The sequence below is a fragment of the Podarcis tiliguerta genome, assembly GCF_965153285.1.
Source record: "Podarcis tiliguerta genome assembly, chromosome: 8".
Lineage (NCBI taxonomy): Eukaryota > Metazoa > Chordata > Lepidosauria > Squamata > Lacertidae > Podarcis > Podarcis tiliguerta.
The window spans coordinates 66,179,139-66,755,854 of record NC_139541.1 but is presented as its reverse complement, the minus strand read 5'-3'; the positions used below and the strand labels follow the sequence as shown (position 1 = coordinate 66,755,854).

At 45.6% G+C, this 576,716-nt stretch overlaps 8 protein-coding genes and 2 long non-coding RNA genes across 24 annotated transcripts; 6 read left to right on the top strand and 4 right to left on the bottom strand.

Annotated features, from left to right (window-relative positions):
* The first annotated feature begins 21,030 nt into the window (after nt 1-21,030).
* LOC310684891 lies at nt 21,031-27,062 on the top strand. Of its 2 annotated transcripts, none has more exons than XR_014514934.1 (3): nt 21,031-21,141; nt 23,715-23,865; nt 26,504-27,062. It is a non-coding gene; the product is annotated as an uncharacterized lncRNA (long non-coding RNA). The 2 variants fall into 2 exon arrangements; XR_014514935.1 differs by having other exon boundaries at nt 21,031-21,173.
* Nucleotides 27,063-74,470: 47,408 nt separating this feature from the next.
* Nucleotides 74,471-86,060, bottom strand: EDN2 (endothelin 2). Its single transcript, XM_083452013.1, has 5 exons — nt 85,925-86,060; nt 84,176-84,320; nt 82,177-82,296; nt 79,892-79,995; nt 74,471-77,844 (listed from the first exon to the last, which is right to left on the bottom strand). Exons 1-4 carry the CDS (start codon nt 85,986-85,988, stop codon nt 79,902-79,904), a joined length of 423 nt encoding a protein of 140 aa, XP_083308139.1. The 5' UTR covers nt 85,989-86,060; the 3' UTR covers nt 74,471-77,844; nt 79,892-79,901.
* Nucleotides 86,061-116,111: 30,051 nt separating this feature from the next.
* LOC310684889 lies at nt 116,112-119,531 on the top strand. Its single transcript, XR_014514932.1, has 2 exons — nt 116,112-118,118; nt 118,159-119,531. It is a non-coding gene; the product is annotated as an uncharacterized lncRNA (long non-coding RNA).
* Nucleotides 119,532-120,053: 522 nt separating this feature from the next.
* Nucleotides 120,054-360,030, bottom strand: HIVEP3 (HIVEP zinc finger 3). Of its 8 annotated transcripts, none has more exons than XM_083454685.1 (11): nt 359,127-360,030; nt 239,216-239,306; nt 179,174-179,254; nt 177,667-177,795; nt 175,705-175,879; nt 170,181-175,422; nt 168,486-168,631; nt 144,646-144,821; nt 132,559-132,657; nt 123,109-124,190; nt 120,054-121,611 (listed from the first exon to the last, which is right to left on the bottom strand). In XM_083454685.1, the coding sequence occupies exons 6-11, from the start codon at nt 175,230-175,232 to the stop codon at nt 120,769-120,771; spliced, it is 7,398 nt and encodes a 2,465-aa protein (XP_083310811.1). In that variant the 5' UTR covers nt 175,233-175,422; nt 175,705-175,879; nt 177,667-177,795; nt 179,174-179,254; nt 239,216-239,306; nt 359,127-360,030; the 3' UTR covers nt 120,054-120,768. The 8 variants fall into 8 exon arrangements, with proteins under 8 accessions (XP_083310811.1, XP_083310808.1, XP_083310809.1 ...); XM_083454682.1 differs by having other exon boundaries at nt 170,181-175,425; nt 175,568-175,879; nt 177,735-177,795; XM_083454683.1 differs by having other exon boundaries at nt 170,181-175,425; nt 177,735-177,795.
* A 21,918-nt stretch (nt 360,031-381,948) lies between these two features.
* On the bottom strand, nt 381,949-413,224 carry SERINC2 (serine incorporator 2). Its single transcript, XM_083455597.1, has 10 exons — nt 413,060-413,224; nt 402,923-403,084; nt 401,030-401,217; nt 397,030-397,109; nt 395,547-395,684; nt 393,007-393,176; nt 392,098-392,188; nt 389,462-389,606; nt 387,467-387,679; nt 381,949-382,648 (listed from the first exon to the last, which is right to left on the bottom strand). The coding sequence occupies exons 1-10, from the start codon at nt 413,096-413,098 to the stop codon at nt 382,510-382,512; spliced, it is 1,365 nt and encodes a 454-aa protein (XP_083311723.1). The 5' UTR covers nt 413,099-413,224; the 3' UTR covers nt 381,949-382,509.
* Nucleotides 413,225-413,327: 103 nt separating this feature from the next.
* On the top strand, nt 413,328-434,887 carry LOC310684806 (cAMP-dependent protein kinase inhibitor alpha-like). 3 transcript variants are annotated; one of them, XM_083456408.1, is made up of 3 exons: nt 413,328-413,395; nt 430,762-430,913; nt 433,097-434,887. In XM_083456408.1, exons 2-3 carry the CDS (start codon nt 430,769-430,771, stop codon nt 433,177-433,179), a joined length of 228 nt encoding a protein of 75 aa, XP_083312534.1. In that variant the 5' UTR covers nt 413,328-413,395; nt 430,762-430,768; the 3' UTR covers nt 433,180-434,887. The 3 variants fall into 3 exon arrangements, with proteins under 3 accessions (XP_083312534.1, XP_083312533.1, XP_083312532.1); XM_083456407.1 differs by lacking the exon at nt 413,328-413,395 and adding an exon at nt 413,406-413,633; XM_083456406.1 differs by lacking the exon at nt 413,328-413,395 and adding an exon at nt 422,643-423,341.
* A 9,198-nt stretch (nt 434,888-444,085) lies between these two features.
* On the top strand, nt 444,086-455,190 carry FABP3 (fatty acid binding protein 3). Its single transcript, XM_083456378.1, has 4 exons — nt 444,086-444,299; nt 449,355-449,527; nt 453,502-453,603; nt 454,879-455,190. Exons 1-4 carry the CDS (start codon nt 444,227-444,229, stop codon nt 454,930-454,932), a joined length of 402 nt encoding a protein of 133 aa, XP_083312504.1. The 5' UTR covers nt 444,086-444,226; the 3' UTR covers nt 454,933-455,190.
* A 6,362-nt stretch (nt 455,191-461,552) lies between these two features.
* ZCCHC17 (zinc finger CCHC-type containing 17) lies at nt 461,553-470,446 on the bottom strand. 3 transcript variants are annotated; one of them, XM_083455995.1, is made up of 8 exons: nt 470,357-470,446; nt 468,219-468,338; nt 466,429-466,486; nt 466,157-466,257; nt 465,719-465,810; nt 464,565-464,665; nt 463,201-463,448; nt 461,553-462,376 (listed from the first exon to the last, which is right to left on the bottom strand). In XM_083455995.1, the coding sequence occupies exons 2-8, from the start codon at nt 468,258-468,260 to the stop codon at nt 462,194-462,196; spliced, it is 825 nt and encodes a 274-aa protein (XP_083312121.1). In that variant the 5' UTR covers nt 468,261-468,338; nt 470,357-470,446; the 3' UTR covers nt 461,553-462,193. The 3 variants fall into 3 exon arrangements, with proteins under 3 accessions (XP_083312121.1, XP_083312123.1, XP_083312122.1); XM_083455997.1 differs by having other exon boundaries at nt 463,315-463,448; XM_083455996.1 differs by lacking the exon at nt 470,357-470,446 and adding an exon at nt 470,237-470,354.
* Nucleotides 470,447-470,535: 89 nt separating this feature from the next.
* Nucleotides 470,536-484,211, top strand: SNRNP40 (small nuclear ribonucleoprotein U5 subunit 40). Its single transcript, XM_083455798.1, has 10 exons — nt 470,536-470,844; nt 472,160-472,289; nt 474,079-474,172; nt 475,375-475,540; nt 476,341-476,463; nt 477,080-477,200; nt 479,092-479,174; nt 479,607-479,668; nt 482,774-482,877; nt 483,768-484,211. The coding sequence occupies exons 1-10, from the start codon at nt 470,698-470,700 to the stop codon at nt 483,815-483,817; spliced, it is 1,080 nt and encodes a 359-aa protein (XP_083311924.1). The 5' UTR covers nt 470,536-470,697; the 3' UTR covers nt 483,818-484,211.
* Nucleotides 484,212-510,218: 26,007 nt separating this feature from the next.
* On the top strand, nt 510,219-572,798 carry NKAIN1 (sodium/potassium transporting ATPase interacting 1; the record flags this gene model as incomplete). 3 transcript variants are annotated; one of them, XM_083456197.1, is made up of 7 exons in its annotated part: nt 510,222-511,047; nt 547,609-547,746; nt 549,511-549,591; nt 558,272-558,469; nt 562,177-562,237; nt 571,317-571,398; nt 572,209-572,798. In XM_083456197.1, the coding sequence occupies exons 1-7, from the start codon at nt 510,994-510,996 to the stop codon at nt 572,216-572,218; spliced, it is 624 nt and encodes a 207-aa protein (XP_083312323.1). In that variant the 5' UTR covers nt 510,222-510,993. The 3 variants fall into 3 exon arrangements, 2 of the variants coding, with proteins under 2 accessions (XP_083312324.1, XP_083312323.1); XR_014514791.1 differs by lacking the exon at nt 572,209-572,798 and having other exon boundaries at nt 510,219-511,047; nt 558,272-558,545; nt 571,317-571,389; XM_083456198.1 differs by lacking the exon at nt 572,209-572,798 and having other exon boundaries at nt 510,221-511,047; nt 571,317-571,402.
* Between the last annotated feature and the right edge of the window lie 3,918 nt (nt 572,799-576,716).

The following is a 576,716-nucleotide window of genomic DNA, read 5'->3' as shown; positions in this document are numbered from 1 at the left end:
ATGTGTGGATTCAGAATTGGCCTCCACAGTCACTTATGGACTCACTGTTAAGACTGTGTTCATGGAAGATAATCTTACTGGGCTATGAGTGATTGCCAGATAATAAGAATGCTAGATCCCTAAACTGGAGCCTCTCTCATCTTTTACAGGGCTCTAATAAATAAACTAAATCTTGTTTGAAATGCTGGAGAACTGCTGTCCAGCAGTGTAGACAATACTGCACCTAGTAGATGAATGATCTGATTTGGCATAAGGCTCCTTCTTTATGTTCCTAATGACCATGAGAGGGCAGCAAAGAAACATGTAGCCTGCAGTTTTGTCACCACTGCATGCTGGTATCCATCAAGATGTGATGTTGAGTGATTGCAGAGCAGGGGGTCACCAACTTCTTTGAACCAGTGGGCACATTTTTGGATTTTGAGTGGGTGCTGAGGGTGCCAGGGTCCCATAATGACTGCCACAGAGACAGAGTGTCATAACACAAAGAGGCTGATTTGGAGAATGGGGCATGATGCAGAATTAGAGAGACAACTACCCCAGAGAACCTTATGCCTACCATGGGAAGTCAGCTATGTCCTGCTGGTCCTGACTATGGAGATCACACACACAATGGTGTTGTTGCTCACCAAGAAGTGAGATACCTGGGGGAAGGGACATGGAATGGGGTTTCCAAGGCTGGACTCCACACTGCAATAGTTTGCTGCAGGTTCCACTTGCGCCTTGTGGATTGGACCCATGTCCGTGCCATCTTGGGGTGGTGCTTGTTTCATCGTATTCTAGGCAGACAATGGGTGCTCATGTCTAACATGTAAGCAGGTGCCAATGTTGTGACTATGCACATAAGACTGATGTACGTCTTCACTGCCGCCTGCATAGAATTGGCTGCGCTATACGTCTTGCTTCTTTATTTAAAGCATCATTAATATTACTTGGTCGTTGGTTATGAGGTGGGGCTTGTCTTGGATCCTAACTCTTTGAGAAACGTCTTAACTTTGCAATACTTTGCATGCATCAGCTCTAAGTTCAGTCCTTGGCATCTCTGGGAAAAGATGAGAATCATTCCCATCTGAAATCCCAGAGAGCCACAGCGAGTCAGCCTAGCAGACCACACTGAGCTAGACAGACCAAATAGTCAAATCTGGTATAAGACAGCTTCCTATTACCTCCATTGAGCATTGCTTCTGAGCCAAGCAGGTTACCCTTTCTATAGCAGCTGCTTTAAAATGGGTACTGAGCCTTGATTTCATGCTGGGTGGCTTCTCCTTGTCACCAGGAACATGACGGCTCCGCTAAGACATGCCACAGTCTCTGAGAGCCTGTTTGCCCCTCAGGTTGAAAGCTCTGCTCCTTCCATTGGCAGTCAGCCAGTTGCATGTTACAGTTAATTAAATTATCCGTGCAACTGAAATAGCAGCAATGTTAAAAGGAAGGAGAAAGGAAAGAAAGAAGTGGACCAACTTTCTAGAATCAGCACTGCAGCAGCCCTCCTGAGGTTAGCATAGAGCAAACTGTATTGGCCACATCTGGCTCATGGGCCAGAGGTTTTGCACCCTTGTTCTTGATGCCTGTCTCACCTGTTTAAGAATGGTTTGCACAGTAATGATGGATGGGGACTCATACAGGAAGTTCAGCTTGATAGTGGATTTTTAATTTTCAGTGGAAAACAGTGGCTAAAGAATAGATAGTTAAAACTGCCCTTGCATTCTGAAAAGCAGGTATGTAAGTGTGAGGAAAATACCTTGGGCCCTTCCAGATGACCTATTTATTGAGCATTCCTCCTGGTTTGCTTGCTGGGCATTTACATGTCATGGGCCCCATCTGCAGTGCACATCTATCATACCATTTTATCGTCATGGCTTCCCCCAAGGAATCCTGGGAAATCCTGGAGTTTGTTAAGCTTACCCTATTCTCCTCAGAGCTACAATTTTCAGGGGTCACTGGGAAGAGGAATTGTTTAACAGCCACTCAGAATGTAGCTCTGTGAAAGGAACAAAGTCTCCTAACAGCTCCTTGCACCCTTAACAAACTACAGTCTCCACGATCATTTGGGGAAGCCACGGTTGTGTAAAGTGGGATGATATTGCCTTAAATGTATAGTGCAGATGGGTTCTTACCATTAGTCATTTGTTCATCCCACACTCTTCAGTGGATTTTCCAAACCGCAAAAAGTCAGTTTCTTTCTTTTGAAGTGACTTTGTTGAAACCAAGCAGCCTTTCTCAAACCTGGGTCCCCAGATGTTGTTGGACTACAACTCCCATCATCCCTGACCACTGTTCTTGATAGCTAGGAATGATAGGATTTGTAGTCCGACAACATCTGGGGACCCAATGCTGAGAGAGGGGCTGCACTAGAGTAACACAGCTGTTTAATCTACTATAACTGTGCAAAGTTAATATTTTGGTTTGTGCTTGAATCCCTTCTGCAAAACTGTAACTATTGGAAGATGCCCCTGCTCTTTTCAGTCTCCCATGATGCCCAGGACAATATTTCTTGACTGGCAATGGGGGTGTTTTTCCTGTAAATCTCAAAGGAAAGCCAGTGCTTATTGAGACCACCTGACATGTAGCCAAGGAGGACCACTTTGCAGGAAGTTCACACTGTGCACATCCGCTTCTGGAGTAAGTCCATCGTGCTCCGCGCCAAGAACAGAGACACTCTGTGTCAGCCACCCAGCGCCAATCAAACCAAACAGAGACAGTCGTTTTGGAGTGGAAATAACAAAGGCAGGAGCTTGGGAAGCATTTGAATTAAATATTTGGCTTGCAGAACCCCACCCACTTAGTCCTGTAATTCACAAGGCACTCTCGGAACAACTGGGTTCAAGACCACTGCCCCACCTCTTTGTTCTGATCCATGCTGTCATTACTCAGGAAATCTGCAGGGTCAGATCTGCCAAGCTGAAAGACCCATACATGGGGTGCTTGCTGTTGGCTGTTGCTTTGCAAACGAAGAAATAGCATTGTCCTGAGCCAGAGTATTGGTCCATCTGGTTCAGCACTGTCTGTACCAGGGGTGAGAAAACCTTTCTCGATGTCAAGACACATCTTAATCTTAATCTCTCCATTCCTGGTAGGACAGATCTGGCAAATTCTGTGATTCAACCATTTTATATTCGGGTGTGTTCTGGATTATACGTCCTTCAGGGTGGAATTCTTCCTTTAATTATGTACAGAGTCATGCACGTTGATGGTGCTGTATAAATAAATGCTAATAATGATATGGATAAGTAGTAGTGGTAGTAGTAGCCCTGCTATTCAAGATTCCAGCCACTACCGCTAGAAAGAAAGAAAGAAAGAAAGAAAGAAAGAAAGAAAGAAAGAAAGAAATGAATGGCCGATAGCTACTGGGCTGTTTTGGCATTCCATTGTAGGCTTTCTAAATATTTTTTAATTGTTGTAATCCTGCAAATTAAGGGTTCTCCCAAACTATCCTGATACTCTTTTGTGTCTGCGGTGTTATTCTAACTAGAAAATCAACGGCACTCACACCTGAACATCAGAAATAAAGGGAATGACATCTCACACCTGAAATGTCATTACGTTGCATGTGTATAGAGAGAATTATTTATTGACTCAACGGAATGTGGCACATATACAGGTCCTGGGTAATCTTTCATATGGGCACTATCCCTAGAGCTGTTCAACATAATTTCTGCATAATATGCTAGCTGTCCATACATTGGGATTAAAGGTATCTCTACAACGTATGGTTTTGTGATTAGGTATTGCAGGAGAAATTCAAATTTGTTTGCAGTTAAAGGCAAACCTCCTTAATTTACACTTTCCAAAACAATATGGGAACCAAAACAAAGCCATACTTCTGAATTTTTCAAAAGAGGTCAATGTCCAAGAAACAAGTCCAAAAAGTGCGCATGTATGTATTTGTGAAAATAATGTACGATCATATTGGGGGAAATGCTCTGCAAAAATGTATATGTTAGGCAAAATTGCAGCCGCATGCATATTAGGTGAAATTTGCACTAAAATGCTAACAGATTTCCATGAGGACTTTTAAAGAAAATCACTCACTCATGTGAAATATGGAAAACTGAATTTAAGATTGGAAGAAATAAAAACGGAGAGATTTTGAAATTGACAAATTTGCTTGTGCATATCTACAGTGCATGCTCTTATAATTTGCTAGAGGTAATTTTGTTGGCTTTCCCTTTTAAAGAAAGGTTTTTTAAGAGAGAGAGAGCACATAACTCCTAGCAGATTCTGTCTGCTCTGCAAAAGTTCACCCATTGTTCATAATATATTCCCTGGTCCAACATAAACAGAGACATTGTGAAAGGCTTTCTTGCCCCGAATAATTATTGTTGCTTTTGAAGTTTCAGTGATTCTTGTCCTCCCCAATGGATGAATCATTATGTTTTTGCAATATTTTTTCCTCTTCCAAGCTGACTGGCCCCCCAGCCTGCCACTTCTGCTTTGGAATGCCTGGCCCCCAGCCCCTGTATTCAGCAAATCACAATGGAAAGAATGTCATGAGCTTTTATTTTGACTTACTGGCACTTCCTCCTCTCACCTGTTTACATAGCCGGCTCCCTAAGGATGGCACCACCGGGGGTCATGGCAGCAGCTCCCTTAAAAGACTCCCTGGCAGAACTTCACTTCCATCCAGAGAAGGTGGTGACCTCCTAATTAAATAGACAGTGCTCTCGTGCTCTTTGCTGGCATTTCTCTTTGTGGTCCTTCCTTGCCCCAGTCGCTTCTCCTTAGCAGACAAAAAACCCCAACAACAAACCCGAAATGCTTCAGTGCTAGAGCCTTTGTTCCAGGGGCTAGAATAGTATGCTTGGTCCCACAGCACTTCAGTTGCCTTCAGGTTGCTACCATTTTGTGGTATGTCCAGGACATACTATAAATTCAAAGCCCTATACGACCTAGGACCCTAGGACCTAGGTACCTATTGGACCGCCTCTCCTGGTATATCCCACAGAGGAACTTATGGTCTTCAAACAAAAACATTTTGAAGGTCCCAGGCCACAGAGAGGTTAGGCTGGCCTCAACCAGAGCCAGGGCTTTTTCGGCTGTGGCTCCAATTTGGTGGAACTCTCTGTCACAAGAGACTAGGGCCCTGCGGGACTTGACATCTTTCCTCAGGGCCTGCAAGACAGAGCTGTTCCACCAGGCCTTTGGCCAGGGCACAGCCAGACTCCCTCCTTTGGCAATCCTCACAGAACTCTAGCCCAATGGTTGCCATTAATCTGATTTGAATTAATTTTATAATGAGGTGATTTTAGAATGTTTTATCATTTTTACTGTGACCCCGGCTTTGGCTGGGAAGGGCGGGATATAAATAAATTATATTATTATTATTATTATTATTATTATTATTATTATTATTATTATTTAGGTTCACTGGCCAAAGTGAATTAAAGCCCTCTGTTGCCGTATCCCTCTCACAGAGAGGTTTAACAATCAAGTCCCCTTCTCGGGGAACTCTGGGAAATGTGGCTCCACGAGGGGAATAGATCTCTCTTCACAACTCTCAGCAGCTTAACAAACTACAGTTCTCCCACTTCTGTCATGGGAACAGGGTATCCTAACAACTCTCAGCACCCTTAATAAACTACAGCTCCCAGAATTCTCTGGGGGAAAGCTATGACTGTTTCAAGTGGCATCATAGTGCTTTAACTGTATAGTGCAGATGGGTCCACTGTCATACACAAACATATCTCAAATTGTGTTGTACCTCTGTGTTGGTTTTAATTGGAAGCTGCTTTGGGGGGAGTCGATCTTGGCTAACAATCAGACTACGGATGCAATTCATGGCTTGGTCAATGATCCAGCTTCTTCCTGGCTGCAACCACAGCGACATTATGACTCCGAGCCTTGCCCTGATGACCAACAAACCAAGGGAAAAGAATTGCACATTGCCTGCTATCAGTCCCACACCCTCCGCCCAGCAGAGACCTGTCCTCCGATTTGAGAAAGCCTAGAATAAGTGGATTGTGAATGGCAGCCGCTGGCATTCGGTAAAGATTCCATTTAACAAGCTAATCTTGCCCTGAGTGCTAACTGGCACCGGTCCTTTGCCAGCGAGAGATTTTAGATATGCCCGGGATCACGTCTCATTTATTTGGACATATTTGTGGTTTTGATGATATAAATGAAACCAACTGATTCCAGGCTTACGTTCTTCCTTATCGAGGGAGGTTTGTGGAGTGCTTGCACGCTCCTGCATGCCAGCCACAGCGAAACCACCGCTGTCGCTCCAGAAATCAACAATTCAGCCTGGATCATGCACTTTTCAGTCTTGCCCCAGTTTCAATGGAGAAATGTAACATAAACTGTGGAGGTTGCTGTTTCCAGGGGGGGGGGGGGGGAGAGACACACCACCCTGTGCCATCTCCCCAAAGGTTAAAGACCTGTACAGGCGCAAGCCAAAAAGCAGGGGGGTGTTTTAGGTCTGGAGATAGGGAACATTTTCAACTCGAGAGCCACATTCCCTTCTGTACAGCCCTAGAAACTAACAAATCACACTACCCATTTCTAAGTCTCAGTATTATTTAGTTTTTATGAATTCCTGGAAAACGTCTGGTGCTTTTCTTGCCACCAAGGCCACTTGAGCCCCAAGCAACAGCCATGGGTCCAGAAGATACCCTAGGCTTGCTTTCAAAATCACGTGCACACACAAAAATGTGCATAGCAGGGAAAATGCATTTGAAACTGTGTACAAATGTGGATTTTCTAAAACGCTAATTGAAGTGGAAATTAGATGAACGACAGTTAAGATTATAAAGATGAGAACCTGAAATTGACAGGTTTCTCTATCCCTACTAGACACAGACCCACCTTACAAGCCCACTGTACAGATTGTTCCTTTGTTTTACTTTTGCTTCTATTTCTTTTTTTGCAACATCCCTTTCCTCCAAGGAGCTGAAGGTGGCATACCTGGCTCTTCCACTCTCCACATTATCCTCACAATCTTGTGAGATAGGTTAGGCTGAGAGAAGGTGGTTTGCCCAAGGTCACCCAGTGAGCTTCATGGCTGAGTGGGGATTTGAACCCTGGTCTCCCAGGTCCTGGTCCAACACCCTAACCACTGCACCACACTGGCTCTGACATGACCCTGGTTGCCGTAATCCTGATCTGTAGATGCCATTGCTGTTCCTGCAGCTACAGTTATTGTTGTTAATCATAGTAATTGAGTAGGAGTAGCGGCAGGGCCTGATTCAGGAGGGCAGGCACTGGTGACATGTTATTAGTCTGTGAGCCTGTTCTTTAAATCAAAAAGTATTATGGTTTTTTTTTTAAGGGATGCAGGTGGCGCTGTGGGTTAAACCACAGAGCCTAGGACTTGCCAATCAGAAGGTCTGTGGTTCGAATCCCCGCGACGGTGTGAGCTCCCGTTGCTCGGTCCCTGCTCCTGCCAACCTAGCAGTTCGAAAGCACAAAGTGCAAGTAGATAAATAGGTACCGCTCCAGCGGGAAGGTAAACGGCCTTTCCGTGTGCTGCTCTGGTTCGCCAGAGGTGGCTTAGTCATGCTGGCCACATGACCCGGAAGCTGTACGCCGGCTCCCTTGGCCAGTTAAGCGAGATGAGCGCCGCAACCCCTGAGTTGGTCACGACTGGACCTAATGGTCAGGGGTCTCTTTACCTTTAGCTTTTTGTTATGTTTTTTACCAGGTCATGTTATCATTTCTCATTGTGGTGGTTTGCATTGTGGATCCACATTTTATTTAAAATATAGTATCTGTCATCAGAGTGGTTAGAGGAAACCATCGCTGTTTGATCACTTGTTCATCACAGTTTTAACAAGGTGTGTGGTTGAACATTACCCCAAATTTTATTATTCCATTAGGTTTATGACTGAAGTCCATTTCCTTATAAGCAAACTGCCCATTGGCAAGACCTTTGATGTGTCTGTTTTTAAGGCCCTACCCTGGTGTTTCCCATGGTTGAGAGAGATTGGGGTCATCTGCATGGCGAAGAACAAAATTAGAATTAGAACCTTTGGGGGGAGGTCTGCTTTCTGCTGTCACTCTGTGGGAGCTTTGTACACCCACCTCCCACCCCAAATCAGTCTCTAATTTTTTTTTAAACTGCCGCTGCTTCCTCCAAAACAACGGAACTTTTTCCTCCACCCCCGCCAAGAAGGTTGTTAATGAATTCCCTCCCATTTTTATAGCCTGTGGAAGTACATTCTTTGACCTAGTCCCATGAATCCATTTGTTATTATCTCATTTCTCTTTTGTTACAGTTTCATTCATACACACACACACATACACACACAGTTCGTCTGCTTTCATTTCTGCTTGATTATAATGGGACCCAGCTGAATTTCCGATGCTTATAACTTTGGTGCTTTCCATCCAAATAACATGACATTTTCAGATGTCGTGCTACTTGTTGGAAAAAAGTGAATACTTTTCCTTCTCTTATCTTCTACTTAATGCATGTGTTACTTTAAAATAGAGCTTTCCAAACTGTGTCTCGTGACACGTTAATGTGTTGGCTGCAGTGTGTAGTTGTGTCTTGTGAATGCTCCCTGTGCTCCTCCCGGGGCTGGCAAGGGGTTAGTTTAACCTCTGGTTTGCTAGTAAAACTGAATTACTGTTGTTGTGAAATGATGCAGGTCTTACAAAGTATGTCACCAACATGAAAAGTTTGCAAAGCGCTGCTTTAAACCATGCAAGGGCACCGTTTGTTGTGCAATCTAGCCAGCACTTGTTTGCAGCTTCTTTGTCTGAGTTTACACCAACCTTAAAAGCTGAGCCATTTTGTTTGTCGTTCTCTCCAGACCAGGTATCTGATTCTTTCTCTCTCACTTTTCCACTCAGACAATTGTTTCCTGCATGAATAAATCATTTTAACTTCAGAAACTGTAAGTGATGATTCTAATCTAATTCACCCAAGCTGCAAGGGAAGGTCTGCTACCACTACTCCCTTACAGCATCTGATCTGCCAAGTTTCAGGCAGGTTTAACCAGTCTCCCCCAACCTGGTTAAATCTTTGCGTTCTGGGAGTTAGTGGGGCTGGGGAGTCTTCAGCAGTGAAGCTGTTGTGTTGGAGCTGCAGGAGAGCAGCAGGGTCTGGCTCCCCTCTATCGTCTCTGTTGGGGCCTGCATCCAAACAGTGAATCTCATCGCCCTGTGCTGTGCTGGATCACCTGCCTGCTTCTGCCTCTCCACAATCTCTCAAGTTTCCTGCTTCTAGTACCTCCCATCTTGTCCCCTCCTCTGAGTTGTCGCTGGTATCCCACCACCAGGATCTGGGCTCTAAGTCATCTTCTTCTGTGCCCTCTCTGGGGGGCTCTTGGGCAGGTGGCTCCCGACTCCTCCTCATCCAGCCCGCCCCTGGCAATGTGGGGAATAAATATCTACATCAGCAAGGCAGCATAAGGACCAGCACCTCCTATTTACCACAAGGCTGCTGTAATATAATAATATTATTATAATAATTTATTATTTATACCCTGCCCATCTGGCTGAGTTTCCCCAGCCACTCTGGGCGGCTCCCAATCGAGTGTTAAAAACAATACAGCATTAAATATTAAAAACTTCCCTAAACAGGGCTGCCTTCAGATGTCTTTTAAAGATAAGATAGCTGTTTTTTTCCTTCACATCTGAAGGGAGGGCATTCCACACAGCGGGCGCCACTACTGAGAAGGCCCTCTGTCTGGTTCCCTGTAACCTCACTTCTCACAGTGAGGGAACCGCCAGAAGGCCCTCAGCGCTGGACCTGTGTCCGGGCTGAATGATGGGGGTTGAGACACTCCTTCAGGTATACAGGACCGAGGCCGTTTAGGGATTTAAAGGTCAGCACCAACACTTTGAATTGTGCTCGGAAACGTACTGGGAGCCAGCAGGTGTAGAGGTGGCATAGCGGGTAGCAAGGAGGAGGCAGTTCCAGCCTCTAAGAAATGTGCCACAGCCATTGCTATCACCATGGCAGCAGCAGGGAGTGAAACATTCATTGGAAGCCAGGTTTGCTGTCCATGTGGATCTTGCTGCCCGTGGCGGTCGCCTCACCTTGCCTCATGGGTGGTCTGGCCCAGCTGGAAACTGTAATTTGTTAAGGGTGCTGGGAGTTGTTAGGAAACTCCCTCTTCCCTTTACAGAGCTACATTATTGGAGTGGTCTAGAGTTCTCTTGACCATGCACAGCCTGTCATTTCAAGGACTGCTGCTGTTGACGTCTCTTTGGAACCATTGATGACGTATTGCACATTATAGGAAGGTGAGGCTTTCTTCCCCACCCCTAGTATAACTTTAACCAAAGGAAAACCACCTCTTGACTTGTAAACATGTGGAGCACATGGCCACTGCAATGTAAATAAATGCAGCCTACAGTGGGCTGTGTAGATTTCAAGTCAACACTGTGTAAAAAAAACTAGGCCCAGGACTCGCACAGAGATCCTTAATGTGAGAAAATTGGGGTGTTGCAGTCCTTTCCTAGTCTTTATCTATGAAATGTTGGCGGGCATGAAAAAACTGAGAGACCCGATTTCCTTCTGCACAGAGCCAGGTTTCGTGTGTAACATCTTGTCTGGTTTCAGACGTCATCACCCAGACTAGCCCTGTGAACCGTGCCACAGTTGCAAAGGAGAACAATGAGGGGATCTCCGTGACATGCTCCAATATTGTGCTAGGGCATAACGGTTCATTGATCAAACTCATTGATCAAACGCATCTCCCCACCCTTACACAGCCAGCCTCACGTTTCCACCAGCAATCGGAGTCATCAGACGATGTTCGTTGACCCAAATGCCTGTAACTGAAGCTGTTTGTGGAGCTGCGATGGCTTCACTTAGGGCAGAGTGAGCAAGGCTACCTAGGCCCTTTGTATGCAAAAATGCATTAGTTCCCAGACTGGCTGAGCCCATAAATGGAGGTGGCATTTTCAAAGGTCAGAGAGAGCTTAGCAAACAAAAGCATCTCTCAGAGGGGGGTGGGGAAACAGGAAGAGAACAAAAATAGTTCTGGAATTTTAGGCGGCTGCGCGTCAAGCCAGCAATGACGTTTGACAACAGTTCTCTTGGCAGACAGCAGAGGGATCAAGACTGCTCAGGTGAGATTCCATTTCACTGCATGAAGAACCCTTGGACTACATCCTTGGAAATGTTATTTAAGAAGGCCCGGGTGGAATTTACAAAGTCATTAGGTAACCCTTCTGCCTGTTTACTATGCATGCAATTTTGGCTCAGCCTTTCTCTCTTGTGGAGCAAAACACACCCAACTACCAGGTATCACCAAAAGTCGATTGGTGGAAGTGAAGCACCTCATTAATTGTGTAGAATGCCCAGCATTAAAAATGATTATAGAAAGCTTAGAATTTGGAGAACGGTTTAAGGGATTAATAAATCAATTATATTTGAGGAACAAGGGATATGTCGTAGTGAATGATGGTATAACAGAACAAATTACACTAGTCCGGGACACAAGACAAGGATGTCCCCTTTCCCTAATCTTATTTGTATTGGTCATTGAAACTCTGGCCAATGTAATTAGAGAAGATGGAAATATAAAAGGAATAAGCAATAAAGGAAAAGAGAAAATAAGCTTATTTGAAGATGACACCTTGCTAACAATTGGAAATCCATTGGAAAATATGCAGGTAATAGAGGCACATTGGGAAACAATTAGAGATATAACAGGGTTGCAAATTAATTGGTCCAAATCTTATTAAAGCCACAATATTAAATCAATGAATCGGTTGGATGAAGTAACCCAAATGCTGAATAGATTACTAAGGTCATTTTAAGATAACTTCTCTGTCCTCCAAAAAATGTAACCCTCTTTTTTATATTAGATTAACCCCACCTTTTCCCATACTTGGGTGCTGTATCAGGCTCTGGATGGGGAGCAGGGAATCCAGATGTTCAGGTGCATCTACATACTGTACCACAATACCAACCAACATGAGAACATGTCATGGAGGAGCTACATCAGTCCAGCCTAATCCTGCTTCCCCATTGGTCTTCATGCCCTGTCACTCACTCCAGTTCATCAGGGCAAGTAGTATTTCCCCATCCAGATTAGCCAAAGGTTGTGCTCCCCCCCCCATGTGTCATGGAGGGGAAACTGGCAATTTGTGCCTGGGAGGTGCTGGTAGGATGGCCGGTTTTACATTGCCAAAAAAAAACCAAAACAAACAAACAAACATTGTTTCCATCAGCAAAAAGTGGGGGCACCAATTTGCGTAAAATTTGCATAAACACTCTAGGTGCAAAGCCTGTCCAGTGAGTGGGGAGATTGGATGTAGCCTGGGGAGAGTCGTAAGGGCCAGACAGAGGGGCCTGGGGGCCATATTCAGACCCCAGGCCTGAAGTAACCCTCCCCTCTATAATAGGATAGTTTTATCACACTGTTTTATTTAACTGATTGTAACAATACTTTGAGACCTGCTGTTAGGGCATGGTTCGTGGCTGAAACAACAAAGTGAAAGTGAACTGAATCCCGGTCTGCGTCAGTTCAGCTCCCTTAATCCCAGCGAAGGTATATATTTCCTCTAATCTACTAACCCATTGCTTTCCATCACCCCATGTCATGATTATACAGAAATCCCTTGCCTGTAGCCTCGATTTGCATCACCCCAGAGGAGGACCCCTCAGTACAAGGAGTTACTCTTTAATTATATCACAAATGTCATCGTGGCTGTACTATGCGGTAGGAAAGACAGGTTCCTGCAAGTTGCCTTCTAATTACTATCCTTCAAGTTACAGAGTAATCCCAGGGTGAATTACTGCATAATTTGTAGCCTGTAGTGCAAATAGTGCCATCCGACTTCAGTTGGGGAGGCATAGTTTATTCTTGTCCCATGGCTGTTCGCAGGCAACATTTATTAAATATGATGTGCACATCAAGGAAGAAACAATGTCCTAAAGCTGGAAACAATCTTGCGAAAAAGCAGGGGCAAGAAGCTGGTAACTTGCTAATTGTTGCAAGTACTGAATAATGCACAACAAATTTTTTTTGGGGGGAGAGGTTATTTTTGAGTACAAAATAACCTTTGCAGAAAATATTTTAACCACATCAACACCATGCATTTTAAGTACTATTATGCCACTTTAACAGCCATGGCTTCCCCCAAAGAATTCTGGGAACAGTAGTTTGTTAAGCATGTTGATATTTGCTGGGAGACTCATAGTCCCCTCTCAGAGCCACAGTTCCCCAGGGTCATTTATGAAACCAATCCCTTTTCCTAGGGAACTCTAGAAATTGTAGCTCAGTAAGGGGAACTGGGGTCTCTTAACAATGATCAGCACCCCTAACAAACTACAGTCACTAGGATTAATTGGCAGAAGTCACGACTCTTAAAGCGGTGCAATACTGCTTTAAATGTGTGGTGCAGATGCGACTTTTATCCCAGTTTGTGCTCTCCACAACACAGACCATTAATTTACATAGGAAAACCCTCTGCATCTGTTTCAGAGTGATTTCTGCCACTCATCAACATGATGTTGTCATGGGGAATAGCATATCGCTATGAGTTTGTGGGTGCCTTGACTCCCCTAAATTCTTGGGTCTAATGGGTGCTGGCTCTAGTAGATGTTGGAGTTTAATCTATGCTTGGAGAATTACGATGGGCTGCCAGGCGCTGAATTTAGCATTGTCAAAATAGAGGCTAGCCTGGCAAGTATGAGCCAATAAGGAGAACAGAGACAAGAGGGGATAAACCATAAGCAAAGCTCAGGCTACGTACCAGCCAGCAAATGGGTGGAGCCTCACCCTGGGCTCTGGGTAGTTAGCAGAAGGCAATGCTAGAGTTTTTAGGAGAGGGTTCAAGATTGCACTTGGGAATTATGTGAAATGAAGGAAAGATTTGCAAGCTGAAGGCAGAGGGGAGGGAGTCAGAGCACAATGTGGGCTGGCAGTTTAAATCCAAGGCATCAGCAATGGGAGAAACAGGACCCTCTTGGAATGTAATGCTCCATCGTAGGCTCAGGTTGTATATATATGTAAATAAGCCATATATCATAAAGACACCCAGTCTTTGCTGTTGTTGTCCAAAAGCAAACACAGACTGTGTAAGTTCCTGGGATACCTTGGAATCTTGCACTGTTGTGGAGATTGAGAATGGGGTGTAACAATATGAAATGAGAACTACCATTGACTGATTCTTCTGAAGAGCTTACTAAACATGTATAATGAATATTTCTGATGGGCTGATGAGTCAGAAACTGCTGAATATTCATGTGTTGTGTTATGGGTTTTTGAAGCTGTCCTACACTGAATTAAACTACTGCCAGGGCCATCCCAGCGACACAGTGGAGAAGAAATGGTGAGGGGCTGTTAATTGCCCCCGCCCCACCCCACCCCCATCTGGACTCCAGACTGATTCTTCAAGAGGCTTCCACCAACAGGGTTCAAAATATATGCTTGAAGGGGGGGGGGATAGTGGGGATTTGTAGTGGGGAAATGGTGGCTTGGGAAAGGGTAAAGCTTCTCATTGTCCTTCACTCTCAGTCAGGATTTAGGATCTGAAGGCAACAAGCAGGGTTAGTCTGTGATCCTGCCGCTGGGCTTCCCATTCTCTGGGCCAAGGAGATTATTTTTAAATTCCCCACCATGTCTGAGAATGATGCTGTGTCAGGGACACTGAAGGGAATAGTTACAACTCAGTGGTAGAACATCTGCTTTGCATGCAGAAGATCTCAGGTTCAATCCCTGCCGATCAGCATAAACCAGTGGTGGAGGGTGCCCATTAGGTGGAGCCAGGTGCAATGGCAGGCAGAGCCAACTCATTCTAGTTTTTTCCCTATCTTCCTGCCTATTGAGTTTTGCAAGGGTAACACTGAGGCTAAGGAGGAGGAAACTGACGGACAGTGCCACCTCCTGGTCTATGTGTAAATAAGAAGGCAGGCAGGTAGGACTGGCTGAGAGCAGATGGAGGTTGGTGGGGCAGTGGACATGCCTCCATGGCTGAAAACTGAGCTAGATGAAACCTGGTTCAGTATAAGGTGGCTTCCTGTGTTCTTATGAAATTTATATGGTGGATTCCATCCATCTGATTCTGAACACTGATGCTGCCCATTGATGCCACCATCACCAGGTGAGCCTTCTGAGATAGGAAGAAGGTCAGACTAGGAGTGATGGTGGGAACATGTAGCCTTCTTGATGTTGTTGGTCTCTATCTCCCATTAACTCCAGTCAGCATGGCCAATGGTGAGGGCTGATGGGAGTTGTAGTCTTACAAGGTCTGGAGGTCCATCCCTGCAGCTGAGGGATCTTTATCGTGGTCCCCCTCAAACCTGCAGGTGTCCCTGATTCCCCTCCCAAATTGGCTTTTCCAGGTAGAAATATGTCGTTGGGCTCCAATTTCCAAAAACATGCATTTGATGCAGTGTGTACTTTGGCCCTTAGACTGTATTATTCTCCATCTGACTCAGTCTTGGCAAGGAAATATCTGCAAACAATTTGTCATAATTCCTATGAAGTCATCTGTTCATTTGGGGGAGGGGCTTCATAAAGGACAGAGATCACCTTTCTTCTTTCAATTCCTCCCTGATCTGTTGCCCCAAAATTGCCCTGGGGACAGGGGCTAATAATACCACCAAACTTTTATGGCTCCTGTTGCTGTCAGATAATTGTATGGTTGCTATCAGGCATCCCTTATACCGGGTAGCTGTTTTAATGATGGAACACCCCTTCGGATAAATAAAAGCAATATATCTCTTTTATTGCAAGGGAGGGAAATAGTTAGCTTGCCCAAATTACAGCATCGGCAAACAGAAAGATGACGAACTGACTGGCCCAATTGCATATGACATCACCTGCCGCAGAATCGATTGGCTGATGCTGACAATAGGAGTCTTAGATCTTCCATTACTGCTGGTGGAATTTTTATGGGGCTCCGGAATAGGTTGATGACTACATCAGGTATATATGTCTACATAATGAGCTAGTCCCTGTATAGATGTGGGGAAAGTGATCTCAGGAAGGTCTTTTTGGGGAGGGACCATTGCTCAGTGGTAGAGTTCATGCTTTGCGTATAAAATATAGGAAAATAAGATTGTTACCCTTGGTCCATCTACCTTAGTATTGATAGGTAATGGCTCTCATGGGATTCAAAAGAAGGGTTCTCTGCTACCCCTCCCTAAAGATGGCAGGGATTCAATCTCTGCCCTTCTGAATGCAAGGCAGATGCTCTACCACTGAGTTTTGGTACCATGTTTGGGTTTTGACAGTTCCACTAAGCAGAATGACATACCCCATAGTCTTCAAACCTGAGACCTTGGCAAGCTGCTGATAGTTGACATAGACTGACCGTCTGCACATCACCATTTATTCTGGCTCCTGTGCACTCCCACTGCTGGTGTTTGAAGCCAAGCGCACATGATGTTAGCCACAATCCATCTGTATCCTGTAGTTTCTTGAAAAACCCTACTTTCCCTTAAACCAGTTTCCATGCAGTGGAGGCTGTTCCATTGGGGCTAATGGGACAGTGCCCTACCAACCTCAGTCTGTCCTCAGCCACCAGCCTTCCTTCTTACGTATAAGCAGTGCAGGGTTTGGTCCTGTCTGTCAGTGTTCTACTCCTCCTAATTCTCAGCATTGCCCTTGTAGAACTCAGCGGGGAAGAGGATGAAGATGAAACTAGAATCACTTGGCACTATGCGCCATCTACTGTTGGGCTCCCTGCCTTCTGCCCTGCCAGTTCCAATGGGCACCAGACACCACTTATTCCACCCTATTAGAAAATGTAAACTGTGGGTAAGATGGAATGCAGATTGTAGACATCTGTTGCTCATGTGCAGATGACAGCAGATGTACAGGTGATGACTTTGTTGAGTAGGAGATGCAGGGGGATGCAGGAGCAGGGAAACAAACCAGGTAATGGTGTGAAGCTTGACTTGAAATGCAGGTGGGGGAAGCAACCTCGCTGCCATTTAGGCTGTTAATGTGTACATTTCCATAATCTGGCCTGCTATAATGTAGCTTCTTCCTAGCCATGTGCACTGTGATCCACTGATAACTACTGGCTAGCTCAGGGATAGGCAAACCCAGCCCTCCAGATGTTTTAGGACTACAACTCCCATCATTCCTGGTCACTGGTCCTGTTAGCTAGGGATCATGGGAGTTGTAGTCCCAAAACATCTGGAGGGCCGAGTTTGCCTATGCCTGGGCTAGCTATTCCATAATAATCTGGCTCACCTCACTGTCTTCAAATATATCATCTGGGTTGTTTTGCTGATGGAATTTCCTCACCTTCTTTGCTACACAGTTCATATTTTCCTTGATTTTCCTTTCATTGCAGGGAGTTGTGGTTCACCAACATCTGGGGAGCTACAGGTTCCCCATCCCTGGTGCTGAGAATACTGAGCTAGAGAGACCCAATAAAAAAGGTAAAGGGGCCCCTGACCATTAGGTCCAGTCATGGCCGACTCTGGGGTTGCGGCGCTCATCTCGCTTTATTGGCCGAGGGAGCCAGCATACAGCTTCCAGGTCATGTGGCCAGCATGACTAAGCCGCTTCTGGCCAACCAGAGCAGCACACAGAAACGCCGTTTACCTTCCCACCGGAGCGGTACCTATTTATCTACTTGCACTTTGACATGCTTTCGAACTGCTAGGTTGGCAGGAGCAGGGACCGAGCAACAGGAGCTCACCCCGTCGTGGGGATTCGAACCGCGACCTTCTGATCGGCAAGTCCTAGGCTCTGTGGTTTAACCCACAGCGCCACCCGCGTCCCTCGATACCAATAGTCTGGCATAAAACAGCTTCCTGTGTAATCAGAGATTGTAATAATATAATAAACGGATCAAGCCAATTGCCCATCTAGTCAAGCATCCTGTTCTCACAGTGGCCAATCAGATCATTATCCCCTACGTATGTAGCTGTTTCTTTGCAACTACAAAGGTCAGAAATCTTATTGCTATAATTACTACTACTACTACTACTCATTTTAACAATGCTCAGCAAAACCTGACTCACAGCATTTTGAGTAATGCCTTTCTCCTTGTCACTGCCTAGATGAACAGATCTGCCTCGCTAGCTCCTGTTGAAGCCCTATTTACCCTGTTTTACCTTCTTCTGGCTTCTCATCACTTTTTATGTTTGCTAAGTCAAGCCACCAAAACATTCTTTTTATGTTTCTCTCCCTCCATGCTTAGCTGAAGGAGATCAGCTAATCTTATGTAACCAAATTAGCATCTTGTTTTCTCAGTACACCCTCCTCTCCTCTGAAGGCAGCTGGCCCTTGAGTCATTTCCATTTTAGGACCGGCCCGCTGGAGGTGTTTGGCGCTCGAGGCAGAATGATCCTGGCCTTTTCTTAAAAGGAGTTAACGGCACATACCTTAAGGAGGTGGGAACCTCCTTCCTTTTCATATCTACGACGTTGGGGCTACTGCAGAACTGGATGAAGCCATTTATGGAAATGCGTTACTAGGAGGGGGAAATGTCCACATCACTTCTTCTAATAGAGAGCTTAGGTGGTGCATGCCAACAGGATTGCAAACAAAATGGGGCCATGGATGGCGCCATGGAGAAGAAGAACAGCAGCTTATGGGGGTTGCTTGTTATTGTAATTTTGTAATTTTGTTTTGTTGACTTGACACCTATAGCCTCCTGGATGAAGGAATGGCTGGCTGGAATCATGAACAGGAGCATTCTTGTTGTGGGGTGAGGAAACAAGTAGGGCCTACGACAATGTTTCACAGCATAAGTCCCCTTATTGCAAAGTTTTGAAATGTAATGTGTAAGATGCCAGGGTTATGATCTGTTCAAGGCCCCAAACCTTTTAGAAATGGTCAATACAAAAAAAATAATTTGCTGAAATTCATGTTGTACTGTTGCCTTAATTATGGTATTTATTGATTTGGGGCTATTACTGCTTGGCTTTTGTATGCCTAGGGCACACAAAGTTATAAAGGGGGGGGGGGAGACACCCAAAAAAAGAAAAGAAAGAAATCTTAGTTAAGCTGTGAATGTGTACAGCCTCCCGCTACATGATATAATAGAATTAACTGGTAAAAGTTATAATAAACCATAATTCTATAAGCAAACCACTTAGATATCTCCCTAGAAAGCACTTTGCGAAAATATGTTGTGTAGACCTGCACAGTATGTTTCTCCATTCTTGGAAATGACTTAATAGATTTGAACAAACACCAGAAAATAAAAAACCCTCTCGGTCTTTTTTTTTTTTTTTAATGTTCTCACTGGCTGAGCTCATTCTATCTTGAGTGGGGTGGGGCATGGGGAGGAAATTTAGACAGATAAATGAAGCAGAAGGGGCACTCATGTGCATGGCAGGGGGCTCAGACATGTTCTGCTTTACTGTTCCTGCCAGAATAATTTCATTTTTAAAATAGCCAACCTATCTGATGCACTTCCAGCACTGCAGGGCAGGTGTAGCAGTGCAGGGGGTACTTGGGTTCAGGAGAAGGCAGTGACTGGTTTGGTGGACTAGGTGTCAGGAGCTTGGTATGTATCTTCGGCCAGTGGCACTCAGCCTTGGACTCAGCCATCTCATCCTGGCTTCAATCTTGGAAGACATTGCAGCCCTCTTCCTCCTCCTCCTCCTCCTCCTCCTCCTATTTTGGCGACCACTAGTAGCTGAGTAAGATTGTCTTCCATAAACATGGTTTTAACAGTGAATCCAGTGGAGATCAACAGTGAGTGACTGCGGAGACCAATTCTGGATCCACACGTCCTTCCACAGTGGGGACATAGGTTTCTGGGCGGGAGTTGATCACGGTGAGGGTTTGCCAAGCATGCCTTCCTCTTAGCACCTTTCGTCCTGAGTTCGAGTGTCTTCAAAGCCCACGACACCTTTGGTAAAGGCTGTTCTCCAGCTGGAGCATTTGCAGGCCAGTGTTTCCCAGTTGTCAGTGTTTATACTACATTTGTTTAGATTTGCCTTGAGAGGGTCTTTAAACCTCTTTCGTTGACCACCAGCATTGCGCTTTCCATTTTAAAGTTTGGAATAGAGTAGTTGCTTTGGAAGGGGATAGTCAGGCATCTGAACAACATGACCATTATTGACCAATCCAATGAAGTTGATGCTGAAGAATCATTTATGTTATATCAAGCAGAACATGCAATTTAGAAAATCTGAAGTGTTGATTTTTAAACCCAGCCGTGCAATCAAATACCATTCTTCTTAGGTGTTAAGATTGGCAGAGAGGGCCCAACTGGTTGTTCTACCATCCTCAGAAGCTCAGGTGGCGATGGCCTGGGAGAGGAAGTTCTCTGTGGCAGCCCCTAAGTTGTGGAACTCCCTCCCCATATACTGATGGATCACACCATCTAATCCAGAAGCCCACTCTCAGCAGTGGCCAACCAGATGCCTACAGGAAGCCTGCAAATGGAACCTGAGTGCAACAGCATTTTCCTGACTCTTGACTCCCAGCAACTGTGAGTCAACAGTGTGGAGCCAATGGACCACCCCTGCCACTGTGTTTGTGCAGCACTGATAGCCCCACTGTCTCACTAAGCAGCAGTAACTCTGCTGCCAGGAGATCAGGTAAGCACCATCCATCCATCCATCCATCCATCCATCCATCCATGGCTGCTCTGCAGTAGATAAAGCCAGTGCACATGCCCCAGCTCAGTGTAACATCTGGCAACAGTTTAGGTGTCCTCCAGCCTAGGGATGTGTGAATCTGTCACTTTCCGTTCCTTTCAGTTTCTCGCTGTTCCAGCGTTAAACCCAGTTCTCCACATTTCCACATCAGTTTGCATCTTTTATCTTTAGGAAAATCCTCATGAAGATTGATTGGCCTTTTGGTGCAAACTTCTCCTGGTGTACACATTTTTACAATGCAATTTCCCCAGATATAATGCATTTTTCCCATGAACATATGCATCTTCATGCACACTTTATCTTCTCGTGTATGCATTATTGCCTAAAATACTCAGCTGGTGAACAACTTTGGGGGAAAAAATGGAAAAAGAAAAATCCCAAAGGATGGCGGTACTTCCATTCCCGAACTGTCTTGGAAAGTGCAAAATTGAGTCAGTTTCCTCTTCAAGTGAAAACTATTTTGAATTTCCAGTACGATGGGAATTGCTCAAAACAATAAACCGGGGCAAATAACACAACCATCTATCTGTTCAGTTCTTATTTTGCAGCCTCGAGTTACAGCAACTCGCTACTCCCCAAGGAAATCAAGGGCGTTGCTGGAGTACCGCAAACAGATCTGTAGTCATCTTAAGATGACATACACAACTGGCATCAGAGAGGTGGTGAGGCTTTTTTCCAGTTTGAAATCAAACAAGTAAGATCACTTCCCTCTTTGTCTGTGCTGCTGTGATGGGACTGCCACCCCCCCCCCCCCAGGCTCAGCTGCTTGCCAACTGCTGAGAATTATAGTATGGTTTTGCAGGCAGCCCATTAAAAATAATTGGTGTATGGAGAATAGGTGAAACGGAGGGAGGAGAAATTCAAATTTGTTTGCGTTTTAATGAGAAACTGCCTAATTCACACTTCTCAAACCAAAATGTGAACCAAAACACAGATACCATTTGAAACTGACACTTTTCTGAAATTTTCGATGCAGTTCTGCAAACAAATAATATGAACAAAAATGAATATTTTTTGGGGGGGGGAATGTGCATAAAAGCACATATATCTGTGAAACGTTCATACAGGAATGCATTATATTGCATGACATTGCTTGCAAAAATGTGTATCAAAACTGCAATGCACAAATGTGTTTATTTTTGAGAAATCTGCACCAAAATGCTAACGAATTTTCATGGGAAGTTTTTCCTTATAAAAATAAACCATAAAATGCTGTGGAAATGTGGGTAACTGAAATTCAGTTTGGAAAAAATTGAAATTTGGAGAACCAAATTGACAGATTTGTCCATCTGCAAAAGGGCATTATAGATGCATCAGGTCATTGTCAGAAAGGTGGATTCAGAGTTAGTCCAGGACCTTTCTCTTAGGAACGTTTGGGAAAATAGGACTGACATAATCATAGAATTATAGAGTTGGGAGGGAACCCAAGGTTCATCTAGTCCATGGATAGGCAAACTAAGGCCCAGGGGCCAGATCCAGCCCAATCGCAGATGGTCCGTGAAGTAGCGTGTTTTTACATGAGTAGAATGTGTGCTTTTATTTAAAATGCATCTCTGGGTTATTTGTGGGTCACAGAAATTCGTTCATTTTTTCTTCTTCAAAATATAGCCCCCCCCCCCAAGGTCTGAGGGACAATGGACCGGCCCCCTGCTTTAAAATTTTGCTGACCCCTGATCTAGTTCAACCCCCTGCAATCCAGGAATCTCAACTAAAACATCCATGACAGATGGCCATCCAACCTCTGCTTAAACATCTCCAAGGAAGGAGCATCCACAACCTGCCGGGGGAGACTGTTCCTCTGCCAAACAGCTCTTACTCTCAGAAAGTTCTTCCAGATATTTAGGCAGACTCTCCTTTCTTCTACAGTGGTACCTTGGGTTACATACACTTCAGGTTACATACGCTTCAGGTTACAGACTCCGCTAACCCAGAAATTGTGCTTAGGTTAAGAACTTTGCTTCAGGATGAGAACAGAAATTGTGCTCCAGCGGCGCGACAGCAGCAGGAGGCCCCATTAGCTAAAGTGGTGCTTCAGGTTAAGTACAGTTTCAGGTTAAGTACAGACCTCCGGAACGAATTAAGTACTTAACCCGAGGTACTACTGTAATTTGATGGCCACCAATTTGGATGACTTTTTAAAAGGATTAGAAATATTCACAGGGATAAAACTATCAGTGGCTTCTAGCCATGATGGCTATCTCTGCTGTGCCTCCACTGTCTGAAGGCATTGTGCCTGTGAATGCCAGTTGCTAGGGATTGCAAGTGAGCAGAGTGCTGCTATGCTGAGGTCCAGTTTTTGAGGTTCCCACTGCTGTTTTGTTTGAGAACAGGCTGCTGGACTAGATAGGCCATTGGCTTGAGCCAGCAGGTTCATCTAATGTTCTTATGTGTTAGAACATCTCAGTAGATTTTTTATAGTTGCGGACATACATACATTGGCCTACCATGCATTGGCCTTCCATTGACAGAAGATGGTGTTGCTAGATTTACACCTACCGAAATCTGTATTGCCAAACACTCTATTTAATATAGCAGTTCCCTATTAAATGTGGGTGATTGTCAGGATGCTGTCACAGGCTTCCGGCTGGTTGCCCAGGAAAGCATAAAGACAAGGAAAAGTTTCTTGGCATCCTTTTTTAATTTCCATCTTTACAGAGAGAGGCTATGGAACCCTGCCTCTTGGTTAATGGCATTGTCCTGAGTGAATCTCCACCCCCCTTCCCTCCCACTTCCTCATTCATCATCATCATCATCTCCGCTATGAGTGCTGCTACGTGCCCTTTGTCTTTGAGCTCTTTGCTCTCCTACTTTTAAGGCTCACCAGGTTCAGGGAGATGGAGGGTCTGGAATGTTTTCTAAGGACAACATGTCAGCTGGGTGTTGTTCTGTCTCTCCTATGATTTCACAGCTTTTCCCCTCATCTGCCTCTGAGCTGTGACCACCCACAAACCACTGCTGTAGACTGTCTTCCTCTTCCTCCTACCTGGAAGGGTCAGGATGGGGAGACAGTCTTCACCATTCCTCCTCTGCCCAGTCCCTGACTTTTGCCTTTATTGTAAGGAGTCAACAGATATAGAGATGGGATCACTGGCACCTTGGAAGTGGAGGTCTTCGCCATTCACTACTCCACACTGGGCTAGCTGGATTCTTGACATGGGCCTAACCCTAAAGGGGATATTGAAATGCAGCCAGTAAGATCACCGGTACTTTCTGACTCAGAATTCTTTACTGCCAGGTAGATCCCTCTGATGACCTCATGGATGTTTTCTTTCACTCATCGCAATGACTCCACGATTGGGTGAGACAAGAAGCTTTAAAATATACATCAGAGTGAAAAGTCATTTTTATGACTGCGATTACTGGGAATAGCTGCCAAGGCACCTCAGGTGAGAAACTTCCATAAAAACTGACACCCAGCCAACATTGCTGCAGAGAGGAAAGGTGCAAAATGGCTTTATAATGTCCATGATGAGATATTTTGGCTTCACATTAGGACCGTAAGCCCCCAACAGCCAAATTAGATAGGACGTTAAATGTTGGGGGTGCCCAAAAATGGTGTGGTGTAGGAGAGGGGAAGCTTAACCCTTCTGGTCTACTATGGTTCTAGGGAAAATTGACTCTTAAATCCTCTAGAAGACTGTGGAAGGAAGCTGCCATTGTCATCAATGGAAACTTCAGGGTGGGGTGGGCAATTTTTAATTGGCCTTCTGGTGGTTCCGTCCCTGCAAGAAGCCAAGTTACAGGGAACCAGGCAGAAGGCCTTCTCAGTAGCGGCACCCACCCTGTGGAACGCCCTCCTACCAGATGTCAAAGAGAACAACTACCAAACTTTTAGAAGACATCTGAAGGCAGCCCTGTTTATGGAAGCTTTTAATGTTTGATCCATCACTGTATTTTAATATTCGGTTGGAAGCCACCCAGAATGGCTGGGGAAGCCCAGCCAGATGGGCGGGGTATAAATAATAATAAATAATCATCATCATCATCATCATCATCATCATCATTATTGGACGATGAAAAGATAACCCCATCATTCCACTGGCAACTGTAGTTTGGGCAAAACAAACAAGCACACAAACAAGGCATGCTAAATACACTGAGACATTTAAGGCCACATTAAATGTGACATTTGCACGCAAAGAGTCACATGGCCTAATACCCAACATCTCCATGTAGGGCAGGCCTGGAACAATAGACGGCCATTGCCAGCCTGTGTAGAAAATACTGAGCTAGATAAAACATTAGTTCGATTCCATCAAATGAAACTTCCTCGGTTCCCTGTTTTCCTCTCTGTGCCAGGACCTAGCTGAATCTCGCCTCTCTTGACATCAATAACCTGAAAGAATGACATTTCACTGCACGCCTACACTATTTGTGGCCCATTTATGAGAATCCAGCCTCTAAGCATTGTTGGCCTGCCATAGGTTTGATACACCTCTCTGTTTTTGCAGTTACTTTCGCCATTTCTGTAAACATACCACATATACAGGAATCTCTCTTTACGAAATGATATGAGTTATTTCCAGCAGTTTTTGGCAGCAAACATGTTTATTTTCCAAATAATTTGAGTAAGTCTTTATATAGAACTTCTGTAGCCATGGCTCTTTTTCCCCCCAAGAAAACATTCTTTTGGATTTATTTCACTAACAGTACACAAGTGTTAATCAGTGGTGGCAGCATCGGGGTGATTGTGTATTATTAGTTTTTGCACCAAAGAGAGAAAAAAACAGGGGAGATGTTCTTCTCCAGCCTAAGTAGCACCAGACTGTCCCCTGTCATCATCACTGGGGGGAGACAAAGAGAAAGAAAATGGCGCTGAAATTGGTGACCACAACAAAATCGCCACGTCAGGAGTTATTATCAATTGTTATTTATCACCTACCCTTTGTCATGAGGTCCCATGGAGGGTTACAACAATTAAAACACTATGTTGAAACCAATTTGAAACAGAATTACAGAATTAAATGTGAAGAAGTCTGGTGAAACTCAAATGGTTTCCCAGTTTCAACAGACTCCTCTAATTTTCTGCTTAGAGTAAAAAGACCATGGCAATTTCATCAAGGATTCCAGTATTAATTTCCAATGACACTTACTTCCAAGTACAGTGGTGCCTCGCAAGACGAAATTAATTCGTTCTGCGAGTCTCTTCGTCTAGCGGTTTTCTCATCTTGCGAAGCAACCCTATTAGCGGCTTAGCGGATTAGCGCTATTAGCGGTTTAGCGGCTATTAGCGGCTATTAGCGGCTATTAAAGTCTTAAGGGATTAGCGGATTAGCTGCTAAAAGGCTATTAGCGGTTTAGCGGCTTAGAAAAAGGGGGTGGGGAGTGAAAAAAAATCTCAAGACTCGCAAGACATTTTTGTCTTGTGAAGCAAGCCCATAGGGAAATTCGTCCTGCGAAGCGCATCGAAAAACGGAAAACCCTTTTGTCTAGCGGGTTTTCCGTCTTGCGAGGCATTCGTCTTGCGGGGTACCACTGTAATTATGCTTAAGAATTCAGCATTTGGCTGCAAATGTATACTCAAGTCTGTTTGAAAATAAAATTTAGGCTAACAACTAATTCACGCTTTTCTAGAAAAAGAGGTGCCAGAGCTCACCATGAACAGCTTCCTCATTCTCTTAGAAAGGCAACGGTGGACCCCAAGAGGTGCTGGAACTGAGTTCAAGTGAGTTCCAGCTGAAAAAAAAGCCCTGTCCAGAAGAATATGCAAACTGAAACACAGCTTTTCATTGAAACATGCACTTTTCTGAATTTTGCAACGCAAAATTATCTACACAAAATCTACAGCCAATTTATCTACACAAAATGCATCTACTATGAAATAGTGTGCATAAAATGAAAATATTTGTGAAAATAGCACACACTGTATTAGTGAAAATTGCTTTGCAAAAAAATATGTATATTAGGATAAGATCAACAAAGATGCTGCTGATGAACTTTCATGAGGACATATAAAGAAAAAGAAAACTCACAATTTTTTAGTCTTAGGAAGTTGCTCCTAATGTTAAGCAGTTTTCCTATTAGATGTGGTCTGGAGCAACGTAAAGAAAAGGGGAAGGCAGAATGGAGAGAGGTGGAAGCTAAGGCGAATGTTGGCCCAGCAGAGGGCAGCGTTGCAGTGTCTACAGACTCAAAGACCACAGTGCTTTGCATCAATATGAATGCATAAAGCTGCCTTGGACCAAGTCAAGCGATTCGTCTGAAATTCACTGGACAGAGCCGGTATTCAGCCCTCATAAGCAGCGTCCAGGAGGAAATTTTTGAAATGTTCAGGAAAATCCAGACGTTTGGCGAATGTAATCAAAAATAGCTCAGAAACTCTCTCTCTTTTTTTGAGCCAAAACTCAATAACTTTGGGCAAAACTAAAAAAAAAGCTCAAGAATTTTGTGTCCGTATTTTCACCTTTTCAAAGATGGCAACCCTAGTCCTTCCCCAGCCTTAGAAGCTGGAGATTGAACCTGCAACCTTTTGCAAGCAAAGCTATGACCCTTCCCCGTCCTTTTGTGATGATGACTTATCAACGCACCAAACATGCACTCCTGTGAACTGATAAAAACACATAAATAAGCAAACTTGGAGGAATTGGAGTTCTTGTTCTCTGGCATGCTTTTCTGGTTTTCTGATGTGGCGTGTTCCTCATGTGCAGGAATGTACATCTGCACAACAAAACACTGCATAAAACGAATATGGATGCAATCATATGCAAGGTCACATTAAAAAATGAGGGGGTTGTTTTAATTTAGGCAGTGGACTTATACATATACATATATACCTACACACACACACACACACACACACACACACAAAGAGGAAGAACAAGCAAATTAACAGAAATAATAGACAAACTGAACAAAGTCCTTTTCTGGAATTAGTTTTGTGAAATTCCCATAGTTGAACTGGAAACTGAGGAGGATTTCAACACAGGGGAGAGTGAACCATCGGGAAATAGAATGGGCTAAATCAGGCATATGCAAACTTGGCCCTCCAGATGTTTTGGGACGACAACTCCCATCATCCCTAGCTAACAGGACCAGTGGTCAGGGATGATGGGAGTTGCAGTACCGAAACATCTGGAGGGCTGAGTTTGCCTATGACTGGGCTAAATTCATACAACCTGACAAAGAAGCACCTCTCTAATTGGTGAAGGGCTGTAGCTCAGTGGTTAAGCATTTGCTTTGCATGCAGAAGGCCCATGGTCTAATCCCTAATATCTCCAGGTACAGCTGGAAGAGAATTTTGCTTGGAACTTCAGAGATAATACTGAGCTAGACAGACCAGTATGCAGTGCTGGATTTATGTATAAGCTAAACAAACTATAGCTTAGGGCCCCACTCTCTTGAGACCCCCCCAAAAACTAAAGGAAAAAAATGGAATATAAAAAAAAAAAATAAGAAAAAAAAACAAATAAAATAAAACCTACATACAGCAACAGTGTTTTGTGTTGTGTAGGCTCCTGTGAGGTAAGTAATGGGCCCCGCCTGCTAGCAAGCTCCATGAAATATCACTGGTTTGCTCATTTCTATATATAGGGTGCCTACATTCTGCATGGACTGGTTGCACGGCCACATGTAGCATGCAGCTGCAGACTGCAGTGCAGCACAGTTGAATGTAGGTGAAGCTGTTGTACCTGTTATCTAACATTAAAAAGTGCTTGTAGCCTGATGATCAGGCAGCCTACACTAAGGGTATAAGTCTTATGCCTACTGATTGATTTCATGTAACAATTACTTTGATAAAATACATATTTTGTTATGTGCAAATGGCCTTAGATACCTATTAGGTCCATAAATTACAGTATAGCATATATTCAACACAAAAAACAGTGACAATCTGTTGTTGACAAAGGACAGCTGGACATATAAAGGGCCCCATTACCTTCAGTAGCTTAGGGCCTCATCAAACCTAAATCCGGCCCTGCCAGTATGGTCCTAACTGTAACCCAGAAAAGCACAATCCTTCCTTCTGCTCCTGATGTTCAAGATGCGTGTGCTGCTGCTTATGTAGCCAAATCTTCCTCCCATCTATGCACAAGAGGGAGGTATCAGCAGGCTTCAAGGAACTCCAAGGTTCTCAGAAATATACAAGTTTGCTGCGGGGGGGGGGACCTAAAGGGAGGAAACTGCCCCCCTCAAACCTATGGTTAGGCTGCAAATTCTTTAATCATTCTTGACACACCTCACGCACAGGCAGTATCCTATAGTGTTTCCAACAAAATCAAATCTCTTAGCAAAGCCCAAAGGGGCTAATTTAAAATATTAGTACAGAAGAGCGCTGTGTGTAGGCCTCCGTGAGAAGCTTACACACAAGTTAAGAGGAATACAACGTTAGGACACTTTGGCCGAAGGATAGTGGAATTCTGTCATCTTTAGAAACACAGCAGGAAGTGTAAGAGCAGTCCCTAGGGTTTATACTTACAGTGTGGCGTAGCGGTTTGAGTATTGGGCTAGGAGCTGGGAGACCTGAGTTCAAATCCCTTCTCAGCCAGGAAGCTCACCTTGGGCCAGACAGTGTCTCTCAGCCTGACTTACCTCACAGGGTTGTTGTGGGCTTATGAGCAGGGGGAGAACCGTTTACATCAGCTTGAGCTCCTTGGAGGAGAGGTTGGGATATAAATGTAATAAATAAGGGGAAGGGGATATACAGTGGTACCTCAGGTTACATACGCTTCAGATTACATATGCTTCAGGTTACAGACTCTGCTAACCCAGAAACAGTGCTTCAGGATAAGAATTTTGCTTCAGGATGAGAACAGAAATCGTGCTCTGGCGGTGCGGCGGCAGCAGGAGGCCCCATTAGCTAACGTGGTGCTTCAGGTTAAGAACAGTTTCAGGTTAAGAACAGACCTCTGGAACGAATTAAGTACTTAACCTGAGGTACTACTGTAGCAAGTATGGGGAACCTTTGGCCCTCCAGATGTTGCTGAACTACGACTCGCACTATGCCTTGCCATTGGCTATGCTTGCTGGGCATGATGGGAGCTGTAGTTCAGCAAATTATGAATGGCCAAAGGTTCCGCACAATGGCCTAGAGAAAGGAGTTACTGGCCGGAGTCCCTTATCATCTAGGGCTCAGTCTCCTCATGATAATAATGTAGGGAAAATGATTCACAACTCGCCCAACAGCACAGAGCACCTCTGGGTTAAGCTACATCCTTGAAGCAGAAAAAAGCAGAGGCACAGGCACACCCATTTGTGCAACAAGTCCCTCAATGATCCCCTCTCCGCCCTTTAGGCACACAGGAACAAAATTGGTGATTTATGAGCAGGAAGGAAATGGGGAAATTCCCATAGATTTCCACCCTGGCCTAGGAATTAGCCACTGTGAATTTCTTGCTCTGTAATAGATGATTCTTGGCCCGAGCTCTCTTGCAGGGATTTCTAGAGCAAAGGAACAAAGGCTGTGACATGAGTCTCTCCTTGTTTAGCTGCACAAAAAGATATGCAAAGCTGCTGTGCATCAAGGAAAAGGTAGAGAGCAAGGCAGTTCTCCAGCAAAATGATGCGTCCGAAATGCATATGCCAAGATGAAGTGCGCACACTTTAATGCTGAGAGTGTACAAAAATACATTATATTACGGGAAACTGCTTTGCAACAATGTGTATATTTGGGGGAAATTGACACAAAAATGTCTATATAAATTAAAATGCTGATTAATCTTCACAAGGACTACTTTTTAAAGTTGCAAATTGCTGTTGAAATGACCGTAGGATTGGGAAATTGAGAGAAACTGAAATTGACAGATTAACTCATCCCTAATTAAGCAGTACAGTGGTACCTCTGGTTAAGAACTTAATTGTTTCCAGAAGTCCACTCTTAACCTGAAACTGTTCTTAACCTGAAGCACCACTTTAGCTAATGGGGCCTCCTGCTGCCGCTGCACCGCCGGAGCACAATTTCTGTTTTCATCCTGAAGCAAAGTTCTTAACGTGAGGTACTATTTCTGGGTTAGCGGAGTCTGTAACCTGAAGTGTATGTAACCTGAAGCGTATGTAACCCGAGGTACCACTGTATATACATCTTGTTAAATAAATAACAAAGAAGAAGTCCTGCTGTCTTATCCAGTTTGATCAGTGGTGGCTGGTGCCAATTGGGACTGGTAGGGTGAAAGGAACAGCTGATGGAGCAACGATAGGCAGAGCTAAGTAAGTTTAGTTTTGCCGGTATCCTCTTCCCTGCTGAGTTCTACAAGGGCAACGCAGATAGTCTCCTCCTCATACTGTCAGTAAGTAAGGTGGCAGGCTTGTGACAGGGGTGACAAGGGTGACAGGGACGTGGGTGGCACTGTGGGTTAAACCACAGAACCTAAGACTTGCCGATCAGAAGGTCGGCGGTTCGAATCCCCACGATGGGGTGACCTCCCGTTGTTCGGTCCCTGCTCCTGCCAACCTAGCAGTTCGAAAGCATGTCAAAGTGCAAGTATATAAATAGGTACCACTCCAGCAGGAAGGTAAACGGTGTTTCCGTCCACTGCTCTAGTTCGCCAGAAGCGGCTTAGTCATGCTGGCACGTGACCTGGAAGCTGTATGCCGGCTCCCTCGGCCAATAAAGCGAGATGAGCGCTGCAACCCCAGAGTCGGCCATGACTGGACCTGATGGTCAGGGGTACCTTTACCTTTACCAGTCTCCACAGAATTTGATCTCAAAAAGGGGAGAGAATATGGTGCCAGTGAAACCAGCTGCCGCAGTGCAGAGCAATGGGACTCAAATAGAATGAAAGGCATTGGATGAACACAGCTTTCAGTCTGGATGAAGCAAGCACTGGATGTGCCGTGGGATGTCTCCTTCTCTGTTTTCTTTTTCAACACACCCCTTCCCCATTCCGATCAGGAGGCACCTCCCAGAAAAAGCAACAAAAAGCAAAGCCTTTTTTTAAAAGCAGTTACCCATTATTTTCTCCAACACAATAGAACACTTCTTGGGTTAGAGAGAAAACAATTTGCCTTGCGTGTCACAACTCCTGTGGAGGCGTTCCAGTGCGTCAGTCGGAACCATTGGCCTGAAGAATTGCTGGAGAATAAGAAAGGGAAGGGTCATTTTCAAGTAGTAGCAGAGGCCATCCACTCAGTGGGGAATGGTCCATTAATGGGGATTTTTCCCCCACCTGACCTCTACCATCACCGGCATCACTGTGGCTTGCCAGGAGAGGAGAGAAGGGGAGGAGCCAAGTGGTGGTGAGGTGGGCATGGTGCGGGCACACAGGCAAGCATCCCAGATTGCCTCCATTTGTATCTTTGAACCTCAACCACCCTCCCAGTGTTGTTGTTGTTGTTTAGTCGTTTAGTCGTGTCCGACTCTTCGTGACCCCATGGACCAGAGCACGCCAGGCACTCCTGTCTTCCACTGCCTCCCGCAGTTTGGTCAGACTCATGTTTGTAGCTTCAAGAACACTGTCTAACCATCTCATCCTCTGTCGTCCCCTTCTCCTTGTGCCCTCCATCTTTCCCAACATCAGGGTCTTTTCCAGGGAGTCTTCTCTTCTCATGAGGTGGCCAAAGTATTGGAGCCTCAGCTTCAGGATCTGTCCTTCCGGTGAGCACTCAGGGCTGATTTCCTTCAGAATGGATAGGTTTGATCTTCTTGCAGTCCATGGGACTCTCAAGAGTCTCCTCCAGCACCATAATTCAAAAGCATCAATTCTTCGGCGATCAGCAGCTGCAATTCTAGTGACAGAAGGTCAGGAAAAGCGCCGCTGCCCCACGCCACTGCTGAAATTCCTTCTCCTGCACAGCTATGGAAGGTGCAGAAGCCCTGTCTTCTTTTGCACCTCTCCACTTGAATGTTACAACAACAACTCACAAAACTAAAGAGCAAGAAAATCAAGACAAATCTACAGCCCTACTTCAAAGCATACACGAGTTAAAATACTCAAACAGATTGACATTGCCACCACTTTCTGAGCATCTGGGTCAGCTTGATTAAACAAGCATGTTTTTACCAGGCACCGAAAAAAGCACAGTGAATGTGTCAGCTTGATCTCAATAGGCAGGGAGTTCCACAGTGCACAGACTGCCACACCAAATGATTGACTTCTTACAAATGTGGAGTGGGTATTTTTCTTTCTATTGAAGATTTTCTTCTGTTACAAAACAAACAAATAAACGAGGAAAAGTACACATAGCGCCTGCAGCTTTCAGTTCACGGAGCCTTTTTCACAGTTCATTTACATTTGGTGTGAGACGCTTGTCACAGACATTGTGAGGTTGGGGAAAAGAGAGGGAAGAGAGAGGAGGAGGGAGAGAGATGGGGGGATGTGGAATGGGTATTATGTGGCAGCTGCAGTAGTGCCAATTCTGCTGATTGAAGAGATTTAGTGGGTAAGGTGATTTCTTGGTAAGCTGGCCCCAATTTGTTTAGGGCTTTTTTTACTAACAGTCACTGGAAAAGACCCTAATGTTGGGAAAGATGGAGGGCACAAGGAGAAGGGGACGACAGAGGACGAGATGGTTAGACAGTGTTCTCGAAGCTACAAACATGAATCTGACCAAACTGCGGGTGGCAGTGGAAGACAGGAGTGCCTGGCGTGCTCTGGTCCATGGGGTCACGAAGAGTCGGACACGACTGAACGACTAAACAACAACAACACAATACTAACAGTAATGCCTTGAACTTGGCCCAGTAGCAAATCAGCAGCCAGTGCAGATCTTGGAGCACAGGTGATGCATGCTGACAAGGCCTCACTCCTGTCAGCATTCGTGCTGCAGCATTTTGCACTAACTGCAGCTTCCGAATCAAACGAGAGGGAAGCCCCACTATAGCACTGTTCCAGCCTGAACTTCTGGCAGGCCTATTGTAAGCCATTTGCGTCGATCAAGTATATCTTTAACCATAGGACAAACACTCCCGTGCCGCCGAAATCAGTGGAAGAGAGCAGATTGTGGAGTAAACAAATAGTGCATTGAGCCAGCAGAGTCAACCCTTCAATGAGGTACAGTGGTACCTCAGGTTAAGATTTTTATTCATTCTGGAGGTCCGTTCTTAACCTGGAACTGTTCTTAACCTGAAGCACCACTTTAGCTAATGGGGCCTCCCGCTGCTGCCACGCCGTCGGAGCATGATTTCTGTTCTCATCCTGAAGCAAAGTTCTTAACCTGAAGTACTATTTCTGGGTTAGTGGCGTCTGTAACCTGAAGCGTCTGTAACCTGAAGCGCCTGTAACCCGAGGTACTGCTGTATAAGAATAGAGAGGAACAGTAGTGGGGCTCATGCCATTAGCCTCCAAGGAGTGGAAATAAAAAAACCATAGCCAGATGTTAAGAATAGAAGAAGACCCTGCTGGATCAGGCCAATGGCCCATCTAGTCAACACCCTGTTCTCATTGTGGTCAACCAGGTGTCTGTGGGGAAGCAGGATCTGAGCACAAGAGCACTCGGCCCTCCTGCGGCTTCCAGATATTCAGAAGCATTCCAATGTGAAACATTGGGAGGCTTTATGACCCCAGCATTGTGGATGCACCCATGGATGGGTCCAGTGGCGAAGCTGCATGCTCTGTCGCCAGGGGTGGAGAGCAGGTGGGGGCTTGGCATGCGACCCAGGTGAGTGGTGCGTCGCCTGCAGGGGCATGGCACCTGGCACGGTGGGGGGTGCATGACGTGTGTCCGGGGGGTGGCTGTGATGGTACTCCCCCAATGGTGCCAGGGTGGTGCGCTCTCTACACACACACAGTTCCTCCACCAGTGCATGGGTCTACTTCTACAGTCATGGGTTGCTCCACGCTGGCGACAGCAGCTGCCTTGGGTGAGATCCTGGTCTGGAATGCATGTTTAGATGCTATTTATGATGGTGGGGGAAGGTTCCTCCCCCACAGGTGCCCGCAGTTCCATCTCGCTCCAGCGCACACCAGCCCTTTGAGGGACAGATTCCAAAGAAACAGGGTGTACAAGCCAGACGGGCAGCCTTTCAAGTCCCTCACTTTCCCCCCTCCCTCCCGAGACAGCCTTTACGGGAAGAAGACAAGGACTATTTCCCTGTCCCTCCCACACGTTCCCTGCCACTAGCATCTCAGCCCTTCCATCAAGGCAGCCTGCCCATTATTTGATGGCAATTCAAACCTTGGGCAACAGGATCTAACTGGATCGCCCCCCCAAACTTGGCAACTTTTGCATTAGTTGTAGTTATGCGTATGCAGTGACCTGCCTAGTCCCTTCCATCTCTAAAATTCTATTATTCCAGACAAAGTTGTGCACCACTGGCCTCTTGAAATCCTCCATCCCTTTTCTTGGACTGCAGAATTGGAGGTGGGCAAGGCTAGTAGGTAGGAAATGTCCCAACAGCTTCTTCGGGGTGGGACTTATATTTAGCACAGCTTCTTTCTTTCCTTCTTATCTCCTCCCCTCCCAATCTGGTGCTGTTGAAACTGGTGGAAGCGTCATCTTGAGAAGCCACTTCTGAGCTGGAGTGGAGGTGGGGTTGCGGGCCCACGCCCTCCCCACACACGCAGGGGCTGGCCTACAGCCCCCGCGAGAATGAGGGAATCCTCAGGCGCATCAGCTCCCTGCCTAGCCAATCAGCTGGGCAGGGAGGTGTGGCCCGGGCTACTTATGCCCGGCACACCCGAGGACCACCCTCTCTTCGCTTCTCCAGCTGATCAGGTTTCCCACCCTACCCGCCCTTTAGTTGCTCCTCTGACCTTGCTATGGACTTTGGTTGGTCACCGTCAAGGGGCCTGGTAGGAATTTTTCCACTTGGCGATTTGGCACCGGCCATTTGGTTTTTTCGTCTACCTCGTAGCAAACATCACAACTTTCCCGGTATTGGCGGTTAGGCATTGGCAGGGGTATTGTTATGCAATTGAAGTGGGGGGAAGGAAGCACCATCACCTTCCCCAAGCAAAGGGTAGTCCAGTAAAGGATTCCGGGGGGCGATGCCCTGTCCGAAGCCTATGGAGGTGTGGGCCTAAGGCAAGCCCCCGAGTGGTGACACCCGGGGGATCCTAGTTGGCGTACTTCAGCAGGACTCCCCCGCTGGTGGTTAACCCTCACCGGTCTTCATGCAATTGGGCTGAAGCCGGATAGTCGATAGGTACCAATGCCTAAGCCAATACCTCTAAATTCCTGTAATCAATAAAGTTGTGGCCTTTTACGCCCATTGACCTTAAATAAAGTGTCCTGTGTCTTTATTTCACAAGGGGGAGAGGGACTTGCCACGCAATCACCATTCTGCATCCTCCGCAGTTGCCCTGACCTAGGCCACCTAGGACCCATCGGCACTATTTGTTTGAAAACAGTGTCCTATCATTTTCATCCTGGGGGATATAATTTGTTACAGGTGCTGGGAGTCGTTAGGAGACCCCCTGATCGCCTCACAGAGCTACAGTTGTCCTATTGTTTAACAGTCAGTCCCTCTTCCCAGTGAACTTTTGGGATCGTAGCTCCACGAGGGGAAATATGGGTATCCTAAGACCTCCCAGCACTCCCAGATGCTTTGGGGAAAGCCATTACTGGTTGCAGTGATGTAATGCAAACAGTATCATTCTGGGGCCTTATGCGTGGGGTGGTGGTGGTAGAATAGTGGCTGAGGCAAGAAAATTGGTGGAGGAATTCCAAATAACATTTTGCAAAGTGGCCTTCCTTTTCTAGGGAATGAGGGTAGGGAGAAGACAATGCAAATCTTCTCAGAAGGAAACATGTCTCCTGAGAAATCTTGGGTCAACTGAAATTCTGTCATCATCTATAACCCACATTTCTGATTTGAAAACCAGGTTTCCTCCCATCCCTGATTAAGCAGGTGCTTTTTAAAGAAAGCCACAGGACTCTCCAAAACAGAAATTCAGTAAGAAAGAGGCCTTCTTTGTTGCAAAGAAGTAAATGAAAATAAGGTGAAAATTCTCATTGTGACTGTAATGTAACTTTTCCATTGCCTGATTCAATAAGAGCACACAACAATTAGGGGGATGAAGATTGAGGAAACAGGTTGTGATTAATACTTGTTTCTACTGAAGTTTCCCATGGAGTGGATGGTCACAAAACATGCTGAAAACTGCAGGACTTCTTTGCATTCAGATGGCAAGCCCCTCCACCCACTCTCCCAACTCACAAAATTACCCACATCTGCCTGTTGCATTTTGACCCTTGCCCTGCATAAAATGCCATTATGCAAAATCATTCAGGAGTGCAGGGGTAGGGAATCTGTGGCCCTCCAGATCCAGGTTGGACTACAACTCCCATCATCCCTGACCATGGGTCACACTGGCTGGGGGTGATGGAGCTTAACAACATCTGGAGGGCCACAGTTTACCCTCCCCTTCACAAGTAAGATGACCACTGTGTGGTGTGCAGTGTCCATGCTTATATTCCCATTACATCCCTGACCTTGGGGAGGGGGGGGAGAGGAGCAGGGGAAACCAGTATGGCCTGATGATTGACAGTAACAATGGTGCCAGGCAAACGTCTCTAGGAGCACGCCACACTGTCATCTCTCTAACCTTGGAAGGAGAAGGATCTCAGCAGATTATTTTAACTAATGGGCATCTCTGTTTGGGAGAAGACCAAAGAGAGCTGCAAGCAAACTAGAAACAAGCCAACTTCTTCCAGCATTGATGAAATACAATTGCTATGATCAGCAGTCTAGCAACCGTATTGTGAATATCTGAAGTTTCCTTTTATCAAAAAATAAAAGACCATTGGAGACCTTCTTAGGATGCCAAGGAGGTGACTAATTGCATAGACCAAGCAAGCTACTGTGATTTATGTACCCTGTAGGAAATGAATTTATATTGGTCATTTTGGCTTAAATGAATGCGTGACTCCTCTTTCTTCCACCATCCCCTGACTTTTCTCCAGCGGAGCCCATCGAGCTACATTTTTTGGCAGGCAGACAGATGGAAAGATAGCTCTCTGCCCTTTTCCCATGCTGAGCAGAACGGCTGGAATTTGCTTTAAACTACCAAAGCATTGGTAAGAGACCAAGAGACATGGTGACCTCTGCATTTCTCAAGGAACAAAATCGCCAGTGGCAGCCCCACAAAAAGCTATTATCGGTCAGGAATCGCTCCCCTGCATCTCATAATCCTGACCCATATCTGCGGCATTACACTCTGTGCCACATTTTTCTGTTTAGCTGACTTCAATCCAACTGCACACCTTGATGAGTTCAAAGGCTCGACTAGACGATAAAATGCTGCTTGCGGATCACACATTGCTGCATTTTTCATTAGCTGCCTGAAGCATAGTAAGCTCCATGGGGTGTCTGAGCTGGTTTCACATAATCATACAAGGAAAGGTATTCTGCATAGCTCAGCCATGCTAAGGGGTTGTTGTTGTTTCATATAATACACTGCCCGTATCAATACACATGCCGGTAGGTCTAGGTTTTGTGCAAATGGAGATGAGAGACATTTCATTTTTCAAACCATCAAAGCACTGCATTTTGTACTTAGGAAAATACATTTGTGTGGCCAGGCAGAGACCCGACCCCAGGCGACCCCTGGGTGGAATAAATAATAATAATAATTTATTATTTATACCCGGTCCATCGTGACAACTTGTTATTGGATTAAAATTGGCCACAGCTTTATTAAACTTTCAGATGTAGGAAGACCTTGGCTTAGGCATTGGGCGTTTATCCCTCCCAGTCCCCAGCCAGGGATCTGGGGCACATCAGGGTTAACCAATCTGTCTGGGGATTGGGCTGGCTCTGGAAGACGTATGTTTAAGCAGAGAGTCCACCCCCCATTTCACCGCAACACAGGGGAGTGCACTGAAAACCTTCCAGCGTATGGCCAATGACTCCCCTCAACACAACCCCTTTAACGGAGAACCCCCGGATTGCCTCGGGGGGGCGTGTGTCACCACCTCACCCCCCCCCATTTAAGGGAAGATAGAGCTCCCTGATAGACTCCGCCCCTTTTATGCTTACAGAGCAGACTGGAGTGAAGACTACTCCTTCTTGGTCCACTCCCCTGGCCCTGCCTCCGCAGTCATGATTGGTTATTTGAACTGAACTTTGGCGGGAACCTCAAGGTTCGTGACTTGGGGATGTGGTCCAGGAGTGCTCTGCCAGGAGTCGCGGAGGAACGGGGGTGCTGCAGGCAGGCACGCAAAGGGCGCCCTCAGTTTGATGTGGAGAGTGGTCATTCTGAGACAACACAGAAATTGTGTTGGATCAGAAGGATTTCACTATGCTGAGTCGTGCTCCTGTACCCTCCAGAATCAATGCTGGTCCTGCTCTTGTCCTTGAAGGTGGCTCCAAAGCTTCAGCCAACACATACAGCCGATGATCACCTTCTGACAAAAATTGGGAGGCAGAACAAGAAAGTCCCTCCATTAGGCAAAGTGAGGCAGCTGCTTCTGGTAATGGGTGCAGGGGAACAGACTGCAGACAGAGCAGTGTGTACCAGTCTTGCACCCCCTAAAATAGATTGCTGTTCTCAGATTCTGAGGAGAATCCACAAGACAAAGTGTGAATACAGCACCCCTGCCAGATGTCCACCCAGTATAGGCAAAAATATAGGCAAAACAACAACACTTCCAATATGCCATACGTCCAGAATTTCCCAGATATATCCAGTGTTCATCCCCCCAAAAGAATGTCCAGGCAGAATTTCCAAAAATCAGTTAAAAGGTCCAGGAAAATCTGGGTGTATGGCATATTGGAAGTGTTGTTGCTTTGCCTAATTTTCTACAATTTGTGCCCGGGTTTTCACTTTTGGAAATATAGGCAATGCTAACCTAGTAGCTCTGACTGTTAGGAAAAACTCCTCCTGAAGCAACTCTTCTTTCTGGCAGAAGCAACTGAGAACACTGTAAAAGGAAACATATCACATAGAAGAAGCCAGCTGCCACTCAGGGCCCTCCCCAAAGCCATCATGTCATGGAAAGGTACACACCGAAACCGATCTCTGCCTCTCCCACCTTCAGATTACAAAACCAATGACGAAATGTATGCAATGACTCTCTGCTGGTGGTGCTCCATTTGTCAGGTTCGTCTTCACTAGGGCAAAGGCGACCGCGGTTTTCGTCCCATCTCAACCACTTTGGCCAGTTTGCATCCAGGGATGGTGTTGAGATTTGGTCCAGCTTTGATTCAGATGCAGACCTTCCTGAATCACACTTCCCCAAACAATATGTGAACTGAAACGCAGCTCTCCTTTGACAATCCTCCTCCTCCAAATATTTATTTTTTAATTTAATTTTTTAAAATAGTATCTCTCTTTTCAACATCTAAGTCTCAAAATGGCTTTCGGATGCAAAGAAATAGGCAACGTTCAAAATTTAAAGCATAAATTAAAATATCAAAAAATTAAAAACGCAGAGATTTATACCCCAAAATCAGAAAATTAAGAACATAAGGAAAGCCGTTTGCGATGCAAAAGCTTCCTAGAACAAAATGGTTTTAATCAGGTACCTGGAACTCAGCAGGGACTGTGCCTGTCTAATGATCTTTGCAGTTCTCCTGCCAAATAATATGCCCAAAAAGCAGGTGTGTGTGTGTTTCAGCCAGAACTCACAGGAACTCAGTTCTGGCACCTCTCAGGTGTGTGGCATTGTCATGATAAAAGAACAAGGAAGGCATTTATGGTGCGTTCCAGCACCTCTTTTTTATATATAGAAAAATAGCACTTACAAAAAGGTATATTTGGGGGAGAAGTGTACACAAATTATATTATATTATATTATGGAAAATAATATACAAAAATGCTTGGAAGAAAACTGCTTGAAAGCATGTGTAAAAGTAGAACACACACACACATAAATTAAGCAGCTTAGAATGTTTTTTATATCATTAAATAAATTAGATAAAGCCGCATACAAAAATGTGTAGGTTAGGAGGAATTTGCACTAAAATGCCAGTGAATTTTCACAAGGACCTTTAAAAAATGCAATCTGGTTTGGTAATGTGAAGAAATGAACTTCAGAACTGAAAAGTGAGAAACTGAAATAAACAGATTTGCCCATCCCTCCTTGCTTCCAATTCCTCTGACTTTTCTCTCCTTTGACATTCCATTTAGCAAAGACCTCTGCGGGACCACAAGGGCCCAACCACTCAGATGCCAGGCACACTCTGTTTCCTCTGCTTGCTATGGGTCTTCAGCATAGCTTCCTAGCTGAGCAGCCTGTGGAGCCCCTGAGCCCATAAGTCCTACATGACATGTGCATCCTACTTCGGTGCCAGGCTGTAAATGGGATTCGAGAGGCACAGTCCAGGGCCTTGTGAAATGTTGATGATCCATACGCAGATAAGAAGGAGAAAATGTGCTTTCTTCTCTAATCTGGCTATTTCCCTGCCAAAAAGCAAACCGCTCAAGCAGAGCTCAGCAAAGGTGCAAATGTCTGAAACGAGAGGCAGGTGCCTCCAACACAAACAACATGCGCTGGGACTGAGCGCATGCCTACCAGTGGAGGGTAGGGGGCCATGTGGCGATGATTAGAAGCAGGGACACATTGCACATTGCAAATTGCACACAGGTGCTGGATATACATTCCTACTTTAGTTCAACCCAGCAGGTCAGTGCACACATCTTTGGCCCCGTGTAGATGTTTCCCCAGGGTACAAATTAAGGTATAGATGGGTAGAGGTGGGAACATTTCCACTGGCCCAGCTCCTTAGCTCCTTGGGCTCAAGAGGCAGTGTGATGTATTGGTTAGAGTGTCAGACCAAGACCCAGGAGACATGGGGTGGATCTACACACGGGGGAAAACACGCTGTAAATAAGTCAGAAATTAAATTGTTATAACGAAGAGGGGGGAACCCTATGTAAAAATCACGTAGAAAAAATGTTTGCTCTCTGGTGCCATCTGGTGTTTCATGTTTATAACACATTCAAAATGTTGTTTTTTTTTATTAATGTAGCTGAGTCCCAGGGTTCAAACCCATGGTGTCCATTAGATGACCTCAGTGAAGTCACTGTCTCCCAGCATGACCTACCTCACAGGGATATTGCGGGGATTAAATGAAGAGGAAGAGGAAGAGGAAGGAAGGAAGATGCTCATCAAAACTGCCAAGAAAAAAATCTACTCTTGTTGCAGTATTTACAATAGGGTTGCTAGGTCAAGAGCATCCCAAATCCTGAGATTTCAGGGCTGGAGCTTGAGACCCAGAAATGGCCCCTGTTGAAGTCATGGGCAGGGCTGGTGATGTTCCAGTGGTGGCCCCTCATGATTCTTCCTCAGTGCTGTCTCTCACCACTGAGCCCTGGAGATGGAGGTTAATTGGGAGAGGGGAAGAGGACAGACTCACCCAGCAATAATTTGTAACTGGCTCCTGCTGGGCTTAATCTTGCAAGCCACATGCATAGCCTTCTGAATAAAAAGAAAATAAAGGCAGTCTCACCCACTTGGAGATTCAGTGCCTCTCCCTGCCACGTGTAGCAGGTGAGGCAACCTGGAGACTTTAGGTCAGTCGTGGAGATCTGGCAACCCTATTGTTCAGCCACAGGGTACTGAGGAGGCTATAGGGCCTAACCATTCACTTCAGTCCCTTTACCTGTAAAGTAGGGGTGGGAGTCTGTGGTCCTTCAGATTTTGTTGGACTCCAACCCCCATCAGCTCTGGCCAGCATGGACTAGATGGGCCTTTGGGCTCATCCAACAGGGCTCTCTTCTTAGGTTCTTCCTTCTGGTCCTTTATTCTTCATTTCTCACTAAAGCTCATCCAGAAGGTGAAAATGCATGCCCACAAATTCTGTGATGACTGGGTCGTGCTCAGTATCAAGCCCAAGAATCAGCCAGGTCGTTTTGAGTTAAGTTCCTTGCATGCCTTAGATTCAGCTTTAGCTAGAGTGGCATTTGCAAGCCCACCACAATGCTTTCATCTGCATGCCAGGTACACTGTGGCACAACCTGGTATGCATGACCAAGCTGACTGTATACAGGATAAGGGTGCTCTTTTCTCCCTCCTCCTTTATAAGGTGCAGAAGTTGTTCATTGCTGCCCGTTTCAAGCGCAGAGCAGAGGAACCCAGAAGTAGCAGCATCCTAGATAATCAGAATCCTAGAGAATCAGCCTCTTGAATGTTGAATATGGAACATGACCTTCCATATCCTGTCAGTCTCCAACTCCCAACAGGCCCACAGCCAGCATGGTCATTGCTCAGGGATGCTCACTGGGTGACCTTGGACCAGTCACTCACTCTCTGTCTAGTCTACTGTGCAAATGTAAAATTAGCATGTATTGCTCCACCCATATTCCACCATTGGCTCTGCCCACCCCTTGGAAGGTTTCCCAGAAAGGCACCTATACTGAAAAAAAGGGTTTGCTACCCCTGTTGCAAATAACTTGCAACTGGTATGCATATTGTCACATTTGCCAATGGCATCCACACACGAGATTAGGGATGTGCTTTTTTCATCTTTAAATAATAATATATTAATTACTTTTTTGTGCTGCAGTTTATCAAAGAACAGTAAAACAAACAAACCCACCACCAACTCACACTCCCCAGAATCTGTGATTGCAGATTACCACAAGGCCAATAACTCTTAAAATAACACAAATGCAGTCACTTATCCAAATAAACAAACAAATTATAGTTTCACATTACACTAAACAGAAAATTTTGTAGTATGAGGGAGGATCTACAATGACCTCTTTAGCTGTATACAAAATAAAGTTACACCAATCCGTTGCAAGTACGTCCTTCTCTATCAAACCTCTCACGAGATTTGTTAGTCAATTTTGCTACCATAGCTCTACTTTCCCACACCATGTGGCAATTGATGCTCCTTCCAGAAATTTCCAATACCCTACTAGCTTAAACGTAAAGGTAAAGGGACACCTGACCATTAAGTCAGCTGACTAAGCAGCTCTGGGGATTCTATAGTGTTTTCTAAATTTTGAGTCCCCCAAAATAGGGGGAGTGTTATACACGGGAAAGTACAGTGTTATGCTGCTGCCCATGCTAGATTCATGGATAGCGACTCATAAGACATAGAGATTCTTTCGAAATGCACAACTTAATTCCCTCTGCTTAGCAGGAAGGACAGGAAGGAAATAAATAAGATGCTTCTTAAATTGCCCTTAAATTGTAATGTTAGAGATCAAATGTAAATCATAACCGTCTTCCACAGTTCCCTAGTCTCCAAAACCAGAAGACACGTTTGCCATTCCACTGACGTCTGTGCATGCTTGTCCAAACTAGCAAGTAATTTAAGCAAGTTGAGAATTAAGTGGATTCGCTGTGTTCTAATTTGAGAGGGTTTAAAATTAATTGTGCCCAGACCCAAATTGCGAAGATCAATTAACGTGAGCATATCCCCAACAATATTAGTCATAGGTGTTGTAACTGATTTGGTCAGTTTCCACCCTGCATATCTCAGCCGTGTAAGCTTTTCATAACACAAAACAATGATCGGCCACATTCCATGTGACTTTAGCTAACTGGTTAGACTAGCGTTATGCTGAAATCTGCCCTCTGTTTGTTTTAAAAAAAGAGGCGCCCATTTTTAGAAGATGGCCAACTTTATTTACAGTGGTGGCAACCGTGAAAATACTGCAGCCATTTATATGTAATAAGCAAGGGTAGCCAAAACCTGGGCAGAGGGGGGAGGGTAGCCTCATTCTGTGCCTTTTAACAAATGTGTAATAAGTAAAAAGATAGAGGTGAGGTTTCCTCTCTTGCTGCATCTCTATCCTGTAAAGAAAAAATAAAATTTAAAAATGTGAATTTTTGCCTGCTTGGGAGTTGCTTATTGAAGGCACAGCATGCTGAATGGGTAAAGGTAAAGGTAAAGGTAAAGGTAAAGGTAATAATAATAATAATAATAATAATAATAATAATAATAATTTATTATTTATACCCCGCCCATATGGCTGGATTCCCCAGCCACTCTGGGCGGCTTTCAACAGAATGTTAAAATACAATAGACTTATCATTAGGTCTAGTCACAAAGGACTCTGGGATTGCACTCTCATCTCACTCTATAGGCCGAGGGAGCCGGCGTTTGTCCGCAGACAGTTTCCAGGTCATGTGGCCAGCATGACTAAGCCACTTCTGGTGAACCAGAGCAGTGCATGGAAATGCAGTTCACCTTCCTGCCGGAGCAGTACCTATTTATCTACTTGCACTTTGACGTGCTTTTGAACTGCTAGGTTGGCAGGAGCTGGGACCGAGCAACGGGAGCTCACCCCATCACAGGGATTCGAACCGCCAACCTTCTGATTGGCAAGCCCTAGGCTCTGTGGTTTAGATCACAGCACCACTCTCGCTGTATGGGTAGTTTGGACCAATTTCTTCAGGACATGCTTAGCTCAGGATGGGTCATTTAGTAGGCAGGGATATTCCACACCCTCTCTGCTCACTTTGAAACAAAAATATATAATTGGGAGAAGGCTGTAGCTTCCCTGTAGAGCACCAGATTTCCTTATAAAAGATGTTAAGTTCAATGCCTCACATAAAAACCCTGGAAAATCACTGCTGATCAGAGTAAACATTACAGCACTAGATGGAACACTGGCGTGACTCACAGCAGATATTAGTGCCATGGTAAAATCTATCCAGCGATTTCTCCAAATATATTTTCTCCTGCGAAGGAGGCTCCCATTTTCCTGCTTCTTTCACAGACCCTGATTTTTTAAAAAATCTCAAGGGAAGAATTATCTCATGATGTCTTCCTTGGGCTTTGACTGAAATGCAGGCACCTGAGGAGGCTGCAGTGTGCAGTGAGATGATTTGTTGAATGAAAGAAGAGGCACTCACCAAAGCACACCACAAATCCTGAACCCAACGCAATAGAGTTTCAGCAGAAATTGCCTTCCGCTTTGATATTTTTCTAATGCATTTTCATTTTTCATTAATGGTTGGGGGAATGGTTGCAGGGAAAGCACAGGATAATTTTTTGGCACAGCACTAATACGGCCCCACCTTTGCCCACCTTTTAAGAGCAATCTTAAGACATTATTTTTTATTTCAATCCACATTGTGCTAATTGCTGCGATGAATTATTTGTCACTGCTCAGTTTCCAAGGCGGGAAGGAGGTTTCAGTCTGATAGTTCTGCATACTAATGTCTTGGATGCATTTTGTACTGCTGCTTGAAAGGCAGTTAATGACTCACCTAATTAAGTAAGTAAATAAATATGTCATCACTTACACATCACTTACACAAAGAGCTATCTTTGACAGTAGGGTGTCACCAAAGCCAAAAATTCATTTGGGGAGGAATTCTAAAACAAACCATCCAAATTGCCTCCCATACTTTTTTTATACCATCCTTAGGGAGCAATCCTATGCACAAAAGGCTGGCATAGAGCAAGGCGGTTTAATTGAAGTTGGCATACTGTTACACTAGATCCAAAACCTATTCAGCTGTGGAGCTGCTGCTGTTGTGCAGAAAGCTTTAAAATAGTGTTCTATGTTGTATCACTGGACTATATATATAACCAAGCTGAACAGGCACAGGATCCAACCTAAGTCCCCTCTCTCTTGTCCTGTCCCTGACTGTTGCTAAGTTTGGGGGAGAAGTTCGGTTTGGTGAGGATTTTGATGCAAAGCCTCATCTGCACATTCCAAAACCACATGCTATCTTTTGCAATTTAAACTTCTGTGAGTTCTTCTTCAACCAGTAATAATAATAATAATAATAATAATAATAATAATAATAATGTATTACTGCCAGTCTGGGCAGCTTCCAACAGGATATTAAAAACACAAGAAAACAGATATTTTCAGAAATGTGTATAGTAGGGATAGTGTGCATAAATATGCCTAAGGGACTGAAAACAACCTAAAATGTACCACATTCATATAAATTGTTTGCCAAAAAAATGTAGATATTATGAGAAATTTGCACAACAATCCTGATGCATTTTCCCGAGAACTCGTTTTTTGTGTGTGTGTGTTTTTTTTTTGTTTTTTAAGAAAGGCAAACTCCTGCAAGAATATCTAGAATAGAAGTTAAGACTTGGGGGGGAAAGAAAGACAGAGAATGAAATTGATTTATCCATCCCTAGTTGTTGCTATGACAGCTACATCATCCTGCTCCTCCAAACATTTATAGCACGGCATTTTACAGTTTCTGCCCCCAAAAGCTTGCAATCTAATATTTGACAACTGACAGCATCTCTAGCCCAGGTGCTGTCAGACTACATCTCCCATCATACCTAGCCAATGGTTGTACTGGCTAGAGCTGATGGGAGTTGTAGTTCAACAGCATCTTGAGCGCACAATCTCAGCTATCCCTGCTTGGTTCCCATCTTTCCTGAAGCATCAGCCAACAATTTGATAGGAAGCAGTGCCGGATTTACGTATAAGCTAAACAAACTATAGCTTAGGGCCCCACTCTCTTGGGGGCCCCAAAAAGTTTTAAGGAAAAAACCCTGGAGGTATATTTCCAAAATATAAGATAAAAAAACAAATAAAATAAAACCTACATACAGCTACAGTGTGTTGTGTAGGCTCCTATGATGTAAGTAATAGGCCCCGCCTGCTAACCTGCTCCCTAAAATATCACTGGTTTGCGGATTTCTAAATATAGGGTGCCTACATTCTGCATGGACTGGTTGCATGGCAGCATGGGCAAATGGCTTTAGATACCTATTAGGTCCATAAATTACCATATAGCATATGTTCAACACAAAAAACAGCGACAATTTGTTGTTGACAAAGGACAGCTGGACATATAAAGGGCCCCATTACCGTCAGTAGCTTAGGGCCTCATCAAACCTAAATCCAGCCCTGATAAGAAGCCATATGGTGGCATTAAACTACATTTTACTCAGAGTAGGTGTATTGAAATTAATGGACCTATTTCCAAAGGGTCTACTCTGAGTATAACTTCCCTGAATACCACCCACAACCATATATTTACCAAAAGAGCTATTTCTCATCATAAGCCCCTTTGTTCCCAACTGCTTTTCTCCCTTTTTGCTCTTCTTGAGTAAAGATGTTGCTAATTCTTCTCCCTTCAGTGTGATGATTTCTGTGTGATGACAGCAGCCACCTGGGATCTCTGTTGGTGAGATAATTATTTTTTGGATTAATTCCCTTCCTCCATTTTTTCCCCTGAGCAATTACCAGCTAAAGTGTCATCCAGATATCAGCACATTTTTATTATTATTTCACCTTGATAGTGGGTGGTTGCAAGAAGCTACACTTTTCTCTGACATTCTAGAGCACAGACAGGTTCCTGTACCTGGATCTGGCCCTAAAATTTGAGAGTGAGCCTATCTTTCAAAGCCTCCAGTTTGATCCTTGGTTTTGCCGTGCCAGCAAGTGGCAGCCCTCCAAGTTATTTGAAGATGGCTATGATCTTCTGTTCTCCAAACCAAACACAACCAACTCTTTCAACCGTTCCTCATAAGGCTTTGTTTTTCCAGTCGTATACAGTGGTGCCCCGCAAGACGAATGCCTTGCAGGATGAAAAACTCGCTAGACGAAAGAGTTTTCCGTTTTTTGAGTCGTTCCGCAAGACGAATTTCCCTATGGGCTTGCTTCGCAAGACGAAACGTCTTGCGAGTTCTTGCGAGTTTGTTTCCTTTTTCTTAAAGCCGCTAAGCCACTAAGCCGTTAATAGCCGCTAAGCCGCTAAGCCGCTAAGCTGTTAATAGCCGCTAAGCCACTAAGCCGCTTATAGCCGTGCTTCGCAAGACGAAAAAACCGCAAGACGAAGAGACTCGCGGAACGGATTAATTTCATCTTGTGAGGCACCACTGTATGCAGTTATACACAATTTCACACCTGTTTGCCATTTAAAAAAAAAAAAAAAAAAAGTTATTGTGAAAATGTGTTAGCATTTTAGTGAGAATTTCTCCTAATATCAACATTCTGATATTTTGCCTGATTTTGTTTAATATACACTATTTTGCAAAACATATTCCCCAACTCGAAACTATTGTTGTATGTTATTTTCACTGTTATAGGAATTTCTGCACACTATTTTTAAAAAAACCATTACTTGGCTAGAGAATAGCATTGTAAAATTCAGTTTGAGTTTTGATGAGTGATTGTGTTTCGAATTATGTGTTGTTTTCAAAAGCCCAAATTAGGTGGACTCGCCTATAAATGTGAACTAAATAAAAAATTTAAAAATCCCTGTATGTGATCATGTTTCCACTGAAGATCTGCCACCACTATATACTGATAGCAAACTCAGATCTCCAAGGTAAGATCTTTATATTGCCCAAATGGTACAGGATTGGGAGAATCCCAACTATGCAAAAGTGTCAGACATCAAAAAAAAGCAGGGAGGTTGACACACACCCCCCCCAAAAAAACCCCTGCCATTACTGGTTGAGTGTGCTCCTAAGCCTTGTTGTTTGTTGAAAAAAAACTGTTAACTATTGTTATCTGATGCCACTAGTACCTGAAAGTATTATAATGTGAAAAATCAACTTAACCCCACTACCACCACCAAAAAATTAAGTTCAGGTGAAAAGGCAGACTTTGACTGGGGTCTAAGAGACGGTAAAGATGGCAAATGAGATAGTTCTGCAATGTCTAATCCTTGTGCGAAGGAAATGTGCAGAGCTGGATTTACGTATAAGCTATAGCTTAGGGCCCCACTCTCTTGTGGGGGCCCAAAAAATGTAAAGGAAAAATAACTGGATGTACATTTCCAAAATATAAGATAAAAAACAAATAAAATTAAACCTACATACAGCAACAGTGTGTTGTGTTGTGTTGTTGTGTTGGCTCCAATGATGTAAGTAATGGCCCCTGCCTGCTAGCCTGCTCTCTAAAATATCAATGGTTTGCTCATTTCTGTATATAGGGTACCTACATTCTGCATGGACTGGTTGCATGGCAACATGTGCAAATGGCTTTAGGCTTTATTAGGTCCATAAATTACAATTTAGCATATATTCAACACAAAAAAAGCAGCAATTTGTTGTTGACAAAGGACAGCTGGACATATAAAGGGCCCCATTACCTTCAGTAGCTTAGGGCCTCATCAAACCTAAATCCAGCCCTGGAGATGTGTACTGTTTGGGGTCTTTTTCTTAGCAAAACCAATGCATTCTGAAAATGCTCAGTGGTTTGGTCATTAGATCCCATAATCTGGGGCTCAGCCCTGCCATTTAGAAGAGGTTCTGGGGCGAGGTGTTGGCAAGCTGTGGTGCAATCTAAATCCCTGCCAGCGGTTCTGGCTTAGCCCGGGGTGGGAAGGAGGACGGAGGCCTAGGGAGAATCCCCAGGTCTTGTGCAAGCGTCACTGAAATGAATAGAGGGTGTGGTGCAGCTGTACTTTGTAGATTGCCACCACCACTGTGGGTAGCGAAATGACACTGAATCTAGGCTTCTAATGCATTCCAGAGAGCTGTGTTATCTTTCCAACAAATGGCTGAATCATCTTGTGCACATACAAGTGAGATCTGCGACCGAATATTGCCATGTGGAGTGTTACTGTGCAGGGTTCCAGCCAGCCAGGCAAAGGGGCCTTTTTTCTGTTTTAACTGCTCCTCCTGGTTTTTTGGGATACCTTATTAAAATCTTGTTTGTGTCTGTTGTTAGAAATGCATTTCTTCGAAAGATGGAAACCACTCAGGAAGATTTGCCAGAAAAGAAACAACAGAGGGAAAAGCCTTGAACCAGGAGCGAGGAGCTTCCCCCTCCCCATCTGAGGGCCTCATTCCTTTCTATGCAACCTTCCGAGGGCCACATGATAGTGGTGGGCGGGGCCAGGAGTAAAAGTGGGTGAGGCAACAAATGTTAATTTACTCGCACGCTGCTTTCTGTCCTCCAGCCAGGAAAGGAAGAAGTGATCACAGTTCAAGGGCACGTTTCAACTAGCAGAAGCCCTCAAGGAAGGGGCAAAGAGTTGTGGTTCAAGAGGATGGGAAGAGCCTCAGGGGTCAGGTAGAGACGTCTGGAAAGCACATTAAACCCCTATACCTGAAGTGATGGACACCACCAATCCATATGGCTTTAGAATAGGATTAAACAATTGAGGACAAAGCTATCAATTGGCTATTAGTGTAAAAAAAGAAATAAAACAGATGCTGTTGATCATGTGTGAGAGAGATATTCTGTCAAACCTCAGTTCCCGAACACCGCTGTTATTGTACATTTTGGCTCCCAAACGCCGAAAACCCGGAAGTAAATGCTCCAGGTTTTGAGCGTTTTTCAGAACCTGAACGTCCATTGCAGCTTCCGCTTGAGTGCAAGAAGCTCTTGCAACCAGTCAGAAGTCAAGCCTTGGTTGTCAAACATTTCGGAAGCCAAACGGTCTTCTGGATTGGATTACGTTCGACAACCAAGGTTTGATTGTATTTATATATATACCAGAATTGCCTTCTAAAAGGTTCTGCTCCCATAAGGCATATAGAGTTTGAATTTCCAAAGAGCCTTAAGCATGCCCAACTCTGTTGCATATAGGCCCATGTCTTTATTGAGCAGGTATGTCAAACGACGTATGTGCACAAAATCTAAGCTTACTGCTGAGTAAGGGTGAACGAATCTGTCAATTTCATCCCCCCCCCCCTTTTGCATTTTCCTAATTTTAAATTCAGGCCTATCTTTCCACAGAAATTTGTGATTTAAGGGTATTGTGGCTGAGTGGTCTAAGGTGCTGGCTTAAGGCTCCAGTCTCTTCTCGGGTATGGGTTCGAATCCCACCACTGCCATCGGGTTACTTTTCATTCTCAAATATTCCCAGATAATGTAAGTGAAAGAGATCATGGGAAACTTTCCCAAACCTTCAGAAATTTGTGTTTTTAAAAATAAAAAAAAGCTTCGTGAAAATTCACCAGCATTTTCTTGCAAATTTCTCCCACTGAACGCATGACGTTTCCACCAATATACACATTTTTTCCCCAAGTAATCTTCCCTAATATAATGTATATCTGTGTTTTATTTTCACTACATATGGATGCATTCTTATGCTCACTTTCCCCTAGCACATTCTTTTGTGTACACGGTTGGAGAACTGCATCACAAAATTCAGAGAAATGCGATTTATTTATTTGTTTATTTAGCATTCCACTATATGTAAGATAAAAACACAAAAATAAGAAAGAGGCAGACATATATACAGTGGTGGCCCGCAAGACGAATGCCTCGGAAGACGAAAAACTCGCAAGACGAAAGGGTTTTTCATTTTCTGAGTTGCTTCGCAAGACGGATTTCCCTATGGGCTTGCTTCGCAAGACAAAACGTCTTACGCCTTTTTTTTTTAAATGGCCAATGCATTCCTATGGGAAACCGTCAATACACATTGGTGCTTTGCAAGACGAAAAAACTCGTAGAAGGAAAAAACTCGCAGAACGAATTAATTTCGTCTTGCAAGGCACCACTGTATACTAAATCAATTGTGTCTTGAATTGTTATGTGTCAGGGAACTGCCTTCTGCTCAGGGGTGAGAGGAGGAAAGCCAGATGGATTACGGAGATCCCCCAAAGATTGTGGAAAGCAGCACTTCCTCAGCGGAGGAAGGAAGCCACGCCTCTAGCAGGGAAGAGATGCAGGGCTCGGAGGATGCGAGGCGGTGCCAGGACACCTTGCCTGAGCAAAGCGGGGAGGAGGGAGGCCCCCCTTTTACCCAAGCCTTCCTTGCGCAGTAGGCTTCCTTGCAGAGAGGGGAGGCGTAGTCTGGGGGTCAAGAAACGACTCTGCTGGAGAAGGTTTAAGGACCTCCCACTCTCAGATTCTGCTAGTGATTGAGCAAGACGTGGAATAGAGGTGCTCTGCCTTTGTAAAGGTTTTAGCACCAATAATAAAGCTTTTGAAAAGACCAGTGAGGCATCTTCCCTGATCGCTCTCGAGCAACTACCCGATAGCCATAACAGCATGCTTTAAAACAACCCTCTGTCCCAGTTGGAACATTTAAAGCATGAAATAACTCACCTTGGGTATCTTTCTCCAACATGTACAAATCCAAGGGGGTTACAGTTTAAGATTTTGACACCTTCTTTCAAGGTTGCTTTGACACTGATGAATAAGTTCTTGTAGAACTAAAATAGGTTTGCTAGCCTTAATATAGCACAGAGTTTTGCCTTCCAAAACTGGGGAGTTCTGTAGCATTTTATAAAGTCTCCTTTGGACAAAATGTTCATGAACAAATCTAGAGATATAACAACATGGTGAAAAGTAATCAACATAAGAAAACAACAACAAAAGCACTTGTTGATTGTTACTCTGGCCTTTTCTTTTCTGCAGCTGTAGTGAGAGTCAAGCTGCCCTCTTTTATTTTATTTTTACCCCATTGTTCTGCTTCTGTTTTGAATTGAACACACACACAAAGAAGCACAATCACGTGAATCAACAACAAGTAGCATGATGGACATCTGGAAAATCAGGTGTGTGCTCTATCTCATGAATGTCAGGGTGACTTGCAAGATGTTGCTAGAATCCATCTCCTGTCAGTCCCAAAACACACGGCCAATCTTCAAGGATGATAGGAGCTGCAGGACTGCATTGACTACCCCAGGTTATGGCATTCATTAGCATCATCTCCAACATTTACTAGTATTTATATTTGATGCCAACTTGCAGGGGTCAGGTGACAACAAAAAAGAAGTTTATAAAAACTCTCTTTAAGACTGGTACTCAGAGTTTGCTGTGAAAACTATTAATAGCCTTACAGTGGTACCTTGGTTCTCAAATGCCTTGGTATTCAAACAACTTGGAACACTACAAACCCGGAAGTAAGTGTTCTGGTTTGTGAACTTTTTTTGGAAGCCGAACATGCTCTGTTTTTAGTGCTATGCTTCCAATTTGAGTGTTATGCTGAGGTCTGTCTGTTCTTGCGGTTTATTTTGCATTTTGGTGGCTCTTCTTTGTTTTGTTTTTGTGACTATGTGGAACCCAGTTCAGCTGCTGATTGATTGATTGTGTAACTGTGGTACATTGTTTATTGCTTTCATTTTTTGGATCAATTGTCTCATTAGATAGTGAAATTCATGTTAAATTGCTGTTTTAGGGGTTGTTTTTAAAAGTCTGGAACGGATTAATCCATTTTGCATTACTTTCTGTGGGAAAGCGTGCCTGTCAGAATCGCCCTTGGACTCAGTGCCACTGACTGGACTCATCCACTTCAGCCCCGACTGGGCTAGGCGAGCTGGGTAGCACTTCCAGAGATCACCTTCTGCACAGGAACAGGTCAAAGTGCTGTGGACTCACAGCTTAGAGTTGTGAGCACCGGATTCACTTCCACAAGAAGACAGTCGTCGCACAGCAGAGTATAGCAGGGTATAGCAGAGCATAAGCGACTCGGAGAGCAGCTCTGTAGAATATCTTCTTTATTCTATCTACAACTATAATACACAACTATGTACAGAGCTAAATGAGGTCTAAACTGAAAAATGCTGAACTGCACTGAGTGTCTGCAGCTGCTCTTAGCAGCAACCTTATCTATACACACGATCTCTCTCTAACACTCAGTCTCTCTCCGACACTTTGATGTGAGGCTGGAGCGGAATAAGTAGAGAGCAGAAACCGCCCATCCTCTCTGAAGAATCAGCAGAGAACATCACCAGATTCTTGGATATGGGAGGGGTGAAATCTCCTTAGTGTCTTGGTTTTGGAATGCTTTGGTTTTGGAACTGACTTTTGGAATGGATTAAGTTTGAGAACCAAGGTACCACTGTAGTAGTAACAGTATTGCTTATACCTCCTCTTTCTTCTAACAGGATCCCAGGATGTCTAACTGTTTGGGTTTTCTTTAAGCTACATTAAAACAAAGCTAAAGCCATCAGACAAAGGAAAATACATCATATATAAGGCAACTTGCCAGTCAGAGATAGATTACATATTAGCCTTTAATGTGCCACCGGAAGAAAGGAACACAGCAAGCTGCCTTATACCAAATCAGATCTTTGGTCCATCTTGCTCAATATTGTCTACACTGTAGATTGACATTATATCACAAAATAATTATTGGAAATGTTAAAACAACAGCTGTGCATTCTTTACAACCACAGGCAATTCAGCACAGAGGAAATAAAATGCTAACCTTTGGACCCCAGAAAATTATTGCAGATAAGGAGCATAGGAACCCAAGGGTAGAGGGGAACGTGGTGAGCAAACCACCCAAAGGGCCAGATATAGAAGCTTGAAAGGCTGAATTTGGCCCCCATGACTGTGATTCCACATCCATATTCCAGTCACTAGGGTATCGGGGAAAGTGGGGGAGAAGGGGACTCTGAAATTATACACACACCCTCCTAAAAAGCAATTCTTAGAAGCGCTGCAGTTATCAGAGTGTGGAGTGCAGGACCCTGGAAGCCTAATCTTCCTTGTTTAGTCTCAGCAAATGTGCAGCCGGAAAACATTGCCATCCTGTTTTTCAGGTGGCAGCAGGCAAACAAGAATGAAGGAAAATACCGCAGCCCTCTGACAGACTGTGATTAATTTCCATTGTGCCTGACTTTTCCCCACGCTTTTCTGGAAGGGCGCTGCTCTTGCCTGAATCTCCCAGGTTCCCTTCAGTGCCCTTGAACCGAGGGAAGCTTCTGATAAGTGACTGCTGTGGACCCTTTTGCACCCATCAAAATGGCAGCTTCTTTGCATAGGGTTTTTTTAAAACTACAGTAGGTATAGCCTGCTATGCATCCTCTAGCTGCTGAATGGCTAATTGCCATTAACAGCCATATCAGGCACACCAACACTAGTGGGCAGAGGTGTCATCAGCCCTCACAATATTCCTTAGCAGGGGGCTCAGCCCTCCCATTATAGAGAGGACAGAGGAGGCTGAACCATTGAGCTGAGCTCAGCACAACATCATTGTCATGCTGCTCCTAAGTGGGGAAGAGGAGGAACCGTGGTCATAGAAGCTGCATGGGCACAGTTTCTTCTCTCCTGAGGCATGCGTAATGCCGGTCATGCACATGTCACAGGCGTGCAACACATGACACCCATGTGACATCATAGGTGTGTGACGTGAAACTGTGCCCCCTCCCAAATATTTGGCCCAAAGCAGTGCCTCCTGGCCTTACCCTCCACAAATTTATCGAATCCTCTTTTATGGTCATACAAGTGGTTGGCTGCTACTGCAACTAAGCAAGTTCCTTAGTTAAACTTTGTGCTGTGTGAAGAATGTCTATCTTACCTGTCCTGAATCTTCCAACATTCAGCTACTCTGAATATGCACGAGTTCTATTGCATATGACAGAGGAAGAAAAGCTTTTCTTTATCCACCTTCTCAATGACCCCTTGTATAAATTTATATCGCGTCACCTCTTCTCTAATCTAAAAAGTCCCAAATGTGGGAAGGGGATTTGCCCCATCCTTATAGTCATTCTGGTTACCCTCCTCTCAGCCTTTTTCAACTGTGCGATGACCTTTTTAAGGTGAGGCGATCAGAAGTATAGTATCCCAAACACAGCCACACCATAGATTTGCATAACGGCCTAGCGATATCAGCAGTTTTATTATCAATTCCTTTCCGAATGAAAGTAGGGAAATGCCGCAAGCAAAATATTTGCGTTGCACAGGAAAGCGCCAAATTCCTCACATGGCTTTGTCATTGTGTCACTGTCTGAGATCTGGCCCCTCCGTGACTCAAGCTGGTGATAGGAAGAAGGGAGGCATAGTGTTAGCCCAGCTGGTTATATCAAAGCCCTTGAACCGCGGGCTGCACAGTGCAAAGAGCACCTCCAGGCAAAGGAAACAGAAGGGCATTTTGTTATTCTCCTTTGAAGAAACTGTTCCTATGCAGTCAAGTAAATACTGCACACACACACACCCCTTCCTAGATCTCACATTTGAAGTGGGAGTGCAAGAGATCTTTGGGATTTTCCCATGTGATATTCAGACTTTTCTTTCCATTTCCACCATCCTCCCTCGTGTCGGCATATCAGGACAGATCATAGAAGGGGGCGAGATGACCTGTTCCAGATTTCTGTCCATTTCCCATGCTGGAAAGTCACGTTAGTTCATTGCCACAAAAACAATGAAGAGTCTCGTGGCACCTTTAAGACTGGCCGATTTATGGTGCAAACTGAGCAGGTAGAACTGCTGGTGGTGTTTAAAAACTCAAAAGGGATTAAATGGTTTTGCTGGTTGTTGTGCTAAAATAATATTACACACACATTCATTCTGGGGATGTATAGGGTATTAGGGGAGTGATAGTACCTCTGGTGGGGGACACGCCATGCCCCTTCTGGGGTAGTTTGCCAATCTTTCAGTGGATTACTGTATTTTAATATTTTGTTGGAAGCCGCCCAGAGTGGGTGGGGAGGTCCAGCCAGATGGGCGGGGTATAAATAATAAATTGTTGTTGTTGTTGTTGTTTTTTCCCCACCCTGCAACTAGATCAGGCATAGTCAAACTTGGCCCTCCAGATGTTTTGGGACTACAACTCCCATCATCCCTAGCTAACAGGACCAGTGGTTGGGGATTATGGGAATTGTAGTCCTGAAACATCTGGAGGGCTGAGTGTGCCTATGCCTGAACTAGATGTCACCTGTGGCTCCTAGAAGCTGTCAGCATTGGGCAGCAGCCACACCTCAGGAAACAGCTTTGACTGGCAGACTAAGGCTGTTGAGGTTAGCCAATGAATCTCAAACCCTCAGTGAGTTAGCAACTTCCCCTGCATGCAAAGACAGGCTCCAGAGGATTGAGTGGATGAGACCGATAGTGGGTCCATCAGTCAAGAACGTCCATGTGCTGAAGAGGGAAGTGAGGGGCAGATGGGGCTCCTCAACCTGAGAAGGTAGCCCATCTGGGAGAAGGAAAACTCTCCTAAACCTGCCCTGCTTTGTAAGATATCTTTGGGAGAAGAAACAACTAATGAATAAACCCTATACAAATCCAGAGTGGAGTCCCTGAATTGGTTGGGTGGCGCCTTGTATACATATTCCTGGCGACTCCTACAGCCAAGTGGTGCCAAATGTATTACTCTGTTTTGCTTTGGACCGCACCAGTAATAGACGATAGACACATTAACATTAATATATGACTAAATTAACATTGTCCTTCTGCATCTCTGCCATGAATACATTTTTGCAGCTTCCAAGACGGCCCAATACAAGTTCACATTACTGTCAGTCAAGCATTGTTCAATATTTGAATAACTAAGCAATCCACTCAATGAAAGACAAATTACCCATCAATTCAAATCGTGCTCAGTTAACTAGGCCAAAATGAAAGCAGATATGTACCCAACCTACTAGGAATGCATTCCAAACAAATTCTATATATGCTGCACACACAAAGTAACAGTAGATGTTCTGTTCCAGTTATGAACTAACCAATTCCATTACTGGATATGCTAACAGAGAAACTGAGCAAACCAAAGTCCAAAGTTTATATACACCTTCACCTTGGAATCACCAGGGACACACCTCCCCTCGGAGCATGCAGTTTGCATCCTCTGCCCACGTGCTAAGACCTGGAGACAGGTGGAGGTGTTGCCGCAAGAACAATTAGATCAGCCCTGGTGTAGAGGCTAATAGGAAAAAGCAAGAGGTTTGCCAGGCAGATCAAAGAGAACTCCACTGCAAGATGCCAATAGGAACAAAGCACAGTCACAGAATGGAAAGGTGGGTATGATACTAAGAGGAAAAGTGGGTGGGGCATTAAGTAAAATAAGTGCCTACTGCTAAGTCAGGCAGCTGCTCCTCCTTCCTACCCTGTACTCATCAGATAACATCATTTCTAAGGAAGTTGACTTTAGCCCTTTCGATGCATTAAAGCGCAGTTATCTAATCTTCAGTAGTGGATATACTGGTTGGCATGGAGGCATAGCTGTCAACTTTTCTTGTGAGGAATCCTATTCGGAATAAGGGAATTTCCCTTTAAAAAAAGGAAAACGTGGACAGCTATGCATGGAGGTTTGATGGGAATGAGAACCACCAAAAGTGAAAGCGACTTGCCTGGGACTATGGACTTGCCTGGGACTATGCAATGGACAGTTGTTGTTTTCTTCCCACAATCCCAGGCATGTGGCTTTCACTTTTGGTGGTTCTCATTTCCATCTGGCTTCCATGCCAACCAAGTGGATTCCTTCATCATCTGTCTAGAGCTTTGTTGCTAAACAGAAGATCCAGGATCCCTGATAGGTTGGATGATAACAAGGTACACCACCTCGCTGCATTGTTACAACAGCTTCAATGCTACACTCAAAGCTGTAATCCATAGCAGACGCTGATGATACATGTTTAAAGCCACTAGCTTCAGCGTCAAAGCCTAGGCAGAGGGCCTTCTCGGTAGTGGCGCCCGCCCTGTGGAACACCCTCCCATCAGATGTCAAGGAAATAAACAACTCTCTGACTTTTAGAAGACATCTGAAAGCAGCCCTGTTCAGGGAAGTTTTTAATGTGTGATATTTTAGTGTTTTTTGGTCTCTATGGAAGCCGCCCAGAGTGGCTGGGGAAACCCAGCCAGATGGGCGGGGTACAAATAAATTATTATTATTATTATTATTATTATTATTATTATTATTATTATTATCTTCACAGTCATAAGGTTTAGAACAGGGGTCAGCAAACTTTTTAAGCAGGGGGCCAGTCCACTGACCCTCAGACCTTGTGGGGGGCCAGACTATAATTTTTTTGGGGGGATGCAAGAGCACCACGAGCCCCAGTGGCTGCTTACCTGTGTATTGTGAGTGGCAGGGTCTGGCGGCGGCAGCACAATGAGCGGCGTGTGAAAGGGCACCGGAGAGGAGCTGCTTAAAATGGCAGCTGCCTGAGCACTGCTGCTGCTGGCACCAACAAAGCCCAGCCCCCTCCCTCCTCTAGACAGGGCAGGGAGAAGTCAGGAGGAGGGAGGGAGGAGATGCTGCTGCCGCTGTGTGAGGGAGAGGGAGGTAGAGAGAAAAAATGTGCGTGGTGACAATCCATGTGGCGATTCCTGGACCGCCCGCGGGCTGGATCCAGAAGGCAATTGGACCTGATCCCACCCACAGGCCTTAGTTTGCCAACCCATGGTTTAGAAACAGCCCCCCTTTGTCTCCTCCTTTTTCTAAAAATAAAAATAAAAGCTGAGGTTCTCACAACTCTGATTTTTTCTTAATTCAGTGCCCAATCCCATATGTTTTCTATACTTGGAAACAACACACCGTATATTTGGATAGAATCAACAAATACTCCACGGCCCTGGGATTCACACTGCATGAACAGCCTCCAGCATTTCTTTGGCAGCGTTCCCCTGATGTAGTAGCTAGACTTGTTAGCAAATGAGTTCTGATAACATCAATACCAGTGTCACGTGGCCCTCAGCCCAAAACGTTGCATCCATTTCAGCAGCACCACTTTGCCCAGACTTGCATTCTCTGCTACAGAAGCCAAAGCAACCAATTCACAATGCAAAAATGTTGCAAGTGACCAGCTTCTTAGAAAGATGGGGGGAGGCATATCTATAGGCATATTTCTTGCATGTTAGGCAATTTCGTGCCTGAGTAAGAAACTACAACTCAGGAATGGGAAACCTGTGACCCTCCAGAAATTGTTTGACTCCGACTCCCATCAGTCCCAGCCAACGTGGTCTATGTTCAGGGATGATGGGAGTTGTAGTCCATCTGGAGGGCATCAGCTTCTTCATCCCTGCTATAACCTCTGGATCTTAAAGTTTCCTATTTGCCAGAAGCAGCTAGAATCTTTGTGTGGCTCTCCTTGTGGTCAACAACTGAACCAGAAGGCAGAGAGCGCTAGTGCTCAGATTTTGCTTGCAGTTTCCCCATAAGAATCTGGTTGGCCACTCTGGGAACAGGATGCTGAACTAGATGGGCCTTTGGCCTGATCCATCAGACTCTTCTTATGTTCACAAGACTTTCCCCAAAGAATGCTGGGAATGGCAGTTTTTTAAGGGGACTGGGGATTGTCTCTCTGTGATGAGGAAACTACAGTTCCTAGGATCCTTTGGGTCAAGTAGTGTACCTTACTTGGAAGTCCTTTAAATGTATAGTTGCAGGGATGCAGGTGGCGCTGTGGTGTAAACCACTGAGCCTTGGGCTTGCCAGTTGGAAGGTCGGTGGTTCGAATCCCTTCGACGGGGTGAGCTCCCGTTGTTCAGTCCCTGTTCCTGTCAACCTAGCAGTTCGAAAGCAGGTCAAAGTGCAAGTAGATAAATAGGTACCGCTCCGGCGGGAAAGTAAACGGCATTTCCGTGCGCTGCTCTGGTTTGCCAGAAACGGCTTAGTCATGCTGGCCACATGACCTGGAAAAACTGTCTGCGGACAAACACCGGCTCCCTTGGCCAGTAAAGCAAGATGAGTGCCACAGCCCCAGAGTCGTTCGTGACTGGACTTCACTGTCAGGGGTCCTTTCCCTTTCCCTTTTCAATGTATAGTGTAGCTCTGCCCTTGTTGCTAAGGAGGAAGAAGCAGGCAAGCAGTGCCACCCCACCTCCAGACTGAATGTAGGTAAGAAGGCTGGCAGGTAAAGGCTGGCCAAGGGCAGACTGAGGTGGGTGGGGCTGTGCCCCATTTGTTCTAGTCAAGGGCGAGGCAGAAATGCCCACAGCATCACCCCTATAGGCATCCTGTCTGCCCCTCCACCAACAGCAGAGAAGCTGGACCAACATCGGAGACGACTTTGGGCAAGATCGCATCCCTTTTGGATGAGATCTCACCCCAGATTGGTGTGATCTTGCCTGAGATTGGTGCTAACAGCAGCACCACTGTCCCAGCGGCAGATGTGGCAGGGTGCGCAGTGGCAAAGTGGCTGGTGGAGGCAGCAGTGGCCGGGCAGCACTTCTTTCAAGTGGTGAAATGGGATGGCCCTAGTGCTAGATGGTAAATTTCCAAGCCTAAAGGTCAGGCAGCAGCTCCATCAAACACAAAAGCACCATCTCTTGTATTTATTTTCCCCCAAGCTGCATGGGGGCAACTTTTCCTCACTGAAGTACTTATCCACACTTTGCTTCACCAGTCTAGTATTTCCACCCCGAGCGATTCATTCTCTGCTTAAAAGTCACCGCAATAAATCACCGCAGGCAGGAGCCAAAATCCTTCCACTGAACTGATTTCAACAATGCCAGCAACACACAAATAATACCGGCCAGGCATCTAAGTTGAGAAATGGGAGTTCATGGTACGGTTCTCTGGAAAGGAAAAACTAAGGAGAGAAAACAAGCAAAGTAGCCAAGAAAGTTGCCCAAGGACCTTTCTCTGCCTCCCAGCCCTCATTATTTGCTATGGCATTTCCCAAGAGAAGTATTCTCCATTCTTGTGCCAGGCTTGCAGTTTTCCCTGCGAAAGGTTGTGCCACCCACAGAGTGTTGGGCTCTGGATGGAGATCTTTCATGTGTTGCATCTTCAGGAGGACTGGGACCGCTGGAGGCCTCCAGGGAATCTGGGCTGTGATTCCATATGCAAACTTACAATTCGAGATCTGAGTCCCAAAATTAGATTTTAAACAAAAGTCCTTCTCTGTAGACGTTCCCTTTGCATATACCCTTCCAATCCCTGAACACTATGGAGGGGCTGCGATGGACCTCTCTGAAGGTGTCTAAGAAGATGTCTTCAACTTTACGTGATAATAGCATCTCTCAGTTTTAGGTGACAACAGCATAAAATACTTATCTGTCACATTCAGTACACCGCAAAAAGAAACACAATGTTTAAGAAACCTGCCATACCATATGTCAGTGGAGGCCTCCACCCATTGCTCCTACGTTATGACATTCGCTGGGGCACCCTGGGAAAATTAACTTGCAGCTACCATGAGATTAAGGGACGCGGGTGGCGCTGTGGGTAAAAGCCTCAGCGCCTAGGGCTTGCCGATCGAAAGGTCGGCGGTTTGAATCCCCACGGCGGGGTGCGCTCCCGTTGTTCGGTCCCAGCGCCTGCCAACCTAGCAGTTCGAAAGCACTCCCGGGTGCAAGTAGATAAATAGGGACCGCTTACTAGCGGGAAGGTAAACAGCGTTTCCGTGTGCGGCTCTGGCTCGCCAGAGCAGCGATGTCACGCTGGCCACGTGACCCGGAAGTGTCTCCGGACAGCGCTGGCCCCCGGCCTCTTGAGTGAGATGGGTGCACAACCCTAGAGTCTGCCAAGACTGGCCCGTAGGGGCAGGGGTACCTTTACCTTTACCATGAGATTATTAAAAATAATAATAATAAAATTTGTATAGTGTCCATCTATAGATCTCAAGGCGGTTCACAACATTTGCCCATATACTTGCACAGAAAATACTATATCTAACTGAATCCATCCTTGCAATGCATCCCTAATTATCATTATTGTATAATTATAAGATTTTTAGACAGTTGTCTAATCTTATAAGAGGGCATGGCTCCGAAGGTGCATGGCTGTGACTATCACAAAGAGACCCCGTACTTCTGAATTTGCCACTGCACGAATCCAACATGTGGAGGGCCCTCCGTTAGAGACGGCTGCTGCAAGGGAAGCCCCTAGACTTTGCTTCTAGCAAAGGACCTAGAAGGATTTCTGCTCCTGCTGTGTTGGAATGTCCAAAGAGAACAGGACAACCATTGAGGCATGCCTGGGTGGACCTTGGCCTTCAATGGTGCCACGTAGCTTTTGTTTTTCCTGAGAATTTCTGCTTATGCATTAGACTCAAAATAGCTTCAAATATGTGTGTTGCTTAATACTATACCATAATAGTGAACAGCAGGAACCAGCTAAGTTTTTAACGAAAGTTGTTTTGGGCCCAAAACACAAGTCAGATTGGACAGACTGCAGAGCAACTCACAACAGATCAGTTGCTGATCTTGTGTCCTGTGCACACCCCTAACTGTTACAATTCATACTACACAACACAGAAACAGGTTTATTCCTGGCTCCACAAGAACTGGTAGCTGGAGAGCTAAGATTACTATCAGCATTCTGGTGCTCAGTTCATGGTGCCAGCAAACATTATGAACTGAGCCAGCGATTACAAAACTTTAGTGGCATCGCTAATGAAAGCTGAACGTGGCAAACCTTGGTCTTATCTAGCAAGGCAATTCTTCAGGACTTATGCTCACTTTTACAGAGGCTTGTTGATAAAAGAATCCCATCAAAAGTCATGACATCGGTGGGTCCTTTCTTTGACCAACTGCTTCTTGGTTGCTGGAGTTGAGAACATTCTGATGAATAGTTCACGTTCTGAATGAGGAAATGTTTCTAACTGCAGAATCAGCCACACTCTGTGTTACCCTGCTTGACCAGGAGCGGAGAGAGTGGAAGAAGCTGCTTCATCTGCTCATGGATTAATTAATTTTGTACAGGTTACCAGATTGTGGGTTAGGAGTCTAGTTCTAGGCCTGTGAGGGATTTTAGGCTCAGAGTTGATTCATGGGGGCAGGGAAGCTTTTGGGAGCTGGGTCAGGCTATGTGTGCTGGATTTTAGGATTTATTGCAAAGGGTGTGTAATGGTTCTAGGGGTTGCTCGTGTGTAAGCCGGTGCAAACACCTGGCTGGATTGCCTGGGTGAACCTTTTCTGTCCGGACAGCCTCTCACCCGTGGCTGTCTCAATCGCTGGCAGAATCCGTCAGTGGGCGTTTCTTAAACTTCTTTCAGCAAAGAAGCTCTTTGACGCCCAGTCTTCTCCTACTCTTTCTGCGCGAAAGCCTTCTGCGCAAGCAGGGCGTAGGCAACGGAGGACCTCTACTCTCCCCACTGGTCCCCGGCAAGGAGTCATGGGACCGCCTCGCCGCTTCCCCCATCTGTCCCCCTTCTCCACTGGTGCTATGCTGATTCTCTTCCCCAGAAGATGGGCTGCCTCTCCCAATCCTGGGATGCTCTCTGGAATCCCTCTGGATTTTGCTCTCTCCCTCCGGCACTGATGGCAGTTCCCTGACAGGGTGGTATCCAGCTAACTTGTTCCATCAGCACAGGGATTTATGCTAGCATGAGTGAACTGCCCCTCTTTCCTGTGAATGCTCCAGAGAGTTGAGGGGAAACCTAGAACAGATTTTTGGGGGTGCAATGAGAGAGAAGAGAAGGGAGTTCTGTTGCACAAGAATAACCCCTGGTGCTGATGGAATGAGCCCAAGGGTAATTGCACCTGGAATATCACAGGTCAGCCTTCCATTAAATATATATCAAGAGCCTGGTAAATACCATGGATTGTGGATTCCTCTGAAAAGGTCCCACTGGTTCCTGGATCCACTTTTTCATAGTGCTTGATCTTTTGTGCCAGCTCTGTGCCCTGTTTAATTTGTAACCAGGCCTCATTAGTGTTCCCCCTGTTCCAATTCCACTCAGTTAGGAGAAAAACAATACTTGCAACTCCCCAGTTGCAAATAACAGGGAAGTTATCTTGTGTGAGTGTGTTTTGCATTGAAAATGAAACTGCTTCGTGTGTGTGTGTGTTTGTATTTGTTTGTGTGTGTGTGTTTATATGCTAACTTGGCAAAAGGACCTTTCCCACTTTGCAAACAAAGCCTGCAAATGCAAACCCAAGCACCCCTGATACAGATACATAGGAATAGATATCATATATAGAACAGATGTCATAAACGCTGACTGATAAGGACCTCCCTAAACTCTTATCTTATATAATTCCCTTATGCGAGATAAGGGTTTAAGATGGACCTTATCTGTGTGTATTTAGGAAATCTGTGTGTACAGTGTGTGTATGTGTTGTTGGCATCCGTCTGTCTCAAGTATACACACCAGGCAGGGGTGCCAATTTAAATGAAATATTGGGGGCACCCGCACCTCGCTTTCCCACTGAAAAAAACCACAGTGTGCTTTTGGGTGCCACGTGGGATTGAAACCCCAAAAAAGCACTTGGGGGTGCAAGAACATGCAAGATCATGGCACCCAAAATGGCCACTGAGATATCATGCAAAAAAGGGGGATGTCCTGGTTTTTATTTGCGGGGGGATTGGAAGTTATGCAGGTGGAGACAGAGCAACCCATTGACTGATATGAGGAATGGTTCAAGGAAATGCTGCTCATTCCTCATAGCTGTTCCAGGAATTTCTCCCCATAGAGCTGGGAACAATATTAAACATCAAGCTCAGAAGCAGAGCACCTGCTTCGCATGAAGAAGGTCCCAGGTAAGTCTGGAAGAGACTCCTGCCTAAAACCCCACACAGCTGCTGTCAGTCAGTGTAGCTCAACGGACTGAGCTAGATGGACCAATGTTCTGACTTGGTATAAGGCAGCTTTCGGCATTCCTGTCCTGATTTGGATGCTCTGCTGCACATCCACAGCATGGTATGAGCTTATCTTTTGAATCGAGAACCCAGTGCCAGGCCAACAGGTGTCATTCCACTGCCTGTAGGGAAAGAAGTAGTCAGAATCAGCTCACAGCCAAGCTGCCAAAGCAACAACAACAACATCTCCGCGGTGGTCTCCGGGCAAACTGGCACGCTTTCAAAGGTGACACAAAAGAAAAGCAGCCATGGCTGAAAGCACTGGGCTGGGTGATGGTGTGTTTCAACTTGTCTGGCCTCTCTTGCTCTCAGCCACCCCTAATCCTGGAATGGCAGATCAGTCACGGTCTCTCAACTGGCAATGTGTTAGGCTTCTCACATCACCAGATAAGGAGAGCCTTATAAACATCCCTTTTTCTGTTTGTGGACAACACATCACTGGGAATGTGGAAAACCTGCTTTATACCAGGTGGTACTATTTGCCTATCTAACCCAATATCGTCTCTTCCAGGAATTGGGAAGTTATGTCCCTCTAGATCAGCCTTTCTCAACCTGTGGGTCCCCAGATGTTGTTGAACTACAACTCCCATCACCCCTAGCTAGCAAGGCCGGAGCTCTGGGATGATGGGAGTTGTAGTCCAACAACATCTGGGGACCCATAGGTTGAGAACCGCTGCTCTAGATGTTGTTGGCTTCCAACTCCTATCATCCCCAGCCAGCACGGCCAATGGGCAAGGATGTTGGGAGTTGGAGTCCAACAACGAATGGAGGATCACAGCAACCCCAACCCTGGTCTTCTCTGACTTAACAGTGGCTCTCCCAGATCCCAGGCAGAGGTCTTCCCTATTACCTGCTGCCTAACTCTTTTAACTGCAGGTGACAAAGCTTGAAAATGGAAGCTTCAGTCCATGCATTGTAACACCAAGATACAGTACCTCCCCAAGTGAATGAAGCCAGAGAAGATCGACATCTGCAGTCATCTTACTGGCAGTCCTGTCTACCACACTGTGTCATCATGACCCCTGAATCCAGCAGGAGTCTGGACATAGAGTTGGAGGCTGCAGGAGCACCAAATGGGGAGTGCTCAGAACTGAAGATAGGGACACCATCGTGTCTCAGGAGCCTGCAGAGGAACTTCCAAAACCACCAAGCCTGTAGGGCCGGGCACCTTCCCCATAGTCTGTAAAAAAACAGGTGCTTCCCATCACACATCACCAGTCCTGCAGCACAGGAAGAACACTGGGTTGGGGGTCTATGGAATGGAGAAAGAGTGGCCATATGTAGGCTAGAAGACTGACTCTTTAAGACTATGATGTTCTCTACAAGGATGAAGAAGAAGAGTTTGGATTTGATATCCCGCCTTATCACTACCCGAAGGAGTCTCAAAGCGGCTAACATTCTCCTTTCCCTTCCTCCCCCACAACAAACACTCTGTGAGGTGAGTGGGGCTGAGAGACTTCAGAGAAGTGTGACTGGCCCAAGGTCACCCAGCAGCTGCATGTGGAGGAGCAGAGACGTGAACCCGGTTCACCATATTACGAGACTACCACTCTTAACCACTACACCACACTGGTTCTCCATACAAGGGGATGGAGCCTGGAGGAAGTAGCCTGGAGGCAGAGACTTAAAGGGCCTCAGTCTGCTCCCACTTGTTGTCAGAGCAAGTTGCTCACTTGGAGCTGTCCATGGTGTGATAGCCCTTGACCTGCCTTGTTGACGAATGTTGGATGATTCACGAGAGACAGAGAAGGAGGAACAGAATTAGATAGATTCACCCATCACAAATTAAAAGTAAAGATTTCCTTTTTTTAAAAAAACAATCCCACCTAGTTCAAGCTCTGAAGAAAAAGCTTGACATGCAGACTTCTAATTCCATTTTCCCCCCAGAGGGCTTGGCAGGAAAAACACTCCCCAGTTGGGTTTCAGCAGCATTACCTGGAAGGATTGTTAGCTAATTAGTATGGCATGTGCGCTGCTGAACTGATGGAATGTTTTGGAGGCCTTGTTACTCATCCAAGCAACCAAGCACAGAAGGGATGAAAGAACCACCTTTCAGACTCTATGCCCTCCATTGCTTCCAATAGTTTCTTTTGTTTTGCTGTTTCGTTGCTATACATAACACTTCACTGTCTGGGGGAAACACACACATAATTTTTTTTCCTGATTATGCTCTGTACCATGAGGTAATGTGCAATGTACGGATTGCCAAGGTATGAGGTATAATCAGTCTCTTAACCTTAAGCCAAGAAATAGCATTCTCTATGAAACTGAATATCAATATACACATCAAGGCTTTGAGATTAGACCACTGAAGAAGCCCAGAAAACTACCTTGGGAGTGTGCTACCTGCATGCCCCAGTAAAAGGGCCCCATCGGGGACAAACAGCGGCCTCTTGATTACTTGGACTGCCAGGTGCAAAACGCCGGCACCCTGTCTACAACTTCATTAACATCCATCTACAACTTCACTAGCATCTCTTTGGTATTGTGAACAACTTCGAACTTATCTTTTGTTGGTATCTTCATGAACTTACCTGAAAAGATAAAGAAAACAAAAGACTGAGCTAAGCACTTGAAAAATCCATTGAAATCAGAAATTATAAGTTCATCTTAGGTTGGGTAGTTTGTAAGTCTTTATGGCTTTGCATAAGTTTTTGTATTTTTCTCAGAAGTTTGATAAAGAATGCATAATTATTTTGGTAATTATTGTGTGTATATTAGTCGCCAACATCTTGCATGAGTCGTACTACTAAGATATGGTAGATAGCAGTTCTCAGATTTTTCAACCTTCGGTAAACACTCTTTCGGCCCAGTGGGCCCCTTGAGCATCTTCCATAGGATCAGACCTGGCATCAAGGGGCATCCTTGGGTAGCTACTTGGAAGATACCTGGTGCTGTTCCAAAACCTGACCTCCAATTTTTTGAAGACTTTCTTCCCCTGCGAATGGGAACACAGGTTAAATTTGATTCATTTTGCATTTGAAAGTAAGCTGAACCAATTTGTGCTTTCCAAAACAATACAGGAAGCAAAACAAAGCCGTCTCCCGAAATTTGCATTCCTCCAAATTTTGAAATGCATTTCTCCAGTCGAGTAATGTGTAGAACAAGAATGCATATACTGTGCCAAAGCGTGCAAAAAACCCCAGCATATATTTTAGTGAAAATAACATGTAAATGCATTCTGCAAGGTGGTCACGGGTAGTGTGCCTGTTTTTCTTTCCATTAAACATTTAACCAGTGCTTTGCTGCCTTTGTTTTCTGATCTAAAGAAGCTACATGAAGGTGTTACCACCTGACAACATCCCCTGAGTTTTGATTAAAGAATGGGAAGGCAGGAGTCAAGGGCCTGATGTTGATGTGCTTGCTGATTTTGTTTTTTGGGTAAATCCTTCTTTTCACCTTATGGGAGGAGGGGAAACATTTCTTTGCCGATTCCTACAAAATTAAAAAGACTTCCCTTTAAAAATAACCAATGGGGTATGTCAAGCACAAAGCAGGCAGCTTCCCCATCTTTCCGTACTTACAGGAAAAAATGCAGCTGAGAACAGAATGGGATTTCCAAGAAAAATTGTCTAGTCATTCATAAGCCACAAACTGAGTCACTAAGTGAAAAAGACTCCTGCAGCTTTAAGGGTTTGGTGGAAGATGGAATTTCGGTAGGTGCAGCTTGCATGATTAGTTCACCTATTGAAATTCTCTCTTCTACACAGGGATGCAGAAGCTTGCCCTCACCTGCATCTCTACGCCTTCACCCAAGGGTAAGGTAAAAGGACCCCTGGACAGTTAAGTCCAGTCAAAAGTGACTATGGGATTGTGGCGCTCCTCTCGCTTTCAGGCCGAGGGAGCCAGTGTTTGTCCACAGACGGCTTTCCGGGTGATGTGGCCAGCATAATTAAACTGCTTCTGGCACAATGGGACACCGTGACAGAAACCAGAGCATATGGAAACACCATTTGCCTTCCTGCCACAGCAGTACCTATTTATCTACTTGCACTGGTGTGCTTTCGAACTGCTAGGTTGGCAGGAGCTGGGACAGAGCAATGTGAGCTCTCTCTGTTGCAGGGATTCGAACCTCCAACCTTCTGCTCGGCAAGCCCAAGAAGCTCAGTGGTTTAGACCACAGCACCACAGTGCCTGACAGATGTTATTGGACATGCATTATTGGTCATGCTGGCTGGGGCTGATAAGAGGCCTATCTAGTCCAGCACCCTCTTCTCATAGTGGCCACCCATATACCTGTGGGAAACCTTCAAGCAGCGCATGAGGACAAGAGTACTCTGCCCTCCTGTTGTATTTGAACGCATTCTCGCTTCTGACCATGGAGGCAGAAGCACAGACATCATGGTTTGTAGCCATTGATAGTCTTCTCCTCCACGAATTTGTCCAGTCCACTTTTAAAGCCATCCAAGTTGGTGACCATCACTGCTTCCTATTCCCATAGCAAGTTCCATCGTTTAACTATGCACTGCATGAAGAAGCATGTTCTTTTATCAGTCTTGATTATCCCAGCTTTCAGGATGTTCATAAGCTGTAGTGGTATGAGAGAGAAACTTTTCTCTTGCCACTTCCTCCATGCCACGCATCATTTCATAAACTTCTTCATTGCCTTTTCTCTAAACTAATAAATAAATAAATCTCAAATTCAGTAGCTTTTCCTCGTAGGGGAACTGCTCCGTCCTCTTGATCATTCTGCTTACCCTTCTCTGAACCTTTCTCAACTCTTCAATACCCATTTTGAGGGGAGGCAGCCAGAACGGTGCGCAGTATTCCATATGCGGTCACACCATAGATTTGCATGACGACATTCTGATTTGGGCAGTTTTCCTTTCCTAAGGATTCCTTGCATAGATTTTGCCTTCATCGCAGCTGCTGTGTGCTGGTTCAGTATCTTCAGGGAGCTATCCACTGTGACTCCAAAGTCTTGTTCCCAATCCATCGCTGCCAGTTCAGACCCCATAAGCATACAAGTGAGACCTATATCTATATATCAACTATATCTATCGAATTTGCCCTCCCATGCATTTGTCATTTAACCTTCCTAGTGGGAAATGTTGCCCAGAAACATCTTGAGGACCCACCTCCTCCCAAAAAACCAACCCTCTTCTAAAACAGAGCATGATTGCTATTGTGTGGTTTTGAAAAATGGTAATCTAAAGACTAAGATGGATATATACCATACTTTTCTATCTATAAGACGCCCCCATATATAAGATGCCCCTATTTTGGGTGCTGGAGGAGACTCTTGAGAGTCCCATGGACTGCAAGAAGATCAAACCTATCAATTCTGAAGGAAATCAGCCCTGAGTGCTCACTGGGAAGGACAGATCGTGAAGCTGAGGCTCCAATACTTTGGCCACCTCATGAGAAGAGAAGACTCCCTGGAAAAGACCATGATGTTGGGAAAGATGGAGGGCACAAGGAGAAGGGGACGACAGAGGACGAGATGGTTGGATAGTGTCTTCGAAGCTACAAATATGAGTCTGACCAAACTGCGGAAGGCAGTGGAAGACAGAAGTGCCTGGTGTGCTCTGGTCCATGGGGTCACGAAGAGTCGGACACGACTAAACGACTAAACAACAACAACAACAATTTTGGGTGACTCAAATTTAAGAAATGGGGGGAGATGGCACAGAGTTGTGGAGCTTTTTTGTGTTGTAGGGGGGATTACTCAGGGTTGTTGAGCTTTTTTAAGGGGGGAATTGCCGAAAATCGCTCCCCCACATGCATCACAAAACCCACCTCCTACCTGTCCCATCGCCTGCAGAAGCTGCCAATCACCTGCCCAACTGTTGGAGCGTCAGCCAATCAACACCACCCATTGACGCAGCAACCAATAACACGCACAATAGCCGCTGACAGCCTTGGCAGCAACCAATCAAACGTCCACCCTATGCACTACCCATGTATAAGACGGCCCCCACTTTTAGCATGATTTTTAAAGAAAAAAACATAGTCCTATACATGGAAAAGTATCTATAGGTCTCGCTGCAAAAGGCTTTCCATAAGCATCCACCCCATTCACTCCCATTTGCTGCTCTTGGTACTCGCTTGATGCATGAGAATGGCACCAATTCATTTTGGCTGCTCATTTGTTCCAAAACGAGTGTGCACCCCATCAAACAAAGTTCAGGATGCCAGGGCAGGTGGGGCGTGTGCATGACTGACGCATGCCCTTGGCATTCTAAGCCGACAGCGTTCTCATCATCTCTTTGCATGGGCAAGGTGCTTTATGAGACTCGTTATTACCGAGGCAAATATTACTTTTGGATATTGACTCACTTGATGAGTTGATCAGCGCTTTATTGTAGCCTCCGGTTAGTGCAATCTTTATGACATCCAGGAGAACTTAACCATTAACAGGCTAATAGGAAGAAGCGCCACAGCAGCTGATGGAGTTTCTGAAGGTCAGAGATAATTCTCTAAATTGCTCGACTTCCCTCCCATCCCCTCCAAACACACCTGTGAACTGGGCTGCAGCGAGACTGTTGGGTTTTAATAATGAACTTTGAGAGATAACTATGGGAGAGGATGGCATTTTAATCGCCATGATGTAATGCAATCCGTCAACTTCTCCTGCCATTCAAAAGGGAAAAGCACTACTAGGGTGAGTTACTGCAGCAGTTAATACACATTGCAGGCTCTGTGTTCTTTTGAACTGCTGCTATAACTCACAGGAAGACTATCAAGAAGATCAGGCCCATCTTCTTTGAGGGCCATTTTTGCGGTCATTTAATGCAAAGTCCAGGGCAGTAGCCAGAAATCTGGTGAGGAGGTAAGAAATCATTGCAGAACAGCCAGAACAAACTAGCCATGATGCCAAGCTTTACTTCCACTGGTGGAGACCGTATGCCTCTGAATTCTAATTGCTGACGCTCACAAGTAGGGAGAGTGCTGTAACACTGAGGTCCTGTTTGCAAGCTTCCTAAGGACACGTGGTTGGCAACTTAGAATGGGATGCTTAGCTAGGTGGGACTTTGGTCTGATCTTAAAAATGCAAATAAGAAAGATATTGGAGTTATTGCATGGCAGGAGAAGGTCACAGAGATTTCATGAGCATAACAAAGATGCATTAGAGGAGTACTTCCAAGCTGCATACCTGCTCTTTTAAAGGCAGCAAAATCCCATCCAGAACCAGAAGGTGGCCTGTCTTAAGGAAACAGAAACCACCAATGCACAAAGCCTCTGTCTTCCCATGGTTCAGTCACAGACACATAAGGGCAGATATATATATATATATATATATATATATATATATATATATATATATATGCCTTCTCAGGAGGGAAATCCCAGTAAGTTCAGTACAGTGGTACCTCGGGTTACATATGCTTCAGGTTATATACACTTCAGGTTACAGACTCCGCTAACCCAGAAATATTACCTTGGGTTAAGAACTTTGCTTCAGGATGAGAACAGAAATCGTGCGGCGGCAGCATGGCAGCAGCGGGAGGCTCCATTAGCTAAAGTGGTGCTTCAGGTTAAGAACAGTTTCAGGTTAAGAACGGACCTCCAGAACGAATAAATTTTTAACCCGAGGTACCATGGACTGTTTGGGTGGGACTGAGAGGCCAAACACCGGTTTCTGGCACCAGTTCCTACAGCACGGCTGGGGGTTTCATTACAGCATTAAGGCCAGAGCCCAAACTGGTCTTGTGAGATGCTGCAGAAGCAAAAGCCATCTGAGTTTCTTAACGATTATGGATTCAGGGGTACTTCTGTGGAAGGCACGAACATAGGAAGCTGCCGTGTACCAAGTCAGGTCAATGGTCCATCTAGTTCAGCATGGTCTACATTGATTGGCAGTGGCTCTCCAGGGTTTCAGGCAGGAATCTCTCCCAACCCTACCTGGAGATTCTGGGAATTGAACCTGGAACCTTCTGCATGCAAGGCAGATGATATACCACTGAGCTACGGCCCTGCACAAACAAAGCATTCCCCTCCCACATCAATATTCCCACCTATACCATCCCCACCCCATACTGTAAGGCAGGAGGACAGCCAGGCTCCCAGCATCTGAAGGCACCTTGTAGAATTTGGTCAGCACCTGGATGGGCGACTCCTGGGGAACCACATGTCCGTCACCTTGGCTTCCATGTTGGAAGAAGGGCAGGATAAAAATGCAATTAAATGAACAAACAATCTGCTTTTTTTCCCTTTCCATTTATTACAACTTAAAGTTTGTATTTTACAGAGCTTTTTATATTAAAAAAGTTAAAAAAATAAATATATGTACATTTATGTCCAAACATTGGGATGCTACATATTGAGTTTGCATAGACAGGGATGCATTATGGACACAGAACTTTTCACCTGTCACTTAAATTGCATCGATCTACCACTGCACAGGAAAAGGCTTGACATTGTCCTTTGTGCGCACCATTCCCACTTCCCGAGACAGCAGCAGATCCTTTGAGGCCAAACAAAATCTTCTCAAGTGCAAATACAAATGGATCTCTTCTTATTTTAGATGCCGTCGCATTGTGATCTAAAGATTCACATGTGACCTATGCATCAGACTGGCTTCCCAAACCCCTCATCGCCGTTAGATTTGAAGCATATTTTAAGAACATTATTTTGCTCATGCTCGGGTTACAACACAGACATCCCAGCATCAACAGACAGACTTTAAACCATAACATTAATGTGTTAAGCCTACAGCATCCAGACCGCAAACCCCAATATGCATTTATCTGGAGCACTGATGCATTTGCATTAATTCAATGTGGGCTTTGTTTGTTCTCCATGCTTTGTATAACAGAAGCTACAGTGCATGAGCATAGTAAATAAAGTGCCTGGTGCGATAGGCGTAGAGGGGATTCTACTAGCCAGGGGCTGAATTGCTTTGTTCCCATAGGATCAAGGAAACCCAATGATGATATTTGACTTTAAGCCATTTGGCAGGGGATCTGCATCATTCCAAAAGACACTGTCTACTGAATGTCTTTATCCTCACCACCAATTGCCTGAATATATATATATAGTGATCTGTTCATTGATAAATCTGTGCCCAGTCCTGGCCCAGTAGACAGACTAAGAGAAGGACTATGCATTTATTTGATTATTTTGTGGGGCAGGAGATTATGTGATAGTTTTAAGACTGAGTCATTTTCTTATTATATGTACAGGGTTACATTTTTGGAAAAGTCCCCCATGCAGAAAGCTAGCACATCAGGGAGAAACTTAGCTCAGATGTGCTACTTCTCCATATGCAGGATTTAATTATTTTTGACAGGAAGAAGCACTAAGCCGCAGTCCAGAGTCTAAAGTTCCAGAAGAATCTACTCTATAGTTTCCCTGAATATGTAGGCAGAACATGTCTCATTCAGAAAGCTGGCAGAAAAGGCTTTCCCTTCTCCTGCCTAAACCCGTTTCTTCCTGGCATTGCATTTTCTGCACTTCAAAAAACTTGGGATGAATTCAAACTGGAGGTTTCTTAAAAGCCCGGGATATGACAGCTCTAACGCAGAGGTGGAGAACCAGTGGTCCTCTCCTCCAGATGTTGCTGGTCTCTAACTCTCATTGACACCAGCCAATGGGCCCCATGGTCAGGGATGATAGGAACTGTAATCCTCCAACATCTGGAGGACCACAGGCTCCCCCTATAAGGAGGCCAGTTGTTTCACTGAATACAAAAGAAGTTGCCTCTAATAAAATCTGTGCTTCTTCAGATTTCCAAACAGTTTTGAGAGCACAGTAACAGTTGCCTCACCATGTATCCCCCAACCTACCAGTGATACTATCCTCATGTGATCTGAACTGCCAAACCAAGTGACCATGCAGTGTTTATAAGGGCCCCCTCTAAGGACGCTATGCTAAAAGTAATCTTGTCAGAAGCATTCTAGCCCACCCATAATATATCCATAGGATATTGTGGGACATAAACACTACAACCAAGCCAACTTAGTCATGCCAAGATGGTTGTGTGTCTGCCTTATAATTCAACCCACCACCACCACTGCCATTTACAGTGCCACTGCAAAGGTTGCAAGATAAGCAGCGACAGAGTAAAGATGGCCCAAACAGTAAATTGGTCATGTAGCCAAGCAATGCTATGACCACTTTAGCACATGAAATTGACCTCTGTTGTGGAACCCCTCAACCCAAGTTCTACAGTGCACCAACCTGGCTGAGTAACTGGTCCTCACTATGGGCACATCTGTATGACACATTTAAACCAGTTTAAACCATCACAGCTCCAAAGAAGAACCCTCAGGGACTTTGGCTAAAGAGAGCCTTTGGTTAGGGGTGTATGGACATTGATTCTCAGTTTCCATGGAGTTCTCCATTCACTGTTCCCACCTCATTGTGTACAAAATTCACTGAAACTCCACTGAGTAGGCTAGATATCTGAGGAGCGTCTGAGCAACGTTCTTCCTCTTTGAGGGCCTTCTGCCAATGCATGAAGACCTCTCTTTTACAGATGGCATTCGATCTGCCAAGTCATTAGTCAGCTCCCTGAAATATTGGCTTTATCTGCTGTTACTTCTCTCAGTGATCTGTTGTTGTTACTTGTATTTTGCTAGTGTTTTATTGTTACTGTATTTTACTGTTATTTGTTGTATTTTTAAGGAAAGACAAGTTAAAATATTTTTCATACCTAAAATCATGTGGCTCTCTGGATGTCGCTGGGACTCCAAATCCCATTATCATTAACCATTAACTCCCAGCGGCTGCTGTGAGTTGGAGTCCAATAGCATTTGGAGGGCCACACCCCTGAAATGAACAAGCACCCCTGAACTATAAACAAGAAAGCTCCTGCAAACATTTGGGATGTTAATGCTACCTGAGCACGATTTGAGCCACCTCTTCAAGCAGCCCAGAGAAGGTCATGCGAAATTGACAGGCAGGTTGAAACTAACGATCAGTTTCATGCCTATAGTGAAGGGGCTTTTCAAAAGTCAAGTTTTGCGATTCTAACCATTTCAGCATTTGCAGTGTGGAACTTGCTAATGCAGGGCATGTTGCTTAAACTTGTAGAGTTGTGTGCAAGGTCTTTAAAGAACAGCAGTGGAACTGGGAGGCTCACACACAGACACACAAGTGGTCCGAGAATTCTCTTCTCTGTGCAAGTGAAATTGACAGGCAACTAACAACTCCATAATGAACACTAAGCAACACTTAGAAGTTATCTGTCTGAGACCTTGGAGAGCCTTCACTCACCAACGGCAGAGGGCTGGATGAAATAATGCCCTGATTCAACATGAGCAGCTTCGTGTGTAGTTCTGTGAAACGGCTAATGCTCTCTACCAAAGGCTCAGTTCCCTCACACAGCTATTATTCCTGGGGCTTCTTAATTGGGGTGGTGATGGCTAAATTGGTTTAAATGTGCAATGAAGATGTGCTTTTGAACTCCTGCCTCCACCCCAGCTTTGCTGATCCTTTTCTGGTCCTTCCCCCTGCCCCCCGCTTTTTTGAGCCATCAACTTCATCAAGGCTTAAGTTACTCGCTGAGAACAAGATTTCAAATTAACTGAGTAGAGCTAAGTTGCTGCAAAGCAGGCTGATCCAACAAGGCAAATGGGACACTGCCCCACCAATCTCAGTATTGATTCCTCCAAGCCCACCAGTCGTCTTTCTTACAACCAGTCCAGAAGGTGACCCTGGCCCTGCCTGCCTGCCCGTTCCTCAGCCTCCCTTTTGCCCTTGTAAAACTCAGCAAGGAGGAAGATTGAGACAACAGTAGAATTCGTTGGCTCCCCTCCATCTACTGATGTCTTCCTTTGTGCCTGCCATACCAGTCCCAATGGCCACTAGGAAACACTAAATTGACTTACTGGGGGGGGGGGGGAGTTGTTGTTACCAATAACAGACTTTTAGCAAATTCATTACCAGAAATAGGAATGTCTATTCAATGCACACCTTTTCATGTTGCGCAGGAGAGTAGAGGCAGATGTGAGGCAGGCAACAACAACCGGAATAAAAGGAGCAGTCGGTAAAACCAGCCAAACTATGTTTAAAGTCAAACGTTGGGAAAAGGAGAAGCAGACTAGACTAGGTCCTGAGGTAGGGGTGTTTGGAAGGATCCACATGTGGCGACGGAGTCCGTAACTGCATTTGCCTTCCTCCAAAGTGCTGGCTCTTTACACTGAGATCTGCTATGAGTTCCTGTTGGTATCCAGGAAGAAGATCTCCTCTCTTGTCCCAACAAGCTGGACAGATCTTCCCAAGGTGCAGTAAAAAGGAGAGGCTATTGTCTCTTTAGGATCACCTTTGATGTACCAAGGGGGCTGTGCTACTGCCTCCACGGTTCCTTGCCCCTTTCTCCAGCAGCTGTTTCCATGGATTTCTTTCCATCTCTTCCAATGGTCCTCCAATCTTTCAACTTCCCACAGAGTAGGAGATTCTTTGCAATGGCAGGACTCTGCGTGGTGAAGGTGAACAGCACCCCCACCCTTCTTGCTTTGTCTTCCATATGATCTCCCCTCATTTAAGTGCTGCTAGTTTGGAAGTCCTCAGCGAGTCCTGCTGCTTCCAGGTGAACGAGGCATTTGAAAGAGCAAGGCGCCCTACAAAGCAGAAGAGATGAAAATGTCAGCACCTCGTGCAATGGCCTCTTGGCATTCTCTTTGGGGAGCTGGCCTTGAACTTGCTGGGCCCAGTCCAGAGAGCCCCTGTTGTAGCTTTAAGGCAGGGATAAGGAACCAATGGCCCTCCTGATGTTGTTGCACTGCCAACTCCTATCAGCCTCAACCAGCACTCCCAGTGGTTAAGGATGATGTGAGTGGTAGACTCCACATCACAGCTTTAAGGCTTGCAAAAATTGCAAACGTGTGGCTTCTGCTAAGCCCTGAAGCCCTATGATGGGAACACTCATTCCTGGGGAAATTCTGCCTTCTAAGGCATTCCTAAAGGCAGAGGAGCAACCTTAATTAGGTCTGTTTCTGCCCAGTTTTGTTTTAATGCCTATGGAAACATAGCCGAAATTGTAGAAAATGGAGCAAGATATTCCACTATAGATTATAGGGGTCTCAGTGTTAAATTGGGGAGAGGTCCTCCTTAGTGATGACTGAGCTTCCCTGGACTCTAATCAGACTGACTCAGATTAATCCTAGATGCTTTTCCAAATATAGTTTGTCAACTTGGTCTGAGTCAGTGCAAACCCATTCAGATTTGATCACACCCAGCAGAATCTCATCCCAGCGCAGCTCTTTGGAAAATGACATTTTCCATTTCTATTTGTGCTAAGTAGGGTTAGTTTACTCTTCATCTTCCTCCCTGCTTAATTCTACAAGGACAACCCTGAGTCTAAGGAGGAGGCAGTTGGCAGCTGGTGCCAGTTTCTGGGCTGGATGGAAGAAATATAGCAGACAGCTAGAGCTAGCAGAGATCAAAGAGAGTGATAGGACAACGTGCCTGATTTGCTCTTGGAGGTAGAGCATCAAATTTGCATACAGAAAGTCTCAGGTTGAATCCCAAGCAACTCCAACTAGGGCTGGGAGAGACCTCTGCCTAAAACCCCGGAGAGCCACTGCCAGTCAGTGTAGACAATGCTGAAGTGGATGGACCATTGGTCTGCCTCAGTAAAAGGCAGCTTTTTATGTTCTGTGTCCCTCACTTGCCCTAATGGATGAGCCTCTGCTATATTTACCTCCATGCTTCCCAGTGAATGAACCTGGTAACAGTGATATTGATATGTAGCAAAGAGTGACCAGAAAATCCATCCAAACTACATGTAACTTTCACAGAGAGGAATGTAACAGACTACTTTGCGCTTTTGTGAGGAAGCACCCCAGAATGGTGTCTGGAATATTTATTGGCTGATATAAATAAGCTAACAGTGGCCATGTTTCTCCTTTCTGCACAAAGGTCTCACAAGATGATACTTTCATTTCAATTGTAATTTGTGTGTTGTGTTTTTAGAAAACAGTATTTTAAATATGGGGACGTGGGTGGCGCTGTGGGTAAAAGCCTCAGCGCCTAGGGCTTGCCGATCGAAAGGTCGGCGGTTCGAATCCCCGCGGCGGGGTGAGATCCCGTCTTTCGGTCCCTGCTCCTGCCCACCTAGCAGTTCGAAAGCACCCCCAGGGGCAAGTAGATAAATAGGGACCGCTTACTAGCGGGAAGGTAAACGCCATTTACGTGTGCAGCTCTGGCTCGCCAGAGCAGCGATGTCACGCTGGCCACGTGACCCGGAAGTGTCTTCGTACAGCGCTGGCCCCCGGCCTCTTGAGTGAGATGGGCACACAACCCTAGAGTCTGTCAAGACTGGCCCGTACGGGCAGGGGTACCTTTACCTTTTACCTTTATTTTAAATATGTGTGTGTGTCACCCTTTGTATTATATTGTATTTTAAACAAGCATTGTGTTTTAACGCTCACGCTTCTATTCTTTGTGTGGTCTGCTTTAGTGTCTTTGTGGCCATACAATTCCCTGCGGGCTTCAAAGGTGAGGGGAAGCCACAACAGCTGAACATTTGTTTCCATGCATTTTGAAGTCATGCATTTATAGATGCGCCCAATCATCTCTGGAAGCAGAGTGAACACAAAATATGAGAGAGAGAGAGAGAGAGAGAGAGAGAGAGAGAGAGAGAGAGCATTTATATAGGACCTTTACCTGAGAACTTTCAGAAGTTTGTCTTGCGGGGCTTTGCACTACGGCTCTGGAGAAGTTTTACCAGCAGTCCTGTGTTTGTGGTAAGCCGTGGATTTCTGAAATCCCTGCAGAGTTGAAACAAGTTGGTGCATATCTTATGAGATAGTGCTCAAAGGAGTCCAGATAATTATTTTATTTTTAAAAGGCAGCGCCCTGCAAACCACGCTAACCCTATCCAGAGTGGACCAGTGGTGAGCCATGGTGAGTAGAAACCAGGACCTGAGAGACCATGGTTCAAATCCCCACTAAACAATGGGGCAAGACTAACTTAGGTCTATTAGTTCCAATAGGTCTACTCTGAATAGAACTTAGCTGGATAACACCCAATATCAGCATTTCTTAAGTTTAGTGATGGCCTAGCCACCCTTGAGGCAACCACCTGTAGGTGAAAAGATTCACAGAGACAGCAGATCTGGCCTCCAAGGAATGCATTGTCCACTACCAATGGCATAATGCCAGAGACAGTTGCGACACCCTTTTTGGAGGCTGGATCTGCCACCTCCTTGGCAGTGTCCCTGCCCCCCATGTTGTCTCTGCTTCCCACTCTTGTTCGCGATGTAGAGCTTTATTCCTCCCTCGTTCCTGATATACATCTTCGCTCACCTTGTCTTCCCTGACAGGCTGGGGTGGGGCGGCAGGAGAGCACCAGTTTAGGGTTAAAAACAGATTTTCTGTTTTGCTATGTTTTGTTTTTTTATTTTGGCAACTAACCCGTTCTCAGAAATTTTTACAGCCAGATTTATTACTCCTAGGTTTTCTAAGAAGACGATAGAACGACACGGTGACCCTACTTTCCCTTTCCATGACCTGAACACATCCTTACGTTATGCAACTCTCCATTTACGGCTTATAGACTGAGAAGGTGTGTCTCGGTTGCACAGCGAGGGGTTCAGAGTCTAAAAAGATAGTCACTCCTTTTTACAAAAAGAAAGAAGGCAGAGTCATTCTAAAGGCTGAGAAGGCCTGGGCTGGTTTAGTTAGGGGCTGGCCGTAGTGAGAAAGGATGATAGAGTAGTTGGGCCACTGGCCCAATCCAGCAGCCTCTACTTATGCCCCTGAGGAGGGAGAGAGGAAAAGAGGGAGCTGGATCTGTTGCCAAAGAGACTAATTTGCAAACCCTAACCACCCCTCTTCCAAGCCCCACAACACAAAGACAAAAAGTTGCAGCCCAACTCTCCCCTGTAAAGTAACACACATTCTCACTCCTTCCTCTCTCCAGAGTTTGTTTGTGAACAGACACACAGGCCTCTTTTCAGACAATTCATAACCTTTTGCATGTTCAATACTGAGCTTAGCCCATGGCAGTGAACCTGTAGCTCTCCAGTAAAACTAAGCCATGCTTTAACTATGGTTAACTAAATCATGGTTTGTAACACTCATAGGAGCCAACTCCTAGGAGCCAAGGGGTCTTCAGGGCCCTCAATAAAATATTTGAGGGGGTTGGGACCCCTAAAGTTGATGGGCCTTCTCATTCAAATGGTGTGCATGCACTGTGTCATGGGATCAATTATGTGGGGAGGAGCTTACCTGTCCTCCCCCCCCCCCCAATATTTTATTCAAGTTGGTATCCCTGATAAGCTAATTGGATGAACTCAGCCCTGTGATTTAACTAAGGATTATTAACTGAGGATAGTAATGGAGTGAAAGTTAATTCAGTTCACTTTTAAAGGTGAAGGTCACTTATTCAATACCTTCTGAAGCAGTATGTGAATCAAAACAATGGTCACCTTTTGCACTTTTCTGAATTTTGCAGTGAAGTTTTCCAGAAAAGTAATGTGTACAAAGTATGCATAAAAATGCTTAGATTGGTGAAAATAGTATACAAAAGGGCATTATATGAGGAGAAATTGCCTTGCCAAAGTATGTATTGGGCAAAATTGCACAGATAAAATGGGTTTATTGGGAGAAATGTGCTGATGAATTTTCATGAGTTGGTTTTTTTAAAAAAAAAATCACTGCAGAAGTATGGGGAAACTTAATCTACAACTGGGAAAAATGAAAAACAGAAAGAAGCAAAATTGGCAGATCTATGGTTAACAGATGTGCATTAACTAAGGTCTGTAGTTGCTTTATAAATATTGGCCTAGGTTAACCATAGTTTAGCATTACATTCAAACTCAAATATCATTGAGTTGAGATCCCCATCATCCCTGATCATTAGCCATGGGTGTTAGAGATAAGAACATATGGAGGCCCCCGAGTTGAGAAAGGCTGGTCTAAGGATAGGGACACATCTGAACACTTACCAAGGCTTGCCATGGCAGAAGGTCGCACAGACACTGTCCTTTGAATGCGAGCACTCACACCTGCTGAGTGATCTCTTCCGACGCCTTTGTGTATTACCCAGACCGTAGGGCGTGGAGTGGCTGATTAGGAAAAAACAAATTGTTAACTTCTATCCTTTATCAGAAAGGAAGGTTTATGGTGTGGGCCTGGCCGGAAGCCAAGCAAACTTGACAATAACAAGTCTCGTTTGCAGTTGCCATGTGATAAAAGCCATGCCATCTCACCCTCCCGTTCTCACTCTGTCGGCCTTTATTTCCACAGGCAAGCAGCGGGCTGCAAGTGGGTTGATGCCCTTGTTGTCCTTGCCTAACAATATAAGATTTGGGGATTGCCCATATTAAGGAGGAAGGTATAATGGGACCTCACCAAACAATGGCTGTCAGTGCTATGAGCATGGCTACTCAGAAGTAAGCTCCACTGAGGTCAATGGCACTTACTCCCAGGTAAGGGGGATGTAGGCTTGCAGCCAAAGTCAGGTGCCTTTGGTTCCTATTGAAATAAATGTGCAAAGTTCATTCGGGATAACTTGAACTCCATTATTTTTAATGGGATCAAAGTGTAATCCAACCTCAAACCTCTACACACCAGATTTATATTTATATCCTGCTTTTCCTCTCTGGAGCGCAAGAGCACATACATGGTTCTCTTGCCCCCCCCCTCCACACATGCACACATTTGAACTTCATAAAAACCCTGTGACAGGCATTAAAGTAAGAGATGGTGCCTTGCCTGTGGTCACCAAGCAAGCTCCATTCAGAGTCTCCTCTCTTTTCTCCCTTTACCCATCCCCATTCCTCACAACAGCCCTTTGAGGGAGGCTGGGCTTCCTAGGCAGGGGTGGATTTGAACTCAGATCTCTGGTGCTCTGGACACTGTCATGTCAGCAGAGAGGCCTCACTGTTCCAGCTGCACAGCAAGGCTTGTTCACATGCTCCTTACAGGCAGAACGTGCATCGGAGGTGTGTTTTTAACAATATAAAAATCTATTGCGAATTCTAACAAAAGGCAGAAGATGCTTAAAGACAGGGTTGCTCTGTCATTCTCCACCATCTAAATACAGCCTCCTGTTAGGCTTGTCATGTTTCCTCCGCAAACACGTTTGAGAATGGCATGCTCTTTTTCAGAGTGAGTCGTTACTCAAGACCGCACGTTAGCAGGCATAATTAGAACCACACCTGAGCCAGTCGTCTCTTTGGCTCGGATCTTAAGCTGCTTGCAAGAGAGATTGCTTGAACGCTGCCCAGATCTCTGTTGTATCATGCAAGGGGCAAGTCTCCTTCCCAACCAAACGCTGGATCGAAAGGCCAGCCCACCTCAGCTCTTTAGAAACACCAACTGGGGAGCAGCTGCCACGTAAAATATCTGTGGCTGTTGCAAGAGAGAAGGACGGTGGCTCACAGGTAAAACACATGCTTTTGGGTGCATGCAGAAGGGTCCAGGTTCAATTCCCAGCATCGCCAGGTAGGGTTGGAAATGTCCTCTGCCTGAAACCTTGGAGAGCCGGTCACTTGTCCTGCTCTAGCCAGGGGTGCCTAGGACATTAGGGCAGCAGTCCAGCCCTACCCCCCACATGCTGAAGTCCAAGAGACAGGACCCCAAGATGTAGCAGGATTGACCTACCACACTTAGAAGCATGAGATGGATGACCAATGTAAGATGGGAGGAATGGAGAGAAGCCATAAGACCATTAAGTCCGGTGTCTAAAAGGGTAGCCCATCTGCTTTGCATGCAGAAGGTGTTGGAATCAATCTCCTGGAGAGGCTGGGAAAGATTTCTTGCATAATACTGCAGAGAGCTGCTGCCAGTCAATACTGAGCTAGATGGACCAGGAGTCCAAGTCAGTGTTAAGGCAGTTTCCTATGTCCCAATGGATCTAACTGTGCCGCTAGCTCAGACCTAGCAATCTTCCCTCTGTGCTGCAGTCCCCTGTCCCCCCCCCCCCCCCCCGGCAATACTCACCCTGGTGTGTTGATCCAGATAATATCAAGGTGACAGAAGTAAACACACTCTTTGTCCATCCAGTTGAGGCAGGAGCAGCGCTTGGTCCTCAGGTGCCTGCCGCTGCCTGCTGCCAGGTGAGGCTCTGCCGGAGGGAGGCCCAGGCCTGCCAGAGGAGAAAATGACAGGCAGAGGGATCAGTCCCTGAACTCTTCAGACTGGAAGCACCAGGAATGCAGCATGGTATGTAAACAGAGCAATTAGCCTGCCACCTAGTTGAGAGGAGCATTTCTATTTTAGCCATTTTATAGCCGCCAAGGCCTTACAGATTAGGGCTGCGGGGGTTGTAAAAATGTTCTGCTGTTGCTGACAACGGTTTGCATACTGCAATTCTGAAGAGCTCAGTGAGAAGAAAACTGAAGCCAGGTGAAAACCTCGGAGGAGACCCACATTGAGAGCATACTGGAAGCAAGCACATTGGCAAACAATCACCAGCAGTAGCAGTAGCTATTGCCCAGCATATGCCTACAGCATATGACTTAAGGTGAGCATAGAATCACAGACTTGGGAGGGGCCCAATGGCCATCTAGTCTAACCCCCTGCAATGCAGGAATAACATTTAGAGAATATGTAAGTATTATTTTTACTGCAATAAATCATCATCATCACCACCACCACCATCATTGTCCTGGCTCCTTTGCCAACCATAGAACATGTGTGCAAATTATTGGCGTGCCAAGGATCGATTTTTTGCATGCTCCCAAATGCACAGAGCACTCCCTCCCTTTCGTTATTTTTGGCAAGCAAGGGGGGAGGAGAATGCACACAAAGAGAGAAAATGAGAGCAAAAACTCTTTCCAAGAAAAGGGGGGGAGGGATATGTTACGATTTCGCCACCTCTCTTGGCAAAGCCCTAAGGGAGCTGTTTCGGTCTCGCTCGCTGCTGGCATGTCACAGCGGCAGCGGCAAGGCATCGCTGCAAGGCGGGACAGGTTGACTTCGCTGCCTGTTGCTCTCCAAGCCAATTTGCTCGGGAAGTTGCAAGAACAACAGAGACGGAGCAGGAGCCGCTGTCAGAGATAGAGAGGGCGGACTGCTAAAAGGAAAAAGGGAAATCTGGGGGCGGGGTTGCAGCCAATGCTAGTTCTACTCAGAGTAAACCCACCGAAGTTAATAGGCATGAGTAACTTAGGTTCATTAATGGGTCTACTTTGAGCAGAACTAACTGGGCCACAATCCATGGGGAGGTTGCCTTAGACAGAGTCAGATTACACGTCCATCCAGGTCCGTATCATCTACTCTGATTGGCAGCAGGTACCCGGGGTTTCAGACAGGGGTCTCACCTGGAGATGCTGCGGACTGAGCCTTGGGACCTTCTGCATGCAAAGCAGATGTTCTGCCACTGAGCTACAGGCAAATGCCCCGTGGAGCTACAATCTATGATCCTGCCTTATAGCGGTTCAGAACATCGGTCCATCCAGCTCAATAGTGCCTCCACTGACCGGCAGCAGCACCTCTCCAGAGTTTAAGGCAGGGAGGGAGCTTTCCCCAGCCCCCTTTCTGGAGATACCGGGTATAGAACCTGGGATCTTCTGCTCCCCCCCCCCCCCGCCCGCCCCCTGCAAATCAGATGCTCTCCCCGCTGAAGCTAGCTTCGTTTGCAAAGTGCGCAGGGGATGCCGATTTTTAAAACCAATGCAAAAAATTAAAATAACATCAGAACAGCAAAAAAGACGGAGGAGAAAAAAAAATTCCTGTTGATTCTCTCACCTTCTTCCAGCAGGACGCAAAGGGTGATTGCAAGGGAAAAGAAACAGGAGGGATTGTTTACCATTGTGGCGAACTTAATCCTTTAATGGGCAGAAAGCTGAGCTCTCCCTGGCCAGAGCTGCAAAGAGGCTCTTCTGAAGCTTCTCGGGCTCCGCTGCAGGTGCTTTATAGCTCCGGTGCCTGGCGCGTCACACAACAGGCACGCGGGCACGCCTCCTGCCTTCTCCCCCCCCCCCCCCCGCCCACCTTCCCTTGCCAAGGGACGGGGGCTCCCTCCGCAGCTGGCAAAGCATTGCAGGGCAGCGAGCCAAGCAGTCGAGGCAAACGCAGCCACCGCGGTCCCTGCTGCGGAAAGAAGTCTCCGGCTGCCCTGCTGGGGCAGGTAACGCGCCCTTAATAAGGACATCTGAGACGCAGTGGTGGCAGAGCGTTTGTTTGGCTCGCAGGAAGTCCTGGGTTCTAATTCTGCCTGGAACCCTGGAGCGCCGCTGCCAGTCAGTGTTGACCGGACTGAGTCCGAGAGAAAGCAGCTTCACGTGCTCCTCCTGCTTTGTAGCAGGTTAGACAAAGCTAGTACAATTTTGCTGACACTGTCCGGCAGTAGTTCCCCAAGGTTTCGGGCTGGTTTCCCCACTGCCCTGCCCTGGCATTGAACCTGGGATTGAACCTGGTGGGTGTTCTAGCACTGAGCCTTTTCTCCCAATGAACGGTGATGCCCTTTGAGGGACCGCTGCTCTATCTTTGAGCAGGAAGAGATTATCACTGTCCTGCTGCATGAAGCCTCGTTGCACCCCTGTGAAATCACTCGATCTGAGAATGAGAGGATGGGAGATTCTAAAGGGGTGGGTGGGTATCTGAACCCAAGCAGTGGCCGAGATGGTGCCACAGATGCAAATTGCCTAAAGTAACAATACAGTGCGTGCCCACACAAATACACACAATTTCTAGCACCAAGTCACTTACTGGAGACCTTGGCTCTTCATATTGATTGATTGATTGATTGCATTTATACCTTTCTCCTCCAAGGAGCTCAAGGTGGTGCCAAGGGTGCCAACTTAAATAAAATATTGGGGAAAAGGTCAGCCCCACTCCAAATAATCAATCACAAGATGAGGCACGCACACATAACATTTGAATGGCAATGAGCATCAACTTTGGGGCAGCCTCCTCAAATATTTTATTGAGGGGGTAGGCAAAGGGACCTTGGCCCCTAGGAGTTGGCTCCTATTGATGGTGTATACATGGTTGTCCTCACACCCCTATTTCATCCCCTCAACCACCCTGTGAGGTAGGTTAGGCTGAGAGGCAGTGACTAGCCTAGGTCACCTTGGCAGGGCCGGATTTAGGTTTGATGAGGCCCTAAGCTACTGAAGGTAATGGGGGCCTTTATATGTCCAGCTGTCCTTTGTCAACAACAAATTGTCACTGTTTTTGGTGTTGAATATATGCTGTATGGTAAGTTATGGACCTAATAGGTATCTAAAGCCATTTGCACATAACAAATAGGAGCCCACACAACACAGAACACTGTTGCTGTATGTAGGTTTTATTTTATTTGTTTTTTATCTTATATTTTGGAAATGTACATCCAGGTTTTTCCCCTTTAAATTTTTTTTTGGGGGGGGCAAGAGAGTGGGGCCCTAAGCTATAGCTTGTTTAGCTTATAAGTAAATCCGGCACTGCACCTTGTCGAGTTTCATGGCTGAGTGGGGATTTGAACCCTGCTCTCCCAGGTCCTAGGGACGTGGGTGGCGCTGTGGGTAAAAGCCTCAGCGCCTAGGGCTTGCCAATCAAAAGGTCGGCGGTTCGAATCCCCGCGGCGGGGTGCGCTCCCGTTGTTCGGTCCCAGCGCCTGCCAACCTAGCAGTTCGAAAGCACTCCCGGGTGCAAGTAGATAAATAGGGACCGCTTACCAGCGAGAAGATAAACGGCGTTCTGTGTGCGGCTCTGGCTCACCAGAGCAGCGATGTCACACTGGCCACGTGACCCGGAAGTGTCTCCAGACAGCGCTGGCCCCCGACCTCTTGAGTGAGATGGGCGCACAACCCTAGAGTCTGTCAAGACTGGCCCCTACGGGCAGGGGTACCTTTACCTTTACTTTTTACTCCCAGGTCCTAATCTGAGATGCTAACCATTACCCTACACTGGCTCTCTGTGATTTGAACCACACTGCTTGCCAAGCCCCACAATTCATATTCAGCCAGGGGCCTGGTAACTGGATGAAGGCAGAACTCTGTTTTGTGGATGATTTTTATCTTTGCATTACTGCATTGAATTTCACCTCTGAGTTTCGTTTTAAGGTTGCTGGGGTGGGGGTTGGGTTGTTGTTTTAAGGCTCATCCCATGTCCTGGATTCCCTTAATGCCAAATGCATGCAACCCAGCCACAGTGACGTATGAATCATTTTTGCCAAGAATGCACTCTGAACATGCCTATGGGTGGGATTTCCAGTTTTCCCCATGTGAATTTGTGCGAGGCGTAGTCATGCTTATGGATCAAGCTCTCCACAAAGCTTTTTTTTTATGGCGACTGTGGGAAAAACAAGAGATTATCACTCCTGTGGTTTAGGGAATGTCTGCATTGTAAAGGCATATCCATGTAAGAGACTCCCAAGCCACTGGTCCACCTTCTGGCACAAACCCAGAAGTGAATCACAGGAATGAAGGGAGCTGCTTTATACAGAGCCAGACCACTGGTCCATCTAGCTCCATATTGCCTACACTGACTGGCAGCAGCTGCCCAGGATTGCAGACTGAGGTCTGCCCCAGTCCAAGCTGGAGATGCCAAGGATCAGATCTGCATGCAAAGCAATGCTCAAACACTGAGCTCCAGCTCTCCCTCTTATGTTTAGGATGTGATTCCCACCCCCCAATACGGTAAATAGCAAGGAAGGGAACATACATCAGGAGCAAGGGGTAGCGCAGCACTACATACCCCCAAGAAGGGCTGTAGCTGAGAGGTAGAGCTCCTGGGTTCAACCCCCAGCATCTCCAGGTAAGGCTGGGAAAGATTCCAGAACGGCTGGTGAATGGCTGCCCACTGAATTTAACAGCCCTAACATAAGTTCATTAATTCCAGTGGGCCTACGCTGAGTAAAACGTCACTGAATACCACCCCGTGTACCTACTATGAGTTCATTCAGTGCTTTTTTGTTTTATCCCACATTTGCTCCAAGCAGCTCAAGATGAGTCTTTTCCATCCCCCTCCCATTTCAACCTTCCAAAAACAACCTTGCAAGGCAGGGTAAATAGAGAGGTAGTGATTGACCCAAGTTCATCCAATGCACTTCCCAGCTAAGCAGAGGCTTTCTGGTATAATAATAATAATAATAATAATAATAATAATAATAATTATTTATTTATTCCCTGCCCATCTGGCTGGGTTTCCCCAGCCACTCTGGGCAGTTTCCAACAAAAGATTAAAAATACATTAAAACAACAGTCATTAAAAACTTCCCTAAACAGGGAATATGTTTTTCTGATACGCACAGGATACAACTCACACAAAGTTTCATCATCCAAGGAGTCCTCTCTCTCTCTCTCTCTCTCTCTCTCTCTCTCACACACACACACACACACACACACACACCCTACAACTTTTAATCTGTGTCCATTGTATAATTTGCAGGCAGCTCCTGCTGGGCTGAATCTCGCAAGCAGTATGCACAGTCTTTTTAACAATGTTTTACTATTACCTTTTGAAAGGCCCTCTCACCCACCTGGGGGTTCAAGCCCTCCACCTGCCACCTGAAGTGGGGGGGGGCAGTCAAACCTAGGTCAGGTCAGACTTGGAGGTGTGGCAACTCTACACAGCTGAAGAGTCGCTTGGTTTTGAAGCTCTCCATTTATGAACATAACATATGTGGACTCACTTTTGTTCCCCTATTATCATACCCACCAGATGTTGTTGAACTTCCACTCCCATCATCCCTGACCATTGGCTATGTTGTGGCTGGGGCTGGTGGGAGTTGGAGGGTAGCAGTTTGGTCACCCCTGCTCTAACCACTGCACTATGATGTCTCTCCAACCGACAAGAGAGCAACCTACATATTCAATCTTGAATCCTTTGTTGGGAGAAATATGGGAGGCATCTGGAACTCTGTAACAGCTGTAAACCATAGGAAGGGAGAGGGCTCTTGTGCCTGTTTGCGGGTTTCCCAAAGGCACCTGTTTGGTCACTGTGGGGGAAAAGGATGCTGGATTTGACTGGCCATTGGCCTGATCCTGCAGGCTCTTCATATAGTCTTATGTTATTTTTTTATCCTCATCTGCTTGTAGAAAGCTTATAGATTAGATCAGTCCTTTCTCACACATTCGTTCTGATTTATTTCAGCGGGTGGTTCTACAACAATGAGCATTCAAGCTGTATCCATTCTGATCTGTTTGCGGAGTGTTTCTTTACCTTCCCATTACATACCCTCCAACATTTCTCCGATAAAAAAAATTGGGACGTCCTGTTTCATCATCATAATAAAACATTAAACCTTAAAAAAGATACCCCTTCCCTAAACAGGGCTGCCTTCAGATGTCTTCGAAAGGTTGAATAGTTACTTATCTCCTCGGCTCAGGGGGTCGCATGATTCCATACCCTCCAACATTTCTCCGGTGAGAGAACGTTTAGTCCGCTTTAAACATGCATACGAAAAAGCCCAGAATGCACCAAAATCCTTCCCACAAAATAGTGACCATGTGGAGGCAACCATAAATGCTTGCTTCGCTTATTTGGACAGCAGATTAAATCCACATCCTGGCTGCCAGCTCTGACCCACCGCTTTTCACCTCTGATATCTGGCAAGATCTGCTTTTGCTTTGATTTGTCTTCGGAGGGAGTGGTGGGGAGTGAAAGTCGGAGCTTTTGGGGAGCTGTTTCACCCCGAAAAGTCCTGAACACCAGTTCTCTGAGAGGGAGGGGAGGGAAAGAATTGAGGAGGAAGGCGGAAATGAAGGAAGAGGCTCAGAATGCAAAGGTATCCAGTTAACATCGCATAATCCTCTCCTGCCTGGGAGACCGAAGGCCATGTAGGGGCATGTTCAGCCAGGCTGGCGTAAGGTGGCAAGGCGAGGGAGCGATCACTTACATTTTGCACGAAATAAGGGATATGTGATGAGTTCATTTTTTAAATCTTTCAGCTGTGACAGGGCAGCAGAGGAGAGAACGGAATGACCAAATTGACAACGTCTTGCACCAGTTGGAAACACCATGCAGATATAAATATTGAAACAAGGCGGGAACGTATGTACACTGGTACTCAAGCCGACAAACCTTTTCATAGCTAATACTCTTGGAGTGGAGTTCACTGGGTGACTGGTTTTGCCCCATTTTTTTTCCACCCTCTTGACTAAACCTTTCCGCCTGCCCTTTCCTCCAAAGAACTCAGGAGACACACACCTTTCCTTCTCTGAAATCCACATAATGACCCACAGTGGTGGGCTAGCCAATAAAGATACACTGCTGTGTGATTGCAGTGGGCCATTTCCCTTTTGCTGTTTTCTTAATAACACTCACCACACACACACACACACATTCCCCCCCCCCCAATCTGGGCTTTTAGCAGGAGATTATTGATTGATTTTATTGGTTGATTTTATCCTTCCTCCTCAAGGAGCCCAGGGAAGCAAAGAGATGCACAATTTAAATACAAAAACAGAGCAAAAGCAACAGCTAAAATAATCTAAAATTCCAATTAAAAACATTTAAAAGGAGCTACAGTGGAGGAGAAAATCTGAAAGCAGAAAAACTGAGCAAGAGACAGAATTCACCCTTCCCTTCTTGCCAAAGCTGAATTTTAACAAGTTTGGAATTTTCTGTATTGATTTTCCTCTACACTGCTTCAATAAGTCCGTTTGAAGTGACATCCAGCGTTGTGAAGCTGCCTTACACTGAGTCAGACCATTGCTTCATCTAGTTCAGTCAATGGTCTGCACTGTAAAGCATCCACACTGACCACTAGTGTCTCTCCTGGGTTTCAGACAGGGAGTTCTCACCAGCCCTATCTGGAGATGCTGGAAACTGAACCCAGGACTTTCTGCATGCAAAGCAGATGCTCCATCACTGAGCTATGGCCAGGGCTGGGCCACCCATGAGAAGGACTTAGTCGGCAGAATCCCAGGGGATTCCCAGATGCCCTGCCTGCTCTTGTTGCCACTGCCAGAGAAGTAAGGAGACATCATGATGGGGGCTTCCAGCAAGATCTCACAGAACTCTTGCAAAATTTTGCCAGAAGCTGCCACTGTGCAACCCCAGAAATCAAGGCTTTGGTAGTGGTGGCACCTTGCTTCAGGTGGCTCCAACAATGAAGGACCATGAGATCCAGCCACCATTTGAAATCATCTCGCTCAGATGGCAGTAGCTCTTCCGGTTTCAGACTGAGAGTCTTCCCCTTCAGTAACTGGGAAAGTCACTTGAATCCAGGTCTAATGGTCTAACCACTAGACCTTTGAGAATCTTTATTGTTGAAAGGTCTCAAGTCTTTGAGATATACTCCACAAGCAACCCAGGCTGCTTTGAATTCATTTCCCTTCCCTTTCACCCAGTGTGCACCACCCTGCTTCTTTGAAACATTCTGAGAGAGCTATTTTTAGATAGCTTTTCAACCAGGAGGCCAAAGGAAAAGTCAATGTTCCACTCATACCAGCAGGTGGCACGTATGAGGTGCAAGGAGCAGCCATAGACCACAAGCTGATTGCTTTATTCTACTGCAACAAAAACAGATTTTTGGACACCAGAGCGTGCTCTGCTTCTTGCATTGAACAGCCCCCTCTATTTATTGATTTCCCAGTACCCTGCAAAAATATTCAGAAAGCTTTCTGGATTAACAAAGGGATTAATCCTTTCTGGATTAACATTTTAGTCTTCTGCAGCAAAAAAAAAAGGTGGTGGTGGTGGAGAATTGTAGCACCATAAATCTGTTTTTGGTTTGTTTGTTTTAATTGCATTTATATCCTACCTTTTTCTCCAAAGGAACTCAAGATGGTATACATTGTTCTCCCCCTTTTCATTTAATTATTTTATGATACTACGATTCTACTGCTTCAAGGCACCAGGCAAGAGCTATCTGCAGTCAGGACTTTTTTTAAAAAAAGAAAAGCTTAGACTGGCATTTTTTTTTATCTGTTTGCCCTGCGTTGTTTGGCTTTTATTGAATCATTGTCATGGCTTCAGCACAAATTGCCCTCAACTTAACATTGTATACTTGCTTATCCTGGCATAAAAATATAACAAGTTCTAAGAGTGCTCTAAATTGTGGGCAAGTATGCAGAGTGGAATGCGATCAGATTTATTTATGTGTCAGTGTGCATGGGTGTGACTTTGTTAGAAGGAGGGAAGAGCATTGCTACATTTAAAGGGAGTAAATGTGCATTCAAAGCAATACAATATCTTACATGCCCTTGCAAATAGGACTTTGAGTTCTACTTCAATATAGCCTCCCTCCACCAACAGTGTCATAGGTAGAAACCACTACTACACAGTATTGAATTATGGTGCTGGAGGAGACTCTTGAGAGTCCCGTGGACTGCAAGAAGATCAAACCTATCCATTCTTAAGGAAATCAGCCCTGAGTGCTCACTGGAAGGACAGATCGTGAAGCTGAGGCTCCAGTACTTTGGCCACCTCATGAGAAGAGAAGACTCCCTGGAAAAGACCCTGATGTTGGGAAAGATGGAGGGCACAAGGAGAAGGGGACAACAGAGGACGAGATGGTTGGACAGTGTTCTTGAAGCTACAAACATGAGTTTAACCAAACTACGGGAGACAGGAGTGCCTGGCGTGCTCTGCTCCATGGGGTCACGAAGAGTTGGACACGACTAAACGACTAAACAACAACACTACTACACAGTATTTGCGTGAAAGGATGTACACTTCTTCGTCTGTACATCTCACTTGCTGTGTGTACCGGTACACCAATTGAACATTCAGTTGCTAATGTCCTCATGCTTACGTCTTTCTCCTATGCTTTGAGTGAGCTATCCTTCCATCCTCCCAATCTCACTTTTTTAAAAAGACAAATTTATAAAGCATTGGAAATCCATTCATAAAATTGAATGTTTATTTGCCCTTTCTTTTTTAAAAAGTAGAAACAATGTAATATGTAGGGGGAATTCTAATTTGAGGAGATGGAGGGTGCTTAATTGATGGCACTGATTTAAGCCAATCGGTGCTGCACACAGCCAACTTCTGCTGTAGTTGTGCCCAAGGACTGACCATGCTAGTTTATTTTGTAGTAAAACTAACAATAAATCTTGTGACTCCTCATAGAGTTAATGCACCTATTATACCAGGCATAGGCAAACTCGACCCTCCAGATGTTTTTGGGACTACAACTCCCATCATCCCTGAACACTGGTCCTATTAGCTATGGATGATGGGAGTTGTAGTCCCAAAACATCTGGAGGGCCAAGTTTGCCTATGCCTGTATTATATCATAAGTTTTCATGAACTAGACTCACTTTGAGAAAGAAGATGGTCTGTCTGAATAAAACTTAATCAAGTGAGCTTCTACAGTGGGCTCCTGCTTCAGCATATACTTTTAATATTTTTTCGAATGGTGTTAATCTTACTGAATATTTTTGATGGTACAAATGTCAATATATTGTCAAAAGAACTGGAGTTACATATGGTATTCACAGCTCAAATAGTTACTGCATTTCAATGAAAAACAGCTCAAAATTTTACATAGGACTCTTGGTAAAACTCACTCTGAAATATAGCTATAATGAAGAAAATTACATATAATATGTCATTTTGACAAGGATTGTTGTTTAGTCATTTAGTCGTGTCCGACTCTTCGTGACACCATGGACCAGAGCATGCCAGGTACTCCTGTCTTCCACTGCCTCCCGCAGTTTGGTCAAACTCATGCTGGTAGCTTTAAGAACACTGTCCAACCATCTCATCCTCTGTCGTCCCCTTCTCCTTGTGCCCTCCATCTTTCCCAACATCAGGGTCTTTTCCAGTGAGTCTTCTTTTCTCATGAGGTGGCCAAAGTATTGGAGCCTCAGCTTCAGGATCTGTCCTTGCTGTGAGCACTCAGGGCGAATTGCCTTCAGAATGGATAGGTTTGATCTTCTTGCAGTCCATGGGACTCTCAAGAGTCTCCTCCAGCACCATAATTCAAAAGCATCAATTCTTCAGTGATCAGCCTTCTTTATGGTCCAGCTCTCACTACTGGGAAAACCATAGCTTTAACTATATGGACCTTTGTTGCCAAGGTGATGTCACTGCTTTTTAAGATGCTGTCTAGGTTTGCTATATGACTTGGCATTCCTTTATTACATGAACAACAGAACCATCAAGGCAGTTGTCGTCACAAACCTGAAAAATCTGGAATTATGCTTTCATGACCTGGACTTTGCTACTTAACCCTATGTAACTGCATTTATTTTACATGCTTATTTTATGGGTTTGGGTTTTTTATCTTTTAATTTTTATGTTGTTCACACACACACCATGAAATGGAATGAAAATGATTCACAAAAGCAAACATAGGTAGGTACATCTGTATGATCCAAACAGACCACCATTGTCAATAAAATGAAACATCAAGTTGAAGAAGCATTGGGTGACTGTGCCGACATGAGTGTGGATGCAATAACCAACCAACATTTACACAAAGACATGGACAGGACTAGATCTTATGGGCTGACAACACAGGAAGACACATTCTGGTTGAACATTAGGGGAAAGTTCTTCATGGCAAGAGGGGTTTGACAATTTCAGACACTGACCAGTGGATTGAGCTATGATCCAGTTCTATGATCCTGCATTCTTCCAAGAGATAGATCTGGTCTTAAGATCTAGGCTTTAACCCCAGTATGTTTTTTTAAAGTAACTGATTGAGAATAATACACACCTCTTCACAAAAATATGTGAGGGATATAGCAAAAATACAGCATAAGAATACACAGTCATCAATCCAAAGTGAAGAATATGATTTACCCAGACCAACCAAAGAAGTCTGGTTGTTTGAGAAAGTTCAGGATTGATTTTTCCTTATTTATGTAATCAATAAAACAGTGCCAGCAAATAAGCCTCTGTATCTCTGTTCCTTAATGAGCCATATTTTGTGGGTCGATATCTCTGTTAGGGCCAGTTGCCAAACAGTTACAGTTTGATTAGGATGCCCCTTTGAAGTCCTTCAAAAACCAGGTTATAATAAGTCTAGTTGCTCACAATCAATAAGCAATAAGGTCTTTGAAGAAGAGATCTGCATACCGACCCTGAAATATATTCAACAAATGTAACTCAGGGGACTGGATGACTTGTTGGTCAGTATATTACACATCTCTAAAAACAATGTCTCCCCCAAACCCAACACTTAGCCCAGTAATAATACATGTGTAAGTTCTTATTAGTGCTGTATCAAACATTTCTCCTGTGTGCATGTGTCATTGGTGGGGGTTTTTTGCCATTCTCCAGTGAGGAAAGAAATTCCATTCAATAATTATCAAAGAGAAGATGTTGGCGAAATGAATTGGATGTTGGGCTTTTGATGTGCATCCTTTTGAGGTGGCCAAAGGTGAGCGTCCTTTCTTTCATTCTGCAAATCATCTCAGCCAATGGAGGCTGCCACACAATCCTGTCTGCCTTCACCACATGCCTGGAGTGGAGGACAACCACTCCAGGGTAGTGTAAGGTTACCAGATTTTTTTCAAAGAATCCGGGGACACTTTTTAAAAAAAGAAAAAGGGGGGAAAGTTATTTTTTAAAAAAATTAAGAAGTAATATCTTCTCTTCTGTGGTCTCCTCTGTTGCACGGCCTTCCTCTGGGCTCCGGCCTGCTCTCTTGGAGCTCTAGCCGCCGTGGAGTAGGCTCAGCTTCGGCCTGGGCTTGGCCACGTTTCCTTGCCCTCCCGGTGCTCTCCTACTTCTCCTCCTCAGCAGTAGTGGCAGCAGCGGTGTGGCAAGGTCGGGGCTCCCCTCTTTTTTCTCCTTCCTCTTTCTCTCTCTTCCTTCTCCTTTCCTCCTTCTCCCTGAGTCAGCTCCGGGGGTTTTACTGGCCCCGGAGCACCACTGGGCAGTCAGCCGGGTGCTCTTGCTCCCAGCTCGATTTGGGTCACGGGGGGGGGGGGAGCGGTTCCCCCAGTTGATGTACCGGGTGTCCCCAGTTCCCGCTCGGCAGTGGCAGCGGCAGTCTCAGCAGCCCGGAGCCAGCCTGGTAGCGCAGTTGGCATTGCTCACTGGCGTGTGCCCGCCATTTTGCCTTGCTGGAAGTCCCCTTATGATGTGCCTTGTGCCGTTGAACCAATCATGCAACATTCATTCCCTACTAATAAATCTACAACACTTAAAATACAAATCTGGGGACATTAAATGAAATCCGGGGACGGATTTTCCCCCGGGGACAGATTTGTAAATTTGAGGACTGTCCCTGGGAAATTGGGACATCTGGTAACCATAGGGTAGTAGCACTTATGATGAGCTTCTTCCTCAAACTCATTGTTGTTCTTGTAGAACTCAGCAGGGAGTTAGGCTTAGTTGGCTCTGGCTCCACCTAGTGTTGGGTTCCCTGCCTTCTGCCCTATCAACCCTGATGGGCATCAGCCACCACCAGTGGTCTGCACTTTGCAGCCTTTGTGGGCTTCAATCAAAGGGGATTTTTTGGATCAGAAAACATGGGTAGCCAGGGATGGCGCAGAGTGCTCTAGAAATGTCTCTTGAGGAGGGGGAAATACCACCCACAGCCACCTTGCGACAGTGACAGAAGCGCCAACTGAAATTCTAAGTATATTCTCAGCTGTCCTGAGAATTAGGTAAGACAACGGAAGCCTCTTTCATGGAGGAAGAAAATTCTTGAGTAACTGGATGACAAGTTTCGGCAGAGTTTCTGTAAAAGGTTTCAGCTTGGTGGATTGGGTTATATTGTTTCCCCCCCAGATGATGAAAGGACCTAAGTGTTTTCCTTATTGGGCTGTCCTGTGTCAGCTTTGTGGAATGCAGTAGTCAGGGGTAAACCAACAGAAAAATCATTGCTGAGGAAGAGATGCCATCAGTAGCAAAGGACTGAAGTATTTTTTTCTGATTTCCCAAAGGCAGGTGGCTTGGGAGGAAGAGCTGCAGCACGCCAGCCAAATGATCATCTGCAGTGCAGCTCAGTCTCAATCACATCTAGGAAACACAGGAAAGAGATGCAGTGAGAAAAGATTTGCTGGCAAGGTTGCGCCCCAAGATTACGTCTTTCAATGGTGTTAAGAAGCCAGTCTTTCTTTCTTTTTTTTAAGAATATTTTTTTATTAACCGACCAATCACATCAAATCAAACCAAATTACATACATAAATTCCAAATTACACACCCGGATTTTAAATTTTTGTTGGGGGTACCCATATTTCAAGTTCCGAAGGAGATCCAATCAACTTCTTGCTTCTTACTGCTGTTTTAATGTCCACAAATCTAACCTTATGATGTTCACAGTACTATCCAGTCCTTTCTTATTGTTTTTCCACATCTCTTGTTATTTTCATATATTTTTCCTTTCTCTTTGTGACCTCTGATAGTCTCCACAAGCTGGTTAGAACAGTTTGTAATCCTGTGAGGATATTATTATTTTTTTATCCAGTAGCCATATCCAGACGTTTTCCATATAACATCACTTCCATACATCAAAACAGTCTTAGTGTCATTAATCTTCACCAATCTGCCTCCTTTCTCAAAACCTCTGAGGAGATTCACCAGGAATGCACTCTGAAAATAAGTCCGTTCCTCCCCCCGGCTATAAATCCTTTGGCAAGATGGTGACTCCGAATTAATTTCAATGGTGTTAAGAAGCCAGTCTGAATCCAACTTTGCCTAACCCATTGACTTTTCATTTTCCAAAGCAGATGCTCAACTGCTGAGCCATGGCGCTTCAGAGCCGATAGCAAAAGGCAGCAGAAAACAGAGCCAATAATAATAATATTTCCAAAAGGTCTGTAGTGTTTCTGGACTGCCAAGACCCAACGGGCAACCAGTTCAAACACCGTGGGTCTAGCATGGAGAATGCCCCCTCCCTTGTGCCCCCCAGTTTAACTGGTCCTGGTTGCAGGCAAATGATAAGGGTCATTGTTGCTAACCTAGGAGTGTGGGCAGCTTGCTACGGATGTGGGAAGCCCTTCAAACAACTCAGACCCAGATAATCTAAGACTAAACTTGCACCAGCAGAAACACTGACCTCTTGTACCTCAGGGTGTAGTATATTTAAATCTCCTGCACCTGGAAAGGCATGAATAACATGCTCTTGTGATAAAAGGGGTGAATGCCAGCACATTCCTTAAGTGCCAAGCGACCCACACGGAACAGGTGGTAAAATATATTAATAAAGGTAGACCATTAGAAGCCAAAATTGAGCTGTAGTTGCAATCCTCAATATTTCTGCTTGCAAGGAAGTGAGTCATGTCCATGGGATTGGGCTGGAAGGTATTTCGCACCAATCTTCAGTATAAACTTTTAACTTGCTTGCTTTTCTTTTCCTTTTTTTTTTAAACAATACACATCTTCAGAAATGAAACTTTGCAGGAGCTATTGTTTTTAATGAAGAAAGCATGAGTTTTAAGGCTGCAATCATATTCAGACTTATGCAGAAGTCAGCCCACTGAACCCAGTAGGGCTTACCTCTGAGTAAACCTAAATAGGAATGGGAGAAACAGGAATTATTATTACTATTATTATTATTATTATCTATTGAAGTTATATACTGCCCTATACACAGAGGTCTCAGGGCGGTTCACAGAATAAAAATCAAAATATAAAACCACAAAATACATAATAAATATTAAAACAACAACCCAATAACCCCTGCAGTTGTTGCATGACAGCTCTCATTAGCTCTGACCATTGGCCATGCTGCTGAAGTGTGGTGTAGTGGTTAGAGTGTTGGGCTATGTCCTGGGAGACCAGGGCTCAAGCCTCCACTCAGCCATGAAACTCACTAGTTGACCTTGAACTAGTCACTTTCTCTCAGCCTAACCTCCCTCACAGGGATGTTGTGAGGATAACACAAATAATTCTAACATAAATAATTATGTAAACCAAACTGCAACAGAAGGGAAACAGCACTGATTGCAATGAATACAGGTTGGAATGGAAACCACTGCCTTCTTGAATCTCTAGTTGCAACAGAGCATTCCAGTCTCAGGATTATCATAGGCCGTAGGGTGTGTGATGGAAAAGGAAGTACCATCACCTGTTTTCTTCGGCCGCCGGTGGCGGCCATTTTGTGATGGCACCCACAACACCCTTATCAGAATATGAATACTGGCACATCATTTTATAGGGACGCGGGTGGCGCTGTGGGTAAAAACCTCAGCACCTAGGACTTGCCGATCGAAAGGTCGGTGGTTCGAATCCACGTGGCGGGGTGCGCTCCCGTCGCTCGGTCCCAGCGCCTGCCAACCTAGCAGTTCGAAAGCACCTCCGGGTGCAAGTAGATAAATAGGGACCGCTTACTAGCGGGAAGGTAAATGGCATTCTGTGTGCTGCACTGGCTTGCCAGATGCAGCTTGTCAGGCTGGCCACGTGACCCGGAAGTGTCTGCGGACAGCGCTGGCTCCCGGCCTCTAGAGTGAGATGAGCGCACAACCCTAGAGTCTGTCAAGACTGGCCCGTACGGGCAGGGGTACCTTTACCTTTACCTTTACATCATTTTATGCCCACTTCTCCCAAAAAGCACTTAGCATAGTCCAGGGGTGGAGGATCTTTTTTTTTTTTTTTAGATCAAGGGCCACATTTCCTTTTGTGCAACCTTCCAGGGGCCATGAATCCCCTGGGTAACCCCAATCCCTAAACTCCCCAATTAGGGTTGGAAATGACTTCCACCACAAAGCATGGACGGCAAATCAGCGCAAACTGTACTGTGATAGACTGATCTCTGCTCCAACACCATACAAAGCAGTTTCCTCTATTCTTCTTCAAATTGGATCAGAAATAATCCAAACAATTTCCTCTTTTCCACCACCCTCGGAGCGAGTTCGAAGGGAGAGCTCACATCCTTAGCTTTTATTATCTTTTTTGCGGGAACACACACCAACAGCAACAGCAATAAACTTTACGCACATTGTGGCCTTGAAAGGCAATTTCTATACAGAGGTGTAGCGTGAGGAAGCCAGGGAGGCCGTGGCCCTGGGTGCCCATTTTTGAGAGGGTGCAATCAGGCACCCCCTGACAAGCACAGAGCCCTGGAAGCTAAAATGCAGTGGCAGGCAGGTTGGTCTAGTGGGCAGGTGGATGGAGCAGTGGGCAAGAAATCTGTTGGGGAGGGGCTTAGTTTACCCTCCGCATGTGCTCCACATGCTCCCCTTTGCTGCACACCCCTACCCCAGCTGCCCAGTACACCAGGGGGCACAACACTTGCTGTGCCCTGGGCACCGGCAACCCACACTATGCTGCTGCATCTATATACTTCAGGCAACATTTTGCTTCCATAAAATCATAAGAAGCAATGAGATTATTATTTTTAAGTCAACTCAGATTCTGGCCTTGACATAACAGCTGCATGAAGATACAAGGTCCTGGGAGGTGAGGACTGATGGGAAGATTATCTCCCTCTTGTTTTGGGAAAGGCTCTGACTGCACAAACATTTGCTCACCCGAATGAACAAAAACACTCCTTTGTTTCGCCATGCCTTCTCCTTACACAAAGTCTTTCTGCCCGGGAGCCGATATGCAAATCCTACTGGGGCACAGGGCTGACCCTGTGGCTTGCGGTTGGCAACTCTCCTGTACCAACCACGGTCATAGATTCCTATGTGACTCTGGTGTGAGTAAGCAAAGAGGAATGAGCAGAGAACTATTTGTTCTTCGACAACACAGGCGAAATATGAACACGCTGGTCTGACCGAAGAGGAAAACTAGAGCTGCCTCTTTGCATGCAGGAAATACAGAGCCCAGGAAGGGTGGCGAGTGACATCACCCAAACCCTTGGCGAAACAGGAAGGCAGCAGGCAGCTAAAACAATTGATTAGCTAAGGTGTGACTGTACGCCAGCCAAGGGCTGCACACTTCACTTCTGAGCAGTGTCTTCAGCAAGGATCAGCCAGCCTGTGACTTGGCAGGAGGCAAAGCCCAGACATAGCAAGCAAATAGGCAAAGTTGGTCCAGAAAAGGAGTTGTGCCCCTGTAGGGGGAGTGGTAGGGACACCAGAGAGATAAAGGGCATTTCAGTGCACTTAGTGGAGACCCTATTTCCCAGGAACATCCCTGATTTAGAGAAGCCATCCAGTTTTTTATTTGATCCCAGAATATCCCACTTTTCCTTAGGATGTCTCTATTTTCATTGGAGAAATATTGGAGGGCATGGAGTTATCTGACGGCAATCCTGTATAGGGAATTTATTTTTTTAAAAAATGCTTTTAATGTTTTTATATATGTTGGAAGCTGCCCAGAGTGGCTGAGGCAATCCAGAAATATGTGTGGGGTATAAATAGGAAAATTATCATTGTGGAATGGGACATCCCTATTTGTATTGGAGAAATGTTGGAGGGTATGTAAGAGTCTCATCTGTTAGCCTTCAGAAAGAGAAATAATGGTCTACTATTTCCAACTTAACCAAGCTTTGTCGCTGGGTATTTTTAGGATTCAAGAGATGCAAATGCTCTTATGTTAGGGATGAGCGAATCTGTTAATTTAATTTTCTCTCAGTTTCACATTTTTCCATTCTTAAATTCAGCCCTCCACATTTATAAATCAATTTGAAATTTGTTTATTCTTTCAAAGTCCTAATGAAAATTCATCGGGATTTTAGTATGAATTTCTCCCAATATATTCGCTTTTAGTTTGTGCCATTTTCTCTAACGTACATATTTTTGTAAAGCAGTTTCCCATAATATAATACATCACCCCTTCCATCACCCCCTATTTTGAACTTTTGATGATGCAATTCCTGAGGTGCTCTGAGTACCTTTTGTAAGTTTAATGTAAGGAAGTTGAATCATGGCCAAAGGTATTTGAGCCCATTCCATGATCAGCAGCCAGCAGTGTGAGATGGTACGCTGAACACTGCCTGCCTGTTCTTACCTGATTGTACCAGGGTGGGAAGGAATGTAGGACTCAAAGTTATGGTGATCAGCATCTTCAGAGAAGGCACCTGCAGATTCCTTCTCTGTTGAGGGGCTAAGAGTCTACCAGTGAAAAGTGTGTTCACCTGGTTCTTTATGGCACCTTCTCTCTGATACCTGGAATGTGCTCCCACATTGTACCTTCTGCTGTGTTTCTTCAGATACCAATCAGTACACTGTGCATCAAGAAGATCTGAAATGGACCACCTGAGGACCAAAAATATTTGGCTTATTGGAAGGGTTCCAATAAGAAGAGCCCTGTTTGGATCAAGCTAAAGGTCCATTTAGTCCAGCATCCTGTTTCCACAGTGGCCAAGGCTGACCAGGGCTGGATGTAGACAATTCAAAGAAGTGTTGCAGGAAAATGCATTGCAAGCTTTCTATGAGAAATCACACTGGAAAAACCGGAACTCCATCTGGTGTCACAGTGTTATAATGCATATGTTGTTGTTGTTGTTTAGTCTTTTAGTCATGTCAAACTCTTCATGACTCCATGGACCAGAGCACGCCAGGCACTCCTGTCTTCCACTGCCTCCCGCAGTTTGGTCAAACTCAGGTTAGTAGCTTCGAGAACATTGTCCAACCATCTCGTCCTCTGTCATCCCCTTCTCCTTGTGCTCTCAATCTTTCCCAACATCAGGGTCTTTCCCAGGGAGTCTTCTCTTCTCATGATGTGGCCAAAGTATTGGAGGATATAGGCAAACTGGAATGTGTCCAGGTGGGGGTGACCATAAGGGTGAGGTGCCTGGAAAGGAAAGCTTGAAGGAGATGGGTGTGTTTAACATGGAAAAGAGACTTACTAAGAGGTGAACGAACAGCCGTCTTCACATCTTTGAAGGGCTCACACATAGATAATGAACCACATTTGGTCATTCGTAAGTGGAAAAGGCCATAGTTCAGCAATAGAACATTTGCATTGCATGCAAAAGTTCCCAGGTTCAATCCTTGCCATATGCAGGTAAGGCTGGGGAAGACCACAGTCTGAAATTCTGCAGAACCACTGTCAGTCAGTTCTAAGCTAGATGGACCAAGAACCTAACTCATAAGGCAGCTTCCTATACTGCCAGATTTACCAGTGCCAGATTTACGTATAAGCTAAACAAGCTATAGCTTGGGGCCCTACTCTCTTGGGGGCCCCCCAAAAATTTAAATTTTTAAATTTAAAAAACTGGATATACATTTCCAAAATATAAGATAAAAAACAAATAAAATAAAACCTACATACAGCAACAGTGTTTTGTGTTGTGTAGGTTCCTATGGGCCCTGCCTGCTAGCCTGCTCCCTAAAATATCACTATCACTATTAATATACAGCGGTACCTCGGGTTAAGTACTTAATTCGTTCCGGAGGTCTGTACTTAACCTGAAACTGTTCTTAACCTGAAGCACCACTTTAGCTAATGGGGCCTCCTGCTGCCGCTGTGCCGCCGGAGCACAATTTCTGTTCTCATCCTGAAGCAAAGTTCTTAACCTGAAGCACTATTTCTGGGTTAGTGGAGTCTGTAACCTGAAGCGTATGTAACCTGAAGTGTATGTAACCCGAGGTACCACTGTACTACTTCTTAATTGTATTTCAGTTCAACCATTACTCTAATAAAATACATATTTTGTTATGTGCAAATGGCTTTAGATACCTATTAGGTCCATAAACGACCATATAGCACATATTCAACACAAAAAACAGCAACAATTTGTTGTTGACAAAGGACAGCTGGACAGATAAAGGGCCCCATTACCTTCAATAGCTTAGGGCCTCATCAAACCTAATTCTGGCCCTGAGGGTTATACATGCATATAAAAGCATATAACAATGAATGTAGCACACACAGTAAGAGCTGTTTGACAGTGGAATGGACTACCTTGGAAGGTGGTGGAATTTCCTCCACCGCACATTTTTTAAACTTCACAGAGGGTTGGACTAGATGACCCTTGGACTGCTTTTCCAACTCTAAACTTCAACGATTCTACATTACATGAAGGTAAATCACTCTGCAAAAATGTTTATATTAAGCAAAACTGCATGCAAAAATATGCAGGTCAGGAGAAATTCACACTAAAATGCAGGTGAGTTTTAAAAAATGCAAACAGAGGTGAAAATTCAGTGAACTGCAGATAAGACAGGAAACCAAAATGGACATATATTTGCATCCCTGCACTTGAGAGCTTCCTCCTATGAATGGATTCCCGAATATTGTGGGATCAGATTAAGTGTATTTGGGGATCTGCATTTAAGGGAAAACAAGAATTCCTGCTTTTGCAAGCTGGCTATATAGATTGTGCCATACCCCTGTGACCTTTTTCCCTCCACACAAGCTGGGGGAAAGGATTATTACTAATAATTTATTTATTTGTTGTTGCAGTGAACCTGTATCCACATATAATGTGCCAGCAGCACTGTGTTGCTCTTATCATTTAGTTATCTGCTTAATGGGTTTGGCTGAGTGACTCCTCGAGCTTCTGTGGAATTGTGTGTGGAGTTGCCTTGCTACTCACACCCACACAATTACACTAAAAGGCCAAAAAAATCAGTGGCAGCAGGAAGCCAATGGAATATTACACTACCCCTATGCCATCCTGTTGCTGCCAGATATGGAAGAGGGGGTCTTTGCTCTTCTGTGTCACCCGTGTGACATTTTGAGACAAAAGATCTGATTTAATAAAGTGCTATTTTAAAAAAGAAAGAAAAGGACTGAAGAGGGAACTCCAGAAACCGCTGCATGTTTCCTCACCCTTGTCTGCTCCCGTATTAGTCATTAAGAGGCCATAGTCCATTTATAGCACCACTTTTATTGACCCCCAATTGAGCAAATTGAAAGGAATCTGAGCTATTTCCCTTATCACACACAATTCTTTCGATGAGAGATGCTGGAATGTGCATTGTTGTCCTGTTGGATGGCAAGGAAGCGCCTCAGATTAGTTGGTGGAGGGGCTGAACTTCATATGGCTGCCGCACAGAACACTTGCATTCAACTGTAGGTTGTGAAAGATGGAGATGGAGGCATCGAGTTTTTTATTATTATTATTATTATTATTATTATTATTATTATTATTATTATTATTATTGGGATAACTGTGTCAATTGCCTTTTGGAACCCTTTAGTATGCAGTGTGAGCAGTCTTTGGCTAGTGAATCTGGTTAGAAATCAGCCTTTACAATCACATACAGAAAGATGCTTGTAAAGTAAGACAAAAACAAAGTGGTTTATTGTAGGAAGTACAACACTTGGGTAGAATCCTTTTCTAATTCTAGCCTAGCTAGCTGATCTATAGAAGACAAAGGAACCATGCTTGCTCCTTTGTTCTCAGGGGATGGCTCCAACAGGACGCAACCAGAGAGCATCAATCTAAACATCAGAGAGAGAGAGAGCATAGCAATAATAATATCGCTGTGGTCTAAACCACTGAGCCTAGGGCTTGCCGATCAGAAGGTCAGCGGATTGAATCCCCATGACGGGGTTGTATAGTGATGATGCTGTCCTGTTGTCCTTGCAAGAGGGTTTCAGGGGGATTATAAGGAGCGGGCTGTTCATCTTCTGAAAGGGACTTGAACAGATGCTAGGAAACAACCACTTATGATGACGTTCTGGAGTCCAACATGTTCCACATTAAAAATAATGTCACTGATTCCCTCACTTGTCTTTCCTGTCTCCTAGACTGTCCAGTCACAGTTATGTGCACCTCCATGTTGGGGGTGCTGGCAACCTGGTTAACTGCATGCAAGCGATTAATATGCACAGAAAATAGCTGATAAAATCTGGGTTACGCAAGGAAAAGAGAAACCAGAGTTATTTCATGCCACCTGGCAGGACTTCATTACATATGCATCCAGCAAGGTTTTACAAAAACATGCAGCAATGGCAGTTATGAACATTTGGCAACTTTATGTAACATGAACTCTGGAACTTTGAACTTCGTTCTTTGAGGAGGACATGTTGCTTCCTGTATCTTGCACTGGTTCTATTGTCGTAGGGGTTTCCCCCTCCTTTTTGTGTTTTACATTGCATTGCTTCATTTTGTTTAGGATAAATACACTTGAATATTTTGTTTTTAAAAAAGATGGACAAGGGACAGATGGACACAGGACTCTTTTTTTTTTTGGCCCAACACCATTTCAAAAGGAGGGCTATATTCTGTAAAGTAGAATATAGGGCATGGTTGCTCTATACAATATATATATATATATATATATATATATATATATATATATAAAGTTTCTCCGGGGAAAAAATGAAAGAAAAGTGAGTGGGAGAAAAACAACAACAAAGATACACATGAAAGCAAAAATATACAAAAAAATGATATACAATATTCCCATACATTATTGTATAAATTGGTATGGTGCTATTGTCCTAGTGCTTATGTAAATGTTAATACTCTACTACAATTTGTATAAACTCATTCCAAATGTTATTTTATTTATCCGTACAGAGTCTGTGCCTCTAAGCAGTCACTTCATAAATTGCCAGTGATGTGATATCATCAGTCGATTGATTGATGATATTTTATTTTTTTCCAATTCCTCAATATCAATCTTTTGGCCACTATTAGGGCACAGAAAACCCATTTCCATTGTCTCATTGATAATTTCCATACTGCAGGTATATAGTTCAATAAAATATTCTCCGCTGAAAGATTTAACTTTTTCTGCACACTCGTAGTTACACAGTCCAGCACTTTCTCCGAAAACTTGTTAACCAAAGAACACTGCACAAACATGTGTTTTAGAAAGGCCTTGTCCTTGCCATATCTCCAGTGCTGAGCTATCTTAGCTAACCCCCTTTTTATACAACCGGAAAGGGGTCCAACAAACTCTAAATTTTATTTTCTCTTGTATTAGTCTTCATTTTAAACCTTAGGCATTGAAGCTATACATGGAGACATTGTTGCCTGGCTGTGCCTCTGTATATAAACTCATTCCAAAAGTGATTTTATTAATCCATTTCTTCTGTTCCTCCCCTACCATTGCTGCCACCACACACACAAAGGGCTCTGATGGCATGAAGGTCTTTCCTTTCCTACCAATTCGTATGTTGGCATGTTGACACCGGGCGGCAGCCTTTTAAGGCGCTGGCGACGAGACCGAAAGGAAGGCTCTGATTGGCTGGCAGTGAGTCACGTCCACAGTATGCATTTCAGCTTCCTCCTAGACCTCAGAGGTTTGGCGGTATCGCTGTCAGCGACTCCATTGAGCTGAGGAACTCAAGCAGAATGAGCCGACTGCTTCAAGCCCTGCTGCTCTTTTCTTCCCCTAAAAGGGAAAAGGGAGCCAGAGAGCCACTTGCCTGGAAAACGTGATGAAAGCAAACATACAGGTAATGCGCCACAGGTAGATGGATTTTCAGCAACGGAGAGGAAACCCAACAAGGCCAAACATACAATCGCAGGTCAGCTTAGGGTGAGATCTTTCAGGCAAGCATGACCTCACTGGAGGATTATCATAGGTCAAATCTACACCATTTTGACAGCCATGGTGTCCCCCAAAAGAATCCCCCAAGCACGTCATTTCCACGGAAAAGAAACTTCAGCAGAGCTGGAATATTAACTTAGAGGAAATGCACTTTTCCAGGGCTTTCCCCCCCATCCGGAACTCAGTTCCGGCACCTCTCAGGTGGGCACCATTGCCATTACAGTGGTACCTCGGGTTACATACGCTTCAGGTTACATACACTTCAGGTTACATACGCTTCAGGTTACAGACTCCGCTAACCCAGAAATAGTACCTCGGGTTAAGAACTTTGCTTCAGGATGAGAAAAGAAATTGCGTGGCGGCGGCAGCGGGAAGCCCCTTTAACTAAAGTGGTGCTTCAGGTTAAGCACAGTTTCAGGTTAAGAACGGACCTCCAGAATGAATTAAGTTCTTAACCCGGGGTACCACTATATAAGAAAACAAGGGAGACATTCATGGTGTGTTTCAGCATCTCTTTTTCTAGAAAAATAGCACTGCACTTATCCAATATAAATGGGAACTGAGTCATAAATGGGATCTCTGAACTAAAAAATTACAGCAGTGCCATACCACTTTAAAAACGCATGGCTCTCCCCAAAGAATTCTGGACGCTGTCATTGTTGAGGGTGCTGGGAGTTGTTAGGAGACCCCTATTCCCCTTGCAGAGCTGTAATTTCCAAAGTTCCTGGGGAAAAGCGATTGAATGTGAAAACACTCTGGAAACTGTAGCTTTGTGAGGGCACAAACTTGAAACCTAAGGGTAGTCCTTGGTGATGTCATGGGGGGGGGCAAGTCCCAGAGAGTCCTTCGATAATTTGCAGCCAGCTCTTGCTGGGTTGAAGCTTGCAAGAAGTACACCCAGGTTGAGCTGGGACACTTAGCCGCTTGAGGGGGGCGGCAAGAAACCCTGCCACCGCTGTGGCCCACTGTGGCCGCACCCCTTCACACACTGCCCTATGTCCTCCTCCCCCATGGCTGTGCTAGGGTAAGGTTACCAATTTTTTTTCAAAGAATCTGGGGGCACTTTTTTTAAAAAAGGAAAAGAAAAATATTTTTTAAAAGTTATTTAAAAATAATAATTAAGAAGTAATTTCTTCTCTTCTGTGGTCTCCTCTGTCGAACGACCTTCCTCTGGGCCCCAGCCTGCTCTCTTGGAGCGCTAGCTACCGTGGAGTAGGCTCAGGTCGGACCTGGGCTCAGCCACGTTTCCTTGCCCTCCCGGTGCTCTCCTATCTCTCCTCCTCAGCAGTGGTAGCGGTGCGGCAAAGTCGGGGCTCCCCTCTGTTTTCTCCTTCCTCTTTCTCTCTCTTCCTTCTCCTTCTCCTCTCCTCCTTCTCCCTGCATCGGAACCGGGGTATTTCCTGGCCCCAGAGTGCTGCTGGGCAGTTGGCCGGGTGGCCAGGCGCTCTCAATTTGGGTCGCAGGGGTGTCAGCAGTTCCCCCAGTTGACGCACCGGGCATCCCCGGTTCTCCCTCAGCAGCGGCAGTCAACAGCCCAGAGCCAGCCCGGTAGTGCAGTTGGCTCTGGCTCTGGCTGGCTTCAGGAGCTGCTCGCTGCCATGGCACCTGCCATTTTGCCTTGTTGGAAGTCCCCCTATGATGTGTCTTGTGCCATTGAACCCATCATGCAACATTCATTCCCTACTAATAAATCTGCAACACTTAAAATTTAAATCCGGGGACATCAAACGAAATCCGGGGACGGATTTGTAAATCCGGGGACTGTCCCCAGGAAACAGGTATGTCTGGTAACCATATGCTAGGGTTGCTGTGCCAATGGGTAGCACACCTAGGGTAGAGGAGGCAGAGACAGAGGTGTGGGTGAATTTATTGATTTAATTTGTATACCACCCTTCATCCAAAGATCCCGGGGCAGTTCGCAACAGGGGGGAAAAAATACAAAAAGAGAATACAAAATACATTTAAAAAAAACCCAAAACCAAAACAATCCTGGCTCAGATTAAACCCAGACACAATGTCCTTCTAAAGCATTTGATTGCCAAGCACTTGGCATTTGTCACTCTGGTTGATTAATGATTTCCAGTCTTGTAGGTGGCACTGGAAGTATTATGTATCCTGCTGTTGGATTCTGCTGCAGCAGCTGACTCTGCAAAGGGTTATCAGATTCTTTCTCTTTCGTGCTGCGAAGGGATCTGAAACTGCTGCTAGACAGCACCCTCTTGAGGCAAGAGAATGAGCTAAGGAGGCCAGCAATTGCTCATTTCCTTGGATATTAGAGGCAACCACTGCTCAGATTATGGCACCTCCAAACTGTCAATATTTTTTCGGGAGGGATTCAAGAGCATCTCATGAAATACAGGTTTTCCTCCCCCTTGGCAACCTCCGACATTCAAGCCAAATCTTCTCGTTGAAGACGACTAGTCTCAACTCTAGTCTGCAATACTTAATGAGTTGCTGTGACCAAAGTGGCCCAGCAGATGGTGCCAACAGACAGAGCTACAACTCCAAGAATGACCCAATGGTTGTTTTAAATTTGCTGTGACAATTTTATTTCACTTGTGGTCCAGGACTTCCAGGACCACAACAGGCCACACTTTTGCAAGTCAGAGTTGGGCACAGATGAGTGACAGCATCAGATTCTTCTATCCGCAAAGTGCACGAGGATGATCCCACCAGGGATTCTGGAACAGGCACTTGCAGTCCCATTCGCGATGGGAATAAGATGCTGAGCCACAGTAGATGTCAGTGGGACATCGAGATGCAGGGAAGCTTCGTGTATGTTGGAGGGATGGAGAAACAGGCTATGCATGTTTGAGGCAGGTTGCACAGAGGACCTTTTCCCATTCAAAACCTGCTTGTGTCTTCAAATGAACATGGGGGGGGGGAGACCTCCCCTAAACTGAATAAATTAATGAATGTCAGAATCTAGCTAATATTTGGGCTAGTGGGCTATTGAGGGGGGAAGTACAGGCTGCAGAAGTACTCCTGAATTGTGCCAAAGGAAATTCCTGGGTTTAGCTTATGAAAACTAGCCTGGCTGGGTTGGTTAAATGCAGGCCATTATGAAACAATGTCCAGGAAGCTACACATTAAAGAAGGTGCTCAGGTCTGTGCAAAATAGAGGTTGCCAAGGTGATGGGGGGTGACAGGGAAAAGTGTCTTTTTACAGGATGCTTGAGTTTGTTTGTTTTGCAAAATATGTGCTGGGAAGGAGGAGAACAAAGCATATGGTGTTGGCTGGAGGAGGCTGCACTATGAGACTGGGATCCAAAGAAACTTTGAACCCAAGCTTGCTGAAACTATGAAATCGACACTCATGGGGTATAATGTTCTGCACCCCCTCCATTCCAGATTTCCAAGTGTATATATGTGTCAACACACCATATTCCACAAGGACCAGCATTGATGCTGAAATCCAGCATCCCCTGAGTTCTGCAAGTGCGGCTTTCTCCCGATTGAAGTGCAGAGTGCTTGAGGTCTGGGACATTCGTGGGGAAACCAAAATGCTTGTTTACAAAGCGATTGTACTACCAACATTACTGTATGCTTGTGAAACATGGACCACTTAGAAACACCATCTCCAACTCCTTGAAAGATTCCATCAACAGTTTCTCAAAAAAAAAAATTACACATCACTTATGAAGACAGGTGAACTAATACCAGTGTACTGGAAGAAGCAAAGATCACCAGTGTTGAAGCAATGATTCTTCAACATCTACTTCAATGGACTGGTTATGTTGTACGGATGCCTGATTATCGTCTCCCAAAGCAACTACTCTATTCTGAACTTAAAAATGGAAAGCGTAATGCTGGTGGTCAACAAAAGAGGTTTAAAGACTGTCTTAGGCAAGTATTTAAAAATGTAGTATAAACACCAACAATTGGGAAACACTTGCCTGCAAGCGCTCCAATTGGAGAACAGCCTTTACCAAAGGTGTTGTGGGCTTTGAAGCCACTCGAACTCAGGATGCAAGGGAGAAAGGTGCTAAGAGGAAGGCATGCTTGGCAAATCCACACTGTGATCAACTCCCACCCGGAAACAATGTCCCCACTGTGGAAGGACGTGTGGATCTAGAATTGGCCTCCACAGTCACTTACGGACTCATTGTTAAAACCGTGTTCATGGAAGACAATCTTACTCGGCTACGAGTGACCACCAAAGAAGATGATGATTTCTTAAAGACACTAGCCTCTGCTGTGGCTTGATCTTCTCCACGGAAACACAACCCTGGGGAGTGCCTGGAAGCCCTGGAATCTGGCACCTCTTGTGAAGACTGGGGTGGTGTTTAACAGTATGACTTACATCCCTAGCACTCGTGTTGTGGGGATTGCATTGCTCTGATGAACTGAATGCTCTCAAATGTAATTTGCCATTCCCATTTGCATCTCAGAAAAAAAACCCACCAGCTCTTTGCAAGCTTGAAATACAAATATCCTGGGCAGCATCTCTGATCATATAACCCCCCCCCTCCCAAATTTTAAGGTGAAACTGAAGATGGAACTGCTTTAGTTTCATCCCCAAGAAGCAGGACGATTACCAATCATCACACAGCTCCAGGATGCTCTGAGCTTCAGCAAAATATCTGCACGCCTCTTTCCCTGTTATCTTTCGAGAGAAAAGTCTGTGAATGCTGGAAGGAGGAACTGGAAGATAAAGACAGTTTATCGGATTTGTCGGCTGTGCAGACTTGAAGCATGCTCAGAGTTCCCCCATGTGGAAAGTCATCAGCATTCATTTCAACCAAGGGAGGAAGTGATCTTCACACCCCCATTGGTGGGACTTGAAATAAATCCTAAAAGATCACCATGTAAAGTATTAATATGGGTCTCCAGGTTGAGGAACAAGCATAAAGTATGAACTTAAGATAAATGGGACCTTCAACATGTACGCGATTGAGCTTCCACCCTCTTCCTTTTCTCATGCAGCCCCTAAATCTGTTCTGCCCCTCCAATTCACTGTAATAGATTTGGAGAGGGTTCAAAGTTCTATTGTGCAAATCCTTATGCTTATGGGATGAGCGTGTTGGATGCCAAGGAAACTTTGCAGTGTTTCTGCAGATACCTGAAACCAGGAAACACCCCCTAAATCGTTCTAGCAAATAAATGACCACAGAGAGGCTGCTAGTGATATGTTGGGACTTTAAAATTTATTCCAACGTGCTGTTTTTTTAAAAAATAGGCTCAGACTGAATAGACAATCTGAACTGTAGTAAAGGCAATATACGTGTAAAAACTTTTTTTTTCATTCACAGTACAGATGTCATTTACAATAAAGTTCACAAACATCAAATGCTGAGTATTTTTTTCTCTTTTTTTCCTTAACATTATGTTCTGTGCTTTTTACCTGCATTTTTTTTTTTTTGCTTTGCACTCTTATAACCATACAGACATTGCAAGATGCAAGTGTAGAAACTGAATTTAAAATAAAATTACAGGCAAAACTACCAAATTACACTGTACTCTGAGTCTGTACATATTTACAGTACCTTTTTTGGAATGTATTGCCATTTTTTTTTAAAGAACATATAGAAACTTTCTAAAGACTATTCCACTTACAGAATACATACACCTTTTAGAAAAAAAGGCAAATATTTATCTTACATGAGACCATGTATATTAAATTTGCGTACACATCATCAATATTATTAATATTTTACATTACATTTACTAAAGTGAGCATAAGTGCCATAATATCTCAATAATGAAAACTTGTTTTATGTCATCGTTAGGACCCAAATTTGGTATTTATTTAAAAACATTTTACCTTTTAAAATTCACAAATACTGTGCAATAACAGGAGGGCAAAAAATCCATAAGGAACACAGACAATAAAAATCAAGTGTATGTTAGGGGTTGGGAATAAAAGTGAGGAACACATGGAGGGGGGAGAGATCATAGAAGGGCTAGATCACAATGCTTCATGCTTAGCTCATAAATGGTTTGTCGGTATCGAGAACATATTGCTTGAATGCTTTTTAAAAGCCAATTGCAATGACTTGGCATTGTATTTTTTTTTTTTAATAAAAAAAAGATGGCCGAAGTTGGCAAAGCCAGACACAGAAAAACAAGAGGTTCTCACTTATGAAGAATCACTGGGCTGAGTTCTGTGAGTGAGGGCATATCAGGGAAATGTAAAAGGTCGCTCTCAAGGTTAAAGAGTGCAGAAGCCAAATCAGTTGGGTCACTTTCCCTGGAATATATTGTGGTTCTCACCACGGTCTCTTCCAGTAAAAAAATAAATAAAATCCATTTACAATAATCTGAGCAATTTCATCTCAAATGTAGTGGGGATTTCAATTCGGTTTCTGTTATTGTGTTATTTCTTACTTTAAAATAATACAGTCGTACCTTGGACCCTGAACGCCTTGGTACCCTCATATGTTTTGGTTTTCAAACGCCACAAACCCGGAAGTGAGTGTTCCGGTTTGCAAACGTTCTTTGGAACCCAAGCATCTGACGGGGCTTCCGATTGGCTACAGGAGCTTCCTGCAGCCAATCAGAAGCTGTGCTTTGTTTCTGAATGTTTTGGAAGTCAAACGGACATCCGGAACAGATTCCGTTCGACTTCCAAGGTACGACTGTAATATTATTATTCAGGGCTTTTCTTCAGCCAGAACTTCCGACACCTCTCAAGGTAGGCACCATTGTCATAACAAGAGAACAAGGTGAGTTCTGGCACCTCTCTTTTTAGAAAGATAGCACTGATAATAATGTCAAAGTCTTGAGAGCCAATCACAAATATAAACAGCAAATGTGCTCTCTTTGGGAAAGTCCATTAACTCAGTGGGAATGTATCTGCTTTGAATGCTGAAGGTCCCAAATTCAATCCTCAACATTTCCAGGTATGGCTGGGAGTTGTCCCCTACCTGAAGCCCTGGAGAGCTAGGAAGACAGTATGGACTGGTTTGACTCAATATAAGGCAGCTTTCCATGTTCCTTGAGGTTTCTCATTTTTTGAAGACTATCATCTTAAATATAAAGGGTGGGGGGAGGGGGTTCAGTCTAAAATAAAATTAGATTGAGTCATAAATCTTTCAGAAAATGGCCCTTGGAATCACAGGTCAGCAGAAGCTGCCATAGGTATTGCAACGTAGAATGGTTGATGGATGGAGTATTGGCCATCACTGAAGTGAATGTGGCAGCCATGATTTACCCCTGGGAAAGTCCAAGCCAGGCATAGGCAAACTCGGCTCTCCAGATGTTTTGGGACTACAACTACCATCATCCCTAACAGGACCAGTGGTCGGGGATTATGGGAATTGTAGTCCCAAAACATCTGGAGGGCTGAGTTTGCCTATGCCTGGTCCAAGCATTTATCAGAGCCTTGTGGATACCATAGCCAAGGGATTAATTTGGCTTACATACAATGACTTTAACTGTACTGGCTTGTGGACTGTTCAACAGATTTTACATCCCTGGGATGTCCCATAGGGATGACTCAGAATTACCAGCAAACCATGGTTTTTCAAGATGTCTGAACCCATGCCATCCAACAAACAATGGTTTGCTAGTGGCTTCCACACTGAGATATGAAAGTACTGTTTGAGAGGGTGGGCAAACTTTGGTTTTATTTCTAAACCAATGAACCATAGCTTGGGCCTCTTGTCAAGAATCTGCTTTTCAGGGGATAATGGCTATGAATTCTCAGGGAAAGTGAAGAAAAGATGGCAAATCTCACAAACCATGGTTTTCCTCTACATCTGGAACACAAATCATGCTTGGTGCCTGAGGCTGCATTCCTATACTCACTTGCCAGAGACCAAGTCTCAGAGCAACCATGTATGGTATTGCAACTCAAGCTGCAGTTAGAGCAAACCATGGTGTGATATTATACCCAAGATGGCCCACTTTCTGAAGTCAATTTCAGTTTAACCCAGATTGCTAGGTAGGTGACCAACTGTTTTGAACTCTGGCATGAAACTGACATTCCAAATGGCTTTCTGCTACTAATCCTATGCACGCTTACTTGGGAGTAAGTCCCAATGAGCACCATGGAATTTACTTCTGAGTAAACCTGCATAGGGTTACATAGTAAAAGAAGTAATTAATTACTAATTAATTACTGGGAAACCAGGAAGGTGCTTAAATATAGAGGAAAAGTCCTTCACAGATTATAAATCTAGGAATAAAGTGCTCAAAAAATAAAAAGCGATCAACTCTCACGGATGCCATCAACATTTCAAAATAATTTCCTTTGTCTCTTTGGGCTGAAAAAGGATAAAAATAGGAGAGATGCTCAAGTAACCAAAATATAGAGGTCTTGTCTCAGCCAGTAATAATAATAACTAAGAAGGTCTGACTTAGCCAAGGAATAACAGTACCCAGAATTTGCAAAAAAATAATAATAGTCAAAATAGTTTTACAAGGGTTTTTCTTTTCTTTTCTTTCTTGTTTTTTAAGCTATGCAAAGCTAGATCAAAATAGAAAGCAATTGCAGAAGTAACCTATGGAAAGTGCAGCCCAATACTTCACACACTTACTCTGAAGTAAATATCACTATGCTGGGTGAGATTTACTCCCAAGAAAGTGCATATAGGATTGCAACTTTGGGAAGGGTGGTTTGCAAGGGGGGGGGGAGATTAAAATTTGATCTCTGCAAAATAAACCTTTCAACAACAGCAAAATAATGAATGGCAGGAAATGTCAGGTCTGGCCATCTCTGCAGGCTTCTGTTATAGCACCACACCGGGGGAACCACGCAGCGACTTTGTGATGGGCTCAGGACTTTACCTTCAGTGGGGCAAGTTAAGTGCTCGAGGCGAAGCACATTCTTAAGGCTTTGCTAGGTCTGCCTGGAGTGCTCAGCACCTTGCAGTTTGAGCCCTTAGTTTGTTTAGCATCTTGCCCTAAGGAGAGCCAGCTCCACCTGGCCAGCCAGTGCAATTGGATAGGCCACCAGGAAATGCCCCAGAGACATTCAGGAGACTTGCGATGGGTGGAAGGAGTTTCTTGCATCCATTGGTTTGCTTGCATCACAAAGCTTCTTTGCAGTGTGAGACCTCTGCCAACTGTGGCTTCAATTTATATGGAAATGCAAAAGCTACCCTGGCAAAAAAAAGAGAGAGGTCAATTTCTGCATTTGCAACTGCCACCCATTGTGGCATGGTTTCTTCTATGTCCAGCAACACCACTGGAGAGAGTGGTGTTACAGAAGGTTGCTGCAGGCAGATACACTGGCATAAATACTCAGGATCTAGGCACTTCGCAGATCCCAACCAGAAAGTGAAAGGAAGAGTTCAAGTAGAGTCCTCTGCAGTGGATGTTGCCATCCAAAACTACAGAGCTTTGCATGGTGTCTTGTCTGCCAGCCTATTCAAACAGCACTGGGGTCCTGTGCTGTCCTGTCCTTTCTACCCCAGATGCAAATACCCCCCTAGATGACACTATTTACATTTGCAGTGCTTGCCTCACAGAGGATTAAGAAAGGTTTGAGAGCAATAGGTAAACATACCCAGAAAGTTATTATTGTTATTAGCTCCGGGTTGTTTGCAGATGTCATCAGAACAGATCCTGTCCAATGCACCCAAAGCAGAGTTCAATCCAAAGGCTGAAAACTGAGCACCAGGTTGCATTTGATCCAGCCTCAAAACAAAACCAGAGCGCAAATGGATAATTGAAGAGCAAATGCCCAGTGAAGGCTCAATACCGAAAACCATTTGGTCCTAAAAGAGCTGCATGACTAGCTGGTTAAGGGGGGGGGGGAGGAAGGAGGGGATGAGGGGGAAATCAACCACCTGGAATTCAAAGTCATGGCAGAGACAAGGTGTGGCTTTTCGACAATGACCACTGACGTTCTGGTCCAGGCTTTGCTCATTCCATTAAGCTGATGGGTGCCATTCTGAATCTTTTGAAGGTATCATGACCATGATACCAATTTCCATTGGAGCCAGACTTTAACTCGGTGATTGATGTTCATCCCCATGACCTGTTGACAAAGGGGATTGTATTGGACCTTCAATAAAGTCTCGGGTTAGGTACCGGACGCCAGTGCAGACTCTATAAGCAAGATCTTTCCGGACCTTAGCACTGAAAGAGGTATTGGAAGCAGAAGTAAACCAAGGGGGAAACAAAACAGAACACTGTCCGCTGTGAATGGAGTTTTCCAGGGAAATCCCAGCGTCAGTTTGGTCACCTTCACATCATGTCAGTCACAACATCATTTCGACCAAAGGAAATCAAAAGAGCTTCACCAAAACTATTCAACACAACACAAAAATGAAATGATACATCGCAGAAGATTATTCAACTCAAACCCCCATCCATTCCACGTTATTCAGCTATGCCTTGGCAACAGTTCATGGCTTTCCATGCCTGCTTAAAATAAAAATATTGTTCAGGACATTGTTGTGTGGAGCATGCACATAATAAATGGGAACATCTCAGAAAGGACTGGTCCATTGGTTAAATATTTGTGGAACTGATTCATTTGCCTAGTTAATTTCAAAAACTGTGTGTACAGACTCGATCCAGAGCAAGACACTCTCCAAATAAGCAAGCTTGCTCTCGATTAAACGTCTGCTATTAAATGCAGTGTGTATATATTAAAAGACCTGTATGGCTCTGGCCCTGATCTTTCTATAGGTGACACCAGGTTGGTTAGCCATTGGAGCCACTGCATTCTTCTGGTCCTTTGCTAAAACATCATCCATTGCAACCTATTGATCTAAAATGCAAACAGCTCAATGAGAATTCACTGGGACCTTTTCGTATAGGAATGTATAGCCCAAAAGATCTACATTTGTAGTTATTCCATTAAATGGGGAGGGGGGGGGAGATAACAGTATGCAAAAAACAAAACAAAACAAAAGCCCTTAATTATTTCTTTGTGGACTCTATGGAGTTGAATACATGGCTGATTTGATAGACATAGGACACATCTAGGACCAGTAGCAGAACTAGAAATGCAGATATGGTTCAGGGTGATATCGAGGCAAGAATGAACTCAGCCTTGATTTCTGGGCTGGGTGGGAAATCTGTGGCGCTCCAAATATTGCTGGACTCCAACTCCCATCACTCCTGACCATTAGCCATGCTGGCTGGGGCTGATGGGAGTTGTAGTCCAGATCAGTAAGCAACTTATTTCTATTTTTATCTTACAGTGTCCAAATGTGTGATAAGAGAAGGTGTTTCCTCCCCCCCCCTTTCATTGGGGGGGGGGAGAGAAATAAAAAGAAAAGCAAAAGATCTCCAACTAGAGAGCAGATTTCCAAAGGGCAGGATCCACAGGGATGACAGCCAAGCCCCTACCATCTAGCGGCTGGCAAAAGGCACCCCTTGGAGATTGTGCGTATCAGTCAAAGCAGCAGCCAGGTCACGGAATGTCAGTATTAAAGCAAGAATGGTGGCCAGAAAGCAAAGATCTACCATTCCCAGAACATTATTTTTTATTTTTACATTCAATATATTCCTATTTCCTTGCAATTTCTCTTTTTTATTTCCCTTTGTGGGGCAGGGTAGAGGGACCTTTTGCTTATGTGCGTGTCCCTTTTAAAAAAAAGTGCTTGGGGGGTAATTTGTATGGGGGGGAGGCACATTCTGAGATTCTTTCTTTGTTTTGGAGAGATTACCTTTTATCACCATCAGGGCCTCCCCATAGAAAACAAGTGCTAGTTTCAGTTACAATCAGAGGATAAACATTCCTCTCTTCTTCTTCTTCTTCTTCTTCTTCTTCTTCTTCTTCTTCTTCTTCTTCTTCTTCTTCTTCTTCTTCCAGATTAAAGCAGTCACATCTGTCTTTAAAGCACATTTAGAGGCAACCAGAGTAATGCAAATAATAAAAGGAATAATTATAAAACACTTTGCCACATATTAAATAAAGCAAGTAATAAATAAGGGGTACGGTCGTTGTGGGGCGGGGGCAGGTTGTACCTGTCTGTACATGAGAGAGGTGGTGGTTGTCCCCCTCCACTAAAAAAAAAATCAGCCAATCTCTTTGAAGAGGTGTTTGTTTTCCTTAAAAAGAAAAAGCTTCTCAGTGCATCCATTGGAAATTCTTCCCAACTCTTTCCACATGTCTGCATGTGGTTGAGACAAGACCTCATCGTGGGGAATGGAGACACAATCTAAGAATAAGCCCCTTTCCGATAAACGAAAGCAATAAAACAATAACAATAAATTCATAGCTTCAATTTGTCGGTGCATTTCAAGCAACAACCAAAACACACGCACGCACACACACGCAAATGAAAGTAAGTCTAGAAAAAGGCACACAATTACGATGGAAATAATAGCAGACTGAAACAGAGAGAGAGCGAGAGAGAACCAGCAACAGTCTCCGTGGGTTTGGTCGTGTGCTAGAGCATTGGGTCTTTTCGTTTCTTTTCCTTTAGCAATGATTATTCGAAAACCGATTGCACTGACAAAGGTTTGTTGATCTTACGGGGAAGCCGGGGTCGAAAGCTGGGAGGGAGGGCTCAAGCACTTCCTGTATTGTGATCCACTTGCCTTTGCAGTAGGCTGAAGCTGACCTGCTCCAAGGGAGGGCTCCTCCTCCTCCTCTGTACCCCTGTGGTGGGGGGAGCTGGCTCCCCAGAGAGGTTCCTTCTCCTGGTGGGAGGCTGGGAGGAGGAATGGCTCGAGGACAAGGGCTCCAGCAGGCAGCCAGCGCTGCTGCTCCTGTCCAGTGTCTGGGTGGGAAAGTCCGAGATCAAAGTGCAGGGGGGTTCCAATGAGGCGTTGGAGCTGCTACATGGTTTCTTCCCCTTCTCCCACCGGACGCCTTCCCTGCTGGCTGAAGGCTCATCCTCTGGGCAGGAACGGTCTCGGCTGGGCGTACGGCTTCCCCACTCTGGGCCGCCGGGTTCGGGGCTGGCTTTCACCCTGTGTTCCTCCTTCTGCTGGCACTTGCTAGTCCTTATTGTCCCTTCCAAGCAGCTGCTGCTATGAAGCGGTGGGGTTGCCGATGAGGAGCGAGCTTCTCGGATGCCTTGGGCCACCTTGCCGGGATCTTTCGCTTGGCTCGATTCAGAGGTGTCACCGCTGGTGGAGAAGTAGCTGGCGTGCAGCGACATCACTGATCCGTGCCCTAAGCTGGGATGGCCGCTGGGCCTTGCCTGGACCATTTGGATGCCCCCGATTGGGATCATGGGGAAGGGGCTCCGGGGTAGCTGCTGGGAGTGCAATGGGAGGTGGCTAAAGATGTAGTCTTCCACCCGGCTCGGGGCATGGGCGTGCGTGTCGTGGGGCGATTGCAAAGGCCTGACGCAGTGATGCTGAGTGATGCCCGGTGAACTCGCTGGGCTCCTGGATTCTGTCTTCTGTAATGACAGGAGGTACATATTGTGGGATGTGAAACACAAGAGCAGTCAAGTACAACATTCCTAGAGTGAACATGTTTACACATGGGGAGGAATGTGCCAGCAGGTAAACTTCCTGTTGCCTTCTGAACTAGGACAGACTTCCTCTGCATGTGACTAGACGTGGGTGTGGCCTCACCTGTGCAGGTAACAACAAAAGCACAGGGCAGGGCAGCCATCTTTCTCTATGACTCCATGCATCAAAGAAGCAACATCTGCTTAGCCAAAGATGCTCTCTTGGCTTCCAGTCAAGAAAGGACAAAGGGACTGTCTCCTTATGAGATAGTTTCCAGGTGTATGTTACTTTTCTAAGCTAAGTCTGACTTCTGGGATCTGTTTGTGAACAGAATGTGAGTAAACTCTTTTTTATACTTAAAAAAGTATAAGTTTATACACAGAAGACTGTGTTGTGTCTTATCTTTTATGAGAGAATAAGGGGAAAACACCAGAACAGTTATTATAGAGGCTTTATTGAGCCTGAGCAAATGCATCCACTGTAAGTTTAAAAGGGGGGATGTTACTCTGCTAAATTGTGAACTTGTTAACACAAGTTGGAAAGGATATAATCAAACAAAATGTCCTCTCCTGCATCCCTGAACATTCCCACACATATTAGGAACCAGGGAAACTGCATTATACGGAGTCCAAACACTGGTCAATTCATCTCACTGGTCTATGAAGGTGATATGTTATTTATATGCTGTCCATCTGACTGGGTTGCCCCAGCCACTCTGGGTGGCTTCCAACAAATTAAACACATTAAGCATGGTAAAACATCTGATATCAAAAACTTCCCTATACAGGGCTGCCTTAAGATGTCTTCTGAAAGTCAGATAGTCGTTTATTTCCTTGACATCTGATGGGAGGGCATTCCACAGGGCGGGCACCACTACCGAGAAGGCCCTCTACCTGGTTCCCTACAGCCTTACTTCTCGCAGTGAGAGAACCTTCAGAAGGCCCTCACAGCTGGACCTCAGTGTCCGGGCTGAACGATGCCCTCTGGCCTTACATTTCCCTATTCCTGATCTACACTAAGTGGCAATAGCCCTCCAGGGTCTGAGAGAGGGAACACACTTAGCTTTATCCAGAAATGCTGGGCATTCAACCTGGGCTGTCTGCCTGCAGAACAGATGCTCCACCACTGAGCTATGGCTCAGCTTATGGGGCTGGTGCATATAGAGAAATCAGTGCACTGACGTGGACATATAAACTGACTTTTTAATTGAAGCTTTAATGGTGGTGGAGGAGAACGGTGAGTAAAGGAAGACAAAGATAAAGGACCTCTGCTCTCCATTACATTTGGCTATCCTTCCTTTCTTGCCTTCTTATTATTAAAGGCACTCTCCACTTCCAAAACGCACACACACAAAGTAAACAGTGGTGATCTCACAGATGTAACCCTGCTTAGATTTGTGGGTCCACACTCACTGCTTGGAGGACCAACGCTGAAGAACTTACCAGTTTAGGTTCTTCATACAGTTCTGTATTCTTGCCGAGGGACCTGTGAGGTAGAGGCACTGAAGACGAGATCCCATGCAGAGTTTTACCCAGGCTTTGAACTTTTTCATCTGCTGCCGACTGGCCATGAGAAGGCAAGTCCTCTCTTCCTGGGGACGGGTACCTCGAAGGCGGCTCTGAATAGCTCTGGGACAACATCTTCTTCAGGGATAAGTATCTGGCTGTAGAGACATCCCTGTTCGGAGACAAATGTCTCACAGGAGACATGCCTCTCTCTGGTGGGAGGTACATTCGCGACGACAGCTCTCTTTTCGGAGATATGTACCTGCTGGGCGAGAGCTCGAGTCTCGGCGACAGACTGCGGAGGGGAAACGCCTCTCTCCTCGGAGACATTCGATGACCAGAGGACCTCCCCCTTGCTGGAGAGAAGCTCCTCAGAGAAGGTGTTTCTCCAGCTGTCGAAAATCTTTTCGGAGACATTTCGTTTTTGGATAACAGGTGCTTCCTAGCCAACATGGAACGGTTGTTGTTGCCACCACCGCCAAAGCCAGAGTCCTTGCTTGGAGACCCCTTCCTTCTCAGAGAGGTGTCTTTGGAGATTGACAAGTCCATCGCTAAGAGCATCTGTGGCCTTGTAACGGGTTCCTTCTCAGCAGAAGAAGCCACGGGTCCACTGGAGGTCAAAACCGGCCGGTGGAGTCTCAAGAAGCTGTGGCAGACGGCAACTTCAGTGCTGTCAGCCGACCATTTTGTTTCTGGCCCCGAGGAGGTGGTCTGGTGACGCCGAACAGCACGCTTGCTAGTGGAGACAACATCTTCCAAGATGGACAATGCTGTCCTGGTGCCTTTCTCCTGGGCGGAGTGAGAACCTCTTGGAGAATGTCCTGGGAGGGAGATGTCCTTCATTTCTGAAAGCTTCACTGGTGGCTCCTCTTGGCTTTCCTCCTCCTCTTCCTCTTCCTCCTCCTCTTCCTCGTCATCATTGTCATCGTCAGACTCTCCCAAGTCTGAAAACTGGTGTTCTTCAAGCGGCTCAGATCCCTCCTGCCCTTCTGAATCTTGGAAGAGATCTTCACTGGTTCCTAAGGGGGACAGGGGGTGGGATACTGCATTAGATCACACAGAATATAGCAAAATCACCCTTCCAGGAAAAAAAAAATCTTGCAGAAGTTCAAAAGTCCTCAAGATCGCTTCTTTGCCATTTGGTCAAATTTTGTTTTATAAACAAGCACAGTGGCTCAGAAGCATCAGGCACCACAGCTGTATGAGAGTGTTTGAATTGAGTATAGAAACTGCTCTTTTATAGTGTGGCAACACCTATACTTATTGCTTATTGCTGCTTATTGATATCAGGCAGGTACCTTCAACTGAGCCTTTCCAGCATCCGCTAAAAACACTTTTATTTAGATAAGCCTATCTGGATATCTCGAATGCTGACGTGCATTTTAATCTGTTTTAATAATAATAATAATAATAATAATAATAATAATAATAATAATAAATTATTTATACCCCGCCCATCTGGCTGAGTTTCCCCAGCCACTCTGGGCAGCTCCCAATCGAGTGTTAAAAACAATACGGCATTAAATATTAAAAACCTTTAGTTTATTGCAGATATTTTATTTCAAGGGGGGAGGGAATGTTTGAAATAGTTGCTTTTAACTGTGTGTTTTTTTACTTAGAATTGTACTTTTTAATTCTTTTTGTAAACCGCTTTGCATTTTTATTTTCATTTTTACAATCAAGGCGTCGTATATAAATTTTAGGAAATAAAAAAACAAAACTAAATAACAGAATGCCTTGGGAGGCAGTGGGTTCTCCTTCCCTGGAAGCGTTTAAACAGAGGCTGGACGGCAATCCATCAAAATGATTCAGCATTCTGGTTTGGCAGAGGGAAAAGAGAAACATGCTAGGAAGTCTTTCAGTGTGAGCCACTTGGAAACAAAAGAGAATGGCACAGGAACCCCACTGAGCTCTAAGCCGCTTGCATTCATAAAAATTAAAATAAAAAAGCGTAGTGCAGGAAAACTTCTCAGTGGATTTCCCCACCCACCCCATATTATGTTGTTATTCATTCGTTTTTCACTGACTGTCATGGATGCTTATTCATCTGGGTGACAGATGGATGATTTATGCTCCCATCATCGTTACTCCGGGTGTTACTCTTCCACAGAGAGGCACTATTAGAATAACATTGAGCAAAGCTGCTGGGTGGGAATGGTTTCAGCTTTATCAGATAGAAGACGCTACAAGATGGGAGACAAGGGGGATATAAAATGGCCTTTTATGTACTACATGAAACAGATTAAATGGACCAACATCTCATTTAAGAGTCTATAAACAAGCTTCCCACTGCAATTTCTTCAGCAGGCAGCAAAATACAGGAAGCAGTGGTGCGATTTCCCCGGGTTGATTGGACAGCCTCGTTAGGCGCACTGTTGCGTTAGGGATGCAGGAGACATTTATTCAGGGCACATTTGAAAGTGAACTGAGGTCACACCTGCACCATAAGTTTAAAGCCCTCTTTTGCCACCTTAACAGTCATGGAGAATCCTGGGAAACGTAGTTTGCAGAAGGTGCTGGCCTCACAGACTTGCCACTCCCAGCACCCTTAGCAAACTACACTTCCCATGATTCTCCATGGCTGCAACAGTTGTATAAGGTAAAGGGACCCCTGACCATTAGGTCCAGTCGTGGCCGATTCTGGGGTTGCGGCACTCATCTCGCTTTATTGGCAGAGGGAGCTGGCGTACAGCTTCTAGGTCATGTGGCCAGCATGACTAAGCCGCTTCTGGCGAACCAAAGCAGCGCACGGAAACACCATTTACCTTCCTGCTGCTGTATTTATCTACTTGCACTTTGACATGCTTTCGAATTGCTAGGTTGGCAGGAGCCGGGACCGAGCAACGGGAGCTCACCCCATTGCGGGGATTCGAACCGCCGACCTTCTGATCAGCAAGTCCTAGGCTCTGTGGTTTAACCCACAGCGCCACCCGCATCCCTGCAACAGTTGTATAAGAGGGTTTAAAATGTACAGCACAAATGTGTCCTGACTTAATTTTCACTTCCTGGGTGACTTACACAGATCAGAACGTAGTTATTCTTTGGGTTTCACATCTGCCTAAATATTGCAATATAGTTCCCGGCTTAAAAACATATGAAAGAGCATTTAAAGATTGCATGTTTTGGGATAAAACACACTTAGAATTATGTTCTTTATGATAAATTACATATTTGAGGGTCACACCCTTTAAGACCTAAGTTCAATAGACTTTCTTTAAAGTCATGTTGAATGCAAATTTTCACATTACGAAAAGTAAGAGATTAGTGCAGAAAGGGATGCTCTGAATGAAGACAGGCAAAATTGACATGAAGGGGAAATAGATCGATCTGGCCAGCTCTGTCCTTTTCTCCCCCATTTTTAAACTTCTTCTTCGTGGGCAGGCTCATTCAGTACAAGCACGAGTGCCTTTCAGCCAAAAGTGGAAATGAGTTGAGTGTGCGAGTGAGTTGTAATTCTAAAATTACATGTCTTGTTGCATAAAGCGGCAAAGCCCAGACAGCTAAACACATTCCAGTGGACAGGGGATGCAGCCAACATCAACAGACCAGGGAGGATTCCATTCTGAACACCAGCGGATTCCTGCCACAGAGTTGAGATCAGCTCTCACGGTGGAGCTCTGCAGGTGCCTGCAGACTAAGAACGTCCTCTGGACAGGCTCTTTGAAAAAAGGGAATGGGAGACCTCGGGCTGCCGCTTAGGGTTCACTCTAGCCACACAGCCCTTCAAAGTGCACAATGCAGAATTGTGGTGGGGGCTCTGCCTTTTTTAAAGAAAGCATATGCCCTCATGCTCCCCTGAGCGTGCTCCCCCCCCCCATTTTGCAAGCAGAGCAAATGCCCTGTTGGCTCGAAGCCTCGAATAATTGCTGAGGTGGTGACACACTGCGCCGCTTGCAATGTGTCACCATTAGCCGAGAGGGGTTGTGGGAAACGATGGGAAGGACCAAGTCCTTGAGAGCAAGACCCACAAAATCTCCAGATTTAGGTTTGATGAGGCCCTAAGCTACTGAAGGTAATGGGGCCCTTTATATGTCTAGCTGTAAATAAAGCTGTTAACAACAAATTGTCACTGTTTTTTTGTGCTGAATATATGGTAAATGGTAATTTATGGACCTAATAGGTATCTAGAGCCATTTGCACATAAAGAATGCAGGCATCCTATATATAGAAATGAGCAAACCAGTGATATTTTAGGGAGCAGGCTAGCAGGTGAGGCCCATTACTTACATCACAGGAGCCTACACAACACAAAACACTGTTGCTGTATGTAGGCTTTATTTTATTTGTTTTTTATCTTATATTTTGGAAATATACATCCAGTTCTTTTTTTCCTTTAATTTTTTGGGGGGTCCCAAGAGAGTGGGGCCCTAAGCTATGGCTTGTTTAGCTTATACGTAAATCTGGCACTGTGTGTCATCGTCCGCACCCTACAGCTCTCCACCGCATAGAGCAGCATTTGCGGGTTTTCAATGCATCGCTAACATGCCTGGGACCAAAAAGAAATGAGGACCAAACCGCAGCTGAAATCCATCTGTCGTGGATGCTTTAGTTTAGATTCCTGCATTGCCAGCATTGCCAGGGGGGTCGGGCAAGATGGTCCTTGGGGTTCCTTCCAACTCTACAGTTTCTAAGATTCTGTGAAATGGGGATGTGGCCGCTTGGCCTGTGCGCCACCCCCGGCAGGTTTGCCGTTCAGTCTCAGAAAGAAGTCAGGCTAAGAGCAGCGAAGACTTTTCGAGGGGCTCTCAAAGCTAATCAGTTATTCTGAGTAAGTTAGCAGGCTCCACAACTCCTCCAGCAATCTGACACTGGAGCAGATGTCCGCTGGCTGACACCAGCATGAATGCATCTCCCTTGTGACTGACACGATACTGGACTCAATCCTCCCCCCCCCCCCCGTTTTTTTTCTTTTGCACGTTCTTTCCTCCCCAGGGTAAAACTCTGGCAAAGCACCATCTATTCCGAATGTGGAACGTTTTCCTTTTTTCATGATGTAAAGCAGCAAAAGAGAGAGAGAGAAGGGGTAGAGGAAAGCCTGGATTTCAAAGTAGGAAAGCTGTACCGTGGCAAGCAAGCAAAAATCACAATGTCTGCAGTCTTAAGGCTGTACGTTCATAAAGACACAGGACATACTCTGATGGGTCAGGCCAAAGGCCCAGTTCCAGTTCAGCATCTCACAGCCAGACAGATGCCCGAGTGAAATCCTCAAGCAGAGCAGACAGTAGCCCTCCCTCCCCACCTCAATATTTTAGGACGAGTCTAGACAATGCCTCCCGCTGTGGGTTAAACCACAGTGCCTAGGATTTGCCAATCAGAAGGTAGGCGGTTCAAATCCCCGCAACGGGGTGAGCTCCCGTTGCTCGGTCCCTGCTCCTGCCAACCTAGCAGTTCGAAAGCACGTCAAAGTGCAAGTAGATAAATAGGTAGCACTCCGGCGGGAAGGTAAACGGCGTTTCTGTGCACTGCTCTGGTTTGCCAGAAGCGGCTTAGTCATGCTGGCCACATGACCCAGAAGCTGTACGCCGGCTCCCTCGGCCAATAAAGCGAGATGAGCGCCACAACCCCAGAGTTGGCCACGACTGGACCTAATGGTCAGGGGTCCCTTTACCTTTAGACAATGCTCCCAACATGGGAACTGGTGGTGGTTTCTTCAGTGGTGTAGCAAGGTCAGGTGGTGCCCGGTGCGAAAAATTTCTTGTCACACACCCCCACCATTGAAATCTAGTTGTCATTGCCGGGAGTTGTTGAGCTTTTTTAGGGGAGGGTTGGCCAAAGTTGTTGAGCTCTTTTAGAGGGTGGCTAAAATTGTTGAGCTTCTTCTGGGGTTCCAGGGTTTGAGTCCACATTTGAGGGAGCTTTTGCTTCTCTCCTTCCCACCCCCCTCTGCTTGTTTGCTCGCATGACTCCTTCCCGTCCTCTCCCTGACTGCCTGCCTCCTCCAGCAGCCCGGGAGTGTGGGAGTGTCAAAACGCTGCAGCTCCCCACCTGCCCCCGATGAGTCACGGGCGGGTGGTGTGCCAAAGGTCACCCCCTCGGAGATGACACCCGGGGCACTCCACCCCCACCGCACCCACCTTGCTCCGCTCCTGGGTTTCTTTTGTGAACGTAAGAGCATAAGAACATTCAGCATAGTGACTTTTGAGCTCAGGTGTCATAAGGCCGTAAAAAGACCCTGCCGAATCAGGCCAGTGGCCCACCTGCTCCAGCAACCTGTTCTTACAATGGCCAACCAGAAACTCGCAAGCGGGGTTCAAGTCCCAGAGCACTCTCCCCTCCTGTGGTCTCCAGCAACTGGTATTCGGAAGCACGACTACCCCCAGATGTGGAAGAAGAGCCTTGCCACTGTGGCTATTAGCCATGGATAACTTTCTTCCCCATGAACACCAGCCACTGGGGAGCAGGGAATCAAATCCAGAATGGGACTGCTCATGGGCACAGCCAGGATTTATTAGGGGGGGGCAGGTTTCATATTTAGGGGGCAGAACCACAGTTAGTTAAGTATTTTTACTGATTTACTTGATTTGGGGTGATAGCTGCCTCCTGCCTCCCCTAGCTATGCCCATGGGACTGCTGCAATGCACAGGGAGATCTGGTTAACCCTTTCCCTCCTACAGCAGTCCCAATGAGCCCCTCAGCTGCTTTTTGCATAAGAAAGCTCCAATAGCGTGTGACAAAAACAGTAGCTTCTGGCGAAGTGGCGAGGTTCTCTTTGCGGCTGAACGGCATTGAGGAAATGCCCTCCCCTCCCCATCTTGTGTGCCACAGTCCTAATCCTGTTACCACCACCGCAGCTGCTATTTAGCAGCGATGCCGAAACATCAACCGGCAACAATATCTATTTCATATGATGCCATTTGGCCGAAAGTGATACCATCTACCTGGCAGGGCAATGAAAAGGGAGTGCCCCAGGCTGCTTTCTGTGGAATGCTGGAAGCAGACAGATTTTATAGTGCAAATGGCATCTAGCTGGTGGACTACATGGCCCCATAGCTAGGTTAGTTGGGTCACTAATGGGAGGCCACACCCTCTGCCGCTCTGGGCTCAGTTCAGCTGCACAGCACAGTCATCCGGATAATGACTCTCCGAAGCTTATTTGTGGTACTTAGTGCAGGATGCCTTGCTGAGCGCAGCCTCTCTCAAAAATCTAGCTCTCCTAAACTCCACACTCATCGACACTGCCCATTGTCGCAAGTGCCGGGGAGTAGGCAGGCAGATAACAGCCGCTTCAGAATGGGAAAAAAAGTCTTTTCTGTGTTCAGATCCCTGCTCACTCCTGAAGTGCATTGGGTGACCTTGAGCCAGTCAGTCTCTCAGCCAAACCTACTTCGCTGGGTTGTACTGAGGACAACATGGAGAGGAAGAGGATGGTGTATGCTTTTTGGAGGAAAAGCGAAGTGTAAGAGCAATGAAATGAATAAATAAATGACAGCACTCCCAAGTATGAAACTTCACCCCACCTCCATTTTAAAGTTAGACTGGCATCATCTTTCTTAGTTTTCATTGGACCATTAAAACTTGAATTGCTCTCTATGACCTCTGAATGATTTTAAATGTAAATCAATTCTGTTCCATCTGTTTGTCTGTGCCCCCGCCCCCATCTGTTTGCCATGAAATTGTTTTTCTCATGCGGTTCTGTGTGTTTGTGCGCAATGAGTACTATAGTTTTACATCTCATAAAATATATTGGATATATATATATATATGTATTAGATATTGCAATGGATAAAAGTTATTGGTGGGTTTTAATCCAATTTTGAGTAGTTCCACATTTTTTTGCTATACTGTTGTATGACTGATGATGGCCTTTGGCTAAGCAATAAAGATTTGGATTCAATGTTGTTTTTAGGTTAAAGGTTTTTAAATTGTTACGTCACCTTGGGGTCCTTTGGGGGCTGAAAGACGACTCGTAAATAATTTTATAACGGGAACATTTATGTGTAACTTGGTCCGCTTGCTTGACTTCTTAATTTTATACCAGAATTCATCCCCAGAAAGTAACATGAGGTAGTAATAAATGCTCTAGTGGATGCTAGACTGGTTTACGCTGATCACTGGAAATGTAAGACGATACCTTTGAAACAAGTACAGCTGGGAAAATCATAGGATACTCTTTTATTGGTTAAATGGATGGCATTCTGTAAATCTTCAGATGCACTCAAACACACAGTGAAATATGGAATGCAGCACATGTGCACATATGTGTGTTTCTGTATATCTGCTCACCAGATCCAGCCAGGTCACAAATCAAATTGGGCCAACCTGGGATTCAGTCAGACCAGGTTGAAGCAGGCCCAGATCATCCCAGGTTGGATGAGTTCCACCTGGAGCAATCCAGGGCGGCCAAAAGAGGGGGCGGGGGCGGTCTAACAGGAAGGGTGAGGAGAAGGCAGCTTCTATGTGGCCCTATCTGCACTAGATATTTAAAGCAGAATCATGCCACTTTAACCAGTCATGGCTTTCCCCCAAAGAATCCTGGGAAGAGAAATCTGTTAAAAGTGCCGAGAGTTGTTAGAAGACCTCTATTCCCCTCACAGATCTAAAATTCCCAGAGTGGCTCAACAACCCATCTCTCTTCCCAGGGAATTGTAATGCTGTGACGAGAACCAGAGTCTCCTAACAACTCTTGGCAACTTTAACTAACTTCAGTTTCCAGAATTCTTTGGGGGAAGCCATGACTGTTGAAAGTAGTAAGGTAAAGATAAAGGGACCCCTGACCATTAGGTCTAGTCATGGCCGACTCTGGGGTTGCGGCGCTCATCTCGCTTTATTGGCCAAGGGAGCCAGTGTGCAGCTTCCGGGTCATGTGGCCAGCATGACTAAGCCACTTCTGGTGAACCAGAGCAGCACACGGAAACGCTGTTTACCTTCCCGCTGGAGCGGTACCTATTTATCTACTTGCACTTTGACGTGCTTTCAAACTGCTAGGCTGGCAGGGGCAGGGACCATGCAATGAGAGCTCACCCCATTGCGGGGATTCGAACCACCGACCTTCTGATCAGCAAGTCCTAGGCTCTGTGGTTTAACCCACAGCGCCACCCGCGTCCCGTTGAAAGTAGTATCATAGTGATTTAAATAGTGCAACCGGAGCCTATGTCTCCTGCTCTCCCTTGCCCCTGATTACGTGTTTAAATGGGGTTTTAAGTGCTGGGTGACCTTGGGCCAATTACTGTCTTTCAGCCTAAGCTGCCTCACAGGGTTGTTTGTGAGAATAAAATCGGAGAGGGGGGAGAAGTATAGGTGCCACTTTGAGCTCCTTGGAGGAACAGTGGGCTAAAAATATGATGATAAAAGAAATAGATGAATTAATTTGAATCCAGATCTAACTGGCATCAGGAATGCAATATGTAGACAGTAAGAAATGAATGAATGAATCAGTATGAGCTTTACCTTCATCTGCTTCTTGCTCCACCAGCGAAGACACCAACACACCCATCTCCTGACATTTTTTGCTGTGGGCTTTTGACTTCATATGTTTAGTCAGATTCCCTGAAACAAAACAGAACATACACGTTTGTCAACATGGGCTTCCTTTCTGCACAGGAACCAGTGACATTCTCTGCATTATTTTGCCAGAACTGGAGGCAGGTGCCCACAAACCACTCATTACTCTTTCAGTGGGCTGAGCGTGAGGTTAGTCGTTTGCTTCCTTGGGAAGATTAAGGAACAACCTTCACAATGGCTAGCTGTCATGCAACGCAGAAAAGCAGGCAGGCACTGTGCTTTGCAATGTAGGAAAGAAATGCTGGTGGCCTGGCCCATCTTTCTCTCCAGATTTGCCAGAGCATAGACAGCAATCGCACACTGTCAAACAAAAGGCAAAGCCTCCTTGTGGAGATCAAGCAACAAAGCTGGCCATTCAGTAGCAGTTCAGTTGAGAACAGGAGGCCATAAGCAGAGCCCTGCTGGATCAGGCCCAAGGCCCATCTGGTCCAGAATTCTGTTTCCGCAGTGGCCAAAAGATGTCCCCACAAGCAGAACATGAGCGCAAATGATGCTCCTTCAGTAACTGGTACCAGAGGTAATTATGTAGCCTTTATGACTAAGCACCACTGACAAGCTTATCCTCTATGAATTACCCTAATCCCTTTTTAAAGGTGACCATCATTACATTTCTGGTAGCAAATTCCATAGTTAGCTATGTGCTATGTCAAGTAGTATATTTATTTTTGGCGGGGGGAGGAGAGAGAAGAATTCAGAGGGAAAATAAAGGCTAAAGAGTCAAGCAACAGAGCAGATATTAAAGAAGGAAACCATCTCAGCTCAGGTAGGCTACTCCACTTTTAATTTAAGACTCATGTTAGTATATACAAGCCTTATTTATGCCTGGCTTGTTCTTGCATCTTTGCACACTTTGCATCTTCTGTGCCTGCCCCCCTCCCAAGTTCTGACACAATGGCAAACCAGAGTTTGGTGGCATACCAGCTTAAGGTGCCAAGATGCCCTCAAGCAAGATGCCCTCAAGTGTTGCCCCCACTCCAAAAAGCCCTCATCCTTCTCACTACCACTGCTGTTGGCTGAACGCCTGTCAGGAGAACGACTGGTGAAAAAGCAGAGGGCAGAGGTGCTGCTGCCCACCACTTCTCATCCACTCTGGGCCAGAGGGTGCGTAAACAAACAGGTGACCACAACAAGTAGGAGGAATCGGGATGATTCCTCTGTACCTTGAGCTACGGCCCTTCCCCAGATCCGTGAATCTGCATGGCAGTTCTATTCTTCCTTTGAGGCTGTAGCACTGCTGTGGGTACTTCCTGGTCATAATACAATTTGTGTGCAGCTAATACGCAGCTGCTCTAATGCTTGGATTAGTCTCCAAAAGTGGGGAAGGCAGGCATCAGGATGTAAGAAGAATCTTGGTGGATCAATATAAAAGTTGGTTCCACCTAGCCCAACCTTTTGTTGTTATGGAAGACTGCAACCTCAGTCTTGGTATGAAGATCAGCCCAGCAAGACACCACAACCCAAGGGTACCTTTGACAGCATGATTCAACCAAGAGACACCGCATTTAATAATAATATTTATACCCCGCTCATCTGGCTGGGTTTCCCTAGCCACTCTGGGCAGCTTGCAGCATATCTAAAAACATAGTAAACCTCTCTTGCCCTGGTGAAGGCTTGTCAGTTGGAGGTTTGGTGGCTGGGAAGGAGTCATTCTTCTGATAAATCTGAACCAGAGAAGAATTCATGGGTATAATGCTTTCCTCTTCTTTGAGGCACACATTATGAACCCCCAAAGTCTGCATCCGATCTCTGACACAGCAAGCTTTGTGAGAGCCTGTTACCAGTGATCTTTGCACTGAAAGTCTCCCTGGTTGCACTGATGGCTTCAAATCACCACAAGTGACCAGGAAAGGTGTCTATCCTCTGGTAAACAGGAAAGTGGAATGCGGCAGCTTTTGACAAGGAAGAGAGAATGCAGGTACATGAAAGGAGAGAAGTGAAGAGAGAGTGTTAAAGAACAAGAGAATGGTAGAACATTTCCTTTCTCTCCCTTACCCTTCTCCCCTCACACACACCCCTCTCTCCCCCCTCCACTTCCAGGGACTGACCAGACTGAATATAAGAAGTCATGCCTGTCCTCAGTGAAACTCCTTCAAGGTTTCGTTAGCTCCTGAGTATGTCTCAGTATCTAGCTTGGTTCTCCAAATGCACTGTAACAAGATGACATAGCCAAAGCTCTCCTGACTGTTGGCAAAATACCTGCAACCCGAAAAACTGGAACATTACAGTAAGCAAAGGAAACCAGCCAACTGGTCCTTATGAGACCTGTTTCAGCTCAGCACTAATAAGGATCCCACTTCTCTGGAGGGTGCTTGTAAAAAGCCACCATCACAACTGCTTTACTAGGGAAGGAACCACAACGCAGTGATAGAATGCACACTCAGGGTTTACTATTGTTTTCCAATATTGTCATTCCGGTCCATTTGACTGAAATGATAAAGAGGTGGTGTTATGGACAACGGACTTAGGAGGAGTGGACTCAATTTTGTGGTTTCAGACAAATCCCTCTTTCAGAACTCATCTCTCCATCTTTAAATTGAAAATGTTAATGATCTGCAAGTTATTCTTGCTACTTTTTTTTTCAGATAATTGTTTCCCCCTAATACAGATCACAAGGAAATTTGCATATGAAAAATGTGTTAAGGAGAAAGGATTCACAGGATTCATAGTCATAAAGAAATCATCATGTGAAATTTGGAGTTTGTCCAGTGCTGAATTGCAGTCAAGCATAGGAATAATTGCTCTCCATGAGCACACTGGATAAGCTCAGATGGTGGCTTTGACCACAACATAGAGCACTGACCTCAGCTTAGAAGTCACATTCACACCGTCTGTTTAAAGCACTCTTACCGTTGTAACAGCCAGGCTCCTGTGTCCTATACTTTGTTACAGGTGCTGAGGGCAATTTGGAGACCCCTCACAGAGCTATAACACCCTTGACAAATGATAGTTCCAAGGATTCTTGGGTGGAAGCCATGACTATTAACACAGTATAAGTGTGCTTTAAATGTATGGTGTAGATGTGATGATATTCTTTTCAAAACAAAATAGTTTTCTCACAATGTCGAATTTCACATTCAAAAAAGGTTCAGGGTCAAAAAAAAGGTTCAAGAAACTGTTGCATCTCAACTCTTTCCATGCCCTCTTGGCCACCCATTCACAGCTGCTTCTTTAATAATTTTAAAAACTCAACCCCCGGCTGTGACTAAAATTTGTCCCAATTCGAGTTCATAATGGACAGTATCATCATTCAAATGGATGCTTGTCATTGAGATCAATCATGCCCCGAAGAGTCCCGAGCCCTATTCCACTGGTTAACTTTAATTCCATCAGCACACAAACAAAAGCAGGAGGGACTAGAAGCATGCGGCAGCAACATAGTCAAGACATGCCACACAGACACACATAAAGGTCTCCATCATTGCCTGCTTGTCAATGAACATTATTAGCTGCTTAAGCTCTTTTGTCGAGACATCTTTCATGGGACTTAAGCGGTTGCCTTGAGACAGCTAATATGCTTTTGCATCCTTAAACCTCAAAAGCAGCTTAGCGAGCACAGGGAGTGCTTTCCGTTCCTCTCAGAACCAAATGCAAAGGAAGGGAACCTGATAGACATCTTATTTGCAGAGCTGGAAAAGGTCGGTCATGGAGGAAAGTTGAGGGGAGACATAACCCAAATGCACATCAGTATGCTATCCGTAAGAAGCCAAGCTAGACACATTGGACGATATCAAGGGAGCCCCTCCTTCTCCCCTTACTTCTCACCAATGACAACACATTATATTAACTGCTTCCTTAAGGTTGATATAGGAGTAGCGTAATGATGTCACCTACAAGTCATGGAACCCAACTGTAACCTTAGGCAAAGCATATTTAAATTCATTCTCCTGCAAAGCAGAATGTCACAGAAGGGAAGGGGACTTAGGTTTAACTGAAAATGGCCCTACCTGTTTTCAACTAACCTTTCATAAAGAAGAGGTGAGGAACCTGTGGCCCTCCAAATGTTGTTGGACGGCCCCTTCCGCCACTGATGACCCTTGACCATGTTGACGGGCACTGAGGTCCAACAGAATCTGAAGAACACTAGGTTCTCCACCCTTGACAAAAGGTGGTTGAATCTGCCAATTTCAGTTTCTCTCTGTTTCTCATTTTTCCCAATCTTAATTTCAGTTCCAGTTTGAATCTTCAAAAATGAAAAGATCTCACGAAAAACCATTGGCATTCTAGTATACATTTTTTGTATGCACCTTTGCCTTATATAATGTGTTTATTATATATGTTATTTTCATGAAAATGTGCACTTTGTGCACAGTGTCCCTTAGCGGGTGCATTTTGGGACTCTTTTTATTGTTGCAAAATTCAGAGAAGTGTGAATTTTTAAAGGAGAGCTGTGCTTCGGCTCACAGATCGTTTTGGGAAGTGAGAATCACAAAGCCAAATTTCTTTCCAGGCCTGCCATATGGGATTCCCATCATTCTTTCAAAATAAAATTGAAAATCGTTTTCTTAGTGTTCTTCAGTAGGGGGCATGGCTAGCCAGTTCCTTGGGTATTTGAGGAGCCTGTAGAAATTCCTTATAAATCTGTGACAATCAATATGGTATTAAGGATAGCCTGATGTTTCTCACTGTTGCATAGTGGATTGTTCTTCATCCTGGTATGCAGAGGCAAATTCAGATTCCTGCCCAACAGTTGCCTGACCATTTGGGTGTACAGCTGCCATCTCTTTTTTTGTGCAATCTCATGGGCCCAGGCTACTTGAAAGACCCCATCTCCCTATATGAATCTGCCTAGGTGCTAAGATACTCAGGTGAGTATCTTGGTCCCATCAACATCAGAAAGCACAGTTGGTGGTGACAAAAGAGAGCTGCTCCCTGATTGTAGAATTCCCTCCCAGCCTGGCATTCCCGGGGGGCTCTGAACTACATCTCCCATCAGCCCCTAGCCAGCACTGAATGGCTAGCTGGGGGGTGATGGGAATTGTAGTCCAAAGCCTCTGGAGAGTACCAGGTAGAGGAATCCTGCTTTAACTTTTCTGAAAAGCAACTTCCTTCTTTTGCTATGTGATGATGGGACTTGGGGTGGCCTAAGAAGGGAGACAGGGAAGGGTCTCGATGTTGCCCATTAACATTGACCACCTGGGCAGCCAATTGGCCCCCAGGCAACCTGGCGAAACCTTCCCCATTATGGTGGTCTATGCTGCATTTCCATTAAAATTATAGGAATTATTTCTAATCGTGCATCAAGGCATATAAAATTAGTAGGTGCAACTTCTATGCAAATCTGAGCCCTAATTCTCCTCTTTCTTGGGGATGCATTTTGTTTTGCTTTGATGCCACCTTAGATGGGGCATTATGTTAAAATAAGTGATGCCTGAATGAAACTGTTGGGAGTAGACAGTGACAGGAACAGGGTTTCTAATCCTACCTAGAGGGGACCCACTGAAATTAATAGACACGGCTAACATAGGCCCATTAATTTCAATGGGTCTACTCTGAGTAAAACTTCATTGGATACAACCCACGATTTGGAACACTCCTTAGAGCACACCTTCTTTCCACTTTTTTTTTGAACTCAGCCAATTAAGGGCCAGCCCAAGCTTTGGGTGGGGGGCAGTTCCCAGTATAGCAGTGCACATTTTAACTTTTTACATACACAAAACTACCACCTGAAGAGTACAGAGCTGAGCTTTGGGGGGGGGGGGATGGACCAAAACAGCACATTAAATAGAATTTCTATGAGATACTTTTTTCCCCCAAAAAAAGAAAGCAGGTAATTTGCTTTTGGAACTTTCAAACAAACATTTCTAAGGCAGAATGGTGGAATTTCTTTTTAAAAAATAGGCCCTTTTTGTAACAGAGACAGAAAAAGGGCAAGGGAGAGATAAAAAGGAAAAGACTTGTTTGCTACAGATAAAGGGCATGCACTAGCTACTGTTAAGCACTTAAACCCTATTTATTTCAGGGGCAGAGAATTAAGTATGTGTTTTAACATTATGATTGCAATCCGGGAAGCTTAGAAGTGCTTCGCGGCGGTTAGAGTGCGCCAAAATAATCTTGCAGCTCAGAATAAGCTTTTTACCAGCTTTTGTAACACAGGCCCATTATATTTAATCTTCGCAATCCGCTAAAGATGAATCATATTTTAAATGGTTCCAATTTACCTGAGGGCCTCTCCCCAGCGTGACACACAAATGCATCTAACAGAACTCCAGTAGCTGTTTAAAAGGCACTTTAGGAAGGGGCACTTGTGGGGTGGGTGGGTAGGGGGAAACAGCATCTCTCCCCACTACTTCTCTCCAAACTGCCTCCTCTAGAAGCTGCTTTTCCCTTTAAAAAGAAGAAAAGCCCACTGGGGATTGGTTACAAATCTTTGCATTTAATTAGGCTTGGAATCTCTATAGCAGAGGCAGGGAAAGGGATCCAGCCAGCGGTCCAGATTTTTATTTCTCCCATGAAGCAGGATTGACAGGTGGGCGGGGCCAGCCTCCTACCAATCACCTGATGTCGCAATGATGTAAAGGGACCATTTTTGGCTGCATGGTTTGAAACCCAGCCGTGGGGTTTGCAAAGCACCACACACAGGGTTTCTGCAAGTGCTGCCAATCAGTTGATTGGCGGTGACTGCAATGCCCATTTGGCCCAGCCGTGTTTCTCCTTGACCCACACCTGGTGCCACATATGATCTCAAGTGTAGAGGCAGCGGTGTGTGGCTTGGCCTCACAGACCGGGTTAGGTCTGCAAGCTGCAAGTTCTCTGCCCCTGGTTTATAGCCTCGTGCTGTGCTGGAAAGATAGAGGAGAACTGACCTGAAAACCATTCTCCATATATTGCAGTGTTGGTGCAAATGAATGACAGCCCCCTTTCATGCAAATTCAACCCCACAGAATGCGGAAATTCAGACACATGCAATTTCCTAGCTGACAATACAGCGGACACACCACATCTCCAAATCTAAGAAACGGGAGGGTTGCACCTCCGACTTTTTTTACTGGCTACTACAAATCTGCAAGCAAAACTTTGAAGCTGAAACCAATTTCAAAGCCTATTCACAGGTGGCGGCTCTCAAAGCAAGCTCTCAAGCAGGTCGCTATAATAAGATTCAGTGATCCTATCCTACTGATACTCATTAAACTATAATTCTCTGGTTCTTTAGGAGAAGCTAGGGCAATCAAAAAACTATGGTGCCTGTTTAAATTTGTAGTGGAACTAAATTCCCAGGCACCTCTGATGTTTACACCTCCCTCCTTCTGTCACACTCCACAAAAGAAATCACTACCAAAATGGCAAATTCTCTCCATCAACATGCATTTTTAGGAATTGGATGGTTAAATCTCCTTACCAACTAGACTAGCACTCAGGAACCCATTCTAAGTATGGCTGTGAATGTGCAACAACGCACACACAACAGCCTAGTCCTTGACTGTGCTGCTAATTCCTAACAGTCTTTTGCTGGCATGTAAATTGCAAGTCGTATTTGTCTGATTGTAACTTAGTGGCTGATCCGTGATGGTAATAATAAAGATTGACTGAATCGGTAGCATACGTGTGCCCTGAGATAGAAGACAGCACAATAAGCTCTTTGTTAACTGTGTTGAATCACAGTGCAAATCAAAGCATGTAGAGAGGACCCAAATTTGACCCCAAACTCAGTCTTTTTGATTTCCCATTTTAATACAAGACAGTCAGCGAGAGGCAATGAGGCATCAGCTGATCCACATTACATTACTATTCAGATTGTTAAAATGGGTTGAGCTTGACAACGCAGGTAACATGAGTAGATCTTATTAACTGCAGCTCTGGGCTTCAAGAAAAAAGTGCCTGTGAAAGTGTTGATTTATTTTCCTGACGTTCGTTTTCCAAGCACTATTTCTATCACAGCAATGGCCTGCAAAGGTCATTCATTCAATGGCTTAGACTGAGTGTAGGAGCTGTGACTCTGATCCAAAACTCTGCGTCCTTTGATGTGTGCATAAAGATAAATTACCAATAAGAATAACCCCATTCATTTCAAGAGAGGGGCTCCATCGACACATGCGTTTGTTTACATTCACAAATTAGAACCCTCCATTACAGATGCCAGCAAAGCTTTCAATTTCTAGGTTCATCTTAGAGCTTGAGGGGCTCATAATTCAAGCTTCATAGGATTTACAAGCCACCGAGTTATTCTCTGGCTCAGATTAAAATCCAAACCAGGGACTAAATATTGGTTTCCCACCCCACCTGTCTACACTGCGAACCCTTAATCCATTTCCCCATTTAAAGTCTTATTAGACAGCACCTTCTGTGCAGTGGAGCATGAGAAGAGAGGAAAAGGGTAGTCTGCCCTTTCTCCCTCCTTCTCTCTAGTCTCATGGAACATAGCTAGGACATCTAGAGGTAGGAGGGAAGGGGAAAGCCTTCCTCCTTCCTTCTTCTTGTACAGAACCAGTGTCCCTCCTGTCAGCCAACAAGTATTTAAGGGGAAAGGTGTTGGGAATTAAGGAGGCTGATGAGAAGAGCATTTGAGGAATCAAGGAGAGATGGCAGGAGGGGGTGGGGAGCCAATTCCAACTATGCAATTGGTTTGGATCATAAGCTGCATTATTTCCGATTTTTCTCTTTCTCTCTTTGTTAATAATTACTTTGCACATTTCCAAGCTGACAGGAGCAAGGGCAAGTTTGCACATCTGTACCCTCTGTTGAAGTGAACGGTGGCAAACTCGGTGCTTGTGGGATGTGAGACATAAGTAGCAGTCAAGTACAACATTCCTTGTTTTCCTAGAGTGGACATGGGGGGGGGGAATGTTTGGTCTAGCCAGTCAAGAACTTCCTGTTTCCTCCTGGCTGGGACATACTTCCTTTGCATGTGACTAGAGGGGGGCGTGACCTTACCGGTCCAGGTAACAAAAGGACAAGGCACGCAGCACTCTCCCTCTCTTTGACTTCCTGTGTCGTTGGAGCAGCTTTCTAGCTAGAGATGCTCTGTTGGCTCTCAGCCAACACTGGGATTATCCCCATATGGGATAGACCCACATGTATATACTTTGTAACTAAGTCTGCCTTCAGGGATCCAATTGTGAACTGAATGTGAGTAAACTTCGTTTCTATATTTTATACAAGATTGTGGCATGTTTATTCTTTTAAGAGGGATATAAGGGAACTTAGCAGGAACCTAATAGTGAGGGGCTTACACAAACCTGCAACCAGTTATCCATTGTGCATTTAAAAGGGGAATGTGAAACTCCGCTAAGTAAAGGAAGTTGCTAGCACAAGTTAGGAAGAATATTAATAAACAATATACCTTCTCCTGCATCCCTGAACATCCCCACAGTTCCCACATCAGAACTCAAGTACCTGAAAGCAAACTAGATCAGGGCACATGGATGCCTTTCTGTTTTCTCGCACAAGGAAGATGTTGGACAAGGGTGCATATATTTCTGATTTACCCAACAGTTGATGGTGGTGGGGAATATGACGATGGTGAAGCTACCTGGAAATTATCAGGACTTCTTTCTGCCTAGGCTAGCAGTCTGTTTGTTGACTGGCAATACCTTTCCCAAGGTCTCAGGCAGAAGCTTCTCCCAGTTCTGCTATCTTTTGATAAAGAGTAGATGGAAATCAAAAACTTGGGACCATCTGCACATAAAGTGCACACACTACCACTGGGAACATGGTAAAAAAGGAACTTGCCTTATACTGAGTTAGATTGTTGGCCATCAACATTCTCTGCATTGACTGGAAATGGATCTCTGGGGTTTCAGAGAAGAAATCTCTCATGGCCATACCTGGAGATGCAGGGGATTGAACCTGGAAGCTTCTGGAAGCAAAGCAATACTCTATCACTGAGCCATGGCCCTTCCTTGCTGAGGTATTACTCCTCATAGCTAGAAGTGGGGGTTGAGGATAGAATCAGTGGAGAAGATCCACAGATAAAAACGCACACTCAAATTTCCACAACAGCTTCATCCACCCCTATTTGGATTCTGTCCAAATGAAGCTTCTATTTCTTTTTTACTGGAGTCTGTAGCTTTCCCTGATATCCTGGGCAAGGTCTTCTAAGTGTGGTGGAGGACGTCAATGCCAGCTGTCACCCAATGCCAAAGCCTGACACAAGAGTTACCTGCCAGAACCTGTAACTGATTCCTGCCAGCTCCTCCACTCTCCCTGCTGAAAATCCACTCCAGTTCCACTCGAGGTGTAACATCAACACCAGGCCAAATTCCACTTTCTGCAGGATTTGTTTGCAATGCTGAGAACCACCTAGCGGATGACTCCACTGAATGACTAAGCCGCTACATGGTCATTGCAGCTGGAACAATTTGCAGGAAACTTGTCCTGCTTATGTCCCACTGAAAGGAGAACTTTATGTCCCTGAGCATGATGGGGCTTGCACAGAAGTCCCTTGGCTTACAAAGACCACTATGAGCACAATATGCTGGCTGGCGCTATGCTCAGTAAGTAATAGTGGGTTGTATGCAATATTAGTCCTAATCAAAGTAGATCCATTGAAATTAATGAACACAGCAAGGCCACATTCACACCATACATTTAAAGCACTATGATACACAGTCATGGCTTCCCCCAAAGAATTCTGGGAGCTGTAGTTTGATGAAGGTGCTGAGAGTTGTTAGGAGACTCCTTTTCCCCTCACAGAGCTTCAGGTCCCAGAATGGTTTAACAGTCAGCCCCTCTTTCCCAGGGAACTCTGACAATTGAGATTTGCCTTCTAACAAATCTCAGTACTCATAACAAACTACAGCCCCCAGAATTCCTAGGGGGAAGCCATGACTGTTTAAAGTGGCATGACAATATTTTTAAATGTATGGTATGAAAGCGGCCTGAGTTAGGTCCATGGATTTTAGTGGGTCTACTCTTCACAAAACTTTAAGTTGGCTACCACCCGACTTTTCCTTTTAAATCCCAGTTGTGTGGGTTGGCCCGATTTCCTACCCTCTGGAGTTGTGACCCTCAGGGTTACAGCCCAGACATGCTGATCTCTGCCAGAAAGATTAGGAGGAACCTCCCTAGCTCAAAAGGAAATGAAAAGTGAGATTGTAACGAAACACTGTGGAGCTGGAAGCTTTAAAATGGGGTGTGTGGGAAGAGACCCAACATTCCCAAGAGCTGGCAATCCCACAGGCTTTGGATTGAAAGCACATTTGTTTGAGGGGGTAAAGTCTCTGGAGGAACAATTTTTGCAGACAAGGGAAGTAAGGGGTGAGGGAGGAGGAAGGCTTTAAGACATGGGTAGGCAAACTAAGGCCCAGGAACCGGAGCCGGCCCAATCGCCTTCTAAATCCGGCCTGTGGATGGTCCGTGAAGCAGCGTATTTTACATGCGTAGAATGTGTCCTTTTATTTAAAACGCATCTCTGGGTTATTTGTGGGGTCTGCCTGGTGTTTTTACATGAGTAGAACGTGTGCTTTTATTTAAAATGCATCTCTGAGTTATTTGTGGGTCATAGTAATTCATTCTCCCCCCCCCCCCTTCAAAATATAGTCCACCCCCGCCACAAGGTCTGAGGGACAGTGGACTGGCCTCCTGCTGAAAAAGTTTGCTAACCCCTGCTTTAAGCACACCAGATACACTCAACAACCCCGAGGGAACTCAGTGGAACCCCCATCACCACCCTATTAAACACCTTCACTCTTGAAGCTAGTTGGTTGGTTGTTCAATCAATCATGGAATATATCGGATGGTGATGTGTGTGTGTGTGTGTGTGTTAGCCACAATTAAGGCTCAAACCTGCCTTTCTGCCAAAGCACAAGAACGGTTCATACCACACCGCAGGCAAACTCTTGACAGAAGCCATCTGGCAAAAATAGCACGTTACATACTCTTGCTTTAGCATGCTTCAGCCAAGTTAGAGGTTCCTCAAAGGATTTCAAGCATCCTTTCCTGTTGCACTGGTGTCGTCCCCCAACCCAGCCCTGCTGAGAATGTCAACTAGCAAGCAAATGTGCTAAGAAGATGAGCGTGGAGCTGGCTGGTTCTTACCTTTGGTTTTAAAAGCAAAGTTACAGTACTTGCAGACATATGGCCTGACGTCTGTGTGCGTGCGAATGTGTTTCTTCAGCATGCTGGGCTTCTTGCAGCGAATTCCACACTCCTCACATACATACTTCCCTCGTCCACGGCCTCGCACATACACATACTCTTCGTTTGATTTGTACCTATGAGCAACAGGGTGTCATGGTAACAGAAATAAAAAAGATTCCCACCTTAAAGACGTAACAAGCCTCCTTTAAAGTTAAACAAAACCTCAGTGCATATCATTCACAGCCACAGACAAAAAAGTCTCGGCTAGCAAATTCACTACATTGTTTAGTCAAGGGAAAACGAAACTCCATGTTGCTGTTGTTCTGTGGGGAGGGAGCATTTAGCATCATGAGCTGCTGGCGTGATGGAGCGCTCCTTGATCTATGGCTCTTCCATTCATTTCAATGGGCGGGACAGTGAATGGAGAAATGCTGTTGTGGTCAAGTCCTGGTTGCGGGCTTCCCCTATGCATTGGGCTATTTGGATGCAGTAGGGCTCTTCTTATGTTCTTAATGGAGAGAGCCAATCTTTGGGCAAATTCCTTTCTTTTCCATTTTGGAGAAAGCCAGTGTGGTGGAGCAGTTATGCAGGGGCAACCAAAGCAGTGTGCGACTCCCATCATCCCTGACCATTGGTCACATTGATGGGAGCTGGGATCCAACAACTTCTGGAAGGCACTGCATTGACTATCCCTGAATTGGTGTGCCAAGAACCAAAGGGACAGGGTTCAAGTCCACACTCAATCATGAAGCTCAGTTATGAAGGAAGAAACCAGCCAGTGGGAGAACCAAATGGGGCAACTCAACCTCTGTGGAAGAAGAAGATCAAAAGCATTCTAAATGAATGCTCAAACTGGTCTCCCTGGCAGAATGGGAACAGCATGCCCATGATTGCACACACAGGTCTACAGCACTAAAGTACTGCCTTTCACTTTCCTAACAAACACCTGCCACCTCAAATTTCATTTGGCCACATGCAATATAAGAACACTTTCTACAGCTACATCACCTTCTGATTAACGCCTAAATATTAAAGGCATGATGATCTGACACTTGCGGCTAGAATAAGGTTACCCGATTTTTTCCCCCAATGAATCCAGGGACACTTTACAACTTCAGTGGATTTTGTATGGGGACTGATTTGTAAATCCGGGGACTGTCCCCGGGAAACGGGGACGTCTGGTAACCTGAGGCTGGAAGCTCAAGCAAAACGTATCGGGGAAAGACATCACAGACCTGTAAACATAGTTAGCTTTGGGCTAAGCTGGGGTGCGGAACCTCTGGCCCAGGGACTGAACATGGCCCTCCAGGCACCTCTATCCGGCCCTTGGAACTGTTGCCAAGCCCCCTCCTTGGTCCTGCTTCACCCCCAAGTGTTTTAGCCTAGCTGGAATGTGTCCCTGAACTCTGATAATGCCCTTTGCTTGTCAAGGTGGTGGATAGAGAGAGCTGTTTGAGTGTTTTACTATATCAACAGTGTATATCAACAGTATACACACTGTGTTTACTGTAAGGTTGCTCACAGAATTGTAGCATTGGATAGTTGGAAGGGACCACAAGGGTCATCTAGTCCAACCCTCTGTGGGGCATGTTACATTCAATGAGTGTACGGTCCAAACAATTGAGCTGTACAAATCAAAAAGTGTATACTCATACATACATATAGATAACTTGTACCTGAGCTCAGTGTAATGTGAAAATTGTGTGCCGAATAAAGGGAAAACTCACATTTGTTACTCTGCCCACTTTTTCTCTGATCCTGCCCACCACTGGCACCTGGCCCTCAGAAGCTTGTCTAGGAGGGAATACGGCCCTCCAGCTGAAAAAATAGGTTCCCCACTCTTGAGATACACCATGCAATTCAAGTTCCCTTGTCCAAATCTTCATTCATACAGGCACATTATATTTTGGCAGTTTTCGTGAAAGGAATGCCACAGCAGTTGATGGCTGCCGTTAGCAAAAAAATATGCAAGCAATTGCTTCCTACCATTTTCCTGCTTTCAATGCAGAGTGAAAAACATCATTGGCCTCTTTGAATTTAAGAGATCCCCACCAACTTTGGCCAACAATATCAATAGGGTTGGGTGTCCAAATATTTGAAAGAGAATATGCATCTCAAGAGTTGTTCAAACCTTTCCTTTCCTATCCTATCCCATCCCATCCTTTAAAAAGGAGGGGCATTCCCGACAATCAAATTGAAACACTCATAATTACTGGATGAAATATATTGGCTAATAAAACCAAGTAACCTTCAAAACTCACACCGGCAGGGTGGTGGTGGGGAAGTCTCACTCTGTGCTGAGTTTTGGTTTACAAGTGATGTATTTGCAAGAGACAAGGAAACAGACGACCAGTAAATGTCAAAGATATGTCAGACACTAGGCGATAGAGAGAAAGCAGACTCTAAAGCCAATGCTTTTCAATAAAGCTAGGTATAATTGCTAGGTATGAATGCAACTCATAATTTGTGGAGGAGTTGTAAATTTATTTCAAATGGGACATTAGTATAATAGGCGGCTATGAACAAACAAAAACCCAGAGCAAATGTCAGCCAGGGCCCAAGGATATTTATTCATTCAATTGTCCCCAGTCTTTCATCCAAGGAGCTCACTAAGCCTGCGCAAAATTCTCAGGGTAACTTCCACCCAGGCACTGTCACATTCACACCATACATTTAAATCACTGTGATGATACTTTAAACAGCCATGGTTTCCCTATAGAATTCGGGGAGCTGTAGTTTGTCAAGGGTGCTGAGAGGTGTTAAAGGTAAAGGGTAAAGGGAACCCTGACCATTAGGTCCTGTTGTGACCGACTCTAGGGTTGCGGCGCTCATCTCGCTTTATTGGCCGAGGGAGCCGGTGTACAGCTTCTGGGTCATGTGGCCAACATAACTAAGCCACTTCTGGTGAACCAGAACAGCACACGGAAACACTGTTTACCTTCCCGCCAGAGCGGTACCTATTTATCTACTTGCACTTTGACATGCTTTTGAACTGCTAGGTTGGCAGGAGCAGGGACCGAGAAATGGGAGCTCACCCCGTCACGGGGATTTGAACTGCCGACCTTCTGATCGGCAAGCCCAAGAGGCTCAGTGGTTTAGACCACAGCGTCACCCGCATAATAAAAGTACCTTAAATGTAAAGAGCAGATGCAGCCACAATGGCAAATAAGCCATTAAAATTGGCTACATCTCTTTTACCAATTCTCCCGCAAATCTTCCCAGACTTTCCCAACATCGCCTCAGAAAGAATCCTCCAGTCCCCTGCACTGAAGGGCCTGAAGCAAGGAGGGCACACCTTTTTTCATCCTGGGGGTTGCTTTCCTTCCTAGCCAACTTGCTATGGGTCACGTGACAGTGGCTGGTTTCCACACACACTCACACATCCCCCTCTATCCAGTCAAGCAAGAGACATTCTCAGAGTTCAAGAACCCATCTCACATCCTCCAACATTTCTCAGATAAAGCATGTAGGGTTGCCAAATCCTGAAGAGGAAAAAATAGGACAGCCCGATCCGCTGCCAGCCCGAGCCGGGGAAAGAGGCACGGGGCAGGGGGGACGAGCAGTCCAAGCCTGAGCCACCTAAAACCTCAGCAACCTGAGCTGCAGCAACCTCCAGGGGCTTAAAGGGGTTGTCCTCCATTCCTCCTATGGAGGGGGGCGTTTCCGTGCGCTCCGATTTCTGTCACGGTGTCCCGTTGTGCCAGAAGCAGTTTTGTCATGCTGGCCACATGACCCAGAAAGCTGTCTGTGGACAAAGGCCGGCTCCCTCGGCCTGAAAGCAAGATGAGCGCCACGCCTCATAGTCAAATTTGACTGGACTTAACCGTCCAGGAGTCCTTTACCCAGCGGCGGAGCAAGCCGATTGGGCGTCTGGGGTGGAGCGTGCGCCCTGTGTCTGGGGGGGGGGGGGCAGCTGCCCGCAGGGTGGGGCAAGCTGGGGCAGGACGCTTTGTGGGCCCTCAGAGGAGTCTGCCTGTCTCCTCCCATTCAGCCGCCCTACAGCTGAGGGGGAGGTGGTGGGCAGACCATTTGGGGCAGTGCAGGGCCTGCGGGCGCCCAAGCCACCATGTCACTCCCAGGGGAGATGTGTGGCTCGAGCATGCTCCCTCACCGCCCCCCTTCCTCTGTCCCTGTGTTTACCTTTACCTATACAGTGGTACCTTGGTTCTCGAACGGCTTAGTTGTCAAACAAATCAGCTCCCGAATGCCGCAAACCCGGAAGTAAGTGTTCCAGTTTGTGAACGTTTTTCGGAAGCCGAATGTCCAACATGACTTCTGCTTAAGTGCAGGAAGCTCCTGCAGCCAATCGGAAGCCGCTCCTTGGTATTCGAACTGTTTCGGGAGTGGAACGGACTCCTGGAACGGATTAAGGTTGAGAACCAAGGTATCACCATATTCCTCCACAAAGGTGAACATTTGACACTGGACAGTCTTGCTGCCATTTATTTATTTATTTATTTATTTATGGTCTGTTTTACACTTATGGAATCTTTAGAATGGATTTATCCTACATGTTTGAAAGTTCTTCTTTAACCTTTGCACAGTGCGTCGCTCCAGAATGTTTAATGAAAAGCAACGCAGACATTAAAATAAAATAAAATGAATGAATGAGACGGCTGCTGCCTACATCTCAATGAACCTGCTTCAACTATCACGCAAGGCCTCCTGCACTGCTCAGGCATTTGCCCCCTGGCAATCAATCATAGGACTCCATTTACAGCTGCCTTGTTCTTGTATTACTCGTAATTACTCTCTGACATGGACCCTTTATGAGCCATGCCTTTGTTATGCCGGAGTCCTGTGTCAGCTCCATTAGCGCTATCAACAGACAACATCTCCTGGCATTGCCGTTTTTTTTTTTTATCTGGGCCTTACTAAAAAGAGCTGTTCCTTCTCCAGCTCATTTATTCTGTGGTCAGAAAAGTGGGAAAGATGTGTGTGCATGACTAAACAAGGATTAAAGGAAAACAACATTTTAAAAGCACACAATTAGATTTGACTACAGAAGAAAAGAAGGTGCTCGAACCATGTCATGCAGAACTGTTGCTGTACTGAAAAAGAAGAGTTTTGTGTGACTCAGGTGGGGATTATTGCATGAGTCCTCCTGAGTACAATGGTAGTGGTTCTGTCACGATTTCCACTGTTTATTTTACATTGCATTACCTGCTGCATTGTGGAATTGGGGTCTTTTATCATTGATGTTCTGCCCTCTATGATGCGTCACCCTCTCTGCACACGAGTGCTTCTGTTCCCCCATGATTCACTCGTGAAAATGGCAGGAAAGAACCATATGCTGGGATACCGGGCCAATTTTTGGCACGTGAGTGGGAGTGGCATGACACATGAAAACTGTGAGGAAATCACAGCACAAACTCCCACAATTTGTTGGGTTAACGGGGTTGCAAGCGTATTTTGTTCGGGGAGAAAGTAACATGAAAATAAGCGTTGGATTCTGCTAGAGTTTCAGAAGTGGCACTTACCGTATTTTTCGCCCTATAGGGCGCACTGGTCCATAGGACGCACCTCGTTTTTTTTGGGGGGGGGAATGAATAAAAAAAATTACCTCCCCCCCAGCTGCGGGGCTGGGGCGGGGGAAGCCCGAGCTTCCCGCGACCCCAGCCTCTAGAACAGGCTGCTATCCGCAAGCCTTGCAAGCCCGGCGGCAACTCCCGCCGGGCTTGGAAGGCTTGCAGACACCTGCGCGAAGCACGGGGTGCCCTCCGGAGGGTGCCCCGTGCTTCGGGCTGCAGGCTGCTGCCCGCAAGCCTTGCGAGCCCGCGGGACCCCCCCCCCGCAAGCCTTGCGAGCCCACGGGAACTCCCCACGGGCACGCAAGGCTTGTGGACACCTGCCCGAAGCAAGTGGCGTCCTCCGGAGGGTGCCCCGTGCTTCAGGCTGCAGACTGCCTCCCGCAAGCCTTGTGAGCCCGCGGGAACTCCCCACAGGCACGCAAGGCTTGTGGACACCTGCCCGAAGCAAGCGGCGTCCTCCGGAGGGTGCCCCGTGCTTCAGGCTGCAGGCTGCCTCCCGCAAGCCTTGTGAGCCCGCGGGAACTCCCGCTGGGCTAGCAAGGCTTGCGGATAGCTTCCTGAAGCCTGGAGAGCGAGAGGGGTCGGTGCGCACCGACGCCTCTCGCTCTCCAGGCTTCAGCGGAAGCCTGCATTCGCCCCATAGGACGCACACACATTTCGCCTTCATTTTTGGAGGGGGGAAAATGCGTCCTATAGGGCGAAAAATACGGTACGTCACGTAAAACATCACATAAAAGGCAAAAATTATAAGGCAAGGAAAAGTCAGGAAAACGAAATAAAGTGCAATCAGAAAGCATCCTCAGTTTGCATGTTAATGCTAAGCCAAACCAACCCATGGTTAAGTGTAAAGGAGGAAGCATGCTGTGACACATTAAGTTGCTAAGTTTAACAAAACAGAATATATTTAAAGCAGGCTTCCGCAACCTAGTGCCCTCCAAATATTGCTACATTTAGGGCTACTTAAAAGTGAGCATTTTTAAGTTTACAAACATTAATAATCACAGAGTGGCTGGGGCTACACAGTCAGATGGGTGGGGTACAATTATTATTATTATTATTATTATTATTATTATTATTATTATTGGCGTAACAGCCCTTAACATTTGTATAGTACTTTTAAGTCTTCAGAACGTTTCACATGAGTGTCTTACAGCACAGATGGGGATCCTGTCCCACTCAGATGCTGTTGGACTCTGGCTCCTCTCAACCCCAACACGCATGGCCAAGGGTCAAGGATTATGGGAGCTGTAGTCCATCAACACCAGTAGGGCCTTAAAGCAAACCTGTAAAGCAGGCATAGGCAGACTCTGGCCCTCCAGATGTTTGGAACTACAATTCCCATCATCCCTGACCACTGGTCCTGTTAGCTAGGGATGATGGGAGTTGTAGTCCCAAAACAGCTGGAGGGCTGGAGTTTGCCTATGCCTGCTGTGAAGTGAGTTGGTGTTGTGAGTTAGTTAGTTAGTTAGTTAGTTAGTTAGTTATTTTCTATACCGCCCTATACCCAAAGGTCTCATATAATCCCCAGGCTGCAGATAACAGCAGCTGGCCTAAGGTCACCTAGTGAGTTTCAAACCAGGGAGGTATTGCTTCATAACTCAGTCTCTTTGGTTGCAATCCTATACTCACTTACCTGGGTGTAAGCCCCATTGAACTCAATAGAGCTTGGCTCAGAGTAGACGAGTCTAGGATTGCACTGTTAATCATTATGCTACCCCAGCTGGCCAAGAATGAGATCATTTGCCGGACAACAGGCCACAAACTTTCTCCTATCCCCTTTTCTTTTCTTTTTTTAAACGTGGTTCATTGGTTTTCATGAGAATTTGCTATGTCAAGGAAGATACTGGCACCCTGCACTCTCATGAACCAGCAGCGATTCTGCAGAAAGGCAGTGGCACAGCTGTGGCTGACTGGGTGCCTGCCAAGAGACTTAAAAGCAAGACACAGACATCACATTGGGGGGTGGGGTAAGGAGAGAGAGTTTTAGAAGCAGATCAATCCTGCTCCAGCAAAAATAGCCTAGACTAGGACAAACTTGGCGAAGGATCAGCTTCATTTGGAAAAAGCCACTGGGGGCATTTTGATACAGCAACACAATGCACAACGGCGGAGTCTGATCTAGCCTGAGCGAAGTGCTTTGGAGTCCCGTGTGTGCTTATCACTGTGAAAAACACAGTCGCATGCCCTGGCCGTGTTTGGGACTTGTCAGTGTTTGTAAAAAGCAAAAACAAAAAGGTTCTGACCTCCCTTTGTTGCCTCAGCCTGGTCCTCGGACCCTTGTCGGCATAAAAGAGTCCACGAGAAAAGTATCCTTGCAGAGTGCTTTATTCTTAAAAGTCTTTGTGCGACTGACACACAACACTACCAGCTTTCACTAACTAACTAACTAACCAGCCAAACCAACTCACCAAACTAACATTTCTCACTCTATATATACAGTGGTGCCTCGCAAGACGAAAAGAATCCGTTCCGCAAGTCTCTTTATCTTGCTTTTTTTTTCATCTTGCAAAGCAAGCCCATTAGCGGATTAGCGCTATTAGCGGCTTAGCGGACTTAGCGGATCAGCTGATAAGCAGCTTAGCGGATCAGCTGTTAAGCGGCTTAGCGGATCAGCTGTTAAGCGGCTTAGCGGCTTGGGAAAAAGGGGGGGAGAGGAAAAAACCCTGCAGGAACTCGCAAGACATTTTCGTCTTGCGAAGCAAGCCCATAGCAAATTCGTTTTGCGAAGCACCTCCAAAACGGAAAACCCTTTCGTCTAGCGGGTTTTCCGTCTTGCGAGGCATTCGTCTTGCGGGGCACCACTGTACAACCTGGTGCAGGCCGCTGACTCATGCTGACCCAGCTTTATTAGCATTAAAGAAACAGCGGCCATTTTAGCCATGACAGGACTCTCTCTTTCCCAATTGCTCTGGGCTCTCTGGTTGGAACAAGTTGGGCTTTCCTATGATGTCCAAATATGGCAGAACAGGATTGGAAAAGGAGGTAGCAAACAGAAATAGGGCATCCTACCTACTTTGGGCTCTCACCCGGCCCATGCCACCTGCTGTTTTGGCCCCACCCACTCCTTGCATGCCACTCCTGATAGATCCCCCCCCCAAGAAATAAGGACAGAGGGAGAGAGAGAGATGCCCCCCTCACCCTTGCATTAGTTTGTGAGTGGTCTGCTCCCATTTCAACCTGGGGCCTATCTGCATTATACATCTAAAGCAGTACCATCCCACAGCTGTGGCTTCCCCCCAAAGAATCCTGGGAGATGTAGTTATTTAACTTGTTAGGACACCCGTTTTCCTCTCAGAGAACCACAGTTCCCAGAAATCCCTGGGAAGAGGGCTTGACTGTTAAGCCACTCTGGGCACTATAGCAAGGAGGAGTTTGGATTTGATATCCCGCTTTATCACTACCCGAAGGAGTCTCAAAGCGGCTAACATTCTCCTTTCCCTTCCTCCCCCACAACAAACACTCTGTAAGGTGAGTGGGGCTGAGAGACTTCAGAGAAGTGTGACTAGCCCAAGGTCACCCAGCAGCTGCATGTGGAGGAGCGGGGAATCGAACCCGCTTCACCAGATTACGAGTCTACTGCTGTTAACCACTACACCACACTGGGAACAGGGGAACAGGTGTCTCTAGACCACCACCTGTAGCTGGAGATGCCAGGGACTGAATTGTGATAACCTCCACATTAGCCTTGGCAGAAAGAGGTAGACACTGAACTAAAATTAACTGGCAATGTGTTCCTCCATTTAGGTGAGAGCATCATTGGGGCTCACTTATCCCAGTTAGGTAATGAAGAACCTCTCCCAGGCTTGAATTGGGTTGGATTAAGTTGAGCCATTCCCTCTGCACCACATCACAAAATCAAGCCATTCGGCGTTCTTGGGAATATTACATTTGGAACAGAACAGAGGGAGAGACTGCCCTCCCTCTACTTTGCACCACCTCTGGAGATGCAGAGTTAAGCGGGCAAGTAGGAAAGGGATTTAATTTTATTATTATTAATAATAAATAATAATAATAATACCCCGTCCATCTGGCTGGGTTTCCCCAGCCGCTCTGGACAGCTCCCAACAGAATATTAAAAACACGATAAAACATCAGACATAAAAAACTTCCCTAATCAGGACTGCCTTCAGATGTCTTCTAAAAGTCAGATAGTTGTTTATTTCCTTGACATCTGATGGGAGGACGTTCCACAGGGCGGGTGCCACTAGTGAGAAGGCCCTCTGCATGGTTCCCTGCAGCCTCACTTCTCACAGCAAGGGAACCACCAGAAGGCCCTTGGAGCTGGACCTCAGTGTCCAGGCTGAATGATGGGGGTGGAGACGCTCCTTCAGGTATACTTGGCCAAGGCCATTTAGGGCTTTAAAGGTCACTTTGAATTGTACTTGGAAACGTACTGGGAGTCAATGTAGGTCTTTCAGGACCAGTGTTATGTGGTCTCTTGAAGGATCATCAGAGTGTGGAGGGTGCAGATTTGGGGTATGGCTGGCTGGGAGGGAAAGGAGTGCAGTATTTACTCTAGTAAGTTCCAATTAAAATCTGAGTGAGAAGCGTTGGGGACATAATGCTCACCTTGCCTTTGGGGTGAGCGTCACAAGTCCAAAGGCTTGTATTTCTGAGCCCCAAAATATACGAGTCTTATCTCCAATTCTGGTAGTTTATTTGAGAGGTAACGGTTGTAAAATGTGCCCTTTCCTCCCCCCTCTCCTTAATTGGCACCACGTAGCTCTTCAGAAACCCAAAAACCATCCACACCAACATTTACCTAGCTTCCCATTAGACTCTGTTGTTCTCAAGCGATTGCTCTCCGATGCAAATTGGAGCAGGTCATATTCCTACAGACAGGGAACCCCAGGGCCAGGGAATTTTGCCAGACTGTCTGTTCCCAGATGCTATACCACACCCACGTGCAAGAGCGGAGCCGCAAGCAGCTGGGAAACTTGACAAAACAGGAATGGAATCCCTCGCAGATCTCGCACGTTGGAAGGGCACGACTGCTGAGTGAGCAGGAAGGCAAGAAACAATTCCCAGGTCAGTGATGGGAAAAAAATGCTTCTGGGGTCTAGCCAGCTGCCCAGTGAGGTCTTAGCGGGGCTGTGAAATTGCCACTTGGAAGCTTTCCCATTCAGCTGCAGGGAGACACATTAACCCAACTCTCACAAAATGAAGCGACGGGGGCAAGCCTTATTGGTGACAAAAAGGTAAAGAAGCAAAAACATTTTTGTTTAGACAAGCTTGCCCAGATATGTAGAATGCAGACATATGTTTTAATGTGCTTTTAGCTTATTGCTGACTTTAATTATTTTAGAATGTTTTAAAAACCTGGTTTTAACTGTTTTTACAGATAATTTTACTGTTTTATTCTTCCTGTAAAACACACTGAGGGTTGTTGCTGTTGTTTTTACAATCAAGTGCTATATAAATTTTATGAAATTACAGTCATACCTCAGGTTGAAGACGCTTTGAGTTGAGCGCGTTCGAGTTGCGCTCTGCAGCAACCCAGAAGTAATGGTGTGCCTTACTTCCGGGTTTCGCCGCTTGCGCATGTGCAGACGCTCAAAATGACATCACATACATGCGCAGAAGTGGTGAAAAGTGACATGCGCGTGCGCAGACATGCCATCACTAGTTACGTTTACCTCTAGATGCGAACGGGGCTCCAGAATGGATCCCGTTTGTATCTAGAGGTACCACTGTAATACCAATAAATAAATAAATTTACTGATGTGATTCAGAATATGGCAAACAAGGGAGCTGTAGTTTGTTAAAGGTATGGAGGGTTAGAAGATCTCCATTTCTCTCACAGAGGTACAATTCCCAGAGTGGAACACAAGGTACTCTGGGAATTGTAGCTCTGTGAAGGGAAAGGGGGTCTCCTGACTACTCTCAGCACCCTTAGCAGACTACAATTCCCAGAATTCTTTAGGGGAAGTCATGAATGTTTAAAGTGTCACCATAGTGTTCTAAATGTATGTCACGAATGTGGCCCAAGCTAGGGAAGGCTGTTCTGCACTGATGGGGGAAGGAACTCCCTGCTGTTTCAAAAAGTGGTTTTTTCCAGCCCTACGAGGAGATGCTGGGGATTGAACCCAGGACCAGGAACTTCACCACTCAGCTGCTGCTGTTCCTCTCATCCGCAGTGGAGAGACAAACAAGGAACTGGTGTGGAGGCAAAACAAGATGATCAACGTCCCCCAAGAACTGCCCTGTGCAGGGCAGATGCCTGTTATCTGCTCATCTTGCATTATGGAAGAGTATGCAATCTTGCAATCACCTGATATTCTCTTCCCCAAAATCTGCTTCTTTCCCAGTCACCAAGAGCAGCCACAAACACACACAAAGAGTCTGTCATCTGTGCGGAAGGGATTTGCCTTGACAGAAGCATCTGTGGCCTAGCCAGAAGCCAGATGAATGAAGCCACAGTTTGCGAACCAGATTCACAATTCCAGATGGGACTCTTCATGTTAACAGTTTTCAGCTGCCCTAGTGACACAGGCCCAGAGAGGCTGCCTGACGCAGAAGCAACCAGCCGCTATCGCTCCTGACGTCTTGCATAACCCAGACATGTTCTGGGTTGTCCAGGGATAGAATGGAACGGCTGTCACCCACGACAAAACACACGCTTGAGAATAAGACGACAACCTCCTGTTTGACAGGGGGACAACAACATTATATAATCTCACCAAGAGTAACAAGCCACATTCCAGCAGCTACAGTCTCCTCCCTACCCTTAACATCTTTATGATGAGCTAATGGCTCACATTTATTTTTTCCTAAAAATGATTTTGCCAAGTCAACAGTCCTTATGCATTCTTTCCAATGGGAGAACATTAGAGGTCACAGCTAACCTAGTTTCGCCACAGGTGCCTTGGGGCTTCAACACTTTCCCCCCTCCCTCCCTCCCTCCCTCCCTCCTTGCCTCACCTGCTATGATCCAATCCCTCTTCTTCCTTGTGGCGATCATACAGGGTCCCCGGACGTTTAATGGTTTATTGATCCCTGTGCCACCACTGTGCTCGCTTCCCCGCTGCCACCAACCCGTTACTCTCGGGTACACAGAGTCCAGACAGTTGTTAAAATTGAACCAAATAAACAAGTTTATTTTATAAGTATTAACAAGTTTATGGTTTCTCAGATAATATTCTTGTCAGTTTCTTAACTTTAGTTTCTTTACCAGCCTATACCTTCCTAATAACTTCTGACTGAATAGCTCAACTGTTTGACTGACTCCTCTTAACAGATTCACTCACTCTCTCACATCAGACTAGCCCAACCCACAGACTTATCCTCTCCGTCTCTTCTCTAACTCTAGACTGACTTCTTAACAACTCTAACTCTAACTCCTCTCCTTGGGTTCCTATTGGTTAGTCATTTTACAATTAGTTAACCCTTTCCCTATGAACCCAGTATGATGTCACACACCTAGGAGGGCAAACGCCACACTTCTCCCCACACCTCTAAGGGTTTCCAGAGAAACTGAGTCAGGCTGCTCAAGGCAGCAAACAGTCCCGCTCAGTTTCCTTGAGCAAAATCATGGAATTGTGAAGTTGAAGGGGAGAAGGACAGCTCATCTCAAGTGGACTGCCTGCCTCAATTTTTATTTACTCATATTCACTATCCCACCTTTCCTCCAAGAAGTTCAAGGCAATGTATGGGTTCTCTCCACATTCCCATTTTATCCACACAACAACCCTGCTAGGCAGTGTGAGCTGAGAAGCAGTGACTGGCCCAGGGTTAACCAGAGTCATGGACACAGAGGAATGGTGGGAGGCACTAGGTGGGGAACCCCCAAGGGAAGAAGGCTGGGGATTGTTGGTGGGATGGTGATGAGTGGTCAGAGGGAGAAGAGAGAAGCCTGGAAGGAGGAGGTGGTGGGAGCTGTGAAGGTAACAAGGTTTAGTGAGCAAGGAGTCTCTGGCAGAGAGAAGTCCAGAATCAGACCCTGAAGCAGGAGAGGGGGAAAGCCAAGAGGCAGAGAGCAATCTGGCTGGTGAAGAAGCCCCCTCCTGATGTGACAAGCTCCCCTCACCCTGGTCATCTCCTCTGCAGACAGCAAAGAAATTCAGTGGGCAGTCAGCCTCTGCACCCAGTCCTTTCTTGGGCAGCCCACTGGGAATCATGCCCCTCTGGAGCCTTCATGTAAACCTCAACCCCAACTTCCCTTCAAAGTTTTCTAAGTTCAGGTGGAAGGCTGGAAGGGTCCCCAATTCATTTGGGGGTCAAAGGGAGGAATGCTTGTGCACCTCCACTCCAATCCTGGTTTGGACAAACCATAGTTGGATCAAACCATAGTTTGATTTAAATCATTGTTATCTACTCTCTTTCCAGGCAAGAGAAGCCCCTCTCATAACTGTTTACAAATAAATACACTGAAAACACAACTAATTAAGCTAGCTGCATAAAACCCCCACAAATTTATTCCAAATAAATAAATAAGTATGATAGTTTTTAAAAAATCACAGCTTCAGAATGCCAGCATGATTATTCAGTGAAAAGCAGACTGGCACAGCCATGTCCTGAAGGTCCATTTAAAAACAGTCAGTGAGGGAGCCAAACACACATCCCATAGGAGGGAGTTCCACCATGATGGTGACACCACTGAAAAGGCCTTGTCCCTTGTGCACATCAACAGGATGGATCTTAATGGCGGGTCAATGAGCAGGACTGTTAATGTTAGGACTGGGTATAATTTTTACAGGTGCAGGCAGCCCTTCAAACAACCTGATTCTGAATAATTTGGGGCTCCAAATGTAACAACCAGCACTTTAAACTGGGCCCACAAATGCATGGGCAACCAACTGGTATGGGACCAGTGCTACATGCTCCTATCGCTTGGCCAACACAAGCAACCAAGAAGCTGCACCCTGCACTGCCTGTAATGTCCAAACTATCATTAAAGGCAGTCACATGTAGAGTTTGTTGCAATAGTCTTGTCTGGAGATAACCAGGGTCTTCATTTGCCTCCCAACTAAAACTGGAAATCATGGAAGTGGGGTTGTTGCAAAATGACACACAGAAACACACATTTTTTTAAAAAAATGGCCGCCACATTTGTGAGGCTTGCAGAATTCAAGCACCAGAGACTTGCACAATTCAAGTAAGCATTCGTGAAAAATGGTGGCCAGGGGGCAGGTGATATTCGCTGCCCATTGAGGTAAGTTGCATCATGAGTAGAGGCAAAAGGAAAAGACCAGCCAATGGTAAGCACTTCATGGAAAGCGTTTTGCAAAAATTCACATGCATACCAAAATCTTTCTCAAACCCACCCCCCCTGACGGATCCCCTTCCAGAGAATTTTTCCACATGGAGGTGTTCTAACCATTACATTTAGAAGCAGCATATGGAAAGCAGAAATCCATCTCCTGGCATGTACAAGCCATGGGACTGAATTCAAGACAAGTGAACCTGAGACGGGCGGCACAACAGTTTGGCTTCTTGGAAACCCTGAAAAACCACATAATTCCAGTTATTAAATTGTTTGTTTAAACGAGGATGTCAAAAAAATCCATAAGCCTCAAAAAACCACGGGTTCCTCCACGCTCTGATGGAAAACATCTGCAAGTGATCTCTCCGCTCTGAAGGGACAGCTACTGCTTCGCAAGCAGGCTGAGGAGATAGCTAACGCTGACTGGTTAAATAATGTGAAGAGCAGAAGAAAGTCGGTGCAAGAATGAAACACAAACCAAAACACTCACCCACCTGGTAAAGAAAGAGGCAATATTCAGAAGCATAAAGTTGGAAGGTACTTTAGAGGTTGTGGTGTCCAAGCCCCTGCTCACTGCAGGACACAACCACAGCATCCATCTACTTAAACAACTCGAGTGAAGGAGAGCCCTTCTATATAAAAATCGGGGAAACCAGGAAGCAGACTGGCAGCAGCAATCCAGAACTTCAGGAAGGGGACAATTCTAGTCCTACCTGAAAATGCCAGGGCTGAATGTGGGACTTTTAGCAAGGACCCCAGATTCAATTCCTGCCAGCTCTGGTAGGAAACTTATATTAAGGTGCAGGTCCAAATAAAAAAGAAGACCTGATGCACTGGAGAGCAGCTGCCAGTCAGAACCAATCATACTGAGCTGCTATAAGGCAACTTCTCATGTTGCTATAAGATACCTGTAATGGTTCTAGGGGTTGCTCGTGCGTAAATCGGTGCCAACCCCTGGCTGGGTTGCCTGAGTGAACCTTCCCTGTCCGGACAGCCACTCACCCGTGGCTGTCTCAATCACTGGCAGAATCCATCAGTGGGCGTTTCTTGAACTTCTTCCAGCATAAAAGTTCTTTGACGCCTAGTTGCCGCCTACTCTCCCTGCACGGAAGCCTTCTGTGCAGGGAGGGTGTGGGCACCGGGGGACCCGTGCTCTCCCCGCTGGTTCCCGGTGAAGAGTCTTGGAGCCACCTTGCCGATTCCCCCTTCTGCCCCCCTCCTCCACTGGTGCTATGCTGATTTCCTTCCCCAGAAGATGTGCTGCTTCTCTCCCTCCCGGGACGCTCTCCGGAATCCCTCTGGAGCCCTCCTTCTCCTTCTGGCTCAGATGGCAGTTCCCTGACAATACCCATCTGCACAGAACAAGCTGCAAATGTTAAAATCTGCAGATGGCCAGGCCTCTTAAGCATTTCCTCGCAGTTCACTGCAGGGATTGCATCACAGAATCAATAACATAAAAGGTCTCCAATCCCTATGTCTGCCCGGACTTCTGAAACTTCATCTTAATATGGAGGTTTTTTTATTATTGCAGATGCTTGGCCTCTGTTAAAATGGACTCATCTATCATGCCTGTGACTCCAGAATGGTAAAGACAGGCTAGAAAACCTCAGGCATACCAATATTCTAAGCAGAGAAGTTTATTTCAATTTTATATGGCAGCAAAAAAAGGTCATGGGCAGCTTCCCCCAACTTTGCACTCACCAAATTTTCTGGACTACAACTGCAACCAACAGACCTCACCATCAGTCACAAAGAGTTGTAGTCCAAAACAATCTCGAAGGTTCCGTGTTGGCTTCCCTTTGTGTATAGGACTGCCGGTTTAATTCTTGAACTTTGGGCCAAGTAGCGTGTTTGTAGGCTACCTCTCTTTCTTCTGCACTGTAACAAAAGGCTTCCAGAGACTCTTAACCCTAACTTCCTAGCCGGGATGGACCTTCTATGAAACTTAGGAAGCTTACGTTTCAGGGCACTTAATCCCGGAGGGGCCCCAGGAGAAACTTTAGACCACATTGCTTAAAAAATCTGGAGTTTAGTAGACCCAATCTGAGTAGCACGACTCAAATTGATTGATTTTTGTTCTTGCATACGTTTCAAACATCCCAAAGTTTGAGTGTCAGTAGCACAGATGTTGTAAAAGTGTTGTGATATGTCATGGAACAAACCAATTGAAGAAGATAACTGTGGTTACCCAGACCTTGTCGCTGGTTGTGAAGGACCCCCCCCCATGACAGTTTAAACTTCAGGACCTCAAAAATGTAGGTCCACCACTGCTTCCCTGGGAAACTGGTTCACTCCTGGGCTTCAATCCGGGATATGAAACCACATTATAGTACAAGAATAAGACATGATTTCCTGGTTCAGATATAATAAAAAACCGAGGTTTAACAAACTCCAGAAGCTTTTAATTGCAGTGAGAAAGAGGAGAGAGGAGAGCATGGGGGCCTGATGCTCATTCGCTGTGTAGTACATTAAATCACAGGTTTCTGTTTCATCCGTGGTGGGAAACAGAGGTTCAGCAAACTCTAGAGGCTTTTAATTTCAGCGAGAAGGAGGTGAGGAGAGCATCTGGGTACTAAACTAAGTCTCATTCTATTTGATTATATCATGGTTTCCTGGTTAAGATGCAAGGGGAAACCAAGGTTTAATAAACCATAAGTTTTTTTATTTAAGGGGGGGGGGAGAGAAAGAGAGGAGGATACAATACCCATTCTAAGTCTATTAGATTGAGACTTCTCCATATGAATTGGAGCTTTGCCAGACTCACAAATATATTGTCAGCACAGGACACTTTAATATACAATACTAGCTTATATTAATTTCTGTTGGTGAGAAGCATCACACTTTTTTTTTAATAGCACAGAACATCTATTTGAAGCATCAATTTGAAGGATCAAATTAGGTAAAATCTCATGAATCTTGGTGATAGCTCGCATCCAGCTGAGTAGTGCTTTATTGATTTGTATTGTCTGCCCACTTATGTCAAGGACAACTGAAATATTTTATCACGATAAAATAAAATAAAAAGTCATTCCATAACAGGCCATCCTTCTAATTTTATGCTGCCCGCTCCATTTTCTGCTATTTTTATTGGGAACAAAAGTTTCATCTAATCCATTTTAAGAGAGGTGGGGGAGAGAAGATAGCTTAGTTCTTCAGGCCGCTCTATTGCTTTCCTAGCCAAGCCCATATTTATAAAAAGAATATAACTTACCAGTGTGTCCATATTAAGGCAACAAAAATAAACCTCTGCAAAGTGTTTCAGACATCAACTCTCTTTAAAAAATAAAATAAATCTCAGAATACTTTCAATTATCAGTCTTTTGGCTGTCTACTCTCTCCCATTTAGACTATGCTTTTACGCACAAAGAGTTAAAAAAATTGTATAAGGCTTCTGCCATTAAAACAGGAACAGCGAACCTGTAGCCCCACCCTTGGCTGTTGTTCCACCATTCCTGAGTAGTGGCTGGGGCTGATGGGAGTTGGAGTCCAACAACATCTGGAGGGCCACAGGTTTTCTAACTCTGCCTTAAAAGGTCAACACCTGATGGCAAAAAAATATTGTCAGGGAACATTCTCTCTCTAAGTATGGAGGGCTAAAGTTGTATACAGCTATTCCAGCTAGCAGCAATTCACATAAGCAATACTGACTGGTCATTTATTTACTGATCAGGAAACTTTACGGACCACTAACCACTAGCAAATATCACGGCGCTGTACAAAAATAAAAAGACAACAAATAAGAGCAGTTTCCCAAAAGAAATCTGATACTGACCATGAGTCAGCTCATCCTTCTAGGAAAGCCAGTAGAAGAAACAGGAAAGTTTTTAGCACCCAATGAAAGGTCTATGATGTTCGAGGCTGTTGAACTTCAATGGGCAGTGTGTTATGCAAAGTAGGTGTTACTGCACTGAATAACTCTGCCTGAGTCACCATTAAATGAAATTCTGGTGTATGTGGTACCACCAGAAGGGCCCCAATAGATGACTGCAGAGAAATCGCTCACAAAAATTCTTGTCAAATCTCTTAAGCCCACAAAACTATGTTGGACAACTTCCCAGGGTCCTTATTCCTACTGTCCCTTCAATATCTGAGACAGCATATGCAGTTTTCAATTGGTTCCTAAATAAAAACTAGACAGAATTCAAAAGCATTACTGCCTCTGACCATGGAGGCAGAGCACAGAGCTAGCAGCCACTGATAGCCTTTGCCTCCATGCATTTGTCTGGTCCTCCATCAGAGTTGGTGGCCATCACTGCATCCTGGGGACTCCAACTCCCACTAGCCCCAACCAGCACTGCCAATGGTCAAGGGTGATGGGAGTTGAGTCCAGCAACATCTGGAAGGCCACAGGATGCCCCATCCGTGGCCTATTCCATCTGGAAATGGCTCTCAGGTAGATATCTGTCCCACCATTTGCTACCTGGAAATTAACAAACTGGAAATGTATGTCTAATTAACAACATCATCAACCTTGGACTTTTTGCAGAGGCAGTTTTAGGGTAGAGTAACCAGTTTGGCCACACTGGGTGCTGGTACCATAGGGGGTGCTGCAACAATTATGTTGAACGGAGGATGAAAGGAGGGAGCACCAAATTTTAGCATCTCCTAGGGCGTTGCTGGAATTTCAGGATCCCAAATCTGCCACTGCTTTTCCTTGCATGTGCTCTACCATGAAGCCTTCCCAGTGTGGGCTGATAGTCTTTCCAGCTAACATTGCATATTGAACGGCAGTCATCTTGGTGTTTCAAGTGACTGGGGTGCGGGGTGGGGAAAGGATTTATCTTGCAGCTATTTTTAACTTTTCAATAACTATCACAAGCTCTTCAAAGCACTTTCTGGGAGAGCTGTCTGTCATGTATCATTGCTTGATGCATGCAGCATAAACCGGCTGTGCACAATGGAATGCCTCCATCTGGGTAAGAAATTGGAAAGTAAAGCCTTCATGATATTTGGGAGCAGCTCAGGGGTTGCAAACAGTTTCCAGGGGAGACACACACACAAAAAGAAAGAATAATAATTCAAAAGCACAAAAGGGAAACTCAAGCAAGGACTTGTCCAAAAGCAACATTAAAACAAAAAACTACAAACTACAAACCTAAAGTTACACAGAATGACATCAGCATTGTGCTACGATGTTCCAATATCTTTCCCCCAGACACAATTGGAATAAAACATTCAGGCTGAAACTCTCTCTTCGCTTGAATTCAAGCAAAGCTCCTACTGGAATCAATGGCACTTTGCTTGTTTGTTGGAAATACATGAAGTTAGTGGCAGGCACAGTCGACCTGAAATCAGGCAGCAAGTTTGGAATTCATTCTTATAGAGAATCCACAGGGCATGGGCTTCTCCCCCTCCTTGGTTTTTACTTCCTAGCCTGAGGATGTAACCTTTCTACCTCCCTCAGACTTAGAGAATGAGTCCCTAATGATATTGCATTAGAACCCTGTTATGTACTGAGCTTGGATCCTAGAACAATAGGCAGGTAGGATCCTAGAAGGCAGCAACCTGATTGGTCTGCAGGAGCCACCCAATCCGGCTCCAGGAGGAAGTGAATCAGCAACCTGATTGGCCTGCAGGAGCAGTCCAATCAGGCTCCAGGAGGGGAGTTGAATCAGACAATCACGCGGGACCCATTTTGGGGGAAAGCACTCACTTACTCACTGTTTACCATGAGCTGAAATAAAGAGCATGAAATCAACACTCAACTCTGAGTATATTTCAAACCAGTAAGAAGCCTGCAAACAGGATATGAGCACAACAGCAACACCTGAAGTTCCCAACAACAATTCAGAAACATAACCATAGCCATAATGGTTAGTAGCCACGGACAACCTTATTCTCCCTGAATTTATTTAATCCTGTTTTAAAACTATCCAAGTTGGTGGTTCTCACTGTCTCTTGCGGGAGCAAGTTCCAAGGTTTGTCTATGGGCTGCATGAAGAAATACTTTCTTTTCTTTTCCCTGAATCTTCCATCATTCAGTTCTAGTATTATAAGAGAGGAAGAAAAAATTTTCTTTATCCACAGTCTCCATGCCATGTATAATTTTACAAACTTCTATCTTGTCACCTCTTACTTGCCCTTTCTCAAAACTAATCCTACTTCTTCCACAAGTGGAAGCAACTGCAGCCAACAACTGCAGAATAGGGCCCTTTAATACAGCACAGTCAACTCCTCCAAGGAGGTGGAGTAAACAGACTTGGCCATCTTCTTAAGTCTTCAGGGGGTCTCAGATCTTTGCTGAGATCTTCTTCCCACTGCTCAGCCAGTAAGGGGCCACTGGGAGCTGTCCATTGTCCTAGCTTCTTCTTAAAACAACTTGCCTTGCCATTATTTGTCTCAAAGAAACTCAAGTCTAATGGTTTCCGCTTCCCCTGAGAGTGCCAACCCTGAGAAGAACAGGATACCCATCGTGGAAGAAAGGCAGGGTGGAAATGGAATTAATAAAGAGAAAACAAGAATTCTGAAATGAAAAGGCACACCTTTCCCATTACATGCAAATATGTTACAGCACGCAGCACCATAGAAGAGGAATTCCCTCCTGTGTGTGTGAGAGAAGGAGAAATTCTGCTTCCATAATGGTTCTTGCTATCTGCAGTTTTTATAAATACCTGTATTAAAATTATGGTACTTGCATATCTATAAGTATTGTCCAGTTAATCAAGAACACTTTAAAAAATAAATCAAAGTAGGAATGGATGGACCCATTAATGTCCTAGTAAAGCATGGGGATGAGAAAAAAGTCTGTCCCCTTCCATTTCCCAGGAAGATATTTAATGGAATTTAATTTAAAAAAACACAATCTGCACAGAAACAGATTTTTTAAAATAAGGGTTGTGCACTGTCCCTGGTCCTCCAATAATGTTTCCTTCACTAAACAGGGCATCCAAAAGCCCAGGGCCTGGAGCAGCTACCATAGCAGCCAACAACTAGGGCTAAGAGGGCTTCGGTCCCCCCATAAAATATTTGAGAGGTCTGCCCCCCAAAGTTGATGGGCATTGCCATTCTAATGGAGCATGTGCACCACATTATGTGATTGATTATGCAGGGCGGGGCTTACCTGGGTCTCCCCAATATTTTATTCAAGTTGGCACCCCTAGCACCTACTGCATAGGGCTTCTTGCCACTGCTTGCTTTAAAAACAAATATGGCAAGGACTCAGTGCCGGTGCGCTGAGCAGGTCTTAACGTAGTTGTGCTCAACGTGTGCAGCAGCAAAAAGCCCTGCTTAAGCCCTGGGTAGCCAGATGCTCTATTTTGAAAAGTTTAAAAGATGAACTCTTGGTGATCCATGAACTGATCTGACTCATGATCCACCCAGATTCAGTCTGGAGAGTCTGCTTTCCTGAATCTGAGCTCAGAATCTGAGCTCAGTCCTTCCCTACTGCTAATCAAAAACTGTTTAATCCATCAAACTGCTTTTATCAGTTAACCATTGCAGCCATCTCTCTCTCTCTCTCTCTCTCTCTCTCTCACACACACACACACACACACACACACACACACACAAAAGGATTGCTGACCTCTGGCTTGGCTATTCCATGCAATATCATTTGGGTGGGGGGTTTTTTCTGAGGGACTCCATGTTTCTGATATTGCAACAGTGCCCCAAACAACAGCCTTTTAAAAATATATGCAGAAAATCAGCATTTGGATAATCTCCCTCCTTCTTTGACAAAAAAAAGCTCATCCTGATTTACAAGTGAAGTTTGGGTGTTAAAGCAGAAACCAGTATTGAATTTAAACCATGCGGAGTGTGTGTCCCCCTAACCTTGAGTGGCAGCACCTTTATCTATTGTTTAAGAAGAACATAAGAAGAGTCTTCCTGGATCAGACCAAAGGCCTGCCTAGTCCAGCTTCCTGTTTCACACAGTGGCCAACCAGCTGCCTCTGGGAAACCCACAAGCAGAACAGAAAGACAATAGCCCTTTGCTTGCTATTGCTCCTTGGGAAACAGTAGTCCTGCTGCTTCTAACCCTAGAGATTTGCATATAGTTATCAAGACAGCTCATTATTCCCCATACACTTTTGGCAACAAATTCCATAACTAGGCACAGTAAAAGTATGCACATCCTTACTGGCTACAGGGAGGTCTTGATATGGCTCAAATTGTGGGGAAGGGCTTAAGGATTTATTTAAGGGTGTCCATATTCTCCATTCTACACCACTGCAGTTTGAGCACAAATTGAAACTCTTGATAATTCAGAAAAAATGAACACAAAATATTGTGGAGGGGAACGTGTGGCCCACCAGATGTTGTCAGACTACAAAGCCTATCATCCCAGACCATTGGCCATGGTGACTGGGGCTGATGGGAGTTGTAGTCCAACAATATCAGAAGCGCTGCAGGTTCCCCACTCTTGGATTATATCTATGGATAAAACTGATAGACTTTGGGACAGTTAGGACCCCAATCCAGAGAATAAAAATAATGTGTGGAAACATCTGGACTGTGCAAATGCTCTTAGAAGTTTGCTAGGGGTGGAGGAGGGTTGAGAGGACCTTATCCCAAAGTCCGGATAATAGATGTGTGATGTCTTGCACTATCCAGTGTGTATGTTTTCGCACAAGTTTGTGTGGAAGCTTGGTGACCACAAGTACAGTCGGTGATGTGCGATGCTTGCGCTATCTGGGCCGAAGAGCCAATGTGAACAAATGCAATCTGCCTCTAAGGTTTTGAGATTATTGTCCTCTCAGCTTCTTCCAATATGATGCTTAAAAGAATTCAGTCCAAACTGAATGCTCTGGGGAAAATTGCCTGGGACAATGCACCTTCACAACACAGTTCTCCAGAATTTCTATAGGCAAAGGGTTGAATGACAGATACATGTTTTCTGTCCAACTCTTTTGAAACTCAGTGCTTACTCCATTGGCATACAGATAATGAAAGTCAAAGAGAATTTAAGGGCGATGGACAGACTTGGAAAAGGAAACAATGGAAGGCCAGGCCTGATTGACTCCCTGCCGGCTTCCATGTGGCATCTTTTACTGACAAGCTGCTTTCAAGAGGACAGCTTTCCATCAGACAGACACAACGGGAGATGGAGTGCGAAGCACAATACTCACCCTCCTTCAAAGATCTTGATCCGGGCTGGCTCCCCTCGTTTGGATATGGGAATGTCGTCTTCTGGTTTTCCTCTTTTCTCCTCTTCCTTTTCAGTTCTCATTTCGTCCTTTTGACCTTCGTTGGGGAGGAGCGAAGGCAGGTGAACCTACCTCGCCAAAGGATGAAAGTAACGGTTTTATTATTCTTCCAAAGGCTTGTTACCAAAGACAGACACCTTGGACAAGGCTCTCTCTCTGGAGAGTGGCGGAGGAAACCCAGCAGCCACCCTAACTTCGGTGATAATTAAGTGTAAGATTTAAACCTGATTTGGAAGGTTCTCATTTTAGACCTGGTGCTACTGGTCTGAGCTGCATGGGGTGGGTGGGAACAAGCCATGCTTAATGGGGCAGAAAAATTGCTTTAAAGTTGCATAAAAAGAAGCTGAGGAATCTGGACTGAGGACTCTGCTTGGCTTGCATGACCCTGTGCATTTTAGGAGTCGTACCAGAGATCACCAGACACAAGAGCGGCTGTGAGTTTTTCTACTGTGCAGTGAGTTCTGCACCTCCCACCTTCACTGTCCAGACTCAAGACTGAACTCCAGTCCTTCCTCTCCACTCCTTCCCAGGTTTCAGGTAGACAGTCTGTCCCCAGCCGCCATGAACATCTTGTATGGATAACTGTTCAAGCGTTCATTCAGTGCTTGGAGCAGGAAGGGACAGGGCATTTCTGAACACTTCTGTCGTTAGCATGCAGGACTAAGACCTGGTAGATCAGGGTTCAGTTCTCCACTCAGCCACTAAATGCACTGGGTGACTCTGGAACAAGTTGTGACCAATGGGCATGGGGCTGAATCATGAACACCCACCCCAGCATCTCCCTGGCACTAAGAATCAAAACCTTCTGACCAGTCAAGGCCTGGGAAATCAGGTGGGAGGGTAGAACAGGATCCCCAGTGCCCAGGAATCCCTCGTCAGCTAGATAACTGTTTCTACAGGACAAGGGAAGAAAGGAAGTCAGGTATGAATCTGGTTAAGTTGCTGGGACCGTTCTCCAAAAGCAATCTGGATTTCATTTAAATTTTCGTCCTGGAGCGATGCCTTTAGCATGCTTTGAAGTTAACCAGTCCAGCACACAACCACCCGCTCCCCACAAAAAAACACACCACCAAACATACCCCAAACATCCCTCTTTGAACGACCCCCAAGTGGTTCTAAGCATTTGATCTTCTTTTCATCTCATTGGAAAATAGCCCAAACACAGCTTTTTCTCCAGGACAGTCATGTAACGCTATGATTTCTAGCATGTCTTCATAAATAGCAGCTATGTTTACCCCAGACTGATCTGTACCGCATGAAGCTCTGCTTAAGTGGCAGACTGTCTTGGATCTGCTCTAGCGATGAATGAACCTGTCAATTTCAGTTTACCTCCATTTCTTATTTTCCCAAATTTACGATTGTAACTTAAGAAACAACAAGCGTATATGAAAATTTGTGTGCATTTTAACGCACATTTCTTCTAATATGCACATTTTTGCATGCATCTTTCCAGGAAAATTTCCCACAGTACAGTGCAATCTGGCACATTATTTTCACTTATCCAGTTTTGTTCACGCATTTCCCTAATATATCCACTTCTATATTTTAATGGCAGCCTCCATGTCAATTCTTACTCACAAAACAGGTGAGGACAAAAGGAAAACCCAATTTCCTTACCTCCGACATTTTGGGGTTCCCGGCGCTTGAGGGCACAAGCCTCCCTGCCTCTGGACGTGGAGCAGCAGACATGGTGTAGGTTTCTTTGCTCACCTTTTGCTTGGAGCGCAGGAGCGAAAGGGCTGCTTTGGTGGACACACCGGGGAGGTTGGGATTATACAAACTAATGCACCAGCCGGCATACACCGAGGACCTTCGGTCAACTTGCTGGATGTGATTTGGCTTTGTGTAATTTAAATAGCACCAACTGACATTAGTAGTTGTATGGAGACTGGGGAACTGAAATACCTTCTTGACATCTGGCCCCTCTTGGGACTTCTTTGAACTTTGGGCAGCCTCAGAACGAAGAGCTGGACTTGGGGAGGTTGTTGCAGGTGGCTCCACAGCCTCTTTCGAATCTTCTTTCTTCACCATCTGCGGGGATTCCTTGCTTTGCAACTGCCTGCCAGCTGGATGCTTAGATTCCTCTCGCCCCTCAGAGCTCGAGACCTCAGGCTGCGGAGAGGCTGGCCATAAAGTTCCCTGGACTTCTTCCAACTCAGACTGCTCAGGCGATACGTCCGGGGGCATTTCTGACTTGACTCTCCTTTGGTTGTGCTTCTTCCCTTCCTCTGTTGCACTGGGGGCCACCACTGCTTCTGACTTCTCCTCCATCTCAGAGAACTCTTCCTCCTTCACCCTTTTTTGCTGCTGGGTTTCCATCGTGAGTTCCAAGCTTCCGGCCGGAGACAGCATCCGCTTGCTTCCTCCGACGGTCGACGGACTCCCTTCAAGATCCAACAGGCTTTCGGATGGTGAGCCAAGAGGAATGTAGCCTTTCTTTTCGGAGAGTGACAGCGGCAGCCTTAGGTAGGGTGTCTGGAAGATGCTCTTTTGCTCTTCGGTGATCATCTGTGCCAGATCGAGGCCGATTCCGTGAACGTTAGCGGTGCAAACCAAGGTACCCTTGGCCTCAAACTCGTCAAATCTCGGCAGGATGATAGAAGAGGCGCTGCAGTGTGACTGAGTGACCAGGATCTGAGAAAGGGTTGTATACATTGCGTTTCCGTAGGAGGGCATGTTCGTCTGAATGCGAACTGGGACAACTAGCGACACGACAGGCTCAGATCGTGCAGGCACCACCAACTGAGAAATGGAGACAGATGCAGAGGGGCTGCTAGGCCGGGCCAAAATATGCAGTCTGCTCTCAGAGCTGTAGTCTGCAAATGGGGAGAAGATGGGACTTCCGGTGGGTGGAGAGAGCCTGGATTTGAGCTGGGGCAAATGGGTACCAATGTCACTTGGCAACTGGAGAGCAAGCTGGGACTGAAGGGGCAGGAAAAAGGCAGAATGGAGCGGCGGGGAGCCTGGGTAGTGCACAGGGACAAGGGATGGGCTCTGCCTGAGGGCCATGTCCCCTGGGTGGGACAGCAGCGGAGGGGCAATGTGAAGCTGGCCTGGGTGCAGCAAAGCGTCTTGCAGCGGGATGGCTGCATTCTCAAAGATGGAGTGCGGTATTTGCGGGATGGAATACTGAGCGGCAAAGAGGTCGGTCATTGTCTGGCTGGAGAAGAGCTCCACCGTCTGTCCCGATGGTGGCAAAAGATGCTGGAATGGCAAGAGAGAAATCTGCGGGGCCATGTACTGTTTCTCGTGGAGCGTCAATTGGGCCGATGGGTGGTGAAACACCTGCAGAGCTTCAGTGTAGGGGTGGGTATATGTGCGCTCAGGGCAGTCTTTTGGCTCACCCTTGTCAGCTGGGTAGCCTCTTTGAGAAGAGGAGGAGGAAGAGGACGGTGGTTGCTGCTGGGGCAAACTTGCAGCTGAAGATTTGCTTGTGGACTGCAGCAGCTCTTCCGTTTCTGTCCCTCCTTTGGAGCCAGAGTCCGGCTCGTGCTCTGGGTGCCCAGCAAGAGACGCCTGCCTCACCAGGAAACATTTCCTCCTCTCCTGTGCTGCTGATGTTGTTGGTGGGCGGGGCAAGGAAGTGGGAGAGGAGGAGCACAAGCTCCCATAGTCAAACGATTTGCTGCGGGTCTCCGACATTGGAGAGGAGGGAGAGACGTTGGGCGTCTGCTCGGAGACGGACCTCCGCATTTCTCGGGTAGGATGGTGAGGGTGGTGGTGGCCTGGCACTGTTAACATGTATGGGCCAAGCCCAATAGGTTTTATGTGGGATTCAGAGGACTGGGAAGCAGCTTCCTCGCGTTCAAATGACGTTGAGCGGCTGGAGGCATGGGAGATGCTGCTCTCCTGACTGGGGCTCCTCACTGACTCAAAGCTGGATTCTCCAGAAGACTGAGCCATTTCCGCAAGCCTCAGCCTCTTCTTTTTGGGTGGCAGCTTCTCTGCAGGAAGCTGGGAGAGAGACTGGCTTCTCTGTGGCCACTGAAACTCCTCCGTCTTCTCCGGCTCTTTAGGGGGAGGTTCGGGCTCCGTCTCTGGCCTGTCCGGCTCTTCTGTGACCAGGATCTCAGGGACTTGGATGTTGGGTTGACGCACAAGCTTTGGCTGCAGGGAATGAGTCGGCCGGCTCTGCTGTGCAGCTGACTGAGAAGTGTAGGGCAACGACAGCTTTTCCTCCCCTTCCAAGCTGCTCAGTTGTTCGATAGAATCCGACTTCTCAAAGGAGCTTGTGTGCTGGATGACAGAGATCTCCTTTGAGGTCGTCCTCCTCTCCTTGACCTCCGTACCAAAAGATGGTTTTGTAGTCCTAGAGTGGAAAGTGACACCGGCGTCAGAGAGCGGCATCGATTTGCTGAGGTCTGCTGGTGACGTCATGGACTCGGAAGTCAGGTTCAAGGCCACATCAGTGGGTTTCAAGCTAGTAAACTGAGCGGCTGCCCCAGAGCTACAGGAAGATGGACTGGTCAACTCAAAAGCCGGGGGGTCCTCATCATCACCGAGGCTCTTTTCCTTACGCCTTTTCCTCAGCGGAGTTAGTTCTAAACTGGTCCCCAGCTTATAATGCATCATCTGCGGCCAAGGATCAGATTCTACGGAACCTTTCTCGGCTTCCAACGAAAAATGAGAACTGGAAGATCGGGGCTTGGAGACCTGCAGTTCCGAACAGTAATACTTCTTGTGGGCTTCGTAATTATCCCGTTTCTTGTACCGAGCACCGCAAACGTTGCACTCGTACATGAACCCTTTTGTTTTCGCGCCCTTCCTTGACTTTTTGGTGAGCTCGCTCTCCTTGCTTTCTTGTTCCTCGGGAGGTTTGGAAGTGCTTTCTTTGCTCGCCGTGCCCACGTCCTCCGAACCATACTCCACCCCCAACGGAAGTTCGATGGCGGGCTGCCGTTTTAGCATGCGTGGGTGGGAAGACACCTGACCGCGGCTTTGGACCCCCGATTCGGTGATGTGGTCATCGAAAGAATAGCTACCTCTAAAGGTATGGGAGGAGCTGATGGTGCACGCAGCTGAAGGCATAGAGTGGCTTCGTAGGAGAGGCACTGTCTCTGTGGCACTGTGGGAATGCTGGAGTGATAGCAATGATTGTTCAGGCTTCATTTTTTCCATGTGGGGCATCAGTGACTTGGATGAATCGAGTTGGCTACCGGAGCCGGGTTTGATTTCTAACGCAAAGGGCTCTCTGTACGGGCCGGACTTTGGCGATTCAATGCTGCTGCGTCTGGACAATGAACTTCTCCTGGGCTTGACGCTATCTATCTCGCTGGTGTCAACAACGGCTTCGTTAATAGTGATCAGTTTGGTGATATGTTCAATAACCTGCGTTCTGGGCACAGACAAAGGAACTGTGCTGAGTTTCTCCTCGGACGATACCTGGGGAAATTCCTGGGCAGTGGCCGCCGCTAACATGGAAGTCCGCTGGCCAATTCTCCCACATTTGCCAAAAATAATCTCTGCATAAGACTTGGCGTTGGTGTTTGGTGGGCTGATTTGCTGCTCGGCACTCTCTGACCTGGAGAAATAGCCGGATTCTGTGCTCCCTTTGCTGCCAGGACTAAGGAAAGCCTGTTCCTCAATCACCTTCTTTCTTTCACTCAATCGAAGAGCGAGTTTCTGCTTGATAGTATGCGTTTCCTCCGATTTATGACTTAGGGCATGCTCTGAAGCCGGCTCCACAAACGGGCTGCTTTCTTCGAGAGACTGAGACAGGCTGGAGTGAGAAAATGAGCAGCTCTCTAGGCTAGAGCTCTGGCTTCCCGACCCGTACAACATGCTTTGCTTTCTTCGGGGCGACAGTTCTGCCAAATGGCTCGGGGCGCTCCTGGTCTCCTCCTCCGAGTCGGTGCTTTCACCCTCTGTGGGCTCTTCAAATTCCTCTCCGGCCATCTTCTCCATTTCCAAACCGGAAGGGTACAGCTCGGTCCCAGTCCCCGAGGCGAGACCGGCTTTGATCCGGTGAGCGTGAGACTTCCGATGTTTATACAGATTGCTCTTGGTTTTGAAGGAAAAGCCACAGGGGATGCAGGGATAGGGCCGCTCCCCTGTGTGCGAACGGATGTGTTTCTGGAGGACGCTGGGCTTGGCGCAAGGCCGGCTACAGTACTGGCAAATGTATTTGCCGGGTTTCTGGGGTTTCTTCTCTTTCTTGTGGCCTTCTTCCGAGGATTTCAAGGAAGCTTGCGAAGCGCGGGGAGTGTAGACCTTTGGAACGGAGGGCATGTCCTCTTCGGGGACGACAGGAGGACGGGACGGCAAGAGCTGGCCAGGGTGAAGCCCAGAGGATGGAAAAGAACTGGAGGGACCTGCTCTGGCTGGGTCGACTAGCTGCCACGTCGTGGGGCCTTCAAGGACATGTTCCTGCTTCCGGGGAGGCATGAACGCTGGCGACAGGGGGTGCTGCTGAAGCTGGGAGATGTGCGGAGGGCGTTCAAAAGAGGGGCGTTTGAGCTGGGCTGGCCCTGTCTTCTCCTGGGCCTCCTCCCTCGAAAAAGGCTGTTGCGCTGCAACGTCCCGGAGGGGAGAGCCTTGCAAAGGAGCCGAGCTCCCCGGATAGGTAGCGGCGGACGAAACACTGCTTTGGAAAGCCTGTCCTTTGACAAGCCTCCTCCTCGACCCTTCCTCGCCCTTCTTTGTGCTCCTCTGGCTTTGTTCAGGATCCATGACCTTGGAAAGGGAAAGGCGAGGAGGGGGGAGATGGTCCAAGGAATCTATTTCGGGAAGGTGTCGGCAGGCTTCATGGATAATGAAGGAAGGACTCCTCTGTGTTAGCTCGCCGGCATTTGCTGCGGGGCTGCCAAAGGTGGCGGCCAGAGAAAACGGTTGTTGACTCGAGATTTCAAAGCGTCACTTGCTGCTGTTTGATTCGGGGGGGGGGGGGAGGAACAGAGGGTGGGGAGGGAACAATGAAAAGGAAAAAAAAGGTTGGTTGAGGGTCAAGAGAGTTCACACTGGTAAAGCATGACAAACTACTTCAAAGCAGGAAAACGGTCCAAAACCTGTAGTCCAAATATTTTCCTTGTGGATTTTGCAGAGGCTTTAAAGCGGGCCATTTTTATCACCGTTGATGGTGGCAAGCCTTCAAAGAGGAGAAGCAACCCAGAACATTGCCTCGGGTCCTTTTTCTCATGCAAACCTTGGTAAATGTGAGGCTCCCATGCTCATCTCGCAGCCATCTTTCTCCTTGGCTTGGAAAAACAGCACTTGGCAGTCCTCTGTTTCTCTCTGCATGTGTGCCCTGATTCCTTCTTTGCTTTCCTCTTCTTCCCCTTTGCCGTTCAGAGACCTCGGGAACCAGACCGATCACAATCCTGCAACGACATTTGTCGAAGAGGTGAAAACACACACAAACACACAATTGCTACTGTTTGCATTCATCATGTTTTAAAGCAATCCAATATTCAGAGTACAAAGGAGGAACGCAGGAAGCTGTCCCCTACCAAGTCAGACCATTGGTCCATCTAGCTCAGTTCTGTCTGCACTGACTGGCAGTGGCTCTCCAGAGTTTTCCCCAGCCCTCCCTGGAGTGGCCAGTGATTGAACCTGGGACCTTTTGCATGCAGAGCAGGTGCTCTATCCCTGAAGGAAAGTCCTTCCCCAATGGAACTGAAGACAACAGAACTCCCCTTTTGCATAAGCAGGCAGTGGATCATGCTTCCTGGCAGCAATCCTAGGCAGACTTATTGCAGTTAAGCTCTCCCACACACACACACACCATGCACACTTTTTTAAAAAAGTGCTAATGAACATAATCCAGTGCAGTAGATGTATTCCAGAAAACATGCACAGCCAAGATGACCTCAGACTGTAAACAGTCACCTGCACTTGATTACTCAAAATTAACTTTGATTCCGCCCCGCTTCCTGCAGCTGCTGTGAGCTGGACAATTTATAGGTTAGATATTTGCATTTATTTATTTTTTCATTTAAAGAAAATCCTGTTCTCTCGTGAATGTCAGAAACCTTATCCAACCGAAGGGGCAAATAGGTGCTGCTCTGGGGTTTGCCTAGAAAAGGCAGGGAAATGAACAACACGGAAGGCCTTTAATAACAGAAAATACGCAAATGCAGATTGTGTTCTCATCGTCTTTATGATATCACATAGAGTCGACCTTTATGGTATCAGACTTCTGGAGCTGCGGCTTGCACAATCAGCAGGAACATTTTGAGGGCTGCACGCCAGTAGCTTGCATGGCCACAGGCAAAAGTGGGTATGGCAACAGATACGACTTACCTTTGCACAGTTCTGGCCATGCAAACATCAGAGGTTTCCGGATACATGTACAAACACACCTCTCCATTCACTACCCAGGCAAGCGAGAGGCATTATCACAGTTCAGCAACATGTTCCAGACAGGCAAAAAGACTTGAGGTGGTTGTGGAGCAGGGCTGGGGAGCTGCGTAGCCTGGGAAGAATCCTGAGGGCCAGACAGAGAGGCCCGGAGGGCTGAAATTTCCCCCCTGAGGTTCCCCACCCAATCTACACCACTGTCTTCTGACCTGTTTGCCCATAGTCGATTTGGGGCAGCTACAGAGGAAGAGGGGTGGGGTCACCACTCAGGGGTAGTCCCCGCACTTCATATGCAAAAGGTCCCAGGTACAGTCCTTGGAAACTCCTATCTAAGGAGTCAAGTGCCCAGTATACCTGAATGAGCATCTCCACCCCCATCGTTCAGCCTGGACACTGAGTTCCAGCGCCGAGGGCCTTCTGGCGGTTCCCTCACTGCGAGAAGTGAAGTTACTGGGAAGCAGGCAGAGGGCCTTCTTGGTAGTGGCACCCGCCCTGTGGAACGCCCTCCCATCAGATGTCAAAGAAATAAACAACTATCTCACGTTTAGAAGACATCTGAAGGCAGCCCTGTTTAGAGAAGTTTTTAATGACTGATGTTTTAATGTATTTTTAATCTTTTGTTGGAAGCTGCCCAGAGTGGCTGGGGAAACCCAGCCAGATGGGTGGGGTATGTATGTATAAATAAATAAATATTGTTATTGTTATTGTTATTAATATTAATGTAGAAGACCCCCCTAAATGAACTCCTGGAGAACCACTGCCAGCCAAAGAAGGTGAAATATTGGGCTAGTTGGGGAAATAGCCTGACCTGATATGAGGCACCTGCCGATGTTCCTAGAAGGTGATTTCTCATCATTTCTCTGAGTAATTGCTAACCTTCAAACCGTGACACATTGTAGATAGCAGCGCTATTGTGACGTCTCCAGGCTCATCGTTTCTGTGGAAAGAGAAAAACAATTTGCTCCAAGTTTGCTTCACTTTTAACCAACTTGGGGGGGGGGGGGTGTTTGCAAACATGTGAAGACCCATGGGCCATTTGATGCAATAAGAGGCAAGCAACATAGTGCTCTTAGGATGCTGCTGGGTACCAACTCCCATCAGCCTCAGCTAGCAGGAGTGCCAATGGACAGGGATTTGCTGTCCAATAACTTCAGTCCATTGCTCCTGCCACAGACACTTCTTTTAATAAACATCTGTGGCAACAAGACACTCATTTCAATCAATCAATGTCCAACAGCTGCTTCCGCCAACCCAACAATCTGTGACTCAACCAGGGATGGGTGTATCAGTCTATTTCTTGACTCTCATGTGAATTCACACTCAAATCTGTTCCATCCTGTTTCCGCATTGATCTGAATATATATTTTTAAAAGCATAGACAAAAAACGGCATTTAAATACGTATTGCTGTTTTGTCTCAAAGCAATCGTGCATTTCTGAAGCAGAGAGCATTTGAGGAATGTGAAACCTGGGGGATTAACTGTGAGTTGTGTCCAATGTTGCTCATAGATGAAAATAATGGACATGATTAACTTTCTACCTCCTGTCACAGGGGCTGGCCCTGGGCATTCCTATCCTCATGGAAGGTGAGTCTATTGGTTCCCAGCTGCCATAATGGCTATGTTCTACCTCCACCATCAGAGGCTGTATGCCTCTGAATGCAGCTTCTGGGAATCACAAGCTGGGAGAGAGTGTTGTGCTCTCAGGTCCTGCTCACAAGCTTCCCACAAGCATCTGATTGGCCATTGTGAGAACAATGGACTAGAAAGCCCTTCAGTTGAATCCACCAAGACTTTTCTAATGATCGTATGTGCCTGAGGATGTCCTATTGTGCCTGGGGATGGTTCCAAGGCCTGAGCACACACAACTCCCGACTGAAACCTCAGAAACTTCAATTACTAGCTTTACCTTCAAGTTCTCTCCCAACAGCCCTGTCAGATAGGGCAATTGTTCTCTAGCAAGCCAAAGCTCCTGGGTTTTTAAGACTGGACTGAAAGGGAGTTCTCAATAGAGTTTTCAGCTCAGCCCAAGTAATCACTGATTGCTAGGATGGTTTTATCTTGTCTTATTTCTACGATGTCATTTTTGTGGTAAACACTGACCATGGAAAATATTGCACATTAAACACACAAGAGCACACACACAAACAAATCCAGGACACTACAGCCTTGGTAAAACTCATTGAACGGACTGTAAATATTCCACCAAGGACCCCACCAGCACAAATGAATGCAACAGTGCCTTGATCAACAACACACACACACACAAACACTCACCCCTGCTCCATTTAATGGCAGGAGGGTGAGGAATACTTACAACGAATTTGATTTCTGCAGCTCTAACGGCGTTTGCGCTTTCCTTTATTTATTTTATTACTTCTGAAGGGCTTAATTCAGCCTGCAAAACAACAAAGGTGAATAGCAATCAGAGAAACACATTTAAAAGAAAGCATTGTTTTCAACCACGGACAAACCTTTGGGTAGAGAATGGAACACACACACGGTAATGGAAACCTTAAAACACAGACTTGCTCCCAACAAGCTGACTTTTTCCATAGACTTTTTATCATATGTGGTGGGAATGTAGAGAAGTTAGTTTTTTTTGAGAAAGATATATGATGAATTGAAAAAAATGTTTAAATTAACATTTGTTTTTTAAAAAACAGAAGCATTTTTGTTAGGGATTGTAGGAGAAGACCTGCCAAGAAAAGTAAATAACTTATTTATGTATGCTACAACAGCGGCAAGAGTCTTGTTAGCATAAGGATAGAAGAATGAGGAAATCCCAACGAAAGAACTGTGGCAAGAAAAATTGATGAGCTATGCGGAATTGGCCAAATTGACATATAAACTGCGTAAAAAGGACAACTGTGACTTCGGGGAAGAATGGGAACTTTTCACAAACTATCTAAAAAGACAACAAAATGAATTGGACTCTTTGGCAGGTTTTGAATAAAGATTCACAAATTTATTAGCTGAACATACGATAGATAAAGTAAGGATATGTACAATTTTATAACATGCAGAAAACAATATATGTAAAGAAATCAGGGAGGGGAGCTGAGGGAAGTCCTTGGTGGGGGGAAGAGGGAGGGTTGAGGGGGGAAAGGGGGGAAATAATGTAATTGATTAAGAGGATTGATAAATTGTTATGTGGAAATTGGTTAATAATTTTTTTTTTTAAAAAAAGCTGACTTTTCCCATAGAGAGATGCTGAACCCCACGCATTGAGTTGACAGTTGCAGAGGTGCGCGTGTCTGTGATCAGACGTGTGGCGATGGACCTACCTGCACTAAGTGACCAGGGGAAGCATCACAAAAGAAGTTGGCCCCAAACAGACCTCTAGCTGCAATTAAGCAGGTGGAAAGGAATTGCCTTACACTATGTGTCCATCTAACTTAGTGTGGGGGACTCAGACTGGCAGTCGCTCTCCAAAAGATCTCAGAGAAAAGATCACATGTGGAAGGTTCCAGGGTCAATTCCAGCTAGGGCTTGGAGAGTTCCCTGCCTGAAGAAGAGCTGCTGCCAGCCAGTGCAGACAACATTTAGCTGGATTGACCAAGGATCCAAATAACTATATGTGACGCAGCAGCTAAAAAAGCCAATGCAATTCTGGGCTGCATCAATAGGAGTATAGCATCTAGATCAAGGGAAGTAATAGTGCCACTGTATTCTGCTCTGGTCAGACCTCACCTGGAGTACTGTGTCCAGTTCTGGGCACCACAGTTCAAGAAGGACACTGACAAACTGGAACGTGTCCAGAGGAGGGCAACCAAAATGATCAAAGGCCTGGAAACAATGCCTTATGAGGAACGGCTAAGGGAGCTGGGCATGTTTAGCCTGGAGAAGAGGAGGTTAAGGGGTGATATGATAGCCATGTTCAAATATATAAAAGGATGTCACATAGAGGAGGGAGAAAGGTTGTTTTCTGCTGCTCCAGAGAAGCGGACACGGAGCAATGGATCCAAACTACAAGAAAGAAGATTCCACCTAAACTTTAGGAAGAACTTCCTGACAGTAAGAGCTGTTCGACAGTGGAATTTGCTGCCATGGAGTGTGGTGGAGGCTCCTTCTTTGGAGGTCTTTAAGCAGAGGCTTGACAACCATATGTCAGGAGTGCTCTGATGGTGTTTCCTGCTTGGCAGGGGGTTGGACTCGATGGCCCTTGTGGTCTCTTCCAACTCTATGATTCTATGTTTCCAATGTTTCTGATACCTGTTACCTGACCTCTTTAGCTGTAGATTCTGGGGATCAGACCTGAAAACCTTCTGCATCTAAACGGTGCGATCTACTCAACAGGGCTAGGATTCTGTCTCCCTAAACCAAGGAGAGGCAATGTGAGGCCCTCCACCTTATTTCAAAAGTACTCTTCAGTCAATCGGTTCAGACGTCTGGCAAGAAGTGGCCCTGCCTACTTTTCATTCTAGCCCCACCCATTCCTGGCTTCAGGCCCCACCCACCACCAGCATGCATTCTCCATCAGTTTACCCCTCAGCACTAAAAGGTGGTTGCCCACTAAAGGTTGCACCAAAGCAGGGGTATCCAACATGGCTTGCTCTAGATGTTGTTGGACTCCAATTCCCATAAACCCCAGCCAGGATGACCAATAGTCAGAGATGATGTAGTCCAACAACATTTTGTGGCTATCCTTGCCCTAAAGGGCTGGGGGGTTGACACAAGCTAGGGTTGCCTGCCACCTCGAGTTCCTTGGAAGAAAATTGGGATAAATAAATAAATTTTAAAACTAATGTAAGCCCTGTGTTGGCAACGCAACTCAAAACAAATTTAAAAGAATAAGAAAAAGGCAATAAAACAAGTTAGTATCTTGAAATCAAGACAAAATATTCAGTGAAAGGGGTATTGGATTGCAATGGGGGTAGCATTTTCTGCATCCTGGGTTAGGTAGAAGGTCAGAGAACTGAGACCCAAATCCACTGCATTTTACTTAGCATTCATTTCTCCCTCTTATCTCTGCATTCCTGGCAAAGGGGAGGTGTTAAAAGAACTTCAGCTGAAGAGAGACCACTTTGTCATTTTAGTGAGGCCATAAAAGGATCTTAGTGGCTGTTTCTGTTTTTACTTTCCCTTTCCTTTTAATTGATTCTGCTTTCCTCCCTTAATGTTACAAAAAAGGCAATATATTTCAAAGATTGAATGTGAATTAAAAAGTGTCTGCTGCATGGCTTTTATTACCATGACATTCGGCAGTTTGTGATCTCTTTGTTCCATTATTCCACAAGCTGTTTTGCTTGGGAGTTTACAGAAGAACTCTTGCCAGTTATGTACCAGCCAGTTCAGATGCCCCCCCCTCTTAATGGTCTTCTTCAGGCATTTGGGTGCCATTGGCTCAGTTCAGACATCTTGCCAAACAGGAAGCTTAATTATGGTTTGGTGTGATGTCTGACCTGACAAACCATGGTTGCTTTGGGGGGGGTGGAATCTGCCAGCAACAGAATCCATGTCACAGGACCTGCTTGTGGGCCTGTTACAACAGGGCTCTGTGGACGTTTCTAGGTCCAATGATTCATGGCTGGCTATTTTTCTAAGCAGCCTACAAACAAAGCTGACTTCGTTTTAACAGATCAAACTAAGGGGAGGAAGGGAGACCAGAAAACCTGAATTGGCAGTGTATTCATCAAGCGATCTTTAAATAGATTTTCTGTGCTACCTCTTTATAATGTTGCTTCCCTATTTTGGTACATTGTAGTGACTCAAAGAAGGCAACTTTCTTCCCCCACAAGCTGAAAATTACTATGGCTGCACTTGGGCCAGCGGCTGAGATATCACTTCAAGCCAAGTGCCTTGGTGCTGAAATCCTATCAAAAGAAAACTTCCTTAGCTTATCAGCCCTTGCAGACAGTAGACAAGATTATTTGAAACGGCCCTTGAAGCATTGTTATTTGCTTTTACAGTTTCAGCAGATGATTTGTTGCTGACATATATCAAATTGAAAGCAATGGCATTTTGCTTCTTTATTTAGAAATATTTATACCTTGCCCTTTTGAACAGAGAACAATAATGCCTCCAAGTTGACCCACAAATTTATATATATATGAACACGGGAAGCTGCCTTGTATCAATGACTCATCCAGATGATCTGTTTATTGAGCATCCATCCTCATTTGCTTGCATAAAGCTTACGCAGAGGTTAGATTATGTCTGGTCTTTGTTGAGCATTCGTCCTGATTTGCGTGAGGGTGTTGAAACGCCTCCCCATTAATTATTTGTTCATTCCACACTTTTCAGCACAACTGCCTGTCACTTTCCCAATCACAAAAGTCTCGTTTTTTATTTAAAATGGTGTTGTGGTGCTGGGGCAAGTGAGCACTTCAATCGACTTTAACTGTGCAAACCTAATTTTCCGGTGTGTGCTTGAACTGCTCAAGCAAAACAATGGCTGCCTAGATGCAACCCAAGTCAAACCATTGGTCTATCTCACTCCACTGGTGGAGGAAGGGGGACGGGGGGAGCGCACCACCCCCTGCACCATCGGGGAGGGGGGTACCATCGTGGCCATCCCCCCCCCCGACACGTGCCACCCCCCCACTGCACCGGCCCCCCAGGACGCATGCCACGCCCCTGGGATGCATGCCATGCCCCACAGGATGTGCCAGCCATGCCCCCACCTGCTCTCTGCCCCCGGTGCCAGAGCATGCACCTTCACCACTGTCTCACTCAGTACTGTCTGCTCCGATTGGCAGCAGGTTTCCAGGGTTTCAGTCAGGGGTCCATCTCAGCTAGTGATGTCAAGAGAATTCCACCCGAAATGGGAGCAGAAATTCCCACAATTAACATCTTCACCCCCATCATTCTGCCCGGACACTGAGGTCCATCGCCGAGGGCCTTCTGGAGGCTCCCTCACTGTGAGAAGCCAAGTTACAGAGAACTAGGCAGAGGGCCTTCTCAGTAGTGGCGCCTGCCCTGTGGAACACCCTCCCACCAGATGTCAAAGAAATAAACAACTATCTGGCATTTAGGAGACATCTGAAGGCAGCACTGTTTAGGGAAGCTTTTAATATTTGATGAATTATTGTATTTTAATATTTTGCTGGAAGCCACTCAGAGTGGCTAGGGTATAAATAATAAATTTGTTGTTGTTGTTGTTGTTGTTATCATTTGGGGCCAGAGCAAAAATCATGTAAGCAAATAATCACTATTGTTATTTTATTTAGTCTGCAAATATCTCCTAAATGCCGTAATTACATTATTTTCTACGCTGTGCTTGATGTTTCACTTCCATGGAAATGCAGTTAATTGCTTAATTAATTGAGTAAATGTCAGCCACGGTGGACAGTGAGACAAATAATGTAGGTTTTATCAGAAGCTGAACTGTAGTGTAACGGAAGCAGCGTTGATTGTGCTGAACCCAGGATGGGACCGAAATCACTGCCCCTTACACCCTACTAATAACCCTACCTGGAGATGCTTGAGGGTTGAACCAGGGACCTCCTGCTTGCATAGCAGCTGCTCTGCTGCAGATCTCAAAGAGTCGTTTGCATAAGGACTGTAGCTCAGTGGGACAAGGCAGGATAAGGATAAGGATAAGGCAGCTCCCTATGTTTTTCATCCTCAGCAGGGAGGAGGATGGGGACAAAATTAGAATTAGCTGGCTCTGCCGGTCATTGGTTCTGTCTCTGGCTCTTGTTGGCCTCTCTGCCTTCTGCCCAATGGGCATCAGCCACCACTGGTATTGTGATCAGAACTGTGGCAGGGCAAAGGATTAAATCTCCAATTGCCCCACAAAATGGCACAGTCCTGGCCAGGATCGAGCCCCTCCCATAACTGTCAACTTACAGATTTGAAAATAAGGGACCAGCAGCCTCAAAAATCAGGGACCAGCAGCCAAAATAAGGGATTTTCCAAGCGCAGGTATGTTCAACTTCTGAGCCCCTCCGATCCAAAGGCAGAAAGCCCAGCCAGCAGCCAAACAAAGCCTCAAGCCTCAAGGAAAACCACCGTCCCCTCTCTGCTGGGAAGTGCTGAGCAAAGGCGAGTCCCCAGGCAATGCAGCCAATTTGATCAGCACAAGGCATGCAAGCTCTACCCCCCATTGTTCTTAGACTTCTTATTGGGTGAGCAACGCAGCCAAGCAACACAGTTGGAGCCTCCCTCCTCCCTGGCCGGCAAGGAGGGAGAGGAGCTGCTTCTTTTGAAACCCGGGAAATTTAAGGGACATCATCAATAAGGAACAGCAGCAGGACACGGCGCTGGGATAAGGGACTGTCCCACCAAATAAGGGACACTTGGCAGCTATGGCCCCTCCTGGGTGCAATTTGGCAAGCAAGCCCAAGGATGTCAAGGCCAATCACAGGCTCATCATCACCGCATGTGGTTTAGTCTCATGTTTGCTCCTTCCTCGGTCCAAGTACCATGCCTCTGAGATGGTCTGTAATATTATGCCAACAGAGAGAACCGGCAAACGAGGAGTACATGCAATTCAATTACCGCCTGAAAATGGATTTTAAGTGGTTCTTATGCTTATGAAGCAGCACGATGAATAAATAAGGGGAAATGATTTATCCTCTCTGCAGGAAAAGCACGCAGCCTCCTTTCCACAGTATGCTCAGCTTTGTGGATTCACCAATTAGAGATGCCCACCGACCTCCGTTGGCTTCCATCTTCTCCACACTACTTAGGGGCAAACTACTAAGCAAGGACAGTGAGTAGGGAAAGTGGTCTGATCAACAAATTGAGAGCAAACAGGCATATTCTTTTGCCTAAAATAGAAAATCTGCAAGGGGGTGGGGATTTTGAGCTGAGAAATGATGGCAGGTAAGTCACTTAGCCTAGGGCTGCCATACGTCTGGACATTACCAGGATTTCCAAGGTGGAATTGACATCCGGGGGGAATTTTCTGGGTAACACTTCAAAGGCGGTGCTTTGTCCTGGATCTTAGGCAAGTCAATTGAAAAATCAAAAAAAGCTCAACAATTTTGGGGGCATCCTATTCGGGGTGTCCTGGTTTTTACTTTTTGAAACATGGCAACCCTACCTGTTTCCCCACTCCCATAATTTCTCAGTGTTAAATCCCTCCATGGGATTAAAAATATGGTGAACGTTCATTTTAGGGACGCGGGTGGCGCTGTGGGTTAAACCACAGAGCCTAGGACTTGCTGATCAGAACGTGGGCGGTTGGAATCCCCGTGACGGGGTGAGCTCCCGTTGCTCGGTCCCGGCTCCTGCTAGCAGTTCGAAAGCGCGTCAGAGTGCAAGTAGATAAATAGGTACCACTGGCGGGAAGGTAAACGGCATTTCCGTGCGCTGCTCTGGTTCGCCAGAAGCGGCTTAGTCATGCTGGCCACATGACCCAGAGGCTGTACGCCGGCTCCCTCGGCCAATAAAGCGAGATGAGAGCCACAACCCCAGAGTCGGCCACGACTGGACCTAATGGTCAGGGGTCCCTTTACCTTTACCTTTAAATGTTTATTTTAAAAACCTGCTTGTGTGTGTATGTGTGTGTGTGTGTGTGAATTGGAACCCACAAATAACAGGCGGAAACAAGGTTAAACACCTCTCCCACAATCTTTCTCTGCTTAAAATCTCACCATGCTGCTTGTTTCCATTTTTTTCTTTTCAAAATGCCACTAGTGGCTTCTTTACACAGTTGACACCAGCCCCATGGACCTTCACCAGACAAAATGGGCCTATTCAGCCACCCATGAGAAAATGTCTCAGAATATTCACTCCCTTCCTGTCCCTGACAAATTTCCCTCCTACTGCTCATCTGTATATACTTTGCTTTTCATTGGCAAATTGCTTTCCAAAAATAAAAACAAAAACCCTCCCAAATCCCAGTGAGATGGAGCATGTTGATTCCTCCCTCCCCCCCCCCCCCGGCCGCCTGTAAATATATATATATTCCTTTCATAGACTTAAGGCTGAGTCAGCAACTTGTCAAGCCACTTCCTGAGTTCAAAGAAAAGATGGGTCCTGAACCCAAAGCTATCTATCCACACCTCTCTCTCTGTCTCCTGAATGTTTCAGCTGACCTTCCAAGAGAATCCAGTTAATTGTTGACTAGTTCCCAGCATAAAACCCAAGTCAGGATATTCTAAAAGAATTGTTATCGAGAGAGATCTACATATTTGCCAGTGTCATGTAAGGAGACCCTTCATCAACAGGCCCCAGAAAATGGGACCTGTATAAAACACTGCAATGGAGAATGTTCTTGTTCAAAGTTCCAGCCAGCCATTCCCTTTTCCTACATACTCCATTACGTTTCTGCCCACCTCCCAACACATACGGAGTGAAGCAACATTCCGTGCCCACTGATCACGCTGTTTTGGAGTCCTGGCGCCCTTAAAACATTTGCCATTTGGGGGTAATTTTCCAAATGTTTAGGTTTCCCCAAACCTGCCGCTTCTGTGAGTGGTTTGCTATGTAAGAATTGGCACTTGGAGAACTGAGTTTGCTGTTAGAGTGTGTGTGTGCGTGCGCACACATGTCTGTATAAAATTGTCCCACAGTCTCCTTCCCTTGCCTAAGACCTGTGCATTATTATAGATATTAGACCAGGCATAGGCAAACTCGGCCCTCCAGATGTTTTGGGACTACAACTCCCATCATCCCTGACCACAGCTAGGGATGATGGGAATTGTAGTCCCAAAACATCTGGAGGGCCGAGTATGCCTATGCCTGTATTAGACTGTCCTACAGCCGTTCATTCCCACCTCTCCATGCTAAAATTTACACTCTTCCAACATGAGCCAGCTCTCACCTGAGACTCACTTGTTATCAGCAGCTCAACGAGCAATTAAACAGCCCTGCCAATTAAGCCTTAGTTCGGGGTTAACTGCTGGACTCCAGTAGTCCATTAGTTGGAGCATTGTCTAAATAGCAGTTCAGATCTGAGAGCCCTGTGGCTCTATGACTAATCCAAACGTCTCTGCCACTTACGGGGCCCGTAGCGGCTGAAACCAAGAAAGACGTTTCCTGCTTGGCACGGCACGGCAAATACTTCATCTGCAAGATTTAGTGTCTACCTTTAAATAGTCTATAGGAGTTAAACAGCCCAAAAGGCTTCTGGGTTCCTGTGGAGGATGACTCACAGGAAGGATGGCCAAAATGCATCGCAATAAAATATTAAAGATAATAGGCCTCCCCGCCACAGAGGCAATATCCAACCTAGCTAATAGACCCCAGATCCTCCCACCAATTCCCAGAGTCGTTAATGGCCCTCAGGGTCTATGAGCAGATGTCAACTCTCTCTTACAGGTACCACTTTTTATTCGCTCCAAATTACAGCCTGGCATTTAATTAATTTTTTATTATGACAATACAGATTGTCCCCCCTCCTGCCGTCCTCCTTCTCCTCCTCCACCAAGGAAGCCAGAGGCTTTGGCCATGACTGCTATCTCTCTGGAATCAAACCAAGCCAAGCAGAACAATGTCCCTGTCTAGTAAGAACATCGGAAGAGGAAAATTCTTCTCCTTGAAGTTCAAAAACTGAAAAGTGGTTCAAACACAGACAGCCATCTGATCAACAACAACAACAACAAATTAAAAACCAGAAGACCCAGCAGACAGAATGATCCTTCTAGCCAACAAAATTTTAATGGGAGAAATGCCATTTTTTTTCAAAATGCACTGTTCTGAAAGGTCTCTGCTTGCTGAGGGACCTGGGTTCCTCGCTCTCTCTCTCTCTCTCTCTCTCTCTCTCACACACACACACGTAGATTCAAGCCTTCTACCTGCCACTTGCAAGGGACGCAGGTGGCGCTGTGGGTTAAACCACAGAGTCTAGGACTTGCCGATCAGGAGGTCGGCGGTTCGAATCCCTACAACGGGGTGAGCTCCTGTTGCTCGGTCCCTGCTCCTGCCAACCTAGCAATTCGAAAGCACACCAAAGTGCAAGTAGATAAACAGGTACCGCTCTGGCGGGAAGGTAAACGGCGTTTCCGTGCACTGCTCTGGTTCACCAGAAGCGGCTTAGTCATGCTGGCCACATGACCCGGAAGCTGTACGCCGGCTCCCTCGGCCAATAAAGTGAGATGAGTGCGGCTACCCCAGAGTCAGTCACGACTGGACCTAATGGTCAGGGGTCCCTTTACCTTTACCTGCCACTTGCAGTGGGGAGGCAGGCAAATATGGAGACTTCAGGTCAGACCTGGACATCTGGCAGCCTAGTCTGGAGCCTTGGAGAGCTGCCACCAATCATAAGACCATAAGAAGAGCCTGCTAGGTCAGGTCACTTTCTCATCTTGTCTGGTATCCTGTTCTCAAAGTGGACAACCACTACAGTCAGTGCAGACCAGGGACAGGGAATCTGTGGCCCTCCAGATATAGCTGGACTTCAACTCCCACCAGCCCCAGCCACCCTGTCTCTACTTCTTCCTAGCATTTAGTCAAGATCCTAATTTTTTTCTAAACCCAATAATAATAATAATAATAATAATAATAATAATAATAATAAATTTTATTTATATCCCGCCCTCCCCAGCCGAAGCCGGGCTCAGGGCGGCTAACAACAATAAAACAGTACAAAAGTACAGCACAAAGGGAGGTGTCGAAGATTACACCCAAACTCTTAACGGGCGGTGCTGGCACTAATTGCACCCCCGCAAGAGATGGGAGTTGCCCTCTCAATCCCATATTATCCCGTCCCAGCCCCAGGACCTCTGTCTTCGAAGGATTTAGCTTCAACCGGCTCCCACGTAACCATCCAGCCACAGCTTCCAAACATCTGGTCAGTGTGTCTGGGGCCGAGTCAGGATGGCCATACATCAACAGATAGAGTTGGGTGTCATCGGCATACTGATGGCAACCCAACCCAAAACTCCGGACAAGCTGGGCGAGGGGGCGCATAAAGATGTTGAAAAGCATCGGGGAGAGTATCGCACCCTGAGGTACTCCACACACCAAGGAGTGGCATGATGACAATTCCCCCCCCCCCAAGCGCCACCCTCTGTCCCCAACCAGAGAGAAACAAGCGCAGCCATTGAAGGACTGTGCCCTGGATCCCCACGGCGGCAAGGCGGTGGTCCAGGAGTTCGTGATCGACCATGTCGAAGGCTGCTGACAGATCTAGAAGAATCAGCAGCCCTGACCCGCCTCGATCCAGCTGCCTGCAGAGACCATCTGTTAGAGCAGGCCCTCTCTTCAGGAGCAACAGAATCCAAATGTGCTCCCATCATCTATGCTTACCACCTTTCAAATAATCAAAGATGGCTATCACAGCCTCTCTTCTTCAGGCTAAACATGCTGCTTCAACCTTTCCTCATACAGCTTTCTGGTCACCTGGAAGGAAATTCAGTAGCAGAGGGACAAGCTTCTAAAGAAGGCACAGTCTCTGCCGGGACAGATTTTATCGGTCACTTTGATAGGGAATAGATCTCCCACCTGCAGTTGCTTGCTCTAAGACAGGTGAAATAAGGTTATCTGAATGCATGACTCAGCAGTAGAACAGATTGGTTGAGCCATATGAGTCAGCCACCAATTATTCACAGTCATCTTTAGAAACTGTGTTTTAAAATGTGCCTAAAATGTGAAGGACCAATATATATACATTCAGGAAAAATGAGCAGCAGTAGTAGTAGTAGTAGTAGTAGTAATGATGATGATAGGCAGACTAACTGAAATCCATGCTGAAATTTAGCAGAGATCCCTGGATTAATTGCCCAATACTTGAATCCATCATTACAGTTCCCGAATTTATCATTACAGTACTGGTACTACCATACTGTAATGTGCTGTACTACCAATACTACAGTACTGGTACAGAACTACAGTAGGGACACCCTGGTTAATTACCGGTACTTGAATCCATCACTGCAGTATTTACCACCATCTCTAATAATGTAATTATATGCCATCATCTTGAATAAATAATGTAGCTCAGATACACCCACCCTAGAAAGCAAATGGGTGTTCTCATGTTTGAATATTCCCCACATCAGAATTCCTATCTTGTGGTAACTTAGCACACTGAGAAGATGCAGTTTTCAACAAGTCTATGATCTGAGAGTTTCTGTATTTGAGGAGTGAAGTTGTGACATACTGCCTAAGTTGCCCGAAGCTGCAACCAAAGCAAGCAACACACCAAGTATGAGGTCATCCGCCGAGGTCATGACATCATTTGATAACGTTGCTACTGGCAAACCTAAACACACACGCTCCCTCTCGAAACCACTAGAGGGAGCAATCTCATTGCGAAGAGTGAAAACACAGCCCCTGGGGTCCAGGAGAGAGGTCACTTTTACATCCGTGAAATGGTGACCCCACCAGGGAACGTATAACTCTGTTACAGATCAAGCAGGGGAAAGATGCATCATGTCATTGGTAAATATATAGTTCGGAGCAGAAGCTGGGGTGAGATGAGGTTGTGGCTTATTGAACCCCAGTGAAATCACATGCCACTGAAACCCACCACAACTAGTGAGAAATATGTGGGTCACTGCAAATCCCAACCCTGGCACCCCAGAGGCTCACATTACCTTGCAAAGATCTAGTTTGGCTCGCAAACTATGCTCTTTCGAACTACACAACGAGCATTAGGCCACATTTTTCAAACAAATCTGGAAGCTCATTCAATTTTGAAATGCCTCATCTGTGGTCTGAAGTGTAGACACAGGTTTGCCATCTCATAGACAACTAGGATGGGTGCACACCATATGATTAAAGCACCTCACTTCCCCCAAAGAATCCTGGGAACTGTAGTTTGTTAAGGGTGCTGGGGACCGTTGCTCTGTGAGGGGCAAACTACAGTTCCCAGGATTCTTGGGAGAGGTGTCATGTGCTTTCAACAGATGGTGTGTGCACAGCCCCAGCCTTATGCCAAAGCCTCTCCCTGCATTCTGAATAGGCAGCAAACATTCTGTTCTTACAGAAATCATATGGTAAGGCCCATTCTTCGACTGCAACACATAAGACTACAGGCAGGGAATTGCATAGTCCCTAAATAAAATATAAGCAGAAAGGCTGTGAACACTGAAAATCAGCAAAGTGGAGAGAAGCTAAGCTAACCCCATGTCCCTGAAATGTTAGCTTTCCAGAAGCAGGGACTTTTTCATTTGTGGATGGAGTTTCTGTGTTGCCACAGCACTTGGGGCTGTGATATTTCAAGCTACAGTCCGTGCCAGGAAAAAAAAGCTTCCAGTCAGCCACATGGTTTGTACATAAGCCAGCAAATGGAATATCCCCCCGCATACCAAGTGAAATGGTATAATCCCAGAAGGACTTCACCATGTGCTCTTCTCTGCCCATTTTAACTTGCTTTCGTTGCAGTACTCCAGGGTGCTACCCTATTGAACCGTACAAGAAGCAACTGGAGTGAGGGCCTTGCAATTAGAAGGAATAAAACATTTCAATGGCTGTGGTCAAATCCAATTAACGGAACTAACCTGTCAGTCGTCCTCTCCCCTCGTCTAAATCAAGAATAGCTCTGTTTCAGATATGGACAGAGCTTTCTATTTAAAAAAAACAACAACCACCTAGCACTAATGTTCCTGTTGGGTGCCACACAATAAATAACAGCAATAAACTGTTGAAACTAAGCATCTGAAAACCATCACGTACATATAGATCTCATCCTCTTTCCTATACCCACATCTCCAGGAGACTGCTTTCAGAAAGGACCCCAAACCAAACATGAGCAAAGCTCTTCCTTAGTATCACAGTGCCTTTCAGACACTTATGGATTTATTTATTTTTATCTCTGATTACTAACTTTGGGGCAGAGACATTTATTTTAAGTGGAGAGAGATTTCTCTCCCTCTCTCCTCCCTCCCTAATGCATAGGGGTTATCCTGTGAAACTGACTGGCAGAAGATTCAAAGCAAACAAAACGGAGAACTTCTTTTGCGAAGTGCAGTAGCTAAGTGGTAGAGCATTTGCTTTTCATATAGAAGGTTCTGAGTTCAATTCCTGGCATTATCAGGCAGGGCTGAAAATGTCCCCTGCCTAAAACCCTGGAGAGACACTGTTTTTCAGTGTGTTGTTGTTGTTGTTGTTGTTGTTGTTGTGAGAGCCAGCATGGTGTAGGGGTTAAGAGCGGTGGACTCGTAATCTGGTGAACCGGGTTCGCTTCCCCGCTCCTCCACATGTAGCTGCTGGGTGACCTTGGGATAGTCACACTTCTCTGAAGTCTCTCAGCCTCACTCACCTCACAGAGTGTTTGTTGTGGGGCAGGAACGGAAAGGAGATTGTTGGCCGTTTTGAGACTCCTTAGGGTAGTGATTAAGTGGGATATCAAATCCAAACTCCTCCTCCTCCTTTTCTTCTTGATAAATTTTATACCCTGAGCTAGATGGACCAAAGGCCTGACTCAATACAAGGCAGCTTACTATCTTCCTTAGCTGGTTGGCATCCGTCTGTCTTGAAAGACAATGGTGTCTGTCTCCAAGGTCAAAGTCAAACTTATGAGGAATCACAGCACCCGCTGTGGCTGTTGAGTCCCACATTGTTTTTGCTGCGTTAGCAGAACCAGTGGCCTCTCCAGGGCACAAGCCTGGTCAGTGTCTGTGGAGGCCCTGGGCTGCCCAGACGACAAGTCTTTAAGCAGAGGCTTGACAACCATATGTCAGGAGTGCTCTGATGGTGTTTCCTGCTTGGCAGGGGGTTGGACTCGATGGCCCTTGTGGTCTCTTCCAACTCTATGATTCTATGATTCCTCAGCCCCGCTGATGTGGTCCAAAGGAAAGCAGAGCAATAAGTTTGTCACTAGCTTGGCAGCAAGAGATGCAGGAAGGAGACGTACAAGGTGCCATCCAATGATCTTAGGGACTCCTTAGTCTTTTCTTTAGTCTTCTATTCTTATTAGAATAGCAACAAGAACAAGAACAGAAGTCCAACAACATTTCGAAGGTTCTAGGTGGGCGAAAGCTGGTTTCCTGTGACATGCAACGTCAGCCATTGCATATGGTCACCTACCACTCTGAGAAACAGCTGCAGTCATCAAGAGACAGATGGATGTTCACCCGTCTAGATGGATGCTTGCCCGTCTAGAGCTGATCTCATCAAAAAGTAGACATTTTTAAAACTCACATAACAAACATCTTCACGCTAAAGTAGAAAATTAAAAAAAACTAACACCTTGCGTAAAAATAAGTCTTTCCCTCTTCTATCAAAATAAAATATAATCTGGCTAATCAACCATCTGTTCAACTCATCAAACGTGCTTTGAATATATGAAGGTAGCTAGCTGTATGGCCTGAATCCCAAGCCGGAATTAAGATTGCCAGAAGAAATATCAACAACCTCAGATATGCAGATGACACAACTTTGACGGCAGAAAGTGAGGAGGAATTAAAGAACCTCTTAATGAGGGTGAAAGAGGAGAGCACAAAATATGGTCTGAAGTTCAACATCAAAAAAACTAAGATCATGGCCACTGGTCCCATCACCTCCTGGCAAATAGAAGGGGAAGAAATGGAGGCAGTGAGAGATTTTACTTTCTTGGGCTCCATGATCACTGCAGATGGTGACAGCAGTCACAAAATTAAAAGACGCCTGCTTCTTGGGAGAAAAGCAATGACAAACCTAGATAGCATCTTAAAAAGAAGACATCACCTTGCCAACAAAGGTCCATATAGTTAAAGCTATGGTTTTCTCAGTAGTGATGTATGGAAGTGAGAGCTGGACCATAAAGAAGGCTGGTCGCCAAAGAATTGGTGCTTTTGAATTATGGTGCTGGAGGAGACTCTTGAGAATCCCATGGACTGCAAGAAGATCAAACCTCTCCATTCTTAAGGAAATCAGTCCTGAGTGCTCACTGGAAGGACAGATCCTGAAGCTGAGGCTCCAATACTTTGGCCATATCATGAGAAGAGACTCTGGACAGATCCTGAAGCTGAGGCTCCAATACTTTGGCCATATCATGAGAAGAGACTCCATGGAAAAGACTCTGATGTTGGGAAAGATTGAGAGCAGAAGGAGAAGGGGACAACATGGTTACACAGTGTTCTCGAAGCTACTAACATGAGTTTGACTAAACTGCGGGAGGCAGTGGAAGACAGGAGTGCCTGGTGTGCTCTGGTCCATGGGGTCACGAAGAGTCGGACACAACTAAACGACTAAACAACAACAACAAAGCTGTATGGCCAGTTGAAAAGGGGGTGGGAGGCACAAAATCCTTCCTTTGGATACCATTTCCTGACTCTGAAACATAGCTAGCCCCACTCTCTTGGAGCCAGTGCTTTGAATTAAAAATGAGCCCAGAAGAAATCAGCGTAAGACAGAAACTTGCTTCATATAGCTGGCTCTGGAGAACGAAAACAGCAGATGATCTACAGGCAAACCAGCTTCCACAGGGACAGGAGGTGTGGAGGAAAAGAAATTGTATCCATACACTATACAGGGCGAAACAGAATGGATCCCCTGGGTCTAGGCTCTCTGTCTCTCTCTCTCTCTCTCTCTCTCTCACACACACACACACACAGAGAGAGAGAGAGAGAGAGAGAGAGAGATTTGGGCTTTTCTTTGTTTGTTACATTTATATACCACTTTTTCTTCCAATGAGCTCAAGGTGGCGTACACAATTTTCCTCCTTCCCATTTCCTCCTCACAACAACCCTGCGAGGTAGGTTAGGTTGAGACAGTGATTGGCCCAAGGTCACCCAGTGAGCTTCATGGTTGAGCAGGGATTTGATCCCCGGCATCTCAAGTCATAGTGCAACACTCTAACCATTGCACCAAATCTACCTCCCAGCCCTTCTGCTTGGAGGCACCTTTGGTGGGCTCAAAGCCCACAAACAGCTTTTGTTGCACAGCAGTACAAGACCACAAGTAAAACAGGCTAAGAATTCCACTGTTTTAGGATTGCTTCTCTGCGTATATGGCCTGGCAGATGGGGTGGATGGAGTGGTGGCAGCTGATTGGGCAGGTGGCAGGGAGCCCAAACAGTAGGTGGCACCAAAGCCAGTGGCAGGCAGAGCCAACCCATTCCAGTTGTGTCTCCATCCTCCTCCCAGCTAAATTCTACGAGGCCACCACCGAAACCGAGGTGGAGGAAGCTGAGATGTAGTGCTGCCACCTCCTGGACTGGTTGTAAGCAAGCAGGCAGGCAGGTGGAGATTGGCAGACCGTTTCTCATTGGCCCTAAAAGTCTCCACCGGGATAGATGAAATGTCCAGTGATGGAAAGAGACCAGGAAGTCCTAGGCTGTTTACTCCCATCACAGCCTCTTAATTACCTCGTGTGGGTCGGAGAGATGTTATTGTCAGCCATCTTCCGATGCGCCCCTAGTGGCCCCCCATATAAATAAATATATCATCATCATCATCATCACCACTGAGAGCTAGCACGGTGCAATGGTTAGAACATTAGACTAGGACCTGGAAGACCAGGTTTTCACATCCCCACTCAGCCAAAGAGTTCCCTGTGTGACCTTGCCCTAGTCACAGTCTCGCAGCCTGACCTATTCACAAGGTTGTTGTGAAAATGGGGAGGAGGAGAAACACTCATGCCTTTTCCTTAAAGAAAAGGTGGGATATGTGGGAATGTGAAAATAAATAAACAACCGAAATTAACTATTAGGATCAGTAGATAGCCCTACAACAGTAAACCAAGCAAAGGATAGTGTAATGGACTTTGGCTGGCGAGACCTGGATTTACATTCTTGCTGAGCCATGAATCTTGCTGGTTGACCCTGGGCCGGTCACTACTTGAGCATATAGCCTACCTTGCAGGTCTGTTAGTAAGAGGGCATGGTAGAATGTCCCACACCCAATGTGAGTGCTAATGCTCTGGCAGATGATGCCCTTGCTCCTCGGAAAATATGAAGGATTATAACCACTGCTGAGAGTAGACCCACTGAAGTTATCGGGCATGGCTATGTTGGATTTGTCCATCTCAATGGGTCAGTTCTAAGTAGGACCAGGAAAGAATACAAATCCAAAGTCCTGTGTTCTCCCACTTCTCTGCCTTAAGTAAAATGGAACTTGGGAGGCTCTTGTCAATTCTGCGTTGCTCACTAAGCCCCCAGATGATAGCATATATTTCCTTTTGCCTGAAGAGAGGGATGTGTGCGGACTGCGGGACTGGTTTTGTTATTCACAGCTTGACTGGTGAAAAAGAAGAGTTCAAGGGAGGAGGCGTCGAACTGTCTACGGGGAACACACTTCCGTGTGGAGTCTGCCGATAATTCGTCACTGGCATACATGGTCCGCTGCTTGTGGGTTTTGATCTGTTCTACACCTGTGGGAACCTGCTACAAAGTTAGAAATTGCACAGCAGGGTGGGATGGCATTTGTATTCACCAGAACCAATGTTACTGAAGAGGAGGCAGGGTGATCATAATGTCAAAGAGAGAGAGAGAGTAAACAGGGTTCCTGGGTAAACATATAGTGATAGACAGGGATGAGAGAAAGAGAGAGGCTGCATAAACCAGACAGGCTCAATAGCTGTGTGTTCAGCTCCAAATAATACAGCAGCACCACCCATAGAATCATAGAATCACAGAGCTGGAAGGGACATCTGGGGGTCATCTAGTCCAACCCCTGGCACTGCAGGAATCTCAGCTAAAGCATCCATGGCAGATGGCCATCCAACCTCTGTTCAGAAACCTCCAAAGGAGGAGAGTCCATTGGATGCTGCTTATGCTGCTTTCAACTAGATCCACCTTGCGCAAATGCAATAAAGGTATGTAGTTCTCAGAAAAGGAAGCAGATTCACCTAAGGATAACTGCATATTTGCTAGAGAATATATATGTGGATGTGGATGAGTTCCTACACTTGGGGAAAATACTAGGGGGAAGTGTTGATGAATATGAGATTGTGTATCCCGTTGATTCTCACATTTTTCTCCTTTTTTCCTTAGGAGTCCCTCGGACAATCTTCTGTTTTCTGTATGTTCCATGCTTTCAAGACAGCTGCCAGAATTTTGACTGGAGGCAAGCGGAAGGACCATGCAACTCCCAATGTGAGTTCATCAGTACCGACCGCCATGCCAGTAAGTGCCCAAGCTCCTCAAAGGCTTAGTTTTGAGCATGCTCCAGAAAGCAGGCAGTTGCCAAGCTGGGAGGGCTTTCTTAGGGAGGGAATATTGCAACTGAGGGGCAGCAATGAAGAGGAGCTGGTTTTTGTGCCCATCTGCCAAACATCGGAGTGAGAGGAAGCGGGTCCTCCGATACTGAATGCCACAGGTGGGTTGATACTTCCAGGAGGAGGTTCTGTAGGTATTTTGGCACTGGAGCTTTAAGGAGAAGAACCCACACTTTGAACTGGGCTTGGACGCGATTTGACATGGCAACCTACACTGATGAAACAATTCTGCAAGATTCCTGTATAAAGTAGGGGGTGGATGAGCTCTAAGGACCCTTTCAGCTCTATAAATTCTTTGATTCTAGAAGGGCTTCTGCTAGAAACCCTAGAGCAGGGGTGGGGAACCTCCAGCCCTTGGGCAAAAATGTGACCCACTAGGCATTTGTATTTGGCCAGTGAGGACATAATCCCCAAGCCATGCCCATCTGCAATGTCATATGTGTGGGGCAGGTAGAGACACTGGGGCCAATGAGCTACCCAGAGCCTTAAAGCACACTCCCAATTGTGTCCTGGCAAGAGAAAACAGGTTTTGGTTCCGCCACCCAACAGAGTCAAATTCTGCTGGATTGGCTGTGTGAGCAAATTCCATACAGGGAACTTAACTCACGCAGCTCATGCCTGCAATCACACTTATATGGTGCTTTGAAGTCCTGACTTTGGGGCTTCAAAGCACCCAATCACCTGGCATCATTGTGGAATTTGGTGAAAGATAGGTAGGCGAACAAAACTACCTGTCAAATTTGGCCTGAAAGCCTAGGATCTGAGAAGGCTCTGGCCCGTGGAGGCAATAAGGCTCTCCACTTTTGCCTTCGAGGAAGCCACTCCCACTCACAGGGGACAGGCTTGGACCAGAGAGAAAACAGCCATGGCTGGAAGAAGGCAGTTTCCTACCTTCCATAAGCACAGAAACTGTGCTAAGTCTGTGTTGCCACTGAATGGGGGGAAATACAGTTCCTGTATGTCTGATAACCCAACAGCATGTGGGGAATGCTTTTTATAGAACCCCAAATATTTACTTCTTCCTATTTTATGCCCATTTCTTTTTGAGAACACAGTGTCTGTGGTGGGAGGCAGGTTTACTTAAGGTTGCCAGGTGAAATGTACCAAACATAACATCTGAGTCCCTCTGGGTCAATCTGCAAGAGGCTTTTGCTCTCTAGGGGAAGCCTCCCATCAGGTCTCTTTCACATATGAATGTGTGAGATGCTGATAACTATGCCACATCTTCCAGCAGGTTTCCTTTGACTGTGGCTTGTGGAAACGAAGGGAGCAATGCACCCCAGTTCTCACAATGAATAGCTATATCTGAAGGATCAAGGCAGGCAACACCTGAGAACCAAGCTCACTGGCAAAACCAAATCAGACCGAGATTGTAACTGTTACCAGTTCCCTTGGAATCTGCAGTCTAGGAATCTGAATATTTATCTTCTAAGCACCTGAGGGAATGATAGTCACAAGTAGCATGGTGTTAGCAGCACCAGATTTGAGTCTGTGATGTTCTCTGCCTCATTCCTCCTAGAATCAGCATGACTGGTATTCCAGTGATAATAATGGTTGCACTTTCTAGCTCCCCAGATTTCAGTTTTTTAAGAAGTTAATGTGCATTTTACTAGGGGATTGTCACTAACCTGTTCGTAACAAAGACCAAAAGCATCTTGAGGAATCTAAAAGATTAACAAAGTTAGCGGAAGTTATGCCAGAATGGCCTTATTAAGCTAAGTTATACTTTTCTTAAGCTGCCGTTAAACCAGGAACCGTCTAATTAACATAGTTTCCTGCTTCATTTAAACTAGAAAACTGTGGCCACTAGCTTTGGGGAAAATGGGATGGCCTCCTACACTATTAAGGGCTGTGTAAAATAAGGAATTTCTGCAGATATATCTATTAGCACTGCTGAAATGTTTGCTTCGGCACAACAACTAAACATACAACAGTCCAGCAATTTTGTGTAACTGGCCACCCAAGGAATGAGCCTATTAAAGGTTCAGGAGTCCTGTCCTCTTGAACATCTAGTCACCTTGAGAGCAAGGTAGGAAAGTAAAACAATTTCAAACTGTAATTCAATATCCTGGTGCATTCCAAGTATGGTAATCATAGTTTCCCAGTTTGAATGAAATGTGCAACTCTGATGAATTAGATACTTTTTGCTCATTGTGGAAGTGCTGAGCATGTGGGCGAGAGGAGGCTTGTGCTATTTATTCATTCTATTTCTATACAGTGGTACCTCAGGTTACATACGCTTCAGGTTGCAGACTCCACTAACCCAGAAATAATGCTTCAGGTTAAGAACTTTGCTTCAGGATAAGAACAGAAATCGTGCTCCGGCAGTGTGGCAGCAGCAGGAGGCCCCATTAGCTAGAGTGGTGCTTCAGGTTAAGAACAGTTTCAGGTTAAGAACGGACCTCTGGAACGAATTAAGTACTTAACCCGAGGTACCACTGTATTTGCACCAGTGACTTTGACATGTGAGATAATCCGGCAATGTAAACTGGAATCTGAGACCTAGTAGTTCATTAAAAACAAAACAAAAACAAAACTTTTCGTGATCTGTCATGGGACAAGAAGATAACAGTGGCTACCCAGACCTCATGGTTGGTTGTGAGTTCAAGGGAAGACACGGGGCAAGAAATAAGAAGCAAATAAGAAACGGCTAAATGTTGGTACATAGTGAAATGTGCAAATGTGAATTTACAAATATAATGTACAGTGGTACCCCGCAAGACGAATGCCTCGCAAGACGGAAAACCCACTAGACGAAAGGGTTTTCCGTTTTTCGATGCGCTTCGCAGGACGAATTTCCCTATGGGCTTGCTTTGCAAAACGAAAATGTCTTGCGAGTCTTGAGATTTTTTTTCGCTCCCCACCCCCTTTTTCTAAGCCGCTAAGCCGCTAATAGCCTTTTAGCAGCTAATCCGCTAATCCCTTAAGCCTTTAATAGCCGCTAATAGCCACTAAACCGCTAATAGCGCTAATCCGCTAAGCCGCTAATAGGGTTGCTTCGCAAGACGAAAAAACCGCTAGACGAAGAGACTCGCAGAACGAATTAATTTCGTCTTGCGAGGCACCACTGTATACGTACTACTATGTAAAGATTTCATATATGCATTGTGACATACATACATAAATAAATAAATAATATATATCAGTTCAAGCTTCAGGGCTCCCAAAATGTAGGTCCGCCACCGCTCAGACTTCTCCAAGTAAGTTGCTAAACAAGGTGTTGGGAGGAGAGAAGGAGGGGACACTCCTTTGGTGCTTTCTTTTAAAAAAAAAAAAAAAATCACAGTGTCTTTGCTCACTAAAGATAACTTTTAACATTCCGTAAAGTTTACATTCGGCATGAGGGGAGGGGAGGGGGAAGCAACACGGGGTTCTGCTCCGCACCAGAGTTTTACTTTGTTTATTCATTTCGAGCACGTTGGTCCCCCTCTTCAGCCAAAAGGCTCCCGGAGTGGCTTTTAAATCAAACCAACCCTGGAAGGGTAATTCACCCTCCACACAAATCACTTGATTTAGACTACTATCCAGGAGGTCCAGAAGAAACATTATTTGCACGCAGTTTTCTTTTCCTTGGGATTCATTATTAGTATTCTCTTCCGCATCTATAGAAGTGGCTACAGAACCGGGGAAATTCTAATCCTGCTCAAGTGTAAATCCCTCTGGAGAATTCTGTCTAGACATCGGTTATACAATGCTTAACCTGGTGGAGATTATTTCGGCATTCACATTCCAACCAAATGCACTAGGGTTTGGTTGTAACGTTATTTTCCTTTCCTCTTTCCTTCAAAAGAAAGCCTATTTATTTTATTTTATTTTTTTAAAGCAGAAAGCTGGTACAAAATTGTAATCCAGGGACAGGGAACCTTGTTCTGGGCTGAGGGCCACATTATCTCCTGAGCGATGTTCCAAGGGCCACATGCCAGTGGTGGGCAGAGCCAGGAGCAAAAAGGGGCAGAGCAATGTATGCAAATTTCACCATTGTACAATAGACTAGTTTCTACACATACTCTGCTCCTCCATCTGGTCCAGCAGGAAGCCTTGACAGAAGCTAAGAACGCATTCCAGCCAGACAAAATGCCGGGGAACAGTGAAAAGTGTGGTCTGAGAAGTGGGGGGTTGGGGGAGTTCTGAGGGCCAGGTAGAGACACTTGGAGGGCCACATTTGGCCCCCTGAGCCTGAGGCTCTCACCTCCTGCTGTAATCCCTATCATGATTTCAGTAAAGTTGTGAATTGTTATAGCTACTCAAAACCTGGGGAAGCAAGTTTTTTTTATATATACAGTGGTACCTCGGGTTACGAACTTAATTCGTTCCAGAGGTCCATTCTTAACCCAAAACCGTTCTTAATCTGAGGTGCGCTTTCGCTAATGGGGCCTCCCACTGCCACCGCTGCACGATTTCTGTTCTCATCCTGGGGCAAAGTTCGCAACCCGAGGTACTACTTCTGGGTTAGTGGAGTTTGTAACCCAAAGTGTTTGTAACCAGAAGCATTTGTAACCCGAGGTACCACTGTACAAACAAGTATATTTGGTTATTATTATTATTATTATTATTATTATTATTATTATTATCAGGGGGGTTTTGTTAGTTACTTTCTTTTTCCCAGGGAAACCGACTTCCAAATTAAGTTATTAAATTGCATATATATACACGCAAAGGAGCAAAACACATACATACAATAAAGTATATTGTACTTTAGTATTTGTCCCTATTTATGCAGTCCTTTTCTTCTAGGAAAAAAAGGTGTTGGAACTGTGTACCCTCAGAAAAAAGCACTGTGTTTATGCTATATTTATATTTTATAAATTCAATAAGCATTTTCCATTAACTTCAACTTTTTTTTCATTCTTGTCTGCCTTGTCTCACTCTAATCAATTCCATCAGCTTATATACATATATTGTTGCTACCTCCCAAATTTTTGTTATCCATTCCTTCACTGTCGCTAATGACCTATTTCCCAATTTCTGCGCCATAAGCATGTGGGCAGCTATTAAAATTCCGCATTAACTCCTTATGTTCTATGCCCTAATAAAATTATCAGGAGATCCAAGTGTAAGCCGTTATTAATTATACTATGTTTACTACCTCTCCTCCCACCCCCCACCCCACAAAAAGATTTTAATTACTGCACAGTTCCACCAAATGTGTTCCATATTCACCTGCAAATGTTTACATTGCCATCACAGACAGCATAGATTTTACTCCATCTTTGAGGAGTCATGCACCACTTTCTCTAATGCTAACACAAAGAGATCATGCAAAACAAAAACAAACAATCTCTGTTCTGAAATTGGTTCTACCTGTTATTTTTACTCATTGTAAAAATGCACCCAAATATGATTTCAAAGTAGTCAAAAGAACACATATTTTAGATAGAACCTGCTTCGGATTTTCCTCCTTGTAATTTGTTTGATCAAAACATTACAGTACTCTCGCCACCTTGTTTCTTCTTATATTTTCTTCTATATATAACTTGTTTATATTGAAACCATTGTGGGACTGATCATTATTATTTTTTTGCAATGCCCATTATTTACAATTTGTTGACATGCAATCAGATTATTACCCAACCAGTGTGTGTGTGTGTGTGTGTGTGTGTGTGTGTGTGTGTGTCCAGTAACACCTTAGTGACCAACTAAGTTTGTTCTTGGTATAAGCTTTCGTGTGCAACACTAAGGGATGCAGGTGGCGCTGTGGGTTAAACCACAGAGCCTAGGACTTGCTGATCAGAAAGTCGGCGATTCAAATCCCCACGACGGGGTGAGCTCCCGTTGCTCGGTCCCTGCTCCTGCCAACCTAGCAGTTCGAAAGCACGCCCAAAAGTGCAAGTTGATAATTAGGTACTGCTCCAGCGGGAAGGTAAACGGCATTTCTGTGCGCTGCTCTGGTTCGCCAGAAGTGGCTTAGCATGCTGGCCACATGACCCGGAAGCTGTATGCCGGCTCCCTCAGCCAGTAAAGCGAGAGGAACGCCACAACCCCAGTCAGCCACGACAGGGGTCCCTTTACCTTTACCAGGGGTGTCAACTTGAATAAAATATTTGGGGGGCCTGAGAAGTCCCACCGCACATAATCGATCACAATACGCTGCACATACACTATTTGAATTGCACTGTCCATCAACTTTGTGGGGGACTCGGCCCCCTCAAATATTTTATTGGGGGGGGGGCAGAAGGATATTGGCACCCTATGCCTCCAGTCTTAAAATCTTTGTTAAAAATAAGACGTGAACAAGGATCTATGAGGTGTCAGCATTATTTTTAAACCACTCCAACCTTCTAGTGCAGCCTCTACGCAAGGATTAAACCAAAAACTTCCTCACCGTTCTGTGACATTATAGTTGGTCCTCCTAAAAGTATATAACCTGGACACAGATTTTTGGGTTTCCTCCCTCACTCTGCTCTTACAACAGGGCCCTTGTTGCTTTATGTGTCTATTGACCATGAGATAATGCTGGCTTGGATTCACCGCCGAAAACTTGACAGCTGAAGATTACTTTTTAAAAAATAAAATAAGAAAAGCTGAGAATTCTGCATTTTGAGAGAGGATATGAATGTCCATGCCACGAGCAAATTACAGGAAGCTGTCACATCACCTATTTTTGTGGGTATCAGTCATTCAAAATGCGGACATGTGCATCTCTCGCACGAGAAATGTGCTGTGCCCAACACACACACACACACACACACACACACAGAAATTGATGAATCCCTGCTTTGAAAACTAATGATATGCATAAGCAGAGGACAACTTACTCATGCTTCCTAGGTTTTCCATGTATTATTAATGTTCAAAGTTCCTGAAAAGTGTCAGGTGTAGTTTGACATTTCCACACAGTAGCACTTAACAGAAGCGGGGGGGGGGGGATATTTCACTTTCTAAATCTCCCCCCCCCCCAATATTCAAAAGAACTTTACTTTCAGAAAGAATACATTTACAATCTCCCCCTTTGTTTGCATTTTAAATTGCTTTATTGAACTTAAAAAAGAGCATAACACAAAATCAAAATTGTCCATAACAAGTAGGCTTCCAAGAATTAGCAATATCCAAGAAGATCAAACCTATCCATTCTGAAGGAAATCAGCCCTGAGTGCTCAGTGGAAGGACAGATCCTGAAGCTGAGGCTCCAATACTTTGGCCACCTCATGAGAAGAGAAGACTCCCTGGAAAAGACCCTGATGTTGGGAAAGAGGAGAAGGGGACGACAGAGGACAAGATGGTTGGACAGTGTTCTCGAAGCTACCAGCATGAGTTTGACCAAACTGAGGGAGGCAGTGGAAGACAGGAATGCCTGGCGTGCTCTGGTCCATGGGGTCACGAAGAGACAGACACAACTAAACAACAACAAATTACACATTGTCACAGTCTTCTTCTAGTTCCATTGACTTCCCACCAACACCATCTAACTTTAAATGTATATTTATCTAGTGCACTATTTGTATCTATTTTAAATAATTGCATAGCCGACATACTATACTTTCTTAAAGCTTTTCAGTATATAAGAGAAGCTTTTCAAAGGCTGCAACAGATTTTATATTGCTGCAATCTTTTATGTAGTTTTTAAATGAACCCCATTTGTTAAAAAACACTTGATCTGCATGGTTTCTTATTCTTCCTGATAGCTTAGTTAATTCTGCCTACTCCATCAATTTTTGTTTGCACTCCAGTTTTATATATGTCATATATGGTAACAGAACTTGGCAAAGATTTAGAAAGTGGCAACAAAAATTTCACTTTCTAAATCTTTGCCAAGTTCTGTTACCATATATAATGCTCGTTTTCTCTCTCAATTTCCATATGATGGCAGTCAACGAACTCTAACAATAGCCCAAGTGCCACTGAACGTTATATTAGAAGGCAAGCCCCAAAGACAGGCCAAAGACCTGCCCTGTATTTACTTATTTGTTTTAAATATTTTTAAGATGTCCATCTCCCAGACACAAAATGTTCCATCAAATACCAAGGAAAGGAGGGGCCAAAAATATGTGAGCGTTGGTGCAACTCCCATCAGCCCAAACCACATAGCCAATATATGGAGGGCACCAGGTTGGGAAATGCTGTTTTAAGTTTTCCTAGCAGAACGGCACCCCAGACTTTTGATCATTGTAGGCTGTAAATCCTATAATCATTTTTTCTGGGAGCAATCTCCATTGAATTCAATAGGTTGTGCATAACTAGGTTTTACTCAGAGTAGTCCCATTGAAATTAAAGGGCATGGTTGAGTAGGGCGTGTTGAATTTTTCAACTTTCAAATTCCAAAAAAATGAGGGGGTACTAAAAAGTTGTACCATGACTCAGGAATTCTAAGGCTATTTCGGTTAAAGCAATATAATTTAGTTTCGCTTCGTAAATAAGACGTGTGTAAAACTGCATAGAAACCAATGAAAGCGATCGCCAAGTTCTTGCAGCTATATTACATATTAATATCATTTCTATTCAATATTATTATTTGTTGAATTTATATACTGCTCTATACCCAAAGGTCTCAGGGCGGTTCACAGAACAAGATCAACATAAAAACCACAATATATATAATCAAAATAAAAACAACAACCCAATAACACATATTTTATATTACTTGAGAGTTTTAGAAGGTATAATTAAAATTCTTTGATTTTCCGAGGGCAGTTTGTTTGCTTCTTAATGAAACATAGAGACATACTAAACTAAATGTTGGCCAATCACAAAATAATAGCAGCTCTTAATTTCTCGCACCCAAAAACATATTTTTAAAACCCCTCACTGAAGAAATTTCCAAAAAATAAGTTTCGCCCCATAAAATGACATGTCCTAATACCTCACTAAATTTCCTCAGACTAGGACTAGCACGGATACAGCTTCAATCTGCTGCACACTTACTCAGGTAAAGGACCCCAGACAGCTAAATCCAGTTGCGAACACTCATCTCGCTTTACTGGCCGAGGAAGCCGACGTTTGTCCACAGGCAGTTTTTGCGGGTCATGTAGCCAGCATGACTAAGCCACTTCTGGCAAAACCAGAGTAGCGCACGGGAACACCATTTATCTTCTCACTGGAGCGGTACCTATTTATATACTTGCACTTTGATGTGCTTTCGAACTGCTAGGTTGGCAGCAGCAGGGACCAAGCAACAGGAGCTCACCCCATAGTGGGGATTTGAAACGCCGACCTTCCGATCGGCAAGCCCTAGGCTCAGTGGTTTAGACCACAGCACCAATATAAAAAATGCAAAATGCGGCTACAAATGAAAACAATAACTCCCACCCCCACCCCCCGCCACACACACACACACACACACACACACACACACACACACACAGTTTAAAAGGCCACGGGTTGATATTTCATAAGATCCACCTGCAACCACTTTCCTCTCTGCACCTTCTTAAGGGAGATCCTTTATAGAGGTGGGATAATTAGTAAGACACACAATATTCTCTCTGCATACCACGTTTCTGCGCGCTTATTCAGGGTATACATATATATATGTATGTCTATCTTCTGGAAAGAGCTAAAATTATGCTTCCTGTACATGTCATGCCAGTCAATGTAAAAAAAAAAAAAAAAGATTTGGGGACAGGCATTCATTCAGCCCAGTCAATTGTCAAATATGACTGACAGTGTTCTTGAAGATGTGGGATCAGCACATGCATAACCAGTGTTTAAAAATATACATTTTTCTCAAGTTCAATATTTGTCATCTATGCATTTTGCAGGAGCTATGGTGCCATTGTAAAAGGGTGGCATTAATCAGACAGTGGCTGCCTACATTTAAAGCCAATTTCCTGCCAAAGAATTCTAGGAAGTGCAGTTTCATATGGCTGCTGGGAACTATAGCTCTTTGAGGGGGGGGTAAACTATGGTTCTCAGGATTCCTTGGAGGAAGCTATGCAATTCAAATGTGCGGTGTGTACACAGCCTGTGTAGATTATAGATCATTTGTATTTTTCAAAGCCAGTGACGGTTCGATGAGCAGCCACAACAGTCCACACACACATCTTGGGCTGGCAGCAAGAATCAGAAAGGGCTGTTCCTCACCTCCGAGAAGTTAAAAAGTCTGGCTTGTAACTCAGAACTGTCTCAAATCTTAAACTAAACATACAGGTTGCCAGCGTGGAGAGCTGTTTCGGCACACAGGTATCACAAATGTGCAGAGTTGAGGAATGAACGAGAACACAGAAGCAGAATAGCCTATACTTGGATCCGGCCCACGGTTGGAAAACCTTGTGAACTGCCAGGTGCCGCTGGCTTCCAACTTCTGCCAGCGTAGCCAAAGCTCAGGGATAATGGGAGCTGCAGTGCGACAATATACGAAGGGCCTCAGACATGGTCCAGAGAGAGGAGATGCCTCACCTCTCTTTGAACAGCATCTTCTCCCAGGGTACTCGTTGGACTCTGACGCTGCCTCTCTCTCTTCGGCTACAGCTCTCTCCTCCCATGCATACAGGAGCACTGATGGAGCAGGCCAAAGGTCCAACTCTTCCTCAGCATCCTGCTTCTCACAGTGGCCAGCTGGTTGCCTCAGGGAACCCCACAAGCAGTGCATAAAGGCAGTGGCCCTCTCCCACTGTGCAGCAGGTATTTCAGTGGCACACTAACACTGAATCTGCAACACTAGGAGAGAATCTACATCTTGTGGCAACATACTCACAGAATTCATACAAGTCAGAAGGGATCTCAACATCCAGCCTGCATTCCGATACAGGGAACCCACTACTCCAGCATTCAAAGCATCAATAAATCCCATACAACACACTGCGTGCCAAAGTACTTTATTTCATAATAAGAACATAGGAAAGTGTCTTATACCACATCAGACAATTGATAGGACTATCTACTTCAGTACTGTATACATGATGGACAGCCAGCATGGTGCCCTCCATAACTTGTTGGAATACAACTCCCATCATCCATGCCTACTGACTATACCAGCTGAGGCTGATGGAAGTTGTAGTCCAACATCACCTGGCGGGAACCATGCTGGCTAACTCTGGTCTGCTCTGAGTGGCTGAGTCTGTCCAGGGTTTCATTCCCAGTCCTACCTGGAGAAATCAAGGGCTGAACCTGAGACCTTCTGCATGCAAAGCAGATGCTCCATCACTGAGCTAGGCGCCCTTCCCCCAGTCTGTCTGCAACCCAATTGCCCATCAATTTCATAAGATGGTCTCAATACAACACAGGTTGTTTTTTATACATGCAACTGGCCCGTGGCTTTCTCATAATGTTACAGGAGCTTTCACTGTGCAACGCAAGAAGATCGCTCCTAGCTGTGACCGCAGCATGCTCCTTGTACAGGGACCCCATTTTCTCCTTCCTTCCTTCCTTCATTTCCCAGAAGAGCTGCAGGGTGGCGGCAAAAGCGTTACAGCTAAACAGGACATAAATGTTTTCTGAGGTTGTGTAAGAAGCCCAGCAAGTGGGGGTGGGGAGGGAGGGAGAAGAAAGGGGGTGGGACAGACAGTGTCCAGTGAACAAGAACAGGTCTCTCTCCTGCACAAGGGGATCCTGGCTTCCAATAATAGAAGACAGAACTAGACATGAGGCAATGCATAAGAAAACAGCTGGTTTGGTTCTGCATTTTCTAGTCTCCAGCAGTGGAAATCTTAATTTCACAAGAAAAGAACACTCTCAGCTTCCTCCCAGCCCCAGTTCGCTTGTCAGCAGGTCCAGAGTTTGCCTTATAAATCACAGCACACTCTTAAGCTTTACATTTCTTCCAGGGGAACCTGACTCTGTTCAGTTCTAAAAAGGGATGTTGTTCAGAGGTGGCCCATGGGGACCAGACCCTGGCGGGGTGTATCCAGTGCAAGTCCTACTCTGAGCAGAGCCACTGGAATTAATAGACGTGACGAACTTTGGTCCATTAATGGCACCCTCGCTTGGTGACAGAGCATGTGCTTTGCATGCAGAAGGTCCCAGGTTCAATCCCCAGGCATCTCCAGGTAGGGCTGGGAGTCCTTCCTGCCAGTCAGTGTAGACAATACTAAACTAGATGGACCAGGTGTCTGAATCCGTAAAAGGAAGCTTCCTATGTTAATTTCAGTGGGTCTGCTCTGAAAAGAACTTAGCTGAATACCATTCCCCATGGTCATACTCAACTAAGCTTCTCAAACCCAATTGACAGAAATTAATGGGCATTAACTGAGTCATTTTTGTCTTTGTTTTCTATTATTATTATATTTTGACAAAGCAATAATCATAAATAAATAAAAATAAAAATGTGCACCCCACCATGGGACCATTCTATTATAACTGTCCAACCTCCCAAAATTTTAATACCTCTTGCAATGGTTTGACCCCTTTCCGTTTTAACAGTACAAATTCTACAAAAACCTTCCATATCTCTTCAAATTCATTTCTCCTGCATATTTTCCATCTTACCTTAATGGTACATGTTAATTTATTGTTAATAGCTATATCCCACACCTCTTTATATCATCTTCCATTTTATATTCTGCTTGCCCCTTCCACTTCCTGAATAGACCTTAGCTGAATACTACCCTCACAGTCATACCCAGCTAAGTTTTACTCAACCCCAATTGACAGAAATTAAGGGGCATTAACTTAGTCGTGTTCATTCATTTCAGGGAGTCTACTCTGCCCAAAACTTGGTTGTATACCACTCTGGGTCTCCTTTGATCTCTTGCCCTTCCCTTCTTTAAAACTTCTTTAAAACTTTACCTGCCGAATGGCTGTTGCCACCCACCATCTTAATTCACCCAGAGGGATCTATGCTTATAAATCAGCACCAGCAATTTTTGCCCTGTACCTATCATGGCCTCTGATCCAAAGGCTCAAGGGTGGGAAAGCATACGTGGAAGGGGAGAATGCTTTGCATCCCAACCAACTCTGGCCACGAATTTCCACGCATTTTATCCTCAGTCTGGAACATGCTTGTCAGTTTCAGGTCACATGTCTCGGTAAAGCATATTAATTTCCACTGAGCGGGATTAAGCAGCTTAACTCATTACAGCTCATTTAGCGAGGCTTAATGCATTTTTAAAAATTATTTAGCTTTTAAATAACGATAATAATAAAGGTGCTCCGTTCTATTGGCCTTAATCTGCAGCAGAACGTCACACACACCGGGGCTGCTGCCACCCGGCCTTAAACATATTCATCAGCTAGGACATCCTTTTGATTTTAATAGAAAATTTTATTTCTAAGAAAACACGCTTAGGACCACCACAATTTTTGAAATAAATAAATACACAACTTGAAACAAAGAGAGGACTTGTGTGTCCCCTCTCAGCTTGGGAAATGGAGAAGGTCTCTCACTGTGCCATCTTTTTAAAAAGGTGACAAGAGCACCATCACGAAAGGATCTTTTGCTGTTCTCAAGCACCATAACAACTTTTTGACATTTCTTCAAATTCTCTCTGCCTCTGAAGCTGGAGACCCCCTGTGGCCACTGCCTGACCCCATCAACGTTCACGAAAATTGTCCAGTTCCTTTTCATACGTCATCCACAACAGCACCACAACTAGCCTTAAGAGAAAGAGAGGAAGTTGCAACAACCATGCCTCCTAATCTACGTGCTTCTTGTCTGTGGTACTAAACTCCACATTCGCCAAGCCTTCTTAGATAGGCTACACACTTGCCATTCCATCTCCGCCAACGAGGGGAAAGGTCATACCTATTTGATCAGTTTGCTGTGACATTTTGATAGGCTGCTTCCTGCCGAAATGGGCAAACCCCTTTGAATATTATTCTATAGGAAAGCAACACAGAAATAATTCAAAAGCATAAATGACCCCTGCACTGATTCCCCCTCTAACTATCCCAAAGCAAACAGGCCTCCAGGCACTGCTGAACTACAATTCCCATCACCCGCAACCTTTTGCTATGCTGGCTGGGGCTGATGGGAGCTGGAGTGCAGTAACTTCTGGATATCTTCAAGTTCCCCATCCCTTCTGTAAAAATCACTAGGAAGTTAACCGTTGAACTTGATGGGACTTGCTGCTGAGTAAGCACACATAGGTTGTGTCTCTAAGACACTCCCATTCATACCCAGACACACTTTTAAAAATAAAATAGGGGAGAGAGCAGATCTTACTGGGTCCATACAAACCAAACCTATTTAATCCTGGCCGCACGTCAAGACTGGGTAGACAAAAGAAAGGGGACAGACAGCCCCCTTCCCTCCGTCCCACAAATCTGCCCCAAATAAATCCTGATCCAGGACACGGATGACAACACACACACACACACCCTGATGCTCCGTGCCACACGCCCCAACATAGACTTTGCATCACATTCAAGACGACCACCCCCCTTCCCCCGGCTGCAATTCCTGTCCGAGAGGCCGTGGCTCGCTTCGCCTGCTTTCGAGGGCTGGCGCTTGGCCTTCGCCTGGCAGAAGCTCAAGAGAAACAAGCCCTCTCGGGACGAACAGGGCACACGGGGCCGCCGTTTCTGCAGCCAGCTTTAAAAAGAAAAGTCGAGTCCCGGTGGCGCATTCAAGGGGAGGGAGTGACCTCATCGGAGAAGAGACGCGCCCGAGTGTTACGGCAACCGGCCCCCGTCGGGGGGACGCGGGGCTGCCTCCCCGATCCCTCCGGAGCCGCCACTCCTCCCTCTTTCCCAGCTGACCAGAGTTGATAAGGGAGAAGCACAGCCCATCAGCGCCACCCCCTTCCCTAGCATCTGCTTACCGAGACTTTGCCGCTGCTTCTGCCACTGCCGTCGGATCCCCTCTCCTCGCAGCCGCCTTCTTGCCCATGCCTGCTCTCCAGCTAAGTGAGGAACCCTGAGACGCCGGCGGAGGGGGTGGGGGGAGAGAAATTTCCCTCCGGCGAGCCTCGGCAGAAAAGGGTTATTTTAAAGCTCCTTATTTGGGCAGTGATGTCAAGGGAAGTTGTTCAGGCAGCACCACCCACTTTCCTCTCGCGCGCGTCCCTTCCAGTTTTCTCCTCCTCCTCCTTCGCCCTATTCACTACACATTTGTTTCTTGTGGTCCGGCAGCGGCTTTCGCTACGGGAAAAAAAGGATTCCTTCGATCAGCCCTTGTTGTCCAGTTCTCCTTTTTGCACCCCAACAGCAACGGTACCCCAAAATAAAAAGGAGGGGAGGTGTCCTTTTTTTCTGTGGTGGTTTGTTTACGCGCAGCAGGTGAGCGAAAGGAAGGATGCCGCCGGGGGAAAGGCGACTCCAGGAATGAATGAAAAGCAGCAAATCCGTGTTTTGCAGCCAGATGGTCCCAGGCAGGTTTACTCGGAAGCAAGACGCGCTGTGTCAAATGGGGCTTTCTCCCGAGGAGGGGTGTACAGAATTGTAGCTTATGCACAGAGAGGGAGGCGTGTGGATTCTCTTTCACACACAGTCTCTACAAGAGGGAGAACGCCTGTGAGGCAGGCAGCCCGTCCGAGAGAAGGGGGTTACTCTGCACATGCTCCGAGTAGGCGGAGCACAAGATCCTGTGGGGAGACACACGCGCGCACCCCTGGAATGTGTCACAGTCACCGTGAGAGGGAGGGGGTGGTGAGGATGCGAGGAGGAGGCACGATTTTCATTATTATTTTTACATGGGCGAAGGCCAAATTGCGAGAAACAGCACTTCTTGGCGGATTCGAACCGGGAGCCACATAGGAAGCACGAGTTGACAGCTTCTCACAGACAGACACCGCGCGCTCCAGAGATGGGCTGATGGCCCGGGGAGACGCGTGGTTTTTATTGTCGGCCGTGAACGGGGTTCACCTCGGGTTACCTCATTAAAGGACCAGGAGGAAGGGAACACTGAACACACAGAGACATGCACCCGGGGGGAGTTTGGCGAGGAGGATCCGACGACGGAGCGTCCCCAAGGCAGGACAGTCAAGGCCGATCGCGGCGGTGCCAGCTCGCGCCTAGCTCGGAACGACGCCTGCCTGGGCTTCCCCGGTCCGCATCGTCTGAGTCAGCTCCGGCCACAGCTGAGCGCCCGCCTCCTGGGGCCGCCCCTAGGCCGGCCGGTCTCCTGCTTGGCTCTCCTGCGCAGAGCCTCCGACGGCGGTCTGGGCGCACCTGAAACGCCCGCCGACCGGGTTTGCTGATCTGCCGTCTGCCCCGGCCTAGCCGCTTCCCAAAGCGCCCCATTCATCACTCTGGGGCACCGGCGGCTCCCCCGCCTCCATTGCTCAGCGCCAGCCCTCGCCGGCTTGACAAAAGTGAATTCAGCTCCGGCCTGGGCCCATTGAGTAAGCGCCGCCCACGGCTTCTCCCCCGCAGCGAGGAGATGAAAGGCGTTCTTGAGTCATTTCCCCCTCCCGGCATGACTAACACCCTCCCTCAATGAGGAAACCAGATGAAGCTATTTAAAACACGCTCGCACACAAAGGCCTCTCGAGGGTGCAGGGATTTCGGTGTCTGTGCGTCCGCATCACCCAGCATGCATGCGCTGCTCGCCAAGGGCCGTGGCGGGTGGGCGAGGTTAAGCGGTGAGTGGCCGAAGGTCGCCTAGAGAGCCCTGTGGTTCGGTAAGGAATCTGAGCACAGCTTTCCCTTCTACTCTGAACAAGAAACAACACCCCATAGCTGAATAAAGGTAAAGGGACCCCTGATCATTGGGTCCAGTCGTGACCGACTCTGGGGTTGCGGCGCTCATCTCGCTTTATTGGCCAAGGGAGCCAGCCTACAGCTTCCGGGTCATGTGGCCAGCAGGACTAAGCCGCTTCTGGTGAACCAGAGCAGCACACAGAAAGCCGTTTACCTTCCCGCCGGAGCGGTACCTATTTATCTACTCACACTTTGACGTGCTTTCGAACTGCTAGGTTGGCAGGAGCTGGGACAGAGCAACAGGAGCTCACCCCGTCGTGGGGATTCGAACCGCCAACCTTCTCATTGGCAAGTCCTAGGCTCTGTGGTTTAACCCACACCATAGTGTGGTATTAAAAGTCTGACCTAGGAACGGGGAGAGGCAGGTTCAAAATCCCCACTCAGCTACAAACCTCAGGCCGTCCCTGTTTCTCAGAATAATAATCTACCTTGCAGGGGTGTTGCAAGGACAAAACAAGCTGGAATAATGTGCAGCTGACTTGAACTTGATGGGGAGTGTGGGATCCAAAATAAAATAAAAAGGAATACAAGAAGGGAGGGGCAGAAACAGGTGGGAAACATGTGGCCAACCAGAGGAGGTCACACTACAACTCCCATCATCCCTGGCTATTGAGTCCAACAACATCTGAAGAGATCCAGAAACCGTGCATTCCTAACCCACATCCCTAAACCACTTACCTGAGGGGAAAACACTCTGTACATGCTCAAAGTTACATTTTAATTGTTATGGGGGGGGGGTTGGTGCTTTCCCTGCACCTGAAGTCATTCTTCAGGCCCAGAGCAGACCTCAGGAGTCGCATAATGAAGGCATGATGTCCAGAGGGATTGTAATGCATCCCTGCCGTACGGTCGTAAGGATCACAATATCCATTGCAAGGATTACCACAAAATAATAACCTCGTCCGGGCAATTAAAGAGCATGTGAGAGCAGGAAGATCTGTAGGCTGCTTCTAAGCACGTTACCTAAATATGTTCAAAAGCTGCTTGTGGTCAGGAACCCGGTTTGAGTGTCCAGGGTGTGTGCCCCCCCCCCATTTCGGAAATGCTACACAGGAATAACACAGTTCCCTCTAGACTAATGTGGATCACACCTTGGCTAGGGAGTGTTGCACAAGTTTCTGCTTGCCCCTTTGCATGCTCAAACTTAAAATGCCTGAAGAGGGCTAAGGTCTTTTTGGTTCCATTTGTTGCAATTTTTTGAAGAGGTTGTTCCTGGCTTCTCCTCAGCTTAAACCTCTGGCTCTACTGCAGGGGTCACCAGGGTGCTGGAGCCACAAAGCAGGTGTGTGTGGCATAATGCAAAATGGATGTTAGGGTGCAGAGATGTGGCATAATGCAGAATCAGAGTGACAGTCCCCTGCAACAACCTTATGCTTACTGTGAGAAATCAGCTTTGTCCTGCTGGTGAAGATCACACACAGTGATTTTCTGGTGGTTTTACACAGACACACACAGAGATGGAGTTGCTGTCAAAGAGCAACAGGGAGTATTCGTCAGTACCAGGAAAAATGCACAAGATGACCACACCAAATTTACTCTCATTTCACAGAAAGCAACTGCATATTTTGTGCCAAAGCTTTCTTAGGTGGGCTAGAAACTTAATTAAAAAGAAAAAAAAGAAAGCTCAGGTTCTGTGGAATCTGCCCAGCCACTAAAAGTCTTCATGGGTGCCCTGGCAATCACAGGCTCTGGCTTTTTGACACCTGCTCTAAGGGAAGGGCTGTAGCTCAACGGTAGAACATCTGTTTTGCCTGCAGAACATCCTAGGTTCCAGCACCAACTTCTCTTGGTAGAGCTGGGAATGTCCCTGTGAAGAAGCCATGCCAGTCAGTGAAGATGCTCCTAAGCTAGAGGAACCAATGATCTGACTCAGTATAAGGCCACTTTCTATGGTCCTTGCCTCTAATGCCTGCTTACTTGCTTGCTCTTGGTTCCTAGCTCCTGATTTATCTTGGACAGCTACCCATGGCCCATCTCTGACAACACAAAGTTGCCAGTTTTCCCTGTCAGAGCTTTAACAATTGGGACCTAAGGTATTTTGGGGAAATCCTTATTCTGGCTGACACACGTGTGTGCTAAGAACTTCTGTTGTCATGCCTTGCTCCAGGCATCTTTGTCTTCAGAACATAGAGATTCCCCACAGCAAATTGCAGGGCCTTCTCCAGCATGGCCCCTTTCACTTGAAATTTCCTGTGAAGGAAAAGCCTATGAGCCCCTTCTCTTCAGGACATTGGGAACTTCTGTGACATTTCCCTATTTCTGACTGAAAGGCAGGGAATATTATAGCAAAGGTAGGAAACCTGTGGCCCTGCAGGTGCCATTGGGACTTCCAACTTCCATTGGCGCCAGCCTACATGAACAATGGTCAGTGATGATAAGAGCAGCAGCCCAGGAACCGTTGGCAAGCGAAAGTTTCCCCTTCCCTGGTGTTTTACAGGCATGCAAATTGATTGTTTTTATGGTGTTAGGTAACTGAAAGGCAGCTATCAATAAAGGCAGGGCAGACAGTTGCTAGATCTAACTTTTAAAGAAAGGCTCCATCTTGGAAAACTGTCCCGATGTTTGCCTAGATGCAACCCTCAGCCTAGTCTTGCCATTTCAAGCCAGTCTTTGCCAGAGGCGGAAGGAGTTTGCCTCAAACTTGGAAAGTGCATGTTTACTTAGCAATAGAAAGTTGCCTCAAGCCTGGGACAATTGTTTGCTTTGTGGGGGCCTGGTATGCACACTCAGCCCCCGCTGCAAACCATACACTCTTTTTTAATGACTCAGCAGGGCACACACCGTTAAGTTGCTCTCTGCAACTGGCATGAAATTTTGGGTGCCCTTTTTAACGTTCCCAACAACAGAGGCACATTTTCAATTGGAACTCAAATCCACCCGTCAGCCAGAATTTATCTACTTACATGTTGCACTTTTCAAACTATTTTTATTTGTTAAACTTATATGCCACCCTTCGTCCAGAGATCCCAGGGCGGTTCACAGAGTTTGGGGAACCCTTGTCTACACCCACTGACAGTCATTTTCCAGAGTTTCAGACAGGGATCTTTCCCAGCCCTACCTGGAGGTGCAGGTAGGGACTAGATGTGGGATATTTTGCATGCAATACTACAGAGCTACTGCCCTTCCTAGAAGGAAATGGAGGGTGCCTAAAACTTTTGGAGATTGCAAGGTTTGGGAAGGCTGATCTACACTGTTAACCAGCAGCTCCCTAGGGTTTCAGACACCCGGTCCTTACCTGGAGATGTCAGGGAATAAACTTGCCTGCTCAGCAGATGCTCCACCGCTGAGCTACTGCTATTCAGGAATTATTTGGGCTAATGTCACCAGGCCAGTTGATTTGCCAGCACAGCATGATGCTCTCCTGACCAATTCGTTTGCAAAAGAAAAAAGAAAAGGAGAGGCTGCAATTGCAGTTGGTTTGGAGGTGTTCCGAAACAAGGGCATCGCTTGTGGGCTGTGGAATGCCTGGCAAACTCTAGAGCGGTGGGAGGGACGGCAAAAAGCCTTGGGAAGTCTTCACACCCGATCTCACGGGACTTTTGCCAGCACAAAAACATGTTTCTAAGCTTGTACAGCCCAGTCCTCCAGGACTATATCGATGCCTGATCATGACGAGCAGCTGCTTCGGATGAGTGTACCATTTAAACAAATATCAGAGGGCTTCTTTCTTTTAGTCTGTGCAAAGACCTGGCAGAGCAGCGTCTCCACAATGCTGGCATAAAGCTGGCATTGAGGGGGAAAGTGGGAAATTCGCCATCAGCACTTAATTTCTAAAATGGAACATGCTGGCGTTCTTTCCCAGAGCCTTTTATTAGCCTGGCAGCAGATATTCCCCCAACAACAAATGGGTGGCAGACAGTCATGGTTGCCCAGAGGTTAAAACAAGACACGTTTTATACGTTACAAAAATTTCTCACCTTCCCCCCTTCATGAAAGCTTACATGATTCTTCCCCCACTCCTGCCATTTTATTGTCACAACAACCCTGCTAGGTTGGGCTGTGAGATGGTGAGTGATCACCCAGGGAACTTCATGGCTGAGAAGGGATCAGTGCCTTAGTCTTCCCAGTCCTAGTCCAAAGCTCTAACTGCTATAACCACACCAGCTCTGGATTTTGAACACAATGCCATTTGGTTGCAGAGCTGCTACATGTCTATACTCCTTAAGTCCAAAGTTTTTTGGGTGATGTGCAAAACAGAGGTGAAAAAACGTAAAATAGAAAAATGGTACAATAAGCCATCGTGCAAAATGCAAAACAAACCCTAATTACAACAGCCACAGAACAAAACCAAAGTGATGGGGAGGGAGGAAATGAAAGATAATAGAATCATAGAATTGAGTTGGAAGGGACACTGATGATCATCTAATCCATGGGTAGGCAAACTAAGGCCCGGGGGCCGGATTCGGCCCAATTGCCTTCTAAATCCGGAATCAGTGTGTTTTTACATGAGCAGAATGTGTCCTTTTATTTAAAATGCATCTCTGGGTTATTTGTGAGGCCTGCCTGGTGTTTTTACATAAGTAGAATGTGTGCTTTTATTTAAAATGCATCTCTGGGTTATTTGTGGGGCATAGGAATTCATTCATTTCCCCCCAAAAAATATAGTCCGGCCCCCCACAAGGTCTGAGGGACAGTGGACCAACCCCCTGCTGAAAAAGTTTGCTGACCCCTTCTAATCCAATTCCCTGCAGTGCAGTAATATCCCATACGGGGATCAAACCTGCAACCTTAGCATTATCAGCACCTTCCTCCAACCAACTGAGCTATCCAGGCTGATGTTCTCTACTTCTATAAATATTTCAAATCTTGCCCTACTTTCCAAAAGTTAAGCCTTTGATCAAAGGAACACACGACCCAAAAGACGTAAAGGTCTGCATTTGCCACCCCTGACACACAATCAAACTTGTTTTGACACTGGAGAGTATTTCCATAGCAATTATCACATGGCATGTGGCTTTCTCGTGTTTAAAAAGGCAAATACAAAACTGACGTGTGGACGCTAGGTCTGTGCTTCAAAAATCTAGGGTCTGAGCTGGAGCTCAAGGGGATGAAGCAACTCCCCTATGAAGAATGGTTCAAGCATTTGGATTTTTTTGTTTTAGTCGAGGAAAGGTGAGTCAGAGGCAACAAGATAGAGAAGTTCATAGAAGCATGCATGGCATAGAGAACGCGGAGAGAGGAAAGTTTTCCTCCTGCTCTTATAACACAAGAATTCCAGGACGATGCAGGACAGATAAAAGTATTTCTTCACATGGCGCACTGTTAAACTATGGAACAAGCTTCCACAGGAGGCAGTAATAGCCAGCAAGCCTTAAAAGAGGATTAAACAAATTCATGGAAAAGAGGGCTATGGTAGCTACTAGCCAGAAGCGCTCTCCCTCTACAGTTGGAGGCAGTAATGCTTCTGAACAGCAGTTGTTAAAAATCACAGGAGGAGAGCATGCTCTTGTGCTCGACGCCTGCTTGTGGGTTTCCCACAAGCATCTGGGTGGCCACTGTGAGAACTGGATGCTGGACTAGATGGGCCCAGTGGCATAGCGCGCGCAGCGGGGGGGAGGTAGTTGCCCTGGGTGCAAAATTCCAACAGCTGTTGCTACCTCAATACAACTGTGCACTTCCATCACTGAGCTCTGTTGAAAAAGGCGAACCAGGAAGTGACCTCTACAGACAATGGAACGACTCTTCTTTTCTTATCTCTGTTGCTGCGATCTCATGGGTAACGTGGATGCAGTTAGGCAGTTGAATGTGCATGCATACTCTGTCTGTTTCCCTCCCACCCTCTGTGTGGCCCTGGGCACTGGCAACTCACGCTACGCCACTGGATGAGCTACTGGCCTGATCCAACAGGGTTTTTTGTTTTTTAAAAAAATGTTTTTATGACACCTGTACCCAAACCTAAGGGACGCGGATGGTGCTGTGGGTTAAACCACAGAGCCTTGGGCTTGCCGATCAGAAGGTCGGCGGTTCAAATCCCCATGACGGGATGAGTTCCCATTGCTCGGTCCCTGCTCCTGCCAACCTAGCAGTTCGAAAACACGTCAAAGTGTGAGTCGATAAATAGGTACCGCTCTGGCGGGAAGGTAAATGGTGTTTCCGTATGCTGCTCTGGTTTGCCAGAAGTGGCCTAGTCATGCTGGCCAGCTGTATGCTGGCTCCCTTGGCCAATAAAGTGAGATGAGCACCGCAACCCCACAGTCGGCCACGACTGGACCTAATGGTCAGGGGTCCCTTTACCTTTACCTTTACCCAAACCTCACAATACTGAATGTTCAGCTTGAAATCTGGGTGGGGCAGGCTGTTCAGGGGTGCAATGCATTCCTCCAAACCATTGTCCCAGAATTACTCAGTGAATTTCATGGCCAAGCAGGGATTTAAATCCTGGTCTCCCAGGTCCCCTAGCCCAACACTACTCCAAACTGGCCCTTATTCTTTGGACCAAGTCCTGTACCAGCTTTATACTGAGAATCTTCTGTAATCTGGTATCGTTCTCTTGCAAGCGAGCATCACATTCATGCGCGGCCATCAGCACATAGGTCGGGCTCATTAAGAAAAGCTGGGCCAACTCCTACACCCGCCCCACTGCTACAGCTGACCCCAGAGAATACTTTTCTCTCTAATGCAATGCTTTCCCAGCGTCCCTGGAGATGTATTCATGCAGAGAATATTTCTGTGAACGAGCATCTCCATGGATACATACAACCTTGCGCTCGTGGTGGCACATTTTTCAGCAATCACAAGGTTCTGCTCCTAGGAAGTTAAGAAGGAGCCAGCACGCAAACCCTCAGCATGGATGGATGTCCCTAAGGGGACATGCTGCCTGCATTCGGAATCAGCTCTGGCTGGGAAGCAGGCAGGAGAAAGGGGCTACTGGAAAGCAGGAAGCCTGCCTGGAGCAGGAAGTAAAGAGCCTTGAAAATAACATTCCTCGCAGCCAGCGGAGACCTCCGTCATGCTGCTCACACCTCGGGATCAATGAGAGCACTGTGCTGCTTATGGAAGCAAAAGAACCCCACCCACTAGGTCCACAACTCTCAGGAACATATTGACCGTTGCGGATTCAGCAGCAGCTGGTGACAGGGAGTTACAGTTTGGCCCCAGCGTCCAATTCCAACTGTTTCTTCATTGCTCACGTGCCACAGTGTTCACAGGCTGTAATCGCAGCAGGGAAGCCCAGATCCCCATCTTTAGAGGTGGAGAGCAGATACTCTGCAGGGAAACGGCGGGGGTAGGGGGGGAGTCTTTGACTCTGAGCTCCCAGCCGAAATAAGACAGGATTTCCAGCAGAGCCCATGTCGCATCACCACCCAAGCTTGGGCTTAATTAGGAGCACTAACTTAATCAGTATGATATTGTACTTAATTAGAAATAGAGCAGAACATTCCATCTTGAGCTTCGGAATGGAATCGAAAGAAGCCCAAAGGGTGCTTGGAAGCAATCTGCAAGTGTGTGTTTGCAGGGAGACACAAGACAGAGTTTCTCCGGGACTGCAGTATGCTCCAGATTATGGATTTTCAGATTTTGAATGCTCCCATGCATCAAAAGCTCCTTGCACACATAGAACTAGCACATCAGGGAGAAAGGTGGATTAGAACCTTTCCCCAGGTATTTATGATTGATTGATTGATTGACTGTTAGATTTTCCCCAAAGAGCTCAAGGAGGCATGCACAGTTCACCCCATTCACTATTCCATCCTCACAACAACCCTGTGAGGTCAATTAGGCTGAGGGACTGGCAGTGGCGTAGCGTGGGTTGTCAGCACCCGGGGCAAGGCAAGTAATTTGCGCCCCCTAACCCGTGGATTTGCGCCCCCTAACCCGTGGATTTGCGCCCCTAACCCTAACCCCCAGATGTTGCGCCCGGTGCGGCCGGCCCCCCCTGCACCCCCCACGCTACGCCACTGGGGACTGGGACTGACCCAAGGTCACCCAGCGAGCTTTACGGTTGAGTGGGGATTCAAATCTCTGGTCTCCCAGGTCCAACACTAGAGTTCTCTCCCTCTCCCTCACACTCACACTCACACAGACAGACACACACTCAAAGGTTGGCACACACACTTAAAAATGTGGTCCTGCATCATTGTCTGAAGGAGTTGATAAAGTTCTGTGAGGACTCTATCACGCCTTTTTGCTGAGCTTCACTAGGACTTGTCTGTCTGTCTGTCTGTCTGTCTGTCTGTCTGTCTATCTTTTATATAATACTTGTAAAGCACCTATAATTTGGTGATGATGATGATACATGCTCTACAAATATTAAAAGATAAGCTACTCCCTGCTGGCAGACTCACCATCAAATAGACATGACACAAAAGGAAAAGGGAATGCAGAGGGAAGAGGACATTCAAGCAGCCGCTCCTTCGCTAGCTGATCAGCTTGGTCATCTCCCTGTTACCAGGATGGTCTTCTAGGGAGGGCAGGGGGCCGTTGGTGCCCTGACACAAGAAAGAATCAAGACTACACCTCTCTTTATTTCTGCAGTCCCAGGGGAACTAGCAGTAAGAGCAGTGTGTCCTTTCTTGCAAGACATGAAATGTGTACCAGGCAGTGGATTTTTAAAATTAATACCGAAGGTGGGGAAATGATTTTCATCAGGACCACAACATCTCTTCACTCTCAGTATGGCAATTATTACCCTTATTTTTTAAAAGCAAGCAGCCCTCAAGCGAGGCGGGGGTCCTGATGAAAATCACATTGCCAATGCTCAGTATTTATTTATTTAAACTGCTGGGACACTTCACATTTAAGGTAACATGGAGTTAGGCCCTGATTGGTATAAGCTCTCAGGTCATATCTATGCTTTAGCCAATAAATGAGTAGATAAAAACTACTTTGCAAGAGACTTGATGGTTCGACCTCAATCTGCATTTCCTGGCATTGTGACAGCATTGTTGCATCGTTCTGATGGCCTGTGGCTGGCTTCAGCAACAAATACTTCTTATCTATTAATAATAAATATAGCACTTAGGCTACAATCCTAAACACACTTTGCAAGTGCCACTGAAGTCGGGGGGGGGGGGGTAATTCTGAGAAAACCTGCACAGGACCAGCCCTAAAAGTATGAATGTATCACTTGTTCTAACTGGCTCAAGCACATCGCAGGCATTAAAACGGATGGCACTTGGCTAACCGATGGAGACTAGTGCAATCCTTACCCATGAAAGCACTGAGTTTGGTCATCTGGAGTTTTGGAGCACATTGTCAGCAATATGCTGATGACACACAGCTCTGTTTCTCCTTTACATCTGCAGGTGAAAAATGAGAGGCACAAATACAAGATGGGTGACACCTGGCTTGAGAGCAGTACATGTGAAAAGGATCTAGGAGTCTTGGTTGACCACAAACTTAACATGAGCCAACAGTGTGACGCGGCAGCTAAAAAAGCCAATGCAATTCTGGGCTGCATCAATAGGAGTATAGCATCTAGATCAAGGGAAGTTATAGTGCCACTGTATTCTGCTCTGGTCAGACCTCACCTGGAGTACTGTGTCCAGTTCTGGGCACCACAGTTCAAGAAGGACACTGACAAACTAGAACGTGTACAGAGGAGGGCAACCAAAATGGTCAAAGGCCTGGAAACAATGCCTTATGAGGATCGGCTAAGGGAGCTGGGCATGTTTAGCCTGGAGAAGAGGAGGTTAAGGGGTGATATGATAGCCATGTTCAAATATATAAAAGGATGTCACATAGAGGAGGGAGAAAGGTTGTTTTCTGCTGCTCCAGAGAAGCGGACACGGAGCAATGGATACAAACTACAAGAAAGAAGATTCCACCTAAACATTAGGAAGAACTTCCTGACAGTAAGAGCTGTTCGACAGTGGAATTTGCTGCCAAGGAGTGTGGTGGAGTCTCCTTCTTTGGAGGTCTTTAAGCAGAGGCTTGACAACCATATGTCAGGAGTGCTCTGATGGTGTTTCCTGCTTGGCAGGGGGTTGGACTCGATGACCCTTGTGGTCTCTTCCAACTCTATGATTCTATGATTCTATGATTCTATGATTCTAGGTCTGGCAGAGGATGTGCTGGACCTTTCTCCTGCCTCAGTAATGGACTGACTTGAGAGCCAATAAACTGAGGCTCAGTCCAGATAAGACCGAGGCACTGTTAGCTCCCAGTACATTTCTGAGCACAATTCAAAGTGTTGGTGCTGATCTTTAAAGCCCTAAACAGCCTTGGCCCAATATACCTGAAGGAGCATCTCCACCCCCATTGTTCTGCTTGGACACTGAGGCCCAGCTCTGAGAACCTTCTGGCAGTTCTCTCACTGTGAGAAGCGAAGTTGCAGGGAACCAGGCAAAGGGCCTTCTTGGTAGTGGCACCCACCGTGGGGAACGCCCTCCCATCAGATGTCAAAGAAATAAACAACTATATGACATTTAGAAGACATCTGAAGGCAGCCCTGTTTAGGGAAGTTTTTACTGACTGATGTTTTAATGTATTTTTAATCTTTTGTTAGAAGCCGCCCAGAGTGGCTGGGGAAACCCAGCCAGATGGGTGGGGTAGAAATAATAAGTTGTTGTAGTAGTAGTAGTAGTAGTAGTTAGTGGGTAGTTCCCTACACCAGATGGCTGGGAGGCTGCCTGCTTTTGTTGGGGTTACACTCCCTCTGGTATTTCCAGATCCATTGCTATCATTTGAGGCTCAGGTGACCTCAGTGGCACAGAGTGCCTTCCATCTGCTTTGGCTGGTGGCTCAACTGCGCCCCTAACTGGGCAGGGATTGCCTAACCTCTGTCATTTATTGCTCCAGTAATCTCTAAGGCTGGATTACTGCAACATGTTATACCTGGGGCTGCCTCTGAAGACAAAAATCAAGTCTCCTCTGCATGACCTGTTTATTGAGCATTCATCCCTGATTTGCTTGCACAAAGCTTATGCAGTGCACTATGTCTGGTTTTTATCATCAAGCATTCCTCACGATTTGCTTGCAGGAGGTTTCACATGTCTTCCCAATAATCATTCGTTCACCCCACACTTTTTGATGCATTTCACCATCACTTTCCTAACTGCTTAAAGTCTGCTGCTGATACTGCTACTGTTTTTTTAAGTGGATTTGTTATGCTAAGGCAGCAAAGCATTTCAATTCACTTTAATTGTGCAAACCTCAAATTCCAGTAAGCACTTGATTTGCTCCCACAAAATAATGACAGTCTGGAAAAGCTCCTCATAAAGTCAAGACAGAAAATATGGTATTGGCAGAAAGTTGTCCAGAGCCAATGAAATGGCATGGGATATACAGGAAGGGGGTGTTTATAAGCTTTGGATTAACTTAATATAGCATTTCACTATCCACAATGCATGCCTGTCCTTCTCTTCCAAATTGTGATCATGAACTCACTTGCCTTTGCCCGCTAGCTTGGAAGGAAGAAGCTTTCAGAAACTCATGAATTACTGTGCTCATAATTCTGTCCGTAACAGTGCTCAGAGACAAGGTTATTCAAGTTTGAAATTGAAATGCTACCATATTCCCTTTAAAAAAAAAAGCAGTTGGGAGAGATCACAAAGTCAAAGGAGTCAAATGCAAAAAATGAAATAAAAAATCCATGTGCCAGACTCTCCAGAGGCAAGAAAAAGAAGCAAAGCATCACTGTGGCTGACTGAAAATGCATATTCAATCCATTAGGTACAAGGGGTGACCAAAGGCTCCTGAAGGGAATTGTCTGTTTTCTTCCAGACATACAGAGAAGCAGGATGTGCATACCAGATTCCAAAGCAAGGAAGCCGTTTTTTGCTACTAGGAATCCTCCACCCCAATACCACCACCACCCGCTTCAGGAATGCAAGGTATGCTAGCTTCTCCTTCCCTCCCCTATAGTCATGGTTGGATGGTGAGAAAACATGCCACAGAGCTGCTTACCTCTTGGCTAAGAAGCATTCCTGCTAAAAACCAGCCTCAGCAATGGACTTAGTGCATTTGCAGAAATGTAAGGATTGCAGACCCTAAATCATGGGTGGGAAGCTGTGAGTCACTTAAGGGCCACATTCCCTTCTGGGCAACTTTCAGGGGCCACATACTAATGATGGGTGGGGCAAAGGTGGTCAGAGCAATCCATGTGATTCTGCCTCTGTACAGAAGGGTACAATCCACCCACACTTAAGCCAGGAGTCTTCTATGAACCCACCCACAAGCCTCTCCACACAGGAGCTCCATCCAGCTCAAACCACAGCTCAGTTGGCAGAGCATGAGACTCTGAATCTTCGTGTCATGTGTGCGAACCCCACGTTGGGCGAAATATTCCTACATTGCAGGGGGGTTGGACTCGATGATTCTTGTGATGGTCCCTTCCAACTCTATAATTCTATGGAACAATTGACGTTATGATTGTTCAAGGGCACATTTCAGCCAGGCAAAAGCACTTGAGGGGGTGGCAAGGAATCTCCATGTTTTCTTCTGGTCCTGTCCATCATTCTCATATGGCCTCCAGAAGGTTGACCAGAAAATATTGTGGCCCTTGGTTGGGCTGAAAAAATTCCTTACCCCTGAGATAGATAGATGAGTGTGTGTGTGTGTGTGTGTGTGTGTGTGAGAGAGAGAGAGAGAGAGAGAGAGAGAGAGAGAGAGAGAGATGAGAAACTTTAGCAGAGAAGGGAGGCACCACTCCTGCAATCCTTTATAGTGCAAAGTTTGTTCCCTATTCCTTAAGAAATGGATCTTTGCTCAGTGAGCTTGATGACTCCAGCTTACAAGTGATGCACTGAAAAAGCTAGTCAGTGAACACCCCCAGAGAACTGCATAAACTCGGACATTTATTGCTGACTCGCCGCCACAACGATTGCTAATCATATCCCTGCTCCTGCTGCTGCTGCTGCTGCAGGGTTTGTACTTGACCCACAATAATGTTGTGTTAAATTACTGCTAGACGATCACATTTTTATTGCTTTCACCACCCCTGGGATGTTGGAAAGAGGCAGTGCAGAAGGCCTGGGAGTACAGGGGGGGGGTACTTCTGTCTTCCTAGGCAGGGGAGAAAACAAACAAATATTGAGCGGAGTGGAAAATCCTCCGTACTTCCTTGCGTGCAAGGGAATTGCTACCCTTTTGTTTCTCAGCTTGGGAGGAGGAAGCGGAGAGGTGGGTGTCATCCAGAGGAATTTAGCCCCTATTGCAACCCTGATGTTATTAACTTTCAGTGTAAATTATTAGAATTTTTAAAGAGGTTTTCAATTATTTTTAAAACTTTTAAAATTGCATTCTATCGTTGCTGTGCTTGTAATGCTGGGCTCTTCTGGGAAGGGCAAGAAATGATAGATGATAGATAGATAGATAGATAGATAGATAGATAGATAGATAGATAGATAGATAGATAGATAGATGATAGATAGAAGATAGATAGATAGATAGATGATAGATAGATAGATAGATAGATGATAGATAGATAGATAGATAGATAGATAGATAGATAGAGATGTAGATAGATGATAGATAGATTAGATAGATAGATATATGATAGATAGATGATAGATAGATAGATATAGACAAATGAGAGAGAGAAGGAGAGAAGGGGGGACCATGAGCTGGCAAAGGGTCAGTATGCTGGATTATGACTGAGGAGACCTGGGCTCACATCCCTGATAAGCCATGAAAATCATTGTCCTTGAAACAGTCACTATCTGAGCCTAGGAGAGAACTCTTCAACCTTCAGCCCCCAGCTGGCATTGGACTACAAAACCCATCATCCATAGCCAGCTTAGTCAACAGGGAAGATAGGAGTTCTAACAAGATTGAAGAACAGTGGTTTAGGATACCTAAAAAGTGAGAATTATCTGCCAGGCCAGACCTGTCCTCCAAGCCTACAACACTGGCAAATATCACCTGCTGGCATGTTATCATCATTCTTTCTGGAAGGGGAGCCCACGAGTTAAGCTCCCCCAAATTCTTCCTCCACTACACCACTGCAGAGCACGTTTCTCATCTTGAACTCTCCAAGGTCCTGCAGCTCCAACCATACCTACAGCTAGCACTGTCCTTAGGTGACCTGCGTAAGGCCAGGACTGAACATACGGGACCTTCTGCATTTGGAGCATGTGCTTTGCCACTGAGCTATGATGTCTGCCTCTTCCAATAACATGACACTAAAAAAAGAGAGAAATGAATATCACAGACACCAAAAGAAGGGTGCTTAATTTATACAATGTGCTCAAAAAGTTTTGCTCAAAAATTGCTCATTTGGTCAATCCAAAATGATAATAATCTAACATTGATTAAACAAGTGTTTAAGCAACCTTTAAAAAGTATAAAAACCTAGAATGTATTGTAATAAAAATTCTAGTGAGTTAGATAACTAAGGAAAAACCCTATGTTGAACGAATATCATTGCTATTTACTTATTTTTATACCACCCTTTTCCTGCAGATCTCAGGGCGGTTCACGACAAACTAGGGGCAGCCACAACGCAACAGGAACAACCGACACCTAAGGCCTAAGATCATACTCCCTCCTTTGTTTCTTACTGAACCAATCCCAAACGTTTGTTTTGTGAAAAGAAACCAATAGAGCAAAATCTTCTTATAGGATGACCACCTCGACCCCTACCTTTAAATGTTTTCTATCAAATTCTGGTTTTGTATTGCCCTTGGTTTAAAACAAGATACTAATTTATAAGCATCTTCAGTGTCTATGCTTCCGTAAAAATATTGGGGGGGAAAAGAGTGTGTGTGAATATGAGAGAGAGAGAGAGAGAGAGAGAGAGAGAGAGAGAGAAATATGAAAGGAAGGAAGGAAGGAAGGAAGGAAGGAAGGAAGGAAGGAATATTTATGTATGCTACCACAGCTGCGAGAATATTTTTAGCCCAGAAATGGAAGCAGCAGGAACTTCCAACATTGGAAGAATGGCAGACTAAAATGATGGAACATGCAGAACTGAGAGTACTATTGGCACAGAAATGGAAACAAGAAGAACTATCGATGAAAGAAGAATGGCAGACGAAATTAATGGACTATGCAGAATTAGATAAGATGAGAGGAAGGATTCGAAACCTGTGGCATCAGAGATTCTCAGAGGACTGGAGTAAATGTGAATTATTTGAAAAGCAATTGTAATCAACAGATTACGCTAGTAGGATTGCAAGCAGTTTTGTAAGGAGAACTATGCGAAATATTGCAGAGGAAAGTATGAAGAGAATGATTAGTGAAGGACTATTAAAAGTAATAGTGAAATTAATAAAATGCAGATTAAGTGATAAAGACTGAAAAATATTCAGATGTGGTTGATGGAAGTCCAAAACATTGTATAAGATAAGAAAATATGTTATATGATTTGTGGAAATTTTATGTTAAAGGACTGGAGTAAATTTATACAATATATGAGAGAACATTGTAAACATTTGAAAATGTTTGCAGGTTTTGAGTTTAAATATTTTGTAATGTTAATTCTTGGAACTTCTTTACAATTCTCAAGGTAAATTTTATACGTAAAGAAAGAAGATAAATAGGTTGATAGAGAAATGCCAAGTTTTAAGTGAATATTGATGAAAGCCAGGGAGTGGGAGGGGTGGAAGCCGAGGCTCTGGCTGAGCAAAATTACTGGTGATGTTCTGATTTTAATGTGATTTTGGTAAAAAATAATGTAAACTCAATAAAACTTATTATTAAGAGAGAGAGAGAGAGAACGAAAGAAAGAAAGAGTCCTCTGAAGATGCTAGCATTAGTATACTTTCTGAATCACACCTCCAACCACTTTCCACTTGTACTCTACACTACTTTCCTTTTGTGGCTAATGTGGGAGTCGTGATGAACCTTAGCCTATGTGGGCTATGACTGCTAATATCGAGCTGTCTAGACACACACAAAAAGTTGCAAACCTTCTTCTGGGACCCAGGAAAGCCCAGGAGCTGACAAAATCAGACACTCAAAATGGAAAATATACAGGGTGGCTAGTGTCTCAGCGCACTTTCGCTTCGTCCTCCTGAATGTGGCTGAGGTTGCGCATCCCCCACAAGGAAACACAGCCGCTCAAAACTCTTTTCCTGCCTGCTGAGTCCTTAATTAAAATGGTAATAGGCCATGTTGCTTTAAAGAGGCACAGTTAGCCACCAGCTGCATCTCACTTTGCACTAACTATTTTTAAAACTTTGGTTTATTTAGGGCAGCATCCAACACCGCGATACATGAGCGCAAGGATCTCTGAATGTGCAATGGAACTTTGAACCCCCACACCTCATCTCTGGGCATGCCCTACACTATCCCCACATCTGACCCTGAAGAGATTTAGGAGGCACGCAAGGGAGGAAGAGAGGGGATTTCCATTGAAATCCCTGTGCTGGGTGGGAAGAGATATGGAATGTTACACACAGGATACACTGCTTACTTAGTACATTTTTAAAATATATCCTCTCCCTTCCCCCTTAATGCAGCAAAAGGGCCACATTCCTTTCTGGACAACTTTCTGAGGGCCACATGCCAGGGCTCGTTGGGGGCAGAGGCAGAAAGGCAATGAATTTAAAATTTACCTTTGTGCAGTAGTCTATTTTCTACTCACACACCTCCATCCCTCTCTCTACCCCATCCAGACAAGCAAAAGGCCTTATACGAGTTCAAGGCCACGTGGGTGACCTGGGGAGAATTTGGAGGGCCAGAGAGAGGTTCGGAGGGCCATATTTGGTCTCTGGGCCTGATTTTTCCCAACACTGGGTAAAAAGTGAATGTCTTTGCAGCACCCGCTTTCCTGTATGCGTGCTCACATGCAAACACAAACATTTAATGTGTCTTGGATTCAGGAAAAGCATAATTTACCCCCTCTTACTCATTTGCTACTTAATCGCTGCCACTTATTTCTCCATAGATCATTCAGACAGCGGTGGGGGGATGTTTTATAGCAAACATAACCCTGCAGCATAGAAGACAGCTTAACAATGTAACTTGATCCCACCACACATGCGATACAGGAACTTTTGCATTAGTGACTTGGTAGAGGGGTATAAAAAAACCTCACTGCTTCTTCTTTGCCAGACAAGGGGTAGAGTGTTATAAGGAGCTAGCTTGCTTGGGACCAGAGAAACGGTTACTAGGGTGTTTGAAAACACACAAAGAAACAATTGTATGATTTACCCCAGGCATAGGCAAACTCAGCCCTCCAGATGTTTTGGGACTACAACTCCCATCATCCCTGACCACTGGTCCTGTTAGCTAGGGATGATGGGAGTTGTAGTCCCAAAACATCTGGAGGGCCGAGTTTGCCTATGCCTGATTTACCCTAACAGTACGCTGATTCTTTGCAATTATTGAGGCTGCAATCCTGCGCACACAGAGTAAACTGGCTTCCGAGTAAACATGCATAAGGTTGAGCAGCAATGGTTTCAAACAGTTTCAAAGGCTTATAATTTAACATAATGGGGAAAAATGGAAAAAACTTTATCATGCAGGTTAAATATAGGGACATAAGGTAAAGGTAAAGGGACCCCTGACCATTAGGTCCAGTCATGACCGACTCTGGGGTTGCGGCGCTCATCTCGCTTTATTGGCCGATGGAGCCGGCGTACAGCTTCCAGGTCATGTGGCCAGCATGACTAAGCCGCTTCTGGTGAACCAGAGCACCGCACGGAAATGGTGTTTACCTTCCCACCGGAGTGGTACCTATTTATCTACTTGCACTGGCATGCTTTCGAACTGCTAGGTTGGCAGGAGCAGGGACCGAGCAACAGGAGCTCACCCCATCACGGGGATTCGAACCGCCAACCTTCTGATAGACAAGCCCTAGGCTTGTGGTTTAACCCACAGTGCCACCCGTGAAATATAGGGACATAGGATGCTGCTTTATACCAAGTCAGACAGTGGGTCCATCTAGCTCAGTAGTGTCTACACTGACTGGCAGCAGCTCTTCCTGGTTTCATGGAATCAGAGAATATACAGTTGGAAGGGACCCTTGGGATCAACTAGCACACCGGCAATGCAGGAATCTCAGCTAAAGCATCCGTGACAGATGGCCATCCAACCTATGCTCAAAAACCTCCAAGGTAGGAGAGTCCACAACCATTTCACTGTCAAACAGCTGTTACCATCAGACAGTTATTCCTGATGTTTAGTTGAAATCTCATTTCTTGTAACTTGAAGCCATTGATTCAGGTCCTACCCACTGGAGCAGGAGAAAAGAAGCTTGCTCCATCTTTCATGTGATACCTCTTAAGATATCTGAGGATGGTTATCATATCTCCTCTCAGCCTCTTCTTATTTGGGCTAAGCGTACCCAATGCCCTCAACTGTTTCTCATAATGCTTGGTTTCCAGACCTTGGTTGCCCTCCTTTGCACACATTCCAGCTTATCAACAGCCTTCTTAAACTGTGGTGTCCAGAATCGGCCACAATATTCCAGTTGTGATGTGGCCAAGGCAGAATAAAGTGGTACTATTACTTCCCTTGAGCTGGACACTATACCTCTCTTTGTGTAGCCTAGAATAGCATTAGCTGTTTTTGCTGCTGCATCACATTGTTGACTCATGTCAAGCTTGTGGTCTGCTAGGACCTTAAGATCCTTTTCACATGTACTACTGACAAGCCAGGTGTCCCCCATCTTATATTTATGCAGCTGCTTCTTCCTGCCTAAGTGCAGAACCTTACATTTGTCCCTACTGAAATTCATTTTGTTAGTTTGGGCCCAGTTCTCCAATCTGTTAAGGTCATATTGAATCCCAATTCTGTCTTCTGTGTTTTGTGTCACCTGCACATTTGATGAGCATCCCCTCAATCCAAGTCATTTATAAAGACGTTGAACAATGATGGGCCCTGAAGCATCCCACTTGTCACTTTTTCCCAGAGTGATGAAGAACCATTAGTGAGCCCTCTTGGGTTCCGTCAGTCAACCAGCTACAAATCCACCTAACATTAAGCTCATCCAGCCCAGCCTCTCTGCAAGAACACTCCCAGTCCTACCTGGAAATGATGGGGATAGAACAAACCTGGGAACTTCTGCATCCATAGCAGACACTTCACCACTGAGCTCTGTCTCTCCCACTACAAGCATGTGTCAAGCATTTATGTCAACCAGTCTCTATAATAATTCATGGCAATGTCCCCACACTGAATCTTATGTCAAAACTATTTTGTACCTATTATCCATCTCTGAAGTTTAAGTAGTTCTGGCATTTTTCAGACAAAATGCATTTATTTGGATAATTCATACCCCACACTTTCCATCTCAAAAGAAATACTCAAGGCACCTTACATCCTTCAACAAATACAAAATAAATCCCCTTGATGCAAGCCCATTTGCAAACTGTCCTCCAACTCCCCATAGCAACGTATTTCTTTTTTAAAATCCTGCTCTTCCGCTGGAAAAAGACTCCCATAGCAGCTTACAGAGATCTGTGGCGGGGAAACAGCCACTGTATTCATGCTTACAATTTAAAAGATGTCACATAAAAGGAAAAGCGATTGGGAGGGAGAGGGAAAAAGCAAGTTCAGGCACTAGTTCCTTGCTTTTGAAATGACCAGGTTCATGGAAGGGGGGGGGGGGAGAGAATTGGAGAGGTGGAGCTAAATGTTCCTGGTATTTCAAGCAGAGCCAATGTACTCGTTGGAGAGGTCCTCCAGTTACCACCCTCCCTCCCTCCCTCTTTATCTCCTGCTTCCTGATGGAACGGCTGCTTCCATGCCAGCTACTCTGTCTTTCTTGCTATCTTCCACATTGCCAATCCAAACACTTCAGGAGCCTCTCCCTGCCAAACCCTGAAAATCCTCCGCTGAGCCATCCCATCCATTTGCACAGACTTGCTTATTTACTAATCCCAACCCTTGGATCTGAGATCGCTAAGTTGTGTCTCTTCCCAACCCCAGGAAGGGAGGGGAGTCTGGCGGCAATACCACCTGCATAGCACTGGGGTGGGGTGGGGGGATGACCGAAGCAATGGGGTGCCATCATTCCCCGCCCCCTGCAAGTCTCCAGAGTGAAAGCATGGAGCATTGGTGTCAAAGCACATCGCTCTAACCACAATTTGGTTCCATTATGATTTGGTTACATGATGAAGCCATGTCATTAGGAAGAATTTTCTGGTGGTAAGAGCTGTTTGGCAGGCGAACGGACTCCCTCAGAAGGTGGTGGAATCTTCAGTGGAGGTTTTTTTTTAATACTACTACTACTACTACTAATAATAATAATAATAATAATAATAATATCTTTATTGTCATTGCCCCCTTCGGGGACAACAAAATTACTTGGCTGCTCCATAAAAACACTAATTAAACAATACAGTATAATACAGCAAGGGAGATTAGATGACTTTCAAAGTCCGGGCTTCCCATTCAGGGCCGAGATCGCTCTGGAGAAGAAGCTGTTCTTAAGACGGCTCGTTCTTGTCTTCATCGTCCTGTATCTCCGTCCCGACGGCAAGAGCTCGAAGAGACAGTGACCAGGATGCGATGGATCTTTTACTATGTCCAGTGCCTTCCTATGGCACCTTGTGGCATAAATCTGCTCTAAGGTGGAGAGTGGGCAGCCAACAATGCTCTCTGCTGCCTTAACAACCCTGCACAACCCCATCCTGTCCTGGGTAGTACAGCTTCCGTACCACACACGTTTTTAAGCAGAGACTGGATGGCCATCTGTCAGGGATGCTTTAGCTGAGATTCCTGCATTTCAGGGGGTTGGACTAAATGTCCACTGGTGTGCTTTCCAACTCTACAATTCTATGAAGCCAAATCCAAGTGTGGGCAATGTTTCTCTGCCCCTACTCACTCTGAAGCCTCGTTGGAGAAATAATGGCACCTGCCATTGGCAAATTCTCCCCATCCTTCCCAATTGTTTGTGGTCGTGCCTCCAAAATCTCACCCTGGCTCATTCAATGTGGGAGCATTGGGCTTCCACCAAGCAACAGAAAACCAGCAGGAGATACTTTCCCTGTCTCGTTGCCTGTATCTCCATGGCAGGAAGTCCCTTCACCTGCAGGATTTCTGTATGTTATGCAGCTGTCAGGCATAGGGGAGGAAGCGTAAATGACAAACCAAAATGAATAGCGGGGTTTGCGCCATCTCCCGAGTCTCCTATCAGTGATCTCTTTCATTGTTTACCATGAGGCCTTCCAAATCCCAAACCAGGAAGGTAGGAGGGGCTTCAATTAAAACAGGCTGCTTCCAAACGCAGTGGGGCAACAGTTTGCCTAGATAGGGGGATGGAACAAATCACCCTCCAGAATCTACAAATCTTTCCTTCTGGGTCTTCTCCTGCTGCCTGAAATAGCTCACATTGCGATGGTTCCTGACTTCCCCCTCTCACTTACAAGGGCAGGGCAGGCCAGTAAAAACAGAGCTCCATCCTGGTAGGAAATCATGCATGCATTTTAATGTGCCACCTGCTTACACAACTCACATCGGCACAGCCTTAAATATAAACAGACAGCCTCTTCCTGGCTGTTAGACGGAGCCCTTACCCTACCCCGACCTGTTCTCGGAACACGCCAAAATTACAGCTCTGTGGAGATCGGCATATTTAAGGGTAGGATGCATCTCCCCCTCCCTCCTCCCACCACCACATCTTTTTCTTTTTTTTTAAAGAGAGTTTGGAGCATAATAAATAGGGTATTCATTATACGCCGACCCTAAAGATTGTATCTTTGGAGAATATCCTAAAATTAGCACTGAAAGCGCCCTTGCGAGCTAAAAGGGAAACAAATGGAGATTCCAGGCTGATCCTCAAGTTACAAACGCAACTCATGCATAGAGAGGTGGACCCACAAACCTGCATTCAGTTTCGCACAAGCACAGTGTGTCGATGGGGTCTGCAATAAAGCTTAGTCTCCCAAGTCGGGCAGAGCTCAGGCCACCCACTAGATTCAGTTCACTATGATAGGCAACTTTACCTAATTTGTAGCTTCCAAAAACAACAACAACAACAAAACGCAGATTGAAAAACAGACAGGGAGGTTCAGTGGCGTAGCGTGGGGGGTGCAGGGGGGGCTGGCCGCACCGGGCACAACATCTGGGGGGTAGGGTTAGGGGGCGCAAATCCATGGGTTAGGGGGTGCAAATCCACGGGTTAGGGGGTGCAAATTACTTGCCTTGCCCCGGGTGCTGACAACCCACGCTACGCCACTGGGGAGGTTTCAAAGCAAAGGCTGGATGGCCATCTGTCTTGGATGCTTTTGCTGAGATTTCCTGCATTCCAGGGGGTTGGACTAGATGACCCTCGGGGTCCCTTCCGACTCCACAATTCTATGACATCCTTCAAAATTTGCATTTTCTCAGGATTTTTCCAATGCAATTATCCGGCCAAGTAAATGCATATAAGATAATGGGATAAAGGGTGCATAAACGTGGTTTACATTCAGCTGCATTTTACTCAGAGTAGACCTATTTAAATACCTGGCCCTAAATTCATCATGTCCTTGATTTCAGTGAATGACTGATATTGGTTGTATCCGTCACTGTTACTTAAACTGTGTATTTTATTGAGTTTTTAAGGGAGTTATTTGAGTTTTCAATAAGTCATTGTAGTAACAAGAACAACAAAGTATATACAATAGAAGAAAACATGTTATCAATCATATGTCCATTGTGGGGAGGGGGGAGAATGGAACATGCATTATAAAGAATTTCTGGCTATCTCCACTCATGGTGTCATGTTCACCTCCTGAACTGGTCTAGTCTATTATTATTATTATTATTATTATTATTATTATTATTATTATTATTATTATAGTTGTACCTTGGATCTCGAATGCATTGCAAGTCGAACGTTTTGGCTCCTGAACACCACAAACCCAGAAGTGACTGTTCCGGTTTGCGAACATTCTTTGGAACCTGAACGTCCAGTGCGGCTTCTGTCGCTTCTGATTGGCTGCAGGAGCTTCCTGCAGCCAATCGGAAGCTGTGCCATGGTTTCTGAACATTTTGGAAGTCAAACGAACTTCCGGAACAGATTCCGTTCAACTTCTGAGGTACCACTGTATTATTACCCCCACACACACACGGTTTGTGGGGAAAATCAAACAACAAAATTAAGCAATACAATATGTAAAACATTAAGATCCATGAAACAAGCTTCCACTAATTTAATACACTTCCACTCACTCAATTGCTCACACAAATTCCACATGTGCGGACACACCCATAGCTCAGTCAATCCACCTCTACACACATCCACCCACACAAACACACTATTCCTCACATTCAACAATTACCCTGGCCCAGCACTGCCCTAAGTACATGCATAGAAAAGACCACACTGCAACCCTGGCAGCCTATAAGACTAAAACCAAATTCACTCTGAGACTCCAAGATCATGACCAGTGCATTTAAACAAACTGCTTTCCCTTATTCCATTTTGAAATATTGTTTCGTCTTTAAAAGTTTTATTTCCTAACATTTCTAGCTCGTCTTCCAACAACAACAAAAAAAGCTTGCAGAAAGAAAAATTAGCATACGATGCACCAAAATAACAATAAAACCCACAGATAAAGGAGCAATTAAGAGAGAAGATGTACAGCAATTAAGAGAGCTTACAGCACCATTAACGAAAAGGAGGCAAGTGAACAAGCTGTGCTGCCACCATCAAGAAGATCCTGTCTCTAACAGCTATACAGCTAGTCACCAGAGGCAAGAACATCCAGAGGTGGTCCCCTGAGGAAGGTGTTAATTGGCGGCAGATTCTCATAGGAGAAGGTGCCCTTACAGAAGCTGGGGGCCCTAAAGATATTTGCAGGTATGTCAATGTCATTAGCTTCACTGCACATCTCGGAAAATGGAAAGTGCTTCATAGAGAGAGGACAGGAACCATGCTTTTACAGCGTTGGCATTTGACAGCGCGGGTAACAGGATGTGACACACAGCTCTGATAAAAAGGAGAGAAAGAATCGACTTCAAGACCAAGCGATCTGATGACGAAACATCCTTTTTTAAAAAAAAAACTCATCTCGGAATAAACAATTTGGCATCGTGGAATTTCAGGACCGGTTAAAGCTGCACAAGGCAGAGGCGAGACAACAAGAGAGCAATTGCATTTGGACGATCATGTCTTGCTTTAATAAGGCAAAGTGTGAATGAATCTTTTGTGGCTTCATGGTGTGAGCAAGCAGACCAGAAAGGCTAGAATTAATCATAGTTTCCTGTTACGTCCGAGTTAGGGAACTATGGTTACCAGCTTTAGCAGAAGCCCGGCCATGCTTTGGAATGGGTTCAGCATCCTGGCTTGTTCTGAAGGTGCTAGCCACAGTTTTCAGTGAGATTGAACAGGAAACTATGGCTACTGAAAGACTTCCTGGGTTGGTTATTCATCCCATAAAGGGAGCAGTGAAGAGAGTAAATGCTTTTCATATCTCACTTCATTAAGTCGAGATATGACCAGCCAAACCAGGCCAGTGAGTCTCATACAACCAGTGATGTGGGAAGAATTCCCCACTCCCACCAGCTCTTTATTTTTGTTTGGGAAAATTTCTGTTTTGTATATTTGTTAATAAAAATGAATGGATGCCAGTTGGGAAATACAGTGTTAGGCAGACCTGGCAGCTTTCGAGTTTTTAGCTTTGCTCATTAAATACAACTAAAATAAGCATGTTAAATCAAGGCATCAAAAAAAATTCCAATGCAAATTATCTAGAAAATTGCACTGTAAACAGCGGCAGCAACTCAACACCTAAAGCTTGGATGGGGAACCTGTGGCCCTCCAGATGTTGTTGGACTCCATTACCCATCAGCCCCAGCCAACATGGCCAATGGTCAGGGATGATGGGAGCTGTAGTCCAACAGAGTTCCCCATCCATGATCTAAAACAAACAAACAAACAACTCTGCTTCCATTGCCTGACTCTTTGTGTGATCCTAAGAGGTCTTTGGGGTGTCCTTGGGCAGAGCATTACAGCACAATTGCAACAATCTGCTGAATCTCATCCCAAAATAATTTCTCTCAGCATACATAACAAGCAAACAAATGTATATTTCCTTATTTAGAGGTCTCTTACCTGTGAAGATGCTACCACAAGTCCCCACTGTATATTTCAGCAACAGCCTTTAAGGTGATCAGCAAGAGGAAGATGGTTTTTGAACAAGAGCCTGGTGAAGAAATGAGAAATTGTTTTGAACATGAAAACTATATTGGCCATGATACGTGCATCACAGAGAGGGACAGACACACACAGAGGGAGACCAGGTTCAGAGGTAATAGGAAACTATGGTTTCCTGCTACACAAACAAGTTTGCACAGATTTTCCCAGCCTTCTCCTCATCTGTTGTGGCCAAAAACTGGAGAACAGAAGCATCCATTTCCACTACCAAACAAATAACGGTTCCCTGTTACATCCGAAGTAGGGGGACTGTGGTTTGCTTAAACTGCAGGTAATGAAAACAAGCCAAGTTCACACAGGATTGATTTTACCTATGTATCACTTATCACTTTTTCCCTTGTGATGGCTTTCCAAGTTAATTAATTAAAGAAATATATAAAGAGAATAAGACCTTGGGTTTGCGCAATGGAACTCCCCCCTGCCCCCGCCCCCCGCCACTTCTCTTCCACATGATGACACAGCATTGTCTCCAAACCCGAAAATGCCAGGGGGAGACCCTAAGTGCTTATCCGTTGATGCAGGAAATATTAGGGTCAGTCTGAAAGCATGCCAGAAATTATGAGCCAGCGCCTCCTGGTATGTGGCACCAACCCAGAATTATGAAGTCACACACACGCACATGTGATATAATTAAGGCACATATCGCTATCTCCTCGATAACATCAGATAAAAGACTTCACACGATGCGTTACTGAGGTCCGAGTTTCCACCCATCCGAAGAGATGACAGCTAATACAGGGGATGATGTGGGTCCAACTTTACAGAGGACACAATTCTCTGTCTGAAGGACGATTTGAAGGGCTTCCCGATCCAAGTCAAGATTAAAGACATAAGAGTAGGGAGCAACAGGGGCCTTAGATATCTGAAAGAACTCCTCCTTCTCTACAGACCCTCTTGCGTGCTGAGACCAGCAGAGGGGGCCCTCTTGGGAGTTTCTCCACCCTCAAAACCTCAAGGGGCAGCAAACCAGGAAAGGGCCTTCTCTGTGGTGGCCCTTAAACTGTGGAACACCCTCCCCATGGAGACATCTTCATTGTACAGTTTCTGAAGGATGCTGAAGACATGTGTCTTCACCTTAGCTTTTGACACTTGAGGAGTGTATTTTTAGGATCGACCTTATTTTTATTGTTGTAAGTTTTCTTTTTTAAAAAATGTTTCTATTATTGTTCACCTTAAGGTGAAGGGCGGGAAATGAAACAATGGTCATAAGAATTGACGTTGCCCATCTGCAGTGAGGAGCACCTGGGCAGCAGAATGAACAGGCTCTCAGCTCACCCAGTCACATTCTTCCCCACTGTGGTGAGGTGTATTGTCCTTCAATCATGGGTTGGGAACTTGTGGCTTTCTAGATGTTCAGAACTCCAACTCTCCTCATCACTAGGGCCAACAGGAGAAGGACTCCAACAACACCCAGAGGACCACAAGTCCATCACCCATGATTTAATTTTTTTCTAAATCTGCATCTACATGTGCAAATTAGCTTCTGCATTTCTCCCTCCCTCCCTCATTTTGGGTGATGTACGTCCTCATTTTGGGCAATGCACTAGTGGTCACTCTAGCAGCCAATGAAATTGAAGGGAACAGGGATAATAGAATCATAGGACTATACAGCTGGAAGAGACCTCAAGCGCCATCTGCAGTACAAGATGCCCTGAACAGGATCGGTGGACAAGTCCCCAGGCAGCTTTTAGAACCTCGGCACGCCAGCCGAAGTGAATTCATTTATTCATTTTATGCCGACATCAGGGGCAGAGGAAGGGGAGCGGGGGGGCCACCCCTGGTGTCACCCTTGAGGGGGGTGAAAAAATGCCGCCCCTGGTGCCCAATCAGCTTGTTCCACTGCTGGCCGACATACCTAGATTAATCTCTTTCATTTAAAAAAACCCTGACTCTGGTTACTCGCAGTGGCAGCCACCATGGTGCTCTTGTGATGTTGTTTGATTCCACCTCCCTTTAGGCCCAGCTAGCAGATCCAATGGTCAGAGCTGATGGGAAGTGCAACAGCCTCTGGAGAGCACACTGTACCTGTTTGGTCTCTGAACATAGGGGAAATAGAAGCCCCTTTAAAAAAAATTATAGAGCGATAAATATTATATCTGGGAGGTTTTTATTTTTGGTCTGTTTGTATTTCGAAGGACCCCCTTGAAATTTTAAGGGAGTCATTCCGATTGGTGAGCTTGCAAGATTGCTTTCCAATAGTATCGGGTTGCTGTTATCACTGCCTGCAACATTCGATCCCTCAAGCCCCTGTTGTTCTCCAGCAACAGCCGCATCACATTGGTATACAAGCTGCTGGTCATCGGAGTCTCTGCCTGTGATTTATAATTCATCAGCCTCTGGTGATCTCATACTCCCCCCCCCTCCCCAGCCCGCTTTTCTGCTCCACATGCATGTATGTAATGAATTTTAACTCCGATCGTTCTAAGGTGCTGGAAAGGAGGAGGGGAGGGGACCACACATGCACACATTCTCTCTCCCAGACACACATGCACACACAAAATCCCAGTCACTGCAGAATCCCCGCTGTAACGCAGGCTGGTCACTCCAGGCATCAAAACAACAGATGGAGCCCTAGGCATTACCCCTCTGTATGTCTCTCTCTCTTTTTCTTTCTCTCTCTCTCTCCCTCCACCCCCTGCTTCTCACGAGGAGCAAGAGGGGTTGGCAGTCTCCTTTTCATATAATGAGCCCAAGCTTCTGTTTTATTTTATTTTGCTGAGCATTTTGCAAAAAGAACTGAAAGCAGCTGTTTGCATCCTGGATAGCAGAAGAACTTTGCTACCTCTCAAACTGGAAAGCTTCCTTCCTTCCTTTTTCTTTAAAAAAGAAATGATGGTTGTTATGGCAACTAAGGTTTCTATATTTAAATCCAGGTTTTTGCTGGCAAGTGGAGTCAGCAGCACTAGAACAAACAATAAGCCTCCTGGCTATTGTGCCCTGAGGGTTGCTCTCCTGAGACACTGGAAACAGGAGGCCACAAGGATGGTGGCCCAGTGTCATGGCCAGTGGCAAATGGAAGCTGGCTGCCCCTGTTGCCCAAAGTGAGACGGACGAGTCAATTTCTGATGAAAGGAGGAATCATTCTGCTTTCTCCATCCACCTCCCTCCCTCCTTTCCTCCCTCCCTCTCTCCCTCTCCACAGGCTGCCACAGCACATTACCTCATCTGGGTAACACAAAAGCTGCAGTGCCTGCCCAAACAGATGGCTGGATGGGAAAGCCCTGGCATAATTCTGCCCAGCAGTTCATGATCTTTTCAGTCAATCTCACTGGCTGGCAGGCTTTTCAAGGTCCACTTGCTGAAGGCAGATTGCTGAGGCTTGAGATGGGGAGATCTGAAGACCACCATGGTCAATCGATTGGTTTTTGCCCACAGGCTCTGTTTTCGTACACGGCTGGGGTTGGAACAGCACTGCTAGAGGACCGAGGATAACACTTGAGAAGGCCGTATGGCCTGCATTTCAGTGGCAGAGCAACTACACTTGCATGCAGAAGCTCCCAGGTTTGATCCTTGGCATCTCTAGGTTGGGCTGAGAATGTCTGAATCTCTGGACAGCCAGAGCCAATCAATGTAGACAATACTGAGCTAGATGGACCAATGGTCTGACTCAATATAAGGCAGTCTCCTATTCCTGTGGAACACCCTCCCACCAGATGTCAAAGAGAACAACAACTACCAGACATTTAGAAGACATCTGAAGGCAGCCCTGTTCAGGGAAGCTTTTAATGTTTGATGTATTACAGTATTTTAATATTTTTTTGGAAGCCACCCAGAGTGGCTGGGGAGGCCCAGCCAGATGGGCGGGGTATAAATAAATTAGTCTTAGTCTTAGTCTTAGTCTTAGTCTTATTCTCCCCTGCCCTGCTCCGTGCAGTTGTGTTTTCACCCTAGGTAGGACAAAGAAAAGGACCTCTCCATCTGAGAGCAGGCAAGCTGGTGCAGGAAGCAGTGATCCTTAAGCACCTAAGCCACTCAGGGCTCTACAAGATCATCACAAAAACACTCTGAATTGCACCTTGGAAGCAAAGGGATAACCAGCGCAGCTGTTACAAGGCTGGTATCCCATGGTTGAGTATTAACCAACATCTCTGAAGCTGCAATCTGGACCAAGTGAAGCTAGTTAAAGGTACCCCTGCCCGTACGGGCTAGTCTTGACAGACTCTAGGGTTGTGCACCCATCTCACTCAAGAGGCCAGGGGCCAGCGCTGTCCAGAGACACTTCCGGGTCACGTGGCCAGTGTGACATCGCTGCTCTGGCGAGCCAGAGCCACACACGGAACGCCGTTTACCTTCCTGCTAGTAAGCGGTCCCTATTTATCTACTTGCTCCCGGGGGTGCTTTCGAACTGCTAGGTTGGCAGGCGCTGGGACCGAGCAACGGGAGTGCACCCCGCCGAGGGGATTCGAACCGCCGACCATGCGATCTGCAAGCCCTAGGTGCTGAGGCTTTCACCCACAGCGCCACCCGCGTCCCCTAATTAAGACTCCTCAAAGATAAACCTCACAGAGAATTGTGTTGCAGTCTTCAAACCTGGATATATAATTAAGGCAAGAGTAGCCAATGCAGAACCTTCCGGATGTCAACAACTTCTGTCATCCCTGGACACTGGCCATACTGGCTAATGTTGATGGGAGTTGGAGCCTGACAACATCTGGAGGGCAGGTGGCGCTACCTCTGAACTGAGGCAGGTGGTACCATTGTCAGGTCTGACTTCCTCAGTAATGTGGAACTCTTCCTAGCAGTACCTGGAGATGTTCTACCACTGTGCCTATTTCCCAAGGTACAACAGAAGTCCAAAGTACATATTTAATTTTTGGCTACCTCAAGACATGGCAGCAGATTTATTTTAAGAACTTACAAATACTAGGATGAGTTGATGTGTGGGGGGTGGGAATGAAAAGAGTGCAATGAGAGAGCCGGAAAGGAAGCAAAAAAAGGCAAGCTGACTATTAGGAGCAATTTCTAGCGAGGTGATTGCCCTGGCATTAAAATCCTATGAGAAGACTAGAAGGAAACCTCACCACTTAAAATGCTTTAACACTAGACCAGAGAAAGCCCTTAGAAAGCAACAGAGGTAGACATTTTGCCATGGCCCCCGGGACAAAGGCTAGACTTGATCTAATGGCTCTTAACACCGGCATCTTCAGGGAATCTTCAGTCTCCATTTTCACAGAGTGCAGATTATCAGGAGGTTCTCTTGTTCGTTCTCTCTCTCTCTCTCTCTCTCCATTGTACACTTTAAAAGCACAAGCTGCTTAAAAACAAAGCAAAAAAAACCCCCATGCCCTCCAAATCAGCTGATTTGCCCTCCTTCAATTATCAGAGCATTTTGCACAGAGCTCCATATGGAACATTGTGAGCAATATGGAGAAAATGTATAAGCACCATGGAGGAAGCCATAGGTCCTTCTTCCCTAGGGTCAGTTCTACTGTTAGGCAGAGTGTTTCGGGTGTAGAGATGTGTAGGTTCAGAAATATCAAGCAGAAAGAGGGTTTCTGGGGAGCTTTCCCCGCCCCTCCCCAGAGTGGGGAAAATGAGAAGTCAAATGAATTATGACATGCTTTCTTTTAGAATGATGAACAAAATGTTTAAGACAAGGTGCTCATATATTTACTCCCCCCAAAACAATTTCTAAAACTGTGTAACAGGAAGACTTTCTGTAAGGCTACGAATAGGATCAGATCATTCCAATTTCTATACACTGAAGATAAGCAGGTCCTGGCCTGTACACCGAGAATGCAACGCCGAGAACGCAAGATGCATTTCTGCCTCTGGGAGGGCACTGCCATTGTCACAAGAGAAAGGGGGGGGGGAGAGATTCAATTATTTGTTTGCGGCAAAAATGAAAGTGGTGGGAGGATCCAGCTGGGGAACCACCAAGGGAAGAAGGCTCAGAGCCCGGGGATTGGTGGTGGGAAGATGATGAGAGGTCAGAGGGAGAAGACTGGGATGAGGAAGTGTCGGAAGCTGAAGAGCCAACAGGGTTTAGTAAGCGGGCAGAGTCTGTGGCATAGGGACGTCCAGAAGCAGGAGAGTTGGAGGGGTGTGGTCAAGAGGCAGAGATGAGTCAGGCTGCCGAAGAGGCAGGGGTATCTCCCCTCCTGCTGCGACAAGGTCCCCTCTCTGCTGGTCTCACAGAACCAGGAGAGGCATGAAGAGGGCAAAGGAGAAGTTAGCATCACAAAGGCACAGTCTCTGATTGCTTGGAGAAAACCCTAGAGAGGAGGGGACTTATGCAGCTGTGGGAAGGTGAGCCCTTCAGTCTTCACAACTGCTTCATAAAGGCAAGGCCCACTGAAGAAGAGTTGCTGTGCTCATGAGGCCTGGCACTCCTTTATTTTTTTCTAATAAAGAGTTAATTCACTTAACTTTGTGTGGTTTACTACTGGCTCACTCCCGCCACTTCCTCACTACAACGAGACATACTGTATTTCGATGATGATGGTGACAATGACAACAGCAGTTTGTTGTTGCTGTTATGGTCGTACCTTGGTTTCTGAACAGCTTAGTTCTTGAATGTTTTGGCTCCCAAACGCAGCAAACCTGAAAGTGACTGTCACGGTTTGCGAACTATTTTTGGAAGCCAAACATCCAATGGGGCTTTTGTGGCTTCTGATTGGCTGCAGGAGCTTCCTGCAGCCAATCAGAAGATGCGCTTTAGTTTCCAAACATTTTGGAAGTTGAACGGACTTCCGGAATGGATTCCGTTTGACTTCCAAGGTACAGCTGTATTTTGATTGCTTAATTGGAATTCTTATCTACCCTACACCCCAGTGCAGGTTGCAACAATATGAGAAATGCAATGTTAAAACAGTTAAAACATTTAATTGAAATATTGGGGTGCTGGGATGTGATTTTATTGTTCATTTACTGAAAGAAGCTCTAGCGAGAGAGAGAAATCTACCACTCATTGTTAGAAGTAATTATTAGTACAAATTTTAAAATTATGTATGTGGGTGATTTGATACATAATTTTGATATCCAATGTTAGTTCAGGTAGACCCATTGAAATGAACCGACTTAATTAGACACCTGAGTGTGACTAATATTGGATACTCCAGAAGAATTCTAAATTTGCAGCTATCTGTATAATTAACTTGTGGTCATTTTTTAAATTAAATATCCTCCTTTGCCCTCTTTTTCTGGCACTGTGTAAGTGGTCACCCTCAGACTCACCCATGTGGATAGCAGCCAAATTAACTGAGAGCATTATTGTACTGCTTGCGGTAAGCCAATTTAGGGGAAGGAGGAAGAGGGAAATAGTGAAGCCTGGATTAAACTGTGTCTGACTTAGGTTCCGCAGGACCTGATTTTTGCTTCTGGGAAAAGTTTGGGCTGCTGTCTGGGCTGATAACAGTACTCAGTACCCTGACCATCAGTGAGTTCAGTGCACATTCTGCAGCATTTAATGAAAAACAGGAAAAGGTCAGCCAGTTGGGTTTATTTGGTCTGAGACCTTTGAAAGAGCCTATTTTAGTCATGTCATATATATATATATATATATATATATATATATATATATACACAGTATACACACACACATATATATATATATGTATATATACACACATTTATATATAAATACACACATATATAGATACACACACATTAATTTTTTTAAAGGCTCAAATTTAGTTTAAAGTCTTTCATTAAGAAATCAGCCTGGATTTTTCAAAGACTTTTAAAACATGGGCTCATTTTCCTTAGGGAAGAATACATCTGCCCATTTCAGTGTCTCTAAATTTCTCATTCTTCCAGTCTTAGGTTCAGTCCTGCATCAGTTTGCAATTCTCTTTTATTTTTAAAAGCACTTGCATTTTAATGTACATTTCCCCTAGTATGCATATTTTGCAAGCAATTCCCCCTAATAAAATGCAGATTAATGCTATTTTCTAGAACAGCTCCCCTTAATATAAGTATTTTGGTATGTATTGCATGACTGGAGAACCACATCTCGAAATTCGCACAAGCGCACATTTCGAAGTAAAGCTGTATTTTGTCCCTTGCATTATTTTGCAAAGTGCAAGTTAGGTAGTTCCGCATTAAAACTCAAGAGCCAGTGGGGTGTAGTGGTTAGAGTGTTGCACTAGGACCTGGGAGACCAGGATTCAAATCCCCGCTCACCTACTTGTAGCCCTCTGGGTGACCTTGAGCCAGCCGCTACCTCGCAACCTAACCTACCTCACAGGGTTGTGGTGGAGATTTAATGAGGAGGGGGAGAACAGAGTGTGCCACCTTGAGTTCTTTGGGGAGAAAAAGGCAGGATACAAATGCAATAAATAAATACAGTGGTACCTCGGGTTAAGTACTTAATTCGTTCCAGAGGTCCGTTCTTAACCTGAAACTGTTCTTAACCTGAGGTACCACTTTAGCTAATGGGGCCTCCTGCTGCTGCCGCACGATTTCTGTTCTCATCCTGAGGTAAAGTTCTTAACCCGAGGTACTATTTCTGGGTTAGTGGAGTCTGAAGCGTCTGTAACCCGAGGTACCACTGTAAACAAAATGTGACCTGAATCAAAAAAAATTCCCATCCCTGCTATAAATTTATTTACTTATTAAATTTCTATACTGCCCTTCATCTGAGAATCACAGGGCAGTTTACAATATAAAAAATGCAAAATGTAGCTACAAACGAAAACAATAACCCCTACACACACACAGTTTAAAAGGCCATGGGCTGATATTTCATATAAAGCAGTATAAAGCCCCTCAATAACAAATGCAGTATTCAGAGAAAGACACTCTCCACAACTTCCCAAAAGGGCAAACATTCTTAATTGATCCTTCCCTGCACGTGTAAAAGCAAATCTAATAGTGAAATGAACTATAACATCCCAATAAGCAAAAATGCCTTTAGCTGACGGGAGTACTAAGAAGCCCCTTTCCAAACCAAAATGTTCATGGAAACAGATACTACTTGCCCTGCCTTTTTTATAAGCACACGCACTCACAAGCAAACAGGGCGATGTTGCTGTAAGAAATGGAATACTTCGGTGTCAAGTACATGCCACAATGCTGCCTTATACAGCGGCAATGTGATTAATTAAAATTTACAAGCGTAATCCGCACTCTTAACCGCGTTCCTTGGCTCCGTCCCCTCTAGCCCTGCGCCAATAACATCTTAAAACAAGCGACAACCTCAGAGTTGACCTTTGGGAGCTGTGAAGAGCCTCTCTTAAGCTGCTCTGCAACCAGAGAAGGGAAAGGACCGGTACAATTTCAGGGGGCGGAGGGAACGAAAGCTCGTAAAGACAATAAAACCGGGCTCATAAATCACATCGGAAAGCTGTATGTCAACAGATGCCAGCAACTGCGGGTGCAGATAGGAGGGAATTTCATATGCAGAAGAGCATTCAAGCACCCCATGTGTGTGCAAAAGATACAAGAAGCTGCCAATCCACACCCTTCGCCCATCCATCCCAGTAATGTCTGCACTGGCCAGCAGCTGCTCTCCAGGGTCATCTCCTGCAGTGAAAGTTCCCACTCCCTGATACCTGAATCTTTGAACTGGAGATGTCAGGATTCGAGTCTGGCATCCTCTGCAGTTACGTCATGTGCTCTGTTGTTGTTGTTGTTTAGCCGTGTCCGACTCTTCGTGACCCCATGGACCAGAGCACGCCAGGCATTCCTGCCTCCCGCAGTTTGGTCAAACTCATGCTGGTAGCTTCAACAACACTGTCCAACCGTCTTGTCCTCTGTCATCCCCTTCTCCTTGTGCCCTCCATCTTTCCCAACATCAGGGTCTTTTCCAGGGAGTCTTCTCTTCTCAGGAGGTGGCCAAATTATTGGAGCCTCAGCTTCAGGATCTGTCCTTCCAGTGAGCAGTCAAGGCTGATTTCCTTCAGAATGGATAGGTTTGATCTTCTTGCAGTCCATGGGACTCTCAAGAGTCTCCTCCAGCACCATAATTCAAAAACATCAATTCTTCAGCGATCAGCCCTCTTTATGGTCCAGCTCTCACTTCCATACATTACTACTGAGAAAACCATAGCTTTAACTGCAAGAAGATCAAACCTATCCATTCTTAAGTAAATCAGCCATGAGTTCCTGATTTGTAGCTCAGTTCCTTAGCAGCTTCTTGGGGGCAGAAATGGCATTGCTTATCCCCCTGAACTACTTGGTGGTGGATGTATGTAACACAACCCCCCATATTATCTTCCTAACAACCCTTTGGGGTAGGTTAAGTTTCACGGGGATTTGAACCTAATACCAGGGGGACGATGGGAACTGTTCTCCAACCTGGAGGCCCTCGATCAACTCAGCAGACATACAGTGTGGACTTTCAGCTGTAAGGAGCACAAGGGGCAAAAATGAACAAATATTTAAATCTGCTCTGAGTGGCACCTACCCTCCCTGCTCTCCAATTATTAATGCAAGCAACACTGTTGCTATTTATCACCCTGCTGCTATTAAAAGGGCATTGTGTGTTGCAAAGAGCCATTTAAACTCTATTATAACTCCTTTTGATTGACAGCTAAAGTTTAATGAGTGTCGTTGCCTGGGAGGACCAGATGCGAAAGGAAGTTCTAAATAGACCTGTCACAGAGATGTCACATAGCCCCAGTCAGTGCTCAAATACCTGAAGTCTGGTGTTCTTTCTTTTCTTTTTTACTGCTTTCAGTTAGAAATGTTTACTGGAGCCTGGAAGCTGTAATGCTGCCTAGTTTTTATTCTTCGTAATTAATTAGAATGGCCACTCTGCGTGGATATATTGCTGGATTCCTCCTCTACAGTGAAGAACAGCAATTATCCCCAAAACTCCAGAGAGTGTCACCAGGATTATCCAGAGCTGGCTAAACAGATCTATCCTCTTCCAATTTATCCCCCACCATAAATGGATTGGTTCCCTTTAAATCCAGGATGAGGGAGCCATGCCCTTCCCTATCTTGTAGGACTACTGGCCATACTGAAAGGGGCTGGTGGGAGTCCAACAACCCAAAGAAAAAGGCCATGAGTTCCCCATCCTTGATTTAAATCCATCTAAGCCAGCCCAACTTATGGCAGAGACTTCCATAAACCAATTCCATAGCTTCCACTTGAATATGCCTGAATTCTAGAAGCAGCAGAGAGAAAAACATGCTGGATAGCTCAGTCAGTAGAGCACGAGACTCTTAATCCCAGGGTTGTGGGTTCAAATCCCACATTGGGCAAGAAGATTTCTGCACTGAAGGGGTTGGACTAGATGACCCTTGTGGTCCTGTCCAAGGCTACAGTTCTATAATTCTATGTCTTGCTCTGTGCTGAATGCTAGGGCTCCCCTGGAAACCTAAAGGGAAGCTCCATCCTACACTCAGGTTGTACATGTGTGTACAGTCGAACATGGACTCCCAAACACCTCCGTTTTGGAACGTTTCGGCTCCCGAATGCTGAAAACCCAGAAGTAAATGCTCCAGTTTTCAAACGTTTTTTCAGAAGTTGAACATCCGACGCGGCTTCCGCTTGAGTGCAGCAAGCTCCTGCAACCAATCGGAAGCCATGCCTTGGTTGTCGAACATTTTGGAAGCTGAATGTACTTCCGGAACAGATTACGTTTGACAACTGAGGTTTGACTGTAACTAAAGCCTTACATCCTAATGGCACCACAGTCTCTTCTGCACTTCATTCCAAGGAAACCTGACCCTGGGTAAAGCCCAGGCATCCCTGGAGCCTCTCAGAGATTGGGGTGGTACATAACAAAATAATTTGCTTCTCTCTCACACACACTGCACTGATTGGCTGGAGCTAATCTGCAAGAATGGAACAGATGGTAAGAAAACAAATGCAGCTTATACTTTTTGCAATCATTTCAAGTCAGAGTAGGCTATTTGCTCATCTTTTCACTAAAACATCTAAAACACTGAGAAAGGATAAACCTGCTCCTTCCACTTTTTCCCCCCTGCTGCCAACCATCACAGAGATCACCATTTGGAAGCTGCAGCTGTATTTGTGGAGGCACCGTTTATATGCCAAGGGTGTGGAAGGTAGATTGGCAAGGGTTTCGGCTCCTAGCTATTTTTAAATGGCAATAACAAAATGATTATTCTGCCCCATCCCATCTTGCAAAAAAACCAAAATACATTTCCGAGCACAATTCAAAGTGTTGGTGCTGACCTTTAAAGCCCTAAACGGCCTCGGTCCAGTATATCTGAAGGAGCGTCTCCACCCCCACCATTGTACCTGGACACTGAGGTCCAGCGCCAAGGGCCTTCTGGCAGTTCCCTCACTGCAAGAAGCCAGGTTCAGGGAACCAGGCAGAGGGCCTTCTTGGTAGTGGCACCCGCCCTGTGGAACACCCTCCCGTCAAATGTCAAAGTGAACAACAACTACCAGACTTTTAGAAGACATCTGAAGGCAGCCCTGTTACGGAAGCTTTTAATGTTTGATGGATTACTGTATTTTAATATAATATTTTGTTGGAAGCCTCCCAGAGTGGCTGGGGAAGCCCAGCCAGATGGGCAGGGTATACATATTATTATTATTATTAATAATAATAATAATAATAATAATACAGTGGTACCTCAGGTTACATATGCTTCAGGTTACATACGCTTCAGGTTACACACTCCGCTAACCCAGAAATAGTGCTTCAGGTTAAGAACTTTGCTTCAGGATAAGAACAGAAATTGGGCTCTAGCGGCGCAGCAGCAGCAGGAGGCCCCATTAGCTAAAGTGGTGCCTCAGGTTAAGAACAGTTTCAGGTTAAGAACGGACCTCTGGAACGAATTAAATACTTAACCCAAGGTACCACTGTAATAATAATAATAATAATAATAATAATAATAATAATAATAGTAATAGTAAACTACTGAAATGAAGACAGCTGGGGAAAACAGGTAGCCAGAGATGGATTTGTACATGGAAAGAATGGTTTCAGTGGGAGCCATCACGACACCAGCAGGTCACAATCTCACACTCTGGCATTTCCAGTTAGAAAGTTAAAGGAGCAAGTGATGGGCAAGTCCTTTTCGTGTAACTGAGGACAGTCACTATCGGACAACTTTGGGTATGACAGGCAAACAGTCTGAGCTGATATCAGGCAATTCTCGGTGGCCTTTTATTCTGCAAGAGTGCACGTCTAAACCAAAAGTAAAATGAGCAAAGTAACTTGATCGAGCTTATCAGAGAACCCAGCTTGCTGCACTTTCTAAAGATTAAATGATTCACTTTAAAACAAAGCCAACCTGTTGCAAAAGCCAATCCCGTTGAGTCACCAATGCAGGCCTTACTCATCCCCTCCTTTCGCTTGCTGACTTCTTTTGTCACCTTACAATGCACTGGACACTTGGCCCCCACCGTTTACCTGCCCCCACTCTTGTGGTGTTCTGTGCATCTTCCAACAACCTTGCTCCTTCCCAAGGCAGCCTGGCACTGGGACTGTATCGCACTCTGCCTAACCCGACTGAAAGCATGTAGGCAACACAGGATAGCTAGGGCATGGGTAGGCAAACTAAGGCCCATGGGCCGGATCCGGCCCAATTGCCTTCTAAATCCGGCCCACGGACAGTCGGGGAATCAGCGTGTTTTTACATGAGTAGAATGTGTCCTTTTATTTAAAATGTGTCTCTGGGTTATTTGTGGGCTCTGCCTGGTGTTTTTACATGAGTAGAATGAGTGCTTTTATTTAAAATGCATCTCTGGGTTATTTGTGGGGCATAGGAATTCATTCATCCCCCCCCCAAAAAAAATAGTCTGGCCCCGCCCCACAAGGTCTGAGGGACAGCGGACCGGCCCCCTGCTGAAAAAGTTTGCTGACCCCTGAGCTAGGGAGCAAACACTTATGAACTGAAGAATCAGCCTACACAGGCAATAGATTGGAGTGTTGGTCTAGTGTCAGCACCTTGGTCAGCGCACAGTGGGAGACACAACTAGGTTGACAAGTAGGACCTCAACTATGGAGCAGGTATTCATGGTGGTGGCGGTGGGGTGTTAATCTAGTGCTGTTCTGGAGTCTATAGGGGCTTTATCCTGCAGGAACATGTGCATACCAAGCCCTGTTTCCTGAGAGAAAATCTGCTCTCCCTAATAAAGAGGACACACTGTCTCCTGCTGCCTTTGGGACCTGGTGTGGTGGTGGTAGGAGCTATGTAGTCAACTGTCCCTGAGGACATTGGCAAGGGAACTTCCTTGGGAGCAAGGGATGAAGTCAGCACAGTCCCTTGGGCATGTTCATCATTATCATCATATGTGACTATCTAGGGTAGACAGCTTGCCTTGATGACTATTTCCTAAAAGAGCACAGGGAAGTTAATAGTCCCAAGATTCTGATATGGCAGGGATGGGAAGCCTTCTTCAGACCATGGGCCACATTCCATTCTGGGCAACTTTCCTGGGGCCACAGAGGGGTGGGTAGGGGCAGAGTCAAAAGTGGATGGATAGATGTAAATGTGACCTTTAAGCTAGTGTCTGAGACTCACATTAGATGAGGCCTTCACCCAGGATGTTGTTGATGATGATGATTATCTATACCACCCTTCATCTGAGGATCACAGGGCAGTTTACAGTGTAAAACCAGGCGAAGCTCTGTGCTGAATAGCAGCAGCTCTCCAGGATTTCAGACAAGGAACATCACTAGAGATGTGGGGGATCAAACCTGGCACCTTGTGTTTGCAGAGAAGATGCACTGAGCTATGGCCCTGCCCCGCCATAAGATAAGAGGTGGTATAAGGCCAGTACAATTCAGCACAAACACTTTGCTAATGTGGTTTCCCCTTCCTGCTGGAGATACATTTATGTAATATTAACTTTTGCCTAAGCCCCCTAATTTGCCAGCAATTCATTGTTCAGAGAATTAAGCTCTCTTTTTCTTAAAAAAAAATGAAAACACAAGAAAAGCTCCGTGACAGGAGGATGAAGGAAGTCTTTGCTATTCACCATCCACCCAGCCACCCACATGCTATCTTAATTCATCAGCAGACAAAGCCAGTTCTTTGTCTTTGCAGCTCCATCTCTGCCATTCATTCATGGTGAGATATCGCTCCGAGTAATCAGAGTCTGCCTATGGTGGGAGGCTGAGGAGGGGAAAGATTGGGGGGCGGGGACACAGAGAAACACATTTAATCGAGCCTTAAGAATGCTTCCTATTATTATTATTTTTTAAGTGAGGAGGGTGGGGTTGTATCAAACAAAGTTCTACTGAAAGAAAACCCACTGAAATTAACAAACTTAAGTTAGTCATCTCCCTTAATTTCAATGGTTCTACTCTGAGTAGGACATTGGATACCACCCAAGGTATTTCTCTGTGTGTGTACCTCTACAGACAAAAACAGGCTCAGTTGAATCAGTAGACTGGATACCTATCCCAGCGTTCTTCAATCTTTGGTCCCTGGACTACAACTCCCATCATCCTGGGCCACTGACTACACTGGTTGTGGATGATGGGGTTTTGAAGCCCAAGGTTGAATGACAATGTAAAAAGACCTTTTGACCAGTGTTCTTCAACGTTGTGTCCCCAGCTGTTGCTGGGCTACAACTCCCATAACCTCACCTTTCTTTGGCCAGGATTCTCCATATTTACATCACCTTTACGCTCCCCGTCTACACAGAGCTCTTTCCCTCGCAAGATTTAATGTTTTGCGGTTTGCAATCTTGCAAGGTAGATACTCAAAAATCCCATATTCTGAAAGGCACTTGTGGCGCAAAACAGGTTAAATCCATCACACACATTTTATTTCATTGCCCATTTTATGCAAAAATATAGAAGTACTTGGCCCCCTTATTGAACGAGGGGGTCTACCGCACTGATTCTTCCAGGGTGACCTTATCGGTTGAATAATTGTAGGAATGGCGTTGTGGAGAATGTGGCAAGATTTTTGAGTGACGCCATGAAATTACGTTCTCATAGGTCCTAAGTGCCACCTTTGTATCTCACAATATCTGGACAGTTTTATCCTAAAGTGCCTCCTACTATGTTTTGCTACTTGTGTTGTGTTCCAATCCACGTATACGACACACTCTTACTATGCCAATAAAGAAGATTGATTGATTGAACAAACACCCATCACCCCCAGCCACCTTAGTCAATGGTTAGGGATGATTGGAGTTGTAATACAACAATGCCTGGGGACCCAACATTGAAGAACACTCCTTTAGATAATTTTGCCTTTACCTTTCCTAGCAAGTTTGATTCCATTTGTTCAAGTCTCAATGGAGATCAAGATTTCTTTTCCCACTGCAGGTTAGCATGGCAAACCTGGGAAGGTTGTGCCATTGCCAAAGCCTGGTGTTGTGAATGGCAATTGTGCTTAGCTTGAATATATCAGAGCTTTGCAGAGAAACATCATAGACATTGAGTTTATGGTCTTCTGACCACACTATTCAATTTCTCCCCTCTTTATAAACATGTATACATCTCTTTGTCAGTGGGGGATAACACTTCATGCATCTGATAAGTGTATATCAGCCTTGTTCATTGCACTCATTCTCATTCTCCACTGTATCCCCAAAATTATAGACCCTCAGTGGGTATGTGAAGTTACACCTGTCTTCCTTTTCCTGGTCCTCAATTCCATCCACCACTTTGCACTTGCACTAAATCTCATCTGTCACTCTGTCACTCAGTCGCATGATTTGGAGAGCTCCTTTTGGAGCCATTCACAGTCTGCCTGGGATTTTACCATCCTGAATAATTCAGTGTCATCTGCAATCTTGGCTACTGGTTTACTGTCATCTACTGGACCAGCTTGCAGTGGAAGAAATTGGGGCTGAAAGCTTTAAAGAATTGATAGGTGCCATTGCATGAATTAAAGACAGTGTATGAATAACAATGTCCTTAATTGCCAAGGGCCCATCTGCACTATACACTTAAAGCAGTATCATACTACTTTAAAGACCTGCCCCTCTTTAAAGAAAAATCCTGGGAACTGTAGCTTGTGGAGGATGCTGAGAGCTGTTCAGGGGCAGAATCCTGCTTAGCACTGAGTTCAGGCATGCTGAGTTGTGGTGTGACCGAGCCCAGCACCAACCTAGATCTCTCCCCCTTTGTACTGGCTGCTGTGAAGGGAGAGCGATCCTCCTCAGCACTACATTCCTGCTCTTCAGAGCCTCCCGGAAACAAGCTGGTTGTCTCGGGCTTTGGGAGCTGCTCAAAGCAGGCTTTGGGCAAGCCCCACCTTTTCCATCAAGCCCCACCCTTACCTGTGTACAATGTCAGGTATAGACTGGGTGGGTGGGCATGGCTTGCCCAAAAGGACCTTGTGGGCCAAATGGGGGGAGCCTGGAGGGTGAAGTTTGCCACGTGGGCTAGAGGTTCCCTGCCTCTTTTTTTAATTGGTTTGTTTTAATTGCTTCACAGGTGGAGATAGAAGGAGGATCAGGCTGTTGGTTCTGTTTTAAGTCCAAAAAAGACCTTTGCTTGTGCACAGGACCAAAGAGTTCAGGCAAGGAGAGCTGTATGCATCCCAGTCACAACAGGGGCGCACCAGAGATGGTGATACACTGCTTGGTACAGAGATAATACTCAAAAGCAGGTAGCTTTTTAATCATGGCTGAACTCCAGCTGAGTGGGAGAAAGGAACCAGCCATGCTGTCATCTTCAGGCCACTTGAAAATATTCCCTTCCATTCTAAGTACATTTGACTGAGGAAAATAAGTAACTCCTGCTGATTTTGAGAAAGACAACTTTCTGAATAAGCGTTCTTAAGCTGAAGAGCGGCAGAGACCATTGTCTGCTTTGACAAAACTGATGATCACACTTCATGGGCTTCGTTTTGCCGAGGATAGAGGAGTACCGTTTCTTGCTATTATCTCTGCCTATGAAAATAAACTGGTCACTTTATGTGACTTCTTCCTCCTGCCCCTCTTCATTATCATTGCGCTGGATGAGCCCCAGCCAGTATGGCCAATGCTCAGAAATGATGGGAGTTGTAGTCCAGCAACTTCAGGAGAGTACCAGGTTAGAGAAGGGTGTTTCAGAGCAACGGCTGGAAACCCATGGCCTTCCAAATGTTGTTGGACTCCTGATTCCATCAGCCACAATGATCAGGGATGATGGGAGCTGGAGTCCAAAAACAGCAAGCCCCACCCCCCCCCCCCCAGTTTCCCAATCTTTGGTGTGGAGCTTTAAGAATAAATATCAGCAATTTGAATTGATGTGTAGAATTCTATACCCATGAGTATGATTGGTTAAGCACTCCTGTCTAGTGCCTGGCATGCTCTGGTCCATGGGGTCACGAAGACTGGGACACGACTCAATGACTAAACAACAACAATGATTGGTTAAAATCAGTCAAATGAGTAAAAGCTAGATAATCAATTGACGACAAGGATGTATATTGTCTCCCTGCTTATTTAACATATATGCAGAATACATCATTTGAAAGGCTGGGCTGGATGAATCCCTAGCCGGAATTGAGATAGCTGGAAGAAATATCAACAACCTCAGATATGCAGATGACACAACATTGATGGCAGAAAGCGAGGAGGAATTAAAGAACCTTTTAATGAGGGTGAAAGAGGAGAGTGCAAAATATGGTTTGAAGCTCAACATCAAAAAACGAAGATCATGGCCACTGGACCCATCACCTCCTGGCAAATAGAAGGGGAGGAAATAGAGGCAGTGAGAGATTTTACTTTCTTGGGCTCCATGATCACTGCAGATGGTGACAGCAGTCACAAAATTAAAAGACGCCTGCTTCTTGGGAGAAAAGCAATGACAAACCTAGACAGCATCTTAAAAAGCAGAGACATCACCTTGCCGACAAAGGTCTGTATAGTTAAAGCTATGGTTTTCCCAGTAGTGATGTATGGAAGTGAGAGCTGGACCATAAAGAAGGCTGATCGATGAATAATTGATGCTTTTGAATTATGGTGCTGGAGGAGACTCTTGAGAGTCCCATGGACTGCAAGAAGAACAAACCTCTCCATTCTTAAGGAAATCAGCCCTGAGTGCTCACTGGAAGGACAGATCCTGAAGCTGAGACTCCAATACTTTGGCCACCTCATGAGAAGAGAAGACTGCCTGGAAAAGACCCTGATGTTGGGAAAGATGGAGGACACAAGGAGAAGGGGATGACAGAGGACGAGATGGTTGGACAGTGTTCTCAAAGCTACCAGCATGAGTTTGACCAAACTGCGGGAGGCAGTGAAAGACAGGAGGGCCTGGCGTGCTCTGGTCCATGGGGTCACAAAGAGTCAGACATGACTAAACAAAAACAACAAAGTGCAAAACTAACATTTTAGATTTGTTTCCCCTCTTTCAGCTCAAAGCATAAAACAAAACATTCCTAGGGAATGTGCTACTACATCTTGATGCAACGGAGGGCAGTGGGTGATGATTATCTGCTTCAGCACCAATTGAGAACCTGTAGGTTGTCCCACTGCTGGCTGGGGAGGGGCTTGGCTGATGCTGAGGCAACTAGCCGGGCTTAGCTGATGATCAAAAGTGAACCGGGAATGTGGCGAACCTGAGCAGAGCTCAAAAAACAGCAGGAAGGAGAAAAGCTGGCATGCTGGAGTCTCGCTAATTACATGCCGTGCTCTTCACAGAGTCCAGAAAGTCGGCTAAGGCAGGCTTCCTGATCTCTGGAGTCTAGGATGATTGGGACGCAATGGCTCTAAAACATTCAGTGCCCCAAACCTTCATTAGATGCAGGGAGCTGGTGTCGTGCAGGGTCTTAGAGACTGAGCTAAATTGGGAAGGGCCATAGCTCAGCGGGAGAGCATCTGCTTCGAATGCAAAACGCCCAAGGTTCTCTCGCCAGAATCTGCAGGCAATGCTGAGAGTCCTTCTTCTCTGAAACCCTGGAGAGCCATCGCTAGTCATTATAGACAATAGTGAGCTAGATGGACCAATTATCTGTCTCAGTAGAAGGAAGCTTCCTATGGTCCTATGAATAAGAACTTCAGAGGAGCCCTGTTGGATCAGAACAATGGCTGATCTAATCCAATGTTCTGTTGTTATTGTTTTGGCAGTGGCCAAGCTGACGCCTTCAGGAATCCTAGAAGGTGGGCATGAAGGTAACGTTTTTTTACTCTCACTGACAGATCATCCTCCATGAATTCATCTAATCCCCTTTTAAAGTTTACCCTTCAGAGAGATAGAATTCCTGGTTGCCTTCATGAAACTAGGTTCCAGGATGCTTTGAGGGAACTGATGGGCTTTAAATGTGTGTTCAGTGTGTGCTGCGGATATGAGAGCACAACAATAAAATACAGTAATTCAATAATAAAACACATTGAGATGACAGAATCACAAAATTGTAGAGTTGGAAAGGACCACAAGGAATGCCCTGGGGAGAGCATTCCATAGACAGGGATGTACTACAGAAAATCCCTGTTTCCGCAGTGCCACCCTCTGATCTTCCCTTGGAGGCAGTACAAAGAGAAAGGGCTGTGATGCTGACCTCAGGGTCTAAGCAGGTTCATTTGGGGAAATATATCCTTTCTTTGTTCCCAACCTGCTGACGATCAGATTTGTTAAAAGTAAGAGACAAATGTCAGGAAGTACCCAGTGCAGACATTCTCTCGGCCAAGAACTCACTGGGTCGCCTAAGGCAAGCGACTTTGCCATCAAATCCCCAATACAGTGGTACCTCGGGTTACATACGCTTCAGGTTACATACGCTTCAGGTTACACACTCCACTAACCCAGAAATAGTGCTTCAGGTTAAGAACTTTGCTTCAGGATAAGAACAGAAATCGGGCTCTGGCAGCGAAGCAGCAGCAGGAGGCCCCATTAGCTAAAGTGGTGCTTCAGGTTAAGAAAAGTTTCAGGTTAAGAACGGACCTCCGGAACGAATTAAGTACTTAGCCTGAGGTACCACTGTATGGGGATAATAAAACAGGGCTGTTGTAACCAGACAATACAAGTAAATTGCCCCAAGCACTCCAGAAGGGCTTCCCCCAAATAACCCAAGGAACTATAGTTGGTTAAGGGCTGTGGGAGTTGTTAGGATACCCCTGTTGCCCTCAGAGAGCTACAGTTCCCAGCATGGTTCAACCATAAATCCCTCTTCAGGGAACTGAAGCTATCATGGGTAATAGAAATGGGATTCTTTATCTGCTATCAAGTTAACTAATCTCCTTTGAAACTCAAGATGAAGGGTATTTTAAAAGCTGTGCAGTTTGGAGACGAATCGTTTCAAAGGAACAGGGAGCTTGTCTCATCTCTCTGAATTCAAACAGGCACTTGTTACTATCCACCCCCACCCTTTAAATTTTAATAAATTGAAGTATTAATCACAATAACTGATACTTCACTGATACCATTCCCTTCAATTAAAAATTTTGCAGGGCACCCCACAAAAATAAATAAATAAATAAATAAATAGATGAGAGATAGATAGATAGATAGATAGATAGATAGATAGATCATCACCATCGTCATCGCCATCATCTCCCTTCTAATAATAAACTGAGGTGGTGAGTGCAAAGGGCAATGTAGCCAAAACAGGGACACTAAGAAATGAGAGGGAAGTGTAAGCATGCTCATGGGTGAACCCTGGGGTTTGCAGAAGTACTACAAAAGAAAATGGGGGGGGGGACTTGTGTTGGGAAAGGACAAAGCATGTTTGCGGGCCTGGAATGATCATTGTCTGGTGGGGAGACAGAAAATGGCAGGGGGTGTCCCAGTTGGATGGAATGGCTGCCTAGAACCCTAAACAGGAATAGCCCTTGTAGGATGAAGGATACACCTTTGCTGTGAGTCTTGGAAGATCTGCTCCCTGCCTTGTGGGTTTTTTTCCACCTGGCCCTGACTAACTCCAGCTACAAAAGCTGTGGCTGTTCAACAGACTCTGGGGTTGATGGTATTGTGGGGGTTTTTTTGGGGGGGGTGTTGTTTTTTATTTTATTTTATTTTTGCATCTTTATTTTAGATCTTCTTGTGATATATGTGGAAATTGTTTGATTTGGTTATCTGATCCATCCCACGGTAGCAGCCGAGAAGCAGATAAACAATAAAAGTTCTTACCAAGTTATTTATTCAATATTCACAGAGAGACACGAAGGAATGCAGGCTCCCCTAGATCATGGTGTTGCTCCAAGTAAAGTCCCACTCCCTCCGTCTCTCCTATTCTACGTCACCCCTGTGTCAGCTAATCTGAGCTTTCTGCCTCTGAGCTTTCTGTTCTACTACTCTCCATGCTCGCCTGGTCCTGGGAGAAGGGGGTGTCTGGAATGCTTTCTAAAGACACTGAGTCTGTCAGCTGTCTCTCCCCTGGTGCTTCTTCTTCCTGCTGCTCCATTATTTCCCAGCTTCTCCCCTCTGCAGCCTGTGAATTATGACCTTCTGCAAACCACTGTTCTAATTCTATACTGTCCTCCCGTTCTCGGGAAGGTTCAGGAGAAAGGGGATGGTCCCCCCCACTCCTTCTCAGTTGTGTACTTTCTGATGTTTTAGTTATTGTTGATGGCTACTTTTGTTATGTTTGAAATTATGTACTTTTTCATGTTATACGACGCCTTGAGCACAGTTTTAATTATGGAAAGGTGGCACATAAATAAAATTATGTATGTAAAACCATGCACCTGTGGCAGCAAAACCAGGCACCTTCATTTGCCCCACCTGCAATAAAACATGTCTCTCCCATATTGGCCTCTACAGCCACAGCAGGCACTGTAACTCCCCAATGGTTTGTCTTTACCCGCAAAGGCACACTCTCAGATCCTCCGTGTCCCTATTTTCTAGATTGAGAGAAGCCACCCAGGTTTCTGATTTGATCCCAGAATGCCCCACTTTTCCTTAGGAAGTCCCTATTTTCACTGGAGAAATGTTGGATGATATGGTAGGATGTCCCTATTTTTTATTGGAGAAATGTTGGAGGGTATGGAGTTATCTGACTCCCAAGCTGTCTGAAGGCAATCCTGTATAGGGAAGGGTTTTTTCTAATGTTTAATTGTTTTTTTAAATATGTTGGAAGCTGCCCAGAGTGGCTGGGACAACCCAGTAAGATGCATGGAGTATAAATAGTAAAATTATGTTTATGGAATGGGACGTCCCTGTTTTCTTTGGAGAAATGTTAGAGGGTATGCACTCTTCCCTTGCAGCCCGAGATAGACAGATGTAAATAATACACTGCAACATTTTGTTGCAGGTTCCCCTTGCAAAATATAGAGCGAAGAATTTTACTTGGGCGTCCTCGATGCTTATGATTTTTTTTCCCCAAACCAGACTGTCAGTCACCCTCCTGGCTGTTTCTACAACAATCAAACTCAACCACTAAGAAAATGTGAAATTACATGGTATACATGAAAGCAGCTAAGTCTTTCTGTGCAACTCCTACCGTCTCCAACTATTAAGCTTTTTTTTCTGCTTCGGCCTAAGACTGCTTGGACACACAATGCCAGCTTGCATCCCACACTGATTACGGAACATTTTGCACGCTCATGAATTGCATCCTGTAGCACCAGTGCACAAATTGAGGATTCGTTGCAGAAATGGCAGATTGGGGGGGGGGGGTAAGAAATATGCATGAAGCAATTTGACAAGCAGCAAGCCCTGGTGGGCTGAAAATGTGGACTGATTGCTGCTTAGCAGAAAACAATAATTTAGAACAGCAACAATGGAATGGAATGCCTGTGTTTGCAAACGTACTCAACAAGGGCAACCCTTTCCATGCAAGGAATAAAAGGTAAGTACAAATGGAACTGGAGGGAGAATGATTGCCTTCCATTCCAAACCCCAAGAAAGTTGACTGAGCCACATTAAATTTCAGTGAGACTGGGGGGTGGGTGAGGGCAGAGAATGAGACTGTACATTTTCAACTTATTTTGGGTTACAGCACGTTCTGGGAATTAAGAACTGTTGGCTCTTTTTAGGATAATTTGCAATCAAAATAAGATCTAACATGTTGATGCCAGCATTCCCAGCAAGGTTGTGTAAAACCCCATGAGGAATGTCACACTCAAACCCCCGCTGAAGGAACCATGGATTTTTGCAGATAGTTCCGTTGGCCCAGCAGATTCTCACTAGTTATGTTTGTACAGCTGCCAAACACCTCAGCGTAGGGATGGGGAGAAATTTGATTCAGTTTGCCTTTAAACCTGCCCCCAAAACCGTATGAGAACTGAAAAACAGCTGTCCTTTGACATTCGCTTTTCTTCAGATTTTGCAATGCACTTCTCTAACGAAGCCATGTGTCAAAAATGCATATACTGTGGCTAAGTGTCCTTCTAAATGCATATATTAGGGGAAATACAAAAAGGCATTATATAAGAGGAAACTGCTTTGTGTCCTGGCTCCAGGTCCAAAACACAAAAGGAGATGCTTTTACTTGTAAGTAAGGAAAGGATCTTTGTTAACGCTGAGCAGCAGAATCAGGAAAAGAGCTATTCCAGTCCCAGAGCTCTTGCAGAGTGAAAGGTTCACTGGGATGGGCCTGGTTTAAGAACAGGGGCCAAGATGCACGAGTTCAAGGTCAATTGCGAGAAGTTCATGACTGCATGAGAGCTGAGAAGCTGTGCCAACCAGTTTTCCATGTCCACCCATCCAGCTTTAAATCATCTTGAAGACTTTGCTCACAGTCAGACTGCATAATGGATAGCTGGATAGCTCAGCTGGCTGGATAGCTCAGTCGGTAGGGCATGAGACTCTTAATCCCAGGGTTGTGGGTTTGAGCCCCATGTTGGTTAAAAGATTCCTGCATTGCAGGTGGTTGGACTACATGACCCCCGTAGCATCTTCCAGCTCTACATTTCTATGATTCTTCGATTCTAATGGGCACAGTGTATTTATTTTACCCTTGAGCAAAACAACAACCTCAGTTTGTCAACTTCTGACAAATATGTATATGTATGTATCTAGGCATGGGGACGCAGGTGGCGCTGTGGGTAAAACCTCAGTGCCTAGGACTTGTCGATCACATGGTTGGTGGTTCGAATCCCCGCGGCGGGGTGCGCTCCCATTGTTCGGTCCCAGCGCCTGCCAACCTAGCAGTTCGAAAGCACCTCCGGGTGCAAGTAGATAAATAGGGACCGTTTACCAGCGGGAAGGTAAACAGTGTTCCGTGTGCTGCGCTGGCTCGCCAGATGCAGCTTGTCACACTGGCCACGTGACCCGGAAGTGTCTGTGGACAGCGCTGGCTCCCAACCTATAGAGTGAGATGAGCGCACAACCCTAGAGTCTGGCAAGACTGGCCCGTACGGGCAGGGGTACCTTTACCTTTATCTAGGCATGAGCATGATAGCACCATCATCACTATTGGAATACAAAAGGAGTTTGCTCTGGCTTCTCTCAAGCAAGGCCCATTTATTTGAGAATAAGCACCTTTTCGTTGTAGAAAATAATAATATATTTTAAAAGTAAAGATAATAAAATGGACCTTTGTAGCCATGTACATGTACGGCTGGCTGCCCCCAAATGATAGATATTTTCTATATAAAATAGAAAAATAGTGGGGATGCTGCAGCAACCAACATCAGTCCCAGCGGGTCCTTACATGCTCATATGGTGGCTTATGTAAAGTGGAAAGAACTGCAGCTTAGTGGCAGAGCATCCGCCTTGCATGCGGAAGATCCCAGGTCCATTCCCCAGACACCTCCAGGTAGGGTTGGCAGAGACCCTGCCGGAAGCCCTGAAGAGATGTTGCCCCTGTAGGCAATGATGAGCTAGATGGTGTTAGCTCAGTTGGCTAGAGCATGCTGCTGATAACGGCAAGGTTGCAGGTTTGATCCCTGTATGGGACAGCTGCATATTCTTGCATTGCAGGGAGTTGGATTAGGTGATCCGTGGGGTCCCTTCCAATCTATGAAACTAACTCAGTATAGGGCAGCTTCCTATGTTCCTAATCTGCAAGACTAGGTGCTGAAACCAGGTCTATGTGCCACTGCCCCCAGAGGCTAACACTTTCTGGGTGGTACTTGATGGGTGGGTGGGTGGGTGGGGCTGGGTTGGGGGCATAGGAGCCAATTCTGAGGTGCCACGGTCCCCCAATAAAATATTTGAGGGGAATGGAGGCCCCCAAAGTTGATGGAAATTGCTATTCAATGGTGTGTGTGTGCTGCATCTTGTGACCGATTATTACCTGCCCCCCCTCCAAAAAAAATAATTCATATAAATTGACACCCCATTTGAGGGGCCCTGTGATAAAGCTGGGTCTGTGAAGACAGAAAACGAGGAAGCCATCAGGGCTGATTTTCTGCAGTGTTTTGGCAATATGCATCAACAACATGGGGGAGGGATTGCAGCGGGGGAGGGGGAGAGAGAGAGAGTGGGAAGGAACTGAATGCTACTGTGCTCCTCTACCAAGACGTAAATGTAATGGCAAGGGGAACTTCTTGAGCCATCTCAACCTCAACTGTTTGCATCATCTGTGAAAGGGGAATACTCGGGGCCTGTGCCAAAGGCCTGCAGTGAGGACAGACAAGATCAGGACTACAAAGCCTGTTCTATCTGCTCATCTAAATTGCTGGGTTTTAATTTGTAGACAGCAAAGATGAGACATTGTCAGACACTGAGGAGGTGTTGGAACAGGATGATCATTTAAATTGAAATTAGTCATCAGGATGAGATGGTTGCTCTTCAAAGAGGTTGCAAATGGTTTTCAAGTTACCAGCGACAAAACCATGCATCCACTTAAGCAAAGGGGAAATATGAGGGCCACCTCACACTTTTTATCCGTAAGTGAACACTGGGGGTGGGGCGTGAGAGAGAAAATAAGAAGGAATAAAAAAAGTTGCCTTAGATCAGGTTATTTGTCCCTCTAGCCCAGTACTGTGTACTCTGATTGGCAGTGTCTCAGGCAGAAGTCACTCTTGCCACCTGGCCTTTTTTTACTGGACATCCCAGACTAGAATGTGACTCATGGGACAGCAGCAAGAATCACACTGGTTGCCCCACCCACTCTTACCTTTGACTCCACCCACTCCACCAGTCACCTTGACTTTGACACCATGAAAGGTTCTAGAGCAGATAATTATGCATAGAAGAAAGGGGGAAGTAGCCAACAGTGGTTTGTCCACACTTCCCCTTGCCCCATGCCTAGAAAGCACGGTCCTGAGCTGTTTTCCACTTGACTTGTGCTTTCTAGGGATGGGTCCAAATGGTTTTCTCCTTGCTCCATTCCTTTCAGGAGGAAAACCCGCTCTTTAGTGCTAAATCAGAGCAAACATCAATCCGGAGAAAACCCGAGTTGCCGTTTGCTCTGGTTGAGTGCTAAAGAGTGGCTTTCTCCAGGCGAAAGCAGCAGAACAATAGGAAGTGTGGTTGAGGCCCTGGTCCTGTCAAAGGGATTATCAAAGCCATCTCCTTCCTCCTTCCACTTGCCTTTTTCACAAGGTCGAAGGCAGGTCCTGTATCATGAGAATAATACCATAAGAAGAGGCTGCTGAATCAGACCAATGGCTCACCTAGTCCAGCAACCTATTCTCACACTGGCCAGCCAGATGCCTGTGGGAAGCCCGCAACCAGGACCTAAGCACAACAACACTCTGCCCTGCTCTGGTTTTCAGCAATTGGTATTCAGAAGCATTGCTGCCTCCAACTGTGGAGGCAGAACATAGCCAACATGGGTAGCAATCTTCATCATCCCTCTCCTCCATGAATGTGTCTCATTCTCTTTTAAAGTAATCTAGGTCGGTGCCCGTCGCTGCCTCCTGTTGGAGCAAGTTCCCTGGTTTATGGGCTGCATACAGAAGTATTATCTTTTGTCTGTCCTGAATCTTCCAACATTTCGCTTCAGGGCTTTCCATCCAGGTTTCCTTTTCTTTCTTTCTTTTCTGTTGTAATGGCATGAGCCAATTCAGGATACAATACTGGTCTGAAAAGTGGGATGAAATAAAATCCCCTCGAAAAATAAAACAAAGGTGTCGAGCCCCATCGAGGCCAACAACCAGCACAGCTCCGGCATCACAGCCTCGCTTCTGATTTGAAGTGGACTAAATGAGGAGGTAGAAGAACCAACCACCTCCCTCCCCTCTCCATCTGCGGGATGAAGCCTCCTTCTCCCTTTGTTCTTTTGCTGCAGACAAGAGATTCTGCCAGGAGGCATTCGCCTCATCTGCTCCTTTCTCTACCATCAGGTGGCTCTTAGGAGTTGTCATTTCATCTAGCAGGAGGCTTCCAAACTCGTGCTGCCAGCATTTGCTACTGCTGGCAACCGTACTTTGCAAATTCCTGTAACAGCCACCTCGGGGTTCCCAGAATCATTTTAAGAGGAGCTCTGCATTGGCTACATATAAAGCATTTTGGAAAAGTGCTCGGAAAGAGCTGCCTCGGTGGTTATTTCTCTATTTGCAAGCTGGAAGCATATACCGGTTTCCAATAAGTGCACCCCGTTTTCCTCCCCCAATGTCAGCAGGTGAGTTCCCCCACCCCTTTACTCCAGTCATAAATGGGCCAGTGGCAGCTGTTATTCCTCCACCAAAAAAGCAGGGGGGAGACTTGAATTATTATCATTATCATTGTTATTAGCATCATCATCAAACATAATAATAATAGGCTCATCCTAGAATCATAATGACATGGTTTATGGCATTTTGTTTCTCTCTGCTTAATGTAACACATTTGTCTTCATCATACTTGCCAAAAGGTCCTTGACTCTACAAAACCATCACCCAAGCTGCAAATTCAGGGCATTACCAAAGATCACAAATACCAGGTCTGTCGAGAACGTGAATTTGTTTAGCGGCTGTTAGCCCTGGGGGATATGTAAAATCAAGGAACTTTCCTGCACCCAATTTTCTGAATAGCTCTATTTGATCTATGATCAGTGTCCAGGACCGAGGCAAAAAATAGATTTGGTGTTAAGTAGGGTCGCCATACTTTGAAGAGCAAAAAGGAGGACACATTTGCCGACTTCGACTTTTAACTATAGGTTATGATGACTCTACCCAAGAAGAAAGAGGATGAGCCCTGGAAAAAGAGGACATATGGCAACACTAAATTGACATCACAATGTACGTCCAGACTAGTGCTTTCATTGTCTTCTTATTCTTCTGAATGCCAACATTTCTTTCTAAAAACATGTGCCCTGCCTTTTGGCCCAAAGAGCCTCAAGGGATTGACAATAAAAAGACTTGCAAATTTTAAGAAATCACATAAGAACTGCAGATAACAACAAACAGATAGCAGCAACAACAAACTAACAAACAACAGGAACATAGGAATATACATTATACAGAGTTAGAACATTGATCCATCTAGCTCAGCACTGACTACAGCCAGGGGCTAGCAAACTTTTTCAGCAGGGGGGTAGCTTCTGTAAACCTGGGTCTGTCCTTGGAAAACAGGAACACTTGGAGCGTCTGAGACCAGGCATAGGCAAACTTGGCCCTCCAGATGTTTTGGGACTACAACTCCCATCATCCCTAGCTAACAGGACCAGTGGTTGGGGATAGTGGGAATTGTAGTCCCAAAACATCTGGAGGGCCAAGTTTGCCTATGCCTGGTCTGAGACCATTGGATCCACCTAACACAGCACAGTTTGCAATGCTTCTCCAGGCAGGGATTTCTCCCAGCCCTACAAGGAGATGCTGGGGATTAAAACTGGGACTTCCTGCTTGCAAGACAAATTCTCTGCCGCTGAGCTAATGGCGCATGCTCTGTCATGGCGCTACAGTGCTCCTCCATGCAGTCTAACCATCTAGGAAGCTGCCTTTTGCTGGTTCAGATCATGGGTCCATCCAGTTCAATCTTCTACCAGCTCTACTTAAAAGTTTCCAGGGATTGAACCTGGGACATTTTCATGCAACGCAGATGCTCTACCACTGAGCTGCCATCCCTCCCCTGCATTGACTTCCAGTTTGCTGTTGAAGGGCATCATAAATGGAGGCTCTATGCCTTTGGGTAAGGACAGGCTCTTTCTGAGCCACAAGGAATGACAGCACCTTCCCCAGCTGGGAGCACCTGGCTATATTTAGAGCCAGGGCTGCACTTTCCTTCCTAAGCACCGTGTGCAAATTGCTGACAGATGAGAAGACCAAAGGCTCACAGTGCTTTTGAACCACAATCAATTGGGATTAGGTCATTGACCTTTAAATAAGAACAGCGAGATCCATAAGCCACGGGCATGCTCCTGATCAAAGCAGTTGAGTTGGATTAAGATCAACGAGAAGAGGCTTAGCTTAGGGACAAATATGCCGGCATAACTGGTTGATGGGTACCTAAAATGATACCAAGGGGTAATCATGACGCCGCTTTATAGGAGTTCACATGGTCAAGCCGAGTTTGGAAGCTGGGCGGGGGGAATCTGATGAAAGGTAGGTGAGCACAGAAGGATGAAACAAGAGGCAATTGAAAGTCAAATGAGCACAGGCCTTGTCAAACAGCCTTGACGGCGAGTTATTTGATGGCGGTTAGCATATACGAGATTATGGCATGATATTCTGGGAGCCTTGACAGATCATTTATCCTTGTAAGTGGACAGAATGGCCTGAAGTGAGCAAACAACAAGGGGGTTTTGTAGCCTTCCAGTGTTTGCAGAGATAAAATGCTGGGGCGTACGAGTCCATTGATCTGCTCCTTTGTCTTTATGGACTAATGTTTGAGGCCAACAGAAGCGGACACAGTGATATTACAGATGGATAGGGGCACATTATGCAGAAAAACCTTTGCTGCCTTTTAAAAGTGGGTTGGGGGAGAAAAAAACCAAACATATTATCGAGGCTCAACCTTTTATTCTGATTTTTGCACCAGGTGCTGTCTAGAGACAGCAACAACTGGAGGCCCCACAAATCTTCCCTGATAAGAGGCAAGTGATTACAGGCACACCTCGTTTTATTGTGCTTCTCTTTATTGCGCTCTTTATTGCGCTTTGCAGATATTGCGCCTTACGAGGATGCGAGCGCAGCTACAGGCAGCCCAGCTGCTTCCAGAGGAGGGTTTTTCCCCCTCTTGCCCCTGCAGCCAGAGGGGCCTGCCTTAATAGACGACAGCATAGTGTAAACAAAATTTTTATATGCACTGGGGGGGAATGTCTTGCATTATTGCGATATTCGCTTTATTGCAGTGGTCTGGATCAGAACCCACAAGATCTCCAAGGTATGCCTGTATAAGCAAAGCAAAGTGGTAAGGTCTCTAATCTCTAATGCCCAATATAAAAGGAGATTTTGGAAAATCCTGTGCTTCTAAGAAAACCCTACCAAAGAGGTACTAAGGAAATGGGAGCAACATTTCCAAAGTTCACAATTATCTCTCCAGTTTTTGGTGCTGCTGGGGATGGGGAATTAATTTCCCCAGCTAGTAATGTTCAGCTGCATCAAGTGGCAAAAAGTGCTTCTTTGCTCATAATGCAAAATGAGGTTTTGTGAGATTCATCACATTGCACCATCAGCATTCATTAGACCCGGCACCCAAGCCCAGCTGCTGGGTAGTTTGTGGAGTTTGACGGCAATCAATGACAGTTTCAGTGAGAGGAAAGCAGCCAACATTAAAGGAGCTTCACACATGCACTTGCAAAGCCAGCTGCTTTGCAGAACAGTTTTTTAAAATGTTTACCCCATGCTCTCAATGAAAAACTGGTTGATTGATGGCAAACAAAACCATAGCATCAAAAAACTGGGAAGGAGTTTGGGTGTCATCTAGTTTGAGTTATTGTCATCAGCATGGGGCATAAATCAAATCCAGTCCCTCATTTATAGGCAAACCTACCTAACCTGCACTTTCTCACTTATGTGAGAACCGGAAAACATCATGCCTTTGAAATTTCTCTGAATTTTGTAGTGCTTATATTAGGGAAATTGCAAACAATGCATTATATAAGGGGAAATTGCTTTGTGTCCCGGCTCCAGTTCCAAAACACAACAGCAGATGTTTTTACTTGTAAGTAAACGAAGGATCTTTATTGAGACAGTGTAATGCTGTGGACTCAGAAGCAGGGAAAGAGCTATCCAAGTCTCAGAGGTCTCATAAGGCAAAACGATGGCTGGGAATAGGCCCAGTCTAGGAACAATGACCAAGGTGCCTGGGTTCAGGGTCAATTAGAAGATGATCAAGATTGCACAAGAGCTGAGAAGCTGTTTCCACAAAAATGCACTGTAGTAGGGAAATTTGTCACTGCAAGAAGGTGCATGTTAGGAGAAATTGCTTACAAATATATATGCATTGGGAGAAATGCACAGTAAAATGTTGTTCAACTTTCATAGCTACATTAAAAAAAAAAATTGCAAACTGGTCTGGAAGTGTGGAGACCTGAATTTAAGAATGGAAAAACGAGAAACTGAAACTGACAGATCCACCCATTCCTATGTTAAATGCAGAGTCTACCTAGGTTGGAGGCGGTTGGAGGATAGATGGTGGCTAACAGATTGCGGCTGAATCCTGACAAGACAGAAGTACTGTTTGGGGGACAGGGGATGGGCAGGTGTGGAGGACTCCCTGGTCCTGAATGGGGTAACTGTGCCCCTGAAGGACAAGGGGAGCAGCCTGGGAGTCATTTCAGACTCACAGCTGTCCATGGAGGCACAGGTCAATTCTGTTTCCAGGGCAGCTGTCTACCAGCTCCATCTGGTACACAGGCTGAGTGCTACATGCTCTGGTTATCTTCTGCTTGGACTACTGCAATGTGCTGTATGTGGAGCTACCTTTGAAGGTGACTTGGAAACTACAACTAATCCAGAATATGGCAAATAGACTGATGACCAGGAGTGGCTGCCGGGACCATATAACTGGTCCTAAAGGATCTTCATTGGCTCCCAGTATGTTCCCGAGCACAATTCAAAGTGTTGGTGCTGACTTTTAAAGCCCTAAATGGCCTCGGCCCAGTATACCTGAAGGAGCATCTCCAACCCCATCGCTTAGCCTGGACACTGAAATCCTCCTCCGAGGGTCTTCTGCTGGTTCCCTCACTGCAAGAAGAGAAGTTACAGGGAACCAGGCAAAGGGCCTTCTCGGTAGTGGCACCCACCATGTGGAACGCCCTCCCATCAGATGTCAAAGAAATAAAGAACTGCACCACTTTTAGGAGACATCTGAAGGCAGCTCCATATCGGGAAATTTTTAATGCTTGATATTTTACTACGTTTTTATATATGCTGTAATGCTCCAGTGCTTAGCAGCAGGTCCTTCTTCTGCTTGCCTGGGTTGAGAGGAAAAAGTGGAAAGTGAACAAGCAATGACACTGAATACCATGTCCCACTGAGGTCTCTTGCCCTGAAGCCAATAGAGATTTCAACCAGGGGTCTCTTTTCCCCACTTCTATATTTCAGGCTCTAAAGCACATCATTGCCCAACGGGCGGAAGTGACATCAGGTATTGCCAGCTGCCCAAGTTCCAAAAAAGAAAGTCATTTTTTCTGATGCAATCCAGCAACACAGGGCCTTGCAGATGAAGCACAGAGATTTACATTTCCACTCTCGAGCCCTGACACGTGCAGATGCAAAGCAAAAAGGGGTCCTATTTTTAGGGGGGGGGGGAGCAAAACAAGCCGCATCAGGCTGGCTTGATGACGTGTCCGGGGAGGAAAGGAAAAGGAAGTTGAGCCTGCCTAAAATTAGCAGGCGCTCCTGCTCCCCAAGGAGCTTGCTCCAGCCCACGCATTTCACCGCAAGTAGGTGCTGGGCTATAAATAACTTCAGCAAGAAATATTTAACTTCAAATGAGGCACTGAAAACCCCAACAGGATATGGGTATTGCGTGTGGGGAGGGGAGTTCAGAAAATGTGATCTCTTAGCTGACATCACTTGAAAGAAATCTGACATTCAGATACTCTAGAATAGAAAAAAAAAGGTACACGTTGCTCAGAAATATGAAGAAGTGAGTCCACCGAAGGGACTCTGCACAGGGGTCTGTAGAGACTGGTGGGGCAGAAAGCAGGGAAGCAGAAAGTTAAGTGGGGCCAGAGTCACGACAGGCAGAGCCGATTCATTCTAATTTTGTCTCCATCCTTCCCCCTGCTGAGTTCTAAATGGTAACTCAGAGACCAGGGAGGAGAAGCAGACAACAGGAACATCTCCTGGACTTATAATGGTGAGAAGGCAAGCAGGCAGGTGGGAGTTAGCTAAGGGCAGACCAAGGTTTGCTAAAAAAAAATATTAAAAAATATTTATATGCCGCTAATTCGTAAAGAGGGATGCGGGTGGCGCTGTGGGTTAAACCACAGAGCCTAGGACTTGCCGATCAGAAGGTTGGCGGTTCGAATCCCCACGACGGGGTGAGCTCCCGTTGCTCGTTCTCTGCTCCTGCCAACCTAACAGTTTGAAAGCACGTCAAAGTGCAAGTAGATAAATAGGTACCACTCCGGCGGGAAGGTAAGCGGCATTTCCATGCACTGCTCTGGTTCGCCAGAAGCAGCTTAGTCATGCTGGCCACATGACCCGGAAGCTGTACATCGGCTCCCTCGGCCAATAAAGCGAGATGAGCTCCGCAATCCCATAGTCATCCGCGACTGGACCTAATGGTCAGGGGTCCCTTTACCTTTATCTTTACCTTTAATTCGTAAAGAATATATGGAAGTGGTTCACAACTGTGCACGAAACCATGCAATAAACAACCATATCAAAAAGTTAAAATCAGAAATTGTGGGAAGATGTATTCTTAGCTGCCTGCATCTGCCTGACAGAACCGGAAAGTTTTCAGCGGGGCGTTTAATGTAAGAAATTTAACAATGCTTCGTCCTACAGGGTCCTCGGAAATTTATTTGTGAGCAGTCGTAATCCATTTATGAGCCCGTTTCCACAAAAGTCTTGAAGCAATTTACAATCAATCAATCAATCAAATAAAACAAAATAAAATATGGAGGGAATGGCGATAGTTTAGTCAGTAGAGCATGAAACTCTTATTCTCAGGGTTATGGGTTCAAGTCCCACACTGGGCAAAAGATTGCTGCATTGCAGAGGTTTGGATTAGATGACCCTTGTGGTCCCGTCCAGATCTACAATTCTGTGATTCTATTATCATTTGTTTTGTTTTATATCCAGGTCTCTGCCCCAGCAGAATTACAATCTGAAATTTGGCACAGGTGAAACAATACAAGGAGGGGAGAGCTAAACAAGGAAGTGGCTGAGTAGTGACTGATATTGCTCATTTTTAAAAACCACCTTCACTCTGTCCCAGAGAACACAATCTGGGTACAAATAAAGGTTTTTGCACGTAGATCTCCTGCACTGAGGGGAAGAAACATTTTAAATAGTGTTTAAGAGAGTGATGACAACACATGCTTGGAGCTAAAGATGCTGAGGCAAAATCAGTACATGAGGCTTATAACGTGCTATTAATTTTCATTGTGGATATGTAAAATGATTTCCAACCTTCTTGTTTTTGTTGTAATGCCAGAGTTTGTGGGCAGACACCCAGGGTGTATTTTGCTTAAGCTGGTGTACTTTGTTTGTTCCTGTTTGTTTTTATATTTTATTTTTTTGGACACTTCAACAAAAAAAATTTTTAAAAAAATTAATAATAATTAAACATTGCATTTTAAATGCATTGTTTGACCTTATGATTTTAAATGGTAATCCGACCAACTGAGATGTACATAGCACTCAAAGAGTGCAATAGAAATCTCTATCTAAATCTGGAGTAGGGAATCTTTGGCCCTCCAAATGTTGCTGAACTACAACTCCCATCAGCCTCAGCAAGCATGGCCAATGGTCGTGGATAATGGGAGATGTCCTACGTCTGGAGGTTCCCAACACCTGATTTAAATGAATATTTTTTAAAAATGAAGAACAAACAAAACAAAATGCCTGGAATGAAGAGCAGCTTAAGAGGAAGGAGAAAAAGGAGAAGGTGCTTCTTTTGTGCTAAGAACATCTTCCTTGCGTCTTACACACACACACACACACACACACACACCTGACTATGAATATGAGCATGGCAGGAAACCATATTTTCTTTTTATTTCATTCAAATGACAAAATAGCCACATTTCTACTGACCATTTTGGTGTTTTCAGACTGTCACTATTTCGGGTGGGAATTCAATCACAAATTCAGGTTGCACAATCAAAGTTCATTTGGAGGTCATCTGCAACAAACTTGCTCCTTCCAAAAGACTGAACTATTTGCGACATATGAAAATGTAATTATGTTAAGATATTAGGACTAAATTGAATCAAACATATACCAGAGGGAAAGAATTTACTGTCAGAATATAAGATCTAGAATACAGAGTGGGAAAGTCTGGGGAAGTCGCAGACCTAGGTTAATGTTAAATAATATAAAGACACAATAATTGTTTTTAATCTTTCTCTTTATTCTCTTTTTTTTTTTGTACTTTGTATTTTATATTGTTTGTATGTGTTGTTTCTATCTTTTTGCTTTGTATTTGTTCGTTTGTTTGTTTAATGATTGTTAAAATAATAAATATTATATATATATAAAAAAGACTGAACTATTTGCAATAAGGAAAGTGGTGGGGAATCGCACCGGAAAGTGTGGGGTAACATTTGCTTTGATGCAATGTTGCCTAACCTCCCCACATACAAATCAGAACAAATGTTCATTCAGTCTCCCTGCAAACAAAACATGGTGAATGCTCAGTAAACCGCTCATCTGGGAGGGTCTGCAAATTGTGAAAACTTCCTATCTCAGCAGACTAAGGTGGCCACATGTCTTCTTTAGAGAGGACAGTCCTCTGTTTGAAGGGCTGTCTGGTCCAAGTTTGGCTTAAAATAAGAAAGAACCCTAAGCAGGGAGATCAATGGCTTTCAGGTTCCCCAATAACAGTTCACAACACAGGTCACAACTTCCCTTTTAGGGTAAGATACACTTGAAGTATGGTAGTAATTTTTAAATCTGCATCTATACCTATACTTGGTTTGAACTCATAAAACTATTTTTCAGTGCTTTTACACATCAAACTGTTTTGATGGTATTATATATATATATATATATATATACATATATATATGTTATGTACTGAGTTGAATAGGATCCAAACTGCAGCAGTCTGATTGGTCCTAGAATAATAGGATCCAAAATGCAGCAGTCTGATTTGTCCTAGAACAATGCAGCAGTATGATTGGTTGGCAGGAACCACCCAATCATGCTTCAGATAGAAGTGAATCCACAACCTGATTGGCTTACAGTAGAATTCCAGAATTAGGCAATCATGTGCAGCCCATTGTGTAAATAATGTATATAAAGCAGATACTTTGAGGGGACATTCATTCATTCCTCCTCACCACTATGAGCTGAATAAAGAGCATGAAATCACTTTGCGACTCTGAGTATATTTCAATATATATATTACGATGTTTTCATATATGAAATTGTGTCGTCATTTTTCACTGATGATGTTTTCAATGTGAAATCACTTCAGGATTATTCTTGAAATAATAAATATTTCAGAGGCCTGGCTTTTCCTGCTTTAAAATGCACAAAGTCTGCCATCTCTGAGTGGGCAAAGGAAGTCAGCATTTAAAACTGGGTTCGCCAGTGAGGTCCTGGGTGATGTCACTGCACAAACACGTAGGAGAAAAATGCATCTCTTGTGAAGGCAGCTTGACACACTGGCTGTCAAAACTTTCCTTCTGCAAACAACTGGACTTGGGGCAGAAAACACTTTTATTTATTTGTACTTAAGCATCCACTTTCAAGCAAGCATGCTGCCCTTCCAGTAATTTGTCCAAGGTGGCTTACAATAAAAACTCGTGTACAAAAAAATAAAGAAAAACAAATCAGGAAAACGATCATAGCAGTTTTAATATGGTTTTATTGACTGCTTTAATAATGGATCCTTCAAAGATTGCCTTGAAAAGGAACTTTCATTGATTCATTACATTTTGGGGTCTCTTCCCAGAGATCTACAGTGGTACCTCGGGTTAAGTACTTAATTCGTTCCGGAAACTGTTCTTAACCTGAAGCACCACTTTAGGTAATGGGGCCTCCTGCTGCCGCTGTGCTGCCGGAGCACAATTTCTGTTCTCATCCTGAAGCAAAGTTCTTAACCTGAGGCACTATTTCTGGGTTAGTGGAGTCTGTAACCTGAAGCGTATGTAACCTGAGGTACCACTGTATATAGATTTTCCTCTGCTTGTTTTGCTCTTCACAACACTCCTGTGAGGTAGGTAGTTCAAGAGACAGTGGCAGGCCCATGTTCAGTCAGTGAGTTGTGTGGCTGGACAGGAACTTGAAACAAAGACTCCCTGGTATCCTAACGTAGGGGTAGGGAACATGTAGCCTGCTGGATGCTGCGGGACCACAACTCCATCAACCCTGACCGTTGGTTACTCTGCTTGATGCTGATAAGAACATAATTATGTAAGAAGAGCATGGGTAGGCAACCTAAGGCCTGGGGGCCTTCTAAATCTGGCCCGTGGATGGTCCAGGAATCAGTGTGTTTTTACATGAGTAGAATGTGTCCTTTTATTTAAAATACATCTCTGGGTTATTTGTGGGGCATAGGAATTCGGTCATTTTTTTCTCTTCAAAATATAGTCCAGCCCCCCACATGGTCTGAGGGATGGTGGACTGGCTCCCTGCTGAAAAGGTTTACCGGCCCCTGAAGAAGAGCCTGCTGGATCAGGCCAATGGCTCATCTTGTCCAGCACCTTGGCCGACAGATGCTTGTGGGAACCTGGCTAGTAGGACCTGAGCACAAGACCACTCTTTCCTCCTGTGGTTTCCAGGAATTGATATTCAGAAGCCTGTAGAGGCAGAGCAGGAGCCATCGTGTCTAATAGCAGTGGCGTAGCGTGGGGGGTGCAGGGGGGGCCGGCCGCACCGGGCACAACATCTGGGGGAGACGCGCTCGTACTCGCAGCTCTCTGCCCCTACTAAAATCCATGGGTTAGGGGGCGCAAATTACTTGCCTTGCCCCGGGTGCTGACAACGCACGCTACGCCACTGTCTAATAGACACCAATAGCCTTATCCTCCATGAATTTCATCCAAGTCATCCAAGCTGGCGACCACTGATGATTTATTTTTTTAAAAAAACCAATCTGGCATACGATAGAAGAACAAATAACAAACGAAGAAATGGATTTTTAGAATGAAAGTCTTTGTTTGTTATTTTTTAGAATGATGACGTCCAGGCAGGGCCAGATTTAGGATTGATGAGGCCCTAAGCTACTGAAGGTAATGGGGCCCTTTACACGTCCAGCTGTCTTTTGTCAACAACAAATTGTCACTGTTTTTTGTGTTGAATATATGCTATATGGTCATTTACAAACCTAATAGGTATCTAAAGCCATTTTACATAACAAAATATGTATTTTATCAAAGTAATTGTTGAATTGAAATACAATTAAGAAGAAGTATATTAATGGGGGGGATTGGGGGGGCTCCAAGAGAGTGGGGCCCTAAGCTATAGCTTGTTTAGCTTATATGTAAATCCGGCACTGCTTCTAGGACACTATTTATTCACATACCGTATTTTTCGCTCTATAAGACGCACCAGACCACAAGACGCACCTAGTTTTTGGAGGAGGAAAACAAGAAAAAAAATATTCTGAATCTCAGAAGCCAGAACAACAAGAGGGATCGCTGCGCAGTGAAAGCAGCAATCCCTCTGGTTGTTCTGGCTTCTGGGATAGTTGCACAGCCTGCATTCACTCCATAAGACGCACACACATTTCCCCTTACTTTTTAGAAGGGAAAAAGTGAGTTTTATACAGCAAAAAATACGGTAATCTTATACAATAATGTTCCATGTACCGAATCATACTTACAGTATTTTATTTTATCATTTTTATATCACATTTGCTAATAGAACCTCTGTGTGATTTTAAAAAGAGGAAATTAAACAAAGATTATCGTTGCCAATAAAAGGCAAAGTTAAAAACAGCTATTTTTAAATAAATCAAAATATCAAGAGTTCACTTAATTCAAACCAACCGTTAAGCTTTAAAAGCTGCTTGAAGCACTCAACTTTCCACATGTTTGGATAGGCTTGACTGTACAAAAAAAAGTCTTTATCAGGTGCCAAAAAGTACAGTGAAGATGTACTGCCTGAAGTCAAGAGGCAAGGAGTTCCAAAGGTTAGAAGCTGCCATGCTAAAAGAACAATTTCTTACAGGTGCAGAGTGAGTATTGTGTGGCACCTGTAACATTGCCTGTTCTGCAGAACAAATTGGTTGCATAGGCCAAAAATAGGTAAAGGATCCCCTCAGGTATATATCTTATATGGATGTATGGTGTATCTGCTCTCTCCATGATGGCGATGATGCTAAAAGCCTCATTTGTTGCTTGTGGGAACTGAAGATAGGATTTTTCCTCTCTGAGGATCCTTTATTAGCAGTGTTTGCTACCAACCACGGCTGGGGCTAAGGAAGGTTAAGCTGACTGAAGTGTAAAATGCATCCATCATCAGCAAGAGGGAAATAAACCCCACAAAGATGTTCTCTGTTTCAGTATCATGTATTTTCTTATTCCTGTCCTAATTATAACTTTGGCCATGAATGAGGCAGTCAGCTCTTAGCCTCCAGGCAATGATTTGGTGGTTACCGAATATATTTTTGGATGAGAAACTTTAGTTTCGCCAAGCAGTTAAGGGGCTGATTGTGCTTATCTACCAAATCATATCGCTTATCAACTTTTTGTGAAATAAAGCCTCAGTGTGCCTGACTGGGAGTGAAAAGAGGTCAACAGTGATGGAAACTGCCATTTTCTGGATCACTATATGCCAGTCTAACTCAGCAGCTCAGTCATCTGAGCATCCAGGACTTCCCTGAGATTTGCTTGCAATCGAAATGGAGTTTACCTTTACAGAGTAGGATAGTTTACACACACTTCTTTCTAGCATCCATCTACAAGAAAGAGGCATCATCAGAATTCAAGCACATTATCAGCCAGGTAAGGTAAGGTAAAGGACCCCTGGACAGTTAAGTCCACTCAAAGCTGACTGTGGGGTTGCGGTGCTCATCTCGCTTTTCAGGTTGAGGGAGCTGGCGTTTGTCCACAGACAGCTTTCTGGGTCATTTGGCCAGCCCACAGAAACGCTGTCTACCTTCCCATTGCAGTGGTACCTATTTATCTACTTGCACTGGCATGCTTTCGAACTGCTAGGTTGGCAGGAGATGGGGCAGAGCAACGGGAGCTCACCCTGTCACAGGGATTCAAACCACCGACCTTTTAACTGATAAGCTCAAGAACAGGGGTAGGAAACCTAAGGCCTGGGGCCTGGGTGCGGCCCAATCGCCTTCTCAATCCGGCCCGCGGATGGTCCGGGAATCAGCATGTTTTTACATGAGTAGAATGTGTGCATTTATTTAAAATGCATCTCTGGGTTATTTGTGGGGCATAGGAATTCGTTCATTTATTACCCAAAATATAGTCTGGCCTACCACATGGTCTGAGGGACGGTGGACTGGCCCATTGCTGAAAAAGGTTGCTGACACCTGCTCAAGAGGCTCAGTGGTTTAGACCACAGCGTTGTCAGGTGAAAATACTCAAGAAGGGCACAGAGGAGGACTTGTTGAGGTTCCCAAGGGCCGGATAAGAGTGGCTTGAAGGGCTGCATTTGGCTGCCTTGACCTGAGGTTCCTCACCTCTGGCTGTGCCAACTCCAGCCATGAATCAGGAATGTCATGATCCAAGGACGAGAGCACATGTAGCATGTAGAGTTGTAGAGTTGTAAGGGACCACAAGGGTGAGCTAGTGCAATCTCCTGCAATGCCGGAATCTTTTACCCGACACAGGGCTCAAACCAACGACCCTGAGGTCAAGAGTCTCATGCTCTACCAACTGAGCTATCCCAGCAGTCACATGCTTTAAATATATATATACATATAACCTGGCTGCTTTCATTTTGGAGAAAAAGCAACCATAGGGTCCCAAGCCCACAAAATGCTCCTGCTCCTTGAATTGAGTAGGTAGGTAAGTAAGTAATTGGAGCATTTGTTCCCCACTCTTCAGCCAAAAAGGCTCACAGACTGTCTTACATAAGATGAGACAGTCCCTGCCCACAGGCTTACGGTGGGGAATTGCAGAAACACACTATGAGAGCATATGTGGGGAGGGGGAGCAGCAAAAAGCAGCCAGAAGGGTGCAATTTTCAGAAGAAAGTGCAGAACGACCATCCCCATGATGCAATTAATTTTTTTTAACTGAATACATGAAGAATGCCGTTATTTCATTTTTATTTTAAATGTTGGGTGGTATATCTTCCCCATATTAAGCCACTGTAAAAATCTTAAGAGACGAGGGAATCCTGGATGGAGGGTGACAAGTTTGAAAGTGGAGACCTTTACAGGAGAGCTCGTCCATGTATTCTTAGGAGGGACCAAACCCATTGGGCTCCCACCCCACCCTGCAAGACAAAGCCACTTCCGCTCTGCAAAGGAGGTGGTGTTGCGGGCTTCACACCCCCTTCACGCGATTGAGGGAATCCCCAGCCACGTCACCCCCTGGACAGCCAATTGGCTGGCTCGGGAGGCATGGCCTGCCCTATTTAACGCAGGCGTGGCTGGGGATCTCCCTCTTTTGCCACCTCCAGCTGCTCCGGTTTCCCACCCTTTAAGGTTTACGTCCTTGACCTTGCTATGGACCTCGGTTGGTAGCTGTTAAGGGGCCTGGTAGGAATTTTTTCCGCTTGGCAAATTGGCACCAGCCACTTGGTTTTTCACCTACCTCGTAGCAAATCGTCACAACTTCCTCAGCATTGGCGGTTAGGCATTGGTAGGGGTATTGTTATGTAGATGAAAGAGGGGAGGAAGCGCCATCACCTGCCCCACATATTGAAGGGTAGTCTGATAAAAGATTCCAGGGTGCATGGCCCTGTCTGAAGCCTAAGGAGGTGAGGGCCTAAGGCATGCCCCCGAGCGGTGACCCCGGGGGAGTTCCTAGGTGATGTGCATCAGCAGGACTCCCCCTACTGGTGGTTAACCCTTCCCGGACTTCAAGCGGACGGGCTGAAGTCGGATATAGTCGGTTAGGACCAATGCCTAAGCCAATACCGCTCATCACCTGTAACCAATAAAGTTGTGGCCTTATTTAGCCCATTAACCTTAATAAATGTGCCATGTGTCTTTATTTCCACTGGGGCGGGAACTTGCCGCGCAACCTACGTATTAAGGAGAAATTCCCCAAAAGTAGTTGCTTATGGAAATATGGTCTCTGTGAATTCGGGTATGAAATTGACGGGATGCACCTCTTACCACGCCAAAAGATGAACTTTCTTACAAGGGTGGAACGAAGCCTGGATACTGTAGCTCAGTTGGTTAGAGCGTGGTGCTGATAATGCCAAGGTTGCAGGTTTGATCCCAGGTATGGGACAGTTGCAAATTCCAACATTGCAGGGGGTTGGATTGGTGATGGTTCTCAGGGTCCCTTCCAACTGCACACTTGTAACAATGCCAGTCCTGCGGATCCAATTGGTTGTGCTGGCAATGTGCACAGCTCTAATAAAACCATGTGCTGGTAGGTATATTGAAGGCGGAGCTTGCAGGGCACCGAGGGCGGGGCTTCCATCTGCACCCCAACCCACCTATTTTAGCAGCCTCCAGCAAAATGGAAGAGGGCTTGTGTAAAACAGGACACTGGAGTAGATGGGTCTACAGAGACATCCATCAGGACTGTTTTTACACTTCACGCCAGTCATGGCTGCACAGAGATATAAATTGCGAACTAACCACTGAAACTCAAATATATATTATATGCAAAAAAAAAAGGGAGGGGAAGCCAGGTAAGACAACATGTTTGCTTAATTTTTGAAGGGTGGCGGGAAACAGATCGTCCTAAAAATATATTTATTGTTAAACCACAAAATTACAACACCTTTCCTTCACCGCCACCCCACCCAACGTATCTGAAAGCGCTTCCTAGACTTAAGAAGTCCCAATGGCACAGCTCCCAAAATAGAGCGACAGTCAACAAACAAGAAACCACACTGGAGTTGTGATGCAGAAATTTGGTTATAGGAGGAAAGCAGTTGGAGAATCATGACGCAGACTGCCCTTCAGCAGGCAGAAGAACATTTCTGTGCAGGTCTTACGGAACTGTTGTATAACCAGCCGAAGCACTGGCTAATGGATCTCTCTGGAGGAAAACATGAACTCATCCTCCGGAGAATGTTAACAGACAATTCCTGTGGGTGTGGGTGCGGGTCTGTTCTGACAGCTGAGAATCATGTTTCTCCCATGCTTCTTGGAGCAGAAGAGAACCTCAACCCCTTAAGAATTAGAAAGCCAAACTGCTTTCCAGGAGAAAGGGAGCCGCAGTTCCGTTGACTTATTTTAACTCCATCAATTAATGGGAGAGCCTCGTGAAGCAGTTGGGAAATAGTTAAAAAGACTTACAAATTATTCTCCTGCTAGACTATGGAGATGGCTTAGCATATCCTACTGCACAGCTTCAGACAGAGCTTGTCCAGCTGCACATGACTTCAGGCAACAAATTGTGGGTGTGCGCGTACTGCATTTGGGGAGCACATGGATTGAGGAAACCTGATGTTCTACTTTGGAAATGGGGAGGATTTGCACAGTGGTCAGTCTTCGGTAGCTGAACCTCAGGGCTACAAAGGGCCATTGAAAGGGCCCCACCAGAAGACTTCAAATTTTCAGGTGACTGGGCAGCCTGCCTATCTGTCAAAGTGCCCCTCGCCCCAAGGAGTAGCTACATCTGCATTTGGGATAATACATGAATCAAACACAGTATTTCTAGAGGAATCAAAGACCACTTACAATTAAGGCTACAAAGTGTAGCCAATTAATCAGAATCCATTAAAAACAATGTAAATTGAATAATCAGTTTCAAAAACAACAACAACAACCATTCTGCAGAATTTGAGATCGTGTCTTGTGATTTCATTACAAGGGGCATTTTTTTATTGTCTCAGCTGCAATATATTCTCTTTGCTGATTAATTAGCCGAACTGTTTCATTGTTTGCACTGCTGGCATCACAGGTTTTGTGATGTTGCGTTATGCGCCATTACCCTGGTCAGCAATTACTGCAATAAACCCTGTTTAAAGAGGATCGCCTAATTTTCACCCACCAGCTAATCTGCGACAAGTAACTGCATCGGTAACAAAATCCACATCTGTCCCCTCAATCACCAAGAACTACAATGGGAGGGAAACAGTTAATCAGCCTTAGTCTCTTCCCCGCCTACCCATTTTCCACTGATTCACTCTGTTCCACATTGTACGGGTTGAAACACACACACACAAAAAATCATGGAAACCTCTTTAAGGCAGAAGTGGGGTGCTTTTTCCAGGCCAAAGGCCTCGTTGCCTTACGAGCAGCTTTCCAGGGGCCACATGCTGGTGATGGGTGAAAGGTGGGTGGAGCTGTGGAGCCGTACCTCTGACTTTGCACTTTCCAGCCATGCAAAAAATCAGAGGGTTCTAAACACACACTCCTACATTCACATCTCTTCGCCCAGGCAAGCCAGAAGCATTATCACAGTTCAATGACATATTCCAGCCAGGCAAAATACACCAGAGGAGGCTGCTGAGTAGATCCCCAAGGGCAAAACAGAAAGAATTAGAAGGCCATCTCCAACCGCCAGGTCTGAGGTTCCCCGCCGTTTGTGCCGAGTGCTAAACTAGCTGTCATGGGGAGAGAGGAAGTGCTTCCTGCCTGCTTCTCTAATTATTTGATGCCGCATTGCAGGAAACACCACTTTCTGAACCTGGATAGCTCAGTTGATTAGAGTGTGGTGCTGACAACCCCAAGGTTGCAGGTTCAATCCCCGCATGGGACAAATGCATATTCCTGTATTTCAAGGGACTAGATCAGCCTTTCTCAGCCTGTGGGTCCCCAGATGTTGGACTACAACTCCCATCACCCCTAACTAGCAAGGCCAGAACTCAGGGATGATGGGAGTTGTAGTCCAACAACATCTGGGGACCCACAGGTTGAGAACTGCTGGACTAGATGATCCTAAGAGTCCCTTCCAACTCTACAATTCTGTGATTCATTGACTATGCTAATGGCCCTTCCAGTATCTTGTTCTCATAGTGGACAACGAGATGCCTATGGGAAGCAGGCAAACAGCATTTGACTGCACCAGCACCTTCTTGGTCCTGGTCTCCAGCAATTGCTACTCAGAGTTATTATGCTGCCTCTGATACTGGACATTTGCACATACCCATAATGACCGGTAGCCACTGATCGCTTTACCCCTCCAAGGATCTTTCTATCAGAACATAGGAAGAGCATTTTTGCATCAGACCAAAGGCCTCTTCAGCTTCCTACTTCCCACAGCGACACACTGGGGAGCCCACAAAGATCTTTGTCGAGGACAGAATCGGCTGTGCAGCTCCAGCCTGACCTTCCCAAAGCAACCAGAAGAACTTATTGGTAGCTGGCAGTCACTGCTACCTCTTGCTGTTGGAATTAAACCAAGCATTGGCAACTTGAGAACAAGTATCCCCATATTAACCATTTAAAGAAGGATGAAGTTAAGGGTATGCATTCTTTCAGAACAACTAGGCCAAATGGGATACATTTGGTTTGGTTTTTAGTCGTTCAGAAATCAATTCCCAGGGGAATAAATATGGATAGGACTTTAAACAACAACAACAAAAGGACTCCTAATGATAGTATTTGGGAGTGGGCAGAGGAGTTATCTGTCTCCTATACCACCAGCAGCAACAGAGTTCATTCCGAAGACAATTGTTGGTGGCTGCCATATTTTCTTACCCAGAATGCTCTTGATGGAGTCATTCCAGGACATGTCAGGGACAAAAATGGTGGCAACCAGTGAGCACAGAACAGCTAGAGAAATTAGCTCTGGATATAATAGTTACATAAACAAAAATGGAATACAAAAAGGAATCTAATGTGAGCAAGACAAATAATTCATGAAAACCCTGCAATTTTAATGGTTGTGTTACAAAAGAAAAGCAGAGTTTGCAAAGAAAAGAAAAAATAAAACAAGTCACAAAAGCGGGGGAAAGAAATGGTTTCACAGTCCTGGTCTAAAAATGGGGTGCACAGCATAGCATAGCAAATAAAAGCGACCTGAAAACAAATGACGTAATATATAGATCGGGTGATGGGAAATCTATAGAGCTCCAGATGCTGTTGGACTCCATTTCCCATCAGCCCCAGCTGGCATGGCCAATGGTCAGGGGTTAAGGGGGTTGTAGTTCAGCCATATCCAATGGGGCTGCAAGTTCACCGGTTCTGATTCAGATGAGCACACTTGATTCTTTTGTCCTGGTTCCCCATTATAACTCCACTCAGTAACCTCCATCCTAGAAAGAAGGCAGAGATCTAGTTCAAAAGGACTTGCTGCGAACGCTTATGGCGGGTGGGGAGGGAAACGGTTGTGGGCGCCCACTTGCAGACAGGAAGGGTGTAGTGTATGGAATTCACCGCAGGTGCAACATTCAGAAACCCACATATTTTGCAACAAACAGGAAACCATGTAACCAGCATCAAAAATAGAAGACAGTGGCCAGGGGTGGGGGGAGGGGGGGAGAGAGTGAGAAACAAGCAGTGGCCCAGATTGTTCTGGCTGCATTCCAAGTATTCATCATTCACTTTGGGGCTTCCCCCCACCCACAAACACACACACACACACGCATATAGACCCCGAGTACGTAAAAATTGGATTTTCAATGGAAAAAGCATCTCTAGAGTTCCTTTGTCACCACGGAAAAAAAGTATTTCGAAAGCCATTTCAGGATCCCTCCTTCTCCTCTCCTCCATAACTCTGTGACATGTGCAGCATAGCCAGTTTCTTCACCGCACATAACCTCAGACCTGCAGGGAGGCCACATGTGGCCAATGCAATTCTGGGCTGCATCAATAGGAGTATAGCATCTAGATCAAGGGAAGTAATAGTGCCACTGTATTCTGCTCTGGTCAGACCTCACCTGGAGTACTGTGTCCAGTTCTGGGCACCACAGTTCAAGAAGGACACTGACAAACTGGAACGTGTCCAGAGGAGGGCAACCAAAATGGTCAAAGGCCTGGAAACAATGCCTTATGAGGAACGGCTAAGGGAACTGGGCATGTTTAGCCTGGAGAAGAGGAGGTTAAGGGGTGATATGATAGCCATGTTCAAATATATAAAAGGATGTCACATAGAGGAGGGAGAAAGGTTGTTTTCTGCTGCTCCAGAGAAGTGGACACGGAGCAATGGATCCAAACTACAAGAAAGAAGATTCCACCTAAACATTAGGAAGAACTTCCTGACAGTAAGAGCTGTTTGACAGTGGAATTTGCTGCCAAGAAATGTGGTGGAGTCTCCTTCTTTGGAGGTCTTTAAGCAGAGGCTTGACAACCATATGTCAGGAGTGCTCTGATGGTGTTTCCTGCTTGGCAGGGGGTTGGACTCGATGGCCCTTGTGGTCTCTTCCAACTCTATGATTCTATGATTCTATTGCCCTTGACACTTCTCTATCAGACCTCAGGACTTTCCCCCAGGCCACCCAACTTCCAAAGCCACACACCCCCTCACCCAATGTACCCTGCACCCACCTTGAGTGTTTGTTCTTGGGGGAGGGGGGCTTCCCCAGATGAAATGTGTCCTGGAATTCCTGCTAACCTGGCTGGAGGGTAGAGAAGGGTGTGCAATTGTGTGCAGAAACTACCTGCTGCATAAAACATGACATGAACATTAATTACTCCGGCCACTCTCACCTCTGGCTGTGCCCACCATTGACGTGGGGGCCCTGGAAGCTTGCCTAGAAGCAAATGTGTTCCCCCATCTGAAAAATATTCCCCAGTCCTGGAGTAGATACAGTCGCACCTTGGATCTCGAACGCCTTGGCTCCCGAACAAATCGGCTCCCGGATGATCGAAACCCGTGTAAGTAAGTAAGTGTTCCGGTTTTTGAACGATTTTTGGAAGCTGAACGTCTGATGGGGATTCCACAGCTTCCGATTGGCTGCAGGAGCTTCCAATCAGAAGCAGTGCTTTGGTTTTTGAACATTTTGGAAGTCAAGAGGACTTCCAGAGTGGATTCCGTTTGACTTCCAAGGTATGACTGTAGTTCATAACAGTCGCACCTCCAGCCTGGTGCCACTGTCCCCCACCCCTGCAAAAAAAAAAAAAAAAGGTTTGGCACCCTGGGCAATAACATGATTTGCCTGCCTCTAAATCTCATCCCTGCAGCTGTCATAACATCTGCCCTGAGCCAGTATGTCCGGGATAAGGTGTGTCTGTAATGGACCATGAGGTCATCCTGCCATGTCTAATTTCATCCGTCAGCAAGAGAGAAGTTGCTGGGGGGATGGTGGGGGAATCATCTGGCATGGGTTGCATCTGGGAGTGCAACTAAGCCGCTCTTTTGCCAGATGTGTGGGAGAAATACCCACAAGGCCTCTGGCTATCCTGGGCATAATTTCTCCAAGACCTCGAGGGAAGGACTGGAGAATCCTCTCGTCACTTGGCCGTGTGGTTCGGCAGCTACCAATTTGTTTACTTAATCGGATGCTCTATGATATGGTGGCTGCTGAAAAGTTTCTATTCCAAGTATTCAGACAGTAATTAAACCGGGCGACCCACACAGCCTCAATTACAGCGTGTCTACACAGGGCTCTGTTTACCAGACCAGTTAACCAGCAATTATAGTTCTTTGCATTGAGTATCCCGGCCAGTGAAAAGGGACTTTAAAAATACACCCCGTGTCCAAAAGAGATGGATAGTCTAGGAAGTTTTGAGGGTTTTTTGATAGCCAAAGGAAAGTCTCTTGGAATCTTGCCCAAAGCTGCGTTTCAAAACCGCTTGCAATCTTCACTTTAAAAAAAATGGGCCTTATATTAACTCCCCACAAAATCTAAGAAGCTGTGCACATTAGTTTTTAAAGCCCTAAATGACTCAGGCTCCAAATACAGTGGTTTCTCGGGTTACATATGCTTCAGGATACATATGCTTCAGGTTACAGAGTCTGCTAACCCAGAAATAGTACCTCATGTTAAGAACTTTGCTTCAGGATGAGAACAGAAATCGTGCTCCAGCGACACGGCAGCAACAGGAGGCCCCATTAGCTTAAGTGGTGCTTCAGGTTAAGAACAGTTTCAGTTTAAGTACGGACCTCCAGAACAAATTAAGTACCATATTTTTTGCTCTATAAGACGCACCCGACCATAAGACGCACCTAGTTTTTAGAGGAGGAAAACAAGAAACAAGAAAGCAACGCAAATCCTCTTGAGTGAAGAGGCAGGAGCGCTCCCGCTGCGCTCAAGAGGCTTTGTGTGGCTATCCCTGAAGCCAGAAGAGCAAGAGGGATCGGTGCACACCAATCCCTCTTGCTCTTCTGCCTTCTGGGATAGCTGCGCAGCCTCTTCAGGGCAGCGGGATAAAGGCTCCCCACTGCCCTGAAGAGGCTACGCACAGCTAAGCCAGAAGCTAGAACAGCGAGAGGGAGCACTGCGCAGTGCTCCCTCTCTCTGTTCTGGCTTCAGGGATAGCTGCGCAGCCTGCATTCGCTCCATAAGACGCACACACATTTCCCCTTACTTTTTAGGAGGGAAAAGGTGCGTCTTATAGAGTGAAAAATGTGGTACTTAACCTGAGGTACCACTGTATTTGACACTAAGAAGGAGAAAGCTGTCAGGCAGGGCCACTCTTTGGACTGACTGTAAGTACAAAGAAAGACTGGCGGTGGCAGAGGCAGAGCTAGCTGCTCTGGCACTCGGAGCGGCACACATGCTGTGCACCCAGGGGCAGGGCTAGCTACCTGCAGGGGCGGGGCCAGCATCCCAGAGGGGTGGGGGGCGATGTCACCCCCCCCCCACCGGGATGACACCTGGGATGGACCGCATCCACCACACCCACCCACCACGGAAGCCAGTGGGTAGGGGCCAGCACCCCATTAGCCAAATGAACAGTCCTCCAACGGTGCCATCTCTGTTTGATCAAAGGTTTTGCTAAACATACACATACTCCATTTAAGTGCTGAAACTTTAAAAAAAGATAAAACCAACCAAACCTGCACCTACGTGACCAGCATATACAACATCTGTAAGGCAGCACCTTACCACAAAAAGGAAAAGGAAAAAGTGTGAGAGAGACAGAGCCTTGAGAGGCATATTAGGAGACAATCTTATTTGCAGTCACCCAAGTCCAACAGATCAGCAAACAATTTAATTACACACCGGTATGGTTTGGTTTTTATTTTATTTTTAAAAAATGTTTATTCAGCACTTTTCCTCTAATCTGCTGCGTGTCCCAACCTGCCGTCCATTTAATTACTGTCCCATCCAAAGTCGGGCCATCAAAAACTCAGCAAAATACACAGAGAACCTCTTGTGCAGCCTTCTGGTGCCAAGACACAGCCAAAATAGTATGATAATATAAAACAGGAAATCATAACTTGCTATTGGCAGAGGGCTCACCGCCTGCTCTAACCTTATCATAACAGCAAATTGAGGCTGCAATGCATCAGAAGAGAAATTAAGTAAAGGCAGGGCGGGGGGGTCACTCATATTACTATGTGGTCAGTATCCCTGCATCAAAATAGTACAACTGCTGCCGACCTAGACATTTCACTGTGACAATGCCTTTGTCATGCCGGGATGGAAGGTGGAGAGATGCGAGAGATTCATGTATGAATGGTCGGTTTGTATCCTGCCTTTCCCGCAGAACAGGGACTAGAGGCGGCTGACAAAAATTAAAACAAACACACGTAGCTAAAAACATATAAATGGTTATGGTTAAACTATAGAATTAAAACAAAGCAAAAAAAACCCCAAAGAAATTAAAATGCAGGTAGCAAAACAACAACCAAGTACAGCACACTATTTAAGAGCCCTTTCCTTAAAAGCAGTCAATTCCCCAAAGCCTGTTGGAATTATAATATATAATAATAACAATTTATTACTTATACCCCGCCCATCTGGCCAGGCCTCCCCAGCCACTCTGGGCAATCCCAACAGAGTATTAAAAACACAATAAAACATCAGACATTAAAAACTTCCCTAAACAGGGCTGCCTTCAGATGTCTTCGAAACGTCAGATAGTTGTTTATTTCCTTGACATCTGATGGGAGGGCGTTCCACAGGGCGGGTGCCACCACCGAGAAGGCCATCTGCCTGGTTCCCTGCAGTCTCACTTCTCCCATGGAGGGAACCACCAGAAGGCGCTCAGAGCTGGACCTCAGTGTCCGGGCTAAACGATGGGGGTGGAGACGCTCCTTCAGGTATACTGGGCTGAGGCCATTTAGGGCAGGCTTCCTCAACCTCAGCCCTCCAGATGTTTTTGGCCTACAACTCCCATGATTCTTAGCTAGCAGGACCAGTGGTCAGGGATGGTGGGAATTGTAGTCTCAAAACATCTGGAGGACCGCGATTGAGGAAGCCTGGTTTAGGGCTTTAGAAGTCAACACCAACACTTTGAATTGTGCTCGGAAACGTACTGGGAGCCAATGAAGGTCTTTCAGAATGGGTGTTATATGGTCTCGGCAGCCACTCCCAATCACCAGTCTAGCTGCCACATTCTGGTCTTCATCTACTAGTGGAATGACAACAGGGAGGGAGCCAGACTAGCCTCCCTAGGAAGGAAGTTTCAAAGTCTGGGAGCCACCACCAAGAAGGCCCTCTCTTCTTTCTCTACCAAGTGTGCCTGTGAGAATGGCAAGGTGAAAGAAGTGCCTTTTCCCCAAAGAACTCAGAGCCCGGGCAGGTTCCTATAGGAGAATCCAGCAGCCTGGGCCTAAGTTGTCTAGGTCATAGCTAGCACTTTGAATTGTGCCTGAAAACAGGCTGGTATAAAACCCTCTGTGGCTTCTGCATGGCTGGGATATAGCGTACTGTACAAAAATAAGAGTCACACCCATCATGTGGCCCCATAAGGGTTGCCCACAATGAAATGTGGCCTTCAGGGGCCAAAAGAAAAGAAAGGTTTCCCACTCCTGCTCTAAAGCGAAACTTTGCTAGCAAACATGAGAGTGACAGAACAAAAACCCGCTCGCAAAATGTTTCTTTACTTCAGTCTGCCGAGAACTTGACTCATCCACTAATAAAGATTTATTATGCCAGCGGCCATCCAGCCCTATCCTGGGCCAAAGGCCCACAGACGTGAAAAGCAGATCTCTTACAGAAAATGCCCTCTTCAAAATGTGAGGCACACACCTGGCAAGGGTTCGAGATGCATGTGGATTGGGGGGGGGAATCTGAGAAAGAGAACACTTCTGGGCACTGCACCATTTCTGCTCGCCGGTTCGAGGGACGCAAGTCCAGAAGTCATAAAAGCGGAAAGGACTGCAAGGCAAGATGTGGGAAATGGAGCTGAAACTCAGCCAAGACACCGAAGCCACCGTGCCAGCACCCAGACACAAGGCATGGACGGGTGCCAACATTGGAGACAAAGAGAGGCGATTATTTAAATCCCTCGCTTCCTTACCTAGTGGAGCATTTTGAACATGGAAGTTCCCACCACAGCTTAAAAAACTGAACACAGACCCCGGAAAGGCCATGTCTTGCGCACTTCCTCAGCATTTTAAATCGGCTCATATACTGCTGAACCTAAAGCAGCTGAGATCACATTAGGATAAATTTTCCAGCAACGGGGATAAAAACAACCTGAAATAGCTGGAAAGAGGTTACTGCTGCTTGTGCCCAGGAGCTGGGATCTGCCTCTGCGGCAATCACACACAGGGCCCCCGGACGTTTGACAGTCTATTGACCCTGTGCTGCCACTGCGATTGCTTTTTCCGCTGCCACCACCCCGTATCTCACGGGGACACACGGAGTCCAGTCAGTTGTTAACATAAACAAATAATCAAGTTTCTTTTTAAATGCAGGAACAAGCTTATGGTTACAGTTAATTTTTCTCTTGTCAGTTTCTTATTCTTAGTTCCTAACAACTCCAAACTGATTATTCCAACTATCTATCTGACTCCACCTAACAATTCCTCTCACTCTCTCACAATACAACTCTACCAACCCACACCAAACCTCCCTCTTCCTTCTTCAACTCCCAAAACTCAACCCCTAACTCCCAAACTTCAACTCTACTCAACTGACTTTCAAAACCTCCCACTCTTTTATTCCCCCCTTGCATTCTCACTGGCCAATCGCATCACAACCTATTTAAACTCTTTCCTTATGACCCAGCCTAGGAGGCAAACGCCACAGCCTCCAAGTAAAATTGAAGCCCGTGATGCAAAGGATCTATAGGTGTGACTTGAGCCAGGATTTTTCTTTTTAGTCACCCAGCATCATTGCAACATCAGGTGACAGATAGGGGGAAGTCCCACTCCCCTGTCAAAGAGGGTCACTGGGGGTGGGGAGGTCAGAATCTGCCTGCTAACTGCATCCTGTTCCCCACCCCTGCCCTGGAAGAAGAGACAAGCAGAATCACAGAGTTACAGAGTTGTACGGACCCCGGGTCATCTAAACCAACCCCCTGAAATGAAGGAATTACAGCTAAAGAACCCCTGGCAGATGGCCATTCAAGCTCTGCTTAAAAACCTCCAGCGAAGGACAGGAGAGTCCTCCAACTTCCAGGGTATTCTGTTCCACAGTCAAACAGCCCTTTCTATTGGGAAGTCCTTCCTAATGTTTTCCCTACATTGCGGCTTTTGCATAGCACAAACACACGCACACACACATCATGAGTTGTGATATATCACCACATCAAAAATTATGTAACAAACATCACGATATGGACTTCAAACCAGTTTCGGATGATATTTCGATATATCACCCAGCCCTAATATGAACCAAACTTGTTCATTTTGTAAAAGGATGAATGTGAACTGGAAATAGTTTTTTTTTGGACATGTTGAACCACTTCCCTTTTAAAATGATCCTTCCAAGCTCCTGCATCACACAGAAGAATGGTTAGCTACAGCCTTCAATACAGCAAGCTTGTTCTTTGGTTATGTACCTTTATAATTTAAAAAAATCCACAAATTATTTTGGTATACAGTGGTACCTTGCACTGGCGGAGGAAGAGGGGGCGGGGGAAGCACACAACCCCTGGCAGCACAATCCCGGTGGGGTGTCATTGCGGCTGCACCCCCAGCCACACCCCTGGGACACGTGCCACACACCCCAGCCATGCCCCCGCCTGCTCTCTGCCCCCCGGTGCCGGAGCTTGAAGCTCCGCCACTGGTACCTTGGTTCTCAAACTTAATCCGTTCCAGAAGTCTGTTCCAAAACCAAAGTGTTCCAGAACCAACAATCCCCAAAACAGCAATTTAACATGGATTTTACTATCTAACAAGACCATTGATCCATAAAATGAAAGCAATGATCAATGTACTTTACTATAAAACAAATAAGACAGTATTGTAGATGATAAAAAATAAAATTAAACTTTTTTTCTTACTGCACTGATGATAGTCATTGTTTGGATGGGGAAGGGGCTTTCATCCATTTCCGCAGTCACACAATCCATCACTCAGTAGCTGAACTGGGTTCGACACAAAACAAATTAAACGAAAAAGCCTCAAAAACAAAAACGCAAAATAAATAGCAAAAGCAAAAGTGCCAAACTTAATCCATTCTGGAAGTCCGTTTGATTTCCGCAATCTTCAAAACCAAGGTGCAGTTTCTGATTATTGCAGGCGCCCCGGAAACAATAGCTGACAGCCACATTGGATGTTTGGCTTCCGAAAAATGTTCAAAAACTGGAACACTTACTTCTGGCGTTTGAGAACCAAGGCGTTTAAGAACCAAGGTACCACTGTATTGTTTTCCAAGCATTTCTGCAATAACTGTCAATTTCCTGGGATTAGTTTTCCTTTTACCCCCTTTCCCTCCTCATTTTACTTGGGGTACCTTAAAATCTTCCTAGTACCAGATCACTGCTATCTTAAATAAATGTGCCTTTGATCCAGTCTTCCATATCACTAATGATATTGACTAAATTATTCAATAATTAAGTTATTCCTGTAAAAATTTAAAAGCCAAACATAACAGAAAGGTCTTTAAAATTAAAGAGGGAGGGAGGAAGGGAAATGTTCATTGTGGCCATTCACATATAAAATGATCCTTGGAATAATATTCATTTCCTTCCTCGCTTTCAAAATTAATATTGGATATTACAGCAAGCAAAAGTGAGCACACAGACAAATTGAATTCTTCGAAGTTGAAAGGCAGGACTATGACTTTAATTAACGTACCTTCAAAGTTCATATAGATATAATTAGTTGCCAAGATACATTCTTCACTTTTTCAGAACTACATCTGAACAGTATCTTATGAAGAGAAGAGATGCTCAATGGCAGAAGCACAAGTGCTACTTTCATGCAAAAGGTTCCCAGGTTTGATCCCTAGTATCTCCAGGTAGAGCTAGGTGGTCCAGTGTTGGTCCACAGTGTGGGACTGTTCAGGGTGGCAGGAGAGGAAGCATTCTTTATTAATATCCTTCCTAACTTGCACTAGCAAGTTTCTTTATGTAGCAGAGTTCACATTCCCCTTTCATGCATGCACAGGAGATAGCTGGTTGCAGGCTTGTGTAAGCCTCTCACTATTATATACAATTCAGTACTGAATTGTATATTCCTGGTAAATTCCCTTTAATCCCTCTTAAAAGAATAAAGACACGACAATCTGATTCAAAGTCAATAAAAGAAGTTTACTCACATCAGTTCACAGTTGGATCCCATATGGGGGCATAATCCAGTGCTTCTGCTAGCTGAGAAGCTAGCAGGGCACTCTAAGCTAAGAAGCTGGTCCAACAAAGAAAGAAGCAAAAAGGGGAAAGGTGTGCTGCATGACTCGTCCTTTTGTTACCTGGACAGGTAAGATCACACCCACCTTTAGTCACATGCAAAGGAAGGATGCTCCAGCCAGGAAGAACAGGAAGTTTCGACTGGCTGGACTAAACATTCCCCCGCGTGTCCACTCTAGCATTACAAGGAATGTTGTACTTGACTGCTCCCAGTTGATTACATCTCACACACAGAACCTCCTCTGTAGTCTGATCCAGTAGGAATTTATACTGCAAAAGAGATCCTCGCACTTTTATTTTTTTGCTTGCTTCTGTCCTGGATCTCACTAACCGAGTTAGCAACTAGAACAAGCTAGGGTCTTCTTTCTTCTTTAAAGGGGGAACCATCTCTCTTCCTGAAGCCATTTTTTAAAAAGCTTGTTTCCTGAAGCTAGTTCCCTCCAGATGTTTTAGACTACAACTTCCATCATTCCTCATCGTTGGCCCCTATGACTGCAGTGGATAGGAGTTGTAGTCCAGAACATCTAGAGGGAACCAGATTAGGAATCTGGCCCTTCAAGGACCCTCCCTAGACCTGCAAAGCTCTGCACATACAATCTATTCCTTAGCTCAGGGATAGCCAACAAGGTACTCCCCAGATGTTGTTGGGACTACAACTCCCATGAGTCCCAGCCAAAGCTCAGGGATGGCATGAGCTGTAATCCAGCAACTTCCGGAGGACACCAGTTGGCTACTCCTGCCCTAGATTAATCCTAGGCCAAATACCCACTAAGGAAAACAGATCCCAAATGGAAATGATGAGTGATAGATAATATGTTGACATCTGCTCATGTCAGAGAACTGACTCACTGAATTTCCTCTTTTACTGGAATCTGAGGTTATTTATTATCATTTTTTTATATTAAAAAAATAAGAATCAGCCCTTTTCTTCATCAGTGTTTTGCTCAAAATTGAAAACAGAGTTTCAATAGCAAATATACATCCCTGCAATAAAGTGGACTGGCTAAAAGTACATCAAGATGGAGAGGCAACAAGTCATTGCAGCACCAGTTAATTGCACCAAATCAGCTGTTATCCATGTACCAGTTACAGGATTCCTGTAGCATTAATTCCTAAACATGTCCCTTGAGAATAAACATTTCATTGATTTCAGTGGAACGTATTTCCAAGTAAGCATACTTAAGACTTACATCTGCAGTAGCAGGATCAGTTCCAAGGCCATTTCAAAATCCTGGGGATGACCTTTGAAACCCTAAGCACGCTGGGTCTGGCAGAACTAAAGGACAGTCTCCTAAACATTTATTAAACTCGTCCCTCCAAGGCCCTGGCTCCAAGTTACATAAGAACCCTGTTCGGTCTAAGACAAGACACATCTAATCCAACATCCTGTTTCCTACAGTGGTCAGCCAGATGCCTCTGGGAAGCCCACAAGCAGGACATGAACACAACGGTACCCTCCTTCTTATGGCTCCAACAACTGGCATTGAGTCATGGTGCCTCTGATACCAGAGTTAGCACATAGCTATAATGACTAGCTTTATCCCTCCATGGATTTGTCTGTAAGAACATAGGAAGAGTGTTTTTGCATCCAGCATCCCATTTCCCATGGTGGGGACTGAGAAGGCCACAAACAAGACATATTGCCCTGCACCATGCTGCCTCTGAACCTATTGTTATTTAGTCATTTAGTCGTGTCCGACTCTTCGTGACCCCATGGACCAGAGCACACCAGGCACTCCTGTCCTCCACTGCCTCCCGCAGTTTGGTCAGACTCATGCTGGTAGCTTCAACAACACTGTCCAACCATCTTGTCCTCTGTCGTCCCCTTCTCCTTGTGCCCTCCATCTTTCCCAACATCAGGGTCTTTTCCAGGGAGTCTTCTCTTCTCATGAGGTGGCCAAAGTACTGGAGCCTCAGCTTCAGGATCTGTCCTTCCAGTGAGCACTCAGGGCTGATTTCCTTCAGAATGGATAGGTTTGATCTTCTTGCAGTCCATGGGACTCTCAAGAGTCTCCTCCAGCACCATAATTAAAAAGCATCAATTCTTCAGCGATCAGCCCTTATTATGGTTCAGCTCTCACTTCCATACATCACTACTGGGAAAACCATAGCTTTAACTATACGGACCTTTGTCAGCAAGGTGATGTCTCTGCTTTTTAAGATGCTGTCTAGGTTTGTCATTGCTTTTCTCCCAAGAAGCAGGAGTCTTTTAATTTCGTGGCTGCTATCACCATCCATATAGCCATTCTGATGAACCATCCCAGATAACTCTATCCTCTGCGAATTTGTCTGATCCGCAGTTAAATCCTTCTAAGCTAGAGATTATCACCATATTTTGTGACAATGAATCCCTTAAACTGGTCGGTTTTACTCCGTGTGAAGAAGCACTGCTTTTTGCCTGTCCTGAATATCCACCCAATCAGCTTCATTGGATGACCCAGAGTTCTAGAATTATGGGGGAGGGGGGAATGCTTCCTCCACATCAAACATTTTTCCCCTCCCTCATAATTCTAGAACTCTGGGTCATCTAATGAAGCTGATTGGATGACCCAGAGTTCTAGATTTATCATACATTCTAAACCTCTGCTGCATTGTGGGAGATCTTTGGGAGAAGAAAGGGCTAAGGAGTAAACCCTGTGCAAATTCAGAGTGGAGTCCCAAAGACAGTTTGATGGCACATTGTGCCATCTGGCGACTTCTGCAGTCAAGCTGGTGCCAAATGCATTGCTCTGCTTTCCTCTGAACCACATCAGTGAGGCCAAGGAGGAGGAGGGTCTTATCATCTGGGCAACCCTCCATACACACTGTGGCTTGTCTCTCCCCCCCTCCCCCCCCCCCCGGCGATCACTTCAGTGCTGCTAACACAGCAATTTGACTTCACCCCTGGAGGTGCACTCCATTGCCTCTTGAGACAGGCGGATGCCAACTGTACATCATACATTTTATTCACCTCTACCATTTCCTCCCCCCCCCCCCAAAAAATAAACCTTTTCAAAGCCCAAACATTGTAACCTTTCTTCATGGGGGTTCACTGTGTGAATGATGGTGAAGTATCATCTCGGACAGGACCGGCCTTTTCTACAGTGGCACCAACGCCCTGGAACTTTGTTCCACAAAAGAAGTTCATTTTGCACCAGCAACGTTGGTCTTCTGGTGACAGGAGAAGGCTGTGTATTTTTGGAGGGCATTTGGAGCCCCCTAGTGTAGAAGGAATTTATTTTGCCTTAACTTTTGGACTAAGCTTCCCCTCCAGCTGTTGGGATTTAGCTTTCCTGCTTCCTTCGTCCTTTCTTTCTTTCCATTTTCAGTTGTATTTTTCAGTTTCTTTTTATTTTATTTATTGAATTTATATACCGCCCTATACCCGCAGGTCTCATTTATACATTTTAAGCTGTCTTGAAAAGCTTCAAGCAGAAATGACAGACATCATGCATACTGAGAGAGAACATGTTGCCTTCCAGATGTTGTTGAACCACAGCTCCCATCAGCCCCAGAAAGTAGTGCCAATAGCCAAGGATGATGGGAGTTGCTGTCCAACATCATCTGTAAGGTACTGTGTTGAGTACCCTTGATATATATTAATAGTAAATGCATTTCCCTAGGTGCTTTATGACCATGAGTGCAAAAATAGCATCCTGCCGATCAGAAAATCATTCTGCTTCTGAAGTCCAGGGGTAACTGTTGACCTCGATGTAGTCAAAACAGCAACACATGTACAAAAGGGGGGTATCAGTAGGTTGGGGGGAGCCCCAAAGTTTGAAGAAGTACACACACACATATTTATAAACACACAGAGAGAGATAGTAACCTCCCAGCACAAAAAATTCCAATGAGAACTAAGCATGCTCAGTGGACATTCAGTACTGGCTGAGTGTTCTAGGATGGGAATGGAAAACCAGAGGAAAATGGAATGGAGTATCCAGGCACAGGGCATGGCTGATAGGATAGAATCCTGGCCAGGAACACTCCGCAGTGCACTATCCCATCTTTCTTGTTTAAAATTAACACATGCAAGCAAACAGAACTGGCTTTAAGTAATTCCGCAGAGGTCAAATCTGCAGGCACACTTTACTTCTGTCCCGTTTTTACACTTTTTATGTAGATATGTCTACATTTCCCAAAATAAAATAAATAAATAAATGGTATTTTTTTAAAAATATATATATATTAAAAAGTTTCATCTCAAGTGTGGTCATTGAGAACACCCCTGAGTTATATAGTCCCAGCAAGATCTAGAGGGCACAAGGTTGGGGAAGCTGCTCTACAAAGCATCAGTTCTAAGGCAAGCATCACTTCTGTGGGTCTGCAAGCCACTAAAACCACAAAACTCTCAGCATCCCTTGAGTACAGGTTTCTCGAGAGCAGAACAAGCTTGAGCTGTGTAGGACCATGGAGAGCTCCCAGCAAATGTCAGGTGTTGATCTGATAGGATCAAAAGCTTAACTGAACTCTTATGTGCCCAAGTCAGTGCCCATATTGCTATAGTGCAGACTCGTAGTAAGATTGCCAGGAATTTAAAAGGGCAGCAATGTGGCATTATTGAATAGCCACTGCTGCAGATTTATTGGAGAACAAGAAGTGCTGGTTTGGAGGACAGAATCAGAGGAGTTACTAACAAAAGAATTTGGGTATTACGTCAGACATTCCGCCGCCGCCCCCCCCCCAACCTGCCATGGTCGATAGATAAAAAATACCGTATTGAGGAAGGACTCCAAAGACTTATAACCCAACAACCAAATAGATGTGAATATGGAGTCAGCTATACAGCTGCAAATAAAATGTATAAAATGTGTTGTAAAGTGCAATATACAAATGTGACATAAGATGGCGACAGTAAGCTATGCCAAATTTAATGTATTCATCTAAACGCTTTTTTTAAAGGAATTTTTACAGCGTTTTTTCTGTGTGTGTAGATTCCACCAAAGTCCTCAGTTTCTGGCAACATTTTGCTCAAGCAGCATTATGTGGATTCTCAAAATTTAAAATAGTAGGCCCTTAGCTCTCCTGCCTTACTATTTCATATTGGCATTCCAAAAACTAGCTTTGTTTTTAATGAACTAATACAGAAACTAGCTTGCAATAAATTCAACATGAAGTTCCCAGGACCAGGCTGGCCCTGGCAACAGAAGCCATGAGACTCCATCTTCTTCCAAGTACCTCCAAAGTCATGAACCTACATACATGCCTGGGGAAAGGGTTGTAGAAGTCATAATAAAGTAATAAGGGGTTGCTGTTGTTTAGTCATTTAATCGTGTCCGACTCTTCGTGACCCCATGGACCAGAGCATGCCAGGCACTTCTGTCTTCCACTGCCTCCCGCAGTTTGGTCAAACTCATGCTGGTAGCTTCGAGAACATTATCCAACCATCTCGTCCTCTGTCGACCCCTTCTCCTTGTGCCCTCCATCTTTCCCAACATCAGGGTCTTTTCCAGGGAGTCTTCTCTTCTCATGAGGTAGCCAAAGTATTGGAGCCTCAGCTTCAAGATCTGTCCTTCCAGTGAGCACTCAGGGCTGATTTCCTTAAGAATGGATAGGTTTGTTCTTCTTGCAATCCATGGGACTCTCAAGAGTCTCCTCCAGCACCATAATTCAAAAGCATCAATTCTTCGGCGATCAGCCTTCTTTATGGTCCAGCTCTCACTTCCATACATCACTACTGAGAAAACCATGGCTTTAACTATACGGACCTTTGTTGGCAAGGTGATGTCTCTGCTTTTTAAGATGCTGTCTTAAGGGTTGTAGAAGTCATAAATAAATATGTTGATCTAGTAAGCCTCATGTGATTACTTTCCCCGGAATAATGTTGGAAATGGGTTTTGGGTTTTTTTAAGCTTTTGATTTTTATGTCTTCAGGCCAAAGGACCCCATGATAAACTCCACGCTGTTTCTGCTGCCTCCCTTATTTTATTTATTTAAGGCATTTATATATTACCATTCATAAGTGCATAAGAGCCATGCATTCACGCTTCCTGCAGTTCCCAGCAACTGATATTCAGAAGCATTGCTGCTTCTAAGCATGGAGGCAGAGCACAGCTGTCATGGCTAGTAGCCATTGATCGGTTTCTCCTCCATTAATTTATCCACACTTATTTTAAAGCCATCCAAGTTGGTGGCCCTCACTGCTGCCAGTGGGAGCAAGTGCCCTAGTTTAATTATGCACTGTGTGGAGAAGTACTTTCTTTTTTATCTACCCTTAATCTTCCAGCGTTCAGCTTCCTTGGATGCTCACGAGTTCTAGAGAGGGGAGAACAGACTGGAAAGTGCAGCTGCTCGTCAAGAAAAAATAAATATATATCTCAGATAGAGAGGAAGGAGGGAAAAAACAAGAACAACTTGTGTTCAGGTTTAAAAATTGCAGCTCCACCTTCTAGACCCTAAAACTGCACCAGACTTCAAAACTCTCCAGAAGGCAAATTAATAAGCAGCAAATTTATAGCTCTTTAGAACTTTATAGCAACATTAATCAAATTGCTTAACATCGGAATACAGTAAAACACCACACTGAGTTCTCCTAAGCAGTCATTTATGGGAATTGAGACAAAACATAAATGCAGTAAAAAGGATTTTATACAAAGTGGGGTTTTTCCTAGGGCCTGAACTCCCAACTTGTCAGAGGAATATAATACAGTGGTACCTCAAGTTACAAACGCCTCAGATTACAAACGCTTCAGGTTACAAACTCTGCTAACCTGGAAGAGTTACCTTGAGTTGAGAACTTTGCCCCAGGATGAGAAAGGAAATCATGTGCCGGCGGCGCAGCGGCAACAAGAGGCCCCATTAGAGAAAGGACACCCTTTAGTTAAGAACAGTTTCAGGTTAAGAACGGACCTCTGGAACGAATCAAGTTCGTAACTAGAGGTACCACTGTACTTAGTACATATCTCCCATGATCCCAGAAAGTGAATTTTCAGCATTTCAAAAAGATGAACTCCCAAGCTTGGGAAATGGGCGGTGCAACCAATTTGTATTAGTCACAATATACATTTTAGGCATCATGTTTTTACCACAATTGAGAGGACATTCCTGAAGCCTTCCCAGATGTGAAAATTACAATCAGGGTGGTAAAACATTTTTGAGGTGCTATCTGAGGATGCTCTTCAAAATGGGGCCTACAGGCCTACTCTGAGTAGGGCTTAGTTGGGTACAACCCAACATCTGGAGGGTGCCACATTGGTTACCCCTGTTGAGAAGAAAGGCAGTACATCAGTGAAATAAACCACTACTCATTATTATTACTACTACTATTTACAAAGTGGTAAAGTCATGCATTTAAAAAATAAAACAAAAGCACATTTAAAACACTTAAAAGCATCCAAAAGTATTTTTGATTAATACTTTTCTTCCACTGAATAACTGTATTCCTAATTGTGGGGTGCAGATTGTTCTACAGAACCTTTAAAAAATAAATAAGATGCACCTCAGGGTTGAGGGGTTGTGGTGGCATTGCAGGGGTTAGACCAGATGGGCTCCTCTCCAACTCAACAATTCTATGATTTCATGACATGTTGCCAAAGAGAGACTGGTGAGAATGTGAAGCTAGGCTGAGAATGTAGAACTGAAAAACAAGCCAATAATAGAGTCGGCTCATTTGCTTTCCGAAGCATCCTTGCCTTCTCCCGTTTTAGCTAATAAAATATGAGCTCAACCACAGTGGAGTGGAAACAGCACGAGAGACACCATTCAAATCCCAGTTGCTCAGCATATGTGTGTGTGTTTTTTTCCAGACAACTGTATGCATATGCCCAATAGCACATTGGTAGAGTGATAATTAGTGGCAGACATATTATGAATATTCCATAAAACATCACTCCCCCAATCTGGAAAGGAGGGTGTCAATTAAGGACAACATTCTGAACATCTAGGAATAACTGGAAGGCAGGGGTGGGGTTGGAGGGGAAGGGAGCACATTTGAACAGCAGCAACTTTATTAAAAGTTTTCCCCCCGCCTTCAACACTGAAAGTGCCTTTGAAATACGGTCAGCCATGCTGTGATCTGAATTAAGAACAACTGCCGGCCATCTGGCACAGTTCGGCAATCGTGTCATGAGCTCCTGCCATGGAGTCGTTCCATCCTTCAGTCATCACCTCAAGGCTACATCACCATAGGGTTACATCTGCAAAGCACTGGACAGGATCCAAAGAAACGCACAATCAGCTCAATGTTTTGGGTGGCCAAGTGCAGAGGAACCGCCTGCACTGCACTGAGAGCCAGTGTGGTGTAGTGGTTAAGAGCGGTAGACTCGTAATCTGGGGAACCGGGTTCGCATCTCCGCTCCTCCACATGCAGCTGCTGGGTGACCTTGGGTTAGTCACACTTCTTTGAAGTCTCTCAGCCCCACTCACCTCACAGAGTGTTTGTTGTGGGGGAGGAAGGGAAAGGAGAATGTTAGCCGCTTTGAGACGCCTTAAAGGGAGTGAAAGGTGGGATATCAAATCCAAACTCTTCTTCTTCTTCTTTCTTCTTCCTTCTACACAATCATTAATGGCGTAGCAGCCCCTGTCCTCCTCTGAACATTGAGACCCTGTCTACACACCCAATGGAAGGCTGGGCTAGCATTTCCTTGGAAGGAGTCCTCCCTCCCTATGTTGTGGCATAGGGAGAACACAGACAGCACAGCTCATGGTTTGGAGTTTGTTTGTGCTTTAAGACCAGGAGCAATGGCATCGTAAGAATGTAAGATGAGCCTGCTGGCTTCGGCCAATGATCCATGCAGCCCAGCGTCCTATTCTCACAGCGGCCAGCCTGTGGGAAACCTGCTAGCAGAATTTGAGAACAAGCACACTCCCGCTTCCTGTGGCTTCCAGCAGGTGGTGTTCAGAAGCATCTCTGACTCTGGAGGTACGGCACAGCCATCGTGGTGAGTTACAATCAATAGCCCTCTCCTCCATTAATTTGTCTGGTCATCTGCTGAAGTGCCAGCGTAATAGGCCCCATGACTTGCTCTGGCATATGGATAATGAGGCTTCCAGGCTGGTTCACGACAGATTAGCATCGAGGGAGCCAGAGAAAGAGGGAAATAATCATGCAGACACTGGGTATGGCCATCCTTTCAAAGAGGCTCCCACTTCATGCTAAAACAGTCACACTTCTTTGCAAGATGGCTGCCAATTAAAGCCCAACACCTGCATCACAACTGGCTGAAGATGTGTTAAAGCTCAAAGTGTGTTATAAGCTGAATTGGCTATGTCTCTTATTACAGTTTCAAATGAGTATTCACTGGTTATGCCATTTGTTTCTATTTGCCATCTAAAGTTGCTTTGCAGAGCTACTTTATATTTTTCTGCTTTGTGAGATTTTGATGTTATGGTTTGCAGTTGTTTTTACCTGTGTTCATGGGAACATAGGAACGCTGCCTCACACTGAGTCACAACATTGGTCAATCTAACTCACTGTTGTCTACACTCAGCTGCAGGGTTTCAGGAAAGGGCCATTCCTAGCCTACCTAGAGATGCTGGGAATTGAATTTGGGACCTTCCGTTTGCACAGCAGATGCTCTACCCCAGCATCACAGTCTTCCCCAAACCTGTTGGGCTGGGGCATAATTTCCTCCTTATTGAGCTGGAAGTCCAGCAAAATCAGGAGGATACCACATTGCTTATGGCTGATGTACGCCAAAGTCATTTGGTCATCTCCCATGTTAGTCATTGGAGTAGGCCCACTGAAATTAACGGACCTAAGTTAGTTGCCTACGTAATTTTAATAGATTTGTTCTGCATATGGCTAATGTTAAATACAATCCAATGCTGAGGCTTTTCGACAGGTGCCCATGACAAGTGAGATATGACAGGCATCAAACAGGAATATAACCTACAGAGATACTAGTTGCAAGTCTGATTGACGTGCATTGGGCTTGATGGGCAAATAAGAACATAGCAGTATAAGGCAGCCCCCAACATTTGTAGATTTGGTAAGGATGGAACACAGGAAAGAAACTGAGATGATAGATAGACAGATGATAGATAGATGATAGATAGATGATAGATAGATGATAGATATAGATAGATAGATAGATGATAGATAGATAGATAGATAGATAGATAGATAGATATAGATAGATGATAGATAGATAGTAGTGGGGGAAGGTACGTCTCCACTACAAGGAGATTACATTCTAAAATGTGATGCAGCAGAGATAATAGGGGTGACAGGAAGGAAAATGGAGGGAGAGCAAACAAGGGAAGACCATTCATGCTGTCTGGTACTTTACAGTAGTCAGAGTAGGATGCATATTTGCAATACAAGCAGAGATAGGAAAATCTGCCAGTTTTGGTTTCTCCCACTTTGTCTTTTTTCCAGCCATAAACACATTTCCAAATCACATGTTTGCAAAAACAACAAGAAGTCCTTGTGTGACTTCATCAGCATTTTAGTGCAATTTCTCCTAATATACACTTTTTTGCATGCAATGTTGCCTGGTTTAATAACTTTTTGGTATGCTGTTGTCAGTAACAGATGCATTTTCACACACCTTCTTTGGCTGAATAACTGCATGGCAAAAATCAGAGAAGTGTGAATATCAAAGGACAGGTGTTTCAGAAAGCGTGAATTAGGCAGGTTTGCCTTTAAACGTGAACCAAATCCATTTTCCCCCTCAATTGCAAGTAAAGGAAAAGCAAAAGCAGATTTGAGCTCCATTTACTCATCCTCCGAATTCTGTTCCCCTGATTCACTCAAACGCTCCTGCTAGAGTGTCAAAGACTGCAGCCATTCGAAAACACATTTTAAAAGATTTAACTTGATCTCCTTTGACATAAAAAGTACTTAGAGGTACGAGCTTGAAACCTTTCGCCAGAGTGCAGAACAAATCCAAGAAGCCAAGATAAATAATAGCTTGATTCATTAGAAGGTGAAGCCATTAACACGAACTGTGAAAAATAAACACTATTTTTCATCTACATAGCCCACGCGTTCCTATCCAATTCTGCCAAGAGACCTTGTGGTGGCAGCTAAGTTAGGCGACTTTAAAAGCAGATACACGGAGGAAGGTAAGTCTTAAGAGAGATGATGGCTAAGTGGATCATCCCAATTCAGAGGTACTATACCTTTGAAAGGCAGTTGCCAGCAGGGATGGAGGAAAAATCTGAATTGTGCAGATCTCGAAGTGGACTCAACCTGATCCACTCCAGGAAAATCATGGCACAGACTGGATCAATGATTCACTTCGGAATCAGCAGGTTCAATATTATTTATTGATTGCCCTTGTATCCCACCTTTTATCCAAGGAGCTCAAGGTGGTGTACATGGTTGTCCCCTTCCTCGTTGAATCCCCACAACAACCCTGCAAGGTAGGTCATGCCGCAAAGAAGTGACTAGACCAAGATCACCCAGTGAGCTTGATGGCCAAGTGAGGATTTGAACTCTAGTCTCCCAGGACCTAGTCCCGTACCCTAACCATTACACCATATTGGTTCTCATGAGGCTGGCATGCTGCCTCTGTTCCCTTTCCCCTCCAATTTCCCCCCCTTTAAACTTCTTAAAATAGCAACTGGTGTGTGAGGCTCCTTGCCAACATGGGCTTCAGTGTACAGAGAGCAAGGCCCCCTGGGAGTGATGAGGCTTGGTGACATTCCAGGGTGAGTGGGATCATAGCTGCACCAATGCCTAAATGGGGACAATCGTGTTCCCCTCCCCCTAGGAGATACAGAACATCGTCAAGCCCTATCAAGCCCAGGGTGCACAGAAAAAGCCTTTTTGTTGCTGAAATGCATTCCAATTGTACAGATGAAATATAACTGATAGAATTCTACAGGATGGCGATTTAGTGTGTGAAAATAGTCCAGATCCAATGATCCCCAGGCATGCGCCTCCAGATGGGGGAGATTTCAGATGTCATCCTGTCACCCAGGCATCTTCACTTGGTCGCAGATGGCTAATAATCCAGTGCAAAATACACCTGGCACTTGGCTAATTTCGAACACTGGGCAGCAGGCAACTCGTAGACCATCTTAAGTACCTTTTGATTTGATTTTTAAATGTATGCTTCTGATAAAAATATGCCCGGAAATGGAACAAGACAGAATTAGCCCCATTCTGTTTTTAAAATGAGGTGGACTAGACTTCAGCAGGTCCATACATCTCTAGATGCCAGAGAACAACAATGAGAGAAGGATCTAGCACAGGGGTCAGCAAACGTTTTCAGCAGGGGGCCAGTCCACTGACCCTCAGACCTTGGGGGGGGGCAGCCTATATTTTGAAAAAATATATGAACAAATTCCTATGCCCCACAAATAACCCAGAGATGCATTTTAAAGAAAAGGACACATTCTACTCATGTAAAAATTTCTGGACCGTCCGTGGGCCAGATTTAGAAGGCAATTGGGCCAGATCTGGCCCCCGGGCCTTAGTTTGCCCACCCATGAATTCTAGCAGTAATTCTTGTGTTTGGGGACAGAACAGCCATGCTACAAACATCCGTTTCCACCTGTAAAATGTTGGAGGGTACAGCATGCCCACCCCCGCCATGACTACGCAACATTTAGAATGACAACAACAAGTTATTTCGGGATGTGGCTTTTTTTTTTATTGGGGTGGGGGAGAGTATTCCTGAACTAGTCACAACACAGTTGCTCAGGCTAAAATTAGCCCCTTTGTGTACTTTGAATCTTTCCCAAACCTTGCCAAGCGGTGTGAGACTTATCCCCCGCCCCCAGGTAAACATCCAGAAACCTGTCTCCTGTCCCACTTTAGATGCTTGCTTTCACCTTGAATAGGCTCTTTTGTAGCAATCCAGATCTCTGCCTAGCCTTAGTTACTCTCTGTTGCTCCCAAGAAGTGTGACCTCAGCTACAAAAAGCATTTGTCACAGCTACAGTTGCCATCAGAAGCTTTATTCGTAGCTTGGGCTGACTCGCAACACTGGCTGGTGTCCATTGGAACTGGGGAGGGAGGGGGGCAGGAGGCAAGGTAGGACAGAAGCCCACCAGGGGGTGCAGCCAGAGCCAATGAAGGGAAGGGCTGACTAATTCCAGTTTTGTCCCCATCCTCGTCCCTGCTGAGTTCCTCAAGGTTCAAAACTGAGACTAAGAAGGAAAAAGCTGGCTGGCAAGACCACCCCCTTAAAGGTAAAGGTACCCCTGACCCTTAGGTCCAGTCGTGACCGACTCCGGGGTTGCAGCACTCATCTCGCTTTATTGGCCGAGGGAGCCGGCGTACAGCTTCCGGGTCATGTGGCCAGCATGACTAAGCTGCTTCTGGTGAACCAGAGCAGCACACGGAAACGCCGTTTACCTTCCCACAGGAGCAGTACCTATTTATCTACTTGCACTTTGTGCTTTCGAACTGCTAGGTTGGCAGGAGCAGGGACTGAGCAACGGGAGCTCACCCCGTTGTGGGGATTTGAACCACCAACCTTCTGATCGGCAAGTCCTAGGCTCTGTGGTTTAACCCACAGTGCCACCCACATCCCTGACCACCCCCTTAACCAGCTGCTAAATGAGGATGCAGGCAGGTGGAGGCTGTTGATGATGGAATGGGTTGGGAGGTCATTTGCCACAATCTACTTCCTCCACTGCTGTCCTGTACAACGCGGGATCCAAGCCACTGCTGTGTCATCTACACACCTAGTGGGTCAGTATCAGGTGTATACAATTTCACTTCAGTAGACATTTTTAAGCAGGGGTTGGATGCCATCTGTCGAGGATTCTTCAGCTGCGACTCCTGCATTCTGCTGGGGTTGGACTAGACGAACTTTGAGGTCCCTTCCAACTCTACAGTTCAATGATTTAATCAATAATGCTTCCAAGGTTGCCAGGGTCACCCACCCATGCTCCTCCAGCAGGAGGGATTTCCAGCCATCCCCAACAGGTGCTCTGACACTGCAGTTTCTCTCTTGCTGTTTCTTCCCTTCTCCAAAGTGCATTGCGAGTGAGGGAAAACTCCACCCATTTCTACACTTGCGAAAGGCACCCAGGGAGAGACACAGCCTTCTCTCACTTGTGCTGTTCCTTTTATTTGAATCTCCACAAAAGCTTATCCGTATTCTTCACTGCTGTGGTTACGAGTCTGAGCCGCAGATGGATTGCAGATGCAAACAGACTTCATTCCAGCCAGTCATTATTTCATACTTCTCTGCAGTGACCATTGCCCTAATCACAGGACCAGGCTGCTTGTCCTCCCTCGTATTTCTTTCATCACGTTCCTTTCACTCAGGTCCAGGGGTTGAATGTGGCCCTCCAAAACTCTTTACCAGGCCCTTGGAACTCTCCCTGAGCCACACACCCCTCTTCCCAAAACATACCCTTCTCACTGGCCCTGATAAACAACCAGTGTGTGTTTGCCTAGCTGGAATGTGTCCTCCAGCTCTGATGATACAAACAGAGAGCAAGTGCACAGTGCAGAACCTAGCTTGCTGCACAAAGGTAACATTTGCATCTGTTGTTCCGCCCACATTTGCTTCAGGCCCCACCCACCACTAGCATGCAACCCTCAGAAGGTTGCCCAGAAGGGAATGCAGCCCTGAAAAATGTTCCTTGCCCCATCCAAGTGGCGGACGTAAACATTTCCGCCGGAATCTGTCATGCACCAGACCAGATGCTCTAAAAATGCATGCAAGAGAGTTATCTGCAGAGAAGGTTTAAGGCATAGGCATGGCAAGAGCTTCCACCAGAAGCACCTCCTTGACCTTAAGGGAGTGCAGAAGCAGAAACCTCTCTCTCCACTCAGAAGAAAGCTCTTGGTGCCACTGGAGCACGAGAGAACCAACCCCCACCCCTGCCAGAAAACAGCAGAGGGATTGTTGCCTAACCTACCTTGATTATTTGCTTACATGTCTTTCCCAGACCTAAATAGGGCACACAAAGCTTCTCAGCTGCTCCACTCTCAAAGCCTGTGCAAATAACTAAGAATAGCAGGGGACTCACCGTATAGCACAAATCGCTTTAAACACAGATGATAACCCTGTTTGCTCTGTGAACCAAGAAGCACCCAAGAAGGAACTTCAGAAGAAAGTGGGTTTTTTTAATACTAATAAAAGTCAAAGCTAGCAGACTCCTCCCTGAATACAAACCAGCTGTGAGGAAGAACCAGAATGCCCATTAGTAAGATGCAGCCTGATGCCACTTCTTTAAAACATGGACAAGAAGATTATTGAAAAGTAGACTTCATAATTCACTGCAATATGAAATATCTAGATAACATTCAACCATACAGATTATTTTAATTGATGCATTATCTGCCCCATTAGTGCTGTGTATGGGGTGTTAGGGGAGAGGTAGTACCTCGGGAGGGGAAAATGCCATGATCCTTCTGGGGTAGTTTGTCCAGCTTTGGCTCCCAGCCTGCACTCAGCTCTCACGTGTGGCTCCTAGAAGCTATCAGCAAGCAAAAGCAGCCACACCTTGGGAAACGGCTTCGACCGGCTGGTTAAACCAGGTGAGGGTAGCTGCTGATGGGTCTCAGTGTGTTAGGGACTTCCCCTGCATGCAAAGGCAGGCTCGGGCAAATTGGCTCGTCAACCTGGGAAGGGAGCCCATCTAGGAGAAGGAAAGCTCTGACCTCTGCTGCCTTGTGAGACATATTCAGGAGAAGGGGGCTAATGAGTAAACCCTACACAATTCTGGAGTGGAGTTCCTAAGATGCTAATGACCCTTCCCCCCTCCCAGGGGGCTACCTTGGGGGGTTCCCCAGCTGTTTCCTTTCACCACTCCTCTGCATCCAGCCAATCCATGACTAAGGCAGCTTGAAGTGGATAGGGCCTGTTGCAAGTTTTGTTCTTCACCATTGTCATGGTGGGGAGCTGAGGGTCCAAGGCTGAAATTATCTAGCCCAAAGGAGCCTCCACAACCCTCCCCTGACCCACCGCTCATAAGGTCCTACTTGCATGCTTACCACTGGTTGGCCACTGTCAGAACAGGATGCTGGACGAGATAGGCCTTTAGTCTGATTCAGCAATGCTCTTCTTGTGCTCATTTGGAAGCATAAGAACTGGTCTGGTACCCCTCCTTTCAAGGCTGAACCCTTGAAAGCAAACAAAGCCATGCTAGCCAGGGCAGTATCAGCAGCTCATGTCTGCTAAGCATGCCAAGGCAGCCCAAGATGGCATTTTAAGGACGCCATCTTGTATGGTGGCCATGCGTCCTACTTTACTGAGGCTGGCTCTCTATTTGGAGGGCTGTGAGGTCCAAGCTTGGTTTAGAGATAAAATGGCCTTGAAGTTGCCCAACAACAGTGGGCAGCAGGTTGAGCCAGCAGACAGGTCATCTGGCCACAGTCTTCCCCCTACAGCAATATGTACTGATTGTTAAATTAGAAGCAATAATTTCAAAGTTTGCATCGGTAGATCTGTTAAACTCTTTGAGGGGTGTACTATTTGTTGAGGGGGTGCAAAGAGCACCTTAACTGGGACCCCTTCACTTCTGGTGCCAGAGCTAAGTTCAAATGTAAAATGCTGGTTAATACCCAGAAGTGCTTTCTGTGTTCACCCAGGGACTTCACAGCCTTTGCTATCTGTCAGCCAGCATTTTGCTAATCAGATAATGACACACTCTAAATAACTACTTAATCGACTACTTATTCTAGATTTCCTGGTAGGGTCTACGTAGCTTAGAAGGGGCAGGCACCAAGCCTTACCAAAAGGTACAGGAACTGAAACAGATTAACTGCTAAGGAAATCCTCCTTCCTCACCTCTCTCTCTTTTCCACCCTATTATAGATGCCATGTCTGAGGGACCCAGATTTAAAACATTAGCACTGAAGTAGAGATGGGCAAATCCATCCATCTTGGTTTCTCATTCTTCCAGTTTGTTGTTGTTGTTGTTGTTGTTGTTTAGTCATGTCCGGCTCTTCATGACCCCATGGACCAGAGCACACCAGGCACTCCTGTCTTCCACTGCCTCCCACAGTTTGGTCAAACTCATGTTAGTAGCTTCAAGAACACTGTCCAACCATCTCGTCCTCTGTTGTCCCCTTCTTCTTGTGCCCTCCATCTTTCCCAACATCAGGGTCTTTTCTAGGGAGTCTTCTCTTCTCATGAGGTGGCCAAAGTATTGAAGCTCAGCTTCAGGATCTGTCCTTCCAGTGAGCACTCAGGGCTGACTTCCAGTTTTTAGTTCTCCCCATTTTTGCATACATTTGCAATGAGGGGTTTTTTAAAAAAATGCATAGTTGCGCACTGTTTTGTGTATTTCTCCTAAGTCATGCATGTTTGTATTCAATTTTGTCTAGTGCGTGCATTTTGACAAGCCATAGCCATCCAACAGAATGACTTTTTGTGCATTTTTAAAATTAATATAAGCATTCTTTGGTTGGGGGTGTGCATCGCAAAATTCAGAAAGTGTGGATTTCGAAGGCGAGTGTAGGACATGATCTGCTTCGCATACAGAAGGTCCAAGGTTCAGCATCTCCAGGTAGGGATTGGAAGGACTCACTCCTCAAAGCCCAGGAGAGCCTCTGTCAGTCCAACACGACTGAGCTACATGGACCAATGATCTGAGTCAATATAAGGTAGGTTCCTCTACAACCTTTGAAAATCCATACCGGAACCACACAGAGAGAGGGGGAGAGAGACAGAATTCAGAACATATTAACGGTTTTTAAGAGTTGAAAGGATTTCAAGGGTTTTATGAGCAAATGGTCCAATATTTAATATGTTGGAATAAGAAGTTGGGGTATATGCCAATACCTAATTTCAATATTTGTTATTCCTTCATTTCTGTTATCAGTCTTAAGCAAGGATACCTTAATCTTGATTTCAGTATTAGCCTAGTCCAGGGGTGAGAAACCTGGTGCCCTGCGGATATTGTTGGACTACAACTCCCATCATCCCTGTCCGTTTGTAACGCTCACCGGGGCAGATGGAATCCAGAGTCCGGCAATATCTGGAGGGCCACACGTTCTCCATCCCTAGCTTAGTAATGTATAAAAGTCATGTACAAATAGTAATGTGTTTAAATTTAAATAAGTACATTACACAAGCTTTCAGTGTTGGGGGAAGAGCCATAGCTCAGCATTAGAGCTTTTGCTTTGGACGCATAAAGTCCCAGGTTCAATCCCCAGCATCTCCAGGTCGGGTTTGGAGAAGCCCCTGTTCCAAACCCTCAGGAGCCACTGCCAGTCAGTGTAGGCAAGACTGAACTAGATGGGCAAATGATCTGACTCCGTATAAGGTAGCTTCCTATGTTATACCAGGAAATAGCATTGAATGTAAAGCCCATGTCTAATCAGAAAAGTTTTGTTAAAGGTTCCAGGTCTAGTAGGCTGCCTCTCCACCAACGTATCCTGAGCCTTAGAAAAATAAAAATGCTGTGATCCTCCAGAAGTTTTTTATTATTATTAAAAAACAACAACCCACAATCTGAAGACATGCTGTGTTTAAAGGGTTGGAGACCTTTAAAAAAATAATCTGAAAAGGCACCACTGAAAACAGACGTGTAAAGGGAACGGCACTCAGGAAATATCAGCCAGAAGAAACAGACTTGGTGGTGTGTGTTTCCCCCCACTTTAAACAACTCACCAATACTGAAAATCCAAATGCCAACGGGTGATATAGCGAGTCAGCACCGAAGAGGAGCGTGACAATATTGCAGGCCACAAATGACTTCTTAATACTTCTCTGGTTTAGCAAACCGCACCGGCTTTCTGTTTGCAATCCAAGGAATGACTTGGGGCCAATGTACACAACCACTCTGCTTGCGTTGGCCACTCTGGGCTCCTGCTTGTGGCAAAGGAATCTCTTGAGACATGTGCTGCAAGCCCAAGCTGCCATTTGCATAAGAACATAAGAAGAGCCTGCTGGATCAGGCCAATGGCCCATCTAGTCCAGCATCCTGTTCTCACAGTGGCCAACCAGAGGCCTGGGGAAAAACTGTCAGCAGGATTTGAGCACAAGAGCACTCTTCCCTCCTGCAGTTGCCAGCAACCAGTGTTCAGAAGCATAACTGCCTCCAGCTATGTAGGCAAAGCATAGTCGTGATTACTAGAATTCACAGGGAAACCAAAATGCTTCTTTACAAAGCTATTGTACTACCAACCTTACTGTATGCTTGTGAAACATGAACCACTTATCAACGCCATCTCCAGCTCCACAAAAGATTCCATCAACGGTGTCTCTGAAAATTTTTACACGTCACTTGGGAAGACAGGAGAACTAATACCAGTGTACTGGAAGAAGCAAAGATCACCAGTGTTGAAGCAATGATTCTTCAACATCTACTTCAATGGACTGGTCATGTTGTGTGGATGCCTGATGGTCGTCTTCCAAAGCAACTACTCTATTCCGAACTTAAAAATGGAAAGCGTAATGCTGGTGTTCAACAAATGAGGTTTAAAAACTGTCTTGGGCAAATTTTTTAAAAATTGGTATAAACACCAACAATTGTGAAACACTCGTCTGCGATTGCTCCAATTGGAGAACAGCCTTTACCAAAGGTGCTGTGGGCTTTGAAGACACTCAAACTCAGGACGCAAGGGAGAAACGTGCTAAGAGGAAGGCATGCTTGGCAAATCCACACCGTGATCAACTCCCACCTGGAAACCAATGTCCCCACTGTGGAAGGACATGTGGATCCAGAACTGGCCTCCAGTCACTTACGGACTCATTGTTAAAACCGTGTTTATGGAAGACAATCTTACTCGGCTATGAGTGATTGTCAAAGAAGAAGATTGCTAGAAGCCATCAACAGCCCTCTCCTTCATTAATTTGTCTAATCCTCTTTCAAAGTGGGTAATCATCATTGCCTCCTGCAGAAGCGAGTTCCATAGTTTAACTATGTGCAACTTAAAGAAAAACTTTCTTTTCTATTGTCCCGAATCTTCCATCATTTGGCTTCATTGGACGGCTGTGAGTTCTAGTGCTATGACAGAGGGAAACTTTATTCAACATGGCAAGGGAACAGAGATCACACCGGCTGCAGCATTAAGTACAATTCAGCAAGAAATTAATTACATCTCCAGTGCAGCTTGGGAGTTAACTACAATCTAAATAGAAAGCTGTTTTATATTAGGTGAGATTATTTGACCAACTAGTCCAGTATTGCCTGACTGGGACTCTTGGCAGCTCACTACTGTCTCTGGAAGATGTCTTTCACATTGCCTGCTGCCTCACTCTTTATCTGGAGATGCCAGGGATTGAATCTGTGAGAATCCACACCTATATATAATGCATCTTTCTTTTTAGTATGTCCAAAAGTATACGCAACCACTCGGGAGTGTAGGCAGCTCCAGTGTAAGGATGTAAGAGGACATCATTTTCCATGCCACCCTGCATTTGTCCCATGCAGCACTGTTTCCTTTCTACTGCAGATCCTTGCCAATAAAAACTATTTCACTGTCTCCCATACATCCGTAACGTGCATTACATTGTCATTCCATTATGCATTTCAATGCAAATGAAATACAGTGGTGCCCCGCAAGACGAATGCCTCGCAAGACAGAAAACCCGCAAGACGAAAGGGTTTTCTGTTTTCAGAGGCGCTTCGCAAGACGAATTTCCCTATGGGCTTGCTTCGCAAGACGAAAATGTCTTGCGATTTTTGAGGGGGTTTTTTCGCTCCCCAACCCCTTTTTCTAAAGCGCTAAGCTGCTAATAGCCTTTTAGCAGCTAATCCGCTAATCCCTTAAGCCTTTAATAGCCGTTAATAGCCCTTAAACTGCTAATAGCGCTAATAGCGCTAATCCGCTAATGGGCTTGCTTCACAAGACGAAAAAACCACAAGACGAAAAGACTCGCGGAACGGATTCTTTTCGTCTTGCGAGGCACCACTGTACAACTCAAACGGGGAAAGCTGTAATGTATTGAAAGCAACACCTGTGAATAGCAATTGCATTCTCCAATTGATTTCTGTTCTGGACATGGCACAAATAAGCAAACACCTGCAATTTCCACTTCTGTTTTCATTGGAATTCTCCAGCATCCTAATTCCAGAGGGAGGAGCAGCTGGACAAAGGCTCGGGCCTTATAAAAGCCAGGATATTTGGGGTCAGGCCCAACAGCACCGTGCGCTCATACACACTTCTCAGAGCTCGGCCACTGCCTGATTAAATCCTCTTTTCTTTGTCACTTTCCTTGCATCCATCCAATATGCAAACACCCTCTCTTTCCGTACCCCAAACTTGTTCTTCTGCCATTCAGATCTGCAAGAGAGATGCATCTTGTCCATTGCTACCATGTATGGGTCGGAGAGCAAAAGGATCATAACCACTAGCACAGGGGCGAGGCAGCAAAGCTCAGCAGGAAATAAAGCATATGCATTGCATGAGAAAGGACTCAGACAGTCTGGTAATGTGAATGTCCAAGACCCGGCCAAGCTGCTGCTAAACAGAGAAGGCTAAAGGGCTAAATAAATAGCCTAACCTGGTATAAAGTCAGCTTCCTATGTTCACAGAGCTTGTCAGAGACTCGGTGAGACTGGCAGGTTCCCGTTATGTATTCACAATAGTGCAAGCGCTCATGTGAGCTCTTCCAGAGGCAGTGTGGTATAGTGGCTAGAGTGCAGGTTCAAATCCCCATTTAGCTGCTTATTTTATTTATTCAGAGATTATTTATATACCACCCTTTGCACAAGCCACAGGGAGTTTAAAAGAAGGTCAAATAGATAAACATAAGATAGGTAAAGGTAAAGGTACCCCTGCCCGTACGGGCCAGTCTTGACAGACTCTAGGGTTGTGCGCCCATCTCACTCAAAGAGGCCGGGGGCCAGCGCTGTCCGCAGACACTTCCAGGTCACGTGGCCAGCATGACATCGCTGCTCTGGCGAGCCAGAGCCGCACACGGAAACGCCGTTTACCTTCCCGCTAGTAAGCGGTCCCTATTTATCTACTTGCACCCGAGAGTGCTTTCGAACTGCTAGGTTGGCAGGCGCTGGGACCGAACAACGGGAGCGCACCCCGCCGCGGGGATTCGAACCGCCGACCTTTCGATCGGCAAGCCCTAGGTGCTGAGGCTTTAAGCCACAGCGCCACCCGTGTCCCTAAACATAAGATAAAATCCATTAAAATGATACAATCCTTCTTTTAAACACACACACCACAACAACAAAACACTAAATGGTACTTTCTAACATCAGCAGCCACAGCTGCCATGAAGCTCACTGGGTGACCGTATGCCTGTCACAATCTCTCAGCCTAACCTACCTCACAGCGTTGTTGTAAGGATTAAATAAAGGAGAGGGAAACTGAATCCCCAACCCTGAACTCCTAGGAGGAAAGCTGGGATATAAATGGAATAATTCATAATTAAAGCATTTTGGGTTGAGATGCGCTTGTTTTGCACAGCGCCCTAGCATGAGTTATAAAACAACCCTTTCCTGAGTGGAAGATTCCTTCTGCCTGCAGCTATCCACCTTTCTCTGAAGTGAGGATTTCTAAACGCAGAACCACACCTTGGCAGATACAGATCTCGCTTTCTGAGATCGCAGAGGTCCTGCTTAGCAAATCAAAGGCTGCAAAAGGCACCCATCAGCCTGGGTAGCAAATGCCGGTGTGGTTGAAAATCAATCCCATATTGTCTATTAGTTCACCGAACTTGAAAAGATTACATAATAATTTTGAGAAGCTTAGCTACAAGGAAATCCCCAAGCGTCACAGGGTTCAGGTCATACTGATGCCAAGGGTCTTAAGCAAACATTTGAAAATATAGTGCAGAGCAGTGGTGGCTGGTAGCCCCTGGACCTGGAGAGGTGGCCTGTGACAGTGGCTTTTAATTCTGAAACCTTCTGCATGCAAACCTTCTGTTTTACCACTCTGGGTGACAGAACGTCCCTTGAAAAGCACCAATCAGGGATTTGAGAACTTTCCTACAAAACCTGCCATGAATCCCATCAGAGAATAACATGGAATACAACTACTCTTTTTTAAAAGAAAAAAAAAGAATGGAATAAAGCTGCGCGCAATGATCCCCTGCTGCTATTAGACAGCAGTAAAATTATGGCAGCCTTGCAAAACGAGCAAAGAGTTGTTTGTTTAGAGCCTTTCACACCAGCGCACAGAACGCTTATTGTATGTCTAATAGCCACAAACTTTATTTTTAATTATGTTATGTGGAAGGCACTCTCCCCCACCCCCATTCCCCCCCCCCCTACATTCAAAGCAACCAGCTGCTTTTATTACTACTCGGGACTAATTTATTCCTCGGAATAAAATAGCAGCGGTCTCTTAAAAATTGAGGCAACATGTGTATGAAAAAGGCTCCCTTATCGCTTTAAGGAAAAGTGGAGAGGAAGAGTAAAAACATATGCAACCCCCCCCCCCTCCACTCCCAGGCTCTCTAGACCAAATTGGATTAACATTTTTAATGTGTATTCTAATTTTAATTGAGGCATGCATAATGCATCGTATTCTTTTTAGGAGGGCTGTATTTATTTCATAAGCCTATTACAGTACAATGAGTTTTAGCAAATGCTAGTCCCTACTCAGAGTAGATTCATTGAAATTAATGGACACAACTAACAGGCTCATTAATTTCCCTGAGCCTACTCTTAACAGCTTAACTGGACACAACCTAATACATTTTATAATAAAGTATTAGATTTAACATATTGAGTATTAAAAATCTTTGGACTGGTCATATGGGGGGGCTTGCGTGTGTGTGTTTGTGTGTGTGTGTGTGACAAAATGCATAACACTGTTAACCATCATTTTTCTCTTACACCTTTAATGGCAATTACCTAAACTGGAATTCTTAGTTCTCTCTTTAAAAACTGAGGTACCAGACACCAGTGAACAAAGCTTCTCTAAAATTCCTATTTTTCCTACAGAAGAACGGCAAATTTAATACTATTTACAAGTTCTACTTCATTAGGTTTCCAAATATTTTTCCATAACTTTGCAGGCAGAATCCTGTATTTTGCATTTTATTGAGAGAAACTTTGAGGTTTTCTTTTTGTAAAAAGCAACAGATGGAACAACAACAATTATAGCAATAAAAAACTATTAATATTATTTGTTTAATTAAAACATTAAATATCTTCATTATTTTATTTATATCTTGCCTTTCCCCCCAGAACTGGGAATCCCAAAATTAAGACAATCATGGATAAAACACAAATAACCGAAAACATATACAGTGCTACCTCGGGTTACATACGCTTCAGGTTACAGACGCTTCAGGTTACAGACTCCGCTAACCCAGGTTAAGAACTTTGCTTCGGGATAAGAACAGAAATCGGGCTGCGCCGGTGTGGCGGCAGCAGAAGGCCCCATTAGCTAAAGTGGTGCTTCAGGTTAAGAACAGTTTCAGGTTAAGTACGGACCTACAAAACAAATTAAGTACTTAACCCGAGGTACCACTGTACAAGCACACCTTAGGGTGTGATCAGCGCCGGATTTACGTATAAGGTAAACAAGCTATAGCTTAGGGCCCCACTCTCTCGGGGGCCTCATAAAAATTTAAAGGAAAAAAACCTGGATGTACATTTCCAAAATATAAGATAAAAAACAAATAAAATAAAACCTACATACAGCAACAGTATTTTGTGTTGTGGAGCCTCCTATGATGTAAGTAATGGGCCCTGCCTGCTAGCCTGCTCCCTAAAATATCACTGGTTTGCTCATTTCTATATCAGTTACTTTGATTAAATACATATTTTGTTATGTGCAAATGCCTTTAGATACCTTTTAGGTCCATAAGTTACCATATACCATATATTCAACACACAAAAAAGTGACCATTTGTTGTTGACAAAGGACAGCTGGACATATAAAGGGCCCCATTACCTTCAGTAGCTTGGTAAAGGTAAAGGTACCCCTGCCCGTACGGGCCAGTCTTGACAGACTCTAGGGTTGTGCGCCCATCTCACTCAAAGAGGCCGAGGGCCAGCGCTGTCCGAAGACACTTCCGGGTCACGTGGCCAGCGTGACCAGCCGCACACGCAAACGCCGTTTACCTTCCCGCTAGTAAGCGGTCCCTATTTATCTACTTGCACCCGAGAGTGCTTTCGAACTGCTAGGTTGACAGGCGCTGGGACCGAACAGCAGGAGCGCACCCCGCCGCGGGGATTCGAACTGCCGACCTTTCGATCGGCAAGCCCTAGGCGCTGAGGCTTTAACCCACAGCGCCACCTGCTTAGGGCCTCATCAAACCTAAATCTGGCCATGGGTGTGATGCATTCTTCTTACACATACATGGATCTATTACAAAATGATCTTTCCATGTTTCTTGATTGCAACATGGGAATCACCCGTACCTGACCCTGGAAATAAAGAGCCAAAGCCGGAACTTCTCAACTCTTTAATGCTTTTATCTTTGGCATCAGGAACTTGCAAGAGCTGCCCTGACAGGTTACAAACAGAAATTCACTTGTCATCTTCCTGGATTTTATTCCAGATGTAGGATAAGGCTGGAGGAGAACTCCCAACATGAATGGGGAAAGAAGCAGAAAATGTCAATGCTTGCTTATTCGTCCCACGTCCTGAACAGAAATCAAACCAGTGAATACAAGCGGTATTCAACGTTGTTGTTTTTACCGCGCAAAACAGTATGTTTTGTGGGTATGCCCCACAGAGGAACTTACGGTCTTCAAATAAAAACATCTTGAAGGTCCCAGGCCACAGAGAGGTTAGGCTGGCCTCAACTAGAGCCAGGGCTTTTTCAGCTGCGGCTCCAACCTGGTGGAACGCTCTGTCACAAGAGACTAGGGCCCTGCAAGACTTGACATCTTTCCGCAGGGCCTGCAAGACGGAGCTGTTCCACCAGGCCTTTGGTCAGGGTGCAGCCTGACTCCCTCCTTTGGCAATCTTTACAAAACTTTAGTTTATGGTTGCCATCAATTTTGAATTTGATCTTAATTAATTTTTTATAATGTTTTATAATGTTGCACTATTTTAGTGTTGTTAGCCGCCCTGAGCCCGGCTTCGGCTGGGGAGGGCGGGATATAAATAAAATTTATTATTATTATTATTACGTAACTGATTGCTTCTCACTTCTAACCCCACCACCACCACTGTTTGCCTGGTCTTTGATTTGCATGTAAATGATGGTCTTTGCTTTGAAACGAATGGTGTGGAATAATGCAATGGTGACCCTTATTTAAGTACATAAAATTCTGCCACCGTGGACAGTGAGATGAATAACATAGCTGTCAGAAGCTAAACTGCAGCGGAACAGAAACAGTGCTGCATGCGACAAAAATCGGCTAGAACGGAAATGTTGCTTTAGACCCCTAGGTGAGGCAGGCGCTTTGCCTAGTGCCCACTTTTGTAAGGAGCACCCAGCTGATTTTTTTATCAGAATATTCTAGTTAGGTTCTAGAATACCTGCATCATCATGGCGCTAACTTCAGGGGAAGGGTGTTTTCAGCTAAACCACACACACCCCGCCTTTGCAAGTCTTATAAGAAGCTGCTGCAGGAGACGGACTGTGAGCAACGTCTCCAGAGGGATGTTTATAGGACCAGGATGAAGCTATTAAGTGTCCTTGTTATTTTTTGCTACTGCCAGGAGGTGTAATCTTTTTGTATTTATAGTACTGAAATGTCATTGTTTTGGTAATGTGCTATTGTGTTGCTATTTTATGCTGCCATGAAATGGATTTCGCACTGTTTGATTTTGAAACGCGCTCCTGTTTCCTTTGCCGCAAGCCGTTATGAGCACGGTTCTTTTTTGTGGAAAAGTGGCATACAAATAAAATTATGAATGAAAATTGCTCCATTGTCACATCCCCCCTCCCCTGCACACACAATAGGAACAGTCATGTTATGGAACAGCTCTTCCTTGTAAAGTAAGCAAGGATTGCAATTAGGGCGGGGAGATACCTGGTTTTCAACATCATGATGTATCACCAACTAAACATCATGATATATATATATATGATGTATATGATGATATATCATGATGTCTGAAAGAAGGATGGAACAATCTGTTGGCTAGCTTCACAGTTTTTGCCACATTGTGATTTTTGCATAACACGCCCACACACAATATATTGTCAGGTCAAAAATTATTAAACCAGTATCACAATACGGACTTCAAACTGGTTTCGGATGACATATCAATCTATCATGCAGCCCTACTTACATTAGGATCCGTCAAGACGCTTGATCCATGTAGCTCTCATGGGGTTAACAGCAGGAAAGGCTCATCAATCCATATGCATTGCTACCGTTCATGCTGTTCTATTTATTATGTAATGCTCCTGAGATGCTATAATTGACAACATACACTTTCACAGGCAGGAAGCTATTCCTTGTGTTGGCTGCCAGGGCAGGGGCTCAATAGCCATCAAATTTGCCACTGTGATTTTTTGTTAGGAATTGTAGGTACCGATATCCCAAAGGGGCAGAAGAGACTTTTTATGTATGCGACAAAGCAGCATGGAAGCTACTAGTCCAAAGATTGAAAGAAGATAAAGTCCCTACCAGAGAGGAATGCCAAACCAAGCTGTTGGAGAACAGTGAAATGGCAAAATTGACCAGAAACCAGGAAGACAAAAACTTCAGTAAAGAATGGGGGTGGGGGGAATTATAATTTATTTAGGAGACCACTGTAAGCAGATGGAAACATTAGCAGGATATTAGTAATAATAATAATATTATAATAATAATAATAAATTTATATTTATACCCTGCCCTTCCCGGTTCAAAAACCGGGCTCAGGCTAACAACAAATTTAAAACACTTAATTATAAAAGCAGCATAAAATACAGTATAAAAACATGAACAACAATAAAATTCAAAAATCAATTTAGGGGAAATAAGCATTAGATAATCCCCAGGGCTAGCTGGCTGAATTGGTCCTACTTGGGCCAGTGAGGAGACCAGGAAAGAATTAGCTGTGGGGTCTCAGAGCGGGTGATCTTCATAAAAGGGGAGGGGGAAGGAAGGGAAGGGAAGTAAAAGATCAGGCTGAATTCAAATTAAAGGCCAGGCGGAATAGCTCTGTCTTACAGGCCCAATGGAAGGAGGTTAAATCCTGAAGGGCCCTGGTCTCATGGGACATTCCACCAGGTCGGAGTAACACTTGTGATGTAGCAAATACCATGGACAGTATGGAAATATATACAGTATTTTTCGCCCTATAGGACGAACTTTTTCCCCTCCAAAAATGAAAGGGATATGTATGTGCGTCCTATGGGGCGAATGCAGGCTTCAGAAAGCTATCCGCAAGCCTTCGGAGCCCGGCGGGAGTTGCCACCGGTCTCCCAAGGCTTGCGGATAGCAGCCTCCAAACCCGACCTGGTTTGGAGGCTGGCAGTGGGGAAATCAGCGCTTCTCCCCATCGCCAGCCCCACAAGCTCAGGGGACAGCGGGGAAGCGGAGCGCCGCCTTCCCGCTGTTCCCCGACCTGGTTTGGAGGCTGGCGGTGGGGAGAAGCGCTGCTTTCCCCACCACCAGCCCCACAAACTCGAGGGACAGCGGGGAGGCGGAGCGCCACCTTCCCGCTGATCCCTGACAGAAGCCTGGGGCGCGCTGCGAGTCTTCGGGCAGATATCCACAAGCCTGGGGAGCCTGGCGGGAGTTCCCGCCGGGCTCCCTAGGCTTGCGGATAGCAGCCTGTTCTGGGGGCTGGGGGGAAGCTCGGGCATCTCCCCTTCTCACCGGGGGGGGGGTTTCTTTGTTTCCCCCCAAAAAACTAGGTGCGCCCTATGGGCCGGTGTGCCTTATAGGGCGAAAAATACGGTAAAATATGGACTATGAAATAATATTCAGTTGAAAAGGTGGACAACAGGGTCCGTGGAGGGGAAGGTGGGAAGTCTGGAGATTCAGAGAAATCTCTAAATATGCCAGTGTGACTAAAACCAATGTGATGCTGTAGACAAGGGTGGTTCACAAAGTTAGGGGCGGAGAACATTTCTTCTGTCCAAGGCTGCATTCCTTTCTGGTCAAATCCTCCACAGGTTATATGCTAGTGGTAGACAGGGCCAGAAGCAATGGAGGCAAATTAGACCTTTATAGAGTAGGGTAGCTTCTACACACACCCTTTTTCCATGCTCCATCCAAGCAACTCAGAGCCATTATCAAAGTTCAAGGACATATTCCAGACAAAACTTTGCAAAAAGGTTCTGCCAAGGAGGAAGGAAGAGAAAGCAAGAGGCACAGTAGGATACCAGAAAGAAAAAAAGACCCAAGCACAACATGACAGACCCTTGAAAAGGCTCCGCGTTCTTCCTGGTTGGCTCTGGAAGGCATCTCCCAGTTGAAAGCCCAGGCATAAAAGAGGCACGCAGCGAAACAATGATTTTATTGTCCAGCAGAGGAAATGTCAAGTCATAGATAGGCACTCTCTTGTGTTTGTTTTTCTTCACATTGCATGAGCTTTGGGCTGCTTCGCTTCTGATACAGTACGCCTTAGGAAGCATCCCCCAAAAATAGCTGCAGACCCAAAGTGTTTGTTACTAGGGACGGGGAAGAAATTTGGTTGAGTTTGCAATTGAAGGCAAAGCTATCTAGTTCGCACTTACTGAAACAATATGGGACCGAAACTTAGCTGGTCTTCAAAATGTGCACTTCACTGAATTTTGCAATGCAGGTCTTCGGACAAGCAACATGTACAAAATTGCATTTGCTAGGGTAACATGGAGATAGAAATGAATATATTAGTGAAAAGAGCATACACGATGCATCATATCATGGGGAATTTCTTTGCAAAAGAATATTGGGTGCAATTGCATGCAATGCAATACAATCTAATATTGTCTGGAACGGATTTGGGGAGTTCCTCCTGAAGAGGGATTGCCTCTGAGAATTGCAGCTCTCTGAGGGGAGCAGGGGTTTCCTAATAGCTCTCAACAGCCTTAACAAACTACAGCTCCCAGAATTCTTTGGGGGAATGCCATGACTATTTAAAGTAATAACATAAAGCTTTAAATGTTAGGGGTGAATGTGGCCTGCCCCCTGGATCAAAAATGCTTTGGCAAATAGGAACACATTAAAAGATTGCATTATTTTGATGCAAGGCATGTCTGGGTGCTACTACAGTGGTACCTCAGGTTTAGTACTTAATTTGTTCCGGAGGTCCGTACTTAACCTGAAACTGTTCTTAACCTGAAGCACCACTTTAGCTAATGAGGCCTCCTGCTGCTGCCGCGCCGCCGGAGCCCGATTTCTGTTCTCATCCTGAAGCAAAGTTCTTAACCTGAAGCACTATTTCTGGGTTAGCGGAGTCTGTAACCTGAAGCGTCTGTAACCTGAAGCTTATGTAACCCGAGGTACCGCTGTACAGATCAAATACTTAATGTACCTCTCCTACCAAAGATACATGGAGAAGGTCTCTAAGGACAATCTTAGTAAACAAGCATGCTGCTATAGGAATTGGCTTTGCCTTGTGTACCTAGGTCCCAAGCCATTTAGAGATTGAAAGGAACACAGCAAGCTGCCTTACGCCTAGTCAGACCACTGGGTCAATCTAACTCAGCACTGTCAACACTGACTGGCAGCGCACCTCTGGGCTGTCAGACAGGATCTCTCCAAGTCCTACCTAGAGATGGCAGGGACTGGACTTGCATTTGCAATGAGCCACGGTTCTTTCCCCTTAGAAGATGCTCAACGTCAAGGATACCAAATGGCTTTCGCATTTCATCCAGACTTTCCTTACTATATTTCACAAGCTTGGGAAGGGAGGGAGGGAGGGAGGGAGGGAGGGAGGGAGGGAAGAAAGAAAGAAAGAAAGAAAGAAAGAAAGAAAGAAAGGAAGGAAGGAAGGAAGGAAGGAAGGAAGGAAGGAAGGAAGGAAGAGCATAGACACATTTGTATCTTACGTTCATCAGACTCCAGTCATATGGTGTCTGGTACATTGAGACCTTGAAACCTGACTGAGAGGAGAGATACTTTCTGCAGGCAATGGCTTCTCCACCTGTTTTGTTCCACCCTCCAGCCCTGAGAGCCTTGCCCAGACCTTGACTTTGAGAACAGGAGAAGCAGCAGGGGAAAGAGGAGTTCAGGGATAGTTTTTTTTAAAAAAAAAAATGTTGTGTGTCCTTGTTTCTCAATTTGATCCTTTTACATGGTTTTGTATGTTTTTGTGCATTAAAAAAAAAAAGTCCATAAATATAAATATTGATTATTGCCTCATAAGAAATGGTTTTTAATAGAGGGTGAATTGAATGGGTAGAGGTGGGGTTGGAGGAGAGGCGGAGGGAAGAGCTAATTTGTCTGTGGCTCAGGGGCGCAATCTGAACAGTTCTGCCAGGGGTGCAAGATATAATAATAATAATAATAATAATAATAATAATAATAAATTGTTATTTGTACCCCACCCTCCCCAGCCGGAGCCGGGCTCAAAGCAGCTAATAAATAATACCATATGCATAAAAACAAGCTATCAATAGATTAAAATGCATCCCAAAATTAATTCAGATAAATTAAAATTGGCCAAATGACAATCCTCAAGTTAAAATTAAAAGTGGTTAATATTCGCCAGGACCAACTGTTTCCACTGATATTATAAGGACCTGTGAGCAGGCTGAGAAACCTCCTTCGTGCTTGTTCTTATACAAAGCGAAAATGAGTCAGACTGAACCCTGGCCAAAGGCCTGGCGGAACAGCTCCATCTTGCAGGCCCTGCGGAAGGATGCCAAATTTTGAAGGGCCCTGGTCTCTTCTGAGAGAGCGTTCCACCAGACCTAGCTACGGCTCTGTACCTGAGAGGTGCCGGAACTGAGTTCTGGAGAGTTCCCGATGAAAAAAAGCCCTGCTTCTCTGTATCCCAGAAGATCATCTGGATATTATGGTTTTATCCTTCACTCCAATTCAAATAATATTACAAGCAGGAAATATAGTGAAGTTCCTATTGAGAGCAATGAAGATAATATTTTTAAAAATTTTTTAAAAAACCACCTGTGGTCCTCCAGAGAATGTTGGACTACAACCCCCATCATCCCTGACCGTTCCCTATGTTGGCTGGGACTGAGGAGAGTTATGGTCTCCAAAACATATGGAGGACATCAGGTTGGGGAAGGCTAATGGAGGCAATTCTGGGACAGATGGACTAATGATCCCTGACTCAGTAGAGAGGCAGCTTCCTAAAGGGGAAATAGAGGGGGGGAACACCTTCCAGATTGGAAAACAGATCTGAGCAGAGCCAGGAATTCAGAAGCTTGCTGTTTTCAATGGTTGTTGCCTAGCGGGAGCTGTATTTTTATCCTGTGGCTTTCTTCTGTTTTCTTAGATGCATATATATATATATATATATATATATATATATGCATGACACACACACATGCACACACACAAACACTTCACAAAAGGGCACTGTTTATTTTAAGGGATATAACATTTTCCTGCGGGTACAATTCAAGCTTCTACAGGAAGCAGTGAAGTAGCAGGTGTTGGTGTCTCAGCATAGCCTACAGAAGACCCTGTTCCCTCCCCTCTCTAAATATTACATACTCTTAACAGACACAAAAGAAAGTGCCTTGCAAATTTCTGCTCATTAGCAGCACACTACCAGCGCAGAATAAATGCTAAATACAGTGGTACCTCGGGTTAAGCACTTAATTCGTTCCGGAGGTCAGTTCTTAACCTGAAAGTGTTCTTAACCTGAAGCACCACTTTAGCTAATGGGGCCTCCTGCTGCTGCCACGCTGCCAGAGCACTATTTCTGTTCTCATCCTGAAGCAAAGTTCTTAAGCTGAGGTACTATTTCTGGGTTAGCGGAGTCTGTAACCTGAAGCGTATGTAACCTGAGGTGTATGTAACCCAAGGTACCACTGTAGCAGCAAAGGTAATTGAGGGAGAAAAGGGGGGGGGGGGTTCCTTTAAAAAAACAACAACAACAACAACTTTCCACAGGGCTATTGAACAGTGGCCCAAGATAATTTACAGCCTGGGCTGAACAGTCTTGTGTAGAGGCCTCCCCCTTAGCCTGCAACGTTTATTACTTTAAAATGTGGCTAAGCCAGCCCGGCTGCATTGGCATTCTGCTGAGTGGAGCCCTGGCTCCTTCCCCAAAGTCCTGCCCTGATGGCACCATTGTTAACCAGGGCTAGTCTGCCCCAGAAAAGGGTCACACCCACCTAGCAGAAAAAAGCAACAGTTGCAGACTCCAAGCCAAACCTCTGTTGTATATTTGCACACGGGCAAAGCAAGCCCGTGCAATTTGCAAGCTTCCAACCTGGATGCAGGCCATCAGCCAACGACTGTGGTTGGATGGATACTTGACTGTGCAGTTCTCGGCGGTGGCTAGGGACGGGCTCTCCATTTCACATTTTCCCACTCCTAAATTCACTTCTCCATATATAACTGGAACAGTGGCGTAGCGTGGGTTGTCAGCCCCCGGGGCAAGGCAAGTAATTTGCGCCCCCTAACCCGGGGCAAGGCAAGTAATTTGCACACACACACCCCCGCTGCACTGTCCCTCCCCCAGATAGTCCCTCGCTCTCTCTCCGCATCTCACCGCATGCCTGGCACCCTCCCCTCCACAGTGGGCGGCGACCCAGCGGCTCGGATCGGATTCGCACAGCCAGCACTGCAGTGAGAGAGAGTGAGTGAGCCAGGTAGGGGCAGAGAGCTGCGAGTGCGAGCGCGACCCCACCCCAGATGTTGCGCCCGGTGCGGCCAGCCCCCCCTGCACCCCCCATGCTACGCCACTGAGCTGGAAGCAATTCACGATTTTCTTTTTAAAAAAACCAGCAGCAGCATTTTAGTGCGAATGTCACCTGAATACACATACTTGTATACAGTTTGCAGTAATGTACACATTTTTCCAAGGGATTTCCCCTAGCACGACACACTTTTGCACGTTATTTTCACAAACACATGCATTTCCATGCTAGGGTTGCCACGCGCCCCCTTTTTCCAGGACATGTCCTCTTTTTCAGGGGTAAAATTTCTGTCTGGGCGAATTTTTTGAATTTGCCAAAATGTGTCCAGAGGTGTGGGAGCCGGCTACATACTATGTGAGCTTTGCATGGTGCAGGAAAGAACCAGTTCCTTGTTTTTGTATATTTCAAGGGGCATTGTGGGACGCGGGTGGTGCTGTGGGTTAAACCACAGAACCTAGGACTTGCCGATCAGAAGGTCGGCGGTTCGAATCCCCATGAAGGGGTGAGCTCCCGTTGCTCGGTCCCTGCTCCTGCCAACCTAGCAGTTCAAAAGCCCGTCAAAGTGCAAGTAGATAAATAGGTACCGCTCCGGCGGGAAGGTAAACGGCGTTTCCGTGCGCTGCTCTGGTTCGCCAGAAGCGGCTTAGTCATGCTGGCCACATGACCCAGAAGCTGTACGCCAGCTCCCTCGGCCAATAAAGCGAGATGAGCGCAGCAACCCCAGAATTGGCCATGACTGGACTTAATTGTCAGGGGTCCATTACCTTTACCTTTTTAATGTGATGACAGCAAGAGTAAGAGCTGTTTGACAGTGGAACAGACACCCTCAGAAGGTGGCAGACTCCCTGGATGTTTTTAAGGAGAGGCTGGATGGCCATCTGTCATGGATGCTTTAGTTGAGAATCCTGCATTGTAGGGGGTTGGACTAGATGACCCTTGGGGTCCCTTCCCACTTCCATGATTCTATGATGGTCACCAGTTTAGACATCTCTAAAAAGGCAGGGGAAACTGATAAAATTCATGGAGCAGAAGTGGAAAAAATTGGCCACAATGGGGACAAGCTAAAGCATTCTTCTGGTACCCACCAGATATATTGGACTGCAACTCCCAGGAAGAATAATAGTGCTGTGTTGGATTCAGATTGTTTTCATAAACATATGGTGGTGTGCTACTGGTTTGTGAATCGCTTTCAGCTGCTTCTTAAAGGGCTGCATTTTCTTGAAACAACATATTAGTGTAGGAGCACCTACATTTTGGAACTCCCAGAAGATTAGAATCAAGCAGGTGCCTTCACGGTACTTTCTTTCAGAGTCTGCTAAAAACATTTCTGTTTAGATAAGCCTACTCCAATATCTAGAATGCTGATGTGTGCTTTAATTTATTATTATTATTATTATTATTATTATTATTATTATTATTAATAATAATAATATGTCACCCAACTGACTGGGTTGCCCCACCCACTCCAGTTCTGCTGGTTTTAATTTATGAATGTTTAAGATTATTTCTTTTCAAATGTCATTTTATTGTTTTTTTTTGTGTTTTTTTTGGTAAACCGCTTCAGGAGTTTATTTATTTTACAATCAAGCAGCGTATAAAACTTACGAAATAAATAAATACTATATTGTGTTTTACAAAAGTCAGTTTGTGGATCCTTTGCCCTAAAAGCTGGTCAGCTAGAAATATTTAAATGAAATACAAATAAAAGCAACAGTATATATATAGATATATATATATAGAGAGAGAGAGAGAGAGAAATATATGCCTTTTTGTCCTACTGTGTAAAAGAGATCAGATCAGACTCATTTAATTGCTTCTAGTCCTTGGACAACTACAAAACAAAATTTTGACCATATAAAAGTAAGAGAAGGTAGCAGACGCAGAAGTTAATTTGCGCACACACACCAAAAACTACAAAGACATGAACAAACTTGGAATGCTCAGTATCCTGGGCAGTTCACGCCTTGCCCTTTAAATAAGGGGAAAGGGTAAAACAGGAAGACAATAATTCCCCCTCCCAAAGCAAACATGGAGAAACAGAGAATGCCCATCTTGCAAAGCACTGCCTTTAAAAAAAAGAAAGTGGATTGCAAGCTTCCACAAAGCACAAGGCATGGCTGCCTTTCCGGCATTCCCTCCACAGCCTTACAGGCAACTTAAAATTCACAGCAGGGAAAAGAACCCTTTGCCAAATTAGTTCCCAATTCAAAAAAAAGGGGGGGAGCAGCTTGTTGTGAAAGCTCAGCTACAGCTGTGCACAGCTGGAGTAGTTATAGCCCCGGCTTGCCTAATCCTGTTTGTGAAGCTTTTGGCATTAGCAACATCTGCCACCACTTGCCTCTCCCCCTCCAGCCGCCAACTACTGTTACCAACACTCCTTCCACTAGCCAGAGGGGCAGAGCTCAGTATCACGCAGTGGATCACTGAGCAGGACTCTGTAATGCTGAGGATGCCAAGAGCAGGGAACCGGCCAGCCAGCCAGCCAGGCTAGATGCCTGCTCTGTGTGCGGGGTCACGCTGCTCCCCCAACACAAGGGAGCCAGCCCGTGGCTCACCTAAATCCCTTCCTGGCTCACGGCCCGCCGATCAAAGTGAGTTCTCGAATGCAGACCTTCCACCACCCCAAGTCATTGTGCAGCTCGTCGCTGCCCTGGCAACAGGCGAGCCACGGTGACAGCAAAAACAGGCTTGACAAGAGGAGTCACACTCGCGCAGAGAAGCACCGAAGAACTGTGCAAAGCGCTGAAGACCAGCCTCTCGTGGGAAGCAACCAGAACCTATTGAAATGCAATGAAAAGTAACTTTTTGCAATGCGGCCAGCACAGCACAGCATACCAACTACGCAATGAACAGAAAGCAAAGCAAAACAAACACACCTATTATTATTATTATTATTATTATTATTATTATTATTATTACTACTACTACTACTACTACTACTACTACAGTGGTACCTCCAGTTATAAATGGGATCTGTTCTGGAGGCCTGGCCGTCTCCCGAAATTTTCGTAACCGGAGGTGCCTGTTCTGCGCATGCACGCAGCGCCAAAACCATGAAGGTAATGTAACCCGAGGGTCCACTGTATTATTATTATTATTATCTGACTGGGTTATCCCAGCCACTCTGGGCAACTTCCAACACATTAAAACACAGTAAGACATCAAACATTAAAAACTTCCCTGACAGGGCTGCTTTCAGATGTCCTCTAAAATCAGATAGTTGTTTATTTCCTTGACATCTGATGGGAGGGCGTTCCACAGGGCGGGCGCCACCACCGAGAAGGCCCTCTGCCTGGTTCCTTGTAAACTCACTTCTTGCAATGAGGGAACCACCAGAAGGCCCTCGGCGCTGGACTTCAGTGTCCAGGCTGAATGATGGAGGTGGAGATGCTCCTTCAGGTATTCAGGACCAAAGCTTTTAAGGACAGCACCAATACTGTGACTTGCGCTTGGAAATGTACTGAGAGCCACTGTAGATCTTTTTTTTTTAGGAGAGCATTGTAAGTGCTTTCACACAAGCTATTTAAATCCAGTATTCATCCTGATTTGTTTGGAGATTAAACAACGTTGGCTGCTCAATGCATTCATTCTGGGGTTTTTTTTAATAAATATTTTTTATTAGATTTTCCATTAAAAAAAAACATTTTTACAAAATTATACATCCATTTTTAACTTAAACCCTTTTTTTCCAGAACTTCCCTCAGCTTGTCTGATAATTTTCCGTTTATTTTTTATCCCCGTCTCACATTTCCCAATATTATATTGCACTCAAATACTCTTAATCACATCATATTTTTTAAACAATATTTCTAACAGTAATTTCACAGAGCTTCTTGAAAGCCAACGAACGTTATTTGCTCATCACAGAAATTTTTTATATTTCTTCCAGTCCTTGGAGAATCTCTGGTTACGTTGGTTCCTAATTCTCCCCGTCAATCTGTCCATTTCTGCGTATTCCATCAGTTTCATCCTCCATTCTTCTTTCGTGGGCATCTCTTCCTATTTCCATTTCTGTGCCAGCAAAATTCTGGCTGCTGTTACTGCATACAAAACTAATTTCACATCTTTTTTACTAATTTCATTATCCAGTATTCCCAACAAGAGAGCTTCTGGTTTTTTAACAAAAGTATATTTCAGCATTTTCTTTAACTCATTATAGATCATCTCCCAGAAGCTTTTTACCTTCTTACATTCCCACCACAATGCATTCATTCTGATTTGTTTTGCAGGGAGGTTAGATGACACTGTGCCAATGTACTGGTAAGTTATCCCAAACTTTCCAGCACATTTTCTCGTCACTTCCCTTGTTGCAAAACTACTCTATCTTTTGGGAAAGCAGGTTTGTTGCACCTGATCGCTACCTACATTTTCAGCAAATGATCGAATCCCACCCCAAAACACAAACAGTCTGAAATGGCCATACGTTTCAGGAAATGCCAGTGATCCTTCACTGACACACATTTGATCCAACTATAATAAGATCTTTTAAAAATCAATAGAACCATAGGCGCCATCTCTGGGAAGCTGTGGGTGCTTGGCTGGAGCAAACCAGTCAGATGGGCGGCATATAAATAATAAAATTGTTGTTATTGCTATAAGAAATACTATCTGGAACACTTCATTGCCCTCTCTGTAGTTCAGCCCTCCTTCCTTTAATACCCCACCTTCATCTGCAAGCAGACATCGCTTTCGCCATGAAGCAGCGTAACTTGGAGTATCTGCGATCATGTTGCAGCTTTAGAATTAGAGAGAGAGAAACCATGCCAGTATTGCCAACAATGGTAAACCTGCCCACCCCGTGAATCCTTTAGAAAATCTCACACACACAAAAACACCCCACCAAAATTGCTCCCCATAATTCACTCCTTTCAAATGGGCAGTGAATCAGTATAAGCCAGTTTCGTTCAGAACACTGTAATGCCTCTCTGCATCTGTAGAAGAGGATCAAAGCACACTTCTTATCCTGGTCCAACAAACCCTCTAAATTATTTCTCCCCGCTCAAAATGGTAATAGAGCTAATTTTGAAAATGAAGATGCTGTTCTTGTTGAGCTACGATTTACTCAGCTGCAGCATGTTGACACTGCTAGTAAAGTTAATCCAAGCCTCCTCGGAGCCAGCCTTCCAACAGAAAGGTAAATTTATTTGCTTTGAACCAGGGGTCTGGACCTTCAGTCTGATGCAAAGGAAGCTAGGCTTGAGTCAACCACATCGGACGGCTCCCCCAGGACACATGCCATTCAGGCAACATGTTGTTCACTTCCACTGCCGCCCCCCTCATCTGCCACCTCCACGCAGGAGAAGAGGACTTGACAAAAACAATTCTGCATTCACACCGGAGGACCACAGAAATCTCTGTAGCGTGGACATTAAATGCTTGCGCACAAGGGTAAACAGGCTGCACCGCCCTCACCTCCACAATAAATAGAACAGGGAGCTTACAAAGCAGGAGATGGGGCTGAAAGATCCTGCCATTGGTTTTGGCATCGTCCTTCTTTGCTTTCCCCCTTCCTAGGCTAGCGTGCCCTCCAGTGTGTTGCAGATGGCGGGGAACAATCATGTTTCTATTTAAGAGACATGTCTCAAACTGTCCATCCCCAAGTTGAGCAGTCTAATTTGCAAGCCGGAAACTGATGGGGTGTCGCATTGGGGAAGAAGAAGAAGAAGAAGAAGAAGAAGAAGAAGAAGAAGAAGAGGAAGAGGAAGAGTAGTAGTAGTAGTAGTAGTAGTTTGGATTTGATATCCCGCTTTATCACTACCCTGAGGAGTCTCAAAGTGGCTAAAATTCCCTTCCTCCCTCACAACAAACACTCTGTGAGGTGAGTGAGGCTGAGAGACTTCAGAGAAGTGTGACTAGCCCAAGGTCACCCAGCAGCTGCATGTGGAGGAGCAGGGAATCGAACCCGGTTCACCAGATTACAAGTCTACTGTTCTTAACCACTACACCACACTGGTGTAGAGTCTGCTTGGTTTCCCTCCCCATCTGGAAAGGTGGAGGGGCCAAACCAACCCAGTAGTTCAGGTGGGAGGGAGGCATTAGAATCAGAGAGTTGGAAGGGACACCAAAATTCATCTAGTCCAACCTTCGTGTCTACCTTAGTGGTAGTGATGGTTTCTCCCTGTCCTCCCTCCCCCACCGCCACCACACAGCCCATGGCTTAGCAGGAACATGCAGGTTCCCAGGAAGGAGATCACAGCTGCTTTGCTCCTCTTCTCATCCTACTGCAGCTACATTGCTCTGAGGCAAGCCATGTGTCCTGGGCACAGGGGGTTAACCCGAGCCACGTGGTCCAGGTCCGGTCAGAATCCAAGGATTCCACAAGGAGTCAGTCCAACAGGGCCAAGGCAGGAAACCGGGCTAGGTCAGGCACAAGGTTTCAGCCAGGTTCCAGCAAGCAGGAATGTTGCTTTCGCAACCTGGGGCGGGGTCCGGCAGCCTTTTATCTCTGTTGGGATAACGGCCGGTCCTGATCCCCCAGTGACTCACTTCCCTGTCTCGCCCAAAGGCGAGCACTCCTCCTGCGAGTACTCAGGTCTCTCCTTCTCTCAGACCTGAGTTTCTGCAACTCGGGAGATGTCGGTGGGTTACCGACATCCTCTCCTGACCCAACTTGTAGTGGAGCAGCAGAGGGCAGTGAGGTAATCCCTGCATCTGGAGCCAGGGCAGGCTCAGGCCCCTGACTCGGCCTAGTTGGTGCTTGCTGCAGGGGAACCTGTGCAGACTGGGGCTCTTCAGAATCAGGCCCCAGACTAGGTTCAGATGCCGTTTGAGGCAGAGGATCTGGTGCGGACTGAGACTCCTCCGGCTCCAAGTCCGAGCCCAAGTCCTAGGCCATCACACCATGGTTTAGCTTATCATTTCATCGAAACCTAGAGTTGTGATGCTCCAGACAAACCACAAGTAGCAATTCCAAGAACAAAGAGCTTGGTTACAACTTGTGGTTTGTCTAGAGCAAGAAAGACCATGAGCCCAATGTCACAGCTGCAGGAAGATCAGAGGAGTGCAACAGCGACAATCTCCTCTCCAGGAACCCACACGCTCATTCAAAGTCATGATTTGCTGGGAATCACAAATGAGTAGATCATGTAGATCATGCTTTAGCTCTTCCTATACATATCTGGTTGGCCAACTGGGAGAATAGGATGCTGGACTAGATGGGCCATTGGTCCAATCCAGCAGGCTCTTACTCTTGTTATTGTGACTGTAATGTGCACACTAGACAAGACAGCAACAAAGGAAACAGGAGGCGCACGTCAACACAAATCTCTCAATCTGCAGCCAAGATCTTACTTGGAATAAAATTCTGCTGAGTTAATAGGACCCAATTCCAAGTAAACATGCTTACAATTAAAGCATGAGAGATTACACACCAGAACTGAAAAGGAATGGAAAACTCTAGGTAATAAATCATTGCCAGTCTTTCTTGGAGTACCACAGACAAGAGGGACCAATTTCTTTCAGAGGTAAGAAAGCCAAAATGGAAACTTCCAACAGCTGGGATTTTTAATAGTACTTATGTGCTTCAGTTTTACGGCCCAAATATCCAGTGGTTTTCTGGGGGAAATTTTCCCCCCAATACTTGTGCAATTACCAGTAAATATGAAAGGGGGAAAGATAGATACCTGCCTATTGTATTATTACATTTTAAAGAAAAATAGAGTTCTTTAAAGAAAATGCCATGTGGTATCCAAAGCTCACTTGCTTAAAATAAATTTTGCAGCACAATCCTAATGATGTCTAATCAGAAGTGAGCCCTGTTGAATTCAGTGGGGCTTCCTCCCAGGTACAGTGGTACCTCAGGTTACATACACTTCAGGTTACATATGCTTCAGGTTACAGACTCCGCTAACCCAGAAATAGTGCTTCAGGTTAAGAACTTTGTTTCAGGATGAGAACAAAAATTGCGCTCCGGCGGTGCGGCGGCAGCAGGAGGCCCCATTAGCTAAAGTGGTGCTTCAGGTTAAGAACAGTTTCAGGTTAAGAACGGACCTCCGAAACAAATTAAGTACTTAACCCGAGGTACCACTGTAAATGGGATTGCAGCAGTAGACAATCAGTTGTGTGGCTTTTACTCAATGGAATCCACATAAATTTACGAATCAGAAAAATTAACAGTTCATAGATGATAGATGGATAGATAGATAGATGTAACCCAAGTTCTATCCATCACAGACAGTACAAACTGTCTCTTGTAAGTAGATGCTTGTCACCTTCAGCTAAGGCACCAGTATTAACAGGAATTCTTAAAAGATAACAACAAGCCGTGTGTTATTTAAGTCTTAAGTAGTCAAAATAAACTGTTTTTCAACAGTTTATCTATCTGATCCATCAGCTAATCCATCAGCTATCCCATCCATCAGCAGCCCTATTCATGAAGCATCAGAAGCAAGCTACGTTTTAGGACCCACCTTATTTCTTTGACTGCAGCCTATTTTAAACTGTTTTCAACACTGTGTTTCAAGTGTTGTAACCTGCCCTGGAACCTGAGAGTGAAAGACAGGTAAGTGATGGTGGTGATGATGATATTGTACAGGGCTCTGTTTTTTATTTTTATATTTCCGTTTTTCTGCCTAAATCTCTTTTTGGAGGTACGAAAGCTCTTGGATTGGCCCATTCTTGTTTGCCGCTTTTTGTCTTGTTTTGTTTCTACCACCTAACTGGAAACATGTGCTTGGAGCCAAAGGAAGCTGGACTCATGCCTTCCTCCAGATTTGTAAATGGACTTGGGACTCTTCAGACCCCCAAAAAAGTATGGACCCTCAGGGTAAACAGCTTTTTAAGGAATCTCTGTTTCTTTTATGCTTTGAAATCAAGGGATCGGATTTCCGAATAATGAAACTGTGCTTAAATGCTGTAAAAAAAAAAACCTGGATCACAGCCTTCTGCATGGACCATCAAAGAGCTTTAACTGGCAGTAGCCAAAGCGGGGACTGCATCCAGGGTCTCACAAGTTCTCATCAGGAATCCTCTTCCATGGGAAAATCCTTATTTGCTATGCTTTTATAATGGATTGTAGTAACTGCTGTCCAAAGGGAATTTTGTAGACTGCCGGGGCTGGCTAATGGAAACGTAAGACAGCTATACAGTGGTACCTCGGTTTAAGAACAGTCCTGTTTACGAACAATTCGGTTTACGAACTCCGCAAAACCAGAAGAATTGTCCCGGTTTGCAAACTTTACCTCGAGCACCTTGCCAACAAAGGTTCGTATAGTTAAAGCTATGGTTTTCCCAGTAGTGATGTATGGAAGTGAGAACTGGACCATAAAGAAGGCTGATCGCCGAAGAATTGATGCTTTTGAATTATGGTGCTGGAGGAGACCCTTGAGAGTCCCATGGACTGCAAGAAGATCAAACCTATCCATTCTTAAAGAAATCAGCCCTGAGTGCTCACTGGAAGGACAGATCCTGAAGCTGAGACTCCAATATTTTGGCCACCTCATGAGAAGAGAAGACTCCCTGGAAAAGACCCTGATGTTGGGAAAGATGGAGGGGAACAAGGAGAAGGGGACAACACAGGACAAGATGGTTGGACAGTGTTCTCGAAGCTACCAGCATGAGTTTGACCAAACTGCAGGAGGCAGTGGAAGACAGGAGTGCCTGGCGTGCTCTGGTCCATGGGGTCACAAAGAGTTGGACATGACTAAACGACTAAACAAAAGGAAGAAGAATGGAATCCGAACAGTAGAAGGGCACCAGCGGTGGGAGGCCTCATTAGGGAAAGCGTGCCTTGGTTTAAGAACAGTTTCGGTTTAAGAACGGACTTCTGGAACGGAATAAGTTCGTAAACCGAGGTACCACTGTATACTAAAATACTAGGCATTATGCTATTGTTAGGTGGATTTTGTTTTATATAAGGCATGGATGTATGCCTACAGAGCTAAGAAGAGAGCACAGGCCCATTTGGAACAGCAGCAAGTATGGCTGGGCATGGGGAATAGGAGAGAAATTCAATTCAGTTTATATTTAAACTGAATCTATCAGATTTCCACTTTTGCAAAATGCAATGAGAACAGCAAGCCTTCGAAACTGCACATACCCAGAAATTTGTGATGCACTTCTCAAACCCAAAAATATTTACATATATGCACACATTAGGTAAAAGTGTGCATAAAAATGAATATATGTGTAAGAACAATGTACCAAAATGCTTTCTTGTTTGTTGCGAAATTGTGCAAGTGTATACAAAAATGTGATTTTAGTAATAATCTACACTAAAGCACTAGAGGATTTGGGGGGGGATTTTTAAAAAATAATAATAATCACAAGTTGCTGTGGAAATGTGGAGAGCTGAATGTAAGACTGGGGGGGGGGAATCATAAACGGAGAGGACTGAAATTGACAGATCCATCCATCTCTAGCAGCAATCTCCATCTGTTGGATTTTAAACATGGAAAACAGATGGCTTGAATGCTAGGAGGTGGGTTTAAAACACACACACACACACACACACACACACACACACACAAAGCATCATATTGGCCCTGAGATCCCCATGCAAGGTCCAACTATTAAACACCTGGCTTCACATTCAGTTCTTCTATATTTTAAAAATAAAAATCAGTTCAGGTACATTTCCCAGACATCAGTGTCCAACCATTCTGATTGCAATGCATCTCTTTTCATTTTACAGATTGATAAATACTTAACCTGAGGTAGGGAGAACCTTTTTCCCCCAACATCTGCTATTGGCATGCACTAATACTGCATCTTCTAGCACTGCCAGTCATAGCTGACCAATAATACAGCATAATGAATTTCTATCCAACTATCCTTTCTTCACTGTGACTTGCATGGAAGAGATGCCCTTTTTAGCTCATTTCAAGCGTTTATTACGCTGCCTCTTCTTGCAGTGAAATACAGCAAGTATGTTGCCATTATATAAATTCGTGTCCAGCCAAATTTTGAATGCTGTGTTCGGTTCCGGTTACATCATCTCAAAAACAGTATTGCACAGCTGAAGGAGGTAAACAAAAGGGAGAAGTGAGGTTACAGGGAACCAGGCAGAGGGCCTTCTTGGTAGTGGCGCCCTCCCATCAGATGTCAAGGAAATAAACAACTATCTGACTTTTAGAAGACATCTGAAGGCAGCCCTGTTTAGGGAAGCTTTTTTTGTGTCGGATCTTTTATCATGTTTTTAATATTCTGTTGGGAGCCACCCAGAGTGGCTGAGGAAACCCAGCCAGATGGGCAGGGTATAAATAATAAATTATTATTATTAAATTATTAAAGCAGCTTTTAAAAGAATGATCAGAGGATTAGACCACTTTCCAATCCGTCAACTCTAAAGCACCAATCAGGGGTGGGTGCTCACCCTGGGCACCAAACTGGCAGAGGTGGCAAGCTGAGCTCATTCCTGGTTGAGTGTACTCTTTGCAAAGAGACAGAGTGAAGAAAGCAGGGTTTTCAAAACCAAACCAAAACACATACACACAAAAAACTCTACAGCAGTGGTGGGAAAACTGTAGCCCTCCTGATGTTGTTGCCTTCTTACCCCCCCCCCCCACATCACACCTGGTCAACATAGCCGATGGTCAGGGACGATAACCCATCATCTCCACTCCTCATCTGCAAGTTGTCTGGATACTAATCTCCAATATGAACTTCAACAGGACAAGGAAAGAACCACAAAGTCCAAATCCTGGACCGGTGATCACCAACGAGGGAAGTGGTGTGGCTCTTTTACCTTTTCTGCTTTCTTGGGCAGTATTTTCTCTCTTCCATTTGTTCTAGAGGAAGGGGAAATCAGTAAACCAGTTGCAGGGCTGATCTTCTGGAATGTTGCAGGAGGAAATCCAGAAAAGGTAAACGTCTTGCATTGCGTGGCTCTAAATGTTCCCCTGCTACATCCCCAGAAATAACAATGGCCAAAGGTCAACAGTGGCAGAGCTCTCTGCCAGAAATATAGAAAAGCATCCAAGAAGAGACTTCCCTCTTTGCCCCAGAGATCCACAGTATCCCACAGCCCCTAAGACACCCTCCATAAGTTTGACCTATATATATATAGTGTATATACTCTCTCTCTCTCTCTCTCTCTCTCACACACACACACACACACACACACTGTATATATTTAATAGAAAATTTATGTTTTGTTTTTGTTAAAAATTAGCGGAACATGGGTTGACTGAGTTGACATGACCAAGCAGCAATAATGAGAGAGAGCTCCAAGAGACCAATTTCAAAATTATTTCCTTTATAACTCTTATTTATTATTTTCAAAGATAAAAATGCAATCACCTTGTCCACATTATGAAGATAAATAATGTAACAAATCCAAAATACCCTCCTGAAGTGATGGGGAAGGTTGTCTTTAGTTCTAATAAAAAATAAAACTGCTTTATTGCAAAAAAAACCCAAACTTTGTAAAGGCTGTCAATCTAGCTTGTCTAAAATGATAAAAAGCAGCTAACTAACACTTCAATATAACTCAACAGGGAAGGCATGAAAACGGGATAACGTTAAAATAAATTGTAGATGAAAATGTTGCTATCTTGGGTGATGGATTTCCTGAAATAAAGAATGCTTTCAAAAACTGATTGCTACAAAACTAAGCAAAAGTAAAACCTGCAAACGTTCCATCGTCTTGCTTAGTGCAGATGTGGAGACCCTACAAGTCCAATCAACCCTGAACATTGACTATGCTTGCCGGGGCCGATGGGAGTTTTAGTTCAGCAGCATCTAGCATGCCAAAGCTTCCCCCCACCGCTGCCCTAGTGCAATAACCCCACGCAGAAAGTGAACTTGTAAAGCTTTGGTTTGTGCAAACTGCAGCTGAGTGGCTGAGAAAAACAGGTTTCAGGAGCTGTCAGTCAGAACGGATTGGCTAGCCTGTGATACGAGCCTCTCACCCGCCATAACAGATAACCAGTACATTTTGATGAGCTTCAAGTTTGAGGAAGCACCCTCACCACTGACAACTGTATCTGGAAATGTCGGGAAAGTTCGTAGTGCTGCCCAGACATTTGGGAAGATGCTGTTCAACTTTGGTATCATCTATGTACTGCAGGGCATCTCGTGAGACCAGTAGGGCCTCTCTTTCACACTGCTAGGTTTCGCAATCCTGCAGAAGACACACAATTTGGGAATACTGCAAAAGTGACCGGGGTGAGGTTACTCCCAGTCCAGAGTGCTATTTCACCCAGGGCCAACTCTGGTCACAATCCCACACATACTTTTATGGGATTTGGGCTTACAGTGGTACCTCGGGTTACATACGCTTCAGGTTACAGACTCCGCTAACCCAGAAATAGTGCTTCAGGTTAAGAACTTTGATTCAGGATGAGAACAGAAATATTGCTCCGGCAGCACGCCGGCAGCAGGAGATCCCATTAGCTAAAGTGGTGCTTCAGGTTAAGAACCGTTTCAGGTTAAGAACAGACCTCTGGAACAAATTAAGTACTTAACCTGAGGTACCACTGTACTAGAATATATGAAGGTGCCAGATACCAAGTCAAACCACTGGTCAATCAAATTTTTAGTAGGAGTGTAAGGCTCTGTGAATTCTGGTTCTCTCAATTTCTATTCCCACCCCCCATCTTAAATTCCGTTCTCCACATTTCTGCAGCAATTTGTGATTTTCGCTCCCCCCGAAGAAAATCCTAATGAAGTTTCTTCGGTATTTTAGCACAATGTTTTTCTAATAACCCCTTTTTGTGTACATACTTTTTTACAAGCAATTTCTCCTAATACCATGCATTTCTGTAAGCCAATTTCACTAAACTTTCACCCCCCCCCCTACCTTTTACCTAGCAGATGCATTTCTGTAAGCACTGTTCGGCTTCAGAGCTGCATCGCAAAATTCGTAACAGTGCAAATTTCGAAGGACAGCTGTTTCCGTTCTCCTACTGTTTTGAAAAGTGCAGCTTTGATACATTTGCCTTTAAGCATGAACAGAATCAAATGTCTCTCCCCCCCCCCCATCCCCAGTCCTCAATATTGTTGACAATGATCGACAGCAACTCCTCAAGATTTTGGGCAGGGGATATTCTTGGGAATCCCCTACTCCAGGGTTTGAGTCTTGAGACCTTTTGAATGCAAAACATGTGATCTACCACTAACCTGCAGCCCTCCTGCAATGAACTCAATGGGACCAAGTAGATACATATCAGATCACCTTACATTTGTGTATTTGATTGATGGTTGATCTACTGTATTATTACTGCTTAAAGTGAAAGAAAGAGTCAGGGTAGCTTGATAGTTAAGAGTGCTGGACTAGGACCTAGCAGACCACAGTTCAAATCCCCACTCAGCCATAAACACTCACTGGGTGACCTTGGGCTAGTCGCCATCTACCTCACAGGGTTGTTGTAAGGATAAAATGGAAAGGGGGAGAAACTCCCCAACTTGAAGGGAAAGGGGGAATATAAATGTAATACATAGATATAATACAGAGGTACCTTGGGTTACAGACACTTCAGGTTACAGATGCTTCAGGTTACAGACTCCACTAACCCAGAAATAGTACCTCGGGTTAAGAACTTTGCTTCAGGATGAGAACCAAAAAAGTGCGGCAGCAGTGCGGCGGCGGCAGCAGGAGGCCCATTAGCTAAAGTGGTACCTCAGGTTAAGAACAGTTTCAGGTTAAGAACGGACCTCCAGAACAAATTAAGTTCTTGACCCGAGGTACCACTGTATTTTTACTGTAATTCAGCCTTTCTCAACCTGTGAGTCCCCAGATGTTGTTGAACTACAGCTCCCATCACCCCTAGCTAGCAAGGCCAGAGCTTAGGGATGATGGGAGTTGTAGTCCAACAAACATCTGGGGACCCACAGATTGAGAACCGCTGCTGTAATTTAATATATATTTTCACAACTTTGGGGGTCCTTTTGGCCAAACAACGCCAAATAATAATTAATCATAACAATAATGTATAGATACAACAGGGAGGAAAACAAAACCGAGGTATTATGTAGGTTTATAAGGCTATGGCTAACCCTCAGACAGCACAGAGAGAATTTTTCCTCCCTCTCTCATCACACCACAGCTCTCAGTCACTCAATTAAGTTAATTGACAACACATTCAGGATTGACAAAAGAGCACTACTTCAGACAGTGAATAATTAACTTACAGCGATGACATTACGTTGGATGGCTTTTTTAAAGGACCGGACAGATTCGTGGAAGACAGGTCTCTCAAAAAGACTATCCGCCTCAAGAGTTTATATAGAGCCTCCATATTCACAGGGAGTCTATCTCCAATTACCAGGTGAAAAGGACAAAGGCCAGGGAGTAGGCATTGACTTGAAGTCTACATTGTGAATTCCCATAGACACTTGACTGGAGACTGTTGGAAGCAGAAAGCTTCAGCTTCAGAGCCCAAGTCTTTGCCAGGGACTATTAAGAACATGGCATAAGAAGAGCACTGCTGAATCAGACCAAAGGCCTATCTAGTCACCGAATCTAGTTCTCACAGTGGCCAACAGTGTGCTCCTAGAGAATTTGTAACATTCAGTTGCTCCTGCAGTTAAATATGGGGCTGGGTTAAGCACATATAAAGACTTGCAATGTGTATTTGCATCCCTTTGGTTGATTAAACATCTGGCCTTTAAAAACCCAGGGGAGAGGGTCTCAGTTCTGTAATTAGTTGGCTTAGCTGGGTAAGGCCCTCTGGTGTCACCGAGAAGCTAAACGCCATGCTCTAGTTTGGTCACAGTCTTATACTAAAGCTTTAGATCTGTTTAAGGTGCTTAGGAAACTCTAAGCCATTTTATTGGTACAAGCTGTTTAGCTGATCTGGGGGTTTAAGGTTGGCTTAAGCGGCTTAAAACAGCTTCAGTGCTTAGTCATGATTTTTAAATGCTAAAATGTGGTCATGGGACCCTCCGGAAGTGGTTACCATTGTATGAGGGCTACAGCATCCTTAATGCATAGGTCCCAATAGCAAACTCAAGTCTCCAAACACTGACTCTTCTGTAGCCAAAAATGGCACAAGAGGGGAGTGTCAGAAGATTTGAAGGAATCCCAAGATTTGCAAAAGTAAACCCCTCTAAAAGAAATTAAAAACAAAACGGGGGGGGGGGAGATCCTAAAAACAGCTTGTGGCTAACACCATGTGTCCACTGCAGGGAGGGGAAACAGAAATGGAGTATCCTGGAAAGGGCATCTCTCCTTACCCCCAGATGGCAAATGTGATACTCTGTGCAAAATTACGAGCTTGTGTAGGGCAGTAAGGGACTTTGACTGCACAATTATTATTTTCAAGCTTTTAGGATCATTTTTCAGGTGTGCTCCTCTGAAGGGCAGGTATGTCATTTTTTCCCATACAGTTTTAGAAGGTGCATGGATGGATCTTCTGCGGTGATCAAATGTGGTGGCCGCATCCAGCAGCAGAATTCAGGCACAAAGACAGCAGATTTGCCAAGGTTGTTTTCTGTGGGGGTTTTTTTACTTTGTGGGTTAATTCCATCATTTGGATATTGCAACCCTGGCAACAAAATGGGTTTCTTTCTTCCTGTTCCTTGCTTTATTGCAGTATTTATATAGTGCTTGTCACAAGCTTATCAAAGCAGTGCGCAAGTTTGAATGCAAAAAATGTGCTCTATGTGGGGTTTCCCTTGTGCTGCCTTGCCTACAAGTTTCAAATGGGAAAAGGAAAGCAAGCTATATCCACACTTAGATTCCACATTATACTCACGGTGGAAATGAAACAGAGCTTGGATTTAGCAGACCAGATGAGGACCGAAGTAAAGAATTGAACTGGAATGACACCGAACGGATCCAAAACAGATCGGGCTGCTTCCAAAGGCTACAGAGGCAAAGCAAATCTTGCAGTGACTGCACACTTCTGGCTGGCACTTGTCACATTCCTACTGGAAGAAAGGCAATTTCATTTCACCCATGCCCCACCAACTGCAGCTTTTTATCACTCCTAGTAACTCTTGCAATAGCGACGAGTAGTCCAAGAAATAATCACACCCAAGCAACAAGGAGCAGGGAATCCAACACTCAATACTTGAAGGCAAAACAAGTTTAGAAAAGCATCTCTAGATTGATCCATGTCTCAGGCTGGAAACAGAGGAAGGCAAAAGTCCACCACAGTCTCCTGCACACAAATATGCATGATTGTCGGAGGGTGTGGGGGGAAACACTGAAGAAGCCAAGCAGCCTTTTGTAAAGGTAAAGGAACCCCTGACCGTTAGGCCCTGTCGCGGATGACTCTGGGGTTGCGGCGCTTATCTCACTTTACTGGCCAAGAGAGCCGGCATACAGCTTTTGGGTCATGTGGCTAGCATGACTAAGCCACTTCTGGTGAACCAGAGCAGCGCACTGAAACGCTGTTTACCTTCCCGCCAGAGCAGTACCTATTTATCTGCTTGCACTTTGACGTGCTTTTGAACTGCTAGGTTGGCAGGAGCAGGAACCGAACAACAGGAGCTCACCCCATCGCGGGGATTCGAACTGCCGACCTTCTGATAGACAAGCCCTAGGCTCTGTGGTTTAGACCACAGCGCCACCCACCAGCAGCAGCCTTTAACCTGAAACAATTGCTATAGATAGCTTATTACAGAAAGCATGATATTTTCTCACCTCCAACTCTTATCATTAACAAAGTGCAGAGCAGCGGGAGTTTCAAATTTTCATTTTACGTACCTAAAGAAGTATATCAGTATCTAAGAATGATGGAGGAAGGACAGGATATTTTTGTGGTGAGAGTTTTCTTTGAAGAGAGAGTGTCTTGCCATGCATGCTACTAGCCCAACAAAATCTACACCAATTGTGCTCTTTAAAAATAAAGCCTCAACCTCTAATCCTAAAGTCTCCCCAATCTTTGGGCACCTGGGGGCAAATCTCACTTGCCCAGGCAACCAGAGGAGTGGCAATTTGGAAGCCTAGGAGTGAACTCTGTCAACTCACAAGTATCAATGCCCCTACTGTTCCAAGTACAGTCACAGCGTAGGATGCAGACAGCTGCTGCCCTGCCCTCTCTCTTCCTTACTTCTAAATAAAATAGGCCATGAGGCCATGCAACCTCATTGGCCCCTGGAAGGAGAAGTCTGAAGGTTGCACAGAATGGAACCACCTGGTTGAAGCTAAGCAAGTGAGAGTATCAGAAAGCACCTGGATACCAAAATATACCACCTTGAGCACCTGGCAGAAAGGTGGGGTATAAATGCAGCTAAAACAAACATCAATATAACCTTTGCAAGCAACTCAGAGAGAAAACATGATGGGCATGAAGGTATGACAAGAGAAATTTGATTTAGGAAAAATATGCAAACCTTCTAAATTCACACTTCTCGGAATTCTGCAATGCAGTTCTCCAAGTGTATAAAAATGCAGGTATGTGTGTAAGTGAGTGCATAGAGAAAATAGCACACAGAACTGCATTACATTAGGGGAAACAGCATACAGAATTGCATTATATTAGGGGGGATTGCACAGCAAAAAGTGCTGCTGGATTTGTATGACTTCTTTTAAGAAAATAAATTCCAAACTTATATGCGTATGTACCAAACTAAATTTAAGATTGTGTTGGGGGGGGGGAATAAAGAGAGACACAGAAACTAAAACTGACGGATTCAGTCATACCTAGTGACAAGTACACCAACAAAATCCCTAAGCATCCAACGAAAGAATCATAGAATCATAGAGTTGGAAGAGACCACAAGGGCCATCGAGTCCAACCCCCTGCCAAGCAGGAAACACCATCAGAGCACTCCTGACATATGGTTGTCAAGCCTCTGCTTAAAGACCTCCAAAGAAGGAGACTCCACCACACTCTTTGGCAGCAAATTCCACTGTCGAACAGTTCTTACTGTCAGGAAGTTCTTCCTAATGTTTAGGTGGAATCTTCTTTCTTGTAGTTTGGATCCATTGCTCCGTGTCCGCTTCTCTGGAGCAGCAGAAAACAACCTTTCTCCCTCCTCTATGTGACATCCTTTTATATAGTTGAACATGGCTATCATATCACCCCTTAACCTCCTCTTCTCCAGGCTAAACATGCCCAGCTCCCTTAGCCGTTCCTCATAAGGCATCGTTTCCAGGCCTTTGACCATTTTGGTTGCCCTCCTCTGGACACGTTCCAGTTTGTCAGTGTCCTTCTTGAACTGTGGTGCCCAGAACTGGACATGGAAGAACCCATGGACTGAAGTAAGTAGCTGCCATATACCAGGTCAGACTATTTTTCCATCTAGCCAAGTCCACATTGACAGATGGTAGCTCTCCAAGGTCTGAAGCAGAGGTCTTTCTCTGTCTCATCACTGGCTACCAGAGACTTTCTCAAAATTGGAAATACTAGAGTGTGAACATATGACTCTCAACCGGCAAATCATGTGCAGATCTGCCGCTGATCTCTTTTCTACCCCCTATAGTTTCCAGAGGTCATGTTGCCTTTAAAAATCACAGGAGGTCTAACCAGATTTGCCTTTTTCAAATGTTTATAAAATAAGACTTGTCTCCCAACATATAGGATGCAGGTGGTGCTGTGGGTTAAACCACAGAGCCTAGGACTTGCCAATCAGAAGGTTGGCAGTTCGAATCCCCGTGATGGGGTGAGCTCCCGTTGCTCGGTCCCTGCTCCTGCCAACCTAGTTCGAAAGCACATCAAAGTGTAAGTAGATGAATAGGTATCGCTCCAGCGGGAAGGTAAAACGGCGTTTCCGTGCGCTGCTCTGGTTCACCAGAAGTGGCTTAGTCATGCTGGCCACATGACCCAGAAGCTGTGTGCCAGCTCCCTCGACCAATAAAGCGAAACCCCAGAGTCGGTCACGACTGGACCTAATGGTCAGGGGTCCCTTTACCTTTACCCAACATACATTTTCAAGGGTTGTGGACAAGTTGGTTGATGGTGTTTCTGCAGCTTCTGCTGACCATAGACAGTGGTGGTGAGCAGCTCTATGCTGTTTCTCTAGTGATGGGCAAAGAAAAGTCCACATCATGGACAGTCAAGGTGAACTCAGCGCTTACAAGCATTCCCTCTTCTAGATGCCACACAGTCAACTTTGTCCTCAGACCCTTAGGAGAGGCTTCTTGAAATGCAGAGGCAAAGAGAAGACCCCATCCAGGAGACCAACATTTTCCACTCCCTCCTGTTTTCTGACAATATTACCCACATGGAAATCGGCAACCAATTTTCTGCTGTTTTGCTTGGAATTTCTCCAATCTTCCAAAGGAGGTCTCACCAGTAAGCTTGGATGATGGGAAACTGCAGAGAGAACCTTGTGCTCCTTCCCACCAACCACAGTTCCTGGACTGCCTTGAGAACACAAGGTAATGTAGCATGGTTTCCAATGCATTTCAGCTGGGAAGAGATTCCCAGTGCATTCCAATGGTCAGCAGGGCAGAGATTGCCTTCCACCGCTGAAAGCAGCAGGGGGTAAGAAAAACTGGGAAACTCTTGGCTACCTCATATTAGCCCCCCACCAACAGCCCCACCACACAGAAAAAAGAATTAGAGGAATTTATGCTCCTCTCCCCCCCCCCCAATGATTTTCAAGGGAGTTTCATTTCCTCTTAATGGTTGAAAAGGGTGTTCTTAAGAGAGCTTCTACTTCTGCCACCTTCCTTCTGCAAACAGTGCTTAAGATCCAACCCTGTATTACCAGCTTTCCTATTAGACCATTATCATTAGATATTAGATTAATATTATCTGCTCTTTGCAGAGTTAATATCAGTTTCAAAATCTGGGACTTTGGTAGGCAACCAGCGTCTACAGAACCTAGGAAGATATTCAGACTTCGGAATTGAAAAAGTCTTTCCTTCCCATCACGCTTCTGTTATGTAACACGGTAATAAATACTCAAGATGTACAAAATCACAGCTAGCACTTCCACTCGGCATTGTCAGGGCATGCTTTCACTTTTATGTTAGCGAGTTGCATTCCAACTGAATGAGTTGGAATTTAGTCGTCCCCCCTCCCCAGTGTCCCATATAAAAACTGACTTTCTGGGAGATTCCTGAATTGCAGCACCATCCATAACTTGTTCTGTTTTACACATTTGTCTTAATGCACCCCTACAACCCTCAGAAGAAAAGGATTATGGGCAACACTGGCAATGGAGCATTCGAAATAGGGGTGGAGAGCTGCTCAGGATTATAATCGGATTATTAATTACACATATTCTACCTTCCTCCAAGGAGCCCAAGGAGAAATACATTAGGTTAAGAGCCAACCAGATGCCCTTGGGGAATGTGATGTGAGTGGAACAGTGCTGTTCACACTTGTTTTACCCAGCAATTCAGAGGCATATTCTCTCTGGCAACTGAGATAGAAAACTGTTCCTCTCGCCATATTATCCTTCTTTCTCCTAGGAAATGAGCAGGACCTAATTGTTGATAGAGCCATTGTATACATGAACCATCCAGAAACTGAGAGGAGGCTGCTTAAAGTGTGATCTAGTGTGAGGCGAAAGGAGAGCCCATCAGTTGTCTAAAGGGGCCGGCCCTACCATTCAGCAAATGGAGGAAACAGAAGTGTCTGCTGGAGCAGCATCCAAAATCAGGGATGAACTTTTAATTCTAACCACCCGGAGCAGTTTAGATAGAAAAAACTTTATTCACATTAGCCAATGGCCATAGCAGCAGTAAAACATTACAGTATAGGCAGAAAAGGAAATTTGATATAAGAGCACAATTTAAAGTCCTGAATCAGCAGTCAGTTAGTGGCCCTCATTCTGATTGCCCCTGCTATGAACCCGGAGCAGTTTTCTGAAGCCTTCTGATGGACCAGAACTTAGGCAGTCATGAGCCATTTGACATCACACGGCCTCTTCTGGCTAAAGGATGTGACACTTGGCATGCAAGGCTTCCAGTTTAGGCCCTCAGGTTTTGTGGAGCAATAAGACACTTGCAGACTTTCCGACCCAGCAGCACTGTTGCCAGAAGATGACGGTTGTTTTGCCAAACTCGAAGCCACACAAAAGGCAGCTTGTCACTTCGTCAAAGAGTCAAAAAGCAAAATTGCACAACCATGTTCCAAGTTAATGTTTTCCTAATACTTCAGGGAACATGGATGCCTAAGGAGCATCATCAAGCAAAGTCACTGTTATTCTATGAGAGAAAAAAGAAGAAACTGGGGCCCACTCTACTGCCAGCTGAAATCAATTGCAAAAGCACCATTGTTCAGTGCTGGACAGAACGCAGAGACTTTGGTTAGAATTTAGCTCTGTGGTAGAGCACATGCAGAAGATTCCCGCTTTAATCCCTGGCATCACCAGGTAGGACTGGAAAAGATTCCATGTCTGGAATGCTGGAGAGCTGCTGCCAGTCCGTGTTGATAATACTGAACTAGATGGTCTGACTTGGCATAAGGCAGCTTCCTATATTTCTATGTTCCTAAGCCTACGATATATTTGAGAATAAATATTCAGCAATTACACTGAATCACAGGCAAACCTCCCTTAGCTGGAATGCACAATGTGCCGTTTCACCTGTGATTCAGTGTAATCGCTGTACACTGAACCACAAGCAAACCTCCACTTTGTTCGGCTAGACCAGGGTTTCCCAAACTCGGGTCGCCAGCTCTTTTGGGACTACAACTCCTATCATCTTACCTAGCAAGACCAGTGGTCAGAGATGATGGGAACTGTAGTTCCCATCATCTCCCAACTGGAGACATAAGTTTTGGAAACGCTGAGTTAATGGAGATTTCTTTCCCTGGGTTTCTTCTTGGCCATGGGCGTAGCCAGGATTAATGGGGCGGGGCAGGCTTTATGTTGGGAGGCAAACCGAGTTATCTGCAATACAACTGGACATTTAGTTAAGGATTTCTATTTTCTTGGCCCTGGCTTATATCAACTAAAATTTGCTATATAGGGCGTGCACACACACACACACACAACTGAAGTTCTACAGCAGCCTTCATCAACCTGGTGCCCTCCACATATTGCTGGAATTCATCTCCCCATCTAGCTCAAGCCAGCATAGCCAATGTTTAGCGATGATGGGGGTTGTAGTCCTACAGTCTCTGGAGAGCATCAGGTTTGGGATGGCCTAGAAGCTGCCTGTCAACAATTAACAGCCCATGGGTAGCTGGAATGAGCAGACACACAGGTCACGGGCAAGATGGATTGTATCTCTATTAAATCATAGCAATTATTTCTAAATCTCCACCTACACTTATAAATCAGCATACACAACTTTCATGCAAAACTGTACCATCCTCCTGTTTTTGATGGTGCCTAAGAGGCAATGCTAGAGGGGCGCTGGTGGTGCTGTGGGTTAAACCACAGAGCCTAGGGCTTGCCAATCGGAAGGTTGGCGGTTCAAATCCCCTTGACGGGGTGAGCTCCCATTGCTCGGTCCCTGCTCCTGCCAACCTAGCAGTTCAAAAGCATGCCAAAGTGCAAGTAGATAAATAGGTACTGCTCCGGCGGGAAGGTACCAGTAAATGGTGTTTCCATGTGCTGCTCTGGTTCGCCAGAAGCGGCTTAGTCATGGTGGCCACATGACCCGGAAGCTGTACACCAGCTCCCTCGGCCAATAAAGCGAGATGAGCACCACAACCCCAGAGTCAGCCATGACTGGACCTAATGGTCAGGAGTCCCTTTACCTTTAAGAGGCAACGCTACCTTTAGACCACATGATTGCTGTTGCTTTTCCTGCAATAGGCTTAAAGCCCCCTACCTCTCAAGTTTAGCCCAAATAAAACACATGCCTTCACATCTGGTGTTTCGCTATTCTGAGGAAGTACAGATATTAACCCACTGTCCCCCAATGCTAAGATTCCCAAAATATTTCCATGATAATGTGCCATATTTCTTGCCAGAGACCACAATTATTTGATGACCTATGAAGGTGCTGCTGTAAAACGGGTCCCGTAAAACTATCAGGGCATAAACCACTTCGAGATATTCAGATATTAAAGTGTCTATAGAAATAATGGAAATAATAAAGAAACAAGGAGTGGCTACTCACTCAAGGCTACACAAATTCTTCCATCATACTACATAGTCACAGCATTATAAACAGCAAGACACAGCATCCTGTGAAGTTTTCATTATTGTTGTTGTTGTTGCTGTTTGCTACCGGTTTCTGGTCCTTAAGGATGTTGAGGCGGGTTCAGCATATGTGGACTGTTTGTGTGGAAATTGCAGAAGCTAAAGATGCCACTAGCTTTTAGTGGCAAGGACTTCATAGCTAGATTGTACCTTCCCAGAGCTATTGAAACAAAATAAATTATGTAAAATAAATACAGTGGTACCTCACGTTAAGAACTTAATTCATTCTGGAGGTGCGTTCTTAACCTGAAACTGTTCTAAAACTGAGGTACTACTTTAGCTAATGGGGTCTTCCGCTGCTGCCGCCACCGCGCCACCACCGCGCAATTTCTGTTCTCATCCTGATGCAAAGTTCTTAATCCGAGGTACTATTTCTGGGTTAGCAGAGTCTATAACCTGAAGCGTCTGTAACCCGAGGTACCACTGTACAAGCAAATGCATGAATTGTACAAGTCACAACAATTTGTGAGACAGAATTTGAGTTACTTTGGAAAGGAATTCATTTGCTTTAGTATGGATTACGTTTTACATCCTTACAACAATTCTGTGAGGTAGCTTCAGCAAGGGAGGAGACCAACTGACCCAAGGCCACGAACTTCATTGCTGACTTGGTATTTGAACTTGGGTCTCTCTGGTCCTAGGTCCTCATCAGACACTCTAAGCACTACTACTCCAGCCTTCCGCAAACTGTTGCCCTCCAAATGTTTTGGACCACAATTCGCATTAGCACCAGCTGGCTGGTGCTGATGGGAGCTATACTCCAAAACATCTAGAAGGCAACATTCAGGGGAAGGCTGAACTACGCCACATACCCCGCAAGTGTCCCAGAAAAAAACAGAACATTCTGTTTTATTATAATAATAATAATAATAATTTATTTATTTATACCCCGCCCATCTGGCTGGGCTTCCCCAGCCACTCTGGGCAGCTTCCAAAAAAATATTAAAATACGGTAATACATCAAACATTAAAAGATTCCCTAAACAGGGCTGCCTTCAGATGTCTTCTAAAAGTCTAGTAGTTGTTGTTCTCTTTGACATCTGGTGGGAGGGTGTTCCACAGGGCGGGTGCCACTACCGAGAAGGCCCTCTGCCTGGTTCCCTGTAACTTGGCTTCTCGCAGTGAGGGAACCGCCAGAAGGCCCTCGGTGCTGGACCTCAGTGTCCGGGTAAAACGATGGGGGTGGAGACGCTCCTTCAGGTATACTGGACCAAGGCTGTTTATTGTGAGAGAATGGCAGACATTTTGGTTGCTGGGATTCTGCAGCAGGATTTCCCTCCAAAAAAGTGGAAATCACGTGAGATCACAGCAACCAAAATGGCGGCCATGCTCTCACAGGTAAAAGAACGGGAAGTTGGTCTCTCATATTTTGGTTTCAAAGTGTTGGAGGGTATGATACCATTGTACAAAACCCCAGGGTATAACAGTGATAAAATAACACCCATGCATACAAGAGCACGGTGCAGTTACCTTTTGCAGATAACTGAAACTTTGTGGCACCAAGTGTAGCAAAAAAGTGTACTGTCCCCAATTCCATCCTCTCCTGGTGGACCAAGAGAGTCCCCTGGAACACTAGGCCAATGGCAAAAGAGCCACCATGTCTTCCATTGCCATGGCAATGATGGGCCTCAGCCAAGTCAGCAGAAGGAACAGCACAGCCATGTTACCATGGCAATGCCCGCCATGTTCCTACAGGAAACTGGAGAGGAGGACAGGAAGTGGGAGGGTGCAAGGCTCGCCTGCAGGTATTTAAAGGGAAGCAAGCCAAGATGGAAGACAACTCCAATATGGTTCCTGGTGGGCTCTGCAGCACAGAGCTCATATGATACAATACACCTTCAGCACTATTATAATATCTTTAACAGCCAAGGCTTCCCCCAAAGAATCCTGGGAACTGTAGTTAGTTAAAGGTTCTGAGAGTTGTTAGGAGATTCCCAATTTCCCTCACAGAGCTACAATTCTCAGAGCGGTTTAACAACCAGTCCTCTTTCCTGGGCAGCTCTGGGAACTGTAGCTCTGTGAGGGGAATAGGGGTCTCCTGGCAACTTTCAGCACCCTTAACAAATTACAGTTCCCGGGATTCTGTGTGGGAAGCCATGACTCTTTTAAGCGTATGGTGTGGGTGGATGGAGAGAGAGAGAGGAAGAAATGGGTGACTCAACCCCCGCCTATCTAGGGGCCGAAACTTAGAAACACAAAGCTGTGACTCAAACATATTAATGTGTGTAGAGCAATTAATTGTCCCATCTTAAGAATGGGGACATACAGTGGTACCTCGGGTTACATATGCTTCAGGTTACACACGCTTCAGGTTACAGACTCCGCTAACCCAGAAATAGTATCTCGGGTTAAGAACTTTGCTTCAGGTAGAGAACAGAAATCGTGCTCCGGCAGTGCGGCGGCAGCAGGAGGCCCCATTAGCTAAAGTGGTGCTTCAGGTTAAGAACAGTTTCAGGTTAAGAACGGACCTACGGGACGAATTAAGTACTTAACCCGAGGTACCACAGTTCCTTTTGGCAAAACTAAGAAGTTATTTTAAAATGATAACGTTCCCCTGAAGAAGTACAGTTGCAGTTCAGAATTCAGGCATGGGACTCACTGAACACAGCTGACATCAGAACAAATTCATGGACCTTATTACCTCATGACCTGAATGGTTAACAACTTGCCCTTCAACTCGTGGAATGACAGCAGTAACAATTACACAACTACTGGCTACAAAAAATGCAAGGGGGCAGCAGTGGCGTAGCGTGGGTTGTCAGCACCCAGGGCAAGGCAAGTAATTTGCGCCCCCCGCTGCACTGTCCCTCCCCCAGATAGTCCCTCGCTCTCTCTCCGCACCGCACCGCACGCCTGGCAGCCCCCCCCCCCACAGTGGGCGGCGACCCGGCGGCTCAGATCAGATTCGCACAGCCAGCACTGCAGTGAGAGAGTGAGTGAGCCAGGTAGGGGCAGAGAGCTGCGAGTGCGAGCGCCCCCCCCCCCGATGTTGCGGCCGGTGCGACCGGCCCCCCCTGCACCCCCCACGCTACGCCACTGGGGGGCAGCTTATCCTGGATGCAGGAGTCCTCCACTTATGCGTTCATAATATGCATATACCGTATTTTTCCATCTATAAGACACCCCCATGTACAAGACGCCCCCTATTTTGGGGGACTCAGATTTAAGAAAATGGGGAGAGATGGCCCCGTGTATAAGATGCCCCCTAATTTTTGATATTTTTTAGGAAAAAAACCTAGTCTTATACATGGAAAAATACGGTAGTTGCTATCACCGTGGCTAGTAACCATTGCAATGTTGTTGTTGTTTTGCTATGCTATTATGAAACTGTTAGGATGCTATTGTTTTGCTGTGTTGTTATGAAATTGACTTTGTTGTGTTTATTTGAAATACATCCCTGTTTCTTTTTTGCAAGCCGCTTTGAGCATGGATTTTTTCTTTGGGGGTAGAAAATCGACACACCAATAAAACAGATAAATTGGTGGATACTTGCTCATGTAAATGTCCCTGGCCAGAGGTCTGCACCACCCAGCACACACATCATCACAATGGATCAGAAAATCTACAAATACCAATAACTGCAGAAGCAGGTTGCATTACAAGAAGGTCCAATGGGTTTCATACTGGATCCAACTCCTTGTGAGGGTTTATACTCAACAAAAGGAACAAGGCAATCATTTAAACTATGCAATACAAACTTTTTTTAAAGGAATCTTTAATGACACAGGTGCTCACCAACATCAAATGTTTCCCCTGATGAAGACCCAAATGCTAGCAGCCAGACTGTGACCTTCTACCAAATGTGGTTTTACACTCTGCTACTAAGCATGTGATAAATTTGCCTAGATCAGGGATGGGGAACTTGGTGTCTAACAACACCTGCAAGGCCAAAACTCCCATCAGGCTCAGCCAGAAGGGAAAATGGCAAGGGGTGGCACGACTTGCAGTCCAAAACCTGGAGGGTCACATGATCCACATCCCCGGCCTACTCCTTGTTTACCAAGCGTAATGAACACCTCGGCGGAGACAATAGGCTCAGGTGACTTTTCTATGAAGACGCAGGTTAGGACGACAATAAGCCTATATTTGTTTTGTTAAAAGCGCCTTTGGGGACATTCGTTTTGCCAGCAGAATACAGTGGTACCTCGGGTTAAGTACTTAATTTGTTCCGGAGGTCCGTTCTTAACCTGAAACTGTTCTTAACCTGAAGCACCACTTTAGCTAATGGGGCCTCCTGCTGCCGCCGCACCACCAGAGCACAATTTCTGTTCTCATCCTGAAGCAAAGTTCTTAACCCGAGATACTATTTCTGGGTTAGCGGAGTCTGTAACCTGAAGCGTATGTAACCTGAAGCGTATGTAACCCGAGGTACCACTGTATATCCCCTGTCGTTCACAGTCATGTGAATGGTAAACCCTAACAGGAAATGGTTAACTGATCAGAAAAAAGCAAGCCCCTTTTCCCTCTTATATGGAGTTCTCATTAATCCAATACAGTATAAGGTAGCACTTTGCTTACATTGCATCTGCCTCTCTGTTGTTATGTAATAACTGGGCCAATTACCACCCAACAATCGACTTGCCAGATTGTGCACTCGGGTGCCCTTTTTTTTTTTTTTACCTCCAACTGAGAACAGCCCTCTGCAGTCACTGCTGCAATCACAGCTTTGCAGTTCCCTTGAAACCCAGCAGGGAAAAAGGAAGGTGGGGAGGGGGGGAAATCTCATGCATGGGTAAAGCTAGGCAGTCAAGCAGGTACTGCATGAGGCTGGTGGATAAAGATTGCCATCTCCTTCTGCAGGGCTTTTAGGAGCATCTTCCCACAGGACAAGATCCTGGAAATCGACCCCGGTGAATGCAAAGCCCGAATGTCTGAATGCTGCTTAGATGTCTCTTGGATAAGATCATATCCAGCAGCTTTGGTGGTGGGCCAGTTGGGGGGGGGGAGAGAGAGAGAGACAGGGGTGCCCGGACAGAGATAGGGCATGAAGCACAAGAGTCAGACACCGGTGCAATACATTGAAGCCAAGGCCGCACATCTGCGCTCATCAACCCAAATACAACCAGCAGGAGAGAAACACTTCCTCTGTGGTCAGTCATTTGCACTCAACTCATGGGGGGCTGCAGGGAGAGGAGCTTACAGCTCAATCCTACCCATGCCTATTCAGTAGTAAGCCCCAATGCATTCATTCAGTGGGGTTTGCTCCCAGGTAAACCTTAGCCTTCCCCCGCCAGACTAGCAGCTGCCCACCCTTCCTGACACCAAGAGACACAACCACATAACTCAGAGACCTCCTTGGGACCCACCAGCAAAATAAACGAAGCCTGGCTACACCAAGCAGAGGAGCAGCGCATCCACAACAAGGCTCCTTGATCAGATAGATCACTGCAGCAGCGGAGGGCAGCAGGCTCCTGGCAACATTTCCCCAACAAGCACAGGGCGAAAGGCACCGCACACAAGCCGTATGCAAGGGGAAAACTGCACATATTTGCAAGTGAAGCTGCATAGGAAGGCCTGGTCACTTTGCAACTTGGTGTGCCTCACTTCTCTGCCTCCTCCTCTCTCCCTTCCACCCCCTTTTTTTTCTTTCGTTTTTTTTTTTTTTTCCTGCAAGATCATTCGCCCACCTGAGACTTGTTTTTGGCCCTCCTGTGGCCAGCGGGCCTCCTCAAACATTCCCTCAACACACACACACCCCGCTGCCCTCCCCTGGCGCACGCTCCAGCCCCCTATAGACCACCGACATCAACACCACCTTTGCGCAGGCCTTCCTGGGCGCAAGGCGCGGAGAGGGTTAACAGCCGCCGATTGACACCGCAAGAGGTTACTTCAGGCACCCAGGCATCAGCCCTGCAAGAGGAGCCACCTCGCAGGCTCAAACCCACCCAGGGGAGACACACACACACAAACACAAACACGCACTTGACAACAGTCCCGAAAGGCAGCGAGGAGCGTCCTGTTAAAATAAATAAAAATAAAGGAAGAAAAGCAACCTGACACCTCTCCAGAAGCCCAGGCAAAATGGAATCTGCTGCTGCTGCTGCTGCCTCCCTCCACCAGCGAGGAACAGCGGCTGCGGCAGCAACAGCAATAGTCAAAACACACACAACGGCACGAGGGGGCAGCGAGATAAATGGGCGAAACACCATCGCCTTACCTTGGCTGTCTGGCTGCAAGCAGAGCCCGATCCCCTCCACTTTTGCGATTCTCACGATGCTGGCAATTTCCTGAGAGGCTCTGCAGCCTCGCTCTCCCCTCCTGGAGGAAGCGTTCCGCTGAGCTGCCGGGTAGCTTATTTTCTATTCTTTTTAATAACACCTGTTTCAAAAAGAGGTGGGGGGGAGAGGGAGGGGGAGGGAGGATCGGGGATGGGGATTATTATGTCATATTGCTGGGAGGAGAAGGCGCGCGATGTTTTCCTTCTCCGAGGGAGGAAGGGGGAAGGCAGGTCGTCCCCCCCCAACCCTGCCCTGATGGTTTGTAGCTCAGCTTCAAAACAAAATCAATGTGGGAAAGAGAGAGGAGGGGAGGGGGGGAGAGGAGAAAAAGAAGAAGAAGGGGGGGGAACCACAACACCCTAGGCAAGCTTAATCATGGGAGATTGTGCAGTTTGTGAGCATGCTCCAGCCGGAACCAATCCTCCTCTGTTATTCTTCGGAATAAAAATAATCCACGCTGGAGAAGAAGGAGAAGCCCACGCGGAAGCTTCTTCCTGCCGCCTCTGGACAGCGAGGAATAAATTCCGCCCGGAGAAGCCGCATCACAATCGGAATTGCTGCTTGCTTTCCTTTGCCTCCTCTGCTTCTAAGAGGCAAAACAGCCGAGCTTCTCCGTCTATCTCCGCGGCGGTGGCTTTTTCATTTTTTTTTTCTCCTTCCCCCACCCCCCGGCTATCTCTAGGCCTTTTGGAAAGAGGTTTGAACCTTTTAAAGATACAGTACACCGATTAGCCTTTTAAGGGAGGCCGGTGGAAGTGGAGGGTGTCGTGTCTTTTAGTGGAGAGGGAGGGGGCCTGGCTGGCTGGCTGGCCTAAAATACCCAAGCTAGTGCCACGCCATTGAGCGCCAGAAGCGGGCACCGTGGGTGGCGAGGGGAGGAGCCGGGGAAGCGAACGCGTTACTTTCTCCTTCTTTTGCAGCCGTCTGGAAGACTTTCCACTCAAGTCCTACTTGGAAGTAAGCTCCCTTTGCATTTCGATGCAACTTCCTTATTATTATTGAAAACAAAACACCAAACCGTCAGCAGTCGAGCCCTCTGGATATTTATCAATGGAAGTGTATTGTACTTCAAAGAAGAAGGAGGCGACAATCCTTCACATCCGCTTCCTTGGGAGCATACCCCGCTCAACTCAATGGGCCTTGGTTCCAAAGTAAGGCATGCACAGGATTGCCCTGGTGGTAGCGGACTTCCTCCAGTGCAAGGCTCAGGCTGCGATCCCTCAGCGTGCCCATTTACAAAACAAAGCCAAAAGGCCGATCCCTACGCCTGATGTCTCGGAAGGAAGCCCCGCTGTATTCAAAGGGTCCAATCCAACTTCATGGCGCAACCAGGCTGCGCATTGACTGAAAAATAATGTCCATTGAGCAAACTAGTGGGGATTTGCTTCTGCATAAGCGCGCAAAGAATTGCGCTTGCATCTCTTTTGGCTTGGCCACAGAATTTTTTCATGAGTTTGCACGTATTACGCTTAACTAGGGGGTAAGTTTCCCTGAACACAGTGGAGCTTACTTGCGAGTAAATATACATAGCCTTGCACTACAAGGCTGAAATCCTGTGCACATTTACCTGGTAGTTATAAGTTCCGTGAAGTGCAGTGTGGTTTACGATCCGAGTAACCACGCAGAGGACTGCTTCGCAATTGAGTTGTCTTGCAGCAGAGTTCAACGGGGCTTACTCCAAAGTAACCGTGCATCGGATTGCCGTTTTACTCCTGAGTGAATTCAATACGACTTTGTTTGAGTAGGCATGGCTAGGCTTGCACTGTTTAAGAACTGTATCACCCAGCTGCTGGTGTTATCCTCAGTCGCCTCCTATTGGTATGCGGCCCTACAACACAATCCTGTACGTGTAACAAGAGCCTATACATGTCTACGTAGAAGTAAATCCTAATGACTTTAATGGAACTTGCTCTCTGCTAAGTGTGCGTAAAATTGAAGCATTAATCAGCACTCACACAAAAAGAACTATACCCACCGCACATTTAAAGCATATTTCTACCCCACCCCAAGAATCTTGGGAAACCAACACGCAGGATTACTTCCGTCGTGTCCACACACCCATTTTCATTGTGTGGGGGGCAATTAAAATGACCGCTGTAGTCTAACCACCCACCCACTTGGTTTAGGCTCATTTGTTGTTGCAAACCGACCACCCTCCTCAAGGACAACTTACCCTGTCAAAAGGAGGCTGAGGTGCTTTTTGAAGGGATTTCCCCCTTTCTCTTCCCCCCGCCTCTCCAAATTTGGCCACCAGAACCAACATCAGCCGCCAGGCCACCCGTCGCGATCCAAACCGACGCGCCAGCTGGGTCCACTTTTTATTGTTAGGATGGTTAGTGGAGCAGCGCGCGCTTTGCGCTCGGATCGCCGCCTCTGTGCTGTTCAGCAACCCTAACGACGTCCCGGGAAGAAGCCACGAAGCCCCTGGGCCGCCCGAGACGCCTTAAGGAACTTGGACGAAGACCTGAGCTGCTCTCTGGGCACGTGCTCCGACGCCTCCCTAGGGCCGCTCCATCTTTCTCTTCCGGCGCCACACGTCGAGCCGCCGACCCACCACCGGACTGGGCTCATCCCACAAACGCCCAGTCTTTCGCGGGTAGCTGGGTGGGTGTATTCCTCAATCCCAGGCCTCCCCAGCAATCCTTAGGCTTCGGACCTAGTTTCGAGCCCAAAGCTCAGCCCCAGAAGACAGGGAGGGGATGGGCCCCCGGAGCGCGTGCAGAGTGCATCGGCCACGCCAGAGCTTTCTCAGAGCCCTCGAGGGGCACTAAGTGGTGGTTTGGGGACAGTTTTCCCACAGCACCAAAACTCAGCCCTGGAGAGTGACCACATCTAATTGGGGTTGGTGGGCGTCTGCTGAGCCCGTTGACCGCAGCAGGTGGGCAGGAGCTCCAAAGAGAACTTGGAGACCTGTTCAGAATCTGTTTTCAAATTCGAGGTAGCTTCCGGGCATGTGCAGAATGCATTATACTGCTGCGGGGAGCGTTTTTCCCAAGGCCCTCTTCATAGGAGTTGAGCCCTGGGTGTTCTCTCTCTCTTCTTGCTTCCCTCCTCCCTCCCTCCCTGCTTGCCCGTCTCTCTCTGTCTTTTCTTTCAGCAGGACGAAATTATCATATTCCGTGTCTCGCTGCTCCGGCGATCGCCAATTGGCTGCGGGATTGCAACCGGAAATGTCAACAGCCTCTGCTCGGCTGGCTACAGCGGCAGCGCGCCTGAGCTCAGCAAAATCTTGGCACCGACGGCTGCCGTTCCTCCTCTCTCCCCTGGGTTCGCGCGCGCCCTCGCTCTCGTCCACCCAGTGTCAGGTCACTGTGTCAATCCAGGCGAGAGAACCTTCATCAAAAAGGGGTTTGGGATTGGCCAACGCCTCGGGGAGAAAGGGAAAGTGCAACCAAGCTCCAGACTGGTTGGGAATCTGCTGATCGTCCAAGCGAGGAAGGAAGAGAAGAGCACAAGGCCTCTGGTCCCCAAGGAAGGAGAGACGTTTCAGTGATAAGATTTCTTACCCGCCCTTTGCTTTGGGTTGCAAGAATATAATCTACAGTGAGAAAACATAATATGAAATGATGCAACAATATACAGAGGGTTTTATTTTATTTTATTTTTGAACTATTAAGCAGTTTTTTATTTAAAAAATACTAAGCAGTTTATAAATCATAGAAATGTGGAATTGGAAGGGACTCCAGGGGTCATCTAGTCCAGCCCCCCCCCCCCCATGTGGGAATCATGGCTAAAGAATCCCTGAAAGATAAGCATCCAACCTCTGTTTAAAAATCTTCAGTGAAGAAGAAGAGTCCACCACCTTTTGATGGAGTTCGTTCCACTGTCAAAAAGCTCCTTCTCTTAAAATGCAAAGAATTTTAGAATTATTTAAAACATTTTTTTAAAAAGCAACAACAAAAAAGCATACAGGAATAAAAAGCAAAATCATTCCAAATGGAACAGAAGAATATAAACTCAGCAATAGAGGCGGGGGGGTCTCACAAACTATAGCTCAGTCTTTTGAATTATAGTGCTGGAGGAGACTCTTGAGAGTCCTATGGACTGCAAGAAGAACAAACCTATCCATTCTTAAGGAAATCAGCCCTGAGTGCTCACTGGAACGACAGATCGTGAAGCTGAGACTCCAATACTTTGGCCACCTCATGAGAAGAGAAGACTCCCTGGAAAAGACCCTGATGTTGGGAAAGATGGAGGACACAAGGAGAAGGGGATGACAGAGGACAAGATGGTTGGATAGTGTTCTCGAAGCTACCAGCATGAGTTTGACCAAACTGCGGGAGGCAGTGGAAGACAGAAGTGCCTGGCGTGCTCTGGTCCATGGGGTCACGAAGAGTTGGACACGACTAAACGACTAAACAACAACAACATAGCTCAGTCGGTAGAGCATGAGACTCTTAATCTCAGGGTCATCCATGGGTTCAAGCCTCACACTGGGCAAAAGTATACCTGCATTGCAGGGGGTTGGAATAGATGACCCTCGTGGTCCCTTCCAGCTCTACGCTTCTCTGATTCTATGAAACTGTCAAAGGCCAGGGTAAAGTGGTGTGTCTTCAGCATAGGCAGAAGCTATGGAATGAAGGTACCAGATGCATCCCTGTGCAGGAGGGAATTCCACACTTTAGGGGCTGCCACAGAGAAAACCCTTTCATGAGCCATTTTGAGGGTGGCAGAATGGCCAAGAGAGGCCCCTTTGCCAATCTTAACACTTGAGAAGGTCCATAGAGCTGGAGAGTGACTTTCAGATATTTGAGGTATAACTTGTTTAGTGCCATAGGTATGCATATGAGCAGGGCAAGCGATTGCCCTTCCTGGATGAACTGTAATCGCCAGATTTCCAGGTTCCAGTTGGGGTGGGAAGCGATAGGTTTCTTGCATTGGTAGAACCTGAGGTATCATAGAACCGTGGAATTGTAGATTTGGAAGGAACCACCAGGGTCATCTAGTCCAACGCCCCGCAATGCAGGAATCATTTGCCCAACATGGGGCTCAAACCCACAACCCTGAAATTCAGAGACTCATGCTCCATCAACTGAGCTGTGAAACAAAATGTGAAGGCACTGACTGATTGTTTGTTCGTGAAAAATCATTGTCTAAAAAAGCCCTGAAAGAGCTATCCAGGACTTTAAAATATTTAGAGCAGAGGTCAGGAATAGCCTGGATTTTCTCTTTCCTGCCAGACCAGCTTGCTTTTATCAGATTTCACAGAAACACAAGAATTTAGGCTATGTCAGACTATCTCGACTCAGGGTGAATCTGCAGGATCTTCTGCCTTGCTGCATGAGACCTTTCACTAAAGATCCCAGGGCTTCAACCTGGAGGCCTCTGCTACAGAGATGAGGCTTTGTTTCCATCTTTTAGTGCAGGAGTGGAGAACCTTTTTTGGCTCAGCAGGCCAGATCCTTATCAGGTCAACTTTCATAGGCCGAATTTGATGGGTGGGTGAGACCTTCCACCTGTCAATCTATCACCTGACATCACAATGACACTAGGTGACTGGGAGCTTGGAAGTTCCAGAGTTGATGAGTTATTGCTACCAGTTCTCCAGACTGAACTCAGCTCAGTTGGTAGAGCATGTCACTCTTAATATCAGGGTCGTGGGTTTGAGCCCCATGTTGGGCAAAAGATTCCTGCATTGCAGGGGGTTGGACTAGATGACCCTCGTGATCCCTTCCAACCCTACAGTTCTATGATTCTATGACCTTTCAATCCCTAAAACCCCCCTGAATCTATGGGATACCATATGGACCATTTTCTGGGATCTTCACATTATGAATTAAGGTGAACTTGAAGACATTTGGCCAGTGCCTTTTATCTATTTTATGCAACACAAATTTGGCCAGTAGGCACATTTTGAATTTTGAGAGGGGGGCACCAGTCCCCAAACCTAGTGGTACGGGATGTCATGATACAAAATTAGAGAGACAGCCATCTCCAACAACCTGATGCTTACCACAGCAGCTAGGTCCTGCTGGCCCTGGTTGTGGAGATCACACAATATTTATTGCACACACACACACACACACACAGAGAGAGAGAGAGAGAGAGAGAGAGAGAGCGAGAGAGAGCATTGCTGTCTAATAGCAATAGGCAGCATTGCTTAGTACCAGAAAAAATATACTAGGTGACCACATCATGCAGCGCTCGTGTGACATCACAGGTACTCAGCGCACCGCTGCCCCCAAACATTTGGCCCAATGGTGTGCCTCCGATACAGAGGATGGCACGACAAAGATTTTTCCTGAACACTCTGTACTATTCAGCGTCAGGGTTAGGCCCTTGCTTGCTTAAATCCCTGACAGCCTCACCATCTAAAAAGATGAAATTTGGTACACTATATGGACTTTCAGTTTCTTTCAGTTCAGTGGCAGAGCTTCATGCTCCGGCACCGGGGAGCGGAGAGGGGACGGGGCTGGTGCGCGTCCCGGGGGCGTGGTGTGCCACCTGTAGGGGCATGGTGCACTCCTGGGGGTGTGTGGGGAGGGGAGTAGCCATGATGGCACCCCACCGGGATCACGCTGCCAGGGGCGGTGCGCTCCCCCCCCCCCCCCCCGCATTCCTCTTTCTCCGCCAGTGTCTCAGTTTCTTATTTTTTCCACCCCAACGTTCATATTTCCACATCAGTTTGCAAAGTGTCCTCATGGAAATGCACCAGCATTTTAGTGCAAATTTCTCCTGGGCTACACATTTTTGTATGCAATTTTGCATAAGATACACATTTTTGCAAAGCAATTTCCCCTATATATGACACATACTGATACGCAATCTCACTTAAATATGCATCTCTGTGCACACTTTGCCCCAGTATATGTAATTGATTGATTGATTGATTGATTGTACACATTACTTAGCTGTAGAGCTTCATTCCTAAATTCGGAGAAGTACACATTTCAAAGGAGAGCTATGTCTTGGTTTGCGTATCCTTTTGGAAAGTGAAGATTTGTGAGAGCCACCTTAAATTGTGAGCTGAGTCGCTGCCATCGCTAAGTCCAAGGCACTAGAATGACTGACAAAAGTCTGCAAATGAGATGTGGAAAAGTGCCTCTCTCGCTCAAAAGGGCTGAATTATAAAAAGAACTCAAAATACCGAGTGCACTTTGACATTCTCAGCAAGATGAAATAAGGTACATGCATTGTCCCAGTTATTAGTGAAGTCTGGAAGATGAGACATTTAAAAATATCTAGCAACTAAGCCTCTGGACATGACATTACCTCCTAAGAGAGAGCAGGAGTCCAGGAAAGAACACAAAAAGCTCCCACACGTGTGGGGGTGTGAGACAGAGACAAGTTCCCTTTCTTCTTTAAGCACTTGAATCACCCTTGAGGGGAATTCCAGCATCAGCTGTCAACATGGTGCTACGTTTGCAGGGTGGACAACAGTTAAGTTTACTAGGAGTCTAGACTAGCAATCACCAAATTGATTCCACTGGATGACTAAAGGAAGCTTGGGTTGTGTGCTTGGGTTATTTTTTTTGGAGGTGGTATATTACCTGTTGCTCACCAGCCCCCTTGCAATACAGTTGACTGAAAATCAGGGCATCAATCTTCCAAATAAATCAGTGAGGAAGCTAGTGTGGGTGGGTGGAGTGCGACTCACTGGTGATGCTAAATACCCCTCCTGAGCTGATGGCTGCTGTTTTGAATTCCCGAGAATGCCTGGAATGATGTCTCATCGTGACAAATTATCTTTCCATGGGGTGTTGCATGGGGGAGAGGGAGAGAGAATGCCGTCAGCGTAGGTCATCATTTCCCAGAAGAACGTCCCTTGGAGCAAAACTACGGTGTGGTTGGGCCAGCCCACCCATGAGGCAACAAGAGGCAACTGCTTCAGGCGGCAAGATCCACAGGGACAGCAGATATGGCCTTCAAGGAATGCTGTTGCTACTGCAGCAGTGGTGACAACTGTGGTGTGTCATCTGCTCGGCATCCCTCCACATGCTGCCTCCACAATGGCCCCTTGGCAACTAGGGGGAGCTGCTAGTCTACTCCCCCCTCTTGTTCCCAATGTAGATCTTTATACCCACCTTGTTCCTGATGTGGATCTTCACTCAACTCTTCTTTCCTGGTGGTCCACCATTTTGTGGTTCACCTCAGATGCCAAAACGTCTTGGGCCAGCCCTGATCATGACTTAGCCTGCAGAAATACAGTTGAGAACTTCCAGTCCAGCACTAGCTGGAAGTGTGGGGTTTGGTTTTTGGATTCTGCAGTGGGCCTGCAATGGGTTTTCATTTAACAGAACTAATTCTCTCTCTCCAGTGTGGGTGCCCTATCAGATGGAGGTAGATGGGCCTTTTCTGGGCATGATCCCCTGCCTCAGTGGGACCAGTGGCTTGTCTGTAGCCTCCCTTACATTGATGTACCAAGGACCAATCTGCCCACATCCCAAAGGAAGATAGAAAGTTCCCTTATTTTGAGTCAGACCATTGTTCCATCTAGCTCAGCACTGTCTACTCTGAATGGCAGCAGCCAGTGGCCTGAGGAGAGTTAGGAGGACCAGACAGAGAAAAATTGAGGGCCACATTTGGCCCCAGTGCCTGAGGCTTCCCACCTCTCCTATACCACACACACCTCCAGTTTTGTTGGACCTCTTCCTCTGACCATGACCTCCTTGCCTTGGCACAAGGAGTTTCCCCCTCACTGCAAATGGAAGAGAAGAATTGAAGTCTTCTTCAAGGTAAGACGCTCCTTCCGCTGTGGAGAAATGGCTGCAAGGCCTTTGCTGTCACATGCCATTTGGCCCGAAGGTCTTACAAAACCGAGGCCAGCCATCCTCACCATCCAGCAGCCCTTATTAAAGCCCGCCTGCATTACCTAAGCAGGCTGCAGGCAGGCTTTAATCAGATGGCTCTGTCGGGTTAATCGAATCCATGCTGTAATTGACGAAACGGTGGAGACAAATTGTAACCGGTGGGTCCAAGACCGAAGGGTATAATGGCATGTTTGCTTTCCTGCAGCTTTCCTCACCTGACCACTCATTGGTTGCTGGTGGTTACCAGGAGGAAGAAGGAGAGGAGTGAGGTAGCAAAGGGTCCGTGTGAGGCAAATGCACCAGCAGGGCATTTCTGGTACCTCACCACCACCTCTCCTTTGCCCCCTGGTAAGTGGCAGCAACACAGCTGAGCAGAGCAGGGGTGGTGTGACCCGTTTTTCCTGCCTAAGGCAAAAAGGGAACATTCCACACTACAGCCCCATTGTGCCCTCTGCAACATCTCAAGCAATTTCGGTGAAATCTCACCAGATATTGCAAGCTGACGCTGCTTCTCCAGGGGCAGTGGCAGTGGGGGGGCATCCACAGGTGCACTGCCTGTAGGGCTTCATCCACCCTCATCCTACCTTAGAGGCAGACCAGCCCCAGACCAGCTGGTTTTGCTATACTGGAAGCAGACAGTTCAGGGCAGGTTTTGGAATATACAGACATATCCTTTACTGGTCAAAGGTAGCACAGAAAGGGCAACTGTATTGTTTTAGCATCCTGCGGGGATAACAAATTGTGCTCCTTGGTGATAACATTTGCTGAGTATATTCAGGGCATAATAAGCGTAAAAACGGGACACAACTGGGAATGGGGCAGTAATAACAGTGATAGTTACAATAGTCATAATATTAATTACGTATATACTTCTTCTGAAAAATAGTCAGATCTGGTATAAAACAGCCTGGTATAAGGTATTCAGTGTAGGACTGGGCCCTGTTACTACTATATTTTTGTCGCAGTAACTTAGGGTTTGTATGCTTCGTAAAAGTTAAAGGTAAATAACCACTGACAGTTAGTAAGTCCAGTTGCAAACGACTCTGGGGTTGCAGTGCTCATCTCGCTTTACTGGCCGAGGGAGCTGATGTTTGTCCGCAGACAGTTTTTCCGGGTCATGTGGCCAGCATGACTAAGCCACTTCTAGTGAACCAGAGCAGCACACGGAAACACCATTTACCTTCCCTCCAGAGCGGTACCTATTTATCTACTTGCACTTTGAGGTGCTTTCGAACTGCTAGGTTGGCAGGAGCTGGGACCAAGCAACAGGAGCTCACTCCATTGCAGGGATTCAAGCCACCAATCTTCCAATCAGCAAGCCCTAGGCTCAGTGGTTTAGACCACAGCACCACCTGCGTCCCCATGCTTGGTATTCTGATGCTTTTAAACAAATAGTAGTGTCTCCCAGGAGCCATTTGATTACAACTGCCATCATAAGAAATTCATCCGATGATGCAGAGTTGCAATCTGACTTCCTGGCAGAGGTAGGGTTGCCAATTCAGGAGCATCCTAGACCCTGAGATTTCAGGGCTGAAGCCTGAGACCTAGGGGCAGCCTCTGGTGATGTCACAGAGTGGCTGCCTGGTGACATTGCAAGGGTAGGCCCTGGTGATTTTGCCTCTGCGCTTCCCCTGCATCACGGAGCCATTAAGATGGTGGTTAATAGGGAGAGGGGAGGGTTTGTGAAAGATGGCAGAGAGTCTGTGCAATAATTTGCAGCTGGCTCTTGCCCCCTTGAAGCTTGCATGCTGTGTGCAAAGTCTTCTTAATTAAAAAATGGAGACACTCTCACCCAGCTGGCGATTCAAGTCAACACCCCTGTCACTACCTTAGAGGTCTGGCAGCCCTACTGGCAGCCAGTCATTGCTATTTACCAGGAAGGAGAAAGAGACAAGTGAGGAGGAGAGGTTGGTGTGGTGCAATAGCACTGGCAGGAACACCAGATTGGCTCCACTGGTGTGTCTGCACTGCAGCAGCCTCTCCACCACTTCTTCCCTTCCAGTTTTGGTATGCAACAGCGGCCCACTTGCCGGGAAGCTAGTGCAGCGGCTCTGCCCCCCATCTCTGCTTCTGACTACCATCAGCTGCAGCCTGCATGGCTACCTGCCAAAGGTGGTGGGAACTGTGGTTCAACAACATCTGGAGAACATCATACATCGGATACCCAGCCTGTAAGAAAATGGCAGCTCTGCAAAAGGAACCAAACTATGGGAGAGCAAGTCAGACGAGAGGAGGCGAGGTCTTGTCTGTGAAAATGATGAGGAAGTGAGATAGGCTGGCTGGCGGGGGGAGGGGGCACCCTTCTGAATCCAATTACTGGGGCCCTCCAAATTCTGGATCTGGGCCTGTCCAAACAACATGGTTTGCCAAAGGCTACAAAAGGGAAATTTGGCAGCCGTTTCCTTTTTGCTAAGAGCTTGTAATAACGGCAGGATTTGGTACACAAGTCTGTAACGACTCGTGAGTTGTCACAAATGCCTTTAAAAAGAAAAGTCTCATGGGGAAATCTGAAACTTGCCATTGAATTGAATAGTTTATTGAAAACTTTTTTTTTTTTTTTTTTGGCATTTATACAAATTACTTTTTAAATACAGTCATGAGAACGGTCTCTCTCTCTCTCTCGCTTTTTCCTGGCTGTCAGGAGAAAACATAAGCAGAAAGTCCTACGCAAGTCACCAGAGGAGGCGTTTTAACATTCCCAATGTCCTTTGCTTCCTTTTCACTGAAATTATTCTGTCCACCTGACTTTTGCTCCCCAAAGCCATGAAGTTGACACCATTCAGCGGCCACAAACCTGTCCAGGAGGTGTGAGAGACAGAAAACAGCGAACCTTTCTAACTTGTTGGGTTTGTGGTTAGCGCTCTCCCTGCATAGAAAGCTGCTCTGATGACCTCTCCACTCTGCTGGTTTCCAGTTTAAATAATGTCATGTCTTTTATTAATATTTCTATTTATTACGTTTGTATCTCAACTTTTTCTCCATGGAGCTCAAGGTGGTGTACATAATTCTCTTTCGCCCCATCTTATCCACACAACATCCCTGTGTGTTAGGTTAGGCTGAGAGATGGTGAGATGGAGAGATGAGAAGTCTGGCCTCCCAAGTCCTAGTCTAACCACTACACCACACAACATAGACAGCAATGAAGAAATTTCTTACAGCTGGATAATCTGAATGATGTGATGGGTATTCTGAAAAGGCATCACCGTGAGTGCCCCGATTCAGCAGTAGGGAAACTGAGGGCCACATTTCCCTCTGAGCAACCTTCCAGGGGCCACAGCCTAGTGGTGGAAGAGGCCAGAAGCAAAAGTGAGAGGAGTGGTCCCACTTTGTACAGTAGAAGTCAGAGGTTTCTATGTACACCCACACTCTTATGTATCCAAGGCATACCCTCCAACCATTATTGTTTGCCCAGGGCATTCCCAGAATTACAGAAGCCATCCTGGCTTCTGATATTATCCCGGAATATCCCGGGGATGAGCTGGTGCGTGAGAGCTTGGCATCAAAAGATGTGCATCCCGGTTTTCATCAAAGTAATTTGGAGGGCATGCCATGGTCAGAAGCAAAAATGTGTGAAGAATCGGGTGTCAATTTACGTATGTATCCCTTTATAGTTTCTATCCCAGTCTTCTGCTTTTGTCACTGCTTGCAGGCTCAGAGTATGTAAGTGAACAGCTTAGACTAGCAGCAGGTGCATGAGGCAGTGGGGTTCAACAGTGGGGTCCCTGCAGATGTATGGGCGTCAGCAGGTACTTAACAAAGTTCTGGTGATGCTTCTTATTGCCAGATGTTCGGGGAACTGCAAGAGGGCAGAACATGGTTGCTCTTAGGCCTAGTTTATGAGAACAGGACACTGGACCAGGTTGGCCTATGGATTGATCCTGGGCACTTCTGATGCTATTTACACCAGTCACTGGTTGTATGTATCCAAGAGGCAGCTGGCTGCTCACTGACGGAGGCAGAGAGCTGGTTTAAGTGGACCTTTGCTCTAAGCCGGTAAGATGCGCTCTTGCCATTCTGATAATCTGGATGAGAGAACAACAGAGCAAGTGCAGTGACCAAGAGGAGTAGGAGGCAACCACCCACAAAAGCCAACCAAGTAAGGCTCAAGTCAGCAGCCACAATGACTGCGCAGCTGGTATTATCTTCAGATCCTCTTTGCCATCCATTCCTTTGTCATCCAGCCACGGGGCAGGTGAAACATTTCTTGAGCAGTCAATTTTCCTCTCCCACATACACACACACCCATTTTGTGGTGATTGCTGTGTTTTCAAGCCTATCATCACATGCGGTGAGCAAGATGTCCGAGATGAAAAAAGAAAACCTTTGATCTTCTAAGACAGGTTCCACTAAGAGCCTGGGCCAGGAGCAGGATTAAAACCCAGATCATGGGTTAATGCAGGGGTGCTAATGAATAAAATAATGAGGGGACAGGTAAGCCCCATCCCGCATAATTGATCCCATGATTCGGTGCAACCACACCATTTGAATGGCAATGCCCATCAACTTGTGGGGGAGCTGCCCCCCTCAAATATTTTATTGGGGGGCTAATAATAATAATAATTCATACCCCACCCACCTGGCTGGGTTTCCCCAGCCACTCTGGATGGCTCCCAACAGAATATTAAAAACACGATAAAACATCAAACATTAAAAACTTCCCTGAACAGGGCTGCCTTCAGATGTCTTCTAAAAGTCAAATAGTTGTTTAATACCTTGACATCTGATGGGAGGGTGTTCCACAGGGTGGGTGCCAGTACCAAAAAGGCCCTCTGACTGGTTCCCTGTAACCTCACTTCTTGCAGGGAAGGAACCGCCAGAAGGCTCTTGGCGCTGGACCTCAGTGTCTGGGCTGAATGATGGGGATGGAGATGCTCCTTCAGGTATCCTGGGCTGAGGCCATTTAGGGCTTTAAAGGTCAGCACCAACACTTTGAATTGTGCTCGGAAACGTACTGGGAGCCAATGTACCGGTATGTCTTTCAGGACTTCTGTAGTGTTACATGGTTTCAGCGGCCCCTCTGCCCCTAGGAGTTGGATCCTATGAGCTGATGACATGATCTACGCTTGTTTGAGTCTGGGTGGATGGACAGCATCATAAGAACCAAGAGTGTCCCTGCTGGATCCGACCAAAGGCCCAGCTAATCCAGCATCTTCTTAGTGGCCAAAGAGATGCCTGTGGGGAACTTGGAAGCAGGGCCTGGGCACAACAGCACTCTCCCCACCTGTGATTCCCAGTCACTGGTATTCATTGGTGTTCAGTGGTAGAACCTAACCATGATGGCTAGTGGGGGATATGGAGCTGCCTTTTTGGAGACCATGAATGTTTCAACGCTTGAAAGGTATCATAGGTGTCAGAACTACAAACTCATCCCAGCTTTCAACAACCACCCATCATTCCAAAATCCATTAGCACAGAAGATTAAAGGACCTTTTTATCATCCTCGGGCACCTAAGCTGTATGCATCCTCCTTTCAGATATTGAAATTCATGGAACTTTCGCTTACTTTGCTGGGGCTCTGGGATTACAAAGCCACATCCTTACTAATTAATTTCTCGATGTGTGATCAAAGATGCCTTAATTCCTACTGCATGTTTTGTACGCTGTCAGCAGAATTATGGGACTGTGCGAATTCGCTTGACTCTGTTGCTGCAATGCGTGCAGGTAGCAGGAGCCCAGCAGCTAGGCAGGAACAAAGTGTCCTTGCAGTGTTTTAGCAGTCCATGAGGTTTGCACATGTGGATCTGTCTACTCCTTGCTGCAGCCAAGAAAACAGACATCATTAGATTAATTTGAGAAGACACGTGTTCCAAGGAAATAAGGAATGGCCTTGTTCAGAGTACTGTACTGTCTTTCTGCACCAGGGATGAAGAACCTGTGGATGGTAACTAGGTGGGCCTAATCCATCCAGGACTTCTTCTTTTCTATTTGTGGGGGCTCATTTACCTTTTGCCCTACACTTTCTAGGCATAGGTCTGTCTTTAAAGTGCAGAGCTTTTTTTCCTTTGCTCCAGTGCTTTCCCCATGAAGACTCTTAGACACTGGCTCAGAACAAACAGCAATGTGGGTCTTCTGCGGGTTGCTGCTTGCTCTGATTAAGCGGTAAAGAGTTGGTTTTCACGGGGAAAGTGTCAGGGCAAAAAAAGAGAAAAAAGCACTCAAAATGGTGCTTTAAAGCACGGATCTGTGCCTAGAAATGTTGTACAAAAGGAAGTCTGGATGAGCCCTAAGACTTACTCTGATTACTTTCAAGGTGGCTGAGGCCAAACTGCATGGGAGTTCTTCTATCAGCGGATCTTGCTGGAGGTAAATATTGTTCCTCCTCTGATTCCAAAAGGAACTGCCACCAATCATTCTCACAGAGCAAGTTCTGGGTCTCTTTCTGACTCTGTTCCACCACTGCCAGTCTGCCATTCTCTTTCCCACTGGGACCTAGAGGACATTGCTTCAAGCCAGGGGAGTGAGGGGGGGGAAAGACACACCCCTTCCAGAAGGATATCCAACCATTAACTCCATTCATTTATTAAATAACACCCCACACACACACACACACACAATCTCTGGGCAGTTTCCTAAGATACCAAATCACTTGTACTTGGCCATCTTTTAAGTTCAGTAAATACCCTTCCTTCAAAGAATCTGCCCAGTTAAGCTCATCTAACCAGTTTGACCTCTTTAAAAAACACTTTTTATAACTAGCTTCATGGGAGGGGAATCCCCAAGAGATCACTCAAACCAACCCCATTTCATCTCAGTATGTATAAACACAGCTAATCTTTAAAAAAAAAGCATTTGCTTTTGTGCTGCAAACCTTTTCAGACTTACTTGGGTGCAACATTAAACTCTCTGTGACTTACTTCTTAATAAACAACTTGCATAGGACCAGACTGCTCCATACGACAACTGCAACAAGAAAATAAAGATCTGTGCCCTGCATTATGCAATATGTCAAGCTCATTCGATCATCCTAATAGCATCATGTGGTCTAAAAAATAAAATAAAATCCATGGGTGCACTGCCAGCACGCTCTGAAAGTGATTAACTTTGTTTTCAATGTGGCTGTTAACTGGCTTACACGCATAAATACAGTACTTGTTGACTGCTCCAGAATTCTTCTTCTGTTTCATTTCCAATATATTGCCAACACAAGATATTTCCTAGGAAAAATGGGAGGATACAGTCCATTAGATAATAGTCTTCAATAATATCTTTACCATTTACAGGCAGATATTGTGATTCTCAACAACAGCAAGCAGCTGAATTCAGCCACTTTGGCTCAGAATGTCCCTGATATGCTTTGGCCAGCGATTCTGCTTCTCCTCCAGACAGGGCAGACCCAAGACATTTTGACACCGAAGGCAAACCCAAGGAAAGGTTGTGAGTAAAGATGTACATCAGGAACAAGAACTACATTGAGATCTGTTGCCCCTTGGATCTTGTCGCCTTCAGTAGTTGCCTCACGGCTGGACTGCTCCTGCCTCCAGCGGAATATGGGGTTTGTGGAGGGAAGTATAGCACCTGCTTTGCTTGCAGAAGATCCCAGTTTTGACCCACAGGTTCTCCAGATGAAGGATCTCAGGTTGAAGAGGATGAGAAAGAGACTCTGCCCAAGACTTAGGAGAATCGACTGCTGCCAAACAGAGTCTTCACCTAAAGAAGTAACATCTGCAACAAAATGTTGTGATGTGGAATGCTCCTGTCTATCGTTCCAGCCAGCCATGTTCTCTTCTAGGAAACTCCATTCCATTCCATCTCGCCCTGCTTTTCCATTTCCTCCTTGCAACAGACACTCAGTATTCGTAGCCACTGAGCATGCTCAGTGCTCACTGAGCCGTTCTGGAGATGTTCTTTTTCCTCCTCAAAATCCCTTTGTAACCTCGTGATCCTCCCAAACATACCCGTACTTCTCCTCTTGCTTCTCAGCCAGCCCATTGTGGCTCTGCAATCCTGTTGGCACTTACCAGCTGAGTTTGCTATTAAAGGGAGCAACAGTCCCATGATCTGACTCATTGTGACATAATATACAGTGGAACCTCGGGTTAAGTACTTAATTCGTTCTGGAGGTCCGTTCTTAACCTGAAACTGTTCTTAACTGAAGCACCAATTTAGCTAATGGGACCTCCTGCTGCTGCCGCGCCACCAGAGCATGATTTCTGTTCTCATCCTGAAGCAAAGTTCTTAACCTGAGGAAATATTTCTGGGTTAACAGAGTCTATAACCTGAAGTGTATGTGACCTACAGCATATGTAACCCGAGGTACCACTGTAGTTGCATGGAATCAGCTCCTTCTACCCCCTAATGCACCGAACTTTCTCTCTTGAGACCAAGGCTCTCTGCACATGTTTTAATTCATTCTCTCTCTCTCTCTCTCTCTCTCTCTCTCTCTCTCTCTCTCTCCCTCCCCAAATAAGTGATGCACAACTCCTAGTGTAGGGAATGCAGGCGTTTAAAAACGACAGCCACACCAACTCAAAGGTCACCACTGATGTCCTCCATTTGACCTGCCTGGCTCTGTATACTTTGCTCCTGCCAAACAAGCATGGACAACATTTCAATTACTCCTGTTTCTAAGACAAGGGGTTCTTGAAAGCAGAAAACACTTAGGAAACCATTAAGCCCACTGGAGTCATCAGAAAGTTTTTCAAGGTTGCATGCAGTGGCTGGAACAGACCCCTATCTATTCATTGTATGCCATCATCTATTTAGTGTCTATCTGCATTTGTCAAAGAAAGATGCTCATTATTGCCCATCCTTTCAAAACCAATTTTTACTGACATCAGTAAGCTAATAAAGAACTGCCTGCCTGGGTCTCTGAGTAGGAAAAGAAGGGGGGGGGACCACACATAATAGATTGTTCTTCACTTATGCCACCAATTGGATTAGGAACATAATTCTGGCTTAATTAATTAACAAATTTGATGCGCCCAGCAAAACAGGCTGCAGTCTCATAAGCATTGCTCCAGGTCCCAACTGAATCCTTTCAGAAGAGTAACTTGGAGCAGGGATAATCATATGACTTTATTTGTTTCTGCCATAAGCCGTAACAACATTACAAAACGATGCCCAGCCTCGCACTAAGAAACAGCATGAACACACTAACAAATTGAGAGGGAGAGAGAGAGAGAGAGAGAGAGAGAGAGAGAGAGAGAGAGAGAGAGGTACTCAGGTTACAGACGCTTCAGGTTACAGATGCTTCAGGTTGCAGACTACGCTAACCCAGAAATAGTGCTTCAGGTTAAGAACTTTGCTTCCCAATGTAGATCTTTATACCCACCTTGTTCCTGATGTAGATCTTCACTCAACTCTTCTTTCCTGGTGGTCCGCCATTTTGTGGTTCGCCTCAGATGCCAAAACATCTTGGGCCAGCCCTAATCATGGCTTAGCCCACAGAAATACAGTGGTACCTCGGGTTACAGACGCTTCAGGTTATAGACTCCGCTAACCTAGAGATAGTACCTTGAGTTAAGAACTTTGCTTCAGGATGAGAACAGATATTGTGCTCCGGCGGCGCGGTGGCAGCAGGAGGCCCCATTAGCTAAAGTGATGCTTCAGGTTAAGAACAGTTTCAGGTTAAGAACGGACCTCCAGAACAAATTAAGTTCTTAACCCGAGGTACCACTGTGTGTACACACACACACACACACACACACACACACTGGCCCTGTCATTAGGTAGAATGAAACAGGTGCCTTCAGTGGGTTCATTGTAAATAATTCCAAATATCAGTTCCTGGAAATCACATGAGAGGAGAGTGCTTTTGTGGCTCGGTCCTGCTTGCCTCCCAAAGGCATCTGGTTGGCCACTGTGAGAACAGGATGCTGGGTTGGATGGGCCCATTGGCCTGATCCAGCAGGCTCTTGTTTTTGTTTGTTTGTTAGAGTTATAAACCACCCTTCATCAAGAAAACTCAGGATGGTTCGCAAGATAAAATGCGAGATAAATCCACAGACAACTACAAGAAACATCTGCAAAGCAATAGCCCCTCCTTCTCCCACAAACACATTTAAACGGCTGTGGAATATTAATCAGCCAAAGGCCTTGGTGAAGAGGAACGTTTTTACCCGGTGGCTAAAGAGTCATAAGGAAGGCGCCATGTGAGCCTCCCCAGGGAGAGCATTCCACAAATGGGGAGCCACTGCAGAAAAGGCCCATTCGCGTCTTGCCACTGTCCAGACCTCATGTGAAAGAGGCACACGATGAAAGGCCTCAGATGAGGAACACAAGAGTCTGGGTTGGTTTATATGGGGGAGAAGCGGTCCTTGAGCCATTGAAGGCTTTATAGGGCAAAACCAGCACTTTGAATTGGGCCTGGGAGCTAATTGGCAGCTAGTGCAGTCAGGCCAGAATCTTCTCATGCTCTCGTGTTTTCTTTGTGTTTTTCAAAACTGCTATGTACATGGAAATGTGCAGTGTTGTTGCTACTATTAAAATGAGGCTGCATTTTAAATTGTATTTTAACCCGTATTTTCATAAACTGGTTTTTCTGGTTTTTGGTTTGTTTCCTCCCCATTATGGAGAGCCAGTGTGGTGTAGTGGTTAAGAGCGGTAGTCTCGTAATCTGGGGAACCGGGTTCGCGTCTCCGCTCCTCCACATGCAGCTGCTGGGTGACCTTGGGCCAGTTACACTTCTTTGAAGTCTCTCAGCCCCACTCACCTCACAGAGTGTTTGTTGTGGGGGAGGAAGGGAAAGGAGAATGTTAGCCGCTTTGAGACTCCTTAAAGGGAGTGAAAGGCGGGATATCAAATCCAAACTCTTCTTCTTCTTCTTCTTTATTGTAATTTTATTGGTGTTAGCCGCCCTTAGCCTGGCTCTGGCCAGGGAGGGCAGGGTATAAAAGAAACATTATTATTATTATTATTATTATTATTATTATTATTATTATTATTATTATTATTATTAACATTTCATGGTTCTCCAGGGTTTGAGGTAGGAGATGCTCCCGGCCTTACCTGGAGATGCCAAGAATCGAACCCAGTGACTTTTGCATGCAAAGGAGGTGCTCTACTACTGAGCTGTGGGCCTGACCTCTACGGATCTCTTCTTCCAATGGAATTGTTTAAATAATAAATATTATTACTATTATTATTAATTTCTACCCCGCCCATCTGGCTGGGTTTCCCCAGCCATTCTGGGCGGCTATTAAAAATATTAATATTTTTAAAAGTGTGTGCATTGCTTTAAAATCCCATTAGTGGCCAATACCAATGATGTCACTGAGTCTGCCTCCTTGAGATTATTGGAAAGGCACTAATCGGCTTCTTACTTTGTCCAGTGACCACATCAGAAGGGGCACGTCGATACATGCTGCTCAATAAACAATTGCACTGGAAGCCTTTTAATTCTCTTAAGCGGCATCGCCGCCTAGGAGAGACGGACAGGACAGGTCATGCTCACCACGTCATGTGATGAGAGCAGAGCAGAGGAATCAGCTTCAAGCAGGAAGTTGCCTGCATCTGAGTGGCAGTGGTGCTTTAGAGAGGTACCACTGAATTTAGAGCTGAGGGGGTGGCCCAAGAGATCGACCGATCACATCCTGTGCTTGCAGCCAGGCTGGGACAACACATAGAGCCGTGGGCTGCCTGCAACTTAGCAGATTGCAAGTCACACCTGGCCACACCAGCAGAAAGGAAAGAGTCGTAAGGCCAAACAAGAGGTCTACAGAAAGAGAGAGTTATGATGGGCAGGTCTATCAACATCTATTTGCTGTCTAGATGCTTTTTGCATACATGGAGATTGAACATCTAGAGTGGGCAAGCACCTCACGCCCTCCTTTTGAACCTTCAGAGAAATCAGGCGGGCTGAGACTGTTCTGAACTATCCAGCAAGTTAATATCTTGCAAAATTGGTTCCTTCCCCAGTATAGAAAGCTACTTTGACTGCTATGCAAAAAGGACCTCAGTTGCCCTGTGTTTTTAGCACACTTTTAGCAAAACATACCACAATTCCTTGTCCTAGGCTGGTGCTACCCTCTAGTGTTCATGAGAGTGATAGCAGCCTTTCTTGCACAGCTGTAGCTCAAATCTGCCTTCTAATAACTATGGCCTTTGAAAAATTCAAATCCATTTTGGGCATTGGTTATGGGCACTGACAAGGAGGTGGAGTCTGAAATCAGGGAAACCCAATGTAACCCTAAAACCATGATACATCAAATGTCCATTGTTATAGCAAAAGATATCAGGCCAAATTTGTGCACACAGCACTAAACCACGGTTTAGCATGAAGTGACAAGTTTTGACGCAGCCCTGGCATGATCAGAAGCTTCCACTTATGTTTTAGATTAACCACAGTTTAGTGTTACAGCCAAATCGTAATCTCCAACCTGCTTTGCAGAAACAAAGCCAGTTTCTCAAGCAATGGTCAGTAATTGGCTCAGTTCAACAAACCAATCAGTGGGGAACATTTTTCAGCATTGCTTTCTGGGTACCCTTTCTGAGACCCACATGCTACTGGTGAATGGGACCACAGGCAAAAAGTATTATCAGTGTTCAAGGACAAATTCCAGTCAGGCAAACACACTTGGGATAAGAAAGTGAGGTGCGTGGCCTGGGCAGAGTTCCAAGGGTCAGAAAGAAAGAGATTCAGATGTCCACATGCAGCCCCCAGCCATGAAGTTCCTGGCCCTGTGGTAGTCTATTGGCTTGTAGGAGCATGAACTGAGAAGCAATGCCACAAACTCTGGTGGCTTGGGCACCTGTACAGGCTGTGCTGAAGGTCTCCAAGGCCAAATGAGACCCAGATGCTGCCCAGGTGTGTTCTAATGGGAGTGAGAGCATCTCCTGGTCTTCAAGCAAAGACTGGACAGCCATGGGCTTCTTGCATCAAGGCAAGGGATGGTCTCAGCAGGTTATAGGTCTCATCCAGCCCCGTTACTATGAGCTTCTGGTGTCCTTCACCACACAAAGACGTAATTAATTGGCTGCCTTTGCCACAAGGTCACATGCCTAGATGCCTTTAATAGAGGAATTGGACAAGTTTGTGGTAGAGGATAAGCCTATCAAAAGCTATTGGGAGCTTTTAATATTGTTGTATAAGCACTTTTAAGAAGTTTATTGAATTTTCTCCTCTTTGTTATCTGGTGTTAACTGATTTATTTCTTAGCCATTTTGTATTTTATGTGGTTGAGCTACAATAGATGACACCAACATTAATAATGATGATGATGCTTTCAAAGATCATTTTTGTATAAAGTGATGAATGAGAAGTCAATAACAATGCAGGGAGGTAAGATGCGCTCGTGGGTCTCTCAAAATCCTGCATAGGGTTGTTGTTTTTTGTTTGTTTTTGCTGTGATTTGGAGTCAATTTAAAGATGACTGAAATGAAATGTGGATTCTTTCATCATTGCCATTAATTTGATTCTGAACTGATTTTAGAATGTATTTCAGTTAATTGACTGTGATTTTATGTAAATTGTGCTATTTTTACTGTTGTTAGCTGTTCTGAGCCCGGCTTTGGCTGAGGAGGGTGGGTAAGAAATAAAGTATATTATTATTATTATTATTATTATTATTATTATTATTATTATTATTATTATTATTATTGCAAGCCCTCTAGTCAAGAGCAAACAAATGTTCCTTCAACCTCTTGCTACCAAGTTTGGACTATTGATGCCCACCATTTTGCAAAATGTCTCACACATGGAATACTCAATAGAACCTCTCCTCCAATCCCAACCACAGCCATTGTGTGTAAGAGCCAAACCCTAACAATTCAATCTACATCAATGAAATGTCAGCTTTACTTTTTAAGAAGACTCCCTGGAAAAGACCCTGATGTTGGGAAAGATTGAGGACACAAGGAGAAGGGGATGACAGAGGATGAGATGGTTGGACAGTGTTCTTGAAACTACCAAAATGAGTTTGAACAAACTGCGGGAGGCAGTGGAAGACAGGAGTGCCTGGCGTGCTCTGGGTCACAAAGAGTCAGACACAACTAAACGACTAAACAACAAATCCTACTCCTTCCGTGGGAATAGGTGGTATCAAGTCTCATTGGCAGAATTCCAGCGCTGGTATATTTTATGCTCAAGTCTGCTCATTTATTGAAAACTCCCAAGTTACACAAAGTTGCATATCAAAATAAACAAATTTATCCAAAACAAAGAGGTATTCTTGCAATAAGGCAAATTGGCAAAAGGGTTCCTTTAAACAGAGACATTCAAAGTTATTCTCATGCTGAGCATTCTTTAGAAAAATAACTGGTTGGCCATCCTTTAGGGCCTTTTGCAACATGCTTAGAGGTCATCATGAGCAGCAGCAACCTAATCTGTACTGCCCCCTCCCCCAGCAAAGAAAACCATAATGACATATGTGTCAAGTATCACACACAAGTGGACCCATTTCCTTTGTTTAACATATTCTTTGAGAAAAAGAAACAGGCGAAGGCACAAGTGTGGCAGATCTGCTTAGATGCTGAAAGAGCAAAAAGGGATTGCGTGGACAGTTTCGGTGCCCATTCGGACCAGAGCCCACATTTCAAGTAAAGGAACGAAGAGTCTCCTTTGTTAACCCCTTCATCATAGCAACACACACTTCTTCTTTGCATAGCACAAACGGTGTGGCACTACAGACAGCTTTCAGCTGAAGTCGCGATCTGGAAGCACAATGGGGGCTACCAAAGTCCAGACGTACAGGAGAAGCCCAGCCCAGCTTGAAGAAATCTTCACCCAGACTGCAGTCCAAGGGCTGGTCAGCACCAGGTTGTTTGCTTCAGGTCTGAGGAAAGAACACAAGACACAAATCAAGTCTCTGGATTAAGATAAGATTGAAAAATATTGCACCCTGCATCAGCCTTGCCATCACTTGCCAACAATGTCCCATCTCAAGTGCAGATATACATCATGGGTTTCCCTGCCCTCCCAGTAGAAGAAGAAGAAGAAGAGTTTGGATTTGATATCCCGCCTTTCACTCCCTTTCAGGAGTCTCAAAGCGGCTAACATTCTCCTTTCCCTTCCTCCCCCACAACAAACACTCTGTGAGGTGAGTGGGGCTGAGAGACTGTGACTGGCCCAAGGTCACCCAGCAGCTGCATGTGGAGGAGCGGAGACGCGAACCCGGTTACCCAGATTACGTGACTACCGCTCTTAACCACTACACCACACTGACCCAGTAACTGGGTCCTCACAACAACCCTGTGAGGTAGAAGAAGAAGAAGAGTTTGGATTTGATATCCCGCCTTTCACTCCCCTTCAGGAGTCTCAAAGCGGCTAACATTCTCCTTTCCCTTCCACCCCCACAACAAACACTCTGTGAGGTGAGTGAGGCTGAGAGACTTCAAAGAAGTGTGACTAGCCCAAGGTCACCCAGCAGCTGCATGTGGAGGAGCGGAGACGCGAACCCGGTTCCCCAGATTACAAGACTACCGCTCTTAACCACTACACCGCACTAGGTAGGCTAGTCAAAGAGAATGAGTGACCCAATGTCATGCAGTGGGTTTTACAGTGGAGTGGGGATTGGAACCCTGGATCTTCTCGCTGGATCTCCAAGAGGTATCTACACAGTTTCCGCTTCCAAGTGTTCAGGCACACATTGCAAATGAAAGCGCTCAGAAGAGCAATGTGTCGGCAGTTCCTTGGACACAGCCCTCAGCTCCCCAGCTGCATGTTCAAAAAAGATCTGTTTCTCGGTCTCTCAGACACCCCCTTGAAGAAAAGCAAACACTTTTGCTGGCAGGGAAGAAGGTTTGTGTGCGCAGGCTTCAGCAATGGCCATGATGCTTTCTCCAGTTTGCAAACGTGAGCACGGGCTCCAAAACACTGGCAACCCCTGATTTCTACACACTTGGGACAGTGAGCGATGTGGCCTTCAGCAGGCTGTACATCCTGCCCCGCTCCTCCTGAACAAAGCCCATCGTGGATAGCTCAGATTATTCTTGTATTCTTCCTGTGCATGGTTGAACATTTTTTTAAAAGAAAAAATTAAGGCAGCATCTGTGCACAGCTGGACTGCAGCTGCTATCTAGATAGGGAGCTGATGCAATACTGTTTACAAGTCCCCCAAATGCAAAGAACACAACAGCAGGTTTGCAGAAAGCCCAGATCCATCAGACAACTCCTAATGCCGAACTGCACCGTTGACCTATTTAAGAAGGGATACAAAAACCAAATTGTTCTTTATCTTCCGGACAACTTTTGCCTCCTCTGCCTCCGGTAACATTACCGTATTTTTCGCTCTATAGGACGCACTTTCTCCCCTCCAAAAATGAAGGGGAAATGTGTGTGCGTCCTATGGAGCGAATGCAGGCTTTCGCTGAAGCCTGGAGAGCAAGAGGGGTCGGTGCGCACCGACCCCTCTAGCTCTCCAGGCTTCAGGAAGCTATCCGCAAGCCTTCGGAGCATGGTAGGAGTTCCTGCTGGGCTCCCAAGGCTTGCGGATGGCAGCCTGCATCCTGGAGCCCGGGGAGCACAGCGCTGCACACCCCGGGCTTTGGGCAGCTATCCGCCAGCCTTTGGAGCCCGGTGGGAGTTCCCGCCGGGCTCAGAAGGCTTGCGGATAGCAGCAGACTCCAGGAGCGAAGGCTAAAAAGGAAGCCAAGACAGCCAGCGGGATGGATCCATAATTCCCCCCCCCCTTTATTTCCCCCCCCAAGAAAACTAGGTGCGCCCTATGGGCCGGTGTGCCCTATAGAGCGAAAAATACGGTACATACTAGGCCCTTAAGATGACAATTTAGTTCAGGCCTTTAGAATTAACATAAATACAGAACAGCAGGCTGCTGGATCAGGCCAATGGCCCATCTAGTCCGGCATCCTGTTCCCACAGTGGCTGCCCATGGTAAACCTGTGAGCAGGACCAGAGCAACCCTCCCCTCCTGTGGTTCCCAGAAACCAGGATTCAGAAATATGACTGCCTCCAAACATGCATAATAGCAATTGATAGCTTTCTCCTCCATGAATCTGCCCAGCCCTCCTTTTAAAGCCATCTGAGTTGGTGGCCAACACTGCCTCCTATGGGAGTTGCACAGTTTAAGTGTGTGAAGAAGTACTTTCTACTGCTGCCCTCGCCGGTCCTGGAAGGAGCCTTTTAAAAAGTCCCATATGCTCAGAGACTTTGCACCTGTTCATTGGGGGATATAGGAAGCCCAAAACACTTGTTCTTTAGATGTCCCTTTTATGGAGAGGCACGTAGTAAGACCATTGATCCCCTACTGGTGAGGCTCGCTGACCTCCCGGAAAAGCAAAAATTCAACCTTTTCCTGTTAGGCAAAGATCATAAGACAACCCGGATGGTCGCCAGATTCTGTGTACAGATCTGTAGGCGCAGACCATCCCCTGACCCAAACTAGTTCGTTAAGAAAATCCCCAAACTCGGTTCCATCTCTCTGCGATAGCTTATCTTAAAGTTTTAAGTGTCTATACGCTTATCGCATTTATAGATTTTAAAATTATTGTTGTACATTGTTTTAATTGTTGGTTTTCCTTCTGGGATTGTACCCCCAAGTGTGTTTTATAAACAGGTCTCTGACCATAATAAATTATCTATCTATCTATCTATCTATCTATCTATCTATCTATCTACTTTCTTCTGCCTTTTATCCGTTAGAGGAGAGCCAAGAGCCCCTTCTTTCCCCCACAAAGCACTTGTGGCAAGCTGTGTCTTCGTGCTTTGCTTGCTGCCTCATGGTTGCAGTTGCTTCTTACGCCTGTCCTTGCAAATGATCCCGGAAAAAACCCTCTCGAGTCAGTTTTCATTCAGAAACTGAGCACTGGAGAGGGCGGAAGGAGGGGGGTTTCAGGAGAGACGTCTGCTGTCACAGATCGGCTTCCACCGTGCCGCCAATCTCACTGAGACAACGAAATGTTCAGAGCGAAGGCACTGCAGAACACACTGGCAGGAGTACAGGTCACGCCTGGTGCGATGGCAGTGAGTCATGGGCTATAAATAGTCAGGTGCTCACAGCTGGGGATGGGAGGGGCGCCAGGTATATATGGGTTTACAGTCAAGCAAGGCAGAGTTTGAAAACTCCAAGCAGGGATTCTGCAGCGAGCGGGGGGGGGGGGGAGACTGTTTCACAATGGCCTCTCCCTGGAGCACATGCATAGGCAACTCTTCCTATCTGCTCCTCTAGACTTCATGGAGGTCACTCTCTCCTTTCTTCTCACCAAAAAAAAAGTGCTTGATCTTGGAGAACTGATGCTCCATCCTTGTTACCTAGGCAACAGTAGTGGGCAAAGTAGGATACTAGAACTCTCAGAAGAAGAGGAGACCAATTTCTATATACTCCATAAGCCTAGGAAATTCTATCTGTTCTACCTGTGTGTGTGTTCATTTCTCTCTCTCTCTTTTACTTTAGGGGTGCCCTGCTGAAATTTTGCTTCTTAATTAGATAGGCCTTTGGCAACTGGGTGGAAATGAAGCTGACCCCCAGGCTGCTATGGGGGCAACTGGTATTTTAATGTGTTTCCTTGCAATTTAACTATTCTGAAAACTAGCCTGTTTTCCTTCCTTTGCATTTTATAATCATATTTTTAAAATGTTGCAAGCTTGCCTTGAATCCCAACTTGGGAGAAAGGTAGGCTATAAATACATGAAATGAAAAAATAAAATAAAAACTATGCCAGCAAAATGTGCACAGGCTGGCAAACACCCAGCCAGCCACATCCTGCATTTCCAAAGTGTCTTCAGAATGCAGCCTCACCTTCCGTGCATCTGAGTAATCTCAACAGGGAAGGAACCAGACCAGAGAATTAACATGGAAGCGTCATTGGAAGCATTCTAGGCCTCAATGTAAGATTTACAATGCAGATCTTGAAACTGAGGCATCCCTGACATGATGGCCATCCAGCCTCTGCTAAGGACCTCCAGCAAAGGAGAGCCCGCCACCTCTCTAAACAATCTGCTCCCTGTTTCTCATTTTCTGGGGCTGTCCAACCGATCCAACAGAAACCCAGATATTGAAATGAATCAGTTTCAGCCAGATCAGGTGGAGAAAGCTCTGGGTTGCCCCAGTTTAAAACCCTAATAAAACCTTGGAGTTGGTTCAACATCGATTTGGTGCCCAGATCAAGGTTTGGTCAACCCCCAAATTAGAACAGATCTGAAGTGCCACATTGGGCCTGGATTAGAGGTGGACATGCACGCCCCTATTTTATTATTTATTATATTTTTTATCAAATTTATACACTGCCTGATTGAAAAAAAACAACAAATCTCAAAGTGGTTTACCTAAAAGATAAAACAATCAAATTATAAACAAGAAGAACTGACAGCTATCATGCTAAGACGCTGAAAAAATTAAAAGCGAAAACAAATTAAAACTCACGTCGACTTTCTAAGCACCTGGGTAGGCTGGTCTAAACAAAAGCGCTTTCAGCAGGTGTTAAAAAGAGTACAGTGAAGGCATCAGCCCGAAATAAACAGGCAGGGAATTACAAAGTTCCACACTAAACAATGTGCAATGCTATTTTCTTTCAACGTTTCCCCAAAGTCTGCTTTCCTGCAGATTTCCACCCACCAGGCTCTGCTCCTGCCATCGGCAGCAAACAGAGAACAATTCTGCTCCCTCCTCCTGCACGGGAGCGACAGTTGCACACACCTGTACCAGTTTGTGAGCGTCATCATGATGTAGAGGGAAGCCAGGAAGAGGCAGATGTGGAAAAAAGTGTAGTTGTACGTCACTCCATCCTCTTCGTTGTCATAAGCCCGGCGCGCGTCGCCTTCAAAGCCAGCATTGCCCCCTTCAATCATAGCTGGGCTCTCCTCCGTCAGCATCATCCTGTTCACTTCGACGTGGTCCGAGGAGCGGATGCTGTAGGCAAAGCAAGGAGAAGAACGTCAGTTGCATGCCCCTTCGTCCCTCGCTATGTTTTCGGTGCTGTTTTGAGTGCATATGCATACACCACTATGTGCCTGAATACATATATATATGGACGTTCGGGTTGCAAACATGATCCATGCGGGATGCACGTTCACAACCCGCAGTGGCCGCAAGCCACAGCGGTGCATCTGCACACATGTGGGTTGCGATTCGGTGCTTCTGCACATGCGCAAAGCGCGATTTAGCACTTCTGCACATGCGCGACCACTGAAATCCGGAAGTAACCCATTCCGGTACTTCCAGGTTTTGGTGGGTTCGTAACCCAAAAAAACACAACCTGAAGCATCTGTAACCCAAGGTATGACTGTATAATGTTATGTTTATAGACAGCTGTGCACACAGCTTTTCTTCAGTTAACAGGGGAAGGGATCTACTACTCATTGCCAGCAGGGGGAGACTGGAAGCTAACATAAGCTCAATGTACTTTGAGTCTATCATGTGCGAGATCAGCAAGCGACCAGTTCTGGGTGCTCTCCTTTAGGCAGAATATACTTAAAGTAGAATAGGCTCAGACAGGCTGATGTGCAAGGTCTGAAGGGTTCAGAAGCCTGGGTCTCTTAGAAATAAGGATGCAAGCTGAGGCTATGTTTGTCAGACACAGATGCTCATTCTAGAGTACTTTCCTCGCTCACAGCTATATAGAGTGGTCTTCCTTCTGCAATACTTTGTAAGCCCTGGGGTGGAGTAGTCTATGTTTAAATCACAGCAGCTTAGAATCCTGTTCTTGGTCAAGGAATGACTCTGCCACAGACATTACAGGTGCCTATCTAGCTGTCTACTGTGGGGCAGCAAATAAAGTGCTTGGCAGACATTCTTACTCTTTTTCTCCACTTATGTTCTACAGTGATACCTTGGTTCTCAAACGTCTTTGTTCTCAAACACCAGAAGCCCAGAAGTAAGTGTTCCAGTTTTCAGACGTTTTTCAGAAGCTGAACACCCAATGCGGCCGTCGGCTGTTATTTCAGGGGCACCTGCACCAATCAGAAGCTGTGCCTTGGTTTTTGAACATTTTGGAAGTCAAATGAACTTCCAGAATGAATTAAGTTTGGCACTTTCTATTTATTTTGCATTTTTGTTCTTGAGGCTTTTTTGGTAATTTTGTTTTTGTGATGGTGTGGAACCCAATTCAGCTACTGATAGATTGATTGTGTGACTGCGGAAATGGATAAAAGCCCTCCATCCAAACAATGACTATCATCAGTGCAGGTAAGAAAATAAATTAATTTTAATTTTTAACATCTAGAATACTGTCTTATTTATTTTGTAGTACAGTACATTGATACTTGCTTTCACTTTATGGATCAATGGTCTCGTTAGAAAGTAAAATTCATGTTAAATTGCTGTTTTAGGGGTTGTTTTTAAAAGTCTGGAATGGATTAATGCATTTTGCATTACTTTCTATGGGGAAGTGTGCCTTGGTTTTGGAACGCTCCAGTTCTGAAACGGACTTCCGGAACAGATTAAGTTTGAGAACCAAGTTACCACTGTATTTGAAAACAAAGCAAAAGCTCCAACAGCATCATAATTCTCCACTGCTCATGTATTAAGATGCCTCATATTAAAATCAGTCCTTTGAACCATCTAACTCTCTATTCTCTATACCAGGAGGCCTATGGCAGAGCTGGAGAACCTTAGGCCCTGGGGCAGAACATGGCCTTCAAGACACCTAATAAGTTAGATGAGTTTGGTGTCTAAATGAATATGGATTCCTACCTTATGAAGAATGTGCAGAGGATGAAGATGACCAACCCCACAATGCTCGGAGCATCCCACCACTGAGTTGGTTGTCCACCAGCAGGAAGGGTGCTGGTGCCATTGCCCTCCATTCGAATCAGAAGAGTCGGGTTGCAGTATTTGTCTGCAAATTAAAAATGGACAAACATCTCAAACAGGTGTGGGGAACCTTGAGCTTTGCAGACATTGCTGAATGCCAGATCAACTTCCTTCCAGACACCCTGCACACAGGAAAAGCACACTCAGAACTTCTCACCCCCCTGAAAATAAATCACATATCCTTTCTGGGGAAGTATTCTGTGCTGTCAGGTCTGCAGAGATGAGACTTCTCATCAAACCAAGAACCTGCGAAGACAGATTCTGTGGGCTGCTGTAGAAACAAGTCATTGCCCTGTTCTCCCACATGACAATACAAACAACAGGCTGAGCTACAACAAGAGGGCATGTCTTTCAAGCCAAGATCAATATGTCTCCGGGAAAAAGAGGGAACAAAATCCTAAGTTTGAACAGGGAGGGGTAAATGATAGAAATGTCATCGTGACACGGAGACACACTGGCATCAGTTCCATAACATGCACACAGTGAATGAGATCAAACTTGGAATCCTCTCCGGGGTTTTTTCTCTCATGATACTGGGTTGAAGTCTGTCTCATTGCTTTTGCCAAAGCCTCCTTTTAAGGAGGGGAAAGGGGGATACTGGTCCCAGACTTGCAGACACAGTCATCCAATTTCTGCACATGGGGAGAAAACAGCAAGGAAACAAGCATGTAAGTGGACACTTCCCCCAAGAATAGTGCCACAATAGTTAACTCAGTCAGTGTGGCTTTATTTAGAAAACTTAGACCAGGGAGGATAGGGATATATTAATTGAGGGGTACAGAGTACAAATACATCCTTTCAAGCACCAGCCACTGGTGTGGAATGTAAACACTGGGATACAGTGGTACCTTGGTTTGCATACGTTTTGGATTACAAACATGTCAAACCCGGAAGTGCGTGTCCTGGTTTGCAACCTTTTTTTGGATTACAACCCATTTTTTTGGATTACAACCCATTTTTTTGGATTACGAACAAATTCTTTTTGGAGGCCCCACTGGCGAAAGCACACCTTGGGTTACAACCTGTTTTGGTTTACAAACACACCTCCAGAACGGATTATGGTTGCAAACCAAGGTACCACTGTACTCATGTCAGCACATGAAGAAGAAGAAGAAGAAGAAGAAGAAGAAGAAGAAGAAGAAGAAGAAGAAAAAGAAGAAGAAGAAACAACCTATGGTTACGTGAAACATACTCAATAAAGACACGACGTAACCAGCTGTACTTTTGAGTAAATAAGGCATACTATTCATTGTATCAAATTGTAGATTTCAACAGAAGTCTCCTAAAGTGCAACGAAAAAAGCAGAAGACCCAGTGGATCAGTTCATTCTCTAGTCAGTTCATGCAACAGGTCCATACATGTATAAGTATCTATTCCACCTGTCTGTTCTTAGAGTCCAATAATCCACATGAAGGGTTGTTACAGTTCCACAGAATCCTTTCACATAGTCTCAAACAAGGATTTCCAGAATATTAGCCTTGTTTCGCCATCCTAGGAAATCCTTGTCTTGGACTCTGTGAAAGGATTCAGTGGAACTTCCGTTGAAATCTACAATTTGATACAATGGATAGTATACCTTATTTATTCAAAAGTACAGCCGGTTACGTCTTGTGTGTTTATTGAGCACATGAGAAGAGCCTGCTGGGTCAGGCCAGCCAGAATCCTGTTCTCATAGTGGACAGCCAGATACCCTAATGGGAAACATGCAAGCAGGATCTGACCACAAGAGCAGTCTCCCCTCCTGTGGTTTCCAGAAAGCAGGATTTAGAAGCATGACTGCCTCCAACTGTGGAGGCAGAGCATAGTCATCATGGCTAGTAGCCATCTGTAGCCCTCTCCTGCATGAATTTGCCCAATCATCTTTTAAAGCCATCTCAGTTGGTGACTAAGACCACCTCCTTCAGGAGCGAGTTCCATAGTTTAACGATGCACTGCATGAAGAAGTAAGTGCAAGCTTGCACACAAATATGCACGGAAGTGCACACAGGAAAATCAGTTCTGTGTTACCCACGTGCACATTTACAGTGGTGTGTACACAACCACAGGCATGCTTAAAGATTAGGCTGAAAAGGAAAGAGCCTTTTCAGTGGTGGCTCCTTAATTGGAGATTGTGCCTAGAACTTAGTTCAATTAGTCTTAGGGCTTTTTTAAAAAAAAGTCCAAGCCTTCCACTGAATTTAGAACTGTCTTCTTATAGCGGCTTTCCCTATTTGGTGTTTTCCTTATATTATTGGACTACAACTTCCATCAGCCCTGATCAAAATAACCAGTGATGATGGGAATTGTAGTCCAGCAAGAGTAGGTTGGGGAAGACTCTTATATGGCATTTTCATTTTTCTCTGCGAACTCTGTTTTACTATGGTTTTCATTTGCTTGTAAACCCTTTTGGATCTTTTCCTCCCAATGGTTTTTTTCTTTAAAGAAAACCAAAAGCAAACAAAAACAAAATAAAGGATACACAGTATTAAGAATAAAAGTAAATGAAATAAGTTCATTGTTGGGAAAATGCTACTTACTTGGGACATTTGCCAAGGCTGACCAGGTGATGAACATAGTATAGAGTGTAATGATGGAGGCTTGCAGCAGCCCTGAGTGAGGCTGGGCATCCTGTAGAGGAAGAGGAACAGCACCTGTTTAAAGTACCGAAGAATATTTGGTGCAAAATCAGGGCTGAACAAGGCACGGTGTTAAATGCTTCTTTGCATTTAACACACAGGGGAGCTGTTGTGGTCTTTAAAATAAAACTGCATCAAGCTAGGGCTTTTAAAAATATAAAGAGAAAAACATAACTTAATTCTTTCGTCCCCTAGCACCCAAGTGTGTGTGTGTATTTTAAATACTAGCTTTTTGGGCAGGGTGAAGCAGAGCCTCAGGACTTCGGTAGGGGAAGAAAAGGTTAAATTCCCTGTCCATGACTGTTCTGATCGTTTTAATTAGCAGTATGTGCACACCCCAGTTGATACCCCCTCTCTCTCTCTCTCTCTCTCTCTCTGTGTGTGTGTGTGTGTGAGAGAGAGGGGGGGGGGGATGGGGTGGGGGAGAGAGAGTGTGTTTCAAATGCAGAGACACATCTCAAGTCATGTCTACTTAGGCCAGACATCCCCAAACTCGACCCTCCAGATGTGTTTTGGGACTACAACTCCCATCATCCCTAGCTAATAGGACCAGTGGTCAGGGATGATGGGAATTGTAGTCCCAAAACATCTGAAGGGCGGAGTTTGGGAATGCCTGACTTAGGCCTTCAAGACATTGTGTTGCATCTTTCTGATACACAAGCCACCTAGTGTGAGCTTTGCTCCAAAGGTGCCCAAGTTAATAGAATGTCAGGAAGTGTGGCGTCATGGTTAGAATGCCAGACCAGGACCTGGGAGAGCTCCACAAATTTCACCAGTGAGCAGCCTTGGATTCTCAGTGCAGCATCTTACCTGGACCTTGGGCAGGATGGAAACCACGGACACAATCACACAGAAGATGAGGTTAAGGCTGATGAGCGCCTTGTTTTCTGTACAACCGTCTGCCTTTGTGTAATACACATAGAGCAGCACCACCGCAGCGATGGAGACAGCGTAGAAGAGGAACGTGAAGATGAAGAGGGCTGAGAAAAGAAAGCGGGGGAGATGTTGATACACAGCTCGCCAGTAAGCCAGGAGGAAAGTGGACTTCCACCCACTGTTGGACTAGAACATCTATCAGCTGCAGCTGTAGCATGGCTGATGGTCCAGAATAATGGGGAAGTTGTAGTCCAACCACATTTGGAAGGCCACAAATCCCACCCTCCACATTTGAAAATATTTATTTATTTATTTCCCATCTGGCTGGGTTTCCGCAGCCACCCTGGGCTGCTCCCAACAGAATATTAAAAACACAATAAAACACCAAACATTAAAAATGTCCCTAAACAGGGCTGCCTTCAGATGCTTTCTAAAAGTCAGATAGTTGTTTATTTCCTTGACATCTGATGCAAGAGTGTTCCACAGGGCAGGTGCCACTACTGAAAAGACCCTCTGCCTGGTTCTCCTGACCTCACTTCTCGCAGTGAGGAAACCGTCAGAAGGCCCTCGGAGATGGACTTCAGTGTCCAGGCTGAACGATGGGGGTGGAGATGCTCCTTCAGGTATACTTGGCCGAGGCCATTTAGGGCTTTAAAGGTCAGCACCAACACTTTGAATTGTGCTTGGAAATGTACTGGGAGCCAGTGTAGGTCTTTCAAGACCAGTGTTATATGGTCTCAGTGACCGCTCCCAGTCACCAGTCTAGCTGCTGCATTCTGGATTAGTTGTAGTTTCTTGGTCACCTTCAAAGGTAGCCCCACATAGAGCGCATTGCAGTAGTCCAAGCGAGAGATAACCAGAGCAATCACCACTCTGGCGAGACAGTCTGTGGGCAGGTAGGGTCTCAGCCTGCCTACCAGATGGAGCTGGTAGACAGCTGCCCTGGACACAGAATTGACCTGCACCATCCAATCCTTTCATTTCCCAGAACTTTTCTCCATTGTGTCTGCTGTTTTTGCAAGTTCTCTTTGAGCCAATACTAATGGCACCATCAAACGCACGTCTGCTCAGAATTAAGTTCAATGAGTTCAATGGGTGTTTCCAAGTAAGTGGGCATATGGACAGGTGTAGCAGTCATGCACAATCCTCCAGATTGCACCAGACTCCCAACTCCCATCAGCCTCAGACAGGGTTGCCAATGGTCAGTGATGGTAGGAGCTGCAGCCCAATGGCATCTTGAGGGCAACAGATTCCCCGTCCCTGCAGTAAGAGGGATACTTCCCAGATGCTCAGAGGAACCAGATTTTAAAACAAAACCATGCTGGTTCCTTGCCCTGATCCAAAGTCTCTCCCCATGCAATGGAATGGAGTGGGAGCTTATCTGTTTGCAGTAGGACAGTCTGTGCATTGCTTTTTAGTTTTAAAAAAGTGAGGGGAGGGATAACAAAATGAAGGAGGGAAAAACAGAATCAGGACAGGATCTTGTTACACTCAACATGTTTGGGAGGGGTTCTTGGTGGGTCTGATTATACCCTCGGTCCAGTATACCTGAAGGAGCATCTCCACCCCCATCGTTCTGCCTGGACACCAAGGTCCAGTGCCAAGGGCCTTCTGGCGGTTCCCTCCCTGCAAGAAGCCAAGTTACAGGGCCTTCTCGGTAGTGGCACCCGCCCTATGGAACGCCCTCCCACCAGATGTCAAAGAGAAAAACAACTACCAGACTTTTAGAAGACACCTGAAGGCAGCCCTGTTTAGGGAAGCTTTTAATGTTTAATAGACTATTGTATTTTAATATTCTGTTGCAAGCCGCCCAGAGTGGCTGGGTAAAACCAGCCAGATGGGCGGGGTATAAATAATATATTATCATTATTATTATTCCCACTAAGTTTGATTATAACTAAAAGAAATTATTGAAAGAGGAGGATTCACAGAGACTAATAAGAACCAATACACACTGTTTGACATATAGTTATGTTCTTGGAGTAGCTAAGAGAGCAGAAAAATACAGCACTAATAGAAAAATATACATACTAGGGGTTCGACCCCTGCATACTTCACTCACCAACCCTTGCCAAATTCACCCCTCCTCTCAGACCAAATCTCAGCTTGCCCACTCCCAGTTCCCTCCTCCTTGCCCTCTAACACTGCTGCGGTGGTCCAGGAGCTCTGAGAACCCAGTCTGCTATCATGCTGTAGTTCACAGCGCCATCTGTCAGTGTCTACACAAACTGCAGCGTGATGACATCATTAGGAAAATATGAAATAGGAGAGACCCAACATATAAATTTAACACAAAGGTGTGGGGGTGGAGAACCCAGCAACTGTCTGTTCTTGGTGCCTTCAGTGGTGGTACTCGTGGGCACCACAATCTTCTCAGATGCTCCCCTTCATGCCCACCAAGGAACCCGCTTGTCTGAACCCACACACAGAGCACATCAATTTTACACACATGTAAATAAGTGTTCCATACTGACCTGCATACCAGCATTTCGAGTTGCCATTATCCGCATTGTGCAGCCAAATCTGACTCCAGGAATGTGCAAAGTCAATCAAGAGGATAAGCTGGATGAGGATGAAGAGGAAAGAGCCGACTACACCAAAGTAGAACCAAACTTATTTGAGAGAGGAAAAGTATAAAGCGGGGGGGGGGGGGAGAGAGAGAGAGAGAGAGAAAGAAGGAAATTTGGGTTATTGCTTATTATCCACAAGTTGTCAATATGAAGTTTTAAACAGGTAACCTTTGGGGATGTAAAAATTGTATTAGGGTTCCCATACGTCCGTAATTTCCTGGACACAGCTGGGATTCCTATGTCAGAAGTGTAGATTTTGGTGAATTTCCTTAAAAATAGCTCAAAACTGTAAGAACAAGGTGCTGGATGAAATAGGCCCTTGGCTACATCCAGCAAGGCTCTTATGGTGATCTTACAGAATCAGAAAAGGATGTTTCGTAATGGATAAAGCCTTGGTGAAGAATTAGGGGAAAGGCTGAGAGACCTATTTGTGCTGGGTCCCAGTCTCATCTGAGAGAGACAGACAGACAGAACAAGATAGAACCTTGCCTAAGGCCAGAAGTGAGATTCAAATCCTGATTTTCCTGATCCACAGCTTCGTATGCCATCTTAACTGAGGTGGATGATCCACCCTAGAATCCCTCAAGCCCTTCTAGCTGCTATTATAAGAGTGCAGTCAATCATGAAGAGGAAGCAAGGAATCAGTTCTTCCACAGTTGTTTACTACTCAGAAGGAAATGGAGACTGTGAATACTCTTGTGTACCAGGTGTGTGTCATTTGGGATCCAGCAAAGGACTCCTCCCAGTATCCACCATTAATCCTATAAGAGTAGACCCATTAAAACCAAAGAGCTTGTTAGCTGCATCCATTGATTTTAATGTGTCTGCTCTGAGCCAAATTAATATTGAGTACAACCCACTGTTGGCAATAAGAGCATCGCTACCCCAGGTGGTTCGTGGAAGAAAACAATAATAATATTGCAGGATTCATTGCTGAAAGCTCAGAAGCTAAAGAGGATTAGAGAGAGTGCTTTAAAAAACCAAGAATCGAAAGCATCTGTTCCCTTCTATTCACACTGCTTCTAAAGACTCAGCAAGACTCACCTTTGACACAGCTCTGAGCAACTTGCACCAGGCAGCTGAGCTTGCGAGCTGCCTGCCATTTTAATTACCCACAATGCCCCAGATGTAGCATTGCCTGGTAGAAATTAAAATGGTGGATGGCTCAAAGCCACCCAGTAGAGACGGTACAGCTACTACTTCCCACCCTGAGGCACTGATGTATGAGGGGAACGGGGCAAAGAATGGCTCTGACTAACCTTCTTCTTAGCTTTCACAGGACAGAAAGTATCCAACCCCACCTTATGTAGAGCAGCACACACACAAAAGCTACTGTACATCACAGCCCCTTTGCAAGTCAGGAATGCAAATTCAAGGTTTTGTTTACCAGATGTGAACGGTCCATCAGGAATATAGAAGGCCCCCACTGTAATTCCAATTAGTATCAGGAATTTGAAGAACCAAAACCTGGAGTTGAGAAGAGGAGAAAAGACCTTTTTAAAACAGAGTCGTCCTAGAAAGTCCTCTTAAGCAGCGTTTGTTTTGCTCCAACATTAAGCCAGGATGGAAACATCTGGAGCAAAGTGCAGCTGCTAGGACGCTAATGAGAGACAGAAATTATGGGCGTGCAACACAATTTTTCTGTCACTTGCATTAACCAGCAGTTCACTTCTGAGCTTGATTCCAAGCAGTGGGGTTCACCTTTAAAGCCCTTAGCAATTTGGAACTGGGTTACCTCAAGGACCAACCATACAACCCTGCCCGTAATCCAAGACCTGTGTCTCAGCTAATCCATGTCCTCTTACTGACAAAATCTATTGGTGAGCACAAGAGACGGGTCTTCTTAGTAGTGACCCTGCAGTTGTGGAGCTCTTCCATTTAATATTTATTTGGCTCCTTCAGTTCTGGCATTCAAAATGGCCTTGATTCTTTTCCCCACAACTGCCTTTTAAAATACAGTGGTACCTCGGATTAAGAACTTAATTCGTTCTGGAGGTCTGTTCTTAACCTGAAACTGTTCTTAACCTGAGGTACCACTTTAGCTAATGGGGCCTCCCGCTGCAGCCGCACTGCTGCGATTTCTGTTCTCATCTTGAAGCAAAGTTCTTAACCTGAGGTACTATTTCTGGGTTAGCAGAGTCTGTAACCTGAAGCGTCTGTAACCCGAGGTACCACTGTATACCTTTAAAAACATACACACATAACCAGGAACACATTCAATTAAAGCACAACCTGCAGGAATTGAGAAGAGACATCACAGTTATAACTGCCCTACCAAAACTCTGTACATCTTAGGCTTTATATGACTGTGTCCCTCCACAGCGACTCAGTCGTATTTGGAGAGTGTCATATGACAGCTGACCTTCTTTTATGAAGTCAATAAAGAAGGGTCACATTTCACAGAAAACACCCATCTCTTCTCACTCTGTGGCTCCTCCTTCAGTAAGCTTTTTTCCTAGAATGCAACGTCCCAAACCAGTGCATACCAGTGCTCAATATTTGGTTCTTTCATCTTGTTCCTAAAATTTGGCTATTAACCTGCACACTGCCACAAGAAACATTATCAGGTAAAGGTAAAGGGACCCCTGACCGTTACGTCCAGTCGTGGCCGACTCTGGGGTTGCGGTGCTCATCTTGCTTTATTGGCCAAGGGAGCCGGCGTACAGGTTCCGGGTCATGTGGCCAGCATGACTAAGCCGCTTCTGGAGAACCAGAGCAGTGCACGGAAATGCCGTTTACCTTCCCGCCAGAGCGGTACCTATTTATCTACTTGCACTCTGACGTGCTTTCAAACTGCTAGGTTGGCAGGAGCTGGGACCGAGCAACGGGAGCTCACCCCGTCGGGGGGATTTGAACTGCCGACCTTCTGATCGGCAAGTCCTAGGCTCTGGTTTAACCCACAGCGCCACCCGCATCACAACATTATCAGACCCGTATGCAAAAGAAAAACCCAACATGGTGTTTGGTGACCCCTGTTTGATATCCCTCATGCATCTATTTTTCTACATCCGCTCATGCTTCAAGGGTCTGCACCTGAGGGTCTGCTGTTCTCCATTTCTCTCTGTACATCACTTTGTGAGGGCTTGGCCACAAAAAGCAAAGACTACATTGCAGGAATAAATAAGTAAGCTAAGAGGCTACAGGTGAATATGAGGCTCAAAGAGAAACAGAAGAACTATAGCTCAGGGGCAGAACATTTGTTTTGCATGCAGAAGGCCCCAGGTTCATTCCCCGGCTTCTCCAGGTAGTGTTGGGAGAGAAGCCCTGTCCAAAACCCTGGAGAGCTGCTGCCAGTCAGTGTGGACAATACTGAACCAGATGACCCAATGGTATGACTCAGGACAAGGCAGCTTCCTGCACTCCCCCATCGGAAAACAGAGTTGCTATTTCCAACCAGAAGACAGTAGTCACACCACTCACGATAAGTTACAGTTGGGAAATATTTAAACATCAGCTGTCGCAGCCTCAGCAATCTTGCTTTAGAAGCCCTAAGAACATTAGAACTCAAAAATTATCCAGGAAAGTTGGAGCTTTGTGGGGCGCAGGCAGAGAAACCCTCGTCAAAAGGTAGGGTGGTGCATTATTTTGAGTGAGGATTTTAAAGCAGGGTTTATTTATATCTTGCTTGGTCCTATTTCAGGAAAGGTATGAAGGCATTTAACATTGGCTAATGCGGAGTTACGTAAGTCTTGGCCTACAGGCTCTGCATCTGAAGCACTGCTGCTCTATGGTGTATGCAAAGCAGGGAGGAGGAACTAGAACAGCCTTCCCAACCTTGTGCCTGGAAAATGACGCTGGACTTCAACTCCCATCTGACTCAGCCAGATTGGCCAATGGTCAGGGATGATGGGAGTAGGAGTTCAACAACAGCTGGAGGCCATCAGGCTGGAGTGAAGGCTTAACTAAAAGTTTTTAAGAGTTGGGGGGGGCATGTGATGCACAGCAACCTTGCTGAAGGTAACACTGAGGTCCAGCACCGAGGGCCTTCTGGCAGTTCCCTCACTGCGAGAAGCCAACTTACAGGGAACCAGGCAAAGGGCCTTCTTGGTAGTGGCGCCCTCCCTGTGGAACGCCCTCCCACCAGATGTCAAATAAAACAACAACTACCAGACTATTAGAAGACATCTGAAGGCAGCCCTGTTTAGGGAAGCTTTTAATGTTTGATGTATTACAGTATTTTAATATTTTTTTTGGAAGCTGCCCAGAGTGGCTGGGGAAGCCCAGCCAGATGGGTGGGGTATAAATAATATATTATTATTATTATTATTATTATTATTATTATTATTATTATTATTATTATCACATCTGGGTCTGTTCCGTGAGATGGTCGAGAAGTCACCTGCAAAATCTTGCAGCTATACCATCCTACCTAGAACTACTCAATGGGACTTAGTTCTGAGTACAGATGAATAAAATCTGCCTGGTGAGTTTCATAGAAGGCAATTTTTTAAAAAATGGCCCAATGCCCATGGAAAGAAGCTGGGTCAAACTATTATCATCTGTCATGACCCTCCAAAAATAATAATAATAATGCTAACAATACACAAGTGAAACTGACCTGCTGGTTTTGAACAAACGAAGGTCAACTTCAGAAGACAAAAGCCCTGGCTTTGTTTGTTTAATAGATCAGTATCCAGCGTTTTTTAAGGGATGTGGGTGGCGCTGTGGTCTAAACCACAGAGCCTAGGGCTTGCCAATCAGAAGGTAGGCTGTTTGAATCCCCGCGACTAGGGGTGAGCTCCCGTTGCTCAGTTCCTGCTTCTGCCAGCCTAGCAGTTCGAAAGCATGTCAAAGTGCAAGTAGATAAATAGGCAGGAAGGTAAATGGTGTTTCCATGCACTGCTCTGGTTCACCAGAAGCGGCTTAGTCATGCTGGCCACATGACCGGGAAGCTGTACGCCGGCTCCCTTGGCCAATAAAGCGAGATGAGTGCCACAACCCCAGAGTCATCTGTGACTGGACTTAATGGTCAGGGGTCCCTTTACCTTTTTATCCAGCTTTTTGACTAGAGTTCTCAAAGGGGACTGGCAACATACATTTCACTGCTCCATTTAGAATAATATTATTAGGTCCAAGTACTGTTAATTTCAACATTAACTTTTCCAACACTACAATATCCCATTCCTTTCTGTACCAATAATTCAAATCAGCTCCAGCCATATCCCTCCAAAACCTTGCAATCAAGAGTCATGAAACAGCCAATAGTGTCCAACTAGCTCCCTACTATAAACTACAGAATATCACCTTCCATAAGAAGATTAAGGAGTGCTGGTTATGGTGAGGGTAAAATACAACACTTTAGGATAGATCAGATTTCTCAAAAGACTGTACCCCAGAAGGCTTTAGCTTTTGGACATTCCCACCATAGATGCAAATATGTTCCTCACCCATTCTGTATTGAGGCTCTCGGGTCTTTGCTGCTCCTCACACAGATCATTATCAAGGCAAACAAGAAGAAGAAGGCAGCTGTGGCAAAGCACATGCGGTATACTGATTTGTGGCCCAGGAAGGACTTGCAGGCGACTTTGCCGTGGACACCTAAAACTGTATTGCCTTCATCACAGAACCCAGGAATCTGGTAAAAGGTAAACATAAATAATAGGTTTAATCTTGGTGCATGCCTAGCAGAACTGCTGCCTTGCAGCAGGAGTGCCTGTTTGCCTCCACTTGCATATTTGGAAATAAAATTATTTATTTTTCCAAAACACTCTACATTTCCAGAACACCCTTTCATCAGAAGGAAACTAAACCACTTAATGTCAGTCTTGGTACAGTACTTCTAAAACAGGCACAGAGAACCTGCGGCCCTCTAGAAGTTGCCAGACTACAATTCCCATCATGCCAACCATTTTCTGAACTGGTGCCAAGGCTGGCCCTACTACTACTAGGCAGAGTGAGAGCAGCAGATTCTTGGGAGTGAGGCAGCAGCCCCCCCCCCCCATTCCCTCTGCACCCCTTAAGCTATCCTGCTGTCTCCCATTGCCAGCTCAGTTTGATTCCATGTGTGGAAAGGGAGGGTGCCATTTTTGTCCTTTGCCTCAGGCAACAAAAAATGTCTAGAGCCCTGGCTTCGTCTGATGTATTTTTTTCATTGTTGTTGTTGTTGTTGTTGTTGTGTATTTTGTGTTCTTATTCTGTATTTTGTTGTTGTAAACTGCCCTGTGACCTTTGGATGAAGAGCAGTATACAAATTTTAATAACAATAATAATAATATAGCTTCTTATACCCTGAAAAAGACCCTGATGATGGGAAAGATGGAGGGCACAAGGAGAAGAGGACAACAGAGCATGAGATGGTTGGACAGTGTTCTCAAAGCTACCAGCATGAGTTTGACCAAACTGCGGGAGGCAGTGGAAGACAGGAGACCCTGGCGTGCTCTGGTCCATGGGGTCATGAAGAATCGGACACAACTAAATGACTAAACAACAACAACAGCTTCTTATAAAATAATGAGTGCAAAGATCCTGGCCTTAACAGACCATCTTGGCTGTGAGTTCTGTAATACCTGCTCCCTGCTTTGCTGGACTTTTCCCACCTGGCCTGGGAAAACAGGACCCTGACTTAGAATCATAGAATCATAGAGTTGGAGGAGACCACAAGGGCCATCGAGTCCAACCCCCTGTCAAGCAGGAAACACCATCAGAGCACTCCTGACATATGGTTGTCAAGCCTCTGCTTAAAGACCTCCAAAGAAGGAGACTCCACCACCACACTCCTTGGCAGCAAATTCCACTGTCGAACAGCTCTTACTGTCAGGAAGTTCTTCCTAATGTTTAGGTGGAATCTTCTTTCTTGTAGTTTGGATCCATTGCTCCGTATCCGCTTCTCTGGGGCAGCAGAAAACAACCTTTCTCCCTCCTCTATGTGACATCCTTTTATATATTTGAACATGGCTATCATATCCCCCCTTAACCTCCTCTTCTCCAGGCTAAACATGCCCAGCTCCCTTAGCCGTTCCTCATAAGGCATCGTTTCCAGGCCTTTGACCATTTTGGTTGCCCTCCTCTGGACACGTTCCAGTTTGTCAGTGTCCTTCTTGAACTGTGGTGCCCAGAACTGGACACAGTACTCCAGGTGAGGTCTGACCAGAGCAGAATACAGTGGCACTATTACTTCCCTTGATCTAGATGCTATACTCCTATTGATGCAGCCCAGCTACCAAAGACTTGAGCGTGGTTTTAACTGTGGAAAAGCAGCATACAAATAAAACGAGAGGTGTAGTTTAGCAACATCTGTAGGGGCTGCAAGTTAGCCACCCCGATGAAACACATTTCCTTACCTTGTAGAGTTCTGCTTCTACTCCGGGGATGATCATGATAATAGACACCAACGTTCCCAGGAACAGGAACAAGGTGAAGCTCAGGCGTGTGATGGTGGAGTTCTTTGTTGAGGGGCAACAGCCGCACAAGAGGCAAGGAGCAGAACCACAAAGACATGACACCTGGCAGTGAAAGAACAGCAATGAATATCCACAACAGGGCAAAGGTTTATTGTTTATTATTACATTTATACCCCACCTTTTCCTCCAAGGGGCTCAAGGCGACATACATGGTTCTCCTCCTCCCCATTTTTATACTCACAACAACCCTGTGAGGTAGGTTGGGTTTGAGAGACTGTGACTGCCCCAAGGTAACCAAACAAATTTCATGGCTGAGTTGAGACTTCCCCACACTGATTCTCTCTCTCTCTCTCTCTCTCTCTCTCTCTCTCTTTGTCTTTCTCTCTCTCTCTCTCTCTTTCTTTCTCTCTCTTTCTTTCTCTCTCTCTCTCTCTCACTCTCTCTCTCTCTCTCTCTCTCTCACACACACACACACACATTGAGACAGGAGGCATGTAGACCATGGCTGTTGTTGGGAAAGAGGTTATATCTAGCCAGTAACTTCAGATTACTGGTCAGTCAGCTTCAGGTTTCAGAGCAAGATTGTATCTCAGGATACAATGGAAACGTTTGTGACTCGAGAGGGAAAGCAGGTCGCTTTTTAGCTTTCCTTTCTTTGTCCTTTTGCTCCTTTGGGACATTTATTGTGTGCCTGTAACTGTTCCTAGACCAAAATGTTTCATTTTTTTTCCCTTTATGAACTACATTTTTTTCTTTCTAAGTCAACTTTTAATGTCATTTCATTAAAAACTTTATGGTCTCCCTTAATCCACATTGAAAACGCCAAGTCCTACGCTATCTTTGAGCCGTTCTCGAGGTGATGCAAAGGGAGTTTTAGGCCAATAGGTGGAAGGTGGACTTGTAGAAAAATAAAATCACCTGGTGGTGATCTAAAGGCAAGAGTGGGCGAACAGAAGAGGACATCCAGTGCAGCCAGGAACGCCCTTCCCCACATGGCACAGGACCCAGGGAATATGGGGTGCCATAACAACCACAGTGCGGGGAAAACAAGATGGCAGATCATTGGTTCCTCTTCCAAAACCCCATCCTGATAGTTAGTAGCATTTGCAGCCTCTGACACAGGACAGGAGGGTATCAGGTTGGCCAGCCCTGATGTAGATATTATTAAGACTGTTGAGGCTACAATCTGTCCACTCATTCTTTTATGAGAAGCTGTATTCATAGATTTCCTAATAGTGCTCTTACATTCATGGTGTTTGGAGTTAGTTAGTTAGTTAGTTTTACACAGTATGGATATAAGTAATGGCTTATAACATTGGGTAATATTTTTTCCTGCATGAATCTCAGCTCCTTATCTAGGACATTCTGTATAGCAGCTTTCATCCACCTGGTGCCCCTCCAGATGTTTTACACTACAACTCCCATCAGCCCCAACCAGCACTGTTGACTGATGGGCACTGGTAAAATCAGGTGTCAACTCCAGGGATGCTGTAGGCATGTATTTTTACATCTGGATGCTGTACACATGTGTGTGATTTTTACAACCTTTGGGGTTTTCAGCTTGTGCGTTTTTCCCCTTCCCCAACAAGGCTGCACAAGCATAAAATATGGTGTATTAAGGAGAATATGGCATAGCAGTGCCAGGTTCCCCCGTCTGGCTTATATGCCACTATGATTGCTCCATAAATATACCAAGTTAAATAGTAACTTCCAAAAGATAAGCCATGCAAAACTCCAGTAGTTTTCCACACTGAGTGATTAAGACAGCCAAATTTCCCTCTAAACATGAAAGCAGTGCTAGGAAAGGAGCCCTTTCCTATTATTTCTGGAAAACCTGACCACTTAAATGTGCATACACAATACACCATTCACTGCCAACACCACCAGAAAATGCATCTTCCAATTTTACAAAATCAGTTACTCTGATTTATTAGCAACCCATAATCTGATCCCAATTTGGGGGATTTTTCTTCTGGAAACATTCAGAACCAATCAAATGGTTTCTAATGGTTCTTTGTGTGACCCCCTTCTTCTGTATGGGTGTCTTTTGACCGGAGCTTTCCAAACTGTGTGTCACGACATGTTAGTGTATCGGCTGCAGTGTGTAGGTGTGTCGCACCAACATTCCCTGCGCTCCTCCCAGGGCTGGAAAGGGGTTAGTGTAACCTCTGGTTTACAAGTAAAACTAAATTACTGTGTCGCAAAATGATGTAAAACTGAATTACTGTGTTGTGAAATGATGCATGTCTAAAAAGTATGTCAAAGACATGGAAAGTTTGGAAAGCTCTGCTTTTGACTTTGCTACTGCCATTATCAAAACTGCTCTGAATATTGTTGTGTTATTGCTTAAAGCAGGGGTCAGCAAACTTTTTCAAGCAGAGGGCCGGTCCACTGTCCCTCAGACCTTGTGGGTGGGCCGGACTATATTTTGGGGGGGAAATATGAACAAATTCCTATGCCCCACAAATAACCCAGAGATGCATTTTAAATAAAAGGACACATTCTTCTCATGTAAAAACACGCTGATTCCTGAACCGTCCATGGGCTGGATTGAGAAGGCGATTGAGCCGGATCCAGCCCCAGGGCCTTAGTTTGCCTACCCGTGGCTTAAAGCCATTGTTGTTAGCCACCTGGGCCACATTACAGAAAAGTGTGGGTATTGGTGCCTTTTAATAAAGAAATATTAGAATTTAATAATAACAAGGATTTGAAGTTCATGATGTTGTCATAGGTGGAAGGCAGCTTTCAACTGCAAAGCAGTCGTTGCAAAACATTGCCCCGGTTCTATTAACTATTACCCAACCCCAAATGACACATCACAATCCAACATCATGAAAGTTAGACCATTTGTCAGAAACTGTCCACCCACCTTTTCCTGGGTCGGGTGCTTCCTCAAACACACACACATCACTATTTCCTATTTTCTCTCAAAAACAGCTGGTGCATTCTTGCAATTGGATATTTAATAGTGCAGAAATATAGGGGGCCTAGGAGGAAAATATACAAAGGACACACCCTCCTTTGTTCAGAAGTTTCAGTGTCTCAGCACTGTTGCTCATTACAGAAACTTCACAGGTTGCTCCACATTTTCAAGCTATTCTGTCATGCATTGCATGACTAAGTTCACGATGCTGTAGGTACAAAATTACTAAAGAGAAAGCCCCACAGCACCCAGAGGCCCTTCTGAGTAGGCACACACAGGTAAGGCTTCACAGCTGTCCTCAAATATAATACTGTTACAAAAGACAGCCTCTCTCTCTGCCAAGTAGTGGCAAGAGTGCATGGGGTCACAGGCACACACATAGGGTCTGTGTCTGTTTGGAGAATGGGAGACACGGCAGAGACTGCTGTGCTTTAAGAAATATGGTTTATTCACCTATTTACACCTTCAGCCTGCATGGAGCGGGTCCAGATCTTATGCCATAGTCATCCCGAGAAGCAGCAGCATAAGCTGCCTGCAGCCGGTCCACTTCAAAGATGGATCTCACCCTCACTCCCTCCTTAATGGTCCTAGCTTGGCCATGCTGGTTTGCATAAGCCAGCCTAGGAATTTCCTGAATTCCCTGTCTGGCACAGTTCTGCACTTTAATCCATGTCTCAATTAATCAAAATCCTAAAGTTTATTCATTTTACCTACATCTATTACACCACACACACATAGACTTGAAAGTACTACCAAATGTGTGCCTCCTTACCGGAAAGTGAATTCCACCAGGAACTTTGTCTGGCTCTGGGTTCAGTTCCAGGCATCTCCAGGGCAGGGTAGGGAGGGACCCCTGTCTGGACCCTTGAAGAACTGCAACCCATCAGGCTACACCAGTGCCCCCAACCTGGTGCCCTCCAAATGCTGTTGGACACCGATCAGCCCCAGCTAGGATGCCCAGCAGTCAGGGATGATGAGAGCTGGTGTTCAACAACATCAAGCTGGATGGAATGATGGCCTGGCTTGCTATAAAGGCAGTTTCTGCTACTCCTACAAGTAAAGATTCAAATAGGCCTTCTCCCGAGTAGCTATAGAATGCAGCCTCAAACATTTTACTTAGAAGTTGCTGCATTCACATCTGAACTGGCCAAATATCAGTTTGATAGCCACTTGAGATAGGAAGGCCCTATTGCGGGACAGGGAGACGACAACAATTAGTTACACACCACATTTCATTGGGTTCAATATTTTGGCCTGTTTAAACTATTTTTTTACAAGTTTCCTCTGGTTTTATCTGTTTGCTTGTTTCCAATTCGGCTGCTTAATAACACTGGTTCATTGCTATTCTTCTGCATAAACTGGTCCTATTTAAGTTTTTCACCCAATCAATCACTTCCCTTAGGTGAATTATCAGCCAAGATTAATTCTGTACAAGGACAGGACAATCCTTCAGAAGCAAGGAGCACACTTTAATTACAGACGAGGCATGTGTATGTCCTAGCGGGCATCAAGAAATGAGGCATACTTTGCTGCCCAAAATTGTTGGCAGAAAACTTTTTAACCCTGTTCTGAAGATCTGCTGGCTGGGGAGCTGTTAGATCCATTGTTCAGCTGTTTTTTAAAAAAGATTGTAAAATGGCAAAAGGTTGCAAACTAATCAGACGAAACTTTTTTTCTTCAAGTTGGAACTATGACTATATATTACTGCAGTATGGGAGAATCTGAGGAGTTTCTTCAAACTTGCGACCAAGGGGAAATGAAGAACTGTGTTAGGTTCTGAGGGGGTTTAATCTTTCCCAGAAAGCCTGTTGATTTTGATTTCAGACAAAAGCACAGGGAGGTGAACCGAAGTGGCAGCGAAGGCGATACAAGGTGGAAGAAAGTGAGCCAACCAAAGGGGAATGTGAGAGGGAGGCAGAAAGGCAACACCAGCAGGTGAAAGAAAGCAGGTGAAAAGAAAGAAAGGGTAGAAGTGTTTGAGGCGCTAAGGAGAAGGTGGGAAAAGGCATGAGAAGAGAGAAAGAGTCATCATAGCTGGTGGCAGAAAGGATTGTGGGAATAGGTGAGAAAGTGGAAGCAGGTAAAGGACTGAGAGGGTGGAAAGAGGCGGCAGAGGGAAGGTGAAAGGCGAGAGGAGTAAAAACAAAGGCAAGATAGGTGATGGAGGACAAAAAGTGAAAGAAGGTAGGAGAAAAAAGGCAGTTGCTGGTGACACAGAAAGAACACAGGCTATGAAATTTGTGGAAAGGGTTAGATGAGGCAGTACAAGTTGTTTTGCCACTGCAGGCAAAACTCCCCACCACCCCAGAGCAGATCTGGGGACTCCCCCCATGCAGTCATGCCCACACTACTACCAGCCCCACCCCTGAGGCTACACCCTCACCCGTGGCTGCACCTATGTTGCCGCCCTGGCGTAACGGCGAGGGTGCAGTGGTGAGGACAAGGGTGCTATGGCAGCAGCAGAAGTGGCATGGGCAAAGCTGCCACAGGACTAGCAGCAGCACCATGGTAGGGGCAGGGAGGGTGTTGGACCTGCCTCCCAAGGCAAATGGCTTTGCCTTGCGACGCAAAGGCTTCCGTGCTAACAAAACACAAGCACCCATGGTGATGTTGACTTCCCCTCCTCCTCAACAGCAACCACAAGCTTTGTTAGAGAGAAGAAGCAAAAAACCCACCGAGAATCAAAAGAGGACGCAGCTACTAAAAGGGCTCAAAAGTCAGATCAACAATACAGGAAACATTGGTTCACTTGTATTGAGGGAGGGGGAAATAGTATGCCGGCATGTGATAGGTGGTGAAATGCCATCATGCAGTAAATCAAAAGTGAAGATATGGAAGTGGGCTCCAAGTTCCTGGTTGGGAGTTTGAGGTGGGTCTTAGGTCTAGACTAGCTGAAGACCACTAATGTGCACCAACTGGCAGTAGATCTCCAGGATTTCCGACAGTTTTTTTTCTGCCAGAACCATAGCTGTCAACTTACAGATTTGAAAATAAGGGGCCAGCAGCCTCGAAAATAAGGGATCGGCAGCCAAAATAAGGGATTTTGAGAGCACAGGTATGTTCACCTTCTGAGCCCCTGTGAGCCAAAGGCAGAAAGCCCAGCCAGCAGCCAAACAAAGCCTCAAGCGGTGGTTCCCACAGTGCAGCAACCCAGCAAAGGGGATGCAGCAAGGAAAACCACCGTCACCTCTCTGCTGTGAAGCGCTGAGCAAAGGCAATGCGGCCGATTTGATCAGCACAAGGCATGCAAGCTCCCCCCCCCCAGTCGTTCTTAGACTCCTTATTGGGTGAGCAATACAGCCAAGCAACACAGTTGGAGCCTCCCTCCTCCCTGGCCTGCAGGGAGGGAGGGAGAGGAGCTACTTCCTTTGAAACCCGGGAAATTTAAGGGACATCATCAATAAGGGACAGCAGCAGGACACGGCGCTGGGATAAGGGACTTTCCCACCAAATAAGGGACGGTTGACAGCTATGGCCAGAACCAGCTGCAGATGCTGGGGATTGAACCTGGGACCTTCTGCATGCAAAGCATATGCTCTACCACTAAGCTACTATTGCCCTTCCCCACTTGCAGCATCCTTAATCTATATCCAGCCAACCACATCTTGTTTTTCATTGCCGTTCCTTGCTTTGGGAACACTTTTTATCAAAAGGATGCTTGGAAATTCCCCCCCCCCAAAAAAAAAAAAAATTATGGGTACCGCTAAAGAGATGGGTTTTCTACATTTTTTATTTTAGATTGTGGGTAAATTTAACCATGCAACAAACTTGGTTGGCTTCAAAGGAAATTTTCTGTGGCCACCAGGCTAATCTTCCTCAACATGTAATCAGCATCAATCACAAGCTTGTATCTGAAGCTACAAAAGTTGCTGTTTGTTAATGAAAAATTTAATGATGATAACAGCAGCAGCAGTAGCCATTATATACATGGGGCCTAACAGAGTGGCATGGGCAACACAGAAAAATCTCTGCTCCCCAAGAACTTACAACCTAGGACACATAAACCAGCCTCTACTGCATGTATACATGCACCCAAAGAACTACAAAAATGCAATAGGTTTCACACTGCAATTACTGTCACTACCAATAAAATCTGATCCATGTAGTTCCAAGGACCACCAGTAGTTGTGATGAGCTTCATTCAGGTGGTCCACGTCAAGTGTATGGATTTGTGGCAGAAGACAGGAGACTGCAAAATCCATCACACAATCCATCGTATGAATTTTGCATTGTATTTTTATTGCTTCTTTCATTTCTTATATTGCACTTCAATGTATTACAATTCAGACTGTAATACACAACACATAAGAAATAAAAGCAACAATAAATATCCATTTTAAAAAAATAAATCATACAGTATTTAACACAGTGAATTAAGTGGTCTGCCAAGACCCTCAGCAATTTCTGATTGGGCCATGGAGAAGAAAGACCGAGAACTACCTGTTCTGATTTTAACAAGATCAGATTCCTGGCAACAGTAAAAATTCTTCGATTTAGGAAGAACGTCAACTTTTTTGAGTGACCTGTGAGTTAAATGCTTCTCAAATATTGATGCTAACAGCACAATCCTGTATATGTCTACTCAAAAGTTGGTGCACTGAATTCAATTAGGCCTAACTCCAAATAAGTAGGGAGGCGTTGTTGTTCTTGGTTGTTACTATGTTATGCATTTTTGTGATTTTATATTGTAAACCACCCTTGATCCTCAGACGAAGAGTGGTACATAATTTTAATTAATTAATTAATTAATAATAATAATAATAATAATAATAATGTATAGAATTGCAGCCCAAATGTGCAAACACTCACAAGCAACCCTGTCTAATTGCTATACTATGCATCATTGCCTCCTCCCAGCAACACCCCCGGTTTTACCTTCCTGGGTGTGGGCAACAAAACAGCAACATTGCAGGCAGGTGTGCACACACACACACACACACACACACTGCATGACCAGAGATCAATTATTACATAAATGTTGTTCCTGGAGGAAGAAGCTATCCAGCCTTGGAGAGTGCAAGATGCAAAACCTTTCACATGCACCAATCTTTCAGACTCTGCATTTAAACCCCAAACTGCAACAAGGGAGCAAAAAGATTTTTAATTACCACCCATGTCATTTTTCTCCTCCTCTCTTCAGAGTGCAGGTGGGGGACCTACAGCCTTCCAGATGTTGGTGGACTCCATCTACCATCAACCCAAGGCAGGGGAAGGGTACATCTCTAGAGCAAAGAAGCTGCCCAGGTTCCAGAAGGTCCCAGGTTCAATTTCCCCAGCATCTCTTAGTACACTTTGGAACATCCCTCTGCCTGAAACCCTGGACAGTCTCTGCCAGTCAGTGTAGCCAATACCAAGCTAGATGGTTTGACTCGGTGTAAGGTGCTTGCTATGTACCAATGGCCAAGGATAATGGGAGTTCTCGTCCAGAAAGCACACAGAGGGACAGCTTTCGATGGAGCTGATGCAGAAAGATCCCAAAATGGTTTAAGGTGGATCTCAGCTCTTAAAGCTTGAAGACTTTACTTCAAAATCCACACCAGTCATATGGATAAAGGAAACATTATTTGTTTGTTTGATTGTATGTTTGTTTACTTGTATGTATGTCTGTTTTCTCAAATGTATTTATTTTAAATTTAAAAAAAATTAAAAAGGAAACAAACACCTTCCTTTGCATCTGATCGCATGTTCTCTTTCTGCACATTTATTTTACAGCATTGACAACATGCCACCCCATACATAATGCAGCTTACACGAAATAATTCTAAGAACAACTTTATATGCACAATAACACAGAGAACCATAACATAAAAATCAACTTAAGTGTCTGTCTGTCTTTTTTTTAAAAGCAAACACAAGAATAAGAAAGACAGGAAACTAGTGGTATGGACTACGGATGTGCAACTATTCGCAGCAGTCAAGCCACAACTTGTGTGTGGTTCTTCAGCTTTCAGGTGAAGAACATAAGGAGACGGTTGGATCCTGCCAGTGACCCATCAAGTCCAGCATCCTGTTCTCAACCAGATGCCTATGGGAAACCTCCAATCAGGATTTGAAAACAAGACCACTCTCCCCTCCTGTGGTTTTAGTATTCAGAAGTATTACTACCTTCAACTGTGAAGGCAGAGCATAGACATTGTGGCTAGTAACCATCAATAATAGCCTTCTCCAGAAATTTGTCCAATCCTCTTTGAACACCATCTAGGTTGGTAGCCATGGCTGCCTTCGGGGTCGCTGGAAGAAATTAAACTTCGGGCCGCAATCCTAACCCCCCATTTACCTGGCAGTAAGCCCCACTGAATTCAACAGGACTTCTGTCGGAGGAAACATGCTTAGGAGTGGCTGTGATCCTCTCACTGCTTGCTCTTGAGCAAGCCCCACTGAATTCTAGAGTTTACTCTCAGAGAGGCATATGTTTATTTCTGATGCTTGCTAAAAACATGATAGTTTAGACCAGCTTGCGCAGATGCTTAGGAAGTTGAGGCAATTTTAATCTCTTCTAACTTTCGTGGGCTTTTAGGTGCAACCGTACATTTTCCCTCGATTCCCTTGTTTTACTTGTTCGGAAACCGCTTTGAGGGTTTTCTTCTCTTTCTTTTCCCAACCAATCGATGCACAAAATTTATGAAATAAACGAACAGGAATGCGCTGCTTAAGTATGCCCAGGATTTCAAAAGACCTGCCGGTCCTTTGAGCAAACGCTTTCCAAGAGGAAGTAAAGACAGGAGCGTGATCGTCAGTCTGTAAACGGCAGAGGTTATGATTCTCATCAGAATAATAAATAGAATGACAAGAAATATATACTATAAAATCCACAATTTGGGGAGTGGGGACGGAAGAGGCAGGCAATGCGTAAAAGGGAGAGCGATTTTTTTAAAAAAGGCGAACAAAGAAAGGCTTGCCCAGTTGAGACGCTGAACAAAATGGGACTTGTGTCTCCGAAGAAAAGCAGAGCTGGGCTGTCAACCCCCAATCCGGCTGCGGCTCAGCCCTTATTCCACTAAAAGCAGCCATCGAAGCAGAAATAAGAGGCGAAGGCACGCCTGACCCAACCCAAGAGCCCAGAGAACGATTAGTTCCGCCACCCCACCCCTCTAAGAATTTTCTTCTTCTTCTTATAAATCTATATATTTAAAGAAGTTGCAAAAGGCACTCACGCAGCTCAGCAAAGAGCAGACGCCGAGGCACGCTCCCATGACGCCGCTGGCCCCCGAAACGCAACTCCGTCCGGCTCAGATCCCGACAAAGTTGCCTCCTCGGCTCGACCTCCCCGGACTACCTGCCGAAGCCGCTCGGGGTTCCTCGGCACGTTCCGGCTCTTGCCCACCTCTTCGGCTCTTTCCGCCCACGCTCGGGAAGGCCTGGCCGTAGCCGCGCCCCCTCCCTCCCTCCCTCCCTCTTGAGTCGGCGGGGCGGGGCTTGGCAGTCCTCGCCCAGCGCACCTGGGACGCGCCAGACGCCGGCCGGCAGGAGGAGCCTCGCAGTCGCGGCAGGTGCGTCGAAGCGCCGGGGCGGACCGGGGAGAGGCTGCCGGCCTTTGGAGCAGCTGCGCTGCGTCGCGCACGGGGTGATTCCTCACAATGCTCGGAATAGGGATCTGCCCAGCCCTGCAGGAGCAGCTGGCCCCACTCAGCTGGGGTGGTGACGTCATTGCTGTCGCCTTGGGGTCGAGGTGGCTGGATCCGTATGACGTCATCTTGCAAGGTGTGCCGCTTGGCCCCCTGCACCGGGGTAAGCGCCCAGCCACGTGCAGCCCAACAGCCGACACCCCGCGAAGTCTTTTCCCTTATTCCTTCTAGGGCTGACCCCTTGATTCAAGAAGTCCACATTGACGAGCCTGCGTCGATGGATTTTATTTTATTGCATGGTTATGTTAAGAACTGGTATAGGTAAAGTCTCTGTATAGACACACACATATTTTTAATAAACGAAAGTATAGGTACCATATGGGTGTGGGCATCAAGTAAATAAATCAAAATACTTAACTGAGAGTAGAAATTGTAGAAAGATTTTGACAGGCTTTTTTGGGCATCAAAAGAAAGCAATTTAAAACAACTGTTGTTGAGACATTTCATGCTGAATCTGGACGATGGCAGGTGGGTGTCCTGCCCCACCCCCCTTCAATATGAATCCTAGCTGTGCCCATGGCCTTATACCAAGTCATGCCATTCATTCATTCATCCAGCTCAGCATTGCCAACACTGGCTGGCAGAGGCTTTCTGGGGTTTCAGGCAGAGGACATACCCAGCCCCACCTGCAGATGCAGAAGACTGAATCTGAGACCTGATGCCTTACTATTAAGCCACAGCCCTTCCTGCATAGACATGAATAAAATCTGCATATGGGAAGAGAGAAAAATTCCAAAGAGAACAGCATTCTTCCTTTGGTTTTGAATAATGCCCACATAAGTTGAGGGTGCAGCAGTGGCGTAGCGTGGGGGTGCAGGGGGGGCGCCGGCCGCACCGGGCGCAACATCTGGGGGGGGCGCTCGCACTCGCAGCTCTCTGCCCCTACCTGGCTCACTCTCTCTCTCTCACTGCAGTGCTGGCTGTGCGAATCCGAGCCGCCGGGTCGCCACCCACTGTGGAGGGGAGGGTGCCAGGCGTGCAGTGCGGTGAGAGAGCGAGGGACTATCTGGGGGAGGGACAGTGCAGCAGGGGGGGGGCGCAAATTACTTGCCTTGCCCCGGGTTAGGGGGCGCAAATTACTTGCCTTGCCCCGGGTTAGGGGGCGCAAATTACTTACCTTGCCCCAGGTGCTGACAACCCACGCTACGCCACTGCATTCTTCCTTTGGTTTTGAATAATGCCCACATAAGTTGAGGGTGCAGGTGTTTGTTCAAAAGTACCACTTCTTCTTAGGTGGCACTTTTCCTCTCTGCAGTTTTTTATAAATACGTTTCCCCCCTCGTTTTGTTTTTTTTAATAATAATATTTATTAAATGTTTTATAGTTATAAAAAAGAAAAAACAATACATACATTGAACAGACAACACATCAACAATACAATACAACAATACAACAAAAAACAAACAAAAACATTTAAACACACATCCAAATTTCATATCCATATCTTTCATTTGCTTATTTCCTCGACTTCCTCACACCTCCCTTTTTTGTATTCTAGTTCAAATTATCTGGTTCAACAAATCCTTTCCCTCCTCTTCAATTTTTATTCTATGATTTATCCTAACACAATTTAACTTTAAATTTTCCACTTTAACACATTACCACTTAATCTTCATATAATTCTTAATAGCCCTTCTGCTAAAACCATATATCTTCGTTTCCCCCCTCATTTTTAACCATTTCAGAAAACTTTGAAAGTTTGCACATTGTCAGTTGATCAGTACATTAATCTGGAGGCCATATTTGGGGTCCTCTCCAAGCCTGTGGTTTTATATCCGTAGGATGGGATTCTGGAGAGAGGGAGGGAGACAAGTGGTCAATCCAGTCTCTAGCCAAGTGTTAAGTATCCCTTTGCATGAGTACAGGGGATGGTTGCCACAGAAATTACAAGCTGGAAGTGCTTCAGGAGGGTGGGCTAAAGGGGGCAGGAAGTAGAGAACAATAGACCTGTGGTCAGTCTTGTCCTGAACTGGGAAGAGACCAAGAAGCATGACTTGCTTTCTGTGCTGAATCCAAAGATATGGCTTGCAGTGGGGAGCAAGACCGCTAGAAGAGTTGATGCCGTGAGCCCTTCCATCTTCTGTTCAGCCTGTATATGGCATGGCATGGAGAACACAGCTGGAGAAAAGTTTTATACTCCTCGAATAACACTAGACTTCATGGACATCTAAGGAGGTTGAATGTTGGAAGATGCAGCACAGATAAAATCAAGTACCTTCTGCAGAGCATAGTTAAATGATGGCACTCACTCCCATGGGAAGCAGCGATGGCCATCAATTTGGATCACTTTAAAAGAGCACTAGACAATTCAATGATTATAAGGCTATCAGTGGTTACTTTCTGCTATGGCTGTATTCCACCTCCACTGTAAGAGGCAGCATGACACTTAATACCAGTTGCTGAGAATCACAGGTGGGCAGAGTGCTGTTGAGCTCGGGCAGTGGCGGAGCTTCATGCTCTGGCACCGGGGGGAGGGGCAGAGAGCAGGAGGGGGCGTGGCTGGCGTAAATGAATACATATGAATGAATTTTATTATTACGGTCACAGACCAGTTCCAGCTCACTTACAATATCAGGAAAATCGTAAAACACAACAGGAATAAATTGAATTGGGTATAACAGAAACAATACAGATATAGCAGTTAAAAATATATATAAAATCTTGATCACTAAAATATAACCTAAAATTGTCATTTAAAACCTTAATCATTTTGGTAGTACAGCTTGTTCCCTGAGTTTTATGACAGTCGCACAGAATTTGGGCACCCTTAGCGTGATCTCTGGATCCTTCTCCTTTACCAGGAGTTTTAGACATTGAAGTTCAGACCCATTTGGAGATTTTTGTGGCTGGCGTGTGTCCCTGGGGTGTGGCGCATGTCCTGGGGGTGTGGTGTGCATCCTGGGGGTGTGGCACGTTGCCTGCGGGGGCGTGACGCCCAGCACAGGCGGGGGCAGCCACGATGGCACCCCATCGGGATTGTGCTGCCGGGGACGGTGCGGTCCCCCCGCCCCCCTCTTCCTCTGCCAGTGAGCTCAGGCCCCGCTTATGTGCTTCCCATAGGTTGTCCACTGTAAGAACAGGATGCTGGAATAGGTGGACCGTTGGCCTGATCCAGCAGGCTGTTTTTATGTTTTCCTGTTCTCAGCAGATGGCTCAGTTGGTTAGAACATGGTGCTGATAATGCCAAGGTTGCAGGTTCGATACCCATATGGGACAGCTGCATATTCCTGCATTACAGTGGCACCTCTAGTTGTGGACACGATCCGTTCCAGGGTGCCGTTCGCAACATGAAAAGCCTCAACGTGAAGCAAATGCAACAAGAGGTATGACTGTATGGGGAGTTGGACTAGGGGTCCCTCCCCACTCTACATTCTATGATTCAGTGTTGATCTCCCATAATGCAGCATGGAGGAGGATAGGCAGGAGACTAGGATTGGTTCGCTTTGCCCGTCATTGGCTCTGACTCCACCTACTGTTGACCTCTTTGCCTTCTGCCCTACCAGCCACAATAGGCACCAACAGCCACTGCACTATGCTGGTTGCAAAGCCATGGGATTAGGCGCTTATGGTACTTTTTATTGCATCCCCCCTCCCCCACCCAGTGTGTTGTAATAAAGAGGAAGGCTTACAGCATTGAACTGGAATAGATCTGGCAGTAACCAAATGAAAGGCAGAATCTCAGGCCGGGTTGGCCGAGAGAGAAAAGTGAGAGTTTAAGTCAATGCGAGATGTAAAACAAAAGCATAGAAAAGGGATGCCATAGACTCTGGTGGTGGTCCTCATCTCGCCTCCCGCACAGAGTTTTTTCCCCGCCGCCACCTCCCATCACGTCCCAAAGGGAGATTGTTCCAGTGTTGATCCAACACAGCCCCCAAACAGCCAAGCTGCTAAGTGAATTCTGCTTAGCTGCTGGGGTCTATATTTAGATCCCTGTGAAAGGGGTTAGCGAGTTGCCTGGAGCCAGCAGAGCATCTAAGGATGTCAGTGTAACAGCAGTTAGGGATGAAAAATAACCAGGAGCTTTAAGTAAATCCTTTGGACTGAGCAGGGCTGGGGGAGGGAGCAGGAGAGAGAGTGAAAGCAGCCTCTGATTACAGATGGGAACTTCGCTGGAGCTTCGCCTGCGAATTGGCACCTCCTCTGTGCTGGAAAAGAGGGCAGCATGCCACATAATTTCATGGCTAGATCTGTGGGTGGTGGGTGCTGGCAGATGGGGGGGATGGACGTTTTGCAGAAAGAGAGCTCCAGCAAGCCCCCATCCTGTTACCCCGCTCAGTTTGCACAGTTTAGATCAGATTTTATATGGCTTTTGCCTGGTTTTATCCACGTTGTATGGCTGACTTTGATGCCGACTGCTTAGAGATAATTGTGATTAAGTGGCATGTGCATTGCCTAAATAAATAAAACAGCTGAAAGTGCTAAGATTGGCTGGTACTGCCTGTGGTTGGCTCTGAGTCCCCCTACTGTTGGTCTTTCTGCCTTTTGCCCTATGAGTCCCAAAGGGCACCAACCACAACTGCTCAAACTGAACCCCACTATTGCGGTCATCGAGAAAAAAAGAATGCTCTCCAGGTCTTAGGCTGCTCCCTGTGATTACCAGTGGGAGAGCTACTGTGATCTAGCCTTCAGGCATGGACTACAGAGACCTAGGTTCAGATTCCCATTCAGCACCAAAGGTCACTATATGTCTGGCCTGTGTGTCACAGAGCTGTCAGGCAAAGAATGCCCAGAGTGAGGAATTAACTATTCATTGACAAAAGTACACTTGTGTAAGTTACGGAAAGGCATGTCCACCAATCCAATGTCCCTCAGCTACCCATAGATGAGAACTTGATGAGGCAGTTGCTGCAACAGAGAGGCCCTGCCCCTGACCTCAGCTTATGTATCTCCCCCACCCAGGCTACACACGAGTAGGTGAAGACACTGTCTGTGTGTAACCTGCTTCTGCTCCTCTCTCTTCCATCCTTGCTTGGTCCTGGGAGACAGGGGCAGAAGGAGGAGGTGTGAAAGCCCTTGACCCTACACCAGCCTGACCTCTCTCTCTGTCTCTCCTCCTGTACCTGTTCTCTCCAGCCCTGCAGCTTCTCCAGCCTCTGACTCTCATCTCCTTGCAGTAACAGATCACTGATCCCTTCTTCTTCCAAGACAGTCTTCAACCCCATTTCTCTCAGTGCCCACACATCAGTATCCAGCCACCACTGCTCACTGTCCAGTCAGTCCCTGACACTATCCTTGCATCTTAGCTTAGCCTACTTAACAGGGTTGTTGTGAGAAGACCATGCGCAGATGGTACCATGCATGCCACCTTGAGTTAACCATAGAATCAGAGAGTTGGAAGGGGCCTCCAGAGTCACCTAAGTCCAACCCCCTATAATGCAGGAATCTCAGCTAAAGCATCCATGACAGATGGCCATCCAACCTCTGCCTAAAAACCTGCAATGATATTTTTAGGAAAGTCGGGAAGAGTAGTAAGAAATGGCACTGCCATCAGATTCCAGGGATGGAGAAGGATTAAATCCTATTTGGAAAAGTGAATCCATTGGGATGCATCTGAAGTTGTGTTTGTTTTCTGTTTTTAATGTTCTCATTTTTATAATAATTAAAATACATGCCACAGCTCCTACCACTGTCAATACTATATATAGCTGGTGTGAACTAACACTTAAAAATGCAAGAACAGAGAGACCAAGGAAAGAAATAGCACAATTCCACCACCAATGCAACAGACCAGGCTTGGGACCACATGGCCCTCTAGGTCATGTTGCACTACAACTCCCATCATCCCTGGCTGCTGATTAGGTTGGCTGGGACTGATGGGAATTGGAGCCATCTGGAGTGCCACAGCTTCCCTACTCCTGCAATAGACCAAAAGACTAACAAGCTGAAAAGTATTACAACAGATAAACCTCCATCATGCTCAAGCTGCATTGACATCCAGTATTTTAAAAAATGGTATTTTCTTAATGCAGGGAACCTTATATCCAGTACCAGAAATGGCCCTCCAGGCCTTTCTATCTGACCCTCAGGACTCTCTGCAGACTGTGCCTTTTCTCCTACCAGCCCTGATCCACAGCCTCCTCCAGTTCTTTAGCCTGGCTGGCACATGCCCTGGAACTGTACAAATGTGTGTTGGGATATGTGTGCAGAAGCCTCTAATTCTGAATGGCTGGACTCCTGAACAAAGATAAGGGGCACATCTGCCCCCCACACACACACACAGGCATGTGGCCCTTGGAAGGTTGCCCACAAAGGATTTCAGCCCTCGGGCTGAATCTTGAACAGCAGCCATTTCAATACACGGCCTTGCAAGATCACCTTCTAAGGAACATCAACCTCAACAAGCCTGACCAGAAGCAAGCATCAGATGATGGCGTTTCTACCACACAGGATAGGGCCTTTCTGTTGTTGGCACTAGGAAAGGCTTTTAACTGTGAAAAGGAACAGCCTAAAAGTGTACCCTGAAGAGATGGGGCTATAGGACCAGCTATGTACTCCTTTTATTTCAGCTTAGATCTTGCTGGAACAATGCCTTTTCTGACCATTGTCTCTCTCTGGCCTCACACTAGCATCCTGGCTGGACAGCTCTTAATAGCCTTGTCCTGGAGATTGCACCTAGTCCTGCTGGACAGCTCCACTGCCTCCACCATTCTCACCCAGTTCCAGCGTTGGTGAAAATGGGGCACTGCACTTAACAGTTACATTGTACCAGTGTAGGGTCCTGCATTCCTCAGGATTCCTTATTAGTGTTCTGCTCCAAGCAGCTAGAAGACTGAAGATCCTAGGCAAGACATGGTGCAGACAGGACTGACCATTCCACATGACGCACAAACCAAAGCTATTTTAGAATGTTGCTTCAGCAACATGTAACCTCAGGCTGAGCCTTAAATAAGGCTGCAGCTCAGTCTGGGTGATTTGCTTGACCACCTACTGAAAGAAACTCTTCTGGATGAAAAGGCTTAGCCTGTTTCATCAGCCATGGACTTTGGGAGTGCAAAGGAGAGCATTTAGTTAGAAAACCACAAGAGGTGAACTATCTTTTTGTCCCCTTTAAGACTTTCCCTACTTTAGTACTAGGTCTTCATTTGGTTGACTGGGGGCCATAAAGGGATACACACACAAATGCACACAATCGTCTAAGATGGATTGCATCCCAGTTTTAGGGTTTTCTCTCTCTCTTCTCATAACCCCTACAAAAACCTAAATACAACTAAATGGCAATGAGGAGAGAGAAAAAGAGGGGGGGACCCAAAGTGGGTCCTGTCTTGGCTATGGCAGAGTCTGGAGGAAGCAAGGTAGAGCGCCCAGCAGGGACAACGGACCAACAAGCAGAGACAGAGTAGCAACTGGTCAAGAACCAGACTCTGGAAACAAGAGTGGTCAGAGACAGCTTCAGAACCCTGGACAGGTCCCATGAAAGAGACAACTTTGTCCAACAAGAGCTGGGTTCTTGCATTCTCCCCCAGCTTGGTTACCTTTCCCAGGCTCTGCCCTACTGCTGAAGAATGCAGATACTTGAAGGGGTGGTCCTCTGGCTTGACTCTTGTCACATCTCTGCTAAGTCTTCAGTTGTGCACAGACTCAGTAGTACAGGAGGCCCTTGGGATCCTTGTGGAGGGGTCTCCAGTTCAGAAGGTCCCTAGCTGCTGGACAGGGTCTAGATTCAGATTTACACTTGCTGCCCTGGGGCCCTGAGACCTTGAGCCTTAGAGTGAAAACCAGGGCTGCCATTTGATAGACGAATGCTGCTGTAGGCGGAGATGAAATAGGGAGCAGTTGGGTGGGCAGAGCTGCAAGCCAGCCTGCAGCCCTCAGGTGTATTGGGAGTTGATGTGCCATCAACTAGCGTGGGAGAAAGGTTCAAGTGGCTACCAGTTAGCTAAGTTCAAACTGTACTGGTGTACAAAGCCCTATACAGCTTTGGAACTGGATACCTAAAAGATGATCCCACTCATTATACACTCAACCAATCACTGTGCTCTGCTGGAAAGGGCCTCCTGCAGATACCATCTCATCAGGAGGTCCATTCCATATGATGTAGGAATCAGCACTTTCGCACAGTGGCACTTACCCCTTAGAACACCTCCCCAATACACATCAGACAGCCCTGCTCACACTGCACAGTTAAAGCAGCATCATACCAGTTTAAGTAGGCATGGCTTCTCCCAAAGACTTATAGGAGCTCTAGTTTGTTAAGCGTGCTGAGACTTGTTAGGGGACTCCCACATTCTCTTCCCACAGCTAAAATATTCAGAGTGGCATAACAATCAATCACTCTTCCCAGGGAACTCTGCGAATTGTAGCTCTGTGGGGGGAATAGGGGCCTCCTAACAACTCTCAGCAGGGACACAGGTGGCACTGTGGGTTAAACCACAGAGCCTAGGGCTTGCCGATCAGAAGGTCGGTGGTTCGAATCCCCACGACGGGGTGAGCTCCTGTTGCTTGATCCCTGCTCCTGCCAACCTAGCAGTTCGAAAGCACATCAAAGTGCAAGTAGACTAATAGGTACCGCTCCGGCGGGAAGGTAAACGGCATTTCCGTGTGCTGCTCTGGTTCACCAGAAGCGACTTAGTCATGCTGGCCACATGACCCAGAAGCTGTATGCCAGCTCCCTTGGCCAATAAAGCAAGATGAGCGCCGCAAACCCGAGTCGTCCGTGACTGGACTGAATGGTCAGGGGTCCCTTTACCTTTTTAATGACTCTCAGCAGCCTTAACAAACTACAGTTCCCATAAGTCTTTGGGGGAAGTTGTGACTGTTAATAATATTATTATTTATACCCTGCCCATCTGGCTGGGTTTCCCCAGCCACTCTGGGCAGCTTACGGCAGATCTAAAAACATAATAACTTTGGCTGCTCCCATTGAAAGGAGCAAAGATGCACAGCAGTAGATTTGCCAACCAGCTTCTCTGTGAAAATAACTGGGAAATAGTGATGATGATGGTGAAGATGGTGATAATATCTCTTCATCCTTCCCTGCATTGTAGGGCATTGGACTAGATGACCCGCTGTGTACTTTCCAACTCTACAAATCTATGATTCTGTGATTTTCTACTTCAATCCCTGAGCAACAGGTCATCAAGGTTGTTACTGTTGTTGTTGCTACTAGTACTACTACCACCATTATTTGAACAAAAATCTACAGACACAGCAGCCCTCCCCAGCAATAAAGGCAGTAACGAAAGCTTCAGGGGCAACAAATCATCGCTAACAACCAACCACAAACACCATCATAGCCTGTCAAAAGCCTTGGAAAAGAGGTATGGCTGCTGCCATTGGGTTAAAAAAAACTGCCAGAGACAAGCTAATCCACATCCCTGGCAGCTCCAAAATAGCCATGTGTAGAAAGGCAGGCACCAAGTGTTGTGCCAGCTGGGAGGCAGGAAAGCAGGAGGAAGGCAGAATGGGGGGGGGGACAGAGAGAGGGGATTTATACAGGGTGTGTGGGAGAAGCAGAAGCCCTGCTTTCCCTGCTCCTAAACAGTGCAGAAGAGAAAGGAAATGGACCACTGCTAGGCCTGGTTAGCCAGGGGGGAAAGCTGAAATGTATCCAGGTCTCCCCCTTCAAAGCGGTTGGTAGATCCGGCAGGCAAATCAGGCAGCTAGCAGTCTGCTGATACCCAGAGCATCGTGAGAGCGGTTCAGCCAAGGAGAGAGAGGGAGAGAGACACACGGAGAGATGCTTTTGTTGGCCATGGAGACTGTCTGGGCACAGTGAAACCCCTTTCCACAGGCAGATTCTGTTCTTACCCCGATCTCACTGGAGACCACCACAGCGGCAGAACCGGCTCTCCATTTCTTAGCAGTCCATCTGGTAAGCGTGCCTGGCTGCTTTGTGCCCTTGATGTGGTTTGTGGAGGAAAAGAGAAAAAGGGAGGGATCTGGGAGGGAATGGGGGGAGGTGTTACAGGTGGCTTACGATGGGTTCTACTATTCTGGATGTATATATGGATCAGTGCATTATTTATCCATCCAGATAATCCAGATAATTGGCGGTTAAAGAAGAAGAAGAAGAATGTGTGTGTGTGTGTGTGTGTGTGTGTGTGGAGAGAGAGAGAGAGAGAGAGAGAGAGAGAGAGAGAGAGAGAGAGATGGCTTCCATGGCCAACTATGGGTGTGCAATGCAAAGAAAATAAACTTTGTAAAAAGCAAAAAAATTGTTCACTTGTCATTTCCATCTTTGAAGCCATGTGTGCATTAGCAGGGTTTTCGTGTGTGACAAATACTCCAAGCGGAATGACTGACATTCTCATTGTGGTGGTGGTGATAAAAGGAGGAGCCCAGCTGAAACCTTGCCAAGCATACGAGCAGATGGCTCTTTACTATAGTTGTTGTCTATTTGCACAAGTCACATAGTGGAGTCACAGTGGTTGTGGATTGCGATATGGGCTTGGCGAGTTTGGGGTGTGTCGGTGGAGCAATCGGAGAGCCTTCCCTACATATGTATTTGGTAGAGAAACATGTCTTCCCAGGTGCTTTGATTGCACGAAGCCTCGGAAACTGGCTTCTGAAGGTCTCCTGTGATTAGGTGCTTCCTTGCAACATCAGGCTGGAAAGTTGAGGTGAGCAAAGACAGGGGATTGTGGTATCAGAGCTGAAGATGGAATTGGGTGGCATAATTTTGACACAAAGTCCCTGCTATTTTCCAGCATTCATATAAATGGAAAAGACCATCGTCCGGTGGAAGAACATCTGCTTTGCATGCATTTGGTCCCAGGTGCAGTCACAGGCAATTCCAGGTAGGGCTGGAACCCCACCTGAAATCCTGGAGAACTGCTTCCAGTCAATGGAGGCAATGCTACGCAATGGCCTGACTCTGTACAATGTTCCTGAACAGGCAACTGCACCAAGCAATAGCATCATCTCATTTTAATCCTATTTCACACACACAGTCTTTCTCAGTACCTCATTTGGGCTCATGTGATCCAGTACCCAGATCCGCCCACTGGTTGGCATCAGAATCCCACGTTTCACAAACCCACTTGCCCATCAGTGTCCTACATCTGCCCAAATGAAGTCCCACAAACTTTATTCTCCCTCTCTCTCTCTCTCTATCTCCAGCTTTTCAGCCTGAAATTTTCCAGAGCAAACTCTAGTTTCAACAGTGGGAACTAGCACAGGGGGGAGCCAATGTGGTTTCTATGAGCGCCCATACACCCAGAGAGGCCTTTCATGGTGCCCACAGGGCCACCTCTCCCCACTGAAATTAGTAGCCAATAGAATAGGGAGTGGGAGCTGTGTGTGTTTGGTTGAGGTGTGTGTATGGTGCACAGAAGATAGGAACATAGGAATGTGCTTTACACTGAGTCGTACCACTGGTCCATCTAGCTCAGCACTGTCTATAGCAACTAACAGCGACTCTTCAGGGTTTCATGCAGAGGTCTCTCCCAGTCCTACCTGGAGATGCCGTGGATCGAACCTGTTACCTTCTGCATGCAAAGCAGATGCTCTACCACTGAACCACAGCTCCCATGTTGACTATAGGTTGTCTGCTTTGCAAATTTGCCCGTGGGTCCTAAAAGGATAGCAACTCCTGGTCTAGCAGCATCCCTGTGCTGCATGCTGTGAAAAGGAATTCTTCTCCTCCCCTGCTACTAATCCTCATTAAACCAAGAGAGCCAATTAAACAAGCCACCTCTGAATTTATAACTGCTCTACTTTGGAGCGCAGATAAGATTTCTAGCTTCTCCTTCATGACATGTTAGCTTTCCAAATTCAGGGCGGTGAGCTACTTCCAAAAATGTAGTTCCTCAATATGTTTCTGAGGTGTATAAATCGCATAGCAGATTGACCATCGTGTGTGTGTGTGTCCCGTTGTTTCAACAGTGGAAAATAGGTGCACTCTTGTAGCACATATATCCAGGTAAATGTTTGTGTGGGCGCACACATACATATCTTTGTATATAGATAAAAACGTAATGCGGTCATCACGCTGCAGTTTGTTCATCTGCCAAAAGGTGCCCAAACCAACTGCAACATGGTGGCAGGCAGGCATGTGAAGAAGCAGTGCAGGTGGAGAGTGGTTTGGTTAGGTGCAAAGGAAAGAGGGGGTGGCCAGGTGCCGTTGGCAAAGGAGTCAACAGGTAGGTAGGATTGGCAAGTAAAGCAAGCAGGAGGAGCAGCTGTGTGTGTGTGTGTGTGTGTGTGTGCGCGCGCGCACACACACACACACACACACACACACACGTGCATTCAGTCAGCATTCAGTGACCCCATTTGTGGGGTGGTGGGAGGTTTGTCCTCTTTGATTTCCTTTCTCTAAGGATTTTTTTTTGTCCTTCTGAAAACCTTGGGTTTTCCCCAAGCCTGTTGATATGTAATTTTGTGGGTGTGGATGGTGCTGTTTTGGCTACACAAGTCATGCTGGTTTGGACTGATGGGAGTTTTCTAAACCATTGCGGGGGGGGGCATTAGGCTGGGGAAAGCTGGTGTGTAGAATATTTGGATCTGTTTATACTTGTTCTGATAACAGCTGTAGGTCAAAACACATGCAGCAACATTTGCTGCCTGGACATGCAATTATGGGGAGAGGGAGGCTGAAAGGAAAGCCCTACCTTGGCAATTGTATTGCTACTGGCAAATGTAAGAGTCAGTGGGGTGTAGTGGTTGGAGCGCTTGGCTAGAACCTGGGAGACCAGGGTTCAAATTCACATTCCACAATGAAGCTCACTGGGCCACTTTGGACCAGTCACTGCTTCTCAACCTAACCTAACACAGTTGCTGGAGGGGGGGGAGAGAAATGGGGAGGGGTAGAGACATGCATGCCACCTTGAGCTGCCTGGAAGAAAAGTAGGCTATAAATGAGGGCTGTGCGCCAAATCTGGTGAAAATGCACACCAAATCAGGCCAAATAATGATCTCCCAGAGTTAGGTTGCACTAAAAGGAGAGATCTGGTGTTGTCAGAGAGGAAGGAGAGACATGTAGCTCCAGAGATGCAGCAAACCCCAGCAGGATTTAATTCTCCTCTCACCAACTGGCTTGAGTAGGTTGCAATCCTGCCGTTTCCAGGGTGCTTCTTCTCCAGTAGGTTCCTCAGTGTCAGGAAGAAAACCCCAGAAGGATTAAAATGCTTCTGACTACAGGAAATTCCTTCACAAGTTAGGGATGCGGGTGGCACTGTGGTATAGACCACTGAGCCTCTTGGGCTTGCCAATTGGAAGGTCAGCGGTTCGAATCCGCATGACGGGGTGAGCTCCCGCTGCTCTGTCCCAGCTCCTGGCACCCTAGCAGTTTCAAAGCATAACAATGCAAGTAGATAAATAGGTACCACTGCGGCGGGAAGGTAAACAGTGCTTCCGTGCGCTCTGGCACTCATCACGGTGTCCCGTTGCACCACAAGTGGTTTAGTCATGCTGGCCACATGACCCAGAAAGCTGTCTGTGGACAAACGCCGGCTCCCTTGGCCTGAAAGTGAGATGAGTGCCGCAACCCCGTGGTCACCTTTGCCTGGACGTAACTGTCCAGGGGTCCTTTGCCCTTTTCCCCCCTTTACTCCTTCACAAGCACCTTCTCCAAAGGGAAGGCATTTGCAAAGCAGCACCCAGCAGGACTGAACCCTCCTGCTTGCAGGGTGGTTCAGGGGAAGAGGAAAACAGTGCCTCCTTCTCCCATGTCAGCAGGGGGAGGGGGACAGCTTACTTGCTCCTGCCCCAGGCCTTGCTTTCTGCTTATAGCAGGGGTGGGGAATCTGTGGTTTTCCAGATAGTGTTGGACTCCAACTCCCATCATCCCTGACCATTGTCCATGCTGGCTGGGGCTAATGGGAGTCCAACAACACGTAGAGGAACACAGGTTGCCCCATGCCTATTTATCTATTTAGGCAATGCATGTGCAACGTAATCACAATTGTCTCTTAAGTGGTGTCCATCAAACTCAACAATACAGTAAAGATAAAATTGGTTGAAATTATAAAATCATAGTTTATTCTTTTAGAAATTTGAGGCATCGGGGCTGAAACATGAAGAATTATCAGATATAGATATATAGATATAGATATAGATATAGATGATATAGATATATAGATATGGATAATATATACACGCACACACACACACACAAACACACACACACACTGTGTGTGTGTGTGTGTGTGTATGCGTGTGTAGAGATGGATGGATGGATAGATAGATATAGATATAGATATAGATATAGATATAGATATATAGATAATTATGGCATTCCCAACCCCAGAAAAGGCAAAATAGAGAAAAAGTAATTCCAGTAAGAATAACAATAATAGGAGCCATCCTTTGCAAACAGGATCAGTGGGAGCATATGCTACATAGCCTCTTTAAAGCTTAAATTGGCTCTAAGAGCTGAGTCACATACGCCTGGATACCAGTGGAACTTTTGTCACCTTGATTAGTCAATATTTTGACAGTTCTCACGTTTGGCTGAGAGTTATCTCCTCCATTAGAAAGCCTTGTGTTTGAGGTGCAAATTTCAACAGTGGCAACTCATCTGTGATGGCTCATTTGCTCGCCATGAAACGTAATGAGTGTGTGTGTGTGTGTGTGTGTGTGTGTGTCTGTGTGTGCTGACCTTAAGAGTCACAAAGTACATGGGATTCCTCCAGTTTTACAGAGTGCACTCCAGTTCATGAGTCCAATGGTTTGGGGGAGAAAAGCTGAATAGTCATCTTTGGGGGGGGGGGAGATGTCACTGTTTCACCAGGGTGAGCATTTCCAGCCAAGAGGCTTACTAGAGAACAATGTTGTAGAGAAAACTCGTGATGTGTGGTTGCTATCAAAGATCAGAAGAGCATGCTGGGTAATTTTGGTCAGGTGGCTCCATTTATCCTTTTCTGCTGAGGCTTGGGGCCCACAAGAGAAATGGTGGTGATGGATCCCAGGTCAGCTCAAGTCAGGGGCACATCAACAATCAGCTAATAAAGTGCTTTTCAACCAGTGTGACGTGGCACCCTGGGGTGCCTTGAATGGTGGGCAGGGGTGCTGCAGGCAACACTGGCCTCTGTCCCTCTTTCTCTCCCTCCTCTGGTGCCTTCTTGTGTCTCTGCCTCCCAAAGTTTTGCATAGCTATTTATTGCAGTAGCCCTAGCTATAAGCCCCACAGATGAATAGTGCCTCTGGGAAGAACCTCACTTTGGGGCTGGAGGCAGGCTGAGGGAACACTCCACAAGGGAGGGTGTATGAAAAGGGGTGAGGGGCTGCCAGCTCTGCAGGGAAGAGGTGGCATAACTGGGCTCCTGAGCCCCACAGGGATGCGGCAGAAACTCCATGTACAGCAGAACGGCTTGGCTCCTGAACAAATCAGCTCCCGAAAGCCGCAAACCTGGAAGTGGGCGTTCCAGTTTGCAAACGTTTTTCGGAAGCCGAACATCCGATGCAGTTTCCGTGACTTCCGATTGAGTGTAGGAAGCTCCTGCAGCCAATTGGAAGTTGCGCCTTGATTTTTGAACGGTTTCAGGAGTCGAATGGACTCCTGGAACAGATTAAGTTAGAGAACCAAGGTACCACTGTAGTTAGTCAAGGGAGCCATGGGCTCAAAAAGGCTGAAAACCTCTGAGCTAATGGAATGTGCTTAGTTTTGCCATGGCCTGATGCATAGGTGCCATCTCATGCCGAAGATTGTGGTTCAACAAAAGGCTTCAACTTTGCCCATTTACTTTGGGAGGAGGGTGCCCAGTACCCACAAATATATTCTCGTGGGTGCCAAAGCACCCACAACCCCCTGAAGTTGGCTCCAGTGACCTGATGACTGTAGTAACACAGAGGTGAGCTTTTCCCTGATAGCTCCAGTGTTGTGGAATGCTCTCCCTGCTGAAATACGAGCAGCGCCATCAGTGTTGGCATTCTGCCGGCTCCTCAAGACACACCTCTGGGCAAGCAGTCCCCTGAACTGAACTTGTCTTTTTATTGTTTTAACTGTTTCTTAATTGTTTTAATTGTTCTTTTTAACTTTTTTGCTTTATCATATATTTTATTTATTAAAGATGTTTCAATGTTTTTGCGTACTTTAATTATGGATCAGAGTTGTGAACGGCTTAGAAACCATTTTATCTTCTGCATAGGACTTAATTGAATATAATCCAAAAGCTCTAAGAACAATAAAATAAAATCAACAAACTCTGAAACAATAAAAACCACCCATGCAGACTCTCAAAACAGTTACATCATATATCGAATTGATCTTTCGTAAATGACTGGGTTACACCTCAAAGGAAAATTCCCTAAACAAAACTGTTTTCAGTCTGTGCCTGAACATCATCACACTAGGCACCGGTCTGATTTCAGCTGGCAATTGATTCCAGAGAGCTGGAGCTGCAACACTAAAAGCCCAGTTTCTGGTGCAGGCTAAGCACACCTCTGGGGCATTTGTTACTCTCAGCAGTGCTCCATTTGAGGAGTGCAGCTGCTGGGAAGGGATATAGCAGGAAAGGACCTTAAATGCTAAAAGCAAAACCTCGACTTGTGCCTGCTAGCATCTTGGCAGGCAGATCAGCTCCTTCAGCAGAGGCGTCACACAGTATCAACGGTGTGCCTTAGTCAACAATCTGCTGCGTTCTGCAACAGCTCTTTGTTGGAGGGTTTTATGCAGACAGTAAAGGTCCAACTATTAGGGATGCTGTAGCACAAGTGTGGGGAACCTTTGGCCATCCAGATGTTGCCAAATTGCAACTCCCATCATCCCTTGCCATTGGCCATGCTGGCTGGGCCTGATGGAACTTGCAGCTCAGGGACATCTGCAGAGCCAAAAGGTTCCCCTGCGGTAAGCAATTGCAACCCACATGCTGGGAAGTTAGCACCGCAGCTCTGCTGCCCCAGCAAGCTAGGTAAAGATAAAGGACCCCTGGAGAGTTAAGACCAGTCAAAGGCAACTATGGGGTTGTGGCACACATCTTGCTTTCTGGCCAAGGGAGCCAGCGTTTGTCCGTGGACAGCTTTCTGGGTCATGTGGCCAGAATGACTAAACCACTTCCAGAGCACACTGAAACGCTGTTTACCTTCCAGATAGACAAAGGGTCTGCCCTGGTATAAGTCAGTTCCCTGTGTTCCTTTATGAGGGTGGCAGCTTTCAAACTCCCTGCCTTTTGGACCCAGTCGGGATGAGTTTTCCTATCAACAGGAGCAGAACTCCGGAGCAAGGAAATGCTTGTGGTGCTGTTCAGATTTGCATGGCAGGGGATCTAGCTCACTTAAGCTTTTTCTACCATCTCGTAGGCATGCCAATAGGGGCCCTGGCCTAACTTGGAACTTCCTGTGTGTCTTTTCAGGGGAAGTATGACTGAGGTGGAGCCTGTGTTAGATTTTGCATCATCTGGGCGCACTGGTCGAAGGAACGCGTTGCCGGATATTCTGGGCTCGCCGTCCGGCGTCACTCCCACTGACTTGCCTATGAAACTGGCGGAAATGTCTCTAAACTCAGGTAGATTTTGGCCTTATTTTCTAACGCTTCCCATGTCAGTGGTAGCTTTGGCCAATGGATCTGCTCCTAACATTCTTCCTCTGTTATACTAGACTTGTTGGTTTGAACGGCCCTAGTACACCCGAAACCCGTTAGAATTCCTGCTCCATGACTGCAGTCATGGGATTGTTGTCTATCACATGACGGTATATGTTTTGACTCCACAGAGTGGGAAGTGACGGAGACAGAATATTTGTGTTATTGTGTTCCGTGAAGAGGGACTATTGTCCTTTGTTCTTTCTCTTTGCTGTCTGATGCTAGAGAGAGAGGGAGCCATGTTGCACTGCTCCGTGTGTGTTTATATGTAAATAAAGTAGATTAGCCAAAATGCTGAGTTGCTGAGGTCTGTTACGCAAGCTGCGAAGACTCTGTGGATCCCTAAGTGTGCCGATGTCTGTTGGCATCGGTCGCTGTGATGTTCAGGCAGAAAAAAGCTTTTGAAGCTCCTGAACGATCAACCAGGAGGGAGAGAACATGCCAGTCGGGCATGTGTCTCTGCCAGGGTCCTACTCGAGTGTAGGACGAACTCCTGACAAAACCTACTCAGTAATGAGATCGCCGAACCTGCAACTTCTTGCATGCAAACCAAACGGCTTGTGCAAGGACATAAAAATAGCCTGCTGCATGAGGGCAGTGGTTTATCAAGTCCAGCATCCTGATCTCACAGTGCCAAACCAGATGCCTGAGGGAAACCAGTGAGCAGAACATGAGCGCACAAGCCCTCTTTCCTTGCATGGTTTCCAGCAGCTGTTATTCAAAAGCATTGAGGCCTACAACTGTGGAGGCAGGGCATAAATATCATGGGTAGTAGCTATTGCTAGTCCCTTCCTTCATGAATTTGTCTAATCCTGTTTTAGCGCCATCCAAGTTGGTGTCATCTGTCAAGGCTCTGCCAAGCCTTCGGGAAAGCTATTCCTCCTCCGGTTACAGCAAGAGTAGAGAAAACAAGGAGAGTCCTTTTTAATGAGTTTTATTCCATCCTAATAGGGAGAGACATGGGACGCGGGTGGCGCTGTGGGTTAAACCGCAGAGCCTAGGACTTGCTGATCAGAAGGTCGGCGGTTCGAATCCCCGCGATGGGGTGAGCTCCCGTTGCTCGGTCCCTGCTCCTGCCAACCTAGCAGTTCAAAAGCACGTCAAAGTGCAAGTAGATAAATAGGTACCGCTCCGGCGGGAAGGTAAACGGCGTTTTCGTGCGCTGCTCTCGTTCGCCAGAAGCGGTTTAGTCATGCTGGCCACATGACCTGGAAGCTGTACACTGGCTCCCTTGGCCAAGAAAGCGAGATGAGCGCCGCAACCCCAGAGTCGGCCACAACTGGACCTAATGGTCAGCGGTCCCTTTACCTTTACCTAATAGGGAGAGACGAAAGAAAGCAACAAGCCTTAACAATGGCGTTGCTCCAAACTGGGCTCCTCCTCCCTCCTTCCTATCAACAGCCCCTTCCCTTACAGTGGCCACTCATGGTCAAATGCCTTTGAGTCCTTTGTTCCTTACTCCTAATGAATGTCGTGTTCTGGGAGAAGGGGGATCAGAAATACTTTCCAGTGACAACATGTCAGCTGGCTGCCCTGCCCCAGTCCTTCCCCCTTCTCCTTCTTCTAACACTTCCCAACTCTTTTGTTCACCTATCTCTGACTTCCCTCAGACTCCTCAAACTCCTGCTGTAAATCAAAGCTACATTTCTCTTCTCCCTCAGCGTCAGAAGAAGGGGGCGGGTGATCTCCACCATTCCTCCTCTCTCTCACCCTCTTGAGTCCAATCCCTGACATCATCATTGCCTCCTGGCAGAGCAAATTCCATAGTTTGACTATGTACAGTATGAAGAAGCACTTTCTTTTATTTGTCCTAAATCTTCCAGCATCCTAAACCTAGTGTCCTAGACCTTACCATCAAGCTACAACCTTATTCTCCACAGAGATTAATTACGTAATTAAAAATCTGTTTCCACTGCAGTAGATGGTGAGATGCGTGATACAGGTTTTAGCAGGAGCCAAATTGCAGCAGAATAGAAACATCACAGGCTGAGATGGAACCTTGTTCCCTCCTTGCATCTTTCATTGAAATGCACATTTTTTCTGGCTGCTCCTTCGCTGATCTTGTCTCTTTGCTTGACCCTCTCCCCACCTCCCCTCCCCAATCCCAGACAGGTCTCAAGAAATGCAGTCGCCAGCCACAGAGGTGCCCCCACCAGTACCTCAAAGCCCAGAGCTGAAAGATACCTCTTAACCCCTCCTTGTGGAGGCATCGGAAGCCACATAGGACATGGAAGGACTTCACGGTATCAGAAGAGGTTTGCCTGGAGTTGTGTGTGTGTTTGTGTGGGATGACCCAGCAAGGCTGTCTTACATCTCTCGGCATGGACTGACAGAGGAAGACTGGAGGGATTCCACAGCCATCTGTTTTACAAAGATGACGGCAGAACCTTGAAGGGACCATTTTCTTCTGTGGGACTTGAGGGGAGCGAAAGAAGAGGAAATGGAGGGTCTGTTGAAATGCGTAGAGAGCCTAGGAAGCTGCCTTGTATCAACACAGACTATTGGGTCTATCCAGCTCAGTATTGTCAACACTGATTGGCAGCAGCTGTCCAGGGTTTTTGGATGAGCATATTTGTCAGCTGTATCTGGAGATGCTGAGGGTTAAATCTGTGACCTTTGACATGCAAAGCATGTTCTCTGACCCTGAGATAGACCCCCCCTTCCCTAACTGTACACTTGCTATCCCTTAGAGGATCCTGAAGGTTATTAAAGGATCCAAGTTGTTCTTTCCTTCTTCTTCTTCAGAGAGTGCATTATTCACTGTGATGTTTGGGGAAACGACTTATTTATTTGGGATTTGGGATTTGGTGTTGTCGTTTTTTCACCAACAGATCTAGTATTCTTTTTCACACACAAAATGTAAGGGGCAAAATGTGATATCAGCTTATCCACCATCCTGGTTGATCCCCCACCAAGAGTGCAATTATGTCCTGTATACTTAGGAAATTTCGGTGGTTTGAGGAACAAAATTGCTCCAACCTCTCAAAAAAGGAAAGAAATATAATGGCACTACCAACCTGGTCTTCAAGAAGATGAATTTGGAATTCAAAACATTAAGATGGCAAAACGTCTTGTTGCATCTTAGTAACTACTTGGTTCACGGGCATATATGGGTTGGTGTCTGTGTAGAATTTGATGTTGAGCTCATTCTGAAAATATCAGCTTTCTTTACAGGGAAGGACTCAAGTTTCAAGTCCTCATGGTTGTGAAGCAATGCTCACGTTATAGAAATGACAAAAGGGTCTCACCATCTTCCCTTAGGTGACAAACACACACACACCAGCTACTATATTTTGGAAGGTCACAGGGTGGCATTCTGCCAAAATTTGGAGGTGATTATCAAGGTGTGTGGCTTCTGTTAGGTGTTCCCTCTCTCTTTTCCTCTATCCTTTGAGTGCTGGAGCAAAGACAGGCTTTAAAAATGTCCAGGCAACGCCTGAGAAACTATTACAATTGCAGGAGGGAGGGTCAGAAAGATTTCCAGTAGTATAGATATTTAAAGCACAGAGTCCATATGGTCCTGATTATGATATAGCTGCCATCCCAGTAATTGGCAGGCAATTACCCTGCCTCCCATTGCATCAGAACAATGGCTTAAACACAAGGGAGTGGAAGAATAGACAAAGGATAGCATGGAAATATAGACAAAGGCTGCCCCCCCAAAAGACCTCTTCCTGTTCCCAAAATCCACCACATTGATGAGCTTTCATTCCCACACACCTCTGTTAAGAACATTGGACTGGTTTCCTCCGGGGCAAAGATTATTCAAAAATTCAGAGATGGAACGGACATGTTGTAGAAAAGTGGGTTGCCCCAGTTTCTAGAGTTATAAAGCACTCGTGTTTAGTGAGGATCTGTTCGTGCTAATACTGCTCATTAAACTTCCACCATTCCAACAACTGTCTGGTTTTACTTTCTGGTTTTAATTCCGAAATGTAGCTCAAATCGGAGGTTTTTTAGCTATTCTGCTCTGTGCGTTAGTACCCTAGGGAGGCAGGTCTACACCCAGCATTGGACAGCTCCAGGGTGGGTGACATGGTAAACACCATACAAGTGTCAGAGATAGACTCCAATGGCCCTGGAAAGGGATGTGGGGCTAGAGAGGGTGGTGTGGCTCTTCCTTAGGAGCCTCAGTATCAAGCTCTCCAATCCTACGGGAACCCTCCCTCTACATTTCCCAAAACCATACCTGTATCATCCAGCCATGAGAGAAGCACAAATGATCAAGCATCAAAGCCTACGGCCCAAAATGAACTACAGCTTACTAGATAGAAATGCAAAAACGCCTTTGCTTTTATTTAGTGAAGGATTGGGGTGCCTCAGGCCCAGGGGTCAAACTAGCCTTCCAGGCCTCTTGAGACTCTCCCTAGGCCATCTGCCCAGGCACAGCCTTTAAGGGACGATGGAGAGAGATGTGGCCAGATTACCAAGGCAAAGCAGAGTTCCTGTGTTTCTCACATACCGTATTTTTTGCTCTATAAGACTCGCCTTTTCCCTCCTAAAAAGTAAGGGGAAATGTGTGTGAGTCTTATGGAGCAAATGCAGGCTGCACAGCTATCCCAGAAGCCAGAACAGCAAGAGGGATTGCTGCTTTCACTGCGCAGCAATCCCTCTTGCTGTACTGCCTTCTGAGATTCAGAATATTTTTTTTCTTGTTTTCCTCCTCCAAAAACTAGGTGCATCTTGTGGTCTGGTGCGTCTTATAGAGCGAAAAATATGGTATATATTAGTTTTTTAACATACCATTTTCAACAGTAATTAAACATACTTTTACATCTTATTCAATTTTTTTACTTCCATCAGTCCTGTCTGAAAATGTTCCAATCTAATCTCTTAGGATGCATTTCCTACTTTCCCTATTACATTTAAAACTCATTACCAATATCTCTATCTTTTTCTACTTTGTAACACTTCATATATTTCTCCTTACAAAACTTCTTGTAGTCCTACTAGCATAATTTGTTGGCTACAATTGCTCTTCAACTAGTTCATATATTTCTTCCAATCTTCTGTAAATCTCTGGTCCCGCAGGTTTCAAATCCTTCCTGTCATTTTGTCCAATTCTGCATAGTCCATTAATTTCGTCTGCCATTCTCAGAGTTCCTGTGTTTCCCAGACTTAGCCATCAAGCCAGCAGGAATAGAGCCATAGTGTCATTCATGGGCCAGAAGTCAGCTTCACCTGCTGAACAGCAGCCTGAAGGGAAAGGAGGCTGGGGCCAGCTAGTTCTCGTCAGTGCCTTCTCCTCCACATCCTTGAAGTCTGATCAGCTGCAGGTGGAGCCACTCCTTCTTCTCCCCCCACCTTCAGGCTGCTGTTTGGCAGGTGAAGCTGACTCCTGGCCCATGACACATACTGATTCCCATGGAACGGCTGTAACTCAGTGGTGGAGCATCTGTTTCGCGTGGTCCTTGGTCTAACCCCTGCCGCCTACAGATAGGACTGGGAGAGACTGCTGTCTGAAATTAGATTACATGAAGCTGGGTGTATGAGAGGCTTGTCTCAGAATAAAGCATTTTACTAGGCTTCCATTGGTTTCAACGGATGAGCTGCAGTACCTTTTCTGGACGTGACGAGGGTGGCACTGCAGCACAGGACATTGAAGATTAGTAGCTGCTTTCAACTGCAGCTACTTTCAACATGTGGCTCCCACTCACCAAACCAGTACAGTGGTACCTCGGGTTGCAGACGCTTCAGGTTACAGACGCTTCAGATTACAGACTCCGCTAACCCAGAAATAGTACCTCGGGTTAAGAGCTTTGCTTCAGGATGAGAACAGAAATCGTGCGGCGGCAGCGGGAGGCCCCATTAGCTAAAGTGCTACCTCAGGTTAAGAACAGTTTCAGGTTAAGAACGGAGCTCCAGAATGAATTAAGTTCTTAACCCAAGGTACCACTGTAATAGTCTCCAGGTGTAGTTGGACTCCAACTCCCATCAGCCCCAGACAGCATGATCAATATAATCGGCAGTCTCTCCTCCCACCCACAGCCAAGGTTTGGGCCAATTCCAAACCACCTTGGTCAAGCAATGTACAAGAGGACAATGTGCTGAGCAAGGAAATAGTTTGGTCAGTAGTACAAATGCCCTTTGACTTCCTTCCAGTGCCCCTCATTACCTTGTTAGCAGCCACTTCAACTGCGGTTCAAGCTGGTCGCGTTGTGTAATCATTTTGTTCAAGTGGGCAAGGATGTTAAAAAGTAACTATGCCAGAAGAGGCAGAAGAAAGCATTTGGAAGGAGAGCTCTGCAAAAACCAGAATTTGCAGAGTGAGCTTCACTATGGAAGACAACGGCATCGGAACCTGTTGAACACCAGCCTGCACAATTAGCAATCCTATACAAATCGGAAATTCAGTTCCTCAAGGAGAATTCCTTATGTAGTCCAAACTCATGAACAAGGGATAATGAAGGGGGGGGGGGTATAAGATAAATAAAGGGAAGTGCATTCAGTAGTCACAGAATGCTGGCTGGCTGTTGGAGGAAGAGGAATGGAAAATCTGGGGAGGGGAGAACGGAATAGAATGGTGTATTGTGGAATAAGATATGGCTGGCTTGTCACCCTGAAAAGCAGCACTTCATGCTGCAACATTGTGTTGCGGGTTTCAGTTTTTATAGACTGGTGGAGAGTACTTGCCACTACCTGGGGTAGTTAAAGAAAACAAAAAAAAAATCTCATTTTTAAATGGGTAGTATGATTTGTGAGTTTTGGCCCACCATGCCAAAAAGTGGGTGAAATCATGCCAAAGCCATGATTTGGTCTTGATTCAAAAATGGCTCCTGGCATCCAAACTACGATAAAGCGGCTGTTCTTACCTCAGGAACTCTTGGACAAACCTATGCCCAAAAATGGTTAAAGTCATGTTTTGGTCTGCCATCTTGATTCAAAATGGCACCCGCCTTCCAAATATCAACAAAGACTGCCGCCCCCACCTCAGGAACCCTCGTGCCAAGTTTGACGAAAATATATCGAGGATCCATAGGGAACAGAGAGGTGGACAGACAGACAGACACGCCTCTTGCCAAAATATATAGCAGATGGGCGTTGCAGCTGGTTGCAAGGTCCGAACCTAACACAGGCAGACAAGGATTTAAAAGGTCAGTGGTAGATGACATGGGCATAGCTAGGCCTCCAAACCTGGAGAAGCAGTTCTGTAGTGCCTGCAAAGTCTCTCCTGCAGGAAGCGGGGAAATTTTTTGAGCCTGAGGGCCACGTTCACTCATGAACAATCTTCCAGGGCCCACAGTAGTGGGCAGCACCAGAGGTAGCAGTGGGTGCAGCAAAGGGTTTTCCTCTCATTTGGTACAGCAGGCCACACCAAAGCTGCAGATTTCTAAGCACCCCCACCTCTCCATCATCCATCGTGCCATGCAAGAGACACTATCCCAGTGCTAGGACACAATCCAGCAGGACAGAAGCTCTTGAGGACACTGGCAGAGCAACCCCTGCCAGCACTTGGAGCGTGCCCCACCAACACCCGAGATCACCCAAGCTTTTTGGGGGAGATTGTGGGCACCCTGGACAGCGTCTTCGGTGCCCTGCAGCCTTGGTGCTGCCCAGTGTACCCCTGCCCCTGCCTTCCTACCCTACTGCTTGTGGAGAAAGGTGGGGACTCTCCTTAGGCCACACACCTCAAGGCCAGATATGCAAGACACATGGTGTCAGGAGTGTGTGCAGGAGCCAGGCCCTGTGACCAGTAGGGCTTTGCAGGACTGGGGCCTTCCTAAGTTTGTTCAGGAGAGGCATGGTGGGGCGCACAGATGAGGCCACTTGGTAACTCACTGCACCTGGTGGCAAGAGCTGGGAAGGGATACAAGGTCAGCATTTCCCTTTGGCTCTTTGCCACAGCAACTCATTTCCTGCCTTTGGCTTCGTGCTTCCTGATCTTCAGACCTTAGCTTCTTGACTCCCTGCTTCTCAACCCTCGGACCCTTGACTTCGTGACTCCCTGGCTTCTGGGCTCTCACTCCTGCTCCCATCCCGCCATCTTGCCCCTGGTCCCGACGTCCTCAGCTGGGACTTCGATCACCCGTAGACCGGACCATGATACATGGCTTCTAAACCTTGGGTTCCCCAACTCTATTGGTTATCCAGGTCACCTGGTTGCTGAGGCAGTCACTTCAAGCAGTGCAGCAGGCTGGGGACAGATGAGAGGGGTGGCAGATCAAGAAGAAGAGGGGTGTCCTCATGCACCTTTGCCACTTTGACTGTGAATGCAGCACTATGAGGAACTTGTTGCTGCCCTCCTGGGCAGGGCTCTGAGGCCGGTGGCCCCCCAGGCTGTCTTCAGTCACCTCAGGTCATGGGTTCCCCATGGAGGCCAACACAGGGCAGTGGCAGAGTGCACAGCCCCCAGCCACTGCTCTTCCTGTTTGCCACCCTTGGCCACTGGCATGGGTGTGCCATTCTCCGCTCAGAGCTCTTGCTGCTTCTCATGAAGCACCCTCATTGAAAGACCTACATTGGCTCCCAGTACGTTTCCGAGCACAATTCAAAGTGTTGGTGTTGACCTTTAAAGCCCTAAATGTCCTCAGCCCAGTATACCTGAAGGAGCGTTTCCACCCCCATCGTTCTGCCCGGACGCTGAGGTCCAGAGCCAAGGACCTTCTGGCAGTTCCCTCACTGTGAGAAGCAAAGCTACAGGGAACAGGGCAGAAGGCCTTCTTGGTAGTGGCACCCGCCCTGCGGAACGCCCTCCCATCAGATGTCAAGGATATAAACAACTACCTGACATTTAGAAGGCATCTGAAGGCAGCCCTGTTCAGGAAAGTTTTTAACGTGTGACATTTTAATATATTTTTAATCTTTGTTGGAAGCCGCCCAGAGTGGCTGGGGAAACCCAGCCAGATGGGCGGGGTACAAATAATAAATTATTATTATTATATCTCCTTAACAAACTATGATTCCCAGGGTGGGTGCACTATTTTCTGATTTGCCTCAGGTGGCAAAATGTGTTGGGCCGTTCCTGTCTCTGGTGCATTGCAGAAGTTGCAGAACATTAAGGCGAGGCAGACAACTCTAAGCATGATTTTGAGAAAGCTGGCATTATTGAATGTAACACAGACCACATGCCATGCGATACTTAGCCCCCCAACACAACTCAGATTTCAGTATCAAAGTCAGATCCAGGAGCCGTTGTTGCTGCTCTTAGTGCTGAGTCAGGTGACTCCAGGCCCAAGGTGAACAGGGTGGGCAGTGCTTTCGGGAGCCATGTTGCTCTGCAGCTACTAGACAGCATGGCTTGTGCAGGAATCGGTAGCAATATGGACTCAGGCCACCTGGCGTCTCTTTCCACCAGTGGGCCGGGAGCCAGCACTGGGAAAGCAGCCTTTGGCAGGGTCAGCAGGACAGAGTGACCTTGCTGGGAAAGGAACATGCCCTAAATAGTCTAGTGGCATTGCCAAACCCGTTGAATAAATAATCGCCGTCACTCTTCTGTCTGAAAGAAGATTGTCACATCAGAGACTACCTTCATGGTAACAATTAGTTTCCTACAGTCGGACCAATCCAAAGCTCATGGGATCCGTATGTGCACATCAGAGTCCCTATATGCACAAGCAATAACTCTGAATCAAGGCTGGCTCTGTGTGTGGCCAAGTTGCTCCTGCACCTTTAAGAATTGTGTAGATAAGGGGATTTTAGCTGTTGTAGCTATTAAAGGAGCAGGAGCCCTGTGCTCTTTTGCTTCCAGCCAGCCGAGTGGGGAGAGGCATCGAGCTGAGCACAGTAGAGATAGCAGTGTTCATCTAGAATTGGCAGATTAGCCGGAGGTTAAATTCTGCTGCTTTAGCCGCATGTGCCAGTTCCCAACACAGTATCAAACCCTGCCCACCAGCTGGCATCATGCCCTGTGTATTAGAGTGATGGCCTCACAGGCCTAATTTGACTCCCAGGGGACCAGAGGTTTCACACCCATAATCTAGGCCGGGCATCCCCAAACTTGGCCCTCCAGATGTTTTGGGACTACAACTCCCATCACCCCTAGCTAACAGGACCAGTGGTCAAGGATGATGGGAACTGTAGTCCCAAAATATCTGAAGGGCTGAGTTTGGGGATGCCTGACCTAGGCTATCCTCCTAGTGGTGCAGCAATAAATCTGCTAGCACATTTGCAAAGCTAAACAGGGTCTGGTATGGTTTCAAATTGTATGAGGGACTTCTTGTTGAGATTCCCGCATTGCAGGGGGTTTGACAAGATGACCCTGGGGGTTCCTTCCAATTCAAGGAGATGGATCTAGAACAGAATACAAAATCCTTCTATAGTTCTACACAATCCTTCTTTGTTTTTTTACATTAGTTCCCACCACCACCCGCACCGACACACGTGGCATTTAATGATGTTTTATGATGCTTCTGCCTGCCCTTGGCTTTTACTGTTGTTTGTTCCTTTTATAACCATTGTCATTTTCATTGTGCTTTGCTTCATTTTGTTGGAAGCAGGAACGCTGCATGAATGGCAGAGCACTAAAAAGGTAAAAGGTAAAGGACTCCCGGATGGTTGAGTTCCGGCAAAGGCGACTATAGGGTGCAGCGCTCATCTTGCTTCAGGCTGAGGGATCCGGCATTTGTCCACAGACAGATTTCCGGGTCATGTGGCCAGCATGACTAAACCACTTCTGGCACAACGGAACACCGTGATGGAAACCAGAGCGCACGGAAACACCATTTACCTTCCTGCCACAGCAGTACCTATTTATCTACTTGCACTGGCGTGCTTTCGAACTGCTAGGTTGCCAGGAGCAGGGACCGAGCAACGGGAGCTCCCCGTCACAGGGATTCGAACCAACAACCTTCTGATCAGCAAGCCCAAGAGGCTCAGTGGTTTAGACCACAGCGCCACCTATCGGTGGTGCTGTGGTTGCTGGGATGGTGCAAGGCAATGGTCATGGCAGCTCCGTGTTGGTCATGACCTCACTTCTGCCTTGCCTCATCCCCATTCTGGGGAATGCAGTGCCACCGCCAGTCCACCCCTCTCATGCCCTGTGGCTGGTTGATATAGACCACATTGAAGCCTATGAGAAAATGCTGAGTGGGTGTCAATATTTTAAATCAGGGGTGGCTAACCTTTTTATGCCCAAGGGGATTCACTTTGCAGAAATAGGGGGGGGGGAGTGAGTGGGATTTTGCAGCCCCGTGTATATTAATTAAAACGATTGAACTTAAATTATAATTAATGGCTACTATTAATTCAACTAAATTTTGGGGAGGTCTTGGGAGACCTTAATATGGCTGTGTGTTGTGGGGAGGGGAGGAGGCCCATGGGCCAGGGGTTTTACCATCCCTGTTTTAAATGATGCCTCCTTAAGTATTTCAGTCAAAACTCTCTTAAGACTCAGGAGGACAGAAGGGAGATACAAATAGGGACATGTGCACAGAATAGCAGCTCTTTTTGGGACCTCAAATTCAGTACAGTTTTTTTTGGAGGGTGAGATTGCCACGACTGGCTCCCCATCCCTTTAACACAATGCATTCCCTAATAAACTCGGGGCTGATGGGAACATGTGGAGGGCACCAGCTTGGCAAAGGCTGTTCTTATGAATGTAGCCCTAACCCCTATCAACTTGAATGTCTGAAAAACACCTATCTGCAGGCCTTTAATCCACTGCTGCGTTGCAAAGGCTGTGGCAGATGGAACACAGAATCACAGAATTGTAGAGTTGGAAGGGACCCCAACAGTCATCTAGTCCAACCCCCTGCAATGCAGAGCTCCAACTTTGGGTGGGTGGGCTCAAACCACCAACTTTCTGGTTAACAGCCAGATGCACTGACCCATCAGTAGGTGAGAGTCAGGGAGTGGGGCTTGGGGATTTCAACAAGGGCCCACCTACCTCCCTGCAAAACCCACTTGAGAACTGCTTGCAGCACCTTCAAAAAACAAAGCCGACAAGTTGATTGTGGCATGCTCTTTCACAGATCAGAGGCACGAAGTGCTGTCCTCAGTTGACCAGAATATGTCTATATTTACACACGGGTAAGTGGGGGAGGGAATGTTGATAGTGGCGTCAAGAACCAACAACATGCAAAGGGAGAGAGCCAGCATGCTGTGAGTTCCAATCCCCACCCAGCCATGATGCTCACTCAGGCCACAGGAACGCAGGAAGCCACGTCAGATCAAGGGTCCATCTAGCTCAACATTGTCTACACTGATTGGCAGCAGCTCTCCAGGTTTCAGACTGGGGGTGTCTCTCAGCTCCACCTGGCAGAAGGTCCACCTGACCTTCTGTGTGCAAACCAGGCTTTCTGCCATTGAGCTGCAGTCCTTGCCTGTTTGCTGAGTATAATTGGTTGGTCTGTGCTATGAATTTCACCCAAAGACAGCGACAGTCTAGAAACGCCCTCTGACTGGCATGCTGCGCACTCACCTACCTGGGAGTAAGCCACATTTGATTCAGAGGGGTTGGCTTCTGAGTAGATATATCTAAGACAGTGCTGTTAGCAGGACAGTCCCTCTCCCGCTCTCAAACACACACACACACACAGTGTACCCTACCTCACAGGGTTGTTGTGAAAATAAAATTGGAGGGAGAACAGTGTATACTGCAGCTCCTCATACAAAAGTGCAAGATTGTAGCCTATCATACAGCACCTGCCGAAATTCCCTCTTCTTACCCCAATTAAAGGTGGAGCAGCCTCATCCCCTTTTGCATTTGGCCTGCCTAGCAGGAAAGATGGCATAAAATTACAGTACAACGACAATTATAGCAATAGTAATTAAAAAGGAAGCACAGACCCAGACGCTGCAGTGGCCACTTCTATTTTATCATATCAATCTGGGCACAACCCCTGCCCCTTCTAAACCCAGTGATAGGCCACAGGCAATGTCTGCCAGGGACCGCGTCTGTGTGGGGGCTGGGATGGCCGAGAGGCTACACCGGTTGAATTCCAGCCTGTCTTGTCGAGACGCTACACCAGTTGAATCCCAGCCTGTCTTGCAGCAGCGCCACCAAAAGCGGCTCCACCCGGCAGGCGTTCCTAAAGGCTTCGAAAGCGCTCGGTAGCTCGTTCGGGCTGCTCCAATCTCCCGGCTTGTCACTTACAAGGGGTGGGGGTGCGGGGTGTGACGGACAGCCCATCACTTGCTCTTTCCCACCCATGTGATCAGAGGCAAGAGCTATTTAAGGGAGGCCGGCGGCCGCGCCTGGAAAATATATATATATATAAATATAAAGAGCGCCAAGCCAGCAAGCGCGCTGCGTGAAAGCCTCTCTCCTCGTTGCACAAACATTCCCGGCAAGGCTCGCCATGGCTGAGGCTTTCGCAGGCGTCTGGAACCTGGTCGACAGCAGCAATTTCGACGATTACATGAAAGCTATCGGTAAGAGCAGGGATACTATTTTTCCTCCCGTTTTGGGGGGTGGGGTGGGGGAGAGATTGCCTAGGAGGAGAGCGCACAACCTTGCAGGCTGCTGGCACTGCAACCCCGAGAAGGCCAGCGGGGTTTCTCCTTCCACCATCAATCACTCGCCCGCCCAGGAGGCTGAAATGTTATCGGTGCATCTTGGAATGCGCTCGGCTTGGGCAGCTTGCTCGGTGCGGTGCCATTTGGTAACGCCGGGCGCCGGCGAGCCGGGGCGTTTTCTCCTCCGCGGCCATCTGGAAATCGCTTGGAGAAGTTAAGCCGCCAGCCACGTGGGCGTAGGGCCGGCATTTCATTCAAACCTTCCCGTTTTGTAGTACTGAAGGAGCTCCGCGGCGGATTAGGCTGCCGGGAGAATCCTTCCCTCTTAATCCCTTCTGGGTGTAAATGCGTTTAATTCGGATCCTTGCCGTGGCTGCAGGTGGTGCGTAGGGTAGCTCGGGTATATTGCATTCTGCTGCCCCCAGCCCCACCCCCGGAGGTGCAGAAAGCAGAATCTCCGCGTCACAGCATAATCCCAGGTCTACCGGGGAGGAGACCTATTGAATTCAATGGGGCTTACGCCCAGGTAACGGTAGCTAGCGGTGGTTAGGGATTGCAGCCATCCATTTGTTACAGCAAAACGCAGGAAAGAGCCTTGGGGCGCCTTACTAGCGAACGCGCGTACTAGGTGGCGTGGGCTTTAATGGATTTGCAGGAGAGAGGAAAACGCCACGTGTGGAAAGGGTTGCGGACGCGCGTCTGCCGCTGCAGCGAGCCAAGAAAACGGATCTAGCTGCCCAATCGTGAATCTCGAGTATGATGTATTATCTCTCGTGCATGGTGCTTAGCCTAGAACTAAGCTTAATGGCGCTTGCTTCCGAGTAGGTGCACAAAAGGTCTTGCGGTTAAGAGGCGCCCGGAGGCACCGGGCGAGGTCAGAGCGGTGAACCAAGTTTGGGGAAGAGGGCGGGGAAAGCCAGCCCGGGGCAGCTGCGCTTTGGGCGCATCTTCCATTTGCGCTAGGCCACGCCGCCTCCGCCCAGGGCGCTCCTCTCTCCGTCTGCGGGGCGATTGGTTTACGCTGGTTGGAATGGGGCCAGACCCCGCCCGCTTGGCTCCTGCAGCGCCTTGGCAGATCTGCCCGCCCGAGATTTATTCCTCCTCTTACTCTTAGGCCACAAGATGGAAAGGGTGGGATTTAAACCTATCTTAGCCTGTCCTATGCAAAGCAAATGACTCAGTGACTTACTCGGGAGTAAGTCCCATCATAAGTAAGGCTTGCTCCGAAGTAAATGCAGGTAGAATCACTGCATAACTGATGGAGAGTTGAGCTGACTTATTTTCTTTTGTTTCATGTTCATTACGGTTTGATCATTACATTTATATGGCAACTTTCCTCCCAGGAGCTCAAGCTGTCCTAAACGGTTCCTTTTCCTTCCCATTTTATCCTCACAACAACCCTGTGAAGTAGGCTGTGCTGTGAGTGACTGGCCCCAGGTCACCCAGTGAATTTATGGCCCAGTGGGGATTCGAACCCTGATCTCCCAGGTCTTAGCCCGATATTCTAGCCACTACACCACACTGGCTCTCTTAATACGTTCTGCCTTTTATTCTCTCACTTTTATATGTGAGCCCTGAGCAGCCCTATACATCCCCTCATTGTAATCCAGGGCCCTACTCTTTATGGGAAGGGCATGCCTCATTTGTGCTAGCTGTTACCATTGTCATTAGTTAGGGGTCAGAGTAGTTAGACTCTCCGGGGCTTTGTAATGCATATGTACCTAAGTGCATGAGCATTTGCACAAAAGCACCATGCAGTGCTCAGCCTGCCATTTTGCACAAAGCATGAGGTATGCTTGGAGCTGCTTATCACGACTGAAGGCCTGTTCCTCCTCCCCTTACGATTTCTCCCTCTGTCTGCAAACCTGGGTAGTGAGTGCTGCTGGACTGGTACCAAAAAAAACCAAAAACAAAACCCACTTAAGACACAAGCAGGAGGTATCGGCATATGTGGAGAGAATCCTGAAGGGGAACCCCTCCCCCCCCAAAAAAAAGGCTCCATGAGTACTGAGCATGCTCAGTAGCCATGGAATGTAGGGGGGAAATAGTTTAAAATACTATGCTACCACTTTAAACAGTTGTGGCTTCCCTCAAAGAATTCCGGAAGCTGTAGTTAATAATAATAATAATAATAATAATAATAATAATTTATTATTTGTACCCTGCCCATCTGGGCGGCTTCCAACAAAGATGAAAAATACACTAAAATGTCACATATTAAAAACTTCCCTGAACAGGGCTGCCTTCAGATGTCTTCTGAATGTCAGGTAGTTGTTTATCGCTTTGACATCTGATGGGAGGGCGTTCCACAGGCCGGGCGCCACTACCGAGAAGGCCCTTCTGCCTGGTTCCCTGTAACTTGGCCTCTCGCAGTGAGGGAACCGCCAGAAGGCCCTCGGAGCTGGACCAGAGTTGTTAGGCAACTATTATTCCCCTCACAGAGCCATATTTTTCAGAGTTGTCTGGGAAGAGGGATTGATTGTTAAACCACTTGGAGAACTGTAGCTCTGGGAGGAGAATGGAGCAACTCTCAGAACCCTTAACAAAAACCCCAGGATTCCCTGAGGGAGCCATGAGAGTTACAAGTCCTATAACAGTGTTTTAAATGTATGGTGTGAATGTGGCCAAGTTTCTACCTTAATGAGAAATTGGGCAGAATCCTGCCTGCATGCTTTCTGTTGTATCTCTCAATAAGTAAAGGAGTTAGAGACTTGCTTATTTTCTGTGTGTGTGAGAGAGGTGGGTGTGGAATATTCCAGGGAAGGTCAGTTCCCATGGTGCTTATCTTCCTTCTTGGAATACTAGCATACCTTATTGCACTCTGGGCAAGATTATTTTCCTCCTCCAAGGACACTTGAAGGCCCCAGTAGACATTGTGACATGTTTGGAGGAACTAAGGGCATTTATTTAACTGGCAATAGAAATCCAGGATCTCAGCAAATGCTTTCAACATTGTCTGCTAACTGGAATCCTTTTTACTGCATTTTTTGCTCTATAAGACTCACTTTTTCCCTCCTAAAAAGTAAGGGGAAATGTGTGTGCATCTTATGGAGCGAATGCAGGCTGCGCAGCTATCCCAGAAGCCAGAACAGCAAGAGGGATTGCTGCTTTCACTGTGCAGCAATCCCTCTTGCTGTTCTGGCTTCTGGGATTCAGAATATTTTTTTTTCTTGTTTTCCTCCTCCAAAAACTAGGTGCATCTTGTGGTCTGGTGCATCTTATAGAACAAAAAATACGGTAACTGGAGACCCCAGCAGCTGGGGTTTTCTACAAGTAAAGCAGCATGTTCTATATCCCTGAGCTTCTGACTCTTCTGTTAATCATAGGAACCTACAACATAATATTGTAACGGGTCACACCATTGGCCTATCTTGCTCAGTATTCTCTATATTTAGGGGTGGCGAAACCCAGGACCGGGGGCCGAATCCTTCTGTACAAAGATAAAATCTGTATTTGTTGCTTTGCCGGCTTTTGCCTCTGGCCCCACCCGCCATGTTGTGCTGTCCTTGGACGACTGCCCAGAAGAGGATGTTGAATTGTAAAATTGGAAGGGACCGCAAGGGTTCATCTAGTCCAGCCCCCTGAAATGCAGGAATCTTTTGCCCTACATGGGTCTTGAACCCACAACTCTGAGATTAAGAGTCTCATGCTCTGCAGACCGAGCTTGAGCTGGAAAGTTTCCCAGCCCTTGCTCTGCATTGACTAGATATCAGACAAGTTGGGCATGCTTGGCTGTACCTGAGGATGATGGGGACTTCAAACCTGGTACCTTTTGCATGCAAATCAGATGCTCCATCACTGAGCTTACGGTCCTTTTCCCAATCACAGAGGATGTGGAAGAGATCTCAGTTTTAAAAGCAGAACTGACATGGGGAACAGAAAGGAAAAACTCACCCGCTCTGAAATTTTCTGACAGTTCTCACCTTTGGGAGATATGGAGGTGAGGTCCACCACCCACCCCATCTTCAAAGTAACCCTCTTAAAATTGTATCTATTAGGCCACCTTTTCTTCAAGGGGCTCCCCATTTTAGCCTCCCAGCACCCCTGCGAGGTGTGCAAGGCTTGGTGAATGCCACTGGTCCAAGGTCATGCAGTGAGCCTTAAGGCAGAATAGGATTTGAACCTGGGTCTGCTCCAGACCTAATCTGACACACTATACACTACGCAACACACTAGTTACGGATCTTGGGGGGGGGGGGTGTAAGGCTTGCTGGTCATAGGGTGCAATGCATATGGAAGACTGGGCTCTCTGGTGGGAGCACAATGAAGCTGTTCCTTTCCATTGCAGTTGCCAGCAAGGGTATGAATCCAATCAGATTAGCAGCTAAATGAGGAGAGGTCCACCCCCAAAGGAATGCAAATGGTAAGAGTCTTGCCACACTGCTAAATCCTGCCTGGAGAGCTCTCAATAGCAGCTTATCATATACAAATATGTGGGTCTCTTAGGAGTCCTCTCCACTACATGGCTGAATGCCAGAAAGAACACTCCCTACAAGGACTGGTGATGGAGGCCTGATTTCTCTATCTCAGTAAGTCAAGAAGGACTCGCTTGCTCCACCTTCAGTGCAACTGATTTCATTTTGATGAATAAGCCTTTGTTCTTTTTGGTGGTGTGGCTGGGTGTTGGGTTATTGTGTTCTGTTGTGTGTGTGTGTGTTTAACCGAGCAGTTTTGCAAGCAGCTTTCTCAAGAAGGTATGGGGGAACCTTGGGCCCTCCAGATGTTGCATCAACCCTAGTGAGCATAGCTAATGGCCCACAATGATGGGAGTTGTGGTTCAGCAACATCTGGAAGGTCAGAGATTCCCAAACCTCCACCTTCTTTTTAATCCTTCATTAGCTTTCTTCTGTTTTAACAAATCTGCTTTTCATACCAGTATCCCATCAATGCTGTGATCATTATGGCACACTGACTTCCAAGCTTCTGGGCTGCTAATTCCCCCACCCCTTTTAACCTCTCCTTTTCCTGCAGGCGTGGGCTTTGCCACGAGGCAGATGGCAAACCTGACCAAACCCACCACCATTATTGAGGTTGACGGCAACAAGATCACCCTCAAGACCCAGAGCACTTTCAAGAGCACGGAGATCAAATTCACATTAGGAGAAGAATTTGATGAGACGACCGCAGATGACAGACATGTCAAGGTAGAGTTCTGGCTGTCAAGATTGTGACTGCAACCCTTGCTAGGTCCCATCAGGAGCTACAAAAGGGTTAGACAAGAATATAGAAGATGTTTTATAGCCCATCAGACTGATTTGTCTATTTAGCCCATGACTGTCTAGTTTGACTGGCCATGTTGTCAGCTGCTGGCAGTGCAGGCTGATCTATTTAGGGCAAATGGGGCACTACCACACCACCCTGGGTCTGGCCTCAGCCAGCCCTCACCTGCTTGCCTTCTTACTTGCATCCAGTTCAAAGGGGTAGCACTGTTTGCTTTCTTCCTGCTCCTTAGTCCCTTAGTCCTTAGTTGCCCTTGTATAGCTCAGCAGGAAGGATTGTGCTGATGAGTACTTTTACTATGTAAATAACTTTGTCTCTCTTTTTTATTTAGATTTCTTTGTTTTCTTATCTTTGTTACTTCTATATTCCTTTATAAATTTTCTATTTTATATAATTTTCTCTTTTTTTAACCTGTTAAGAGATAGTACATAATGTTTGTATAGACATGCAAATCGTTTAATCAATAGAGAATTGATAGTTAAAAAAAATAAAATAAAACTCAGCAGGGGATGGGCAAAACCAGAATTAATTGATTCTGCTTGTCATTGACTCTGCCTTCCACCCTACCATTCCAAATGAACACCAGCCACCACTGCCTGCTGCCTGATCCTTGTCTCTTGAGATGCCAGGATGGAACCAAATCAGTGGAGATTAAGTCTCACACTGGCCACAATGCCTATGTCCTGCCACTTGGTTGGGAACCACCAGTGGGGAGAATTTCTGTTGTGCTGCTGTCCTGCTTGCAGGCTTCCTGTGAGCACCTGGTTGCCCACTCTGAGAACAGGATGCTGGGCAAGCTGGACCTTTGGCCTGATCCCATTGGGCTTTCCTTCTGTTCTTAACTTGGGAAGAAATGCCGAGGTGCTGCAGAAACATAAAGTGATGAGGAGGGCCTGGGAGAGAGAATGCAGAAGGTCAGGAAATGGGAACATTTGGCCCTCTGCTTGTTGCTAAAATACAGCTTCTGTCAGCCCAGAATGACCAAAAGCCAGGAATAATGGAAGTTGTAGTTCAGCAACCTCTGCAGGACCAAAGGTTCCTGGAGTAGGTGCTCAATTCTACAGGACGGCCTCTCCTGGTATGCCCCGCAGAGGACCTTAAGGTCCACAAATGACAACATTCTGGAGGTCCCAGGTCACAAGGTGGTTAGGTTGGTCTCAGCTAGGGCCAGGGCCTTTTCAGTACTGGCCCCGACTTGGTGGAACACTCTGTCACAAGAGACTAGGGCCCTGCAGGACTTGACATCTTTCCGCAGGGCCTGCAAGACAGAGCTGTTCCACCTGGCCTTTGGTTTGGACTCAGTCTGACCCTTATGTCTCCCTCCCCTTATGGTTTTGATCTATGGGCTACTTTTAAAATGAGGCTGCATTTTAACCTGTATTTTAAATTGGGTTTTTTCCCCCTATTATGTTTTTACTGTAATTTTACTGGGGTTAGCCGCCCTGAGCCTGGCTCTGGCTGGAAAGGCGGGGTATAAATAAAATTTATTATTATTAATTGTCATTAATCAGGCTGGTCTGTTTCACTATGAAGACTCTGCTTTATGGTCCATACGGAAAGGGCTTTGTTTGGGAGTAGCCCAGGGTACCTGAGCCCTTGGTCATTTGTGCTGCCAGCCCCCAAACTCTCCTACTCCTTCTCCACCTTATTTTCAACCTTTGCTTGCAGAGCTGCTGGGCTTGCTGCAAAGTGCAAAGCTGGCGAGATCCCACTAACCCAGTCAATTGATTCAAATTTATGCCATGGGCTTGTGACCAGAGTCCTTTAGGTACCTAGTCACACCCCTGTCATTGCATCTGACCAGACCAGAGCTTACCTGTTTTTCTATAAGCGTTGGGTTTTTCTTTAGGTGTTAGCGGTGCTTTTTTTAGGGGATACTCAAGAGTACACAGTACTGGCACCTCTTTTTGTTGTTAAAAAGTGTGGCACTTACTGAAACAACTTCAATAAAAAAGTACCGAGTGTTAGGTTATTCCGGTCTCAGAGCAGAGTTAGATTTGATATCAATTTGGAACAAGTGGAACCTGTAATGAAAGCAGGGCAGGTGCATGCTTACTCTAGAGCAGGCCATGCTGAAATCAGCAAGTCTTATTTTTGAGCAAACCAGCAGAGGTTTGCACTGATTAACAACCTTAAGTTTGTATACTGGGTTCCTATTCATCAAAGTGGTTTTCTCTTACCTGTTATCAGATCCTGAACAAACCAATTCCGTTGCTGTGACGTTGACATTTATTGTCTGTCAAAAGAAGCTGTGCGACTGGTTTCTACCCTCAAATGAGACAGCCTGCAGCTCTGAAGCCTTGCCGGGGGTGGGTGGGGTTTAAAATAAAAAAGTACGTTAGAGCGTATTAAAACAATTCTTCTTTTCAATAATCACATAGCCATGACTCACCGCAGGATCTCTGTTACTGGTGAGAGCAGCTTGTGATGATGCCACAACATATTTTAAAAACTAGGGTTGTGAGCTGAAACTGATTTTAATTGAGGGGTTGAGCGTCAAAGATCCATTTTTGCCCTGGTATGTTAATGTGATGGGGAAAGAGGGTTTTTTGTTCCAAGTGGTGAAAGTAAATTCTTCCAGTGCTTTTCCTTATTCTCAAAAAGGTGCTTGTATTGCTGGTGTGCAGTTTCAGTTACCCTTGCTTAAAGGAAAAAGCCAAGTGACTTAATTGACTAAAAATATTGTTTTAAGTGGTGTACAGACACTTGTCAAGCAAAACGTAATGGGCGGGAGGCAATGGAAATATCTCATTTGCATTCCATAGGAAGCAAGCATGTGTGAATTACTGGCAAGCTGCATGTTTGACCTTCGAAGCAAATGATTTTGGCTGGCAGGCAGCCAGAGGACAAGATGTTAAAACAACATGTATGGCCTGCGAGAGGTTCTGCTTTAGAGCTTCACAGGAGTTGCAGGGCACTCTGCACAGATGACCTGAGCCTGAAGGTTAACAATAGGATAGGCTTACAGCAGCTGGCAGCCTCACTGGCTCCCACGTGGGGCACATATAAGGATATGACTCAGTTCACATTTAAAGGGGAACTTGCCAAACTTAAACCTTCTGAAACAATATGAGAACTGAAAGGCCCAGTCATCCTTCAAAATCCACACTTATCTGAAGGAGCGCCTCCACCCCCATTGTTCTGCCCGGACACTGAGGTCCAGCGCTGAGGGCCTTCTAGCAGTTCCCTTGTTCTAAGAAGCCAAGTTACAGGGAACCAGCAGAGGGTCTTCTTGGTGGTGGCGCCCGCCCTGTGGAATGCCCTCCCACCAGATGTCAAAGAGAAAAACAACTACCAGACTTTTAGAAGACATCTGAAGGCAGCCCTGTTGGGAAGCTTTTAATGTTTAACAGACTATTGTATTTTAATATTTTGTTGAAAGCCACCCAGAGTGGTTGGGGAAACCCAGCCAGATGGGCAGGGTATAAATATTATTTTTTTTATTTTATTTTTTTTAATTTTATTTTATTTTATTTTATTTTATTATTTTCCATTGTGGTTCTTTGGCCAAGTAAGGGGTACAAAGATGTTGAGCATTGTTAGGAGACCCCTGTTCTTCCTCAGAGCTACACTTCCCAAGGTTTCCTGGGGGAAATCACTCTAGAAATTGCAGCCCTGGGACAGAAATAGGGGCTTCCTAACAACTCTCAGGATCCTTAACAAAGCTCCCAGGATTTTTTTGGAGGAAGCCATGGCTGTTTAAAGTGGGATGATACTGCCTTAAATCCATAGTGCAGATGGGGCCTTGCTTACAACCCACCCAAGGGATGAAACTGTCTGTCCGCCTTCCTCCTCTGTAGTCTCTCTGTGTTGCGCTTGTGGAACTCAGAATTCTTTTCTGTTACGAACCACAATTCTGCGGCTCTCTAACGAGTTTGATTTGATTTCTTTCTTTCAGTCCCTTGTGACACTAGATGGAGGGAAGCTCCTTCATGTGCAGAAATGGGATGGGAAGGAGACCTCGCTAGTCCGAGAACTGAAGGACGGAAAGTTGATTTTGGTAAGACAAAGTACGCTGCTCTTTACCTGTGGCCTACATGGGCAAGTTAAAAATTTGAAGAGAAAACTGCAAGGGAAGGAAATCACTCCTGGAAACTATTTAACCTGCCTTCAACCCCACCCCACCCCTGGTCACATGAAAATGTGCCTGGAAAAAAACAAGCAAGTAACTCTTTACTTTGGCTGCCTCTGCAATTTAATGGTTGGTTGGCTATATCAATTAGAAACATTTTGATCAACCGCAAGAGGTGCCCACTTAATCAGCCTGCAGGGTTGTTGTTCTTACTTTTTCAAATTTGTGCTTTAGATAAGTACATACAGTCATTGTCGGTGGAGGAACTGCCCCACCCTGGGAACCCTCGTGCCAAGTTTGGCAATTAAAAGCCAAAACAGTGCAAAAAAATGTCAAACTAAAGTCCCATCCTGGTCCGCCATCTTTATTCAAGATGGTGTCACCAAGATGGTGACAAAGTTTGGAATAATAATAATAATATAATAAATTTTATTTATATTCCGCCCTCCCCAGCTGAAGCCGGGCTCAGGGCGGCTAACAACAATAAAACAGTACAAAAGTACAGCACAAACAACACTCTAAAATCATTCATTATAAAATTAATTAATTCAAGCCACTGGCAACCATTGGGCCAGAGCTCCGCGAAGATTGCCGAGGGAGGGAGTCAGGCTGTGCCCTGGCCAAAGGCCTGGTGGAACAGTTCTGTCTTGCAGGCCCTGCGGAAAGATGTCAAGTCCCGCAGGGCCCTGGTCTCTTGTGACAGAGTGTTCCACCAGATCGGAGCCACGGCCGAAAAAGCCCTGGCTCTTCCAAAGAAGAGTTTGGATTTGATATCCCGCCTTTCACTCCCTTTAAGGAGTCTCAAAGCGGCTAACATTCTCCTTTCCCTTCCTCCCCCACAACAAACACTCTGTGAGGTGAGTGGGGCTGAGAGACTTCAAAGAAGTGTGACTGGCCCAAGGTCACCCAGCAGCTGCATGTGGAGGAGCGGAGACGCGAACCCAGTTCCCCAGATTACGAGACTACCGCTCTTCTGCACCCAGCTTGGAAGCCATGTTTGGCAACAATATTTCAAGAGGCAGCCAAACTTATGGAGAATAGACAGTCAAACCTCTTTCCAAAATATACATTAGATATTAGCCCACCCTTATGGTTTTGTAAGTAATGCCCCAAGACTAAGTCGTTATACAGTCTATAACAGGCCTCCTGGGGGGGTCACAGGGTTTCTGGGCTAAGACTTGCTTACCTTTTCTTCTCTTTCAGACTCTGACGATGGGCACTGTGGTCTGCACCCGTACCTATCAAAAAGCGGAATAAGAGCCTGTACCTGTTCTCTTGCCAAGTCATCCAATGCCAAACTTGTTGCCAAATTGCCTTTGTGATTCCCTTCCTCCCCACAAGTGTTTTTTGTATAGTGGTTGAACCTTTTTGAATCTGTTCAGTATGCAACTTGAACTCTCTCACCCTGATCTTTGGGGTTTTCTTTCCTTTCATTGCTTTTTTTTTTAAATACTGAAGAAGTGGGTGAGGCAGAAACAAGCTATGTGGAAATAATAAACTGAAATAGTTGTGTAATGGTGTCTGGCTGAGTCTCTGTCTGCTTGCCCTTGATGACATAACTGGGATTATGACTAATAAATCATTCCATTGGTGTGTGTGTGGGGGGGAGAGCTTTTCAGCCCAGGAGCCACACTCCTTCACAAGCAACCTTTAGGGAGCCATGTGGTATTTTTTGTTTCTATGGAAGCCGCCCAGAGTGGCTGGGGAAACCCAGCCAGATGGGCGGGGTACAAATAATAAATTATTATTATTATTATTATTATAAATTATTATGTGGTAGTGATGAGCTGGGCCAGAGGCACAGACTCCTAATAGTAGAGTGCTTTCCAGCAGCAACATTTCTACACACACAACTCACACATTGCAAACAAAGAGACATTGTCATAGTTGAACACTGCAGGAGGGGTAGAGCCAGGTTTGGTGAGGGGTGTGGCTTATGGAGAATCCCAAGGGCTATACAGAGACAGTGGTACCTCAGGTTAAGAACTTAATTCGTTCCAGAGGTCCGTTCTTAATCTGAAGCACCACTTTAGCTGATGGGGCCTCCCACTGCCAGAGCACAATTTCTGTTCTCATCCTGAAGCAAAGTTCTTAACCCAAGGTAATATTTCTGGGTTAGCGGAGTCTGTAACCTGAAGCATATATAACCCGAGGTACCACTGTAGATCTGGAATGTCACAGCTTTGATCTCAAGGTTCCCCACCCCCTGGTTCATTTTACTGAAAATGTATTCCTCCTCCTCTGCCAACCATCAAAATGGATGTTTATGGTGGTTAAGCAGATCAGAGCCCTAGCATTATCTGGTCTAATTAAATTAATTGGTATGATTACAGGTACTCACTCTTACTATAGCCTCACCCTTGCCTGCTGGCCGGATGGCAATTGTGTTACAGAGCTGCAGAATCAGTCCTGCGGTTCAAGCATGTGGCATACAGACATTGACAATCTATTGTTTTACAAAGCCAAGCTGATTTGTCAGATGAGTATCATATTAAGGAGCCACAGGACCTAAAGGTGTCTTGCATTGTGGCGTCTTAAGACCCAGCTATTGGATTGACTGTTTGTGGTGACATTTTTGCTGGCCAGGTTAAAACTGAGTGTAAGGGAATATGGACCAATTAATCCCTTCACCCAAAAGACCAAAGTTAAGATTGAGGTTCTTCTAAAACAAAGCAGAAACTTTGTTTACACTTGATGGTTTACCACTGCAAGGTGCAATACTTTGTTTCAAGCAGATACAGAGATACTGTATTAAATATCTGAATGCAACACTTTCAACCTGTCAGATAATTTTTTTCTTTGTAGGATGACTATTCTTCTACACTATAAAACCTTCCAGCCCCTTCTCAGCCTTTCCCCTCAGCTAGACTGAACCATGTCTGCCCACTTACAGATGTGCTATTAGCTTCCTCTAGCAGATAAACACTGTGAGACCCCACTTAAGATAGCCAGAGACCCCTTCTGCCTATACAAAGTCCCTGACTCCATACCTAGGTCCCTGTCTAACCCACATACAATCCCTGCCTGTTTGCTGTTGGACACTCCCCATCCCTATTTGATGGTTAATTTCCCTCTCTGATTAGCTGATCTGTATGCCAGCACCAACTGGTTGATGGGTCACAAGGCAGATCTGAGGCCTGTCTGTCACACTCGCCTTCAAGGAATTTGATATGGAAGCTCTCTTGGCTGAACTATGCAAGTCATTATCCAAGCTTCGGACAAAGCAAAGATGTTTCAGTGACTTTAAAATAGGAGGGCATTTTCCTGGTGTTTCTCTTCAGTTAAGGTAACCTGATCTAAACAGGTTTGTCTGGAGTTGTGGATGCCTAATATTAAAGTTTCCTAATATTAAAGTGTGGTTTTCATTTAAAAATCTGTTGTGTGATTTCCACTGCCCCGCCCCCCACTTATATGGCTAGTCAAACGTAGTCTGACATTCTTTTACATGTTATGAAGAAGAAGAAGAAGAGTTTGGATTTGATAACCTGCCTTTCACTCCCTTTAAGGAGTCTCAAAGCGGCTAACATTCTCCTTTCCCTTCCTCCCCCACAACAAACACTCTGTGAGGTGAGTGGGGCTGAGAGACTGTGACTGGCCCAAGGTCACCCAGCAGCTGCATGTGGAGGAGCGGAGACGCGAACCCGGTTACCCAGATTACGTGACTACCGCTCTTAACCACTACACCACACTGGCTCTCTATGCTTTGAGAAATACAGGCAACAAAGACATGAGGATGCTGCTTGCAAGACGCAGTTTACGTTGCTTACAATGTTTGGTTTCAGGATCTTTTAGAATCGGAATTACCAATCATTTGGGGGACAAGGCCTGAGAAAGGTCTGTGGGTGCTGGTCACAAAATGACTTCCGATAGTGTCTTAGTACAACATAAAAAATACGCAAAGTACAATATAGTGAGATCATATAGACATTTATTGAAAGACCAGCTCACTATGCCAGAATGCACTGTTGTGGTACTGAAGGCTACAAACCAATGCCTTGGTGTGGGACCATCTGAACATGTATTAAGAATCCTTAAATGGTTTTTCCCATTTATATTGGTTGGGAGTACAGCAACGTGAGCAAAAGCTCAGAAATCAGAAGGAAAAGAAACCCAGATTTTTAATTACTAGAGTCCCAATTTTTAGAAAGTAGAACACCCACAAATTAAAATATAAATATTGCAGACTAGAGAATTGTAACTACACCTAGAATAATGTCAACTCAACCTCATCCATGTGGAGTATACATACTGCTTTAAAACACACCAGCTGTGGTCTTGCATTGGAGATTATGCTGCAGTCCATAAGAACTATGCCTTGCAGCAGGTGTTACTACTGAAGGATGCCAGTAAAGAATCAGAACCCAGCTGTTTCGGACACTGAAGATGCTGACCAAAAAGTAAAATCTATTTGCATATCAATGAACTTATCATTGAGAATCAAGTATGATGCTATTTTCCCTTTTTAAAAGCACATGGCTAGTAGATGTTTTAGCTGTTACTTTCTAAAAGCACCCATCTCAGACATGTTTGCGGCTGGCATGGAACACGCATATCAGGACTGGCCTGGGATTGAATCCAGCTTCTTGAAAATCCTAGCTTTTTTTAAACGGGTTTTAAAAAACTTATTATTAAATGATTTACTGTGAATTTCCATTCTGTCAGTGATAGAGAAGTGGTCAGGAATGTGTTAACTCATGTGCTCCTTTGAAAGGCAGGGCTTAAAAATCTTCCGATCATCAGATCATCATCGCTTAAGGAGTCTGCAAAACTCCTTAAGAAACTCTTGACAGCCCTTTAGAACAACCTCATGCTCAGAGGGCGGGGCAGAGAAAGAGAATAAGAGGCATTGTATAATGCTGTAATTAATTAACGATTAACTGATGTTGATCTTTGAGAATGCATCTGGCCAGTACAGTACAGTGTCTGCCAGTACATTTTTTTAGGTAATTTCAAAGTGATGCTGCTTACATTTAAAGCCCTACACAGCTTGGGACCCATGGAAACCTGAAGCCACAGCTGTTCCCATATCACCCTGCTCATGCACTGTCATTTGTGGAGGCTGTCCTCTGGTTGCCCCCACCAGAAGTCAGTGGCAGACTGGCCACCTTATCGGTGCCCATTTGGTTATCTTTCAGTGCCAGAACACCACCTTATTCATTCAAACTTTTTAGCTTTACTACTACTACCACCACCATCACTACCATTATACTGCTGGTGAGCTGGATAGTTCAGATCCTCCATCAATTTTTCCCATGTAAACTGTCTTAAGAAGCATGAGTGAAGAGCAAAATTCTTTTTTAAAAAGCAAGCAGCCTACAAGACAGGTCAAAGTCTAATTGCAGGCAAATACGAACCAACTGGCATTCTCCAGCAACAAAGCACTGGGTGAGAATGACTGTTTGCCCTGCCGGATCTGAAATTATACTACGAGGCATCATGTCTTTGCTGGTTGAAAGAATGGATAAAATTAGAGAATAAGGAACTACTAGATTTAGAAGGATATGACAACAGATTTGGTTGGCACGCGTACTTGTGGAAAGATAAGAAAAAAGTACATAAAGGTTTTGGGGACCACATCTTCCGAGGCCCACTAATTGAAGTTTGGGATAGGTATAAAAACCTATTGGAACCTAAAGTCCCACACTGGTTATCCCCATTAGAAGTTATGAGTGTCAAAAAAGTCAATATGAGAGGTGATTGGGCGACATATAGCCAATTGTTAGTGAAAGAGGGAGGAAAATGGAAAATGAAACCATATGAGCAAGTTAAAAAGTATGTTTATGATTGGTTGCATTATTATCAGGTGAATGAAATGTTCAGGAAAGATGTAAGAGAATGGGGTTATATAGATAAAGACTCAACATTCCAGTCTGAAATAATCAATAAGGAGGTTAAAACTCTTTCAAAAATGTATAATTTGCTATTAGAATGGAACTTAAAAGATGAAGAAGTAAAGTCGGTTATGATTCATTGGGCCAGAGATTTTGGTTATAATATTCAGTTGGAAGAGTGGGGAAAACTATGGAAGGAGAATTTAAAATTTACTGCATGCATGTCATTGAAAGAGAATGTGATGAAAATGTTCTATAGGTGGTACATTACATCGGTAAAACTGGCAAAAATGTATAAGACCTGTAACAAGTGTTGGAAATGTAAAGAAAATGCGGGTTCTTTTTATCATATGTGGTGGGAATGTAAGAGAGTGAAAGAATTCTGGGAATTGATATATAATGAATTGAAGAAGATTCTGAAATATACTTTTACAAAGAAACCAGAGATCTTTCTGTTGGGTATTCTGGGAAAGGAAATCAAGAGAAAGGACAGTAAATTTCTCCAATACGCAGTGACTGCAGCAAGAGTGTTATTGGCTCAAAGGTGGAAACAACAGGAAATACCGACAATGGAAGATTGGAGGTCTAAGTTGTTAGACTATGCTGAACTGGATAAGATGACTGGAAAGATTAGGTACTTAAGAGACCAAAAGTTTACAGAAAACTGGGGGAAATTTGTTAAGTATCTGGAGAGTATAAGTGATGGACAAATAACGCTAGAAGGTTTTAAAAGAGCACTGTGAATATATGAGAGACATTGTCTAAAGGAAAGTGAAGGAAAAATATATTTAATGACAATGGTTAAAAAAAGAAATGCGGAAAATAAATATGGCTACGAAAGATTTACGGAAAAGCTGAGGGAAGTCAAAAATTAAGGACTAAGAGATGGAAATATGAAATGTGAAATATATTTTGTTTGTTTGTTATGTTTTGTTGTAAATTAATAAAAATTATTTAAAAAAAAAAAAAAGAGAATGACTGTTTCCCCTTCACTAAAACCAAGTGGACCTGGTTTGCACATCATATCAAACCAGCCTTCTCCCATTTACTACCCTGCAATTGCTCTGGACTACAGCTCCCACAACCTAGCCATGCACTGCTACCCTGGCTTGGGCTGTTGGGAGTTGTAGCACCTGGAAACCACCAAGGTTGGAGGACTGCATTTAACCATAGTTAAAACAAGCTATCGTTTAATATATATGAGTAGCATGCTAGAGCACACTCAAAGTGTTGATGCTTTACTCCTTTCCTGCAGGGAAAGACTCCAGAATTTTGTGTTGCCTAAACCCAGACTTGTGCTTATGGGGAAACAGACCACAGGTTCACACCAGGTCATGACAAGCCTAACTGGCTTCCTTCCAAGCAGGAGAGGAGCAAAGCACCTATGATTTCAGCAGCATCAACCCAGAGACTGCTTGTCCACATTTAATTACATTTTCCTTTAGCCACAGTTTAATGTGATGTGCAAACCAGACCAGTAGAATGCCTGATTTATTATCATTAGGAAAGGCAGTCAGGTGTATGATGTCCACAAGCAGTGAATCATCCGTGGAATAAGAGCTCTCATTCTACTTGCCTGACATCGTGTGGTTAGCAAACCAACTGAAGCAGCCTCATAGCAGAGACTTCCTAGTTAGTTCATAGTGACACACCCAACATGGGAAAGTGTTTTCCCTTATCATGGTTTTGACAGAAGCACTTACGCAGAACGTAGAAGGGCTCTTGCACTCTTTCTGAAAGAACCGATGACTAGGTGGTAGTCTAAAATAAACATCACAAACAATATAGTAACCCCAGTGAAACTAAGCTGTGCTAGGTCACTGTCTCAAAGGAAGACCATGTTACCTTCAGCTGCATTATGACAGAAGCACAGATAAGTGTAATAAACAAACAAGCTGACCATAGATTGCCATCTAATAGACAAGGGAAGCAAGCCTGGGAAAACAGCCACACCCTAAAGACTATTTTGTATCCAACAGAAAGACTACTTCCTTTCTATTACCCAGCTGCTCCATTGGCCAAAATGTAACAGAAAGGGATCACACCTTGGGAGGGGGAAAAGGCTTTATTTCAGAGTTTAAATGGCTAGCAATATAAGCACAAAGCTTGTTTTCACATTTTGATTTGTGCTTTTGCAACCCCTAGGGATACTCAGTTAATGATTTTTTTTCTTCCTCCAGTACTGCAGTATGAATGGGGCAAAAATGCAGTGGAGTGACCGGTGCAGAACAAATCGACCAGCCAAGATGATGAGTCCACTGCTCTTTCTGCTGGCGTGCGGAGAATGACTGGCGAGATGCTGAATCAACACACAGCTGCCACCCTGGCTAAGGAAGCTGCACTGATTGCCAGTGCCATGCATGCTTCATGGAGATGGCTCTGGGTTGTTCCAAAGGAACTGCCTGGCACAAGGCCCAGAAGAAAAAGGAGCTACAGAAGGAGAAGCGTTTCACATGAATGAGGGCAACATCTGTGGCAAGGAACACCCAACTGCAGCTGGCTTCTTCCATGTAGAGAAAAATGGCAGTCCTTGTGGAAAAAATTCGTAGGAAAACAACGTTGCTTTTCAAAGGAGGAATCCCCTTTTGTTATAATGCAAGTTGCACTAGCTCAACTATTTTTTTCTCCAGCAGATTATAGGAGCCCAGTGTCTGTGTCAGCACAGCCTACGGCCTTGGATCCACTTCTCAGTCCTTGTGCTTTTTCTTATGATGCTTCTTCTTTTTTCGCTTTTGGGATGCACTAGCTTTTTCAGTCCGTTTTGCTTTCTTCCTTGATGGCTGAACATCACCAGCATCTGACTCACCACTGTCAGAATCCCCCAGTTCGGAAGGAGTTTTGCTCTTGTGTTTCTTTTTTCTCTTTTTTTCCTGTTAGAGAGAATACATTAGTGCGCGTAAGCTTTTCTGTTGGAGGGTATTAGGAAATGATTCCCTAAAAGCCGGTTCGCATGTAATACTAAGAAGAACTATGGCTTAGCGCTAGCTAGCAAACGGGCAGGTTCCTTAAGGGAGATTGGAGCCGTTGCGCTTTTCACCCAGTACTGATGCTGAGTAGCTAAACCTGCATGTTTGCTAATACGCGCCAAACTATTATTTGGCTTAATGTTAAAAGCAAACTGGCCCTGCTACTCACTGATCCAAGCTGCATTTTGCAGCAACAGTATTTGCAAAAACTGAACAGAAACCTAAAAAGAAGTCAGATACAGAGCTCCTAACCCTTCTTAATATGGTAAAGCAGCATCAGTTGTCAAAATACAAAGTGCTAAGATGAAAAAGGGGCAGCACTTATTTATTACCAAGATTTATATCCCACCTTTTTATAAAATATCCAAGGCAGGATAAGAATACAGAAACTATAAGAATAAAATCGAGGAAAAAGTGAAGGTACAACAGTGCTGTAACTATGGAGGAGCTAGCCGGGTTTTTGCCCCGGTTGACGCCTTCAGAGGAGCGTCACTGACGCTCCCAGCCTCTGTGTGTGTGTGTGTGCGCGCGCGCCAAATTGGGCCTTTGACTTGGGTCACATAAAGCCTAGTTTTGCCCCTGGATAAGAAAATTAAACATCCTAAGCACAGAGCACCAAATATTTTTTACTCTTTAAGTATGTTCAGATCGGCCTTTAGGGGAAAAAGAGCTTTTAAAAAAGTGCAAAGGCCCGCTCCCTATAGACACTGGGATTCAAATGGACTTACTTTTATGTACAAGATTGCTGACATCATTGTAACTGGCAGCTTGCTGAGCTTGTTCTCAATGAATGTGGCAACGGAACTGTTACCTGTACTCAATCCTGTCAGCCAATCTTTTACCTTTTTTCTCTTCTTCACAAAATCTTCAGATTTATGTGCCTTCTTTTCTTCTTCTGGAGGGATTTCTTCTTCCTCTGGAATCAGAGTATACTTGGTCCCTCCTGGCTGCACGAAGCAATCTTTTGCAAAATGACCTTCAACACAATGTTTTAAAAAATTAAAAAACTAAAACAAACTTTGTTGGTTACCACTTTTCCACCCCTACCGTGTTTTCTACTACCTTAAAGTAACACAACAGTATTCATCTTTTCTAGCTACAGAAAGTTTTGCCACTATGGCCTGTAGTTCCTGAAACTGCAAGAGGCCATTCCCTGTATCCTCAGTCTTTGAAGGCTGCAAAGCAAGCTTGTGTTGGCTATACTGGAGCAGGAGGTAAGAGTTCTACCTACAGCATGTCTGGGAATGGCTGATTTCCACATCCACTCATGCTGGTATTTGTGACTGAGGACTTTATTACTTTTATACAAACATAAATACATAATTTTATTTGTATGCCACCTTTCCACCATTCAAACCATGCTCAAGGCAGCTTACAATATAAAAACCACCATAAAAAACAATTAACAAAAATAGTCACAGACAACAATTATTAAAAAATACAAACCAAACTGAAAAATGTCCAAACAAAAACTAAAGCATACAAAGAACCAATGGCAACAACTCTCCCCCAAACAAAACACCCCAGCCCTTTGGCATAAGGTATATTTGCATAAGATATATTTGCAAGTATAATTTATACAAATAGGGATGTTGTTGCCAAGTTTGATGGATGAGCAGACTTGACTACCCCAAAACTCAGTTAAAAAGAAGTGGTCCAGTTCTCACTTGTGCTGTAAAAACATTCCCTAAATATTTCTAACATTCATAGCTTCACAATTAAGTTTGAAGATGTTGTGAACAATATTTCAAAATTCCGCTCCCCTTGCTGCATTATTATTAAACAAACAATTATCCCACCCTTTGGCAAAAAAAAAAAAAAAAGTGCACCCCACCCCTTTCTACCTTCCCAACAGCCCTGCGAGATTAGGTTGAGATACAGTAGCTGGACCATGGCCACCAAGTGAGAGCTACAGGGATGAGTTATCATTTGAACCCCAGTAACTCAGTTAGAAAGATGTGGCCCAGTTCTCACTTGTGCTGTAAAAACACAAAGGTAAGACCCAATACCTTAAAGATTATGGCAGCATGACACAAATGTTCAAAACAAACAAACAAACAAACAAACAAATAGGAATTTGACCTCAACATACCTGGACAGCCACACTTTTTGCAAACCGTGTTTAAGACTGCTTCTAGAGTGATCTTCTGGCTGGTGTAGTCTTTGAATGAGCCTTTCTTCCGTGCATCTTGACTGTGTGCAGACATAAAAGATTTTAGTCACAGACAAAACCATTTGTTTTGAGGTGTAATCCTAGTTCAGCTGAAGCCAATAGCAAAATTCTAAGGAGCTTGATGTCAGAAATTAAGTCAGACATTTTTTAAACAGGGCCTGCAGCTTTGGGGGAGCACCAATCAATGTGTGTGTCTTCCAGGGGACCCACATAAATCAATGCAGACAGGGTACTCTCCCCAGACAATTGGAACAAGTAGGATTCATGCAACAATAGCACCCTGTGCAAGGCACATCCTTGCTCCCTGCCTTTTGCTTCTCATGTGGTCTATTTTGAAGCAAGGTCTCCTTTTCTTTGTGTGTGGCTTTTTGACAGAGGGGAGCTTATTGCTATCCGACTTTGGGGGGGGGGGGGTTCTGTAGTCTTTGGGAAGAGGAGATATCTCAGGGCAGATGCAGGTTACCTTCCAGAATACATGAAAAAGATAGTTCTGCCCTGGCAACGGAGGCTCTGCTCCAGCAAACTATACACCATTTAATTTTAAATTATTTTTCCTAGGACAAGAATGAAAGCAAGGTAAGCTAATCAGACATCATCTTGCGGTAGTTGAACCAATGAAAGTTCTGCAGCTGTCTTCATTGGTCCAACAACCCCAAGGCAGAATCTGAATGGCTCTCCTCACTGTCACTCTTGCCCTGGGGGAAATCAATAAAAAGGATTCCAACTTGCTGGAATCTTGGCTGCTGTCACAGTGCAATCACCACATCCTGTCCTGCTGGCTTGCTCTCTCGGGTCATTTGGAGCCACCTGGGCTGCAAAGTCACAGATATGCACCCAGAAATTTGGCCCTAGCAGCACCACTGCCCATTGGGATACAGCAAGGATGGGGAAACCATGGCCTCTTGATATTGTTGGAATATAACTTCCTCATCCCTGACCAATGGTCGTGCTGATAGGGTGGGGTGGGAGTTACAGTCCAACATCTGGAGGGCCACACATCCTGGGGATAAAGGGGAAAATGAAAGAATAAAAAAATTCCATACCCCCACATAAGTGCAACATATTTTACTTACTCAAGGGTCACATTGTTGGGGTCCAGGTCCTTTCCAGTTCCTTGATTAACAACCTTCATCGAAAGAGACAATTTTAACTTCTCATCTGTCTTCTGAAAGACAAGGAAAGATTCTTTTGAATTTTTTTTTTGTCAGACCTCAAGGAACAAATCAACCAAGCGTTTGTGATGAGGAACATTCTACACAGAAGGGAAAACACCCCGACCAAAGAGTCATCACAGCTAGTACTGCATCTCCTGTTTTCCCACCGGGCCTCTCATCATTAATTCAACGTTAACATAAACACAACATCGGCCATTGAAAGGACTGTGGGGTACTTTCTTCAAAGTAAAAAGCTGATCAGTGTGTACTTCTTTCTTAACAAAAACCTTCATGTAATTTGTTGAAGTGCAAAATCCTATTTTACAATCACCTCAGAAACAGGACAGTAATGTTTACCTCTTTTCCTATAAGTTTCACCCACACTTTTTCTCCCACATCCACCAACTCTGAGGGTTGGTCCACCCTGCAGTTTGACATGTGACTTTTGTGTACGAGGCCTAAGAAGAAGTATGACGGAGAAAAAAAGTTTGTTAAGTAATGTTCTTTGACAGAAATGAAATGAACAGAAATGTCTTAAGAATCCTAATGGGTTAACACTGTATTTTGATTTCTAATCTTTTACTATAAAAACCAAAACACCATTTAATACAACTGATAGAGATCCAAACCTTGTTTCCTTGTTCCTGGAATTTTAATGAATGCTCCATATTCTGTCACAGAAGCAACCTGTAAAGAAAATAACAATCATTGGTCAAAAAGGGTTGGCATTCTATTTCCCTATAGTAACTTTTCATCTAATCCAGTATTGTCTACTGTGACACTGGCTGACCAGAGATTCAGGAAGAGGTTTTTCTCATCAATGACTATCTGACCTCTTTACCTAGACATGGCAGGAACTGAACTTGGGATGTCTATGTGCAGGTATGGCCCCTCCCCATCTCATTCCATGTTGTACATTTCAAAAGCAGTCTACTATTTAGACTGCAATCCGATGTATTCTTATCTTAATACAAGTCTAACTGAAGTCAGTGGGGCTTACTTTCAAGCAGAGATACCCAGGTTTGCACTATGAGCTATAAATTATAAGGTATCAAACCAAAAATAGCCACTGAGACATTTGAAACCTGAATACCTGGTCTCAATGAAGCCTGCCAAAATCCAACCCTTGTATTTAAGCACCAGGCCGGCAGTAATGAGTGACAATGAGATTGCATGCAGGCGGCTACATGGAATTCTGTGTGCATGTGTGCAGACTAGCAGCGGAGGAAAAGAGCACTCTGTTTCCCCTCTGAAATCAGAATAGTCACTAAGCAAGCTTTTGAAGAATGGAATGCCCCACCTCCATAACCATCATAGAAATGCAGCAAGCTGCTGCAGGAAGGATTGAGCTCTCCATTCCTCTTCTGTCAGACCCCAGCAGGGTACCAAAACATTTTACAGGGTATAAATTTATGGGCTCATTTACAAGGCTGCAAAAGGAACAATTCCCTAATTCAGATATATCCTATCCAAGTCTATGGATTTTTTCAGCAGTAAAAAGATAACATGACTGTGCTGTTAAGAGGAATAATAAGACTATTCATTCTTATTTACTCAGACATAAGTTCCTTGTTCAGGCTTGCAGCTTTTTTACTACTTTCTCTTTTTTCCAGTTGCCAAGTTATAAAGCGGAAAGCTTTCCAAAACTGATATAAGCACATATGTAAAACATATAAATTCATGTAGAAAAGGGAAAATGAAAATTGCAAAATCTGATATATAAGGTCACTTACTTAAATAAGTTCATGATGAGAGTACCTTCTCCTCTTATATTTGCATGCATTTATCTATCATTTCTTACTATCCTTATTTTCATTATTAGTAATAATATTCTCCCTTCCCCAAAGTTAATTTAATCATGTGTATGGTTATATCATATCTCAATATTTAACAATCAATTTCAATAATATTCGCCTATGTTAAATAGCATTTACTTTTCTGCCAGGAACATATAGCTTTTCATTATGGTATTATATTTTGCTCAAAAGCACATGATGCTTCATTATTTCATTTGCTTTTTCATTTTAGTAAGCTATAAAAAAAGCTCAACTTTTCAATAACATTATTATCCTGCTGTCCCATCTGCCTTACTTTAATGATATTAGTTAATTTAACTATTTGGGCAATGTTTAATTAGCCAGTCTTGCTATTTGGGGGTCTTCTGCTTTTACCATGTTTCTGCTAGTCATTTGGGCTACAGCTGATAGATGAATGATAACTTTCTGACTTTCTTGCACATCTAATCCTTTAATATATGCAAATAATGCTAAACATGGGTCATTTGATATTCTTACTTTTTTCAAGCATTTGTTCTGAATATATTTTAAATCCATAAGACAATTTAAATAGTTCAATCTGATGCAGACACAAATATTCCAAAGCTCATTACATTCTGAAAAGTAAGAGTTTTAGCACATACCTCTCCTTGGAAAATATCATAGAGTTCTGGAATTACTTCCATTGCCTTAAATTATGAGAAGTTCCCACAAATCTCCTGGCCAGATTTTTCATTATCCCTTGGAAGCATAAATCTCTTTCACTGAAATGCAATCAAAGACACTCACTCATATACTAATTTCCAAATTATTTAGGCAGTACCCAGATGTTTTAAAGTGCTTCTCCTTCAGTTATTATTAGCGGCACCCTAGCACAGTGGTACCTTGGTTTAAGAACAGCTTAGTTTATGAACAGCTTGGATTACGAATGCTGCAAACCCGGAAGTAGGTGTTTGGGTTTGTGAACTTTGCCTTGGAAGCAGAACATGTTCCGCTTCCTGCTGAGTGTATTCCATTTGTAAAGTGAATCCCCCACTGCTATGGGAAAGAACACCTTGGTTTAAGAATGCTTTGGTTTAAGAACCAAATTCTGGAATGGATTAAGTTTGTAAACCAAGGTACCACTGTACCTAAAATGCTCAATAATTCACAAAATCCCAAATTTAACTATGTGGAAACCCTGTTCCTTTTACATGAACAATTCAGTGTTGGTGCTGGCCTCTAAAGTCTAAATGGCCTCAGCCCAGAAGGAGTGTCTCCACCCCCATTGCTCAGCCCTGAGGTCCTTCTCCGAGGGTCTTCTCATGGTTCCCTCACTGTGAAAAGCGAAGTTACAGGGAACCAGGCAGCGGGAGGAAGCGAGGGGACTTCTCGGTAGTGGTGCCCTCCCTGTGGAATGCCCTCCCTTCAGCTGTCAAGGAGATAAAAGAATAAGTCAACTTTTAGAAGACATCTGAAGCCAGCCCTGTATCGGGAGGTTTTTAATGCTTGATGTTTTCATTATGTTTTCAGACATGCTGTAGGCCGCCCAGAGTGACTGGGGAAACCCAGCGAGATGGGAGGGGTATAAATAATAAAGTTACTATTACACACTGCGGTCCTTAGTTACATTCTTTGTGCGGTTTGAAATGCATCTTCACCACCCCTAGAATTCAAATGCTGAATGTTTACAAATACTTGTCAGCTAAAAATAATAATAATTTTTGTAACTGTTCTGTAATGGGAGGGAAACCTTCCATTCCCAGACGTTCCTCCTGCGTGGTGTCATTATTTGTTGTTGCTGTTGTTGTTTAGTCGTTTAGTTGTGTCCGACTCTTTGTGACCCCATGGACCAGAGCACGCCAGGCACTCCTGTCTTCCACTGCCTCCCGCAGTTTGGTCAAACTCATGCTGGTAGCTTCGAGAATGCTATCCAACCATCTCCGCTGACGTCCCCTTTTCCTTGTGCCCTCCATTTTCCCCAACATCAGTGTCTTTTCCAGGGAGACTTCTCTTCTCATGAGGTGGCCAAAGTATTGGAGCCTCAGCTTCACGATCTGTCCTTCCAGTGAGCACACAGGGCTGATTTCCTTCAGAATGGATAGGTTTGTTCTTCTTGCAGTCCATGGGACTCTCAAGAGTCTCCTCCAGCACCATAATTCAAAAGCATCAATTCTTTGGCAATCAGACCTCTTTATGGTCCAGGTCTCACTTCCATACATCACTACTGGGAAAACCATAGCTTTTACTATACGGACCTTTGTTGGCAAGGTGATGTCTCTACTTTTTAAGATGCTGTCTAGGTTTGTCATTGCTTTTCTCCCAAGAAGCAGGCGTCTTTTAATTTCATGGCTGCTGTCACCATCTGCAGTGATCATGGAGCTGAAGAAAGTAAAATCTCTCACTGCCTCCATTTCTTCCCCTTCTATTTGCCAGGAAGTGATGGGACCAGTGGCCATGATCTTGTTTATTAGGAGAGATTGCCTCAACTAATTATTGCTGAATGGTCATGTATGGGTGGATACTGTGAACTATCACTTTCTCCTTAATGATTTTGGGATCCCAGAGGCCATGTAAATAAGTCGCCGGATCGGAGCAGGAATCTCGACTCCACCAAGGAAAAAAATGATCCGAGTTATTTTATTTTGAAAGGCCTCCTCCTCCTCCACCTCCACCCAGTTACCTGCGTGCAATGCCCATTGAAGACAGTGGGGCCTACTTCCGAGTAAGCCTACGTGGAGTGAAGGCCAGAACCCTCCCTCTCCCATCCCTGCAGCCCTTCCTCCTTCTCCCACCGACTTACCACCTTCGGGAGAGAACGAAAACCCCCACAGCAACCGCCGTCTCCTTTACCCGTCCCGCTCCGCCTCTCCTCTCCAGCGCCGGCCTCCCGCCAATCGGCGAACGGCATACACGCGAGGTCTAACGTCTGCGCCGGCTCCACCAATCAGGGCCAGGCTCCGTCCTGAAGCGGCGCGAGAGCAGCCGCGAGGAGGAAGGATTGCGTCCGCGAATGAGACGTCGCGGAGGGGGCGGGGCCTTTGGTGGGGCGCCGCCAATCGGAGCGGGGAGTCTGTTTCCCCTCAGTTTACCGCGGCCTTGAAGGAACTCGAGACCATTTTCGACGAAGTCGTGGGGATCACGATGATCGACCCGCAGAAACGGAAAGCGCCCGGCCCGGATATGGCTCTGGTAGCGGCGGCGTCCGGGGCTAAGAAGCCCCGCCACGAGCTTATCTTAGGGCCGGGGCCTGGAGCTGGGCAGCCGCCCCCGGGCGCCCTGTTGCAGGCGGTGAGTTCCCTGAGGAGCGGAGGCCGCGTGCCCAACTTCTCTCTTTTAATATGCATTATTACCTCGCCGTTATAGCCAGTGAGGCTTTAAAGCGGCGATGAACCCGAGGCTGCTTAAATGCTGTGGGACTACAACTCCCAGCAGCCCTTGCCAGCGTAGCCCACGGTTAGGGATGACGGGAGATGCGGTGCGACCTCTGGACGGCCTCGCGATTCCCTGCCCGTTTGTTTGTTGCGTTTATATCGCGTTTTCCCCCTTCAGCACTCTAACCACTACGGCACCCAGACGTAGTCCAGGTGCACATGGTATATAGTCCACATTTCTCAACCTGGGGTCGACAGGTGTGGTTGGACTACAACTCACATAATCCCTGGCTAGAGGGACCAATGGTCCAGGAATGATGGTAGCTGTGGTCCAACAACGTCTGGCAGTGTTATAGTCCCAACACTGAAAGGCTGTTATAGTCCAACATATCAACCGCTGCACTGCACTAGTCTCAGAAACACGGTTTTATTTATTTTAGAGAGAGAGAGAGAGAGAGACGGAACTAATGGGGGAGTCTTGAGGGGCTAGCATTCTGAAAAGAGGAGGAGAATAATCAGTGGAGGTAGTTGTTAAAGGGAAAGGTCCATTCTGTTACACAGAGATACATCTTTTTGAATGAATGGTGAAAATAGCTTTCCATTTCCATTGTTGTGGTTCTGTAGCTGTGCTGAGTGTTTAGAGTAACCGATGTAGAAAGCTGTCTTATGCTGAGTCTAGAGTCAGACCATAGGTTCCTCTAGCTCGGTATTTTAATAGCACATATGGCTGCAAGAATGACCATTGAGCACACAGTGACTATAATTAGTTTGCATTAGTTACTGATTTTTTATTTCACCTGGGTGATCAGTTAGACCAGCCTTCCCCAACACACTCCTGGGCTTTTTTTTTATTAAATATTTTTATAGGTGTTTTGGACATACTAACAAATATATAACATCACCTATAGTTATCTGAGCGAAACAAGGTTAGGGTATTTTAATGCACTTGTTGAAGCTGTAAGTGGTTTGTGTTAAATTGTCATGTTTTTGGACTGGTGGAAGTGCTTACCTTTGCCACAAGACATTAGATCAGGGATGAAGAGCCAGTTGCCTTCCAGATGCTGTCAGACTGTAATTCTTATCATCGGCCATGTTTGCTGAGGCTGTTGGGGTCCAACATCTTGGGTGCTACAGGTTCCTCATCACTGGTTTACGAGTAATAGTCTTCTTTTCTGCATTCAGATGCAGACTCTTATAGCTTGTTGGGTATTCTGCATTTTTTCATATTTCAGGGGCCCCCCAGATGTTCCTCTCTCCAGGCACCTATAATGTTGCTTTCAGGGCATGAAGGAGAAGTTTACTGTTGTAAGTTTCATCCTAATGGAGCCACCTTAGCATCAGCTGGATTCGACAGGTTGATATGTAAGTCTATGTTACGAACTTCTAAATACAATTTGTTTGCTTAAAATTAATTGAGTTCGTTGCTTTTTTTTAAAAAAAAAGCACACCACATATTAAATTAACCAAGCACACATAACAGTAAATCAACCAAAGTATGCTGATTTAATTACTTAAAAGTAAACTTATGTATGACTGATACCAAAGTTTTAATGGTGTGTGTGATGGGTCACCAGCATGGTGCTTGTGAGTGCAGTGGAGTCCCACATTCCCTCTCTTCATATTTGCCTTGAAGGAAGCCTTATATTGTAGCCAATAGTCTTACCCCTGACTAATTGCAACTGGGGAGAAGTGATATTTGGGATCATAAGTGGGAAGGTCAGGGTCAATCCTTCTCCCCCAGCTGTGACACCCTTCCCCCAAATTGCTCCTTGATAAATAGGTTTTAGAAAAAGCTTTCAATTGGCTCCATGATAGTGGTGGTGTATGGCCGTTCTTAGTTAGTGGAGCAATTTCTCTGGTTAATTCTGATAACGAATAAGACTGCAGCATGCTAGCTAGTTATGTACCCCCCCCCCCAAAGCATGGGGGGAAGTGGGAGTTATTGTTTTGTTTTGTTTTTGTTATGTATTTTGTGTTTTTATCTTGTGTTTTTATGCTGTGAACCGTCTTGGGATCTATGAATGAAGGGCAGTATACAAATTTAATTACTACTACTACTACTACTACTAATAATAATAATAATAAAATAGTGGTGGGGAATCTTCCTGGAGATTGCAGCTGGGGATGGAAGGTTAACTCTTGCCTCCCCAGCTGGACTCGCCAGAAAGTCTACACACCCTTCACTAATTAAGGAACTTTAAAGCCTAATTGCTGGCTGGGGGGGGGGGAGTGGTGACACACGTGTGCGTGGTTGTCTGCTGTGCATGGTGCCAATGACAGTTTCTTGGGTGCCCACAGGACATAAAGGCTGATGACGCTAGCTGAGTAGAAGTTGCCATAATGGGAATCTTAAGAGATATTATCCGCTAGAAAAGCCATCAGTAGTTTTATAAGGAAAAGTAATTAATTATAGATGCTTTAATGAAAGGTCCATAGTCAGTTACAGGTTGCAACCCTAGTTTAAATTAATATTAAGAATACCTGACCCAGTTTACATGCTATGATAAACAATGGTTTGCCATGGTTGCTCAAACAGCCCCTGGTTTGTTTCTCCTCTAATTCTAGTGGGAGCAACAATCACAATCCCTACCTCAGTTAATTTGAATGAGGAATCCTGGGAAGTGAAACAAACCATGATGTTCACATAGGATGCAACAGTAAGCCAGATGAGAGCATCTGTTCTTTTCATCTGTTACTCAGTAGGATGGTAGCCTTTTTAAAAACACATAGGCCACATTGTACTAGCATGCTAGTATCTAGTAAGGTTTACTTGTGAACTCAAAAGTACACACATAGTGTGAAGATCAACACTTTAAATTGAAAAGAATCTGATCTTGCATTCATGATGAACCACAGACATTTTGGTATGCTTACATACTGCAATACAGTTTCTTTGAAGTGATTGTGAATGTTTTCTCTCACTGCCTTTGTTAGGTATAGAAGAGTTTTCCCCAGGTAAAAATTGATACTCTTTTCTTAAAAACAACCACCGCCCACCATCAGTTTCTGGAAGTTATACCTACTTGAAGGCTTCCATTGCTGCTTACAAAGCATTAGATCTGAAAAGTGCATCTGATTCATTAAGAGGATTTATCACTTGGAAATGCCAACATGACTTCAGTATTTAATCTTGATCTTGAATTGATTCTAGTGTTATGGAACGTGTATGGGGACTGTGATAATTATGCCACTCTGAAAGGACATAGTGGAGCAGTTATGGAACTACATTATAACACTGATGGCAGGTTAGTACATATATAATTCTTGTTGTGGATATTTTTATCTGTTGTTTAATTGATTAGCAATGACTTTTTGTCATTTGGAGTATATTACTGAAGCTTGGGTACTTATATTTTGCTGCTTGTTGGTTCTAGTCACATGGTGATTTTCTTTTTAATATGTCAAAATATTTCAGAACAAATTCTGAAAGCATGTGCAAGAATGAACTTCCTATGGGTTATATCCAGCTAAGTTCTATTTGAAGGAGGTTCACTGAAATTAATGAACCTTATTTAGTCATGTAGGTTAACTTCAGTGGGTCTACTGTGAGTAGGACGGGCACTGAATACAACCCTGTGATTTGAGGAAGAAAAATTGGATAGGAATGCAGGCAGGTAGGCACCATCACATTGTAGCCATTCAATCTCTTCCACTATTTCCTGCTGCTTTTCCTGATTTCTGCCAAACAGATCCTGGAGCAACATGCCAAAAGTAGTAAAAGCCTTTGGGGACTGGAGTGGTGCAGGGCTGCCTGGCAGAACAAGGTTATTCACAATGGCGATTCACTTACACCTAGGGATTTGTACAAGATTTTGTAACTTACACACCACCTATTTTTACAGTTACTGATTTTTCTCTATTTGTTTTTGTTAGCAGTTCTGAGAGCGTTTTTAGGTAAAGAGCAACAGTAAAAATGTTTCAATTAAATAAAGATTCTGCGGTAGTTGTATATAGTGGAACCTCAGTTTTCGAATGTCTCGGAAGCCAAATGTTTCGGAATGCCAAAAACCTGGAAGTAAATGTTTCCATTTTCGAACGCACCTCGGAAGTCGAATGGCTTCCGCTGCTTGCTTTTCAATTTTCTCAATTGAACTGAGGCTTCTGTAGTGAGTTCTTGGTTTTCAGACGTTTCGGAACTCGAATGGTCTTCTGGAATGGATTACGTTCGCGATGTTCCATTGTACTGCATATTTGGAAACCCTTTGGGATAACTGGATTTTGTCACTAAGCAGTGACCAAAAGAGTAGTATGCCTTCCCTTTCCCCCTTCATCAGAAGGCTGGCATTCTGGGCAAAATGCTTGACAGCTAGCAGTAGGTGTCTTTTGCTTTTTGCGGTCACTTCTAACTGTCTTTTACCTAAGGGTCATTTTTTTGAATGTTGAATACCTTTTATTACATGTGAAATGCTGCTTTTCAGCACTTCATCAGCATTTCATTTTCTCCTAGCATGCTATTCTCTGCGTCCACCGATAAAACTGTAGCAGTGTGGGATAGTGAGACAGGAGAGAGGGTGAAAAGACTCAAAGGTCACACATCATTTGTGAACTCCTGTTACCCAGCAAGACGTGGACCTCAGCTGGTCTGTACAGGCAGTGATGACGGGACAGTAAAGGTTAGTATGGATAATTGTCGTCTTGTGATGTAAATAGTAAATACTAGTGTGGGTTTATGTGATCAATAAGCAGTTGTCTTGTTAGGTGCTGCTTGCTGAGTAAAGAGTTCTGTTAAAGAGGTACATTCTTTTTGGATACGGAGTTATTTTCTTTCCACCAATATCAACTAGTCAAATGTGAACCCGGTTGTAGACTTATCATTTTGAAGATACTCATTCTTAATGTGAGCATGATAATCGCACCAATATATGCTCTGGAAACCTCAAGTCTGGACTATTACAATGTGCTTTATGTGGGCCTTCTCTTGGAGACTGTTCAGAAGCTGCAACTGGTGCACAGACCAAGGTGCTGGTGGGCACAACTGACAGGACACACGTTCTTAAATAGCTTTTTACAGTTGCCATTGTACATCTGAGCCCAATTCTAGGTGCCGCCATTTACAAAGCCCTAAAAGACTTGGCTCCCAAATATATGAAGGACCACCTCCTCCCATGTAGGCTTTTTAAAAGATCTGCAGAGGTGGCCCTGCTCTCAGTTCTGACACTACGTGAAGTTCATGGGGCAGCAGTGTGTGAGAGAGCCTTTTCTGTGTTGACTCCCAGTTCGTTGAATGACATCCCTTCCCAGGGACAGCTGCCCTTGTCAGTAAGTACTTTTTTATGCTGAATCAGTGTGCACCTTTTGTGCACAGGCCTTCAGGATTACGAGACCTTTCATGGCTTAGTTGTATTGAGCTATTTTTGGACCCTGTGGTGAAGGGTGGGTTATGAATGTCTATCTTGTTTGCTTTCGCTTCCAGTTATGGGACATCAGGAAAAAAGCTGCTGTTCAAACATTTCAAAATACCTATCAGGTGTTAGCAGTGACCTTCAATGATACCAGTGATCAGATAATATCTGGAGGCATAGACAATGATATCAAGGTAAGCTGTTTGTTGAACTGAACCTTCCTTAGATTCCATATTTGTAACTTGGACAAAGGGCATATCTGCACTTGAAAAATAAACTAGTTTCAAATGAGTTTTAAGTTTTGCATTGCCCCAGACCCTTCTCCTCTCTCCTTAGAACACTTAGCCACCTCCAGAAGGAGCAAGGAAGAAACAGAATGACAGTGGTAGCTTCTAGTTTTCTCGGGGTGGTGGGAATAAAGTTCTGCTGTGAAGACGAGTAGGCAGTGCCAGCTCTCCCTGTGCCAGGAAGATGGCACACAGTGAGACCTGAAAGGCTTCGTGTCAGAAACAGGAGACCCATGAATTATTTGTTATGGGCTGTTCCTTCCCTTTAAAAGGGCAATTGGCCAACAGATCCTGGGATTTCTGTCTTTCAAGACCTGGCATAGGTTATGTGTCTTACAAGGACACTGGAAGTTTAAGAGACTTTATCACAAATAAATAAATCTCCATGCATTTGTTTGGGTTCTGTTCCTTATTTTGCAATTTCACTTGAAAGCTTCAACAGCCCTATATAGAGCTAACTGCTTTAAAGACCTCTCTCTATGTGTATGTGACACACCATATATCTGCTCATATATCCTTAAAGGTATGGGACCTTCGTCAGAACAAGCTAACTTACACAATGAGAGGACATGCTGATTCTGTCACAGGTCTCAGTCTGAGTTCAGAAGGCTCTTACTTGCTTTCCAATGCCATGGACAATACAGGTAACTGTTTCTGATAGAAAATAGCATTAAGGAACATGTAACCAAGCATACTGCTCCTAGTCTTTACTAGTTTGCAGCCAGTATGTCAGAACTTGGAAATGTCTCCTAAAATGCACCAAGACTTTGGGTAGTTGCCAAAACTGTAAGTGAAGCGTGATGCGATTTATTATTGCCAGAAGCCTGCTTTTTGTCCCATTAGGGCTGCCAGGGCACACTGCTACAATGATAGAAGAAGCCACAATTGGCAGATTCTCTTGTCAAAATGCAGACTTTAACTGTCACCTCTGGACAAGCTTCTGTAGGACTTTTGTCTCCCTCCCGCATTCATCATAGCATACCGTTTTCCTGATCTTAACTTGGGGTTGGAGAACCTGCAGCCCTCCAGATGCTGTCAGCATGGTCAATGGTCAGAAGCTGTGAAAGTTTAAACACATGGAGGTTCTGCACCCCTCCATTAAGCACCATAGTGGTTTTTTTAGTTGCTTCTCTGATTAACAAATTCCTTGATGATCCATCTCTACTACTTTTTTCCTCAATCCACCTACCATTCCTTCAAGTCCTCCTTTCTTGGTCCATCCTTCAGATTCCTTGTCTCTGACTCGACTGACTCTTAGGTTCCCTACACCCTGGCACAACATCCTCAGCCCAACTCTGTGAAATGACAATCTCAGTCAAATTGAAATCCCCCCCCCCCTCACGAAAAGCTAGACTACAAAAATGCTCCCTCTGTTCCCTGCACAGCTGAATGCTCCGTGCCACTACACCAGTTCAGTCAATCAACATTGAAGGCTTCACTGTGTGTGTGAAGTGGTGTGTGTGAAGTTGTAGTCATGTCACCATCTAGAGGCTGCTTGTCAGTGGCTGAAACCATGCTCTAGCTAGCTATACCTGAATTCTGTCTGCAGTTGTGGTTGCTGCCATCTCAAAAAGGTTGTTACAGGTCTGGGAAAGGGGGGGGGGAGAGTAACCCAAAATGATTGAGTGGTTGGGGTACCTTCCCTGTGAAAAATGGCTGGAATTTTTGAGACTGTGTAGCTTTTAGACGGGAGTGTATAATGAAAGCAGCTTCTCTTGATCTCACCATGCTAGAACTTGGGATTGCCCAATGGAAGTGATGGCCAGTAAATTCTGGACAAATGAAATTTTTATTCACATGATGCATAAGTAAAGTATGGAATTTACTGCCCCAGGATGTGGTAACACCACTGACTTTAGATGGCTTTAAATAGAATTTAGACAAATTTTGGGGTGGTTAAATACTACCAAGAGGACACGGGTGGTGCTGTGGGTTAAACCACAGAGCCTAGGGTTTGCTGATCAGAAGCTCAGCGGTTCGAATCCCCGCGATGGGGTGAGCTCCCGTTGCTCGGTCCCTGCTCCTGCCAACCTAGCAGTTTGAAAGCATGTAGTGCAAGTAGATAAATAGGTACCGCTCCGGCGGGAAGGTAAACGGCGTTTCCGTATGCTGCTCTGGTTCACTAGAAGTGGCTTAGTCATGCCGGCCACATGACGTGGAAGCTGTACACTGGCTCCCTTGGCCAATGAAGCGGGATGAGCGCCGCAACCCCAGAGTCATCTGCAACTGGACCTAATGGTCAGGGGTCCCTTTACCTAAATACTACCAATGGCTACATGGACCCTGCATGTTCAAAAACATTGTGCTGCTGTGTGCTTGTTCTCCTCCTTCCCTGTTTTTGCCCTTCCCAGAGGCATCTGTTTAACCAATGTGGGAAACAAAATACTGAACTAGATGGCTCTCTGGTCAGATCGAGCAGATCATTCCTTATGTCTTTAAACCTATCAACTTACTTACCATCAAATCTGCGATATTGTGGAATAATACTCAACTTGTTACTACGGTTCTTAACTGCTTGTATGGGCTCTGTTCTAGTTCGTATCTGGGATGTTCGGCCCTTTGCCCCTAAAGAGAGATGTGTAAAGATCCTCCAAGGGAATGTACATAATTTTGAGAAGGTGAGTTCTGTGCTGGTTGAAATGCTCCTTGTTTATGGATGGCAGCTAAGAATTAATTCATAAGTAAATGGCTTTTAAAATTTCAGATTGCCACAAACCTCTTAACAAGGTCTGTGCTCAAGATTAATGTGTGAGAAGAAATTCCAATTAAAGCCGCTGCAACAAGGTTTTTTTTAACCCCCAAGTGCAGCTGTAATGGCCTATAAATTTTAGTATCTTGACATTCACAATCTATTTCACATAAGATAACAAGATACTGTGTATTTCTGGCAATAAAGTACAATATATATCTGCAGACTAAGCTTCCAAAGGCAAGCCATTATTACTGCAGTGGTGTTAATGTCTTAAAGCCTTGGCGAGTTTTTATTTCAAAAAGAATTGGGGAAAGAAGGTATGCCTGGAATTGTGCTACTAAGTTTTCTTGTTCTTTAGAATCTCCTGCGATGTTCCTGGTCACCAGATGGAAGTAAAATAGCTGCTGGATCTGCAGACAGGTAAAGCCCTCTATTTTCATCTGAAAACCCGTGCTCTAGGTACCAAGCTGCATGGGACTTTAGCACTCGCACTCTCCATTGTGCTCGGAGACAGACTGGTATCACCTTATAGGTGTATTGCAGTAGCACGTTACTACCTGAAAGTAATGGAATCTGTTCTTTAGCTTGGGATAGCTCAGTCGGTAGAACATGAGACTCTTAATCAGAGAGTTGTGTCCTCAAGCCCCATGTTGGGCAAAAGATTCCTACATTGCAGGGGGTTGAACTAACTCACCCTCGTGGTCCCTTCCAACTCTATCTAAACCCTAGAAGGTATCTGGTTGCACTCAGTGTGTTCCATGTAGAATAAATAGTGGATATTTGACTGGGAGTGTGTGCGTGTTTGAAGGGGACTTCTCTGCTTCATCAGTTTGAAAACACGGTTCTAGAGACCTACTCAACACGTAAGTTTTAATTGGCTAAGTAATCTAGATATCTAACCAAACTGTTCTTCTGAGACTTGTTCATCTCTAGGAAAGGAAGCTTAATAGCAGAATCTCTTCTATTAGTCATAATGAACTGGGGGGGGGCATGAAAGGGGTGAAAAGTACTTGGCTTTAACACTCTAGTCCCGTAAGAGAGCAGCATCCCAGTTCAAGCAGTGCTCTCTTGAAAATATATGCGGTGTATGTTCTTTTGATGTACATAGTGACATTTCCTAACTCAAGGACACCTTGGCCTGCTCAGTCCAGCCAGTTGCTTTGCGATCATGCTTTCCTTCCCCACCTCCTGTGTAAATGTTGGTGCCAGAGCAAGTGAGACAGCTTTCTAAATATAGTACATTAACTGCTGGTTAACTTATTTCAGACCATGTTGATGGATTGATGATGAGCAGTGGCTTATGTATCTGGTGATCTTGTAAAGGGGAAAGAAGGGGGTGTATCCGGAAGGTAGTAATTATGGTAGGAGGGGTATGCTGCTCTTTTGTGTTGCTTACAATATGTTGCTGAGGGCATCCTTACGACTTAGTAAAGGATATGAATTCCAGCTACAAACAGGACAGGTCTCCACCTTGTTTTCTGGTGAAAGTCATAACTACTGAAAAACTGGTCTTTCAGCATCACTAATATTCAGTATGTATCATAATGCAATTTGTAGTAAAATCCTTGAATTTTGAGCATTAGTTCCTGTCTTATGGGGTGTTACAAAATTTCTTTCCCTGTTTTGTGATATGCTTAAAAGCTGGGCTTTTCTTTGGAGACTCACTGATGGCACTAAGCAAGCGCATTAAATACTTCTGTGTTCCGTTGCCATTTGCATCAAAGTTGACACAACCAAAGCAAGATGAGAGGGAACAGTGCAGACACATTGGAAAATACTTAATGGATTTGATGAATCAGACCATAACAAGGTCATAATTCAGTTCAGAATGGCAACTTCTTAAAGTTGGGGGCACTGAATTTTAGAAAGTTTCGGTTATCAGGCTTTCTGCAGCATAAGTCTCTCATCTCCAGTCCCCGTACTGAAAGGTTCAAATGATGAAAGAACTGAAAGGCAGTGAAACATTTTTGAGGCAGTAGCTATTTAACCAGTTTTTAATACCCAATAGCTTTGAGAGCTTAACTGGCTAAAGTCACAGAAGGAATCTGAGTGCAGGGTGTTAGGATTAGCACTGAAGAGTCAACTTGTTAAATCTTGCGTCTTGAGCCTCCCATGCATATCAACGTAAAGTTTCTGAAAGAGTAACTGTGTTCATCTGCTGCAGCAAACACAAACAAGTCTTGTGACATCTTCATTTCTAGATCAAATAGCAGCCAGTGCATGGCTACTTGGAAGTAACCCCCTCTGGGTTCAATGTATCTTGCTTCTAACTAACTGTGCATAGGATTGTGACCAAAGTCCTTATCTAGGACTGCTGAGCCATCGCCTTAGTGAGCCATTTAAGTTTGGTTCATATGTCACTCACAGAGTAGTATTCCTCACTTCTTGTCACTTAAAAAGCCCATTATTGTCTTCCAGAGTACCTATATTCTGTTTGAAATTGCTCACCCCTTTTGGAGAAGACCTATTCTAATTTGAGTACACTCAAACCATATCTTACAACATACTTGGATAGGAAACAAAAATATTCCACATCATGAGCGTTTTGTGTCTGTTGCCAGAATGTAATAGAAAATATAATGCATCATATTTATTGTGCAAAGATCCGAGGGGCAGATTTTCATAAAGCATTATTAGCAAATTACTGGAATTTTTCAGATGCTCAGAAAAACACCTTATGACTAGAAATGCTTTTGTAAGTTACAGGACAGCATTGTTTGCTAAAGCAGCAGATGATCAGAAATGAAGTTCTGAAAGATTTGACATTGCATTTTAGTGAACTTTTGTGAACTGTAAATTGCAACTTTCGATTGCAAATGAAAAGACGTGTTTGCCTATAGTCTTAAGGTTCGAGGCTGTCAAATGCAGCAGCACATAGTTTTTGTGGAAGATTAAGTACTGAAGACAAATAATGAAGCTGAATGCACACCAGTTAAAAATAAGTTACAGGCTTACTGTATACAGACAGACTTCAGATATTAGAAATAAGCAGTGTTACTTTATCCACAGTACTGAGTCAAACAGTGATGCAATATTAGTTTTTTACAGAAATATATATCCCATGATATCACTAAAGCAAGCAAGCAAGCTGGTTTTTCAAATTATGCAGTAGTTTTGCTTCATGAGTCATGAAATCAGTAACAGTCTTCAGGTTGTAGATCATTAAGTGAATACATCTGTTCACCTGAACGTGCAATGCTACATTCAGACTCAGTGACTTGCATCTCCAAATTCAAGATATCTTATCAATTAGCTAGGTTTTCTTTTACTAACTTAAAACCAGCAGCAGGTGGTGTCAAACTAAGGTCATGCAGGCAACAGGTTTTCTTTCTACAGTAATATGACAGGCTGATACCAGATCCAGGTACACAGCAAAAGGGCTTCCTGGGTAGTTTCTAGTAAACACAGCTGCTCATAGCTATAAGAGATCTTGAAATATTGAGTAACTGGGTCAAAACAGAGTTGCTCTTTTATTTTTAGTTCATTCCATTGGGAGGCTCTTACTCATGTTTCTTCTCATTACAGGTTTGTTTATGTGTGGGATACGACCTCCAGAAGAATTCTCTACAAGCTGCCAGGCCATGCTGGTTCAATAAATGAAGTGGCTTTTCATCCAGAGGAGCCAATTAGTAAGTTCTCTTTGAATTGCCAGGAAGCCTGGAAGTGGGTGCTTTTAATTAAGGAACATGACTTCTGTGAATTCATGATCGTAAAGAGAATCTGTTAGCCAGCACAGAGAGTCTCTTTCTTTCTTTCTTTCTTTCTTTCTTTCTTTCTTTCTTTCTTTCCCTCCCTGCCCTGTTCTTTTGGGTTGTCTTGGTATAGTAATTCTACAAAACACGAACAGAAATATAACATATTTGGGGGGGGGGGATTTAGTTGAACTCTAGTAGGTTGGATCTGTCCTCTCCAGAGAACTTTCAGCCCCTTAACGGGGTGACATAAATTTTAAGATGGGAGCAGGCAAACATCAAGCTGGAAGAGATCTACTTTTTCTTTCTCATGCTTGACCTCAGAATTTGTTACTGGTGCCATAATAGTGCTGTGTGGCCCTTCAAATGTTGTTGGGCTGCAACTCCAATTATTCCTGACCATTGTCCATGCTGCCTGGGGCCAATGGGAGTTTGAGCTCAGCAGCGCAAGGAGGGCCACAGACTTCTCATCCCTTCTCTGTTTCGTTGATGAAAAAGATTCTTGAGAGGCTGCACCCTCTTGTGGCTACTTTCTAGTATTGACAGTTTCTAGCGTTTTGTTTTGCAGAGGAAGTCATAACATTGCTACTGTTAGAGAAAACACATTAGAATTATGTAGCTGCCTGAACTTTAGTAGGAGATGAAAGATGCAAACTCTGCATTTTAGAAAAATTGGGCCATTCTGGTTGGAGCATACACGTTGAGGCATGCGTGTGAGAGTCAATTTAGTTATCAAGCAATACTGGAAGTACAAGAGGGGTGGAATAAGATGGTCAAAACTGATCCTTCACATTTTCTTCAAATGTGTTTGTATTTCTTCCCATCAGTACTTTCTGCATCTAGTGACAAAAGGCTGTATATGGGGGAGATCCAGTGAGGATGAGAGCCAGCACCGTTGTCATCTTGGATGTGTGGAACTGGATTGCTTCTGGCCAAGTTAGATCTTTCTGCACAAAGTCTTGGAAGATGAAGAGACTTCAGAAAATGCCGTTTCATGTACAGAGTTAAATATTAACCACCTGTGTTTTAGAGGATCCCTCCTTGAATTCTTGACCATGTTATGCAGAATATTAAAAAGGCTTCTGGTTTCGAAACATTAAGATTTTTGAGATGGACATACAGATTTCTTATTTTTCCCTGTACAATGTGCTTTCGGCTTGTTATTGAAATCATTTGACACTTGTAAAATGTGGAGCGTTTAATATTTCATGTTTCCCTCCAGGTTTGCTTGTCATTTTTATACAGAAAATAAATAGAATACTTTGCAAAAACTGTGTGTCGATGGAATTTATTGCTATGTATACTTTTTGCCATTCTTCAGCAGTGTTTAAGCTACATAGAAGTGGGGCAGAGGGCAGGGGAGAGAGAACATCACACAAAGGGCAAAAAAGAAAAGAAAATGGACAACTAAATAAGCAATAGTATAAAATTTAATTTCACAGGTGGCAATGATGCCCCACAGATGATATTCTGCTTTCTTTTAATAATGTTCCATTGATGTACTGGGATGCTGGTCAAGTAATAATAATAATAATAATAAATAATAATTTATTATTTATACCCCGCCCATCTGGCTGGGCTTCTCCAGCCACTCTGGGCGGCTTCCAGAATAGTTTTCCAGAAAGTATTGTTTCAGCACATACCTTCTTTGTGGATCTTCACAGGGTGTCATTCAGCGAATCTGTTCTAGTTGGCAAAATGATAGTCTGTTTCTTCCATTGTTTTTAAGGGTAGGAAATGTCTTTATAAATTCTCAAGGGTTTCTGGATAGCACAGAATTTGCTATTCCTATGAGAGAATAAATATGTATATAAATGTGTGGTTGGTAGTGTGGCAAAGCAGAAAAGCAGCCGTTTAGCCAATTTGCTGGCAAAAACACAAACAGAAAAGAAGAGTCTCAGGTTAATGGAGGCTAAAGTGTTTGAAAACATCTGCGTAATTTGGGTGTAAGAACTCTTCAGTGTATTAAAATGGGAATTGTTCATCCCAACAGCTTGTAGGTGACAACGGAGAAATCTGGCTTAGTCTATACTTGATTGTGGCTTACAAACCAGATTGGCCTATTTCTATATTGATGGTGGGATGGAAGCTGGCTTTTTGTGAATCCATATACATCCCAGGACCCAAGCTTCTACAATTTGCAGGTTGATTCTTATTGGGATAAAACGGGGGGTCAATGAGACTAATGTTTCTGAAAAATCTTCACTAACCCAAAACTGGATGTTCTCATCTTTTCAGTATAGTGTGCACTGAATCACCTGGCATGGCTCACTCAGTAATAGAAGTAGTGTTGTGTCTGTAAATTAAAGAGCTCCCACCACTTTCAGTGTCTGAGTCACTTTCGCAGGCACCTACCATCCAGTTTTTTGTACAGGGAGCAAACACAGCTGTAAAGCAGAAGTTGCAACCTCTTGAGCTGCAGGAGAAGAGGGAGGGCAGGGCTAGCCAACGTGGTACCTGCCAGGTACTGAACTGCAACTCCCACCAGCCCCTGCCAGAATGGCCAATGGGAAGGCATGATGGGAGTTGTAGTCCCGCAGCAAATGGAAGTCACCACTTTGGCTATCCCTCATGTAGAGGATGAGCATATATGGATTATACTGTTTTCCATAAGGTGCAGCTGCCTTATCCCCCAATCCTCCAGTGATCTTCCAAAACGGATGAGACAAATGTTTTCATTTTAGCACTGTTGTGTTGTAAGTGGTTCTAGAATTGCTATTGCCCTTATAAATTGAAATACCTATTGCACAGAATAAGAGCTTGCCACTTCGAACTCCTTTTGATCTAATCCAGCGAGGGATTCCTTTAAGTCAGCAGCCTTCAAACTAAGCTTTAAGGTAAAGCATGCGTCTGGGGGACTGATATCTTAATATTCATTACACACCTTTAGGCACCAGGCAAAAATGTTCCTTTTTAACCAGGCCTTTGCTTGATTTGATTGACATGCTGTGCCTTTTAAAAAAACATTGGGGGGTGTTATTGGGGTTTTTTTATTTTCATTATATATTTTGTGGCTGTAAATTTTGATTTTGTTCTGTGAACCACCCTGAGACCTATATAGGGTGGTTGGTTGGTAAATAATAAAATAAAATGTATTATTATTTTGTATAGTGATAGTGTTGCTGTTGTGACCCACCTTAGAGCAATCTGTGACTAGGTCTTGGCCCACTAGTCAAAGATCAGTGTCTTAAGTCAATGTGTCCTCTGTCACTTTGTCTCCTATGGTCACCTTTCCTCAGAGCAGGTTATTTGTGAATGGTTGGTAGCTGTCACAAACCATTGGGTCCTCGGTGGCCTTATTTAGGGGTGGCTGTACTACTGCCTCTTTGAAGACAGTAGGAACTGTCACCCTGGACCCTCCTGTTCATCTCCTGCTAAATAGATTTAAATAGCCATGTGGGACAGGGATTGAGGGTACAGGTAGTTTGAACATTACTGCAGACACCTTGCCTGTGGCTTTGGTCTGCATCCGCTGAAACTAACCACACAAAACAAGCTAAAGCTATTGTGGCTGCCTCGCTAGGAGCTGCCATAGCCATATAGCATCAAGGCTGTTTTGAAAATGGGCAGCTTTATCTACAAAGTGCTATGCGAACATGTCACAACAGGACTTCGAGGGGTCCAGTGGTGTGTCCTACAGGAACAGTAAGCCCTGAACCACCCTGAAGAGTTACCCTAGATGGGTACTTGAGGGTACAATAGAAGCAGTAAAGTATGCTGCCTTTGCTATCCTTGCTGCCACATGGTAGATGCAATTATGCGCTCTAGCCAGTGTTCGATCAGCCTCAAGAATGAGATTTATGCCACCTGCGCTCTTGTCATCATCCAGCCTGTTTCTTTGCCTGCAAGTCCCCAGAGTACCAGAGTGCTTCACAACAGCAGGGAGGGCACTGGGAAAAAATTGTGTCTATAGCCCATCGTGCCGCACCGGTCCACAGTGAGACAAAGGTCTCTGCAAGATCACCAGCTCTCTCCACCGGAAAAGAATGAATATTTGCATCACGGTTTTATGACTGCCACCAATGCTATATCCTAGCTTTCCCCTCTAAGAAGCATCCTAAGGGAAATGAGAGGTGTAGATTATAAGGAGAGATCTTGTTTGTTGATCAGTGATGACTGACATGTGCACTGAAGATGCCCCATGCAGCTCCAGACTAATAAGGGAAAAGGCTGGGAATCTGATTGATGTTAATTAGCGATGACAGTGTCACCCAGATATGCCGAAGCTTTCTGGCTGCGTAGAAGATTTTCATGTCAGTAAGCAATACTGGTAACAAAGGAGAGCAGAGGTCGCTTGGAGCGCATTTGCGTGTGGCTACACCAATCTGCACTTGGATTTTGGCAGCTGCGCCGTTGGGACTGCACAATGGAAAGAATGGCCTAATTCTCACAGAGGCGATGACTCTGGGCTGGGCCACTTCAGGGTGCAGCTAGCTGAAAATCAAGGAAGGCCAGGACTGGCTCACCCATGAGGCAACTGCCTCGGGGGGCAGGATCCACGGGGGCAAAAGATCTGGTCTCCAAGGAGTGCTGCTGCTGCTGCCGCCGCCACTGCCAGTCCCCCCCCCCCCAAGCAGATCCCACGATGCCATCTCTACAGCAACCTCCTGGTAAATAGGAGGTGCTGCTGGTCTCCCACCCTCGTTCCAATGTAGATCTTTAGGTAAAGGTAAAGGGACCCCTGACCATTAGGTCCAGTCGTGACCAACTATGGGATTGCGGCGCTCATCTCGCTTTATTGGCCGAAGAAGCTGGCGTACAGCTTCCGGGTCATGTGGCCAGCAGGACTAAGCCGCTTCTGGCAAACCAGAGCAGCGCACGGAAATGCCGTTTACCTTCCCGCCGGAGCGGTACCTATTTATCTACTTGCACTTTGACGTGCTTTCGAACTGCTAGGTTGGCAGGAGTGCTAGGTTGGTAGATCTTTACCCCCCCCCCCCATTGTTCCTGATGTAGATCTTCACTTGCCTCTTCTTCCCTGGTGGGGGATGTGCCATTCTGCAGTTCGCCTCCAGTGCCAAATTGCCTTGGGCTGTCCCCAAGGAAGGCTGTGTATTTATTGGAGGGACTTGTAAGCACTGATTCAGATGATTAACAATGATGATGGGCCAGTTCTGGATTTAGTCATGCTTAGTACAGATCCGTTGAGATCAATGAGGCTTAAGTGAGTCATACGGCAACTCTTGATTTGTGTCAGACGAAGTCTGGCCTGAATTCTGAGTTTAGGGCTGTGCAGTTTGTTTTAAAGCAGGTGGCATGACAAAATAGCATTACGCATAGTGTGGAGACTGTGGACAGAGAGGCAGTTAGTTAGTTAGTTAGTTAGTTAGTTAGTTTACTGAGGTCAGCAAACTTTTGCAGCAGGGGGCCGGTCCACTGTCCCTCAGACCATGTGGGGGGCCGGACTATATTTTGAAAAAAATAATAATGAATGAATTCCTATGCCCCACAAATAACCCAGAGATGCATTTTTTAAAAAAAGCACACATTCTACTCATGTAAAAACACGCTGATTCCCAGACTGTCCACGGGCCGGATTGAGAAGGCGATTGGGCTGGATCCGGCCCCGGGCCTTAGTTTGCCTACCCATGGTTTGAGCATTTGTACCTCACTTGTCAGCCAAAAGGCTTACATTCAATCAATTGAAACATGACAGTCCCTGTCTGTGGGCTTACAATCAGAGAGAAAAAAGACTCACAAGGGGAAAGGGGCAGGAAAGGAAGGGGAGAAATCAAACTCAGGCACCAATCCCTAAACAGTTCTTTTAATGAGCATCTAGCACAGTTCAGAAGTAGGAGGTGACTGATAAAGCTGCTTTTTCAGCAAAGCTTATGGAATGAGCCCTATTTCCTACCTATCCCACTGAGGCAGTCTGGTGGAATGGTAAGGTTACTGGTAAAGGTGGGGAGTTCAGTTTGTGATGGCTTTGACTCATGCAACCATACAATACAATAATCTTTATTGTCATTGTCCCATACAGAACAATGAAATGGAAAAAATCTACATCAGATATTCAAAAACCACCACACCTGCTATCCCAGCCTGGTTAACCCTCTAAAAACTCCGATACCCCATAATTAAATACAATATACTCCCATAGAGACTACCTTACACTGCATTTAAAACCAAAAGCGCATTTGGATAGAAACTGTTTCTCAGGCAGCTAGTCCTCATCTTTATAACCCTGTACCTTCTTTCAGAAGGCAGAAGCTGAAAGAGATCATTTCCGGGGTGTGCACTATCCTGCACTATCTCTGCAGCTTTCTTATGACACCTGGAAGCATAGATTTGATCCAAGCTGGGAAGAGTGCACCCAATTATTCTCTCCGCAGTCTTTACAACCCTGGACAGCATTGTTTTTTCCCTGACCGTGCAGCTCCCAAACCACACACACATCTCTGACAAAGTCAATGTCTCTCATTTCCCACATGGAGGGGCATATGTTCCTGCACTCAAAATAAAAGGTCCAGCACCAGCCACTACAAGCAGTATGGTGGAAGATTCAGGACATACCCAAAAAAGGAACTTGATGCTACAAAGATGTAGTGATGGCTGCCAACTTGGAGACCTTTGAAAGGCAGATTGGGCAACCCCGGCTCAGGCAGGTGCCAATGCTGGTGATGTATCACTGCCCATTAAAAGCCTTATTTATGCTCTCAAGCCTTTGCAAACACAAATCTGGAGTCCCTAAGTTGGTTGGATGGCATCTCGCACACCTCCTCCCAGCAACTCCTGCAGCCAAGCTGATGCCAAATGTTTTGCTTTCCTTTCCTTTGGACCACATCAGTGAGGGAGGTGGGGTCCTGTCGTCTGGGCAGCCTAAGACCTCCATACACACTGCCGGAGCTTGCACCCCATAGAAGTCACTTCAGTGCTGCTAACACTGCAAAAACAACATGGGAGGCAGTAGTTTCAAGTCATAAGCTCAACCTGATTGGCATAAGGTATGAGGGTTGCCTCTGTCGGTGGGAGAGATCAGATCATTGTGTCTCACTAGTCAGCTTCTGCCTGCCTTAAGCCAGACAGACCTGGTCAATAAAGTGAGGAGAAATGGCTGCTGGGGGCAGAACAGAGAGAAGAAATGTGATAGTGCATCTGCAGCAGTACAACTGGACGTCTTCATCTGCCCCATCTGCAAATAAATATGTCTCTCCTGTGTCAGTCTTTATAGGTAAAAGGCAAATGTAAATAACCCCTGGGCGGTTAAGTCAACTATTGGGTTGCGGTGCTCATCTCACTTTCAGGCTGAGGGAGCCAGCGTTTGTCCACAGACAGCTTTCCGGGTCATGTGGCCAGAATGACTAAACCGCTTCTGGCACAAGGGAACACAGTGTCAGAAACCAGAGCGCACGCAAATGCCATTTAGCTTCCCGCCTCAGTGGTACCTATTTATCTACTTACATTGGTATGCTTTCAAACTGCTAGGTTGGCAGGAGCTTGGACAGAGCAATGGGAGCTCACCCCATCATGGGGATTCGAACCGCCAAGCTTGCAATCAGCAAGCTCAAGAGGCTCAGTGGTTTAGACCACAGCGCTGCCCGCAATCAGTCTCTATAGCAGGCAACAATCCAACACCTTGACCACATCCCTAAAGTCCCAGCAAAAATGGCACTATCTATGATTTCTCATCACAGCAGCACTTTTTATTTCCCACCAAAAAGTGATTTGTGTTAGAGAGGAAGGGAGGGACTGATCATTTTTATAGTGCCAGTTTTTATCCTCAGGAATATCCAGCCTTGTGGTCGTTGCTGCTCCCTTTATGCACTCAGAGGTGGGAGTTAAAGCACACGTGAAATATTAAGCCCTTCCTGCAGCCTCATCCTGCTTTATTAGCCTTGCCACCGGAAGGAAGCCCTCGAGACCAAAACCTTCATTTGCTAGGGTGCCCTTGCAAGGCAGCTGCCTTTACAAGTAATTACCCAATATAAAAACATAACAGCCGAACAATAAATGCGAGCAGTGTGCATCTTATTAATTAAATCACCCAGTCAGGGACCGCCAGAGTAATTAACTGCGGAGCGAGAAAAAGCCGCTTCGAGATGAAAGAATCACAGGAAGGGTGGTGCTCAGAACGCGCTCAGCACCATCACAGCCGTGGCAGGGCCTAGACAAAGGTGGTCTGCTCCATAAGCTCCAGATTCTCCTATTGATCAGGGGTGGTCCCTGATAACTGCCCTTATTAGGAATTTAGGAATCTGCCCTATACAGAGTCAGAACATTGGGCTATGTTGCTCAGTATTTTCCACCTTGGATCTGCTGGGATTTGAACCTGCTTGCAGAGTAGATGCTCCACCACTGAGCTATGACCCTTTTCCTTCTCTCTCTCTCTCTCTCTCTCTCTCTGTGTGTGTGCCTTGCTAGCATCTTACTGTAGATATTGTAGAGCTGGGAAACGTACAGAAAAGGGGAATCAAAATGAAAAAGGAGTTGGAGCAGTTCCCCTGTGAGAAGAGGTTACATTAATATGAGCTTTGAAAAGCACACAGAGCTGAAAAGGGAAATCTGGTACTTTTTCCAACTTCCACCTCCAGATCTATGCACTTTTTGAGAGACGGAAACATACTGTAAGCACTCTAGCCAACTCAAGACCAAGAGGGCAGGGCAGGGGGTGGGGGAGGCCCAGAGGCTTTAGGACAGAAGGGTAAAAACCTTTGGACCCAATGTCAAAACCCTTATTGGCATATCCTCCAACATTTCTCTAATAAAAATTGTTGTTGTTTAGTCGTTTAGTCATTTCCGACTCTTTGTGACTCCATGGACCAGAGCATGCCAGGCACTCCTGTCTTCCACTGCCTCCTGCAGTTTGGTCAAACTCAGGTTAGTCACTTCGAGAACACTGTCCAACCATCTCATCCTCTGTCATTCCCTCTTCCATGTGCCCTAATGAAAATAGGGACCACCTATTCAATAATAATAATAATCATCACCATCATCATCATCTCCCACCCATCTGACTGGATTGCCCCAGACACTCTGGGCGGCTTCCAAAATGTATAAAAACATAATAAAACATTAAACATTAAAACAAATGTACAGCTTTGCCTTCAGGTGTCTTCTAAAGATTGTATAGTTACCTTATCGCCTTGGATCAGGGGCTGCATAACTCCATACCCTCCAACATTTCTCCAATGAAAATAGGGACGTCCTAAGGAAAAATTGGGGCATGCCAGGATCAGATCAGAAACCGGGGTGGCTTCTGTAAATCTGGGAGAGTTCCTGGAAAATAGGAACACTTGGAGGGTCTGTATTGGTTCTGATGGTTATAGACTGTGCATCTCTCTCTCACTCTCTCTCACACACTGTTATTTATGTAGTGAATGTATGAAACACTTTAAAAAGTAATGGCAAAATTTCAGCTTCCAGTATGGGGAGCCATTTTGACATGACTTCCCTGAATAACGTGTGAATGCCATGCATTAGTTTAGCACTGGGGCAATTGTGGGAGATGGAGTGCGGAGCTGATAAAAGGAGGATTAGACTATTTGCTTATCATTTCAGTTCTTGAAGGATTTCTAAACAGTGTTCCTTTTCCCCCTTATCAAACCCTCCAGGGGACCACCGGCTCCTCAGCATAATGGGCCCCCTTCTTCCCCATCTTCTAGTTTCTCTGTTTTCGAATGCAGCTTCATCATTCTCAGGCTTGGAGCGGAGGGAGGGGGGTGGAATCTACGAGGCAGCAGGCTGGGAGCAGAGATATGCTTTGGCTGTCATCCTAAACAGCAGCCCAGGAAATCTCCAAGGCATTACAGCAGCAAACTGTTCGGTGCGTAATCCTGGAGCAAAGAAAATTGTTTTCTTAAACAGCTTTATTCTTTGAAAGGAGGCATTTGCTTAAGAGATTTTCTGCTATAAATTAAATCTGTCCAGGGATCTACATAAAAACCGTCTGTGTCGCATAGAGATGCCTCTTGAAGAGGCAGCCTGGGCTTATCTGCTTGCTACTTGAAGAGGTTGTCGGCCCGCTAACTTCATGTCAATTTGGCCTCCCATGATGCACCTCCCTCCACAAGGCCAGCTGGACTCGGGCGCCCATGTGCCCTGCATGACCAGCTTGCATCATCTCTGCCTGACGAATGCAATCCTCAGAGGGGGCACTTCTGAAAACACTGCATGCCCCCAGACCTCTGCTAAGTTTGTACAGGAGGAATGGAGTTTCTGGCTGAATTAAAATGCAGCGAGGTCTCTTTTCTTCTTTTTCTCTTTTTTCTGGCCCCCTTAACATTTTATTACTATTATTTTTATATATAATTTTTTATTGGGTTTTTCAAATTAAAGTTTTTCAAACACATATCCAACATAAAAATAAAATTCCAAGGAATCTCCTGGACTTCCCTCCTCTCCTTTTTGGGTCCTATTGTTAATCATTTCCTCCTGCATCTTCTATAATAATCCAAACCTTTTACCTCTCTATTACAGTGGTACCTCGGGTTAAGTACTTAATTCATTCCGGAGGTCCTTTCTTAACCTGAAACTGTTCTTAACCTGAAGCACCACTTTAGCTAATGGGGCCTCCTCCTGCTGCTGCTCCGCCAGAGCACGATTTCTGTTCTCATCCTGAAGCAAAGTTCTTAACCCGAGGTACTATTTCTGGGTTAGCGGAGTCTGTAACCTGAAGCGTATGTAACCTGAAGCGTATGTAACCTGAGGTATCACTGTATATCCAAAATTCACCATGAAACTACAAGTGTTATTCCAATCCTACTAACGGTTTTAACTGTTTACAATGGTTTTAAGGATAAATTATAAATTTCCCCCATTCCTTATTACGATTTTGGTCTTCCCGATTTCTGATTCTTCCGGTCAGTTTTGCCATTTCGGCATAATCCATGAATTTAACCTGCCACTCTTCTCTGGTAGGACCTTTATCTTCTTTCCATCACTGAGCTAATAATATCTGTGTGGGCAGCAAGGTCCTTTTCTTTTGCCATGTTTCAAATTGCCTTTGCATACCATTGTACATAGCGGCATGGTGACATGCTACCTTTCCAAGTCGCCTGCTTTCTGTCCACCAGTGGGTGGAACAAGGATGTGAAAGTTTGCGTACGGCTTATGTTTTCAAATCGAATCGAAGGTGGTTGTAAGGTGCGGGGGACATAGACAGAACTATTCCTCCTGGCTTTCAATTTGAACTTAGCCTGATCTTTTATTCCCCTTCCTTCCCTCCCCCTTCCCTTTTTATGAAGATTACCCGCTCTGGGATCCCACAGCTAATTCTCCCGTGGTCTCCTTGCTGGCCCAAATAGGGCTAATTTAGCCAGCTAGCCTTGGTGATCATCTAATGCTTATTGGATGGATTTCCCCCCTAAATTGATTTTTGATTTTATTGTAATTTATGTTTTATATCATATTTTATTCTTTTTTGTGTGTGGCATCAATTAAGTGTTTTAAATTTGTTGTTAGCCACCCTGAGCCCAGTTTTCTGAACCGGGGAAGGCGGGGTAGAAATAATTTTTTTTTATTATTATCCAAATGCAGTATTTCTCTAGAAACTGCAAGGTAGATGGGGATTGTGGTTAATATCATGTACACAGCCAGTGGCAGAACATATGGCCGCACTGCCCGGGGGGGGGGGATGCTCCCAAGGGGTGTGTGGCGCAGAGGGTACTTCTCAGGCGCTGGATAGCCGCTCAGTGCTTGGAGCAGCGCGCATGCCCTGCAGCCGGGGGCGGAGCAAGCAACCCATAGGGGCGGAGTGAGACATGGGGGCAGAGCAAGCCGCCCATGGCAGACATTCAGTGCCCCACCTGCCCGTGACTCCCAAGCCTTCCCCAAGCTGTCAAAACGAAGGGGGAAGGGGGGAATGCTGTCAGCAAAGTGGCACAGCTCCCCCACTTACCCTGATGGCTCAGGGTAGGCTTGGGAATTGCAGGCGGGCGGGCGGTGCGCCGAACGTCACCCCCCTCAGTGTGGGCACCCAGGGCGGTCCGCCCCCTGCCCCCCTTCCTGCGTCCTGTACACAGCTTCACTAACTGAAGGGGAGAGCACACCAGAGGCAACACAAACACTTGTTGTGTTCTCAGCCTTAGTGTTGCAGCTGCAGCCCTCTGGAAGCAATGACCGTCTGAAATGAGGCAGGCACCAAGCATCAACATATTTAAGAATCTACTGGAGGCTTTAAAAAAGGATCTGTTCAATATGGCTTTGGCTGACGTATGGCTCCATCTTCCACTGCAACTTGCTGTGTTGCAGTTAAGATAATTTTGGACCATAAACGTGTCGCCCTCCTGCCCACTCGCCTTGCGAAGAACAGCTGAACTGTCTTGTTTGTCTGGCCTGGATGCATTTAATCATTATGGAGAAAGCGCTCCCAGCAGAGATGCTCCATCCATCAGGAAAACTCAGACCAATCGATACGCCCTGCCCTTTGGAGCTTGTCTGGCCATTCAGCTCAATCAGCATCCTTGTCTCCCTAGCCGAGAGGCCTCGTCACCTAACAATAATTACACATGGTCACTCGTTAACTCTGCGCCTGTTTTGAATCATCTGAAGTACGTCGCTCCAGTTAGTTCTGAAGACTTGGTGCCATTGACCTGTAAGTGGGCAGCTCTTAACTCAAGAGCATGCAGAGTGGCTGTGCAAACTGCAGGGCCACTGTATGGCGAACTCCACATCCTCTGAGCTCCACAGTGATGATGGCAGATCCTCCTACTCCTGGGAGTCTTGGCATGATGGTCCCAACGTGGCTGGGGTACAATTCCCATCAGCCTCAGTCCAAATGGACAATGGTCCAGAATGATGAGAACTGAGAGCCCAGCAAGATCTGGAGGGAACCTCTGTTCTATACTGTTACGGTAAGGTAAAGGTAAAGGGACCCCTGACCATTAGGTCCAGTCGTGACCGACTCTGGGGTTGCGGCGCTCATCTCGCTTTATTGGCCGAGGGAGCCAGCGTACAGCTTCCGGGTCATGTGGCCAGCATGACTAAGCCGCTTCTGGCCAACCAGAGCAGTGCACGAAAACGCTGTTTACCTTCCCGCCGGAGCTGTACCTATTCATCTATTTGCACTTTGACATGCTTCTGAACTGCTAGGTTGGCAGGAGCTGGGACCGAGCAACGGGAGCTCACCCCGTCACGGGGATTCGAACCACCGACCTTCTGATTGGCAAGTCCTAGGCTCTGTGGTTTAACCCACAGCGCCACCCATGTCCCATTCCTCAGTTCTCCTAAAAAGCCACAGGAACTGCAATGACACACCATGCCTAGTTATGCTGAGCTAAAAGAGTGTGGTAAAAATTTAGGTAGCTTCTGTGCAAAGGAACATTGGAAGCTGTATTATAGAAACTCAGTGCATTGATTGATTGAGTGCTGTTGGGCTCATGTCAGGCTTTCTGGCTTCCCATCCACATCTGGTTGGCCGCTGTGGGTTCAGGATGCTGTTTGCAGACATTCTCCCAGGCTTTTCATGAAAACTCACCAGCATTTTAGTGTGAATTTCTCTTAGTGCACACATTTGGGTGTGCAATTATACACAAAATAATCAATTCCTTGCAGTATTTTCACCAATACATGCATTTCTGCTAGCATACACATTGCTTGACTTCCTTGGCTGGAGAACAACATTCCAAAATTCAGAGGCATGCAACTTTTCCTTTTGATTCACTCATCATTGCCTTAAAGCGCAAACGAGACGGATTCGCCTTTCAGTGTGAACTGAGTCAAATTCCTCCCCCATCCCCAGTTTGCCTCAATGAGTTGTTTGCAGCATCTCGGCGGCCCACAAGGAATACAAATTCACATTTAAAAAACAAATAAATGCCTGTTGTCTAGTGCAGAGGCTGAGCTAAAGAGGGTGGGAGGGATGACAGATGGCCATGTCCCCCTTTCGACTACCCCCTTGAAATCACCCCATCTAAATCTGGCTCATTTCAAACTAGTGTTGACAACCCTCCTGAGCAACATAGAAATGAATCAGCGACCCAAACAAGAGTGGTTTATTTAGCTGCTGTTGTAAAACAGCAACTGAGTCTTCAAATCCACACTGAATGCTCCAAGGAGATGGGCTGGGGGTGGGAGGGAGGGACAGTGGACAGTCCATCAACATTAGTCCCAGAAGATCTACCACAGGGTATGGGTACTAGACAAGCTGGGGTTTTATTTTTATTTTTTTGTCTGGCAGTTCCTTGAAATTAAACACCTGTCAAATGGGAAAGATATTCCACCCCACTGCTAAGGGAAAGAGCACCTCCATGCTGAAGATATTTGACAGATGGGAGGCTGTGCAGATGTCACTGCCCAGAGATCTGATAATGGATAAATACAAAGCAAACATTAGCACATCCCAAGCATCAAGATGTTCTGGGGACAACTCCTGGGAGAGCATGCCTCTAAGTCCCCGTGAAATCAGGTTGGCAGCTTATGAAAGATGCAAGACGACTTGCATGCAAGCCTCGCACTAACATCCGCCCACTCCAAAACAATAACCAAAGCATAGGAAATCAAATCCCGGTCCTAGTCTGCAGCTAGTTTGGAAATTAATAATGGGTGGTCGGTATTTGTTTGTTTGTCTCTTTACAGTATTTAATCCTCTGCTTGCCTGTCCATCTAGATTCACGAGGCAGCTTAACAACAATGTAAAGTAGAGTTTGGTCCCAAAGGCACAACGGGTGATACTGAACTGAACATAAGAAGATCCTGATGCATCAGGCCAATGGCCCATCTAGTCCAGCACCCTGTTCTCACAGTGGCCAGACCAGTGCCTGTGGGAAACCCCTAAGCAGGATTTGAGCTCAAGAGCACACTCCCCCCCCCTCCGGAATACTGTGTCTAATTCTGGGCACCTCAACTTAAGAAGGATGCTGACAAGCTGGAACATGTGCAGAGGAGGGCAACCAAGATAATCAAGAGCCAGGAAACCAAGCCTTATGAGGAATGGTTGAAGGAGCTGCGTATGTTTAACCTGGAAAAGAGGAGACTGAGAGCAGATATGACAGCCATCTTCAGATATCTTGAGGGCTGTCACATGGACAAGGGAACAAGCTTGTTTTCTCCTGCTCTGGTGGGTAGAACTCAAACCAATGGCTTCAAGTTGCAAGAAAAAAAATTCTGACTAAATATCAGGGAAAGCTTTCTGACAGTAAGAGCTGTTTGACAGTGGACTCTACTTCCTTGGAGGTTTTTAAGCAGAGGTTGGGTGGTCATCTGTCATGGATGCTTTAACTGAGATTCCTGCATTGCAGGGGGTTGGACTAGATGACCCCTGGGGTTCCTTCCAACTCTACAATTCCTTGATTGTATGATCCTGTCGCTTCCAGCAACTGGTATTCAGAAGTATCACTGCCTCCGGCTGTGGAAGCAGAGCACAGCCATCATGGCTAATAGCTATTGAAAGCCCTCTCCGCCATGAAACTACATCATACTCAGAATGTCCATTGGCTTCAATGCGTTTACTCTGAGTCATGACTAACAATGGATATTACTCAATGGGTTGGATCCAGGTGATGTTAGTTGCACATATGACCCATTGAAAATTATGGAACTCACTGAAAGTACTCAAGATGGTGTGTTTGTGATCATGATCTCCGCCCCTTTCCTTGTGTCAATATTGCCAAGTGCCTCATCTCCTAGCTGCTATTACCGGAGGCAAATGGGCGTTGCTTTGAAGGCAGAAGCTCCTCTTCCCTATCCCTTGTGGCTCCCCCTAACCCCATTCATCGCTTACCCAGCTTGATAGAGCATGGCTGCACATTATTCTCAACAGCTGCTGCAGTGTCGCTGAGATAATGGATAGGGGCCTTTCATGCTCCCCTAAGATTTCCCAGGTATCAAAGGGATTATGGAATTTCCCAGTTCCTTTTAATTGCTTTCATCTCCAGCTCACATTCAAGTGGCAGGCTCATTTGCATATGTTTACTCCATGCCGGCTTGTGACACAGACCAAAATAAATATCTCTCTGCAGCCATGGTAACCCAAATGGCTGGCTCCCCATCTCAGGTCTCTGTTCCTCAACACAATAAACCAAGATGATTGTTTCTTCTTCGGAAAGACTGCGTAATAATGCCGGAACTGAGTGCCTGAGTTAGTGAAGCTAGCAGTTCCTGACTACTGATGGACCAGTGCTTTGTTAACTGGATACAGAGCGTTAAGTTGAGACTAAATCCTGAGTGTGTTGTCTCCACGTTCAGGAATTAGGCAGAAGTCCTGTTATAGATGAGGCTGCAATCTTCTTAAAATAAGATGTAGATAGTTAGGGCAGGGACTGGTCTTAGGCCCCTCATTGTCTCTGGAGCATGTAGTCTCAATGAAAAGGAGTGCTTTGAAGCAGCTGCAGCTGGGCATGGATAGCCTTGCCACAGTGGTCCATGTACTGGTAACCTGCCAGATTACTGTAATGCACTTTATATAGGGCTGCCCTTGAAGATCTTCTTCTTCTTCTTCTTCTTCTTCTTCTTCTTCTTCTTCTTCTTCTTTTTCGTATCCTGCTCATCTGACTGGGTTGCCCCAGCCACTCTGGGCAGCTTCCAACATAATATACAAAAACACAACAGCAGAACAGAACACCACACATTAAAACATCTTGAAGCTGCAGCTTGTGCAAAATGCAGCTGCTCCCTTCTTGAGTGGACCAGCTTAACAGTACCATACAATACCAGCCATGAAAGAGTTTCATTGGCAGCCAGTATTGACCAATTCAATGTATTTGTGGTGGCTTATAAGACTGACATGTGCCCTGCAGTTCTGCCGGGATTGGGACTGGGTTGACCAGCTCTAACACAGAAGGAAGAAACGGGAAGGGGTTGAGAGTCAGTGTGGCATAGTGGTTAGAGTGTTGGACCAGGACCTAGGAGACCAGGGTTCAAATCCCCACTCAGCCATGAATGAAGCTCACTGGGTGACCTTGGGCCAGCTTAACCTACCTCGCAGCATTGTCATAAGGATGAAAATGAGGAGGAAGAGAACCATGTACACCAGCCTGAGTTCCTTGGAGGAAAGGTGGGATAGAAATGCAATATCTGGGTTGGAGGAGGTGGGAAGGGGGAGTAGAGATGCCGGCTTCCCAACCACGGCCTTCCTGCAGAGTGGGAAGCCTCAGTGGTGGCCAGGAAAGACTTTGATCAGCTAAGTGGAGAGGCTGAACAGAAGGCAGCAGAGGCTGAATGGGAGCCCAGGCAGGAGGATGCAGCCTTGTTGCCTAGAACCAGGTGCCACCTTCACAGCTGGGAGCTTACTATTCCTCCCTCTTCTGTTTCTTCCTCTGTCAGAGCAGGCCAACCCAAGCCCAACTGTGACACATAGCTGTCAACTTTCAGATTTGAAAATAAGGGATCAGCAGCCTCAAAAATAAGGGATCAGCAGCCTCACCTGTCCCGGGGACAGTCTATGGGATATCTAACAATCCGGGATAGCAGCAGGAAGCAGTGGGAAATGGTGCTGGAATAAGCAAATTTCCCGCAAAAAAGGGAAGGTTGACAGCTATACTGTGACAGCTCCCCAGGGTTCATGACAAGCAGCCCTGTTATTTTATTTTGATAGAACTCTACTCATGCTCTTAGCTTGATTCTTATTGTGCCCTGCCCTTGGATGGATTGGCAAGGAAGAGTGGGTTAAAAAAACTCTACTCTTAATAAATAAGTGCATACCCAACACCTATAGGCTTCTTGCTTCTCTGCAGAGCTCATCGGAAAGCGTAGCGTAATCCATCCATTTTGCTCATCATCTGGAACGGCTGCCTACGAAATCCAGGGCTTTTCCTCCCAAGGCTCCATAGGATAATCAATTAGCGGAGCCAAATGCATTGTGCCCTTAGTACACCCTGAAATAGAACACACAATTGACACTTGAGTCGATGGATTAGTTGTTGGGATATCCCAGTTGATTAAATCCTCCAGAGAATCACTCTCTTCTCACGCAGATCATTTAACTCTGACTTTCTCAGAGTAAGCTCTCAAAGCAATGCCTCTCCCAGGTTTAAAATACATGTAATCATTTGTTTCTTAGCAGGCTGTAAGTTTTTTATTGAGTCCTCAGATCAATAAATGATAAAGCTTTCCAGTTGTTCCATGTTGGCCTTCTCAACCAAGCAGGGGAGCTGTCCAGCTGTATTAACAATTAGAAGGCCTAAGACTGAGCAGGTGAGTACAGTGGTGCCTCGCAAGACGAAATTAATTCATTCTACGAGTTTTTTCGTCTTGCGAAGCACCAATGTGTATTGACGGTTTCCCATAGGAATGCATTGGTGGTTTAAAAAAAAAAGGCACAAGACATTTCGTCTTGCAAAGCAAGCCCATAGGGAAATCCGTCTTCCGAAGCAACTCAGAAAACGAAAAACTCTTTCGTCTTGCGAGTTTTTCATCTTCCGAGGCATTCATCTTGCGGGGCACCACTGTAGCTGTACAGAAGATTTTAAGCCTGAGACTGTGTCTGTGGAGGTTGTTCCACCATAAACTTCCAGGCAGCAACTGAGGCATGAAGTACACAGCCTGGCAGATCCAAGAGTCTTCTTCTTTGGCGATCACTTGTAGCCAAGTAAGATTGTCTTCCATAAGCACAGTTTTAACAATGAGTCTGTAAGTGACTGTGGATGCCAATTCTGGATCCACACGTCCTTCCACAGTGGGGACATAGGTTTCCGGGCGGGAGTTGATCATGGTGAGGGTTTGCTAAGCGTGCCTTCGTCTTAGCACGTTTCTCACTTTCATCCTGAGTTCGAGCATCTTCAAAGCCCATGACACCTTTGGTAAAGACTGTTCTCCAACTGGAGCGTTCACAGGCCAGTGTTTCCCAGTTGTATCCAGAAGTGTGGATTTCCCTAACCTGGTGTCCTCCAGATGTTTTGGATACATCTTTCAACAGCTCCAGCCAGCATGGGCTGTGGTCAGGAATGATGGAAGTTGTATATCAAAACATCTGAGGGCACCTGTTTGGAGAAGGTCACACTAGTTCATGGAACACTAGCTGAATCACGATCCTGACCATCCTTCTGACCCCCGGCCTTCTGACATGAGTATGGCATGTTCTCTGACTGACATGTGGTTAAGTGTCTGCTGTACCACTGAGAACAAGGTTTGGTTCAGCCTTACTGCCATCACTGTTTATTTCATTGTGATTTATGTAACTAAATGTGTGCCCTGTTTAATGGTAAAAAGTGTATATGCACTTTATATAAAATATACATTAAAACTGTCAATAAAGGCCAAGTGTTCAAAGCAAGTTGATCTATTAAAAATAAAAACAAAATCAGCACACATCTGTCAGGGGTAAGGAATTCTTGATTCCTCAAGGAAAATTTATATACAGTCGTACCTTGGTTTTTGAACGCCCTGGAACTTGGATGTTTTGGCTCCCGAATGCCGCAAGTAAGTGTTCCAGTCTGTGAACGTTGTTTGGAAGCTGAACGTCTGATGCAGTTTCCGCACCTTCCGACTGAGTACAGGAAGCTCCTGTAGCCAATTGGAAGCTGTGCCTTAATTCTCGAACATTTTCAAGCGTACTGTGCCTCTGAAACTCCATCTCCCCAAGATGCAGGGTCAGACCCACCATTAAAAAGTCCCCTCTCTGGTGAGGAATGCTGTGAGCACATAGTGGCAGTGAGGACAGGGTTATGGCTTTCCCCTAAGGAACCTGGTTGCTCTCAGATGCTGTCTCATAAGTAAGATTCAACTTGGGGGTGGGGACATCATTGGTTTATTTTTTTGTTTTTATTATGTGTTTTGGGTTTTTTATCTTGTATTTTTATGTTGTGAACTGCCCTGAGATCTACAAATGAAGAGTGATGTACAAATTTATCAACAGCAGCAGTGGCAGCTTAAGGTGAAGTCCTTTTAACCAGTCAGCCAGCTTCTCCAGAGTCTCCCACATGGTAGGTCTGGTCAGCCTATTTAAGTTGGCTGTAGCTCTTTGCAGAGACAACTTCTTTTGCCTCAGTAGGGCTCATTGGAGCTGTCCAAGGTCCTGAATGCTCTCCTCTTGACCAGACCTTGCCTGTTCACTGCCTACTGCCTCAATCTCCCACAGAACTGGGCAAGGTATATGTAGTTTTAGACAGTATTCTACTCCCTTTTGTCCTAGATTATCGTTTTACCATTTCCATGCCAACTGCTTTGGAGTTTTGCCACAAGACTCTGTTGCCTCTTTGTCTTGAGGCATTTTAGGACATTTGAAGGAAGGAATGTGCTGATTAAGCAAAAGTGAGCCTCAGCCAGTGGGTACATGTGTTCTCTTCAGTCATCGGAGGTCAGTAATGTTAGATGCAGAGTACACAGGGTCTAAGTAGGCTGAACAATTAACAGAGAAGAATGAAGCATGAATGCAGGAAGACTTTACATTAGTCTTGTTTCCCTGCAAACCCTATTGCTATTTCCACCCCCACCCCCCCACCCACCCCCCAGTGATAACATATGGAGCCAGATTAACTTACCTTGTTCCACTAGCAGAAGGCAGAGAAAGGGCTCTTGCTAGTACAAAGGAGTTGCCCTCCCCCAAGTATCCCCCAAATCCACTCTGGAGGGTTGGGAAATCTCCTGGAGCAGCATGCTGTGGGAGGAAAGGGAAGGTGGTTCCGTCGGACAAGCATAAATGCATGCACTAACTGAATGATCTCCTTAGCACTACACTGAATTCCACCCACTGTTTTGAACTGAGCAATAAGGAGCTTTCCTGGAGGCACTTAAGAAAGCACACTAAGAGAATGCTAGAGATTTATGGTGTCTTTAGGAGAATCTCAGGCTGAGCAAGTCTCATGGGGCTGCAGAAGCCAACACACAGAAACACAACACTTGCATCGAATGCACATAATGCAAACTAGACCAAATTCAACTTTCTGACCCTCTACTATGCCTTGAACTGCTAGTGTGTAAAGCCATAGATGGCTCAGAACAGGGGTGGGAAACCTCCAGTCCACATGCCAAGCCTGGCTCTCCAGGGCCATGAGGCCATACTGGGCAATTCATGTCGACCTGCCCCACAACTGACATCATACAGATAAGGGCAGGGCTTGCCAAAAGCCTGACAACCAGCTGGTTGTTGGGAACCTTTGGAGCACTGCACAGAGCAGGGACCCAGTGCTAAGCAGGATTGCTCCTCCTTCATGTTAGCCAGTGCTGGTCCTCCTTGGTCTAGGCATGCCAGAGAGCTCCACGCAGAGAGCTCTTTCACACACCAGAGCTCAACACTGTGCAGGAATTCCTCTCCCCCAATAGTTGATGGAAAGGGAAAGTGATCCAGTTTGATCCAGGTGTGACAGAGAGATCCTGCCCACCTGTTAACAAGCCTGATCCTTACAAGGATCTGGTCCATGGAGCCGAAGAAGAAAGAAAGAAAGAAAGAAAGAAAGAAAGAAAGAAAGGGAAGTACCTCACCTTTGGCCTAGAATCAGGTAACCTGAATATCTTGTCCTTTGCATGCTGACCAAATCTCTATGGTCATCGGAAGAAGCCCTCCTGACGATCCCGCATTTAGATTATATTTCTTTAGTTTGTACGTGAGCTAAGGCTTTTAGTGTAGCTGCAGCTGCCATCTGGAACAGTATTCCTGGAACATTCAAACCAACACCTACAATTCTGATCTCTTATCTCTTATTGAAAATGTTTTTCTTTGCCCATCATTTTTTAGAGAATTGATTTGTTGGTAATGAATTCTGCATTTTATGATTTTATAATTGTGTGATGTTCCAAGGGTTTTATTGTACACCATGCACTTTTTTTAAAAAAGGAGGTATTAAACAATGCCTAGAGGAATTTATTATAAGGGACGCGGGTGGCGCTGTGGGTAAAAGCCTCAGCGCCTAGGGCTTGCCGATCGAAAGGTCGGTGGTTCGAATCCCCGTGGCGGGGTGCGCTCCCGTTGTTCGGTCCCAGCGCCTGCCAACCTAGCAGTTCGAAAGCACTCTCGGGTGCAAGTAGATAAATAGGGACCGCTTACTAGCGGGAAGGTAAACGGCATTTCCGTGTGCAGCTCTGGCTTGCCAGAGCAGCGATGTCACGCTGGCCACGTGACCCGGAAGTGTCTCTGGACAGTGCTGGCCCCCGGCCTCTTGAGTGAGATGGGCGCACAACCCTAGAGTCTGTCAAGACTGGCCCGTACGGGCAGGGGTACCTTTACCTTTAGAGGAATTTATTACATTCAAATATATTTAATAGAGGCATCGATTTTGTGCGGATAGGTACTGGGGGCATCTGGAAGCCTTGTATTACCTTATCTTTTATGATTTGTGTACTTAGATAGTCACTGTATCTGCAACATGGTGGTGGTCTATCATTATTGCGGTTATGTATATCTTCTTATAAATTAATAAAACAAAACAAATATCAAGCTCAGGATGAACAAATCAGTTTTGATTTTAGGCAGGTGGGTGTGACTGGCATTCCACTGACCTGCCCATTATCTCCATTATTGCACCCATTATTTCCATCAATGACCCGGCCATTAAAACTTTTCTACATTGCATAATGAATGCAGCAGCATCCAGCATAATATAGCTTTTACTTGACCTCCATTACTGATGGTCTAAAATAAGTGGCCAGCTGGCAGCCGAGTGCACGATAATCAGAACAAGGCAACATCCAGATTCTAGACATCGACTACACACACTTTGAAACGTCAGGCACACACACTTTGACATGCAGCTCCTGTAGATTCGCCCATGGGACAACATTAGCCCTCAGCCTGAAGAAAAGGTTAGCTGTTTCAGAAGATGTGATATATAGATGCTATTCTTCAGATTCACCTCCTCCTTGCCTCCACCTACAGGTTCATTCATTTCTCTTTGTCTGCTATGGGGGTTCAGGTTCCAACTGTGGTTTATCCAGCAGAAGCCACCCCCGGGAGATGCCTTTGCTTTCAAGATGGAAACTAGGGCAGTGAATGGCAGGTTTTGTGGAGAACAGCCTTGGGAAGAAAGCAATCAGGGTGAGGTCTTTCTGCTTTGTAACCTGGGGGAGCAAAACTAATGGGGCAGTCCAAAAACTATAAGGAAGTAAAGAATAAACAATAAGAGTGGAACAGAAAAGAATGACTGAAGACTAGGGTTACCATTGCAGAACAATGGCCAAGTTACACTAAGAGGCTGGTTTCTGCATAGAATTTTAACAGAAGGGATTGTGGAAGGAATATCCCTCAAGCCCTTGCTCAAGGGCAAAGGATACAATGAGGGATGCAGCTACAGCATCTCTAGCAAATGACCATTTAGCCTCCAGTCAAGAATTGCCCATGACCTCCAAGGGAAGGTCATATATCTTAGTGGTTAAGCATCAGCTTTGCACATGAAGGCCCTGGGTTCAATCCCTAGCATCTCCAGGTGAGGCTGAGAATGCTCCCTGCCAGTGAGTGCAGATGGGACTGAGCTAGATGGGCAAATGATCTGGCTCAATCTAAAGCAACTTGCCATGTTCTGTTGCAATGTTATGCTCCTGAGGCTTTTCCCCCCCACTGCAAAACTGATCTTGCCATTAGGAAGCTTCTGCTCTTTTGCCATTTTCATCCATTGGGTCTAATCCTGCTCTCTGTAGCAACAAGTCTCCTCCATCTTCTGCATGATAGCTCTTTGGATATTTGAAGGCAGCTTCCCTACACCACTTTGCGACACAAACACAAAACTTAGCATAAACAAAGGGTCCCTTGGCTGAAATTAAAGTAGGGAGGCATTGCTAATAGTCTAAGGTTCAAAATGGCAGCTGACTGGGGGATCAGTTTTCAATAATGCAGTATCTCAGGTTTGATGGGTGTAAGTCTTCTTATACAGTGTAAGCACAGAACTTGGATCCATCTCCATATTGTTTTTTGGTTGTTGTTTTTTGCCAACCAGCTAGGCAAGGGGATGGAAAGACAATGTCAGATAGTTGTAGCAACTGCTACACCTCTTTGAGGTGCTGATGGGAGCACTTAACTGCCCAGTGGAAGCTATTATCTGAACAAAGGCATCCATCTGGCAGGTTCCACTGCAACTAGACACCAAACCTTACTGGATACAGGATCAGTGCCCAGAAGGGATGCAAGAACTGACCCTCCCCTCCCCACCAAATGACAGTCAGTGCCAGGACTAACTTTGCATGTGCGAAATCTGAAGCAGGCTGGGAGAGGCATCACCACCACTCTCTCTCACACCCACCCACCCACATCCACACCCTTGCCTGTGCTGATGAGATGGCGATGGCACTGAAAATGCGGCTGCAGGCACATTTGTGTTCTGTGTCTCTCACACACTTACTTTCATTTCAGCCTGTCATTATTCACTTCCACGGCCATCATTACCGCTAAGCGGTATAATTGTTTTTGCATGCATTGGAAGATAATAAAATTCCTTCTCTCCTCTTTCCTCCAGCTGCACGGTAGATCAGTTTCCACACATTGGCCATAAACATATTGCCTTATTCTCTCCCAAGTCCTGACTGGTCTGCTAGACCCGAGTCAAAGTGCAAACACTTTATGTAGCAGGAAGATTTATACCCCATCTCCCCATGAATCATGCCCGCAGTAGCTAACAGCAGTAATGAATGCAAATTAATAAATAAAACAATAGAAGTGGTCCAAATTGAAATAACTTGCCGTGCTAGCAGAACCCATCGCAAGGGCTCCTGCTAGCGCAATAGGGCTTTCCTCCTTCCCTACCCACTCTCAGTGCCTCCCTGGAGGAACAGGAGAACCCCCATAACAGCACACAGAAGGGAGCATTCCACGATCAGAAAAACTCCTTGCTGAAATAGCAACAAAGAATGCATATTTTAAAACCCCAACAATGCACCAAAATTTAAAAAATGCGAGTGTTGGGAGCAGGGGGAGGTTGCTATTCAGACCTTTGATGGAGATCATACTTCCTTCCACTTCTGGCAGAGATGTGGTAGGTGGCTTTGTGACAGTGAGATTAAATGGTCCCTTTTGGTTCACTGGACTACGGGATCGCATGCCTCAGGACTCTCTGGCTACTAACCCCGATGGCTGTGTTCTAACCTCTGCAGCAGAAGGCAGTATGCTTCTGAATACCAGTTGCTGATAACTTCAGGAGAGGCAAGTGTTGTTGTGCTTAGGTCCTGCCTGTGGGCGTTCCCCATTTCTCTGACTGAGCACTATGAGAACAGGCTGCCGGACTAGATAGATCAGCAGGCTCTTCTTGCATTCTTATGGCAGCCTTAGTTAGCCTCTCTCCTTCAGAGGCCAGGTAAAAAGCCATATCGTTTTAGCACTTCTGATGGCTGAATTCCTATTCCTTGGCTATATTTTGGTGGTGGTGGGGAGCTCTGCTGTTCCACTTTTAAAGAAACACAATGTTCTGAACATCTCACATTTGTTCCTTTTTTAAAATTCTTGTGTACCAGATGCCCAGGTGGGACAGAGAAATGGGGCATACATTTTTAACAGACAGGTGCCTAGAGTCATGCTTCAACCACTTTCCTTAATGCTGTTCAAGTTTTAATTCCTCTGTAGCAATTGTGGGATCTCTCACGTAAATCATTGTCCCCACCACCATGGCAGGGCCAATGGACCAATTCCAGGGTTTCTTTCCATGCTATTCCCATCATGCTGTCAGGCAGGAGAACAACTGGCCTCGCATGACCTATGCAGGGCTTGGCAAAGATGTCAGAATGATCCCTCCTCAGAGACTCATGGATGCTCTTAGTTTCTGGAATTCTCTTGATGACCTTGAAGCCCTTCCTGTGTTTTGTGTGGAAGAGGCAGAAGACTCCAGCCAACCCAGACCCAGGAGAACAGCGTCTCCAAAAGCCTCTTGTTATGGCTGTAACAGCTATAAGAAAAATGTTTTTTCTCCAGTGCTGCCAACATCTGCACCATACCATCCAAAGCTAGATGGGACAGTGATCTGACTCGCAACATGGGACAGCTCTGCCCAGAGATCCGTTTCCCTAGTTCTAGCCTTCATGGCTTCTGTTGGACCAGCATGGCCAGTGCTCAGCAGTGATGGGAGTTGTAGGACAACAACATCTGATGGGCCGCTTGTTCTTCATTCCTGAAGATAGATTTGGAAGGGGAAGTTGTGCTGGTCTGTAGCAGGGAAAGCAAGAGCACAAGAGTGTTATCATGCCAAAGGTCTCTATCTAATCCTGAATGCTATTTCCCACAGTGGTCCATGGGAAGCCTGCAAGCAGAGGCTTGTGATACTTTAAAAGTATCTATGTATTAAATCTATGGCATGTTGTTGACTAGAGCCCATGTCACCAGAAGCTGTTTATCTATTCATTTCAGTTTATCTCACAGGGCACCTGTGCTAAAGAACTTCTATCACCATCACTTTGCTCCCTCACGTTGCTTTCCCTCCCTACTTATCTTGACGTTATCTGGAGAACTCAAAATGTGGCACCTGATGTTCTGACAGTTTGGTTGGCCAACTACATTGTATTGTCCAAAGATGGCTTTTGAATTGCATTCATTGGTTACATTTATATCCTCCCATTTCCCAAGACTCTCCGTTCTTATTTATGATCAAGCAAGGTTACTCTTGCTTTCCAGATCCAGACTCCAAGAGGCAGCTTACTGATCCGATTGGCAACCCAGGAAAATGAAAGTAGCCACAGGAGCTAGCTAAAGGGTGGAGTCTTTGTTCCAACTCAGGTCATGTATGAAGGATGTAAAGTGCTCTGGCTTTTTAGATATACAGTGGTACCTCGGGTTAAGTACTTAATTCGCTCCAGAGGTCTGTCCTTAACCTGAAACTGTTCTTAACCTGAAGCACCACTTTGGCTAATGGGGCCTCCTGCTGCTGCTGCACCGCCGGAGCACGATTTCTGTTCTCATCCTGAAGCAAAGTTCTTAACCTGAGGTAATATTTCTGGGTTAGCGGAGTCTGTAACCTGAAGCGTATGTAACCTGAAGCGTTTGTAACCCGAGGTACCACTGTATAATCAGGGCTTTTTTCAGCCAGAACTCAGTTCCAGTACCTCTAAGGTGGGCGCCATTGCCATTCTAAAAGAATGAGGGAGGTGATCCTGGTGAGTTCTGACATCTCTTTTTCTAGAAAAATAGCACTGTATATTTAAAAAATATATGAATAAGTAATTAAATAATAACAGACAATATTAACTCTGTACTTGCTAGTTACTGTACATGGGCAGACAGATAAATTAATTAATGAGTAAGTTAGACCTTAGTTAGTTACTACTTGAGGGCTGTTCCTTGGAAAGAGAAATGGGGAGATGGATGACACATAAACACCACAACAACTTTACGCACAGTGTTTCCTCTGAGAGCCGCAGCTACAAAGCTTGTAGGAGGGGGCGGGGGCTTGGTTGGGTAATAAAGGACATCCCTATTCTTTATTGGACGGCGGGAGGGAGGAGGTGGGGCGGCCCTTCAGGTGGTGGGGCTAGAATCTCTCGGCTCTCCACGCCCAGAGCTCAGCCAGAGAGCCACGTGGTTGTGGGGGTGCGGGGGGTGGGGTGCGGTTGGTTTGTATTATTCCTGCCGCTTTCGATTGTCTTTTCCCGACGGCGCGGATTCTCCCTTCTTTTTCCTGTTTCCTCCTTTTTTTAAAACGCCGCTTTTCAGTGTTACTGTTTCGCAAGGGGGAATCGTGGGTGTGTCTTGAGGCGAGGAGGGCAAACAATGGCGAGGAGGGCTCGTTGAGAGCGCGCCGGGAGAGGATCTCCTCGCTCCTGCACTCCCACCCCATGCAAAATTGGGCAAAGCCCGGACGGCTCGTGTTGCCCACCCCGAGCCGCCCCCTCCCCTCCACCCCCCTCCCCTCTCGGGAGATGGAGGGCGAGCTCTGATCCAAGAGGGAGCAAAGGCGCGCACGCCTAGCCGCGCGCATTACAATGGAGCGAGGGGCTTCCAGCTTCCAGCAGCCTCGGAAGTGCTGCGCTGGGCGAAGATAAAACGCCCCTTTGGATCGCCTTATCTTTTTTTTTGGGGGGGTGCTGTTTTGGAAACTCGAAGGCTGGCCCCAGACAAAAGGCATCGGCGTCGGGGAGGCTCGCCAAGGCGCAGGGAAGGACAAGGCTCGGCCGTTTTGGTTTTGAAGCGCAATGGCCGAGGATGGCTGCTGGCTGCTGCTTTCGGGCGCCCTCTGAGTGAGGTTGTCACTGGCAACGGGAGGCCGAGGGCTGCTGCTGCTGCCGCCGCCGCTTCTGCTGCAACCGGAGGAGGGCGGCTTCCACGCCAGCGCGGCCATGGGCAAATGCAACGGGCGCTGCACGCTGGTGGGCTTCTGCTGCCTGCAACTGGTAAGGCGGAGCGAGGGCGGCCCCTTCTCCTTCGCCCTCCCCACTCTCGCTCCTCTATTGTGCTACCTTCTCGGTGTTTGTGTGTGATCGCTGCTTCCTCTTTGGGTGGGTGACCTTGCTGCCAAGCCCCCCCGGGCCGGCGGTTGGGAGGTTGACGAGGGGCTGGCCAGGGCGGAAAGTACTTCCTCCAGCCCACCCCCTATGCCCTGTTTTGGAGAGGTGTGGGCTGGAGAGGGCGCTGCTGGTGGTTCAAGAGTGGGGCGAAGGGGTCGTCTGCTTGCCAAGGATGGTGATGTGGGTGGGGCGTTGGGGTTCCTTGTTTCAGGGAACTTGTGGGTTTCCAAAGCGGCTCGCGTCAATCCAAAAGAGGGAGGCTTTGCCATCGGGTTTACAAACGAAAAAAGGAAAAGTCAAGGCACCGGCAGAGTGGAGGGAAAAGGCAAAAGAGAGAACTCAAACTTTAACTAGCTTTGGAGTGGATGAGGAAATGCAAGCATCGCACACAGAAGCAGTCATTTTAAAAGTAGATTCCCATGTGTTTCACGGGGCTTTGCTCCTTACAGGGGAAGATGTCTTGCACTAAGGCAGACCATTAGTCCATCTAGCTCAGTATTGTCTGCCCTGATTGGCAGCGGCTGCCCCAAGTTTTCTGGCAGGAGCCTTTCCCAATCCTTCCTGGAGCTCAAACCTGGGACCTTCTGTATGCAAAGCAGATGCTCTACCAGTAAGCTGTGACCTTTCCCCTACTAAGTGTGTTTTAGGTTTGCTGGTGGCAGGTACAGTGAAGGTGGGCAGGAAAAGAATAGCTCAAGTTTTGGATCTAGGATAGAGAAAAGTCTGCTCAGTAGAATGACATAACTCCTCTCTTTCCCCCTTCCACCTTTATATTGTTTTGCTAGATCTATCTGGTTCAGCACTATCTCCAGACACGGTCTGCTGGATGCTTATGAGAAGCCCGTAGTCAGATGCAGATGAGGACAGGACTCCTGCACCTTTAGTTGTTGCCATTCCCTCTTTTCTGTATTTATTAAGTCCCGTCCTCCTTTGCATCTGACCACCCTGCTCCCCCCTCATTTTGTGCTTGGCCAAAGATCCATCCTGGATCTTAGGACCAGAGGAAAGAGGTGGGACTGGAAATAATTGATGCTTCAGGAATCAGGACGCATAACAGAAATGAAGATGGGTTTCTAAGAAAAATAAACAAATAAGCTTGGTTATGTGTTATGGACACAAACTTGTATTCCTCCATTTACCCACACCTCTTTCCCCTTCCCCTGTTGTCTTGCCTGTGTTTTGATTTTAGATAGCACAGAATTTTACAAAGTACAGGCAGATAGGTGTGCAATCTAAGTAATGGATAATAAAGTTAACAGAGGGAGAAAAGGTTCCCCATGAAATTCAGACTTAACAGAGTCTTGGTTAGTGCAAGAAACCAGGAAATATCCCAACAATATTTGCCAAGCAATGCAAATAGATGGCTTTTAAAATACAAGCCCATTTAAATTATTTTATTTTATTTTATTAAAAACATTCCCAGGGCAATGTTAAAACAGCCACACAGCCTACAAGCAAACGAACAAAAGGAATGCTTGGGTCGATTATGATTCTAGAAAGGCTGATCTTCCTATTTATACAGGAATTACAGGGGTTAATGCCTCTGCAAAAGTGGAATGCTGCGATTTCATGCTTCTATTATAGGGAATATCATTGAGACTTGGGTAATGTCAATATTGTGTAACGCTGATATTGCCTGGAAGCCAGATGTAAACTTAAAAAGCAAAGCAGCAACAAGAGATCCAACAAAAGGTGTACAGTATTGGTATTTGTACTTTAGTTTTGGTCTTTAGTTCTTTCTCATGCAAAATACATTAGCTGCCTGGCCTGTCTTGATCAGTGCTCAGGCTTACATGAAACAATTTGCTTCCAAAAATTGTATGGGAGTGCATAACGCTTGGCACATATCTGTATTGCCAGTTGCCAATTGTATTTATCCTACTTTTCCAGCTCAGGGCAGCATATATGTTATCTCCTCTATGATTTTATCTTCATAATGGCCCTGCGAGATTGGTTAGGCTGAGAGAGAGTCACCTGGTTTGTACGTAATGCTAGAGCTTAGTCTGCGTTGACGGACATGAGAGAGTGATCCCTCTTCTCTTCCAGCACAGCCACAAGACACAGCATGCATTGCTCCTGTTTCCAGCTAGCCGTGGTTACTGTTCATGTCTGATCTGTGCTTAGTGTTAACTGTGGTTTAGTGAAACGTGTCAGGAATTGTTCACTGTGGTTTGAAGTTGTCTTGGGTCATTGTGCGCACGGTGGCCACAGTTTGTCTGGGTGTGAGCATGAGTCTCCACAGTTAGCTGAAAACAAAAGTGAAAGCCAATGATCTCCTTGTGGCTGTGCCCAAAGAAGAGAGAGAAACAGACGAGCCCAAGGCTTGTCTGTGCATGTTGCTAATCCAGGGGTGTAGAACCCTTTATTATTATTATTTCATGGGCCACAAGATGGTGATGGGTGAGGCCAAAACCCAAAGTGGAGCAACATTCATCTCTCCCTTCCTCTCCCTCTGCCACCCTCTCTCTCCTGCTACTCTTGATCTTCCTCCCTGCACAGCAGACTACAGGGGAAGGGAAGATCACTCTTGCCAGAGGTCTGAACTAATGGCTTGCAGAGGGCTCCCCACTCCTGCTTCCATTGTTCCACCCATTTTGGATTTTCTGTGCTTCCTCCTCCTGCAACTCCTGCCCCCTTTAGGGCCTCTTCCCCCCCCCATATGCTGCAGGCCCCATGCAGTTCTTGAGCCACAGGTTCCCCCTCTCCCCATGCTAAGCTCCTGGTTACGCCTTTTTCGAGGGCCACATTCCCTTGTGGGAAACCTCCTGAGGGTTACACAATGGGGACAGGTGCAAACGTAGACAGGCCAACGGATGCAAGTTTTAGCTTTGCGCAACAGGTTACATTCCAAGCATGCAGAAGCCGGGTCCCTTCCAACTCTGCAGTTCTATGTTTCTAAGTCAGAGATTCCCAAGGATAACACACACACACACACACACACACACCCCCCGCCGGTCCTCCTTCCAGGAAAGAGGTATTATCACAGTTCAATGACACATTCCATCTAGACCAGAAGCACTCAAGGGTGTGGCCTGTGAAATGGGGCGTGGCCTATCAGAGTCCCAAGAGGTTTGGGAGGCTGCATTTGACCCCCCAGGCCTGAAGTTTCCCACCCCTGGTATAGTGTTCACATGTGAATGACAGGCTAAAAGTTACCTACAGCTTTTCATGGCCGAGTGGAGTCTTACAACCAGTTTTCCCTGGTTGCAGCGCAGTTCTCTAGCTGTTACATCATCCTGTCTTTTGAAAAAGAGAGCCTGTGAAAGGTTTTATAGCTGTTTTGGGCTGGAGTGGATCTGTCCAAGTATGCTTTGCATCTGCTGCCTTTCAGTGTATGCACCCAGGGAAACTTTTATTACAGAGTGAAATCTGCACTAGTGAATAGCTCAGTCGGTAGAATGTGAGACTCTTAATCTCAGGGTCGTGGGTTTGAGCCCCACATTGGGCAAAAGTTTCCTGCATTGCAGGGGGTTGGACTAGATGACCCTTGTGGTCCCTTCATAGCTGTCAACTTTTCCCTTTTCTTGCGAGGGATCCTATTCAGAATAAGGGAATTTCCCTTAAAAAAAGGGAAACGTTGGCAGCTATGGGTCCCTTCCAACTTTACATTTCTATGATTCTGTGAGGCACTTTTAAGCTTGTGCAGCCCATTCCTGCAGCTGTATGAGGACTGAGGCGGGGAGGAGGAGACTCTGTCAGCACCTTCCCCCATCATTAGTAAACATATGAAAGAGAAATTGTGAACAGCTCTTTGTGCTAAAACTTGCTTGTAGAGTATGTTTCAACACTTTGCAGGGAGATTAAAACTGCAGCCCTAAGTAAATTTGCTTGGAAGCAATTCCACTTTAAGCTGCTGCATTAGTAAATATGGTCAGAGTCGAGTTGCACAACTTTCTGTGGGTACAGAGAAAATTACTGCTGCTGGGTACATCATTGATTTTCCCCTTGCTTGGACTTGATCAAATGAAACATCTCTCTCGATTCTAGCCGAATGCATGGAGGGGGGAGTGAGCACACAGAGCCCTGCCCACTTGTTGCACTGATTCTAGCTTCCTTGCTCATGTATACAGAGAGCATTCAAATGCATCCACATGAACAGCTTAATGCACAGAGATGAAAATGGGGTAGCTTTTCCTATTTAAAACTGGAGAAGGGTTGTGGCTTCACGGTAGAGTGGGGAACTTGTGACTGTCCAGATCTTGCTGGACTCCAACTCCCATCAGCCCCAGCCAGCATGGTCATTGGTCTAGGAGGATGGGAGTTGGAGTCCAGCAATATTTGGAGCAACTCCAGGTTCCGATCTCATAGTGTTGGTCAGAGAAGGGGAGCTTTGAGCCCTGGGGCCAAACATGGTCCTTCCAAGCCACTCTGTCAGGCCCTCAGGACTCTCCCCTATCTGCACCCCTCTCCCCAGGCAACATCCCTCCCTCACCAGCACTACACTGGGCTATCCTCAAGTGTGTTTGCCTGGCTGGAATGTTGTCCTTGAACTGTGACAAAATTCACATTGCAAAGGTCCATCTAAACACAAAAGGTTTCACAAGGAGGGATGGTTGCTGCTGAACCTCTGCTGGTAGGGAGTTCCACAGGGGAGGCCCTGCCACACTCAGTCTCTAGCGCTGAGAAATCATCAGAGGATCCTGGGTAATCATGATGGAACATACGGAATCAGGTGGTACTTAAGGCCCCATGCTTTCCCCCTTGGTTTTGTTTGTATGTTGTTGTTTTCGAAAACTTAATAAAACAAAACCAAAGCACCGCCATGCTATTGGGGACAGCGGATGAACGCCCAAGAGGCCATGGGGAATGGGCACTGGGTGCAAGCTGTTTTTCCTTCTCCGACTTTTCCACCTCTGGTCAAGCCTACCTCAGTCCTCAAGATACATGATGCCACAGTTTCCTGGCCCTGTTTTTACATTTGGGGGTCTTTCTGTTTTTCTGCACTGAGTGAAGGTTTCAATTGTTGTTTTTAAGTTTTTGTCGTTGCCCCTGAAGGCAGGTCACCATTTCACAGGTCCTGAAGTTACCACTGGAGCGTTGGCGAAAGGAAGGTTTGGTTGGAGGAGAGGTAAAGGGATCCCTCTATTTCCAGTTTGAGTCAATTTACCTATGTGTCCATTCTGTCCAAGTTAAACCAATCATAGTTGGAAGGGACCCAAGGGTCATGTAGTCCAACCCCCAGCAGTGCAGGAATCCTTTGCCCAATATGGGGCTCAAACCCATGAGATCAAGAGTCTCATGTTCTGCCAACTGAACTATCCCTGGTGCTGACTGAATGTTCATATTTAAATCAGCATGTCATCACAAAATATGTATTTAGACAATGCTGTTTTGTCTCAGTGGGTGCATTTCTAAATATATTTTGTCCTAAAACACTCGGGCTGATTTCCCCCACACATTTAGTATGGTTTAAAATAAATAAATAAATTTGTGGTCCATGTTGCAAAAATTGGAGAAGGTCAGATTTGGAAGGATAATAAATTACATCCTGATCCGCATTTTCATCCAGGAGGTCAGTTCACACGTGAATTGACGGAGATCTAACTCTAAGAAGCATCTCAGAGCAGGAGGAGAGAGTCTTGGCACACACCTCAATACTGGAACCTTTCCCTTGACTTTCATGTCCTGTAAGAGTAGTTCTGCTGGATCCAACCAAAGGTCCCCCTAGTCTAGGTCTCTGTTTCTCCCAGTGGTCCACCAGATGCTTTTGCCAAAGCCCAGCAAAAGGGCATAAAGGAGGTTGCTCATCACCCAACCCATACTCTGCTCCTGGTATTCAGAGTCGCACTCCTCCTGAACCTAGAGGGTACACACAGTGGTTGTGCCGAGGTGCTCTAGTGATGGACTGCTGTGGCAAATGCACTCTGCGTGATCATTTATTACATCTGCCCTTCGTATGCCGAAGACCCTTATCTCCCAAATACCATGTGATTCAGGCTCTCACAATCTTTCAGAAGCTTTCTTTGTGGCTGGCTGTTGTCAGTTCAGCAGCCTCTTTGCCTTGATGTTGGCTGTGCCTGATAATTGGATCTGCCTTTTATGTCGTGCCTTAAATGTGCTCTGTGACTCATCAGCTGACTCACTCCATCCTCAGTCCTTATTCTTCTATACCACTTGACACCACTGTGTTTCACGTCTCGGGATCACTGCCCTAGTGTTCTGTTTGTGTGTGTGTGTGTGTGTTTGCAGGGGGTGAGGATGGGTTGCGTGATTTAAACATTAATGAACCTCAAATGGGTGGTGCAGAATGATTTGGATGCTCTTTGCTGAATAAATGCTCCATTTTGGGACCCTTGGAATATTATCCTAGTCACATGGCAAGTTGTGATAGAAACTCAGATATATAAGGTAGGCACCCAATGGGTCCTTAGACCAAGGTTGCAGTCACTAAAACAGAATGTCTAGTTGTCATTTTGGGGCAAGTCTTGTTTTTCAAACGATGAACCGTATGTGATTGATTCTCAGTTAAATATCTGGCTAGATGACAACCTTGAGCTTTGAGAACTTAAAGAAGAAAAGCTACTTGATCAAGGGGCTGTCCACATATATATTGGCATATTCCGACCTCTTTGCCTTAATGGTGACTGCTCCTGCTCAGGCTGCACACAGAAAAAGCCATTTGGTTCCAGAAATTCATTCTAATTGCACTGATAAAATATAACTGATAGAATTCTACAAGATGTGGTATTAATGTGTGTGAAAGCAGTCAAGATCCAATGATCCCAAGATACAGTGGTACCTCGGGTTACAGACTCTTCAGGTTACAGACTCCCCTAACCCAGAAATAGTACCTCGGGTTAAGAACTTTGCTTCAGGATGAGAACAGAAATCGTGCTCTGGCAGCGTGGCAGCAACAGGAGGCCCCATTAGCTAAAGTGGTGCTTCAAGTTAAGAAAAGTTTCAGGTTAAGAACGGACCTCCGGAACGAATTAAGTACTTAACCCGAGGTACCACTGTAGTGATGTCAGGCGCCCACACATCTTCACTTGGTTGCAAGTGGTCGAAAGCCAAAATGCTAATTTTGAACACTGATGGGAAGTTCTTCTTGCTCTGGGGATCACCCACGTGTCCTCAATCTGATGTCATATTGGCACCAGGTGATTGGCAGGTGGTTGGTTCCACCCACCTATCAAAGTTGGCCCACCAGCATGGGGGGGGGGGAATAATGCACAAAGCAGGATTGAACTTCCTACGTTTCGGATGAAGTGCAGGATGTTAAATCCTGCCTTTAAGGAGTGCCACTATGGTCATGGTTAGTAAGTTGGACTGGGGAGACATGGGTTCAGTTCCCATTTGTCCATGAAGCTTTCTGCGTGAATCTCAGCCATGCACAGTGTCATTGAGAGCATGATGGTGGTTGGTGAGGAATAATGCACACTTGATGGTGCCCAGAAAAATGGGATAAATTTTCACTACAGCTCCTGTGGAACGCCCCCTCTGTGTTCCTTTTAAATCTGTTGTCATTTGCGTCTTGAAATTACAGTCTGTCGTGCATCCTTCTGAACTATAATGTGGCGTAGACACATCCCCCCTGCTCTATATTTTTTCGCAGCAAATCTGCCATTTTTAGAAGTGCATTGTCTCATAAAATTAAACTGCTAGCATAATGGATCGATGCTGTACAAATGAAATTGAGCAATTGAAATTGGATGTAACGCCAGTCAGATCTAAAGTCCAAGTTGTAATTAACTTTCTGCAGTTGGCTATCCCTGGGAAGCAAATGTTTTTATGTGCACAGCTCATCAGGCATGCTAAATCTGGTGTGTTAATCATGTGCAGTGTGTCCAAAATCTGAATAAAATTGTAAACATTCCCCAAGCATCATCTCACCAAACTTACAGCAGATCTATTCATTGAGAAAGAAGGGATAGTGGGGAACCTGGAACACAAGTTCAGCCTACCTACATCTCGCCCCATCTTCCAGAAATTATAGACCTGTTCTCTGATGCTACTCCACTGAGTGTGGTTTAAGTCCTATACCAAACCAATGCTCCACTCGGAAATGGCTTTATAAAAATACTTGTAAATATTTTAAGACATGACAACTCAACAGCAAATACCCCACTTTACATTATTCACATTTTATATTTCTGGCCAATGGGCCACATGTTTTTGGTCTCCCAGTCCCTGCAGCCCATTTTGTCAATCAGCTGAACCCATCCATCTGTCATTCTCCATGATTTTGGGTGAAGTATTGTTTTTCTTTGCCCCCGGGATTTGATTTCAAACCATGCAGGCACAGGTATAGGGCTTTGCAAGCAGTGCCATTCACCTGGTTGTTGGCTCTTGCAACATGTCCATGATCATGGTGGCCCTTGCAAAGATGGTGCATGCAAATCCTACTTTTGGCAGGGGGAGCTATGCCGTTATTAGCCAGGTGTAGGGCAGGCAAGCATGATTTGACCAATAATAATAATATATTATTATTTCTGGCTGCGTTTCCCCAGCCACTCTGGGCGGTTCCCAACAGAATATTAAAAAGACAATAAAACATCAAACATTAAAAACCTCCCTAAACAAGGCTGCCTTCAGATGTCATCTAAAAATCAGATAGTTGTTTATTTCTTTGACATCTGATGGGAGAGCATTCCACAGGGCAGGCACCACTACCAAGAAGGCCCTCTACCTGGTTCTATGCAACTTTGCTTCTCGCAGGGAGGGAACCGCCAGAAGGCCCTCGGAGCTGGACCTCAGTGTCCGGGCTGAACAATGGGGGTGGTCTCGGCTTAGGCCTGGAGACCAGAGGTTCCCCAGTGCTGATGTCTGGGTAGACATGGTACTCAGAGATATTAGTGAGAATGGCAATAATAATGTTGCTATTTGTTACTTGGCGCAGCCAAGGTGACCTTTTCGAAATGTGTCACCTGTACTATCCAAGAAGAAAATTTTCATTCTGACATGGCTTATTCTTTCCAATAACTTTTTCCCCCTAAGAACTTAAGAAGAGCCTGCTGGATCAGGCCAATGGCATCCTGTTCTCACATTGGCCAACCAGATGCCTGTGGGAAACCTGCAAGCAGGACCCAAGCACAAGAGCCCTCTCTCCTCCTGTGGCTTCCAGCAGCTGGCATTCAGAAGCATCATCACCTCCAGCTGTGGAGTCAAAGCACAGCCAAGGTGGCTAGTTTCCTCCAGGAAACTTTGTCGTATTCTGAATAGAGTCTGTCCATTGATCTCAATGACCTGGTCATGGACCTCCATGATCTCAGTGCTCCTGACCTGGAAACTCCATCCTTATTTATGGTGATTGCTGAATAGCTAGGCAGGCAGAAGACAACCTCTTGCAATATCTGTATCAATTTGTAGCAGCCGCTGCAGGACAGCAGGGCGGTAGGCCAAGAGATTGGATCAAGTTGCCTTTCTCCATAGATTGGGGATTGGGGCAGAGAGAGAAGGGAGCCTAGATTCTTCTATATGTGAGTTTTCAATTACACAATTAAATGCACAATTAGGTATAATTACCAGTGCTCAGGAGCCGCGACTGTTCATAATAGGCATGTAATCTACTGCAGTCACTGTTTATACTGCTCAGCCCCTCTCCCTAATGATTATGGAATGCTTCCACATTTGCATGGTTGCCATGGAAATCATGTTTGGAGCTGACAAACGGCACTTGGGATGGAAGGCCGCGATATTTCTTTGGGTAGGGGGGAAGCTGCAGCTGTTGGAGGGAGAAGGTTGGCTGTGAGGTCTGTGGTGGCAACTGCGGTGTCCTAAGAAGGTCAGAAGAGCCTCCCTGAATTGGGCCAATGGCTCACCAAGTCCAGCATCCTGTTCTTCCAGTAGCTGTCTGCGTGGGAAGCCCGCAAACCAAGACCTGAGCACCACAGCACTCTCCCCACTTGTGATTCCATAGGAAGGGGTCTTCATAAGCCTTTGGTGGTCAAGGTTAGTATCCATTTATATCCTCCGTGAATTTGTCCTCTTTGTAAGCTGTCCAAGTTGGTGGCCATCGCTGCCTCTTGTGGGAGCGATTTCCACGGTTTAGCATTGTGCTGCGTTTGAAACAATTCTTACATGCCCTGCATCTCCACTTAAAAGAGCAAAACCATCATGGCTAGTAGATATTTAGGAAGTTGTTGTTTAGGGTGGGTGTTTTAGATCCAATACGACAGGCACGTCCAACTCCCTAGAGACTGCGATCTACTCCCAGTATAAAACAACTGGCAGTGATCTACCCATTGTCATTGGGGGGTGGGGAGATCAAAGTTGTTGAGTGTGCTGAGCCTGGGGGCAACCCGAGCAACGCGGTCCAGGTCCGGTCCCAAATCCAAGGGTACGGCGAGGAGTCAGTCCGACAGGGCCAAGGCAGGACACGAGGCAGGAAACCAGGCAAGGTCAGGCACAGGGTCTCAGGCAGGATCTAGCATACAGCAATGCTGCTCCCGCAACCTGGGGTGGGGGCCGACAGCCTTTTATCTTTGTGGGGTAATGGCCAGTCCTGATCCCCCGGTGACTCACCTCCCTGTCTCGCCCAAAGGCAAGCACTCCTCCTGCAAGTACTCAGGTCTCTCCTTCTCTCAGACCTTAGTCTCTGCAGCTCGGGAGATGTCGGTGGGGTACTGGACCCAGAGGCCGCCTCAGCCTCTCCTGACCCAACTGGTAGTGGAGCAGCTGTGAGTGATTGCCCAGCTGAAGGCAACGGGGTAATCCCCACATTTAGAGCCAGGGCAGGCTCAGGCCCCTGACTCGGCCCAGCTGGTGCTTGTTGCAGGGGAACCTGTGCAGACTGGGGCTCTTCAGAATCAGGCCCTAGAGGAGGTTCAGATGCCGCCTGAGACAAAGGATCCGGTGCGGACTGAGACTCCTCTGGTCCTGAGCCCGAGCCCGAGACCCAGGCCATCACATTAAGCTTCTTTTAGGGTAGGCCAAAGTTGTTGAGCTTTCTTTAGGGGACCCCACAGTTGTTGAGCTTTTTTGAGAGGAGGCTAGAGTTACTCCCCTTTTTGCGGGTAGGAGGAGCGCTAAAATCACTGTAAAACTAGAGTTTGGATTTGATATCCCGCCTTTCACTCCCCTTCAGGAGTCTCAAAGTGGCTAACATTCTCCTTTCCCTTCCTCCCCGACAACAAACACTCTGTGAGGTGAGTGAGGCTGAGAGACTTCAGAGAAGTGTGACTGGCCCAAGGTCACCCAGCAGCTGCATGTGGAGGAGCGGGGAAGCGAACCCGGTTCCCCAGATTATGAGACTACCGCTCTTAACCACTACACCACACTGGCTCTACACCACAACTACACTACTAATAACAAGCAGGTGCAGCAATACATTCCGGCAGCAGCGGGAGGTGGAGCCAGTGATGATAAGGGAGCCCTCGATCGACCACAATGGACCGCAGTCATTCAAGGATCAACCTGTTGATCACAATTGACCTGTTGGACATCGCTGCTATAAGCAGATTCCTCGGGAACACCTGTATATCCCATGTGGGGTACAAATGTCTAAAGCTGTTAGTTGTACATGACAATGAAATCCACGGAGAGAAGGGAAAGTGTTTGGATGAATCCCAAACTTGAAGTGTGCTGCTTTGGAATACTCTGAAGTAACACGAACGTCCTCCAAAGTTGCCAACCTGGGGTTCTTCCCCAAGCTTTGTGGACAAAGGTGCTTCCATGCAACCTGTTGTCAGGGACTGGGCAGAGGGGGAATGGTGGAGGCCACCTCCCCAGCCTGACCCTTCCAGAGAAGAAGAAGACGGTTTAGAATTACAACAGGGGGTTGAGGGAGATCACAGCTCAGAGGCAGATGAGGAGAAAAGCTGGGAAATTATGGGAGAGAAGGAGGAAGAAATGGAAGCACCAGGGGTGACAGCTGATGGACACAGTGTCTCCAGAAAGCATTCCAGACCTCCCCTCTCTCCCAGAACACAGCGAGCCTTGAAAGTAGGAGAGCAAAGAGCTCAAAGGCAGAGGGCATGTAGCAGCACCTGTAGAAGTGACGAATGAGGAAGTGGGAGAGACAACACCATTATTCTAAGAGGCTGCATTCCCAATCCTCTCTCTGTAAATATTGAATAAAAAGCAGGTGGTAAGGACTTTTCCTTGTCTTATCCGTTCCTGGCAACCTGCCGTGGGGGTTGGTTCTTCTGCCGCCTGACACCTGTCTATTGAGAATTCCTTCTGATTTATTTGGAGGGAGATTAGTCAACATTGCCTGTTTAATGACCAGCCATTTCTATTCATTTGCAGAGAAGTTAAACAATGTTGCATCTTTGCAAGTGTTGTCTTATCCTTTCCACTCCATTCTCTCATCACTTTCTGTCAGCGGTAAATCACACCGTTGAAAGTTGGAGTTAACTCTTTGTTAGCAAAGATACGATCTTCACCGACTTGGCAGTGTGTCAGGCGTAATGAGCATAGCAGCTCATCTGTGGTAGGTCTTACCCCATGAATCAGTTGCCGAGACTGAAAGTCCTCACCTAGCTACAGCCGTCTTAAATCCCCTCCTCTCTAGGAGACCCCACCTGCAAACAATCTTTTGGAGAAGAAGGTTTGTTGCATGAGACTTCCCGGTCAACTATAATTGTTCAACTTGAATATGCTTGTACAGGTATGTGCCTGAATCCTGCCTGAAAATAGTGGCTGCCTGGAAACGCCCCAATTCTGAGTGACAGTAGTGCGCCTGTGAAAATCGATGCCTTTTCCTCCAGGATAGTGTTGGTTTTGACTGACAGCTCTAGCTTCCAACCAGGGAATAACTTTGACAGAGGGGTGGGGTGGGGGGCTCTTTTCACTTCTGATCAGAGTGCTCTGTGTTTGGAGGGATGTTGGAGGAATGGATCCGTTGCTGTCAACTGAGCAAAAAACAAAAAGAAATATGCAGGCTGCTTTTTGTACATCACAGTTCCCTAAGCTCTGCACCTGTGTATCCGAAATGTTGCAAGTTGCTTACCTGGGGATGTCTGTATGATGTATGTCATTTTCATGCTTATTCTTCCAAAACATTAGGAGGGGAGCAAATCTTTCTACCTAAAGACTTTCCTTGCACAGTGCAAGGAAAGTTGCTATCCTTATCTGTCTGAAATTTGGCGGGTTTCTATCCCCTAAGGAGGTGACAGAAATTGCGGGGAAATTGAATCCAATTCTGTAAAGCTATTTATTTATTTGTTTGTTTGTTTGTTTACTGATTTATTTATTTATTTATTTATTTATTTATTTATTTATTTATTTATTTAACCAACAACCAAAACACAGTAAAAACAAACAGTGAAACCCCCCAGGCGGCTGATACATTTGGTATACATAATCAATAATAACATATTCGTTCCCTCCTCTTCTTCCCTTCACTCCCTCCCTCAGCCCTCCTCCTTCCCCCTCAGCAAAATGGCAGCACATGGAGGCCTTGGGAGCCAGTGAGTGACTCGCCGTCCCTCCTCCACCTCCTCCTCTTCTTCATCCACCACCTCCTCCTCCTCCTCCTTTCCCCCCCACCCCTTAAAAAATAAATAATAAAATAATAACATATTCAAATTGACCATATGTACAATTCTTAACACTCCTCCCTCCACAAGATTTATTTAACTTTTAACATTTTAATTGCTCCAAATTGTTCAAACCTGCCCAAATAATTCAATATCTCCTCAAACCAATGCTCCTCCTCACTGACCTTAAACCCTTTCATTTTATGTATCTTCACAGTTAGATAGTCTAAGATTATAATATTTTTCAATTTTCCCTCCATTGGTTCCATTTAAGCAATAAGAATAAGAATAATAAAGATATAGCCAGTTTCTCATTTCCCTGTGCAAATCAACACGGAAAGACATCAAGCCTCAGCTTAGGAAGCTATCATACTGACCATTGATCTACCTAGTTCAATATTTTCTAAACTAACTGGCAGTGCCTGTCCAGAATTGCAGACTGGATTCTCTCCCAACTCTACTTGGTGATGCCAGGGATCGAACCTGAGGTCATAGAATTGGAAGGGACCCCAAGGGTCATCTAGTCCAACCCCTTGCAATGCAGGAACCTTTTGCCCCATGTGAGACTCGAACCCATGACCCTGGGATTAAGAGTCTCGTGCTCTAGCGAGTGAGCTATCCCAGATCTCCTCTTTTGCCTACAAAGTAGATGCTCTACCACCAAACTGCCGCCCTTCCCCCATATGTGGGCCTTAGATTTTCCTAAGCGAGGACCTGACTCAAAGTGGGTGTCCTGTGAAGCAGCCTGTGCCAAATTAACACTGTGAAACGCCCTGAGACCTCCGGATATAGGGTGGTATATGTTTTGTTCTCATTTTGTATTTTTATGTTGTGAACTGCCCTGTGATATTTGGGTGATGGGCGGTATACAAATTTGATAAATAAATAATAATCAATAAATTTAAAGTGTTTGTCTTATTTTTTAAAAAGTATATACTCCCTTGCACACATGAATTAAGGCAGTGTACTACAAAAGATCAACTACTTTAAAATTCCTTTTAAAACACAATAAAGTGAGAGCCAGTGTGGTGTAGTGGTTAAGAGCGGTGGACTCGTAATCTGGGGAACCGGGTTCGCTTCCCCGCTCCTCCACATGCAGCTGTTGGGTGACCTTGGGCTAGTCACACTTCTCTGAAGTCTCTCAGCCCCACTCACCTCACAGAGTGTTTGTTGTGGGGGAGGAAGGGAAAGGAGAATGTTAGCCGCTTTGAGACTCCTTCGGGCAGTGATAAAGCGGGGTATCAAATCCAAACTCTTCTAAAGCAGCGTGCATGAAACCTTAAAAGGCCTAACCTAAAAAGAAATAAAGTTTCAGTATATGCCTGGGTGAACAAAGGTGCTTTTAACTGCTGGTGGTGGATGCTTGCTGGATCTCTCAGCATCTTGGTATGAGAAGTGGGATGGCTGATTTGGATCAGTGTTTGGCAACCCTGCTGTCCTTCCTTTGCAATCTGTTGCTAATAATGCCTGTTCCTGTGGCCGTGCTGGTTGATTTTTAGTCAGAGCCCTGTTTGAGCAATTGGCTATCTTGCTTCATTGTCTCCCCGTTCCTTGCACTGAACATGGGCTGAGAGTTTGCCAGAGCTGTCAACCCAAAGATTTACTGTGTTGTCTCGAGATGCTCAAATGAAGAAGAAAAAGGGCTCCCTGTGGGCCTCGCAGAAATGAGGCCGGGTGGTGGCCGGATGCTATTTCTCTTGATTTGAATAGTCTTCAGGATTTCGTTTTGCAGCTTTCAAAGAGAGTCTTCCTGTTGCACTTGCTTTCTGGTGATGATTGGGGAATTTTCCACAACTATATTTCCCCCCACAGAGATCATTTATGAAAATGCCTGTTTTCATAACATTGTGCAATACCAGTCAAACTGATCGGGTTCAAAATTTTGTTTAGACATTTTTCGGGTGGCTCTCTCAGGAAGCATTCGTTGTGTGAGGAGGATGATTTTATTGTTCCCCTGTACCTACAGGACCGCCTTTCCTGGTACAGTGGTACCTCAGGTTACGGACGCTTCAGGTTACAGACTCCGCTAACCCAGAAATAGTACCTCTCTGAACAACTCTCTGACTTTTTGAAGACATCTGAAGGCAGCCCTGCTTAGGGAAGTTTTTAATGTTTGATGTTTTATTGTGCTTTAAATTTTCTGTTGGGAGCTGCCCAGAGTGGCTGGGGAAACCCAGCCAGATGGGCAGGGTATAAATTTATTATTATTATTATTATTATTATTATTATTATTATTATTATGGCACTTCCAAACTACAAACAGTGCAACCTCACTCAGTACAGATCAAATTACCTTGTCTGGAATAAGCTTTGATTAAAGGGAGTACCCTGCGCTCCTCTGAGAGGAAGGTGGGCAGATATAAATTAAACAAGTAAATGAGTCAATAAAAATATTTGGTGTCCTGCTGTGATTGCTATCCTGCAGCAACCCCAGTAATTCCTGCAGATTCTCCTGCATGATTAGCCAGCAAGCCACGCCCCTTAATATTGCTGTTACTTTAGCAGCACCAATAGGCTTCCTTTCACGAAGAGAAGATCGAACCTTTGATCTTTCAAATTTAGTAACATCCCTTGTAATATCTGAAAGCATTCCCAGTTACAATAAAAATGCTTGATTTCTAGAACCCAAAAACTTTCTGCTTATTTTTATCTCGTGTTTCTCTAGAAGAAAACGTTGCTGGAGCCATGTAGAAATTCTGGTTAGATTGCATCTTTCTGATAACCCAAAATCTGCTCAACTCAATTGTGCGTTCATTTTATGGTGTGGATTCATTTTCCAATATCTTAATTCACTTGATCACATTTCTCTATTAAAAAAGCATAGGCCCCACATCCAGGGATGGGAGAGAAATTTGCTCCAGTTCTTAATTAGAGGCAAGCTAGCAAATGAACCGAACATTTGCACTCACTTGAATTTTGCAACACCGTTCTCCGGCTGAATAATGTGTAAAAAAAATGGATATGCTAAGTTAGAAAGTTTGCGTATAAATGCATATATTAGTGAAGGTAACATGCAGAAATGTGTTAACTTTGGAGAACTTGCTTTGCAAAAAGTGAGCAACTTTTGCAAAACTGAATGCAAAATATGTGTATATTAGAAGAAATTTGAACTAAAATGCTGAAGAATTTTCATGAGGACTTTAAGGACTATCCATTAGCTGTCCTTTAAAAGGCACACTTCTCTGAAGTTTACAGTGCAGTTCTCTAGCCAAGTAATGCGTTCCAAAATGTATATAGTAGGATAAAGTGTTCATACAAAGGAATACAAACGTGCTTACTGGGAGAAGTTCAGACTAAAACATTAATTATATTTCATGAGGACTTCATTTTTTAAAAGCGATGTGCAAATGTTCCGGTCAGACTGCTCAGATCTACAGAAGTGGCAGTTTTACAAGTGCCGCATAATGATTGTTCCACACTTGCAAGAAGTTGGTCCTTTAGAGTGGCACCACCAACACTTTGAAACAACTTGCCCATCAATATTGGGCTGGCATCCTACCCAGGTGTGTTAATTCTTATATGTGATTTTAGCAAGTTTCAGTGTTATGAGGTTACTGGTTTTGTTTGATGTTTTTAAAATGTTTCTCATATACTCTGTGTGTGTGTTTATTAGGTATTTTTCATGACTATGTCTACTGTAAACAGCTTAGAGGTCTTGTTCTAGTAAGTCTACTGTAAACAGCTTAGAGGTCTTGTTCTAGTAAGCATTTTTTATATATACACACAGAGAGAGAGAGAGAGTTGTACCTTGGTTGATGAACTACTTGTGAGTTGAGTGTTTTGGCTCCTGAACACCGCATATCCGGAAGTGAGTGCTCCGGTTTGCGAATGTTCTTTGGAACCCGAATGTCTGGCACGGCTTCTGTGACTTCTGTTTGGCTGCAGGACTTCTGATTCCTGCAGCCAATTGGAAACCACACCTTGGTTTCTGAACATTTTCAGAGTCGAACAGACTTCCAGAATGGATTCTGTTCTGCTTCCAAGGTACAACAGTATAGAAGGGGGAGATGCAAAACTGAGAGGAAGCCTATATTGACAGATTCACCCATCAGTAGTTCCAGTAACACAATAACTTCTTCTGTGATAGCTTATGCCATAACCCCATCCAGGTCCACCCTCTCCGCCCCCCGCCCAGCCCACACATCAAAGGAAGTTCAGCATTTTGTGGTCATTCAGCATGCTCAATGTTCATTCGGCTGCTCTCTCTCTTTTTTCTTTTCTTTTTTTGAGGGGGGGGGGGCAGAAGAGGAACCTCTAAGCATGCTCTCATTTCTGAGCGGCTCCATTCTGGCTGCATAGCTAATATCAGCACCTCACTTCGCTAATAGCGGGAGTTATTGTTGATCATAACTCTCACCTTAGGGGAGCAATAAATCAATGGGAACCGTTGCTGTGCATATGTATCAATGACAACTCTGTTAAAAGTTCTGTTCCACCAGATTAAAGGCCTTTCGGGCATGCAAAAGTAATAAGATAGCTGAATTATCTTCAGCTTGGTTGTATTAACATCTCTTATCACATCAGAGAGCGTTTTTTCTTTTCTTTTTTAAATAAATAAATAACAAACCAGCAATCTTTTATTGGGATGGATTTTTCTGATGCACAAGGTTACATGTAAAATTTGTATTATAATCTGCATCATTTCGTACAGATAATTATCACCCCAGTCTTTTCACTTTAGGTATAGTATTTAATTTTTCTCTCTCTCTCTCTCTCTCTCTCTTTCTCTTTGACATCCCCGTAATTTATCTGCCTTATTTCCAAGAATAGCTGTTTTGCAAAGTTCTGCTCTACTGCATGCACATTAAGATCATCTCATTTCTACCTTACCAGCTGCAACTGTCTATACTATTTCTCAGAGCAATTTAAATTAATGATCTCTTTTTCCTTCAAACAATGATAATTTATTCCAGTCTTCCTTGCTCTCACTATCTCCCCCACCCCATCTGTAGTCAAAGCAATCTTGTATCTGATCCCTCACATAGGGTTGGCATGCCAATTGTGGGACTAGTCATGCATTCTCAGCGGACTGGTCATTTGACCGCCTACTTCTGGTGTGGGGAACCTCAGGTCCGGGAGCCAAATGTGGCCTTGTAGACCTCAGAAATCTATACACAAGCCATGCTCCTTGCTGGATCTGCTTTATACCCCAAATATTTTTGCCTGGCTAGAATGTGTCCTTGAACTCCAACCATGTTTCTTGCTTGTCTGAACGGAGGATTGGAGAGGACTGTGTGAGTATGCATAGAACCTGGTCAGTGTTAGAAACTCAGATATATACCGTATTTTTCGCTCCATAAGACACACTTTTTTCTTCCTAAAAAGTAAGGGGAAATGTCTGTGCGTCTTATGGGGTGAATGCGTGGTCCCTGGCGCTGAATTGCCAAGGGGCAAAAAGCAGATCATGCTTTTTTGGGGGGGGGAGAAGTGGGTGTTGAAAAAAACCCACTGATCGTTTGCTGATCGGGGAGAGAGATAAGGGATGCTAGAGATAAAGGAGGCTGCCTGGGAGGGGGGAGGTAAAGACAGCAAACTTGCAAGGAGGGGGGGACAGGAAGACTAAAGCAATAAGGAGAGAAATTAGAAGAAAAGGAGGAGCAAGAAACTGCTCCAGCTAAGGAAAAGACACTAAGGCAAACAAGAGGGAAGGGAGTGTTGAAAGGAAATAGCTGGTCGGTGGGAGCAGAAGAGAGATAAGGGATGCTAGCAGAGGCTGCCTGGGAGGGGGGAGGTAAAAGCCCATGGATCCTCAGGATTTTTACATTGGGCCACCCCAAATTCACCATCAGATCACATAGCATGTCCATGGCTACAGCCTGCACCAAAAAAATCACGCACCCACTGTTTCCCGGGGCTGCAGTGGTGCAAAAATGTGGTTACAAAGCACGGATCCACATGGATCCTCAGGATTTTTGCATTGGGTCACCCCAAATTCACCATCAGATCACATAGCATGTCCATGGCTACAGCCTGCACCAAAAAAATCATGCACCCAATGTTGAGTGGGGCCGCAATGGCACAAAAACATGGTTACAAAGCATGGATCCACAGGAGTTTTGCATTGGATCACCCCAAATTCACCTTCAGATCACATGTCTGTGGCCACAGCACGAACCACAAAAATCATACATCAACTGTTTTGTTCAGAATATTTTTGTTTTCCTCCTTTAAAAACTAGGTGTGTCTTATGGAGAGAAAAATACGGTGATCTAATCGCCAAATGGCACCTTAAACCTAGGCTGCAGTCGCCACAATGGAATGTCTAGGAGCTGTTCCCACCCCCATTGGATTTGTTGTGGCTGTTGTTCATTCCATTTCTATACCACTGTATATTTTAAAGAGCAAATCTCAAAGCACATTAAAACATCAGATAAAACAATCCAGAATAAAACTAATGTAAGCTTCAAGGGAAATATTTCAGATCCTTCCCAAAGGGACATTTTGCTTTCCCCAGTTGCCATCCTGGTATCCAGAGATCTCCACATGGTTGCAATTGGACCAGCACAAGTCACAAAACGTGCCTGGCCCCTGGCTAATTTTGTACATTGAACCCCAATCATTCAGCCCAGACACTGAGGTCCAGCGCCGAGGGCCTTCTGGCTGTTCTCTCACTGTGAGAAGTGAAGTTACAGGGAACCAGGCAGAGAGCCTTCTCAGTAATGATGCCCACCCTGTGGAACACCCTCCCACCAGATGTCAAAGAAATAAACAACTATTTGACTTTTAGAAGACATCTGAAGGCCGTCCAGTTTAGGGAAGCTTTTAATATTTGATGAATTGTTGTTTTTTAATATTTTGCTGGAAGCTGCCCAGAGTGGCTGGGGAAACCCAGCCAGATGGGTGGGGTATAAATAATAATAATAATAATAATAATAATAATAATAAGAGAGAGAGATGAGTGTGCAATCCCAGAGTCCTCCGTGACTGGAACTAACAGTCAGAGGTACCTTTACCTTTACCTTTACCCATTCTGTGGCTTCAATAAGCAACTCCCAAGCAGGCAGAAATACACAATTTTTTATTTTATTTTTTCTTTACAGGATAGAGATGCAGCGAGAGAGGAAACCTCACCTCTATCTTTTTACTTATTATACATATTATTTCTCCACCCACTTTTGCCTCTGGCCCCACCCCCAACTGAGAAGGTTGCTCAGAAGAGAATGTTGCCCTTGAGCTGAAAAGGGTTTTCCACCTGTGGCCTGCTACGCCACATATTCCATGAAACCAAGAAAGCCCCTGTGTATGGGGCAGCTTATCTTTTTAATGTCATTGTCATATCATTTGTTAGCAAGGGGAAGAGCAAGGGCTGACTGCCTCCTAGTCCTGTAGCCGTCAGGGACAAACCCAGAAACAGTTTATTATTCATTTATTACATTTTATGTCCCACCCTCCACAAAGGGGCATATGTGGTTCTTTCCCACCCCCACTCCCAGTACTTTATCTTCTAAGCAACCCTGCAAAGCATCGAACCTGGGAGGCCAAGGTTCAAATCCCCACTCGGCCCCAAAGCTTAGCCTTGGGCTAGCCAGTGTTTCTCAGACTAACTTACTTCACATGGTTGTTGTGTGGATAAACTTGGGTGATGCATGTATACTTCCTTGAGCTCCTTGGGAGGAAATAAATGCAATAAATAAACAAAACAAAACATTTGACTGGTCAACTGAGCAAATCTCTCAATCTCTCTCTCTCTCTCTCTCTCTCTCTCTCTCTCTTAACCCATTAACCTCTGACAGGCATTTAGTAAGTATCTGCATCACTGAAATATGAACATCCTGGATTAAATTTACATCAAGGAAAGAGCCACTCTCATCCACTCTCACTTATAATTTCAGCAAACCTTCCCTCCGGAACAGCATCTGGAGTGTTTTGTGAGCCAGGATTGTAAATTAGACTTGTAGGCCGGAAACCAAAGAGCTACTTCTGGGCTCCCCTAAAAGGATTTGGACATGCCCGGTGGGATTTAAAACTTCATGTCTTTAAGTAGCAAATACCCATAATGGGTGAAGAAATGTTCCTCTTTGCAGGGCTGACCCACCCACCCTGAGGCAAGTTGAGGTAACTGCCTCAGGCGGCAGGATCCACTGGGGCAACAAACCCCAATGTCAGTCTCTCCCTGCCCCCTGGTTCCTGGTGTAGATCTTCCCTCACCTTTTCTTCCCTGTGAGTGGGATGCCATTTTCAGATCTACCTTGGGTCCAAAATGTCTTGGGCTGGCCCTGGCTCTTTGTTTCAAAGAAGCAGTGGTTTAAGGCAGTGGTTTCTCTCAGGCCTACATGGATATGCTAAGGACTGAACATAGGATCCTCTGCATGCAGAGCTGTGGTTTGCCACTCAGCAATAGTCCTTCTGAAAGTCCTGATGTCAGGTGTAAGGCAGGTGGGCGTGACTTGCCTGAAACAACCTCTCGGGCCAAATGGTGAGGACCAAATGTCGCCTGAGAGCTGGAGTTTACCCACCCTTCCTGTGCTAGATGTGATGGCGCTTTTATATACGACATATGTGTTTTACTTATTGTGAAATCTGAGGAACCAGTTTGTAGAAACCAAGTCATAAATTAGTACAGTCGTACCTTGGTTCTCGAACAGAATGCATTCCGGGAGTCCGTTCGACTCCTGGAATTATTTAAAAACCAAAGCACAGCTTCTGATTGGCTGCAGGAGCATCCTGCAGCCAATCGGAAGCAGCGCCAGACGTTTGGCTTCCGAAAATCGTTTGAAAACCGGAACACTCACTTCCGGGTTTTGATCGTTAGGGAGTCAATTTGTTCGGGAGCCAAGGCATTCAGCTTCCAAGATGCCACTGTAATAATAATGGAATAAAATTTCAAATAGTTGCTGTCAGTAGCTGAAGACACACTTGTTTACTTTGGCTTTTGAAAATTGATCCTGGTTTCCTCCCTGTATTGTATGGATTGTTCATTTTGGCATTATGGATGGGGTGGGAAATTTTTACTGCTTTAGTTGTGTCCTTTATATGATGTAACTCACCCTTGGATCTTGGACTGAAGGGCAAGTAAGAAGTACTACTACTGCTAACAAATGCTACGAATGCTGTGAGAATCCCATTTATGCCAGTGATTGGACAGCAAGAACCTTGCCTGAGAAAAGAAAAGCAGCGCATGGATGCATTCAGGGTCTTGTGAGCAATTGCCAAAATTGAAGGGCAAATGAAAACCAGAGGAGGCCCAAACAGACAGGTGGATTTTCTGTGGCAATGCACTGCATGGAGCTCGGGGGGGGGGGGGAAGCATTGAGAATGAAATTTCTCCAGCAGATTTCTCTCCCTACCCCCATCACTCATCTTGATAACCTCACCTGAACAGCAACAAACACACCAGAAGCTTACCAGTGTGTGTGTGTGTCTATCCAGAGAAGGGCAAATAATGTCCATGTTTAACAGCTTTCCCTTCTCTGTCTCTGTCTCTGTCTCTGTCTCTGTCTCTCTCTCTCTCTCTCCCCTCCCCACAACCAGCTTCTAAAACAAGCTTAGATAGTTGTGAGCCGAGATAAACACATCCCTTTAGCCAGCACTTGCCTCCAGCATTGTCCAATGAGCCGTGCAAAAACTGATCTTCAGTGTGACGGGCCAAACAGCAAAGCTTTTCATCTTCCCAAGGCTTGTGAGGTGGGAATGCATGTCACGGGGCTCTGCTTACTCAGAGATGCTCCGATGGGTCCTAATGGTATCCGGTGTCCCCAGATGTGTCAGTATTTTGTGGGAGGGATTCAAGTTTATACTAGGCAATTTAGATTTGTACAGTTAAGGTGGATCAAAGTGCTTCTTCTTTTTTTAAGTCCACTTTAAAAGCAGACAGACTTTCTGCAGTTAGGAAAGTGACAGGGAAATGCTTTGAAACAGGTGGGATAACTAATGGGAAAATGAATAAACCCCCTGCAGGCAAATAAGAATGAACGCTCTTTGTTGTATAACCTCCCTGCTAACAAATTAGAACAAATGCTCACTAAAGAATGCCGGTAGCTCTGTGGCAAAGCATCTACTTTGCGTGCTGAAGGTCCCAAGTTCAATCCCAGGCATCTCCAGGTGGGGCTGGGAGAGAATATTGTCTGAAATCCTGTAGAGCCATTGCCAATTGGTGTAGACCATAAGTCTTCAGTCATTTGGTTGGGACACACAAGCGGGTAGCAAAGCTACAGCAGGTGGGTTGCAGCGCAGTTTTTGCTGCCATCTTGGATTCCAGCTAAAGCTGATTAGACCAAAGGAGAAGAACTACACGTGATGTCTGGGTTATGACATGTTTTGGTGAAACACTAATTTTATCGTTTTCCCTGAGTGCTGCAATATGGCAGGAGAAAGGCATGGGCCTTTAAAAAAAATATATGCTTATTTCTGGCCAACCACATGCCCCACATTCCTGTATATATTCCAGCTCCGTATGTAGCAAGGGCACTCTGTTCACTTTCTAGTCTATTTCTATGGCTTTAAAGACTTCTTCCAGAAGGCAAAACCACTGGTTTCCAGTAGCATTTCACCCTGTCTGCTAAGTGTAAAACTGCTCCTTTTGGTTTAGTAGTAACGCCTAAGGTACACTGCTCTGTGAATTGCCGTTTTAGGATTAACAGTGTGCCTTATTAGCATTATTACCGTACTTTTCAGTGTATAAGACGAGGCTTTTTTCTTTTAAAATTATGTTAAAAATTGGGGGTCATCTTACACATGGATAGTGCATGGGAGGGGCATGGGATTGGTTGCTGTCACGAGCTGGAGATTGTCAGTGGCTATTGGGCATGTTATTGGGGCTGATGTTGATTGGCTGTCACTGCGGCAATTGGGTGGGCGATTGGTGTCTTCTGTCGGCGAGGGGGCATATGATACGATCTGCCCTTAAAAAAGCTGAACAGCTCTGTGTCCCACCCACCCACCCAAAGCTCAACAACTCTGGGCAATCTCCCGCCATTTTCTAAATTTGGAGTCCCCCAAAATGGGGGCATGTTATACACAGAAAAATACGGTAAGTATAAACTGAAATGAAAAATGTGAAAAGGGAGTCCCACTTTGTAGATTGTGAGTCAGAGGTGCATCTTAAGAGTGGACCAGTTGGAGACAACTGGCATAGACAAAACTAAGCTGCATGCACAAATGGTCTGACTCAATGCCAGGCATCAATGCCAGGACAGATATGGGCAGACCTCACCAAAGTTTTGTGGAAGAAAAGCAGGCTGAACACACACACACACACACACACACACACACACACACACACACCTTACTTCAGAGGGAAGGAGGGAGGGCTGGATCAGTAAGAATCTCCCTGTGCAAATACAAACCGAATATCTTTCTGCAGGCTGCCGCAGCTAATTATATTTAATTCAAAGAGGCGAACAAAAGGCAGCAGAGAGGGCCCGGATCCTCTGCAGACGCGGCTGGGGCAGGGGGAGCCGGGAGCCCTTTGATCATTATACTTGGAGTGTGTAGGCTGCAGCCCACTTCTTCGAGCACACAAAGGGCTTTTGTCTGCACGTCGATGTCAAGTGCGTGTGTGTGTACACATGCTTGCTGGTACCACGGGTCACTATCGTCAGGCGCAGTGAAGGGGTGGTGACAGTGGACAACTTCCAAAGCAGGAATTCCCTCCCCCTCCCACCCCCAGGGCTTTATTTTTTCCACAGAATGTGCCCCCCACCAATACACACACATTTCATTTATTTCCACAACAGTTAATTGATGTTTTCCAAAAAAAACCCCACCTTCTTTAATGGTTTTTATTGTATGGTTTTATGTTCCTACTAGTGGGGGGGGGAACCCTGCTCTGACAAATCTTTTATGACACGGTGGTATACAAATATATTTACAAATAAATCGATAGGAACAAGGTGGGTATAGGATTGAGGCTTACGACTGCAGTCACACAATTCATTTAAAGCACTTAAAGCACTACCGTACTTTTCCATGTATAAGATGAGGTTTTCTTTATTTAGAAATAAGGTAAAAAAATTGGGGTCATCTTATACACGGGATAGTCCATAGGGGACACATGTGATTGGCTGCTGCCATGAGCCGGAGATTGTCAGTGGCTATTGGGCGTGTTATTGGTGGCTGCGTCAAGGGCTGGTGTTGATTGGCCGTTGCTGCGGTAATTTGGCGGGTGATTGGCTGCTTCTGCCGACGAGTGGCCAGATGATAAGCGGCTATTGCAATGCGTGCTAGTGGCAGCGCAGGTCATATGGGTGAGCGAATTTCTGCATCCCCCCCTAAAAAAGCTCAACAACTCTGGGCAATCTCCCCCCATTTTCTTAATTTAGAGTGCCCAAAAATAGGGGGCATCTTATACATGGGGGAGTGTTATACATGGAAAAATATGGTACTTTAAATGGTCATGGCTTCCTCCAAAGAATTCTGGGAGCTGTAGTTTGTTACGGGTGCTGAGAGCTGTTAGGAGACCTATATTCTCACCACACAACTACAGTTCCCAGAGTTCCCTGTGAAGAGGGATTGGTTGCTAATGCATTCTTGAGAGTTGTGGCACTGTGAGGAGACAAGGGGTCTCCCAATAACTCTCTTAAACTACAGCTCCCATAATTCTTTGGCATAAATCGTGAGTGTTTAAAGTGGTATCATAGTGCTTTAAATATATAGTGTAGAGGTAGCCTTAGAAGAGGAACACATTTTCTCTCACACAGCATAGAATACCTCTTCTGATGTGGTGCCTGTTACCAGTACTACTACTACTAGTAGTTTTTAAATATATGTTATAGCTTGTGATATTTAAAGGATGTGGTTAAAAAAAAAAATCCCCACCTCCATTGACAAGATTAATTAGAGCATAAATCTTAATTACCTTAATCAAGTAATTGGTTTTAAACTTTGCCATAGCCAACTGTTGTGGGAAGTGCTGTGGGATTGCTGAGGCGAGAGTGGGAGGTTTGCCAACCCAGCATAGGCTGTGGCGCAGCACAAAATGGCTGACGTGTGTGTGTGAGAGAGACGTACCACAAAATGGCTACCACATGGCAGAACCACAAAACGATGTGGGCTTGCTTTAGGGGCACGTGTTCAATGCAAGAGAGGCTGAACCAGTGCAGATGGGAGCTAAGAAGAGCATTCAGTCTCTTGTGCACCCTGGATTTCTGTGGGGATATCGAAAGAGACTGTTTGCTTGCACCATAGGAGGTGCTAGTAGACACACTGATGCTATGTTGGCAGCCTTTGCACAACTCCCATTGGCCATGCTGGCTGGGGCTGATAGGAGTTGTAATTCAACATTGGAGAGCCACAGGTGCCCTGTCCCTGAGCAAAGGGTCACAGGTAGCAGGGCTCAGAAAGTCCTTGGAGATCTACTTGCCGGTCATGAATAGATAAAAATGGACCTCAGTGTATAACATAGCTTCATATGTTCAACTTGAGGCCTCAATGTGAAAGGGGGGAGCATCCTTGCTGCTTGCTTGTCTAGCACCCGTTGCATTAATGCATGAGCACATTAGTATTCATGCATGAAAAAACGTCACCTGCAAGTTAAGGGAAGCTTAATTGTCAGCGGCTTAAGTGCAGTTACTAAAGAAAGCGATAATCAGGAAGTATAGACACCTTAATTTAAATCAAATTAAGCAATCCGTTTGCATCTTCCTGCTGGGAGGGTCTTTCCAGCATAAGGCAAGGGTGACTTCCACTCATGACCATTTAGTACAATATTATAAATGCTGACTGGCAGCAAGCTCCATACCCTCCCAACATTTCTCCCACGACAACAGTGATCTCCTATTCCATAATAACAATAGTAATTAATTTATTTATAACCTGCCTATCTGACTGGATTGCCCCAGCCACTCTAGGTGGCTTCTGGCTCAGGAGTCACAGAAGCTCACCAGGGTTTTCCCAGTCTTACCTGGAGATACCAGGCATTGAACCAGGGACCTTCTGAATGCAAAACAGGAGCTTCACCTCTCCTCTCTTGCATGAAGCGGTCAAGAGCCAAGGGAGAAGCAGAGCGCTCGTGCTTGCTTAAAGTATAGGTAAAGGTAAAGGTACCCCTGCCCGTACGGGCCAGTTGTGTCCGACTCTAGGGTTGTGCACCCATCTCACTTAAGAGGCCGGGGGCCAGCGCTGTTCGGAGACACTTCCGGGTCATGTGGCCAGCGTGACGAAGCTGCTCTGGCGAGCCAGCACTAACGCAGCACACGGAAACGCCGTTTACCTTCCCGCTATAAAGCGGTACCTATTTATCTACTTGCACTTAGGGGTGCTTTCAAACTGCTAGGTGGGCAGGAGCTGGGACTGAAAGACAGGAGCTCACCCCGCCGCGGGGATTCGAACTGCCGACCATGCGATCAGCAAGTCCTAGGCACTGAGGTTTTACCCACAGCGCCACCCGCGCCCCTGCTTAAAGCATAGTTTATATTAAAAGATCGTTTAACGCCATGTACAAACCAGCTGTATGACACCCCGTTGCAAAAATGATAGTGCAAATAAAAACAATTAACTGGTAATCGCCCTGCGGAAACAGAGGGATTATTATCAGTAGCCAGCATAGATTTATTAAGAACAAATCATGCCAGACAAACCTAATTTCCTGCTTTGAGAAAACTGGTTTGCAGCATGTGTACAAGCACGGACTCTCTCTTTGCTTGGGTGACAATGAAGCCCCCAGCCTTTTAATTGTGTCATAATAACAGCAATATCCAAAGTATTTTTGCATCAGCATAAGATATTTAGCTGGGGCATTGACTAACAGGGACTCAAAAGAGTGGTGAAGGGTTTTGCCTGATCTCCTCCTATTTTCTTCGGGGTGTCACAGAGAGGTTTGGCCAAAAGCAGAATTCCGGTCAGTTTCACCCCTTCAATTGATGGAGGTTCCTGAATATCACCTCCTCTATAAAGGCTGACAAAGGGAAGCCTATATCAGCCAGATTAGAACATCGAACTGTTACTCTTTGTTTATTTCCAAGTGCTCAGCGTGGGTCACAATGTATTAAAAATAAGCTAAGGGGCATCTGAATATTGTGATGTACATTCAGAGTTTCACAGAATGCACAACAGTGGCATCTAGTGTACTGAATGAAGTGATCATATGCAGATGTAATAAATGCATTTACAAAACATTAGTGAAAAGTGGTAAAGCTGAGAGAGTTCACGTCAGTATGAAAGTAGAATTATAAAACTGATTTGCTCATCCCTAGCAGCAACCCCAGATTGTGAAGTTGGATAAACTCAAAGAAGCCAAACTGAGTCAATTAATGAATATCAGTCCCAGCCTCCTGTCATAAGATCTGATGATCTTTGTTTTGGGTTCAGCTTTCATCATCTTACCAACCTGTAGACCTCCAGATGGCCTGGATCATGATTCCCATCAGCCCCCACCAGCACGTCCAATGGTCAGGGGTGCTAGCAGTTGTAGTCCAAAACATCTGGAGGGCATAAGATTGGGGAAGGCTGCTTCAGAACTAGAACCAAGACTGTGACACTGATGTTTCAGGAGGAAAGCAATGTATCAGCACAGGAATGGTAATTCACTTCAAATCATATCATTTTGCTCAACAGCCTCATGGATACATTGAACAGGACTGGGTAAGGGCTGGGTTAGCATATCGTCATGTTCCAGCTCTTATTAGTGAACTTCCTTCCTGTTAGATTGCTGGGGCTCCAGTGAGGCAGTTTGAGGGTTAATGCCACCCCTGTTGAGCAGAGTTTTTGGAGGCTGAGACTGCACATGGCATCTCTTTGGTGGCTCCAGAAGGTTTGTTGCTTTGGAAATGTCAGTTCCAGTGCAGTTTAATTAAATGAAATCCCCCACCGAGCCCAAGGCATAGGGCAAATGAAATAGCACAGCTCAAGGATAATAGTCCATTGGGGTGCAATTAATCTCAAGGTTGCTCTGGTGCTGAGCAGTAGCGATAGCATGGACATGGAATAACAAATGGACTTGGAGTTTTAGACAAAGTGGCTGGTTGACTGTATTGCAGCATCAAGGGCTTTGACTGGCAGAAGCTTAGGGTTTCAGACAGGCATCTTTTTTGGCTATCCCTGGGCATCCCAGGGACTGGGCCTTGTACAGTTTAGCATGCAAAACATGAGCTGCTGCTCTTCCATCAAAGGCCTATGTATGCCTGTTATGGAAAGGCAGGCTTATGACTTGAGAATCACACAGGTTAGGTAAACTGTAGAGCAGTACCAGGGAGCCAGCATGCTGTTGGGCTGCAACTCCCATAATTCCTAATCATTGGCCATGCTGGCTGGGCTGCTGGGAGTTGAAGTCCAGCAACATCTGGAGGGCAAACACTAGGTTCCTTAAGCCAACAGTAGAGATGTCTGCATCTTCTTTCTCCACTGCTCATCTTTAGTAGCATTGTTCTTGGGGTACTCTCATAAATACAAGCACAGTCCTGCAATTTGAGGGTTCCCTTCATCTGACAGGAGGCCTTTTTCAATTAGGAGAAGGCAATCTTTGTGTCCAACCCATAATGTAGAAAGTCACTGGATCACCATACGCCGTGGATCTAGCGTTGCCTCTAACATTTTCCCTCCCAATGCGTTCCATTCATGTATGTTGCTTCCAGTCTTCAAACACTGAGAACTGGTGTGATGGGAAATCAAATTATGGAAATGCATTGGCAAAGCATCCCAGCAATGAACAACTGTCTTAAAATTCCCTTGGTTTCTGTTTCTGTAGTTTACAACTCTCCCCCGTTCCCACTGCCAATACTATGTTATCTCAGGACTCTGCTAATTATTGTTTATATGGCCATTTTGTACTGTCGTAAGCAGAAACTGAAGCTGGTTTGTTGCAGTAATGGCTTTGATCTAGCAGAACACTTATGTACACACACACACACACACACACACACACACACACACAAACACCCCTCTTAACTTCAGAGCTTATTGCATTCTTTCAGTCTGTGGTTTGAGCTGAGCTTCTGCCTGCCTGGGCAACCCATTAGACAGGTGTAGAAGCCACTGTATCATACATTCACTCAGATCTGACTTGACCTCCCCATCTTCGTACTGGTACCGATGATTTATACCAAGCAGAGCTGCTAAGCTGCTCCTCTCTGGAACATTTAGCAATCAGCTGTCAACTTGCAGGGACCTGAAATGCCTTCAAAGCACAGAAACAAGCTAACTGCTAGTTTATGAAATTGTGAATTACAAAGTTGTAAGCTCCAGGTCTATTTCAACATCCTTAAACAATGAGAGGGAGACTTCAGGCCTTGCAGGTTTTGCTCCCCCCGCCCTAGAATTTTAAGTTCTTTCAACCAAAGCCAGCTGCACAATAGTTGCTTGAGGGATGAGAGAGAAAGAAAGAAGGATGAGAGAATTACAGAATTGCATCTATGAGAGCTCATGTTCAACACAGGAGTTAGTTTTCAGTCCCATAACAAAACTTATAGTTCTCTTTTACAGAAATCCTCTCCTGTTTTTCCCCTCCATGTTTTTTCCAGCAGGCTAATTTAGGAAAGGGGATGCGGGTGGCGCTGTGGGTTAAACCATAGAGCCTAGGACTTGTTGATCAGTAGGTCAGCGGTTCGAGCCCCCGCGACGGGGTGAGCTCCCGTTGCTCGGTCCCTGCTCCTGCCAACCTAGCAGTTCGAAAGCACGTCAAAGTGCAAGTAGATAAATAGGTACTGCTCCGGCAGGAAGGTAAACTGCGTTTCCGTGCGCTGCTCTGGTTCGCCAGAAGCAGCTTAGTCATGCTGGCCACATGACCTGGAAGCTGTACGCCGGCTCCCTTGGCCAATAAAGTGAGATGAGCGCCACAACCCCAGAGTCGGCCACAACTGGACCTAATGGTCAGGGGTCCCTTTACCCTTTACTTTAATTTAGGAAAGAGGGTGGAAGTTTTTTATCATTGCTGCTGTTAAACAACAGAGGATCAGAAGCTCTTGACTATGTACTGCAAATTTCACAGAGCTGTACCAGGAGATTCTGATCCACTTTCTACTCTCTCCTGTCCTAAAGGCTGTATTAAGCTTGTCCCAGTGTGTGGTCTAAAGGACAATGACGCAGCCATGTTGCTGAAGCTAAGCAGGTCTGGTCAACACCTCAGTGGGAACTCCACTGACATCCATTATGGGAAAAAGGCAAGATATAAATGTAAACATTGATAGACTAAGGCCACAGTCACATCATACATTTAAAGCACTATGATGCCACTTTTAAAAAATCATGACTTCCCCTAAAGAATTCTGGAAGCTGTAGTTTGTTCAGAGTGCTGAGAGTTGGGAGGCCCCTATTCGCTTCCCAAAGTTACAATTTCCAGGGTGGTTTAGCAATCAATCCCTGTTCACAGAGAACACTGGGAATTGTAGTTCTGTGAAGGGAATATGGGTCTCCTAACAGTTTTTAGCACCCTTAACGAACTACAGTTCCCAGGATTCTTTGGGGGAATCTGCAACTGCTCAAAGTGGTATCAGAGTTCTTTAAAATGCATGGAGTGATTGTGGCTCACCTGAGCAATGATTCTTCCAAAGACAAATAATGTAACCAAGTAGATCAGATTCGTTTATTTGTATCTAGTTATCAGACCATCGGTAAACAGAAGTTTGTAACAGGATGATGGTGACACAAGGTGACATCTGTGGATCATCAACAGTGAGTCCTAATACAAGCAGTACAGTCATACCTTGGGTTGAAGTTGCTTCAGGTTGAGCGCTTTCAAGTTGCACTCCGTGGTGACCCAGAAGTAACGGAATGCGTTACTTCCAGGTTTCGCCGCTCGCGCATGTGCAAAATGACATCACGCGCATGCGCGGAAGCGGCAAATCGCGAACCTTGCACGTGCAGACACGGGTTGCGTTTACTTCAGGATGTGAACAGGGCTCCGGAACGGATCCCGTTCATATCCAGAGGTACCACTGTACAGTGGTACCTCAGGTTAAGTACTTAATTCGTTCCGGAGGTCCGTACTTAACCTGAAACTGTTCTTAACCTGAAGCACCACTTTAGCTAATGGGGCCTCCTGCTGCTGCCACGCCGCGGGAACAAGATTTCTGTTCTCATCCTGAAGCAAAGTTCTTAACCTGAGGTAATATTTCTGGGTTAGCGGAGTCTGTAACCTGAACCGAATTTAACCTGCAGCGTATATAGCCCGAGGTACCACTGTATATCAAAGGAAGTCTACAGTCAGGAACTGCTAGAATCTGTGGACAGTTGAACTGATTTACGAACCTTTGAACTGCAGGAGACAGCTTCTCAGTGAAGTGCCATCAGGTCATGGACCTACCAGACCTCCCGGGTCCTTCTGGACAGGAAGGAGCATTAAGAGGGCTTCCTGTTTTAATTTAGCCTCTCCTGAGCAACAAGGCCTTCCTGATTTCTGGTGTATTCCGCTGTCCTTGGTTCTGACTTAATGGCTCCACACCAATGGTTAGCCAACTTGGGTAGCTGACAGGCCCAATCTACTGCCCTCTGTGCCAGGGTCATGGATGCTTTTCAGCAGTGGGCAACAGTGCCATTTTTTAAGGGGAGCCAAGTTCAGCTCCCATCCTTGGTGACTGGCCGCTATCTTAAGTTATTCAATGTGTAATGCCCCACCCGCAGAACTTTGAAATGTATTGATTTTATAGTTCCATTGTCCAGGTAGGACTATACCTCACCTGGTTGGGAAGTGGGCAGAACAAACACCATGGCAAGGACCTCCTGAAGTCTAGTGCTGGCCTTGTCTGGCTTGCTCCTTGACCTTACCTTGCCTTTTTCCCCTTTGGTGCTGACTTAGCTCTTCATTCCTGGCTCTGGGCTCAGCCCTGACACAGGCAGTCGACGTGAAATCTGGAAGGCAGACAGCAGATACTAGTGGCAGCCTAGACTTTAGAAAGGATAAGTGACCTTGCTGCTGTTATCAGACAAACATAGCGCTTGGCCATATCCAGCAATGGTGCAAAGGACTTCTGTGGGCTCAACTGACCATCCTATCCTATGTCCTCCAGGACACCCATCAGAATCATGTCTAGAGAGTTTGGGGACCCTCTGCAGCAGTTTTGGGGGTTGCACAGGGAGGAAAGGAAACCGAAGTCCCATTGTGCCAGCAACACCCAGTTGGCACTGCAGTGGATGCAACACTTAATTTTCTGTATATTACTAGTTCTTCTGATACAGTGGTGCCCCGCAAGACGAAATTAATCTGTTCCGTGACTCTCTTCGTCTTGCGGTTTTTTCGTCTTGCGAAGCACGGCTATTAGCGGCTTAGCGGCTTTAAGAAAAAGGAAAAAAACTCGCAAGAACTCGCAAGACGTTTCGTCTTGCGAAGCAAGCCCATAGGGAAATTCGTCTTGTGGAACGACTCAAAAAACGGAAAACTCTTTCATCTAGCGAGTTTTTCGTCTTGCGAGGCATTCGTCTTGCGGGGTACCACTGTACTTTTTAAAATTTCCCCCCATAAATAGAAAGGGGATCCTTGCGTCCCTGTCATCGGTTCATCACAGCCCGCTGCATTAAGCCACTATGACAACCAGAATCTTCTGTGTACCCTCCCTCCCTCCCCTCTAACCCAACCATCCTCTGGAGAGCAGCTTGACAAGTGGCCATAAATCACTGGTGCAGGCGGCTTCACCTTCCAGATTAGGCTAATTAGGTTCTTAATGGCCCTATTGAACACAGACCACCACGCCAGATGCCCCCACCCTCTCCACAGCCATTCGGAGCTTTTGGAATAAAACTCTTTAATGTAATTTTCAACTTGCTTTTCCTTGTATGATGGGAGCAGATACAGCCCACAGACCTGCAATGGTTCCCAGCTTTAGGAAATAGACAGTTTTGTCTCTGCCATCATAAAATAGTATAGAGTTGGTGCATTGACTAGATCACAGGGTTTATTATTATTAAAATATATTATTGTACCTAGGGTTGCCAAGTCAGGAGCATCCGAGACCCTAAGATTTCAGGACCCAAACCGGGTACCTGGGGTGGCCTCTGGTGACTTGTTTTGCCTGAAGCACCTCTTCCCTGGTGGACCTCAAAAACATCTTGCTTGTGTTGGAGGCCCTGCTCGTGGTTGTCCCACCTTCTCAAGTGAAGCAGGTGGCAACCTTTCAGTCCTGGCACCTTGTCTTTGAAAACCCTCCTTTTTTGTCCATCTGTCAGGCTTCTTTTTCTGTTGCTGGGTCCCATCTTTTCTCCTTGTAGCTCAAGGTGGCCTTACATATTTCTCCCCCTCCACCTTTTATCCTCACAACAATCCTGTGAGGTGGGTTAGGCTGAGGGACATTGACTGGTCCCAGGCCATCCAGTGAGCTACCAGGCTGAATTAGGGATTCTGGCTTTTAAATGGGGTTTGGTGTGTGATACTGAACTAGACGCGGGTAGCGCTGTGGGTTAAACCACAGAGCCTAGGGCTTGCCGATCAGAAGGTCGGTGGTTCGAATCCCCATGACGGGGTGAGCTCCCGTTGCTCGGTCCCTGCTCCTGCCAACCTAGCAGTTTGAAAGCACATCAAAGTGCAAGTAGATAAATAGGCACCGCTCCAGTGGGAAGGTAAGCGGCGTTTCCGTGCACTGCTCTGGTTTGCCAGAAGCGGCTTAGTCATGCTGGCCACATGACCCGGAAGCTGTACGCCGGCTCCCTTGGCCAATAAAGTGAGATGAGCGCCACAACCCCAGAGTCGGCCACGACTGGACGTAATGGTCAGGGGTCCCTTTACATTTACTGAACTAGAATTGAGTTTTTGTTCTTGATTTGCTTGCTCATTTTATGTTGATGGTTTTATCATATTGTTAGCTGGCTTGGAAATCCATGCAATTGAGAAGCAGGGTAGGTTGTAGAGGTGATGCAATGTGATAAATTTTGGATTTTGACGTATTCCTCTTTTATGGATAATAAAGGTCAGCCCTCTAGTTCTTCCTCTGTAATGTTCTTCCTTTGTAATGAAGGACTAGAGAATTGGACTTCAGTTATTTATATAATTAAATTTGTGATTCACTTTTCATATCTCAGAGTGATATCACAATAAAAGGATCAGCAATAAAAACAATAGCATAATTTCATGTATCAAGATGATATCATATACAACTAAAAGCAATTTCGTAAGTGAAAACAATTCCATAAGTGAAAACACTTCCAGAAGTAAAAAATAATAATTTCAAATCCGGTGCAGATGCAACCTGTTCTATCTTATTCAGTAAGACAGATAATTTGTGAAAATGTTCAGTGGAGCAAGTTAACTAAATAAATATTGAACCTGTGCTATCATCTGCTTTGAGCTAACTTGCCATGCTGTCTTTGAAAGAAGTGAGTACAGTGGTACCTTGGGTTAAGAACTTAATTCATTCTGGAGGTCCGTTCTTAACCTGAAACTGTTCTTAGCCTGAAGGACCACTTTAGCTAATGGAGCCTCCCGCTACCGCTGCTGTGCAATTTCTGTTCTTATCCTGAAGCAAAGTTCTTAACCCAAGGTACTATTTCTGGGTTAGCGGAGTCTGTAACCTGAAGCATTTGTAACCCAAGGTACCACTGTATTATGTTGTGTGACATTTGGTCCTGACCACACCCCTTCAGTACACATCATTGCTGCATCACACTGTTGACTCACGTTAAGCCTGTGGTCTACTAAGATTCTTTTCACATTTACTACTGGCAAGACAGGTGTCCCTCATCTTATATTTTTGCAGCTGCTTCTTCCTGCCTAAGTGCAGAACCTTACATTTGTCATGACTGAAATTCATTTGGCCATATCCCCTGTTGCTTTCTGAAGCCGTTTGCTAAGGTGGGGGGGGGGGTCCACAAGAGATACAAAGCATTAGCTCCCTGTTTCCTTCCCTTCCTCCCCATGTAATTGGAGTGCTTCCCTCATCTTTTGATCTTGCTTACCCTTTTATATCTTTCCTGTGCTCACACCTCCCTTCAGACCGTGATTATTCCTAATGAATCCTCTTGCGCTGTGATGTATTTGCTCGACACTGGCCAATGAATCACTCCAACATCTCTGTCTGTAACTAATAGTCTGTGGGATTTCTCATTAATTATGTGCCTGTAACTTTGCTACTTTTTTTGGTGTGTGTATGTGGTAGGGGCATGTTCTGAGAGATGCCGCAGAATGAGTAAGCCTCTGCTCTGTCCTCACCCTTCCCCTCTCCCTCTCTTACAGATCGCAGCCCTGGAGAGGCAAATATTCGACTTTCTGGGTTACCAGTGGGTGCCCATCCTGGCTAATTTTTTACACATCATGGCTGTCATCCTGGGTGTCTTTGGCACCATTCAGTACAGATCCAAATACCTCATACTGGTAAGTACAATGGATAGCCAGGAATAGCCATTTTGGAACCCACTCCCACCGATGTTGTTTGGACTTCCAACAGCCCCAGCAACAGGGATGGGGAATATGTGGCCCTCCAGGTGTTGCATACATTTTATGAAATAAATATATACAGTGGTACCTCTAGATACAAACGGGATCTGTTCCAGAGCCCCGTTTGCACCTAGAAGTAAACGTAAGTAGTGACGTCACATCTGCGCACGCACACGTCTCTTTTTGCCGCTTCTGCGCATGCGCGTGACATCATTTTGAGCGTCTGCGCATGTGCAAGCAGCGAAACCCGGAAGTAATGCACTCCGTTACTTCCGGGTTGCTGAGGAGCGCAACTCGAACGCGCTCACCTCGAAGCGTATTCAACACGAGGTAATCTCCTGACTGTAAAACAACAACAACAACCTCAGAGTGGTTTTGACAACAACAACAAGCTCAGAGTGGTTTTGACTCCAGCTCCCACCAGATCAGAAAGCTGAGAAATCAAAAGTTGGGGTTGCAGTTTTCACTATTCAAGCTGAAGTAAATCCTTGCAGATTTGTCCTTAGGGTGTGCTGTCTCCCCATGATCCGTGCTGAGGACAGCCACACAAATGTATTTCTCCTCTCCAGAGAAAGTCTCACTGAGTTCTGGTTCCAAGTACCAATGGATCCTGAGGGAAGGAATAGGATAAATATTTAAACTTGCCAATAGCCGCTTCATGAGAAACATAATCTGTGTTGGGATTTGAAGCGGGGAAAGGTCATTGGATCTTACAACACAAGGCTGGGGCAGATGTTCATTAATGGATGAAGTCTGGCTTGCTTGAGCTTATCCAAGTTCACAATCTTCGGTTGCTACAACCCTGTGAGGTAGGCTAGGGTGAGAGGCAGTGAATGCCCGAGGATCACCCACTGAGCTTTGTAGCTGAGTGGGGATTAGAACCCCAGTCTCCCAGGACTCAGTTCAACACTCTAACCCATGGGTAGGCAACCTAAGGCCCGGGGGCCAGATCCGGCCCAATCAACTTCTAAATCCAGCCTGCAGATGGTTTGGGAATCAGCGTGTTTTTCCATGAGTAGAATGTGTCCTTTTATTTAAAATGCATCTCTGGGTTATTTGTGGGGCCTGCCTGGTGTTTTTACATGAGTAGAATGTGTCCTTTTATTTAAAATGCACCTCTGGGTTACAGTGGCGTAGCGAGGGTTGTCAGCACCCGGGGCAAGGCAAGTAATTTGCGCCCCCCCCCCCTGCTGCACTGTCCCTCCCCTAGATAGTCCCTCGCTCTCTCTCCGCACCGCACCGCACGCCTGGCACCCTCCCCTCCACAGTGGGCGGCGACCCGGCGGCTCGGATCGGATTCGCACAGGCAGCACTGCAGTGAGAGAGAGTGAGTGAGCCAGGTAGGGGCAGAGAGCTGTGAGTGCGAGCGCCCCCCCCCCAGATGTTGCACCCAGTGCAGCCGGGCCCCCCTGCACCCCCTCGCTACGCCACTGCTGGGTTATGTGTGGGGCATGGGAATTCGTTCTCCCCCCCCAAAAAAAAAATAGTCCGGCCCCTCACAAGGTCTGAGGGACAGTGGACCGGCCCCCTGCTGAAAAAGTTTGCTGACCCCTGCTCTAACCGCTACACCATGGTGGCTCCCCCTGAAAAAAACACACAAAAAAACCCAGACTGATGGAGAGCCAGAACATGTCTTTAGAGCAGCTCACCCCACAGTATATTGTTAACTGTCACTCTGCCCCTTTCTCTCCTTCTCTCCAGTATGCAGTGTGGCTCGTGCTTTGGGTTGGATGGAATGCATTCATCATCTGCTTTTACCTGGAAGTCGGACACCTTTCACAGGTAATTACCTCTGTAATCATACCGAGTGCACGCCCTTCTCGAACCACTGATCCACCTGACAACCCAAGGCTTTTCCATCCATCATTTTTGCGCTGCGATTGCTCAGTCAAATAGAGATGGGAGTTCAGGAGGTGGCTTGCGTGTCAGGAAAGTGCCACGGCCATTTGGGAGAAATTCATTCCTCCTCTCACTGGTGCTGATGTTGCTGAGCAGAATCGACTTGTCAGGCCGACGGGGAAATCCGAAATGTTGCCGTGCAGTATAAATCGAAGGGTTTGGCAGTTTCTTTCTTATATTTTCGCAACGTGTGCACCTTCCTCCCCAAGGAGCAAGACTTTCTTTTAGTGGGATGCGAACATGCTGCAAGGAATGAATGGTTAAATCCCCAGTCTAAAATACTCATGCTGTTCTTTTTTAAAAAAAAAAAAATATTTTTTATTGGTTTTACATTTTTATCACAATCATATCATAACAAATAATAACAAATTAATTTTCCCACTCCCCCCCCCATGACTTCCCTCAACTTCGCCTTCTGGTTTTTTCTCCCCCATATAAACTTGTCCTGCTTGCAATACTGTTCTTCAATATTATAGTCTTTAAATTAAATATTGTTATATTCTTCTCACTTTAAACTCAGCTTTAAAGTTTCTATATTTACTGTGTTAGTTATAAGTGTTTAGTCAAAACCTACTAGTGAGTCCATTTCTTTACATTGGTTCCATAAATACAACATAAATGGTTCCCAGTCTTTTTTAAAATCTCTATTGTCCTTGTCTACTCATGCTGTTCTACTAGGAAGGCAGAAAGGGGCTGAACGGCTGACTTTCCACTTTTATTTAGCGAATTGCTCCGTGTTTAGGGGAAAGCTGAGAAGGTTTGCAAGGGAATGAGAATGCTAGTGGGTCGAAGGGAGGAAAAATCTTGCTGGACCTTAGTGCTGGATCAATACCTATTTATTGTATGGTAATTCAATTAAGTTTTCTTCAGAGTAGACATAAGTAAATTATGAAATTAATGGACCTAACATAGTCATGCTTATTCATTTCAATGGGTCTACTCTGAGTAAAACTTAGTTTAATACCATGCATTAATTTTAGGGCCCAGTCCAAACCCCCAGTGTGTCACACTGGAAGTTGGGTGTGGATGGGACAGAGATATTTTCTGTATTATTACATTTGCATCCCACCTTTCCTCCCAGGAGCTCAAGATGGTATACACCAGGCACAGGCAAACTTGGCCCTCCAGATGTTTTGGGACTACAACTCCCATCATCCCTAGCTATCAGGATCAGTGGTCAGGGATGATGGGAGTTGTAGTCCCAAAACATCTGGAGGGTCGAGTTTGCCTATGCCTGGTGCACATAGTCCTCTTCATTGTATCCTCACAACAGCCCTGCAAGGTAGTTTAGGCTAAGAGTGAGTGACTGGCCCAAGGCTACCCCATGAGCTTCATGGCTGACTGGGGATTTAACCCTTGGTCTCCCAGGTCCTAGTCCAACACTAATCACTACACCACACTGTTCTGCGTAAGACATACTGTCCATGTAGCCACTCCAGAGTCACATAATAAGAGGATGTAAGATGGTTTCCTGAACAATCTTTAGAAGCCCTTCTGAGTATCTTCCTTGAGGGGATCAATGCGTTTGTTACTGAGCAGATGGCAAAATATCTAAATGTTGTTGTGCGTTTTAGATCTTTAGCAGAATCACACAGTCAGTTGCATCTGCCCTACTTAATGCTGGCATAAGGAAGTCATTTTCAACAGGGTTGATGTTTTGTGGAGTGGCAGACGTCACTCCTCAGTGCTTGTATACATGTTAAAGTGCTACACAGAAAGGCATTTGGCCAGAATGGCAACTGTTGGAATATGCGCAGCTTGCGGATCTAACCTACAGAATAAGAGAACAAGAAGAACATTCATTTAAAGAAGACTGGAAAATGTTTGTTGAATATATGGAGGGTATTTGTGCACACTTGAAAACATTGGCAGCTTTAAGATAAATTCAATGGTGTAAATAAGTTTTGATGGAAGTAACAATGGAATACTGAATGGTTTAGTTTATATAAAATATGCAGTGATCTATGATATGCAAAATGAACCATGGAAAGAGAAGAAGGGAAGTCATTGATATATTGTTATCCAAATGAATATTCTAAATTGTAAAACAGAAAATTTGATAAAAATTATATATAAAGGAGGGATGCAGGTGGCACTGTGGGTTAAACCACAGACCCTAGGACTTGCTGATCAGAAGGTTGGCGGTTCGAATCCCCGTGATGGGGTGAGCTCCCGTTGCTCGGTCCCTGCTCCTGCCAACCTAGCAGTTCAAAAGCACGTCAAAGTGCAAGTAGATAAATAGGTACCGCTCCAGCGGGAAGGTAAACGGCGTTTCCGTGCGCTGCTCTGGTACGCCAGAAGCGGCTTAGTCATGCTGGCCACATGACCCAAAAGCTGTACGCCGGCTCCCTCGGCCAATAAAGTGAGATGAGAGCCGCAAACCCAGAGTCGGTCACGACTGGACCTAATGGTCAGGGGTCCCTTTACCTTATATATAAAGGGGGGGGCAATTGGCCCCCAGTTAACAAAAGAGCATAGGAATCTACCTTAAACCAAGTGAGTACATTGGTCAATCTAGCTCAGAATTGCATGCACTGACCAGCAGATAATATCCAGGATTTTGGACCGGCTACATTTCCAATCCCACCTGGAGATGCTGGGGACTGAACCTGATGCTGTGCCGCTAAGGTACACCCAGAAGCAGTTCTCTTTGTGGTGGGGGACAGAAACAATATACTATCTTCTCAGAAGGTGGGCAGCTGTTGCTAACAAGGAGGAAGAGGTGGCAGAGAGGCTGTGCGGTGCAAAAGCGCCAGCAGGATTGGAGTGGCGGCTGGTTCAGCTGATGGGAATTGTCGTTCCAAACTTCTGGAAAGCACCAAGTTGGGGAAGGCAGACTTAAGGTCGTAAAAATGTGGATCTGTGTATAGTTCTGGTTGCCTCGCCTCAAAAGGACGTTGTGGAGTTGGAAAAGGTTCAGAAAAGGGGAACCAAAATCATTAAGAGGAGGGAGAGACTCCCCTATGAAGAAAGGCTGCAATGTTGGGAACTTTTTAGTTTAGACTCGCAGGGGTGCCCAATCTTTTTTCAAAGAGGGCCAGATTTGATGACGTGAACATGCGTGAGGGCCGACCAAAGTTGTTGAGCTTTCTTTACAATTTTACTCCTGGACATATACTGCCACGGGGGCCAGATTAAATTGATTAGGCCCCCAAAACGGACTTTGGACATGCCTGGTTTAGAGAAAAGGTGACACAATAGAAGCTAATAAAATTTGGCATGGCACAGGGAGAGAAAACTTCTCCCTCTTTCAGAAGACCAGAACTTGTGGACATCCAATGAAGCTGACTGTCGGAAGTTTCAGGACAGATAAAAGAAAATACTTCTTCATGCAATGCATAGTTAAACTATGGAACTCCCTGCCACAGGAGGCAGTGATGCCCACCAACTTGAATGGCTTTGAAAGAAGATAGGACAAATTCATGGAGGAGAGGGCTATTGATGGCTACTAGCCATGACCGCCGAGCTCAAGGGCTGGAGGCAGCAGTGAACCGATGCACTTGGGAGGCTACACTGGAACACTTTGATTATCATGTGCCCAGGAGCATCTTACACCTGAGAGTCCCTGGACCCCTCCAGACCAATGTATTCTGCAGCACGCCACTGACATAATAATCGTGCATTAGTGATGGATTTATACTGGACCATCCAGACATTCATTAGTTGTGCTGTGGTGCTTCCCCAGTGTTACTGCATTGCTGCCATCTGCAGGGGGCACTTTTTGCACTAGAGTGCAAGAAGGACTCTCCTCCCTGGAAGGGAGGGGAGTGGTTGTGGGCGGGAGCCCGAGCACCGCCCCTAGCAGGGGGCAGCCGCCCCCTGCTTTCCCTGTTACCTGGCTGGCGCCCCGCCCACTGACCGGCACCCAATCGGGAGCCGGCGGGGGGCATGCCCAGGTAACTTCAAGTTACCACGCCAGCCCTCTCCCCGGCCTCATTTTCTCTTTGTCCGCCGAGAGTCACCCACCCTCCATTCCCTTCAGCTTAGGGTCTTGACCTTGCTATGGACCTTAGGTTGGTCGCCCTGGTTAGGCGGGGGGCCTGGTAGGAGTTTTTCCACATGGCATTAGGCCATTTGGTTTTTTCGCCTGCCCCGTAGCAATCGTCACAACTTTCGTGGTATTGGTGGGTAGGTTAGGCATTGGATTATGGTGTTGTGGTGTGTTGGAAGGCTAGGTGTGGCCATCGCCTACGCCTTCAATTTTGGGTATTCCGTTAAAGGAATCTGGCGGTCGTGTATTCTGTCCGATGCCTGCTTGGCGGGAGGCCATGGCACGACCCCCGGTGGCATCAGGGGAGAGCCTATAGTTGAATTAGCATCAACAGGCTCCGCCTACCCCTGATTCAACCCCTGCGGTGGATATCCAGTGCCTAAGCCAATACCTTTTCACTGCTGTAACCAATAAAGTTGTGGCCTTTTCATGCCCATAAACCATATATCACGTGTCCTCGTGTATTCATTCCTCCTCCGCGGGGGTCGGGTCCTCGAACCACAAAAATGGGGCAACTCACCACCGCCACTGAAACAAATGTGAGATAAAATGTTGCAGGGCTTCAACAGGAAGCTACATGCACTGATTTCAATTCAAGCAGGGTGTCTGCCCCCAAACCTTTGCAGTCACCAACAGTTTGGAAGGCAGGACCACATAGAACTAGCCTGGTGCTATCAGGAGCACAAATAATCATGAATGCACCTGTGGATTGCGGGGGGGAGGGGGCTTGTGTTATATGCTCTTTAGAAGGACTGTAGCTTTTAGGACAATCACCTTTGTGAAGAGATTTCAAACATGGAGCTTGTCCTGGAGCTGTATCTGTGATGAAAGCAGCTCTTGAAAGTGAAACGAAAGCCCTTTGTCGAATCGTCTTCTTTTTCTATTCTGTTTTGCCGAACAGGCCAGACATATTGATTAGAGCCAGCCGTTCCTGGAAGGAAGCCCAAAACTGGCACTACTGTCTCTATCATATTTCAGAACAAGCCTTTCCCACGTGTGTGTGTGTGTGTGTGTGTGTGTGTGTGTGTGTGTAATATTTAGGCTGTGTCCTGGTTCCATCCGGGGAGCCACAGTTGCCCCAGGCAGTGGCGTGGCGTGGGGGGTGCAGGGGGGGCTGGCCACACCGGGCGCAACATCTGGGGGGGGGCGCTTGCACTCGCAGCTCTCTGCCCCTACCTGGCTCACTCACTCTCTCTCACTGCAGTTCTGGCTGTGCGAATCCGATCCGAGCCGCCGGGTCGCCGCCCACTGTGGAGGGGAGGGTGCCAGGCGTGCGGTGCGGTGCGGAGAGAGAGCGAGGGACTATCTGGGGGAGGGACAGTGCAGCGGGGGGGCGCAAATTACTTGCCTTGCCCCGGGTTAGGGGGCGCAAATTACTTGCCTTGCCCCAGGTGCTGACAACCCACGCTACACCACTGGCCCCAGGCCCTGCTGGAGGCAAGAAAGAGGGGTTTTTGTGTTTCTTTGCTTATCCAATCTGTGGCCCATCTCATTCTAAAGGAAGCATAGAAAGGAGAATGGAAAGCTGTGGCCTCTTCGTCCATCTAGCTCAGGACTGACCAGCTCTTCAGGGTTTTCGATGGAGGATATTGCCAGTCCTAACCGGAAATGCAAGGAAGTGGACATGTTAAGCAGATCCTATATACAGTACCAGAGGTTTTCAACCTTTTTGAGTCTGCAGCTCCTTTAACCAGCTACATGCTTTCTGCAGCACCCCTGTGGGGCTCAGGAGACCCTTTCCTACAAAGCTGGCAGCCTCTCACCCTTTCTCAAAGACCCTCCCTTGTGGAGTGTTCCCTCAGCCTCCTCTCCCCTCCCCTGTCTTTGGGAGTCCTCTCGGCAGCCGCAGTTGCTGCCCCCCTTGCCCCAAAGAGATGTGCCTCCTCACACTGCCCCACAGGGGCCTGGGAAGCACCCCCTGGCCAGCCCCAGAGGCACCATTCTCCTGGGGAGCTTGTATCTAGGGCTGCTGCAACAAAGAGGCAGAGACACAAGGGGACATCAGAGGAGAGAGGGAAGGAAAGAGGGACAGAGGCCGGTGTTGCCTGCAGCACCCCTGACCACCATTCAAGGCTCCCCAGGATACCATGGCACACTGATTGGAAACCACCACCATATATCAATAGGTAGCTCATTCTCCAAGACTGGAGACTTGTGTATCCCCAAAACAGCACCATTCACAATCAGGAGTGATTCATCAACAGGCTTGGGGTGTCATCAGGGTTTGCAGAAGTTCAAAAAGAGCTTGGAGAAAAAATCCTAGTGGGAAAAAACCCTCCCACAAGCCAGCCAGTGCCCACAGAATACGGACTGAATGTTGCAGGTGGTGAGGATGGAATGGAGTGTTCTGGAACAGGGCAGGGGTGTTTGGAACCCTAAGCAGGAGCACTCCACACTACAGTGTTTTGTAGCAGTTCCCACTTTCAAAATGCCAGTAGTTCATTATAGTATTCACTGGATATATTTGCAACTCAAGAAGAACTCAGTGGGTTCTCTGCCCCATCTGACCAGGTGGGGTACTAATAGTAATAGTAATGGTAATAGTTGTATTAGGTTAAAAAGGTAAAGGACCCCTGGATGGTTAAGTCCAGTCAAAGGTGACTATGGGGTTGTGGTGCTCATCTCGCTTTCAGGCCAAGGTAGCCGGCATTTGTCCACAGACAGCTTTCCGGGTCATGTGGCCAGCATGACTAAACCGCTTCTGGCGCAACGGGACACCATGACAGAAACTAGAGTGCACAGAAACACCATTTACCTTCCTGCCACAGCAGTACCTATTTATCTACTTGCACGGGTGTGCTTTCAAACTGCTAGGTTGGCAGGAGTTGGGACAGAGCAACGGGCGCTCACCCCATTGCACGGATTCAAACCACTGACCTTCCAATTGGCAAGCCCAAGAGGCTCAGTGGTTTAGACCACAGTGCCACTCGCATTCAATAGTAATAGTAATTGGTAGTAGTAGTAGTAGTAGTAGTAGAATATGCCCAAGGAGAATAATAGCCTCTTCATTCATACTCTCTTGCACATTCATTCATGCATCTAGAATTTTGATGCAACATTCAGCTTTTGCTTTTTTTTTTTGGCAGGCTCAAAGCATCCATAGAAAATTACACTGCTGAATGCAATCATGCATTTGGTGTTGTAAGTGGGCACTTGGAAACTGTTCCATATGCTTCTGCCAGCGCTTCATGACTTCCGCCACCAGCTACTTTTCCTTGTGGCTCCAGAGAGTCAGAACGACCTCAGCCATGGCAATTTGATCTGAGTTTCTGGAGCCTGTAGTTGGGAATCACAGCTTGTCATGAGAACCTCTGTTGCCTTTGTTAAATGCTCCGGGACAATCGTGGCAGATGGATGGAATGCATCTCTCCCTGAAAGCTCCCTCTGAAAGGCCAGGGCCAGGAGGCAGCCATACAGGGGCAGCTGTCTCGTAATATGTTCTGCTGGCTGGTTGTGAAGCTGGGCTGACTTGGTTATTGAAGGTCCTGGCAGGTAAACAAAGCAAGGCAGAAATCCCTTCTGCCACTAGAGCCCTGCAGTCAATATTGTGTTCTACTGCGGATGGAGGGACAGAAGCTCTGACAAGGGTTTTTATTATTATTACTACTACTACTATTTATTTATATTGTCGCCAACTCGGAAGAACATTTCCTACACATGTATAGAATTTTAGGTTGCTAGGTGGCAGTGGCATAGATCCTTGCTTTGAGGACTGAGTACTGAGAAGTACTGTTTTGGGGGGACAGGGGGCAGGCTGGTGTGGAGGACTCCCTGGTCCTGAATGGGGCAACCGTGCCCCGAAGGAGTAGCTGTGCAGCCTGGGAGTCATTTTGAACTCCCAGCTGTCCATGGAGGCACAGGTCCATTCTGTGACCAGGGCAGCTGTCTACCAGCTCCATCTGGTACGCAGGCAGAGACCCTACCTGCCTGCAGACTGTCTCACCAGAGTGGTGCATGCTCTACTTATCTCCCGCTTGGACTACTGCAATGCGCTCTATGTGGGGCTACCTTTGAAGGTGACTTGGAAACTACAACTAATCCAGAATGCAGCAGCTACAGTAGACTGGTGACTGGGAGTGGCCACCAAGACCATATAACACCTGTCTTGAAAGACCTACATTGGCTCCCAGTACATTTCCGAGCACAATTCAAAGTGTTGGTGCTGACTTTTAAAGCCCTAAATGGCCTCGGCCCAGTATATCTGAAGGAGAGTCTTCACCTCCATTGTTCAGCCCAGACACTGAGATCCAGCTCTGGGGGCCTTCTGGCGGTTCCCTCACTGCGAGAAATGAGGTTACAGGGAACCAGGCAGAGGGCCTTCTCAGTAGTGGCACCTTCCCTGTGGAACACCCTCCCATCAGATGTCAAGGAAATAAACAGCTATTTGACTTTTAGAAGGCATCTGAAAGCAGCCCTGTTTAGGGAAGTTTTTAATGTTTGATCTTCTATTGCTAATATTATTATTCTATTGGGAGCCACCCAGAGTTGCTGGGGAAATAAATTATTATTATTATTATTATTATTATTATTATTATTATTATTATCTTGCTTTCCTGTGTCCTGTTTCCTTAGGACCGAGACTTCATCATGACCTTTAACACATCGCTGCATCGCTCATGGTGGATGGAGAACGGGCCTGGTTGCCTGGTGACCCCGGTGATGAACTCCAATCTGGCCCTCGAAGACCATCACGTCATCACAGTCACTGGGTGCTTGCTTGATTATCAGTATATTGAGGTGGTGAGCAGTGCAATGCAGATATTCCTTGCGGTAGGTGGTACCAGCATCCGTCTCCAGCTGACTCTTCCACCACACTGATCCCTAAAAAACAACTGAGACACTGAAGGTGATTCTGCCCACTCGTGTGTAACAAATTTCACACCCATAAACACTAGATTATTATAGAATGGGTTTGCTTCTGATTCCTTTTTTTTTTGTTTGTCCGGGGAGCCAGAGAGGTCTTCTGGCTAGGAAGAGCATATTAAAATGTCTGTATTTATTTATTTAGTTATTTACTTACTTACTTTCGACTTAAAAAAAACAACCTGCTAAGAAACCAAGCATTCCATTTCAGTTCCCTGGCACTTTGTGTTACTAGCATACTCCAGTTTGCTCCCTGCAAGTTTGTATGAAATGAAAAAGCAACAGCAACCAGTCTCTGGGAAGGTGAGTCTGGAGGTGTAGATAAATTTGAGGGGCTTCAAGCCCTATCCACCCATTCCCCAGTTGAAAAAAAAGTCATCAAAATAAAAATTAATTTCTTCACCAGACACTTGACAGTGCATTTCTAGACCAATTAGTTATGTTGAGTTCAGTTCCTAAATTCCTGGCATGAGGGGGGGGGGAGAAAGGAAACAGTGATCCTGTCTAGAATGAAAGATGCAGAAGGTTGAGAAATGGACTGTGGGATAAACAATTGGGTTGCAGTCCTCTCTGCACACTTACCTAGGAGTAAGTCTGCTGTATTCCGTGGGGCATCCTTCTGAGCTGACGTTCCTTAAAATACAAGTAAGGAGATCCTTAAAAAGAAATAGCACAAAGGCAAGAAAATTTTTGGGTTTTTTTGACAAATGAAGGAGGGCAAAGACACAGGGAAACACACACAGGGAAATGAACATAGTGCAAAAATAATTGGTATTGAGAGAGCAAATCATATGTCCTAGAGGATGGAAAGCAAGAATGAAAAGCAACAGACCCAGAACTCAACCTTGAGGTTAAGGCCAAACTGCTAGCTATGCTGGAAGATGTTTTATTGATATTGTTTCTCTTACGAAATGCGGTTGTGGAGGCTCCTTGTTTGATCAGTGAAGGAGGGGTGGGGGAGCAATTGATCCTCTCCCTCGTACTGTTTTCCTCTAAATTATGAGTGCACAACTCCTGTTTTTAACCAGTGTGCAGTGGCTTCTGGTGTACCTTGGAGCTCAGTTCAAGGGTGCTGGTGAAAATGGCTTGGGACTAGGATGCTTAAAGAGAACCATTCTTTCCTGCATCTATCTTTCTCAAACATTTAAGATCTGCATCAGGTTCTTCTTGTTGTTGTTGTCACAATTTATTACCTGCCTGTCACTCTAAAGTCCCAGGGCAGGTTACAACAATTAAAATACAACATTAATTTTAACAATGCAGTATTACACAATACTGAAACAAAATGTTTTTGTGACTGACATTGACTTTTTCAGGTTCTTTTAGTAACCCTTAGGCTTGATTATTGCAATACCTCTAGCGCACATGAGAGTAAACCAGACCAGGCCTCTTTTTAAGGCGTAGGTAATTTTAGTGATGCCTAACTTGCCCAGAGGGGTGTTTAGCTGGCGCCAGGCTTGTGCAGAACTTGTCTGAAACCCAAGGCCAGAGTCGCCGATCAGCTGGGAGGCACAGGCTGGTGTACCGTGCATTGCTGGCAAAAGGTACCCTCAGACATTGCCATCCCCTGAGCTTATAAAAGCAGCAACAGGTCAAGGAGCATCCTTCAGCCTGCAGACCTGATGGGGGGATGGGGGGGGGGAGGAATCCACAGGATTTAGCTGAGCCTGGATATCAGCACATTTAATGCACACACACAAAATAGTAATCTGCAGGTCGATTCCTTTGTTAAAGCTGATTGGAAAGTTACAGAGAAGCAAGCAAGCTTTGGAATTCAGTATAGTGATACCTCTGGTTGTGAACAGGATCCGTTCCGGATGCCCATTCTCAACATGAAAAGAGCGCAACCCCCAGTGGCGTGTCTGCGCACGCGCGGGTTGCGATTCACTGCTTCTACACATGCGTGTGACATCATTTTGTGCTTCTGCGCATGTGCGAATGGCGAAACCCGGAAGAAACCCTTCCCGGTACTCCCGGGTTGCTGTGGGACATAACCTGAAAGAACGTAACATGAAGTATGACTGTACAGTAGTAAATAATAATAATAATAATAATAATAATAATAATAATAATAATAATAATTTATACCCCATCCATCTAGCTGGGTTTCCTGCTTGGCAGGGGGTTGGACTCAATGGCCCTTGTGGTCTCTTCCAACTCTATGATTCTATGATTCACTCTGAGTGGCTCCCAACAGAATATTAAAAACACGATAAAACATTGCACATTAAAAACTTCCCTAAACAGGGCTGCCTTCAGATGTCTTTGAAAAGTCAGAAAGTTGTTTATTTCCTTGACATCTGATGGGAGAGCATTCCATAGTGTGGGCGCCACTACCGAGAAGGCCCTCTGCCTGGTTCTCTGTGGCTTCACTTCTCACAGTGAGGGAACTGCCAGAAGGCCCTCGGTGCTGGACCTCAATGTCTGGGTAGAATGATGGGGGGTGGAGATGCTCCTTCAGATATACTGGACCAAGGCCGTTTAGGGCTTTAAAGGTTAGCGCCAACACTTTGAATTGTACTCAGAAACTTACTGGGAGCCAATGTAGGTCTTTCAGGACCGGTGTTATATGGTCTCGCCGGCCGCTCCCAGTAACCAATCTAGCTGCCGCATTCTGGATTAGTTGTAGTATCTGGGTCACCTTCAAAGGTAGCCCCATGTAGAGCACATTGCAGTAGTCCAAGCGGGAGATAACTGCTCTTCATCCATTGTGTGGGTTGTTCAACAACAACAAAAAGCCCAAACAAAACAACGGCAACAAAAATGGGGGGGGGGGGAGAGAGTGGGTGGATGGAAGTAAAAGATTCTTCTGGACTAGATCAATAGCACAATCCTATGCATGCCTTGAGACGCGGGTGGTGCTGTGGGTTAAACCACAGAGCCTAGGACTTGCCAATCAGAAGGTCGGCGGTTCGAATCCCCGCGACGGGGTGAGCTCCCATTGCTCGGTCCCTGCTCCTGCCAACCTAGCAGTTCGAAAGCACATCAAAGTGCAAGTAGATAAATAGATACCGCTCCGGCGGGAAGGTAAACGGAGTTTTCGTGCGCTGCTCTGGTTTGCCAGAAGCGGCTTAGTCATGCTGGCCACATGACCCAGAAGCTGTACGCTGGCTCCTTTGGCCAATAAAGCGAGATGAGCGCTGCAACCCCAGAGTCGGCCACGACTGGACCTAATAGTCGGGGTCCCTTTACCTTTACTTATGCATTCCTAGTCAGAAGCAAACCCCTCTTGAGTTCAATGGGATTTATTCTCCACGTGTGGTCCCAGTAAGCACAATACATCTCAGCCAGCATTTTCTGGCCCCAATCCCTGGCTTTTGTTTTTGATACCCAGCTGAGGAAGAGTGCTAATGAACTCCAAAACTGGCTCGCTTCTCTTTCACTTTGAAGTAGGGCCCAATCATGGTATTGCTCTTGATCTTGTTTTGATCTTGGGGGCCTATGTGGCTGCCTGCGATTTTGTGTGTGCAATTTGATTAAGCTATTCAGCCTCATCTTGACCATTTCTGATTCTTGCCAAACTGCCACTGCTGTTTCCTTGCTTTCAAATAATTTGCTTTTCTCCCTCTTTCTCCCTCCCTTTTCTTTTCAAAAAATAATTTTATATTTTGAAGCTCTTCGGATTTGTTTACGCCTGCTACGTCAGCAAAGTGTTTATGGAGGAAGAAGACAGCTGTAAGTACCTTTCATCTACTAATAACTGGAGATACTTGGCTATGGAGTACTCCAGTTAGGGGTAGAGGGAGTGACATGTAGCTCAAACTGTTTATATGACGCAGTAATCGAATATGGTTCAAATGCCACCTTGGTGGCCTAGCAGGGATTTTGAACCTGTTGTTGTTTAGTCGTGTCTGACTCTTCGTGAGCCCATGGACCAGAGCACGCCAGGCACTCCTGTCTTCATTTTGAACCTAGGTCTGCCCAATTTAAATCCATCATACTTATTAACCCATGGGTAGGCAAACTACTGGATCCGGCCCAATCGCCTTCTGAATCTGGCCCGCGGACGGTCCGGGAATCAGCGTGTTTTTACATGAGTGGAATGTGTCCTTTTATTTAAAATGCATCTCTGGGTTATTTGTGGGGCATAGGAATTCGTTCATCCCCCCCCCCTTCAAAATATAGTCCTGCCCTCCACAAGGTCTGAGGGACAGTGGACCAACCCCCTGCTGAAAAAGTTTTCTTACCCCTGACCGCTACCCTAGATGGACTCCCTGTGTTTTGTGGGTACCAATCCGTGTGGGGTTGGTAGTAAACAGGGAGATAAAAGCTTCTTTTATTTATTACATTTATACTTCACTTACCCTTCAAAGAAACTCAAGATGGTGCCTGTGGTGTTTTCCCCTCACTCTCTCCTCACAACAATCCTGTGAGGTAGGTTCTGAGAGAGAAAAAGGCACTACATTCCAGCAGGCAGAAGCTAAAGGTTTCTCCATTCCTCCCCTTCCGATTCTCTCCATCCCGACAAGCAAGAGGCAGTATCTGTGTTCAAGGACACATTCCAATGAGGCGAAACCACTGGGGCAGCACAGCAGGGCCTGGGGAGAGTCCTGGGGGCCACACAGAGAATCCTGAAGGGCCACATTAGCCCTACGGGCTGGATTTCCCCATTCAATGCCATTCACCTCCGATGCCTGCGGAGGAAGGCTGGAGTCCCAGTTTGCAAAAGAACAATGAATGTATCCTCTAGCATGGTTAATTCGAAAATGTTTCTGCAAGCAAATCACCCTGCCAGCCTGTGGCTCATGTTCAGATAACATTCTAAATAGATGTAGCGGAAAATTAAAACCTTTTGTGTAAAACAGGACACTGCCTGGCCATTGTAATAAGTTGCTTGGAATAAATTTGAAGCTGGGAGAGGCTTATTTGCTCCTGATAGCTTCCAAACGGCAGCATCTGACACAAATGAAATTATTAATAAAGTTTACACATGAAAAAACCCATTTAGGGAGCAGCAAATTATACGTATCATCCTACGCAGAGCTTGAAATACAGGCGGAAGCTGGTCCTTCCCTGCATGTTTCTCTTTCCTAACAAACTTCAGAGAGAGCTCTCGGCTTTGACAGTCATTCATTTAATTCCAAATCTAATCAGACAGTCCATTATGAAAAGAAGAGACTCAAGCTCAGCTATGGCAAAATTAATATTAGAAGTGTAACAGAAGCGTCTCTGAATGCCTCTCACACAATATGGAATGGAAAGTCAGAAGACCAGGCTGGAAAGGGGGACGTCATTGCTCCATCTATGTATCTATATTGCAAAACATTTTAAAAACAGTACAGTGGTACCTTGGTTCTTGAACTTAATCCATTCCAGATGTCTGTTCCAAAACCAAAGCATTCCAAAACCAAGGTGCGCTTTCCCATAGAAAGTAATGCAAAATGGATTAATCCGTTCCGGACTTTTTTTAAAAAAAACCTCTGAAACAGCAATTTAACATGAATTTTACTATCTAAAGAGACCATCATGAAAGCAATAATCATTGTACTGGACTGTAAAATAAATAAGACAGTGTTATAGATGATAAAAATTTAAATTATTATTGTTTTCTTACCTCCACTGATGATAGTCATTGTTTGGATGGGGGGCTTTTATCCATTTCTGCAGTCATACAATCAATCAATCAGTAGCTGAACTAAGTTCCACACAGTCACAAAAACAAATTAACCGAAAGAGTCTCAAAAACAAAAAAAAGCAATCGGAGGAGGCGGCGGCGGCGCTGGTAGCGAAGGCTCTTTTCTCCTCCGTCTCCCCTTCCCTCCGCTTCCTTTCCTCGGGCAGGGAGAGGAGAGAAGGAAGCAGTTCAGCTGGAATACCATCACTCCTGCTGTGAGAGGCTGAAGGTTGAAGCCGTCCGCCATCCCCGGAGCTGCGGGGAGGGGAGCCGAGACCCAACGCGACAGGACGCCGGTGCAGAAGGAGAGCTAGTCGAAGGAGGCTGCCGGAGAGGGGAGTTCGCCCTGTGTTCAAGAGATTTATTCCCAGTTTTCCAACACCGTCCGGAAGTATCACCACATAGTGGATGGCCGCCGAACTAGCTGCAGAGTTCGTGTTACGCTCCGAACTACAAGCTATCAAATTACAAACTACAAACAGCTATCCCAAATCTTGCCTCAATCTGGACCTCAGTCTATAGCTGGGTGGAGCTTTCGACTTCCTAAGAGGCATAGTTTTTGAAATAGGAAGAATAACCCTGATTGGTAACAAAGATTTACAAATGGTACTTACTAGAAAGAAACGTAGGGACCTGGGGATAGCGACAAGCCCATTGTTCCAGGAGTGTTATGAGAAACAGAGTAAAATCACGCAATACCTTTTACATACAAGGGACAACGAGAATGGAAATGGAAACGGGCAAAAGATGGCTGAGATGGTTGAGTTGAAGCAGGATGAGGCTCTTCCTTTTCCCTCTGCTGCTCAAGATCACTCAACCTTCTCTAGAGGAATACAGGACACGGAGAATAACAACCAAAATAGAAATACAATGAGCCTGGCCCATGAAATAGTCTTGGCTGAGATATTATCTTCAGAGCTACAGGAAGAAACCCGAAACTCCCAGAAATCCCAGACTTCATCTATGGGCTCCCAGACGGAAAACAATGACTGCTATCCTCAGGACTGGCTGCTCTCTATAAATCTGGATCTGGCAGCTATGAAAAAATACTTAACAATAACAAATGGGCTGCTTCTGACATTAGTGGAAAATTATCCCCTCCAAGCTAAAGGCTCAGAATTTCATGGTGTCAATCCACCAACCACCCCTCAAGAGCCAGAATATACAAAGCAACCAGCGACCAGCAAGTGCACACAAGGATCAGCAGCGGAAAATCATTTACAACAAGGAAAGGACATAGGGTTGTATGTATCTGTCCCTAAAACTGAATTTCCTATTGAAGTAAATCAAAAGAAGCGAGGCATCAGTAAGAGATCCCATAAGAAGAAAGCTGAAATTAAAAAGAAAAGTAAGAACATAAAAATTGCAAGGAAATCTGTTATAAACCGGCGTGCATGTAAAGTATGCTGGAAAAGACTATATAAGCTGATCCCAACAAAATCAAAAACAAACTCTAACAAACCTGCTATACATGGCAGCAGAGAGAACAACAGTGTGGATCCAGGAAAAAAGATCCAGCTGAAGTCTTTGAAAGAAACATCATCGCTGCCTAACAAAACAAGTGAGGAAACGGAATCACTACCCGGGTGCTCTATGCTGAAACCCCAAGGATCCATAAATATTAAAGAAGACTCACCCCATACCATTGATTATGGCAGATCTCAAGATGAGCCAGTAGCAGGGCAAGACTTGCCCCAGGATAAAGGATGGAAACTGATGTTGGCAGATAGGAAGTTAGCATTTCTTAACTACCCGAAGCCAAAGGGCTTCCTTACACAGGAAGAACGCTCGGTGCATTTTGTGAATACTTTAGATGATATGCTGCCAGGGAAAATAAAATTAAAGGACATTACCTCAGTAGATTTCATATTCTACAATGGATACTCTCTGCGAGTGATTGCCTCCTTCAAAGATCAAATCTTGGCTAAATATATATATAGATCAAGACATTTGCTGTTAAAGAAAAGGATAACGGTAATAAGATTCTTTGAAAACAGCACATGTTTGAAATTGTTCCCTGATGAGTTTACGACAGCTGAGATAAGATTTTCTTGTAAACCAAAGGAGGAGAGAGGACACTCAAAAGACAAACTGGAACATACTGAGCAAGGGTCCTTGAAACTAAGACAGGAGATGAGACTGCCTAATGAGGGGACGGATAACTTCTATCCAGAAGAAAAGGCATTAATAAATCAGTTTGGATTGTTGCCTTCCCTTGCCCAATCTGAGATCTTGAGAAGATTGGAGACCCTTAGAAATAAGCTAACAGAGATGAATGCTCAGGAAAAAGTAAGAGAGGAAGAACCGGCAACGGACCAATTAAAGAAAGAGAACCTCTCTGAAAAAGCCAAGACAGACCCCATGAAAGATTACTCTTATAATACCTCTGCAATTGCAGAGATAAACCTGTTAACAACAGATCTAACACAGTGCGCAAGGGACAAACTACCATCTAAGAAGGAAACCATCCTTATGGCAACCATGAAAGACTACCTTTATAATACCTCTGCAGCTGCAGAGATAAACCTGACAGCAACAGATCTAACACAGTGCGTAAGGGACAGCAACAATCTACCATCTAAGAAGGAAACCATCCCTATGACAACCACAACGCGCTCTTGGACCAGCATGAGATACCTGGATGAGGATGAACTTGGTATCAGTCAAATAGAACACCTCAAGGTAGATTCGCCAAAAAAAGGAGTTCTGATCACTAATGTTAGCACGCTGCACCCTTCAATTGACTCCATTGAGTACCTGGGCGACAATACATCTATGGACATTGCCAAAATGAATGAAATCCAACTAACAGATAAAAAGATAGGCCCAAAAAATCTTTTAAAGGCAAATTGACTAAGATCAATGTTTGGCAAGACAACGTGCAACCTTGCCTTGCTAACTTGGAATATTGCAGGTTGGCAAAAGAGGGTTTCTGACCAATCCTTTGCTAAATACATCCAGAGACATGACATTGTGTTTCTCCAGGAGACCTGGAGCACAAGTGAAGTGGAGCTAAATGGTTTTTCTGCGTTCTCCCTCCCAGGTCTTTTAAGTACTAGAGGGGGGCGAGTTAAAGGTGGGTTAGTTACCCTAATCTCAACAAGGCTAAGGGCCATATTTAAAAAACTAGACCCACTAGACCATCTGGCCACAGCTGTGCAAGTACAGTGGAGAACCCACAGCTTGCTGCTGATTAACGTATACCTACCCCCACAAAGAGAGAAAAGATTGATAAGAAACAATTGGGCTCAGTTAGAACAGTATCTTGACAAACTATCAAATCAATTTCCTGATGCCTCTGTAGTGGTGGCAGGCGACCTAAATGCCAGAACTGGACAATCTGATGAGGCTTTGTATGCCCATTTCCACGAAACAGTCCCCATTATAGAGGAAACCCACCCAATACCAGCTAGAGTCTCAAAGGATAAAGGCTGCAATTATGCCGGCTTATGCCTACTACACTTGGTCAACAAGTTGGACTTGGTTATACTAAATGGCCGTACAGAGGGGGAGAAGGTCGGAGAATTCACATTTATATCTAACAATGGCGCCTCCACAATTGACTATATAATCGTGTCGTATGATCTTCAAAACAAAGTTCTGGAATGCAAAGTGGAGGAGCGCTTAGACAGTGACCATCTGCCATTAAGTGCACTCGTAGCTGCGGGAAAGGATTTATCCTGCGCTGAGAAAATCGAGCATTCGAGCCCTACAGCTTTGGAGCTCAGATATTCGCGTATCAGATGGACAGATGAACTGCATAAGGAAATTTCAAGTAGGCTATGCTCAAAGGAATTCCTCACTAAGAGAGAAAACCTCATAACTTCCTCTAGCCATGAACTAAAGATAAATTTATTTCAGGAGTTAATTTCACTCCTTCAAGATTCCCTGAAGGAAAAAAGGAACAGGCCAAGTAGGCAATCTTCAGTATATAAAAACTCCAAACCCTGGTTTGATCAAGAATGTCAGGACATGAAGCTAAACTTACTGAAAAAATACAAGAATTATAGATCTGCCAATTTACCCCAACTCCCCACGGGCTGGTTTGAAGATAAACGAAACTATAAAATTCTGATCAAAAACAAAAAACTCCTGGCACAGAAAAGAGAATGGAAATGCCTAATAGATGCATCCAGAGAGAGAGATTCGGCCACCTTCTGGAGACTGGTAGCAAATGGAGTGCGATCTACTTCCTCAGAAGTGGAGTATACTATACCTGCAGGGACTTGGGAGGCATTTTTCCAATCTTTATATCCAGCTCTGCCTTTGACACAGCCACTAATACAGTGTGCGGCAGGTGATGAGTGGCCCCCGGTGTCGGTTGCGGAGATTAGGAGGCTTATTCAGGCACTCAAACATAGAAAAGCCCCGGGAGCAGATAATATCTCTCCTGAGCTTCTCAAAGCCAATATTGACTGGTGGGCCCCAGTCCTTGCCACCCTTTTCACCAGCATAGATCAAACAGCAATAATACCAGAGGACTGGGGATTGGCAATCATCGTTCCCATATTTAAGAAAGGCTGTAAACTTGATCCAGCCAATTACAGACCAATCAGTCTCTTAAGCATCATCAGCAAACTTTATGCAACTCACTTACGTGAAAAGTTTGCGGACTGGCTGGAACAGGAGCACGTCTTAAAGGAAGCCCAGGCTGGTTTCAGGGCACATAGATCAACTCTAGACCAAGGACTGGTATTGCAACATCTAGTGGAGAAATACACCTCAAAGAAAGGAGGCTCTCTCTATGTAGCCTTTATAGATTTCAAATCAGCTTTCGATTCGATACCCCGGCACAGACTTTGGGAAAAATTAAATGCCACAAACATCGATAGACGTCTTTTGCTTCTTATCCGTAGACTACATGAAAATACTCGGATCCGTGTTAGATGCGACCGTTATGGGAACCTATCAAAGGAAATCCAAAGTTTCCATGGTGTCAAGCAAGGCTGTGTTCTTGCCCCTATTCTATTCAACTTCTATATAAACTCCTTAGTCGGAAAGATGGAGGAAGCAAGTACTCATTCCCCAAACCTAAACAATATACCAATCCCAGTCCTTTTGTACGCAGATGATGCGGCACTTATTTCCTTCTCTTGTGTGGGTCTAAGAAAACTTTTACGAGCTCTTACAGAGTACTGCGAAGCTGAACACCTAATAATAAATTACACTAAATCAAAAATTATGGTGTTCCCCAAGAGAAAACTCCGACATAAATGGAAAATTAATAACCAACCTATTGAGCAAGTAACATCTTTTAGATATCTTGGAATAATTTTTGATGAGAAGGGATCTTGGTGCCATCAGATTAAGAATTCCATTGTAAATGCGCAAAGATCTTTTAGAGCTATCATAAGATTCTTTTACAGAAAAGGAGGTCAATATGTTCCTGCCGCCTCCCAGGTCTTTGTTGCAAAAATACTTCCACAACTGATGTATGGCACCCAGATATTTAATTGCCAAAAACTCAAGTCCCTGGAATCTGTACAAACTAAATTTTACCGCTCCCTACTAGGGTTACCTACCTGTGTCTCCAACACTGCCATTAGGCTGGAGGTAGGTCAACTCCCTATTAATGCCAGGATATGGATCCTGAAGATTCACTTCTGGCTAAAACTCATATTTTTCCCAGTGGGAGTGGCTCCATTGACTTTACTAGACCCGTTCCAGTCTAAATGGAGATTGTCGCTTTATGAAAAATTGAAGGGCCTGGGGCTTTCCCCACAGGAACTTATAGCCGCAGGTTTTGAAAAGGCTAAAATGATGGTGAGCCAGCGAATAGGAGATATAGAGCTTCAGGACCATATGAGCAAGATAGATAAATATCCAGCTATCCAAGATTATGGAAAAGGGTTTAATCTAACCCCATATCTGCTGGATCTACAAATCGCAAAATATAGGCGGGCGTTTACCCTTACCAGATTTGATGTACTGCCATCTGCCTTACTAAAGGGCAGATACGAGGGCACACCCTATGCCGAACGAGTTTGCCCATGTGGTCTGAAGGAGGCGGAAACGGCTTCACATGTGTTGTTACACTGCGACCTCTACGGGGATATCAGGTCACTGTTTATCTCCCCTATCGTTCAGAAATTCCCAGGTCGATCTGAATCTCAGCGGCTGAAAATCCTACTAGGAGATAAAAACCCAGAAGTAACACTGAAAGTGGCCAAGTTTTCTGCGGCCGCGATCAAGCGGAGGGCATTAGTTGTAAAAAAGTAAAAGATCTGACCCTTGGACAAGCCCCCCCCCTTTTTTAAAGTCTACACATATATTGTAGCGCATATATGAGTATATATGTGCGTGTGTGTGGGTGTGTGTGCATATGTGTATTGTTTTTATGTATAATTTTACAACTTTTAATTGACACCATCATTCCCTCGTAAACTACTGTTGTTTTTATGCTTTTTTCTTTTCTTCTGGTCTATGACCGTAATAAACTTATTCATTCATTCATTCAAAAAAAAGCAAAACAAATAGCAAAAACAAAAGCACCAAACTTAATCCATTCCAGAAGTCCACTTGACTTCCAAAATGTTAAAAAATCAAGGCGCAGCTTCTGATTGGTGCAGGTGCCCTGGAAACAATAGCCAACAGCCGCATCGGATGTTTGGCTTCCAAAAAAACGTTCAAAAACAGGAACACCTACTTGCGGGTTTTCGGCGTTTGAGTAGCAAGGTACCACTGTAATGTCAAGACTGCCAGAAATAGTGTCTTTCAGCCATCAAATTCATGAGAAAACAGATTTTTTAAAAAAATTCCTCTTGAAAGACAGTAATGAGGGAGACAAATGCACCTCACCAGGTGGAAAAGGGGCCTCAAAAATGATGATAATAATCAAGAAGTTGGGTTAAGAACCAAAAATCTCTGTAACTTCCCTTGCGTGCACACCATATATTTAAAGCACATGGCTTTACCCCAAAGAATCCTGGGAGCTGTAGTTTGCCCCCACTCACCAAGCTATACTTTCCAACACCCTTAACCAACTACGGTCCCCAGGATTCTTTGGGAGGGGTCATGTGCTTTAAAAATGCATGGCGTGTCTGCAGCCTCCACTGCTGCGTTTTGTGTGTTGCTGCCTTTGTGGTTTGGTCTGTTGAGCTGTTTGATATGAATGCTTACTCCTCGTTTTTCACCCTGCAGTTGATTTCATTGGGGGATTTGATTCATATGGCTACCAGGCACCCCAAAAGATGTCACACTTGCAGCTACAGCCTTTGTATACGTGAGTATCTCTCATTTGTGGGGATCAGGGATGCATGGGGGCTGCTAGACACTGCCCTTACCTAGATCCTCTTCCCTCCATGTTGAGAGAAATGATATGTGTCCCCTTCGCTAAACACTGCACTGATCCTGCCACTGGCACTATGGACTGTCCATATGAGGGTGGAATTTTCAATGGGGAGGGGATGCATATCAGTCCATGAAATTTATATGAGATATTGAACCACGTGCAATCTAAGCCACGTGTAAACACAACCACCCTATTTATTTAAACCGGATTTATATACTGCTTGATCATCAAAACCAGTGTATATAAGATATCAAATTATTGATGAAATCAGATGTTGGAAACAAGTTAGCCTTTAAGCACCTCTTATAGATTGACGCAGACAGTCCTGAGCTCTGACGCTTAGGGATGTATTCAACTTAAGTTTTACTCAAGAGTAGACCCGTTGAAATTAATGGGCCTAGCAGAGTCCTCTCCATTAATTTCAGTGGGTCTGCTCTAAGCAAGACTAGCGCTGGATACGACACTTAATTTTTAATACCGTTTTTAGGAAATTGCATTGAATGCCATTGGGTGTATCTTTTAAACAGTTTTTAGGTAAAGCGCTTAGAACTTTGTAGCATATAAAAATATTGTACATAAATAAGAATGAATGAATGCATGAAAAAAATTGAATGGGCCCTGTTTCATTCAGGTTTTTTGAATGGTTCTGAATTTAACTCACTGCCCTTAATGGTGATTGCTGAAGCTTTGTTGCCAGCCCGGGACTAAATCTGATGCCTTTGCTCTGTTTTGTTCTTTTAGCTCTGGATAACTGTTTCCTTAACTACAGTGAGCTGGCCCCTGGGGACGTTTGCAAAAAACGCAAGGCAAGCAGGGTGCCGAATATGATAAAATGATTCCAAAGCCAAATGGCAGTCACCTCCTCTGGAGATCTGGTGTGGCCTGAAATCCTGCCCAGAGACAACACAGTGACTCTTCCTGGGTTCATTTCCTCCCCTCCTTTCTCTTTAACTCCTTCATTTGAGTGGCCACAGAGAGTTTTCATGCACCTGGAAGATGATTCTGGCACAAGTTCTCTCTGCTCAAGACTGAGGAACCAAAAAGAAGCTCGACGCTCCACCTGCTGGCCAGTGTTTGTAGTGGTGCTGGTAACTCCAGCGAATTTTTTTAAAAGGAAAATCAAGCAAGGGCAATATTACGTTCCAGAGAGGGCAAGGAAAAGCCCTATTTTTAAGGAAGACCTCTTTCAGGTTTTGAAGTGTTGCTCTTTTTTTCTTTAATTGTTCTGGATCACTTCCTGTTGTCCCATTTGCTTCTGAGCAAATGGCTTTGCAATGTGGCACAGGCTGCAAGAGAATCCATACATTGCAATAAAGAGTGAGATAGATATATATCTGACATCTGGAAAGGGGAAGCTTCATTAGGTCTGAAATCTGTTCTTCCCGCTCCCAGCCCCCGTACACCCAAGGCTTCCCAATCCCGTTCACTATTTAAATGAGCATCAGTTAAAAATCCAACTCCTGGTAACCGCAGGAGAAGACAAAATAGTTCTTTGATCATGGAGACAGAACTGAATATATGCGTACTGGGACAAACGTGTGGGTTTATTTCTGAGCTGGTATTGCATCCCAGTGCTTCCAAGTTTATATGTGAGAATCCAATGGGAGCTATTCCATTAGGCCAAAAGGGGAGGTGCCCCACCAACCTCAGCCAGCCCCTCCTTCATCTCAGTATTGCCCCTTGTAGAACTCAGCAGGGAGGAGGACGGGAGCCAAACCTAGAATTAGTTGTCTGTGGCTGTCTTTGGCTCTGGCTCTGCCTGCTGTGGCTGGCTCTGCCCACCATTAGTCCCCTTGTCCTAACAGTCCCAGTGGTACCAGCCACCACTGGGAGACATACTGTTTCCAAGAGGGTGCCAAGAACCATTTCCAGGAACACGATCAATGCCTTCCAAAGGGCCAGAATCTCATCAGCTGGTTTCTCTTTCTTATTTTCTTTCTGTAAATTGGTGATACAGGACCCTCTTCCCTCCAGGTGACCTACTTTCTCAACATCTCAGTGCTGTACGCTGCAGGGTCAATAATTTCTGCAGCCTTCTCTAACTTGGTGCTCTCTAGATGCTGCTGACCTACAACATCTGGAGAGCATGGTAGGGTGAGGAAGGCTGCCATAAGTTTTCATAGCCTCTATCTATCTATCTATCTATCTATCTGCCCAAACACACAAAAGCTTGTTCAGAATTGGTCGCAGTTGCCTCATTCTGACACCAGGCAGTTCCCAGTAGTGGCTGGTGGCACTCGCCTCACCTCCCATCACCAGCATCACTGTATCTTACCAGGCATAGGCCACGGTAAGGGTGGTGCAGTGCAAATGCACCAATAAAGAACACCAGATTGACTCTAGTAGTGTGTTTGCACCACACAGGCATTGCCACCGCCTTGCCCTTCTTCTTCTTCCCGCTAAGCTGAAGGTCAGGTGAGCACCACTCCCACCATGTGCTGACCACCATTGCCAGTCCTGGTCACTCCAAACTAAAGTCATCGCTACCAAGCCATGTTCATAATGCCATTATATTCCCAGGTGTGGGCTTCCAAGGAAAAAGTTCTCCTCCTTTAGCTCTTCAACATTAAAGTTGTGGTTTTAGTCATGTATTCCTATTTACAAAAATTCTCATCCTGAGGTTGGAAGCCTCAGTTATTGTTTCACACATACTTTTTCTTGTAAAGCTGAATACACAGAGCAGTCCCATTGAAATGAATGGACCTAACTTAGACATGGTCATTACTTTCAGTGGGTCTTCTCTGAGTAGGACTAGCATTGGATACACCCCATACTATTTCAATACCCACTATGTACGCCTGACTTCCTTCCCATTTCACCATACAAAAGACCGACAGACATACAAACATTCTGCCAATTTAGTCATCAGTTTCCCCTTCCCTTCGGATGAACTATCTACCTTTTTTGGTTTATATCACCATTTCTGCATATTCAGCCACATGCTCCTTCATTGCCTCCTTTTTTTAATATAGTGGGGGGTTTTTAAACAAAAATATCAAAGCTGTTCTGAGGATGTTGGAGTAAGGATATATTCGCGATAGCTTAAGTACTAGCCAATCCATGCTGTGCACATTCAACTTCTGCACACTTGAATTGTGAACTAAACCCTCACATGAGAATTGTCCATCTCACCCCAACACAAATGTGCATCCTGAGCCACTCCAGTAAGGTTTTGTTTGTACACAGCTAAAATGTGACCTCCTGTGGTTAAATAAAAATAGAACCCATTCCTCTCTCTCAGAGAAGTGTTTCCACTCAAGGAAATCAGTGGAGCCAAATAACAAACACTGTGAATAATAATAATAATAATAATAATAATAATAATAATAATAATAATAATTTTTTATTTGTACCCCGCCCATCTGGCTGGGTTTCCCCAGCCACTCTGGGCGGCTTCCAACAAAGATGAAAAATACACTAAAATGTCATATTAAAAACTTCCCTGAACAGGGCTGCCTTCAGATGTCTTCTGAATGTCAGGTAGTTGTTTATCGCTTTGACATCTGATGGGAGGGCGTTCCACAGGGTGGGCGCCACTACCGAGAAGGCCCTCTGCCTGGTTCCCTGTAACTTGGCCTCTCGCAGTGAGGGAACCGCCAGAAGGCCCTCGGAGCTGGACCTCAGTGTCCGGGCAGAACGATGGAGGTGGAGACGCTCCTTCAGGTATACTGGGCCGAGGCCGTTGATAGGGCAGGTGCTTAAGACCCAGAAAGTGATGAGCCTGGGGCTTGAGGATGCCTAGTGGCACTAGCCTTTCCTGGAAGCTCTGTCTCCTGAAGCCAGCCTTCCAGAAGCTGATGTCCTCCATATGTGGTTGAACTCCATCTCACATTAGCCCCAGGCTGTATGACTAGTGGTCAGGGATGATGGGAGCCGCAGTCCAACAACATATGGAGGACAGCAGGTCAAGAAAGATTGCTGGAAGGTATCCCTCCTAATCTCACTTGTGATGGTGTGAGCAATAGTTATTCATTCCACAGTGGGAGAAATGCAGTCAGTACTTGCTCAGGAATGCCTTGAACTGCCGTAATGCATTAATGCAGGACGGAGAGCTGGGTATGTAGGAACCTATAATTTTTTTTGCAGCTGGAACATAGCATACTGTACAAAGGTAGGCGTTCCATCTGTTGCTCACCCACTTTGGGCCTTATGCCCCACCCACCACTGCCAACACCCACCCACACCAATAAAGTTGCCTGCCCTCAGACTAAAAAAGATTCTAAGCAGTTGGGTTAGAAACTGCAAGGCTAGATACTTTTCTAGACCTGCCTTCCCCCAATTTTTGGTACCCTCCAGATGCTGCCGTACTGCAATTTCCATCATTCCCAACTGTGGACAGTCCTGGCTGGGTCTGAAAGGAGTTGGAGGCCACCAAGTTGGTGTGTCTACTTCATCTGGTTAATTCTGCACCAAACATAACTGTGGCCTGATAATATGGCTGACTGCCAGCCTTTATTTGCAACGCTGAGTATCTCCCATATCTAGAGCATGGCACATAGAGACAATAAATGGGGACCTATAAACCCGAAGTAGGGGACGCGGGTGGCGCTGTGGGTAAAAGCCTCAGCGCCTAGGGCTTGCCGATCGAAAGGTCGGCAGTTCGAATCCCCGCGGTGGGGTGCGCTCCCGTTGTTCGGTCCCAGCGCCTGCCAACCTAGCAGTTCGAAAGCACCCCCAGGTGCAAGTAGATAAATAGGGACCGCTTACTAGCGGGAAGGTAAACGGTGTTCTGTGTGCTGCGCTGGCTCGCCAGATGCAGCTTTGTCATGCTGGCCACGTGACCCGGAAGTGTCTCCGGACAGCGCTGGCCCCCGGCCTCTTAAGTGAGATGGGCGCACAACCCTAGAGTCTGTCAAGACTGGCCCGTATGGGCAGGGGTACCTTTACCTATAAACCTGAAGTATGTGTATGCACGCACACTGAAGTCTGCTCCTTTTGCCTGCCTGCAACTGGTATTTCTGGAAGAAAAGTCCATGTGCCATCAGTTTCTTTTCCCCATTACCCAAATATACCTGATATAAGATGCTTGGCAGTGCATCCTGCCTTAGCCAGTCTGGGGCAAGCTGAGCAACTGGAACAGGCTTTCAGCATCACTTCTAGTAATATATTCCCCACTGGCCGAAAACTCTGCTCAGAATTTTGTCCTGCTGAACTGGACAAAAGAATGTGGGAATCTCCTGATATGGGGGCAGGATGCGGCAGCTGTAAGACTTACTTTTTGAATGAAAGATTGTGGTTTTCCCCAAAGC

Excerpts from the sequence above, each read along its gene's own strand:
- SERINC2 (XM_083455597.1), bottom strand. The coding sequence starts at position 413,098 with ATGGGAGCGTGCCTCGGCGTCTGCTCTTTGCTGAGCTGC. Across the intron at positions 395,685-397,029 it reads TGATGGACCGTTCACATCTG|TTTGGTTCTACTTTGGTGTA; the intron begins GTAAACAAAACC and ends CTCTCAAATAAG. Across the intron at positions 392,189-393,006 it reads CCATCCTGCCCAAGGTCCAG|GATGCCCAGCCTCACTCAGG; the intron begins GTAAGATGCTGC and ends CTTCCTCTACAG.
- LOC310684806 (XM_083456408.1), top strand. The coding sequence starts at position 430,769 with ATGACTGAGGTGGAGCCTGTGTTAGATTTTGCATCATCTGGGCGCACT. Across the intron at positions 430,914-433,096 it reads GGAAATGTCTCTAAACTCAG|ACAGGTCTCAAGAAATGCAG; the intron begins GTAGATTTTGGC and ends CCCCAATCCCAG.
- ZCCHC17 (XM_083455995.1), bottom strand. The coding sequence starts at position 468,260 with ATGGAAGTAATTCCAGAACTCTATGATATTTTCCAAGGAGAG. Across the intron at positions 466,487-468,218 it reads ATGATATTTTCCAAGGAGAG|GTTGCTTCTGTGACAGAATA; the intron begins GTATGTGCTAAA and ends TTTTCTTTACAG. Across the intron at positions 462,377-463,200 it reads CAGCAATCTTGTACATAAAA|GAAAAAAAGAGAAAAAAGAA; the intron begins GTAAGTCCATTT and ends TCTCTCTAACAG.
- HIVEP3 (XM_083454680.1), bottom strand. The coding sequence starts at position 175,232 with ATGGATCCTGAACAAAGCCAGAGGAGCACAAAGAAGGGCGAGGAAGGG. Across the intron at positions 132,658-144,645 it reads CTTTGCTTTTAAAACCAAAG|GGAATCTGACTAAACATATG; the intron begins GTAAGAACCAGC and ends GTTTTGTTTCAG. Across the intron at positions 121,612-123,108 it reads TGTATGAAGAACCTAAACTG|AAGACAGAATCCAGGAGCCC; the intron begins GTAAGTTCTTCA and ends CTGTCATTACAG.
- EDN2 (XM_083452013.1), bottom strand. The coding sequence starts at position 85,988 with ATGGTAAACAATCCCTCCTGTTTCTTTTCCCTTGCAATCACCCTTTGC. Across the intron at positions 82,297-84,175 it reads ATCTGGATCAACACACCAGG|CCACTCCACGCCCTACGGTC; the intron begins GTGAGTATTGCC and ends TTTCCTAATCAG. Across the intron at positions 79,996-82,176 it reads TTCTGCCATGGCAAGCCTTG|GGATTTCAGAAATCCACGGC; the intron begins GTAAGTGTTCAG and ends TCAACTCTGCAG.
- SNRNP40 (XM_083455798.1), top strand. The coding sequence starts at position 470,698 with ATGATCGACCCGCAGAAACGGAAAGCGCCCGGCCCGGATATGGCTCTG. Across the intron at positions 470,845-472,159 it reads CGGGCGCCCTGTTGCAGGCG|GGGCCCCCCAGATGTTCCTC; the intron begins GTGAGTTCCCTG and ends TTCATATTTCAG. Across the intron at positions 479,669-482,773 it reads GCTGCTGGATCTGCAGACAG|GTTTGTTTATGTGTGGGATA; the intron begins GTAAAGCCCTCT and ends TTCTCATTACAG.
- FABP3 (XM_083456378.1), top strand. The coding sequence starts at position 444,227 with ATGGCTGAGGCTTTCGCAGGCGTCTGGAACCTGGTCGACAGCAGCAAT. Across the intron at positions 449,528-453,501 it reads CAGATGACAGACATGTCAAG|TCCCTTGTGACACTAGATGG; the intron begins GTAGAGTTCTGG and ends TCTTTCTTTCAG. Across the intron at positions 453,604-454,878 it reads AGGACGGAAAGTTGATTTTG|ACTCTGACGATGGGCACTGT; the intron begins GTAAGACAAAGT and ends CTTCTCTTTCAG.